The sequence below is a fragment of the Tursiops truncatus genome, chromosome 6, assembly GCF_011762595.2.
Source record: "Tursiops truncatus isolate mTurTru1 chromosome 6, mTurTru1.mat.Y, whole genome shotgun sequence".
Lineage (NCBI taxonomy): Eukaryota > Metazoa > Chordata > Mammalia > Artiodactyla > Delphinidae > Tursiops > Tursiops truncatus.
This window is the reverse complement of record NC_047039.1, coordinates 110,652,047-111,186,987: the sequence shown is the minus strand read 5'-3', so window position 1 is coordinate 111,186,987 and position 534,941 is coordinate 110,652,047. Positions and strand designations below refer to the sequence as shown.

The following is a 534,941-nucleotide window of genomic DNA, read 5'->3' as shown; positions in this document are numbered from 1 at the left end:
GACAATCCACGAGGCTGCCACAGAAGACCTGGCAATTGCAGAGATGATGGTCACGTATTCATTCAACAAACATTTTAGGAATACCTACTACGCACCCAGTACTTTAATAGGCTCTGAGGATGCAATGACGATCAGAGCCATCACAGAGCCACATTCCCATCGGGGAAGACGGCTGCTCCAGCAATAACCACCATGTGCAGAAGGGCTTGCCTGGAGATGGCCGGGTGGTATAGGAGACCACCAGCCAGCCCAAGTGCAGCAGGGTGGCTTCCTGGAGGAAGTGGCATGAAACTGAGCCCTGCAGTGTGGGTAGGAGTCAATAGAGAGGGGAGAGGCATGGACAGGCCTGTGCAAGGGCAGAAAGAGAGAAGCGAACAGGTTTGAGAATTGCAGATCAGAGTAGCACAGAGCGGGAGTACGTGAGTTGCGTGCCCACCTTCACAGCAGCACAATGTACAACCAGCAAAACATGGAAGCGACCCAAGTGTCTGTCAATGGATGGTGGATAAACAAAAGGGGGTCGATCTCTACCATGGAATATTATTCGGCTGTAAAGATGAATAAAGTACTGATACATTGTACAACACAGATGAACCTCAGAATCGTTATGTGAAGTGCAAGGAGCCACAGAGGCGAAAGGCCACATCCTGTCTGATCCCATTTATATGCAGCGTCCAGAACAGGCAAATCCGCAGAGACAAAGCAGATGGTGGCTGCTGGGGGCTGGGGGAGGAGAAGCTGGGAATGACTGCTCACGGGGACGGCGTTTCACCTGGGGGTGATGAAAACGCTTTGGAACTAGACAGAGGAGGTGGTCTCACAACACCGTGAAGGGGCTAAATGCCGTTCAACTGTTCACTTTAAAATGGTTCATTTATATTATGTGAATTTCACCTCAGGAAACAAACAAAAGAAGAGGCTAGAAAAGAAAACGCGTGTGTGAGCCGCCAGGCAAGAAGACACGAGCTGTGCGCGCCAAGAAGACACGAGCTGTGCGCGCCCTGCCTCCTTCAGGTGGCCCTCGGTCCCCTGCCCCGGCATTTCTAATCATAGCCCCTCCCCCTCCCTCTCTAAGAGGGATTTTACTATACAGCACAGAGAACTATATTCAGTATCTTGTAATAACCTATAATTGAAAAGAATCTGAAAAAGAATATATATATGTATATATGTATAACTGAATCCCTTTGCTGTAACCTGAATCTAACACAACACTGTAAGTCAACTGTACCTCAATGAAAAGAGGAAATAAAAGTGTCCAAATCTAATGCATTATCCTTTTTTCCAGGATCTCTCTGTCTCAACTTGACATGGTGTTTTGTATTTGCTATTAAAGTCATTCTCAATTTAAAAAATAAATTAAAATTTTAATAGCACAAGAAAAAAAGAGAGAAATGGCTCTAAACCTGGCATGGATACCAGTCAAGTTCTCAGATTTTGCAAGAAATGTTCTAGAAACTATTGTGACGCCTGGCTAGCTACCCCATTATTGAGGATCCAATGAGTTAATGTACAGAAAAGGGCTTCAAAGTGCCTGGCACAGAGCAAGGGTCAAATTTTGCACCAACTAAAAAGGACCGAGCACTTTCTCTAGCTCAGACGGGTGGCCAGTCTCTGCCTGTATTATGCTGTTTAACCTCCCACCAGCCCATCACGCACGATTATTACCCTCCATTTACAGGTAAGGAAATCAATGGCCCAGAGATGTTAAGTCATTTGCCCAAAATCACACAGTGAAGAGGTAGAGAAACCAGACCTGGAATTCAGGCCTGTCCAGCTCCAAAGTCTATGCTCTTAGTCATTATGGTCTGTTGCTTCCTAATTTATAAACTATTTTTAAAAACACGAAGGAATTCCCTTGCGGTCCAGTGGTTAGGACTCCACGCTTCCACTGCAAGGGGCATGGGTTCGATCCCTGGTCGGTCAACTAAGATCCCACGTGCCGCATGGCGTAGCCAAAACAAAACAAATAAAAAACAACAAACAAACAAACACAATCTCTTCCCTGACCCCACTCCGCCCCCTTTGCCATGTCTTTGTGACACTTTTCTCCCGGCTTCAAAAACCTCGACTGTCGTCCTTTTTATCCCCATTGCCTCACCATCCAGGGGACGTGGACGAGAGCAGGACTGAGCTCCCGCTCTCCGAGCTGCGTGTTTATGGCCCGTCTCGGTGTCCCCGTGTGGATGCCTAAGTCCAGCCTTCAGACAGTCGTCTTCCCTTCCGGGCCTCGGGGAGATGTTCTGGCATCCGTGGAAGCAGCCCTGGGGCCAGTACCATGTTAGAGATGACCATCTTTCCCGCTTTATTGATGGCCTGAGGAGGGGGCTATTGGAAACCTAAACCGAGGGCAGTTGATCTCCTAACTTGTGTATCGATTGGCCATCAGGAGCACATGCCCCAGCAAAAGCACGTTCTCATCCCAGAAGAGCCAGGAGCAGGCGATTTCAGCTTCCTTTGTGTGCCAGGAACCGGGCACCCACCCAGGAGCTGTTTCTTTCTTTTCTTTTTTTACATCTTTATTGGAGTATAATTGCTTTACAATGGTGTGTTAGTTTCTGCTTTATAACAAAGTGAATCCGTTATACATATACATATGACCCAGGAGCCGTTTCTGCACTGCTCCTCAGGCTGAGTTTTCCCGCGAGGCTGCTGTGAGTGCTTGTGACAACCCGGTACAAATTGGCAGGATTCAGAGCACCAAGGAGTGGACACGCAGTCCCCTCACGCCGCAGGAAGGTAACAGAGGCAGACATCGCAATTGTAGAAATAAAAGATGTTGCCCTTCTTTTCCCCTTTGGTAACCGTAAGCTTGTTTTCTATGTCTGTGAGTTTCTGTTTTGTAAAAGAAAGGGGGTGGGGAGGGTTAAATTAGGAGTTGGGGATTAGCAGATACAAACTATTGATACTATATATAAAATAGATAAACAACAAGGTCCTACCGTATAGCACAGGGGACTATATACGATACATTGTAATAGCAAACCTATAATGGCAAAGAATCTGAAAAAGAATATACATATACATTATATATATAATATATAGATATCGGAATCATTTTGCTATACATCAGGAACTAACACAACATTGTAAACACCTATACTTCAATGGAAAAAAAAAAGGACGCTGCCACGTGTGAAAAAGACTTGATTTATTTTACCGGTGGCTTCCCCGGGTCCACTAGCCGTTTTCAGCTCCTTTTTGCAGCTCATCAGAGGGCAATTGACAGGCTTCGGGCCTCACATCGATCTGAAATATAAATACTAAAAAGAGGAGGGCGAGGTGACATTTTTATTGAGTTGACTGTAAAGGAAGTCAGGGGAACCAAAGGCTGATGGGTAACGGAACGGTACCAAGCTGTCATAAGTTTGAATTCCATAGCAACAGACCGGCCTGAAAGCCACCATCATTACCCAAAGATGAGGAAACCCAGGAGTGAGGTGGGAGAACATTCACAAGTGACATTTGGGGGTTCTTTGGCAAGAACAAGAAGGCAGGCTCCGGTGCTGTGGGAAGTCCACCCACACACGCTTGCAGGGACCTAGGAGGGAGGAAAGACGCCGCAGGGTCTTTCCTGGGGGGCGAGGCTTAGCCGGCTTGGGAGAGGGCCCGGAGGACTTGAGCCAACACCCGCAGACAGGGAGCTCAGAAATCAGCCGTCCTTCTTGACAGGCAGGGGCTCAGGGCCCCCAGGCCCCCAGCCCGCCAGCCACAGAGAGGAAGGCCCAGAGTAATGGGGGAAGGAGCAGGGGACGCGGGCGGTGAGCGCAGAAGAATCCCACTAAGGAGCGACGCTAATCTATACTGGCTGCAACCAGGAAGGTTTAAAAGCCCCTCCACAAAGACTGCTCCCCCATCAGCGAGGAACAAGTGGCAGGAGAGCTGTTTGGACCCTTCTCTGGGAAGGAACACCGTCTCCAGCAGGGAGGAGAGCCTGGGGGCGGGCGAGTCACAGCCTGTGGGGTGGGCTGAGGTGGTGAGCCAGCTGCCCCTGGGGGATCTGGGGACACCAGAGCATCTGTGGGAGCCCGTCCTGGGATCTTCACATCCCAGCGCTGGAAGGGACCTCGGAGATATCCCCAGGGCCCTTCCCTTCCATTTCACAGATGAGGGCACTGAGACCCATGAGGGAAAGGATTTGCCCGAGGTCACGTGGCTATAAGGTTCCAGGCCTCTGTCTCCTGGCACAGGTGACTTTCCCCTTCCAGGTCTATTAACATGACCTTCCCTCTCACTTTTCTATATTATCACTAGTGGTGCCTGCAATCTTCCAAGCTAGTACTAACTGACTAAAACCACCACTAACTGGGCACTTGCTCTGCCTGGGCAGCGTGCTTATTGTGTTATGTGGATTGTGAGTTGATGTGAAGGCACTGAGGACTGAACCTTCCAAACACGATGGACTTGGTCCCATTATCATCCCTTTTCGGAGAGGTGGAAACAGACCTGGAGGTCTCTGGACTGGCCCAGGGCCTCGCTACCTGGGGGCCAAGCTCCATCCCCCAGGACTCCAGAGCCGGGCTTCTAGATGCTGTCCTTGGGAGTCAACATTCAGTTGAGATGTGACCCAGCAGGAGAGGGGGTGGCCGCTCTCTGATTCTTCCTGTGACCTCAGGGTTCTGCGGGTCGGTTAGTTCAGCCACCCCCCAATTTAGCTGCCTCTCCTGGTGCTGCTACCAGGGCCGAGCTGGATCAGCAGGCGGAGGGTGAGGGCGGCGGAGGGTGAGGGCAGCTGGTGGGGGCCGGCTTACCCCTGAATGGGCTCCTGGAGTTGGCAGAGGAGGGAGGCATTCTCAGCAGCCCCCACCATCTCTTTCTGGTCAGAACCGCACCAGGGTCAAGGCCACTAGGAAAGGAGGCTAGTAAGACCTGTACCAGAGCTGACACATAGGATGAATGCCCCCGGGCTTTTGTGTCCCATTGGATGAGATGGTCTCCAATGTTCTCCCAGCTGTGTCTTTCTACGTTTCAGCCACAGTTATTGGCATTACCGTGAGAACCACGACCATTAACGGAGGGCTCCTTGTGGGCCGGGCACTGGGTGAAGAAGACGTGTATTAACTCACCGAATGCTCTCTACCTCCCTAAGAGGTAAGTTCCATTATCATTCCCATTTTACATGGTATCAGACAGAGTTAAAGAGGAGCTCAGCGTTCCACACGAGTAAGTGGCAGGACCCAGATCTGTGTGACCCTGGGGATGTGATGATTGATGCGTCCACTCAAGGAATTCTCTGCTCTCAATATCACTAGGCAAGAATAGGTGTGGGCACCAGTGATTCCTCAAAAACTTAAACATGGAATTACCATATGACCCAGCAATTCCACTCCTAGGTATAGACCCAAAGCAATTGAAAACAGATACAAAAACAAGTACATGTACACAGCAGCACTATCCACAATAACCAAAAGGTGGAAATAGCCCAAACGTCCATCAACGGACAATAAACAGTTAAACAAATGTGGTCTATCCATACAATGGAATATTATTCAGCCATAAAAAGAAACAAAGTACCGGTAACATGCTACAACATGGATGAACTTTGAAAACATATGCTAAGTGAAAAAGGCCAGCCACCAAATGACAAATATTTTATGAGATAGCCAGAGGAGACAGGTTCATAGACAAAGGACACAGATTGGCAGCTGCCAGGGGCTGGGGGAGGGACTGCGTAATGGATGAGGGGTTCTACTTTGGGGTGATGGAAATGTTTTAGAACAAGATGGGGTGGTCATTGCCTAACATCGTGAATGTACTAAATGCCAATGAATGAAACTTTGAAATGGTTAATTTTATGTTATATGGATAACATAAACAATAGTTTTGCATAAAGAATAGGTGTGGGTTTTGTTGTGTTGAGTTGCCCCAGTAGTGATGAGGGGAGATGGGAAAGTGAAGATTAAAGGTCTAAATGAGAGGGCCGAGGGAGCCAATGGTTGAGAGGTCCTTTGACTTCACCTCTTTTCTGTCCCCTACTTCCTGGATGTGTGTGGCTCAGTGAGGGCCACAGGGCATCTGTATCTGCAATGGGCGGGGAGAGGGCCTGAACCCACAGCCTGAGACTGTTCACACAAGCCAGAGGAACATATCATTACACTAAACAAAATGTGGAGAAGGGGACAACCGGCTCTGCAGGCCTTGGAGAGAACAACACGTGTGTCTTCTCATTACATCATGTGAAACCACGTGGGGCCAGATGCAACTCTATGAGACACCTGGCTGGGGGGGGTCAATCTGGTCTGACCCTATCTCAATCCTGTCTCCAAATCATTTCCCCAGAATCAAAGTGGTTTTGCAACTTGTTCTCAAGGAGGAAAAACAAAGCTCTGATTTGTCGTGTTGGCCAATTTCCATGGTGTAAATACTCCCACAGTGGCTGGTTTCACACTGCCAACGTGATGCTGTTGACCATGGGGTCAGGAAGAGATGCTGGGCGGCCATCCTTATGCAGTATTTCCACCACACACACAATAGATGTAAATACGATCAAGGGCACAGGCAATTGAAAACTGTGTTAAAAAATTAGGAAGGGATGAGTTTTGGGTACTTATTACCTTTGCTTTTAATATTATTTATTGAATTATAAGTTTATGTAATTCTTTTTTTTTTTTTTTTTCGGTATGCGGGCCTCTCACTGTTGTGACCTCTCCCATTGCAGAGCACAGGCTCCGGACACGCAGGCTCAGCGGCCATGGCTTATGGGCCCATGCCGCTCCACAGCATGTGGGATCCTCCCAGACCGGGGCACGAATCTGTGTCCCCTGCATCGGCAGGCGGACTCTCAAACACAGCGCCACCAGGGAAGCCCTGTATTTCTATTTTTTTTTTTTTTTTTTTTTTTGCGGTACGTGGGCCCCCCACCGTCGTGGCCTCTACCGCTGCGGAGCACAGGCTCTGGACACGCAGGCCTCACAGCCACGGCTCACAGGCCCAGCCGCTCCGCGGCACGTGGGATCTTCCCACACCGGGGCACGAACCCACGTCCCCTGCATCAGCAGGCGGACTCTCAACCACTGCGCCACCAGGGAAGCCCTGTAATTCTATTTTTAATAATGGCTGTGTTTAGCAACCAGCTCACAAAATTCCTGAAAATTGAATAATCAGCCCTGGTGAGCCAACTCCAGTGCAGTGCTGACCCCATCCTTGTCCCCTGACACTCCTCCTCTCCCTGCTTAATGATTTCTTCAATCCTTTTACCATGGAGTAAAATCTTTCCTTTCACAAGAAGAACTCAGGTTTAAGGTTTAGGTTTAGCTCACAGCCCTAGAAGGAAAAACACTGGCGCGATGCAGATTATTCTCCCAAAGCAGACTTGATTCATGAGGTTGACAAAGGGTGGACGCTATGGAGTAGCAGAGGGGGTCCTAGTGGTGGGGAGGGAGGGGGCATGGAGTAAAGGTGGGGGGCGCCCAAGCTGCCGCCATAAAAATCCTCTTCCTCTAGGTCCATCCATGTTGCTGCAAATGACATTATTTCATTCTTTTTTATGGCTGAGTAATATTCCATTGTATATATGTACCACATCTTTATCCATTCCCCTGTTGATGGACGTTTAGGTTGCATACTGAGTGAGGTAAGTCAGACAGAGAAAGACAAATATCATATGATATCACTTATATGAGGAATCTAAAAAAATGATACAAATGAACTTATTTACAAAACAGAAATAGTGTCACAGTTGTAGAAAACAATCCTATGGTTACCAGGGGAGAAGGAGGGGAGGGATAAATTGGGAGATTGGGATTGACATATATGAACTACTGCTTCTAAAATAGATAACTAATAAGAACCTGCTGTATAGCACAGGGAAATCTACTCCATACTCTGTAATGACCTATATGGGAAAAGGATCTAAAAAAGAGTGAATATATGTATATGTATAAACTGTATAAATAAACAGTTTATAAACCGTATGTATAAACTGTCAGTTTCTGTATAAGCAGAAACTGACACGACATTGTCAATCAACGATACACTCCAATAAAAAAGAAAAGCATCGTCTTCCTCACAATCCCAGCTCCAATCAGCCGTAGCCATGGGACACCTGGAACCAAGATTCCTGCCAACAGACCTCTGATCTCCCTGCTATACTTCCAGCCCAAATTACCAACTGCATCCTTGACCCATGTTTTCTGACTCTGTGTAACAAAACTATTGCATACCTTAGTGGCTTAAACAGCATGAAAACGGGACTGTAGTCTCTCACAGTTGGGACCTGACTGGGCTCAGCTAGGCAGTTCCTGCTTGGGGTCCCAGACAGGGTTGCAGTTAGACAGTGGCTGGAGCTGGAATCTTCCAGAGGCTCGCCCACTCACACGTCTGTCTCAAACAGCTGGGGTAGCTGGGGGACCTGTCCCTCTGCACGCCTGCCATGGGTCTCTTCAGCATGGCAGCGTCAGAGTCATCCAATTTCTTACAGGGCAGTTCAGGGCAGAGAGAGACAGATATATTACATATATTTGCTTGTGCTTGCAGATAGAACCCAGAGGATAAATAAGAAGGTCATAAAATGCTTGCCAACAGTGGAGGGGAGGTAGGGGAAGGATGGTGGGGAAAAGCCAGACTGCTCAGTGTACAACTTCTTGCATAGTTTTGATTGGGGGACCATGTCATTACCTGCTGTTACAAAGATCAGGCAGGAGGGCAGGTGTGTTGTCAGATTCCTGGCTGTGAGCAGAGCTCCCCTTCCTTATGCGCATAACCCCTGGCTACTTCCCTCCCCTCTCTAAGCCTCTGCCGTCACCTGAGAATGAGGACAGCCCTCCTCACTTCCGGGGCTGCTGGGAAGGAAGGTTGAGCGTCCAAAGGCATTTTGCCAGAGCCTGGCACAAACGTTCGCGCACTCAGCCTTCTGCTTCTAAATCTCACTCATTCAGGGCTGGAATCCGGGTTTCTGAAGAGTTTGTGACCAGCTGGTTAAAGGAAATACAGTATATGAAATTATTTGTTTTCAATGTTTTTTAATCATTATTACTGCAATGCTTTATTTTGTTTTTTGGCCGTGCCACGCAGCATGTGGGATCTTAGTGCCCTGACCAGGGGTCGCACCCGTGCCCCCTGTATTGGAAGCACGGAGTCTGAACCACTGAACTGCCAGGGAAGTCGCTATGGCCTTATTAACCATACCCATCTCTAGCCTGACCTTTTTCTAGCACTTTCCCCATTCATAAGATCTTTCCCGGACTTCTCCTTTGCTCTTGAAGTAACCTAAATATCCCCACTTCTAGGTCGGGAAGCTGAGAAGTTCCCATCTCCTGCTTCCTTTGCTCCACCCCAGCCTTGCCTCACACGGGAAGCCAGGCCCCAACTTACGCCAGGGTTCAGGAGTGGCCGTCCTACCGGCAGAGTTCTGCTCTGTGCTGAGTCGGCCTGGAGGAAAATGCCGAGAGACCAGGAGGCCTCAGGAAAGGCTGGGCCCAGGGTAGGGCGCCACGGGCAGTGCAGGGGCCGTGGGACTCGTGACTGATCTCAGCGGCGGGCGCCCCTGTACCACAGAGCTCCATGCGCTCAGGCTGGATGGGCAGGGCGGTGGGACTTGGAGTCACGGGGCCCTGGGTTGGGTCCCCGTTCTGCCACTTACTAGTGACCTTAGCCAAGTCACTGAAATTGCTTGAATTGTGTTTCACTTGCAAAGCGTGGGTGAGAAAAAACACCTCACAGCCCTTTGGAAAGAACTCCCCGCAGATAATTCATGCAAAGCACTCGGAGTTCTGCCTGGCCCGAAACTGGTGAGCTGTTCTTATTTCCTACTCTCTGTCATCCATGTTCTATAAGAAGTGACGCAATAGACCTACATTTCATTTAAACTGCCTACAAGGGGACCACCAAGCAGATGGTTTAAATTAATATATTAATTAACCCATTAACAACTGGCATTTAGATTCTCTGTGCCTCGTTTTCCTCATTTATAAAATGGGGATATGACCCACCTCCTAGGTTGGTACGAGGATTCAGTGAGATAAGGCATGTGTGTGTGTGAAGCACATTATGAAACCAGCAAATGCCAGCTATTAGTTATTATTATTATTAGTTAGTGAGGCAGCTAGTCTGACTCTGTTCTTCCAAACGCTGTTTTGGGCCAGGTGGACCACATCAGCCCACGCGTTGGCATCATACAGGCACAGCCGTGGGGAGGATGAATCCTGCTTCCTTAGGTGGACACAAAGAAGGAGTGGTGAGACACCTGGATACAATGCCAGTCTTGGTCAGACGGAGTTAAATTTAGACCCAGAGAGATGATGGATCAGTGAGTCTTTTTGTTTGTTTGTTTGCTATAAATTTATTTATTTATTTTTGGCTGCGTTGGGTCTTTGTTGCTGCACACGGGCTTTCTCTAGTTGTGGTGAGCGGGGGCTACTCTTTGTTGCGGTGCGCGGGCTTCTCATTGCGGTGGCTTCTCTTGTCGCGGAGCACGGGCTCCAGGCACGTGGGCTTCAGTAGTTGTGGCACGTGGGCTCAGTAGTTGTGGCTTGTGGGCTCTAGGGTACAGGCTCTGTAGTTGCGGCTCACGGGCTTTGTTGCTCCGCGGCATGTGGGATCTTCCCGGACCAGGGATCGAACCCATGTCCCCTGTATTGGCAGGCGGATCCTTAATCACTGTGCCACCAGGGAAGTCCGATCAGTGAGTTTTTACTGAGGACCATCATGAGACGAATGTCACAGGGGAGCTCGAAAGAAAAGTGGCTTCCCTGCCCCTGAGGTTTCCTCCTTCCCCTATCCCATAGACCCCTTACTCCAAACTCAGCCACCTGTCATTCCTGGTACCTGAGCCACAAGTTCCCACCTCTCTGCCTGTGCTTGGGCTGTTCTCCCCACCTCCCCACTACTCCTGACCCCCGCCCAGAATGCCCTTCCTTCCCTTCCTCCTGATCTGCATATTTAAATTCTATGCAAAATAAAAGACCCAGATCAAAAGGGTGACAGCCATCAGGTCCCATCCCCTGTTGCTGTGGCCTCTGAGGTCCTGCATTAGGTCCAGGACCCACAGCTGGCAGAGGCAATGGAGATGGTTCAACTAGCTGTGGCGGGGCTGGGGTGGGCTCAAGCAATGCCTGGGGCAGAGCCTGATGCAGAGAGAGGTGTTTGCACAGATTTCATAAACTCCCAAGTTGCACTCTTCTCCCAAGTCTTCTTTCAACCCATAACCACTATATTACTCAGGGGTCCTTTTATTAAAAAAACAGCTTTATTGAGATATAATTAACATACTATACAATTCATCCACTTAAATTATACAATTCAATGACTTCTTAGTGTATTCACAAGTTGTTCATCTATCAGCACAATCAATTGTAGAACATTTTCATTGCCTTAAAAAGAAATCCTTCTCCCCTTAGCTGTCACCATCCCTCCCCAGTCACCTCCCACAGTCACCCCGACCCCCAGCCCCTGCCCTAGGTAGCAACTAATCTGCTTTCTGTCTCTAGAGATTTACCTATTCCGGACGTTTCCTATAAATGGAATCCTACAGTATGTGAGGTTTTTGGCGGCTGGCTTCTTTCACTCAGCGTAGGGTTTTCCGGGTTCATCTCTGTGGTGGCACGTATCAGTATTTCGCTCCTTTTCATTGCCTAAAAACATTCTACTGAACAGACATAGAGCACATTCTGTTGATCCACTCAATAGCCGATGGACCTTTGGGTTGTTTCTACCTTTTGACTATTATGAATAATACTGCTGTGAACATGCACGTACATGTTTTTGTGTGGACACGTTTTCATTTCTCTTGGATATATACCTGGGAGGGGGATTGTTAGATCAAATGGTAGCTCTATGTTTCACCCTTTGGGGATCTGCCAGACTGTTTTCCAAAGTGGCCGCCATGTGTGAGTGTTCTGACTTCTCCACATCCTTGTCAACACTTGCTGTTTTCTGTCTTTTTGATTCTAGCCATCTTAGTGGGTGTAGAGTATCTCACTGGGGTTCTGATTTGCAATCCCCTGATGACTAATAATGTCAAGCACCTTTTCATGTGCTTAATTAGTCAGGGCTCTCTTAGAGGTAAATGAGAGAAATGTACCCCAAACCATCTTAAGCACAAAAGGCATGCATTGCTTTAGGTCAGCAGTCAACAAAAATAGAGGGGTTGGTGGAAGGGTTCCCTAGATCCAGGGACTTGAACGGAATCAAGGATTTCTATTTCTGTCTCTCTGTCTCCCATCTCAACTCTTCTCTGTGGATGAACACCATCCTCTCAGAAAGAGCAGCTATAGGGCAGCCACAGCCTTATAATTCCTTACCAAAGAATTGTAGGAAAATGAGGACTTTCCCCCCTAGATTCAGTATGAAAACTTTCAGGGAAGGACTTCTATTGGTCTGGCTTGAGTCGCATGACCACTCATGGACCAATCATTATAGTTCCCTGAAGGAAAGGGAGTTTTTGACACCAGGGGAATGGGAGGAGGGGTCTCTTTAGTACAACCCCCCACACCTGTGATGGGAGGGGAGGGAAAGGAGGAGAAAATGACCACAAGAGAGAAGCAGTGATCTCCGGCTTCCCAGAGCAGTCCTGCCTGCCCCAGCCCCCATTCCTTCTCCCAGCACCACTCTGGGGGCAGTTTTCAGGGCCTTATCTCCCATAACAACTCAAACAGAGCCAGGTTCCCTAAACTCCAAGCATTCTGCCACGGTACACGCTCCTTCTCTCAAAGCAAGGCTCACAGGGCTTCCCTGGTGGCACAGTGGTTGAGAGTCTGCCTGCTGATGCAGGGGGCATGGGTTTGTGCCCAAAATTTAAATTTTGAATCATCTAATGTTTAACCTAATAATATTTGTTTTAAATAGAAACTTTATATCACAATGCTAAATGGGAAATCAGTACAACTGGCTGCAAACATAAGGTAACTATAAAAATAAATACAACAAAAACCCAACAAGGCTGTCAGTTTCAGGAGGTACTGTTCCCATCGTAGGCCGGGGAGCCTGGGGACACGTCTCCTTGTTAAGGAGGGAGATTAGCAGATATTAGGGAGGCGTGAAAGATTCAGGAGCCCCAGAGTCACAGATTTCCCTTTAAGCAACGTGACGTTTGAAAAAGAACGGGAAAGAGAGTAATTCTTACTGTGATTTCACATTACCCAACATCAGGCTCGACTCCACTGACGCTCTTCCACTCACCACCAGGGCCACGCGTCCCACATGTTGGCAGGCAGTGAAATAAACCATAAGGAGACTCCACTGGGGGTCCCCGTAGCAGACTTCACAAATCCAACTCATCAGGTTTGCTATACCAGCCATCCGCCCTTTGCCCTTGATCCCTGGCTGGGGGGCGGGGGTGGGAGTGGGGCAGTGTCTAACTGACTCCAAGGTCTAAGCTAAAGTCTTCTCACAAATGTTCTAGGAAGGTCAGCGATGCAGGACAGGCTGGACTGTGTTTCCCATCTCAGGGATTCCATTCAGCGGAGGAACGGAGGTTATTCCAGGTCCCCCTCCCCGACACCTCCCTAGAAAGCTCGGATGCTCTATCAGCCAGGCTGATAAGTTGGTAGCGTGAGTATGTTGATACCTTGAAGCCCCAAAGCCACTCGCCGGCAGAGACAACCCCACCCTAGGGCTAAGTTATTAATACAATGACGATGTGATTGGAGAAGCTGGAATGAGCACTTTGTGAGCCTTGCTTTGAGAGAAGGAGCGTGTACGGTGGCAGATCTTCAGCGAGGCAGCGGGCCAGGCTGCCCGTCGCTGTTTTCGTTCATTGCGAAGACATCAGCTCTCTGTTGCTGCTTTCTTTTTCACATTTCAGGGACAAGGGGGTCCCTGGCAGGGGGTGGAGGAAATCCTCGTGTTCAGAAAGAAACTCAAGTCAGCTTTGAGAACAAGAAACAGGGGAGGGGCAACTCTTCATGATCGGCCGGCTTTATTTTGGGGGCTTGTGGAGAGAAGCGTAGACTGTTGAGATCTGCTCTTTGAAACGAAGTTAGCCGATGGCTGAAATCACTAGCAGTAGAGTTCTGTCTGAATCGCCGGCTTTGAAGGACTCAGACATCGCTCCGTTTCCCGCTTTCTTTCCCTGCCAGGACTTGGCGCGCTCTCAAGTCCACCGGCAGGTGAGTTTGGAATTGAGATGGTGCCGAGTGCAAACAGCTATTTTGCTCCCAGGCGTCCAAACAGGAAGACCTTCATTCCGACATCGGATGGCACGTGGTGTCACTTTCTGGATGCAGACAGGCTTTTTCCCTCAGGAAACCAAACATCGAGTTTCCTGATATGAGATCTTAGTGGTCAGGGGAGAGGGAATGGGGAGGAAGTAGGGGCAGCTGCCCTAAATAATGGATTTCTAATGGACTTAGAAAAGCTTTGTCGTGTCTCTGGTGGTCTCCTGAAACCATACCATCTGCTGGGGGCTGGCCATGGAAAAGAGAAAAGTGGCGGGACAAAGCATCTACTAATATAAGAGGAGGGAGATGAGATACGGCCCCCAGTGCCCCAACAGCTGCCACGCTGACCTTGTTTCGACAGAAAGCTGAAATGAACAAGGACTGAAGACGGCTGGGAGTTAAGAGAGACTTGATAACAGTAAAGAATTAAGCACTGTAAGCCCTGATCAATATTGAGATGATGCCCATAGCAGCTCGTATCTCTTTTGCCGCTCTCTTGTGATAGGCCTAAATCATTTACGGAGGATTTCAACTTTTCCCTCCAAATCCCTTTGTGGAGGGGCGGCAGGGGAGGGAGGGGCGAGAGGGGTGAGCTGAGGTCCTTCTCCCCTGTCTTAAGGTTGAGTGAATGGAACCCTGCAGTTCTGCGTGTGGACAAGCTACACAGATTCTGAGAGGTACTCCCGGGAAGGAGGGGCCCAGGCTCTCTCCTCACCTGGTTCCCTCTGGGTAAACAAATGCACCGTCAGCACATCGGGGCAGAGCATCCGAGGGCCCTGGAGGAATTACCTAACCTACTTAGTATTTTGGGAACATTATACAGGATAAACCTGAGACCAGAAGTGCAAGATGATCTGAATGTGGTACAAATATCTCAGAAAAGACAGGGAAGTTGTTCTCAAATCACTCACCCAAACTTGGAACGCAACCATAAGGCCACCTCCCCGCAGGACTCAGAACGAACTGCTCCCTTTTCCCACTTAGTCGAATGTTTCATACCGCCCCCCCATCCCCACACCCGATCAACCTGTTACCAGAGCCGATCAATTTGGTAGTTTCCCCAGGCGATGACCTGCTGTCAGGCAGAGAGAACGGGTCATCTGCCTGGTGAGCTACAGACTGAGCTGAGCCCCGCCAGGCACACGACACAGCTCTCTCCACGGAGCCCCGGCCGAGCACCAGACACCGCTGTCTTTTAGCTTCACGTGCACAGTGACCCTTGAGATGAGAGTTGTCAAGCCAGGTGCCTGGGGAGGAGACTTGGGCTCAAAAGTTGAAGCCTTTGCTCCAAATGGAGGCAGAACTCTCATACGGATCGTGTCAGATTGAGCCGTTCCATCTTGGCTGGGTGTCACACGCCAGGCCTTGCTTCCCTCTCACCCCAGCGATCCGTGGAGCCTTAAACACAGGAGTTTAGGGCTGGTGGAGACACATTTTCAGCCATCTTTTCTTGTAGCCACCCACCACCCACTCTGGGCCTTCTCAGCTTCTCTAACGCTGGCTGGGATTTCCTTATACTTCTGGTCCTCTTGTTCTCTCTTTTTTTTTAAATAAATTTTTAATTTATTAATTTATTTATTTTGACTGCGTTGGGTCTTCGTTGATGTGCACAGGCTTTCTCTAGTTGCAGCGAGCAGGGGCTACTCTTTGTTGCGGTGCATGACCTTCTCATTGCGGTGGCTTCTCTTGTTGCGGAGCACAGGCTCTAGGCACACAGGCTTCAGTAGTTGTGGCACATGGGCTCAGTAGTTGTGGCTCGCAGGCTCTAGAGCACAGGCTCAGTAGTTGTGGCACTGAGTTAGTTGCTCTGAGGCATGTGGGATCTTCCCGGACCAGGGCTCGAACCTGTGTCCCCTGCATTGGCAGGCAGATTCGTAACCACTGCACCACCAGGGAAGTGTGGCTCTTGTTCTCTTTTGTTTGTGCTTCCCTTCCCTTCAGGGCCCTTCCCAGACATAGCACATTTGGGTTAATAGATGTTTACTATAGATTTGTATAAATATATTTTGTAATTGTTGCTAAGCTGAATAATATTGGGTTGGCCAAAAGGTTCATTCAGGTTTTTCCATAAGATGTTATGGAAAAACCTGAACGAACATTTTGGCCAATGCAATGTATATGTTTTTTTCATCTGCAGAGGAACAATTTGCCGTACAAAAGAATCCCAGGACTTTGCTGATGGTGCAGTGGTTAAGAATCTTCCTGCCAATGCATGGGACACAGGTTCGAGCCCCAGTCCGGGAAGATCCCAAATGCCGCGGAGCAACTTAGCCCATGCGCCACAACTACTTAGCCCGCGTGCTGCAACTACTGAAGCCCACACGCCTAAAGCCCGTGTTCCGCAGCAAGAGAAGCCACCGCAATGAGAAGCCCTCGCACCGCAACAAAAAACAGCCCCTGCTTGCTGCAACTAGAGGAAGCCCGTGCGCATCAACGAAGCCCCAACGCAGCCAAAAATAAAAAATAAAAAATAAATTAAAATAAATTAATTAATTAATTAATTAATTTTAGAAAAGGGTATGTTGTAGATTAAGAGGCACGTCCACCAAATACATCATGTGGTCCTTATTTGGGTCCTGATTCATATGAACCAACTGTAAAAAGACAGTTTTTAGACATCAAGGGGAAGAATTGAACAAGGAAACCAAGTATTAGATGATCTGTCATAAGGAATTATCCTTTTTTGAAATATGCTTCATATATTTATGGTTTATTGAAATTAAATTCACATCCAAATTTATTACATTTTATGTTGCATATCGAATTTTACAAATACCTACATGAACATAACTGCACAAGCTATTGTTTAAAAATTTTTTATTTTGTATTGGAGTATAGTTGAATTATGTTGGATATGATAATGGTATTATGGTTATTTTTCTTTTTAAGTCCTTATTGGTTAGAGGTATATTCTGAAGTCATTACTGATGTTAATGATATCATGTCTGAGATTTGCTTTAAAGTGTCCTCCCCCCCCCAAAAAAAGCAAAAAGGAGAGGCAAGGAGATGGGATAAGAATGGTAAAATGGGGACTTCCCGGGTGGTGCTAGTGGTTGAGAATCTGCCTGCCAATGCAGGGAACACGGGTTCAAGACCTGGTCCGGGAAGATCCCACATGCCACGTAGCAACTAAGGCCATGCGCCACAACTACTGAGCCTGGGCTCTAGACCCCACGAGCCACAACTACTGAGCCTGCGTGCTGCAACTACTGAAGCCCAGGAGCCTAGAGCCCATGCTCCGCAACAAGAGAAGCCACTGCAGGGAGAAGCCTGTGCACCGCAACGAAGAATAGCTCCCACTCGCTGCAACTAGAGAAAGCCCACGCGCAGCAACGAAGACCCAACGCAGCCATAAATAAATAAATAAATTTATTAAAGAAAAAAAGAACGGTAAAATGTTGTAACTGTTGAAACTGAATGATGAGTGCCTGTGGACTCATACTCGTTCTGCGTTTCGTGCATGTTTAAATTTCCCATAATAAAAACTTAAGGTTTGGGGCTTCCCTGGTGGCGCAATGGTTGAGAGTCTGCCTGCCGATGCAGGGGACACGGGTTCGTGCCCCGGTCCGAGAAGATCCCACATGCCGCAGAGCGGCTGGGCCCGTGAGCCATGGCCGCTGAGCCTGCGCGTCCGGAGCCCGTGCTCCGCAACGGGAGAGGCCACAACAGTGAGAGGCCCGTGTACCGCAAAAAACAAAACAAAACAAAAAAAGTTAAGGTTTAAAAACACATGCCACACTCAAGTATTTTTCAATGCAGCCTGTACCTGATCGTATGCTGCTTTCATCAGAACCCAGAACTATTCATGGCTCTCTGTGTGGTGGGTACATGCGTGTATGAATGTTCTCTCTGCTCAGTTGAACTGTAAGATTCTTGAGGACAAAGGTCACTTCTTCCACGTTATCTCATCCCAGCACAGTGGAAGTCAGAATCCAGTAGGTATTTAATACAAGGTCTCGGCTGGTTGACCAGGTGATAGAGAGATTCGTGGAAACTCAGCTAGCGTCCCAAAGACCATGGGTTCCCTGGCAATGTTTCTACTGAAAACAAGCAGGTCCTCGAGCTAACTCATCCTTCTGCTGGCACCACACATACGGGGGTAGTTATCAGATTCAATTTTAGTAAAATGTTTACCATAATATGTCATGAGACTTTCCTTACGAAATAAATTCAACACAGGATGGAGAAGAGCATTACTTTGGAAATGGAGCTATGCACACGGACAAACCAAAGATAAATGACAGAGCACAGCTTTGCTGAAGGTGTGTGGAATTGCTGTTTGTTCCGCTCTTCTTAAACATCTTTAATAATGATCTGGAAAATGGAGTAAACAGCATGCTAATGAAATTTGCAGAAGGTCCTTAATTGAGAGGTGCTGCTATCACCCAGAAGGGCAGAGAAGTGTTGCAGGTGCCTCAGAGGGGGTTAAAGATATCAATGGAAAATAACAAAATAAGATTTGGCTCAGAGGGAGAAAGACAAATTCAATTGTGAGGAAAGTCTAAAACGGGATATTCCCTGGAGAGAAGAACAATGCAAAAATAATGCTGGAAGAGGTTCAGGCAGAGAACAACCTTAGCTGAAGTGCAAAGTGGGGGAAAATGGTCAAGATTAGGAAGGACATTCCAAAGAAGACATGCATGCTGATAGTGGGATCCCCATGCCCCCTGCTCCCCCAGAGTTTCATAGACTCCAAAGACTCCATCCTGGGCCACACAGGTCACTCAGACTCCAGAACCTCTGCTTAGGAAAGTGTCCTTACAGGGCAGTAGGGAATTTCCTTTCTGAGGTCATCCTGATTCCATGGAAACTAGATATACATTTCCCAGGAGCTTCATCCTCTGGGAGGGCACTGTAGACCAGGAAAGTCTGGCCCCTGGAAGGCCAGTGGAGTCAGGCCAGTCAGGCTGACCCAGCAGACAGCCCTGTGTGGTTTTCTGGATGAAAGAAAAAATTACAGCTCTGGAAGCTGGAAATGTTTCCCAGAGACCTGGAAATCAAGGAGGTTGATGCACTGCAGAAGGCATCTTACCCAGCTTGGAGATGTTAGTACCATTTCTGCTCAATGGAGATATTAAATTCATTTGTTCAACAAATATTTTGTGGGCATCCACTACACTGCCAGTATCCAAACGGACATGGGCCCTGTCTTCCCAGAACTTAGACTCTAGTGAACGTAATACGGGTGCTTCAGTGACCACCTGCCTCTAAAGGTATCTAGAAGAGGGTGCTGTTGTGATTATATTCTTTTCTAGGAAGATACCCTCCAGATGATTGCACAAATCCTCCCACCCCTCCCCCCTCCAAAAAAATAGGAAAAAAAAAAAAAACTCCAGGAGATCAGCAGGTGACAAGCAGTGATTAAAGAGTTGGGGAGAGGGATCTGGAAAGATGAAGATGAATAACAAGAACCAGAAGGTAAGATGTAGATCATTGTCAAGTTCTGATACACTGACACTAGGACAATATTTTTCAAGTGTTGGCTCCCAGGCTGATGGCTGTTTGGGTCTCAAGTCTGCAATTCAATGACAAGGACAATCAGACAATAACTTCAATTTAACTGGTTAATTTTGAGTTAACAGACCTTTGAAATTAGCAGATGAGGTTTCAAGTTCAAGCTTCACCTCTTACTAGCTGTGTGACCTTGGGCAAATCACCTAACCTCTCTGAAACTCAGTTTTCTACTCTGTAAAGTGGGACTAGCCCCAGCACCTACCTGTTGGGAGCTGATGTGAGGCTTAAATGAAACAATTTGTTTAAAGTGCTCAGTGCTGGGCCTGACCCTTGGTAAGAATTCAGTAAATGTAACTCTCATGACCTTATCACTATGCACAAGACAATTGGCAGCACTGGCATTGTATGAGCAGCTTGAGTAGCATCTTGGCCGGTTGTCTATACTTTGTGTCTGTCTGGGGTCATGACAACACACTCTCATTCTCCCGGTGTGTAATATTGGTGACGCATATGCATTGGACTATAATATGTTTTTCTGTGTGGTACTTTTTTCCCCCCAGTCTTCCCTTTGGTAAAGTTATGTTCCACACTTTTCATTTATTATTCGCCAAACATTTATTGAGCACCTTCTCTGTGCCAGGCTCCAATACAAAGATGAATAAGCCCCATCCTCGTGCCCAGGATGCTCCCAGTGCAGAAGAGACAACTCTACAAACTGCTACGCCTAGTTCCTTGCTCCCCAAAGATAGCTCTTTGCCCTTTCTTCTCCCATCTTTGGAATTCGAGCCTCTTCATGCTTTATTGCCACTCTTGTGACTTCCAATCTCAAATGTCATCAAGATTGAAGTGATGGGCTTTGAGTTAGAAAGACCTGGATTTGAAACCCAGCTCTGCCTCTAGTTTGCTGTGTGACCACGGAGAAGTTATGTAACCTTTCTGAGCCTCAGTCTTCTCGGGAGGGAAGTGGGGGTAAGAGCACCCACCTCCTCGGATTGCTGTGAGAATTGCATGAGTTAAATCACCTGCCTTGGAAGTCCTTTTCCTGACCAGCGGGAAGTGCTCAGTAAACAGTATTACACTGTGACTAAGCTAATAGCTCTACTCACCTGACCTTAACCATGACACTGATGTGCATTATCTTATCCAATAAAGTTCTATGGCTTATTCATTTTAATTTTATATGTATTTATATCCAGAAGTCCAAACTGTCTTGAAAACATTGATCTTGTTACTTTACTGAGATCATCGCTTCCCTGGGCCTCAGTTTCTCCATCTGTAAAATAAGAGGGCTGGACTCTCAATAATCTCTATGGACTCTCCGGTTTCCAAAACTCGGGCTGTCCATGGCTGGGGCGGGACAGGGATGAGGTCCCCATTTCCTGGTTGTCTTAGAAGCATCAAAACGGATGTCAGACAAAACGAGGGGACCAGCGTTGAAAAGTTTAGTCATGGGGAGGAGGCAGGAATGATTTAGCTGGGTTGGAGGAGGCATGATTGATGAAATTTAGAAACAGGTGATGTAGACTACCTATCAAGGACAGTGAGAGCTCATCCTTCTTAGAAATTCCCAGCATTCCCCGTTAACAGCACCGATAGTGGGGGACAGACCTCAGTTTACGGCTGCTGTGTTCCAGGTTAGGAGATACATGATGCAGTGTAAAAAGTATATGGCTACAGTGGTTAGTTTAACGTGTTTTGTATATATGACTTTTATGAATCTATTAAAATTGGCCTTAAATTACAGAAAAGAAAGAAAGAAAGAAAGAAACTCCCGGCATTTACAACAAGGATGCTTCAGCCATCCTGAAGTAGACCTTTTCTGGATGGGTCTGTGGTCTCTAATGGGACCTGAAGTGGTTAAGCCCATGATGGCTAGAGATATGGGGAGTTTGGGGAGGCGCACTTGGAAGCCAGCAGGCAGCGAGGCATGGGTGGGCAGAGAGCAGAGACCCTGGATATGAAAGCCATTTGAGTGCCTCTGGTATCTGCTGTGTTTTCAACACGTGTCCCATTGGGCTGGGCACCCCCTCCTGAGAATCTTTACATAAGTGATCTCCTGTCCCCATAACTGCCCTATGAAGCAGGAACAACTATCTCAATAGTTCAGATAAAGAGACTGAGGGTCAGGGAGGTTAAATGATTTGCCTGGGATCACACAATAAGCAAGAGGTGGCAGAGGGATTCAAACCCTAAAGCTGGGAGCTCTCCACTGCCTTAGAAAACATAATCTGCACAGAACCAAGTGGGTGTCCCAACTTTAGTCCTGCCTCTGGAAATATTTACTACACTAGTGAATTAGCAATAGCACTTGATGCTTTTATCTCAGTACACTTTCATATCAACCCTGTGCAACAGGAAATCTATCATTTAATTTCCATTTTACAAGGAGGAATCTGAGTCCACAGTAGCTAAGTAGCAAGGTCACCGTATAAGCTAGTGGCAGAGTCAGGTCTAGAATGCTACATTCCTAACTCTAACCCAATGCTTTTCTTTCTTTTTGATTTTTCTTCTTCAATTATATTCTCCTGTCATTTATTTTTTAATTGAGGGCTTGTGGTCTGGTGAGAACCACTCCTATTAGGGAGACTAGGTGGGATTTGGGGCAAAGCTTCAAAGGAAAGATGGCCCGGGAGATAAGACAGACGAAAATGATTGATGAGAGAAAGGCAGATGGTCTGCGGCAAGTCTTGTAACTTCTTCAGATTCAGCCTTCTCTGTAAGATGCATGATAATGACCACCAACCTCTTCCAACTTCTGCAGTCCCCCACCCACACTGCAGGGTTGCTCTTTGTAAGAAGGATGCAGGGAAGCTTTCAGTGAGGGTCCTGGCACATAGCAGGTGCTCTGTAAATGATATCGCTGTCATTATGAAGAAAAGTGGGTTTTGGCTAGAGCTCAGTTGCCTCCCAAACTGGGAAGCTGTTTACCACTTTAGGGAAGAGAGACAAATTTCAAAGAAGCCTAAAAATCCAGCCCTGCACACTTTTAATACACGTCAGGACACAAATCATTCTGGGCCTTTTTGTCCTTTGCACCTCAGGGACTTCACGCGATGATTAAACAGGCATTTATTGGTCAATCTGTTCTAGCTCTCCTACTCCAGGACCTTCTTGGCAGTGCCCATCCAGACCCCGGTACAGCAGAAAGCTAGGGGCGGGGTCCCCACTGGGCCCCCTCTCTCTTGCCCATACCTTCCCCCACATCACTTGCAGCGTGCCCTCATTGATGAAGCCAGGTATTTGCCAACAGCTTAGGCACACAGGCACACAATCGATATCACAAAAGATAAATTTGCAGCGATCGACTCCAGGCTGTACTGTCACTAAGTGACAATGAAAAATGATCAGCACTTGAATACATTGCACTTTTATCTTTAAATCTTTCTACAGAAGCAGTGTCAATATCAGAGCACTAAATAATCTCTAGATAGCAGGAAGAAGCAAGTACATTTTTTCTTTTCTTCCTGGAAGATGGATGTAGCTTTTTTGAAGACCTTAAATACTGAAGCAAGGAATTAGCTCTCTGAATGCCCTACAATGACTGGCTGCCTTGTCAGTCCTCCGAGGGCGATTTGAATACCTAACTCCACTCTTCCATCAGTGTTCTTTAAATAACAGTGCTTGGCTCTAAGGACTAGAGGTCTTTTCCAAGCCCTAATGAATCCATCAATCAAGGCTTTGCTGCATCTTCCTCCTTTGGCCAAGCTCAGTGAGCCAACAGGGGAGATTGAGGCAGAGGGAAGTTTAGAGTCTTGTCTAAAAAAGTCACGTAGGAAACCAGTTTTCCCTCAGAGTCGACCTTCTGGTCCTTAGGAAGAGGACAGGGCTGTAAGATGGAAGTTTCATGAGCCATCAGATTGCTGGGTTATCATCGTCAAATGCTTGCTGGGCCTACTGGGCACTGATAGTCATTAGAAATGCAGAGAAATCAGCTTTACTCTTTCAAGCTTACAAGGTATTGGGTGGAAGGACATTTGCTTAGCAATAATGACCATCACACATTGAGTGGAAGCAGTAGCACCAGGCACTGAGAACTCTACATGCACCCTATCAGCTGAGTGGGCCTCGCAGTAGTCCTACAAGGTGGGCATCACCTACACCACTTTACCAACAAGGCAGCATTGCCAGTGACAGCCAGCCAGGGCAGGGCAGCAGACCTGGACTTGAGTCTCAGCTCTGTGTGGACTTGGGTAAGCTCTGACCCGCTTTGGCGGCTTCCTTTTAAATAAAGTGAGGGGAGACAGATTCAATGGCCTCTGAAACACCCCCCAGCCTTTATAATCCTTGGTTCTGTGACTATTCAAATAGATGGGCAGACTGCGTCCATCTGCTTTTGCTGAGTACCTGCTGCCTGCCAGGTCACGTGAACACTAGTTTGCAGAGCTGTCATTGAACAATACATCTTCTATTCTCTGAGCGGAGAGAGAAGCTATAGACATAGCTATAGTCCTCTCCCATAAAGTTATTGTAAAAGAAAATTAAATATTAATCAACTCCAGTGTGCCTGGCACTGTACAGGAGGGATGTTGATATAGAACATGCAAAGAAGAAGAAAACAAAGTTTCTGACTTGAAAGGCTTTTCAGTTATGCCGGAGAGAGGAGACTGGTGTCCAATAAAATATCCTTCACAATCAAGTATGGGAACAGGGACTGGGGAGGCTCTGTGGGGCAGTAGAGAGCACACCGGAGGTGGAGTGCAAAGCCCTCTGGCCTTAGTTAGTCCTTAGGAAGCTGGGGTGAGGTGCCCCAAGTTTGGAGCTGAAGACCCCCATTCAACATGGATCTGGTAAGAATCAGCATGGAACATATAAACTTGGACATTTATGCTCTTGGAGAAATAGTCTGTGAATGCCTTGCTGACTTGGAAACACTCAAATCTAATCAGGATGACTAGGGTATAGCATCAGGACTGACTTAGAAAGTGGTAACCCAATCGATTGTGCTCTAACCTGTCTGGAGAGAAACTATTAAGGGAAAAGTACTGGTCAGCATCAAGCATAAAAGGAGGGGAGTTGGGTAGCAGGAACTAGTCAGTCTTTATCTAGTAGGGCCCACGGGAGAGGTATACTGTCTGAGACAGCATTTTCAATGCCTTTTCAATAGCTCCCCTCAGTTCCCTGAAATGCTTGGGGAAAGAGTTTCAAAATCCAGGACAGGTGGGAAATGCTGCACACCACAGGCCCTCTGTGAGAGTCTGCATGGACATTAAAGTCCACTGAAGTTCAGAGAAGTTCTTCAAACAAACAAACGAAAATACAAAACCTTACTTATCCTTGTTTAACCTGGCATTTCCCAAACTCATTTGGAGGTGGGGTGGGGAAAAGAATGTCAGTAAACATGAAACACAGTTTAGAAAAGAATGATCTAAAGATTTAGATGAAAGACATTAACTGGTCTCACAGAAAAGGATGGATTATGAGAAATAGCAGGAAACAGTTTTAGAGAGATGAGATGCCTTGAATGCTAAACTAAAATCTACAACTGATGAGGAAGATCTCCCAGATACATTGTATCAGATGAAAAAATCTAGACGCAGAAGAGTGTGTAAACAATGCTTTCATTATTTTTTAAACAAAAGGATGGAAAAATATACATGAATATATATCATATATATATAAGCAATATATATATATATCTATATATACTTTTTTTTTTTTTTTTTTTTGCGGTACGTGGGCCTCTCACCGTCGCAGCCCCTCCTGCTGTGGAGCACAGGCTCCAGACGCGCAGGCTCAGCGGCCATGGCTCACGGGCCCAGCCGCTCCGCGGCATGTGGGATCTTCCCGGACCGGGGCACGAACCCGTGTCCCCCGCACCGGCAGGCGGACCCCCAACCACTGCGCCACCAGGGAAGCCCTATATACACTTTTACAGGCACAAGACTTCAAAGAAATTAATAACAATGGTTGACTCCAGGAAAAAAAGAGGGCAAAGAGACTTTTCAGTGAATCCTTCCAAATTTTGAACGATGTGAAAGTATTGTCTATTAAAAAGTAAAGCAGGGCTTCCCTGGTGGCGCAGTGGTTGGGGGTCCGCCTGCCGATGCAGGGGACACAGGTTCGTGCCCCGGTCCGGGAAGATTCCACATGCCGCGGAGCGGCTGGCCCTGTGAGCCATGGCCGCTGAGCCTGCGCGTCCGGAGCCTGTGCTCCGCAACGGGAGAGGCCACAACAGTGAGAGGCCCGCGTACCGCCAAAAAAAAAAAAAAAAAAGTAAAGCAAAAAATACCCTGAAGTATATAGATCCCATTCAATGTGGATGGACCCAGAAAAGTGACTCAGTCACCGCTCCCCTTAAACACATCCATAGAATAAACTTCAGTGGCTTTCCACATCCCATGAGGTAAAGTCTCGACCCCCAGGAGGCCCTGGACGCGCGCGTTATCCCTCCTCACGTTTCCAGCCGCCTTCCCCACAGCAGCCATGCTGGTATTCTTGCAGCTTTTCTAACAAGCTGTAATCTTACTCTCTTCTCACGGTTTTTACACAAGCTAGACTTTCCACTTGGAATATTCTTGTCCCAGTTGTTCATGTAGCAAGCCCGTGCTCGTCATTCAAGTTTCACATTAGGTATATCCGAGCCACCCCATTAGCTACCTCCCATTATGGCCACCGCCTTGCCGCCCACTCCCAGCGGGCCGCTGTCCGTGGTGCTGATAACACCGTCGGCAACCGGACAGTCTGCCCTCAGGGAGTTCGGATATTCTAGTGACAGAAACCGAATGTACACAATATAGACCATTTATTAATTGTGACCCCCTTTCACTCTCATAGTGTCATTTGGATAATAAGTTATAAAGTCACGCCAGCCATGAAGAAAATAAAGCACGCTAAAAAATAATGTATTGTTGCTGTCTTGTGAGTCAAGGCTTTTCATGACTCTTGAGTTGAATGGGTGTGAAAAAAAACAACCAGAAACAGAAAAGCAAAGTAAGGGAACAGGGTTGCACAGGGTTGAAAACCCACTAGAAACAAAGAGACCTCTATAAGCAGGGGCTTGTCACTCTTGAGAATTACTTCTGCTCTTAGCTTTCATAGGTACTATCTCTTATCTTTAATCTTTCAGCAGTCGCAGAAATGCTGAACTGCAGTGAAATCAAATCTGGACCCGAGCAAAGTGGAAGTGAGATTTCCCATCGTGGGGACCAAGGTGCTTTACAAACACATTTTATGTGTTTATGTGTCTTTCTAATCAACCTACTAGAGGGTGGAGGACACAAAGAGAAAGTTAGGGAACTGGAAGAGTGTACTCTTTGGGTGCCCTATTCCCTGTTCACAAAGTGTCCTAGAGTGGAAGAAGTTTATCTATGAAAATTCTACCACTTTTTAACATTGACATTGCAGACCTGGACAAATGCCTTTTCACAACCAGTTGTGAATCCTTTTATTCTTGTTGATTGCTACTTTCTGAATCCTGACCTGGTTACTTTTTTTTGAATTTTGGGGGTGTAGCCTCACTAGGATGGGAAACATGCATTTTGGAGGGTGGTAACTGGGAGTTTCAGTCGTGATCAATGGAGAGATTTTCCTTGTCGCTGAAGGACTTAATCAGGACTGGGATCCAATCCTCCAGGCATGTTATTGTCACAAAGGAGTGTATGCCTTCTTTGTAAATACATGTGGCTCCTGATATGATGCCAGAAGTACATTTTAGGACAGTCTTTTCTCTTCCTCTCTGTGTCCAGAACCTGAAATTGCCAGGCTATATTTGAGAAGTGAGCTCAGGTGCAGATTTTTAGACTGTGTTTTGTTGTAGACAGATCTCTCCTAACCACTCTGCATCCACCACAACTGCCTGCAGGAAAATGTAGTTAGAATGTTTGTATCAACCTGGGGTTTGCTAACCAATACCTCTAAAGATCTCATTTGTACCACTGTGATTGTGTGTGGGGTTTTATTTTCTTTATTTCTTTGTTGCCTCTCATGGTTATTTATTGAGCATAGTGTATAACACAGAGGTTTTTGAAACTTTGGCGGGAGCAAAAAAGAACACAAAACTCTTCTTAAAAAACAACTTTCCTGTAAATCTATAGTTATTTTAAAAAAACCCTAAAAATTTGTTTTAAATCTCCAATCTCCCGATCTTAGTGGGGGTCTTGTTGGATCACCAGTGTCTATGCCTCGGGCAAATCTACTCTACTATCTCCCAAAGTCCCCTCCCCTCCCCCCCAGGAGAATTTGCAAGGATTCTCAGGACTGCTATCTAATGTATCCTTATCTCAAATCTAATCAGGCTGCTTCTCTTTTTAAAACACATCCATAGAATAAAGTTCAAATTCCTCCTTGAAAAAAAAAATTTAAAAAAAAATAGAAAGACAACTACTCAATTCTCAATATAAATGGGATAAAAGTAGAACTCTTTCAGTTGAAGAGGGCCTGAGAATCCCCTCTCTGACCATCCCTTTTCTTACCTCTACCCTTGAGGCATAACCTTCATGTTACTTCTGAGGAACTCTGGGTGCCTTGGGAAACCCAGTTTGAAAACCACTGGTACAGAGGCATAGCACTGCTTCGAAGTTCGAAGACCTGGTTCTATCCTAGTTCTCCCCTTAGCTGTTGGACCTTGAGCAAGTCATTCAATCCCAGTGGGACCAGTTTCTCCATCTATACAGTGAATTTCTTAGAATGGACAATTTCTGAAATCTTCAACTCTCAGCTTTGACATAATGAAGATCCCATGACTGTGAAATTTAGGTTCCAAAATTTTATGATTCTCAGATTCTGGAAGTCTGCAGCTTAAGGTTCTCTGAGAGTGACTGTGTACTTTAACAATAATTTCATAGTAACTATCATATTTTTTAAAAAAGAAAGAAAATAGGCTTGGAGAGTTAGCTTTTTTTTTTTTTCCCCCTTAAAGAAAGAGTGGTTAGAGAATGTCTACATGGAGGAAAGCCTTCAGTTATACAAATATCTGTGGGAAAAGCATTCCTGGTATCTAAAGGTCCTGTGGTGGGAAATGAACTTGGCACATCCAGGGAACAACAAGACCAGCAGGGCTGGAATGGAGTGAGCCTGGGAGAGGGTGGTAAGAGGTAAGGTGGGAAGGTTGGCTGGGGTCCTCTTGGGCAGAGCACCGAGTTTAGATTTCATTCTAAATGCAATGAGAAGTCACAGGAGAGTTACAAGAAGGGGATGACATAACCTGATTTACAGGTTTTTAAGAAAATTTTTATTGGGGTATAGTTGATTCACAATGCTGTGTTAGTTTCAGGTGTACAGCAATGTGAATCAGTTATGCATATACATATACCCACTCTTTTTAAGATTCTTTTCCATATAGGTCACTACAGAGTACTGAGTAGAGTTTCCCGTGCTATACAGTAGGTCCTTATTAGTTATCTATTTTATATATAGTAGTGTGTATATGTCAATCCCGAAAGATGCTTTTGGCTTCTGTGAGAAGAATGAAACATAGGAAGGCAAAAATGGGAAGCAAAGAGACCAGAGAGGAAGATAAAGCAACATTCCAGATGAGAGATAATTGTGACACGGGAAGCATCAGAGGAGGTGGTGAAAGGTGATTGGATATGAAATACATTTTGATGGTGGAACAATCAGGACTTGATAACTTGATGACATACCACACATACTAAGATACTGCGGACGTGAGAAACAAAGAGCAAATTCTAATACGAGCCTTAAGGGTCATGAGCGTGTTGCTCAGAATTGTAGATGTTGGTTGGCAATTGGACTGCTTCTCACGTGGACGGCTTCAGGAAGCTGCTCTAGGGTAAAGAGGAGCAGGGATGTATTTATTTAACAATTGTTCAAGGTTCTTCTGAACCACACAAGCTAGTAAACACATATTAATAGGATATATACAAATGGCATATCCAGCCAAAAGTGGGATTGTGAACAATTTTCTTTTTCATGCACTTCTTTATTTTCGAAGTTGTTTTTAACAGGTAAATATAAATCCCTTTAAGACAAAAAATAAATCTAATCCAGTCCTACTGGAGAGAGATGTAGTTTGATGGATTCAGGGAGATGGTGTGTTTGTTTCTCTTGCCACCTTTGCTGTCTTTCTAATTCCCGGTTCTCAGCTCTTAAACACAGCTTTTGGTAATTTGCCTACCGGTCAACTGACATGTGTCCCACCTTGTTTGCCCCCCATTTCCTCCCAGCTCTAGCTTGGGTTTGGGCTTCATTTGCTGCTGGGCTGTACTAGAGGGGGCCCTGGCTTTGGCATCCTGAACTACACCTGCTCAGAGAGAGGCACATTCTTCTCAGGCAGTAAATGTGATTTGACTGCCTGATTGATTCATTAGTCTAATGGTAACACATTGCTGGGATGCTAAGTTTGCTATTTCCCCAAAATGTTTTGAGGTTTTCCTCCTGACAGCTGTGCTCATTGCAGTCCTGGTGAAAACAACAAAATGAAAAGGAACCTCATGGGCCGCACACTTCTAAACCATGTAGGGAAACATTTGGTTCCTCGTAGCTGTCAACACAATTATACCCACAGAGAAAGAAAATGAAAGGCGAGGTTGAGACAGCTCAATCTGGCCTGGAGAGGGGGGCAAAGGCTTGGAACTTTCATGCCTGGGCAGAAGGATGCCAAGACCTCTCTGGTTGGGCAGGGGCAGGGGCAGAGCAGCCGTGAGACACACTGGTGAGAGCAAGTTGCAAAGTTGACAGTGCAACTTTAGCCAAAGTCTTTAGCCAAAGACCTGCCAACCCTACAAAGAGTTCCATGCTAAAACCCCAGGGAGGAGATTAAGGAACTATGAGGTCTCCAGAGCTGGGGATCCCAGGAGGGAGACTCTCCATCCCAGCACAGCTGATAAAGCCTCCTAAGCCACCCTTGCAGTTCTTTTCCTCTCTGGGGACTCACATGAAAGAACAGTACCGAGCAATGCATGATTTTAGAGAGGGCAAAATTACGTTTTCTGGAGGCTCCTTTGGACTATTGATTCCTCAATGGGAAGAAGGGATGTCCCTTGGGGGAGGTATCAGAGCCTCAGAGAGAGATTTCTCATCTAGTTTCTACCCCCACCTCCCACATATTCTAATTTTGCCACCATAGGGGGGAAGTGGGCTCCACTGCCACCTACAGCTACTATTATTGACGGAAGTGCCTTATTCATTCAGCAACTAGGTGCCACGCACAGGCGCAGCCCTCGGGGAGACTGAGACTAGAAACACAGGTTCTGAGCCCCTGTGGCTTAGACTCTGTGACAAAGACCAGGTGACCGTGACAACTGAGGTTTTGTTTTCCTAAGTTTTCTCCCTTCTTCCGATATTCCTTTTTTAAAAGGCAGAGGGAAAATAATGCCCACATTGATTGAGTGCCTCCAACGTGCCAGACATCACGCTGCTGTCCATGTGTCTGTCATCTCATCTGATCCTAACAAGAAGGTTAAGGAGTGGGTATTCATCTGTCTGTTTTACAGAGGAAAAAGCGAAGGCTCAGTGAAGGTAATTAACTCACTTAGGTCACACAGCGAGTACATGGCGGAGCAGGGCACTAACTCCGGTGTCTCCAATGCCAGAGCACGTGGAATGCAAGGGCTTTGCGATGTATGTGGACCAGCAGGATCCACATTACTTGGGCACTTGTTAGAAAGGCACCTGCTGAATCATGACTTGAGTTTTAGGAAGTATCAAGGTGATTCATTTGCACATGAAAAATTGGGAAGCACTGAACCAGGAAACTCACACGCAAAAATGATCTCCCTCTCAAACATAGAACACACTTTGGAAATCAGAAAGATTGATCACATTTCCCCCGTTCTGTCTTCAACACTTTCTCAAATGCTGCCATTCAGCTTTTAAAGAGTATTCCCGGGCTTCCCTGGTGGCGCAGTGGTTGAGAGTCCGCCTGCCGATGCAGGGGACACGGGTTCGTGCCCCAGTCCGGGAAGATCCCACATGCCGCCGAGCGGCTGGGCCCGTGAGCCATGGCCGCTGAGCCTGCGCGTCCGGAGCCTGTGCTCCGCAACGGGAGAGGCCGCAACAGTGAGAGGCCCGCGTACCGCAAAAAAAAAAAAAAAAAAAAAAGAGTATTCCCCCCACCCAGAATGAGAAAACATTGAATTTAAGCGGTAAAAATTGCCAGGTGGAATTTGTGCGCTTCTGCTGATCTCCCCGCCCCCGGCCCCGCCCCCACACACACCTGTGCTATTCAGGATGGATCAGACAGTGCGGGAAGGGGAACTTTTTATTTACAAATCCGAGTGGTTAAGGCTGAATGCCCCAGTTTCTCAAAGGATAGCTAGAGGACACAGACCTTGTTTCGGGAAATAATTGACACCCATTCTAATAGAATTGGTCAAAGTCCGCTCTTCTCTTTCTCACTACTCAGATGAGCTAGTGCAAGCCTGCTGTTTGTAATGTGGGACTAACAACCACTCAGCTCAACATTGGGGCTTAAAGACCCTAATAATAAACCCAGAAATCGTTGACACGAGGCTACTTACAGGTCTCTAATCCCTATAACCTTACAGGAAGTCAGAGTTGCTGCTGAGCTACACAGCGGCACCTCTGTGCAAATCAGAAAAAGGGCCCCTCCAGATAGATGCAGCGCCAAACTGTATCGACTTCGTGAGTGGACTGAGGGGTAGATTTAAGCTTCCACTTTCCCCTTTGGCCTGGAACCCTTGTGCAGTGAACACCCTGCACAACCACACATGGTGGCCCCACGGGAAATATTTAATATCAGTTATGAAGTTGGATTGTCAACTCCACCGGGGCGGAGGTCACATCTGTCTTGCTCACCGTATCCAGGCATCTCGTTCAGTGCCTGACTCAAGAGCTGGTGCTTAATTAAATATATGTTGGACAGGTGAATGAAGGAAGGAAGGAAGAGAGGGTTAATGGCTCACCAGGCTCAGATGTGCAAAGTCAGTGGCCTCGGAGAGTATGAACCAAGGGATATTCATGAGATTATCTTTGTCACCTGTATCTTTCCATGGCCTTGAAACAAATACTGCACGAGAAGACTCTGTTGCAAGTAGACCTATGGTACTCTGACTTTGAAAAAGGTATAAAGGGGCCCTTTCTGAAACTGTTGCATGAGGACTTTTATTAGCAAATACGTATTTCTCGGCCCTAAGGCATGAAACTAAACAATTCTGATTCTCAGGGTGGTGTGGCCTAAAAATTCTCATGATAATTTTTTTTGGGGGGAAGGGGTTGAAAAGAGATCCAAGAATTCAGGAAAGAACCAGAAGAATCAGGTCCCCTAAGGTTCTACTTCCCAAGGCTCTTCTCCGTGTCTAAAGAAATCAATTAAAAACAAAGATGTCTTGTATGAAAACCAGGCACTACATGGCTGGTGCATGAGAAAAAGGTAGAGTCCCGCCTGCAAACATTTCAGGGTAGCCTCACGGAGTGGGGGGTTGGGGAACAGAGAAGAACATGAATGTGTGTTCTGACCAAGCACATTGCAGATGAGGGCTCAGGATTCCCAAGCCCTCAGGTGCTCCAGATGCTTGGCCAGTGTTTTCCAAAGCATCTTCCATGGAATTCTAACCCTATGGGATGCTTCTTGGAAACAGGTGCAACTGTCAAAAGGAACAACCTTCTTTGGATATTTACAATGAATATTAAACTATTTAGCATCCCTGCCCACTTCCTTTGTTTAACGTAGCATTTTCCAAACTCACTTGACCCCAGACAACCCACCCTTCCACTATACACACCTTTTAAATATCTGTTACTAATCAGCCAGGCTAGTCAGTTGCATAAAACATGGGTTTCAGTTCCGTGGAGAATTTGGGGGCTAAGCTTGTTTTTCCCTGGGCTCAAGAGGGAGAAGTCCGCTGTTCAAGGGCCTCCAGACTGGTTTTCCATCTCCCTTTCAGGATGTCAGGCCCTGGAAGTCTGGGCTCCAATGTTTTGACAGCACATCTTAAATGTGCTTTGCTTTTGAGGTCCCAGCATAATTCGATGGTGATCATAATCACATTTTAAAAGAGAGATAGAGGAAACCAACAAGAGTCACTTGCCATTCTCCCATCCCTGGACTAGAAGTGACCATGTTCTTTAAACTCTTTTTTTTTTTTTGTGGTACGCGGGCCTCTCACTGTTGTGGCCTCTGCCGCTGCGGAGCACAGGCTCCGGACGCGCAGGCCCAGCGGCCATGGCTCACGGGCCCAGCCGCTCCGCGGCATGTGGGATCCTCCCGGACCGGGGCACGAGCCCGGGTCCCCTGCATCGGCAGGCGGACTCTCAACCACTGCGCCACCAGGGAAGCCCGACCATGTTCTTTAAACTCTTCACCACCAGAGTGTCAGAGCCTGTGCAGCCCGGGGTCTTGCTCAGATCTCAGGAGTAGTCCCGTTAGGTGCCAGACACCTCCTTGTTGATGGAGGGCAACATTTCCTTCTGCTCCCCAGGTAAGTCCCCATGCCAGGGCTGCCCCCTTTCCTTCGTCTCAGGTGGAACAGAGAGGTGAGGATAGCAGAGGATGGAGACTGGCCCTGGCTGGGCTGCCGGAGCAAGCTGAATTATATTCACATTCCCAGTGAGAGTCAGGAGTGGAATGCAAGAAAGAGCCCCATCCCCCCACCCCATCTCCCCAGTCTCTCTCCAGTCCTCCTCTCTGCCTCCCCACCCGGGTCTATCCCAGGAAGCGTTGTCACTCCCAAGCTGACCCCTCCACCGGGGCCACCAGGCCTGCTGGGAGGATTCCAGGCAGTGACAGCTGCCTGCACCTCACAGGGCCCTGTCCGCCACCCCGCTTGCTCTCCTGGCAGCATCCACTGTGATTGCTGGGGAGGGCAGGGGGCTTTGTGACCTAGCCGGACCTCCTACAGATGTAATGTCCTTTACTGAAATCATCTCCCTCCCACCATTTAATGAGGCTGAAATCAGAGAAAACCTGAAACTGACAGAGGGGCTACATTTCCCAGAACCCACCACCTGCCGCCTTTTACAGGGAGCATTCTTCCCATCTCTCTCCTTTAAAAATGTTTTTAAAGTTTATTGAAGATCACTTTAATACATGGACATAGTTTATAAAGTCAAAAAGACATATAAGGCTTATTTTTTAAACTGGTCCCCCTTGCTGACCCTGATCTTTTCCCCAGAGGCAGCCACCTTCAACTCTTTTAGCCGTCTCGAGTTTTCAGCTGTAGGCAACTTCTAATTGACTTCCACTAGAGAAAATGAGGATTTAGCTCTCTTACACACGCTCTCTCCCTTTCTCTCTCTCCCTCTCTCACCGCCTCCACCTCTCTCATACTTCCCCTCTACTCATCTTCTCAATCTCATAGATTCTAGTTAAATCAATATGCAGTGCTTACTGTCCTATGCTTTATGTAAATATTGTTTGCCAAGACCACACAATGTACTATGATTACATTTTCGTACAATTTTGTGTTTCTCAGAGTTAGTAATTTTTCTGGTCGCTTAGTTTTCTATGTAGCTAACTATATCTCCAAACTACATCATAACTATAAAATTCTTGTTGATATAATAAAAACCTCAGGAACCTATGAATTCCATGTTTTGCTTTCAGCCCTACACCCTGGGCCTGATTGCTGTGCTGAACCTGATGCACACCTGTGAGCCAAGGCACACCTGTGGTCTGGGTCATCTGGGGTAAGCTTTGCCTTTCTCCTGTGTTACATCTGCTCTTTCCTAGATTCTCTGTTTTCTACTTTCTTGGTTTATGCTTTCTTTTTTTTTTTTTTTTGTTCTGTACGTGGGCCTCTCACTGCTGTGGCCTCTCCCGTTGCGGAGCACAGGCTCCAGACGTGCAGGCTCAGCGGCCATGGCTCACGGGCCCAGCCGCTCCGCGGCATGCGGGATCTTCCCGGACCGGGGCAAGAACCCGTGTCCCCTGCATCGGCAGGCGGACTCTCAACCACTGCGCCACCAGGGAAGCCCTACGCTTTCATTTTGATGGGGCACATCCTCTAGTAGCTTCCTGAGAAAGGGTACATGAGAGGAAAATTTGTTGAGACCTAGTACATCTGAAATGTATTTTGTCCACATGTAGACTTAATTGATAAAATTATTCATAAATTCTGGGCTGGGAATTTATTTTCCTTCGGGATTATGAAGGTTCTGCACTGTATCTTCTAACTTCCAGTGATGGTGTTAAAAAGTTCAGTGCCTGATCACTGATCCTTTGAGTACGACATTCTCTCTCTGGAGCTTTTGATATGCTTCTGTGCTAGGCGCTCTGAAGGCTCTTTAAATCTGGAAACATATAGCTCTGGGAAACTGCTGTGCATAGTTTTTTTTTTTTAATAACTTCCTCCCCTCTATTCTCTCTGTTCTTTTAGTCTTATTTTTGGATGTTAAACTTCATGAATTGTGGTAGACAGAATAACCTCCCCCCAACCCAATCCCTGAAACCTGTCAGTGTGTTATCTTATATGGCAAAAGGGACTTTGCCATGATGATTAAGTTAGGGATTTTGAGACAGAGAGGATACCCAGGATTATTCAGTTGGGCCCAGTATAATCATAAGGTCCCTAGAAAAGGGAGGCAGAGGTGGGGGTCAAAGTCAGAAAAGGGAGATGTGGAGATGGAAGCAGAGGTCGGAGTGATGTGCTTTGAAGATGAAGGAAGGGACCACGTCAAGGAATGCAGGGGACCTCTAGAAGCTGGAAGTGGCAAGGTAATGAATTCTTATCTCAGGTTTCCAAAAAGAACACAGCCCTGCGGGGACCATGATTTTAGCCACGTGAGAACCATTCAGGACCTATGACCTCCAGAACTGTAAGAGAATAAATGTGTGTTGTTTTCAGTCACTAACTTTTCAGTTGTTACAGCAGCCGTAGGAAACCCATACAAAGGACTAAAAAGGACCTACTACGTGCCTGGGCACCACCCAACAGTTTGCATTCTTTAACTTCTTTGCTGGAGCTCTCCTGAGCCTTCAGATCAGGATGGGTCCCACATTGCAAACTCTCCTCTTGTGTTCATCATAATTCTGATTAAATAGTGATGGCTATGATTATTCCTTAAGTGTCTCTCTACCCACTAAGACCATAGGCATCATGAGGGCTGGGACTGTGGGTCCGTTCGTTTTATTCACCACTTTGTCCCATAGATCTTAATAAATTTGTTCTGTGTGAATGACTAAATTAATTCAATGAATTCTATTCAGCAGTCCTCACAGCAACCCCTAAATGGGAACCATTCTCCATTTCACAGATGAGGAAGCCGAGACCCACATGAGGCCCCATCCCATCACTTTTCCAAGGATGCATGGATTAGGAGGGACAGGGCAGGATTTGAACCCAGCATTGTCCTTTTGTGCCCAATAGTCCAGCAGTGTAGCCTCCAAGCTAAAGGTGTCCCCACAGACTGTCCGCCTCTGCCCCTCTGACCGTCCCTACCCCTAGCTGACTTCTGCCCAGCAACCCGACACTCTGGAGGAAGGAGCATCTTAATTAGGTCGCCCTGCAGCTGTTAAGGGAGCTGCCTGGTCCCTGATGGAGGCGGAGGTTTCAATGACGAATCCCGTGCTTAGCTGGGCTGGGGGCGAGGAGCTATAGGATTTGTCAAGTCGCTCTGGGATCCTTGGGAATGGGCAGCGTTCCAGAATCAGAGTGTCATCATCGTTATTATTGTTTTTATCTAATCTGTTCTTGAGAACAACCATTTTGAAACTGGGCAAAAATACAGCCTAATATATTTAAACATATATTTTTATTTTTGTCTAATTTAAAAATAAACGCATTGATGTACATTTTCCAAGCGCCTGCCTGCTGAATTCCTAATGTAATACAACATGACTCAGAGCTAAATTTAAAGAGAGAAGCACATATGTTTAATGCAGGCACCAACTTTCAATCTGAGGAGAAACAGAGTCAAAAGTATTTTTTTTAGCGTGTGAACGGACTGAGTGCACAGTGAATTATCTCCAAGCCATCTGGGAAGTCTGGTGTTTTTCAATGCCTTCACAACTCTAATTTTAAGCCGTTATTTGGCCTTTAAATAACAATATCTTTTCTTTCCATTGGAATTTGCACCAGATTCCGCATTCATTGCGCTATCGACTCCAAAAAGAGACCTATCTTTGAGAGTGAAAAGAGCAAAAGTTATTGAACGTATTACTCTGCAGATTGGCTCTGGGAAAAAAACAGCAGTCTGATAATTTGCAAATGAAGTTTGACATATTCTGGGACGACATATTGCACTCACCACAAACAGCCTGGTTGTGCCCGGCGGGGAAAGCTTAATTAAAGCCCCCTTAACAGCATGTAACTCGAGGAAAAACACTTAGAGTGCCCTGTAAATGACCTTCAAGTTGTTCCATGGGGTTCCCATTCATGAACGGTCTTGATTTTTACCTAGAAGAAAGACAGTACAATGTGATTATAGACTCTTAGCTCTAAGGGGGTTCTGGTCTACCCTACCCAACCAGTGTCGGAATCCCCGGCATAGACTCCAGATAAATGCCCATTTCTTTTCTACTTGAATACCTTTAGTCATTGGACTCACTGCCTTCCTGATTCTAGGAAGCCCTTTGCAATGTTAGGTTGAGATCTTCCTCCCTACAACTGGTTCTCATTATTGCCACTAGATTACACAGGAGTCTTCCCCATGGTTGACACAAAGGTAAGTTGAGGGTCACCATCACGACCTTCTTCCTGTTCTCATCTTCTCTGCTACAAATGAAGCACATCCAGCTCCTTTACGGAAAGAAGAGGACAACTTGGGTAGGTTCTCTCCAGTAAGAAATATCATAATTTTTTAGGAACCTGTCCATAGGGGAAAGGTCAAAGGAGACAAAGGAGAAGATGTCTTGAACCTCTGTGAAGCCAGATTTGGCCAATATTTTGTTTATTTCATTTGAATCCCCAAACTTCTATTCCTTCCACAGCTTCTAGGTATGGTCTCTTCAGAGGTATGGACTTTGCTGAAAACCAGATTCTCATCAGTACAGAGGTTCTCAAAGGGAAAGGCCTAAAGACCACACCACTCAGTCAGAAGACCCCCAGACCTTCTGCTCCTACTGGTTCCCTCTCATCTTCCACCAGCAAACAACATGACAACAAACTCGCCGGAATTAAAGTGAGATGACCGAGATGACTCCAGCAAAGAGCTGATGGAATGCATCAATGTAACATTGATGTGTGGCCCAAGAGCTATTTTGTTCCACGGTAGATGTTTGCATGTGATCTTGTCTCCTGTGAATTCTCCTTTGCCTTCTCTTCTGCAGGGATGCCCTTCCCACAGGTATCCACCCGGCTCGATCCCTAACCTCACACCGGTTACCACTCAAAGCTCTCCTTATCAGACCAACCTATCAGAACGGCTGCCTCCTCATTTCTCTGTCCATTCATCCTGCTTTATTTTCCCTCTGAACCGTTCTCACTACGTGACATATTATAGATAGAGCTACTCTTTTTTACCATCTGCTTCCCTTCACTAGAATGTGGGCTCTGCAAGGCAGGGACTGTATCTCACCGTGTGCCCTGCTGAATCCCCTGGGCTTATAATATTCGATTAATCAATATTTATTGAATAAATGTTTGAGAATCAAGATGTGGCTATCAATCTATGGATATCAATCCCAGAATATCCTTCAGACAGACTGGAGAATAGCTGGATTAGCTTCAACGTTACATCCTACGTGAGCCCTTTCTGCCTCCCAGATAAAGTGACTCTCCCTTCTATAAGTTCTTTTCAGACTCGGTGGTCACCATTCATATGGCCTTGATCTTCATAGCAGTTTGAATTTTAGCTGACTTGCATTCATATCTCTCCTGTTAAGAGCAGTACCCAGAGAGCTATCACTCAGCCAGATGCCAGCAATTGCCCGGGAAACACAAGGTATGAAAACGAATGGCATCCTCCTCCTCCCTCTGTTCTCTTTCATGGAAAGGGTTTGGAGATATTTTGGTTATGGTAGCTATTCATAATGAAAGCTTGTCATATCTAGTACAGATTGGGGTGGTGGTTAGCAGTTTGGGTGAGGTGTGGTATGATGAATATCTCAAAGAACTTTTACTATGTGCTCAGTTATGCTCACTACAATGTCAGGTATTATTCAGAATTAATTTGAAAAGCCCTTTTAAAACACAACCATAAAAAGACAAAGTTAAAAATGGATGAAGGATTTGAATAGACAGTTCTCCAAAGAAGATATACAAATGGCCAATAAGCATAAGAAAAGATGTTCAACGTCATTAATCATCAGGGAAACGCAAATCAAAACCACGATGAGATTTCAGTTCACACCTACTAGGGTGGGCATAAGCAACAAGGCAGACATCGAAAAGTGTTGGTGAGGACGTGGAGAATGTAGAATGGTGCAGACACTACAGAAAACCCTGGCAGTTTCTCAAAAATTGAAAAAGAGTTAACATTTGACCCAGCAATTCTACTCCTAGATAAATATCCAAGAGAACTGAAAACATATACCTACACAATAACTTGTACACAGAAATATTATTCATAATAGCCAAAAAAAGTGGAAACAACCCAAATGTCCATCAACTGTTTAATGGATAAACAAAAGGTGACATATGCATTCCTTTCTGCCACAAAAGAATGAAGTACTGATAAATGCTACAACATAGGCGAGCCTTGACAACACTATGAGTGAAAAAGCCAGACACAAAAGACCATATATCATACGATTCCATTTCTATGAAATGTGCAGAGTAGGCAAGTCCACAGAGACAGAAAATAATGAGTGGTTTCCAGGGACTAAGGGGAGCAGAAAGTGTTCTGGAATTAGATAGTGGCGATGGCCGTACAACTTTGTGAATATGCTAAAAAAAAAAACCTTTAAAAAGTGAATTTTAAGGTATGTGAATTCTATCTCAATGAAGCTGTTATTTTTTAAAAAGTTCTTTGCCTTTCAGTAACTGAACACTTAATAAAAGTGATTACTATAGTTAGCTCTTACATATTTTCAATTATGGAAAGAAAACACAAAAACCCACCCGAAAATCAAGTCGTTGAATAGAGTCAAATACCACGTAAACAGCCTTCAACTCAGCGCAGATAACACAAGCCGTCACATTTTGGGTGGAGAGAAAATGGAAGTCTCTTTCTTGGGGAAATTATACAGGAGGAGTAAAATGATTGTGGGCCATACCATGCTTTCTTCTTCCTTTCCAGCAACGACCGTCACAGTGGACAGTGTGCTGACTGCTTTTGGTGCCCAAGAAGCCACTTAGACCACTGATGTCTACCAGGCTGTCAACAGAACCAACAAATCCTTAAAAAAAAAAAAAAAAAAAAAGACCTAGACTCTGAAAAACTCAAGGCGTGTTCAATACTCACATGATATCCCTAAGAAAACAAACTTTTCATTATGGAAAAATATCAAACAATATAATGAAACCCACAAACGCATCATCAGCTTCAACAATTATCAGCTGACAGTCAATCTTCTCTCACCCTTTCCCTCACTTACCTCTGTCCCCCCATATTATTGAGAAGCAAAGCTCGTATATTATATTGTCTTATCCAGAAGTAGCTCAGTGTGTCCCTCTAAAAGATGACCCTTAAAAAAACCCCACAAAATATGTTCAAATTTCCCTTACTGCCTTACAAACTTTTAAAGAAACAGTTCGCATAATGTCCTTTTTAATTGTTATCTCCATTCTCCATGGATACGTGAAAACATGAATAGCAATGACTACTATTTACAGCAGCAGCTATTTTGTGCCCGACAGTTTCCTGGGGGCTTTCCACATATTAACCAACATAATTCTTGCATCAGTCACACGGAACACCACCCGTGTCCCATCCCCCAGCTCAGGGAGATTAATTAACCTGACCAAGGGTCAAGCTGGCTGACCCAACCTCTGTTTCCCACTCATGATTCTCCCTGGCCTGCCTTTATTCTAGGGCTGTGCTGTTCAATAGTATAGCCACTAGCTACACGCAAAGAATTTCAAAGATTTAGTAGGCAAAAAAGTATGTAAACGATCTCATTAGTGATGTTTATATTAAAATGATCGTATCTTGGATATATTGGGTTAAGTAAAATCTATTGTTGAAATTTCACCTGGTTTGTCCTTAGTTTTTTCAATCGTGGTAAGATACACATAACATAAAGTTGACCATTTGACCATTTTTAAGTGTACAGTTCAGTAGCGTCAAGTACATTCACATTGTTGTGCAATGAATCTCCAGGACTCTTTCCATCTTGCAAAACTGAAACTTGGTCCCCATCAAACAACAACCCCCCATTTTCCTCTATCCCCAGCCCGGGGCAACCACTATTCTACTTTCTGTCTCTATGAATTCAATTATTTTAGGTACCTCATATGAGAGAAATCATACAGTATTTATCTTTTTGTGACTGGTTTATTTCACTATCATAATGTCTTCAGGGTTCATCTATGTTGTGACATGTGTCAGAATTTCCTTCCTTTTAAAGGCTGAATAATAGTCCATTGTACGTACATACCATGTTTTGCTTATCCATTCATCTATTGGTGGACATTTGGGTTATTTCCACCATTTGGCTATTGTGAATAGTGCTGCTATGAACATGGGTGTACAAATATCAAGACCCTATTTTTGATTCTTTTGAGTGTATACTCAGAGTGGAACTGCTAGATAATATAGCAGTTCTATTTTTAATTTTTTGAGGAACCTTCGTACTGTTTTCCATACTGCACCACTTTACCTTCCCACCAACAGCATACAAGTGTTCCAGTTTCTCCAAATCCTTGGCAAAATTTATTTTCTTTCATTCTTTTTTAAAATAGTAGCCATCCGAGTAGGTGTGAGGCTCTCTACCTTTTTTTACTATGACTAGTAGAAAATATGTGGCTCACATTATGTGTCTATTGGACAGCAGTGCTGGAAAAGAAAGATAAAACTTGATTTTCCAGCCTCCTTTGCAGGTAAAGGTAGCCATGTGACATCATTCTGGCCAACGAGGTGTGAGCGCAAGTCTGCTGCTGCCACTTCTGCTCCTTCCTCCTTCTTCCCGCCTGTAAGGCAGAGCTGGGACCCAGTTGTCTTGCAACCAAGAAGTGACAGAAACGAGGCTGAGGGTGCTGGGGCAGAGAGATGAAAGGGTGTGGGTCCCTGATGAGTCACTACATCAGCCCATAGGTACCTCTAGACCACTTACCACGTGAGACCAATAAGCCCTCCTCTCTTTAAACTACCTTTAGCTTTTCCTGTGATTGTTAGCTGCAGACAAACACTTCTCTCATGGGATCACTCCTACGTGGTGCAGCTGGGACCTTAACATGTGTCTGTCTGTCCTCCCAGACCTGTGCTCCCTCTACATCTGCCCCCTGTCCACTGCCTTCTAAGAATGGACTGGTGATACCAAGGAGGTGGAAACTGGTCTCCTGGTTCTCCTCTACACCTCTTATCCCCAAACAGGGAAAGTGATTTGCAGCCAAATGGTGAACAGACATCAACTGCAAGGAATGGCTTCACTTTACACACAAAAATTTACAAGTTAGGATGTCCACTGCTGTATTGTTTAAGGTAGAAAAGCCTAGATGGTCAACAATAGGGGATTCAAGAAATTCTGTAAACCATCGAATGGAATCCTTGCAATAAATAAAATGTTTTCGAAGACTATTTCATGATAGGGAAAGGTATTTAGGCTCTATTATAAAAAGTGGAGGTCAGAAAATAGTAAGCTTCCAATTTTGTAAAATAATGTGGAAGTGTGAATAGCCAGTATGTCGAGAGGTGGAACTATGCATAACTTTATCTTCTTACGTAGGCTTTGTCTACACCTTCCAAGATTTCAAAAGGAAGCGTGTATTTGTAATTAGGAAAAATAAAGCAACACATTAAAAAAAAATAAGACTTCATCGCCAAGGTGAATGGATCGTTTCTTTGTCGGGAATCCGATATGCCTTCTTTGTGTTGTCTTTCCTGAGGCTTACCGAGAACTGGAGGAGGGGACATGGAGCTGGAAGGGCATGTGGCGGGGAGGAGGGGTGCTGAGTGAGAGCTTCTGAGACAAAGATCCTCGCGCTGCTGCGGCTGTCCCACGTCTTGGCTTTCCCTGGGAGCCCACAAGCTCGGCATCTGCCCCCAGGTTCTGGGTGAGGGTTCCAGGGTTGGTAGCTTCCGGTGCTGGCCGTCCATGGTTCCTCTTAATTAAAATGCACCATCCACATAACACCGTAATGGAATCAGAAGGCAATTCCTCCCTCAAATGGGCTGCGGTCAAGCCCGCGCAAACAACTTGTGTTCTGTTCCACTTTGATTCAGCCTAATGTGTTGGTAAAAGGGTCCATTCCCGAGATGTTTTGTACTTAATTACGTATGAACATGGCAGAAAGCGGAGGTCCCTAACAACACGCTCGTTGTTGATTAAGTGAGCATCTGAATGGGCAATCAATAATTTACTAAAATATTTAAAATACCTCCTGGCTTCCTGAGATGGGAAGAGTATGGCTCGCATGTGGTCCTTTGTTGTCTGCTCCGCAGGTGCAGGTCCCCCTGGCTTCCTAGTCTCTCTGCCTCTAGGCTTGACCACTTCTGCAGCTAGAGAATGGACTTTCAAACACAGATCTAATCTCCACACATCACACCTCCACTTAGAGCTGTCTATTGAACTCTCTTACCTCTACCCCTCCCCCACCCCAACTGCACCTGAATAGCCCCTAGTCACCTCGGCAGGCTTCGCCCAGGCCTCCCCTCTGCAGGAGGACGCTGTGACCACCCTCTCTAAGGCCTCCAAAATTCTCCATTCAGGTCTCTTACCCCACACGTGAACCTCACTGCTTTTCATGTCCCGTTTGTGACTGTCTCCCCTGCTAGGCTGTGAGCGAACGCCGTGGGGACAGGAATGTGCTCTCTTTGGATCCTTATTTAATGCTTTCACTCAGTGGATGTCTCCAGGTAAATGAATGCGTTGGGAGTGCAGGAACCCTGGTGCAGTGCTTGTGATTGGCATTAAAGGCAAATGATTCTCTCCCTTTCCCCTCTCTTGAATTAATAAAAAGTTCCTCTAATCTTACACGGCTGATGGTTCGCTCTGGGGGCCATCCCACTTCCTTATTCTCTAGATGCAAGAACTAAGGTTCAAAAGGGTTAACTGAGAGACCCCAGTGGGGCCGAGCCTGGGCTGATTTCCTGACCTCCAGGAATCCTCTGTCCTTGGGACCACTTTGGTCACCATCATCCCTGTTACCATCCTCATCATCACTGTGTCAAAATCATGAGAAGCAGGAAAAAAGAGGGAAACAGGAGTGGGGGTAGGTTCAGAAGAGACCAAAAGAGGATTCTTTACCAAACTTGCTTAAATTAATTAGAGTAAACCTGGTCCTAAGCAATTTAAAAATGACTGATGCCCTGGGCCTTAAACAGATGAACGGGGAAGAACACATTATCTACTTCAAGATATCTTCAGTGATATTTATCAGGCTAGGCTGGACCTGGTTTCACCATTGGTTCCCCAGGTGTTTAGCAAAATGTCGAGCACATTCATTATCTGTATTTGTTGAACGACTAACTGGAATGCCTACCGTGTCCCCAGCACCGCGTGCTGCCTCAGTGTAATCCTCAGGGCCACCCCCAAGGTCTTAGGCCTTGTGCCACATTGACTACGACAGGTGGCTCAGTTCCGCTGTGGCTTATCCAAGGAAAAGTTGGTTTTAAATCTCTCTGGTGACATTCTGCCCAACCGTCCAATGCAGTGTTCTGCGTCTAGTGAATCCTTAATAATTATTAATTGATGAAGGTGCTTTCTCAGTCTGAATGCTTAACACATGCTCTCTGAATATGATGGGAGTCGCAGCATATTTTAATTAAATCCAACTTTAATTTAACAACTTTAATCCTGATTGCTCATTCTAATACGTCTGAGCTGCTAGCACCAAGCTAATGGCTTGTTCGTTCTGGAAGGTATTCGTAGCAGGGTGCTGCCTTTTACCCAAACATAAGATCATAATAATTAAAGTCTGATATGTCTCAAAATGAACTCCTTTGAAGTAATTTTTATCCCACGAACACACACAGATGCAAGCATATATGTGCCAACATTCTCAAGAATTGACAACACCTTAGAGAAACTCTGTCCATTCCTTTCCATAATGAAAAGTTTTTTGTTGGCGTGATGAAAGACTCCTTACTAGGTTCAGGGGAAATGTGTATTTCCCCTGATCAATTTCTGAGTTTCCCAGAAGAGCAGAGCCCAAGAGAAACCCTGAAAACTAATGACGGTGGGAGCAGAGCGTATTTGTACTTTATTGCGCCAATCAGAGTCTAAACCACTGAATCAGAGAATGAGACAAAGGAAAATCTAATTGTCTGTATGTGTGTGTGTCGGGGTGGGTGATAGGAGGAAGGCTGAGCAGGAAGGAGAGGTGGTATCTGAGTACACAAAGAGATGAAATAATTTGGAGAGAGGATCTAAGAAGCAAATATAACATATTGGGTTAACTCACTGCTTTCACAGAGCGAACATCTATTGTGCCCAAGGCATTGGAGACCTGATGGTTACAAGTTAGCTGCCAGCCATCCTCCCGTGGTGTCTGCCTTAGAGCATGATTCTAACCAGAGGTTCATGCTTGGGCTTTAGTGGGGGCTGTGAACCCCCTGAAATTGTACGCAAAACTTCGTGTTTATAGATACACGTGGGTGTGGGCAGAAATAGACTGGTACAGTTCCCCACCCCCGGGACAAAATATACAGCAGGAATCACACTCTCTAAGCCTCAGGTGAGTAAAAACGATAATGGAGTTAGCCTTCTCTACTCTTCCCCTAGAAAGAATGAATGAACTGAAGCCACAACCAAAACAAGCCAACAGACACGGATACTTTACTTTGGAAAAGTTAAAACATATTTTCTACAGAAACCGTAAAAAAATAAAAACAACCCCCCTACACTACAAAGGAGATAAGAAAAGGCCATTAAAAATAGTGAATTATAGGGCTTCCCTGGTGGCGCAGATGTTGAGAGTCCGCCTGCCGATGCAGGGGACACAGGTTCGAGCCCCGGTCCGGGAAAGTCTCACATGCCGCAGAGTGGCTGGGCCCGTGAGCCATGGCCGCTGAGGCTGCGCGTCTGGAGTCTGTGCTCTGCAACGGGAGAGGCCACAACAGTGAAAGGCCCGCGTACCACAAAAAAAAAAATAGTGAATTATAGCACACAGTTTACTGACAAGCTCTTGGCAACAGGGTCATATCATTAGAGATAATTTGAATAGATCTCTTGCTAATCCTTTCTTGATTCTGTGCAAAGAATCTTCAAGTGGGGGATGGGAGCACACGTCACAGCCCCATCAGAAACTTTCTCAGCACATCCTCCTAACAGCTATGATCTTCTGAGTGATTATTATATACTGAACAATATTTCAAAAGCTTTGCCTGCAAGGTGTTATAAATCCCAAAGCTATTTTATAAGAAAAGGTATTATTACTAGACCTATTTTACAGATGGGAAAACTGAGGCTCAGCGAGGCTCAGTGACTTGTTTAAAATTCCACACCTAGAAGTTTCCTGCTATCTCTACCCTTTCTCCTTAGGAAACACTATAAATGGCCACACTAGAAAAGTGAGGTATATGTCAGAAAATGAAAGCAACTCTATAAACCCAAGACAATAAAACACCTTTCTTTCTTATGGGACTACTAATTCATTTTAATGGTATTTAAATTTAAATACTCATGGAGAGCTACATCAGAGCCCAGTGTTTGAGCAGAATTTATCTTTAGTGTTCCAGAACTAGAGAATTTTATTGAGGGGGTGTGAGGGGAGTGAGGTTGGAGAAGAGTGGCAGAATGATTAAGGAAGTGGGCTTGAGATAAACTACAGAATTTAAAAATCCTGGTCTGCACAGCCTGGTAGAACTGAAGGCTTTTCTTGCCACCTAGATCGTGTTTACACCTTCTATGCCCCTTATCGATGGCCATTGAAAACAAAGTATTTTGATACAATTTCAGACTTACAATTGCAAGAATAGTACAAATAATTTCTGTATACTCCTCATCCAGTTTCCACAACTGTTAGTATTTTACCATATTTGCTTTATCCTTCTCTCTCTAAATAAACATATCCATATTATTTTCTTTTTTATGCAGACATAACAATGCTCCTTTATGCCCTAGACGGTATATTTCCCCCAAAACAAGGATATCCTCTTCCATAACCACAATACGATGAACAAAATCATGACATCATCACCTATAAAATACTATGAACTAACTTACAAAACTTATTCAGATTTCACCAATTGTCTCAATCGGGTCAGCAAAAGAAAATCCCAGATCATGGGATGCATTCTTTAGTCTCCTTTAATTTGGGGCTGCTCCTCCGTCCTTCTCGGTCTTGCGTGACACAAGTGTTTTGTGAGAAAGTATAGGTCAATAGTTATTTTGTCTAACGTCTTTGAGTTTGTCAGATGTCAGTTTTTTTGTTTTTTTTTTTTAGAGACAAGCACAAATTTATTTGACCATGTTTTAGAGGCGTTAACTCAGAGAGCTGACCATGCCAATTCATTATTCTGGAGAATATCTTACAGATTACACTCTTGGCTTCTCAAGGAAACATGGAAGCCATTCACTCGGTTGTTAAGCTCTTTCAGTCACCTGTGATTTTTTTTTTTTAACAACTTTATTGGAGTATAATTGCTTTACAATGTTGTGTTGGTTTCTGCTTTATAACAAAGTGAATCAGCTATACGTATACATATATCCCCATATCTCCTCTCTCTTGCGTCTCCCTCCCACCCTCCCTATCCCACACCTCTAGGTGGTCACAAAGCACTGAGCTGACCTCCCTGTGCTATGCAGCTGTTTCCCACTAGCTATCTATTTTACGTTTGGTAGTGTATATATGTCAATGCTACTCTCTCACTTCGTCCCAGCTTACCCTTCCCCCTCCCCGTGTCCTCAAGTCCATTCTCTACATCTGCGTCTTTATTCCTGCCCTGCCCCTAGGTTCATCAGAACCATTTTTTTTATATTCCATATATATGTGTTGGCATACAGTATTTGTTTTTCTCTTTCAGATGTCAGTTATTTTGTCCAATGTCTTTGAGTTTGTCAGATGTCCTGATCAGACTCAGGTTTTGCATTTTTGGCAGGAATATCACAGAAGTCATGTTGTGCTCTCCTCAGTGGATCATATCAGGGGGTGGTTTGTCCTACACTGGTGACGTTGACCTTGATCTCTTTTAAGGGTAGTGGCAGCCAGGTTTCTCCACTATGAAGTCACTGTTACCTATTACCTTTACATTACTGAATTAAATTCTTTCATGGTAAAATATACATAACATACATTACCATTTTAACCATTTGAAGTGTTCAGTTCTGTAGCACTAAGTGCATTCACACTGCTTTGCTACCGCCACCACCATCCATGGAACTTTTTCGTCTTCCCCAATTGAAACTCTGTTCCCTTTAAACACTGATTCCCCATCCCCACTCACATGGAGCCTGGCACCCACCATTCTACTCTCTGTTTCTAGGAATTTGACTCTTCTAGGTACCTCATATAAGTGAAATCATACAGTATTTATCCTTTTCTGTCTGACTTATTTCACTTAGTATAATGTCTTTAAGGTTCACACATGTTGTAGCATGTGTCAGTGCCGACGGAGTCAACCCCTGGACCAACAGGGAAGTCCCAGAATTTCCTTCCTTTTTAAGGGTGAATAAATATTCCCTTGTATGTATATGTTGCCTGTTGTTTATGAATTCATCCCACGATGGACATTTGGGTTGCTTCCACATTTTGGCTCTTGTAGATAATGCTGCTATGAACGTGGGTATAGAAATATCTGTTCCAGACCCAGCTTTTCCTTCTTTTAAGTATGCAACTGGAACTGAAATTGCTGGATCATTATTTTTCCCTTCTTAATTAGCAAATTTCTTGTGGAATGATACGTTGAGACTATGTAACTATGCTATTACTCCTCACACGTTCACCCACTAGCATCCTTCAATTCCTATCTGAATCAGTTATTAATCTAACGGTTGCCAAACGGTAATTTTCTTTCCATCGTTTCTTCTACATTTATTAGTTGGCATTCTACTGGAGGGAAGAAATTTCCCTTCTCCCCTATTGATTTACGAATTTGGAAGCATTTTTTTCAACCCTTTACACCACGGACACCTTAACGCTCTGAGCAATTCTTCTCCATATGACTCCCAAGAGTGCAGGTTTGGGGAAGTGAGGGAACTTTCTGTATTTCCTTGTCACCATTAGGAAAGCCGAGCGTACAGCTCGACTGCCCCAGATCCAGGGGATCACTTTCCTGCCCACGCATGTTTAAAGTGGAAACCCTCTCTGGGACAGGGCTCTGAGGGATCACCTGGGCCGCCCCACCCCGCGAGAACTACATTTCCCAGAGTCCTTCGAGGGCTCGCGTCATCAGCGAGCGCGGCTTTTTGCTCGCTGGTTTTGGAGGGCCCACTGTGGCGGCGGCAACATGGCGGACGTGTTAAGTGTCGGCGTGAACCTGGAAGCCTTTGCCCAGGCCATCAGTGCCATCCAGGCGCTGCGCTCCAGCGTGAGCAGGGTGTTCGACTGCCTGAAGGATGGCATGCGCAACAAGGAGACGCTGGAGGGCCGGGAGAAGGCCTTCATTGCGCACTTCCAGGACAACTTGCATTCGGTCAACCGGGACCTCAAGTAGGTACCGGCTGAAGGGGCCGGGGACCTCCCACCCTGTCCCGACCCCGCGCGAGTCTTCTCAGTCAGGGGCTGCTGTCCATTTTCCTTGCTCTCTTGCTCCCCCTCCCTCCTCTCCAAGCCTCTACCTGCCCCTCAGGGCCACCTCATCCTCCACCCCCGCTTTCTCGTCTCCCTTCTCTTGGCCTTCAGGTCCTGGCTGTCTCCCTCCGCCCTGGACCCCCTCAGTGGTCCTTCCATTTCTCACTGGGGGACGTGCTCTCCCCAGGAACTTCCACTCCTCATCTCAGCTCGGCAGGGTTCTCACCTGTGGGCCCGCTGGGCCCCACCATGTCTGATAAAATAGTACCAAACAGGACCTGCTCAGCGCTGCCCCAAAGCCAAGTGCACTCCATCTGATTGGCCCCAGGTTTTCGTCCCTGAACCTGGAATTCATCAGTTCCACTCTAACCCACCCCCAAACACGACAAAATAGGCTTTGTTCTTTCTTCCCCTACCCCTTCCGAAACCACCTGATCAGTACTTTCACTCCCACTCTCACTGTTCCTCTTAAGTTTCTGTCTCTAGAGAGACCTAATCTCTGCCTTAACCAGCTTAATCACTTCTGCTTACACCTCCCCCCGGCCCCCAACAAATATTAATTTGTGGTCTTTTAGGGTTAAGGATTGTATATTTCTTTCTTACAAGTCACCTTCTTCTACTTTGTAAGTGAAATTAAGTGAGAGGATGTTTGTAAAATGCCTGGCACATAGTAGGCCCTTTTTAATTGGTTACGTCCTGGACTTGCCTTCCCCTGCTTATGAGAGTCAGTCCTTTCCAGGAGGGTTAGAATTGCAGGATTTTTTGCCTTTTACCTCTCAGAACTGACCTTAGCAGGGGAAGGCATTGGGTGAGCTAGTCATCCTATAATTTCTGGAGTGGCTGGGTTTTTTGTTTTGTTTTGTTTTTTTCCCGTCTCAACTTGGTCCCCTTAGTAACCAGATGGAAGGAGGAGGTAGGATGGAAGAGGAGGTGGTGACCAAATGATGGGAGCCTCTTGTTATTTATTTATTTATTTTCCTCTAAGTAGCTGCCATTCTTGTTTTGGGGGAAAGCCAGGAAGTCACACACCCCTCCTCAACTCCCACATCCACTTGCTGTTCTCTGGTGCAGTGCCCGTTAATACTTTCCCTGCTTGAGGGGATGCGCTGGTGGTTCTTTCCTCTCGTCCGTCTCCTCTTCGATTGGCTTCCCTTGGTAATATACAGGATGTTGTAACCCTTCACCATTGTAGAAAGCTTAAGAATGTTGACATCACCCCTTTGCCTTCTTAAATCTTTAGACAGCAGTACCAAGAAGAAGGTGGCTGAAGATTCCAGAATGAACGTGGCATGAGCAGCTGTCCCTACAAAGCCTTTGTTGACGCTTTGAGACTGGCCCGTCAGACTGGCGTGCTTCTGGAATGTGCTTTTTTTTTTTTTTTTTTTTTTTTTTGCGGGACGCGGGCCTCTCACCGCTGTGGCCCCTCCCGTTGCGGAGCACAGGCTCCGGACGCGCAGGCTCAGTGGCCATGGCTCACGGGGCCCAGCCGCTCCGCGGCGTGTGGGATCTTCCCGGACCGGGGCACGAACCCATGTCCCCTGCATCGGCAGGCGGACTCTCAACCACTGCGCCACCAGGGAAGCCCTGGAACGTGCTTTTGCTGTTGGCTCCCTTTCCCAAGCTGCTCTAGAGGTTTCTATTTTGCTAGACTGAAGCATGTTTCTTTGACACAGCCCCTCGGTGCTGTCTTCCCATTCCGTTTGTTTACTTTATCTCTTCTTTGTTTTTTTTTTTGCGGTACGCGGGCCCCTCACCGTTGTGGCCTCTCCCATTGCGGAGCACAGGCTCCGGACGTGCAGGCTCAGCGGCCATGGCTCACAGGCCCAACTGCTCCGCGGCATGTGGGATCCTCCCAGACCGGGGCACGAACCCGCATCCCCTGCTTCGGCAGGCGGACTCTCATCCACTGCGCCACCAGGGAAGCCCTCTTCTTTGTTTTGTTAAGTTTTAACATCTGTGAAGCACCACGTACAAATCTATCTCTGTGTGAATGGTAAATAATCATCATTTATTCAGGTACTTGCTGTTCTGCCAAAGGTACTGATCTGTACGTGGGTCTGAAAACTCTTAGTGAGAAGCAGTGTTATATTGCGTTTCAAAATTCCAGAAAGTGTCCTCTCCCCCCACACCCCCTCAGAGAATGATTCGAGTTGTTCAAGGCTGATTTTAGGAGGCTTACTGATTTCATCGCTCTTAACCCTTGTTCTCCTTTAGCATGGCGCCAGAGAGCTCAGTTGCAAAACAAGATCAGCCCCTAGTTAGGGGTTGTCTCAAGTGGCCCTAGTCTTCTTAACCTTTCAGAAAGTATTTCTTCTTAAGGGACCTTTGATGGGCGGTTTGAAGAACAGCCGTTGACCAGTGTGGTTGGCTTAGCACTGGAGTTGCAGTGGACCCGGGTTTATTTGCTGTATCTGTTTACTTTTCAGTGAGCTGGAACGGCTGAGCAACTTGGTCGGCAAGCCTTCTGAGAACCATCCTCTCCATAACAGCGGGCTGTTGAGTCTGGATCCCGTGCAGGACAAAACCCCTCTCTACAGTCAGCTCCTTCAGGCATATAAGTGGTCAAACAAGGTAAGGGGGACATGTCAGACATGGAGCTAACATAGGAAAAAGCAAGTTTTCTTGCATTTCATAAAGGCAGAGAGTGAGGGTTTTTCTTTCCTTTTTTGTTCTGATTCAGCATCGGGTTACAGAGTTGGAAGTTTCAGACTTCCCTCTGAAGTCTTTGAGGATTGTTCAGAGTCAGGTGCATTTAACCTGGTTGCTGGGTGTAGGGAGCAGCTTTTATGAACCCCATGAAATCACATGCAGAATGTTGTGTGTGTGTGTGTTTTTCTGGGGAGGACTTCCTAGCTTTCATCAGATTCTCAGAGGGGTCCCTGACCCCCAGAAGGTGAAGGACTGCTGGTCTCAGTGTGCAGCCACTCACATGGTTTATGTTGCTTGGCCTGTCCTCCCCATTGTTGATGGAAGAGCATCACTAGAGTTTGGTAGATTACTGTCTCTCTCTCCCCGCCCCCCGCACCGTGCCACGTGGCCTGCGAGATCTTAGTTCCCCAACTAGGGATCGAACCCAAGCGCGGAGTCTTAACCACCGGACCACCAGAGAAGTCCCCATCTCTCTTTTTTTTTCTTCATCTTTTTTTTTTTTAATTGAAGTATAGTTGATTTACAGTATCGTGTTAGTTTCAGGTGTACAGCACAGCGATTCAGTGATACGTATATGTGTGTGTGTGTGTGTGTGTGTATTCTTCTTCAGATTCTCTCCCTTACATGTTATTACAAACTATTGAGTATAGTTCCCTGTGCTATAAAATAGATAACCAGCAGTAGGTCCTTGCTGCTTATTTATTTTATACGTAGTAGTGTGTATACTATGTATAAAATAAATAACCTCCTAATGCTCTCTTTGCTCTAATTACTCTACACCCGTCTGAGGGAGATTGTTCTAAACGCTCTCCCTGGGATTTGCTATTCATGGTTTCCTGCAGTAGGCAGGCCCGTGGCGTAGACCTTAGGACGGCTGTAAAGGAAAAGTAAGCTGCAGTGTAAAAATAACAGGAGCAATTAGGCTCAGAAGCCTGGAAACAGCTAGTCTGTTTACTAACAAGTTCCTCTTGTTCGGGCGCTGTGCGTTATTGTGTTGTGTTTCGTTTTGTTGCTGCTGAGAGCAAGCTAGAATATATGTTTGGAACATTTTGGGAAGCTTTCCTCATTAGACTGCTACCTCCCTGGAGATAATAGTTCTTACAGTTACTGATTGTGAACTGCTCTGCCCCCTCCAGTTATCCGTCATCCTTTTCCTCTTTCCTGTGGTTCTTTTCCCTCTCAGGTCTTAAGTGACAGGTAAACCTTGACAGTGTTTCCAGTGTGTAGAATTTTTCCTTTGAATTTGTCTGGAAGAGTATTTAACATTCTTCGGTTTGCAGTGGAACCTTGAACCTGGGATGCGTGCATTTAACCTATGAGGCTTGTCCTCCAAGCTCTGGGCTGCTGTTGACAGAGACCCACTTCAGTCTCGAGGATCAGGGTGCCCAGGTGGTATGGGGATCTGTCACTCTCCTGCCCCGTCTACGCCTGCTTCCCAGTGTTGGCCTGATATCTCCCAGTGGTGGAAAAGACACACTGGCAGCTGTAGGTTTGCGTGGTCCTTCTACTAGGTGATCTCCAGGTGTCCACCTGGAGACGGATTCTGGCCCTGAAAACGGATTCTGGCCCTGTTTGGTAGGTGGCCCCTACCTACCCAGACAGCTCATTGAGTTAAGGGGGTGGGATTCTCTGACTGCCCAGTGCAGATCAGCTAAACCACAGGAATTGGGGCTGCTTGGAATTAGATAGAGGCAGGAGAGGACGCAGGGCAGACAAGAAATTAGAGATGTCTGTTGCAGTTGCCAGGGCCAGACATGAGACTGTTCTGGCCCTACGCAGATAGCCCTGCCCTCTCAGGGTTTTCTGTTTGAGCATCCTTATTTCCCCAGGGGCACGCTTGGACATCCTAATGTGAGTTTACCTGGTGATTGGGTGGGATCTGATCTGTAGGTGACTTATTTCTGGTTGGACTCCTGGTAGAAAGTCTTGCTTTTTGGCGTTTGGACGTGGAAGCTGTGTTCATGTATCACGTGGGTAATGTTCTTGGAATAGGCTTGAGGGATGGACACTTCATTGGTGGGAAGATTTAGGCTGATCTCGAAACCATGAGTGTGTGGGACTCAGTGGAAGCGACTGGTTTTAACTTGAAGTGATGACTCTTAACTTTTGAATGAAGGTAGTTTTAATTGTTTGCTGAATTTATTAGAGTATAAAAATAGAAGACCCTGTCCCTGCCCCCCACCCTTGCCCTCAGGTGGAAAAGAGGATGTGTTAAGGAAAAGAAATATTACGTATGTGGAAATTCTTGTCCTGGAGATGCTACAGCTTAAAACTAGATGTAGAAATGTATCACAGATTTTAGGTCCCATGTGAGCAGTGTGAGTGGTGTAGGGGTTCAGTCATGTCCTGGCCTGGTGCGCGCCTCTGAAGTAACTGCTGTTCCACCAGCTTCCGAGTGCCCCAGCAGAGAGGGGATTTTGGAGTCTTAGAACATTAATTGGCAAAATAAAGAGAATGTTTAAGAGATGTTTAGCTTACCCCCTTGTTTTATAGCCAAGCAGACCAAGGCCAAGTGAACCAGCCTGCTCATGGCTTCATAGCTAGACTAGAATTTGCCTTTCCTGATGTAGGTCAGTGTTCTTTCCTCTAAAACTGGATGCTTTCATCAGGTTTGGCTTAAGGTTTTGACTATAGCAAACATTTCTCCCCCTTTAACCTTCATCACAGGAGCAATTCATATGTTATATTTTATTCATAAACTGGTATCACATTTTACTCATTTTTAGTGGTTTACTGAAGGATGGAGATGGCAAATACATGGGACATGGTCCTGAAACTGTCACTCTTGTCCAGGGCAGACGTCACTAACCACCCTCTGTATTCTTTCCTGCTAAGGCCACCTCTGGGCTCACAACTCTGTTCTGGGGCTAGGCAGCCCCTGCCAGTTATTCAAAGGTGGGCTACAGGGGAAACGTTTTTTATTTCTGTTATGGTAGATAATGTCCTATTTGACTATTGCTTATTTATACCTTACCTTACTCTGGAAGGGATTTAAGATCTATTATACAAATACTGTACTTCAAACCTTGAAAGGAAAGAGGAAAACAAGGGTAAGGATGCCTTATGTACATTTCTTTAATAAACTCAAGAAGTAGCCCCAAGAAACAAGCCAGTATTCTTATTTCCAGCTGGGGATATGGAAGCAGCAATGATATATGTTTATCATGCCTCTCTTACAAATGAAAAGAGCTTTTTAATGGCAAAAGCTTTCATCATTCTTCATTTTACCCTCGACGAGTTTAAACCGGAAAGTGCATTAATATGTTAGGTGAAGTTTAGGGTAACTTGCCAATGTCAGCTTTCTGCACTGTTGGCTAAGAATTGAAGGAAGTGTGGGAAAGGCTTTGATACCACCCATTATGTGATGAACTTTCTATTTTATGTGCCATTGGCCATAGAGAAGTCTCATTCACGCTTACTGACTAATTATTTTCTTTAGGGGATTGTGTAATTTTTGTAAAGTCAGTCGGAATGTTAATTACATGGTAGTTGGCATAATTGTTAGGATAACACATTTAAAAATTAACCTAAAAAAATAAAACTTAATCTAATCTAATGAAATGATGTCAAATTGCTGGGAGCAGCACTTTTCCCGTGCTGAATTGGGGAAAGAATATAGCTTTCAACTCTTGTGCACCTATAGAGTATTGTTCTGTAGAGAGATGACAGGCTCTCGACGACGGCAAAAAATAATTGACGTCAACGCGGTCCTTGCTGTAAGATAGTGAATGTGAACATAATGAGGAAAGAGAATCACTTAAATGCCCCCCAAAGCCTTAATCATCATGACTTGGGGTCAGGCGCGGTTCTGGACTGTTCTTATTACGTTCAGATATGCTGAGAGTTAGGCTGAACTATTCTCAAGGCCCCTGTCCGAAGGTTTCCAGTGTCCTGTCTCCAGGCTTTGATTTCCGGCTTTGACTTTCTGCGTTTGTTTATGGCAGGAGGCTGCTTGTGTATTTGCCTGAAAAGGGGGCGAAGACTTCAGCCTTTTCCTGGTGATGTCTCAAGCAGCAAAGACCCCAGAAGTGTCGCTTTCTCCCCGGATTGGGAAATGGGCCCTGAGGAAGGGGCTGGCGCTGCCTTTTCTTTGTTTTTGCATGCTTAATTTTTCACTTTTATTAGAGAAAGAGCAAATTTCAATTCCAAGGGTATTCAGTTGGAAAGGCTGAAGACATTTGCTCCACTCTACCTTCCCGAGCTGTTCTCATCAGAATCTGGTTACTCAGTGGCTTTAAGTTGCTGTAACATTCATGTCCCTCACATCCAGCCTTGAAGGTGCTCTTGACGTTTTGGCATCATGGAGCTAACGGGTAGGATTGGTTAAAACTGCAACATGGAGCCTTTTCCCTTAGGGGCCCCGTCCTCTTAGGTCCCTGCGGAGAGAGACAGTGTCCCTCTCGTTCCCAGGGGGGGTCCCCAGCGCCCAGCAGGGCTCCTGGTACTCAGTGCACAGTCAATTAAAAGTCACTGAGTGAATGAAAGAATAAGTAAAAAGGGTTTTTTGTTGAATTTTTAGTTTACAGCCCCTTGTGTGGTTTGCTTGCTTGTGTTTGGGCCATTACTGAGAAATTTAGTTGTGCAACTGGTAGATGGGAGAAAATTCTCAGGTCCTGTGCTGGAGGCCAGGGCCAGATTCCAGAAGCGTAATTTGGAAGGAAAGGTGAGGTCAGTTGGTGAACTGATGATAAGCTCTTTGAGGGCTGAGGTTGGAAGTTTCGTCTGTGTTGCCTGTCACCTGGTGTTCCCTTCCTGAGAGAGCCGGGTTGGCAGCCAGTGCTCAGGAGCGGGTAGGACGTGGTAGAAGTCGTCCGGAGTTGACTGAGTCAGCCTGATTTGAGCGACAGCACCTGATGTCAGGTGTTCTGCGGCAGCTGTTGTTTTGACAGAAGTGCGAAAACTGGGAAGAGGCGAGTCAACCCCATCAGCCTCTTAGGGATTATCCCACTTGGTGTGTTATCAGTAACTAATTTCTGTTCCTAGTGTTTTCCTTATCACCAGACCCACCGCCGACTCACTCAGGGAATATGGATTCATTCAGAACATAATGAGGAAAGAAAATCACTTAAATGCCCCCCAAAGCCTTAATCATCGTGGCTTTGGACCACGCACTGTTCTGGATTGTTATTATTAGCAGAGGTGCAGGTACCATTCTTAGAGGTGTTCTTCCACCTAAATCTAACCTTCCTGGCTCCCTGTCACTCAGCATGAACTTACCAGCAGAGTGAGTTTGACTGCAATAGTGGCTGCCCTAGTTGGCCTTAAACCCTGCACCCTTCTCCTCCCTCCCCACCCAAAGCCCTGATACTGTGTGAGCCATTATGAAAAGAACAAAGAGTAACACAACCGAACAGGAAAAAGAACCAAACAAAACCAATCTCCGGGGTTTCTAGATACTGTTGGATTCCTTGTTGGTAGAATGAAGAGCTGGACTGAAGATCTCTCGAGTCCCTTTTGGCTGTCACTTGGGAAGGAGCAGTGGAATCATTTATGCATTTCCATTGTTTTGGAAATGAAAGTGTAACCTGGGGAGCAGAGGAGAGTAATTCTTGTCCAGTAACGTTTCTTAAGCACAACTGTTGTGTACGCTACAGAGCATCTCAGAACAGACCAGGATAGAGCAGCAGCCCTAGAGGCCCTTAGAGGAAGATTACCTTTCAGAGGTTCTCTAGACAGCAGTAGCCTCCTGTAACACACCGAGTGTAAGCCGTCATGAAAATCACCTGATGCCCCCATAGTTCTAAGTGGGTTCCACCCCAAGGCTTTGGCCTAATTCCATATCTTTATGTTCTACTTATTAGTTGTGGTTTCTGAAAATTGTCACTTTGTTGTGGCCTGGAATCAGATGTGTGATTCCCTCCTTCTTTTTCTCTAAAGGAGCAGGAACTCTGTTGAGAAGCTACCCTGCGCAGGCTGCAGAGGCTGCTGGCTGTGTGTCCCGCGTGCCCTGCAGGAGTCGCTCTGCCCGGGGCGGGGGTGAGGGGGGCTCAGCCTGAGTCCCTCTTTCGCTGTTTTATAGCAGCCTTTTCTGGGCTGATTGGGTTTGTGCGGTTTGCCCAGAGCTTTGTGTACATTGTAACCAGAGCCTGAAAAGGCACTTTCTCTTCTCTTCCAGGAATGCTTAGTAGACAGGAAATGGTCCCATATCATTTTTGTTCCTGGTGAGTTGCACATTGACGGTGGGGAAGGACGTGTACCATTACAAGTGCAGAAAGAATATGATGTTACGCCTCCCCTTTTGCTTGTCTTCTTTTCCTCATGGCGGGTGTGGGCTGGGAAAGAGCTGAGAGAGAACTAGCGCTTCTCTCCTGTGGTCCACGCCTGCTCTGGGCCAGCCCATCTGTTTTGCCGCTTCACTTGCCAGCCGTGCACGGATGACACCGCACTCCAGCCAGCCTAGAAGCTCGCCTGAGATCCTGACCCGTGTCAGAGTGCCCGCTGGACATCTGCACGTGGGACTCACAGGCTTCTCGGGTAGAAGGAGCCCAGAACGGAAACCCTGCCCCCGCCCCCAGACCTGCTCCTCGTGGTGGGGGTGCCTGGACCCTCACACCTGCTGACCAAGATCTACTGATGCCACCTCTCCAAAACCGCTTAGTCTTTCCTCCCCACCTTCCTTGACTGCCGCTGTCTGAGCCCAGGCCCCCCTTACTTCTTGGGGCAATGCTACTGCCTCCCCTCTGGCTTCCTGCCCCTTCCCACCCACTGCAGCCATCTTCCGCTCGGCAGTTCCCAGGGACCTGGACAAAGAAGACACCTGATTGGTTGCTCCTCAGTGGTTTCCTCCATCTCCCTTAGGATCAATTCCAGCTCCCGGCTGGCATTGGGAGGCATTTTAGTTATCGCACCAGGGGCCTGAGTCCAGAAGCAGACAGACCTTTGGCCAGACTTCTTAGCCTCAGTTTCCTCATCTGCAAAATGGCACGAACAGTCCTGCGTCTTAGGGTGGCTGTGAGGATTTCGTGGATACTCCCTTGAGTGTGCAGCGCAGAGCCTGGCAGATGACCTGTTTACCATTATCAGTCCGGGTGCAGGGCCTCATGGCCTGGCACCAGCTCCCTTCTCTAGCCCCCACCCTTCCTTCCTTTCTTTCTGGGGGAAAAAACCCCTAAACTTTTTATTGTGGAAAGTTCCAAATTACACAAAAGTAAGAGAATTATCTAGTGAGCCATTGTCTACTCAGCTTCAACAATTAAGAATATTTTGCCACTCTTATTTCATTGATTTCCACATCCCCCTACTCTCTTTTCTGGGGGTCAGGGGTGAGGACTGGAGTATTTGAAAGCAATGCCCGACATCATGTCATTTTATCGGGAATCCTTCAGCGTTCAGCTTCCTTTCTTCCCGCTTTCCCTGCTCTTATTTTTGCCATTTCTTGTCTGCAAAATGCATTGCGGTCCCCCAGAATCTTCTGATCTCAGGGTCTTCGCACACGCTCTTCTTCCTTCTCCCTCCTTTCTTTGGAAAAGTCTTAGTCATTTAGGTCTTAGACTTCCTCTGGGAAGTCTTCTGAGATGTACCCAGATTAGGTGCCCCTGCGTTTACACCTGTGACAGCTTTTATCCTCCTCTGCCTGTTCGTTATCCCCACAAGGGTAAGCCCTGTCCTGTTAGGACTTAGACTTTGGGTGTTATCTAACACCTTTGAGCCTCAGCCTGCTGGACTAGAAAATGGACATAAAGCGCTGCTGCAGAGGAGCCTCCAGAGTGACCAGGCAGAGCTGATCTGGTCGGTGTTTGCCCCACAGGCTTTCAGCAGCTGCACTGATCGCACTGCCGCAGCTGCTCACCCTCCAGGTCCGTCCCCTCTCCTCGAGGGTTGGGGCTCTGGTGTCACTTTGAAGGCCTCCCGTCGGGGACACAGTAGACACTCGTAATTGAGCCCCCCCCCCCACCTCCCCATATTTCCAAACAGACTCCAGGCACTGTGCCCCCTCTGGCCAAGTGTTAGATCTCAAGGGGACCTCCACGATCAGGTGGGGCAGCGCCCCTCCTTTTATAGAGAGAGCGACTTGTCCAAGGGCCACACCGCCAGCCCTCTAACTGGGACCCGCAGTGTTCGGTAGCCTGAAAAGGGAATGTCATCCGGATGTCCAGGCAAGCAGAGAGGTTTCTTCCACTGTTGAAGCCCATTAAAATATTGCCATTTACCTGTGGTTTTGTGTCTGCTGATCCCCCTGTCAGTGAAGCAGGAGCAGTGGTCAGTCCACATGCTGTATCAGAGGGAACCATGGCGGTGGGTGTGACCCATTGACAGCTGCAGTCTGTGCGCAGACCAAGACTGCGCGGGGCCCAGCCCAGGCATGGATGTGGCTCAGGGCAATTGCCTTGACCTCCATGAGCAGAGCAGCCCCAGGCCCCGCAGATTCAGAGAGGCAGGTACCCTCATCTGCTTTAAGCTCTGATGTGATAAGTATGATATGAGAAGTTGGGATCTTAGCAACTAACTGGCATATTTGCTGGGCATGTCATGAAAAGAAAGGTACTGCCTTGGAGCCTCTTATCCCCTTCCTGGCATGGGTGGGGTCCCCAGGGATGACTGTGTAAAGATAAGCCCCCTGCCCACTTTTTTCCCCTTTTTAACAGGAATTGTACTTAGTCCTCCAGTGGGTTCATGGGATGCCGGTTGCTCTTATTTTTTCCCCGTTTGTATGTTTCTGTGTGTTTTAGGGTTGGAGGGTTACGTCGTACCATCATGATTTTCAGTCAGTAGGCTTCTTGAATTACCGATCACTTATTAGTAGTTGCCGCCACTGAGCATTTGGGCTCGGCGCTCTTCCGATGACCATACACAGTAGATTTGGAAGCGAGAGAGTCTGCAGGTTTTGAGTGTGTGCATGCATTCATATGTGAGAAAGTGGTTGCACTCGGTGTAAAATGCTCAGTCATATTAATCTCCAAGCTGCTTTTGAGCGGTGTGCTGTTTGCTAGGAAGTATCTAATCCGTCTATTGAACACGCGTTTATTGGGCATCTACTGTGTTTCAGGCACTGTTCTAGACTCGGTGAAGGAAACTGATCAGTTCCCATCTTCCTGGAACTCAGCATATATCCAGTTCTCGAACTTGATCAGCACATGCCCAAAGCACATGATTTTAACAGCAATTCCTGACTCCACTATTGGTCTTTTTTCCCCTTTAATCAGTGGCCTTTCTGTGCCTCAGTTTACCTGTCTTTACTGTCAGAAAGGAGCATAACTGATAGGGTCTGGGTGACTTAATTGACACCTGTAACTTATCTAGAACAGGGCCTGAACATAAAGGAAATTTTGTCTTGCACTCCTGACATCTTAAATATCATCCTGTTTTTATAGTTTGGTGCATTTTAATTCTGTCTTGTGCTTAACGCAAATGCAAATTTATTGCTGTAATATACACTTTTCTGGTTTGTTTGCCCTTGGCATATCACCAGTTTGCCCATATTCTGCTGTAGCCTAAGGTCGCACTGGTTTTTCTTTTCTTTTTAAATAAATTTATTTTTAATTTTTATTTATTTTTGGCTGTGTTGGGTCTTCATTGCTGCTCACAGGCTTTCTCTAGTTGTGGCGAGCGGGGGCTACTCTTCGTCACGGTGCATGGGCTTCTCGTTGCGGTGTCTTCTCTTGTGGAGCATGGGCTCTAGGCGCGTGGGCTTCAGTAGTTGTGGCTCACGGGCTCTAGGCGTGCGGGCTTCAGTAGTTGTGGCTCACGGGCTCTAGAGCACAGGCTCAGTAGTTGTGGCTCACGGGCTCTAGGCGCGCGGGCTTCAGTAGTTGTGGCTCACGGGCTCTAGGCACGCGGGCTCAGTGGTTGTGGCTCGTGGGCTCTAGTGCGCAGGCTCAGTAGTTGTGGCGCACGGGCTCTAGAGCGCAGGCTCAGTAGTTGTGGCGCACGGGCTCTAGAGCGCAGGCTCAGTAGTTGTGGCTCACGGGCTCTAGAGAGCAGGCTCAGTAGTTGTGGCTCACGGGCTCTAAAGCGCAGGCTCAGTAGTTGTGGCTCACGGGCTCTAGAGCGCAGGCTCAGTAGTTGTGGCGCACGGGCTCTAGAGCGCAGGCTCAGTAGTTGTGGCTCACGGGCTCTAGAGCGCAGGCTCAGTAGTTGTGGCTCACGGGCTCTAGAGCGCAGGCTCAGTAGTTGTGGCTCACGGGCTCTAGGCGCGTGGGCTTCAGTAGTTGTGGCTCACGGGCTCTAGGCACGCGGGCTCAGTGGTTGTGGCTCGTGGGCTCTAGAGCACAGGCTCAGTAGTTGTGGCGCATGGGCTCTAGAGCGCAGGCTCGGCAGTTGTGGCTCACGGGCTCTAGAGCGCAGGCTCAGTAGTTGTGGCTCACGGGCTCTAGGCACGCGGGCTTCAGTAGTTGTGGCTCACGGGCTCTAGGCACGCGGGCTCAGTGGTTGTGGCTCGTGGGCTCTAGAGCACAGGCTCAGTAGTTGTGGCGCACGGGCTCTAGAGCGCAGGCTCGGCAGTTGTGGCTCACGGGCTCTAGAGCGCAGGCTCGGCAGTTGTGGTGCACGGGCTTAGTTGCTGCGCGGCATGTGGCATCTTCCCGGACCTGGGCTCAAACCCGTGTCCCCTGCGTTGGCAGGCGGATTCTTAACCACTGTGCCACCAGGGAAGTCCCAGGTTGTGCTTGTTTTAAGGGGTTTTCATTGATTTTAAGAGAACACTAAATATCTATCTTATATTTGTGTCCAAAGGCAAAAAAACCCATCAGTCAGTCAGGGTACTGACTTTCTGCCACCGTTGACGTGAGACCTGACCCAGTTGGACTGTTTCTGTCCTGAAAGAACTCTCCCCGCGCTTCCTTTGATGTGGATTAGTGACTGCAAAGGGTACTGCACATGTGTTATTCTCTCTTATTTGTCAGTGGGTCTGTTTATTTTCATTTTTATTTTTTTTGGCCTCACCATGGGGCTTGTGGGATTTTAATTCCCCGACCAGGGATTGAACCCGGGCCCTGGCAGTGAAAGCGCCGCGTCCTAACCACTGGACCGCCAGGGAATTCCCAGCGAATGGGTCTGTTTAAATTTCACTTAAATACCTGGAGCCCTGAAGGCTGATTTTGCCTGTGGGTAAGATTGGCCCTGTGCACTGACTTCAGTGTCTCACCAGGGGCGAGCTGGGGCCCGCTGCCTGCGCTGTGTCCTCTCCTGTTGCCTGGCCACCTGCCTGGCCGTCCATCCAATCATTTGTCTAGCTCTCTATTTAAAATCACACTTGATAATTCAGTATGTTTCCCAGAGAATGAGTTGATTCAAAATCCTACATCATCCGTGGTGTTTGTGATGAGAATTTGAACCACCCGAGTTTCAAGATAAAATAAATTCTCGACCTCTGTTTCTTAGCAGAAAATGATGAGGCAACCATTGAAGAGTTTTGTTTAGTGATCACGTGGAATTGTATTTTCTTTCCTGTGAAAATCACTGCGATGCTTTCCGTATGTTATACAGTTCCTCTCCAGATTTCGTCCTCTTCACCTGAAAAATGCTTGTGAAGACACTTATTTTTCTGGGCAGGTGATGCTCTTAGCGCGGGGCCAGCACAGAGGAAGCCTTTGGTGGGTACGCGTTTCCTTTCAGCGCTGCAAGTTCCCGTCCGCCATGCCCCCTCCCCCGTAGCACTTAATTTGAGCCAGTGGAGATGTTGCTGGTTAACTAGATTACCGTCAGCTTGGTTTGGATAGCAAAGGTGCTATCTAAATGCTTTTAAAATGTTCCGAGAAGCCTCAGAGGATTATAGAGGCCAACGCTCTCCTATCCTTGTTTTTCCCAGTCTAAAACAGAGCAGTCCGTGTTCATTTTAATTGCTTGGATGAGCTCAAACATTGAGATTTTAATGCATTTTCACAGTAGCTCAGAGAGCGTCACCACATTATCCTGCTGGCAGCTCATTGGAATCCTCAGCCCAAATGCCGTGCTCGGGGGCCTCAGCTTATAGAACCGGAGTGTGGTAATTTCCTAGTTAAGATGTCTTGTGGGGAACGTTGCCTTTCCTGTTGAGACGTCCTCCGAATTGTGAAGTGTTGTCCTTCTCAGTCACAAAGTGATGGGCACGTATGGCTTTTGAGGAAGGTTTTCAGAGCTCTTGGCTCGCAGAGGGTGGAGTTGCTTTATTCTGATGAGTCACAAGATGGGAAAGGGCTCTCGTAAGCCTCCAGTTAGTGGTTGATCCTAAAGGCACATTGACAATACCTGCACCCCGGTGGGGCCTGGGGGGCAGTTCCCGACCACTGTACCTCCACCTTCTACTCCCACTCGTCAGATAAGACCAGCCTCATAGGGAGGTGGGGCCTTGGGAGCCGATGGCCAGGGGAGTGCTGGAAACACTGGCTCTGGGGTGGGTTAAGGACAACCAGCAAGATCAATCAGGCAGCATCCCTGCCTCCTGGATTTCACTCCCTCTGCATGTCAGCTGCGCTGGACCCTTACACCTCCAGCACTGGGGTCGAACCATGGTTTCTAGTGCTTGGTGTGCGCTTGGTAAGTGTTTGTTGCTAAATGGATGAGCGAATACTCCCACCCTCCTTCAGGGCGTCTTCTCTCATAGCCAGGACATTTGCAGAAGTCTCCTAACTGGCCTCCCTGTCTCACCACCTCCTATCTCTCCCCACATAGCATCAGTGACCTTTAAATGTGCAAGTTCGATCTCACAAGTCTCCTGCTTAAAATATGGTGATGATTTCTTCTTGCGCTCAGGATGAAGACAGACTGTAATGTAGCTGGTAACGGTCTGGCTCACATGGTACCCCAGCTCCGCACTCAGCCTGCATGCCCTCCTGCCCTCATGCTGTTGAAGTGGCCTATTTCAACGGGCCCCACCCCTCTTTTTGTTTGGCTAATATTCTCTCACTTTATTTTTCCATATTTGTTTATGCTCACATACTCGGGAGAGTCTTTTCCAACTCCCCAAGTCAGGGTGAGGTAACCCCCCGTACTCCTGCAGCCCCCCTTGCCCACATTGTGGCGTGATTCGCGATAGACTAAGTACCGATAGCTGGGGCAGGGGACAGGGACGCTGCCCGCCTGTTCACCAGGGTATTTCCGATGTCTAGCGAGGCCCAACAGAAGAAGACAAACCAACAAAACACTTTGAGTTAACTAAGTAGCTTCCTTGTCTTTGAAGTCAATATTAAAATTCCAGTGACGTGTTTTTGAGGGGGGAGGTGGGGCTGTAGGGTTCCAGGTCCTACTTTTCTTGATGTTTGGGTAGGAGGTGACTCTTAGCTGCGGTATTTCCTCGGTGCACAGCTGCTGAGATGTCTTTATTTGGTTTGTGCATTCCACTCACGGCCTGACTTACTGAAGGGTAATGAATATTAAGGGTTTTTTTGGTCTTTTTTTTTAAACTAGTTTGGGGATACAAACAGAAGGCAGATTATCTTATTTTGAGGCAGATATGAAAAGGGCAAAGAAAGGAGACAGTGAACGTTGCAGAAGTGTCTTATATTGTATTTCAGCACTTTATTTTTTTGGCTGTGCTGCGCGGCTTGCAGGATCTTAGTTCTCCAACTAGGGATCGAACCCAGGCCCTCGGCAGTAGAAGTGTGGAATCCTAACCACTGGGCCACCAGGGAAGTCCCTGTTTCAGCACTTTACAGTCTCTAAGGTGTGGAAGCGTTCATCATATCATCCAGCCGGAGAGGCTGTGTAGCGTGGTGATAAAAGCAGGAGCTCTGGAACCAGATTGCCTGCCTGGGTTCAAGTTCTGCTTCTTCTCTTTACTACTTGTGACCTTGGGCAACTTACTCCTGTTCTCTGATCTGTGAAATGAGGTTGATGACAGTTTCCTCCCTCAGGGCTGTTGTGAAGATCAAAAGCTTAGTATATGCAGGGGCTCAGAAGAGGGCTGGTGTGTGTTAGTTACCATCATTCTTGTCACTGTCCTCCTCATCATAATAACTCTGCGTCTTAGCCTTATTTTACTGAAGGGGGAGCTCAGATTCCTAAAAGTTAAGAGACCTGCCCCAGGCCAGCGGGTTGTAAATGCCCGGGAAGAGGCACGGATCATCCGACTTCAGATCCTTTTATTCTCTAGTGTGCCTTTGCTGTCTCAGTGGCACAGATGCAGGGCAATTGCTTTCTGTTTGGAGAACATGGTGGTGTCTTTATAACGGGGGCGTTGTTAGAAAATGGCTCTTCTTTTACGTAAAATCTTTGGATACAAACTTCCAAAAGTTTACTAACTGTCTATGAGATCTGTGACCCCAAGCATTTTTATAGTCACAAAGGTCATTGTCTGTAATCTCATTTTAAATATATATATGTGGGCTGGCAAAGGAGAATTTCTTATGTGAATTGTAATTCCCTAACTTAGCTATATTATGTCATATTTTCAGGGTTTTGTTGTTGTTATCTTTAAATTTGAGTTGCTAAAACATAACTTAGCTCCCCAAAGCTTCAGGACCGTAGAAATGATCTCTGATCTTGGTCGTCACAGCAGTACTCATCCATTCCTGCGGCCTCTGCTGGCATGTGGCCGAGATGTCATAGAAATAATTTAAGCATTTGATTGGAGGGGGCATTGAATTATATATATTCTGTGCCTGTCGGTTGTCCACTCCCTCCCACCCTGATTGCTGCTTGCCTGTTTTTGTTTGATAAAATATATGTCGTCAAAAAGTAGCTCACAAAAGTTAAGAGTCCTTAATTTGGGGTCTGCGGTCAAACTTCTGTTGGGTCCTGAATGTATGTAGGTCCAGTTTTCAGGAGAGTAATCCTCAGCTTTCATCAAGATCCTTTCAGGGGTCTGTGGCCCCCACAAGTTCAAGCACCACTGCCACAGAGAGAGGAGTATTGGTTTTTTCTTTTTCTTTTAAATTTGCATACAGAGCATTTTATTAATAAACTATTTACACCCTTCTTACAGTACAACAAATTTTGTAGTGATTTAGCATGTTATACTTTATAAAAGCTTATTATAGAATATTCAGGGACTTTCCTGGCGGCTCATTGATTAAGAATCCGCCTGCCAATGCAGGGGACACGAGTTCGATCCCAGGTCCGGGAAGATACCACATGCCGCGGAGCAGCTAAGCCCGTGCGCCACACCACTGAGCCTGCGCTCTGGAGCCCACGAGCCACAACTACTGAAGCCCACGTGCCACAACTACTGAAGTCCGTGCGCCTAGAGCCCGTGCTCCGCAGCAAGAGAAGCCACTGCAGTGAGAAGCCTGCACACCACAACGAAGAGTAGCCCCCACTCGTCGCAGCTAGAGAAAGCCCGTGTGCAGCAACAAAGACCGAATGCAGCCAAAAATAAATAAATAAATAAATTTATAAAAAAATTTTTAAAAGTATAGAATATTCAAGCTAAAACAATATAGTTTAAAAGTCTGCCACATCAGACTTCATTTGCAACCTACTACCAGCATAAGTATAAAAAGCACAGTCTTGTAACAAACATCAAGAGGTCCAGGAGCATTGTTAGTTTTTAATTTATTTTTTAAAAATTTATTTAGGCTGCGCCAGGTCTTAGTTGTGGCACGAGGGATCTTCGTTGCGGCACGTGGACTCTTAGTTGCAGCATGCATGCAGGATCTAGTTTCTCGACCAGAGGTCGAACCCAGTCCCCCTTCATTGGGAGTGCAGAGTCTTACTCATCGGACCACCGGGGAAGTCCCCAGGAGTATTGTTATTTTTATGTCTACAACCTCACCTCCAGCTCTGACTGCGGTGGGCTGGACAGACCCTCCCGAAGCCAAGCCCTAGAACCTCGTGGGGCACGGCTGCAGGAGTGTGCTGTGAACCAGGCGCCTTCAGTCTTTTTAGCCTTGGCTCACTTTGTGATTTGAGGACTTCTTCCCCGAGTCCAGGTTCAGCCTCCATCCCTCACGGCTTTGCCCATTCCTTGTCCCTCCTTCCCGTGGTCCCTCTCCTCCTGCCTGTGCTTTCTTTCCTAAAGTATCTTTCAGTGTTGCAGAAAGAGTCTTGTATCAGTCCTTTGTAGATGAGGGGTGACTGTATTATCTGGAGCTTGGGGTGACAGGACACAAAGGCAAAGCTCGTGCATGCCTTCCTCTGAAAGAAAATAGGAGATGTTTGAGACAGTTTGTTTGAAAGTTGAATTTGGAAGCTGAGTAATGGAGTGTGACGGGTGGAGAGTGCAAAGGGTTTCCTGCAGAGAAGCTCAGAAAGGGTGACACTCTGATGAAGTTTCCAGAGAGACGTGGCCATTGAATGGGACTGTGCAGGGGTCCCAGTCGGAGGGCAGCAACGGATGCTGTCCCTGTGTGCTTGTTCTCCCACCAACTGCAAAGAAAGATGTTTATCAGTTGGCTTGATGGGTATAGATGGAGCTGACAGCCGAAAAGATCAAGGCGGTGTTTTACAACTTTTCTGTCAACACTTCTCCCTTGTTCCTTTGACCCAGCTTCTTTGGGCTGTGTCTATGTGCCGGTGGCCATGGGTTTGTGTTTCTGCCAGATTGTGGGTCGCTGCTACTTCACCTCATAGCAGGGACCCGCTTACTAATTCTACCACGAATCTCTACACATGGGATCATGTTCATGCAAATCAATTAATCTTTTACAAAGAAATGGAAACAGTTTTCGTTCCTTTGATAATATTTTTTCTACCTTGAACCTCCTCTCCTCCCCTGACAGTGTAGCTATGTATCTAGATTGATCCCAGGCTCTGTGGTTTGTTCACTGGGTGACCTTGGGCAGGTCCCTTGGTCCTTGAGTCTCAGTTTCCACATCTTTTAAATGGGAATCATAATAGTTCTTACCTCCTTGGGTTACCAGCATTAAGTAAAGAACTTCGCCCAGGGCTCAATAAATGTTAGTTCTTAGGAGTATGCTAATGAAATAGATTAGCATTGATCCTAATATATTGATAATAACCTGACTTCCAAGTGAGGGGGTCCGGTGAGAGAAAGAGAGCGTCCCGGTCACACCTCTTGGCAGACAAGAGATCTGACTTGAGCTGGGCTTTGGGCAAGGCGTATTAATGGCTGCTTCCCCTTGAAATTTGCTTTCCCGAGGATTTATTTCCAACCGTGATGTGTAAATGGCTGTGGGTGTTCGGGCTGTAATGGATCTTGTGTTTAAGGCTTCCACTGTTACAGCTCAGCGGAGCCCTCCCTCTGCCCGCCCCTCTGATTGTCACCTTGGCTCCCCTGCTTGGGAGTGTGACTGCCTCTCTCCTGCCCCCGTCACCTGCCAGCTCCGATTTGGGGGCTGTGAAACGCAGCCCTGGTGCTGCTGGCAGGTTGGCCTTAGGAGAAGCCAGACGCTGGAGCTTGCCAGCACAATTTGTACTTTGATTAATTTATTTAATCTAACTATCTTGTATCAACCTGTGAGGATAATTATGCACAAATTACTGTTTAAACCTGAAGCTTGTCTCCCTTGAACCGAGCCCCGTGCTGGTCTGTAAGCTCTTCACTGAAGTCATTCTGAGGGTGATTCTTTCCCCTCCTACCCTCCCTGAGATAGGAGCCTCTCTCCAAAGTGAATACTCTAGTTAGAAGCTTTTAAGAAAGGAAAAACACTTGTTTGGCTTCTGATCCCAGAGGTCTTGTTTGACTTGTGGAGAGCTGTTCTCTCTGATCCTTGCATGGGAGTTACGTTTCATTTCTCTCTGATGTAGTGAGGGCATCTAGCCACTGCTGTTGCTTCATCCTTTCAGATAAAGCGGGATTTCCAGAATGCGGCTAGAGTTTGTGGGTTTGTTAGTGCTTTTCAGGGCTGGGAAGGTGGTGTGAATTGTGAGGGGTGGCGCCTTCCCCAAATAGCTTCTGTTTTATTGACCGTGAGATGCCATTGATTGTACGACGCACCGAGAAAACACGAGAAAGAGCGCTGCCAGAGATAATTTTCAGGTGTATCTCAAGATACACCTTACCATACCACCTTCTTCTTCCCATATCATTTTTACTTTTGATTACTTGATACCTTTTAAATAGATTAGCTTTTTTCCTTAATATATTTCAGAAGGTTTTAGGATAAATGAAATGTGGTGTATTGATAATGGGGCTGGTTGCAAAATCCTTAGCTTTTGATGCATTTTCACTGACGTTGTAGAGATGTGGATTTGGAGGGCCCGGACATTTTTGTCAGTGTCCTTTACATGACCTTCCAGTTGCTAAAAAAAAAAGTAATGCACTTTGCCTCTCTATGCAGTAGGAAGAGGGGACCGGAATCCTTATAATGCATATTGTATCATGCTTTTTATGTGTGACTTTCGAATGAGCTCATATGATCAACATATTTCATTCAGCCTGATATATTAAGATTTTACTTTTAAGCTGGTGGCTAAGTCTCATAAAATTCTTAACGTTAAAAAAATAGGATTGTCACTTTTCATATTTTTTCCCTTGAACACAGAATATTCCATTGTATTTGTTGCCTCACTGGAGGCCATAGGGGTGACAACTTCATCCTTGTTGTCAAGGAGGGGCTGAGAAAGTGGAGGGGGACATCGATTATTCAGCATCTTGAAGAAAGATAAACTTGGTTTTCTGCCGTCAGGGGGCTTATGAGTCCTAAACTCAGGGAGTCTTTTCACTTTGATGAGTAATGTTTAGGACCACCTGCTAGAAAATCCCAGATATATGCAGAATTTTCTAGTCACTGGCTAATTTAATATCTGAGAAATTGAAATTCTGGCTTCCCGTTGGCTTTGCCACGTGCTTATATTTATCCTAGAGAAAATGAAGTTTACTGAGGTCCCACCTAAGTTATTCCTGATTATTTCAGGCAGAAGGAAACTGGCTACAAACGCAGGAGAATATTTCAGCGCCCAGCTCTGTGTTCCCTCTTTCAGGCACGCCTAGCACTCCCGGAGAAATTGCTCACAGCAGAGCACAGCCCAGAGTCCCATCCACGATCACATTTGGACCTCCCAGAGACTTGCAGATCAGGCCAGTTGAACACGGTGGTCCCTGCTTGCTTGCTGGTGCAAAGGCAGGTTTGCCTGAACGCTGAGATGGCCGAGCCCGGGGCTCCTTCCATGATCCCACCCCCCTCTCTCCCCTTAGAGGTGGATGAGGCCCAAACAGGCCCCAGCGCTTTAAATGGTCCTGCTTAATGGGGGTGGCTGAGGGTCACCTCACGTGACCAGGCTAATGTTTACGTTTACCTTGTCTAGGCTTATCTGATTTCAAGGAAAATAAGCAAAAGGGGGGCATTTATTGGGTGTTTTATGGGACCAGCAGGCAGGAAATGGAGCCAGGGCTTCCAGGGGGATGGCGCTGAGAACCAGAAAGACGTCAGGAACCAGAGCAGCGCCTCTGCCTGTCTCGGCACTCTAGGACTCACGGTCCCTTGTCCCTGGCTCTTTGTGTGTCTCCATCAGGCTTTTTTGTCTGCAGGTGGGTGCTCTCGGTCGAGCAAGACAGCTTCATGGCCTTGATGTTTACATCACCTCAGTTGATGTGAGCAGTAGGGGCTGGACGAAGAGCCTTGCAGTTCCACTTTCCATGAGGGAATCTGGAGTCAGCTGACTGTTCTGGTCCAATGAATGTGCCCATGGAGTTGGGGCGGACAGGTCTTAGAGGAAGGAGTCATGCTGAGCCAGTCAGAAGCTTCCTCTGCACGTCATGAGTCCTCGGGGACCATGGCTATGCCTTCCTCTCTTACTCTGAAAGTCAGAAAGTTGCTTTTCTGAAATGGCTCATGCCTGCTTGGAAGTTGGGGATGTTTTCACCCAGCAATTCTCATGTAATCGCTGGGACGGGGGATGGGTCGCCATGTGAGCGTTTACCAGGGCGTCCGCTGATGAGGTTGAGGTCGGCTCCTCCTTTTCGCTGTCGTGACGGCCCCAACCAGGAGTCCGTGCAGATGTAGGAAGATTAATCTTTGTTTCTCACAGGAGCAGTGTGCGTTGTAGGACTAATAATGAGCTGTAAAAACGGCCATTATCTGTCCTACTTAATGAAGGCATAAAATAAACAATATGCCATAATTATCGTGGTGGAAATGGGAGCAAATGTTATGTCAGTTGTGTTTGAGGGTAAAACTGCAAAGCTAGATACGCAGAATATGACACGATGATTGAGCACTTGGGCTCTGTCTGATGCCAGCTTCAAGCCCTGCCTCTCTGCCAAGTCCTTCCTGGGTGTCCTGGGGCTGAGTGACGAGCCCCTCCGCGCCGCCTCATCTGCGAAGGGGGCCTAAGCGTAACAGCCTCCCCACTGGGGTGTTGTGTGGCTTCTGTGAATTCAGATGCCTGCAGCACTTACAGTGGTGCCTGACATATAATAAGGGCTCAATAAATAGCTCCTTGTCTTAGCAGGACTACTCGTTACAATTGCGTCGTGATGGAGGCTTGACTAAAATGAGATTTTTGCACTCCCTGTGGATTTAGTGGTTCTGGCTGCTCTGTTGACCCAGTGAACGCGTGGGTAATGAGGAGTCCTCCCTCCATCGGTGTAATATTAGTCCACATGCCTTTCCCTTCCTAGCATTCTGTCTTGGAAGCAGCTTAGCAGTGCTGTGAGTGAGTGGAAGGCATCCTAGCAGCAGGTTGCATTTGTGGTTTGGAGTCTGAGTTGACCCACGTCTAAATCCTTGTTGATTTAATCGTCTTTGCTGTCCTGTTCGATCTTGTAAATATTAATTTTGTCTGGTTGTACATGTGGTTTTCAGTGGTCCCAAGGTTAATTACTGTATTTTGTTTATAAAGTTCTCACAGAAGGTGAGGCACATTGTGGAGGACTTACAGAAAGCTCAGTCCTGGTTTAGGCCCGCAGACTTGCAGTCAAACTTGACGAGCATTAGTGACAAAATAATCTCCAGTTCTTTATAGCTTGGGCTCCCGACCTTTCTGCTGGAGTCTTCTGCTTCAGGAAGTATTTGGAACATAGCTCTTTTGCGCCTTTTCTGCTTTGTTGACGGAAGTGAGGAGTACCTGATCTCGTCTCCTGAGAATGCTCTGCACGGCCCCAGCATGATCCTTTAGGATGTGTTTCTGGAGGGTCTTGTGTGCTGGACCCTGTGGGGCCCCGGAGAAGACCAGGCCGCCTTCGCAAGCCTTCCGGTGCAGTGAGCGGTGAGCAGGACACATCCGCGGGGTACAGAGCAGAGGGCCATAACCACACCGGGAAGGCTCAGGGGGCCTCTGAGGGCCTTTTGGAGGAGACGACCCTGGTCAGTACACCCTGAAGAAGACTGGGGGCGGGGGGGTGGCGGGTGGTGTTGACCTGCCCCTGAAAGATGTCTGTGCTTTTGACAGGCAGACGTGGAGGGTGGGGAAGAAAATGGGAAGAACATTCCAGGTGGAAAGGGCAGTGTGAGCAAATGTTTAAAAAAAAAAAAAAAAATTAAGGTGCTAAAAAACTAGGTTTCTGAACTTGCCAATCTGAAAAAATGAGATTACCATACCACCTTCTTCTTCCCATATCATTTTTACTTTTGATTACTTGATACCTTTTAAGTAGATTAACTTTTTTCCTTAATATATTTTCTTTGAAAAGGAAACTTTGTGACTTCTTTAATGATTAATTATGTATGGGTTTTCTAATAGACATTGTAATACAGAGCTACTAATGTGAAAAACAGTGTTCACCTGGGAACAGCCCAGGACTCAGCTGGTAGACACCATCTTACACACTTTGGTGAACTCTATATTCTGCTAATGAGACTCGACTGGTTTGCCTGGAACATAACGCACACAAAGGAGAACAGTAGGAGGAAGCAGAGCAGTAACATCGGGATTGTGGCACCAGAGTTTCAAGCTTGCGTTCTAGAACCTGGCTTTCTGGGTTCATAGCCTGCTTCTGCCATTTCCTGGCTGTGTGACTTCTGCCATGTTGCTTAATGTCTCTGTGCCTCAGTTTTCGCATGTAAATTGGGGTAATAGTGTCCTCCTCATTGAGTTATTGTGAGGATTGAGATAATATCTATGGATTACTCCCTGTAGGGTTTGGCATGTAGTAAGCACTCACTAGAGTGTCCGTGTCCGTGTGTATAAGAAGGAAAGATTTTCCTCTAACCAACCTGCCTATTTCCCCCACTTCCCCAGAAGCCCCCGTCTGTATTCAGATCTTTGGTGCTTAGTGTAAAGAAATTAGCACCTCCCGCCCTATTACTTTCTTTTCCTTACTGTGTTTTTCTTTATAGCCTAGCTCACTAACAGGTTTCTGAGCCACCTTTCCATGGAATTACTAAGGGGCCGATTCATAAAGAACAGGATGGAGCAGTAATTTCGCTTGACCTGGAATGTGGTGTGGAGAATCTCACTGCTCCTAAGTTTGACTGGGTTTTGTTATGGAGAGATTTTTTTTTTCTCATTGCGTGTATATTGAAGTCTTACCTTTGAGATGTTACTTACGTGCAGAGTTATTAGGCTTTAACCTGAGAGCCATTGTATATTTCAAAAAAAAAAACACACTCAGTGCATGACCACTAGATAGCCACTGTGTGGAATTAATCTTTCATTATGAAACCTCAAAAAAGGGACTGTTTGCAGATTAAACGTCAGCCCTTCTCCAAGATGTTTTGGTTTTGCTTGTGAAGCAGAAGTTTGCAGACAAATAGCTGACCCCTTTTAAAGGAAATGTAAAAGAATAAAACTGTCTTAAGGCAACTCTCCTGGAGTCAAGAGATCTGGGTACTCGCCGATGCTGGTTTCCTCCCTCACGGTCCCTTTTCTGTGTGGCCACATCCATCTCTGCTTGTGACAGCTTTGCTGTGTGCAGCGCGCGCGTATCTCGGCCAAGCTAATGCTAGGGCTGGATGAAATAAGTCAGAAAGTGAGTGGTAGCCCTGTTACTCTCTCCTGTTGCCCTTTTTCCTGGACCACAGTTTGTTTTATTTTATGGTTCCTCTTTTGCACAATTGATCATAAGCTGAATGCCCGTCGCGGTTAAGATGGCGAGGGAAGAGCCTGCTCGGGCGCTTCAGGCGCCTCCACTGCAGTTCGTCTGGCACGTGACATACTCATTTTAGGAATTCAGAAGGCCCAATAGCACTTTCTGTGATGATGGAAACATCCTCTAGGTTACTCCTGTAACTGTTGACATGTACCATGTATTATTGTCATGTAACTTGGAGTGTGGCTAGTGTAAACTGAGGGACTCCGTTTTTAATTTTTTTTAATAAAATTTAAATTAAGTAGTCACATGTGGCCAGTGGCCACTATATTGGGTGACACAGATCTAGAGGCTGGAAAGCACTCTGGGCCATATAGACCAGTGCTATAACCCTCCTTTTAATTTAACTGTGCGTATTTCCACAGTCTTGATGTCTGGCTCCGGGATGTGGGCAAGAGATGGCATCGGTCTTTGAAAAGTATTATAATGATGGGATGAGAAAGAAATCGACCCTCAGTTAAAGGGTGTCAGTCTGTGGCTAAGACAAGCCCTCTCTTCTCCCCAACATTGTCAGATTTTAGAACGAAGTACATGTGGCATTTGGGCTAATCCTTCTAGAAATCCATGTACCAGCCAGCTGTAATTCTACTCCTTTCTTTCTCACTCAGGAAAGCTTACTGAAATGCAAATGAGTGGCAGACATGTTAGAGGGATAACCTTGAGTCTGATCTGTTTATCAGTAAATAATTGACAGTCTCGTGTACTTTAACTGTTACTGGGAACACATTATTTGGGAAGCATCTCACGATTGATTATAAAAACTACTGTCTTGACACTTCAGTTGAAAAGGATAGATTGATTAGAGTGCTGGCCGCAGTGTGTGTGTGTCGGGTGAGGTATATGTGCGTGGGGGGTGTGTGTATGTATGTATATGTGTATATGTATGTAGGTGTTGAATCTAGGGTTTCCTTGGACAAGTTATGATTGATAAACGCTGATTGAGGCCATCACTGAGTCTTTTCAGTCATTCATCCAATATGTATCGAATGCCTACCGTATGCTTAGGTGTTGTCAGTATAGCAGTGAAAAAAGTCTTCAGGTCCTTGCCCTATGGAGCTTGCATTCTCGGTAGGGGTGGGGGGCGTACAAATAAAAGATGTAAATAACATCAGGTAGTAAGAAGTGCTTTAAAGACACACTAAAGCAGGATGAAAGGCTAGGAACAGATGGGGGTGGGGCTCCTTTAGGTGGGGAGCGGGGAGGCCTGTGTGAGAGGCAGGGGCTTCTTGCAGGGAGCTACCGGGTAGAGACTTGCCTACAGAGAAACGGTGAGAAATCCAACCCAAGAGTCCTTTGAAGGCATTCTGCTACAGTTGTTGCTGTTAGTATCTTTTACTGTCAAAGGAAGATACTCCGCATCTGTCATTTATATTGACTTCCTAGTGTTCTCTTCCCCATGAGTATGACACGGCCTGGACCCTGTCTCTTGCAGTGACTTCCCTTGTTGGACATTTGCAGCCAAAATCAGGTTGTAAATTGCCACCTGTGGCCTGCCTTCTTCCTGCCACGGCGATGTCCTGGGTGGTGAGCCATGGTGACCCCTGCCCTCCTTAGCCTGGCATTCCGACCGCAGCCCACCCTGGCTGCCTCTCCCGTCTGTCGCCCTAAGTGTACCCTCCTGTAGGCAGACTAGTCAGTCTTCTGTCAGCTTGGATTCCACATTTCCCTTTTGCTGATACTGTGCCTCTTCTGAAACATCCTTTGCTCCTCACTTTTTCCCAGATCCTCCCTATCCCAAAACGCCCACCTGCCCTCACCTCTTCTGGGGTGCTTTCCCGTGTCACCTGCTTGTGACTGGACCCCTTGTTTCCTGATTCGTAGTTAAGTACCATTTGTATTACATCACAAGTAATGCCCCGATGTTTGTTGAATTGGTAATAAATATGATCAGGCCTGTTCCACAGTGTAAGAAACATTTTATTCCTCCAGTTTCTTGGGCTCAAGAACACTTTGTGGTGTTAGGTTTAAGAAAAAGGAATAACTTTATTTTAAAACCGTGTAAAACCTGTGTGTACACACACACATCCCAACTCTGGTTTCTTTTGAAGAAATTTTACCTTTTCTTGCTCTCTTTGGATTGCCTCCATTTCTTTCTGGCAGTGTTTTCACTTTTCTACTTTTCCCGAGGATTGAATGTGTGGTTAGGGTAATGTGGGGTTCTGGGAACCAGCCTTGTCGACAGTCGACAGTTGGTGGAGCAGAAATTAAGTATCAGCTGCTGAGTGCTCGAATTGCTGTGTTTCTTTCTCAGCCCTTTCTGATTGTAAAGTCCTGTCCAGGTCCCAACGTTCTGTGATTGTGTATATTTTCCTGATTGGGCCGGCCTAGTTCTCTGCTGGACACTGGACCGGGTCTCACTCACTTGTCACCGAGAAGTGCAGGAGCAGGGAAGCATCGACGCTGGTGATCTTCCAGCCCCTTGCACAACGTCTCCCTTCATGGGGCTCTAGAGTCACCACTTTGCTGCTGTTCTGGCTCCAAAGATGAGTACATGCACACAGAATCTCATCTCAGGGGCTGCCCTGGTGGCGCAGTGGTTGAGAGTCTGCCTGCCGATGCAGGGGACACCGGTTCGTGCCCTGGTCCGGGAAGATCCCACATGCTGCGGGGCGGCTGGGCTCGTGAGCCATGGCCGCTGAGCCTGTGTGTCCGGAGCCCGTGCTCCGCAACGGGAGAGGCCACAACAGTGAGAGGCCCGCGTACCGCAAAAAAAAAAAAAAAAAAAAGAATCTCATCTCAGGAATACTGAAGTTTCTCCTTGATTTTTCCCACAGTCTGCAGAGCCTGATTTAGGGCCGCATCAGGATTAAGTAGGATTACCAGCATCTTCTTTCCATCTCTCCTGTGTATCTTGTATGAATGTGTCCTAATAACTATTGATATCAAGTTCATCCTTCAAGAAGCCAAGACCGACCTTTAGTGTCCAGCTGAGGTTGCAGTTTTATGATGTGTTTTCCTTGCAAGTAAAATCAATTGAGATAAATCTTGGTAACTTTTTCTGCACAGTGAGATGGTTAGGCCCTGCTGCCATGGTAGGTTCCTCCCTCTACAGGGCACGCTCTTGTGTCCCATGCAAGATTGTTTCACCAAAACTGATTGGTGATTCACTACTCTTAAAGGTTATGCTTAATCACATTTCAAGGAGATTGAAGAAGACACCAAATTGCCCAGGTACCAGAGTTGACCCTGTGCCGTCCTTTGGTGCTGTTTGCTTTTAACAGCACATCTCTAATTAACTAAGCGGCTACACCAATGCTTAAAGGGCAGAAACCCAGTGTGCATTTTTTAGCCTGAAAATTGGTCACAGCTAATTTTCTCTGGTTTAGGAATGGTCTGCTTTGCTTCTGGAAATTGTAACGTGAGTGATGAGACCCCAGCATGCTGCCAATCCCTGCTCCCCTCCCCCGTAACCAGGGTGTCGGATGAAGGACAGACCGCGGCCACCGAGTGGGCTGGCTTATCCATGTGGTTGAAGGGCCAGGATGACGGGCCCAGAGGGGTTCTGCTGTTGGCCTTTCATGTTAAGCCTGGTACAGTAGAACAGATGGAGGGGAAGGGGCCTCCTTGACAGTTTGCAAGGTGGGGACCTTTAAGTTAGGAGGAATCAAAAGAACAGTTTAGTTATTAATGGCGTCTGTGTGACAGCTTGACATTCTGTAATCGTCCATAGAGACCAAGCTACTTCGGAATGGTGTTCTTGCAAATGTGTCATATTAAAAATTTTTTTCCTAATAAGGAGGACTGTTCTGATTTGAGTAGTTCTGAATAATTTCACATTACTTATTAACCATCAGCAGTAGGAATATTTTTCCTTGCCAAGTGTTTGACTGGAGGGTTAGAAACAAGAGTAATTGAGATTCCTGCATTCAAGAAACATTTTTTTCAATCCTGAGAGAAAAATTTTGGTTGGAAAATCTGTAATGTGACTTAGTAGCTTGAGAGATCATGTTGAGAGTGCAAGATAGGGAAAATTTCGGGGGAGGCAGGAAGTAGTTAATTATTATTTTCAAAGTAATATGTGCTTATTTTTCCAATCTGAAAAACAGAGAAGCAGAAAGAAGAAAAAAAGTCATCTATAATCCCTTTACTTAGCTTAGCACCATTAACACTTTAATATTCTTTCCTTCTAGTCTTTTTTCCTAGGTAACTGTTTTTGTGTTTAGCTTTGTTGTATTCATTCTTCATATACAATCAAAACTACCCCCACCCCGTTTCCCATTATACCCCGAGAATTTTTTTTAATGATATTGTAACATTATTCTGTAGTATTCAGAAAATTTAAAATTTAAAAACTATAATATTCTATTCAGGACATGTACCATAGTTTCCCATACTGTTTCCCTATTAGATTGGACATTTAGTTTATCACTGTTACAAATATTGATGGGATAAACATCTTCATGCACAAAGTTTTATCTTTGCTTAGGAGTACTTTCTAAGAATAGAGCCCCTGAAGTATGATTTATTGGGTCAAAGGGTATGGATTTTTTTACTTTTCAGGATTTGGACAGGCTTTATTATAAAACTATAGGTTACCAGTTGAACTACTGCAGAGGTGCCAAGTGGTCTAAGATATGTGTGTGTGTGTTTCTGTCCTTCACTTCTGAAAATTCCATTTAGCTCTTCTTTGAATCTGCTCTTTCTTTGCTGAGACTTTCTAGTTTTCTATTCATTTCAAGAGTGTTTGCCCTTACGTGTTGGAGCATTTTTATAATAGCCATTTAATGCCTTTGGCAGAAAATTCCAACATCTCTGTCATCTTGTAGTGGTATGTTTACCTTACCTACTTGAATTGAAATTTTCCTCATCATTTATATGCCGAGTAATGTTGGATTGTATCCTAGACATTTTCATTATTACGTTAGGAAACTGTTTAAATTCTGTGGCGAGTATGGCTGTTTTTGCTTTAGCAGGCAGTCGACCCTGTTGGGTTTTAGACTGCAGGTTCAGATCAGCCTTCAATGGGCTGTGGTTTCAGTGTTTTGTTTTCAAAGGCTTTTTGTGGCTATTCCAGTCTGTTTCATGTTTATGCCACTCAGTGTTTGTGACTTGGGGATTCTCTATCCCGTAGTCGAGTTGTTAAGTAAGAATGTATTTTATGCTCTCCAGGGGCAAACCCATGCTTGTGCAGGAGTTCATAAACAACTTTAGGAGTTTGCTTCCCCAGGCACGCCTTTTCCTGCCATCTCTCTTACTTTCTGGTCCTGTGGGCCTCTCCTTTCTGGTCCGTGGCTAGAAAGCCGGGGGTTTATTTGCCCTGCCCTGCTATGTGTTTCTCACTATTGCGTTTGGGACAAAGTAATGGGACGGCAGAGAGAGAATAAAAGGGTGGGGGCATGTTCCTCCACTCCCTTTGGTCTACAGCTCTTCTGATTGGAAAGGAAATTTACCTCCCCTCAAAATTTTAGGCCCTTTTGGTTTCCCATCGCAGCTGCTAATGCTGTTGTCACTACCACTGCTACAATTGCTGAGGAGCTGGGACGTGAGAGAATGGAGAGGAGAAAAAACCCAACAGCTGACGATTTTGCCCACTCTCTCTGAACTAGGCAACCCTCTTCCCACTCTTTGAGCCAGAACTAGAGATGCATACTTCCAGTTTGGGGCAGCGTTGAGTTCAGGCTGGGGGATACTAGAGGATAAACAGATGGTTCACTCATCCCTGGTTCAGTGGTACTTTGCCTTCTGGTCTTCTTTCTTAATTCATCTGCTACTGTTTACTTCTCAGACTCCTCAGATAACTGCTCCATACGTGCCGTCCAGGTTTCATAGCTGCAGTCAGTGGAGAGGCAGGGTGGAGAATGCTCACTCTTACCTGGGTCTGATATGCAGTATGGATTTTTAAAAACACTCTTGGTACATATCACCAGCTGGCTTTCCAAAACGACTATGCCACTTGACAATCCATGGCAATACCAGTTGGCCCATTTCAGTGTGTGAAAAGATGAGTATTGGACAAAATTGTCAGAATAAGACAAAAATATTCCCATCTTTACTTAGTTGATAGGTGAACCACAGCAGTTTACTGTGTTTGTTTATTTCCTTAATTAGTAGTGAGATTGAACTTTCACCTCTATATTATTTCCTAGGTGTATTTCTTTTCTTCTCTTTATTTGTCAATTCAGATCATTGCCTATTAATTTGCTAAGTTTAGACATATAAATGTATTTATATCAGGATCAGGTTTGGCTGTAGATGCCATAGTCCTTTCAAAATATTCCAGGGTTGGTAACGGGAGCTCCGTATTGTCAGGGACCAAGGTTCCGTTTATCTTACTGCTTTGCCATGCATCACTTTCGTTCCCAAGTTGTCCAGTATGGCTGCTGGAGCTCCAGCCATCATCACATTCTCATTCCTAGCAGCAACCCGGAAGAAGAAAGAGCAGAGGGCAGTCATCATGAGCTTTTAAGGTTTCGCAGGACCTGCCAGAACATTTTGTTTGTTGGTCAGAACTTAGACACTTGGCTATACCTAGATGCAAGGATTGCTGAGAAATATAGTCTTCTGGCTGGGCAGCAGTGGCTCCTGTTTAAAAGCTTGGGCTTCTGTTTCTAAGAAAGTAAAGGAGAATAGATATTGACAAGTAGTTGGGAGTGGCTGCCGTAGTATTGCTTTCTGGGGAATTGTAAGGTAATATCTGTTTGTTGTAAAACAAACAAGCACAGAGGTCTAAAAAGTAAAAAGTGAAGGGCTAGGGTGGGGTTCCTTCCCATCCTTTTACCCCTACCACTCAGATATAACCACTTTTTTTTTTTCCTTTTTTTGATATAACCACCATTAACAGCTTGATGAATAGTTCTCTAGGACCTTTTCCTGTGTGTGTGTGTAATCAACAACAGAAGTGGATCTTACTGAACATCTTATAATTCTTTCGTTCAGTAATATTTCATATAGATCATATGTATGTACACCATACATGTGCTCTTCCACTATATGGATATAACCACTATATTTTACTTTTTCATATTGATAGACAGGTTGCCTAGTTATTTTATACTTAAAAATATGCTGCAGGGAATATTCTTGAACACATATCTTGGCATACTTTGTGCAAATATTTTTCATTGTTTTTCTTTAACATTATTACTATTAAGGTTTTTTGCTTTTGTATATATTCTTCCCAATTTGCTTGCCTTAGATTTTGTTATATATTTCTTTAACCCACAGAAGTTTTAAAGTATTTATTTAGTCAAATCTGTTGGGTCTTTTTCTTTTTGTCTCATGTCTCTTTTAAACGAAGAAAGTAGTTGTGAGATGGTCACATCTTGTTTTTCCCATGTTTTTCTGTGACTTGATTTCATACTTTTAACTCTAATCGATCTAAAATTACTTTTGGTGTGTGGCATGAGCTAACACTTTCGATTAAAACCTTTCCCTGTTTTTAATGCATTTCCACTGGATTAAATAAATTTTATTTTTACCTTGTTAATGGCATGCTTCTTGTTAAACGAAAACTGACCAGAAGCGAAACAAATTAAATGAGTGTCTTCATTTTGACTCAGTTCTACAGGTAATTTTCCAACCATGGACTTTGTGGGTAAAATGTGCACTGTTTTTGATCATTTAAGCAGATACAGGATTGTCCTTCAGATGTGAGGTCAGCAGATCCAACTGCAAAGCAGATAATTAGAAACAACGTTAGCTTGCAAACTAAAAATGTGGTGCATTGGGCAGACAGGCTGCCAATAGACCAGCCACCCTGGGGATGGGGGAAGCCTGCATCATCCTCCTGCCTCTCTCATCGCCCCTGAGGACAGACCTCGTGGGCACCAGCCCCTTCTCCCTCCAGGGTTTCTGATGAAAGACCCCTGAAGAAGTGGCGGCCGTGAGAAATAGGAGTGATAATAAAAAGAGCATTCGTTGTGCACCTGTAAAACTCTCAGACACCGTGCTGGGTGCTTCACGTTATTTCTCAGCCTAGAAGCGACTCTGACATATGCATCGTTGTCCCTCTTTCATGGAGGAGAAAACTGAGCCTGGAGAACTAGTGACCTGTGCCAGGCCCGCAGCTGCTGAGCCTGGAGCCAAGCCTCAGGCTCCCCTTTCCTGCTTTCTTCTCCCTCCTTCCCTTCTCCTGCCTCTCTGTCCACCCTTTGTCTTTTTTTTCTTTTTTCCTTTCGGTAAACTCATGAGTCACTTAAAAACTTAATTTTAAATGATGAAAGTTACAGGTTTATTACAGAAATTTGGAAATTATAGCAATTATGAGGAAGAAAATAAGTCCCAGCTGACACCCTGGACCACAGTGTGTGCAGATGCCATTTCCCGTGATTTTTGTCAATACCGGATATTAACGGAAGAAGAGCTCTGCCAGCTCCCCAGGAGGAAGTGGTATTAGTGTGTCTTCGTTTGCACTTTGCTCATTCATGCTTTGGCCCTTCTTTCGGTTGGATGGTTTCTCATTTATCTTATTGGTATCTGTCCACTGTGCTGTCGAATGTTGATTCCGTCACGCCAAGACTCTTTTTCCTGAATCATAAATTACGGCACTGACCGTTAGAATTCCTTTTTAAATCTGTTAACTTAAATTTTAATGGAAGTCATCGTTTACTGTTTTCTGATAGAATATGTTTTCATTTGCTCTCCACATCAGGGCAATCAGAAGAGCTTTTTCTTTTTGAAATTATGCAAGATTTTATATGTAAACTATGAAGCTATTCATACTGAAATGCATAAATAATAAGAGAGTGAATACTTACGTACCTACTCCTAGTTTAAGAAACCAAGCCAGGGGACAGTTCCTGCCCAGGTGCTTGAGCCCCTCCTCCTCCAGCTCCCCCAGTGCACCCCACCATGCAGTGTTCCCGATTTTGAGTTTATTATTTCCTGAAGGCAGACATTTTTACCTACTACCCCACCCCCCCTTTTTTTAAGATGGTAGCTGGGAAGATGGAGCCTTAAAGGTTAAACGAGTTGCCCAGAGTCTGGCAGTAAAAATAACTCTGATGGTAGCACCTAAATCTTGAGCTTCTGGGAGGCTGTTACTTCTCCTTTCTCTTTTGAAACACTGTACTGTCTGCTCATTTTCTGGGGAGTATGATGTCCTCCTCATCTCCTAATTTTAATTGTATAGATTTCTGAAGAGTATATCCAAGTTGTTTGGAGGTAGTGCTTTTATTACCGAGAGTTTATATTTGCCCGCTTCAGATGTTACTAGAAAACTTACCTTGCCCCTCACAAAGTAACCTGATGGCCCCCCTAACTTGTTCCCATATCTAGGCTTGGTCGAGGTAATGTCCACACGATTAATGGGAACACCATCACCCCTTTCATACAGTCAGTGCCATGGTTCCAAGTGAATAAGCATATCTTGGAAGATACTTAGCGAGCCTTTCAAAAATCAAATGCTGGGGATTTTCCACTGGATCTAGCTCAGGTTTTGTTAATTTTTACAACTCATTTCAATGTTCGGGTCACAGATGTGGACTGAAAGTGGAGCCCAGTGAAATGAGACCTGTCTTGCAGTACTGCCGGGTGCAGCCGAGTCCACTCCCAGATCTAAGATTCCAGGAGCAGAATTGCTTAGCTCTTACCTTGGCTTTTGCTTCAGTGAGGACTCAGAGCAAAGGCAGATTGTGGCCACTGGGCTCTGGATACTGGAGGGGCAGGAATCCCAGGGCTCTTCGAAGGCTCTTAAGTGGCTGCTGGGCAGCATGGTACCCTGGTTACAAGCGCAGTCTCCAGAGTCAGACACATATTTTGGCTTTCCCACTCTTAGCTGTGTGACCTTGGGCAAGTGACTTTACCTCTCTGAGTCCGATTTTCTCAGCTGTGAAATGGGGACAACATTAGTACACATACTCTCGGGCATAAGGAGTTTAAACAAGGTATCAAAAGGGTATAGGTGAGTTCGTTTGTGTAATGCTCTCCTCTCAGTGCCAGGCACACAGCACGCACTAAGAATCGTAGCTGCCAGTCGTGAATGCCAGTGTCACCGTCATCGCCACCTTCAAGCCAGTCTCCCGTTTTGTAGAAGAAGAAATCGAGTCCCAGATCTCATGGGCACTCAGAGGCCGAGGTGAGGCCAGAATCGCAGTCTCTGAACTCCCCGCACAGTGCTCTCTCCACCCTGCCACCCACCTCTCCGCGCCAACATCTGCACCATTTGCTTCTCACCTTCACTGGCTCTCAGCGGTGGTGTCTTGCCTCCTGTCTTGAGCCGGCAGATCCTAACAACAGATGGTGCTGTTCTGAATTAAAACAATTTAACTCAAGATCCATCAGCTGCCAACATCAAACACCCTTAAAAGAAGGAAAGAAACTCATTATCAAGAGTATTCAAGCAAAGTAGGTATTTAATCTATCTTAATCATTTGCATTCTTGAGAAGAAGAAAGTCAGTGGCAGCTGCCGTCATAGGCCAGACCCCATGCATGTGCTTGCACGTAATTGCTTCAGACTGAATCCCCCCCCAGCCCCCCTTTTCTTGCCACACAGTACTAATTTGGACTTCGGTCCTAAGTTTCTAAGCCACACAATATTCAAAGATTTAAAAACATAATTTTTTTTTTTTTTTTTGGTCCACAGCTCCTGTGGCTGCACATTTTTCAGTAGCAGGGGTTCAGCTCACAACTAGAGCTCTGTCGACACGCACAGGAGCACTGCAGGCCGGCCAACTCCACGAGGGGAGCCCGCAGCCCCGGGCGGGGAGGGCGCGCGGATGAGCTCTGTGGGCATTGTACAGCCACTCGCCGGCACGAGGCTGGATTCTCAGAAGTTAAATGTCCATTCAGTGCCGCTCCCTTACGCTTTCCGTACCTTGTCCTTTCCAAAACTTAGGGTCCATGCAATTGCTCCTCGCCTCTGAATCACCAGGCTGACGGTGAAAGACAGAGGATGTGAGAACAGGGAGAATATGCACACACGTCTATGTGCTCAGTCCGACCCACTCGAGCCTGGCTCCCCCATGACTGTGTCTGTGCTGCGCCCTCCGCGTCACCGCACCACGCTCCTCTCCCCTCTGTCAGTGCGTCTCCTCCTCTGCGTCCTCACCCAGGTCAGGCACTAAGGGATGCTGACATTGGCGGCCCTCTCTTGACCTGCCTTTTGTTCTTTTTGTGTTTCCCCTCTCTGCCCCTCTTCTTCAGCTCGATTTTGTTCTTTCCCTTTCCTCCTTTTTATCCTTCTTTGCTGCCCATGGTTTGGTCACGTGCGTAATGCGGTCCCTGCCTTGCACTGCTCCACTGATGAATCGTGAGCGGCGCCCCCCGGAGTCATGCTGGAACCTCCGTGGCCCTGGATCCTGGCCGCGGATGCAGCCTGGCTCTTTGGAGCACGGCTGCAGATCCCTTCCCTCAGCCAGTCTCAGCACGAGGCGAAATGACTAAGGTAAGCATCCGTTATCTCTGAAATTAGCAAAAGAAGGGGGAAAATTAAAATGTTGCTGGAGCCTCCCTAGCACATCCTGAAGTGTGTGCTGGTGTGTGAGTGTGGAGTGGAGTGCACGTGCCTGGGACCTGCCGGCGGGAAGAAGTGAAAACCTGCTGAGTAAGTGTAATACTTTGTCGCCTCTCATACTTCTTATTGGGGCCTTCGTGTCCTTGATCCAGATTTATCTCAATGGGCTAAAAGGTCTGGGTGTAGTTAAGCCGCCGATTGTCCCCATCAGGACACGGCTAAAAGTAAACATGCTGCCTTAGTATTTGTTTGCCGCGTCACACTTTTGCCCAGCGTATAGATTTGCAGCCTTATTTATAGCTTTCTCGTGACATTCGCATGGGCAGGCTCCCGTCAGGTGACACCTTCTCTGTGTGTGGAGTCACCTCGGCCCGCTCAGCCCCTTTCCTCATTGCCCCGCCACTCCATCCCCCGTGTTATATGTATGTGTTTTATAAATGACTGTTCTTAAGTCACCTGCCATGCAGCCTCTTACCTCGTGTAGTTTCACGTATTCTCTCACAGGGAAGTAAAGCAAGAAGGTGGCGATGCTTGCCATTCATCGTTTAATAATTCAGTTCCCCGCCTCAGGGCAGAGAGTGAGGCTCCGCTGGCCTGAAAGGCCTGGTTTTGTTTCGTGTCGATTGACCCGTGTGTCAGGACGGATGCTGAGCACGACGAGCTGAAATCTCACAAGTAATCAATTTCTATCTGACAACATCTTGAAAAGTGACGTGGGATGGTTGATAACGGTGTGGTACTGTGAGTGAGATGCATCGTATCAGAAGATGTTTGTGAGGGGGGAGTACGTGTTGTCTGTTTCCTCTTTATCAAATTGTCCTGCTTTTTTATTGATACTTCTCCCCCTACTATGGTCTTAGGAAACAGGCAAACAAAAAACTCCAAAACACAGAACCATGACATTTCAGAGCCAGAAGAGAGGCCAGAGGTAATATCTTTTATAAGGGTTGGACCTGTGGTCACAGAGGTGAAGGGTGTCCCTTGTGAAACCGCCTCGAGGTGGGACCCAGTGTTGTGTGTCAGTGTCCCCTGGCCCACACGGGGCGTGATTCTGCTCCGGTGGACACCCGCCCCCTGACTTCTTTTCCTCATTCTTGGGCAGTGGTGTCCTCATTCACTCTCCAGGTGGACTCGCTTGAAGGAGTCCCTCCCAAGCTGACACGGGTGGGCGTGGCCTCTGACATCAGACAGCCTGGAGGGGGCGGTTCAGCTCAGCGACCGCAACCGTGAGGCCCCGCCTCCTTCTCCTCCCTCAGTGTGGCGGCCTGGGGCCCATACCTGACTGCACTGTGGCAGCTAGTAATGACAGTGGCTGACGTTTATTGAGCGCTGGCACGTGCCAGGCAGTGGGCGAGGTTTTGTCTTGAATTAACACGTTTAATCCCCACAGCAGCCCTAAGGCATGTGTACAGTTACTATCCACAGCGGGGTGGTGGTGAAGTCTGGCCCCAGAGCCGTGCCCTCCGCGGGCCCCTGAGCCCTCCTGCCTCTCAGCAAAGCGCCTGACACATTGCACTCATACAGTAAATGACAGGTTTGATGATAAAGCATTTGAACATCAAATCTACTAATAGTTCTGTTTGTGTTCTTACTTTTTTTTGAAGCCTGAGACGTTCTTCTCCCATCGGAAAATCGTTAACTCTTTATCCTGTGGGGAGTTATTTTGGTCTGTGACATTCTTTGCAATTTAGAAGTCCAAGTTGAAAGTAAAAGGACCAAAATATTACCACTTAAATCTGAAGCCTTTGTTAAACCGGGTTGACATTCATGTTCTTGTTCTGGGCCTGCCCTGGACTTGGTGACTCTCCCTGCTTCTGTAGCCTAGTCTTGACCAGCAGTCAGGGTGTCCTTTAGTGAGGAAAGTCCAGGCATGTCACTCCTCTGCTTCAAGCCCTGCAGTGGCTCCCATCTGTCCCAGAGTAAAGGCCACCATGCTTTCAGTGGCCTTCCACACCCCGTGAGGTCTGCCCACCACCCTTCCCAGCCCTGCGCTTCTCCCCTCTCCTTTGCCGTCTCTGCTCCAGCCAGTAGCCTCCTTCCTGATTCCGAGACATCCGAGGTGGGCTCCCATCTCCACCTCAGGGCCTCTGGGCTGACCGTTCTTCCTCTGAATAGCCACATGTCTGTATCCTCATCTTCAAATCTTTACTCGAGATTCATCTTCTCGGTAAGCACCGCATTTAACGTTGCAGCACCCTCGCTTCCAGCCTCCCTAGCCTGCACGTGTTAAAACCACAATGCGTTTCATCTTCTAACATACCGTATATTTTACTTTAAAAAGGAAAAGGGCTTATTGTCTGTCTTACTCTACTAGGACATATTCTTTGTTTATTTCATTGATGTTTGCCAAGGGCTTAGAAGATGCTTGGCACATTTTAGGAAGCAGTGCATAAATATTTGCTGAACGAACGAATGAATGAACGAAAGAAATGGATGAAAGTGTCGTCTTGGTGAAGCCACTTTCTCTTGGGGCCTTTTTTTGTTTTTTCTTAAATACGTAGCAGCGCGCACTAGACGAAAGGCCGCATCCTCCCGACTGTAACTTCTGCGGATTCTTTGCACCTTAGTTGTTGCGTCACTCATCTGTCCTCCCACTACCCAGCTTGTGGCATCCGTGGGCCAGGCAGGATTTAGCTGGTATTGGGGAGACAGGTGACACATCCCTGCTGGATCCAGAGATCTGCACGCTGCTCTTACTTCTGGCGCGGGAACGCTCTCTGTTTTGGCCGAAGCTTGTGTGCGAGAAACATGCCTCTTCTGCCTGGGCCCAGCTGCTCGGGGAGAGCCCTGCCTGTTTTGCCTGTTGGCATTTTGTGATGTCCCCAGGAGCCTCTTGGCCAGCCCGTCGTCCTTTCCCCTCACCGCCCGGCAGCTCCAGTTCGCTCTCGGCCACCGAAGGCAGCTCGAGCCCACTGTTGCTGTGGATGTGCTTGCATATCGCACAGCCATCTGCTCTCTCTACCATCCAAGCTTCAGATTCTGAAATATGAATTACCATCCGCTCCGTGGATTTCAATGGCTCGCTGTTTGTTTTGTATGCCAGTAACTAGTCTTTCAACTGCTAGAACCACTGTTCTAAGAGCCTACCTTACTCTTATTTTGTGTAGATGCCTGGGGCGATTTGTGGCTGAACAAGCTGGTGCCCAGGTACAGAACTGAACCGTGGGCTTGAAAACCTCACACAGCTGTTACTGTTCATGCTTTCATTCCATAGGCAACACTCAGTCAGAAAGTCATTTCAGAAAGTGATCAGAATATAGCAACCCCATATATAGTGAGCCCGTAAATTAAGATTACACTCATTGCAACTCTGATTATTTGCTTTGTGACTCAAGCTTCCCGTTCTCCACGATACATGGAGTACTGCGTGCATGCGATGGTCAGGGTGTGCTTCTTGTCTGGTGGCTTCCGTTAGTACCGCGCCCTTTGTGGAGGGCTTCCCCTGCTCCCAGCACTGTGATTCAACATTTCACACGCACTTTCGCCTTTCCCTTTCACAAGCTCCCCCTTCCCTCTGCTTTTTCACATGCTGTTCCTTCTGCTGGGAATGTCCTGGCCTAGGCTTTCAGCACTGGGCCTTTTCGTTGAGTCATTTGTCACAAAGGTTTGTGAATTTTTAGTTTCGGGGGTTATCTATTTAATGTCTAGCTATACTTAACAGGCTGTAAGCTCCATGAGGCTCAAAGCTGTATCCCTAGCACCTAGCACTGTACCTGGAAATAGAATCAGTAATATTTCTGCGGTGAATGGTGTGTTTTAGTTTTCACAGACAACCCTATGAAATTATGTGTATTATATGTTTTTGAAATTGGGGTAAAAAGAGGTTAAGTCACTTGCCTAAGATCATTCAGGTCCTAAAGGGCAGAGCCAAGATTCAAACCCAAACTATTGCAACATGTTCATTCTTAATAAGCAGGGGATGTTGGCATTCCCGATATATGAATTACTAATACAGTTAAAACACAATAACAGATAAACCAAATGACCTGTATTCCGAGTGCATCCGGACGCTTAGGAAAATGAGGTGCTCTTATTTATCAAATGCTATCCAGGGGACTTCCCTGGTGGCACAGTGGATAAGACTCTGTGCTCCCAATGCAGGGGGCCTGGGTTCGATCCCTGGTCAGGGAACTAGATCCCACGTGCATGCCGCAACTAAGAGTTCGCGTGCCACAACTAAGGAGCCCGTCTGCTGCAGCTAAGACCCGGTGCACCCAAAAAAAAAAAAAAAAAAAAAGCTAGCCAGATATTATTTTTGTTCTCTGGCTTTTTCAGGTGTTTCCAAAATATCTCTTTTTCTACTTTAAGTAACCCAGCACACAAATGTATTTTCATCCTGTTTATTCTTTTATTTTTCTTTTGAGGAGTTTGCAGGTCCTTCATAGCCATCAGTCAGAATGTCAGCTCCCGCTGGGCTGGACTGGGAAGATGTGTGGGTGGGAGCGTGGGCTGCACGGCCCCTGACCCAGCATCTGTGTCGGAACTTGCGTTATTGCCTCTCCGGCTGGGTCAGGGGATTGTGTGTTAACTGACTGACTGAAGCTTTGGGCTAGTTATTGCCACAGAGGGGTCTTCCGCCCCTGCCCCTTCTCAGCCTGCTTCGGGTACCGGCCTGGATGCCTGCTCCTTGAAGGGGCTCCCGGTCATCTGCGTGTCGTAGAGCTTTCCCCTAGCGATGATGGGCCATGGTCTCGACACTTTTCTTAAACATTTTATTTTGAAAATATTTCCAGCTTTCAGAAAAGTCATAAGGAAGAATAGTGCCTTAAACTCTGTATACTCTTTAACTGGATTCAACCACATTTACTTTATCTTTGTTATTATGCATACTGTCATTATTATATTTTTTGCTAAAGCATTGGAGAGTAGATATCCTGTATCCTGACCCTCTACTCCTAAGAACGAAGGGATCTTCATTTACAGCTGCAATTCCTGACAGACGTATTCTTTTGAAAGACCAGTATTTCATCCTCACCACTCTTACCTCATTCTTTTTTAAACAGCTGCTCCGAGCCTACTCTGTGGGGGTGCCATGCCCAGCTCTCCATAGAGGGGATTTAGGTTATTAATGATAATAATTGAGGTTATTCTAGTCCATGCCACAGCAGATATCCTGGCGTGTTAGTGTTTGCCCAGATGTCCAGTATGTTTCTAGAGGAGTCTCTGGCGTAAGGGGAACTGCGTTTACCCTTTTGGTAGATACTGTCCACTTGCCGTTCAGGGTAGTTGTACCGGTTTACACTCTCCACCAACAGAGACCAAGTGCGTGTTTTCTGCCTTGCACTCGATTTCATCCAGTCTTTAGATCTTTGTTAATGCAATGGGCAAACAAAAGTACGTTACCACACTCTTACGTGTGTGTAGCCAGGCGTGGGAGGGCATGTGGAATGAGCAGTGTCAGGACGAGCGCTCCTCGTGTGGAATGAACTTTGGCGAATGGAGCTGGAGAGAGAGGAGGGCCGGGCTTAGCACCAGCCCGGTCAGCCATCACGTGTGGTGGCGGGGAGGCCGGAGACCTGCTCACCCACCCACGGGCGCCCGACGGAGAGAAGCAGCGCAGGTATAGCCTGCAGCTGTCCCGAAAAAGGCTCCCCTCTGGGGTTCTTAGCGTCAGGGCGTGCCAGACAGACCGTGCTTGCGTCTCCTCCTCTGTCCCAAGTTTCCTTGGGTTCCTCAAGATGCCTTTGCACCTTCAGGTCTTGGCTCAAATGGCACCTTCTCAGAGAGGCCTTCCTTGACCACCCTATTGAGTACTGTACCCCCCCCCCCCGCTGCCCCCACCTGCTCCCCCGCTCCTGACGTTGCTCATCCTGCGTGTTTTCCTTATTCCTTTTGTTCGTTGTCTTTCCCGTGCCCCTCTGGAACGTACTGTCCGTGAGGATGGGAGTCTGCTTTGTTCGTTGCTTTCTTCCCAGTATTGTACTTAGAGCTGTGCCAGGCGTACTAGATTTGCAATACATATCTGTAACTATCATTCACTATTATTTTTTTTAATCATTCATTATTGAATGAGTGAAACTCTATTTGACAAGGCAGTATAGCTTAGTCATTAAACTTGCAGGGTTGGGCTCATTTGGACCTGAGATCAGCTGTGTGACTTTGGTCAAGTAACTTAACTTCCCTAAGCTTCTTCCCTTAAAGGTGAAGTGAGGTTCGTGAGAACACCTTCTCCTTTATTGGGTCGTAAATACTAAATGCCTGGCACTCACTAGACACTTAGAGGCGATAGTTATTGTTTCAGAAGTTGTGTAGACTAGGAGTCTTGATTTGTCTTTTCTGTTTCTGTGCTGCTCATTTGAGGTAAGTGTGCATGTGTGTACACGTGTGTGTGCGCGCACGTGCGCGTGCTCTGGCGAATTTATCGTGCTGTGAACGAACTAGGCCACCTTCACATACCTGTGAGCTGAAGTCTCAGCACAGACAGTCCCCATTTTTTACTCTCGACAATCGGATGTTTTATAATAAAGACATTGTAAGTCAACTATATTTCAGTAAAGAATTAAAAAAAAAAGAATGAAATGAAAAACAAAACAAAACCCTGTATGTAATGTCCTCCTACCTTGAGTCTCTTTCTCGTTGACCTGTGCTCACAGCCAGACAGGAGAAGGGTGATGGCCACAGACAGTGCCCAGTTAGGAACTCTGCCTGAATCCACTGCATGCAAAGGGAGGAACCATCCCTAAGTTAAACAGTACGTGGGATTGCTGAGGAAACAAGGAGGGTGCTGTTAAATGTCTTCATGATAACGTGTCAGAAACCCAAGCTATCACTTTGAGATGCTGTTCTCCACCACTTGTTCATTTTTAGCCTTCTTTCGGACCTGGGAGTGAGGTGTACCTTGGATTCTTCTGCAGACGTCTCTAGAGAGCATTCCCCAAGTTGCATCATTGGACAGAGCACTGTGATGATATCAAAGTGAAGGGCAAGCTTTGTTAGGAAACTGGTTCTTGAAGAAGTGAGAACTGGGGTTTATTTTATTGTCATAATCATAAAAGGTGACTTTTAGTGACCTTAAATCCTTGAGTCTGATACACTTTGATGAATTTATAATCTTGATTTGTCCATGAATACTTTAAAACTCACCTTCTCTTTCTTCCTTCCTTGAATCTAATAAAGGTAATCCCTTGTTTTTGTTTCAGGTCTGTTTATATTTATGAGAGCTAATGATACGTTATGCCTTTGGGAAAGAGGAAAAATTCCTCCTGATTCTTTAGCTGGGAGGGGCAGTAAGGCGCATTCTTTATTCCCGTGTGTTTAATAATATTGCCGGGGTACTCACGATTCCACACCTCTTCAGAGGGGCTCTGTGTCAGTGCTGTGTTGCTGCTTCTGAGATTGGCACTGTTATATTATTAATAGTACCCATCACACATGCCTTGCATTTAATATAGAACATAAGAGGCTCACCTAGCATGAATGAGAAATCCCAAATTGAAAGTGTAGATGCTATAAAATTTTTAAAGAAGGGAATGTGTTATGATTGAATTTTTGAAATAAAAATGGTGTATTTTTAATCACCAAGTTATGAATGTCCTTGGATTCTTGAGTGGGGAGAGGGGGGCTGGTAGGGGAAGGAAGGAAGGTGTCTTCCTCTTACATTTAGGCCAAATAGAATCCAGAGACTTGCACAGAACACCGAGGGTCTAAGTTACACCAACAGAAATGAAGAGCAAATGAAAAGGAGTTGAGGAAGGCAGCCGTTCCATTATTAACTCATCCGGTTATGCCAGCGACGGTGGAGATCTCAGAACAGTTGGAGATTCGTGTACACAAATGTATGCGCTGAAATGCCACACTCTGCTGACATTCGAGGGAGGGGTAGCCTTTGGTGATGAATCTTCTTGCCCTTTTTAGGGGAGTGGAAGGGGAGGCGGGTGGTACTTCACAAGACTCTAAATTTACCAAAGTTTTTCAAATTTGAATTTCCTTAGCAAAAATGTCAGATGATGGTAGATCCAAAAATGCCTTTGTTGGCATTTTAATGGTGCTTGTGGAGCGCAGCATGGTGTGCGAGTGGAAGGAAGAGCTGTTTCTTTTCTTGGTGGTAATGGTATTGAATCCGAAGTCCTGGACCACACAATGTCCCAGGAATCTTCATGATGTATATATTATTGTATGTGATCTTTTCTTAAACGTTGTTAACCTGTGCCCTTTACAGACAGTGCCAGGTCAGAAAATGTCAGGGGAACTTTGGATTGCTTTCACAAGCGTGTAAAGAAAATTATTGTCCTCAAACTCCAGAGGCTCTGACGGGCATTCTTAATAGAGTGGTGTGTTTAGAGGAACAAACGCCGTGCCTGAGACTGCTTTTGGCTGGTGGGGAAGGAACGATATTTGCGTGATAGTTTACTTCTGCACAGGACCAGTTGTGAAGGAGAAAATGTGTGTCTGCTATCTGTCAGGCTGCTGTAGACACCTATTTAATTCGTTGGAAAGGTGAATTCTCAAAGCAGGAAGCCTCCTGAAATGCTTATTCACACTCAGACAATTTATCACAGACCAGAAAGACGGCTCAGCGTGGGCTGCAGTATCAGGCGCTGCCCATGAGGAAAGGGGCTTGACTCAAGGCTTCGGGGGGGGGGGGGGGGGAAGATGCCAAGAGGGAGGCTGGGTGGAAAAGAGGGCTTTCCTAGAGCACGTGGAACCAGGGAAAGGGACCCTGGTGATGGAGGTGTTTGCCATTCCTACCGATGGGCTCTGCCTCATGAGCCCTCTCAGCCCCTCAAGGTGTTAAGATCTATAATTGCTGCCTTGTTCCGTACAAAATGTTATTTGCATACGTGAAAACGATAAAGTGTCTTCTTGTTCATCTTATCATTTGGTTCATTAAAAAAAGAGAGATTTAAGTGAAAGTGAGAAAAGAAACGGTTCTTTGGCAGAGCCAGAAGCGGTGTAACTATTTTCAACCTTGTGTTTTGAAACAACTTTGGTTACTTCGGTTCAGCTCTTTCAGAAAGAAAAGAAAAGAAATCAAATGTGTGGGCTTGATAGGTGGTTTTGCCAAACCACAGTCCAAAGTTGAACTGAGAGCACCTCATCCTTTCTTTTCAAAAAGTTTACTTTCTTGGTAAACACCGAATGAGAAGCTATAAAAAGGAGCATAAAAACCATGCTTTTATTTCATGAGGCAGAGACAGTCTCTCACTCCCTTGCGCGTCTCTAGAATTTTTCCACTGTTTTTCCGTCTTTCATGGTGGTTGCCGTTATGTTCTTTCTCTTGATTTGAGGCCAGGGACGGGTCCTCGGGGCTAGCGGGCTAATGGCGGAGCATCCTCCAGAGCCCAGGCTGCTCTGGCTTGCAGCTAACATCACAGTTATCACCTCGCCCACCACATCTACCTTCTGATGGCAGTGCTCACCAGTGGAAAGAAGCTCTCTGCACCTCATTATATCTGCAACCTGAGATAATTTGCAAATTAATTGATGTGTGGGAGGGAAGGCATCTGCTGTTATAAAAACCTTTAACTGCTGCAGTAAAACTTGAAATAAAATTAAGTGTTACTGTAGTAAACTAATAGTCCCCAGGTAATGACGCACATTTTGTAGTATGCAGGGGCTCACATTTTCAGGGCGTGCTTAACTTTGAAGCTCTACTTTCTGTTTTCTGTTATAGTTTTTATTTTCATCAAAGGCATACAGAAAGGTGAATAAGTAATCCTACAAGGTTTATAACAAAAGCATTCGTCCTTTGACTGTACCACATGCCACTCCCTGGAGGGAACTCCTTTGAACTCTTTTAGTTGTTTCTTTGGATACTTGCCTACAGTCTTTCTTAACAACTTGCTTAGACTGCTATTTTAGATGTCATCTTTTGACTCCACGATGGAAGACAGATTTAACTCTCATATCCCACCTTTTCCCCATCAATTTGCTTTAATTGATACTCAGTTGGTTTTTTTTTTTTTTTTTGCGGTATGTGGGCCTCTCACTGTTGTGGCCTCTCCCGTTGCGGAGCACAGGCTCCAGACGCGCAGGCTCAGCGGCCATGGCTCACGGGCCCAGCCGCTCCGCGGCATGTGGGATCTTCCCGGACCAGGGCGTGAACCCGTGTCCCCTGCATCGGCAGGCGGACTCTCAACCACTGCGCCACCGGGGAAGCCCCGATACTCAGTTTTTATACTATCATGAGTATGAGGTGTTGTTCACAGCCAAGCCATATAGTGAACCACGATTGTTGTGAAGGTTGGGGGTGGGAGGCTGTCTCGCCATTCAGAGTACAGACTTGTCCCCCTGTTTTCAGTTGTCTCTGAGACCCTCTAGGTCAGCCTCTCCTGGCTTCTGATGGGAGTAGGGATCTATGTTTACAAAAGACTTAACCGATACTCCTTGTTTTTATTCCCACCCCACTGGCCTTCCACCATACTGGGCGCCTCCACTTCCTTAGTCTTTGGAAATTCTACAGTCTAGTTCACTTCGCTCTTTATTGACTCATTCTACCTTCCCAGCCTCCCTAACCCTGTTCCCCTCTCCCTCCCACCTCCCGCCAGCCAGGGTAGGTTTCAAGTACTGCGCTCTGCTGAGGTAGTGCTGGCCCATGTGCTTTCTGTATTCTACGGTTTAGTTGACCTCTTTTCTGTTGTCGTCTCCTCTCCTATTCTCTTTATCCTTGGGAATTAACACCCCCTGTGTATGTGTTTGCTGTAGTTTTTGTGGTTTGGGGAGGGAGTGTAGTGAACATGACTGTTCATTCTACCATGTGCAACAAGAAGACCTCTGGCTCCAGTTTTGGATACATTTTGCCTTCTATTACACATAGGTTTCCAACATCTGAGTATTTTAAAAAGCACATTTTGATGTAATGGGCTCGTATTTTCCATGAAAGGTCTCTTTTTCATTGCACGACTCTAAGAAATTTGTGCAGACACTTGCACCTGGCTGATTTGCAATAGGGTATTATGTCTCTCGTTCCCTAGTATGCCTTCTAAGAGGATCTGTCTGATGCTAATACTTCATTGTGTAGCAGCAAAGCGAGATGATAAAACACTGAATTCTTGAGAAGGAAAGACTGACCTTTTCCCCCTCTTTTACCTACAGGCCGTTTTAAAGCCTCTTTCTCAGTGGAGCTTTCGTCTTACGTTGGCCATCAGCAGTTAGCTTTTCCGGAGTGATAGTTGAGGGCAAGAGTACGTGGGGGGTGATTGCAGTGTTAAAGGCTGAACTTTTCAAAGAAGCAGTGACTCCATTAAAATTAGAGCCGCTGCCCTTGTGCAGGGACAGGGGAAGGCCAGCAGTGCTCTAGTGAGGGGGAGGAGGGATGCTGTCCCCAGGACTAAGCATGGCTCTGCTGCCAGTGCACACAGCCCTGCTTCTTGGAATAATGGTGGAGCACCTGGCCAGGCACTCACCAGGCCTGTGCCATCTTGAACAGATGGACCATCTTATGCACTGAATGTTTATATCCCCCCCCCGCAAATGTCATATGTTGAAGCCCAAATGTTACCTCATTGTGATTGTATTGGGGGTGGGGCCTTTAAGGTGATTAAATTAGATGAGGTCATGAGAGTAGGGCCCCCATAATGGGATTAGATAGCCTTACTAGAAGAGGCAGAGGGACCAGAGCGCTTTCTCTCTGTGAGCACACAAAGAGCAGGTCGTGTGAGCACATGGTGAGATGGTGGCCTTGTGCAGGCTAGAAAGAAGGCCCTCACTGAGAACCAGGTCTGCTGGCACCTGGATCTTGGACTTCCCAGCCTCCAGAAGTGTGAGAAATAAGTGTCTGTGACTGAGCCTCCCAGTACTTTGTTACGGTAGAGCTGAGCTGATGGAGGCAGACAAGTAAAGCCTTGTACATCTCTTCCTGTCCTTGGAAATGAGGATATAGCCACCCATTTCAGCATGCTGCCTTTGAGGGATCTTTGCACTTTCTGTATGGGGAGTCGAGCCCATTTAAATCCACCTTGCTTGACCTCTGCGCCACCTTTAGCGCCAGCTCACGCACACACAGTAGCCTGTACACTTTGATCTGCAACTTTTGGGCTCCCCTCCCCCCCCTTTTTTGCAAGGGTAATGCAAAATGCAGCTCACAAGGCTGTCTCATACCTTATTAAAACATCATTTCCCCTGCCTTGTTCCCAGATTTGTGTGCTTAATCATAGAAGGGCAGCTTGTTCAAATATACGTTCTTGTTTGGAAAATTCTGTTGGCTTGTCTTCCTCAACCCCCCCTCCCGCCCCCCTGCATAGTTTGTAACCCTGCTTCACGGAGGCTGTTCTTATTAAATATCATAACTTGCTCATTGGAAAGTTACTTGTAAACTTAATTAACTCTCTTGAGTTAATTTTCTCCCTTTAATTGCAGCCTCCTTGGTCATGGTTTTCCATACTCTGACCTGCGTCTGTTAAAGACTTGGTAAATAGTGTTGGAACGCCAGCTGGTGATGTATGGACCTCTTCAGCATCTCTTTGATTTATGTGCAGTGCTGTGGAAAAAGGCAAAGAAAGCAAATTATGTGGCAAAAAATGTTGCCAATCTTCACTTTTTTACTCTTAGTTTTAAAAAGTACACTTATCAATCAAATCTGATGGGTTTTCTTTTTTATAAAGATTGAAAATTTAACTATTTGAAGACTCTTGCAATGCAGGTTTTGTATTTGCTTAATCAAGTGTAGGTTAGAGCTGGAGTAGGGTCTCAGAATTCTAAAAGCTCTTTCAGTCTCTACTGTGCGACCCTATCCTGCTGTCTCCACCAGTCTTCAACAATATATGCATGAAACAGTCAGATTTTTTTTTTATAGGAGTTGGAAAGATGGAAGCTTCTCAACGCTGGAAGCATATTGCATCTATGTTTAAAACCCTGAGTCCACGTGGGGGGCCAACTAGTGTTGTGTCCTTAGATTAGCTAATTGTGACTTGTCTGAGGTTTCCCTGTGTAGCGTATTCTTGGTGGGTTCCAGCTAGAGACTGACTTCTTCAATCAGGGAGTCAACAGATGTTTTTGAGATTATACTATGAATGGATTCAGACTTTAGTGTGTCTGAGAGCTGCCTGGGTTGCTTCTTACAGTGTTCATTCCTGGGCTCCCTGGTAGAAATTCTGATCCAGCAGATTTAAGGTGGGGCCCTGGACTCTGCATTTTTGGTGGACACTCTATAGGTGATTCTGATGGCAGAGGATCTCGGGCTGTTTTGAAGAATGAGGCTATAGTACCCTTTGATTGTACCACTCCCCTGCCTAATATCCTCAGTGGCACCCCTCCCCCCGACTGTCTACCAAGTAAAGTCCGCAGAGGGTGTGAACAAATCCGTACTGCTTGGGAGTATATGGATTTTTAACTTGTGTGGGCAGGGCGTGTGGGTCTGGCTGTGCGCCGTTCCTGCCATGCCTCCGTGCCTTTGCTGAGTGTCTTCTTATTTACTCGTTCATCAGGCACTTACTGAGCTACAGCTGCGTGGCACGCACTGTTCTGAGTGTCGGAGCTGCAGTGGTGATGAAGAGAGCCAGCGTCTGGGTTTCAGTGGAGCTTTTATTCTAGTGTATGTGTTGGGGGTGGGGTAGAGCGGGGGGATGGAAACACTAAACAAAGAAACAAACAATACGGATAAAATACCTGTTTGGGTTTACTGCGGTGATTAAGGTAAAGCACTGTGGTGGGACGGAGAGTACCCAGAGGCACCTTTGGAGCCCGTGGCCAGAGGAGGCTCTCTGCGAAGGTGAAGTTCAGGTTGAGACCCGCGTGACAAGAAGTCGCGCGTGCTGGCCGGCCCGCTCGCCACTGCCTGGCCCGGCTTCACAGCTCCGTGTCCAGAGCTTTCGGGTCCGACTGTGTTTTGGATTTTGAGTATTTTGGATTATTGAAAGGCAGCGTGGTTCACATGCTACGAATGTCTCCAGCGGGGCCTGGGGCAGGGCCCTGTAATCAAACATTGTGTAGCAAAACGTTCGACTGTTCACACTACGTGAGATAAATTAGGATTTAAATAGACTCACATCAGTTCATGTCCGTTTTTGCTGCCACAGGAGTTTTGGCGCCTGTATTGATGAGGAAGCTTTTGACTTTCAAAACTTTTTACACGTTTTTATATTGCAAAAAAAAAAGAAAATTGTGGCTCTGTAATGCCAGCTTCTTGTCCATCCTTTGCTTCTCAGGTGTGAGAAGGCACTAACTGGGTGAAAAGGTGGTGTGTGCGAATTTGCCCACTCACATAGCAGCAGGCGGAGGCCTGGAAGAGAACAAGGGCAAGTCAGGAGCAGCTGGTTGCAGGGAGTTGGGAGAGGCGGCGAGTGCCAGCAGCCAGAGCGGCCGTGAGCTGGGCAGCAGTTGGCCGAATGGCACGAGCTTGCTCCTGTTTTCTAAGGGGACTGCTTGGGGACACATCTGCTCTCTCTACTTCCCAGGGAGCCTCACAGCAAACCTTTATTAACTGGGTGTGACTGCTCGTTGCACCCTGAAAAGGCTGAGCTGGGCCTTTTCCCCTTGTCTAGAGCAATGCTCCACATAACAATAATAGTAACACGGGCCAATGTGTATATAGGACTCATTGTGAACTAGGTGTTATTCTAATTCATTTAATTCAAACTATGCAACCACCCTATGCGGTAGGTACTATTATCTCTATTTTACAGATGAGGAAAGGGGAGGAAGGGGAGGAAGGGGAGGCAGTAGAGCCCCATCATCCTCCCACTTTGTAGGGACCTTATGCGAGAAGGTGATTCAGAGTCCAGATTCCCACTGTACTCTGTCATTTAGTTCAAATCTCCCCTAGCCGTCCCCTGCTAGTTCTGTATTCATGTATTCATTTATTTTAAAAAATACTTCGATACAAGGGTTTGTTAAAAAAAAAAAGCAAAAAGGAAATAAAAATAAAATTAAAAATCCTTACTGAGAACATGCCAAGTTCTGGAGAAGCCATGGAGTGTAGTGGTTACAGAGCAGGGACTTTGGGGCCAGGCTGTCCAGATTCCAAGCCTGACCCTGCCACTTACTGGGCTCCATGACCTTGGGCAGGCCACTTACCACCTGTGGCTCAATTTCCTCATCTGTAAAATACAGATAATAGTACCTACCTCATAGGATGGTTGTATAGTTTGATTGAATTAAATGAATTAGAATAACACGTAGTCAGTTCACAATGAGTCCTATATACACATTGGCTCGTGTCGTTATTACTGTTATGCGGAGCGTTGTTCTAGACAAGGGGACCTAGCAATGAAGACTGAGGAGCTCTGTGGTGCTCTTAGCTGCTCTTACGGAGCGTGCGTTCTAGGCAGATCTTGACCCTCTAAAAGCAGAGAACATTTCTTTTTACATCGATCCGTGTCTAGCACTGTGCTCTGCATCTGTCAGGCCATCCCATTCCCAGCAAACATTATGGAACATCCTGTAGAGCCCTCTGCTAGGCCTGTGGGGCTTGTCAAATGGTACGAGACCGTCTGGCAAAGACAGATACACACAAAACCATTCTCTAGTGGCCAGCCCTGTAAAAGGGGCTCGGAAAGACTTCTGGACTGGCTTGAGCTGGCTTCAGCTCTTCTCAGCTGCTACCTGCCAGGTGCTTAAGGGGAAAGGCGGTGTATTGATTTGTGTAACAAAAGGAAGCATGGGCTGTGGCACCAGTTGCCTACTATCTTCCCTTCTCTGGTCCAAAAGGAGGCTGCTTCTCACCTCTGGATGGATGTGGCTGGTGATAGACGTGTTGTCACTGTTCCTTCCTGGACATTCCCAGCTGCCTCCCGCTGTCCCCATTTTGTACGCGTGACTTGTTCTTTACAGCACAATTTGGGGTTTGCGTAGGGCTGCCAAGCATCATAGAAGTAAGTAACTTGCACATCAGAGCAGCCCTTTTTGTGTCAGGGGCTCAGCTCTCTTATGGTCCTGCCAAACTCTGTGCACTCCCCTCACCCAGATCCACCCAGAAACAGGCCTGTTTTTCTTCACTGGTCCATCTCCTCTAAGGTTTTTTCATCAGAGGCAAGGCCTTCCAGTTATTGGCTTAGTCACCTCTCACACTCAGTCTAATTGTTAATGGCTCAGCAGCCTCAGCTGAGTAATAATAATCATAGTTAACATTTCTCGAGTGTGTATTTTGTGCCAGCCACTTTGCTCAGTGCCTTCATGTACTTAATTCTCACTAACTCCAAGAAGCTGACTGTGGTTTTGCTCCGTGAAACCCCAGATCGTTTCTAGGGTCATCAAGTGGTATCGAGTAGCAGTATTATCTCCAGTAATAGAAGAGAACTGAGGCTCTGGAAAGTTGAACAACTCCCCCAAGCTCACGGGTGGTTAAGTAGAGGGCTCATGGTTTATATCCACATAGTTGACTACATACCTACACTCTTAATTAGATTAAGATCAGTAGAAGTCGTACCTCAGTCCTGTTGATCAGTAGAAATTTCACACTGACCTGTTGTTCATTTTAAACCGAAAACATACCCGTTTTATCCTGTGCAGACATTCACAGTCAGAACTTAAACCAACAGAAAAACCTTCAACAGTCCGATAAGGAAGGAAACAAGTACAGTCGGCTCTTTGTATCCGTGGGTTCCGCATCCTCGGGTTCAACCAACTGCAGAGCGAAAATATTTGGGAAGAGAATTCCAGAAAGCTCCAAAAAGCAAGAGTTGAATTTGCCACTCACTGGCAGCTATGCACATAGCATCTACATTGTTTTTATTTACATGGCATTTACATTGTATTAGGTATTGTAAGTAATCTAGAGACGGCTTAAAGTATACGGGAGGATGTGTGTGGGTTATATGCAAATACTGCACCATTTATATAAGGGACTTGAGCATCTGCGGAGTTTGGTATCCACGGCAGGTTCTGGAACCAGTCCCCCGTGGATACCTAGGGAAGACTGTACTCTGGGAGTCTGGAGAGAGACTTTGATCTTCCAGTGCTGAATACTTTGTTAGCTGCCTAAGAAATACTCTGTAACTTGCTTGTTTAATGCATCAGGGTTGAGCCAGGTTTCTGGGCATTTAGGTGGTTCGTAGCTTTAAGCACCGCTCTCCACGGTGTACTAGAAGGGGCTTCCCAGCTGGTGCTCTGGGCCGCCTGTAGTGGTGAGCGCTTGCAGCGTCTCCCTAGGCCCCGTACAGTTGTCCTGGGTGAGGCATCACCAGCGTGACGGATCCTGTTCCTCATTTGTACAAGAGGAACCAAGTCGGGGCTCCTTCTCCGCACACCGAACTCATTCAGAACAGCGGGGATGGGGGCGTACTTTTTCCTTTTTCCCATTACACTTGCCAGTTTATTATCTGACATGTTTAGGATGACAGTATTTGATTAAAAGGTGATATACTCTTAATCAGTTTTGTGAAAATTCGGTCATTCTGGGCATTGTTGGAAGAGGCGAATTTTGGGGCATAGTCACTTCTGATAATCACGAGACCAGCTCTGTCTGTTCCCCGGGCGCTGGGCCCTGTGCTTACATGTTCTGCACGTACCGTATCACTTAATTTCTATGACTGCCCCTCCGTTTCTTCATCTGTAAAAGGAGGCTGCGTACCTCTCTCCCTGGGGTGGTTGTGAGATAAGGAAAAGGCACTTTTGAAGTCTGCCTTAGGGCGTGTGCTCCGTCAACAGGAGAACAGCTTTGTCCTTGCGAGAGAAATCTGGTTGTTTTTTTTTCCCATATTGGGCTGGTGGAGAAACAGGCTCAGAGGGAAGAGGAAACACCCAGAAATGCCCAGAATAACTCGTACTTGAGCTGAGGTTTGAACTCGGGGCTGTCTGACTACAAAGCTCGTCCTCCTGGTACCCAGGGGACCACACTGCCTCTGGAGTTGCAGCCTTTGCTGCCAAAGCACAAAGGAAAGCACTTGCCTCCTTGGACTTACTGCCCCCAAGCCACCAGGCTTTATTCCTCCTATTCCCGAAGGGAAAAGGCAGTTGTTAAAAATGATCAATAAGAAGAGTGTCTTCCTGAACGTTTTCTTCTATTTCCTGATTCCTGCTCTCACAGGCCTCTGACCTGAGCTGCTGGCCTTTTGCTTCCACTCCTGTTATTTTCAGCTTGTCTGACTGACATCATAGTTGCGTATCTTTTAAAGTCAGAAAAGTCAGTGATCGTATGGCTGTTTCCCATCCTTCTTCCTTCTGAGTTTTCTCTGTGCTGCCTTTCCCTCTTCCCCGCCTCCTTGCTTCATTTCCTGAGTAAGCAAGGGCTGGGGCTGAGGCTGGTCAGATCCCTGATTTGGAGCCAGTTGGCTCCCAGCTGACGATGTTTATGATGTTTATGGAAGGAAGAAGAAGAAGCCGATGGGGGCTGCTTTTGATGGTAATGAAAATGATGCTTAAAGCAGAGCTCCGCATTTCATGACATTAGAAGAAGGGAGAGTTAAACTGTCCAACTAAATCTAAACTGACTGACGATGAGCACATAGGAATCATTTTTACTACCCATAAAAGAAGTTTGTAATAATCTAATCATAATTTTAAATTGGTCAGATTGGTAATTTTTTAAAAATCATGTTTACTGGTTTCTCGACTGAAATCTTTTCAGTGATAAGTCAGCAAATGACTAATGCTTAGAATTCAGTGTCTAGAATTGAGGTATGGAAGTGTCTGGTGGTTGTCATTTTACTCATTTCTCAGTTGAAAAACCTCTGGTTTCTTTGGGAGGAAGAGAAAGAAAGAAATATCCAGGGACACACCTATTATATGGGAATATTCAGTTCTTCCTCCAGGCCTCACCTATGAATGTTTGGGAGGAATAACAAAGTAGTGTGTGTCAACAAACATTTGTTACTCGCTAGACCTCTAGCATTGCACTAGATTTCAGCTAACAGCCAAGCATCAGACATCACAAAGAGCCCTTTCCCTTCTTTAACTGCCTTAAGTAGAGACTTCTGGTGACTGATAAAATGTTTGCGTTTCAAAAATATATTTAAATTTCACCAATGCAAGTTTAGACTGCATTTTCATAGAGAAATACAACATCATAGAATTTCAGTGTTAGAAGGCACCTTAGACATCATTCTAGCCTTCCATTTTAGACTTGGATCCAGGCCCTAGGTATGCAATAGAAAACTAGTATTTGGCATTTCTGGTGGAAATATAAAGCTAATTCTGGGGCGTGTCATTCTTCCCTGCTACTTCTGTCTTTGGTCAGTGATAGAGAAAGGTCAAGGACACATTTTGTTTTTGTTGGATATAGTATAGTGTGTAAATGGGTAATGATTCTGGGGTGGTTCAGGCTTAGTTGGAGACAAGGACATGGTGGCCCATCTGGTATGGACTGCTTCCTCTAATACGAATGCAGGTGAGCAGGATTGCCCCCGTGTTGTCCCTCTTCAGAGGACGTGCGCTCATTGTCGCCATCGTTTACTAGCCTGTTAGAACGCTCTCATTAGTGAATCGTCAGGTTCTGCCTTGATCCTGTTTGCATATCCTGCCTTCACCTCCTTCAGTGGCCCGGTGGCCCCCCAACATGTTTTTTATGACCCTGTGCATTGCTCTCCAGGACCACGCAGTGCAAACAGGTTGAAAGCCTGGTATGAAAGGCAGGGTGGTTAACAGGAGATGGGGCAACACCAGTTTTTGTGTACCCTTGTCTGTCTGTTAGGGTCTCTTTTTCGCTTTCTTTTGTCTGCTTTCTCTCTGCCTCTACAAATAGTCCCTACGATGGCTGTTTCCTCCGTTTTTAGCCACATTCACAGTTTGCTTTTTGTTGGATCTGTTTAGATATATGAGTGATATAACTGTTCCAGCTGATTGACATCCTTGAAGTATGACAACATGCATGCAGCTGTAGTGTAAACAGGGGCAGTTGTGGAGAAAGGCCTGTTAATAAAGGTGTGAGTTTTGGAACTCTCCAGAGGAACAATTCTAAACAACTCTAAACATTGCAGATATTTAAGAAAGAAGAAGACTGCTATCCATGCTCTCTATTTACTTCTTTGACAGTTTTGAAGTTTGGACATTTGAGGACTCATATGTAGGAAAAAAGAAACCCAAATGGCGTTTAGCATGGAAATGATGCCACAGTTGAGCAGAAGCACAGCCCTGACTTGGTGTCCTGCTTTCATGGTAATTGAAAGGCCTGAAATCCAGCTTCCCAGTAGAGAACAAATAGGCAAATAAATTGGACGCTTCCTTATGGTTTATTGATGCTGTTTTGCCCAAGTAAAAAAAAAACAATATACCCATAAAAGCTCAAATCTAAGGTTGTTTTTTCTTTCTTTCTTTTTCATATTGGCTATATGAAAGAAGCAGTAGGAGATAAAATGAGAAAAGAACCTAATATCATTATCCGATACTTAGATAAAAACCTGAGCAAAACAATTAGATTTATGGTATTTTTCTGTAGTTGTTTTCCTTGGCACAGATAATACCAGGCAACCTTGCTTCTTTCTTTCCTTAGAATTATGTTCCAAAGAAGAAGCAGAGCTTTATTGTAATACATGGTTCTTTCTCATTAGCTGGAAACAAAACACATTTTAATAATGAGGGGCAAAGGTTTTTGCAACTCGAAGTGGTGACGAAGTGTTCCTAGTTTTGTACAAATAATGGTTTTAGTTGAAAGCTTAATGGTTTAGGAGAAATATGACTGTATGAAAATCCACCTTAGCCTCCCCCACCCTCCCAGCGCCACATACACACACGGCAGCTTCATGGCGTGTGGCTTGATCCAGGTGTTTGTGGCATGAACTGATCCCGGTGTCAGATGTCCCTAGACTGGGGCCGTGAGCTTGGCGTGCACTCTTGCGTCTTGGGAAGATTGTCAGCACACTTATGCCAACCAGCTCTGGTTGTTATGGTCAGTGATGTGCAGGGGAAGTGGTCCCACGTGGATAGTGCCCTTGCCTCTTACTACCATGATGTATGACACAAATTCTCAAAGATAATCCCTCAGTTAAAAACAGATAATAGACATGTGGATTCTCCTGGACAATAAGGTAATTTATGAAAACCCATGAAGCACCAGCACGGTTGCCCCATCAAACGATATCAAGGCTGCTAGGAAGGTCAGATGTGTTACTGCTGAGTCTAGAATTTACGTTTTCTGACAATATTGAGGTTTCTATGGTTTCTTGGTTTCTTTTCACCAAAGTTTTTGATGCCGGATGATACTAAAACCTTAAAATGGTAGCATTTAGAACTTCCCCAAACTCCCCACCTTAGACATGACTGGAGTCAGTAGGAGGGAAAAACATGTGACGTCTCAGCGCCTGCAAGAGGTCAGAGCGAACAGAGCAGACAAGAGCCAGCGAACGCCAGTGACGCTCTGCGCCCGCTCCCTTAGCGCTAGTTTCCGCCTGCCCGAGAAGAAGACCTGTGTGTCATTGCCGAAGCAGAGGTGACACACGCCAGGTCCTCCGGTTAGAAAGATGCAGCACACTTAAAACCACAGGAAGAAGATACGTAAGGTGGACCTTGAATGGCCTTTTTCCCTCTTGTGATATGTGTGACCTCTTTAAGGTCAGAGTCTCCTCTCCCGTAAAGTGGGGGTGGGGTGGGGGGAGGGGAGGCTTCACTAAGACTCCTCTCTGACATGAGAATTCTATGATTTGAAGTAATCCGAGTGCAGTCCCCATGGATGCCTTTTCCTGAACTCAAGCCTGCGGAGAGGTTCAGACATGCCCGCTTTTTTAGCAATTAGAGTAAGAGGGAGAAAGGATTCCTTCAGGCTCTGTCACAACAGTGAGCACCTGCAAAGCTGTGTGTTTGCTTTTGTAAGAGACCAGCCTTAAGAGGATGGTCTGATGGAGTCATTCTGTTCTCCAGATTGGCTCCAGTGACAGGCCAGGCCAGGGCAGTTTCACCAATCTGCCAGTCCACTTAGGAGCTGACAAATTCATTAGCATCACCTGTACGTCATGCGCTACCCTGCAGGTTGCAGAGAATGCAGGCTAATCAATAACAAGGCTGTGTCCTCCAGATGTGTCTCCCTCGTGGCCAGCTTCACTCCTGGACCAAGAAAGAACACCAGGCTACTTTACCTGCTGCCAAGTCCCGGTGACAGAGAGGAGCTCTGCTGGGAGAAGGGAGCTGCCCGAGGGGGACTGGAGGAGGCCCAGGGGCTCCCCAGCCTTCATCTCTTCTTCCCCTCCTGTGGCCCTGCTCTAAGCCAGCCAGAATTTATTATGACTTACTTCTAGCTCATTCTTCATCCAAAGGGTTTAGTTACTGGAAGTACCGATGTGTCTTCCTAGTGTTCTTAGAAACATATGTGTAATTCTGTGTAAAGTGATTTTTAGAAATAAAGTGAAATGCCTTAAGGTTTGGAGGAGTCTTGCTGTCGTTGTTGTTGAACTTGCCCCCACCCTTAAAGAAGCCTTTGATGAGTCTTTGAAAACAAAACAATGGTTTTCAGAGTAGGAAGAATCGAACCTTCATTGATCTGGCTTATAAATTTTGAGATTTTTGAATGTCAGTTTTCTTAAAGTGGGATTCAGGCCATATGGCATGGGTAGGATAGTGTTGCTTATGAATAGATGCTGTACCATGGTCCCCTGGGAGGTTCTAGGAACCACTACAGCTTTTAAGTACTAGGCCTAATTGAACAGCACTGGCTTAATTAGTATATTGAATGTAATCAGTATGATGAACTTCCTTCTATTTTCTTCTCAAACTTCTGTCCATTGCAGAACACGTCCTTTATCTATCTGGAGCAGGTAGAGCATTCAGAACAACATGGAGGACGTGAAACAAGTTGGAGAACTAAGCAGGGGGATCATTGCTCATCTGATTTTCTGAACCCGAGATTTAAGTCGGAAACTTTGCATTTGAGTCCTATTTTTAAAAATAATTTCCTTTCATGTCATCTCCTTCCAGTACATTTTGTTACTTGTGATTTGAAGCATATTAAAGCTAATTGGATTTGGACTTTTTGAAAAGCAGTACAGACTTAGGCTATCCAGAGGAAAAGGGTTTGCTGTTGTATGAAATTGTAGGGACATTACTTCAACACTTTGTGGTGAAGTCAAATACCCATGTAACTTCTTTAGAAACCTAGAGGAATCAAACCTTAGAGCTAGGTGGATCCTTGGAGAAAACATCACGCATGTTTTGCAGAGAGGGGAGTGAGATGTGTAAGACCGCACAGCTCTTGTTAGTAGCAGAGCTCAGTAGCACATTTTCAAAGAGAATGCTTGTTACAGAGGCTCTTAGTCTGTACACTAGAGTTTACCAGGACCCTACCTGGTAACATTCAACACTTGTGCATGTTTAATATTACTAAAACAGCATTACTTTAAGAAATAGGCAGTAAATCAAGGTTTTCCTAATTCAAAATGGTGTTTCCCTCAGATCATTATGAGTTGCTGAAAATATCTCAGGCCTAGAGCTAATTAGTAGACATAATTGATTAGAAAGGGCTTTAGGTTGAGGACTGACAGAAGAATCCGAGGTTAGTCATAGAAAATAGAAGTTTGACATTAATAGATAGCAAAATAGGAACTGAGAGAAATGTTCTCAAAATCCAGAGAACATGGAAATAGCTGCTACTGCGGAGTAGCCACTTACCAGTAAATGAAGAGCCCCCTCACCGCAGCTGACCACACGAACACTCCCATTCCCCACAGCTGTGAGATGTGGAAGTTAAAAGAATGGACGGCTTTATTTCTCTCCCCCTTTCATTTTATTCTTGCTGATTAATGGAGAAATGATCTTGGATAGAAAAATCACATTATAACTTTGATAAGTTAGTTGCCTTTTGAAATAGAGTTGCTCCCAAGCCACATATGTTTATTGAAATACATATTTTATAGAAAATATTACAGAGCCTGTAACTGAAAACTTATGGCAGTATTTTGGGGAGTGATATGTTCTTAATGTTAATTTGTAGATTAGCTCTGAACTCCCTTCTCCTGTTCTAGAACCGTTGTCTGAGTGAACATTTTCCAAGAGTCTTTTCAAATCTAAACTGTGTTTCATGGGATGGAGTATTTAGTGCTTAAATAATGTATAAATCCAGTTGGACAGGAGCTGCCTGTCAGTTTTATTAACTCTGACCTTTTCTCCCATTATAAAGATGGTTCGGTAAATATTTAATGGGCTCCTTATAGATCTTGACAGTCGGAGCTGTGATCCTGGAAACCGAGAAGCGTATATATGGTGAACAAATGTTGCTTAATCACTGTGAGTCAGCTTTCAAAGGCAGGTTTCGTTTTGGGGGAAGAAAAGTCCTTCCATCTTCCTGTGCTCTTAGGGGTGTGGTGTACATTAAGAGCATCCAAGATGGTAGAAGTTTCAAAGGAACCCTTTGAAAGACAGCAGCTGGCATGCGTTTCTGCTGTTTTGGGTTGGTTTGTTTGGGCAGATGACGCCAGGTGGGCAGAATCACCGTGCTGCTCTGCGTGGTTGGCAGGACTCGTCCACTCAAAAGAGTCAGCAGGGCTGGAGTGGCTGTGCTTGCGTGGACCCCAGTAAGATACACAGAAGAAGGAGAGCCAAAAGGAGAGACGATTCCTTGAGCCAGGAGGGGCCCCCTGCCAAGCTGTCTTTCCCTTTAATTCCGTAAAGCTCCATCATATTGCACGCATTGCAGATTCTGGTGGGCAAGATCGAAACCCAAGTAGCTGACATTTTGAAACATCGTCTTTCAAACTCGTACTGTCCCTTGCTTCCATCGATTTCCCATTTAAGAAATCTGTCGCAGAAAAACAAATTTGAGCAAAATTCATTGGTCTGCGATGAGTTGTTAGAGCCAAATTATGCCCCCCCTTTCCGCCCCGAGAAGAGCTCCGTTCTTATTATCAATGTGATGTATCTTTGTCTTGTATTGTGCAGCCATAGGGCTCCCACAGCAAATCGACCAAGGAAATCAAGAGCCTGTTAAAAAGCAATATGGGTGCTCCAAACACAGACACTTCAGTGTTACTGGGTCACTGGATAGCTTCATTTTTATAGCCACTTTCAAGAAGCAGATCATTTCAATTGGTTTTGTTTTCTTCCACTCTGTATTTGTGTGCAGCCCAGTGGCTTTAGGTGAGGCCATTTATTTTTCAGAAGGTTATTACCCTTTGCATCCAGGGCCCGGCCCCTTTTGTATGGTGGTCACCAGTTTCATTACCATGAGCTGTAATGTAGCTGACTCTGCAAAGGAAATCTATGCCTTGGAAGAGCATTTTGAAAAGAAATTGATTCAGAGCTTCAGAATGAATTACTATTTGTGTATTAGTTGATTCTAAATAAATGTTTGAAAGACCTTGCTTAATGTGAGAAGGGGAGGAAGAAACATACTGATGTTATAAATGGTCTCAGTCCGAATTCTTAGCTTGGCATTTTCACATCTGAATGTTTTATTTACATCTGTTGAAAATTGGGATACCTTTCAAGGATAATTTTATTATGGAGATGAATGACAGCTCTTAAGATCTAAAATACAAAGTATGGGATTTAAAGAAGGAAGATGGGAGTCACGGTCACATGTCAAATTGGATATAAGCTTCATTTGGCAATGAGTGAGAGTGATGAGTTGTATTTTAAATGGAAAGATCCTTATGATCGGAGTTGGGGACGAGGGAGATTGACTGCATTGGGGCGCAAGGGAACTTTCTGCAGTGATGGAGATTTTCTGTATCTTGATTGGGGTGGCAGTGTCCCAGGTATACGTTGTCAGAACATCACACTGTACGCCTAAAATGTGTGCATTTTATTTTATGTAAATTATAACTCAATAAAGAAGATTTTTTGAAAAGTCCTTGTTTGTTTTAGAATCAGGCAGTATTATTTCTCTTTTCCAATAGAGAAATCAAAGTCTAGAAAAGTAAGATGATCTGTCCTAAGTAACCTCGAAGCTCAGCAGTTTGTCGTGAACAAAGCAAAGGATGCTGGCTGTCAGCCCATTTAAAGTCTCCTGCTTCCTTACCCCAGTTGTGTTGTTCCAGTTGCGTGCCCATGGAGTGGGATTAACTTCTCCAACCATTTCTGTTCAGTGAACCTATATCCATTTGTATACGTTATCGTAAGATATATTCACGTGTTTATTCTTGTGATTGATACTTGTATCTTAACCCCGGGAAACAGCAGCCCAGCGGTATGTTTGAATCTGTTTATGATAAGCCTGTTGTGCTCCTGGTTTACTGCAGTGGACCATGAGTTATATGCTTTTTATTATAAGCAAGACATGACGGCAGCAGGAGTTCCCAGAACTAATCTGTCTTTAAGGAAGCCCACTGGCTCCTCTTGTAAAAAAATGACATAAGCTTTACAACCATTTACATAACGCATATATGAATAGCGGTGAAAAATAAAGTAAAAAAGTATCCCAATTCTACTATTTAGAAATACGCTGCTAACATTTTAGAGAACATGTTTCTAAGCGTCTCTCTGTTTACAGTGTAACCTGTTTGGTTTTTTTTTAATTCAACAAAATGGTGTTTTAAAGTTCTCTACGTATTTTACCCAATTTCCCAGTTACTGTTGGGCATTTAGATTGTTTCCAGTTCTTTATCATTTTGTAATGCCACGATGAACACCTTATTCATGTTTCTTTTCCTATTTGTCTGATTATCTCCTTATAAATACATTCCTTGAAGCAAAATGTTAGCAGCTGTATTTGAAGTTATTAAAAATGTTCTGAGCCGGTAAGATGTATCAGGTCTTGATAGTGTAATACCCCTTGTCTAGCTTTTACCAAATGTTATCTTTCTTCCCCTTTTGTTTGGTTTTTCTCTGCAGTTGCAGTACCATGCAGGTTTGGCATCTGGCCTTTTGAATCAACAGTCGTTGAAACGTTCTGCTAACCAGATGGGAGTATCTGCTAAACGTAGACCAAAGGCTCAACCCACGACTCTTGTCTTACCGCCTCAGTGAGTGATGGGTTTGAAAAACGTACTTTTGTCCTGGGGGAAGTCTGCTCTGTGCTTGTTTTTAGCTAATGGAAACTTGTTTTTGCAAAGTCATTTCTTTCTTTTAAAAAGGTATCTGTTAAGATTAGAAACCAAACATGTAGGTAATCTATTTTGCATAGGTCTTAAAAGAAGCAGTTATAATGCACTTCATAGTTTACGTGGTTTGTGTGTGACTCTAGGACTTCAGGATACCTCAGAGCTTATTCTTTGTTTCCTTGTCACATTCCCAGAGTTGGCAGAGCATAAAGGCAGTTCTCCTTATCTTACAAATGACACAGCCGAGGAGCGCATTTTGATAAGCTGCAGGCCATCCAGGGAATCTGGTAGAGCTGGGATTAGAATCAGTGCTAGGCCCACTGATTCTTTTTTAAAATAGTAATATATGTGCTCTTCCTTTTCCCAGCAGGAGAGATAGCAGACACTGTAAAGTGTACAGGTCACTGGTGGTTCACATGTGTATACCTCCGTGTAGCTCCACCCAGATCAAGCCACGTGGCCACCGCTTCCAGAACCCCCACGAGGGTTCTTCTCGTGTTCCCAGTGCCGCCTCCCTCCCCAAGTTTAACAGCTATTCTGACTTCCTTGAACAATTGATTTTACCTGTTCTTGAAATTCATATAAATGGAATCACACAATATGTAATCTTTTATATCAGCTGTCTTCACTCAACACAGTATCTGTTAGATTCATCCAGGTTGCTTGTTCTTTTTTGTTGCTGTGTAGTATTCCTTCGAGTATGCCACAATTATTCTACCCGTTGGGTTGTTCTTTACTAGAAGCCCCAGTAGATGAAGGCCAAGGCTCAGTCAGTGATGTGGAGTCAGAAATTGAAGCACACCAGTCTTTGCCAGTAGCTTTTCTATCCACATGAACACTCCCCTGAAAGGGGCACTACTCCCCAAAGCTCGACTTGGTCTTTAAACACATTGCCCAGCCCAACCCGCCCTCCTGTTGTACCCTCTTTTGCTTACATCCTCAGTTACAAACTACATTTTAAAATTCCAGTCCAGAGGAGTGTTTGCAGGGGAGATTCGGTTGTTTGCCTTTACACAGGATCTCATTTATTTTCTGTTTGGTTAGCAACTACTTATTATGCCTGCTCTCTGCCACGCACTGCCCTAGGCTCTGGGGATACAATCATGAGCAAGACAGACGTGGTCCCATCTTCCTGAAGCTTTTGGTTTAACTGGGGTAAAAGACAAAAAACAAGTACCCCTAAACAAATTAATAAATTACTACAACGATTTCTTGTTATGATTAGTACTTAGGAAGGGAACACATAGGGTGGTAAGGAGGGGTCAGAGAAGGCCTCTCCAAGGAGATGCCATGAGGGGGAGACCCGGAGAACGAGGAGGAGAAGGGCCATTCGGGAGCTGGGAGATTGCAGGGGTTGGCTCTGGGGATCTTTGCTCTCATCAGTGGACACCCATAGCCCACCATTCCTATGACTTTCAGGTTTTCTTCACAGTTAACGTTTGCTTCCAGGACGGGATGAACATAACCAGCCAGCCTCCAACAAGTTATTTTTTGTCTGCTGCATGCACAGGTGCTATCCTTTCCAGAGAATACAGGGACAGTTTCTTTGAGTGATGCAGGATAGAGAGAGTTTTCACCATTTGGCAGGAAGCTTCTTCTGTCTCATGCTTCTCATGTGTTGATTTGGTGGTTCTGCACATCTCAACTTTCGGCTCTCAAAAGTCTAACGGGCCCTTATAACTTGTCATCTTCTCTGCTTGGATTGCCTACTGAGGCAAGATGCTTGGCGAGAAGTGAAAGACTTTCTAATGGTCCCGCAAGGCTGGAGCCAAAAGTGTTTGTTGCTAACTCTCTCTTGACAAAAGTCAATTCTTAGTCCATCTGTTCACCATTTGTTAATTTGCATTGGCTTGAAACCTGTTTACAGGTGACATGCTATTATGAGGACACTTAGAAACTATTTTAAGCACCAAGGCAATCAACAGACTCTGTTCGCATGCCAAAAGAAAAGAAAAGAAAAGAAAACAACTGGTGTTCACAACTGTCATTATAAATTTATAATAAATCACTTACAATACTTAGTTTCAAAGAGAAAAGTGGTTACTGCGTCCTAAGAATACAACGTTGAAATGATTTCCTTTACTTAGTAGACTCTTTCCTGTGAAAATTGACTGCTGCCTTTTCACATCATTGCGCTTTGTGGACTCACATTATCCTGGAATCCCTTTGTAAAGTGACTGTCCAGTAGGCAGGATCTACAGCTAAAGGACATTCTGTTCACTTTTATTGAGCACCTACTATGTGCCACTTATAGTGTTAGATGTCCAGAGACACCAGCAATTCATAGCTGCTGGCCTAATTGGATCATATATATATTTTTTAGACTAAAAAATAGGACACTAGTAATATATACATATTGTACATTTTGAAAAGACCAAAGGTATTAAAAAAGGAAAGAAAAAATAATAATACCATCACCCTGAGAAAGTTATTATTAAAGTTTTGATGGATATTGTTCTAGATTTTTTTCTATGCGTATGTAATATATAATTTTTAAAAACAAAAAACAACCTTCAGGAAGAATTGTAATATTGTTCTGTATCACATCCCAACGTTTGTTGAATGTAGTTCTTAGATTTTAAGGTAGTATAATTTGACCTGTGGAATACTTAAATTTGCTTGTTAATCAGCCATGTTGTGGTTTTATCTGTAGGACACGACTCATTACAGAATTTTTATTGTAAGTATGATATGACCATAAACTATCTTTGTCATTATGGAAATCCCTTGAAACTCCCTTATAAAACAACACCCGAATCCTCCAGGGTTGCTACAGTAGTCATCTATTGCTACGTAAAAAGTTGCCCCCAAACTTAGTGGTTTAATAACAGTAAACATAATCGCCCATATTTTCTGTGGATCCTACCTGGGAATGGCTTGGCTGCATGGTTCTGGCTCAGAGCCTCTCGTAACATTGCAGTCAGATGGCAGCCAGGACCACAGTCATCTGCAAGTTGGACCAGGGTTCAAAGGTCACTTCCAAGGTGGCTCACTGACATGGCAGGTAAGTTGGTGCCAGCTGTCGATGGAAGACCTCAGTCCCCTCCACGTGGGCCTGTCCACAGGGTGCCTGAGTGTCCTCTGGACTTAGGGGTGACTTCTTCCAGAGCAAGCCATCTAGAAGAAGGCGAGCCAGGCAGAGCCTATCCTTTTTATGGCCTCGCCTCAGAGGTATGTGGCATCCATTCCACCCTGTAGTGTGTTAGAAATGATTCACTACGTCTGACTGACATTCAAGGTCGGCGGTGGGGGGGGGGGGAAGAGCCTCTCCCTTGTGAAGGAAGGAGTGTCAGAATTTGCAGACATGTTTCAGGGAATTCCCTGGCGGTCCAGTAGTTAGGACGCGGCGCTTTCACTGCAGGGGCCCGGGTTCAATCCCCGGTTGGGGAAGGAAGATCTTGTAAGCCGCGGGGCGCAGCCAAAAAATTTAGAAAATTTAAAAGTAAAAAAGAATTTGCAGACGTATTTTAAAAGCACCCCAGTTGCCAATGAGGAGAGCCATTACACAGAGGGAAGAGTGGCGGAGCCTGTGAGCCCCATTGACTTATTTATTCAGCAAATATTTACTCGGGGCCTATAGGTGGTTGGTTCTGTGCTCCGTGCTGGGGATTTGGAGATGAATAAGATAGAATTTCAGCTTTCAGGACACTCTGAGTAGAAGTAGAGGAACAAACAAGTAGCAGGGAGTCATAGTCAAGTGTGCCGAGTCCTAAGGAAGTGGTCCTAACGTGCCCGAGAAGGCCACAGGCAGGATGCTGAGAGAGACCCACTCAGGGAGGCCCAGCCAAACTTCACCCGATTTCTCCACTGCCAGCTGTGAAGGACGGAGGCTTTCCTTCATGGAGAGCTGGATGCTTTCTTGCATAGACCTTACAGGATTCTAAGGAAAGGGTTTATTTCTTTTTTTTTCTTTTTTCTGTGTTATATTCTCCAATGACCTTTTTCTTTTCTTTTTTAACATCTTTATTGGAGTGTAATTGCTTTACAATGTTGTGGTAGTTTCTGCTGTATAACAAAGTGAATCAACTATATGCATACGTATATCCCCATATCCCCTCCCTCTTAACGTCTCCCTCCCACCCTCCCTATCCCACCCCTCTAGGTGGTCGCAAAGCATGGAGCTGATCTCCCTGTGCTATGCGGCTGCTTCCCACTAGCTGTCTCTTTTACACGTGGTAGTGTATATATGGCCATGCCACTCTCTCACTTCGTCCCAGCTCACCAGGAAAGGGTTTATTTCTAAACAGTGGAGGAGGCCGGTGAAGGACCGGTGGCTGGGCCCCTCGCTCGCCCACCCCTGGAACTCTGTGCGTCTGTTAGTGTGGTGGCAGTTGAGTTTCTGCATTGGCTTGTGTCAGCAGTTGGGTGGCACGGAAGCTACTGCCACAAAACCACTGTCTCTGCCTGAGTGCGCCGAGACCACAGGCGTGGCAAGAACACAGGAGAGTTGTACCACACATTAATGTGTTTGTTTTTTAAATGCGGTTGGCTTTAATAGCAGTAGTCTTTGAAAACTCAGATTCTCCCCGAGTTCCCAGAGGATTAGTGATTTGTGGGATTAATGATTCATATCTTTCTCCCCCTCCAAAGAAGCTTGTAAGGAGACAAAGATGTTGTTCGTGATGAAAGGTCTTTGATCCCGTATTAGCGTTCAGAGGGCACTGGTGAAGCGACCTCACTTCCGTGATTCCCGAGCGTTCGTATTAAGTCTTTTGCAGACGGACACTATCGTTTTCATAAAGGAGCTGTGTCCCCTGTTGCAGGGTAAACATTGTCAGCCTTTGGCCTTTGTAGGATTGGGATCAGCCTGGGAAGTGGCTGTCGTACTTGATCGATCTGTGAGTTGCATCCTGAGATCGCTGTGTACTTACTTTATGTCAGCTGGAGCCACGTTTATCTGTGCCCTCTTAGATAGCAGTCTCAGCTCTATGCTGTATCGTTTAGTGTGCTTTTGTGGCAACGTGGGATGTTGGTTTTAATCAGTATGGCCAAGCTGACTGGCCTGTGACTCCTGTTCAGCACCTTGGCCTGAGGAAATGCCGGCTTTCAGTGGCAGCAGGTGAAAGACTCTTCTGTGTTCTTATTTTCCGCACACACAGATCTCATTTAGGTTTCAGGAAAGAAAACATAAATTGTTTTACAGAAAGGTTAGTTGTAAAAGTATTACCTGCCTCCCCCCCAACCCCCTGCCCCGGAAGTTGTCAGGCCAGGCAGTTTCTTTTGTATCACGTTATGGTCTGTGAAGAGGTCCTGCCTACGAAATTAAGGGCCTTTCGTAGGCTGCCTTCTCGCTAGTCACCGGGGACGCGCCGTCCCCGCTCACGGCCAAGAGCGGCCCTTCTGCTTGTCCACTAGGCCCAGTCCCCTCTCACCTGCTCCGAGCCATTTCTCCGTGGGTCTCCTGTTTCTGTCCTGCTCCATCAGTGTTCCCCTTCTCCTGGCCCACTCCTGGTAGAATGCAGACATGCTTGTTCCACAACCAACTCCTGGGAGAACACCCGACTCATAATCCCCTCCCCCTTCCAGTTCCCCGCTCCCCTCTCTCCTCTTTACCGCAGACCTCCCTGAAGGAGTTGACTATACATGTGTCCCGTTTCTCAAGCACCCCAGGCAACAACTGCCCCGATTTCTATCCCCGTTCCCTAAACAGTCATGCCGCACGGAATACTTTCCTCCTGGTTTCTTTTGCTCGATGTGGTGTTTTGGAGATTCATTCATGGTGTGTGTGTCAGTGCCTCGTTCCATTTTATTGCTGAAAAGGATTCCTTGGTGTTCTTCCGAGCCTGCCAACGGCATTTCCTCACCATTGGGCATCTGCTTCAATATTGTCTAATACCTTCGAGAGTGTGGGGAGTCTTCACTTCATGCTCCTGTTCTTGGATGACCTACTTCAGGTCTGAGTAACAACAACACACAGAAACTGTGTGCAGGGACAAGTGTTGCTGGAGAGAAAGGCCGCCCATTCAGGAGGTAACAGGGATAATGACACCACACGCACACCTAGGGGGCCCGTGTTTGAACAACAGATTGCCTTCAGTACGGTGGCCACTGATCTGGTTCTGGGAGTTTAACTGAAAGAGGCTCATTTTCTGCCACTGCCTTGCACGCTAATTCCCATGAAGATCATCGACTTGAAATTACACATGGTGCTTATACAGATGATTGGATTCTCTCCAAAATGTGTGGTAAATGCAGCTTCTGTTCTCGAAAGGCAGAGGCTTCTGTTGTCTTTTGCTTAACGTGAAACCTACAGGAATCACGGAGAGCAAAGCGGTGACATGAATCCGTCCTTGGCGATAGTGATGAACGAGGGGGCTCCACTTACCGTGGTCACTGACGTTTAAACTGAGAAAGGCAAATATTTGCCAGGATGAAGCGCACTAAACCCAGAGTCTCTTCCTGTAGCTTCCTGGCTGTTACATCATTATCTCTTCTGTTGTTGATTTTCCAGACCTTTTTTACTAGTTTTTTTCCTCAGCCACACAGAGATGAAACTCCAAGTTTCTGTATTTAATAGCTATGCTCTTACAGAAACCTTGATAGAGACATCGTTTGATAGTGGCTGTGAACCTGCTTCCTCGCAGGGACCTGATTTTCTTCTTGATCACTTGGGCTTTGTTTTGCCTCCCGAGGACCTTGATATTTGGTTGAGGGCAGAATTTGGTGCTATGTTGATAAGTTTATACTAAATTCTTCAACTTAGATGGTGGTAGGAGCCTTGAACAAGAATGTTTGGCATCTCTTTTTATTAGAGTTTAGTTTGTCTCTGAGCAAAGCGACAGTGAATACACCACGAATGAGAAGCAAACCGGTTCATTGCCGTGAGCTTTAGAAATACACAGCATCGCTTCCTGAATCCCCTTTTCCAGGGATGCTGATTTCCCAGGCTGACTCTGCGCTTGGGCTGGTGAGCAGAGCAAGTGTTCCCGAAAGGAAACAGAGACCTTTGCAGCTGTAAGTTTCCTCACATTCCGCAAAAAGTCATCAAAACTTGAGTAGAAATTCACTAAATCCTCCTTTCCCCTACTGGCAAGTATTAAGTAACAATATTCATTAAATACCACTGAGAGGCTGTGTAATAAAGAAATAATCCTAGGCCTTGGTGGCTATAATTCTCCAGAAGAGTTGAAATTGAGAATATAATTAAAGATTAAAACATTGTTTGCATTCTAGAACATGGAAGAATCTTCCTCTCCATTGCGGGACCATATTAATAAGGAAGAGATCAGTTACCAATAACCAACACTCCAGAAGCTCATTTATTAACATCAGTTATGTTTAAGCTGTCCGACTCAGTATTTCTTTTGCCTTTTTCCTATGAGACTGGAGCTGTGTCCCGGAATAGTGAGGGATACCAGTCTTATCAAAAAAAAAAAAAATTTATCCAAACCTATTCAGCGTCCTGAGTTTGGATAGGAGTGTTAATATGGTAGGGGTTACCTGTCCATGGCTCTTCAATCCTGTAATTCATTGTATCCCTCTGTTTCGTCAACAAAATAATTTTCAGCCTGTTAGTTTCAACCAGTTTTCCTTGTACAGGTTAAAAGGTTGGTAGGAACTGGTATGCCTAGCTGTTTTGAGGTTTTTTTATCATTGTGGCTGGGAAAAGGGTGAGAACTCGATAAAATGTTGTCAGACCATCTCGACGCTGTGACAGAAAGAAACCCTTGGTGGTCAGATGCCTGGTATTCTGAGCTCGTGCAGCCAGCCTGCACCCTTAACCTCAGCGTGGGAACAGGGAAGAGCCCAGGGCCTCACCCAATTGGATTGTAAAAGTTTAACTGCACAAGCATCATTTCATTTTCTTCCTCTGCTTTTTTGTTGCTGTTCACATTTGTTTTCCATTTGCCTTGAAATCGAATCAGAAGGCATTTGAGGCCAAGGGTGTGGAATAGTCTTCTTATGTATCCAGGCTCCACTGTTGCCTGTTCCTGGTCTTTAGAGTTTCCATTCAAGGGCCCGGAGAAGACGCAGTCAGTAATAGTTCTTGAAATGTCCTTTTTTATGTTTTTATTGCTTGTGTTATTGGCGGGTGGAGAAGGAAAGTGTCTTTCTCCGTCTGTGGCATTGACTGGGGAAGGGAAGATGTGGTTCAGTGACTGGGCAGATAGAAACCTTCAACTCTGAACTCCTGTACGGCTTTATTTTGGTAACCCTTCCACGGCATTTGCCACTGTCTGCCTTGTGTTTTGTTAAGCCTGGAAACTCCTTGGGGACCAGGGTTCCCTGTGTCCCTTTCCGGCCTGGCCTTGGCTCACATACTGACGGCTGAGTGAACCGGCCCTGGAGGCTAGTTCCCCTCTGTGCTGGCCCCCCCGCCCCCCCACCAAGCTGATGAGGCGAGAGTGTCTTTACAAGATGTGCTGGACGTGTGTTTGTACTGCTCATGCTTCTTGATAAGTTGGAAGCGTAAGCGTTGGGTGTGTAAAATGGCTGGGAGCCAGGTGCAGGAATGCCGCAGGTGAGCATTTGCAGTTGTGGGTCTGGCTCTGCTGAGTGAGGGTGGTAGGGTTGGATGCAGGCCGGGGCAGCAACAGCAGGGCCATAAAGGCAGACAGAGGCCTTGCAGCGGCGCCACAGGGAGCAGCAGGCCCGGGGCCCTGAGCAGGGGCTGGTGTGCGGAAGGTGGTGTGTTGGGAAGATGAATCAAGTAGCAGAATGCAGATAAACACGGTGGTCCTTCGTAGCTGTTTAAAAGATAATTGGTTCATGTTACTTATCTCTTACCCCCTCTATTTGGGCAGGAGAAAAATCTCTGGGAGAAATAAACGAGGAATCCCTCATAAATATTAATGTAAAAGTCTGTCTGTGGAGAGTAAACATAGGGACATTTTGTTTTAATGCTCTGTGTCGTTGTGCTCCATTAGCATATGTGTTGTGAAAGATCCTCTTCTCCCCTTGAGAGAAGCATATTTGGTTCAGCTAGTAGCTGCCTGCCGAAACCCATACTTTAGACGGACAGGAGAACCACTGTGCTCCCCTGCTTCCGCCAGAGGGTTTCCTTGCGTTCACCCGTTCTCAGAAGTGCTGGCCCGTGGCAGGAAGCCAGTAGCAAGTCCTGGATCCCGTCTCCTCATCTAGACCCTCCGTCTGGACCTCTGCTTCGTGCCGTCTGGTTTGCTGCTGTGTGTGCTCGTGTGCGTGCTCGTGTGCGTGTGCGTGCTCGCACGAGTGTGTTTATGTTTGTAGCGTTCACTCTGCACGCATTCATCAAGCCCTCTCGACAGGCTAGGCGTATGCTTGATCAGGCTGGCAATCTGAAGGTGTAGAAGTACTCCTGTCTGCAAACCAACGGAAAAGAGAATGAGTTCCCTTTGAAGCACGTGGGAGGTGCCCATAAGCCTTGGGGAAGCGGTATGATGGACCCGACTTGCTTTAAGATACTCCAGCCTTCCACTTCTCAAAAGTGTTGGAGGATATGATAAAAAGAGTTGCTAATTGTTGAAACTGGATCATGAGAATGTCATACTGTCAATGAGATCATTATACTGTTTATCTACCTTGGAAAATATTTTTTACAATTTCACAACAAAATGGTTTTTTTGGAAATACGGGTCTGGAGCTTGGATTGTTGTTGAAGAAGTAGCGTTTCGGCAGTCAGCAGTATAGACGTGATGGGAGAGGTCTTGGGAGTGGGTAGACTCTGTCGGGGTGGTGGAGGGAGACCAGAGGAGGGCACGCAGAGGAAGCGCTGGCGAAGGATGCTGCCGCTCTGCCCAGCCTTGCCCCGCCGCCAGGTGGCACTTCAGCCCTTTATTGTCTGCTTCTGGTCCTGGCCTCGCTTCTCAGCTGATCTGTCCTATATTTATCTCAGACCCTCTGTGACGTGGACTAAAATTTAAGACTCCATGTCTCCCATAGATACTGCATCAAAGAGAAATTGCATAAAATAGAAAACTGTAATAAAGAAGCTGGCATTAAGCACCAACTCGAATGTGGCAGCCTGCGAAGTCAGTTTAAAAGTTGTATTTCATTGCATCCTCTAATTGCATTTCTCCTTTACAAGGTGATTTTATCCGGGAAGACAGCTGTCTAGTGTGGTAATTACATCACTCCAGCCATTCCTGGGCAAAGGAAGAAAAGAAACGGGTGCTTGAGTAGTACACTCATCAGACAGAAGCTGGATCTTTCTTTAAAATCCCTTTTTGCATAACAAAGAGAGCTTCCGGGCTGTTAATATTTCACACTGTGCCACTCCCAACCCACGCTGGTTTTAAGTGAAACTCTCTTTTTTTCATCTTTCTGTTCTTTCTTGGAATGGAAGGTAATTTTGGTGGTCTCTTCATGTGGCTCTCTTTCTTTCTCTGTCTGCCATGTGGGCCATTAGTAACCTGTGGATTTGGGCCCGGAAAGTCCCTATTTAGAGTTATAATAGGCAGGAAGCACCGAGCCAGTATCTCTGTTTATCTGTGCTGAAAACTGTTCTGTAAGCTTTAACAGGTACAGTGACCTCGGTAGTGTGGGAACAGGCCTGAGTTAGGAAGTGGCGTTGTCTCTTAGCTTGAGTCTTTTCGGGGAGAATGGGTTTTGATCTGGTGGTGCCGGTCGCTCTGACAGTCCTCATTCATGGCAGATACACAGGAATTTTTAATAATAATTTTAAAAACCCCTATTTTCAGCCCAGGTTATACTTATTTCTAGCTTCCTCAGACTTGAGGTCCATCTCTTCCCCGAGTTTGCTTCGTGTAAAGGAACCGGTCATTGTCATTCTGTCTGGAGGCAGTTCCTCAACCTAGATTAAGCTCTGAGCTCAAGGTCTGCTGGTTCTTAGGATGAGCTCTCAAGGTCAGTCCTCACCCTGGGACATTTATTTTTGGCTGCATCGGGTCTTCGTTGCTGTGCACGGACTTTCTCTAGTTGCGGTGAGCGGGGGCTCCTCTTCGTCGCGCTGTGCAAGCTTCTCATTGCCGTGGCTTCTGGTGGAGCGCGGGCTCTAGGCGCGCAGGCTTCAGTAGTTGTGGTGCATGGATTTAGTTGCTCCACGGCATGTGGGATCTTCCCAGACCAGGGCTCGAATCTGTGTCCCCTGCATTGGCAGGCGGATTCGTAATCACTACGCCACCAGGGATGTCCCTCTGGGGACATTCTGACAGCTGGGTAGTAGTGGACTAGAACGGGCTCCCAAGTAAAGGGACCAACCAGCCGGATGTGGCGGCCCAGCTCTTCTCCAGAGATGAGGGAGCCTTTAGAGCAGTGATTCCCAGCCCCGGCTGCATATTAGAATCATATAGGGAGCTTTTTGTGGGGAGAGGCCCAGTCATCCATATTCTTAAACAGCTCCCAGGGTGGTTCCTGTTTGCCCCTGAGATTCAGGACCCCTGCTCCAGGAGGGGTGCAAGGAACACTCCAGGGATGGAGGTATCTGGGAAAACACTTGTCAGCACGTCTATACGATGAGGGGAATAATTGTTGTGGCGAAAATTTGGTAGAGCCTGTTTGCTCAAGGCTACTGATGAGAACCTGCTGGGATTTAAAACTCAGAAAAAGGTGGATCCTAACTTGGTTGCTTCCTCATCAGCTCCCAGATGTATCCGGTGTCGTCAATGCCTTATTTCCCTGACCAGCTTTATTTAGCTTTGTGACTCTTTGGTCCGCAGAATAAGACGGTCTGGTGATACTTTACTTTTTTTCCTTTCAATGTATTTTTATTTTATATTAATGGTTCGTCCTTCTAGTTAAACTAGTATCACAACTAAGCATGTTGCATTGTCATTTTGGATGCTTTTAAATGTATTTATGTAAATCAGAAGTACACAATTTAGTTCATTGCTGATCTGATGTGTCTTATTTTTCTTTATAGCTTTTTTTAACAGCTTTATTGGGATGTACAAAAAATACAATAAATGGCACACGTATAATGTATATAGTTTTTGACATATCTGTGAAACCATCACCTTACTTATCATAATCAAGGTAATCAACACATCACCCCCCAGATTTCCTCATGCCCCTTTGTAAACTTGCTCACCCCATACCTTCGTCCCCGGACAACCACTGAGCTACTTTTAGTTGCTATAGATTAGTTTGCATTTTCTAGAAGTTTATATAAATGGAATCATACAGTATATATTCTTTTTTTCAATGTGACTTTTTTACTCAGCATAATTATTATGAGATTCATCTATAGTGTTGCACGTATCAGATCGTTTCTTTTTATTGCTGAATAGTATTCCATTGAACAGATATACCACAATTTGTTTATTCATTTATCTGTTGCTGGACACTTTCATTGTTTCCAGTTTTTGACTATTGCAAATAAAACCAGTATAAACGTTCAGGTACAAGTCTTTGTATGGACATATGCTTTCATTTTTGTTGGGTAAACAGGAGTACAATATCTAGGTCATATGGTAGGTGTGTGTTTAACTTTTTAAGAAATTGCTGAACTGTTTTCCAAAGTGATTGTAGCATTTTACATTCCTTCCAGCAGGGTGTGAGAGAGTTCCAGTTGCTCCACGGCCTCACTAACACTTGGTGTAGTCAGTGTTTTTAACGTTAGACATTCTAATAGGTATGTAGTGGTATCTCGTTGTGGGTTTTTTTTTTTTTTTTTGCGGTACGCGGGCCTCTCACCGTTGTGGCCTCTCCCGTTGCGGAGCACAGGCTCCGGACGCGCAGGCTCAGCGTCCGTGGCTCACGGGCCCAGCCGCTCCACGGCATGTGGGATCCCCCCGGACCGGGGCACGAACCCGTGTCCCCTGTATCGGCAGGCGGACTGTCAACCACTGCGCCACCAGGGAAGCCCTTGTTGTGGTTTTAACGTGCATTTCCTCAATGAATAATGATGTTGAGCATCTTTTCATGTGCTTATTTACCATCTGTATATTTTCTTTGGGTGAAGTGCAAAAATTTGAGAAATGTAGGTTTCCTTTCCTTTATGGCTTTGAAAATGCCTTAATATAGAGCCTGTCATAGATAAATTATTATATATTGGTGAGTATCTGTCAAGTACCTACTGTGTGCTCATTGTTCTACCAGTTGCTGTGAGGAATTCAGAGGAAATGGTCATCGGGGACTGGTGCACCTGGTGATCAAACACTGCAGGTTTTACTTGAGTGTGTCACGGTTTTTCTTCACCATGTCCATCTTCTTTCCTGTACTTGTGTCATGGCTGTGGGTCTGGAGTTGATTGGTGCTGGGGATAGGTTTTTAGTTTCATTTGTAGTGATTTTTCTGGTAGGGGTGCTGGTCTCTGAACCGCTGGAGTCTAGACTCTTGCTATTCTTTATCGGTTTTTAAAAAATTGATTAATTTATTTATTTTTGGCTACGTTGGGTCTTCGTCACTGCGTGTGGGCTTTCTCTAGCTGTGGCACGTGGGGGCTCCTTTTCGTTGTGGTGCGTGGGCTTGTCATTGTGGTGGCTTCTCCTGTTGTGGAGCACGGGCTCTAGGTGCATGGGCTCAGTAGTTTTGGCTCGCGGGCTCTAGGGTGCAGGCTCAGTAGTTGTGGCTCGCAGGCTCTAGAGCGCAGTCTCAGTAGTTGTGGTGCACGGACTCAGTTGCTCCGTGGCATGTGGGATCTTCCCGGACCAGGGCTCAAACCTGTGTCCCCTGCATTGGCAGGCAGATTCTTAACCACTGTGCCACCAGGGAAGCCCTATTCCTTATCTTTAATTGGTATTTATTTAGTCTGCTCTGCTTTTTATTAATTTTAAATTAAAATCTAATGTCCATAATGCTAGATGCTGGGTATTCAGTGATGAATAAACCTTCTTTTAAAGAACTTAAGAGTGCCCTGGGAAGACAAGTAAAGAGGCCATTAGGGTTCAAAAGAAGGATATGAAATCAACCCAAGGGAACCAGGAAGGCTCCTTGGAGGATGTGGACTCGGAAAAGTTGAAAATCCCTGTAAACGGACCTAAATATAATGTTGGTGGCTCATATTAGAGCAGCCAAAAACAGGCCCACTGCCCATTAACCCCTAAAAGGAAGGGGCAGAGGCAAGACTCTGAGAAGTGGGAACTGCTGAATGGGACCACTCTATCCCACCTCTCACTCTTCTACCTGGCTCTTCTCCCAGAGCTCACTTCCTGGAGTAGTGAAGGGATACTGATCCCTTCAGCTCTCAAGGAGACTTGCTTGGGGCTTTGAGCAGTTCCTTGTGTCACTGTGTCTGTAGATGTCATCTGTGGGTGCCGTGATGTGAAAAGGCTTGGGAGACTGCGGTGAGCGCGGGCCTGAGACCCAGTGCTCCTGTCTTTGGCTCTTTTTCTGAGGTGGTTGTTCTCCCTTCCCCCTCTCATCTTTGTCCCTGGAAACTTAGTTTTTTGGTTTTTTTTTTTTTTTTTACTGTTTAATAACCACAGCAAGACACTTTGCCAGTCTTGGGATCAAACTTACAGAAGATCCTAGTCTCTAAGCATTGGTAGACACTCATAATAGGACGGAACCACCTTTTGGGATTCCCCTGTGTGCCCTGCCCACAGACTGACTCCATTATGTATTGTTGAGCAGAACGTCCTCATGCCCCCTCCACCTCTCCCGCCCTGATGTACTGGGGGCTCAGGCAAAGACATTCCCAGGTAGATCTTTTGAAGGAATGTAACGTTTGGCTCTGGGAACTTTCTTTTTGTACAGCTGCCCCGGTTCTCCACACGCAGAGTTAGATTTGCTGGGACTTACGTCTCCAGAGAAGAAACCGAGGGGGTTTTAGCTACAGATTTGATAACTTGTCCCCTCTCCAATCCTAGCCCCACTCATTGCAGCCTCAGAAGTGTTTCCTAGGGTCCTTTTCCTTCCACTTATCTGCTCCTACTTTACATCTCAGTGCCCCAAAGAAAATATCCTTGTAAGTCTCTCACAGTCTTAAATAAAATTTCATTTCCTTTTTATCATATCACTAAGCCAGTATAAATCCCAAGCACAGTAGCTCTAGAAGGATGTTCTTTTCCTATCTGACATATAACAAAATAGATTTAGATTTTTTTCCCCTGTTGACTTGGGCACCTTGGGAAAAATAAAATAAAATAACTGAAATTAAGTAAATAAAGGGCACCAAATTCCTTTTCCTTCTCTTGGCCGGAACTGCCATATTCTCTTGTCAGTTCAAATAGGCCCCACCCCCCACCCCTCGGCCCCAAGTGTGGCATGCAGAGAACCTCACTTCACAGATCGGAGGTGGGCTAGGATGGATTCTTACAAATGAACTTCTCCTCTCCTTTAAAAGATTTTTTTTTTGCACTTTTTTTTAACAAAGGGCACTTAAATATTTAAAGTCTCCTAAGACCAATTAATTTAATACAGTTCATCCAACAGACATTTAGACAGCATGTGGCATTGTCCTGCCCATTAAGGAACCTCTGATATTGTTGAGGGACGTGTCTAGAGTGTCATGAAAGCCCAGACCCAGAAGAGCCAGGAGGCAGCTGCTTCCCTCCCATCATTTCACCGTGCAGGAAACTGAGGGTGCAGGTGGGGAGGTGTTTCTCTCCAAGAAGTCACAGAGGTTCACTAGGAGCAGAGCCAGGACTGGACCCTTGACTGTTCTGCTCCTGCTGGTATCCTCCCGCTTTCTCCTGACTTGGTGGGGGGGGGGGCAGCGCAGGAGGAAGAGAGAGAGGAAAACACACCCCGAAACAGGATATTAAAAAATTGCATCATTTTTTAGGTGATGCTTTTGGATGGTATCATAGAATCATCACCCCTGTTTGCTGTTCTGAGATTCCCCACGTGGGATACTTCACTGATTGCTTATTGAGTCTTGTGTGTGAGCCTAGCAGAGGCCACACAGCCCTTGCTTCTGGTTCTTTGCAAGAAGAAGGGGGCGGTTTCAGCATTTGTGTGTTACGAATTCCAGCTCTCTGCTTCAGTGCTCCTTGTGGCCCTGGAGCTCTGCCCTGTTAGCACTTCTTTTTGGCAGAGAAACGATACTTTATCAGCCAGTAGGGACAGATATTTCTGTTCTACAAATGAGCCCAGATTTATAGACTCTGGGTTCAAAGAAATGAGGTGAGGGATCACCGACCAAAGCCGAACCTACAGAGAGGGAAGAAAGAGCGTAGGACTGGTTAGTGATGAAAGCCAAAACAAAAGGCACCCGTTTCATTCTTACATTTGTCCTCTGAGAGGTACTGCTACTCTCCTTGCCTAAACCTTGTCCAGAGTCTCCCAGCTGGGAGGTGGCGGGACTAGGGTTCAGACCTGGGCACTGGGGCCCCAGAACCCACGCATCTGAGCCGTACAAGTTAGCGCTGTGCCTTGCATTCACCTCTGTCATAGGTCAGGTTTTTCGGTAGCAGGTGCTGAGATGGAGTTTGGGGTGCGCTATATTTATTAGGGCTCAGAACCTGTCAGAGGAAGGGGGAAGACGCATGACTGGACAGGGGAAGACGGTAAACTGTGATACAGCCTGACAAAGCCCAGGAGGTCTATGGAGCGAGCATGGCCTGTAAGAGCTGTCCTGCGTCGGCCAGCCTTGCTTGGTCACCAGACGCACGTGGCTCCAGGAAGGCCGTGACTGTAGTGGGGTGGCTCTCTGAGGCTGTCCCTGGGTGAGCTGACCGCTGAAGGCTGAGTGCTGACCGCGCTCCCATAGGCAGGCAGCAAGGTCTTCCTGGAAGAGGGACCTGTTGCTGCATGTCCTTGTCTGTCACGCTCTCGGTCAGCCACACCACTGTTCCTGTACGGCTCAGTATTGGTCTCTGTTGCCGGCAGTTTGGACATTTGTTAGCATCAGTAACTATGTCAACTCTTCCAAGTGCAAGTCCGTGCTGTTGGGCCCATTCCTGCCACTGTGGCCACTTTGTTCATGGGTCCATCATGCTGACAAGGCTGACTGATATTAACTGGTCAGGTCACTTTTTCCCCTTGATTATCCAGTGCTCTTCCATGGTGGGTGATACAAAGATCTTCTACCCTTCAGCGCACCCCCATGTGTTCCTGCATGTCTGCACCTTAGACTTTCTTGTCCTACCTTCCAGTCGTTCCTTCTAGGCCCTTGACAATCTGACTGGACCACTCATCACTGCCCATGAGCCCATATATCGTCTAACCTGTGCCACTTGTTTTTCCACACAAGGTTGACACCTTGCTGCGAATGCTCTGAGCCTTACCTGTCGGGAGGCCTTTCCCTCACTGCTGGCCTTTACGCTCATCCCAAGTGAGTCTGTAACGTAGCTGCCGTGCACTGTTGGCTTGTATGCACACACCAAGGCGGCCTGTCTGTGAAGCAGGCTTGGGCTTTTTCTTCCTCCTCCAGTCGATCGTATGGGATTCCCTATACAGACAGACACAAGCTGCGGGAGGGATGCTGAGACAGCGTGGTGGTGCCCTAGAGCCCAAGGCCTCTGGTTCTCCTCATGCTCGGTCCAGGGTGTACTGCTTCCATCTCAGAGCTGATTGTGGCTGGGCCTGTGCAACCTGAGGACTTGGTGGGTCTGATAGCACCCAAAGAGGCCCACCAGACATGGTGCTTCTTTTCCTCGTGATAAGAGATGCAAAATGCAATCATTATGTTTTACTCTATGTAGGTGTCAAGAGCTGTGCAAGGTCTGAGGCTTTTACCTCCCCACCCCCGCTTCTGTTCTGCAAGCTAAAATGCTAGCTTATCACAGTCACATAGATGCTGACAGAAGTCCCAGGAAAAGGAGTAGCCAGGCTGTCAGCAGGGTCTCCTTAGTTTCCTGAATCCCTTAAGGGGTGATTCGGGTGGGCCTAGATGGATGCCTGCCCTCACAGTGGGTTACATCACAGGAAGGGACACTGAGCCTGGAAAACCCACCGCATTATAGCAGCCTGTCAGCAAGTTTGCTCTTTATTTGCAGGGAGATGTTACCTTATCCCTCAAGGCTGCTCACTGCAAACACAACCTTGAGAGATGTCCCAGATAAAGAGTGGTCAGGGCCTTGTATTCTCAGCATACCCAGCAGATGTGTAGGGTGTGAGAAATCTGCAGAGGGCTGTCTCTCTACAGTGAGACGTCCTGGCATGCACCTGGCCTCCGGATCCCTAAACATTTTTATGGATGGGGAAGGCATAGCATGTATCTTACCAATGCCTCCAACGACCTGGCCACCTCCTGCTCATCTGACTTGATCAGTATCATGTCGTTATGTCATGGATCACTGTGACGGTCAGAGGGATGTCTAGACATCCAGGGCTCTTCCTACTGTGTTATGACAGAGGGCAGAAGTTTGCCCGTAGGCAAGACTGTAAACGTGTACTGTCCCCCCCATGGAATATGAACTGTTTCTGATCTTCTCGTTTGACTGGAATAAAAAATGCATTCACTAAACCAATGGCTTTGTATGATCAGAGACTGTATTATCCTGCTCTAGAAAAGATGTTGCATCTGACACAGTGGCTGTGATCAGGGCTACCTTCCTGGTTGAGCTCTCAGTAGTCTGCAGTTTTCCTCCAGGATCTGTCTGGTTTCTGCAGGAGTCAGACTGGCAAATTACACCAGTCCAGATAGGATGGAGACCACTTCCTCTGTGTCCTTGAGATCCTTCAAGATGGTACTAATCTCTGCCATTGCCGTGGGGTGCAGTATTCTCTTTGATCTACTGCTGTCTTGCCTGGGAGACAGTGGTGGGGTGGGGCAGGGCAGCAGCACACTTCCACTTGGCCTTCTCCACTATGGATGGTCTAACCCCACAGACCAAGGACCTGAAGTGGTGGTTGTGCCGACTGCCAAGTACGTTGGCCTCAAGGGCGCACGCCAGCTGCGCCCGCAGACCCCGTGGGTGGACCCGCCATAAGCCGGGCCTCGGCTAGGGCTTCATCTGCTTCCTGACCCCCGTGGGCTCCCACTTTTTTTTTTCTTTTTTAATTAATTACTTTATTTATTTTGGCTGCGCCGGGTCTTAGTTGCGGCACGTGGTATCTTCGTTGCGGCATGCGGCATCTTTTAGTTGCAGCATGTGGACTCTCAGCTGCGACATGCGTGCAGGATATAGTTCCCGACCAGGGATCGAACCCAGGCCCCCTGCATTGGGAGTGCAGAGTCTTACCCCCTGGACCACCAGGGAAGTCCCCCCCCAACTCTTAACAGGGAGACCATGAGGAAGGTTTAGGTCTCTGGGAATTAGTGTTAACACAGAGAAGTGGCTTGCTGACACTGACCCTGAATGAGCTGGCAGCTGAAGGCTGCCTGCTGACTGCACTCCCCACAGCCAGGCGGCCAGGCCTTCCCAAAGGGGATCTGAGAGGTGTGTCTCCTGTCTGCTGTAATCTTTCTCAGCCGTGAGACTATGACTGTGTGGCTAGGATCCAGAATGCTGGTCTTAGTTCCTATCCCCTACCGCCAGTATTAATATTTTTTGTACAGGCATACTTGGAGATACGGTGGGTTTGGTTCCAGACCACCCCAATAAAGCGAATATCGCAAAGTAAGTCACACGTATTTTCTGGTTTCCTAATGCATATAAAAGTTATATCTAGGGCTTCCCTGGTGGCGCAGTGGTTGAGAGTCCGCCTGCCGATGCAGGAGACGCGGGTTCGTGCCCCGGTCCGGGAGGATCCCACATGCCGCGGAGCGGCTGGGCCCGTGAGCCATGGCCGCTGAGCCTGCGCGTCCAGAGCCCGTGCGTCCAGAGCCCGTGCTCCGCCACGGGAGAGGCCACAACAGTGAGAGGCCCGCGTACCACACACACACACACACACACACACACACACAATAAAAAGTTATGTCTACACTATAGTGTAATCTATTAAATGTGCAATAACACTGTCTAAAAAAAACAGTTTACATACCTTAATTTAAAAATACTTTATTGCTAAAAAATGTTAACCATCATCTGACAATGCAGGGTTGTGCCAAACCTTCAATTTGTAAGAAACGCAGTATCTGCAAAGCTCAATGAAGCAAAGCACAATAAAACGCGGCATTCTCTGTAACCTTTCAACATGGTAAATAAGGGCTTGCAAAAGAAGAGTCTGGGCTTTTTTTTTTTTATATAATGAATACGAACTGATATTAAACTACTGTGTTATGTACTATCAGCAAACTTACGTAAGGCATGGTGGTAGAGGACTCTAGGAACACAGAGAACCCTTGTTCTTAGACATTTACAGGCAAGGGGATTTAGAACATAGTGCATATGAAAAATAAACAAGGAAGTATAGGCTGAAAAAATAGCTTTGGGAGTCAGTCTGCTTGGGTTTGAACCCTAGGTCTCCCATTTATTCTCTGTGTGTCTCTGGGCTTCTTAATTAAGCTCTCGCACCCTTAGTTTTCTCATTGGTTGATGGGGATAATAATAATGGGACAATAGGATAGTACCACTCACTAAGTGCTAGTTGTTTATTTACTATGCATATTGTTATTTAGATGATAGTAGTACGTACCAAATGAATATTACAGGTCAGGAGTTCTAGTGAGGGGCAGTGAAGAAGGCTTCGTGGAGGAGGTGGGCTCTGAAGAGTTATCCTTTGTAGGAGTATGTGCATTCCTTTTAAGAGATGGCACCAAAAGAGAAACAATGTTGATAGATTGGAATTTTGTAGATTTTTATCCTTGTTTACATATAGCCCGTCTTCCACGGCCATGTCCTACAAAGTAAAAAGATTCCTGTTAATGGTGTTAGAAACAGTAACAAGACCTTCCTCTCCTGTTTTTCTCATCAGCTTAAAACTCAGATAAAATTATATCTCCTGTTGGCTTGTATCTTTTCTGTTGAGTACACACACACACACACACACACACAGTATACATGGGAGCACATTGCTTTCTTTCCAGGTAATATCACAAGAATTGGGCAGTGAAGAATAATAAAATATCATAACAGAGGTCACCAAAGGAACTTATAAAAAGCTCTACTAATAGGCATTTTTAGTAAATGTCCTGATTTAAATTAATCCAAAACACTGAAAAATCTGAGTTCCTTCCTGAACCTTCAAAGAAAAATTAAATTCTGTTTTATGTATTTTGTGTTGTATGTTTTATTGCGTTTTGATTTTGAAAATTCTTAATTTATGTTTGTTAAGTGTGTTGCCAGAAAACAGGAAGTTAGATTGCTGATACTTTGGCTTTGTGAGAGGACAGATCATTTACAAAGTTCAGTGGAGATTTGCCTGTTACCCTTATTGAGTTTGATTCAGATCTTTGTGGGGTGTGGGCAGGGTTAAGTGTCAAAGGTATTTTTCTTGCTTCCAATAGGGAGTTAGAAAATAGATTGCTTTGGATTTCTGTAGCAACTAATAAAATTAGGTTGTTCCTGTCTGTTTTCTAAGGGGTTCCTGGCTGGCTTAGAGGATGTGGAAGTAACAGCTCTGCTCTAAAATGTCAGTTCTGAATGGTGGTGTCTCGGGGTAGTTCTCTCTCCACAGGTGCAGACTTAGGTCTCTGATGGCACCTGCAGCTTTTGAAATGCAGCTCTTCTTTTACATAGCAAGCGTCTGTTGTTTAGTGCGTCTGCCTTAAAGATATTTGGGTACAAGTAGCAGTTATGAAAAACTGTCACAAGTTGTCTTGGAAGGGAAAACAGGCTCTTCTTTTAGTGCCTCTGTATTACGATTTAAAAGACAGGACTCACTTCTCTCTGCTCGTTAGCATACCTCCATGTTTCTCATTGTTCCCTGCCCCTGTAATGCCAGTGGCATTGATTAATGAATTGACCACAAGTGTTTATGGATTTCCCACCCTATGTCTGATTACTGCACAGTGTTACATGCCCTTGACTGTGAGGGGCTTGCAATCCGATTGAAGGGTGAGGCTATGTTCAGAGACAGGGAATATCAGCCCCTGACGATTTGTATAGACAGTCCTTCGCGAGATTATTGTGAGCGGAGGTCATCCGGGAGGTAAGATTTGGCCAGATCTCCTGCTCTAATGGAAGTCCTCTGTCTGGTCAGAACCTAGGACCCTGAGGCAGGACTGGCTTTCAGGCTGCAGAGCATGGAATTCAGGGTGAAACAAGAGACAACACCCTCTTAAGTGACCCTTAAACCAATGACCCGGTGGGCTGTATGACCAAGGCATGGATCCAAAAGGACTAGGCTGGAGGTTCCGGACCTTTTTTGGAATAAGAGACACTCCCCACCTTTGGAAAATGTATAGGATGCTCAATAAACATTGGTGGAATTGGTTGCTGTTCTAGGCACTAGGGATCTGGGATACCTGACCAGACAAGATCCCTGGTCTCATGGAAATTATAATCTTGCGAGCAAACAGCGCATGCAATTTCAGGACCCCACGTCAGGAGCCTCAGGGTCGGTCAGAAAGAGGCCCGTGGATAAAACAGAAGATGCCCATCAGAGCAGGAAGGTTGCAGAGGGCCTGACTCTGTGGAGCATCACTGCGTTGTTGGAGATGAGCCATAGGTGTTTATTACAATGTATCTGTAGGCTCACCTGTGGGAAGGAGAGCACCGTGAGGGCCCTGACCCTTTGCAGAGAGGACTGGAGCTGGACTTTGAAGGAAGCAGAGCCTTTCTTAAACAGAGGAGGTGTGAGGAGGAAACATTAGGTGGACTGGAGGAGGACAGTCTAAGGAAAACCGGAGATGGGAAAAGATCATGAACTGGAATTCCCTGACGGTCCAGCGGTTAAGACTCCACGCTTTCACTGCAGAGGTCACGGGTTCAATCCCCGGGGAACTAAGATCCCACAAGCCATGCAGCGCGACCAGAAAAAAAAGGTCGTGAACTGCCTGGTTTGTGTGAAAGCAGGGGCACGGGAGGGTGCTGGCTGAAGGTGGGTTTTAGCTAGCAGGTGGTCAGTAACAAAGTATTTTGAGCAGGGTGCTCATAATTCAGTCACTTTAAAGGTGAATCTGTTGCTTCCTAGGGGCAGGTGTTAAGATACTGCAATATCATGCTGAGTAGATGGTAGGCGAATTGATAATGAACCTGTGTTATTCTAGTTTAGTTCTTTAAAAAGTATGGTTATATGGGGGGGTGGGTAAATAAAACAGGATGGATAATTGCTAGAGCTGGCTGATGTGAGAGTTTATTATATGGTTCTCTCTACTTTGGGATATGTTCAGACATTTCCATAATAAAAAGTTAAATTAAAAATAACAAAGTTGGTTACACAACATTGTGAATGTAGTTAATGCCACCGAACTGCATACTTGGAAACGGTTAAGACGGTAGAATTTTGTGTTTTGTATTTTGCCACATTACCTACGAAGGAGTAACATCAGAGTGTGGCTTGCAGCCACAGAACCCACTGCTGGGGCCTCCTCAGGCATGTTTTTATGGGATGAAAGGTCAAGGGAGATCCTGGGCTCCTGCTTTTGTCCTGAGGGGGAAGTTCCAGGTAAAATATTAGAACCACACCAGTTGCGTCGCTTCATGGTTTTGCTAAGAGGAAGCTCAGTCTTAATTAGTGAAGTCTGAATAATGTAATATTTTCAAAGTGTTATAAACATTCTTTCCTTATAGTCACCTGCTGCTTATATAATTGCCACAGCCTTGGTTTCTTCACCCACAAAATAAGGATTTGTTATCATTTATCAAAATAGGGATGATAACGTTTGCAATTGTTATGAAGTTTGAATGAGATAATGAATATGAAGAAATCCAGCACCATTCCCATCTCCCCACACTTCTGCGTATCCTCGTTCAGAGCTAGGTTTGCAAAGTTAATGGCTTCTTTAATGGACAAATCACAGTTGATACATTCATAACTATTCCTGTGTAAACAAGCATATCTAAGTGGCTGACAAAGGATGTTTTCTCAGTATTTACTCTGTCATTTTTTTTAAATAAAAAAATACGAGTAATCACTATGCTAGACAAATTTTTAAGAAGGAGGAAGAGCTCATGATTTTATCCCTTTAATATCACGATTTTATTTTACTTTGTGACTGTTGTATTTACAGAAATAATTTTCCTAGCTCATATTTAAAAAAAACAAATTGTAAACCTAAAAGTCAACTCATTCTGTCCATGTTTTAAGAGACACAAACTCCGACCTTTTCCAGTAGTTTTTTGCTGCCCAGGACCTCGGCATATACTCTCATTGCTTAACTGGGAACTCTGAGGCCTCGGGAGGGACAGTAACTTACATACAACTAGGATGGGAGCCAGAGCTAATCCCCTGCGTCCTGATTCCCAGTGGACTGCTTTCCCCACTGCCTCAGTAGAATCCAGATGAATGAGGTTTTCTGGTACTTGTTCCAGTAGGAAGAGGACCAGTTTCACGCATAATTCTTCATGACTGCCCGTAGCATTTTAATTGCTCGCTATTGTGTCAAAATATTGTCCCCCTGACAGTTGGGATAATGTAAATAGAAAGCAAGAGGAAATAGAAAATTGAATAAATTTGCAAGAAAGCAAGAATGCCTTTGAAATACCTAAAAGACTGACTTACTATCATCAGGAAAACATTTTGATCTCGTGCGTTGTCATGTGTGATATTTGGGGAGGTAGTGATTTCTTGAAGATAGAACCTGTTTAGAATGAAGGAAGAGAGCTCCAGCTCCTGCCGGCCCATCTTCCCAGCCATCCCCACTTCCACACTGAGTGAATTTCTCTGCGGGGCTGGTTTAGGGAAACATCATATCCACGGTTGCTCATTCCCATATCCTTCTGCTCTCTCTCATCTTTATACCTTTGCTTATTCCTTGTTTCAAAAACTTCCTGGATTTTTGGTCTCTGCACCAGGCTTCTTCTCATAAAACTTAATGCAAGAAACAAAAAAGAAGTTAAAACCCACAAAAGATGCACCAGTCAATCAAAGGAAGGGTCTTAACCTACTTGAAAGCTGGTGACCGGGCTTCCCTGGTGGCGCAGTGGTTGAGAGTCCGCCTGCCGGTGCAGGGGACGCAGGTTCGTGCCCCAGTCTGGGAAGATCCCACATGCCGCGGAGCGGCTGGGCCCGTGAGCCATGGCCGCTGAGCCTGCGCGTCCGGAGCCTGTGCTCCGCAACAGGAGAGGCCACAGCAGTGAGAGGCCTGCGAACTGCAAAAAAAAAAAAAATGCTGGTGACCGGAGAAAGTATCACACTTTACAGGAATCGTTGCCTCAGATTGTTTTCCACAGCATTCATTCAATGCCAGGAGACCGTGGAGCATACCACAAAATTTGTGTGGAAAGTTTGACCCAAGAATTTTTATATTCCGCCAAGTTTTGTTATATAGAAAAATAGCAGTGTTAGCAGTGTTCTTTAAAAAAAAAAAAAAAAGGAGGTAGGGATAAAGCATGAACTCTAGGAAAGGCCCATGAACCTTTCTTCAAATACGTACTTAATGACAAAAATCCAGTTGAGTCAAGGGATCAACTGTGTCCCTTCATACATTCAGCAAATGTATATCGACTGCCTGTTGTGTACCAAGCCCTGTTCTAGGCACAGGGAATATAGACGTTTACATTCTGGTGAATAATGGCAAAGCCATCTGTCGTTTAGAATAAATAGTCAAGGCCAAATAATTGTCAAGAATAAAAAGAGAAGGTAACTGTTATAAAACATGGGCATGTAGAAACATTCATAGAGCAAACAGAATTGAGTTTGGGTAGGCGTACTTTCTCATCTTATTTGGGAGCCGGAGATGTGTCTAAACATCAAGAAATAGAGGCTTAAGTATATGATGTAAAATTAGAAAGAACTTGAAAAAAAAAAGAAAGAAGATGCAGTATAAACCCCCAAGGCAACAGAAAAGACAATCCATATAGCAAGAGATAAAAACAGCAGCAAAGCGCTAATAGCTGAAACCATAAAATAAGATGACCAGTTTTAGACCGTACATCTGTACTGTCAGTAAATCCCAATAGAATAAATACCTGTTAAAGTAAAAAGACTCAGACTGTCCCCCACACCAAAATCCTACTGTGTACAATATTCAAGGAGTATTGGACAAAAACAGGTCCTGCGTTTCTAACTACGAGAAAACTAAGCTTGTGATAGAAATGCCAGAAAGTTGAGTTCAAGACACATGGCGTGGGACGTCCCTGGTGGCGCAGTGGTTAAGAATCCGCCTGCCAGTGCAGGGGACACGGGTTCGATCCCTGGTCCGGGAAGATCCCACGTGCCGCGGAGCAACGAAGCCCACACACCTAGAGCCCATGCTCCGCAACAAGAGAAGCCACCACAATGAGAAGACCGAGCACCGCAATGAAGAGTAGCCCCGACGCATCGCAACTAGAGAAAGCCCGCGTGCAGCAACGAAGACCCAACGCAGCCAAAAAAATAATTAAATAAAAGACACACGGCGTAAATGGCTGTAGAGGGAAACATCATAACAACAGAGTGGACAGTCCACAGTGAGGCCATAACAGGTAAACCTGGGGCCAAAGTACTGACCGTATAAAGGCAGGAAGTGCCAGGAGAAACAGAGACTGGGCAGAAGGAGGGAACTGTGACTTGCCTTAGCCCACAACGGGTCGGGGATATGGAAAGTAAAACAAGCATGTGCAAGAGTCAGAGATCTCCTTATTCAGTTTTTTAGCTAAGATATCACCTCCTCAGAGAGGCCTTCCCTGACTACAGTCTAAAGTAGCTTCCCCAGTCACTCTCCACCATACTACCTTTTAATTATCTTTGTAGTACTCATCACTGTCTGCTGACCTCTAATGGTTTATTGTCTTGTTTTTTTGGTTTTTTTAAATTATTTGGCTGAAGTCTCTATGCAAGAGGGACCCTGTTTGTCTTGTTTACTGCCGTAGCCCCAGGGCCTAGAACAGAACAGTGCCTGGCAGATAAGTCATTCTTGATTAAACAGATATCTACTAAGTGTCTGGTATATGTATGTGTGTATATATGTATATCTGGTTCTAGGTGCTCAGAATATTTCCATGAACAAAACAGAGCCCCTTTCCTCGTGGAGTCCTCATTTCTAGCAGAGAGAGTGTGGAAGATAGTAACCATAATAAATAAGTCATGTATAGAATGTTAGAAGAGCTGGGAGAGCTGCCTTAAAGGAATGGTGAGGGGAGACTTCCTTGAGAAGGAGACCTTCGAGCACATGTGACAGGAGGCTTAGCCGTGTAGGCCTCTGAGGCAACAGTTCCAGTCAGAGGAACACAAAAGAATGGGGAGCATTAATATAAGGTTGTAAAGACAAGCGGGGCCTTGAACAGCAAGTGAAGATGCTGGGTCTTATTCGTGAGACTAGAGGTAAAAAACTGGTCTCAGCGTGGTAAGCTCTTTTCCCCCCGATCAGAATCAGTTGGAGCAACACAAGGAATTTAAACTGAAATGTGACCTTGAGCGCCTTGGTCTAATATAAACATTCGTCCTTGTTTTATATATTGTTCTGAGGGTTACAATATGTGCTGATTTCAGTTACTAAAATGTCCATTTAGAACATTCATTAGCACAGATGAATTCAATTATTTCAAATATAGAAGCAAAATACTGTGCAGAATGAAAATATTCGATATAATTAGGCTATTAATGAAAACACTTACATACGCCTGCATGACTGAAAATGAAAACTTAACAGTCTCAAAAGGATGGCGCTAAATATTTACATATCTGTCTGAGACGCACATTTTCAGGTGCTAAAAATATTTATTGTTAATTACTGGAAGGGAAGTCTAGGTTTAATGTAGTAATAAACTTCCATATTTTGTCTCACACCAAAGGCAAAGCCAGTTTTGTAAAGCATTACAGGTAGCCTTTGAAATGAGAACTACTGCTGACATAAAAGGAGACTCTTCCCAGGCAATTAACAGTACCTATTTAGTGAGGGAAAAGTTTTACAGAATGATTAGGAAATGAGAAAGTTGGCAAGTTGGCTTTTATATCTAAATTTTGCATACACGTCTTAAAATTTTCCTTCTAAAGAGTAGCATTCTTGAGGCATTGAGACTGAGTTATATCGAAGTACAGCCACATTTTCTTGGCTAAAGCAAGTCATAAGATCATCCCAGACTTACGGAGAAGGGACTGCCCAACACAAGGGCATAAATACCAGGACATGTTCTGTTGGGGGCCATCCATGTAGCCGACTACTCCACGTGGAGGGACATACGAAGTGTGGAATAAATGCTCTCTGCTGCCACTGTTGCTAATGCCACTAGCATACCCATGTCTAAGTGGGATGGGGGGCTTGGTCTAAGCATAGTAAGCTCTTCTCCCCAAGTGCTTTCTTTCCGATGAGAATCCCTTTTCTCACCTTCCCTGCCACTTCAAAATAAAGTCGGAAGAAGACAGATCAGTGATCAGATTTGGTGGGAAATCTGAGGCCAGTTTTTGTCTGAAAGCGTGTTAATTCCTTGCCTGGCAGTGTACCCCTGTCCCCGAGCTCCCCTTGCTGCCTTTGGGTGGTAGCATGATGATTCTGGGCCCGCACAGCTGACTGTAGCCCTCCTTCCTCACGCTGTAGCCTTGCTCTGTGGTTGTGTCCATATGGTAAATCGCCTTCCTGCCATTGTGGCTGCAAACCAGCTCAACCACCCAGGTGGCTGTGAGTCCTGCGAGTCCCCTCTGGTCCTCCTCTTTGGGACTAGTCATTGCTTCTCCTCGGAGTAGTTGATGAAGGAAGAGCTGTGCCACTCGCATCAGTTAGGATTAGTTCTCACAAAGGGCCACATTTTGAAATAAACGAACTAGAGAAAAGCATTTGGGATCATCTGTGCATTTTCTTATGTGTTTGACTTCTTCATTATCGGAGACGGTATTTTTGTTTCATTTCAGCACATGGGCCCAGACTCCATGGAGCTTACGCTCGTCTTACGCCAGTTTTGAGGGAAAATGTCTTTAGCTCTCACCCTGTGCAGAAATCAGAAGCATGTGATGTGTTGTAATTTAGCTAAAGCAAATAGTGGTTTTTCCCTAGAACTTGCAACAATTGCTGTGAATGAGCAAACGTTTATACAAGGTGTGAAATTAAGTTTCATATAGTCACAAAATGTGAGTCCTCACCAACAGCTCTGAAATCATATTTATATTTTGGGTAACAATTTCAGCGGTGTTCTTTGTCGCAGGTAGGAACCCTGCTGCTCTGAGAAATGATCCCCTTGTCCAGATTTAGCTCTTGATAAAGAAAGCTAGGCTGGAGCTTCTCTGGATCTGGAGCCGGGAGTCCCACCTTTAGGGCTGCCTTTCTGTGAGCATGAAAACCAGATTCCAAGTCGGGGGGCTAACCCCTAAAATAAACCTGGTTTGCATTCTGAATTTGCCTGCTTTCCTATAAGGTGTGTTGCAGGTAAAGGGTCTGATCTTGCCAGGGCCGTGTGTGCAGAGCTCTGGGACACCTAAGACCGGGGCTGTCTCTTTGGAGACCAGGGTTACCAGGGGCTGGGGGGGGAACTGAGGTGGTGGATGCCCCCTGTGGTTCTCTGCTCCAGGTAGGAGATTGCGGGTAAAGGGTCCTGGGGTTTCACTTATTGAGCGTTATCTCTGCGACCAGACAGCTAGAGCTGAGGGCCAGGGTTGGGGTGGGAGTCCAGCTGGGCTCGTGATAATGGTTAAAAGAAGGCGAATAGGAGGTAGAGATTGGGAAGTTGGAGGAGACGGACGGGAGGCTTCGCAGAGGGTACTTGCTGGACTTTGTTAGTACACTGAAAAGAGCCTTTTCAGTTAAGGGGGTGAGCTGGAGCGCTAAGCTGGGTGGGAGCTCAGCTGGAAGAGGCAGTAGAACCTTGGGCAAGTCCCAGCTACTCCGTCTCTTCAACAATTAACTGGGGATGAAAGAAAGTGTGTGGACTAGCGCAGGGGTCACATGTTAATAGCAATTAGAGCTAATAAACAAATTCAGCAAAGTTGTAGGATACAAGATCAATACACAAAAACCAGTTGTATTTCTATACACCAGCAGTTAACAAGCAGAAAACAAAATAAAGAAAACAATTCCATTTATAATAGAATCAAAAAAAGAAAGAAAGAAAGCTCTGCTGATTTCTGGTGAAAACCTGGGATTTAATCCTTGCTTTTAAAATGTGCAAATTCTGTCAAAAAATTTAGGTGACTGAAGCTCTTCCTCCAGGGTTTTATTTCCTCATCTGCTCCATTGAACTGTTTCTTCCACTAACAAGGAATTAAATTGTGTCTTTGCTGACTGCTGTCTCCTGCAAGAAGTGTCAGAATTCCCTGAACTAAGAAGGCTCTCCTTAGCAGCAGTGAAGTAATAGTTAAAGCTCAACGTCTCTTGTGCCTCTTTGAAAAAATGGGACTAGGCACGCTAACGTTTCTCTACAGCTTTCCCACCAAACAGTCAAAACCCATTTTAAAGAGAGAGTTTCCAAGAAGAGCAAAATTCACAAAACGATTGAATATCGTGCACTGATTTTTTTAAAGAACTAATTGGGAAGCAGCAGTGTCTCCTGTCAGAGTCTTCTTGGTAAGTGAAGAGTGATATATTATTTTGTACCCCTTACCTTTTTGCCCTAAGGTCCCATGTGTTTTATGGAAAGACAAAGTGCAGACACATGAAATAGCTTGCTGTGTACAAGAACTGGTGCTGCCAGTCTGTTTTCGGCTCTCCTGAATGCTAGAATCTCTTAATCGGTGCAACCTTCTGCTGATTACAGTAGCCTGTGTTTGGGGGTCAAAATCAGGTGTGCCCTGAGTGAGAGGAAATTTTTGCCTGGTCCAGCATTTGATATTTAATGAACTCGGTGGCTGGTTCATTTCTAAAGCAGTTTAGTGCTTATAGCTATGGCTCTCGTTAGGCAGCAGCTCGATTTCTCTCCTCTCCCCTCCCCTCTACCCAATGTTAAGGCTGTTTTATATATCCTCCCCGCAAGAAACAGTGATTTTCTTGTTAGTGATATATTTGTACTTTTGGCAATTTGAAGACCAAAAGTCATTTAAAGAAATAGTTACAGTTTGAATAAATATCGTATATTAACGCATATATGTGGAACCTAGAAAAATGGTACAGATGAACCGGTTTGCAGGGCAGAAATTGAGACACAGATGTAGAGAACAAACGTATGGACACCAAGGGGGGAAAGTGGCGGGGGTGGTGGTGGTGGTGGTGGGATGAATTGGGGGACTGGGATTGACATGTATACACTGATGTGTATAAAGTTGATGACTGGGACTACCCTGGTGGCGCAGTGGTTAAGAATCCGCCTGCCAATGCAGGGGACATGGGTTCGAGCCCTGGTCCGGGAAGATCCCATTTGCCGTGGAGCAACTAAGCTTGTGCACCACAACTACCGAGCCTGCACTCTAGAGCCCGCGAGCCACAACTACTGAGCCTGCGTGCCACAACTACTGAAGCCTGCATGCCTAGAGCCCGTGCTCCGCACAAGAGAAGCCACCACAGTGAGAAACCCGCACACCACAACGAAGAGTAGCCCCCACTCACTCCAACAGCTCACGTGCAGCAAGGAAGACCCAACCAGCCAAAAATTAAAATAAATTAATTAATTTTAAAAAATAAATAAAATAAAATTGATGGCTAATAAGAACCTGCTGTATAAAAAAATAAATAAAACTCAAAAATGTAAAAAAAATTAAAAAATTAATAAATGAGTATCTTTCCCTTGGGAAAAAAAAAGAAAGAGAAATAGTTACAGTTTGAGCTGAGATTCTCAATTGGAGATCCATATAGTTTTACTATGTTTTCAATAAAAAGTTGAAATGTCAGTATGGGCAGACCAAGCAGCCTAAGGAAAAAGAGATCCTATAGAATCCTGTGGGTGAGTGGATTTTATGATCTGTCTATCCATCCATCTGTGTATCTGTCCGTTTGTCCATCCATCTGTCTTCCTGGGGTCAGGTGCTACTCTGCAAGAAGGTAGGTAACATGGTCTAGTGCAAAGAACCCTGTCCGAAGGTAAGGAATGTTCTGGGATAAGTGACTCTGCCACTGAGCAGATGTGTTTCCAGATGTGTACCCTCCAGACTGGTACAGATGTGTACCCTGGTACAGATGTGTACCCTCCAGACTGGTACATTTGTTGGAATTGAAGAAACTACATTGACACGTCATTATCACGCAAAGTCCATAGTTTACAAAGAGTTCACTCTCGGTGTTGTACATTCTATGGGTTTTGACAAATGTGTAATTACATGTGTCCGCTATCATAGTGTCACACGGAATAGTTTCACTGCCCTAAAAATTATCTGTCCTCTACCAATTCTTCCCCAATAATTTTGTTAATGTTTTATTTTTTTTTAAGTTTTTTAATGGAGAATTTCGAGCATACACAAACTAGTTCTTTCTCCAGTCTCTCCCTTCTTCCTTTCTTTCCTTTCTCTCTTTCTTCTCTCACGATTTTGTTGCTGTTGTTGAAGAGACCAGGTTGTTTGTCCTATGGTTTCCCGTGTTCTGGGTTTTGCTGATTGCATCCTCAAGGTTTTCTTGATCATGTTGCTCTATCCTCTGTATGTACTGTATAGACTGGCAGTTGGATCAAGAAGCTTGGTCAGTCATGTTTGATTTGCTTGTTTTGCCAAGGCTACTTCATCAATGCTCTTGTCTTCTGTCAGGAGGCACAGAATGTCTAGTTGTCTCTCTTTTCTGATGATGCCAGCAGCTGTTTATGGCCGGTGTCTAGAGTCATTAGGGCGCAGAGTGGTAATATTGGGCTGGCTGAAAAGTTCATTCAGGTTTTTCCATAAGATGTTAGAGAAAAACCCGAACAAACTTTCTGGGCAATGCAGTATATTAATACTATCATTCCTTTGTTCATCTACTCGCCGGAATGCTTCTATAAGGACTCACTCCCCCCAGTCAACTGCTTGGTTATCCAGTGGTGCAACTTACTTAGGACAGGCAGAGTAAATGCTTAATTTCCCTTTATCCATCAGTTTTCAAAGTAGGGTTGATTCTCTAGCATCCATCAATAATAACCAATTCACCGTTTTTCTAATTATTTTTAAATTAAAGTTTAAAATTTTTGGTCAGGAACACTCATTTTTGAGATGGCTTAGGTCCTTCCTATGGACCTAGAGCAGCCCACGGCTACTGGGGAGCTGAGGGGTGGAGTGGGTTCCAGAACCCCCGGAGTGGGGGGACAGGCCTTCTTCAGGGGCCGGCCAGAAGAGCAGGTTGGTCTGCACCACCGAGAGCCTGTAGCGGGTGGGCTGGATAAATCACATTGCCCTAATTTGGGTTTTTAAGGAGCTGGAATACTCCTTAGCAATCAGCTGGACCAAAGTACTTTCTTTGGATCTTTCTCTTCTTTTCAATCGTGTTAAAATTCACATAATCTAAAATTTATCACCCTAACCATTTGCAAGTGCACAGTTCAGTGGTATTAAGTACCGTCACATTGTTGTGCAGCCATTAGCACCACCCAGCTCCATAACAGACCAGCTTGCTTTTACACTCAAGGAAAATAAGGCCCTGAGAGACTGTATAAGGCTAAGCAGTCATGGCAAATGGAAACCAAATTTTCCATCTTTCAATACATTTCCGTTTCCAGAAACCAGGCCTTGACCTGACTGCCTTGGGCTCTGGAGCCGTCACTTCCTTATCTGACTTATTCAGTTGCTACTTGACTGCTCTGTGATAGTCACAGGGGCCCCAGTCAGAGGACGTGTCCCAGGTGGAGTGTTCCTGCAGAAGCAGCTGTTGAATAGGGTTCCAGAGACCAGGACTGGATGAACGAGCTGCCTAAGGGTTAACCTTCCTAACTCTGGCTTGGCAGGGCTGTAAAGAATTCTGCTCAAGTTCATCCTTGCGACTGACATCAAAGTAGTACAGCTGCTACTAGAGTCCCAATTAGTGCTTCTCCTGTTTAAATGGAGCTCCTGCAAGTAGAATCTTGAAATAACTGTGTTGTGATCAGGGTTTGGGAGAGCAAAACGGGCGGTGGGGGGGGGGAGGCCTCTTTTATAATTACAGCATTCTTACATAATGATCTGTTTTTTAGTCTTTCCTGATTAGATAATAGCATTGTAGATTACATTCAGAACCAGTTTAGTTTATTGCTGTGTTTGTTATTTGGTTGGATGTCTTTTGGTAGCTATTTCCATAATCACTGCAAACAGTTTATATTTACAGATTTTTAAAAAGCAAGTGATGAGGCAAATTAGTCAAAAGTTCAGCTTATCAAGGAAGAAAAGAGACTTTGAAGATACTTCTTTGCTCACTTCCCTAGATTGCCTTGTTTATCCCAGCAGGATTGGTTTTAATCCATTGGCACGGCCTATCAGTAATGGAAGATTGGATTAGTGATAACATTTGTTCACTGTTTGGTTTCAGGACTAGCATTCGATTAATCCTATCACTCATCCCAGTAATAAAATAACCTAATCCACCTCCCCCCCACCCATGTCTGTTTCATTTTTCTCTTTTTTTCCTCTTGGCCTTTGATTTTTTTTTAAATTTAAATTAATTTTTATTGGAGTATAGTTGCTTTACAATGTTGTGTCAGTTTCTGCTGTACAGCAAAATGAATCAGCTGTGCATATACATATATCCCCTCCTTTTCGGATTTCCTTCCCATTTAGGTCACCACAGAGCATTAAGTGGTTCCCTGTGCTGTGCAGTGTGTTCTCATTAGTTATCTATTTTATGCATAGTATCAATAGTGTATATATGTCAGTCCCAATGCATCCATCTTTATTAAATTCCTTCTTGAGAAATTCTGTTCATTTTGATTTCTGGCTCCCTAGCATCGCTGTGGATTTGGACTCTGCTTTCCAGAGTATTTACCAAGCCTCGGGGCTTTATGTCTTTTGAGAATCGTTGGCCTTTGATTTTAATATCATAACTTATCACCAGCTGATTAGGATAATGGAGAAATAACTGAATCTCTTGCATCATAGCATTTTAGAGTAGGGGTGGGGTTGGATTCCTGGGCTTAGTGAGAGACCAGAGGCTGGTCCTTTCTGGGCTCTAAATTTAGCCAGGTGAACTTGGGCCCACAAGACTTTGGTTCACCCCAGATTCTTCACTTTTAACTATGAGAAGTTGGACTAATGTAGTTCTAAGATCTCTTTTAACTCCTCTCTGTAATATATATTACATATGTATATATGTAATATATATGTAATATAACTCTGGTCCGTATAGAACCTCCTGTCTCCACCAGTTCCTCTGCCCTCACACCCCTTCCTACACAAGCTGCCGACCTCACACCCCACAGTCCTCCATCACAGACCCTGGTGAGTGGAATAGCTGTTGGCCCTGAGAAAGACAGAGATGCTGCCTAGATCCCCTCAGTTCTTAGGCCTTCTCCCTTGGAAGACTGGCAGCTTTCCTGTTATTTGGGTCTGCAAGAGACATCTGGGTGTCCTGCCAATGAACTCCCTCATTTTCCTTTAGTTTTAGTGAATTCCTGTCCCTTGCACCTGAAACCATGAAACTCAGATTGGGACTTGAGCCCATGGTCTTTTTTTTTTTTTTTCCCCCCCCCACGGTACACGGGCCTCTCACTGTTGCGGCCTCTCCCTCTGTGGAGCATAGGCTCCGGACGCGCAGGCTCAGCGGCCATGGCCCATGGGCCCAGCCGCTCCACGGCACGTGGGATCCTCCCGGACCAGGGCACAAACCCCTGTCCCCTGCATCGGCAGGCGGACTCCCAACCACTGCGCCACCAGGGAGGCCCCAACCCATGGTCTTTTAACTGAGATCACACACCTGCTCTCAGGACTTAATGAAGCTCATGTTCTTGATGTCTCGCAGAAAGAATTCAGTGAGAGACACAGTGATAGGTAAGAACTGGCTTTATTTAGAGAGAAACACACTCCACAGAGTGTGGGCCATCTCAGAAGAGACGAGAGAGGCCCCAGGGTACCGGGGTTGTCAGTTTTTATAGGGATGGGTAATTTCATGGCTAATGAATAGAGGAGTATTCCAGCTGTTTTGGGGAAGGGGCGGGGATTTCCAGGAATTGGGTCACTGCCCACTTTTTGACTTTTATGGTCAGACTCGGAACTGTCATGGCACCTCTGGGTGTGTCATTTAGCGTGCTGACGTGTTACAGGGAGCGTATACTGCTGCTCAAGGTCTGGTGGAAGTCTCCTCTGCCATCTTGGGCCTAGTTGGTTGTAACCAGTTTATGTCATGTCCTATGGCTGTGTCGTTCTTTTAAAGGTTGTACCCTGCCCCCTTCCCTCCTGTTTCACACCCAGTCGATCCCAAAGCCATCTGTATCCTCATCATGCCCATGTGTTTCTTGTCTGTGTCATTCCTTATCTTGTCCAGTGTTCCACGTGGATGTTTCTCTTTGCCTCTCTAGACCAGGAACTCTTTGAGGGCAGGGCTTGTATCATGTTCATCTTTGTGCCCCCAGTGCTTTTGACAGTACAGGATGTGGTAAATGTTGGTTAAAAGAATGAATGACTCTAGACACACCTACTTTTTAAACTGAAACCAAGAGAGAGAATATTTGCTCAAACTTTATGAAGCTTGTTTATTTAGAAGCAGCAGCTGGATGAGAACTCAGGACGTTTTATCAAACTTGTGCTTCCCTGTAGCCATTGGTTTTAGTTTTAGTCTCCTTTCTTCTCTGTTAGTTCTTTCCTTGGTGTTCTGGTGAGACAGGAAGGGAGCCAGGCACAACCCTTCAAAGAAGGACACAGCCATAGGACATGACATAAGCTGGTTAGAACCAGCTGGGTCCAAGATGGCAGACGAGTTGACTTCCACTAGACCTTGAGCTCCATTATACGCTCATTAACACATCAGCTAAATGCCACACCCACAGGTGCTGTGACAGTTCTGAGGTTGACCATAAGGTCAAAAAGTGGGCAGTGACCCAATTCCTGGAAATCTCCGCCCCCTTCCCCAAAATCGTTGGAATAATCCTCCCACTCCTTAGCCTGTGAAATTACCCAGCCCATAAGAACTAACCCCCCTATATGTGGGGGGCCTCTCGCCTTCTGAGACGGCTCACACTGTCTGTGGAGTGTGTTTCTCCCAGGGCTGCTCTCACTTTCTGAGACTGACCACATTCTGTCAATGGAATATGTACCTCTCTAAATAAACCTGCTTTCACTTTACTGTGGCTAGCCCTTGAATTCTTTCCTGCACGAAGCCAAGAACCCACACTTGGCGGTCCTGAGACCTGGGACATGACCATCCGCATGTGTCCCAGTCTTTCCTGCCCTCTTTTCTGGCAACACTAGCATGTAGCTGAACTTGTCTTTGCTTCTGCCCACTGTCTGTTGGAGGAATTAATAAGCAATGGGGTTGGCCAGCAAGCTTAAAGGAAAAGTAACACGGTCTGGACAGCCCACTAACCACATTCCTGTATATACTCTTTGTAATATAGAGGGGTGACTGCTTACAATATTAAAAATTAGGGGAACTTATCATAATAGAGGTGTGATGCTAACCTGTTGTTTATTCGGTGATAAAATGGGAGATACATTCCTTTTTAAAAATATTGGCTCCACGATACTATACAAACATACTTGAGTATTCAGCAATCCTTTTCCAACTCACATATTAAAGGATAAAAAATAAATAACAGTAACCAAAACAAGTTTTACGAATGACCGCAAAGTAATTAAGTTTCTTTTTATGGCTTTTTACATTGGCTTAAAGGTCAGCATGAAAATAGATGACAGTTAACTTTAGAACCAAGTGTATCAGGCAGAAAATCGCTTAGGTTCCATTGATCACCCACTCTCACCAAAGTTTTTATGCCTGAATCACGCAGTTCTCCCCGGCACCTTTTGGGTTTGCTGTTCTTAAAAAAAAAAAAAAATGTAGACGCGCTTCTGAACTGATGGAAAATGGAGGCGATCCATAGAAAACCAGCACTGAGGAAGGGATCTCAGATGCACTGACTAGTGAAGGGACAAATAGAGGGTGATCATGGGAGCACAGCTGAATCGGGGAGAAAGTACCCAGTGCAAAAGTAGTGCCCGAGAGCTGAACTGGATGAGAATTTATGCTGCTTGAGTTAACCCATTCTCTCCTGTTAACCCATTTTTCTCTCCTGTGCTACACCATTGGGCATGTGGGCACAAGGAGGCCCCAGTGGGCGTACCGGACACCCCAGATCACACAGTCAAGACTCAAATTCTGCCATTGACTGGCTCCACATCTCTGGACAGGTCACTTCCCTTTGGGCCTGAGTTTTCTCATTTTTTAAATGAAATAATTAAATTTGGCAACTCCAAGCCCTTCTCACTGTAAAAACCCTATCTGCCTGGTTAGATATGATCACACACCCTGACTGACTAGGGTCATGGACAACCTAGCCTAGTAGTAGTACAGGTGGAAGGGAGTGGAAGTCAGTAGATGGACTCCGTATCGCGTGGGAGCCCCAGGTTACTCCTGTTTGATCTGTATAGTCGGCCCTCCGCATGTGCAGATTCAACCAACTGCGGATCGAAACTATTCAGAGGAAAAAAAGTCTAGCAAGTTCCCAAAAGCAACAAAGCATTTAATTGCATTTACAACTATTTATTGAATGCATAGCATTTACATTGTATTAGGTATTAAGTAATCTGGAGACGGTTTAAAGTATACGGGAGGATGTGAGTAGGTTACCTGCAGATGCCGCACCGTTATCTAAATATAAGGGACTTGAGCATCTTCAGATTCTGGTGTCTGGGGGGGGTGTCCTGAACCAATCCCCTGTGGATATCAAGGGACGACTGCATATCAGTTAAGCCTGGTACCTTACTCCACACGTATCAGAAACCCCAGTATAACTAACTTAAACAGCAGGACATTTTATTTACAAGACAATTTATTATAACAGGAAGTTCAAAGATAGGGAGTGTGCTGTGGTGTACTATATTTAATCAAATCTAAGATGTCACCAGCTGTAAGATGTACCCTCATTTTACGTTCCACTGAAAAAGAAAAATCTCCGCCAATTAAACTATGACATACTATTGATTGTAAAAGACATCTGGTTTGAGAGATGATGAAATGTGGGGGAGGAATGTATCTTAGAATCCAGTGAAATACAGTCATTTAGTAGCTCGTGGGCATCGTCTTTCCAGACTGCTCTTCTCAGCATGTTGACCTTTGCCTTTAGTCTTTCTCCCCTTCACGGTTGCAAGATGGCCGCAGCCCATTTGGTCCTGACAAGGTAAAGGCCAGATGGAAGTGTTTCTGCCTATTCTGGTGCCTCCTGTTAAGAAAAAGGAAACCTTTCGCAGAAGCCCTGCAGCTGATTTCCCCACAAGTCTCATTGGCCAAAAGGTCGCACATCACTCAAATGCCCCTTGGCATCTAGGTCATTGCCCAGGGACCCAGAATTACCTCAACTGGATTCACCCTCCGGCTGTGGCTCGGGCTGAGGCTGCCTTCCCTGCAGGATGATATCTGACACAGTTAGGGTTTGGGTTACCAGGAAGAAAGAGGGAATGGACAGATAAGTATTGAAGCAAGAAAGTATACTGACAGAGTTGAGGATTTTTCCAGATAGGAATCGGTGACAGGACGGTGGTTTGTGATTAATGTCAATTATCTTCTTGTTCTGGGCATTTGGGTGTTTGCAGTTTTTTATTGACATATTAAATTGTTTATAAATTCTGTAATAGTAATGACTTCCTATACATTTCAATATAGAAAAGTACATAATCCGTTTTGGAAAAAAATTCTCAGTTTTTTTTCTCCCAGTTTTATTGAGATATAATTGACGTACAGCACTGTGTACGTTTAAGGTGTACAACATAATGATTTGACTTACATACATCATGAAATGATTATCACAATAAGTTTAGTGAACATCCAGCATCTCATATAGATACAAAATGAAAGAAATAGAAAAAAATTTTGCTCCTTGTGATGATAGCTCTTAGGCGTTGCTCTCTTAACAACTTTCCTGTATAACGTACTGCAGTGTTCATTATATTGACCATGTTTACATTTACATTGCATCCCTAGTATTTGTTTATCTTATATAACTGGAAGTTTGTACCTTTTGACCACCATCCAGTTCTCCCTTCCCCCACCCCTGCCTCTGATAATCAGAAATCTGGTCTCTTTTTCTGCAAGTTTGTTTGTTTGTTTTTGAAGTATAATTGACCTACAAGACTGTTAGTTCCTGTTACACAACATCGTGATTTGATGTTTCTGTACACTTCAAAATGATCACCACTGTAAGTCTAATTATAGTATGTCATCATACAAAGATACGACGTAGTTACTGACTGTATTCCCCACACTGCACGTTTCGTACCTGTGACTCATTTATTTTGCAGCTGCAAGTTTGTACCCCTTAATCTCCCCACCTCTTTCCTCTCCCCTCACCCTTTCCTCTGGCAACTGCCTGTTTGTTTCTGTATCTGTAACTCGTTTCTGTTTTATATTTGTTAATTTGTTTTTTAGATTCTTCATTTAAGTGAAATCATGCCGTATTTGTCTTTCTCTGTCTGACATTTCTTTTAGCATAATACCCTCTAGGTCCATCCATGTTGTCACAAATGGCAAGATTTCATTCTTTTTTATGACTGATATTCCTGTGTGTGTGTGTGTGTGTGTGTGTGTGTGTGTGTGTGTGTGTACACATACATACCATATCCTTTTTATCCATTCATCTATTCATGGGCAGTTAGGTTGCTTCCACATCTTGGCTATTGTTAATAATGCTGGAGTGAACACAGGGGTGCATAAATCTTTTCTAATTAGTGTTTTTTGTTTTCTTTGGCTAAATACCCAGGAGTGGAATTGCTGGATCATATGGTGACTCTATTTTTAGATTTTTGAGGAACCTCTACACTGTTTTCCACAGTGGCTGCACCAATTTACATCCCCACCAACAGTACACGAGGGTTCCCTTTTCTCCACATCCTTGCCAACACTTGTTATTTGTTGTCTTTTTTATAATTATTCTGATAAGTGTGAGGTGGTATCTCGTTATGGTTTTGATTTGCATTTCCCTAATGATTGGTGATGTTGAGCATCTTTTCATGTGCCTGTTGGCCATCTGTATGTCTTCTTTGGAAAACATTCTCAATTTTTTTTAAAGCTGTGAAGTTTGTTTCTAAATGCTTGCTGATCGATTATATTATGACATGCTGTTCTTAAAATTCCTTTACAGGTGGATACTAGATAAATGGTGTTTGAACATTCCTTATCTTCCTTCCTGCATACCTTTAGGCTTAATTTTATCATTTTAAATGCTTCAAAACAAATGAAGTCTGTGTTCTTAAGGACCCCACTTTTTATTTGGAATAATGCAGCTGCTTACTCTTTTCCTGATAAAGACCTAGAACATTTTAGACACTGTGGCCCACTTGCTACTTGATAACGAGGCTCTATCCAGCTCAGCCTCTTGGCCTTAACCTTCATGCCCACAGTGCCTCTTTTTTCCCTCAGTGGCTGGGAGGTGACCCATTTCCTCCACCTTTCTCCTGAAAAACGTACCATGATTGCATTATACGTTTCCCACTTCTTCCCTTTGTCAGTGGGTGCTAAGTTTGTTCTTGACTTTCTGAACAGGACCAGTGGAGCAAGCTTGGTAGGCTGCCCAGCATCCAGACTGTAGCTTTTGTGGCACGACAGTTCTTTCTGTGATGCCACCAGGGATTTTCTCCACCTGTGGCCTCTGGAGCATTGCCCCTAGTTGAGCCTCTGTTCATCCAGCTCAGGGGCTTGGAGAGTTCAGGAGAGAAGGACCGTTAGAATCAAAGGCAACACTCATTCGTTCCTTCAGTGGATGTTTGCTGAGCCCCCCGTGTCCGCAAGGCCCAGTGATGGCTGCTGGGGAGGACTCACCGCACAGGTGACACGTCATGTCACGTTGGACTTTGGTGCCCTCAGGAGGAGGGCCTGGCTTTTGAGGAGCTGATTTTTGCTGGAAGTAATGTTTGTTCTTCGCTGCCTTGCAGATATTTCTGTTCTTTGTCCCTTGACGACACAGACATCCCTGCTTGACTGTCTGTCCCTCTGCTTACAGTACAACATCTCTGAAAATCAGCGTTTGATAGAGGAATAGCCTGCTAAACTGTCAGTTTTCGGTAAACCTAAAGACACTATTTTGTAGTGAGGACTTGTTCCAATGAGAAATGGAATATGAAATTTGACCTCATTTCCCACGTAAGGAGAAGGGACAGATCATTTTAGTATTCATTCCTCCAAAAGGATCTGAAATAAATATTCGATGGTTCAAACCTCTTACATTTGAAACCTTTAGGTTTGTGATGGAACAAATCCAATTAGAAGATACCTGTACTAGAGCTAAGATGCTTGGGGGGAAGATAGCAATTGCCAATGTAGGATTTTTTTTTTTTTTTTTTTAACTGAGAGTGTAGTGGGCCTTGCAGTAAACTGTCCTCTGTCACTTACCTGCATAGTCTGTGTGTTTATGGCTTCATTATCTGTGTAGGGAGTGGCCTGAGCCAGGGCATGTGTAAATCAGACTTCTGATGGTGATTTAAATCTGACAGTGCTTTTGAAATTTTATTTTAGAGAAAGAGGGCCCTTTGCATAGAGCACGGTATAGAGATAATCATAGAGAACTGGGAAATTTTCTTCTCATTTCTGGGAAAAGATTGCAATTAGACAGATCATTATGATGGCCAAAATCCAAGAGTGAATGTCTCTTTTCTTCACCTCCACTTTTCCTTCCCCCCAATCTAGTCTGCTAGCGGTATCTCTAAATTACATGTCACATCCCACCCTTCTATCACCACTAATGTGGCCCAGGTCCAAGCTGCTCCCATCTCACACCTGAAGTCCTGCAAACCCCTCTCACTGGTCTCCCTACTTCCATTCTTGCCCCTACACACAGCAGTGTTTTTCCAACATAAATTCAACTTTGTCCCTAATGATTAGACCTTGCAGTGGCTTCCCATCACATTAAGAACAAATTCCAAACTCCTCCTCCGGTCTACAAAGGCCTACATAATGTGGCCCCTGCTTAGTTCCATAGCTTCAGCTCTATCCACTTCCCCCTTGACCTCCCCTATGACCTCCCTCCCCACTACACCTCCCCCCCATCACCCCGCACCTGCTACAGGCTTTTTCCCTGTTCCTGGAACTCTCCAAGCTAGTTCCTGCCTTGAGCCTCGGCACTGTTCCTTCTGCCTCCTCTGCTCTCCCCCGATCAAGCAGCAGGAAGGTACCCCTCACCAATTAACGTTTCCCCTAAATCCGAAATCACCAATATTTGGCCATATTTTCTTTATCTTCTTTTTTCTTTGCTTTTTGCTTTCTTAAAGTTGTTTCTGCTGTAAGGTTTGAAAGCAAATCTCTGACATCATGTCATTTTACTCCTGAATACTTGTTTCTACAAAATAAGGTCATTCACTTCATAATCACAATGTCATTATCACACTTAAAATTAACAGTAGTTCCCTCACATCATGTAATACTCAGCCCATATTCACATTTCCCCAGTTGTCTTGAAAATGTCCTTTTACAGTTGGCTTGCTTTTTTTTTTTTTTTTTTTTTTTTTGCGGTCTGCGGGCCTCTCACTGTTGCGGCCTCTCCCGCTGCGGAGCACAGGCTCCGGACGCGCAGGCTCAGCAGCCATGGCTCACAGGCCCAGCCGCTCCGCGGCATGTGGGACCCTCCCGGACCGGGGCACGAACCCGTGTCCCCTGCATCGGCAGGCGGACTCTCAAACACTGCGCCACCAGGGAAGCCCAGTTGGCTTGCTTTTTATCAGCATCCAGCCAAGGTCCACACAGCACATTTGATTCTCCTACTCCTCACTTGTCTCCTCTCGCCTCCATTTCTCTTACTGTGCTTTCTGTGATGGCTCTTTGCTCTTACGTTTCTTTTAATTTGGTCTGATTTCTAGAGAGTAGTTCTCACATTTTCCTGAATTTTGTTAGTTCTCATTATATATGTTCTTGTTGTCAGGCCGTCTCACTTCTGAGAACTTCTGTTTCTGATTTGTGCTGTTTTTTCAAACCATCAGTTAGTTTTGTTCTTAATTTCTTTTAGCTCCGTGTGAAATAATTGGTTACAGTTTTTATCTGCTTGTGGTCACTTTTTCATGGTGTGGACTACTGGTCTGTTCAATTGCATCTTCTTTTTTCTTGTACTGAGTGGGGCAGGGTCGCATTTCTGTTGCGTCCCAGGGTGGGAAATGGACTTCCCTGATCTGTGGAGGGAGCGTGGCGGCCCAGGTGGCCTCCCCATCTCATAAAGGACCCAGGCATCTGCCTCTCAGAGCTCCATGCCGCATAGGCCTTCCAGGGTGCTGGGGGCCCGGCCTTTAGGTGCTGTGTTTGCTGCTGGGCACTTGCTCTGGACGGCCCGCCCTCCTACCCTTCAGGGCTTCCTCTCCTGCTTCATGGGATTGCCACTCCCAGCACATGCCCTCAGGAGTGAGGGACCTGCCTTTCTGAGTGGAATGTTTGCTGGACGGCTCTACGGCCTGGGCTGACCCATCAGCCCTCGCGGAGCCCTCGTGGGCGTCTGCGATCTTCCTCGCTCAGACGGTGAGAAGACGTACTCAATTTGCCAGCTGTTCCAGCCCCAGGTTTCAGGGCTTCCGCTCTGTTAGAGCCCCTGTTTTTGGAGGAGATGTCTCCTGGTGGCCTGGGGGGGTGTGGCCCTGGGGCCAATCAATTGTCCCTTTTCCCCTCCCACCATCCAGCCTCCCAGCTGCTGACCCTGTGCAGTCCTGCCCACCTGTATTCTTTGGTTCGTGGGGAATTGTTAAAATCAAGTTTTACTGAAGGTTTCATCCACTTCTCACTTGTTGCCGTCTAGTTGCTCTAGTTTCCAGGAGACTGAGAGAGAGTCCAACATTTATGCTGGCTCCGTCTTGACGCAGCCACCCTCACGCGCTGCCATCTCGCCCCCTTTGAGCTCTGTGCACGATGCCCATCGCCACCTGAACAGAAGCTTCTCTTCATTCTCTGGTGGTTTGTCAGGGCTGTCTTACTCGCTCCTGAATCCCCACTGGGCTAGAATGGTGGTGGCCCCATGGCAGTAGATGTGAATCAAGGGCACAGAAGGCCCCACCCCTCTGGCCACCCTATAAATTGTGAAACTTTCCCCAAAAGCTCTAACCCTTTTTACTATGATTATATTACCATGAAAAATAAGTAAAAGAAAAATATTTCTCTAAAATGTTTTGAAAGCCGCTTAGACTAAAAAGTCCAAGATATTAAAATAGTAATGTCACATATACTGACTTAAGTATCATCAGACATTGTAAAATCTAGGTTTACCATGTCCCAGCAAAGAGAACTGACATCTCAGTCTCTGTCTTGCTGTGGTGGAGTCCCTCACTGCACCGTGTGTGTGGACACATACTGTGGCTAAAGACAGAGTAGTAACTGGTGTTTAAGACAGTGCAAACTCTAAATTCACAAAGAGAATGTCTGCATTGGAGAGCCTTCTAATATAGTGGGAAGAAAGACGGCCTTGGAGCCAGAAGCAAAGCAAGATCCTTGCCCTACCTCTGCCCTTAGGAATTACGTGACCTTGGGCCTAATTATGTGACCTTGGGCCTACTGCTTAATGCCACTAGGTTTCCATCCATCAGAAGATAAGGGGGTTGGGTTCCTTTCAGCTCTGATAGATATCTGTTAGCTTAAGACCCATTCCAGCCCCTGAGTATAAGAGTCATGAGACACAAGTGTTTTCTGAGTTGGAGTCTCTGCTATAAATGTAATCTGATAATGAAAGCAGAAGTGATACCTTAAAAAAAAAATGCACTTCGGTTTAATTTGACAATTATCCGTTTGCAAGTAGCCATTGAGCATTTTTTTTGTTGATTCACAGCAGTGCTGTCTTGGGGGATACATTTAAGAGAGATTTCTTGGTGAAGTACAGTTCCAAAAATAGTACCAGGCATTTCTGAAATTTTTGAATTAACACCCACAAATTGGAATGGCCCAGGGTTTGTATCTTGAGTAAGCTTACGGCATATTGTTTATTCAAGCACAAAGATTCTTGCATGGAGTAGAACGCAATGTGAGAAGTGTTCGATTCCTGATACAGTGACAGTGGTCACTGTGCACGTGGAGCGCGTGTTGTGTTCCAGACCCTGTGCCAGGCACTCGTTACATGCAGTGCTACTTAGCCACGCTCTGAGGAAAATACTATTATTGTTCTTGTTTTACAGATGAAGAAACTGGGATGCGAGAAAGTGAACGAGGGCCACACAGCTAGTGAAGAGTGACAGAGGTCAAGTTCTAGCGAGCATTCAGATAGTACTTACTGGGTGCTTCCCTCTAGTCTTAGGACTCTGCATTTATTAAGCCATTTAATCCTTCCAAAATCCCTGTGAGGTTGGTACTATTATGTTTCCTTAACACATGAGGAAACTGAGGCACAGAGAGGTTAGGTGACTCAACCAAGGTCACATAGTTAGAGTCAGAGCGAGGATTTGAACTAGGGCAGTCAGTGTCCAGAGTCCAGGTTCTTGTCCGCGGTTCGATGTTGCCCGGCATCAGTACGGTGACTGACATAAAGACTCCAAATTCTTACTTTCAACCATGTCACTGGAAATGCTACTAGAAGAGCAAAAGAATCCTCAGAAACTGTAAAAGTCGTTCTTCCTTTACGTTAGGGACAACATTGAGTTTTTAGCCCTATTGCAAGTGACTTGAAATTCAGCAAAAAGAAAACTTCCACCTGCCGGGTCCTTAAAATCTTGAGTTTGGGATTAGCAGGAATGCACTCTTAATCTTAGGTGAAAGGACCATATCGCGCTTGTAGATACCTGTGGTCACCAAGACTCATTAAAGACTCCTGAATCCCTGATGATCACCCGCTGTCTTGCTGATGCTTGGTTGCTGTGCACTGGAGCGTTAATATTTGAAAGACAGTAATTTAAAAAGAGAATTCCCCCAGTTTTTTGGGGGAGGAGGGGTGGTGACATCTAAAATTAGTGACATTTTTTATGAGAAATTTGAGAATACGTATCGAAAAATGAGAGTGGCCGAGACGTCATTTAAATGGAATCCTTTATTTTTTGTTGTTTGAACGTTTCTTAACTTTGGGTTTGTGTTTAAGAAAAAGTGAAGCCCGGCGATACTTTTTTTTTTTAATAAATTTATTTATTTATTTACTTTTGGCTGCGTTGAGACTTCGTTGCTTCGCCCAGGCTTTCTCTAGTTGCGGCGAGCAGGGGCTACTCTTCGTTTCGGTGCGCGGGCTTCTCATCTCGCTGGCTTCTCTTGTTGTGGAGCACGGGCTCTAGGTGCACAGGCTTCAGTAGTTGTGGCTCGCAGGCTCTAGAGCGCAGGCTCAGTAGTTGTGGCGCACGGGCTTAGTTGCTCCGCGGCACATGGGATCTTTCCGGACCAGGACTCGAACCCATGTCCCCTGCATTGGCAGGCGGATTCTTAACCACTGCACCACCAGGGAAGTCCCGGCAATACTTTTGAACATAAGATAGCCCAAGATTTTGGTGGACACGTAGACCCCACGGAGACAAACCCAGGCTCTGTGTCTTTGCTGGACTCGGCTCCGGGGCCGCCTGTGAGCCAGAGCACTGACCCAGGAACCGTAGATGCCAGAGCAGGGCCGAGACCACCAGATCCAGTGTGACGGCCTCGCCCCGTGGTTATTGAGCTGATTGCTTGCAAAGTCTTCAGTGGTTTTTCAACTTGAAAAGAACAAATTGGAAATAAATAAATTGATCCATTGACCTGTTACAGGAAGGTTCCCACTGTGCTTAGTACCCCCAAATCATTTCAGATAAGGTTGACTAAGCCACACTGTGATAGATTTTCAGGGTAATAAGTGGACCATAAAATGACCATTAACCAACTTGCTTTGTTTATGAGAGGCAGGCTCTTAATGCCACTGGCCTCGTGCTGGAAGCATATTCCACTGTGGTCTGTTTCATCCCTGTGAAGTCATTGATCAGATGAAAATGACCAGTTAGCAAGTAAGTGTTTCCTGGGCTGCAGGCTTTATGAATAATGTGTTCTTCAGTTAAAAACAGCACTTTAAGCAGTTGTTTAAACCTAACCATTTGGGAATGAGGGAGAGAGCTTCATGAATAATTTATTTGCAAAAGAAAAAATTAAGGGATCTGAATTTTCTCACCTTCCCAAACCTTTTTTACATTAAGTGAAAATACCTATAAATGATATAGATCGAGGTAAATAAAATTCGTAATGCATACATGATATCTCTAAGTTTATATACTTTCACTTTTAAAAAACCTTTCCTGAGAAAGGTACAGTCACATAAATACAGTGAGTTTAAAATAACTGAGAATGGAATTGCTGGAGGGGTTGAGGTATTTTAGAATGTAACATTGAACGTGCATTAGCGTAGTGCTGTGGGAAAGCTTGAAATATGGTTAATACATCCTTGTGTCGAAAGGACTCCATCAGAGCAGACCAGTTTGATTGCTTGTGCCTAAACCTTATGCTGTCCACTTTCTAAAACAGTCCACCATCTTATAAGAATTGCACATCCTTGGTTCAAGGTTTAAATAAGAGAGATTGGGACAGGGGTTAGGTACCAACATCACAAGACCACGATCTCCCCACCACCACCACCGCCAACTCCCCTCTTCTTCCTCTTGTTCTTACATCATTAAAAATCCCCATGGTGGGCTTCCCTGGTGGCGCAGTGGTTGAGAGTCCGCCTGCCGATGCAGGGGACACGGGTTCATGCCCCGGTCTGGGAAGATCCCACATGCCGCGGAGCAGCTGGGCCCGTGAGCCATGGCCACTGAGCCTGCGTGTCCGGAGCCTGTGCTCCGCAACAGGAGAGGCCACAGCAGTGAGAGGCCTGCGTACTGCAAAAAAAAAAAAAAAAAAAAATCCCCATGGTGCTTTATTTGTGGGCCTGACAAGGGGCCAAAGTGATTTGCCTTCAGTGGATGAAATTTTCGTTGACCATCTTGGCATTGAAGGAATTAACAAAGGCACAGATGAGCCGGGATGCTGCCTCACAGTCGTACATCGTCACCACCACCGCCACTACCACCACCTCAGGCAGCTGTTGTTTTTTGAGTAATTACCCGGTTTCAGGCACTGTTCTAAGTAGTTCACACCTTATTTAATCCTAACAACCTTCTGAGCTAAATGCAACCATTACCATCATTTTTTAGTTGAGGAAACTGAAGCTGAGAGTGTTTACTTACTTGCCCAAGTTCCCCAGAGCCCATGTGTTCACCCCTTTCAGCATCTCTGCTGCTTTCTCCATTGCCTCACAGTCAGACTGGAGGGACTTAATGCCAGGTGGGTCACCAGCCTCGTATAGGGGCGCACTCACTTAGTCACTGTTCAGTTTCTGGCCCCCATAACAAATTGTTACATAGTCAAGAACCAAGACGCATGAGCGAGGGCCTCACTGATGTTGCTGTTGTCATTTCCCCAGACTGTCAGAGACCCTCCTGCAGAGCCCATTTTCTTTGGGTTGTCAGGGTAACGCGTTTGGAAACATGCAGCACACACACTAACAACAGCCAGGAGCCAATGCTTACATAACAGGAAAAGAAACCGGAAAAAAAACAACTTTAAATATAAAGCACAAGGGCTTGAGTTGATGCCTGTAACGTTAATAAAATAATTTGTTTTCTTGTTAGCAATAAATATGCCTGTGTTTTAAAAAGATAGTCATAAAAGTGAATAAAATTAAATTCAGGCATCCAAAGACATAGGCGTGAGGCCTCTGAAACCTTTGCTGACGAGGAAGAGCCCATTGTCCGGTAGTGGTAGACGAATGAGGCCAGGCTGCAGGGACTGAGTCCTGCCCCTTACAGCTGTTGGTATCAGAAATCCTTTTGCCATGACACAGGGATCATGGTTGTTCCCATCTTCTTTTTCTGCTTGCTGCTTCTGAGGGCTTTAAAAAATGTCATGTTTAAGGTGCGGCCCTCCCATTTTGAGCCAGTCACACTTGAAAAATATACCCTGAAATTATCTAAACTTAATTTCTGGCCATTTTGTTTCAGAAATACTAACCCCAGGGGGTCCTTGTTCTCTCCACTAAAACTTGATCTATTTGGAAAAATTCCATTTACTCTCTGTAGAAACTGACTGGACATGGCTCCTGTGAATGATACGGTTGTTATTATCCCTGAACACTGTAAAAATGAGCTTTCAAACAGTTGGGTTGGACCCAAACAGAAAGTGATGTATGGCTTGAAAATGGTCTCGTTGAACATGATGCTTCAATATTTTACTGACCAGTGCAGCGCAGGTTTTCGAAATACATGTTCAGTTTTTTGAAGTTTTATCTTTAGAGTAGAAACTTCCTCACAAACCAAAATAGATGAATCCAGCGTGTTCGAATCAATGCTGAAGTGTCATCCACATCTGCAGAATGAAAATCATTAGCCCGTTACTTGAAATCCACATAAAATGAAACCATTTTACTCTACTCTTCATCCAGCTTTACCTCTTCACAGAAGGGAATAGTGCTGAAAATGCGTGTAACTGGATTATTTTTTTTTTCCAAAAGTTTTTCAGAAAATACTAAAGCAGATACTGAGCATGGGGCAGCATCCCGCCTAGATTGAGTTGAGTACGTCCAAGCGTGCATTTAACACAAACTCATTATTTCTCCAAAGTCTGTGCTTGAAAATAGATCGAGGAGATTTCTCCAAACCGTGTGGCATAATTTCAAGTACATTTAAACTATGACCAGAATGTTTTGTTGGAAAAATGAGAGTGGATAAGGATATTGTAAAAACTGCAGTGGAAAAATACAATGACGACTTTTTTACACGTGACTCTAAGAGGCTCTTAACTCTGTCTTTTGGAAGAGTTTACTGGTTCGTAACATTTATTAGTAGCCACATATCTAGGACCGGAAGAGATTCAGAAGGTCTGCATTCTAATCCCAGCTTGGTCTACAACCAGCTAGAAGGCTTTACCCAAGCCTGCCAGCCTCTGCGCCCCAGTTTCACTTCCAAAGAGTAAAGAATTTGGACTAGCCGTCCTCCCAGTTGCATTCCAGCTCCAGAATTATATGATTCTTTGGGGGGGCTCTTATTATGATTCTTAAATCTGTCAACTCTTGGACTGTATTTCCAAAAATGGCAGATTCACTAAAGTCCTTCTCATGGAGAAAAAAAGTGCTGGGAGTGACACTGTATGCGCTGTCATCTCAGAGAGTGAGCAAAAAGCCTTTTAGCCTGAGAGCGTTTGGGTCCCAGTGGGCATGCGTGGGCTCTGCTAGCTTAGGTATTTCCCCTTACCTAAGGGTATGGGATCCCTTGGGATCCCTCAGCTAGTTAATGAAGGTGCGAGTTCTGCCCTGTACCCTGCTGCCTTCATTAGGCCTTGGAATGCAGAGGCCAATGGTCAGTCATCATTTACAGTGGAAATCTGAAAAAAGTCGTGCTTCCCAGAGCTGTCAGCAGGCCCTTAGAACTTTCCTGAAAATGATGAAAAGTTTCTGAGTCGTGCTAATGAAGCTTAAACACTTTACACTGTTTAACAACAAATAATGTGCCCGTTTGGAACTCAACAAAGGAAGCTTTGAATTAGGACTGAAAAATGTCATAGAGCATTGCGGGCAGGGAGGACATACTGTTCTCTGGGTGTGGTGTGTATCACCCAGAGCACCTCCCAGACGGCTGCCTTTCTTTTCTCCAAAACAAGTCGCCATTATCTTGATTTCTTGCCCGCTGCAGCAGATTGCAGGCCATTTTAACAGGCTTGTGATGGTTTTAAATGTCAAGAGTTTTGCCCAGTGGGCAAAACCCTCACTTATTCCAGAGGGTTACAAGTGTTGAAAAGCAGGAGTTTAACCTCCTTGTTTTCATCCTCCCTTAGATCAGAACAGACCTCTCTGATGGCACACCTCTGCTGTTCTGAACTGTGGCAGGAATAACTCCGGGCATAATTAGGCAGGTGTCAGGTTTAACCCTGAATGCCTCTACAGGCGGTCACTTCCTCGCCTCCTGGCAGCCTCTCTACTCTGCTGGCGATGCTTCCACTTGTAAAGTTGTGCCTGATATTTAACCTCGGTGTTCCCTGCTGGAACTCTCTCTTATTATTCTCATCGACCGAGAATAATTGATCTGTCTTCACTCAGCAACTTCCATTTGCACGTTTCAGGAGTAGCTGTATCATCTCCTCTCTGTTAGAGACAGACTCTCTCCCCTGGTTGCTAAGTCTTTGTACACCTTGTTTCCAAAAAGGATTCCTTGGTGTGTTCATCTTCTAAGCACACCCTCCAATTTGTCATCCCTTTGTTATTATTCACGTTGGTACTACACCCTTTTTTACCAAAATGGAATGATTCCCTCTCCTTTTACACGTAATCCTCCGGATTAACACAACTCCAAGGGTTTGACTTGGACACCATTGTGTTGTCGACTCATTCACAGGGTGATTCACTGTGTCCTCCGTGTCGAGGACAACGGAGGGATCCGAGCAGGAGAAACGGACATTCCATCACTACGAGCTGCGTCCCCAATGCACGTGCACACCTGCACACACACACACCCCTTCACGGGTCAGAACTGAGTTAAAGCCTTCATAGGGTAGGTGTATATGGTGATATTTGGAGCATTACGTGGAGCGATGGATATAACGTAACCAAATCTGAGTTATGGCTGCCTCTGTTGGTTGTAACAGATCTTCTGTTTACGAGCGTGGGTGTCTGAAGTTTAAGAATTGAAGGACCTGTATGCTTATGTTCCTGACTTCTATTCCTAAAGTCATTAGCATTCAAGTAAATATTTGATTTTATCTATTTTATTCTCAGATCCTCAGGTGAAAGCTGTATTCCTTGTGTGCCCGTTAATTACACGAGCCCTGGAGCATTCTGCTCAGCCACAGGAAATATTCACATGTGAGCTCTAGCAGGTGGAATCCTTCCTGTAAATTTCCTTGATTACAGAATTGCTGTTTCCTGGGGTTCTTGTTAAGACACTCATCTTTAGTCCTAAGACTTGGTTGCAGGAATCCTTTCTAGTTATACGTTTCTTCAGACATTTCTAGCAATGGGCCCCACTAGACAGTGACAAAGGCAATGTGTTTTATGCCAGGACTGTATACTTGAAATAGTCTTGCTGTTAAAACACTGGTGAATTTTACTAAAGTACAATAGATTTCAATTATTCACAAAGGTTAAGGAATGGGGTGTTCTGACTGATTGAATTTTCTAGAATAATCACCATATGTACCATTTGAAGATGGATAGTCTTTAGAAACTGTATAATTGCTTCTTTGTGCATATAGTAAGCTCTCAGGGAGTGTATATTGAACTGACCAGAGCTGGAAGGACCTTTAGAGATCATCTAGTCCAAAGAAGAGGAAACCAAAGCTGGAAGGGCTAGATGATTTGCCCGCTGTGGCCCTGTGAGTGAGCAGGAGAACCAGGATAGAGCCCAGATCTTTCTACACTTAATCCAGGATTCTCTCAGCTATGCACACTGCCCTACACACTTTGGGCTAAGATGGGGTGATGGAGAAAATGGTGGCACCAGTAATTTGCCTCACTTAGTAGAGCTAGAACTTGAACCCATCCAGTGCGACTCGCGATCTTATGATCTGAACTACAGTACCGCCTTCTTAAAATATTTGTTGTTCCCTTTCCATCTGAAAAGAAAGTATCCAAAAATTGTTCCCAGGGAAATATCTTGCTTTACTAGTAATGTACAGGTCTAAACATATCCAAAATATCTTCTATATTTAAATGCATGTGAAATGCTTAATAATCCAGGTGGGCAAATACGGAGGCCAAAAGAGCATCACAGTATGAGGTTGTCCTGCTGAAATTCTGCTGCTGTGGGCATGTTTGGTATGTGAAGGCTGCATCTCCTCTCGTACTTTCTATGGATTCCTGTCCATTTACACCGAAGTTGTAAGGACTGGTCCCAGGCTCTGATGAGAAGACAGTGATGATGATGAAACCCACCTTTGCACCTGAGCCTTTGAGCACTGTGACTGCCATGCTGCCCCTGCCCCTCGCCTGGTGTAGGGCTGCATTGTTGCACATGGTCTTCCTGACACTCACACAGGCTTAGTGCAGCAAACCAAGCTCTCACCACCTAGAGTCCCCAGGGGATCCAGTCTCTCTCCTTGTCTCCCGAAGACTTATCTAAAGTGACTTAATTTGACTCTCACCCCATTAATATTTGACGGTAGTGCAGAGAATTCAACACATATTCTAAACATTTTAAAAAAGCAGCCTTAATGAAGTATAATTTACACAAAATGCACCCTTTTATGCCGAATGATATTCCATTTTATGTATACACCACAACATGGGGTGATTTTTCAATGTTAATTCAACTTTGCCTTTCTAGAGCTCACTTGATCGTGACGTATTGTCTTTTTTATGTATTGCTGGATTCTGTTTGCTAATATTTTGTTAAGGGATTTTATGTCTTTGTTTATGAGGAATATAGTCTGTAGTTTTCTCTGTTTGTAATGTGCTTTTGTCTGGTTTCAGTGTGAGGGTATTCTGGCCGCATCAAATCAGTTGAGCGTGTTCCTTCTTCCTCTGTTTCCTTAAGATTGGTATTATCGCTTCCCTAAATTTTGGTTAGAATTAACCAGTGAATCCATGCGGGCCTGGAGTTTTCTGTATGTGGAGACTTTTGATAACAAATTTAATGAATAAAAAAAGATGGAGGGCAAGTTAGATTTTTATTTCTTCTTATATCAATTATATAATCTATATCTTTCAAAGACTGTTCATCTCATCTAACTTGTCGAATTTGTTTGCACAAAGTTGTTTGTAACATTCTTTTATTATCCTTTTAATGTCTCTAGAATGAGTGATGTTTTCTTGTTCATTCCTGATATTGGTAAGTTGTGTCTTGTTTCTTTTTCTTTGATCAGTCTAGCTAGAAATTTCTCAATTTTATTTATTTATTTTCCAAATTATCTGCTCTTGATTTCAGTGATTTTTCTCTATTGTGTTCATTACTGAGAGGCCTGTTGTTGACTGTTTTGAGGAACATTTTCTGGATGAAGTCACCCTTCCAAGCTTTTTGTTTGTTTGTTTGTTTTTTCAAATCATTCTTATGACCTTCCTTGTTGTAAATGATGGGCTTTGTTCCTCTGAAGTTTTCCCCTTTCCCTGGGCAGAGGAAAGTTTCCTTGGGATGGGAGTGCTGTGGGAGAGGAACAAGTAGGCAGGACGCAGGGGGGTGAGCAAGAGGGTCAGATTGATTGACTTTATTTCTCCTCTGATGTGCAGTGTAAAAGCTTGTGCCAGGATTTGAAAGACTGCCGCAAGATTTCTCAGCTTACGGCAATACGGTAAATGTTGAGTCGGCCCCGGTTTGGTGAGGCCACCGTAAACCTGTAGGGCGTGCCCTCTGAGAGTTTGTTCAGGGCGCCGTAAGCGTCTTTTACCTGCCACCGGTAGATTCCTAGATTTGGCTCCACTGGGAGAAATCTATTCTGGTACAAGTTTTAACTCCTTCGAGGGTGGCAAAAGGAATTCTGGAGCCCGTGGCCATGCATGCCGGTGCCCGAGTGGAAGCCATTTTATTTTCTGTTAAGAAGGCCCCGGTCCCGTGCTCACGTAGCAGATTCCCAGACGCGCTTTCTCGTGTAGTCAGCTCCCAGGGTGATGGATCAGCCAGAGCCCGTGCCTCGCGGTATTGCTGACCTAAACACCTACCCCCTCCTAGGATGCTTAGCTATAGCTCCTCTTTTCAATAGCTCCAGATGTATGGGTGAAAACTTTCTTTTTTTTAAGGTCTAAAACTGAAGATTCATTAAGAATGGAAAAACCCCCGCAATCTACAAAGACAAGCAAAACCTTTTTGAAACAAAGCTGTTTAATTACCTGCCTTATTTGAAGGGCGTTTCTACACTCGGTCATTTTCAACCACCTATAGGATTTTTGCCGTAATCTTTGGTCAGCTGTTCTATTATTTGCGTAATATTTTTCTTTAAATAAACTCATTTTTAAAACTTAACCCCTTTCTAAGAAGTAATATCTATGAGATCACAGGTTTTATTTGCTCCTTACATACTTTTCTGTGTACCTTGAAAGTGTTCATCCACAGATCACCTAACCCCACCCCACATGCCGCGCTGTGAGTTTCATGTCACGCTTTGGAAATTGTTGGTCTGGGGCAAATGTGAACTGGACAGTGAACTTAGAGGGAGAAGCAAACTAGCGCTTGGCAGTGGTCTGAGAAGGAACGGTTTGTGCCTGCAGCGTGGAGGGGCGTGGCCCCTTTACGGAGAAGGGGGCACTGAGAGGAGGAGAAGAGTGGGTAACAGTTTCTCAGTGAGGCAGATACTTTCATTATGATCCCATTATTCTGTTTAAAGCCATGAATTTCAAAAGTAGTCACGTCCACAGTTAGAACACTCCAGGAGACACTTGTTATACGAATGATGTTGAATTAAAGTGCTAAGCAGAGTGTATGTGAAGTTTTACTTCATTACCAATTTAGAATAGTCGTGTCACTACTGTTCTCAATTAGTTGAACTATTTTTGAATTTATTTTTCCGATTTCTGGTTCTAGCGGGAGAATTGCAAGGTTGGTTGGAACGTCATAGGATTTATTTGAGGGGAACCTTTTAGAGTTCCGGGAGGCGTCTCCAGCAAAGAGGCGGTCTCCAGTTTGAGGAGGTCTTTTCTAAAGGGCCTGTTTCCAGAGGTGCAGGCAGGTGTGGGAAAACACAGGGACTAGTGCAATAGCCCAGGCCGGCCCTTCCCCTGAGGGGTGCGGGGAGAGTGTGGTTACAGGAACCTAGCATGAAAGGGAGCGGGCTGTGAGCTCTGAGGGTCATTTTCGCAGATCCGACAGAGGTGACTGATTTAACAACTATTGTAAATTGGTCTTGCTGGAAAGTTCGATGTGGGTGTTTTGTTTGTTTGGGTTTTTTCCCCCTCTCTGTAACATGGAAGGGCTCGCAGAGGAGGTAGATGTTGAGTGAAATCAGAATTCTTTCCCAAGCTTAATACATTGTTTCAGCATTTTAGGGAAAACTAGGACCCACCAATATCTGAATAAATTTTTTTAAAGTATTTATTTATTTATTTGGTTGCACCAGCTCTTAGTTGCAGCAGGCAGCCTCCTTAGTTGCAGCTCAAGGGTTCCTTAGTTGCAGCAGGCAGCCTCCTTAGTTGTGGCACATGGGCTCTTTAGTTGTGGCATACGAACTCTTAGTTGCGGCACGCATGTGGGATCTAGTTCCCTGACCAGGGATCAAAGCCAGACCCCCTGCATTGGAAGTGCAGAGTCTTAGCCACTTATCCACTGTAGGGAAGTCCCCCTGAATAAATTTTTAATGCAAGAAGAACAGACGTTGAGAAAAACGTCTACCTTTTAGTTATTAATGTAAAGTAAAATGCAAAACAAGTATTCACCTTTCACCCCTTCCTGTAACCTACCAACTTTGCGCTTTGATTTTCTCCCAACTGGGGAATGGAAGGAAATTTAACTTAGTTGTCCTGTTTTTTCCTGGAAATAAGCCTGTGATCTTGAAGGAAAATGGCTTGTAACCAAATGAAGTGTGAGCCCCCTGAGGGCGGAGACCACCTGAGCATCACTGTGTCCCTGGGCTCAGTTAGGCACCGAGTGGATATTTACTGAACGACTGGGAAGAGAGAAGATCATGCATTGATTCCATTTTGTCAATACGCTACTCAAAACTTTCTCAGTTGTCTCATAAAGCCCGGGGAATGACAAAAAGGCAATCTGCTTTTTCCGTGCAATCCTCACAGACCTATAAAAGCACTGTGATGTGCAGGAAAGCCCTGGAATGGGGATCAGAGACGTCAGTTCTGGGCCCGGCTCTGCCATTTAGCTGTGCTGTTACCTCGGGCAGGTCACTTAACCTCCTTTTTTCTGTCATTTATGAAGTAGGAGTTTGGCACTTGCCCTTCTTATTTTACAGAGTTAGTGAGAGATCGAATGAGATAAAGAATACAAAAGTGCTTTGAAAACTGGAAAGCAAGGCCTACTTTCCTGCTCAACCTGACTCTTCTCCAGCAGAAAGCACAGACTGGACCTGTCCCTCCAGAGAAAGCCTGCTGTGAGCCAGCTAATACAATTTATTTATTTTTAATCCTTAGTACTTAAGATCATTCCCTGAACACAGTAATTATTGACAACTATAGGCACTCAATAAATATTTGTTAATAGATAATAGGGGTAGTTTACAGACTGAATTCTTTACCTCTCTAAATCATGCTAAGTCGTGTATAAGAAGAATTCTGTCTTTATGATGGTATTTGCCATGTGTTCCAGTTCATACATACCCAGGGCTTACTGGGCTGCTGGACACCCAATGGAAGAAGGAAGGTTAGTTTCTGTATTTCAGTATATGGTGAGTGTTTGCGCGTTTATTTCAACTTATGGAAATGGAGGTGGCTTTTGTTTGCTTGCCCAGGTGTTTCTCCCAGATTTGTTCAGGTCACACATTCACGTAGTTCAAAGTTCATAAGCTACTCAGGAGAGAAGAGGGGAAAGCTCCCCTTCTACTTCTGTGGCCTGGCTACAGTTCCACTCCGAGGAAGCAGGTCTTCCTACTCTTGACAGCCATGTCTGCTTAGGTGTTGAGTTTCCATAAAGAGATTTTGAAGTTTTGAGTGTCTTTTCTTGAAAGAGAATAACAGTAGGTAGCTAGCTAGCTGGGTAGAGGTGGCAAGGGAGGGAGTGTGGTGAGAGACGGTGGAGGAATCTTAGCTTCTCTTTCTGTCTGTCACTCGTCTAGTCTTGCTTTTTTACGTACAGTTAGAGAATAACTAAACATCTCTGACCTACGTGATGATACAAATATTTTACAAACCTGAGAAATTTGGCCAAAGTGGAGGAAGTGAGCAAGTTTGACCTAAGTTTCCAATCCTGTTTCTTCAGCATATTGAGATTGATAGTTGGAGTTTCAGGCAGTCTCATTCTCATGAAGTAATTAAACAAACCCCCTTCTGTTTGCACCCACTGGCAAAGTCCTCTTGGTCTCATCATTCTGGACAGGTGTGGAGGAAAATCTTAAATTATTTTCAGATGGTGCAAATTACTCCTTTTTTTTGTTTTTTGTTATCTGCCGGGCATTACCCTTTCCCCAGAAAGGTGGTTTATTAATATATGATTTCCTAACTTTCAGATTTTGTACGGGTGGAGAAAATGAACTGCATGTATCGTACACACTGTGTGGGGTAAATGCTATTTAAATCTGGTCGGAGCTGCTAAACGTCTCGCTAACACGGGATCACTGGCTAGAGTCCAGGTTTGTTGGGGTTTTTTTGTTTTTTTTTCCTTTGAGGGGGGGGTCAGACTTTAGAGAACTAAGCCATCTGTCCAGCAAGTTATTTTAAGGCTTTAATAACAGGTACCCTGCAATATATTTCAGTGTGTAGGGGAGACAACTAATGTTTTGCAAAACCGATATCTTTAGAAATGTCTTCCACATTCTGTTTTGTTATCATTTTGGTATTGTAATCCTGATTTGATAGCACACATCTTTGTCCTAATGTTTTTGCAGAATTAATTAGTTCATTAAAAGCAGCATTTGAAAACTGGCATGTCAGTAACACAATGCATGCCTTCAGAACGCTCTTCCTTCTTAGAAGCATCGAGCTGCTCCTAAAACAGATGCAGGGATCTTGTAGCTGCGTATTAAGCTTTAAGACTTTGAAGACTCTCTGCTGCCTTCTTTGAGGTGCGTTCTGAGGGGCTCTGTGGTTGCCGTTGTTAGTGACTTTTGATGGCTAATGCAGTGAACTCAACACGTCACATCTTCACCTGCTAAAGAGAACTTTGCATTGTAGTTGTTTCATAACCGCCTAACTGGCGTCTGCATAGCTTACTTTTAATGTCCTGTCTGCTCCTTCGGCAAATATTTAAGGAGTGCCTGGTGGGTACCAGGCACCGTGGCCAGTTGCTGGGATTCAGCCTTGAAGAAGGCGGTCATGCAGTCCCCTGGAGAGACCTGTTGAGGCGATAGACCTTAAGTAATCACTGGGAAAAATTGCTTAATTACAACTGGGACGGGAGACGCAGAGAGAATTAAAAAGTGTAACAATAGAACTACCATATGACCCAGCAATCCCACTACTGGGCATATACCCTGAGAAAACCATAATTCAAAAAGAGACATGGACCACAGTGTTCATTGCAGCACTATCTACAATAGCCAGGACATGGAAGCAACCTAAATGCCCACTGACAGATGATTGGATAAAGAAGATGTGGCACATATATACAATGGGATGTTACTCAGCCATAAAAAGAAACGAAACTGAGTTATTTGTAGTGAGGTGGATGGACCTAGAGTCTGTCATACAGAGTGAAGTAAGTCAGAAAGAGAAAAACAAATACCGTATGCTAACACATATATACGGAATCTAAAAAAAAATGGTACTGATGAACCCAGTGGCAGGGCAGGAATAAAGACATAGACATAGAGAATAGACTTGAGGGCATGGGGTGGGAGGGGGAAGCTGGGGCAAAGCGAGAGTAGCATCAACATATATACGCTACCAAATGTAAAATAGTTGGCTAGTGGGAAGCAGCCGCATAGCACAGGGAGATCAGCTCAGTGCTTTGTGATGACCTAGAGGGGTGGGATAGGGAGGGTGGGAGGGAGGCTCAAGAGGGAGGGGATATGGGGACATGTGTATGCCTATGGCTGATTCACCTTGTTGTACAGCAGAAACTAACACAGTATTGTGAAGCAGTTGTACTCCAATAAAGACTTATTTTTAAAAAAGTGCCGTAAGAGGTGAGATGAAGGGCGCACTTACTGATGGGGGCACCGGGGCGAGTGTCAGAGAAGGTTCCCCTGAGGAAGTGTCATTTAAGCTGGAACCCAAAGACTTGAAGCATGCACGGGGCTGACCTGGGCCTGGGGGTGGGAGGAGTTATGAGAGGAATCCTCCAGGTGGAGAATGTAGAACGTGCACAGCACAGCGTGCAAGGTAGTGCGAGCCTGCTCTGGACGTGGGGGGGAGGAGGCGGGGCCAGGCCAGAGCAGAGCAGCAGCTGGACCTCGGGGCCTCGTTGGCCCTCCGAGGACTTGAGGTTAAGTTCACCACCGAGCTGTGCCTTAAGCAGTGATGCAGAAAGTGGGGAGCTCTCTCTTTTTACAAGCAAGGAGCTTCTGTAAAGCACAGGTGATGTGGCTGTAGAAGGCAGAAAGGGTTACTTACTATCAGGTGACCTCTGAGGTCATGGAAGTAGGTCCTTGACTTTGTTGGAAAGATAAGCAGTGAGAGACAGTAGTTTAAAAACAAACACTAACCTTGGACTCCAGCATGGAAGCATGATTTTAAGATGATCAGAACTATCAGATCCATTGTACCCCCTGTACTACCACTTCAGTTATGTTCACTTCTAGGCTGCAAAATGTATATATATACTTCCAAAATGAAGATAGTTTTATTGAAAACTACAGTTTTCCACCCAGAAAGGACTAAAGAAGAAAACCAGATACCTTCATTCTAGAACAGGTCTAGAGCAGTTTTTCTGAACTTGGGGTCCATGAATGGACTTTAAGGGACCTATAAACTGCAGAAAATTACATGCAAAACTTTGAGCAGACATATACTTTAGTTTATAGTGCATTCTGAAAGGGATCTGTGACCCAAGAAAGATTTAAAAACACTGATAAATCGGAAAACCAATAGTCTTTTACATGTTTGCAGAAAGCCTTTAGGTTTCAGAGGAAATATTCGTGTGTGATTTCACAAGGCTGAAGGAAGTAATTGGGTGGAGGGAGATACTGGTCAGTGGGTTGGAGGCAGCCTGGTGGTCCAGCAGTGCATGGGGCTGTCTTATAAGGTGTGCTACAGGGTTGTTTATTTAAGCAGACCATCTCTTGGAGACGCTGTTAAGTCCCTAGATTGACGGGGACATTGAGTAAGAGGACCTCTGAGATCCCGGTGTTCTTTAATTCTCTGATTAAGGACATTTAAAGGAGCAGGCCAAGCTACTTGAAGAAAATCAGAAGAGAACAAGGTTTATAGGGCTTCAGAGACAAATGTTAGGATTCTGAGAAAGGCATGGTTGTTTCTGAATCAGCAGAGATGTTGGAATAGTTAAGACTGAAGCTTGGTACTAAGGAAGCCTTTGGAAAGCCTGAGAAGGAGCCATCGGATGCACTGGGGAAATTGGATCAGAACCCATTGAGAGTCTGACTGTAACTGAGGAGCGTGACAGGGAGATGGAATTCTCTAATTGCTTAAAAGTTCATTTTCTACCTGAAAATATTGAAACTACGAATCCCACCTTGATCTGAACCTGTGATTTCTAGGAGTTTGTGTTTCTAAAAACCTGGTTCTTGGACCAGCCAGCCAGCTGATCAGCTGAGTGCTTCAAGGAGGAGAACCAAGCAGCTCTCCGTTTTCGAAAGGCCTCTGTAATGTAAATAGGAACAGCAATCTTTCCAAGTTATTACCCTGTTAACAGGTTGACAGATATGTGCAAATTGTGACTCACTGCTCAATTTGGCACGAAATTAATGTCGTTCTGCACCGCGTCTGCTCAAGTGTAAACCAGTCACCACTGCCGTATTAGTGCTTGTTTGCCTATATTCCAAAGGTAAAAATTAAAGTCATTCGATCCTGCCGCAGAGCTGAGTGCAGCATATGGTGGCGTGTGGGAGGGGAGCGCGCTGTTCCTACCTGTCCTGGGCCCGCGCTCTGAGCTCTGCACGCGCTGGCGGGGCTGGCGGGGCACACAGAGGAAGCCAGGAGCCCCTCCCATGCCAACCCCCACCCTCTGCAGAAAGAAAATGTCATCTCGGCTCCAGCTTTTTAATTTGCCGTTCCAAGCTTTCCTTATTTCTGTCAAGTCACTAGTGGTGGTGCATTTGCGTTTTGAAGGTTGGGTCTATTTGAAAATGAAATGTTTTGATTTTTTGCTTCTAGGATTCTGACATCGTTTTCCTCAGCGAAAGATGCAGCTGACTTTCTTTCTCTTTTTTGGCAAATACATAATGTCACCTGTAAAAAGGAAATTTGCATCTCCTTTATGTTAGGTGTGGGAATGAAGACCCGTCTCCTTGAAGGGCATTTTTGCTTAATAAAATCTTTGGGTTGAGCTTTGCTGAGCTTTATCTGAGATCACTGGCTGGGGAGGGAACCAAAAATACCGCCCCCGACCTCTCTACTTTGCCATGTCCACATCAGATATTTCTTCTGGGGCTCTTTTCTCCTGCCACTGCCTCCCTTTACAAGTAAAGAGCTCGTATGCAGAGGATTCCAGAAATGTCAGGGAGCTTGTGTTGCCTCTGCCCTTTCAGAATGCTGGACCCTGCTGAAAGCAAGCAAGTCGAGTAGCTGGCATAGAGTCCTGGAAATCTACACCCTGAACTTGGTTTCTGGAATCATCACCTAACCTACCTATGCCCCTAAATTCCCAGCCTACTAGAGAGACAGGTTTTCTAGAAAGTACTTCGGAACCTTCAAGGTGAAAGGTACAAGGGAGAGCAAATTACGATGTTAACTTTGTGCTCAAGTTCTGCATATTCATTTGCATTCTACTGTCCAGAGCTATAATGGCTATTGATTGAGGATCCGTTCAGAAGACATTGGCTGTCCCCCTCCCCATTAGCATGTACTTAGCAATGACCTCCATCCACACAGGAGAGTGGATTTCTGCTTCCTGCTGAGTCTGAAGTAACTGGGTTTACATCGCACACGTAGAGTTGTTAGCAAAGCAGTCTGTAAATGCAGAAATGTCTCCAGTGACCTGGTGTGAACTTTTGACATGAATGTTGCCACCTGTCTTCCACCATCTCAAGAAACAGTAGGCAGTTGTGAAAAATGAGTTACTTTCCTCCTTTCCTCATCTTTTCGCCTCTTTTGTAGCGTTTAAGCTTAGAGCTAAGGTTGTGTATCGTGAAGCTGTAAATCTAGAAGGGACCGCGGGAGATGATGCATGATGTCTTAGTCAGTCTGGCTCTTAGCCATCTAGGAAAGATTGTTTTCTAAACCATTTTCAAAATCAACAGAATGGAGCCTTGCCTTTAAGCCGTACCTCTTTTCTTTTTAAGCTAGTTCGCTTTTTAATGCCACATCCTCACCTTGTGGTCCTTTCTTGAGATGGAAGATGGCTCTTCGGTACTGAGTTTTAAAAGCCATTTGCACACTTGAAGAATACCCGAGTCTCCCCACAGGCAGCCCCCTTTTCTGCAGGAGCAAGTGGCCTTCAGCGCACCTCCGCCTCTTCTCGCTTGTCTCTGCTCTGGTCTTCCTATCATTGTTACTCACCACTGGGCCTTCTAGAGTTTTCCCCCTTCCTTTTTCAACTTGAAGTTTAAAACTGCATATAACGTTCCCTAGGGAAAACCTGATAGGTTAATCAGCAAGATTACTGACTTCCATAGCTCATATGTTGATGTTCACTTTTTAACAACTGGCATTGTGTTGTCTGCTGTCTCTCATGAGCCCCAGGTTTCAAACTAAACTCTGTTCATGTTATGAGTGGAGAGCGAATCTCCCTCTTCCCCCAAGAGAACATAGCTTTTATATGTCCCTGATCTAATGGACGTGTAATTTAATTTGTCGTATCCAACAGATACGAAATCCAATGTAAAAATCCTTAGCAGATAGTTTTGCATCTCAGCTACTGTATCCTACATCCCCTTTGTGCCCGTGTGATTGGACGGTGAGCACAAGTGCTGCTGTGATTTTATTCTCAGAGGATCTGAGCCAGACCCAGCTCTGTTGATGCTGTGGGTTGGTGTTTTCTCAGTGAGCTTCCGCTGGGGTATTGGGGGTGGGAGGGATTCTTCCTGCTAAGAGAGGACAGTTTTGCAGACTATGCCCACGATGCCCATGGTATACCAGTAAGAGTTATTTATAAATTTTAAGCCCTAAGTTTATGCCATGCTAAGTGCTTAATGTCAGTTATCTCAATGATCATTGAATCGTAATAGGTACAGCTTCCATTTGGACCAGAAGAACAGAAGACTGCCTTTCAGAGGGATGTTTCCAAGAAAAAAATGGAAACTGATATGTCTGATATGTTTGACCGTAGTCAGAGACGTTTTAGAGTCAGGTAGAGAGTTTAAGGGAAAAAATTGTCATAGGTACACAGAAAAAGAATCAAGTGAAAATCCAGTGAAACAAAAAAACTGTACAAGTAAATAAATATACTCACGAGCCACTATGCAGCTCAGCTATTTAAAAAATATATATAGCAGATATTTTAGAATGTAAACAAGAAATACTGATTTAAGCAAAAATGGTGAGATCATTTGAATTAGTTAGACTCAAACCAGAAAAACAGGAATGACTTCAGGTATTTAAAACAGAAGGAATTTAATCCAGAGACTTGATTATTGAGGTGATTGAGATGAGAAGCCAAAGAGGAAACAGGAAGGCAAACAGGTGAGCAAAACAGGAAGCTGCTTCCATCCCTAGACCAGGAGGACAGAGGGAGGGGCCCTGTAATTGGAGCCCAGTGGCCAGGAAGGTGGCAGAACTAAATTCTGGTCTATAGAAGAAAGCCACGAGGTCACACCTTAAAATGAAAAACCAGGAACTGGCATTAAAAACACATCATGTGGAAATACAGAGGTAAATACCAACAGAAATCACTAAAAAAATGGATGGTCACTAAATCACTAAAAAGCAAGAGGGAGAACTGGGGAGTAGTATTTTTCCTTAAAAGGCTTATAAATCCCATCTGCCTTCTTAAAAACGTATTTCACTAATGAAAAATTAAATTGAGAAGGAAAGTGTACCGTAGGTTTGTATTTCTGTGACTAGGGCTCCAGCTCTTACACCTGTGTGTCTTTCTCCCTCTCAGGTATGTTGACGACGTGATTAGCCGCATCGACAGGATGTTCCCTGAAATGTCCATCCACTTATCCAGACCCAATGGGACGTCTGCCATGCTTCTCGTAAGTTCTGCCTGACCTGTTTGTAGGGACACGTGCAAGGACATTGGCCTCCAGGTTAACCTGTTTCTGTGTGGTCGGAGCTCTAGAATGGAAATTAAATCCCAGTTTGATGGTGAACAGCGTTATTTCTCTTTACCGGCATTCTGTAGTACGTTCTACATGCTTTTGAATGAAATCGCAGAGCCCATCTAAGAGTTACCCAGACAGGAAATACAGTGTGAGACCCTGTCCCCTGTGAGTCAGTTCATGGTGTTTTGGTGAACCTGTCTTATAGTGTACCAAAGACAATAGGAATGCTCGCCTATTGGATCCTGCTATGGGAAATCATTTATAAAATCCATTCCGTATTTGAAGAAAGTGTCTGAGTGCTCATCTAAGAGTTACCCAGACAGGAAATACAGTGTGAGACCCTGTCCCCTGTGAGTCAGTTCATGGTGTTCTGGTGAACCTGTCTTATAGTGTACCAAAGACAGTAGGAACGCTCGCCTGTTGGATCCTGCTGTGGGAAATCATTTATAAAATCCATTCCGTATTTGAAGAAAGTGTCCGAGTGCTTATCACTGACGGTTTCTGATTTTGTTGTTTCTTTTTTCTTTTTCTTTTTTTTTTCAATATTTATTTATTCATTTGTTTGTTTTTGGCTGTGTCAGGTCTTAGCGGCGGCACGCAGGCTCCTCTCTAGTTGTGGTGCGTGGGCTCAGTAGTTACGGCATGCAGGTTCAGTTACCCTGCGGCATGTGGGATCTTAGTTCCCCGACCAGGGCTCGAACCCACGTCCCTTGCATTGGAAGGTGGATTCTTAACCACTGGGCCACCAGGGAAGTCTGATTTTGTTGTTTCTGATGTGGGTTTGCTCTGAGCAAGTTGGCCTCCGGACCTCATCACTGATGTTTGTATTCACATAAATTCACCAAAGACAGGTGTGTTTGGGAAATACGGTAGAATAGAAATGCTAAATTATAGTCGCAATTAGAAAGGCACAGAGACTGCAGTGATGAGGTGCTTTTCTGGCGCTCTGGGTACTAATACACATGCTTGGAGAGCCCTTCCTCGAGCACAGATTTTGAGGAGCCTCCATGTTTTACAGAAAAGGAGAATTAACTGGTTTAGAGTGATGGTTTTTGATGGACATCAGGAAGGCAAGCTTCAGGACTGAGTGTTTTTTTACGTCTCACTAGCACTGCTGCTCTGGGGCCTGGTGTGAAGTCCCCGGACTTCAGCGTTTTACCATTGTAAACTCTTATAAATAGGTAGTCACCCAGGACGAGCGACTGTTCACTCAGTCCACTCACCTGAAGAGAGCAGGCTTATTGTGTGTGCATGTGTGTTTTTCTCTTAAGAAAGGAAAAGACGTGGGATTGTTAATTGGGCGGGATTTCACATGCGAGGCAAAATCAGTGACGTTCATCTGGGTAACATGCTACTTTTCTTTAAAATTCTTTCAGTTAAAAAATACAGCGAATGAGGTAACACAGTGTTCTTTTGCTAGAAAAAGAAAACAATTTGTATATGTCTAGAAAAACATGCAATATTTTCTGCCCCGGTTAAATGTACAAATTGTCTAAATGTTAAGATCCTCTAGACCCAGCAGCTGAAACATAAATCCCACTTCCAGGATACTTGACAGGGACCAAAGAGTTAATGAAGATAAAAGTGAAAGTGTCCACAGTGAGATAGGTTTGCTCAAATTATTTCTGGGTCATTGAGCCTGCGTTTCCTGATGAAGGTATAGGGATTTGGCATTGACAGGAGTGAGCAGGGAGAACAGGCTTCTAGGCAAACAGTCTAAGATATTAGAGTTACTTCCACCTGAGAAAGTGGGCTTTTATTTCACAGCGACCTGTCAGCCTCATCTGCTTTCTCACTGAGCTTCTGTTTTTGTAGACTGATGGTGAGAGTTTAGGGGCTCGATCAAGGACAGAATTCGCTTTTATACACACCGTTTTCACTGCCACGAGTGGCTAATTCAGATCACTGTGCATCTGGCCAGCAAGCTGTCATCTTCCTTAGGTGACATGGGAATTCACACAAGGTGGTGTCTGTTTATAGGAAGAGCAGTGGGTGATCTGATTCGGAATTAAATTGCCAGGTGGATAATCATACTTTTAACATCATGGCTTTACTTGGCTTTTACTTTTAAAGATGGTATTTTATTAGACTGCAGATCCCTAGGCCACTTGCTGTCACCACACACATCTTCTCTGAGGTCGAAGGGAATTTCCACCTGGGCGGAGAGTGGGACTGGCAGCTGCCATCTCCCCTTGTCCCCTCGCTAGTCACCTGTGCCCTGTGACCGGTGGAGACAGTGTGAGACCCGTGCTGTAGTCAGTGGGGCGCCACTGCACGAGGTTCAGGCAGGAGTGAACCTTGTTTTCTGGAGATCCTTCTGAAATGAATTGTGTGAATCTGGGAGGTGGTGCACTCTGAAAGCTTTGGGAGGCAAGTGAGACTGATGGGGGGACCAACTAGGCCGCTGAAGCAGGACGCGTGTGGGCAGTCTCTGCTGACACCTCCCTCTGCCTGCTTGGCCGAAGCCTGAAGTGCACCGTGCTTTGTAATAAAGCAGCGTTTCCTAAAGCAGCCAGGCTTCCGTGAGTGCAGGCGACAGAAACCTGCTCTGATGAACTGAAGCATGAAAAGGGTTGGTTTTTGTCTTTGTTTTGCTTTTTAATGATGCTGGATGCTCACAGACATGAAGATAGAGCTGCCCTGCCAGGAGGGACAAAAACCAGGTCCACTCCAGGGGTGTCAGGAGCAGGACGAGGTCCCTTTTTTTTTTTTTTTTTTTTTTTTTTTGCGGTACGCGGGCCTCTCACTGTTGTGGCCTCTCCCGTTGCGGAGCGCAGCCTCCGGACGTGCAGGCTCAGCGGCCATGGCTCACGGGCCCAGCCGCTCCGCGGCATGCGGGATCTTCCCAGACTGGGGCACGAACCCGCGTCCCCCGCATCGGCAGGTGGACTCTCAACCACTGCGCCACCAGGGAAGCCCGACAAGGTCCCTTTTGGACTCTGTGGCCCAAGTGATTTGACCTCAACTGCCTTTCGTCCTTTCATCCTGCGCCTGTGCTCATATATCCGAGGGGAAACACTCCCACTGGCCTAACCTGAAGTTGTCCCTCCCCCTGGGGGGGTGGGTCCTGCCTTGGCAGCCCCCGAGAAGAATGTGGAGTGGAGGCGGTCATTCCTCAGGGGAAGAGAGGCAGGGCCGAGCACGCAGTCCGTATGACAGAGCACATGTCCCCTGCCCCCCCGGAACCACGCGGAGCCTTGTGCTCTACCTAGCGCTCATCTCCTTTCCTCCTCGTAGAGGCCCTCAAGGTAGGTAGCGCCGATGGGTTTCATTTCACAAGTGAGGAACCTGGGGTGGTGGAGGTCGTGGTTTCTCCAGGCTCGTGCAGCCAGGACACGGCTTCCAGGCCTCCGGGGTGCTTCTTCCTCCCGTCTCTGATTATACTTCGTAGCGCTGGTGAGTAAGATTTGGGTGATCAGACACCAGGCGGGTAATTTTTTCTTGTTTTTTTTTAATTGTGTAATTTGATGTATACAAAGGAATATATGTAATGTGTATGCCAGTTTAAAAGTGTAGTGATAAACACATGAGCTTACTACCCAGTCTAAGAAGCAGAAGATAAGCAGTGTGTGCTTCTCCCCAGTCCTTGCCTCTCCCCCCAAAATCACCACCACCCTGATGATCATCCCCTTCTCTTCATTTTTTAAGTATGAATTTACCACATGGACATGGATCCCTGAGTAATGTGTCGTTGAGTTTTGTTGAATTTTGAACTTTATAAGAACAGTGTCATATTGTGTGATTGTTTCTGAGATGTAGCCATGTTGGTAGTTGTATCTGATAATTTGGTCATCTTCATGGTTATGTAATAGTTCATTCGTGACGGTACACACTTTGTTCTTTCTCCTGTCATTTCCGGTTTTGCTTTTTAAATAGTGGTGGCGTGGCCATTCTTGCACATGTACCAGGATATATTTTTAAGCTTTTGCCCACGCCACAGAGGCAGTGGAGGAAGGGCAGTGTTGGGAGCAGTGGAGCAGACAGCTTTTCCTTTCTTTTTTTTAAAAAATAAACTTATTTATTTTATTTTTGGCTGTGTTGGATCTTCATTGCTGCACACGGGCTTTCTCTAGTTGTGGCGAGCAGCGGCTACTCTTCGTTGTGGTGCGCGGGCTTCTCGTTGCGATGGCTTCTCTTGTTGCGGAGCACGGGCTCTAGGCACACAGGCTTCAGTAGTTGTGGCACGCGGGCTCAGTAGTTGTGGCTCGTGGGTTCTAGAGCGCAGGCTCTGTGGTCATGGCGCATGGGCTTAGTTGCTCCACGGCATGTGGGATCTTCCCAGACCAGGGCTCGAACCCCTGTCCCCTGCTTAACTACTTAACTACGTAACTACTGTGCCACCAGGGAAGCCCCGGACAGCTCTTTCCAAGAGTCACTTGAATTGTGAAATGTAGTGGCCTGGTGTCCACACTGGTGTACATAGGAGTCCAGAAACAGCTCTGGTTAACATGGCCTGGCGTCCACAGTCAGCATGCTCCACTGATTTTGGTGTCACTGGAGATCTCTTCTGGTTTTGGTGTGTGAGCACAGAGGGGGTTTTGGAGTTTTTGTGCACACACATGGAAAAATGGCATAAAGTCATTGAACTCCAGAGCATTCTGTGAACAAAGGGCAGGTTTGGTGATCCCATTTTGGTTTCCTCCCTCACCAAGCAATCCCTGTCAGGGAGCAGCAGGTGCCTTAGATGTACGAAGATCTGTGCCTGGGAGCCTCAGCCTGTCACCAACAGCTTCTTCACGATGTAGAGGGGAAAGGAAACAATGAGGACTATATTATCGAATTGGCACCTTCTAAGGCGATTTGGGATCAATTTTGCTCCTCTGAAAGCTAAACCTGCCTTTCCTTGTTGGCCTGGAGACATCGGGCTTCAGAGCCCATCAGACGTAGGAGCAGTCACCTCCGGCCTGGGCTCTGTGCTTGACCTGGAGGCCCAGGCATTGTATCCGCTTCCTGCTTGTGGACACACAGGGAGCGCAGGCTCAGGAGGAGGGAAGGGAGGACAGATCGGGGCTGAGTCAGTGTTCGCTGAGTGAATGCACGAATGACGCAGAAAAGCATCTTTCTCTTCTGGATGTCCCGGTTTCTCCCCATGGCTGCAATGGGGACCCGCTACTCAGGGGAGAGGAAACTAGCCTGCTTCCAGAACTCTCAGGGCGGTTATCACCTTAACTTCTCCTGGCACCTTTGTGAGCCTTGGGTCATCGACTGGAGCCTGGACAGGCCAAGTCCTGGCTAATATGAAATCTGAACTTTCAGCCTCTTACATAATCCTTAACTACACTCCGGCTGGCTCTCTCCACTCTGGTCGGGGGCTGTTTTGGGGTTGTGTAAGTTAATAACTCATGATAAAGTAAATTCTGTTCCCGTTCTTTGAAGAGATGAGCTCAGTCATCCAAAAATAAATCTAGCTGTGTTGATATTTAGTTTCAGTTAATCAACCGCCTTACATCCCATTATTAATTTTCTTCAAACAGTCAAAATATTGTAAGAGCTTAACTGAGTCAGAGTAGAACAAGCAGCTGGCTTCTTTCGGCATTTAAAATATTAATCCACAATCTTTTACTGATCCACTAGGCATGAAAATGTAAGAGAAGAAGACAAAGATGAAGCTTCAACCATACTTGAAACGTACCTTAATACGTTATAGATTAATCTTTATTGTTATATGGTTTACAACAGATAATCTTATTTATCAATCTCTTTAATATACTTTTTACCAACCCTCAGTTTCTTTAACGTATTCACGCCTTGTTTTTGAATGACTCATCTGTTTTAAACCGTTTAGACACATTATCTCATTTCACTCCATCCCAAGCTCTCTGAGGTAGGAAGACTGTTGAACAGCTAAAGTGCTTAACTGTTTTGGGCCTTGATTTCTCTGCTGGGTTCAGTAGTTCTCAAACTTTAGTAGGCCCAAGAATCACCAGTGTAGTTTGTGGAAAATGCATATTCCTGGCAGGCAGCCCAGAAATTCTGATCCAGCAGCTCTGGGGTAGAGCCCCAATGCCACATTTCCCACCCGAGTCTCGAGTCATCTATGGAGCACGTTTCAAAAAGCATAACGTTAAACCATTGTGCCCTTGGAGTTCCAGTGAAGGTGGGCCTTTTTGATGCGTCTCAGATCAAGCGTCAGGCCCTTTTGTGAGCTAGGTTGCTAAAGCGTTCATGTATTTATTCCGTAAACACTGAGCACCAGGAGAGGAAGGCGTAGTGCTGGATGCCGTTCAGCCTCGACCACAGTCCGTGTACTCATGGAGCCTGCGTTGCACTCATGGACGGGAGACCAGCCAGGTGTTGCATAATATGATGGGGAGGGGGCGGGGGCAGATCCGCACAGGGGCTGGAGGGAGGAGGGCATGGTGCGGGGAGCTGGGGCTCAGGGAACCCCTCTGTGAGCAGAGACCTGCGGGAAGTGAGGCGAGCCTGGAGCCGGGCCCATGAGAGGCAGCGCAGCATCAAAGACCCGAGCCCAGGACGGTTTGTGTGCAGATCACACCCAGGAGGCTAGGCTGGCTGGAGTGCAGGGAGCGAGGGAAGAGGGGGAGGAGGTGAGACTTCCGAAACAGAACACGCAGGGACCAGGCTCTGGGCCTCACAGACTGTGGGTAGGGCCGGGCATTTGATTTTTTTAATTTTAACTTCAGGTTAAATCGATCATAATCCTTGCTTGATGATCACAATGTCATCATTGATCCAGACATGGCCCTTTCGTATTTATTTATTTACTAATAGAGTGAACATCTGTGAACCTACCCCCCAGCCTGAGAGCTAGAACATTATCTGCAACCCTATACCCTGTGAGTGTCCCCGGCCCCTGTCCTGTAGGAACTGTTATCCCTCCCTTTATGGGTCATTGTCTTTCCTTTTTTGAGGGAGGACTTCACACAAATCTATGTATTCCTGAATACATATGTATAGTGTGTTCTTTCATTGTGCCTGTTTATCTTAATGATTTTTAAAAGGTATCACATGTTGTCTTCAGGGACTTAATTTTTTCACTCAACATTCTTTTTTTTATTTTTTAACTAAATTTTACTCAAATCGTTGGTTTAGCTACAATAGCTTATTCATTTTGCTGATATGAAATATTCCATTATATGAATATAGCCTAATTTAGTTATCCATTTTTCTATCAGTGGTCATTGATTTGTTTATGTTTTTTTATTTTTGTATCATGAACAATCTGCTTTGAACATTCTTTTTTTTTTTTTTTTTTTTTGCGGTACACGGGCCTCTCACTGTTGTGGCCTCTCCCATTGCGGAGCACGGGCTCCGGACACACAGGCTCAGCGGCCACGGCTCACGGGCCCAGCCGCTCCGCAGCATGTGGGATCTTCCTGGACCGGGGCTAACACATATATATGGAACCTACGAAAAGAAATAAAAGGTCATGCAGAAACTGTGTCCCCTGCATTGGCAGGCGGACTCTCAACCCGTGTCCCCTGCATTGGCAGGTGGACTCTCAACCACTGCGCCACCAGGGAAGCCCTGCTTTGAACATTCTTGTTCGTGTTCCTTGGGACCCATGGGCTAAGGTTTTTCTTAGAGTGACTCCCAGGAGAAGAATGCTTAGTTTAGGGCAGTGGTTCTCGACTAGGGGTGATTCTTTTGCCTCCCAAGGGACATTTGGTGATGTCTAGAAACATTTTAAATCGTCACAACGTGGGGGGAGGGGTATCGCTGGCATCTAGTGGGTAGAGACCAGAGATGCTGCTAAACGTCCTGCAATGAGCAGGACAGTCCTCACTTCAAAGGATTGTCCAGCCCCAAATTAAAGTGCCAAAGCTGAGAAACCCTGGTTTAGGGCATGCAAATATTCAACTTCCCATGAAAATGCCAAATGTTTTCCTAAACAGTTGCACTAGTTTACACCCCACTAACAGTTCTAAAGTACTAAAACAGGTTTTTCCCAAACATACAAAGCCAGAACTAGCTTCAGTTGTCCTTCAGAAATTTCTTGAGAGCATCCAGTGCTAAAATTCTGTGATGCCACAGCCACCACTTTACGAAGCTGTACCCGTGTTTTAACATAGCCTACCCATTTTTTGTCACAGCACAGGATATTATCAGAATTCTTTGTTAAGTGCTTTTTTTTGGAAAAATGCCATCTTATAAAATTTATAATAAAAGTCAGTTTTTATAGTGCCGCTTCACTTTTGACACATAAAAAGTTGGTTTACCAAACCTGGTTCCAAAGGACATTTATTTCCAAAAATCAGACCCATTCTTTACAACAGCAGTTCTCAAATTATGGTTTGGCAACAAGGGATGACAGAGACCCATTCAGGAGGTCCACAGAGTCAAAACTGTTTTTATGGTGATACTCAGACATCGCTTTCCTTTGTCACTTTTGTTCGTTCACAAGTTCATGGTGGAGTTTTCCAGAGGCTACATCGTGAGGGATGACATCATCATGCGGGCACCTGTTGGCTCCTGTAGTCTTGTGTTTTAAACATTTCTGTTTTATTTCTAATATGGTAAATATTGACAAATGTATTCTACAGAAACAAAAGTTGCTTGAGGTCCTCAGTAACTTTCAAGAGTGTAGAAAGGTCCTGAGACCGAAATGTTTGAGAACTGCTGCTTTAAGAAGTATGTTAACTGCTAGGACTATTCAGAACAGTTTATCAAACTAAATTTCAAAAAGTGGTTCTAGAAATGTTTGTTGCAATGGCAATGATATGAATGGAGATTTATTAGTGATTAGAAACTTTGAGGTTTAAAAAAAAGGTCAAGGGCTTCCCTGGTGGCACAGTGGTTGAGAGTCCGCCAGCCGATGCAGGGGACACGGGTTCCTGCCCCGGTCCGGGAAGATCCCACATGCCGCAGAGCGGCTGGGCCCGTGAGCCATGGCCGCTGAGCCTGCGCGTCCGGAGCCTGTGCTCCGCAACGGGAGAGGCCACAACAGTGAGAGGCCCACAAAAAAAGAAAAAAAAAAAAAGTCAAAAAGTAAAAGTCAAGGGAATATGGGACATTCTACAGGACGACTAACTTAATGTGGGGAAAATGGAGAGGATGGAGTGCTTAAAAGGCTTAACAGCAGTATGTGATGTGTGGACCTTGTCTGGATCCTGATTCAAAAAAACAACTGTAAAAGAATGTTTTCTAAGCAATCCAGAGGAGCTGTACATGGTCTAAGTTTCCAAGGATGCCAAGGAATTGTTGGTAATTTTGTTAGGATTAGTAACATTCTCATGGTTATAAAACAAAAGATCTGTTGTTTAGAGGCACATGCTTCAGTATGTAGAGCTCAAACGACATGATGTATGAGGTTTGCTTTAAAAATACTTCAACAAAGAAAACGGAGGGATAAATAAGGCAGGTATGGCAAAATTCTGATAATTTTTAAATTTGGGTGGTTATTAAGCAATCTGTCTTCCTTTATGTTTGAAAATGTTCACACTCAGAAATGTTATGAATGGTTATTTAAATTCAAGTCTCTCCACATACCTTCCAAACAATATGGAAAAACAAGAACAGATAAAACTACAAAAACCATACGTTAGACACAGCTAAGAGACCAAGAACACCCACACTCCGAATTATGTGTGAGTAAAAAACAAACAAATCCTAACGAGCTGTCACTTGCACACCCACTGTTAACCTTTGCTGAGGGAAAAATGCATCATACGAAAGAGTACATACGGTATGATTGCATTACATGATGTTTTAGAATGAGCCAAAACTAAGGGGAATAAAAATCAGAACAGCACTTCCCCGGGAGGGTTAGAGCAGGCGTGGGTTGGGAAGGGCATGAGGAAACATTGTGCGGTGGTGGAAGGGTTCTGCATTTTGACAGAGGTGTGGCTTACATGGTTGTGCGCAGTTGCCAAAATTCCGAGAATGGTACATTCTAAAGACTTATGTACTTTATTGGAGGCAAATTTTACCTCAGAAAACATTTTTTTAACAAACATTAAACTGCTTAATGATATGCTTGCCTTCGTGTTTAGGGATGAAATACGCTAATGTCTGCAACTTTCAAACTCTTCCAAAAACTAAGATGAATGAATGGACAGATAGATGAATATATGTGTGAGAAAGCAATAGAACAAAATGATAACAGTTACAGAATCTAGCTCATGAGAATACAGGTGTTCACCCGACAGTTCTTTCAACTTTTTAGGTGTTTGAAATTTTTCATAATAAAATATTGAAGGAATAAACACTTCAACTAAAGAAATCCCCCCCCACACACACACCCCACCACCAAGGAAGCAAAAACCACAAAGCAGAAGAAAGCTATTTAACACAGACAGCACTCCAAACTGATTTTAATACCCTCAAGCATTTGGAGAGGTGAAAAGACAAATCCTTAAGTCAGGAATTCAGAAATTAAAAACAGAAACTGGCAAAAAGATGAAGAAATGAAAAGGATTTACTGTACTCAGGAAAAAATGATAAAATTATCTCACATTAAGACTAAATTTCAAGATGCTCAAGGAAAAATAGATTCAAACGACATTTAATAAAGGGCACTGAAGAAAGGCTAAGAAACAACCAAGAGAGTGAAAATCAGATGAAGAAAGAAGTAGAAAGGTTCAGAGAGAAAGTGGTTGAAGTGAGGCACAGACAGAGAAGAGACAACACGTATATAATTGGAGGCCATGAAGAAGGAGAACAAAATAATGGAACAGAACCAATACGTAAAACTATAATCTGAGAAGAATTCCTACAAATGAAAGGTCTAAATTTGCACACTGAAAGATCTCACTGGGTACTTGGGAAAATTGACCAGCAACAATCACGTCTAAGATGTATTCTGATAATGCTCTCTGACTTCAGAGATAAAGATAAAGATCCTCAAGGCTTCCAAGCAAAAAAATCAAATAACTTACAAGGCAAAAGAATTAGACTGGCATTGGATGTCTCAAAAACAATATATCAAGCAAGGCAATGATGGAGCAGCATTTTCAAAGAAAGTATGAATCAAAGGTATATATGTCTTTCAAGTATCAGAGAAAAACCATTTTAAACATGCAAGAATTCTCTACCCATTAGCCCATGTTGAGGAGTCTACTGGAGAATGAGATTCAGTCAACAAAGAGAAGAGTGGGGAAACTTCAGCCTAAGGACTCATCGTGAGCATATAGTGTATTTAATTGCTGATCTAAGACTAAAACAAAGGTGATGAGGGTAAAGTAATAATATATAAATGTTATGTATTCTAACAGTAAAAATAATCTAAACAAAAAATGGGGGAAGGGATAGGTAAAGATGAAAGTAGAGTGAGCTCATTGATTTTTATATATGTAATAGGTAAGATTTAAAGGATTCCATTAAAAATTGACGAACAAAATGCTAAAATGGTATCTAAGAAAATGGGAGTCTAAGGGCATTAAAATGTATAAGTACAAAGGTAAGCGTGAGGACAAAAATATAAACCTTCCTAAATACAATTAATCAATCAATAAACGAGTGAGCAAGCAATGAAAACGTCACTTAGAGAAAGAAGCATTGGAAATATGAGGCACATAATAACTGTACAGTCATGTGACCAAGTTGAGACCACATGTATCAGTCTTATCAGTAAATGTGAGCAAATATAATACACTCATTAAAAGGTTTCATTTTAGCTGATATTAAAGTTCATTTGGAAGAGAAGCATGCAGAAAGGATAGGAAACCAAAAAAGAAAAGCTACCAGGGGATCTTGCCCTGTCGGACATTGAAACATAATCTAAAGCCTCTATAATTAAAACTGTGTGGAAAAAAAAAAACCAAAACTGTGTGGTGCTGGCTCGTGGGTGGACAAATAGGCTAGTAGAATAAAATAGACTAGAAGTAGACTCAATTACATTTAAAAGTTTACGTGTGACAAAGGTAGGATCTAAAATCAACAGGGCCTCTACCATAAAAAGGAAAAAATTTAGGTGGCAAAAAAACATCACAAAGTCAGAAGGCAGCCGACACGCTGGGAGAAAATGTTTGCAACGTGTATCACAGATACAGGGCTAGTATACCTAAGATCATTTTTTAACTCTTAAAAAGGGTAAAAAAGACCAAAAATAGGACAGAAAATGAGGAAAAGAGGCAGACAATTAACCCTCTGAAAAGATATAAAAGTGGTACTTAAACATACGAAAAGATGTTCAACCATGCCCATAATTAGAGAAATGCAAATGAAAACTGCACCGAGGTGCCATTTCTCACCTACCAGATTTGCAAAAATTAAAAAGTATAACAACACATTCTGTTGGTGAGCCTGTAAGGAAACAGCCACCATCGTACATTGCTAGTGGGAATGCAAATTGGTGTGACCATTTTGGAGGGACTTGGGCAGCGTCTGGCAAAGCTCTGTATGCATTTACCTTCTGACCCAGCAGTACTACTTCTAGGAATTTACCCTGAAGACACACCTCCAACAGTATGAAAATACATACGCACAAGATTATTAATTACAGCTTGTTTGTAATTGCAGAACACTGGAAATAACCTCAGTGCCTGTGCACAGGAGAGTGATCGAATAAATTATGATACAGCCACACAGTGGAGCCACACCACTGCTTTTCTTCGTCTTTAAAAAAGAATGAGAAGGACCTCTATGACTCATTTGAAGTGATTTCTAGGATACATTGTTAAGAGAAAAAAACCAAAGTGTAAGAGTATCCTGAATATGCTTCCTCTTTTGTAAGAAAGGAGATAAAGAATATCTGTTATCTTCTCATTTGTAGAGGAAACACACAGAAAAGATGAAACCTGAAACGAAGAAATTGGTTAGAGGGAGGTAGGTGGTAATAGGGTAGGGTGGATGTGTATAGGGAGGGGGATGTGTCTCTGAGAATATCTTTTTGTTTAGTTTTGATTTTTAGAACCATGGTAATGTTTCATGTATGCAAAAAATAAGTACAGTCGACTAGAGTGGATTTTTTTAAAAAAGGAATGCAAACAGAAATAAATAAACCTAACTGTATTTCAAATGAATAACGTAACCACACTTTGGGGAAGGGATGGAGAGCTAACCCTAGTAACCTTTGAACACAGCATCGTGACTCTAGATCCTTGGGCTAAGGGCTGCTGTACCTGTGAATAAACGTTTAACCTCTTGGTGGTTTGCCAGTTTTTCATAGAAGGTATGGGCTAACAGTTCTGAAACCACTTTATATGTATTCTAGGATTGAGGAAATAAGGAAATAAATTGCAGATAACGGGAACCAGATTTCTCCCTTTTGAAGAGGGACATTACCAAAAAGAAGGAAAAGGCTAGAATAAACCCTTGGTGTTGGAGTGAAACTGGCAGTGTCAGTGTGAGCTAACTGTTTTTGATACGTATATGCAGATAGATACAGAAATAGATACAAGTGTGTGTACACATACCCATGTGCACACGTGTCCCAACTCCATCTGCTGGGATGGTCTACAAGCAGGGAGACTCCAGGAACAATGGGTGCGTCTCTTGTCCCCATCTTTGTTTTTAAACATCATTCTCGCTAACAAGAACTAGGCTCCTTGGAGAAACGGCTGGTTCCAGAACACGGGCAGAGGAAGTATAAGGTGAACCTGGAACATCTTCTCAGGCCGAAGCAAGGGAAGGGCTCACCGAACGATGGGGGTGTGTTCAATGGACACAGAAGCCAGTTTGGCTCCTGTCAGCCAAGCCTGGGACCATTGAGCGCCAGGATACATGTGACAGTAACGGATTACAGCCCACAGAAACCATCGTGATCCACGCGTCCATACTGACTGAAATAAATAAAAGAAGAAAGAAAGAAATGGGAGGTATCAGTATAACGTAAAAACAGCTACGGGAAAACCATTCCTTACAGTAGAATGTGAACTAACAGATGCAGAAAGAATTAGAAAATTTGGCAGCCACCATAGTAATAATTGTTTTACATAAGAATCAAGAATCACCAATGAATGCTAAAATTAACGGGTGAAGGGTTGGTGATAGACAGTATGAGTGTGGGTGTGCACACCTGTGTGTGTGTGTGTGTGTGTGTGTGTGTGTGTGTGGGTGGAGAGAGGGCAGATGGAAGGACCCAGGCCCAAGCTCATGCAGCGTAATGCTAACATATAGGGCCTGTAAGTCTGAAATCGTTCAAAATCATTTCAAAATAAGAAGTTAACATTTTTAAGCGAGCATATTTAGATTTTTACATTATATGAAATTATGTCTGGTCCAGAATGTGACCGTTGTCCCCACCTCTGCCACCACTGCCACCACCCTTGTCCACACCTCCATTACCTCTCACCTGGGTCAGTACAGCAGTCTCCTGACTGGTCTCCCCCCATCCCCTGTCTGCTCTGCACACAGAGCCAGAGAGTCTTTTAAAGGAAAACTCAAGAAGCGTGTCTTCCCTGCTCAGAACCTGCGAAGGCTCCCCATTTCACCCCGGTAGAAGCCCCAGTCCTTCTAGTCTGCCGTGACTCCACCTTCAGTCTCCCATCCCTGCTGACCCCCCTCCTGCTTTGGGGCCTTTGCCCTTAGACGTCTGCAGGCCTCATTCCTCATATCCTTCGAGGTTTGCTCTTGTATCCCTTCTCCGTAAGACCTCTCCTGACCAGTATGTGTAACTACCCCCTGCCCCGGATCTGCCTGAATGTCCTTTATTTTTTTAAAATAGTACTTTTCACTTTCTAAGATAGTACGTGATTTTCTTGTCTGTTACGTGAGTCTCACAGCTTGTGGGATCTCAGTTCCATGACCAGGAACTGAACCCAGGCCCTCGGCAGTGAAAGCGCAGAGCCCTAACCACTGGACCGCCAGGGAATTCTCTATGCTTATTGTCTCTTATCTGTTTCCTCCAGAAAGACTGTAAGCTCCACAAGAGTGAGATCTTGTCTGTTTGTTCATTGATGTGTCCCAAACCCCTAGACCAGTGCCTGGCAACATAGTAGGTGCTCAGTAATTATGTGTTGAATAATATTCATTCATATTGATGTGTGTATATATAAAGAAACTGAATTAAAAGATTTTTTAAAATACTGAGATGAGCTATTAGGGGATGTGAGCCTGGAGTAGAGACTGTGCAGTCCCGGCTTTGAGGGAAATGGACACGCACCTGTTTGTACCTTCATCTGTAAACAGTCCAGGGGGGCTGTCTTTACCCTCCTGGTAGAGTAGTGGTTACCTCATGGGGGAGGGGGAGAGGAGTTAGTTCTTTAACTTTGTACTTGAAACACTTAAATATTATTTGATTTCTTTTATTGTAACCATGCATTATGCTTAGGATTAAATTTTATAAAACAAAAACTGTCCTCTTAAGTGTAAAATTCACTGGGAACAGAAATACGGGCCTGATCTTACCGATTCCTCAGTAAGTGTCTTTGTTTAGTCAGTGCTCTCTCTGTACCAGACACCAAGCTCAGGTCTTTACACACCCGCCTCACTAGTTCTGCCCGGGACCCCAGGAGGTAGGTGACTTTATCCCGTTTCCAGGTTAATAAGCTGGGACTTGCAGAGGATCAGGGTCACAGCGGAAAGATAACCCCAACAGTAAGTGACAGTTCAGGCCCCGGTCTGTGTGACTCGAGAGCTCAAGCTTTCACCCATTAAAATTAAAAACTACTTGAAGCTGCCCAGATGTCATTTCGTTCATTCCCAGCCCTGAAGCACGTTGTTCCTGCTTCCTCAGGGTGTTCCTTGCCCTTGGAGTATCCAGGCCCTGTGGCGCCAGAGATGAACTCGGGACCGAGCAAACCGAGAAGGGGAGACTACACTAGGGACGCAGAGAGGGGGTCACGGGCTCAGTAATTTTTCAGGGCCCACTGGATTCTGAGGTTTCTTAGGCAAAATATTTGCAGCGCTTCCATCTGAACATGTACACCAGAGTCATGCTTGGCTTTATCTTCTGAAGGCTTGTGATTTTAAGTGTGTGTAGATACAGTGTTCCATTCAGACATACAGATGGCATTTTTTGTGGGGTTCCCTCTCCTGTTCTGACTTAATTTTCTGAAACTAGCTCTTGTCGTAATCCCAGGGATCTTAAGCTGGCCCGTGAACTCCTAGAAGGTACTGGATGGGCTTCAGGAAATCTCTGAACCCCTGTGTGTAGATACACTTACGTGCCTTTTTCTGAGGGGAGGGTATGTGGCTCCCATTAGAAGGGGTGGTTAATTCCCAGAGAAGGTTAAGGACACTGGTCTTAAACCCTGATGGAGCTCTAAGTCCTTTCTCAGGGAGGCTCTCTGGTGACTTGCTGATTCAACCTCTAATCTTCATATTCTTGTTTTATATTCAGTATATTTTAACAGGTGTACTTCATTTCCACCTGTATTTCTGGTGGCTTCCAGGTTAAAACACAGTGCTAGAGACACTGCTCTTAAAGAGAATGGCCATGCGAAGGAGGGGCCTGGAGTGGGGCAGCTTACCCCAAATGCTTGTCATTAAAGGTGTTTTTCAGTGTAATGACAACTAAAGCATAAATAATTTTTTTTTAGTTACATCGTTTTTATATTCTGACAAAAGCATTTTTTTTCCTTAGAACTAGGAAAGGAGTAGTTTATACTTTTCTCCCTCCCCTCCCCCTTCCCTCCCCTCCTCTCCCTCCCCTTCCCTCCCCTCCTCTCCCTCCCCTTCCCTCCCCTCCTCTCCCTCCCCTTCCCTCCCCTCCTCTCCCTCCCCTTCCCTCCCCTCCTCTCCCTCCCCTTCCCTCCCTCCCCTCCCCCTCCCCTCCCTCCCCTCCCCTCCTCTCCCTCCTCTCCCTCCCCTTCCTTCCCTCCCCTTCCCTCCCCTCCCCTCCCCTCTTCGTTTCTCCCCCTTTCCTTTTTTACAAATACCATTTACTAGGTATATGTTGTTTCTTTAGTTTATTTACCTATTGGTTCAAGACAGTTGCTCCCAGAGGCAGTGGGACACTTGTTACATGAATGTGTGTTTAGGGCTAAGTGGTAATTGATAGTGTCCCTCAGATTCCCTAAAAATTTTGAGTCTAACTTAAGGATAACCTAGTTAGGCATCCCAGAACCGCCCCCACCCCCCCGATGCTAATATGCCAATAATTCCTGGGGTCTGTCATTTCTAATGGTGCCTTGGAAGCCCATGATGCAGACCTCTAGTTTCCCTCAACACGTCTCAATTGCGTTTATCCCCCCAAACTTGGGAAGCACATTCCACCAACTCTACCAGGTATATTTCATTAGGCTAGCATTTATAATAGTGAATTTAAATGTTGGAGAAAGCTGTTCGAACTCCAAAGGAGTTTCATTGGATTTTAGCTTTAACTATTATCAATTGATTTATGAAATTAATGCTGGTGGGAACCTGTGGCACTTGCCTTTTTGAGGCGGGGTAAAACTGTTTTCAGAATTCAGAAAAAGGGGTTGAGTAAATGCACAGTTACCTTAAACAGCAGCAGTAAAGCCACAACTACCTTTTTTGTGTGTGTGGCTTAATTCAGTTCTATTCAGTGGCGAAAGTGTTGGGTCTGCTTCCAGGGTACCTGAGTTCCAGGCTTCTTGTCTTATACCTGCTCCCAATTTGGTAGCTCTCTGCTCCATCACTTATCTTCATTTTTGTAGCAGATACAAGAATTGTATTGATCAAACACTGTGTGAAAGATGACCCCGAATTGAAAGCTCCGCAGTGAGCCACCCCCGTACACACAAAACGCCGCCTGCACGCTCTTCCCGACGCGCTGCCCATCCCGCCTCCCGCCTCCCAGTCGGGCCCCGCCCACCTCCCCCGCTCTCACCTCTGTTGCCGGAATTCTTGCTGCAGCCACCTAGCTGATCCCCTGGCCTCCTTGTTTCTGGACGCTCTGCCTCCACTCCATCTTCCATATTTAGTGCTCATTCCAAAGGACAGGTCTCCCCAAGCCAGTCTCCTACTCCTTTGCTTGCAGGGTAAAGCCCTCCTCCTTAGGGAGGTGTATGTGGGCAGTCTTTAGAACCCGGCCTCAGTTTTCCTTTCCAACCTCTTCCCCTCTTACTACCTCCCACCACCACCTGGGTACCTCTCATGTTTCTCAGTGGAGGCACTCCTGGCATTTTGAATGGGACAGTCTCTCCTTGTGTGGAGCTGGTGGTGTCTTGCAGAAGGACTAGCATCCCTGACCCCAGAATGCTAAATGCCAGTGGCTCTCCACCCTCAATACCTCCTCGTTTCCAGGGGCTCCTTAGAAGCCACAAGATTCCCCAAACACTCCGTGCCCGTTTGCTTCTGTGCTTTGTGCCTGCTTTGCCCTCTGTGGTGTCCTTGTCCAGCTCCTGCCCCTTCTGGCAAAACTGCTGCGCCTTCTTTGAGATTGGGGTCTAATGTTACCTTTCAAGAAGCCCACCCTTACTTCTTCAGGCTGAGATAGTTCCATCCTTTGTGCTCCTGAAGTCCTGTTTATGCCTGTGTTAAAAAGAGTGCAGCAGTGTCCTGGACTGATCTTAAGTGGATCACTTTGCTTTAAGATGCATTTAACAGTACCTATAATCATGTACCACTGTGCACAAAACCTTTATGAAGAGCCTAAGGGGAAGTGTGCCACCCGGCCAGGTACCTGTGAGGATCTATGGTGATCCACCCCCGTGCGTAGCACTGCATAGCCCTTGGTACTAGACACGGGGGACTTTACAAAGGAGAAGCGTTCTCTTGGTGCTTCATAATTTCCATAGGGCAAAGAGACAATGTAAATTGTTGTTGTTGGGCTTCCCTGGTGGCACAGTGGTTAAGAATCCACCTGCCAATGCAGGGGACACGGGTTCGAGCCCTGGTCTGGGAAGATCCCACATGCCGCGGAGCAACTAAGCCCGTGCGCCACAACTACTGAGCCTGTGCTCTAGAGCCTGCGAGCCACAACTACTGAGTCCACGTGCCACAACTACTGAAGCCCGTGCGCGTAGAGCCCGTGCTCTGCAACAAGAGAAGCCACTGCAATGAGAAGCCCGCGCACTGCAACTAGAGAAAGCCTGCGTGCAGCAGCAAAGACCTAATGCAGCCAAAAATAAATAAATAAATAAAATTATAAATAAATAAATTGTCATTGTTGGTCTTGTTATTAGAAGAACAGTAATACTGGTCAGTAGATTCTTTGACGCCCTGGCACTTGTCTCAGAGCTTATATTTGACCAAATGGAGCCATTTCTCTCAATACCCCCTGCAATCAATAATGTGAAGCAAAAATGATGTTACTCTTCCCGAATCATAATCTTTGTTCTGAAGAGTTATTAACACAGGAGTCCAAGCTGCTATTTTCTTTAGACAGTCGGGTTGTCCTGCTTCAGATTTATACACAGCAATTGAATCTCATTAGCCCAGATTTACACGGCATAGACCAAGCGTGTAAATAATCGAAACTTTCCAGAGCTGCATTAAATCTTCAGGTGATTTTAAAAGCAGTTTATCTTGGTATTTTACTTTGTTCCCTAATCCCAATCTATGCAGTTGATTTTTCCTCCATTTAATCTTTTCATTGTGTCTGTGCATTGAGACAAAACAGTTGCTCGATTCTAATAAAAGTGACATACGCAATCCACTTCGGTTGGCAATTGAATTAAAAGATGAGCATGAGTTTATACTAATATGGTCTATAGTATTATTAATTATGTAAATTATATTGAATTTTAATTAAAATTAATTTAACTGATGGTGCTGTATATAGTTGCAGGGGTAGTGATTGACGTCATTCTCATCACCATCATAATCAACCCAGCTCCTAAGCAGACCTGGAGCCAGACGGCTAGGGTTCAGTTCCTTGCTTGGCCGATTCTAGCCATGTGATGTTGGGTCGTCACTGAATGTCTCTGTGCCGTCATTTCCTCCCCGTGTAAAATGGAGCTCTCTCGTGGGGTTGTTGTGGAGATCACCTGGTTACTTAATCCTTGGAGCCGGCCAGCCGCTGGTGAGCTCAGACGGCCAGGATGGGGGCAGGGCGTGGGGGGGGGGATTGCAGTGATTTCTGCTAGACATTTGTTGAAGATCATGAAATTGTATGGGCCTTGTTCATGGCTTAATAACCATGTTGACTGTTGATCATAAACAGTGTGAACATAAGAAAAATTTCTTTGTCTCTGTTCAAAAACCCTTTGCAATAATGTGGGACCTGTTTCTTAAACGTAGATGAGAATTCTCACTGTCCTTTTTCTCCTCGTTCTTGAATTATGTTTTTCAGTATGCATAGTTAAAATTTCATAGTGACTGTCTCTGTGTCTGCTTGTAAGGTGACTGCTCGGTGATCATGCTTATTTTATAGGGCGTCCGTTATTCCTCCATTTTGTTCAACTACAGAGATGTGAGGACTGTCAAACAGAATTTTGAAGTAGGGGCTTTGTTGGGTTTTGCCTTAAAGTTAACATTCATAATATTAGCTGCGACTTCTTCAGGAGCTTCCCCCACTCCCCTGGCTGTTCCTTCTCAGTCTTCTCTATAGATTCCTCCTCCTCTTCCCAGAACATTGGCGTGTCCCGAGCTCAGTTCTTGGGTCTGGTCCCTTCTCTGTCCGTACTCCCTAGGTGATCTCATCCATCCCAGGATTTTAAATACGTTTTAAATAGTTGCTGCTGAAGCCCAGGTTTACATCCTCACCCAGGTCTCTCCCCAGACTTCAGGCCCAGGTGCCGGTTGACGTTGCCACTTGCACGTGGGCAGTGGTCCCCGTGTTAGGAAATGACGACTCCATTCGTCCTGTTGCCAGACGAGAAGTCTTGGAGTGGCCTCTGCGTCTCCTTTCTCTCACAGCCAGTCCATTGGTAAATTCTGCGGGTTCTTCCTTAGCAATACATCCAGACTCCTAGCGGAAGAGAATATAAAAAAGAATGTCTGTGTGTGTACGACTGAGTCACTTTGCTGTGCAGCAGAGACCGGCACAGCACTGTACATCAGCTATACGCCAATTAAAAAAGTCAAAAAAAAAGAAGGAAAGAAACACATCCAGAATCTACTCACGTCTCACCAACTCCACTCGACACCCCAGTTCCAGCTGCTGTCCCTTCTCACCTGGCTGATGGCAGCCTCCTGCCACCCTTGCACCTCTGTAGCCTTTCACACACCGTAATCACTTTGCAGCTAGAGCACTGCTTTTGAAATGTCACTCTTCTGCGTAGAAGACTCTACCAGCTTCCCATCGCACCTAGAGGTATCTTTACCACGATCTGTCAGACCCTACACGGTCCCCTTCCTCCCCGACCCCATCTCCCACCACTGCCCCCTGACTCAATCCACTCTGGCCACACTGACCTCCTCACTGCTCCCAGAGCACATCAGGCCTGCTCTGGCCTCGGGGCCCTGGCACCAACTGTGCCCTCTGCCCCTGGCTCTCTCCTTCGCTTCCTAAGAGCTTCTAGGTCTCCCCTGATGGCACTGTTTAAAATAGCACCCTACCCCACCCCTTGCCATCCTGTCCCTTACCCTGCTTTGTTTTTCTTTATAGCATTTTCACCATATGGCACGTTATGTATTACCTTACTGTCAATTTCCACCCTCCACAAGGCGAGCTCTTTGAAGGCCGGGACTTTGTTTTGTTCACTGCTGTATCCGCAGTGCCTAGAACAGTGCCCGGCACATGCTGAGTGCCCCGTAAACATTTATTCAATGAACATATGTGCTGTTTGCAGTGTAATCTCCCATCAGCCCTCTGAGGTAGGTAAGGCACAGAGAGAGGCAAGATAAGTTGCCCTAAGCACATAGCAAATAAGTAACAAAGCTGAGGTTTAAACTCTGTCAGTTTGCCTCCAAAGTACACGTTCTTTCTGCGTTACTGCGTGCCTTGTCATTTCTGGATGTTTCCAAACTGCTACCAGATCTCTAAGAATTTTATTGTGCCTTTGAAGACTTACCCTGTTGATTTTGTTCATGGTTGTCATCAAATCCTTTCTGAGTGTCTGGTTTCCACAGGGCTTGTGCCAGTCACGAAAGATAGAAGGAGTGTTCGTGCCTGTCCCCTGCCCTTCTACTCTCCTCCTGGAGCATATCCCCCACGAAACTGTGCATTCCCCCAGGAAGATATGTCGTCCGGTTCTTTCGTGGTCCTTGTCAACTTTCCAGGCTTAGAACTGTGCCTGGCACAGAGGAGGTACTCCCTTCATAGCTATGGAACAAATGAATGAAGACAAGGGGCACAAGTAAGTGCTGTGAGAGTTCAAGTTCTTGGTTTTTGCTGTTTCATTCAACAGAGGCCGACCGAGCATCGCCCGAGTTAGGTGTCTCCCCAGCGTTCAGAGAGCGGCTAGGCTCTGGTGCTTGTTGGGACTGTCAGTTCCGGCCCAGAGCCAATAGGGTGACCAGGGGTGGGGTGTCTGATTCAGATGGAGTTGTGGGGTCCACACCTTGAGAAACCCACTGCTGCCTAGTGAAAATACAGACCACAGGAGAGACTTCCAAACTGGACCATCGAGGAAGGGGTAAGGTTTCGTTAAGCCGACAGGAGGGCCTTCCAAGCAGGGAGAAAGAAGAGTGAAAGTTGAGACTTGTCTTTAGATCCTAGACAAGTCTGCCCCTGCCACCATGAATATAGTATTTCTAATCATCGCTGCCACTTCACGTGCCTGCCGTGTGCTTGGAACTCTGTTTGGGTCTTTAATACACCCCTGTTGATTTGATATTCACACCCACACAAGATGTTATCACCATCGTATAGACAGAACACTGAGGCTCAGAAGGGTAACTAACTCGCTCAAGGTCATAGTGATGGAGCTGGGATCTGAAGGGTGATCCAGGAAGCACCAAAGTCATGGTCTTTTCTATCACCCTCTGCACTGTCCACTGACAAGATCTCATGGACTCAAAGGAGTACAAGAATCTCCTAGTATGTGTAGGTAACTGGGGGAAATGTACTGAAATGAGTCAAGTTTTCTTGAAAGCTCCTTAAAAGAATGATGGCTTTGATAACATTTAATCTTGGTAGGAAATGCTTTCCAAATATACTCCTGACTTTCCCAGTTCTGCTTTCTTCTTTCACACAGGCTTTATCAAATGATTGTTTTGTTGATAAATTTAGTGTGCAGTTGGGACTTATTTGTAGATTGTACCTACCCTCAAAGGGAGAGTGGGTTTTATAGCTTCCATTCATTCTCATTAAAATCAGAACATTTGCATCTTCAGTTTTACATCTTGTTCCAGGAATTTTAAGCAGTCTGATTGTATGGAAGTGGGTCGTATTAATTGCAAATGGGCTAGACATCTGCTCACTAACATGGAATGAATTTTTTTAGCTCTATTTTGTTTTTAAATATGATCTACCAGAGTGATTAAGTGAGGGCTGTCGGTACTGCTGTTACAAGAGTAGGATTTTCAGAGACTTATAATGTAACCCTAAAAATGAATTTGAGTGAATCTTTGAAAGTGCTTGAACTGGGAGCAGTTAAACATCTTAGGGTTGATAAATTTTTATCCACAGTCTGTCAGGGAGCTGTTTTCCATCATCGGACACTCTGTTGGTCTGGTGCGCAGTGAGCCCAGGTCCTGTGGGTTCCAGGCTCTGGGGTCTGCGATGCCTTGCTGTTTCTACCTGCGGGGAGGGAGGCAGGCAGGGAGTGAGCTGAGGTGTAGTATCAAACTGGAGGAACAGGATCCAGGCTGCTGGGGACTGGCTGAATAGGCAGGGTATTTCTTTTCTGGTAGTAATATAACAGTGTTTCCCAACGTGGACTTCTTGCAACACGAATTCTTAAGGAGGGTGATGTGCGCAGTAAGTTTCAGGAGCACTCACTGGTTAAACAAAGCTAGTTAAGCAGGTTCCTTCACTGCAGTCCTTTCCAGAGCCTTCAATATGCCCTCGTACACTGTGGATCTGCAAGAGGAGGATGATGTCTACACAGTTTCCCCGACGTATTTGGCCACAGACCCCTTCTCATGGAATACAGTTTGGGAAATGTCATGGAGAACATCCCAAGTATTTATTTTAAAATCAGGAACTGGGGAATCTGGTTGAGGCTGTCTTGGTCATGTAGCTGAATGTAGAGTCCCAGGTCCTCAGGGTAGTTGCCTCAGCCCTCTTGCTCCTCTGGACCTCTCAGGACCTGGCTTTCTTCAGAGTCGCAGTCCCCAGGCTAGTGGCACCACTGGCCCAGTTAGGAAGCAGGAGGGAAGCTGGGGCCTCTGTGCGTCCGTGCATGTCTGTGCTTGACAAAGAGGAAGATGATACATGACTTAGCAGCAGTGATCAGGGAAGGACAAATACAATATGTACAAGGTGAAAAGAGTTCTGGAGCGAGTGACATTTTTCCTAAAGTAGTTTCCTGAGCCTGATCCAGCCAGTGCCTGCTACCTGGAGGGGTTCAGTCAATATTTGTTGAATGAATAAATTGTTGGTACTCCGAGGCCTTTGCAAAAAAGACGTCTAATGTTGCTACACCATCGTATTCTGCTTCGGTTCAGTTTAGTTGCCAAATGTATATAACCCTTCACGCCTTCTAGAATCAAAGGTCAAAACACCAGAAATTTTCTTTTCCTGCACTTAACAGACGTCCCTTTCGTGCAGAAATCTCTCCTGTGTACTGCCTTGCCACAGAGCAAATGTTTCTGGGCATTATTATTCTAGGGGTGGGAATGGATTTGAACTGATTGATCCAAACCTTTACTCTTTCTGTCTTGGAACCAGTGACAGAAAGCTGACAAATGTTGAGGGGTGATGTCTGCTACCTCCGAACTGAGCCAAGCTAGTCGACTCATGAGGGGCGAAGGCTGCAGTGTGAACCTATGACCCTGACCTCATTAACTTCAGGCACCTGAAGTGCAACCTCGTGACAGTGCTGTGACGCCCGTCTTACTGCCGAAATCCTCCTCCTGATGCTTAGCGGTGCTGTTTTCTCGTTTCATTCCCTCCTTCTGCAGAGCAGGGCTTGGTACCCAAAGGAAGGATCGCTTGCTCACCCTTAATATGGGGAGATAATTTAGAGCACTTAATTTGTGTTGACTCTTTATTGGTGCACTATTGCAATTAAGTTAGATTAATGAAAGGTAAATTCCAGTCTATACATGAAAAAAAAAATCTCTTGTAAAGATCCTAATTAGTGTGTGTGTTTATTTAGCCTCTCATGGCTTAATTGCATCCCATCTTGCTATTTACAAACAGGCATCATTAAAGAATAATGAGTGTGTGAAGAGCATTCATGCTAGCAACAGATGAGGTAACTGGCGCTTGGTGGGGAGAGGGACGGATGGATGGGAAGGCTGCTGGTTTGTAGTATTTTTGAATGAAGGAGAGTGCAAGACGGTCCTTTGAACCAGTCCACGAGGGGAGGACAGAGCAGACATCATGCCAGGCAGCAGCTTGTCCTTTAGCTGCAGAGACCTGGGCTGCTTTTCATTTGCTGCCGCAGTGCAGTCTGGAGAGGTGAACACACGCCCTCACACGGCTGGCTCGTGACCTTAGCCGACCGCATTCAGGTTGAGGCTTTCTTTTCAGCCCCGTGTTGCAGGACATCTGCACCTCAAATCCATGAGCATTCCCTGGGATGCTGAAAAGGCCACCCAAAGTGGGCCTTTCCTCATACAGCTCAGCTCCAATCCCTGCAGCAGCCTTTTTTTTTTTTTTAATATTCAAATATAAAATCAATTGAGAAATAGGTTCATGATATTTCACTGGCACCCCTAATACTTCATTCCAATGTTACATAATTTGCAGTCGTTCCTCAAAGTTACAAAGCAGTTTTATCTTTTTAGATGGATGCTTGATTTACAGTCTATTCTAACCTGGTTTAGGGGTAGGAAAGCCGGGATTCCAGACGGAATAGCAATGAAGCTGAAGGAGGAGAGAACAACCTGGAAGAAGCTAGTCGTCATAATGTCCTCATCATTTGTTGCCTGAGTCTCTGATTCTTGGTGTAGAGTAAGCAATTCTCTAAAATCACTAAGGAGTAAGTGTGGGGGCAAAGGTGGTAAATCTGAGGAGGAAGCGACCTGTAGCCCTGGTTGCCTTTGCTAGTAGGAGTAGGTCTCGGAAAAATCTGCCTCAGTTTCCCCTTATGTTATGGTTATCATTGCAAGCAGTTTTGGGAAGGTGTTCTATATAAATGCAAATTGCCACTATTCAAACTCTATCAAAGCCTTAGATCTCTCTAGGGATTCCTGGGTGAGTTGAAGTCCAGGGTTTAATTTATTTAAAATCAGGTTATAGGAATTCACAGTTTTCAGTACATTTTATGTTTTTCTTCAAAAGAACCTACAGTTTAATTTTAAGCTCCCCTAAACTGAAGCCCAAACCATGTAACGTTTTTCGGTGTTCTAAGACCTGCCTGTATTTAAGGACACAGCCAGCTGCATTATCAAACACAGAAGGACCCAGACAGGCTTGTTTGGTTGTGTCTTTTGTTGCTGTTAAGTTGCAAGTGTTCCATTTTCAGCTCACAGAACTGTGGGGCATATTTTCCCATTCATATTAATTGGATTTTAAAGTGACCTTGACCACGTATTGATTTGAATTAAAATTTTCTACATCAAGGTCAAGTTGGCACATATCCTCCAGTCGAAATATTAACAAGCCAAGCGCTGCCTAACAGGGTATCGACAGGAGTGGAGGTGTAATGGGGTCACATGTGCCAGAGGGCACCGTGGTCCCATTCTAATGCAGGTGGCAAGTGGCAGATCTATGTGGGGATCACCTTCACCTGGACTTGAATCGCCCGTCGATGGGATGGTTCCAGTTTAAGTCCACAGACCCACCTTCTTCCGGGAAGAACACCCCTGAGCTCCTCAGAGCCCAGATGATGCTGCTCAGTTGCGTGGGTTTAGGGTGAGGTTTCAGGTCATCTGAATTCACCCAGACTGCCCTGAAAACGAGGGCCTGAGAAGATCATTCATAAACTTGAACTATCTAGCCCAGACCCCAGCCGTGAGTCCCAGTCTCCAAATTGCCCATTTAACATCTCTCCACTGAGACATTTCAGAAGTGTCTTAGACTTCATAAAAGAGAAGTGGTTTTCCCTGCCCCCTGTTTTACCCCTTTGCTTCCCCATCTTATCTCAGTAAATAGCAAAACCATCTAATTGGTGCTCAAGCCAGAAACCTACAAGCTTCCTTAGTTCCCCCCTTTCTCTCACTTCACAGCCCATCTGTCAGCAAATCCTGTCTTCAATTCCATCTTCGTTCTATCTGAAATCTACTGGCGTCTCACCTCCTCTGCCGCCACAGCCCCAGTCGAAGCTGTCATCGTCCTCTCGTGGTCTCCCTGTTTCTTCTCTTTATCTCTCCACCAAGCAGCCAAGGACATGTTTCTTTAAAGCACACATCAAACCTGTCATTTCTCTGCTGAAAACCCTGCAGCGGCTTCCACTTCACCCCGGATGCAGCTAACCTCTTGTCAGAGCCTCTGCCCTTCATGAGCACGCCAGCCTGCCCTTGCCCGGCGCCTGCCTCTCTCCTGCCCTCCCCACCGGCCTCCTCCTCCTTTCTCGGGTCTTTCCCACCCAGGCCTCTGCCAGGCTCCTCCCATGGCCGGCCGCTGCCCCAGCACCCCGCATGGCCTGGCTTCACCTTACATAATAGGTTTCTACCACATGTGAACCTACCCCCTCACCCAGCTTTATTGCCTTCCTAGCCCCACACAGATGATATATTTTTGTTTCTCTATTGTCTGCTCACCCCCCCAGCAAGAATGCACCCTTCTGAGATGTTTTGTTCACTGCTCCATCTCTAATCCTTAGGCCGAGGCTTGGTACAATAGTGAGTGTCCAAGAAATACTGGAGTGCATTCAGTGAACAAACGAATAATTGAATCATCTGATCTAAATGTCATTTTTTTCGCACATAGGTATTGCCTAAATAATCTCTCTTTGAGCTCTCCCCTTTTTGTTTATTTCCTTTAAAACTCTTGGCAAATTATACATTTTTATTTATATATTTATTTGTTGCCTGTCTCCTGCACCGGGACTGTTAGCTCTCTGAAGCTCTCTTTCGTTTACCTCTGTGTACCTGACGCCTAGCCTGCACATGACATGCGTTGACAAGTACCTGCTGGGTGGACGGAGGGGGAGGACCGGAAAGCAAGCCGTCTGCAGCGCAAGGCAGCTCCAGGCTCCAGGGCATCCGTCTGTCCGTCTGTCTCCCCTCCTCCTTTCCCCAGCACTTCGTTCCTCCGCCCTCTCTCGCTACATGGCCTCCCTCTCAGAGGAGTGCTATTTTCGGTTCCCAGTCTTCTCCATGTTCTCCAGGCCAGATTCTGGAAGGAGGCAGTTTACGTGGTCTAGCCAGTATGGGGAGAACCTTCTGTACCAGACCCAGTTCCTACCCCTGGGCCAACTGGTTCCGCCCAGGAGAGAAAATAGCTGCTTTCCGGGCAGCAGGCATGTCCTGCAAGACGGGAACGTTGAGTGCGGTGGCTTCCTTGCTGCCGTGTTCAGGGCAGGGGACAAGTGAAGGGTGTGTGTGCTGACGGGGATTCCGCATCACATCCCTTAGTAGAAACTTGACGTTTTCAGCATATTGGAGAAAACAATAGTCAGCTTCTCCTTTTGTCAGCTAACCCGTATCCCACTTCATTCTCCCAACATCTTTTTGGAATCTCGATGCCCTATTTTTATACAGGCGTCGTATTCTCCTTTTTCCCAGAGGGGTTTATGTTATATATTTGAATGTATGTTTTATAAATGAAAATGAACTAAATTCTGTTTTGACGGTTTGGGGGATTTTTCGTGACACTGCAAGGGAAACCCTATAAGGTAGCCAGAAACCAAGGTCAGGAAGCACAGTTTTTCTCTGTTGTCTTTTTGCTTCTTTACATTGTGTGTGAATTTTGTTGTTGTTGAGGGGAACATGAAGCCAGATGAGAGCGGATGGCTGTGAGGAAGTTGTTATTTATCGTATGAAATGGAAACTTATTTCTTAATCCGTCCCTGTCATGAAAACGAACTTGGAGGGCTTCACTGGCGGCGCAGTGGTTGAGAGTCCGCCTGCCGATGCAGGGGACACGGGTTCGTGCCCCGGTCCGGAGGATCCCACGTGCCTCGGAGCGGCTGGGCCCGTGAGCCATGGCCGCTGGGCCTGCGCGTCCGGAGCCTGTGCTCCGCAACGGGAGAGGCCACAACAGTGAGAGGCCCGCGTACCACAAAAAAAAAAAAAAGAAAAGAAAAGAAAACGAATTTGGAGAATGAGTAAGACCTCTCTGATGAAACTCCACTCCCACCAGGGCAGTTGTGACTTTTGAAGAGAGGAATGGGTTCAGGAAGATCAGAAGTGCCCAGATTGTTAACTCTGATGGCTCCTTAGGAGATGATGCAAATGTACTCATCAAGGGAATAAGCCACCTAAAGAAAAATGAGCCTATCTTATTAGGCGGCGCGCTTCGTAACTGTTAGAAAGGATTACCGCAGTGGTACAGCAGTTGCTACCACGTAGCGAGTGACAGTAGTGACTCCCCTGGACACTTAATAGCAGTGGTTGCCCAGTCCTTATAAAGGGTTCCATCTTAGAGACGAGGAAGCCAGAGCTCACATGAGTTGGTTTCCCCAGAGCCACGCTGCTTTGTACAGGGCAGAGGCAGAATTTGACCTTGGGTCTCTCAGGCTCCCGAGCCCTGGCCCTCGCCCCCTCCCCATGCTGCCTGTGCCCCATGACAAGGGCAAGGAGGGAGTCACCCGGCATGACCGCGGGTGGCGATAGCGTGCTGGCCATGTTTGAATCACAGTGCTAAGCCCTTCACAAGTCTGGTGTCATTTCCTCCCCACAGTAGCCTTATCCTGGGTCCTACAGGCAAGAGAGCCGGGGCTTAATAGGCCAGGTAACCTGCCGCAAGTCACACAGCCAGGAGGGGGCAGAGCTGAGATCTACACTCAGGTCTTTGCTTCCCCCAGAGTCCTTACACGTAACTCCCGTGCTTGCTTGCCTTGCTGGCAAGTTGATTTTCTAACTTGTTGGTAGCAGAACCTGAAGTCAGCTTATCTGCCGTACTTTAGGTCTTTGTCAAAAGGGAAGATATAATTCACATCTTGAGGCTGTAACAACTTCACGTCTCAAATCTAGCCCATCCATGGGAGTCGCTTTCCAGTTTGATTTTCTCTTTCTTGTATCACACTACGTTGCATTGCATTTTATCAGCAGAGGCGTAACTGAGCCACCCCATTGAGCAAAAAACAGGTGACCTTCAGCGTAGAGGAATTTCAGTTTTATCTTTGATGCTCCCTCCATCTGACCTCTTGGTTTCCAAGTCACGCAGCCCATTTTCTTGTTACGACTGGGTTACTGCCCAGCTCCTCGCACCAGTGACCTCCTCTTCCAGCCATGACAGCGAGTTTATCTTCGCTCCCTCAGCTTGGCCAGCGTTTCAGCCTTTCAGGGTTGGTCTGTCTCCGTTTTCTCTTGGCTATTTCCAGTTTTACAGTTTTCCTAGAAAGAAGCAGCAGCCGGTTTCCCTCTGAACCTCTAGGCCCCAGTCCTTGCTGCTGCAGCTCTGAGAGGCCTGCTGTCAGGAGAACAATTTCGCCCAGCACGATTCTGTCAGGGCTGCACATACCTAGCAGCTGTGCAGAATTCAGAGCGCTCACTTAAAAAAAAAAAAAACCACTAAAAAGACAAAGCAAGTGTGTGAGTGGCATCTTATAGATGAGGTCGAGTACAAAGCCATTTGGGAGGGAAGCCAGGAGCCTTGTGAAGCACAGTTTTGAGCCACTTACCAGAGTTCCAGAAAGTATGGCCGGCAGTTTGAGGATTAGATGGTCCAAGGCTCTGTGGTCGCCGTGTCTTGTGATTTAGAGACGCTGCTGCGGGATCATGGACCGGGCATGAGAAGGGGAAACAGCAAGAGGCAGGCGCCTGGCCCTGTGCAGAAGAGTAGTGACCTTGCCCTCGAAGCTGTGCTAAACCTCAGCTTCCTTCTGTTCAGAGTGAGACTGAGACACCTACCTGCCTGGGCTGTACTGCAGGGCTCTTAGGTAGAGGAGGAAACTACAGCCCCGTGGGCACGCCCCAGTCCTTGTCATAGAGCCGAGGGGGTGTCCGCGTTATTCGGGGGAAGACCCCCCCAGGCGTCAGGGAAAAGCTTGGGGGAACGTGTTTTCCAGGTCACATCTAAGAACATCTCTTGGAGGAATGTTTCATGGGACGTCGTCTGGGGAGTGCGCGTCTATACAGCCAACTCCACCTTTCAAAACGTGGGGTAAAACGGACAGGCGCCCAACCAAGCATGTTCCGACAGCTCAGCGACGCAGCACTCTTCTCCCCAAAACTTCTCAGGTACACGGTGAGCCCCACATGGTAAAGCGCCGTGTACCCCCCTCCAGTTAGTTCAGGCATGTGTCAGTTGTATCACCTCCTTCAAGGTAGGAGCCGTATCTGATACCTCTTAACCTCTCTAGGCTTCAGTTTACCCCTTAGAAAATGGAGGAGTTGGAGAAAATGACTTTTTAAAACTTGCCAGCTCTGAAGTTACATGATCCTCTGAAGTAGTGCCCTTGCCCAGTGCTTCACGTAACACATACACTTATATATTCAATAAATAAGTGCTTACTGGGATCATCCACTTTTTCCTCATCTTTCTTTGTCATTAGTACAGAGAGGAAGGTTCTTGGTTCTGTACTGAGGAAAAACTGTTCCTGAACCTCCTATAGGTGCCTGTCTGCCCCTCTCTCCCTCCCTCCCCACCCCTTTCTAACTACACTTTGAAAAACATCATTTCAAGTACAGCAGGCCCCTTAAGGACACCTACACAGTAAACTTTTACCTTGTTTGTACCTGGAAAATAACATTTGTGGACATGTGTATATATGGTTGGCTTCTTTTTTTTTTTTTAACTGTATCCCTGCCCCAGAAGCAGAGCTCATCCATGCAGCCTTTGTCTGAGTGACAGATAGTGTGCTCCCCACTTCACCTCCCACACACGTGCTTTACGCCGGGCCAGGGGGTGCTGTGTCCAGTCCAGGTTCCTCGTGCAGATGAGCCTTTGGTCAGCTCGCCTCCGCTGCATCCTAGACACAGCTATTGCTCAGGCTCAGGGTGCCTTCTCCCTGCACAAGCCCAGGGGAGTGAGGTGGCAAGCGGTCAGCTTCTCCCACCTTCCAAGCTCACCTGGTCTGCCAGTGTAAATAACGTCTCAACTACCAGATTTGTCACGTTTGCGTTGGATAGCAGTCAGCAGCAGAGCAGAATGAAATACGTTTGCTATTCTCCTCCACTTGCCTCCCACTTTGCGACTTGCCTCGCCGTAGTGAACTAGAAATTCTCCCAATGCCATACAGCTTGGTAGGCGACTGCCGTAGAACAGATAAGACCGCTGACGCAGCCCCCACAAGGGGATGGGCTGTGACAGCATCTCTAAGGGCACTTCCTGAAAGGGTGACGGCCGGCTGGGTGGTCCAGCCCAGCGGCTTCCTTTCCAAGCGCTCCTTGGTCCCCGTTGGGGAAGCACAGTGCACCCCTAGACTCTTCACAACTTGCCATCTGGACACACGGGGACAGACGCGGAGGTAGTGAGTGACCTGCTCAGTGTGGAAGAAGGGTTACCTTGGCAACGGCAAGCCCGCTTCGGTACCAGATGCATTAGCTTTATTTGTGGGATCCCATAGCAGTTGTGGTCCCGTCTCTGGGCGTTTTGCTCCAGCCATGGCCAGCACTGGCTAGTTTGTAGAACGGTGTCTGTTGGTCTGTATATGGTGCACCGCCGGATCAGTCTACCAAAACTCCAAGGTCACTGCAACCTGCTGCATCCAGATACGAACTGGCACAGTCCAGATACATAAGGATCTGAATCATTATAGGGTGACGTGCGAGCTGGGAAGAGCACACGTGAAGCTCCATCTGAGGGCAGGGCTCGAAGGGCTCACAGGACCCTCTCCACCGCACCACCTCTGAGGAGAACGAAGGCTGATGGCCCGCGGCCGCGTGTCTCCCACGGATCGTCGTCGCACTTCATTCCTCAGCGGGCCGCTCCGCGTCTTGCGGCTGTGCGAGCAGGCACGAGAGGTGGCCCGACTTGCCCTTGGTCACCCTGCCTGTAAGGGACAGGTGTGGCACGGAGTCCCAGTGCGCTTGACCTTCACAGTAAATGGCCTCTTCTGGGAGTCCGCAAGATCAGCCTTCGTGGCAGCTTCGGGCCCTCCCCATACCGCCTGCACCTCAGGCTCGCAGACTCTCAGCAGTCATTCAACAGGAACACATTTTTGTTCATACTTCAGGGCCTGCACAACTGTCACCCACTCTCTGCAGTGTCCCTTTAGCCCCAGGTGTGACAGCAGAAAGGCAAATTAGCATAGGCGGCAATTTCACTGGACCGGAGGCAGCAGCCCTTCCGGTTCCAGCTTTGATGTTAGCTGGCTTCAAATCATTTCGCCTCTGTGAAGTCCAGACAAGGTTTTGGGCTGAGTAGCAATAGCTGCCCCTGGGAACCAGGCCCCGCGCCACACCCCTCACCAGGCGCCTTGTCTCCTTGACTCCTCGCGGTCATTATCTCCATTAGCTGGAGGAAAGTGATGTTCACAGAAGGTAAGTAACTGGGCCAAGCTTTCCAGTAGCAGAGCCGAGACCCAATTCCAAATGCACCTGATTCCAAAGCCTCGAAATGTTAAGCTTCAAAATTGTGTATGCAGTTTCCTTATGACCATGTTAAAAATTCAAAAAGCCATAACTGTGCATATTCAATCCAGTTGAGTACCAGGGTCCTTTCTGGCTCTATAAAAAATAAGAATTGACAAACTTCATAGACCTTGACGAGTTCAAGAGATAACAAAAGTAAACCAGAGCCAGACTTCATAGCACTGAGTGTCCATAAACTAGCGCAGCCCGGGATAGACACAAGCTGGAGGGGTGTTCTTGGTGAGCCTGCCTGGCTCATGCACCTTCCCTGATAGCGTGAAGCCACAGCGCACGAGGCGGGGCATGGAGAACCAGCCTATCCCAGGACTCCAGAGCAAACCGGGCAGGAGGGGTGGGGGGGAGGCATGACGGGCTGAGGGTGGAGGGCAGAGGTGTGAAATATGATGGGGGGGCAGGAGTAGGGGGGGCCATATGACTGCGGAGTATCGTATTTTTTTATTAGAAAAGAAGTTGAAACGCTTAAACCTCAATACATAAATGAATGTAGGATAAGAAAAAAAGGGGGAAAGGAAAAACTATCCTAATCCAGATTCATAGCATGAAAAACAAAAAATTTAACCTATCAAAAAATGATTTGCCCCTTGCTCTGGTCGCGCTCTTGAAATACCATTTCCCACTGGAAGGAGCCAGAGTTGCTTGAGGAGGTGGCTGATTCATGACCTCAGGTGGGAACCGTACAGGACAGGCCTGGGTTATCATATACCAGACAGCAAGGAAGCCACCACAGAGACTAGGGTTACGACGAAAGGATTCAGCCTCAAGTAGATGCCTACCAGCCACAGACAGAACATTCGAGCGTCCGTAAGAAGAACAATGGCATCAGACAAAAATATATCAAATATGTTTCACTCTTTGAGTTTATAATAATGTTAAGGGAAAAAAACTAAGCCATCTACATTGGAAGTGAACTAGTGAAACAGTGCGTTGTTTGAAAACTGGTATGTGTATAACTGAATCACTTTGCTGTACACCTGAAAGTAACACAGCATTGTCAATCAACTATACTCCAATATAAAATTAAAAGTTTAAAAAAAGAAAGCTGGTAAATAAATGGAAAGAATTGAGCATTTATCTTCTCTCACACATATAATAAATTCTACCGCTGGGTAACCAGTTAGTAGATAGGGGAAGTTTTTCTTTATAAAAGTGTTCCAGCTAATAAATGAAGGCTGTTGATCTCATTGGAATACGACCGTCTGTAACCCCTGGTGAATTTAATGGGTCATCATCTGCCAGCATCACGAACTGAGACCCCTGACCTCACATGCCTCCTGTCGGTAGTCTGTGACACCCCTGTGAAGTAGTCTTGCCAAAAAAAAAAATCAAGCCTGAATCTCATCTAGTTACCAATTTACAGGAAGTACAGAGTAAGGAGTAACATGTACACCACCGGGACGCCATCTGCAAAATCCAGACTGTGGAAAACTCTATAGCAAAAATGACCCAGTTTCTTCAGCAAATAGCATGGGGAGAGGGGATAGAGAGAGGGATACCTTTAGTTTAGGAGAGACTTATGAGATAGGTCAGCCAGTTCCACTGTGTGGACCATACTCAGATCCTGATACAAGCAAATTTTCTTTTTTAATGTGGCATTTATGAGACTGTTGGAAATGAACACTGACCAACTGCAGGTTCGATAACACTGGAGAATTCCTGTTGTTGTTTTAGATGTGGAGTGGCAGCATGGCTATGTTTTTTTTGTTTTCAGAGCCCTTATCTTTTAGAGATACAGACTGAAATATTTACAGATAAAACGAGACCATGGCTGTTATTTGTTTCAAAATAATTCAGGAAGGGAAAAGTAGGTGAGGGTGTAGGTAAAACAAAGATCTGCCCGAGACTTGTAGCTGTTGACATTGGGATGGGTCCATGGGGGTTCTTTACACTATTTCATTTACTTCTGTATATGTTTTTTTAAGTCTTCCATAATGAAAGGTTTAAAGAAGGTAATTAAGTCGGTACTTCTGGGAGGGGGTGGATTTTATTTTGTTTTGTTTTGATTTAATAACACCCACTGCTGATAAGAGTGGGGTGCTGACAATACTGTTCTTAACCCTTCTGGTAGATTGTATCAAAAGCCTTAACAATATTTGTACTGTTTGCCCCAGTAATTACAATTCTACCAATCTATCCTCAGGAAGTAATACCAAATGCAGCAAAAATTTGGTGAACAAAAGGGCACATTGAATACTAACAGCCATAAAAGGGGAAATCGACAGTAACACATTCATAGTAGGGGACTTTAACACCCCACTTTCACCCATGGACAGATCATCCAAAATGAAAATAAATAAGGAAACACAAGCTTTAAATGATACATTAAACAAGATGGACTTAATTGATATTTATAGGACACTCCATCCAAAAACAACAGAATACACATTTTTCTCAAGTGCCCATGGAACATTCTCCAGGATAGATCATATCTTAGGTCACAAATCAAGCCTTGGTAAATTTAAGAAAATTGAAATTGTATCAAGTATCTTTTCTGACCACAACGCCATGAGACTAGATATCAATTACAGGAAAAGATCTGTAAAAAATACAAACACATGGAGGCTAAACAATACACTACTTAATAATGAAGTGATCACTGAAGAAATCAAAGAGGAAATCAAAAAATACCTAGAAACAAATGACAATGGTGACACAACGACCCAAAACCTGTGGGATGCAGCAAAAGCAGTTCTAAGGGGGAAGTTTATAGCAATACAAGCCCACCTTAAGAAGCAGGAAACATCTCGAATAAACAACCTAACCTTGCACCTCAAGCAATTAGAGAAAGAAGAACAAAAAAACCCCAAAGTTAGCAGGAGGAAAGAAATCATAAAAATCAGATCAGAAATAAATGAAAAAGAAATGAAGGAAACGATAGCAAAGATCAATAAAACTAAAAGCTGGTTCTTTGAAAGGATAAACAAAATTGATAAACCATTAGCTAGACTCATCAAGAAAAAAAGGGAGAAGACTCAAATCAATAGAATTAGAAATGAAAAAGGAGAAGTAACAACTGACACTGCAGAAATACAAAAGATCATGAGAGATTACTACAAGCAACTCTATGCCAATAAAATGGACAACCTGGAAGAAATGGACAAATTCTTAGAAAGGCACAACCTGCCAAGACTGAATCAGGAAGAAATAGAAAATATGAACAGACCAATCACAAGCACTGAAATTGAAACTGTGATTAAAAATCTTCCAACAAGCAAAAGCCCAGGACCAGATGGCTTCACAGGCGAATTCTATCAAACATTTAGAGAAGAGCTATCACCTATCCTTCTCAGACTCTTCCAAAATATAGCAGAGGGAGGAACACTCCCCAACTCATTCTACGAGGCCACCATCACCCTGATACCAAAACCAGAGAAGGATGTCACAAAGAAAGAAAACTACAGGCCAATATCACTGATGAACATAGATGCAAAGATCCTCAACAAAATACTAGCAAACAGAATCCAACAGCACATTAAACGGACCATACACCATGATCAAGTGGGGTTTATTCCAGGAATGCAAGGATTCTTCAATATACGCAAATCAATCAACGTGATACACCATATTAACAAATTGAAGGAGAAAAACCATATGATCATCTCAATAGATGCAGAGAAAGCTTTTGACAAAATTCAACACCCATTTATGATAAAAACCCTGCAGAAAGTAGGCATAGAGGGAACTTTCCTCAACATAATAAAGGCCATATATGACAAGCCCACAGCAAACATCATCCTCAATGGTGAAAAACTGAAAGCATTTCCACTAAGATCAGGAACAAGACAAGGTTGCCCACTCTCACCACTCTTATTCAACATAGTTTTGGAAGTTTTAGCCACAGCAATCAGAGAAGAAAAGGAAATAAAAGGAATCCAAATCGGAAAAGAAGAAGTAAAGCTGTCACTGTTTGCAGATGACATGATCCTATACATAGAGAACCCTAAAGATGCTACCAGAAAACTACTAGAGCTAATCAATGAATTTGGTAAAGTTGCAGGATACAAAATTAATGCACAGAAATCTCTGGCATTCCTATACACTAATGATGAAAAATCTGAAAGTGAAATCAAGAAAACACTCCCATTTACTATTGCAACAAAAAGAATAAAATACCTAGGAATAAACCTACCTAAGGTGACAAAAGACCTGTATGCAGAAAATTATAAGACACTGATGAAAGAAATTAAAGATGATACAAATAGATGGAGAGATACACCATGTTCTTGGATTGGAAGAATCAACATTGTGAAAATGACTCTACTACCCAAAGCAATCTACAGATTCAATGCAATCCCTATGAAACTACCACTGGCATTTTTCACAGAACTAGAACAAAAAATTTCACAATTTGTATGGAAACACAAAAGACCCCGAATAGCCAAAGCAATCTTGAGAACGAAAAATGGAGCTGGAGGAATCAGGCTTCCTGACTTCAGACTATACTACAAAGCTACAGTAATCAAGACAGTATGGTACTGGCACAAAAACAGAAATATAGATCAATGGAACAGGATAGAAAGCCCAGAGATAAACCCACGCACATATGGTCACCTTATCTTTGACAAAGGAGGCAGAAATGTACAGTGGAGAAAGGACAGCCTATTCAATAAGTGGTGCTGGGAAAACTGGACAGCTACATGTAAAAGTATGAGATTAGATCACTCCCTAACACCATACACAAAAATAAGCTCAAAATGGATTAAAGACCTAAATGTAAGGCCAGAAACTATCAAACTCTTAGAGGAAAACATAGGCAGAACACTCTATGACATATATCACAGCAAGGTCCTTTTTGACCCACCTCCTAGAGAAATGGAAATAAAAACAAAAGTAAACAAATGGGACCTAATGAAACTTAAAAGCTTTTGCACAGCAAAGGAAACCATAAAGAAGACAAAAAGACAACCCTCAGAATGGGAGAAAATATTTACAAATGAAGCAACTGACAAAGGATTAATCTCCAAAATTTACAAGCAGCTCATGCAGCTTAATAACAAAAAACAAACAACCCAATCCAAAAATGGGCAGAAGACCTAAATAGACATTTCTCCAAAGAAGATATACAGAGTGCCAACAAACACATGAAAGAATGCTCAACATCACTAATCATTAGAGAAATGCAAATCAAAACGACAATGAGATATCATCTCACACCAGTCAGAATGGCCATCATCAAAAAATCTAGAAACAACAAATGCTGGAGAGGGTGTGGAGAAAAGGGAACCCTCTTACACTGTTGGTGGGAATGTAAATTGATACAGCCACTGTGGAGAACAGTATGGAGGTTCCTTAAAAAGCTACAAATAGAACTACCATATGACCCAGCAATCCCACTACTGGGCATATACCCTGAGAAAACCATAATTCAAAAAGAGTCATGTACCAAAATGTTCATTGCAGCTCTATTTACAATAGCCCAGAGATGGAAACAACCTAAGTGTCCATCATCGGATGAATGGATAAAGAAGATGTGGCACATATATACAATGGAATATTACTCAGCCATAAAAAGAGATGAAATTGAGCTATTTGTAATGAGGTGGATAGACCTAGAGTCTGTCATACAGAGTGAAGTAAGTCAGAAAGAGAGAGACAAATACCGTATGCTAACACATATATATGGAATTTAAGAAAAAAAAAATGTCATGAAAAACCTAGGGGTGAAACAGGAATAAAGACACAGACTTACTAGAGAATGGACTTGAGGCTGTGGGGAGGGGGAAGGGTGAACGGTGACAAAGCGATAAAGAGGCATGGACATATATACACTACTAAATGTAGGGTAGATAGCTAGTGGGAGGCGGCCGCATAGCACAGGGAGATCAGCTCGGTGCTTTGTGACCGCCTGGAGGGGTGGGATAGGGAGGGTGGGAGGGAGGGAGACGCAAGCGGGAAGAGATATGGGAACATATGTGTATATATAACTGATTCATTTTGTTGTGAAGCTGAAACTAACATACCATTGTAAAGCAATTATACTCCAATAAAGATGTTTAAAAAAAAAAAAAAAGGGCACATTGCAGCCTAATATTAATATTAGGGAAAATTTGGAAGCAGCTAATGTCCAGCAATAGGTGAATGGTTAAAGAAATTATAGTATAGCCACTCAGTAGAATGCCAGGCCACGTGCAATGCCAGTTTTGAAGACTACACAGCAGTATGGAATGATGCTTACCTCATAATTTTAAATAAAATTTTGACTTGAAATTATATGTTTAGTTTCCATTATAAACGTGAAAAATTCAAAAACCGTGCATCTTTGATAGTAAAAAGATTAAAAGGAAGCACCCCAAAATGTTAAAGTGGTGATTAGCTTTGGACGGAAAGTCTATAAACAATTATTTTATTCCCTTTTTCTCTAGTTTTAGATTTTTCCATAATAAGCACTTATTAACTATTTTACTATTAACTTTAAAATACCAAAAATCACTTATAAAAACAAAAAAAATTAAATATAACATTTCTAGTATCTTTAGTGTGGTTTTTTTTTTTTTCCTATTTATTTATTTATTTTTGGCCATGTTGGGTCTTTGTTTCTGTGCGAGGGCTTTCTCTAGTTGCGGCGAGCGGGGGCCACTCTTCATCGCGGTGCGTGGGCCTCTTACTGTCGCGGCCTCTCTTGTTGTGGAGCACAGGCTCCAGACGCGCAGCCTCAGTAGTTGTGGCTCACGGGCCCAGTTGCTCCACAGCATGTGGGATCTTCCCAGACCAGAGCTCGAACGACCCGTGTCCCCTACATTGGCAGGCAGATTCTCAACCACTGTGCCACCAGGGAAGCCCTGTTTTTTTTTTTTTTTTAATTTCATTTTAAGAAGCTTGAGAAATTCCTAAGGGAATTTATCAGTTAAAGTCAGCTAGATTTTGTTTCTTTTAAGGAAACAATTGCTTAGTTATCTACGCTTTTTAGCAAAGAGAGTTAAAATATGTTAGAAAATGGTGGCACTGTTGGACGGGGTATGTTGGACCTTCACTGTAACCCAGCGAGGGGCTGTTAATTTCGGTGCTTATGACTGCCGGAACTGTAACTGGGTTCCTCTCCCTCCCTTGCTTCCTTCCAAGACTGCATGTAAACTAGAGACAGAGTTTCTGTTACTACCTTGCAGGTTTACTGGCATCCTTAAATAGTGATCTCCAGTTATGCAAGAAATGACCTATTAAATGTTACATGGTATAGCAATATTTAAAAGTACTATCCAGAAATAAGGTGCTTTTAACACTCTCTTAAATGTCAATAAGCACGGCATATCTTTTTCTTACCCCGTTTATATTCTGTACTAATTGGGGCATATAGAAATAGAGATCAACTCAGCACTAGACGTTATTGAAGGAGCTAGGTATTAGTAATGTTCACTGACACCCAGGACTGATCAAGAAGAGAAGACCGTTGTTGTTTTGAACAGTAGGTTAAGAACTGTAAGGAAAGGATGGTTGAAGGTGGCGTCCCGAGAATGGCCTGCTGCTTGAGTTGCAGGATTCGGGTTGCTGCTTGGGGCAGAGACTCTTGTCTGAGCCCAGCAGGACTCCTTTTAGCCAGTTCTGTGATGTCAGAGCCTCATGGACCAACCCAGACAGTGGGCCTTGGGTTGGGTCCTTTGAGTCTGCTTTTAGGATCTCATCTAGGAAATGAAAGAGGAGGCTTGACAAAGCATCAGAAGGGTTTCGTGAGCCCCGAAAAGAGAAGAAGGCGCCGTTTCTATCCTGAAGGCTGAGCCTCTTCAGCAAGCCCAGCAGGTCACTTCTTCCCTGGCATGTGTGAAACTGCACTCTTTTTAGGTTTTTTGTTTGTTTGTTTGTTTTTAATCTATAACATGTGCTTAGGTTCTGAGAGAGTAAAAGCACTTAAATGTATTTACAGGATCATGTTCCTTTTTGGAGATAAAATTCAGCTACTTTTCGTTTACCTTCAGAACTGCTCCACTTTTTACCAGCTGTTAAAAATAGATAGTCCAGGGATTTCCCTGGTGGTACAGTGGCTAAGACTCCGTGCCCCCAGTGCAAGGGACCTGGGTTCGATCCCTGGTCAGGGAACTAGATCCCACATGCCGCAACTAAAAAAGATCCCTCGTGCCGCAACGAAGATCCCACACAGCCAAATAAATATTAAAAACAAAATGGATAGTTCAACCAGGGGATATCTGGTGCCTGTCTTTCACCCCTCTACTGTACTCTCTGCATAGTCTATGGGTGTACATAGGCTCACGACATAATATGAAAACAAATGTGCTCTAACTCCTAGAAGGCCAGAATTGTAGGATAGTCTTTGAAGAAGGTAATCTTAAGACAGGAAAAAAAAAAAAAGGGAAACTTACTTTATCCAGCAGATAGTAAACATTTGGAAATTATCCTGAGAGTTTCTAAGCCAATATTATAAATAAATTCAGGGTAGTTAGATGAATTGGGACCTGCGCCACCTTAAACGCCTTAGGAGGCTGGCACAAGGCGCGACCACCGCGTCTTTCCTCCGAGTGTCCACTGGTGTGTCTCTCAGGAACAGGAGGAGAGGTGATCCTCTCTTCTTCTCATTGTCTCGCCCAATTCATGTGATTTGCATGTTCCAATGTAAGCATTCCTGCTTGTACACGTGTGTTTTGACAGGTGACCTTGGGAAAGGTGTTGAAAGTGATCGTTGTCATGCGGAGCCTGTTCATTGATCGAACGATAGTAAAGGGGTATAATGAAAACGTCCACACGGAGGATGGCAAGGTAAGCATTCTGGAGTCTTTGGTTTTTTCCTTTATTTTCTGTATCCCAGAACAAAGGTAATAGAGTCCCAGGTGAATGACATTAAACACTAGCAATCACAGCTGTATCAGTATGAAGCTGAACACTTTACAAAAAACATTTCTCTCTCTCCCCTTGCATTTTTCATCAAGCTTCTGCTTTTTCCTTTAAGCCTGTTACCCTTAGTTGAATTTCTAATTTATCACCTTAGACCCCCAGTTGCCTCATTAAATGTGTCTTCTGAGGAAATGAATTTCTTTCTTCCTTTCTTTTCTTTCCCTTCTTTTTCTTTTTTCTTTTTTTTTGCCTAGTCGCACAGCACATCAATAGCCCAGGGTTCAGCATTTTGCTTTTCCTAGAACCATGAGGAAAATTCAAGTTAATGTGACACACAACCTGATAATGATCATTTTCCTTGAAACTAGCAAGGAGCCCCCCGAAGTTGGTTATCCATAGCAGTCCATATTGAATACTGTAATTGAAAAAAGATGAGTTATTCCCAGGAGTGATTTGTTTCATGCGAAGTTCACCCACGTGAACCCCTAATTTCTCTTCTCCATATGGAGATGCAGAGAGCACCAGAAGATGCTAATGGGAGTCGACAGCCTTCATTTGTGTTTGCTTCCAGAGCGTAATGAGCCTTCTGCCAGAGATACCCACCCAGATACACCCTGGTCACTTCCTGACACTAAGCCTGCATCTTCACCTCTCCCTGGAGCTTTCCCTTCTCTTCATGAATCCCGTTAAAATTTAAAAGTTTGTTTGTACCAGCACTTACCACCCAACGGCCACATTATAATGAGGATAGACTGTTCTCCAAAAACAGGGGACAAATGTAGCTTAGCACATAAGAGTGTGTTATATAAAAGGTGTGACCCATAAAGTGGGTCTGTAGTTTGGGATTGTAAAGTGGGTTTGTATTTTGAACAAGTAACCCAGCATTTCGAATGTCCACATTCCACTTGAGTGTTGTCACCATGGGAAGCTACTCTTACTCCCAGGTCCCTGCAGAGTTCTCATACATCTCCCCATTGAGAGAAGAGCAGTCCTCCAGGGAAGCTTTCCTTTTTCCTTTTGGAAAAACCAAAGTGTCTTTGGAGCAAGTGTGGAGAATAAAACAGATAATTGGGGCAAGTGTGATCTGTTGTGTATGTGACTCAGAAACTCAGATGGCGATTCTAGACGAGAAATTCCAAACTCCTTCGCAGCAGCAGAGGCAAGGCTGGGGCGGTGGAGACCCTCGCCAAGAGCCCGAGTCAGTGGTCATCTAGAGACAGGGTTCTTGTTGCCTCTGTTCAAGATTTACAACTTTATAGTCACCCCTGCTTTGAAACACGCCCTTACTCTCCAAGGACTTACAAGTGACTTGGGGATATAAAGAATAAATACATAAAGCTAGATACTAATAATGACCATGCTGTAAGAGACGCCAAATGCAGGGCGCCAGTGAGGCACACTCTGCGTGGAGATTCTCAGGAGTGGAGGTTTACCTGAGTTGAAATGTCAGCATCAATCTTGAACATGGTATTTATTTAACTGCCCCATACCGAAAGTGTCCGAAATAACACAAGCGGTTTGCCACCTAGTTAATAGTCAATAAATGATTAGTATTATTTTTATTCTGCACTTAAAACAAGGGAATTAGAAAATAGTCTCACGTGTATTCTTCTAGAATTTCTCTCTGATTACTCCTCCTCAGCTGCTATGGGTAGTTCCTTTCCTCCCATCTACCCCCTTGACTCCCAGATTACTGGGGGTTCTCTTCCCCCTCCTCTCATGCCCCTTGGCCATTCTTACATGTACCCCTGTGGTTGCACGTGTCCCCCGCACAGGGATCACTCCTGATTTGTGTCGAGGTCAGACCTCTCCTCCCCAGATGGACCTCAAGTTCAGCCTGTCCAAAATCAACCTCAGCTTCCCTCAGCTGGTCCTTCTCCAGGGTGACTGTACCACCACTGCTCAGGCCTTCCTTCCGCTGTCTCCATATGGAGTCTGATAGTGGGTCCTGGCGAGTCTCCCTCTTTATCCCTCCCGCTGGGCCCCTCCCATCCATCTTCACTCCTCGCTTCTCCTCTCTCCGCTGAGTCGCTGCACCAGCCTCCTCACTTCCAGTCTGCAGTCCTGCTTCCCTCCGCCGTCTCTCCTTCACCTGGCCTCCAGAGCCGTCTTCCTGAAATACACAGCCAAGGGGATGATTTCTTGCTTTCTGCCATGTCCCCGTTGCCCAAAGCAGCAACGTGGGATATTAGTAGATGGTAGGCACAAAGCAATCCATGATCAAAAAAGTTTGAGAAACGCTGGGTTAGAGAAAGTTCAGTAGGATTCTTTCTTTGCTGTGGAAATTCTTAAGCACGTAGTTTGCCTAAGTGCCTGGGAATCTCCCAAGAGGGGCACATCGTATGCAGTCTTTTCCCAGCTAATTTGACCATCCATCTTTTTCCTTCCTTTATTCTTGGAGCATATTGTGACACCGGTGTTAGGCGAAACACACTTCCGAAAACTCTGGCTTGTAGAATAAAATCCAGACCCCTTAGCAAGGCATGGAAATGCCCAGTGGTCTGGCCTCTGCCTGCCTTTGCGACCTCATCTGCCGTCACTCTACATACATTTCGTCTTTTACTATCCAGCCTTTTGTGCCACTTGTGGCTCCCAGAACGTGCCAGATTCTTGCCCACGCTTGCACCTGTGCTCTGTGCCCTTGACCTGGGACGCTTGCCCCCTCCCGTCCACCTGGCGCGCTTACCGGCTTTACACTGGCTGAGCGCTCTGTCCCTTCTCATCCGGCCCCCATTTTCCCAGAGGCCTCTTCTGTGAGCACGGGCTCTGGAGATGGCAGGCCTGGGTTTGCCTCTACTCACAGTACAAGTGATCGTCATCCACTCGAACCTCCGTGGCATTTTGAACAGTCTTCCTCTGGTACTAGGATCAGTCCGTCCTGATTATTTGTTGCATGTCTGTCTTGCAGTTAATGAATATTCTAGCGTCCTCCATGTTTGGTCTGGTAGACATTGTGCGAAACAGACCTTGCCTCCAGTGGTTATGGAACCGTAGGTACCACTGTTAGACTCATCTTCCAGACAAGGAAACTGAGACCCAGCATGGTAAAATGACTTGCCTACAGTCACTCACTGAGCCAGGTCCCAAACCTCCATCTGCCAGGGGCTCCTCGAGGGTCCAGGCTCTGTCCCGAGACTCTCTCCCTCCTGTGGATATACCTCAGTGCCTAAAACACAGTAGAATAATAGTGTGTGGGAGGGGGTAATGAAAAAGCCTCCTGGGGATGTGAAGATGCTTTAGGTGGGATGGAAGAATGGAGAATCAGAAATGAGAGCCGGAAGAAAAAAAGAAATGAGAGACGGGCACTAGACGGAGCACCAGGGAGTGAAGTCGTAAATAAAGAATAAAGGAAGCACGCACATGCACACGGGTCGTGGCTCCCTGATGAGGGATTAGCGTGGGTTCTCTGTTCACCAGAAGGAAAGTGAGTGTGTGTCTGGGAGCCTGCATTCTGAGTCGTATCGCAAAGGTGGTACAGGAGACCTCTTGCTTCCTTTCACAGCTGCATACATTGGCCTAGAGATAAGCAGGGACCCTAAAAGCAGGAAGAGCACGATTAGGAGGACTGAGTCCACTTGTTCTTGTTGTTGTTGTTTGTTGTTGTTTTTTAAAATATTTATTTTGTTGCGCTAGGTCTTAGTTGCGGAACCTGGGCTCCTTAGTTGTGGCATGCATGTGGGATCTAGTTCCCTAACCAGGGATCGAACCCCGGCCCCCTGCACTGGGAGCTCGGAGTCCCAACCACTGCGCCACCAGGGAAGTCCCCACTTGTTTGTTGTTTTAAAGGCACATTTACCGCATTTGTCAGAGAAGCTCGCCCAGAATCTAAGCCCAGCCAATTCGATGCACCCCTTTTTTTCAGAGTACCTTACAAATGATAAAAATAAAGTTGTGCAGCCATTATTAGTGTTCTCTTTTTAGTACTGATACTGGTATATGTGAACTTACACATTTATCTACATACAAGCATTAGTGCAATTAACGTGTTGGCCCGTCTGGCACATCCCAAATAAAATGCAGGTTTGGAAGGAGCCTTCGGAGCCTGAGGTGTGGTCTAAGAACACATTGCCTGCGGCTCTGCTGTTGCAGAGGTGCAGCCCTGCATTTGCTGAGCTGGTGCCTAAGCGCTTGCCTGGGGGTGGATCGCTGCCCTGACGCACTAGGTGTGGCTGGGAAAGCCTCGCCTCGGCTTCAGGGTCTGAACTGCGAATTCCTCCTGCCTGTGCAGGTGTCTGTCTTCTTCCAAACCGAAAGCAACCAGCTTCTGAAAGGGTTCTTAGCCCTGTTGTTACAAGAGTGGCCCCACGCCACCCCGATTTCCAGCTCTGGCAGGTTTTCCCCCCATTAGAATCCCAGCAAGCCTGTCCCTCACTTTGCACTAACAGCCACGGCCTCTACCCTGATCATCCTGCGTCTTTACCTGTGATGCATATTTTTGATGCCAAGCGCCAGCAGACTAATTCCTCAAACAAAATATAAAAATGCTGTTAAGACTTACCACCCTACTCTTCATTGTCATCAGGGAGGAGCAAAGAGCCATGACTCAGCATGTTGAATACCTGGCCATTGTCCTGACTTTACACCAGTCAGACTTAGCTGAAAAATATAAGTGTCTCGGTTGAATTTATCTTATTAGGGGATTTAGGTTATGTTAATGCTACAGCTTCATTAATTATCCCATATCAATTTTAAAAAGGCCGCTTTTAGCCTCCTAGCACAAGAGAGGAAAAGAAATGGTGGTATCAAAGGGAACCTTCAAAGACAGCCAGAGCTGCCTCCAGGGTAATTTCTGATCCCCGCATTCTTCCCACTTCAGAGTTGTGTGTGTGTGTGTTTGGGTCGAGGCGGTTGGGGGAAGAAGCTTGAATCTGATTCCTCTAATAAGTGTTGGCATCAGCCCCATTTGATATTAGTTGCAGGGAACATTTTGATTTGTTACAGCCTTTGAAATTGTTCAGACAACCTTCAGAAAAATGGCCTCTTGTTACTTATGGGGAAGGGGAATCCGGTTTAATTCATATGCAGAGGATGCCCTGAAATTGTGCTTTCAGCAGTTTTTTAGTAACAAGTGCATGTCCTGATTGAAAGTGAAAAGTTGAAGAAGAACAGACCTGTAAAACTTGTTCACTTTTTTATTCTCCAGGGGAGGGTGGGCAGACTTAAGCAGATGACCAAGTAGAAGTTTGTGGTTTTGAAAACTTGGGTGACCATGGAGAAATCCATCACCGTGGCTGGTTTATAGGACCCTCCCCCTATTGACACATCACCTGTTGACCTTGCAAGACGAAGCTACTAATAAATAAAAGCTTTAGACGTTGAAGTGCCTGGGAGGCTTGGGTTTTATTTGGAAGTGTTAACTTTAGATAATTTATAGTTTCATTGTGCTATTTTTTGAAATGAAGAGTTGATAACTTTCTGGTAAGCGGCCGTGATTTTCACTCGCTGCTGAAGGAATTCTAGTGGCGATGTTTGTCACGTCAGCAGGCCTGAAAGGTTTGTCACCTTGAGCTTTGCAAGACTGTCCCACCACCACTTTGAGCTGTGACAGCTTAGGGGCCACTGGGAGTCAGCATTCCCTCTGAATTCTAGGTACAGGGCCATCTGCCTCCCAGGTTAAGAGCTGGGCCTCTGGAGACACACCTGGTTTTGAATTCTCTACCACATGTTAACGATGTGATTTTGGACAAGCTGCTTAACGTCTTTGGGCCTCAGTTTCCTCACCTGTGAATTGGAAATAATTTTATCATTCTCGTGCGATCGCTGGGAGACTTTAGAAAGATGACGCAGGTGCAGTGCAGGCTGAACACGTGGCCATCTGCAGATGGTATCCGCCCTCTCCGGCTGTGCCGGAGATGCTGATGGGCATCGTAGTCAGCGTTCCTCTGCCTGCTGATTTTGGGGCATTCGGATTTTTCATTTCGGTGAGTGAACTTGACTGTCACTGTTATCACCAGTTCTTCCTGTGCATCAAGAGGACCTTTGATGTCTGACGTGTAACCTTAGAGCAGATGAATCTGTGCTGAAGCAGTTGGTCGTCTGTGGGGTTTGTTTCCATTTTATCTGAAAAGAGACCATATTCCCACCCCTAAAATACTCATTCTAATCCCCAGAGTCCCACAGGCTGCTCCTAAGACTGCAGATTCAGCCCCAGTTACCATAAGGTTGGCTTTTCCATTTTAAGATCTTTCTAATGCTTGCCCAGAGTACTGGGGGATGCTTAGTTTCTTTTCCCTGACACTGTAGTTCAGCATAATTTCTCGTTCATGGGGCTGAAAGTTTGTAGCTTCCAGAACGCTCCTTTTTGAATATTGCAGCCAGCAAAAAATTGGTAGCCACGCCCTCCTTTGTAGCAAATAAGCAGAAGCTAGTGAACATTCACTTGCCTCAGTCCCGGCTCCCTGAAATGAATTTCTGAACTCTTCCTGCTGGCCCTGAGGAGAGGCAGGGCACTAACTCTAGAGCACCTGCTTAAATGGCTTTCTTTGGCATAAATCTAGCAGAAAACCAAGTACAGGCTGCCTGCTCCGCCTTCACAGCAAAAGGGGAAGCCACTGTCATCGGATCCCTTTCTCACCCCTGTGCGCCTGGGAAGCAGGGCGTATTGTCTAGCGTCCTTCTATCCCAGGTGGTCAGAACTGGTCCCTAGGGTCCTGAATAATGTATTTCAACGCCTTCAAAAAGAGCAACACCCTCACTTGGAGTGAGCGCTGTGTGTTTTCAGAAGCCACAGTCAGGCTAGAGAGTCCATCTCTTAACTAACCCTGTGCGTATTTCTGTCTGGATGATTTTTTTATTTAAAACATTTTGCAGATACTGAAGGTTTTTTTATATGTATGTAATTTTCTCTTTTAAATTAAAGCGAACTTTTCACTCTATATGCAGATTCTTCCTTTTCTCTTTTTCCATGGCCCTGTGTTTATGTCAGCCTGTGTATGATGTGAACAGGCAGGAAGGATAAACAGCAGAGAACTTCAGAAGAAGCCGCTGTGGGCTGAAAATGGAAAGAGAACTCTATTGCTTCAGATATTGATGTGACTTTTCCAATAATTTAGATGTAGAATCTTTGGCATCTCGCTGTCATCTTGGCAGTGATTGGGTGAAACGAAAAGATACAAAAAGTTGTTCTTATCCCTTCCACAATGTCTGAATAGTCTTTAAATGCTACATTTGTTAAGCCCTGGGCTAAACCGCGGCACTAAGATCATGATAGAAACCTGACTTATCCTCCCAAATGTGACCCGCTGCCCAACAGTTTTCTTCAGCCAAATTGATAGTGTAGGGAATTAACTTCCTATGTTTCTTTTGAGGTTTTCTTCCGAGTTATCTGGAGGTAACATGTCACTGTTTTCCTCCACGCATGCCTGTAACATGCTAGGTCCTGTGCCAGGACAACGTAAACAAAAGAAGTAAAAGCTTCAGTTAGTTTTAAGAGCTGTGAAGATTTTTAATTTTTGAAAGAATAAAGAGAAGCAAGACAACAGGTATGGGAATATTGTAGAGTAACTGGGAGATGCCTCTCTGACAAGGTGATGTTGGAGCCAAAGGAAGTGAAGGAGGAGCCATGGGAGGGTTTGTGGGAAAAGCAGTCCAGGCGAAGAGCACAGCAGGTGCAAAGGTCCTGAGGCAGGACTGACCTTGGCATGTTGGGTGACGCAAGAGAACCGTGGCAGGGGTCAAAGTTAGAGAAGTGAACGAGGGGCTCAGCTCACGGGGCTGCGGACGCAGCAAGTGCCTCAGGTTGACTTCTTATACCTCTTCGTATAGTCTTCTCAAATCACCACAGGTTGATAAAGAGGAAATTCAGCCTCGACATTTAGGATCCTTTCAACCCCAAGATTCTGTTTTTCTATAATCATGTTTTTTTTTCAAGCTTAATAACAGTAGTTACGATATCATTTCTTGGAGTCCAGAGTTCTAAAATTGATGCCGATATTTTATCTCTCCCCCCGCAGCTCGATATATGGTCCAAATCCAACTATCAAGTATTCCAGAAGGTAAGTTGTACTTTTTGCTTCTTCCTCGGGAGGCGCTAAGGGAAATATGAATACTTCGAGGTGTAAACATTGGTCTTAAATCAGAGGCTTTTTAAAAAGTGAGAAGAGCCAGACACAAAAGGCTGCTCACTGTATGATTCCATTTATGTCATGTTCTGGAAAAGAAAACATCAGGGACAGAAATCATATCAGTGGTTGCCAGGGGTTAGGAGTGAGGGAAGGAGATTGTCCCCAAAGAGCTATAAGGGAACATGTTTGGGTAATGAAAATATTGTGTCTTAATTACGGTGATGACACAACTGTATGTTTCAAAACTCATGGAACGAACTATATGCCCACAAAGGGCAAATTTTACTGTATATAAATTATGCCTTTAAAAAAAAATCAGAGGCTTTTGAGTTGCTTCAGACTCAACCCACAGTTTTTAAATTCAGTTTCTCACAGCCCTGTAATCTACACGGGTGCCTTAAGGGTGAGGATGGGCTGAGGAATGAGGGCTGGCCCTACCCCACCCCCACTCTGTATTACAGTGGCATCTTTTTCAGCTGTTGGGCTTCCCCAAGAAATACTTTCTGGGAAATGTCAGAAAAAAATGAAATGTGACCAGAGAAAGTCCATTTCCCAGCTCCCAGTGGTGGAAGGGCCCCTTCCCTGGCCCAGCTCAATACTTCTGAAGGCTTCTGAAGAGGCTTCTGAAGGCTTCTCCCATGGCCCTCAGGCCAGGTCCCCTGCAGGGCACCAGCCACTTTCTTCTGTGCTCTCCGTCCTCTGTGTCCGCTTCCATCCAGCAGTGCAAATAATAGAGTTGGTTGTAAATCCACTCATTGCCTCCTCACGTTCAACAGCGATTATTTATTGAGCCCCTTTGCCGTGGGCAGGCACTATGCTAGGTGCTAGGAATACAGGGGAAACAAGACAAACAAGGAAGCAGAATCAATAAGAGAACTCCAGGTCATTACCGGGGGCTGTGGTCGAGGACAGGAGGGACCTCCTTCGCATCAGGGTGGTCTCAGGAGGGCTTTATGCAGCAAAATTTAAACTGAGTCGGGAAGCAGGAGAAGGAGCCAGCCACGCGAAAGGCCACGGGAAGAGGGTCCCAGACAGTGGAAGCAGCAGCCCTGAAAGCTGCTGTGGAGGAGGGACTTGCACGGTCCAGCACCGCTGGGACCCGTGCGATGGGAGCTGGCAGAGGGCGGCGGGGAAGGCACACGAGGCAGGGCCGGCCCTGCAGGTGCCTTTAGGTGCCGGTGCAGAATTTGGATTTTACTGTCAATTCAGTGAGAAGCCAGTGGAGGGATTAGTGTGGAGGAAGGATGCGATTTTGAAAGCTGGGCCCGAGTTATCCCCACTTGAGTAAAAACTGTGTCCAGGGTGTGCCGGGTAGCTTAGCATAGGGTGGTGGGTTTTTTGCAGTTGAGGTGAAATTCATATACATAACCATTTTAAAGTGAACAATTCCATAGCTCTTAGACTTCCACATTGTTGTGCAGCCACCACCTCTATCCAGTTCCAAAACGTTGTCATCACCCAAAAGGAAAGCCCATCCGCATTCAGCAGTGAGCACTGGGCTTCTGTATCAAAGGAGCTAACGGACCAGCCCGCTATTGGCGTCTAATGTACCTCAACTCGCGTTGCTCCCTGGGCCCCTTTACAGTGAAAGGGGGAAGCAAAGGACAGATGTCCAGGGTTGGGGAGCGGTCTGAGGCGTAACACCACACACTTAGGGAGCCTACGTAAGCATGAAAATGTCACGATCTTATCACAGTTAAATGCAGTGTGCTACCGTGGGTTAGATTCTGAACCAGAAAGAACATATTAATGGAAAAACCGGTGAAATCCAAATAAAGTGTGGACTTGAGTCAATAATAAGTAACCAACGCTGGTTTCTTAGTTGTGATGAACGTACCCAATAATGAAAGATGCTAACAGTGGGGCAAGCGGGTGAGGGGTATATGGGAACTATGTGTACCATGTTTGCAACTTTTCTGTAAATCTGAAACTAATCCGAAACTTAAAATTCATTTCAAAAAGAGAATCATAGTGTTGGCTCTTCTGACAGCCCCAGTCCTTCACCCAGCTGGGCAACTTAGATGCAGAAAGGAAAAAACAGCCTCCCTCCCTGGGCCAGAGCCTAAGGGAAAGAAGTACATGGTCACGGGCTTCACTGGTGGTGCAGTAGTTGGGAGTGTGCCTGCCAGTGCAAGGGACATGGGTTCGAGCCCTAGTCCAGGAAGATCCCACATGCCACGGAGCAACTAAGCCCGTGCGCCACAACTGCTGAGGCTGCGCTCTAGAGCCCGTAAGCCACAACTACTGAGCCCACGAGCCACAACTACTGAAGCCTGCGCTCCGCAGCAAGAGAAGCCACTGCGATGAGAAGCCCGAGCACCGCAACGGAGAGTAGCCCCCACTCGCCGCAACTAGAGAAAGCCCACGCGCAGCAATGAAGACCCAACGCAGCCCCCACCCAAAAAAAAAGTGCATAGTCACGTGTGGGCTTTAGTGTAGGCAACGATGTTTTAACCTTGGCCTTCTTATCTAGGTGACCATAGCCAAGGCCTTTACCTGTTCAGCTTGCATAAAGCCTTGGCCTTAGTTGCTAACTTAGTCCCTGCTGACAGCTCTTATTTTCCCCCAGCAGCTGTGGCTGAAAAGCATTCTGAGGAGAAAGAGCACTGCTCGTATCTGCATCTTGTTTCGCTTTCCCAGTGAAGAAGAACGTTAACACAGTTTTGGTTTGTTTTTTTTTTAACCTGGTTTATCTTAGTGTCCTCTGTGGTATTTCAGTGAGTTACTCTCTGGCTCCACAACAAGCGGGCAATGACTTCGGAGGCCCCGGGCATCGCAGACCCATAACCTGGGATTTTAACAATGTCCAATTTCCATTCAGGCTTGCCTTGGCAAATATAGTTTTTAATGTTCTGTGTAGTATTAAGTATTTTTGAATGCAAGCAGAAAGTTTATTAGGAAGTTGTAAAATGTGTGAAACACAGATTTGGTGAAGCTTAGATTTGGAGAGAAAGTGCTGTATTTTTATTCTGCCGCCCCTAAAAATAACCTGCCAAGCACTCTTTATATTTGTTTAAAACTACAAACGCGCAGCGCAGCAGCGTTTAAACGCACAGCGCAGTAGCGTTTAAACACGCAGCGCAGCGGCGTTTAAAATTTGATATTGGTTAGTTGGGGAGATTTAGGAGCACCCGCCAGTTCCCTCCTCATAGTTTATGTAACATGTCTGAAGCAGTAAAAATGGATGAATTTGTAGAGATGGGAATGTTATCTCAACTGGTGAATGGCATGTTATCCGTATTTACGCAGAGCCCTTTCTGAGGTTCCTTTGTCATCCCTCCCCTCACCTATTTTTTAACTAAATGGACTTGACCTCTGAGACTGACCTGTACTAGATTAAAGAACCATAATTTGGAGACAGGAGGTAGTGCTTTCTGATGAGAACAAAAGGCTGCTAATGTTGAGGTTCTTTTCCTTTTTCAGGGGCAGGTAAGAATTAGTGGATTACAGAGTCCGTGCTCGTCCCTACTGAAACGTTGTCCATTTGCTGTCAAAGTAAGGAATATATTGGAAAATAACGTAGTACAGAATTCAGTTTCATCCTTTATCAGTAAAGCTTTCCAGCTAATCATCGTTGCCTCGCAGGGGCTTGGGATCTTGTTCTTGCGGAAGATGTTGGTAAAGAAGATGAGGAATGTGGAACGTGGGATCACGATGGGGGGGTGACCTCACTGGGCTTATTTCATTGTGTTAGTTTCAGGCCATGTTGTGGGTCAGAGGGCCGCCCTCCCTATTCCACAGCCAGACTGAAAGCAAAGCTGGCACCGCCGTGTTCCTTGCAGATTCTGAAGGCCTGGTCCAGTTGACAGGATGCTGTTTAACATTTCAAACTCAAAATGCCAAAAGAAAAGATTAGGTGGCAACATTTCCAAACTCTGCTTTTTAGTATCAGCTTTTGCTTAGAATTCTATTTTCTTCCTGTCCACCCACTTAAATTTGAGGTGTCCTGATTGATGTTGCTCGTAGCATTTCCCAGAAAGACACTGCTTGAGAGCACAGTGGTAAACGTTCCCTTCTGCCCGTCATCAGCCTGCTTACACCCATCCAAGTAACCCGGCCGGGGGAGGCTCAGTTGTCAACCTGACCCAGAAAGACTCAACCTGGAACAGGAGTAAAAGTGATTGGGGAAGTACAAGGTCAAGGAGGATCCTTGGTCACCGATAAGAGGTCATTTCTCGGGCAGGAAACAGTTCCCAAGTGTCCTAACCGTGTGGGTAGACGCCGGAACTGTGCCCCAGCCCCAACTCTGAGGTGGGGACACTAGCAGCCACCGTGGCTCTGTGAGCAGCGCGGGGGCAGCTGTCTGCCCGCGTTGCTCTGCTGTAGGTAGGGCCCCAGCGCTTCCTTTCCTTGGCGCTCATTATGCGGTTGCAGTTGCTGTGTGTTGTGTGTGTTTTCCTGCCCACAAGTAGCAACGGTGGCCGCCGCAGAGAGAGGCCTGATGGGAAGGCGGGAAGCCCCCCCAGGTCTCTCCCTCAAGGTGACAAAGCTGGGGGTGGGAGGGGACACTGCCTCGCAGAGCCAAGCCAAGCTTACACTCGCCTTTTTATTTCTGGAAAATAGCACCAGGCGCTGAGAGGATGGAAACACGCGCCTGTCAGATTCTCCTCGGGCTGTGCCTGGCTCCCCAGGTTAAAGACAAGCACACGAGGTCCCGTGGCAGATCCTACCGCATGACGCTAAACGTGACCTGCGTTTTGTCTGTGACGGGGACTGTCAGCAATTAGCCCCCTTCCCCGGCGGTGGAGGGCTGGGGACAGCTGGCCGTGGAGCCGCGGCTGCCGACAGGCTCCCGTCATTTACCGCGGTGTCCCGGAGGCTCTCTGCACTCGGTCCTAGGGCAAAGGAGCTTTTTATAGCCGGCAAGCCTCCCGCAGAGCAGATTCAGAGAATGGAACTTCGGAATAGGGGGCACCGTCTGAAAGGGCAGAATCACAAAGAGCCGGGAACGGTTTCAAGCGTGTTCGTATTTTTCTGACATTTAAACTCTGCAGGGGCGCTCACTGTTTTGATCTTTAACCTCCTAACTTCAAAACAGTGGGCATTTTCATCCAGTAACTTAGGAAGAGCGAGAGCAACTCTGCAGCTACTTTTACTGCGTTAAATCTTGGCAGGGAGGCCAGAAAGAGCTGGAGTGTGTGTGTGCAGCCCCAGGTGGGCAGGTGGGGACGAGAGAGATGGTGTCGGAGGGACTGGCACCTGCGTCGCAGCTCTTTCACTTGGAGGCAAAGCACAAAAGTCATAGCCGCAGATGTCCGGTTCTTCGTCCACAGTCATTATTCTAGAGGCAGCAGAGGCAAAAGTAACCCTTTCGGTCCCGTGCAGAGCTTAGCCGTGGACAGGTGATGGATAATGTTCTGAGCAGGCCGCCACTGCTTCTTCATTCCTGTGTTCGCTCCTTCGTTCATTTTTTCGCTCCCTCGTTCACGCTTCGATACAAACACTGGCCTCTGTGGGGCAGACTTTATCAAGCGGCCACCCAGTGCTTGTCAATAGACAAGATTGTGTGAACCCTAGAAGGACCAGTTCTCTGAAATGTTGGAGACACTGAGTACCTGGCTTAAATTGAGTGCCTGCCCAAATAGTGTGTGGCAGACCTAACTTGTTACTCGTTCCAGGCCCCGGGAAGGGGGGCTGTCCCCACGTGGCTGAGTGTCTGTACCTGCTCTAGCGTCGCACGTCACCAGAGGGACTCAGTCAACAGGCGTTCAGTTCTTCTCAATCTCATGCTCTAGAACATCTCAGATTTCTTCCTCCCAGCTCACTTCCATTTCCTTCCAGAAGCCCCTCTTCCAACAGCACGGATAAGGCCCCGGAGGAGGCTGTGGTTGTGGTGAGAGCCCGAAGGCAGCGGGCCACATCTCTGTCCTCGCCCTTGGCGGTTGCCCTGCCCAGGTGAGGCCGTCGGCAGAGGCCCCCGCGCCTAGAGGGGCCCCCTCAGCCTCCAAAAGGGGGTCGCATGTCGTAGGAGGGCCCTTTGCTTTTTCTGGATCCCGTTGCTCTCGTGGTCCCCTTTTCTCTCAAACGCTGTCCAACTTCCTCCAAGAGGAGAGCTTGCGTACGATGGACCGTATATGGTGGCCTTGGCGTCCTGTTTCTGTGTGTTCTGTTGCTGCCTCACACGTGTGTCTTGGCAGCCCCAATCGGAAAGCCGAGGGAGCAACTTTGACCGGTGGCAGGGCCGGGGGGCAGCTTCACGAAGGAAGAGAGGTTCCCGTCCGTGGTCTCAGTGGCGGGGCGGGGCGTGCGCGGGTGGCAACTCTGCAGGAGCCAAGCATTGGGCTGTGGACAAGCTTCGGGACAGGAGAGGCGACGGACAGTTCCAGGGTTATCCCGGAGGGCAGCCCCTTCCTAACCTGAGAGCCGGACCACACTGACCGGGCTGGGTCCGCAGAAGGAAGAGGGGAGGGGACGTTGTGAAGGGTTAGCCCAGGTCCCTGGGAGCTGAGAAGGGCGGGGGTCACTCCACTCACGCTGCAGCTCAAGAGCCTTTATCACCACCTTGTCTCCTAAGGGTCGCGTTTGAAGATTCACAAGCTCCGAAACCCGGGGTAGATTTGATCACTTGTTTTCCCCTTATGATACCCCAGCACCTTCCCTCTGCAGGGCTCCCTCTACCGCTGCTGAGGGTGGTGATGACCGAGAGCCCACGCCCCAGTTTGACGGTGAGAGTGGAGCCGGAACGCCCACGCGCCCGCCGCGGGAAGCGGTCTGTGGTTCTCTGCCGTTAGGGAGGCGCAGAGCACTTGCCTTCATCTCGCAGCTTCTTTCTTCCTGAGGGGTTTGCCTGAGACTCGTGTGCCCCAGGTCAGAACCCAGCAGTCGCTTCTGGGAAGCCCGGCCTCCTGCCCTCCCGGGCCCCTTCCCACCACCCCACAGGCCGCCCGCCGCTGAGGGCACCTTCCTGGCAGCATGTCTGTCTGCCCCCCCCGTGAGACCCAGCGCCCTCCCTTCCCCCGTCCTGGCCGGCCTCCTGTCGCGTTCCCCCCAGTGAGCCGTCTGGCAGTGGCTGGGAGCTGGGCTGTCCCGTGTTCAGACCCCAGCTGACCACTGCTCTCCGTGTGGCCTCACTTGCCTCAGTTCCCTCATCTGTAAACAGAGATCATAAGAGTACCTGCCTCACGGAATTGGCGCCCCACGTTAACACCTGGGAGAGGCACAGCTGCCTCTGGAGGACCCGCCCAGCCTGCTCTCAAGGGTCCTGGGAGTTGAGGGGCTTCCCTTTGGGGCCTCAGTGACATCTTGGCTGGGACTTTGAAGAGGGTTGGGTTGGAACCCCTCACACCAAACAGAAACTCCTTTATGGAGGCCCTGTTCTGTGCCACAGGCCATGTTCTGCACTTTACAGACGAGCATCATCCTTCTCAGACAGAGCTGGATCTCAGAGCTGTGGCAGGGGCTTGAAGCAGGATGGAGCAGCAGTGTCTCTCTCCCCCTCCCCAGTTCCAACCCAGACAGCCCTGCCCTGGTCTCATCCCGAGCGGCACTGCCAGGCTCCGGTGGACAGTTCTAAGCCCTTCAGAGCCCATGCAAATGACTCCTTCATCAGCAGAGAAGGAAGTATTGATCCTGTCTTAAGTAAATCCCTAGTCCCCCTGGACCGTGGTGCTTCCTCCCTGGGCCTCTCAGCCTGCCGAACCCGTGGCACACAAATCCAGGGTACAGATTAGAGACTCCAGCTGCATAATAAAAGCTAAAGCCCCATGCTTCCGCTCTCCTGGACTCTTTTCCCAGTTTTAGAAGCCAGTCTCTGCACTGCTCCCCATTGCCCCCAGCACTTTCAGGACTGGCTTCATAGCCTTCAATTTTGAAATAACCGTGGTTCCTCTTTTTATGAAATGAGCACTTCTGGGGCTGTTTTAAATATTCTTCATAAAACCAGTGCTCATCCTGGGAGCAGCTTTGCTGGCAGGGTTGCTGTCTCTTTAAACATTTAACACACTAGGTTCACATCTTTGACTCCCAGACCCACAAAGAATTTTCTCCTTTGGAGAGATTCCTAGTGTCCCTCTCGTCAAGGGTGAGTCTGTCTTTGGCAAACCCCGGGGTAGAGCCCCAAACTCGTGGATTGATCTCCTTGTATAGCATTAGAGCATACCCAGCAGATGAAAGTTTATTTATATTTCTTGGACTCGCAGGACCAGCATGTGTGCGACTAAGTGACAAATGTTTGGCTTTGCTGCCTGTTAGTTTGCGCTCCAGAGTCCCTTTGAAACCCACCGAGATGGGAAGAGGTTCCCAAGAATAGTGCTGTGCTGATCGTCTCCCTGGTTCTGAGCTCTTGGTAACTGGCCCAGAAATTGAGGACTCCGTGACATCACGTCAGGGCAGCAGGTGGAGGGGGGCAGGAACCTGGTGCCCCTGCCCCCTGCTGGGATTAGCGCGTCCTTTTTAAAAGAACAAAGGGCTTTCACTTGACGCTGGTTGGCCTGAGGGTGGAGCTGGGCACTGAGGTACCCTCGGGGCGGGGCTGTGCAGGCAGGCCCTGCAGTGGTGTCCACGGAAAACCTAGACCTTGAGGCGCCCAGTGATCGCAGCCTCGTGCTCTTTTACCAAGGGCCAGCGGGGGGAGTGATGCGGCCAGGGTCACCCAGATAATTGGTGATGGACCTAGGACTGTACCCCGGCCTCCCGACGGCTCCGGGTCTTCTTTCCCTTTTGTTCACATTAATACAGGCCAGAGAGAAGCTCCTCTTCATAGTATGTGGAAGCAGGTATCGACTGGAGGAGAGCCAGATCTGGGTGTCTACCAGACTTCTCTTTTAAATAAGCAACTTCTAAACACTTGTACTTAACTTTTCCTATTTATTAACCTTGCGGGACATACTTTTAATAGGCAGAGGCCCCAGCTCTCCTAGCTCAGCCAGGGAGGGCTTGGGCTTCGTGGGCTGCGTGCTGGCAGGTAAGATGATGTACTCAGTGCCGTTAGTCCGTTGCATTGGGAAGAGCGCCACCTAGCTGCTGGAGCCAGTGTCCAGGCTCAGCTCCCACCCCGCGCTGTGTGGCTGCAGTCCTGCCCCCTGGTGGTGGGAAGTGGGCAGAGACCTGCAGCGGCCCGTTCACCTGTGGTTCCCCAACACTGCTGACATCAGAATCCCCCGGGGGAGCTTTTTAACAGCACAGGTCCTGGCCCCCAGCCTAGACAGCCTTCCAGAAGCTGGGAGGTGGTGCCCGGCAGCCCGCCTCCAGAGTCTGTACGCCTCACCTCTGCTGCACTGCAAGCTCTCCCCTCCAGCCTGGAAGCCCGCACAGAGTCAGGACGATGCCTACAACCTTAGTGGACTCAGGAATCCCCGAGGACAGTCCCTGGGCCACCAAGAAATACAACACATTGTTGCTTTTTAAAAGAGGAAACTGCTGGGGGATGATAATATATTAGGAGAGTTTTGGTCCCATCCCTGCGTCTCACTGATCCTCTCTGTGTACCACCACTCTGTCCTTTGTTCTTCCCTTGTGGATAAGGAACAGAGTCTGTCTGGCCGCCATAAAACCCAGGCTCTAAGGGGCTGACCTTCAGCAGAAAATAGTCTTGCTGGACTTGAAGCCGTTCTCTTTGCCCTCACAGCTCAAGGAGGGCCCAGGTGGGAAGAAGAGTGGGCTCTGTATGCCAAAGCCATCACTGCAACAGCGGGATTTCCCCCTTTTCTTAGCACCCCCCCCCCCCCCCCCCCCCCGCTTAGCCGCTTAGGCTGTACTTTTGATTTTCCTTGAGTAGTATGCCTGCCCACCTGACTTAACACTGCCGGCTTTCATTTGCCCCGTTTCCTCCTGTCATTCTGCAAGGCAGGGAGACTCATTCAGTCTTGAGATCTTCTTGAGGGTCCTGTGTCGGGATTTATTCAGGGTAGGTGCTGGGTTCAGGGTAGGTGGTTGAGTAAGATGGGCAGAAGCTTTTGGTAGTGAGGCAGAGGGACAGCTGTGTACGTGGTAAGAGCTGAGGTGTAAGCGAACGGACTTGGGACTGAGTCCCACCTCTGCCCTAAGAGTCTTGCGGTCCGTTCCCTAGTAGGGAGGAGATGGCCTCATGTGCCACCTTCCCACACACTCCCACAGCCTCTGTCCCCCGAAGGCCTAGGGCCCTGCTCTGCTGCTTGGCTTGGGCAGGTCACTTAACCTCCCTGTGACTTTGCTCCCTCGCTTGGAGTGGAAGTTGTCTTCCATTTGTAGTGCCATCACAAGGTTGTGGGGATGGTGAGGAAAAGACAGGATGACTCCCATCTGGTGGGTGTTTGCCATTTGTCAAGCACTTTCCCTGCACTGACCCATTTAATCGTTGTCCAAGGTCACCCGGCTCTTGAGTGACTGCGGATCTGTGCAGTCTGGCCCCAAAGCCCAGGCTCCTCCCTGGGCCGCGTGGTGTAGACCAGCCCTCGCTCAGAGCTGGTGCTCAGTAGACGTCGACTTGGAAACCTGCCGTTAGTGCAGGCGGTTCCATTAGGGTTCAGCTAAAATAACTCCTGACCTCCGAAGGACCCTCTAGGCGCCAGAAGCTCTTTGCACACAGTATGGTGGAGGAGTTTTGGGGACGTGTTTTGACTGGAGTCGTCTTCTTCAGTGTGTTGACCGGCAGCTGTTCCAAGGTCTCTTGAAAGATTCCTTTCTCCCTTTCTGAGCTGGGTTCCCCATCAGTTTGGGTGCTGGAAGACCTTCTTTCTCTGCCTCTTTGAGCCTGGGGGAGAGGGAATTTCAGTAAGCCCTGGTTGGTGGAGGAGAAAACTGAAAGTAAGGTTCATAAAGCAAAGTGGGTGTGTTGGCAGCAATAGAAATGCCGCCCTCCTTTAAGTAAATAAGTCACCTGCAGTCCAGCCTCGGGACGGGGTTGAGGGGGAGGAGGTGCCCACCCCAGACGAAGCCAGAGCATCTGCAGTTTTTCTTTGCCTTGAGATGAAACGGGACATTTCTTGGCGAAGTCCCCAGTGTCTGCGTACTCCTTGGAGTCGCCCTGTTTTTCCGTGCGCGTCCTCTTCCCGCCCTTGCTGGTTTCAGCACAGTCTCTGCCCCCGGCGTCTCCCCCGCACCCCACTCCTCTTTGCCGCATCCCCTGTCTCCCTGGCTGATTGTTACTTTCATGTCTTCTCCTCCCTCTTTCCTTGGGTTCGCCATCTGCTTTGATCTTTTCGGAGCTCTTTTCAAACCAGCACTCACTGGTGGATGAATGGCCTCCCTTTCTCGGGAGCATTAGTGCCCTTCTGTGGCCTCAGCCGCCAGACAGGGTGGCTTTCATCTCCCAGGGGAATCTCATTAGCTCGGCATCACAATGGGACCCGAACCGCGGCCAGACTGGTCCAGAGTCGATTTAAATTAGTTAATAGCAATTTTTTGTTGTTGCCCCAGGCCTGTTTTTTCCCACATCTGGGATGCTGAGCAAAAAAAACAACTTTGTTGTTGAAAAGCAGGAAACAAAAAAATATTGAAGGTGGAATGCTTTGACAAAAAGGAAGATCATTGCAGGTGAATTTCTCCAACATCTGACAACCATGTCTTACCTGCTGCTTTGGAGTTCAGCCACGGGAACCTGAAAACCAGTCGGGAACCTGAAAACCAGTCGGGGAAGTTTGGGAGGGAGGGAGGGAAAACGTAAGAGCAAATTAGCTTTGTTTCCTTCTATTAAAATTGGTGATGGGAAGTTGAAGAAACTAAACGATCATGTCGGCACTAGAAAAAGCTGCCACCATTTGGCAATTAAGAGAATATACTGGGCCTTTTGAAGAAAGAGGCTGAATTTGGCCAGATTGCCCGCCCAGTAATGTACAAACTGATTCCGTGCCCTGCCTGGGAGCCAGATGCCAAAACAGAGCTTTGGTGCGCGACTCCAGCCGCTTCTGGAGAAGGACGTTTTCTAGTTAATTCAGTGTTTTCTGCTCTTAGAAGCCTGTTACCCACCAGCCACATTTGCAGGTCTAACCTGCGCCTGGTGGTGGGCCTCTGGCTTGCCTTAGACTTTTGGGCTGGGAGGTGATGGGCAGATGACACCGGGGCCCCTGGGACGTGTGCCTTTATCAGCAAACTGGAGAGCTGGCCAGGGTGTCTTAGGAGGGAGGCGGTGTAGGCTGGGGCCTGCAGGGTCTGGGCCCACGTACCCATTGCCGCTCGCCAGCTGTGTGGCCCGGGGCATCTTCCCAAGCTCTGTAAGTCCCCATTTCCTCGTCTCTAAAATGGACGCAGGGGAGCACCCGCCTCAGCTATGGTGGGGATTGAATGAGCGGGACACAGACATCATACGTGTAAGGTCGGATCTTAACAAACGGCACCGCGAAACAGAGGAAAGCTTCAAGTGAGCTTTATGAGGGAGCGCTCCCGGGCGAGGTGCACTGGTCCGAGAGAAAGGGGCCAGAGAAGTCGCGCCCAGTCCTGGATGAGGGGGATTTCTATTGGGGTAAAAGCAGAAGGCGGCTTGCAAGGGGAGGGGGGGTTGCTATACAGGGTAATTCCTTATTTGGTGAGGATACAGCAGGGCCAGGTGTTGGTTGGTCTGTTGTGGGGCGTAAGCCCATTTTCCCTTCCCGTCAGCCCCATTGTTTTCTGGGCAGGAAGTTAGAGTCTCTTGTTGATTCCCAGAACAGGTGAGGTCGTTATGTCCCAGTGCCTCTCCTACCTCATACTGGTCGATGTTTTCTCTTACCCCCAGGCCTCCTTTCACCCGGGCCATCGGACCTTACAGTAAGCTCTCATTAATGTGGCTCCCCACAGGTTAATAAAATTACCCCGCAGTCCTGAAAGAGCACCTGTCAGAAGGAAGGAAAACCCTACCAGTCCACCGCCACCCACTGCGAAAATATTTCATTTTGAAAATACTTCACCACTACCAGCCCAGCCCCTCCTTCCACAGCGCCATTATGAAGTTTGGGTAGTGTGGTTCACTGTGACTCATGAGAAAGACAAGCTCTCCTTTGGGTTTGTAGTCCTTTGTGTCGTGCCCCAGAATGAAGTGCCTTTTCCCTGTAGGGCCCAGAATCCTCAGCCCCCTGAGCGGCCTGCGGCCCCTCCGCCGCAGCAGGGCCAGGCCTGGGGTCTGTTGGAAGTGCCCCGTCTCAGCTCCGCCCCACACCTACCTGCGTAATTCACAGCTGCTCGGTAGCAGGACCCCCAGGGGATCTGGGTGCCAAGTAACAGTTGCATCTTTCTGCATTTTAGCATCGCTGAGAATAGCTGGGGAGGCCGGCTTGATTTCTGGGCCCCAACCCAGAGATTCCGATTCCAGGTCTACACTGGGGCCCAAGAACTCACATTTCCAGCACGTTCTTAGGTGATGCTGCTGCTACTGGTCCGTGAACCACATGTCGCGCGGCCCCGTTCTGGAGGCTTCCTAGGTCGCAGCTTGGACTTGTGTGTGCCGCCGCTTACAGGACCCTCGGACCTGGCAAAGGCCGTGGCTCATCTTTTAGACGGGAAATGAATAATCCAAGGAGGGTGCAGTATTTCGGTCTGAAGAGGAGAGAGAAGGCTGCTGTAACAAACAGACCTCATAGTTTTTCTTGTTCAAACAATAAAAGTTTACTTCTTGCTCCCACCATACACCCATCCCGAGCTGTCGGAGGGCTGGGCTCCGCTTCACGGAGGCTCTGCCGCCCTGCAGGTGCACCGTCTGAGGGTGTGGCTCCCAGCACTGCAGGGGGAGGGGGGTCTTGGAGGGTCCACATCTGCTCTCCACCATCTCCTGTGGAAGTAGCACACGCCCCTTCCACTTCCTGATGCTTCGGTCAGAACTAGCCCCGTGGCCCAACTCCAGGAGAGACCAGAAAGTTCCCCCGTGCCAGGAAGGAGGGAAGAACCGGCCAGTGAACCCCAGCAACTCCCAGCAGATGGAAGGTCAAGGTTCCCAGCAGAGTAAGGGTAGACCAGGGTCCAGCGTCCTTAGCTCCTGTCTCCCACTCTCCACCCCACTAAGGCCCTTGTCTCCGTCCCCAAACCTCACATGAGCCAGTCTCCCTGGACGTCTCAGAGACAGAAGGGATCATCTGTTCAGTCAACACACGACTTGAAAACCTCTGTGTCAGGCACTAGGCAGACATGGTGTCCGGCCTCTCAGAGTTCACAGCCAAGTTAGGGAAACTGACACTAAACCCAAACTGCAAAAAAAAATAATAATTATACAAGCTCAGTTGTCAGGAATGCTATGAAAGACAAGGTCTGAGTAAAGGGACATGACCCGGTCAGGAAGCACAAGGATCTAGGCCAGGCCCAGAAAGAGGAAGAGGAGCCAAGCAGGGGGAGGGGAGAGGAGGAGGGAGGGGAGGAGGGGAAGGGGAGGGGAGGAGGGAGGGGAGGAGGTGGAGCACAGGGAGGGGAGGGGAGGGGGGGAGGAGGGAGGGGAGGGGATGGGAGGAAGGAGGTGAGGGGAGGAGGGAGGGGAGGGGAGGAGGGGAAGGGGAGGGGAGGGGGGAGGGGAGGAAAAAGGAGGGGAGAGGAAGAGGGAGGGGAGGGGAGGGAGGGGAGGAGGTGGAGCACAGGGAGCTGAAACATTCTCAGAAGTGGGAGGGGGAAGGGAGAGGAGGCCGGACCAGGTCCTGCACGTCTGCACTTTTGGGTTCTACCCTGAGTGCACTCATGCTCTGAAAGGGTTTTCAGTGGGGAAGTGACGTAGTTAGATTTATAGCTTAGTGGTAATAATCGCTAATATTTACTGAACAGCGTGCACACGTTATTTTATTTAATCCTCACCATTACCCCAGGTGCTGGGTAATGTTTGTTATTATCCCGCTGTTCCAGATGGGAAAACTGCAGCTAAGAAAGATGAAGTGACTTGCCCAAGGTGGCGTTGCTGGAAGAGGCGGAGCCAGAGTTTACACCTCCAGAGCCACAGACTTGACCCCTTGCCACAGAACACCCCCTCTGGGTGCCACAGCCAGAGGAAACCAGTTGGGGCTCTTCTGGTCATCCCGACAGGAAGAGGCGGAAGCTTAGACAGCGGACTGGGAAAAAGGAGAGGGATTCCAGATAAATGAGCTATAATGCAAGAGACTGCTTGAGTACAAGTGGGAGGAAAAGCCCAGCTTTCCAGCTTAGGCTGCTGGGTGGATGGCCGGTCATTGCTGAAAACAAACACAGGAGGAACAGGTCTGAAAGAGCGCCTTAGATGCCCCTGTAATTAACATGATGCCTTGCCTGGCTTAGCACCGTGCAGTTATCAAAACTCAGCCAGGAGAGGTCAAGTCCAGAGGCCAGCTAAGGAAGGGAGGGGTAAATGAGCACAGGTTTGCCCCGCCAGGCACCCAGCGAACAGGAGGGTGAGGGGCAGAGATGCTTGGCGCTGTTTGGGTAAAGGCCCTAAAATCCACAGGCCACGGGCCAGGCAGGTAGCACGAGGGAAGCGGGCTGGGTGTGAGACTGGGCACACAGAGCGAACTGCAGGTACCTGCCCTGCCCAGAGGCACTGCCCCTCCTTATCTCCCGCTGATGGTGGCCACTTGGATCTGTGGGGGCCAGTGGGCAGGGCCAGGTCACAGTCACAGGGCCCATCATATGGTTGGACTGATTTAATCTTCATTAGCAGCCCATCAGGCAGGCGCACTGTTACTGACCCCAGATCTTCCAGTGTGTTGAGAAGCCGAGGATCCAAGTTAGGGACATTTTCTGAATTTTAAATGTTGGTCATCCGTGCTTAAAACTGTAAAAAGAAAAGCAAAGAAAGCATGCAGACAAAGCCTCCCGGCCTCGGCCGTGGCCGCTGGGTGATCCGTGTGTTTGGGAAATCGGGCCCCAGGCCAGGCGCCCGAGGTGCCAGAATGGACGGATCTAGACTCGTCCAGGGGCTGGAGGTGGAGCCTCTGCATCTTGGGAAAAGAGCACACCCGCAGCTGCGGGACAGCGGACACACGGCACACCTGCTCTGCGGGCTTGTATGCAGGCTGGGGCTTCTAAGAGGCTTGTAAAATAAACAGTAGGGGCAGGAGAAGGAATTCTCCGGAAACTTGGCTTCTTTTGTAACGGCACATGTGATTGTAAGGAATGTCTTATCAGCCTATAAATGGCACTTGTGTGGGTTTTTTTTTTTAGCAAGGCATCTTGATGGGTAAGAACCAAGCTTTAAGCAGGTATCATCGGGGCCCAGTTTGCTTTGCTGCATTTTGGAGCCGTTCATTTCACCCCACCAATCACTACCCGCCATTTTGCCAAGTTATCATTCTACTGTTATTTTTTTTTTTTTTTTAAGCATTGCTCATTTTAGAAAGCTGTCTGTCAAAAACGCTTAAAATAAAAACAGTCTTTGCACTTGAAGGAATAAGTGCCGTTTATCTTGAAAGTCATTTGGGTAAGAATTTCTCAGCAATGTTGGATATGTGAACCGTTGCTGTATTTGCAAGAAAGCCAGTACAGGTGTTTCCGGTATGTGGCCTTTGATGAGTGGCCACTTTTAAGTTTATTTCTTTATTCAACAAATATGTATTGAGCACCTGCTAGATGCCAGGTGATGTTCTAGGCCTTGGGGACACAGCATGAACTTGGACGAGCGTGATCCCTGCCTGCACAGAGCTGATCGTCCAGCGGGGTTCACCAGCCGCCAGGCAGGCCATGAAAGTCCAGAAGGAAAGAGGGCTAGTCCGGGGGCCGGGGAGAGCAGAAGAGAGGGGGCAGGCGGGCCTGAGGCACAGCTGGAGGGTAGGCACTTCACGTGCATGACCATTTTATCCCAGGGGAAATCGCATCTTAGCGGTTCGGTGAACTGGGGAGCCTGCATCCTCACTCTTCAGGGTGTAGCCTTCCTGGCCTTGGGTGTGGACACACAGCTGGACTAATTTCTGGATCATTTGCAGCTCCCCGTGCAGGACCTGGACCAGCCCTGATGGTTTCCACCTGGTCAGTTTGCTTAACTGCTGCTGAGGCCCGTCAGCACACCGTGTTCACTCTTGTTCACAAAGTTAATCATTTTATCGGGGTTTTTTTGTTTCGTTTTGCTCTTTGCCCACAACATTTGTAATGGCAAGACCCCCGAATGAAGACAATGAAATAAACCATGAGTCTGAGCACAACTATCAAATTAGGAATAATCTGTTAATTCGGTCATGGATGGCAGGCCTTAGCAATCCATGGTGTCATCATATTTCAGAACTACAGGGGATCTTAGACGAACCCTTTGCTTTTCAGGAGGGACACTGAGACCCAGAGGGATTAAGTAGTTGGATCAGGTCAGCAGACAGCTGGGACTTAAACCTAGTGCACGTTGTTATCTGGTCTCCAGATGCCTCTAGTGAACTTAAAGCCGTCATGCCCTTGGCCCTGCTGGGGGAGTTATGGGTCAGTGGGTATGGCCCACTAGACCACAGCTTCCAGGGAGCTGGTCAGACGGGACCACACTGGGAGTGACACAGCTTTTCAGAAAGGTAACAGCAGGATCTGTGAGGCCTCAGGGAAAGATCATCAGAAATGATCAAGGTCACAGTCACAGAATCTGTATGGCTACAAATTATGAGCCCGAATGGGAATTAAAGGAAGTAGAAAGCCCAGTTAGGCCGGCAGGAAAACTGTTCCCGGGTGAAGAGGAAGTCGAATATGGACAGTTGGAAACGAGCCTCTGCGTCCAGGCGGTGTTCCACGCAGTGGCTGTGATCTGCCATCTCTTTACCTCTCCGCTGACCTCTGGCCACGCCTCTCTCAGGTGCCGCAGCCTGTCTGGAGTTGCTGGAAGTTTCCACACTTCGCTTGCTTCCGGGCCTGACTACCTGGGTCCTGTCTGCTTACAACGCACCTCCCCTCCCTCCCCTGCCCCCAACTTTGCTAACTAATTTTCAACCTTCAGATTTTATTAGATGTCTTTTCCTCCACGAGACGTCATATAAAAAGAGCACCTTCATCTTGTTTTCTCTGTGCTGGTTCCGAGTAGCTCTAACCCAGGCATTGTCCTTGGTTCCCAGGTGACGGACCACGCCACCACCGCCCTGCTCCACTACCAGCTGCCCCAGATGCCCGACGTCGTGGTCCGATCCTTCATGGTAAGTGGCTTAAGGAGTCACATCTCCCCCTTGAGCCTTGGCTCCTTAAGTGAGAACAGGCAGCTCGGAAGGTAGCTGGACCGTCTTTAGCTCGCAAGGGCCTCGCAGGGGGGAGACGGTCCAGTTTGGAAATGATACTTCCTTTCAACTGGGAAGAGATCTAGGAGAAACCATGTCCTGCTTAATTAGCTGGTGTTTCCTATCATTGCCGAACACATGGTGGTTTCAGAAGTGACCTTCCAGCACAGTTTCCAATGTTGATTTAGTCAGTAGGTATTTATCGAGCTCCTGATCTGTGCTGGGCCCTGTGCTTGGCGCTGAGCAGGTACCGTGACACCGTTCCTCCAAGACCCCTACTCCTTAGACTTCCAGGTCAGAGCTCAGGATGGGGAGTGACCCAGAAACAGCCATCCCCCCGGTGTGCTGGGGTCGGCTCCCACCAGCTCTCGTTTAATGTTCAGAATTTCTCGAGCTGGTTGTTCGGCCGTCGGTGACTTGACATTGAACCAGAATATTCACGTGCTGGAGATCGGTCCTGCACGTCAGGACTCCCCTCTGCCCCCGGCTCCCACCCCTGGAGCCAATTCATTGATTGATCACACGCCCTCCAGTCCGTCTCAGCAGGGCCAACAACTGGCCCCACCGTATCCTGGCAGACGTGGCCAGCTGTTTCAGCACCACGCTGACGGGGCTTCGTGCTCTCACGTCGCTAGGCTCCGTCTCTCCCTGCCGCTAACGCTCCCATCTCAACTCCGGCCAGTAAGGCTGCCCCATTTCAACTCCGGCCGGTAAGGCTGCCGCATTTCAACTCCAGCCGGTAAGGCTGCCCCATCTCAACTCCGGCCGGTAAGGCTGCCCCATCTCAACTCCGGCCAGTAAGGCTGCCCCATCTCAACTCTGGCCGGTAAGGCTGCCCGTTAGAGAACATACTCAGCAAATGGGCCCGTCAGCAGGCGCTGCTCAGTGCCAACAGCCAGGTGGAGTTCTGCTCTTCCGATCCACCTCGTCACGTTTGCTGCCGCAGTTACGCTTCTAGGAGCCTGTAGTTCATTTCTCAGAAAATACAGCCTGGCTCATTGATGGGCCCACACGCTGGGGAGGTGAAGAAGCAGACCTGGGGCTCAGCGGAGCCGTCGCGCAGGCGCTCTCGTGTAGAGAGAACTGTTGCAGTTGGCTGTCTCTAGCGGGTACTTCCTTTCTGGATGGATCGAAAGACTTGCTCTTTAACCTGACGTGTGGTAATGCCCAGTTCCCCTTTGGTAACTGACTTTGGGGTTTGGGAAGAATAAATAGTTTGACTGAGTGATCCACTGACATCCTCATGTTTATTGCCAAAACCTTGCACCCCAGCCTCTGGAAGGGGGACAGGGTGGGTGAGCCGCGGTCTGCCACCAGGAAGGCAGCTGTGCCGAAGCAGAAGCGTTTGTATCCGTCCACTCGGCTGACCGCCCCGAAGAGCAGTTTCCTCTTGCCTGATTCAGGAGGATGTTAAGTGACAAGATTCGCACACCCCCGTCGCAGTGGGAGCTCGCCTCACTCGCTGGCCTGTCGCTGTGGGCTTGGGTTGGTACGGTTGTGAGTCTCCTTGAGTTTGAGCATTGAGTTATGAGAATCTCATCCTCATGTGTGATGCCCGAAGGACCTCTGCACTCTGCACCCTCCGGCGTGTACTTGCCATTGATTATGTTATGTGGTACCAGGTTGTCCCTGCCCTCCCCCCAGGTGTGTCGGGCCACACTGTGACAGTGAGTGGTGACCTCTGAAATCAGAGCAGAAGGAAGGCACGTTGACCTTAGTGGGGAATTCTCCACTCACCCTCTCTCCGCACGTGTCTGTGGCCACCTCTGGGTGGTGAACAAGGAGAGGATCAGTGCTGACGTTCGGGACTCAGAGGAAATGTGGTCATGCCCCCGCCGGGCCGTGAGGCTGCGCCGTGGTTCGCGGCCGCTCCTCCGGGAGTGCTGCCTGCCTGAGAGTAGGGATTTCTATTTTAAAGTCCCCTTAGTTGGGAGGGGCCCAGGGCGCCGGGACTGAGCATCAGCAGTGCTGTGACCTTGTGGGTTCTGCACAGAGCTTGCTGTAGAATCCCAGGGCACCTCTTGGGGGTCACAGCCACCTCAGGCTCTATCCTGGTGATGGTTAGGCTTGACAGGAAGGATGACGTCCGAAGCACCCGGATCCCATTTCTGTCGTTTCTCTCCTCACTTCTCTTTTTAGACCTGGTTAAGGAGCTACATGAAGCTGTTCCAGGCCCCGTGCCAGCGCTGCGGGAAGTTCCTGCAGGACGGCCTTCCCCCGACCTGGAGGGATTTCCGAACCCTCGAAGCCTTCCACGACACCTGCCGGCAGTAACCCTGCCCCGGCCCCGGGCCAGCCCGCAGACCCCCATCCAGCACCTTCCCAGACAAGCCCTCAGTCACAGCGATGGCTCAGACGTGTCTTTGCGGCCCGGATAGCAGTACCGCCGCCCGCTCACTTCCACAAAACAGCATGTCGTGCGCTAAGGCCGAGCTTCCTGAAGAGCAGATCCGTCTCTGTTAATGGGACCGTTGTACACCTGAGCTGGCGCGTGGACGGCAAGGGACCGTCTCAGGACTCACTATAAGGAAGTTAGGCAGCATGTTCTCCCGTGTATGTTCGCAGTACTAGTCCATCGACCCGCCTGGATCCATGTTCTAAGTCATTTTATAGTTGGAATGAGCCTTTGTGTCGTGCTCAGTTTTTTGTTTTGTTCCATAACTTATTTTTATAAGCAATAAACCTTTTGTACCCAGGACAAGGCTTTGTCTCCGGTTTCTTAAAGTACCTTTTACGTTCAGTTCCGTGAACATGTGAGCAGATCTGATGGGCCTTTTGAAGGAAAAATAACTTAGTAATGTCTGCGTTTGAAATAATTCTTTTTTTTTTTTTTTTTTTTTTGCGGTACACGGGCCTCTCACTGTGGCCAGGCTCAGCGGCCATGGCTCACGGGCCCAGCCACTCTGCGGCATGTGGGATCTTCCCGGACCGGGGCACGAACCCGTGTCCCCTGCATCGGCAGGCGGACTCTCAACCACTGCGCCACCAGGGAAGCCCTGAAATAATTCTTTTTGAGGACACATGTCCCTGTTTCTTGCTTTCGGGAGAGAGGGGAGTGTTGGCAAATATTCCATTTCAAAGACATTTCAGCGGCTTGAAAAATGGATTGTTCTTTTTGAGGGAAAAAGTGCACAGATGTTTCATTTTACTAAACCGTTCACACGTACATATACCAAAGGGAAAGGACTCTTCCCGTGTTACCAGCCAGAACACGTGTGAGCGGGCGGGACAGGTGTGCCTGGCTTGTTTGTCCCGTTTTGTCCTAAATATTTCCGTGAACAGATTCCAGCCCAGGCTGCTGAGTTTATTCAGGGCCTCGCCCCTGACATTTAAAGCCATAACCTGTTTATATGAAGAAGTGTTGACCTGCTGAAGGTCTTGAGAAGGACAGGGGAGTCCCCAGAGCTTTCCGCAAGCCCAGCCTAGGTGACAAGTAGTGTCCTGTTTGTGGTGAACAGTACCGGAGAGATGCTGCCTTCCGAGGTGTCCAGAAGAACGGGTGGCTCCCACCTGGGTTCTGGTACCACCCAGGTCCTCCACACCTACCCCTGCCAGGCTAAAAAGGCCCAGAGGATAAAGGGGGTTTAGTGATGGGGGAAGCAATAGAACAGTGCCACTCCAAGTATGGTCCAGTAGCTGTGGCATCATGGGAGCTTATTAGGAACACAAATCCTCGGGCCCCACCATGGGCCGGCTGAATCAGTGACTCTGGGGGGTGGGTCTGGCAACCTCGTTGTTAACAAGCCCCGCAGGTGGGTGATACGGGCCCGAGTCTGAGAACCACTGGTCTCTCTAGGAGGCGGCGGTGCTTTCAGGGGCCAGTTTGGGGCAGTAGCGTGAGCGGCAGCGTGGTGTAGCGCAGGAACGCTTCCACACAGCGGGTGATTTTAGATTAAACACCAGGGTTTATCACATTTAAGATGCCATCACTTGTAAGATGCACCCCTATTTCATGATCCCCTAAGAAAAGCGTGCTGACAGTTAAACAATGCCACGCGCCTTAATGCTAATCCTGTGTGACACATGAATCAGTCACACCAGCCTTTCATCGCCCTGAAATTCCTTTCATGTCTTCCAAGGGGGGTTGCAGTCTCTCCTGCCTCAAGTCTTACTGTCTTAACATGTGACAGGCGATCCCTTCCCAGGGCTCCCGGTAACAGAGCATAACACAGCTGCACTGACTTGCGGGTATCTTCCTTTCTTTGGTCTTGTAAGACACTTGTTTGTTGCAAGAAAATCCCGAATTGAGGACATTGGGTGTATAATCACATTTTGTCGCATGGCATTTAAATGGCAAGTAGGCTGACCCTGTGCAGGACATATGGGTACTCAGAGCTCGTGTGAAGTGACGACAAGGTGAGTTGGGGCATGTGCTGATGACAGGTGCATCCTGACTGCCAGCTGGCTGACAGTGCCCATCAGGGAGGTTCACATATGAGGAAACCAGCCCTCTGATGATTGATGGGATTGTGGTAACAGTACACCACGTTGTAAGAGAGCTATTTGGATTTTTAAGTGTTTGCAGCAAATCTGAGAGCGTCCTCGTTGGTCCCAAAGATCCCTCCACCCCCCGCCGAGCTCTGTTTCCAATGGAGAGAGAGCAGACCTTGAGTTCAGAGCCGTGGGCAGGCAGTGGTTTCTACTTAGACTGAGTGACATTATTCCTATCCTCTCTGCGTCATTTTCAGTGATACCTACTCTCTGTGGCCACTGATGCTTGTTCCCCATTTACAGGCATGATAAGAAGCTTCCATGTTAAACTAAGGCACTTAGGCGAAAAAGTGAGACTATTAGAGAAAAATACTAAATAATAGCACACGCCAGAAGCTAACACAGCATCGTAAATGAACTATACTTCAATAAAAAATAAACAAATAAAGGAGAGCACAGGTAGTGTAGCAACAGCAAAAAGTGCGAAGGGCGTGCCTGGGCCAGGGCCTCAACTCTGGCCGCCTACTCTCAGCTGTAGCACTCAGACAAGTCGCTCGTCCTCTATGAGACCTCGTCCCCTCTCCCGCAAGACGCCCGGCTGATGGCCCAGTGATGGCAAGGCAGGAGAGTAGGAGGGGGCGGAGGGCTTGTAGACGAAACATGATTGGCCACGAGCAGATAATGACTGAGGCTGGACATTGGATAGGTGGGTGATACGTGCTACTCTTCTATTTTTTTTTTTAACTTTCCCTCATTAAAAGGGGAAAAAATATAAGGGTCAGGCTAGTCAACCTTTAGGGCGTTCCCCCCTTTGACCTTCTCCTTCTTCAGTGCCAAGTGGGGGAAGCTGAAAGGGAGGGGGCTGGGCTCTGGAAAGGTGAGAGAGGGGCCGGAGGGTGAGAGACCTGTTCACCAGATCCCCGAACACTCGGTGCCTAACAGACGCCCATGAGAGAGCCTGGCTTTGTGTGTCAGCCGTTCAAATCTAGAGAACATGTTGACCTGAGATGGGCAGCAGTAGAGGCTGGAGGTGGGTTGGGATCAGTTCCACGATGTGGATTGGGGGGAAGCTGGGACCTAATGCTGCTGTGGGCATAGCCACTGGGTCTGGAACCATCCTCTGGTACCCCTTACAGAAAGGAGCATGGCCATCAACGGGTGTGCCAGGCCCCCATTCCTGAGACTGTGCACGGGTGAGCCCCAGCCAGGACGACGAGGTATTTTAGTGACTTAATTACCACCCTGACAGCTCAGCATCTGCTCTGTGCCAGGCGCTTTCCATGTTGTCTGCTTTACTCCCAGGTGGGTTCGTACTGTTCTCTCTGTTGTGTGCTCGAGGCCTGGAAGGCCTGGGTATCCCGCTGCCCGCGTCGTCGAGCTCCATGGCTACTCAACAGCAAAGCTGCCTCCCCAGAAGCAAAGGGACTAACCAGTCCCTGCTCTGCCGAGTGTGTTGTGTCAAGAATTGCCTGAGAAGCACTCGGCCCGAGCTTGGAAACCTCTGTCTTACAGACGCTTCCCTGCCAGGATAAGCAGCGATGCACCTACCCCGTACTTTCTGCCGGCCAGGTTCCTGTTAATCAGCAGGGCGCCCGTTAGGAACTGACAGAATGGAATGAGGAGGGCCGTAAAAGGTTGTCCAGATTTTTTTTCCCGCACTAAATCGGGAATTGGCCTTTTGGTATCGAGTGATGTTTTTACACTTCACACTCCTGACGGAAAGCTGCAGGCACAAAATGATGATCTTTCAGTGTTAATGTGCAAGCTCTCCATCGCATTTAGAGTGTCAGAGTGTGGGCCTGATGCTATATCGAGAGCCTTTTAAGGTCACCCGAGCTGGGAGGAGGAGAAGGGATGGCGACTTCAGCCGCCAGGATTCTCACAAGGTCCCGAACCCCCGCCGACTCGATGGGAGGCGTCTTGGGGCCGTCGGGTCTGCAGACAGAGGACAAAATCTGACGACCCACCTTGCTCATCGGTGCCTCGCAGCGTCTGCATCCCCACTGGCGTGCCGAAGTTGAGCGGTGGGGCTTCCACTGTCCTGCCTTCGACAGGGAAGGGTGGGCCAATTCCGCTCCACCTGCTTCTTGGGGTGCAGCCGGCAGGGCTGGTCTACCGCAGACAGAGCTCATTCAAGGGCACACCATATGTGCCTCAGAGATGGGCCTGTGCAGGGCGTTCGTGGACAAACCTGTCCTCCAGTTGGTCTGCTCGGGGAATAATTGGGCTTCACTTTCTAGGACAGGCAGGTTTTTCTCGCCATCTCTGCCATCCTTCCCCCATTCTCATCCCCACCCCCGCTCCTTGAATCCATGGAAGGAACCTCAAAACATCACTCCCAAGTTGCATTTTAAACTGCTGGTTGGCCGTTCCCTATCATTAGTACTCGAAGAGATAAACAAACCTTCAGGTTCACAGGCACATCCCAGGTAGAGCATCGTCTTGGTAGCTTTTAGATGATTAGTTACTCAAGAACAGCTTCAGCCTGTCTCTGTGCTAATGAAGTTTGAAATTCCAGCTGCACACTGGCTGTCCTCGGGGACGGTGCGAGCGGTGGCTCGGTGCTAACTGAACAGGTGGGTCCTGCCACCAGTGCACTTCATCTGCATCATGGGTCCCCCAGCTTGATAGAGACAAGAGAGTGAAGTGTCCCTCTGGCCAAGAAGGTACAGGGAAGGTAGGGGACGAGGGGGGCGATGAGGGGAGGGTGGGGGACAGTAAGAGGCCATGAGCTTGCGAGCCAGCCTGGGCCGCCAGCAAGCTCCACCAGCCTCCTGTGGGGTGGGTCGTTACTTAACGCGTTACTCACCCTTGTCTAGTTCTTGGCCGTCATCTCGATCGCAGCCTCGCTTTCTTAATTCCAGAAGGAATACATGTGTTCCTTTTATAGAAAATCAGGTAATGTGGACAAGCAAAGAAGATAATACCCGTCATTCCCACTAGCGAGAGACAATGACCAGAGCGCTTTGGTGTATACCTTTCCAGACCTTCCTGTGGACGTGTTGGTGCGTGCACATTTTTTGTAAAAAGCAGATCGTACTGCGTACTGTTTTGAAACCTGCTTTTTTCCGTTTAGCAAAGGCTAAGTTACTCCAACACAGAGGCCCCAAAACAGTGGCTTAAAGAGTATAGACACTTACTTGTCTTCCACTTCAGCGCCCCAGAGGAAGGGAGTGCTTCAGACCCCAGGGCTGCTCTCCTCCACGCGGTCACTCAGGGAGCCTGTCCCTCCATCGTCTCACCCACGTGACCTAGGACGTGGTCTGCGTGGTGGAAGCTGAGTCACAGGCACCTTCTGAGTTCACAAAAAGGGAAAAACGCACAGGTGTTGTAAGACCAGACCCAGCACTGGCATGGATCAGTTCCACTTGACCTTCCTTAACAAGAACTTAGTCCCATGGCAGACCTGGCTGCAAGGGCTGCTGGGAGGGTGCAGGCTCCAACTGGGCACCTGTGGGTCCGGCGGAAACCCTTGTCCTGGAAGAGAAGGGAGCAGCCTCCGCCGAACAGCACGCCCTCCTGCGTCAGAAGCGTGAGCGGTGATGCTGCCCTGAGGGTTTTGTGTTCCTTGTCTCATCCGTCCTTGGGTTTTGTGTGGGGGTGGCCTTCCACGCTTTGATGACCATAATTTAGGCAATGAATCTCTCCTGGATGTTTAGGTTTTTATTTTGAAATAATTATGGATTCACAGGAAGTTACCAAGGCACGTATAGGGGGGTCCTGTGTACCCTTCACCGGCCTCCCCCAATGTCAGCGTCTTGCACGACTGTAGTTTCAACACAATGTTCAAACCACGAAGTTGACATTGGTGTGATGCATAGCGCTTGCTTGGGTTTCGCCAGCTGCACGTGCGCTCATTTATGTGTCTGTGTGATTGTGTGTCTGCGTGCAGCTCCGTGCAGTTCTATCGTGTGTGTAGCTTCGCGGAACCACCACCACCATCAAGATATCTAGCCGTACCCTCCCTGCAAGACTCCCTCATGCCACCGTTTTCAAACGACACACGCCTCCTTCCCCATGCCTAACCCCTGGCCACCCCGTAAGCTGTTCTCCGTCTCCAGAATGATTTTATTTCACGAATGTTATATACATGGAATCCTGCCGTATGTATCCTTTTGAGGTTGGCTTTTTTCACTCAGCATAATTTCCTTGAGGCTCATCCCAGTTGCCGTGTGTATCAGTAATCCATTCCTTTTAGTTGCTGAGTAATATTCCAGCGGTTTCCACACCGTGTTTAACCATTTATCCACTGGAGGACGTTTGGTTGTTTCCAGTTTGTGGCCATTATCAGCAAAGCCGCTGTGGACACTCGTGTACAAATTTCTGCATGAAAATAAGTTTCATTTCTGTGGAATATATATGCCCATGAGTACAATTGCTGGGTCATGTATTAAGTCCATCTTTAGTTTTAAAAGGAAATGCCAAGCTGTATCATATGACATGGACACCGGCAGTGTATGAGTAATCCGGTTTCTCCACGTCTTTACCAGCCTTTGGTGGTGTCACTGTTTCTTATTTTGACCATTCCGATAGGTGTGGAGTGACACCTCACTGTGTTTTTCACTTGCATTCCTCCAGTAGCGAATGATGTTGAGCAGCTTCTCATGTGCTTCTGTGCCATCTGGGTATTGTCTTAGGTGCACTGTCTGTGCATGTCTTTTGCACATTTTCTAATTAGATTGTTTTTAAGTGCTGAGCTCTGAGAGTTCTTTATATATTCTACGTATGAATCCTTGGCAGGCATGTGATTTGCACATATTTTCTCCCAACTGTCACTTGTCTTTTCATCCTCCTAATGGGGTCTTTTGCAAAGCAGATATATTCAGTTTTGATGAGGTCCAATTTATCAGATTTTTTGATCATGGGTTGCGCTTTTGGTGTTGAGTCTAACCTGCTGGGTTTCAGATGGTTGTTTTGCTGTAGTGATCATTGTTGCTCGCCCTTCCCTCCCCCCTCCCCCCTCCCTGCCTCCCTCCCCCACCCTTCTCTCTCCCTCTCTCTCTCTCTCTCTCTCTCTGGAGGTCCCCCCCACCCTTCCATCTCTCTCTGTCTCTGCCTCTGTCTCTCCCCCTCTCCCAGCAGGGACCTTAGCTGCCTTCTCGTTCAGCCTATTAGACAGTCACTCAGGGCGTCCAAGGCCTGCAACCCTGTTCCTCACTCACCCAGCAGGTCAGTGACAGCGTGAGGACCAGAACGGAACTCCCTCAGTCAACGTGATTTCCGCTTCCCCAAAACTCTTCTCGGGAAAACACTTGAACTGCAGTGTCAAAATGAAATAGATCCCGCTACAGCACAGCGTCTTAAAAGAAAGCGTTGGCAGTGACAGACTTGGTTCACCGCTCGGCCTGGGCCCCGGAGAGCAGTGCTCTGATACAGCCCCTCTGCCAGGAGTGATCTCATATCAGGGGTTTTCGCCCTCCCTGTCATGGGATGGCAGTCGGGCAGCATCCTGCGGTCAGATGGGCAGCTGGGGGCCGAGTCCCTAGCACTTACCCAGGCCTGTGTGAGGTTGCTAGGTGAATATGGGAGAGCTTCCCGGGGGTGACGCCCGCCCCCATCACAGCTGCCGCCCTCCAGACTGCCGAGCCACCCAGACCGCACACCGATGGCTCTGTTGTGGGAAGGGGGGGGGGGGGCACAGAGATGTGCCGGGTGCAGGAGCTGTCTGCCTCAGCAGATCGCCCACCCCTTTCCCGTGATGCACTCAGCACCCCTCCCTCTCAGGCAGGACCCCACGTGCCCGAGGACGCCCAGAGTTAGGGTTAGGGTCCCTCCCCCACAGGCTCCTGGGGGCCCACGCTCAGGACAGGGGTTGTCATCACCCCAGCCTCATGCTTGCTGTCACCTCCCTCTGGGAGGACACCATCCTCAAACATGGCAGGGGGAGGGGCACCGGGCTGGGGCGTGGAAAGAGCCTCCAACGTGGAATCCTTTTCAGGAAGCGCCACATGTTCCCCCCTCCTGGCCTCTGGGTTGTTCTCTGCCCAGACATCCTGCCTCCAGAAAGCCCCATGGTTTGCTCTTTTTTTATTTTTCCAGTTATTAATCATATGCTCACCCAACCTATTTCCTCTTCTTAAACACCCAGCCAAACAATTTCCTGGGCCCCTTGCATCTAAGTGGGGCCGTGGAACATGAACAGAAGAGGCAGCTAAAAGAAGATGCACATTCCCCATGCTCTCTCTTCCTTTCCTGAGGCACCATCAGCAGTGACACGTGACAACAGTAGGGTTAGATGATGGAAGGACTCTGAATCCCTGAGTCACTGCCTGGAGGCGAGCTGCCCCAGCGAGCCACCCAGCCAGGAGCTTCTGCGGTGGATTTTGTGTGAGAGAAGTAAACTTCTAAAGCTTTTATTGTGTTACATCACTGAGATTTGGGGTGTTCTTTTTATAATAGCTGCTAGCGTCATTTACCCCACACATCATACAGATACACTGGAAACAATGCCACAGACAGTAAGTTCTTTTTAGACGGTAGAGGTTACTGTTTCTCCTGTTCCTACCTGAGCTTGAGTCCGAGTCATCTTTCACTTCAGTTAGAAGGGGGCACACAGAGTGCCGGCTCAGGCTGTTCTCTTGTTCTCCCAGGAGGAGCAACCTTATTAGACAGGCCTTCCTGGCCGTTCGCTAAAAGCGTGGGCATTCCATGCCTCCCTGCCCCTTTCCTCTGCTGTTCAGAGTGCCCACCACACTGGACATTAGTTGTTTGTTTATCTTGTCCACGCCCCCTACAAGAGGGTCCGCTCCATGAAGAAGGAACCGTGTCTGTCTAGGGCACTGCCCTGTCCCCTTGCACACAGTAGGTGCTTAATAAATATTTGCCGAAAGTGGAAAGGAGTAAGAAAGCCAGGCTCAGGAGTCTTCTCTGCTCCTAAGTAGGTGACCGCGGGCCGCCCCTTGATCCCTCTGAGTGTGGGTACTTCATCTGTGAATGGGGCCAGTGACTCTGGCCATCCAGTGCAGAAGTCCTGTGAGCGATCACACCAAATATTTATTGTGCACCTACTGTGTGCAGGTGCTAAGCGCCAGGGATGCCATTCACATGGCAAACGAGAAAGGGCCCGACAGTGAAGACAGCTTTGTCAGGGACATCCATTGCAGGCGCAGTGAGTTTGTTCTGGGGCAGTGGCCACCCAGGTGGGCCTGTTCCATCTTCTGCCATGGCCTTGGTCTCTCTTTGCCTGCTCTGAAGAAAATATTCAGAGCAAGGAATTCAGAGGGTAGGCGGCAACCCCAAGGGAGGTCTTCCCCTCTGTGAAGCAGCCTCAGCTGTGCATCTAGGTCATCTTTTAAGCACAAGAGATTTAAAATGCCATTTGGAAAGCGGAAGTGCTCAGAAGAGAATGTCAGGGTCTCGGGACACCGCCCCGTTTCCCGATCCTATCTGCATTTCTGTGAAACGGGCCGCATCTCCCTGCCTTGATTAGAATCGAGTCCCTTTCTTGCCGTGGCCTTTTGATATTTGACTTTGCACTCGATGCCCCTAAAGCTAACACACACTGGCCTTTCATTTCCAAAGGGTAGTTGGTTGTATTAATGATCGCCAAAAGGCCATAGTTAATTTGCTCTCCTACCTGTTCCTTTCCATTAGTTTGCAAACCAGCAAAGTTCAAGAAAACTTCTGAGCATGAAAGACTAGGGATCTAATTAGGAAGCAGGCAGGTAGTTATAAAACTTTTTAGAACTTAGGGGCCATAGCCGAAGGATGTTTAGGAGATCATACCAGCAAGAGACACTGAATACTGTGTGAGCCAGTCCTGGCCGTGGGCCTGACCCACAGGGGCCTGGACAACCTGTAAATGGGTGAATTGTGACATGTTTAGCCTGTCTTCAGCCTCGGTGAGGGACGCCAGGCCAGGCCATCTGCTCAGGTCAGGGAGTGCCGTACCTGGACTGCAGGGGAAGGGCTGAAGGTGACGAGGGACAAGGGCGGCCCTCCAGCTGCCTCCTTTCTCAGGATATACATACGCATGATGTGAGGCAAGTGGGATAAGATGAGTCTAGTTCGGTCGCCCACACTGAAGGTGTTTCATTGCTGAACCTTGTACCTGGGCCTGAGCATCTCGAAGTTCAGCACCTCACTGCATAGAGGCTGTGGGTTCTCAGAAGCCACAGCCTGATGACTGAGTGCCCCAGGCAGCCAAGTGCCTGTCAGGGATGCTGTCCTACCACGAGCCGCATTTGTGCGTGGGGAGCACGTGACCACAAGAATCCAGACACCATGGTGGTGTCACCCTTCTTGGGATAAAACGGGAGCTCGCCTTGCCTCTGGGGAACCAACCCCTGACGCCTCCCATCAGTCCATGTGCTTCAATTAGATTGTCTCTTATCAGTCTGCCCTTCCCCACCCCCACTCCAGGGGAAGGAAGTCCTGGCCAATCTTAGTATCAGATACACACACAGTCCTACTGTGATTGGTTCAGGGGTGGGCACGTGCTCTAACCCCGCCAAAGACACACAATTATGTCTTGCTGGGGTGCTAAGAGAAAAGTACCACTGGTTTCCATGGAACTTGAACAGAGAGGGTTGAGAAGCTGCTGGAACCGGGAGCTGGAGGGCGCCCTGCAGGAACCTAGCTCACTCCTGTATAGCTTGGGCCAGGTGGGGAAGGGGAAGATCCCTTTACCTGCAGTGTGTGCGGTCAGTGCCTAACATAGGGCCAGCAGGCAAAGAGGAAGTATTCGAAGGGCCCAGATCCACTGTATAGATCAGGCAACGAAGGGTGAATTTGCAGCTGAAAGGCAGTAAATTGGAGACTGGCACTGTGTGTGCGGCCCTGCTCTAGGTGTCTGAGGTATTGTACAAGCCTTTTCTGGTTTGATCTTTGCCCAGAGGCCATTTTTTAATTTGAGATTTTTCTTTTTTTTTTTTTGACCCCCGCCCCCGCCATCTGGAGAGGCTAGGAATGAGAAGCACTTTTATTTTCAAACCCAGCTAGTTACGGCTCCTTTATATTTCCTTTACGTTTAAAAACTGAGAAGTTTCTTTTTAGCGCATAAGAAGCAAGGCAGCTTCTTAGTTTAACAGGGAGCCTGGAAGTATCCTGAAGAGGATGGTTGAGTCCATTGGGCAGGTTTCCTGGCTCGCACTTGATCTACAGGGACAGCGTGGCCCAACTCCCCGCCACTGCCTGACAAGGGTCCCCTTCTCTCCTCACTCCCCTTTCAGCCCTCACCAGTGGCCTCCTTAATCCCCACCTCTAGATAAGAGGTGTGTCAAGAATGTGTGAACTTGTTTAAAAACCAGAATGGGGGCCGCCCTTCTGGTTCCCGTTCATGCTATGGGAGGGGGAGCCGCCCTCTGGGACCAAGGAGGCTGCTGTGCAGAGCAAGTTAGGACAGATGCACCGCAGGGCTCCATGCCAGCCCTCTGCCACCCCCAGCCCTAGAGGTGGAGAGAGAGAAGTCAGCGTCTGTTTCAGCCACAGTTACATGTGTCTTCCATCCCTCACAGCCTAATCCGGTCCTAACACACCCCCTTACTGGCTTTCTTGGCCTTGACTGCGTGGGAAACATTCTGTTTGTTCATGGACATCTTTGATCAGTGTCTGACTGTTACCCTGATAGATTGTAAGCACGTCAGTAGGTATATATTAGGAACCTAGGATTTTCTTTTTTCATGGCCTTGTTTCATGGTTAACTGTGCGGATCAAGAAGATTAACTGCAGATCTTTCTCATGCCATGAAGCCCGGGGTCCAGACTGAGGACCTTGCCATGCCTTAAGTGGGACTAAAATATCGGGTGCTGAGGGCCAGGTGGAGAGCTGAATACGTGGATATGGTCAGGTAGGCTTTGTTTTCTGTCTGGATAAAGTTTACCTTTTCTGTACTATACAGCATGAATAGCATCATGACTTAAATGTCAGTGTTTACATGACTAATTCCGTGTCCTTTTAACATTCTGGCGCATTACATTTTCCCCCTTCCGTTGCGGGGGGGGACGGCTTATGCTCCGCCTTTGTCGGTCTCCCCTTCTCTTGCATTGCACTCAAGGTCAATGTCTTGTTTTGACGCGAGACATCGTTTTGATTCGGGCTGAACGTATTCTGACTTCAGGACATGGCCAGAGTCTGCTGTTTGCCTTCCCCAGTAGCCACACTTCCATTCTTCCCTTCCTAATAAGGCTCCCAATTTGAGCCTGGAATAAAGACTTCATATCCCAGCTCCTTTACAGTTAAATAACCATTGAGATGTGACTCAGATGATGTCCAGCTGCTGGAGGGGGTTCTTAAGTGGGGGACAAGGGGAGGGAGGCCTTTTCTGCCCCTTCTTTCTTCCTGATGGTGGAAGTGTGGACATGATGGCTGGCCTCAGGCAGCCAAGCTGGACCATGAGGTAGAAGCCACGTGCTGAGGATGCCACAGCAGCAGGATAGAAGGAGCCTGGCTCTCTGGTAACTTTGACATCCACCCCTGCTCTTCTTTTATGTAGGAGAAGAGACTAGAATGTCTTGTTTAAGGCACCATTGTTCTGGATGTACTTTCACTTACGGCTGAGTTTGATCCTATGGGCACAAGGACAACTGGTGAAGTTGGGTTTTTAAAACAATCCTCAGTAGGAGCCTGTTTTCCTCTTTCTCTCTCACCTTACTGGGGAGCTAATTGAGAGTTCCAATTAATTGCCGTTTTCGTTTTTGTTTTGGGGGGGGGTATGCGGGCCTCTCACTGTTGTGGCCCCTCCCATTGCAGAGCGCAGGCTCCGGGCGCTCAGGCTCAGCGGCCATGGCTCACGGGCCCAGCCGCTCCGCGGCACGCGGGATCTTCCCGGACCGGGGCACGAGCCCACGTCCCCTGCATCGGCAGGCGGACTGTCAACCACTGTGCCACCAAGGAAGCCCGAGAATTTCATTTTTTTAAAATAATTTTTGAATTTTATTTTATTTATTTTTTTATACAGCAGGTTCTTATTAGTCATCAATTTTCTTTTTTTTTAATTGTAGAATTACATTTATTTTTTTGTGCAGGTTCTTATTAGTTATCCTTCTTTTTTGGGGGGTACGCGGCCCTCTCACTGCTGTGGCCTCTCCCACCGCGGAGCACAGGCTCCGACGCGCAGGCTCAGCGGCCATGGCTCACGGGCCCAGCCGCTCCGCGGCATGTGGGATCTTCCCGGACCCGGGCACGAGCCCGCGCCCCCAGCATCGGCAGGCAGACTCCCAACCACTGCGCCACCAGGGAAGCCCCCATTGCCGTTTTTTGTTCCTGAATGTGGTGTTTGTCACAGCGACACCCACACCCAAGGCCCTGCCAGTGCTGAGAGCTCTCCTTCTCCTGTGGCACGTTGGCTGCCTTTCTCAAGATCGTTAACACCCCTGTTGCCTCTTTGGAGACCCACACGATTTCGGTTTCTGCTGGTGTTTAACACTGCTAAAGGTTATGGAATCCATCTTTAGTTAAGAAAAGCCACTTAATTAGCATGTCTTGGCCTCGTGAAGATGAAGTGGCTGCACACACGTGTTCTGAGTTGCAGCAGCCCCGCGGCGCCCCATCTCCTCCTCTCCGATTTAATCTCTTGGCCAGTGTTGGACACATAGAACAGGCTGGGTCTTTCATTCTCTCCTCCCAGGCCCCCGGCCCCTCGTGCATTTTTCATGTCGACTCACTACTCCTGCAACTCCCTCTGCCCTGTAAACGGTATCGATCAGCTGATGAAGCCTTCAGGTAACAGCAGACCACTGATTTTCCAACTCCGGGTCCTCGCTTCTCTTCCTCACCTGGTACCGTGTTCCCCGCTTACATTTCGCCACTAGCAGAGGATTTCTCCACATCCTGCCCACCACTGGCCTCTATCTGGCCCTGCCCTTGTTTTGCGGGTGTTTTGGATAATCAAGAAGATGAGCTTAAAAGAAACCACGTCCGCGATTTAGATGCCACTCGGGCCCCAGTTCCTCGCCAGATGGGCACCTCCACAGGGCTTCTTAAGGGTGCTTGCCTGCATGGCGGCAAACCACCACAGAGCAAGAGACCGAGAGAGAGCAAGCAGGAACTCGCAGCGCCTCTTATGACCTAGCCTCCCGTGCCATCTCTTCCGCTTGTTTTCTCTTTGTTAGAAGTGAGTCACTAAGGGAAGCGGAATTAGGCTCCAGCATCGGAGGACATGCCGCACACTCTGTGGACATATTCAAATTATCACACTGTGCCCTCTGGACACAAGTGGACATGCAGACATACTCCCCCCTGCAAAAAGGTCTCAGCCCGTCACAGCGTTGGCTCCAAGTCCTGGTCTCGTCATCCAGGTCGGAGGGAGCTCCTCACGATAGTTCCTTAAGTGCAGCTCCCGGAGTTCACCTCCTTTCCACCTGGAGACCTGCGAGCTAAGAACCAAGTGATCTGCCCCCACAGACCCGGGTCAGGCATGGGAGAAAACACCTCCCTCGTCCCTAGCTCCTGGGGCAGCGCTGGGCACCGGGGGTGCCTTCACTCCCTAGACAGTGAGTGAGTGAATGAATGAATGAGCGGTCTGAAGCCCCGAGACAAAGCGGCATGGCTGTCCCTGCCTGTCATCCACATCCCAGCCCAGAAGTCACCTCCACACCTGTCACTCAGCTTACGTGCTTCACTGCCCGTGTCAATCCCCAGGATTGCTCTCTGCTCACTTCCTGCTGACTTTCTCTCCCGACTGGCGGGTGCCCCCACCCCAGGGGCAGGGACCCGGATCCTCTTGTTCACTCTGCGTCGCCTGCACCTAGAACAGGGCCTGGCAAACAGTAACGCTCAGTAAACGTTTGTGGAGTGAAGGAAGGGAGCAGTCAATACTCAGGTGCTGGGCGGGGCGGCCTGACATGTGGTCCCGGGTGCTGGAGAAATCAGAGTGGGGATTGCACAGCAGATCACATGGCATCAGCGTCCGTTTTCTGGGGGCTGATGATGGAATATATCCTGTTCTTAGGAGACACGGTCTGACGTATTGAGGGGAGCAGGTTAGAATGTCTTCAGCTCACCTTCGAGTGGCTCACGAAAACGCATGTATGCGACACCCCAGCCCCCCTCGTGCAGGACCTCACAGCAGTGTCCTGTGTCCCCCTGGAGTGAAAGGCAGGGACTGAGTCCTGTGTGTCCCAGCGCCTCATCCGGAGACTTACTGACTGAATGAGGGAGCCCTGAGCTCCCCTCTCACTCTAGCCTGAGCGTCCACCCTGTAAAGTCCCCCATTTGTCCCCTTGCTCCTCTGGCGGGTGACTGGTACCAGGCGTGGAGGGATTCAGACAGGGACAAAGAGTTTGTTCCTGAGCGTGGCCTTGAGTGATGTGGTCCGTGTGGACCCAAGCAGGTGCTGCCCAGCTCCCTGGAGAGGCCCAAGGGGGCCAGCATCTCCGCCTTGAGCTAATTCTCCCCCAGGGGCAGCCGGAGCCGTCGCTGCCCTCCAGCTCCACGGATGGTTCTCTGACCGTCACCGAGCAAAATCCTTCACAACCGATTTCAAGGGGTTAATGGGAGGGCTGAGTGGAATTTGCTTAAAACCTCAGCCCCACTTAAAATAGCTTTTTAAGGCATTTAGCGGCGAAGTCCTTTGATTTCCCCATCCACATCCTTTCTCGCTGTTATTAAATACCAAGATATTCTGGTCCGAGTTCCGACTCCCCCAAGCCCTGATTCATGCAGTTGTACATGCCGAGGAGTATGAGACATTGTCACCTGCCACCCGTGAACTTGGATGGGCGGTGACACAGGCAAGCGTGCCGGCAGGCGGCTGGCATTTGGGCTTAGAACAGCTCGGTCTGCAGGCGTGGCCAGCACCCCAAGTTAAAACATCAGAAGCCACGCATGTGACCAGTGACGGCACCCCCTGTTGAAATCACTTCTTGGATTTTCTTGTTCTTACCTCGATTTACATGCATTTCTAAATGCTGGCTCCTGGGCCTTTGAGAGTCTCCGCCACTTTGAGGGCAGGTGCTCCAAGCCCCTCTCCCAGACAGGACTTTCTGCCTGCTCTTTGGACATTTCACTTGGTTTTGGCCACTGGTTTTTCATTTCCACCCAATTTTGAACGTATCTGCTTGTCTTTCAACCTGATATTTGGGTTGGGATAGGCATGATGATGAGGCTGATGGTGGTGGTGGTGGTGGTGGTGATGATGTAACAGGACCAATAGGACACTCAGGGAGGCTCGCCGTGTGCCTAGCGTGGTGCAAAGCCCGACTGTGGCTTGGGTTCTGGAAGCAGGATCTGAGATGGATGCAAGATGTTTATTAGCATCAGCACCTGCGAAGGGGAGAGAGCAGAAGCAGGATTGGGCGGAGGGAGTGGCGGAATGGTGACACTGGCCCTGTGAGGACTCAGCTAGCCCGGGGGGAGCTCAGACGAGCACTGTCTTTCCAAGGGTCCCACACTGGTCCCAAACAACCAGACCTATACGCCTGCCTCTCTCAGTCACTGGATGCCGACTGTCCCCAAGAACACAGCCTGGGGTGGAGAGGTAGACCTCTGCAGACCAGGCCCCCCCTGAAGGAGCTGAGAGCCGGGCCCTTCTGGTGACCACACTGCAGCAGCTGGGCAGCAGGTCCTTCCTGAAGATGACACGGGCAGCGCCTTTCCATGTCCGCCACAGGCCCTTTGTCTGCGTGATCCAACTTTGCCATCAGAACAGAACCCTGAGGTGCTTTTGCAGATGAGGCAGCAGGCTCAGAGAGGTTAAGTCACTTGCCCAAGGTCACACAGCTCGCATGCTGCCGGACATCTTCCTGGCTGCAGGGCCCAAGTTCATAACCATCATCGCACTGCCTCTCAGGCTGAGTAGTAGGATTTTAAAGATGAAATTGAGGGGAGCAGACACCATGCTCTGTCTGACCGCCCGGCTCCCTCCTGGGAAAGGGCTTATTGTATTCTGGGTTTCCCTTTCCACAGGGTGGCCAGCCGGTGATTCCACCTTTCTTCCTGTGCCACGGCTTCATTCGACAGTGAAGCTGGGATCCTGGCTCCTCCCTGCCAGGGTGACTTCTAGGACAGATGGCACATGGGTCTTTATCTTCTCTCTTGGTTCCAGACCTTGAGAAGGAGTGAAAGGCAGTCATTCAGGCCCTCCTTGGTACCAAGATGTGGGGTTTGCTGCGACCACTGGGAAACATGAGGCCAAAACCATGAGAAACGATCCTGAGACGAAACCCCCAGGGCAGCCGGGGCAGGCAGCACGTTGCAGGCTCTTCTCCTGCCCCTCCAGATAACCGGCTGCTTATCTCAGCGTGTGTATTGTTCTAGTGATGGAAGGAGGTTGTGTCTGGGGAGAAGGGTGTCACGTAAAACTTGGTCCGAGTTGCCCCTCTGGCCTGGGCTGTGGTGAGCCCAGTAGTTGCCTGGGAGCCCGAGTTCACCCATCCTGCTCGGGGTTCCCAGCATGTGAGTCCTAGAAGGACGCCAGCTCTTCCTGTCACCTCCCGCCCCCTCTTCCCCACCTCCCGCCCCACTAACTGCTGGGCCAGCCATGGGCCTGGCTCAACCAGTTGGAGGCTTCGGATTCTGGGAGAACGGAGCGAAGATTCAGGGACAGTTCAGGGCCCATCCGGTGGCCTTGGTGCCAGCCCGGGTGCCGGCAGCAGCAGCCGCCTGCCCAGCTGTGGTTCCGGCTGCGCCGCCAGCCTCGGCTCCTGTCGTTCTCATTGATTCTGGAAGCTTCCAACATCCCTCCATTCCCATGCTTTCCTGTATGAGATGCCTAAGTCCATTTAGCTCTTGCAACCAGGAGCCCTGCTGTCTGAAAGCAGAAGCGTCGCAGCGTCTGCCAGCACCCCCAGAAGGCACTGGGCGCACGCGCCTGGAATCCTCTAAGCTCAGCGGCTCGCGGTAGTAAGTTCCCTCTTGAGAGAGGCAAACAAGCACAGTCGGAGGCCTCCTTGACCCGAAAGATACCTCGATTTTGTGCAGATTCAACAGACGTGTTAGATAAAAGTCAGCTGCCGCTGTTGTTCTGTTGTTACTGTTGGTCGTGGCCATGACAGTAATTTGGGATCCGTTTAAAGCAAAGCACTTGGATTCTTAGCCCAGCCCCATGTTTGGTTTCCAGGCTGAAAATGAAACATCCTTCAGAGGGAAAGCAAAGGGTAGGTCTGTCCTTGGCAAAATCAGCCTCATTTTACGCAGTGAGCTGGGACAGCGCTCCAGTGAGTTCGGACTGGCTCCAACCCAAACGCCAGAGGACCCAGGCTTTTGAGACGTGTGGACGTGCCGTTTGCTTAAAGGAGAGAAAGTGGGGGGAATAGGAAGTGAAATTCCAGATCTGTTTTGGCCCCCAGATCATTAGTTGTAATAAAAGCCGGAATTTTTCATACAGGGAGGGGGATGGTGAGGGGGAGAGCAGCGATACGACCTCTGAGGTCTCAGGTCGAGGGTGCGAAGGAAGTGAGACACAGAGTCACCGGGGCCTGACAACTTCCAGTGAGGTGTCATCACCAGAAGTTCCATCCATGGGGAACTAGAAGTGGGGGGCAGGCACCCCAAAGCTGTACCTGTCCTTCCTTCCCAAGCTCAGCTCCAGCCTGGGTCAGGGCAGGATCCCAGGCTCGGCTGCCCACCAGCTTCCCCCTTCCCTCTCTAGGGGGACCTTCCCCCTGCCCACAGTCTCACTGCCCAGATAAGGGACTTGCCCCAGGTCACAAGCTATAAGGTAGAGGAGGTACGGTTTCACCCCAGAGCTGTGCGCACCAAAGCTTTGCCACTTCTGGGGCCTGGGCCCTTCCCTCCAGATGCATGCAGTCCAGTGGGGGTCACAAGGCCCTCAGGAAAGAACAGACAAAGGCTATGGGGAATTGAGAAAAGGGTCCTGGGTATCAAGGAGGGCTTCCTGGAGGTGGTGGCGTTTGAAATGAGCCTGGAAGGACAGGTGGATTTTGAGCAAGAGGTGCTGGGGTTGTGAACATCTGTGGGAAACCTGCAGGCTGGTCCAGAAAACTGGACAGGAGCTGCCATCACTGAGAGCCTGGCTCACCCAGTACCTCCTACCAGAGGCCGAGTCCCGCAGCTGGAATTCAAAAAGCCCTGCCTTCCCCCTACCCTAGGAGAGAGGTAGGGTAGCAGTGAAGCCCAGTGTCCAGGGCCCCGTAGAGTAGGGAGGCCATCTGAATCGGGGATCCATGGACCCCAGGGGTCTCTCCCAGCTCCAGGGCCCCATGACAAGCAAGTTGACTTCATTGGCAAACTTGCACCAGATGGGGGGGCAGGTCTACAGCCTCCATCAAAGGGGGCCAGGACCCAGAAGGTTCTACAACGCTGGGATGAGAGAAGGGCCCCAGACACTTTGGAGCATCTCCCACTAAAGAGAAAACACAGCTATTGAGCAGAAAGGTTCACTCTCACACTTAGGAAAGCTGGAGGTCGGGAATTGCGAATCCCTTAGTCACCAAGCACTTTCACATGGTCTTCAGAAGCTCTGGGAGGGGACACCACCCCCAGCAGCAGGGGCTCTTCAAGCCTGCGTGGGGCTTCTCCCCTCTTTCCAGAGGAGCCTTGGCCGCGATGAACAACAGGCCCTCTCAGGCCTGACACAACCTTTCTTCCCATAAAATTTCTGGCTGAAAATACCTTCATCTTTAAGGCCTGCCTCTCCCAGTGGAGCCAGGCTCCCTCTGACAAGTCTGCCAGCTGCGTGGTTAGTTTGTATCGATTCTGCTCTGTGCAGGGAGAGGGTGGGGGGCGGGGGGGCGGCACCATTCATCTGCCCCCAGGCCAGTGGGCCAGCGATGGGGAGGGTCAGTCTGGCAGGACTGGAAATCTTCGGTGACCAAAGGCTGCTCACACCTGCCAGGGGGACAGAACAAGCTGAGGGGAAGAAGAGGGCCGCCCGGCCCAGGGGCTTGGGAAGAAGGGTGGTCCAGAGCCCCCAGGGACCGGGTAGAGGACCCACAGCTCACCTCCCCCAGGGGACAAGAGCTCTCAATGTCAAAATGTGGACAGAGGACAAAATACCCACGATGGGCTGAGGCTGTCACACAAGGACTAAAGTATTAGGACTACAGGAGCTCCAGGCGGTTTACCTTTAGCCTAAAGTCGCCTCCTCCTCGTCTGCCCATCCAGCCGGACTTCAGCCTCCTGGGATGCATTGAATTATTGGTCCCGATTCCTCCCCTCCCTACAGCAGTGTGTCCTCACCCCTTGCTGTGGCCTCCCAGTGGGCAAAGTGCACTTCCTCCACCCCTTGACCCTGGGCGTGGCCTTGGGACTGGCTTGAGCCCGTGAAGATAAGCAGATTCACCACAAGCAGTGGCTAGCGTTGTGCGCTCACAGCAGGGCTTGCCTCTTGCGCTCGGGTGACGCACCTCGCAAAGAGCTGCCCCAGAATGAATACGGACAGAGCAGACCTGGATCTACCCAGCAGCCAGGAGCAGAGTCGGCCAACGGAGCCAGCCCAGATCAGCCGGTCCGGAGCCGCTTCCTCGCTGTGCCCCTTACTACCTCTCCATCAGCTTGGGCAGGACATCCTGTGCCTCACCTGGAATGTGGGCCTAATAATAGCATCTCCCAGATTAGTTAAGGGAACACCAGCACCCGCACAAACCCCAAAACGTCAGTGATATAATAGAAATTTATTTCTCGTTCATAGTTCTAGTTATCTACCACTTTATTTAAAACAAAAAAACTACTTTGAAAACTGTGGCTTACGACAGCAACCATTTTATTAAACCTCATGACTTCGGGGGCCAGGGATTCAGGCAAAGCTTGGCTGGGGGAGTTTGTGTTCCATGTGGCATTGACTGAGATCACTGGTGGCTGAGCTTGTCTGGAGGGTTCAAGGTGGCTTCACTTGCCAGCCATCTGGTGCCTTGGCATAGACACCAGAAGCCTGGCCTCTACTGGTCCTCTCCCTCTCCCTGGGGTCTCTCCAGCAGGGTAGACCCTCTTCACACAGCAGCTCAGCCCCGAGAGCCTGTGCTCCAAGAAACAGGATTGGGGCCAGAAATAGACATGGTATCATTTCCACTGTATTCTGTTGGTTGAAGCAGTTAGCAGGCCCACTCATTTCAGGGGAGGGAACATAGACCCCTCCTTTCAATGGGAAAAGTTCGCAGAATGTGTGACCATCTTTAATCTACTACATTCGTGAAAAGTGCAGTCAGCAGCCAGGAAGAGCTCTGTTCCAAACAGTGACTCAGGGACCCAGACCAGGAGGGTCTCTGCTCCATACACTGACTCAGGGACCCAGGCTTAAAGGCACTCTGTCATTTTCTACATGTAGCTTCCAAGGTTGCCCTGGTGTCAACGTCCAGCTGGCAGATCCTGGCAAAGAGAAAGCAGGGAGTTGACACAGGAGGATTTTATGAGCCAGCCCTGGAAGTGGCATCTATCACTTCCACGCATGTTCCATGGCCTGAATTCAGCACATGGTTCCACCAAACTGCAAAGGAAGCTGGGAAATGTCCTCCGGCTATGTGCCTGGGAGGAAAGGGAGACAGGCTTGGCCAGCCCACTGGTCTCCCTCTCAAGGTTATATGAGGAGTAAATGGCCCAGTACATGGAAAGGGTGCCTGGCACCCTCTCAACAGCCCTGCACGGCCCTCCTCCACGCCTCTGAATGCATCACAACGTGTGCAGGATTCACATCGCTGGTTTGCATCACCCTGTGGTTTCCTTGGACATGGTGGTATCTGCCAACCCCCCCAGCATCTTCAAAGGGAAACATCTCCCTGTGCGTGGGCAGCTGTAGGTGTCCATGCCGTGTATCTCATGGCTCCCCCGCCCCGGCCATGCTGAGGGGACCAAGAGTGGCTAGGCCCTTACTGGTCACTGGCCCACAACGGGACCTGGTGTAAGAACCTTTGCCTAGATAGGCTGGACCAACCAGAGAGCCAAATTGAGAATGACGCAGGGAGAGAGGGTCACGAGGTGGAGCGAGGGCCTGGAAAGGGCCAGGAGCACGCTGGGACGATGAGGAATCAGAAACTGCGAGAAAGCAAAAACCCAGAGCTACAGAGAAAAGCTCTAGAGAAGACAGTAAAGAAGCAGGTGGGTAGCAGGAGCTCTGATGAGATGCAGGATGAGAAGCAGAGACCAGGAGACACACCTGAGACATGCTCAAAGCAGCTCGGCGTGAGGACCCGGCTCCCGTCTCTGAGAAGCCGTCTTACATCCTGCCTTACATCCTTACACGGAGCCCCAAAAGATCCCTTGGTCTTTACTAATGAGCACAGTGAACAGGGTATGGTTGTGGCTGGAGGCAATCATCGTTCTGGGTCGGGGGTCAGCAAACTTTCTGTAAAGAGCCTGATCGTAAATATTGACAGCTTTGCTCGTCCCTGTTGAAGCTGCCATCATCGTGCAAAAGCAACCATGGACAATATGTGCTGTGGCTGTGTGCCAATAAAACTTTATAGACACTGAAATTGTACTTCATTACATTGTCACATGTCCAGAATACTATTTTTCTTTTAATTGTTTTTTTACTACTGTATTTAAAAATGTAAAGCAATTCTTAGCCACGAGCTATACAAAAACAGGCTTTGGGCTGGATTCGGCCCACGGACCATAGTTTGCTGACCCTGTTCTTGGTTCATAAGGGCCGAGGATGCCATTCTGTTTGGTCACCAACACCTGAAATGCCTTCCCGGGTCTGCGGAGGCCTCCCCCTTCCACTGTCAAAGCTGACCACGGCGGATGTGCCCCAGACTCAGCCCATCAGTGGCACCCACCCCGACCTTGACCAGAGGCGAGCGGTGAGGACCTTGCGGAATCAGTCCTGGTGACGGGTGATGGCTCCCTGGGCGCAGTGGTAGTCAGAGCCCCCACGGCACCTTGTGCCCAGCGGCAGTGCGGCGTCTTCACTAACCCATCCTGTTGGCTTTGGTTCTTCCCTCCTGGCTTCCGGGGCTCTGAGCTGGGTCCTCAGCCTCTTCTGGAGAGTCTGTGAGCCCTGCACCCTTCTAATGAATCCCTGTTCTGCTTAAATCAGCTAGAAACGAGTTCTATTGCTTACAAATAAGAACACTGTTAGTTGTTGGAATTTCTCTTCGTGATTTTCTCTAGTGAATTCCCAGGGCAATAAAACGTGCTATAACGTTCTTTTTTAATAAGTTTTTTTTAAGTTATTATGTAAATAATACATGTTCATTATTTTTAAAGGCAAGAAATAGAAAATATCACAAAGAAGAAATAAAAATTCCTCGTAAGCATGACACTCAGAAAGCAGCACAGTTACTGTGGGGATGCAAACCCTTCCAGATACAGATACAGATTTTTTTCTTAACAAATACCAGGTTATACTACTATAGGCCATAGTGTAACTGGCTCTTTTACTCACGAGCCTCTTGTGAGCATCTTTAAACATTAATAAGCATACGTTTCTGTCTTTTCAAATACCTAGTGTTCCATCACATGCGTGCCCCCCAGTTCACTCCACCAATCCCCCATTAGTGGACACATAGGTTGTTTTCAGTTTTTCATTACTAGAGACAATGCTTGGATAAGATGATGTGGGCTGAATTATGTCCCCCCCCTCCCCAAATTCATGTGTTGAAATCCTAACCCTCAATACCTTAGGCTATTTGGAGACAGGGCCTTTAAAGAGGTAATTAGGTAAAATGAGGTCACATGGATGGGCTCTAATTCAATGCAAGTGCTGTCCTTGTAAAGGGGAGATTGGGACACAAACAACACAGGCTGATGGAGGACCATGTGAGGACACAGCAAGGAAGTGGCCGTCTGCAAGCCAAGGATAGAGGCCTCAGGAGGTACCAATCCTGCCCACACCTTGATCTTGGACTTCCGGCCTCCAGAACTGTGAGAAAATGAATTCGTGTTGTTAAAGCCACCCAGCCTATGGTTCTTTGTTGTGGTAGCCCTAGCACAAAATATAGTATCCTTTAAACCTTTGAGTACGTTTTCATTTTTTCTTAGGCTAGAATCACAAAGACAGGATTACTAAATCAAAGGGAGTACACTTTTTAAAGACTTTTCATTTTGAAATCATGATGACTCAGAGGAAGTTGCAGAAATAGCAGAGAGAGTCCTGTGTACCCTTCCCCCGAGATTCCCACAGTGGCGGCGCCTTACATAATTACACTACAATACCCAAACCAGGAAATGGGCTTCAGTACGACGCTGTTAAATAAACTACAGGCTTTATTCAGTATAGTGGCAGGTCTTGTATGTCTTTCCATAGATTGATTCCTCAGTATTTTATTTTTTATTGTATTGTAAATGTTACTTTCCATTTCATTTCTTTTTTGTTTGTTTCTGGAATAAGGAAAGTGAGTATTCTGACATCGTTTCCAGAATCTTGCTAAATTCACTTATGAATTCTGGTAGTTTGTTGTAAATTCTGTTGGAATTTCAGTGTATATGGTGATATCATCTATAACTGATGACAAGTGTGCACTTTTTTCCTTCACTCCTTATATATTATTTTTTTTCTTGCTTTACTGCCTTGTTAGAATTGCCAGTACAATGTAGAATAAAAGTGATAGTAATGGGAAACTTCGTTTCACTTCCAGTCTCAGGATTGGGGTTAGGGGAAGTGGAAGTTTCTGTAATCTACCATTAAGTATGCTGTTTGCTGTAGATTTTTAATATATATCATTTATCACGTTAAGGACGTCCCCTTCTATTTCTAGTTTGCTAAGAGCTTTCTTTTCGTGGGTGGTATCGAATTCCATCAAATCATTTTTTAGCATCAATGAAGATGATCATGTATTTTTTTCCTTTATTATATTATGATTGATTTTTGAACGTTACGCCAACCTTGCATTCCTAAAATAAATTCTACTTGGTTTTGATATTGTTTTATTTGATATGGTAATATTTTGTAAAGCATTTTTGCATCTATTTTCTTGAAAATAATTGATTCATAATATTCCTTCATTGTAATGTCCTTGTCAGGATTTAGTATTAAGGTTATGGAAGCCTCATAAAGTGACTTGGAAGTATCCCTTCTTTCTGTACTCTCTGGGAGATTTTGTGTAAAACTGGGGTTATTTCTTCCTTAAATGTTTAGTAGAGGGGGCTTCCCTGGTGGCGCAGTGGTTGAGAGTCCGCCTGCCGATGCAGGGGACGTGGGTTCGTGCCCCGGTCTGGGAAGATCCCGCATGCCGCGGAGTGGCTGGGCCCACGGACCATGGCTGCTGGGCCTGTGCGTCCGGAGCCTGTGCTCCGCAACGGGAGAGGCCACAACAGTGAGAGGCCCACGTACCGCAAAAAAAAAAAAAAAAAAATGTTTAGTAGAATTCACCAGTGAAGCCATATAGAAATTTCTTTGTCAGAGAGTTTTAATTTTGGATTTAATTTCTTTAATAGATAGGTATTTTTCTTGTGATAGTTTTGATAAGTTGTGTTTTTAAAATATTTTGTCTGTTTCATTCACTTTTCAAATGTATCTGCATAAAGCTCTTCCTGATCTCTTCCCCAAATCAGTTTCAACATTAGATCTCCACGTGATCACAATAGGTTTCTGTGCGATTATCAGTATTACTCCATAATACCCCTATCATAGCACTCACAAGTTATATCTGCATGGTCTGTGCATGTGTCTGTCTTTGTCCCCTTCTTCCCCCACACTGAGCTGTGAGCTGCCCCCTGCCTAGAGCAGGGACCAGATGGAACTCCCTGACTAGACAGGACACATCACAGGCACTGCTGAACTGGGGCCAAAGTGAATGATTGCACTTCAGCATTTCAGGGGCAGCCCCCCACTGCTGCTGAAGCAATTGACTGCTATTGAATGAGTCTCAGACGTCTTTGAAATGAAGCTTTCAAATGTTGTTTGCATTGAAATATCTAACGGCTCCCCAGGTCCACCGAGCCGGAGAAAGTCATTGATAGATTAGTCTGAATGAAGATTAATCAATAATTTATGCTGATGGTTTTCCTCCTGCAGCAGGGAGACCTGTTTTGATAGGATTTGACAGGGTCAGGCACACCTTGCTTTAATGAAACCTGATACAGAAAATTAAAAGGAAAAGAAAATGCCCAGCAACCCACCAACAATTGTTTACCCAAGATGGACTCAATCTACAACTGATGAAGAGGGCTGGAGAAGCAGATGGGGATGTGGACAAAAGTCCAGACTCAGCAGATGCTCCTGCGTGGCTGCCCCGTTGGAGCAACGGCAAATGTAAATACGCTTATTGGCATCTTCTCATAATGTGGCCTTTAGGAGGCAAGCCGTTTGCACACAGTGATGGATGACTTTGCTGGCAGGAGTGAACGCCACGTCTAGAAACCAATATCACTTAGTCCTCCCTTGGAGGAGCCAGAATGCTGAAATGGGCATCCTCAGGGCAGAGTCATCAAAAGGAACATGTAGAAATTGATGATCGTCTTCCCAGCAGAAGGGAGACAGTCCTGAAACCTGGTGGAGAAGCGTCATCAGCGTGAGCTTTGGGGTGGGACTTCCCAAGTTTTCTACCCTCCAAGCTCAGCAGGATCTCCTCGCTTTTTGTTTCATTCTGTTAGAGAGATCCCAGTGGAATCTTCCAGTTTTCAACCGTATCCTCCCTGTCCTCTGGACGTGGGTGTGAACCTTTGAGGAGGTAGGCCTAGGGTAAACTCAAGTAACTGTCCAATTCAGAATGGTATCTCCACCAGGGGACACTGAGGTTTGTTTCTCCATCAGGCTAGTCACCCAACGCCCTCTCCCCAGTGGACAGCTTCTCACTCAGGGGTCCTCGGTCCCACCGAACATTTGCTAGACATGGCCAGCCGTGTCTCAGAGCCTGAAGTGGATAAGCCCCAGGTGGCAAATGAGTAGCACACAGACCTGCCTTCTCACTGCCTTGTCCATGGCAGACATTACCAATCCATCCCTGCATGTTCTCTTGATGGAGAGGAAGTGGGAAGCCTGAAGCCCAGCCCTGCCCGCCCATGCAAACTAGAGGAAGTTCCAGGTAGACAGAGAAGGGCAGGAAGTGGAGAAATGCAGAGGAGAGGTAGGAGGGGAGCACATGTGTCCCCGTGCCCCCTCTCCAGACTTTGGCCCAAAGGGATGCTACATTGGTCCAGAGGAAAACTGGGAGCAGGGAGGTTTCTGTCCAAGTTCACATTTGAGACTCTGGGAGAAGATCACTTCCCAGGCTGCCCGCAGCCAACCTGGGAAACCTGGCCCCTGCAGCTTCCCTATGGCCTGGATGGCTTGCAGCGACCCCACATGCCTGGAAGCAGCTGACAGTCTGTGGGACCAGCTCGCAAAGCGGTGAGGATCCTGCAGCCGAGGCTGTGGTGGTTGATAAGAGGCCAGGGGTCACTTGGAGCACACGGTGGAGACACAGAGGGGCTGGGAAGGGGGACTGGGCCAGCCAAAGAGCAAGCACCCCAGGGCCCAGGCAAGAGGGACCACCGGGACATTACCTGAAGCCTCACCAGTAGTGCTCAGTCCTGAGGGCTCCTGGGCAGCCACTCCCAGCAGGGAGTGGCGAGGATGGAGCTGCTGTGCACCCACAGACCCCTGCCCTCAGCCGCCATCCCATTTCCTGCACCACAAGCAGCCAGGTTGGGAAGGAGTAGGGCCGTGTGGTACTCGGAAAGTTCGTTTGCCCAAAGCGACTGGTTGGTTGTTGGATGAGGTTGGGTCTATCCGACTGGAACTCCCGATTCCCACTCACGGAGTGAGCAGAGGAGAAGTGTCTCAGTTTCCGTACAGTGGGCAGAGGAGACCAAGTAGGAGGTCCCACCAGCAGCTCGCCCAGCTCCAGCTCCCAGGCAACTCGTGCAGCTGACCTTGCACATGTCCCTGGAGCCCCAGCTGGTGTCCCCGGGCTCAGACTCTGCGGTGGTCGGCAGGCTTCCAAGCACTGCTCGTCCTCTCCCGGCACAGCCCTGCTCGTTTCTGCAGGCCCAGCATCTGTCCCACCTTACTCGGAGGCAGCACTCCGAGGTGACTTTGGGAGCCCCCAACCCAGGCCAGACACACGTCTGCTGTCTTGGAAGGGCTGTCATTGGAGGCGCCCCCTTCCCCTGAACAAGGGATGGACACAAGACCCTCACCAAGCCAGCTGAGCCCCGCTCCCTGGGATGCTGAGCCCTGAGCTGAGCTGAGTGATCCGAAGGCTGGACGCCGGCTGGAGCCTCTTCTCCCTCAGAGCCAAGAAGAGCCTGGCCTCGCTCCTGTTCCCCTCGCCCCCGAGCTGCCTCCCACCTGCCCTTTCCGCCACCGACTTCTTCACCTTTGCTTTGTAGTTTTCAGTTTAATTTTTCTTATTGTAGCAAAATATACATAACATGAGATTTTTAACCATTTTTTTAATTTTTTTAAATTTTTTAATTTTATTTATTCATTTTTGGCTGTGTTGGGTCTTCGTTGCTGCGTGTGGGCTTTCTCTGGTTGCAGTGAGCAGGGGCTACTATTCATTGCAGCGCGTGGGCTTCTCATTGCGGTGGCTTCTCTTGTTGCAGAGCACGGGCTCTAGGCACATGGGTTTCAGTAGTTGTGGCACGTGGGCTTCAGTAGTTGTGGCTCACGGGCTCTAGAGCACAGGCTCAGTAGTTATGGCGCACGGGCTTAGTTGCTCTGTGGCATGTGGGATCTTCCTGGACCAGGGCTCGAACCCGTGTCCCCTGCATTGGCAGGAGAATTCTTAATCACTGTACCACCAGGGAAGCCCAATTTTAACCATTTTTAAGTGCACAGTTCAGTGGCATTAAGTACATTCATGGTGCTGTGCAAGCGTCACCACGATACATCCACAGAACTTTCCATCTTCCCAAACTGAAACTCTGCCCCCATGAAACACTAATTCCCCATCCCCCTCCCCCAGCCCCTGCACCCACCATTCTACTTCCTGTCTCTGAGAATTGGGCCACTCTCGATACCCCACATCAGTGAAATCACACAGTATTTGTCCTTTTGTGTCTGGCTTATTTCACTTACATAATGTCTTTAAGGTTCATCCACGTTGCAGCTTGTGTTGGGATTTCCTTCCTCTTTAAGACTGAGTAACATTCCGTTGTGTGGACGGACCACGTTTTGTTTATCTGTCATCCGTCAAGGGACATTTACGTCGTGTCCGCCTCTTGGCTGTTGTGAATAATGCTGCTGTGAACACGGGTGGACAAACATCTGTTCAAGTCCCTGTTTTCGATTCTTTTGAGAATATACCCAGGATGGAAGGACTGGATCAAGTGGCAATTCTATGTTTAATTTTTTGACGGCCCCTCCACAGCGGCTGCACCATTTTACATTCCCACCAGCAGCGCACAAGGGTCCGTAGCTGTCCACACCCTCACCATACCTGCTGTATTCTGGCTTTTTGATCATTGCCGTCCTGGTGGGTGTGAGACGTTTACTGCTGCTTTTGATTCTGGGAGCCCCATTTCCTTCCACAAATCCTTCTTTATTCTTCCTGATATTAGCCAGAGTCACTTTCTATTGCTTAGATCCCAATAACCCTGACTGATCCAGGAGGGGAGACTGTCACGTGTGTCCGAACCACGGGGCCACGAGAAGCTCATGGAGCCAGCCCCCTCTCCGCTGCAGTAGGACCTCTTGTGGGCAGGGCCCTGGGGGAGCGGGGAGGGGCTCCGCCCATGCTCTGAGGGCTCCCCTGCTCGACAGGAGTACAAGGCTATTTGGAGGATGAGCTGTGCGCCTGGAAAGCACACCCCCCACTCCCTTCAATCTGAATATCCAGGGTTGGGAACCTGAATGTACAGTAGCGTTGAGAACCACGGACCACAAAGAGGCTGCAGCGGCTGGCCCGGAGGGTGTGGCTGAGGGCGGGCAGACGAGGCTGGGGGATGGGCACAGGTAGAAGCAGCATCCCAGATGATGCCCCCACAGACGACGGAGCACAGAGGGGGCCGGAGCACGGCTGGGCAGCCCAGAACGAGAGAAGGTAGTCCCCAGGTCACCCAGACGCCGACCGTGACCCAGCCGCCACTCCCTGGCCTGGGTCTCCGGGAAAGTCACTTCCTCTGAGTTTCACAGCCCTCGTCTGCTAAGTGATAATGAAACATCCCGTCCCAGCCAGAGCAGCTGGAACCTGGGCGCGGTGGGCTGCCGCCGGGAGCTAGGCCAGCAGCGGCTCCCAGAGGTCTCAGGACCTTTCGGGGTCCTGAGACTCCGTCCCAGGCGGGGCTTGGGGCCCAGCTGTGCCCTGAGAGGAGGAGGCCACGGCAACCGTCTGGCCCAGGCGGCTCTGGCCCTGTTGTACCTTGTGCTGCTGTGTCTCCCGCTGAAGTGGGTTGAATGGTGGCCGCCCCCCGCCACAAAGACGTGTCCACCCGGAACCTCAGCTCAACCTTATTTGGAATAAGAGTCTTTCCAGCTGTAATTAAAGTAAGGATCTTGAGATCATCGTGAATTAGGGTGGGCCCTAAATCCAGTGACAGGTGTTCTTATAGAAAGGAGAGACACAGATACAGAAACACAAAGGAGAACACAGCGTGTGAAGATGGAAGCAGAGACCGCAGCGATGTGTCCACAAACCAAGGAAGGCTGGGGCGTGCCGGAGCCTCCAGACGCTAGGGGAGGGGAAGCAACAGATTCTCCCTCGGAGCCTCCGTCTGCTGACACTTTGGACGCTGGCCTCCTGAGCTGTGAGAAGGTACATTTCTGTCGTCTTGAGCCACACGGTCTGTGGGCGTCTGTTACGGATACATCGCCCTCCCAGGTCCATCTCCAGCTTCTCTGAGGGCAGGGGTGCCCAGTGGCCACCCACCCACCTCCACTCCCGTGCTCTGGCTCTGCCCTGCCCTCCGCTTATCCAGCTGTTGAGGCCTGGACGGAGCAACTCAGAACCTCCCGTGCAGGAGCCAGACCACCCGCCACTGGAACGGGGGCATGGGCTGGGAGTGGCCGTCTCGTCAGCTCCACAGGAAGCTTGTGATGTGTCTGAAACTATCCCCACCCAAGGTGACCATCTCATGACAAACCTGGCGCTGGTGTCAATTATTCACAAGGAGCATCTTGGAACGCGCTCAAAACACACGGGCCAGGGTATTTTGTCGTTACCCCCTTCCCTGCCTTTAAAGACATTTGTCAGATCTGCGCCTGGCAGAGAAAAAGAGAGACGGGGCATTGGAGAGGGGCGGGGAGCAGAGCGCCCAGGGCTCCGCCAGCACGGGCAAAGGGCTCACACGGCAGCCCCTCGGCGGGCCTTGAAAGCCACGTCGCCGCTTCTCCGCACAGAGAGAGCTGTCGGCCAGCCACCGGGGCCTTTGATTCCTCTCTGACAGGGTGCTGACAGATGGATCTGGCGCCCGTGCATAATTCACGAGCCCCTGAGCAGCTGTGAATTCTGAGCAGACCTCGTCCACCGCGAAGCTGGGCTGGAGCGAAGGGTTTGGGGAGTGGGTATGGGTAGGGAGACGGGACCCGCCCCTGCCTGTCCCTCTGCTGGTCCCCCCACTGCTGTCGCCCCCACATGCTTCTCCAGGAGGTGGAGAAGAGCTAAAGCGAGGTTCTGGGGCTGGGAGAGAGTGGTCCTCGGAAAAGCGGTCCAGGGTCTGCCGTCTCAGAGACAAGGGCCACGGGGCACAGCCCGCTCCCTCCGTGTCAGCCTGACCGCGCCCTTCCAGAGGGCCTACGGAGTCAGGGCTGCAGGACCTCTCCGTCCTGCAGACCCACGAGCTGGATGACCTTGGACAGGTCACAGGCTGCCTGAGCCCCGCCCTCTCCCCGTAGCATCCCAGTGGCAATGTGGGGTGAGGCGCTCTCCCTGCAGGGCGAGCACCCTGGGCCATCGCTGTTAGGGCTGATGGATTCTTCTAGCTCATCCCGTCTTTTCCACTTGGCTCCCCGGGGGTGACGGCGCCACTTCCTGGGGTCTGGCCACAGACAGGCTTTAAGGACCCAGTTCACACGCGGATCAGGATCCAAACCAAACAGGAACAGAGCCACAGCAGGCGAAGGAGGCCTCTGCAAGCGCAGTGGCAAGGAACCTAGAGGCAGGGCTTCCCAAGCCCAGTGAACCGTCAGACCACCTGGAATTTTTACCGTGCAGCACCCGGGCCCCTTAGGGATTCCGAGTCAGAGGTCTGGGTGGCCGGGAATCCACGCGGGCCTCCCAGTCATGACCCCGGTGGCCGCTGCCCGGCCAGAAACGGCTTCCTCAGAAGAGGCCCCGGCACAGAGTTCCCCAGAGTATTTTCCAATTGGAGTATGGCTTGCGGTGTTTTTGCAGAACAAGTAGGTTGTCCTTATTTTTCCAATAGTTCCGTTTGGTTGAGGACATTGATATTGTTTTCCCCCTCATCGTATTTATTGTTAATAGAATTTTTTTCCGAATCACAAAAGGAATATGTACATAAATGTTTCTTTTATTTTTCTCCATGCTTTTCTGTATCTGACATTTTTCACATTAAAAAAGCAATATATAGCCCATGCCCAAAAAAAGTGGGACATAGAAAAGCAGAAAGAGAGCTATCTCCCACAGTCCCTTCACCCGGAGGTGACGGCCATGAATGAGCGGGTCGGTCTGTGGCTTTCCAGGACTGTGACCGTGTGAACACAGAGACATCCTATTTTAGTGTATTCCTTTTTTTTTTTTTTTTTACTGTGGTAAACTATACGTAGCACAAAATTTACCATTCTAACCATTTTTAAGTGTACAGTTCAGGGGCATTAAGTCCATTCACATTGCTGTGCAGCCGTCACCACCATCCATCTCCAGACCTTTTCATCTCCCGAAACTGTAACTCTGCCCCATTGAACGCTAATTCCCAGCTTCCCCTCCCCCAGCCCCTGACAACCACCATTCTACTTCCTGTCTGTATGGATTCGATTTCTCTGGGGACCTCATACACGTGGAATCATACGGTGTTTGTCCTTCTGTGTCTGGCTTGTTTCGCGTAGCAACATATCCTCCAGGTTCATCCAAGCTGTAGCATGAGTCAGGATTTCCTTACTTTTTAATGCTGAGACATCCTATTTATGAAATGAAATTATGTCGTGTGGTACAGACTGCTCTGTACCCACTTCTATTTCGCACAGCGTTAGATTGCAAACATTCTCCCAGCAGGGACACCCTCCTGGAAGCAGCGCTGGCCCAGGAGCAGCAAGCTCTGACCCTCTGGGTCGGTGGGTCCTCAAGACCACCCCCAGGACTGGCGATTCACTGCAAGGCTGGCAGGGCTCAGCATACAGTTGTATCACAGCTATGACTTATTACAGCAAAAGGACACAAAGCAAAATCAGCAAAGGGGAAGGCGGATGGGACAAAATCCAGGGGAAGCCAGGTGCGGGCTCCCAAGAGTCTTCTCCCAGTGGAGTCAGGCAGGATACTCTTGTAGTGTTGTCCCCCAGGGAAGCTCCTTAGAGACTCAGCACCCAGGGCTTTTATTGGCAGCTGGTCACGTAGCCACCTTCTGCCCAGCACGTGCCAGAAGTGCAGATTCCCCGGGACTTCCCTGGTGGTCCAGCGGTTAAGACTCCACACTCCCAGTGCAGGGGGCCCGGGTTCGATCCCTACTCGGGGAACTAGATCCCACATGTTGGTGCAAACCACATGGTTTGCACCAACAATTTGGGCACAGTGAGCCACTCTTATATATTAGGGAGTGGTGGGCCCTCTCCCAAGATCCAAGTTCCCAGATGCCAGTCCAAGGCCCGCCCTGCATGCAGGCCTTTCAAAGGGTAGCTGTCTCAGGCCTGCTACCTCTTTCCTGCACACACACCAAAGTCTAGGGTTTTTAAAGTCCAAGATTTAAAACAAAATTGAAGACCATTTGGCCATGATGGGCCCCTCTCCCACAGGCCGACTCAGCTGGGGCAGAACAGCTGTATCTTTAGGGCAGGTGGGCAAGGTTTAGAATTGCCATTATTGGGCTTCCCTGGTGGCGCAGTGGTTGAGAGTCCGCCTGCCGATGCAGGGGACGCGGGTTCGTGCCCCGGTCTGGGAGGATCCCACATGCCGCGGAGTGGCTGGGCCCGTGAGCCATGGCCGCTGAGCCTGCGTGTCCGGAGCCTGTGCTCCGCAACAGGAGAGGCCACAACAGTGAGAGGCCCGCGTAATGCAAAGAAAAAAAGAAAAAAAAAAAAAGAATTGCCATTATTCTCGTGAATTAGCTGTAAATTTGAAAGTCGGAAGAAGTCTAATGAAGACACCTAAGACCTTTACGCTGAAACATACAAAATGTTATTGAGAGAAATTAATGAGGTTATAGAGGAATATACTATGTTCATGGATTGGAAAACTACAATACTGTAAATATGCTTTCCCCCCGATTAATACCTAAACTCAATGCAATGCCGACCAAAATGCCAGTGGTTTCTTTTCGGTAGAAATTGACAAGCTGATGTAAAATTGTATATGGAAAAGCAAAGAGCCAAGAACAAACAAGAAGATCTTGGAAACAGAGCAAGATGGCACTTATTATGAGGCCGTGGTAATTAGGACAGCATGGGATTGGCACAAGGATAGACATTCTGACCAGTGGAACAGAGAGAGATTCCAAAAACAGAAGCTCCCCCCACCCACCCAACACAGTCAGCAGGGGCACCCCTAGAGTATAATGGCGAAAGGAAGTCACCTCAAAAACATACCTCACAAATTACAAAAAACACAGTCCACGTGGATCACAGCTCTACATGTGAAAGGCAAAGCAATAAAGCATTTAGAGGATACATCTTTGTGACCTCAGAATAGGCAAAGATGTCTTAAATATGGCAAAAAAAAAAGCACTAACCATAAATTTTAAAACTTAATAGATTGGACTGTTGTAAGAATATCTACTCAACAGAAGAACCTACTAAGAGAAGGAAAAGGTAATCCACAGAATAGAAGTTATTTGCAATGGAAGGACTTGTATTTAAAACACGCCTATAAACCGGTAAGAAAAAGACAAACATACCAGGAGAAAAAAGGGCCCAGAAAAATGGTCAATAACCGTATAACAAGAGGCTCAACCTCATTGGCCATCGGGGAAATGCAAAGAGCAGCCGTGGTGTGATCCCACTACACATGCCCTGGAACAGCTAAAATGAAAAGATGGAGAATACCAAGAAGTTGGCAGGGATGTGGAACAACTGCAGCTGTCATGCATTGCTGGTAGAAGGTAGATTGAAGCAACACTTTGGAAAACTGTGTGGCAAATCTAATACAGCTGAACATATGCATACCCAATGACCCAGCAATTCTGCTCCAACCAGAAATGCATAAACGTGTTCAGGAAAGACATGCCTCAGACCATTTATAGCATGTGTATAATTACCCAGAGAGCCAACAACAGCAGCATGGGTAAAACATCGTATTCTCACCCAAAGGAATACTATACAGCGATGAGAATGAGTCATCTACCATGACAGGCAACAACGTGGGTGTATCTCCCAGGCATGACTTTGAGTGATACGGACCAGACACAAAGAGGACGTGCTGTACGATTTCACTTACAAGAAATGCACACATAGATGGGAGGGGCCTTCTGGGGTGCTGGTTGCACGGGCGTCCCGTGTGTGTAAATTCATACACTCGTGGGCACTCATTCACGTACTCACATATGCTCTGGGCACTTTTCTATGTGGGTTATACTTAAGGGCAAACAAACAAAAACTTGGGGGGGGGGAAAGTGGGGCATGCCCTGGGTTACCATACCCCACCAGGAGCCTTCTTCCTTATTTGACATTGTGACCTCTGACCTGGGGGGGGAACCTCTGAGGTGCCTTCACCTTGTCCCTGGAGGCCTCCAGTAGAATGTATTTGTTCCCAGCTGCAGTCCAGACTCATGCCAACAAGCCAGTGGATCAAAGTGTCATCATTTTTTGCTACCTTCTAAAGGTTCTGGCAGTCCAGAAAGTTCTAAAACCTCCTGGGTGAGACCCAGCCCTGGCTCAGGGTCCAGTTCCAAGACTAGGAGTCCAAGAGGGACCAAGGGAAGAAATTGGGACGACCCCACCCATACCTCCCCTGGGATAGAGGCTCCAGCTCCCTCCTGACCCAGGGCTGGCCCTATAGCCTTACACACCAAAGCCAGGGCAGCCCAATTCCACCACAGACGCGTCTAGTAGCGGAGGCTTTAGCGGCCAGTGGCAATAATCCCAGCCCTGCCTCTTACTGACTGTGTGACCCCCGGCAAGTCACGTCCCCTCTCTGGACTTCCATCCCCTCCTCTGTGACTAGTAACACCACCCACTGAGGGGGCTGTTGCAGAAATTAACCTGAATCACTTAGCACAGAGCCTGGCACGAGGTCAGCCCCCCGGCGCGTGGCACCTGGCACGTCACTGTGATTACCGTCACCGTTGCCTTTCTTACGCTCCTGTTCATTTCCACTTCCAGATTCCTCTGCTCTGGATGAGGACCCTGAGCTCCCGTTTCCTGAGCCCCGTAAGGTAGGACAAACAAAGGCGGAAAACCAGTTTCCGAGACGAACTCTTTTTAGCCAATATGGTCAGCACAGCTAAGCAGGTCCAGTGCCGTACTTGCACACTGTTCCTTCCTTTCTCTGACACACGTAATATACCCTCGATGTCGCAAGGACCTGCGCTGCCTCCCAACACCCACAGCGGGTCGGGGAAATGCACCTCTGCGTGCTTCACGGAGGAAGATTTATTATTGCAGCGCTGAGACGCAGAAGCAGCCCGAGGGCGTGGTTTGGGAGCCAGAGGCAGCTGGAGCTTGAATTTCATTTGGCTTCTTATGAAAATGGTGCAGTAGATTCCGAATGGCCCCCCTCATCTTCAGATCCCAGGGCAGTTCTTCTATGATAATACAGTCCAGCTCCAAAAGCTGTTCTCTGGAAAGGTTTATTAAAACCCCCAGCATTCTCCCTGCTGTGGTTCAGGCTAAAACCCAAAGTGCAGGAAGCCTTAGGCACCAGGGCATCACCGCTAATGCCCAGTGGATGTACCGGCATCCACTCAGGTTGTCAAAGGCTGTCACAGTCCCCTAAGTCCCTCCGTGAAGCCCCCAGACTGTAGCTCTAGGACCGATGGGCTAAGGCCCCCAGGGAAATCAAATTGACTTCTTGACTGCCAGGGTAGGAAGGCGTCCGTCAGCTCAGGGCTAGCAGGATATAATCCAGCAGGGCAACGTGTGACAGGCAGGCCGCTGCGCCCCTGCCCACACCTTGACAGACATTGCTAATCAACCCCAGTGCCCTTTCCCACTGGGCCCAAACATGGCTTCTGGATCCTTCTTAGCCCAGGGCTCCAGGCAGCCAGATCAACTCGTGGCAGGCAGCCAGTGAAGTGTCTGCCATCCCCGGTCAGGAGGAAGAACCCCAGGCTCTAGATCTACCCGATTACCCGTGATACCTCAAGGTGGTCATTGAACTCACTGGCCTCTATTTTCTGGTCTCTAAAAACGGGGATGAATTCAGGGGCGGGGCTGGTCATTCATCTGGCTTCGAATGCTCCCCATTGGCTGAGAGCCACTTCCTGCCATGGCTGTGAGACCCTGGGCCACTTCCAGGCCTCTGTTTAGTAAGGTGGGGACAGTGTCAGGCCCATCTCAGAGGTGCACGCGTAGGAGGCACTTAGCCTGGTCCCTGCAAGTAAGAAGTGCTGAAAAAATGGGGGGCAGCCTTGCTGTTTTCTTACTCAATGTACTGAAGGGCGATGTTGCATCATTCATGCCACTAAATCAGCCTAAGAAAAAGAGTCAAAGTCTCCTCCTCCCTTCCCCCTCCTTCCCCGCCCCCAGTGTGTCAGACACACGCAGAGGAAAGACTGGTCCATCTCAGGATGCTGACCGGGAACTTGGGAAGCTGCTTGGACACCATCAGGCCCTCAGAACTGGATGGTTCACTGTGAAGGGTCCACTATTCCATGGATATGAAATGACCTGCACCCCCTCCACCCCTCCACCCCTCCATATGCCCCATGGCAACTGCTTAGAGTGTGGCAGGGCCCAGAGGGGTAAAGGTGCTCAGTGGAGCTGAGGGCAATCCAGGAAGGCTTCCTGGGGGAGGAGAGGTGGGCCCCACCTGGGACAGGGTCATAGGATTGTGACCCTTGGAGTGGCCACCATAGTGGCCACTTGGTCACCTAATTACTTCTTCTACCAGGATGGTGTCAAACCCCAGAGGAAGGTGGCATTGAGGGAGGGGAGGAAACCCTGGCCATTTCACGGGCAAAGCACTGCTTCCGGGCCATGACAGCATGTGAGGACATCCATGGGGACACAGCCAGGCCACCTCCCTCACTCCTGCTTAACAGCCAAGGAGGGCCCCCTACCTTGTCTCTCTTTCCCCTCCCCCTCTCCATCTCCCTGCTTTCCCTCCTCGTCTTGCCCTTCTGCTTGTCTGCAGGAAGGGGAGATGGGGACAGAGATGCCTGTCACCCAGCTTTGCCCTATCCATCTCCCTCTCCACGCCAGGCCCTGGTCAGCCTTCCCCCTCCGCCTTCTGGGCGGAGACAGGCGGCTCCCCTCCCGGGGAGCCTGGGCCGCCTCCCAGTGCCCTCCGCCTAAGAATGTTTGGAAGCTGCCTCTGGGTCGGTGCCAGGAGCTCTGCACAGACTGGCAGGTTGGCCAGGGTCGCTGCTCCTGTAGGCAGGTCCTGGAAAATTCCAGCCGTCCCGTGGCCTCAAGATACTGGCTGTCCAGAGCTCCCCCCTCCCCAGTGCTCTCACCGGCCAGGCCCTCAGGAGCACCAACAGCACTGGGAGAAGGCAGCTTGGCTTACGGAGAAACATAGGTTCTGGGGCACAGTGACCTTGGCCGAGTCCCTCGGCCTCACTGGGCCTCCACTCCCTCTACAAGCCAGTCGAGCCGTGAACACGGTTGGCCAGTCCAAGGGCAAAAAGTTAGGTATTTTCTCAAAGCAGCCAGGTTGGTAGGAGTCTGGAAATGTCTGCCCCTCCCCAGGCCTCGAGCTGTATTCCCGTAGCCCTGCTGCTGCTGCTGGGGAGACGAGGTTTTGGGGCTGATGAATTTTTCAAACACTCTACCAGCTCCTGGTATAGAAAGTAAACACAGCAGCAGCAGCAACTAGGGAGGGCAGGGCGTGCCACATGCCAGGCACCAGCCTAAAGGCTTCACCTACGGAGCCCATGTGGTCCTCAGAGCAGTCCTGGGGGATAGGAATCGGCACCAGTTACCACCCACATTTCACAGAGGGGGAAGCTCAGAGAGGTCAAGAGGCTTATCCAAGGTCACACAGCCAGGGAGTGGAGAAGCTGGGATTTCACGCCTTATCTTTGGGGGACACCAGCCCCTCCTCACTCCCCCTCCTCCCACCCCCTCATTCGTCACATTCAGCCTGAAAATCTCTTGCCCCAAGAGCCAGTCCTGAAATGTCACCGTTACTGCACAGTTCCCATGGCTAATGGCAAAGTCTTTCTCATCAACACTGCCTGCTGCTGGGGAGAAGCCATTCTGTGCCTGAACTCTGCTGTCAGAAGGGGATTGGGATCCTCTCCCAAGACCAGAGAGAAGGACCCTGCTTCTAGGATGGAGGTGAGGGGACAGTGCAGGGAAGTTGTGGGCTGAGAGTCAGGAACCGAGACTATTAAGGACCTATTTCGTGCCAGGCAGTTTTGTGAATGTCTTCTCATTGCACACAGTAGGGATTTCCACCCCCAACCCACAGATGAGGAAACTGAGCCTCCAGAGGTTAAGTGAGCCCCTCGAGATTGTGCTGCTGGCTTCCATCCCAGCTGGGCATCTCCTGGGGTCTGAGCAGCTCTGGGGAAGCCATGGGCTCCCAGGGCAGCGGGTCCGGGCAGGCGTAGGTAGCCGGCTTCCTGCAGGGCGCCCAGCCCCCTTTGTTCTTCCCAAAGGCTCCGCTGGCCCTGGACGCAGAGGGGCGGGTGGTGAGTGCCAGTAGCTCCTCTCAGAGTCATTGGGCTGGACTGGAGCCGCTGCCACCCACTGTGCCTGCAGCCCAGAGCCTTCCAGGTCTCCACGGGGCCCCGCCTGCCCGGCCAGCTCAGGGCAGCTGCCGCTTTGCATGGCTCCCGGGCAGCCAGAGGAGGTCCCCTGCTCCCACCCCGGGGCGAGAGTAAACAGCAACCGGGCCTGCAGAGAGGGAGGGACAGGCAGGATCGCTGGCCCCACTGGCAGCCAAGCCCGCCCCGCGCCAGGCCCTGCACCCAGGGCTCCTTGGCCTTTACGTTCTCACTGACTCCTCCCACTGCCCTGTTCAGGGAACAGGTGACACCACCTCTCAGAGGTGGTGACTTACCTAAAGCCACCACTGAGTCAGTCAATGGCAGAATGGAAATGCGAACCCAGGGCCGGGTCTAGGAACACTCTCGAAACCACTGAACCCCCTTGTCAGGAGTCCTGGCCACTCCAAGGAGCACAGGCTCCTGCTCTGGTGGCATCACTCCTTTGAGAAAGCCTGGGGGCCAAGCCTGTGCTGGCCTCTGGGGATAAAACAGTGACCAAGTAAGACAGCGTCCCCTCTCCCGGGAATCCTACAGCCAGGCGGGCACATGGCACGTGTTTCAGAGTGTGGCATCAAGCTGGGAGTCCCGCTCGGAGGGAAAGTGGTGAGGTTTGGTGAGAACCCAGGACGAAGGGCCCTGGGCCGGCCTAGGAGTCAGGGAAGGCAGGAAAGGAAGGCTCGATCTGACATCTGATCATGTCGGCATCCAAAGACAGAGGTCGGCAGCTGGGGGAGGGGAGGAGAGAGCCCTGGAGCAGAGGGAGCCGTGTGTGCAAAGGCCCTGTGGTGAGGGGTCGCGGACATGGAGGATTCAGGGGACCACAGGCCAGGGCAGCTGGAGGGCAGGGCCGGGCTCTGATAGAACGTGGTGAGGGTCCTAAAAACAGCAGGGTTTGTCAGGGATTTGTTGAGCACGTTAACAAGTCGACTGTCCTGCGAGGTGTCTCCCCTGCAGAAATGGCCCCCAGTGTAGTGTCCTCTGCCGCTTCCCTTGTTGACAGATGTTGTCTCTCTGCTACTGTGGGCCCCCCGCTCTCACAGGAGCCGAGGCCTTCTCTGCTCAGCTGCGGGCCGGGCACAGACCGCTTCGTGTCTGCCTGTTGCTGGAAGAGCTCTGTCTGAGCAACACGTCTGGTTTTCGCAGCCACTCTTCTGACCCCCGCGAGGGATTCTGCTTACTCTTTGCTGGAGCCTGGCCTCTGGGTGGCGCCTGCCCTCATGAGCTCCCGCCTTTAGGCACACGCCCTCTCACAGAGAAGTCAGGTGACTGCCCAGCAGCAAACATCCCCCTCCCCCACCCCCTGCCACCGCTCCACACACACCCCCTCCAGTGTCCGGCCTTGGGGAATCCCAGGACGCTGCCGTCAGCCAGCTGCGGTGTGGATGTCCTCCCAGGGTCCCACCAAGAGGTTAAACACCCATAGGTGACCAGTCCTGGTGACGCCCTGGCTCCCTCCCTGGGCGCTTATTCATCATCCCACAATTAATGACAAGTTATTAATTATTAATGACAAGCGTTGAGCACTGTGCTCAAGGGGCCCGTGGGAGAGACATCCAGGTGAAGAGAAGCTCACACTACCATGGACCAGGTGCAACAGGCCCTGAAACAGGCCCAGGGTGCTGTACATCCTCCTTTCCAACCTTGAGCACCGCGGTGGAAAACGCCTTCCCTGCATTTAGCTGACAGCCGTCTCCTTGTCGCTTTCCACCTCCTGATACTAATTCAAACGCCACCCAGGCTCCTTGGCTGCAGGATCCTAGATTTATTCTGGAAGCCGGACCCAGAAGGGCAGTCAAGAGGCCTCTCTTCCGCCGAGGGAAAACAGAACACTCACAAAAGTATTTGTCAAGCAGATTCATGCTAAGTTGGTTTGGTGTTTTTAGTTGGCCGGGGGCCTAGAATCCGACTGGCAGCAATGGAGCGGACAGATGGGATCCTATATGAAGCTACTGATGCGTTCAACTTAGAAAGAGAAGAAAACCTTATTAGTCAAGGTTTCAAAGGCTGCGACTTCACAGGAAGCCTTCTCCGGCCCAGCCAGCTGGGCCTGCATCCCTGGCTGGTACCGCCCAGCTTTGCCAGGCCCTGCTCGAGGCTCCCAGCGTCTCAGCCAGGTGCCAGCAGCCGAAAGCCGGCCCCATGCTTGTCCCCCAAGAGCTGCTGCTTCCTGAGTCCCCGGGGGTTTCTGTCTGCCCTCCCGCGGGCTGGACCAGGCAGGAAGCTCTCCAGAGCTACCTCCCTGTCCCATCCTTGCTCTGAGCTCAAAGGGACCTGTTCTAGGTTGAAGTGTGCCCCCCACCCAAATTCATAGTTTTTTGGGGGGGACACCCAAATCTCTTTTATTGCGGGGGGGAGTGGAGTGGTCTCTCACTGCACGGTTCGTTCATTGGCGCGGCCTCCTGAGTCCGGCGGCTTCGTCACAGCCAGAAGCTCGCGTGCGCTAGAGAAGGGCTCGATGCGCAGGGCCTCAAAGGCTTCACGTGCCCTGAAGGCTATAGCCCCACAGTGGCTGGGGCCTGAGGCTGTGCTGTCTGGCTGGTGAAGCCACACTCGCCCAGTGTCTTGCCATCGTCCGGAAGCTGGTCGTCCTAGTACAGCCGCTGCTCCTCCGGCAGCCGCTCGAGGATGCCCTCGACGGTGCGGTTCAGCTCGAACACGGTGCTCCATTCCTCGGCGTCTGTGAAGATGGTGGGCTTGTGGCGCCAGATCACGCGGAACACGTCCGTCACGGCTGCTGCCGCTTCCCCTCGATGCGCCGGCGCGGCCGCACCTCCAGATTCGTATGTTGAGGTCCTAACCCCAAGTATCTCAGAGTGTGACCTTGTTTGGAGACAAGGTCTTTGGAGAGGTCGTAGTTAAAGTGAGGTCCTTAGGGCGGGCTGTACTCCAAGATGATGTCCTTACAAAAGGGGGACACGTGGACACAGACACACGCACAGAGAGAAGAGACTCAGGTAGAAGGCGGCCATCCACAAGCCAAGGAGACAGGCCTGGGGCAGATCCTTTCCTTGGGGCCCTTGGGAGGAGCCAGGCCTGCGGACACACTGATCTCAAGCTTCTGGCCTCCAGACAAATGTCAGTTGTTTAAGCCGCCCGGTTTGCAGTACTGTGTCAGGGCAGCCCTGGCAAAGGAATACATGACCTTACCCAAGAGGCCTCCCATCTCATGGGCTCCACCCCCCAGGATCCCAGCATGTGGCCTGGACACAGACATCTGCCCGGCCCAGGGGTGCTCACCAGGCCTGCTCTCCTGTCACGCCCACCCGGCCCCCGCCACGGCCATCCACTGGTCCGTATATCCCCTCGCTGTGGCCAGGTGGAAATCTCCCTTCCGAGGAGCTAGAGGAGTGGTCTGGGCTTGAGTTCATCGTCACCTTCTGAGAGCCCTGGCGGAGGTGTCCCAACCCACAGGGCTGAGCCAGCCACCCTGGGACAGAGCCTGGGAGCACCCTGAGTCCAAGATGCCTCACCTCGCCCGACATCTGCACACCTGCAGTGTCCCAGGCACTGGGCAGCAGCATCGATGACACTAGGATGGATGAGACTGGGCTTCCCTGTGGTTGCAGAGCTCACAGTAATCCTTTACGTATGCTTTCAGGAGGTCAATAAGCAAAGCGTATTATACAGCGTTGTATCCTCGCTCACCAGGGTGGAAACCACCAAGTCAGTCCTCCTACGGCTCATCGCGAGTGCCCACTCCACGCCATGCGTCAGCGATCTCACTTAAGCCCTTCAGAGATCCTTCCAGGGTAGTTAACATCATCCCACGTCACAGACGAGGAAGGCGATGCTCAGAGAGGTTGGGAGCTTGCAGAAGGTGACAGAGTTGCTAAGGGACCCATTTGGGGTTCAAACTTGACCCCAAAGTTTGTGCTGAGACCACCCTGGCAGGCTCCCTCTCCAGGCTCGGCCCACACGCGCTGCACAGGGTGTCGTTCTGAGGACCGGGAGGGCAGTTCCGCCAGGCCGTGGGCTCTGGGGTCACCCCCTACCCCCAACCTGTCTCACAGCACCTGGCGTTTCCGAATTTTGCTTTATGAAAAAGTTTCGAGTCGCACGGCCACTGAGCAAACAGAAGAGCGGCTTCGTTCTACAGCGTGTGGAGCTAGTTTTCTGTACTCGTGACAGCGTCAAATCATTCTCCTCTGGGAGTTGGGAGGGCGGACAGGCAGCCCTCGTCTCACCACACAGTGTTTGCGCTGGACCACAGATGTGGATAAACCCGGGACCCCGCCCTCAGCCCCCCGATGGCTGTTTGACAGCCATCACACAAAACTCTCAGGTCCTGTGTGGGTGCATATCAAGGTCTGTGGGCACCCCAGGGGTGGGCCTGGACCTTCCAACCACGCCCGGCTTTTCCGTCGCCCACACCCCAGCAGCTGCTGCCCCCCTCTGCGGGACGATGAGGGTGAAAGTACTTGGAAAGAGGAAGGAGAGCTCAGCTTAAGGGGGCTTCCGGTCCAGGTGGGCAGAGGGGCTGGGAGGGTGGGGGAGATGATGAAGAGTTTGGGGTGGCAAGGGCCCCCCTCTTTTCTGACTCGGACAAAGCTTTCTTAGGAAACACTGCACTTAATCTCCCCATTTCGAAGCGAGGAAAACTGAGGCCCACTGGTCACAGTGGAAGGTCCTGGGCCAAGCCAGGTGAGGGGCCTCCCCCTACACTCCCAGCCCACCTGGGCACCAGGAAGCCTCAGGTCCCCCTGCCCCTTGCCCTGCCCCTCCTCTCCCCAGGTTCCCATTTCCTGTCAGGCTCGCTGATCCATTCAGGTCAGAGCCACGGGCTGGAGGCCAGGCAGAGAGGTCACTGCTAACTGCATGCTAATGACAGCAGGGACCAATCAATCTCCCCCTTAATCAGGCAATCGATGTGCACTGCAGGTGTGTCCGATCCAGGCCTGCAACGGAGGAGTAGGGAAGGGGGAGGGAGGGGGAGAGGAGGCTGGGTAGTGGGGAGCTCGCTCCCAGCCCCGTCCTCTTCTGCATCCCAGAGAGTCAGCTGCAAATTGAAATCACTGCTCAGGAAAGAACTGAGGGGGAAAGAGAAAGGGGAAAAAAGATGGCATCTTTTTAATCAAGGCTCAGAGCTGCCGTCGCTAATGAATTCAAGGTTCTCGGGAACCCCAGGGCAAGTCAGGGAGGATAGAAGCCAAAACACTTCCTCCATCCCCTCCCCTCCGTCCCCTTAATGGGGGGGGGGGCGCGTTTAAACCTTCGACTGGAGGACCAGGAGGTTCCCCGCGTCCTCCTGCCTTTTGGAGTTGGAAGGGTCACCCAAGGTCACGGCCAGGCCCCTCCCACCCAGGACTCCTCTGTCAGGGTCCCTCTCAGCCTTGCTTTAAGAGGGACTGTTCTTAGGAGAGGTGCCAACAGGCTGTTTCCTGGTTCTTTCTCTGAATAGCCCTCCTTTGCACCCGCTGGAGTTTTCAACCTTTACCACTGATTGCGTACCTACTGTGTGCCAGCTTTAGAGACAACAGCGCCCTGAGTTCTCACAACCCCCTCATGTATGTAACCTAGTTGCTAAGATTATCCCATTTTACAGATGAGAAAACCAAGGCTCAGTCAGGATCATGGAATCTGCCAACATTTCAGCCAAGGTGGGAGGGCAGGGACACGGCCCCTTGGCCTCCAAATTCTCTTCCCAGGAGCCCCACAGTCACTCCGGCTCCAAGATCCTAGTTAGGATCATGGCACCCCACACACACACACCCCATGCTCTGAGGTGCCCTGATGCTGCCCCCCAGCTCTGCAGCTCCTCAGCCCCCCACCACCTGCCTCAGCTTTTCCCCGTTTACAGATTAGCCTAGGATTCAGATCTAATTGTCTGTGGCGTTCCTTCATTTCCAAAGTGTGAAGGTACCGAGTTATGGCAGTTGGCACTTAGGCTGTGTTTGTTCCTTACCGGCTGTGTGCTTATAAGCAAGTTGCTGGCTGTCTCTGGGCTCAGCAGACAGCGTGTGTGGCGTGACCCAGCTACCAGGCCCTGGCCCACTGTAAGGCCTTCCCTGTGCCTCACTTCCCCATCTCGACAGATGAGGCACCTGAGACCCAGAGAGGTTAACTAACTTGCCCAGGTTCACCCAGCAAACCCAGGGCAGCACAGGCGCTGAGCACGTGCCTGTGCCCAGAAATCCTGAGAACCTTCCACTCCCACCTCTTCTCCTCGCCGCCCCCAGAGCTGTCAGAGGCAAGAGCAGAATGAAGAGCTGGCCGGAGAAGGAAGCGGGTAAATGATGCTGGTTAAGGAATTCATGGCCTGGGAGATGTATTCCCAGAGCAGCTCACTTCAAAAGTTCTGTCGCTAAGGGCTCTTCGCAGGGAAACTACGCAAAAACTGAGGTTCTAGGCCACGCCCATGGAGGGGAGAAGGTGGGCCTCATCTGCTTCTCCAGCAGGCCTGCCTGGCCTGACCTACCTTCCCAAGTGGCATGCTCTCCCACCGTGCACAGACACTTGCACTCACACACACGCAGCTACAGCCTTGGGAGGCCCCGGCCCCCAGCCTGAGAAACCCCCCCCGGGGCAGCTTAATCGCAGTGGCAGGGGTTGCTCCCGGCCCCTCTACCCAGGAAAGACCTGGAGGAACGGCAGCGAGGCACCAGAGCTTCGCCGTGCGAGGTGACCGCCAGCTGCCGCATTTGAATTAGAGCTAATTTAGCGAAATACATGTGAGCAGGGTTTACGTTTCTCTCGCGTAACTGAAGTTCACTGTCCATTGGCTCCGCTGCACTTGTCGCACCTCAGGTGGTCCGTAGCCACACGTTATAACCCAGGCTGAGCCTGAGAGCTGCCGCCCGCCCCGGCCGGCCGTGCGGACACAGCACATCAGAAGGTGCTACTGGACAGACTGTCTCCTAGAGACGTGGGTCTTCCTCTTCCTGGGTCTGCTTCGCTCTTGTCTCTCATTGGGTATTCCTCTGGTTGCTCCTCCGGTACGTGGTCCAGCATGACCGTCATCAGCACTTCATCACGCCCTCTCCTCTAACGCATCATCCCAGTCCCTCCTAGGTCAGAATCCCAGGAGAGAAAGGGGGATGGCTCAGCCCCACCTGCAGATGAGCGCGGCTCCCCGGTGCAGGCAGCGGCGCCCAGGGTGTCAGGGCTGTGCCTGGGAACCCAGCGCTGTGGGCAGGGTATCCTCAGAAGGGATAGGGCTCCAGCGGCCAGAGCACTGAGAGTGCGAGAGAGTGAGCGAGAAGGGACACCATATGTAAATGCCACTGGGGAGGGGGAGGGGGGGACGTGCCTCCCTGCTGAAGGTCCCATATTCCCAGCAACTCTAGGAGAGAGGTCCTCTTGGTCACGTTCTACAGGTAAGAAAACTGAAGCCTGGGGAGGGAGAGCTAAGTAATTTATCCAGCATCACACAGCCAGTAATTGACAAACCCTCAAGGTCACGTTCCCTAAGATGACCGTCCTGAGAACATGGCTGCCTCTCCGAGACCAACAGGCTGGCACCAGTACGGGCTGCCCATGGGCTTCCCTCTCCCCACACTCAGATCTTCTTACTGTTTTATCTCCCATGAGGAGAGAAGGGTCCCCACCACTCTGTAAAAGTAACCTCACCCAGACCACAGTTGAAGGTCACCAGGCCTAAGTGACTGTGGTCCCGCAGGAGCCCTGGCCTGGAGACAAGCCTCCTTGCCAGGGTGTGCAGGGCACAGGGTGCGAGGACGAACTGGCAGCCGTGTTTCTGCTGCTGTCAGCATCGGAGCTCTGGGCGGTGTGTATTCACGACCCCCAACCTCAGTAGCTCGACACAATGAAGGTTTCTTTCTTGTTTGTGGCACATTCCAATGAAGCTTATTGCAGGAGGGGAGACTGTGCCCCATGCAGTCATCCAGGGACCCAGGCTTCTTCCAACTCGTGGCTCCACCATCCCCCAGAGCAGGAGCCAGCAAGCTTTTTCTGTAAAGGGCTACATAGCAAGTATTTTAGGCTTTGCAGGGCGTACAGTGGCAACTACTCAATTCTGCCATCGTGGTATGAAAGCAGACATAGACAACACAGAAAGGAATGAGCATGACCATGTTCCAATAAAACTTTATTTACAAAAACAGAGGGAGGGCCATAGCTTTCCCACCACTGCCCCAGAGCCTTGGAGTCCCTCATTGGGCCCTCTGTATCTGACGAGGAGACCAAGAAAGAGAAAGCTATGGGGGATCATACAGGAGGCTTTGAGGGCCAGGCCTGGAAGTGGCATACATTACTTCCCCCCACAGAAATAAGTGGTTATTTCTGCATGCCACTGAGATTTGGGGGTTGTTTGTTATGCAGCATTATTGTAGCAATAAACGATACACTCTTTTTTTTTTTTTTTTTTGGCTGCTTTGGGTCTTCATTGTTGGGTCTTCGTTGCTGCACACGGGCTTTCTCTAGTTGTGGCGAGCGGGGGCTTCTCTTCGTTGCAGTGCGCGGGCTTCTCATTGCGGTGGCTTCTCTTGTTTCAGAGCTTGGGCTCTAGGTGCGTGGGCTTCAGTAGTTGTGGCTCACAGACTCAGTAGTTGTGGCTCGCGGACTTCAGCACGCAGGCTCTAGAGCGCAGGCTCAGTAGTTGTGGCGGACAGGCTTAGTTGCTCCACGGCATGTAGGATCTTCCCAGACCAGGGCTTGAACCTGTATTCCCTGCATTGGCAGACGGATTCTTAACCACTGCGCACCAGGGAAGTCCCAACGATACACTCTTGTTCTCTCCATTTTGAAGATGGAAAAAAGGAGGTTATTTGCTCAAGGTCTGACAGCTGGTAAATGGCAAAGCCACTCCAGGAGAGCCAAAGCGTTTGTCTAAAGATTCGACATCTGCTTGATCCCCTCAACTATAATGGTGTCTAGCACACAGTAGGCGCTAATATTTGTGGAGTGATAGAATCCTGCTTTTGAGTGGTCGTGACCGAGAGGCCCTTCTCACTCTCAAGGACAGCATGAGGGCATTGACTTCCCTACAGCGGGGAGAGGGGGAAGCCCCTGAGCCAGCAATCGCAACTCCCCCCATCGACAGGAGCCTGAAATGAAGGCTGACACGAGGGACCCATTCCATTCCCGCTCACTCATGCACTTTGTTCTCTAGCAGACCCGGGGGAAACGGGCAGAATCAAAGGATGAGGAGAGAAAGGCTTTTTTAAAAGCCCTGGGCTTCTGACATGATGACAGCCCCTTTGGGAAAGATACGGAGAAGAGGGTGCAAGGGGCAGGGGCGGCTCAGAGCAGGAAGGAACTGCCCAAGGGCCATGTTGGAGGATAATGGAGGGAGAGAAGCTTGACCGGGCCCCTTCACAAGCATCTTACTGGCCCCTGTTCACCCCAACCCTGCAGCTCCAAGAGCTCCCCAGAGAGCCCCTACTCTTCTCAGCATCAGCTCTGAGAGCAGCGGAAGAGCTTTCCTCATTGGCTGGATATTTCAGACACACACACACACACACACACACACACACACACACACACACACGAAGTGATTTCACTTATCTGATTTTCCCCATCATGCACCCATGCTCCAATAACCTTATGATTTCATCGTGTTCCTGCACCTGTTCCTCGGCAGGATGGGTGTACCTCTAATTGAAAAGAAATGCAGAAGTGCACAGGCATGCGTGTGCACCACTCACCCCACAGACCCCCCACACACACAGAATCCCATCCTGACGGACCGGCTTGGCTCCCCGGCTGGTTTGATGTTATCCAACAGCCTGACAATGCAAGGCAGCCACCAGATAAGGCGTATCTCTGGTTCCCTGTCTCCTGAAGACTCCAGAGCCCCAGTCCCAAATGACCCTCTTGTCTCTCCAGGAGTCCATGCAATTTTCAGAATACTCCGAGGTCTTTCTGAAAGCAGAGAAGCTGGTGCCCCCTGTTGGCTGGGCCTCCAGGAGAAAGATAGGGCTGGGCCACCGACTCCTTTACTGATTCTCTAAAATCTTCTGTCGCAGGTTGACAGTGTCAGCATGTGCTGTATTTATGACCATCTGACTCAGTACTCGTCATACTGCATAATGCATGGCATGCAATGGGGACTCCATAAATGTTTGTAGAAATTAATGGAGCTCTTTTTTTCTTTTTAGGTTTTTGGGGTTTTTTTTTTAATTTATTTTATTTATTTATTTTTGGCTGCGTTGGGTCTTCATTGCTGCGCGCGGGCTTTCTCTAGTTGCAGCGAGTGAGGGCTATTCTTCGTTGCGGTGCTCGGGCTCCTCATTGCGGTGGCTTCCGTTGTTGTGGAGCACGGGCTCTAGGCGTGCGGGCTCAGTAGTTGTGGCACACGGGCTCAGTAGCTGTGGTTCGTGGGCTCTAGAGCGCAGGCTCAGTAGTTGTGACGCACGGGCTTAGTTGCTCCACGACATGTGGGATCTTCCCGGACCAGGGATCGAACCCATGTCCCCTGCATTGGCAGGCGGACTCCCAACCACTGCGCCACCAGGGAAGCCCTAGTGCAACTCTCAGAGGTAGGGGAAGATTGCAGTGCTCTGCTCCATCCCGGTAAAAAACCGTACTGTCTCTGATTCTTCTAGCATTGATTCTCTGGGGGGTAGAGTTTCACCGTAAGTAAAGAGCAGAGCTGAGCTGGTTTCAGTGTGTGTTTCAGTTATGGGTCATCGCTATGAATCTGATGGACTGGCGGTTAAGAGCTGGACTCTGAGGTCAGACAGACCTTCTCTTGAACCCCGGCTCTGGTACATCTATGGCTTCGGGCAAGTTACTCAATCCCTCTGAGCCTCCCATTATAATGACGATAATAACCGGACCTGCTTCAAAGAGTTATTCTGAGGTTTCAGTGAGATAAAGCATAAGAAGTGTCAGCACGGCCATTGCATGGTGTTAGCACTCATTCGTGGCGGTCGATGGTCTGCTGATGGTGGTGATGACGAGGATGTTCTCGCACGGTCCAGGCTCGGCTCTTCTGGACAAGAACCAGGTCCTCTGAGAGCCCACGGCTGGGTGGTGAGAAAGAGAAAGCTCACGGGGAACAGCTAGAGAAGCATTGCTTGCTAAACTTGGCTCTAAGTTCAGTAGGAGGTCAGAAGAGCAGCCTGGGCTGAAAGGAACAGAGTGAGTGCAATGGCCTGCAAAGGGCTGGTGGGCAAGGGGAAGGGGTGTGAGCACAGATCCTGGGTCTGGAGACACGGCGTGGGTTTGCTTTCCACCATGAAGGTGTCGTCAGAGCACAGTGGGTGGGGGAGAAGTGCCCAAGTTTCCCACGGTGAGGAGTTATTGCTTAGGGGTTGCAGTAATGTAAAAACAGTCCCACCCTCCAGTAGTCCGGCATTGGTTGTGTCTGACCAGCAGCCTTTGTCTGGTGTCACCTCTCACTCTGTATCCTCCCTTCGCCACCCCGCCACTTCTTGTCTCCCCTGGCTCGGAATTCCTGAAAGAAGGCGGAGAGGCTTCAACTGAGCCCAGGCAGAGGCGAGGCTGCTGGGCCCCTGGTCCAAGATGGTGGTTCAGCACCACGGAGAGTACCCAGGGGGCAAGCCCCGCCTAGACGGTGGGCTCGAAATGCCAGTGATTTCCATGCCCCCATAAAAGCCCCGTCTCCTCTCCTCTGACTGCTGGTCACCGCTCTCCTACTGTGCCCACTCTCAGACCTCCGCTCCTGGCGCGCGCGCGCACGTGTGTGTGTGTGTGTGTGTGTGTGTGTGTGTGTGTGTGTGTGTCTCATACTCACAAAGCCTAGTTCTCAGCGTCCCAAGAGGTCAACAAAAACATCTGCCCATCCATTCCGCAAGCGTGTGCCGAGTGTACTACGTGTGTCGGGCAATGTACTGATGCGAGGCCCCGGCTAACGTGCCAATGGGAGTGGGCCACAGACGACCTCTCTGGTATCAGCTAATGCGCATTTTCCCCAAAGTCTCTGGAAGCTCCGGGGTGCCTTTGCCAGAAAAGCAACTCTGAAGAAGCGAGTGCTGGGAAAGCTAGCAGAACAGCCACACCCTACCAGTGCCCCTGTGAGTTGCTAGTTAATGCTGAAACAGCTGCTGTTGACTGTGCCCTGGTTCTGCAGTGACCACCGAGGCAGGTAGTGACGCATACGGGTGCAGGGAAGCTGCAGGCCCTCCCCGTGAGGCGGCGCCATGATTACTTGTGCTCAACAGGCAGGTGCAGAGCGATGAGGCCAAGCTCCCTAAGCCGCCCAGCTGACCAGTAGTAGAGCAGGACCGGACCTGGTTTCTGACTCCTTTCTCCTCTTCCTACCCTCCCTCTCTATAGGAGCAACTTAGATGGTCCTATTAGGTTGAAATGCCATTTTCCTGAGTCAACAAATGGCTGAATGTCAGAACTATCATATGATTCATCTTAATATCTTCTCCTTTGAGAACATCCCCCCCCCCCCCACCAGCTACCTGCTTCCCTCCACAGATTCCAGGCCACTGGGTCTGGCCGGTACTGACCTTCCAGTCACTCCCCACTCTCCCAGTGGGCAGGCTGGGGAGAGCTTCCCTCCAGGGGGCACTGTCTGCTCAGAGGTGGCCTCTCTGAACCAGCGAAACCGTGTGACCCTTGCAGCAGCTAATGAACACAAGTCACAGAGGAAGGCAGCTTTGTGAAATAATCCTTGATCTGGGAGGCTGCCTGGTGCAAGCACGCGGCTTCATCAGAACGTTTCTGGAGGGGAATTGATCGTGAAACTCACTGGAGTCTCCAGTGGTGGAGAGGGGTGAGGAAGGTGGCAGAGTTTGGGGTGGGGGGCTGTTCCGTCTCAGCAATCAACACTAGAAAGGATTCTGTGAATATCAATTGTCCCAACGCAGTCTGGAGGCTGGTCGAGGACACCAGAAAGCAGGAAAAGCCAGTCGAGTGAGAAATAGCCCGTCGTCCTCTGCAGCTGGGGAACAGAAGGGTTACTGGCATTCATTTATTCATTCATCCAACTTCTAGTCAGTTAAACAGTATTTATGGAGGTCCTTCACACGCTGGAGCCTTGCTGGGTGCTGGGACAGTTACACGGGTGACCGGACAGGCATGGCCCGGTTTTCAAGACTGAATGGAAAAGCCATTTAGAATCTAGCTCGGAGATTTTGAACCTATTTCCAATGGCCTGAGTTGCCCCACGTCTCCCCTGACCTCCGTTGTGTTTCATCATCATCGTGTTGAGTCCTTACCCTGTGCCAGGCACAGTGTGGTGCTCTCGGTACATCCTGTCAATGCATTTGGGGAGGAGACACAATTATTCTGGTGTTACAGTTGGGAGAGCAAGGCTCCGAGAGACTAAAGAACGCACCCAAGTTCCCCAAGTTAGCAGGTGGCGACCTGGGTTTCAAACCCAGGCCAGTCTAAGTCCAGAGCCCACTCTCTTAGCCACGCTGACCTGCTGCCCCATGAAGGGAACAAAGCTTTTTAATGCTGTGACCAGACTGTCCATTTCCCTCGGCCTCTGCATCCCCACATCCTCACCCCTTCCAGCTCACAGCCCTGAGGTAAGCTTCTCTTGACCCTCCTTAACCCTTTGTGTCCTCTCACTTACCGTTCACCTGGACGATAATTAAGCAAAATGAAAAGATTTAAAGGAAAACTGAAGTTCTTTGAAGACACGGAGAGGAAACTCCTGATGTCTAAGCGTGCGGGAGTGACTCTGGCCTGTGGTACCCTCTCCTTGGCACCCCCAGCTGAGAGCCCCTCGGGGCCCCCCACCTGTGCCCTCCCATCCTGTCCTGAGGACTTGCGGACAGCCAGCCAATCTTCAGGAACCCTTCTAGCTCTTACTATCTGTGGGACCTCCTGGACACTCCTCACCCTGGGATCGGAAGGTGCAGCACAAGGCAGGGGTGGCCCTGGGTGTGCCCTTTCTCATCTCCTTTCCAAGAGCCTGCCAGCCTCAACGTTCATTCTGCAAACAGTCACAGTGTGTCTGCCCTGGCTGGACACTGCAGAGGCAGCAGGAGTAGCCCAGTCCAGTCTTTGTTCTCATAGACCTGAAAGTCCAACAGGAAAGACAGGCATCTAACAGATAATGACCCCAATAACAGATTATTTCCAATTGTGATGAATTTTCTACAGCCAGGGGATGAGTTGAATAGCGTCCTCCCAAAAACCATGTCCACCTGGAACCTCAGAACGTGCCCTTATTTGGAATAAGGGCCTTTGCAGATGTAATAGAGTAGGGATCTTGGATTGAGATCACCCTGGATTAGGGTGGGCCCTAAAGCCAATGACAGTGCCCTTCTAAGAGACTGAAAAGAAGACCCAGACACACAGAGGAAAGGGTGATGTGAAGATGGGGGCAGAGATTGGAGTGATTCGGCCAAAAGCCAAGGAATGCCAGTCATTACCAGAAGCCACCAGAAGTGGGAGAGAGGCGTGGAACAGATAAAGTCAGAGCCTCCAGAGGGAACCAACGCTGTAGGGAGTCAGGGGCAGTCCCTCGAGGAGGTGACGTTGGAGCAGAGACCTGAGGTTGTATGGGAGCTAACAGCAGAGAGCGCGCCAGGCAGAAGGAATGGCAGGTGCAAAGACCCGGAGCCCGGAGGGAGGAGCTGAAGGAAGGACCCAGGAGGCCGGTGCCCTGGGGAGGGAGGAGGCCATGCCAGACATGTCCAGAGAGGGGGCAGAGACAGCCCCGGAGGAGCGCGGGCTTCCTGCCGAGAGAAGCAGGATGGTGCTTCAAGCTGGGAGTCTGACTCATCTCGGCCCCGTGGGATCCGAGCCTTGCTGGTCTCTGCCCTTCGCACACATGAGGTGCTGGGTAAATATTAGCTGACGGGTTTCATCGTGTGTTTGAGTGTGTCTTCAGTGTGCAGGCCACGCCACCTCCCAGGACAGCAACTCGCACCTGCCCCCGAACCCTGGCTTCACCCTGTGGGCTGCAGCTTCATTCCACCCTTTCAAACACGTTTCCTGGAAGCCCCCTCCGGGTCCCTGCATCCCTGCATCCACCCTGGGTCCTCTGTCTGTGTTAGACAAGTTCTGAGTTCCTGTCACCCCCTCCAAATTCCTGGCGCCCAAGCTCATCATTTTAACAGGGGACTTTCTCTCCTTTGGTCGTCCTCAGACTGAATTAAAATAGCGTCACCACGGAGCCGAGTCAGATGTGCCCAAGGAATTCCAAGTCTCCGGTGACTTCATTAGCTCCAGTGCCTTGAGAAACTGAGCCACGGTGCTTTCTTGTCCCGGCCCCTCCCTCCTGTAGAGGGGGCCCTCATTAGCTGGGAAAGATGAACCACTTAATAGTTCCATTAACTTGCTGCTTCCAACACGTTTCATCTCTGCCTTTCTTCCCGCTCTGCCCTGTCACCTGTGGTTCTCTGCCTCTCTGCTCATTAGCCAGGGGTGCCTCCGAATGACAACTCCCCCCTCGCTCTCCCTGTCTCTCTCCCCCTTCCCCTCCTGATTCCCCATCCATTTCAAACCCGAACACTTGGACATGTTGAACCAGCACCTTCTCCTGTAGTGAATCTAAAATGCCCACTGGCTGGGGGGTTCAGAGTTTGGGATGTGGGGAGTGGGGTCTGGGTCAGAAAGGCCTCCACTACCGTTTTGTTTCTGCCGCTTCCAGGCTGTGTGACCCTGAGTAAGTTGCTTCACCTCTCGGGGCCTCAGTTTTGTCATCTGTCAAGTGGGGGGTAGCAACAACCCCGTGTAGTTGTAACAATGAGATGAGGCGGTTTGTTTAGGACCGCCGCTCAGTGCCCAGCACACAGTTAGACCTCACAAAGGTCTGTTGTGGCCGCTGCCCTCACAAGGGTGGACGTGGACCTGGGAGTAGACGCGTGGACGTGGATGTGAAGGAGGGTAACGTTCTGACCGGCGCTTGAGCTGAGCCTAAGAGGACCCGGACGTTCCATTAGGTGAGAAGCACTTGTGTCCCGGGTCCAGATCAGCCCGGAGGGTCGGCGAGTCTGAGGGCGGCAGCCCGAGCACCCCTCCTCGGTGGCGCATTTACTGAGCTCCTGATTCACGCAGGGACCAGCCCTGCCAAGCTGCACAAGCCCAAGGGGCACCGTTCCCACACAGCCCGAGGTGATGGGCACCCCCTGGGGTTGTGCGACACGGCAGCCCTGCATGGGCTGTGCGGGCAGGGCACTGGGACCCCGGCGATGGGCAGAGCAGCTCCTACGCTCACGAGAGCCAAGGCTATGCGGGAAGGAGACGGGAGACCCGTGACATGGAGCCCCAGCCATGACTCGGAGCTTCCCCACCATCTCCCAGGTGTCGGGCCCCCAGCGTCCCCGCAGAGGTGGCTGCTCTTCCTGCGTTTCAGTTGCGTGGTCCCAGTGGGTCAGGAGGGTAGCAAGCAAGCTTGCCATCCCCTCACTTAGCCCACGGCTCTCCGAAGCCAATTAAAGTGCATGCTAATCACCTACACAGGGAAGAGCAGACCTGGGGTCAGATGAAGCAAAAATACCCACATGCTTCATTGTGGGGAGGGGAGCTGTCACCCTAATCCGGCTCTCACACCCGTACCTTCTGGGCAGGTTTCCTTTGCAGGAACTCAGGCAGCTGAGCCTCGCACAGGGTCTCTATAGTGCTGCAGGATGCAAACACCCAGCCACCCACCCACCCATCCAGCCACCCAGCCACCCACCTACCCACGAACCCACCCAGCCACCCACCCACTCACCCGCCCACCCAGCCACCCAGCCACCCACCCAGCCACCCATCCATCCACCCACCCATCCAGCCAGCCACCCAGCCACCCACACAACCACCCACCCATCCACCCACCCAGCCACCCAGCCACCCACACAACCACCCACCCAGCCACCCACCCAGCCACCCAGCCACCCACCCATCCACCCACCCACCCATCCACCCACCCACCCATCCATCCATCCATCCATCCACCCACCCATCCACCCATCCACCCACCTAGCCACCCACCCATCCACCATCCACCCATCCATCCATCCACCCTCCCATCCATCCACCCTCATCCACCCACCCAGCCACCCACCCAGCCACCCACCCAGCCACCATCCACCCATCCATCCATCCACCCTCCCATCCATCCACCCTCCCATCCATCCAACCACCCAGCCACCCACCCAGCCACCCATCCATCCACCCAGCCATTCATTCAGCAGATACTGATGGGGGCTCCTCTGTGCCAGATGCTGGCGACCCAGCCCTGCCACGAGGGCCTCGCTCCTAGGAGCAGGCAAGCATCAGTAAGGACATTAGAGAGAATGTTGAGAGATGATTCACTCCAGGGAGAGGAATAAAGCAGGGCCACTGGGTCAGGAGTTGCGGGGTGGGTGCTGTCAAAGAGGTGAGTGGGGAAGGTGTCTGAGAATCGAGGTTCTAGCGAAGTCTTGAAGGAGGCGAGGGAGCTGGCTGGTGGGATCTGGGTTGAAGGCATCAGGCAGAGGCGGCAGTGGCTCTCCTGGCTTCACGTATTCGTGCCCTAGGACCGCTGCGACAAGGTACCACAAACTGGGTAGCTTAACACGACAGAAAATTATCCTCAGTCCCGGAAGCCGGAAGTCCAAAATCAAGGTGTTGGCAGGGTTGGTTCCTCCTGCAGTCTCTGAGGGAGGATCTGGTCTAGGCCTCTCTCCTGGCTTCTGGGGGCTCCGGACATCCCGTGTCTTATGGACGCGTCACTCCACTCTCTAACGCCATCTTCCTGTGGCCTCCCCCACATGGCTCTGTGTCTCTTCTCCTCTTGTTATAAGGATGCCAGTCTTTGGATTTAGGGCCCACCCTCATCCAGCAGGACCTCTGCTGAGCTAACTACATCTGCAAAGACCTTATTTCCAGAAGAGGTCATATCCACGGGTGCCTGGGGGTTAGGACTCAATGCATACCTTTTGGGGGACGCAGTTCGGTCTACAGCACTTTGGTTTTCTTGAGTATGGCTTCAGCCCAGGACTGGCTTTGGACGTACTGAGCATCCTGACCCCGGTCCTGAGGAAATGGTGAGGATGTGAGGATGGTAACAAGTTCCCATACCTGGCACCCTCCCCCCAGGCCAGGCCCTGTGCTAAGCTGCCCACACAGTCTCACCCAGAGTTCACAACAGCCCGTGAGGCAGGGCAGGGGGACCCACTGTACACAGCAGCCCGTTCCTGCACCTGCAGAGCTCGGGGGAGGGGGGTCCCTGCCTTTTCTCCCCTCCACCCCGTGCCCTGTGGTCCCCCTCAGCTAGGGACAGCCTTGGTCTCAGGGGGTCCCAGGGGCCACAGTGCCCAGCGTGGAACCCGCCTCCTCGGACATCTGTCACGGTTCCCAGTTCGGGTCCCAGGGCGGGTCTCGGTGAGGTGGAAGGAAGCAGCCACTGCTGTCACCTGGGCCTGGTGGCCCTGGGGACAGAGCTGTGAGGGAGGGCTGGGGAGAGCCCTGGCTGACTGCGTGCATTACGGCACTGAATCCTCTCAGTGGCCACGAGTCAGGGATTGGGGTTACCCCGGTCTGCAGAAGAGGGAGCCGAGGCCCAGGGCGGCAGCACCGCACCCCCAGCGTTTCTGCTACCGGCCTGCGGCCACACCCCCTCTGTCATGGTCACAGCCCCCACTTGCACATCAGCCCAGCGCCTGGCACGTAGGACTCAGGTGGTAAACGGAAGCTACGGTTATTACCGTCATCACCTCTGGTTCTCCTTTTCGTTGGTATCCGGTGTTTTAGCTCCCCGGCGGCAGGAGGGCGGATCTGACTGGTCCCCCACCGACTCCCAGTGCCCAGGCCAGGACCTGACGCCTGGTAGGCCCTCGGACACATCTGTCACTGCCCGAATGGTTTCATCTGGGCCTCCTACCTTGTAAGCTCCTAGAGGGCAGGACCCTGGTTCTAGCCTCACCGGTCTCCCCAGGGAGCCCAGGACAGTGCGGGGCATTCGGGGAGCCCCAGAGGGTACCACACAGAGCAGGAGGTGCCTCGGCGGGAGCTGCAGAGCTGGTGGCGGCGCCTCCCCTGCACGTGGGGCAGCGTCCCTGCCTGCCCGGCTCGCCTGTGGGGACCAAGTGAAGCAGCGACCTGCCAAACGAGCCCAAACCACTGGGCTGCATCGGGGTCCTGCACGTGGGTAACCACCACAGGTCACGGTCCACGGCCTGGCTGCGCACGAGGCCCTCCTGCGTGCTGATGCCGCCCGCCGGCCCCCACCCGCCTCTACTCCCTGCCTCCCCGGTGGCCTCTGGCGCAGGTGCCACACCCGTCCAGTGTTTCTCGCCTCTGCGCCTGCCACGCCCCCCTCCAGCCCCTCTCTGTCTCCTGGGAAACTCCAAGTCGTGCTCTGCGACCCACTCAGCACCCAGCGGAGTGGCTAAAAGCCAGGAGGCTGACAACACCAAGTGCTGGCGAGGCTGCAGGGCAGCTGAAAGTGGCGTGTGTTCCCACAGGAGCACAAGATGCCTCCTCATGGGAGGACTGACCACCGTTTCCCGTAACGTCCAGCATCCACCTGCCCTGGGACCGGTAGTTAGACTCCTGCGAACTCACCCAAGAGACTGGAAGACACGTGTTCACAAAAGACGTGCTTGAGAGTGTCCACAACAGCCTGATTCATGACGGCCAGAAATGTCCACCACCAGGTGAAAGGCTAGACATCCTTATTACAGGACGCTGCTCAGCTATGAAAAGGAAGGAACTGCTGGCTCACAAACGTCATGGACAGCTCTGGAGACAAGCCCAGCGAGTGTGTGGGGGGTACGTTTAAAGAAACCCTAGATCAGGCAAAAGTGGTTTATGGTGACAAAAATCAGAACAGTGGAGGAGGGGCGTTGACTAGAAGCGGTGATGGGGACGGTTTGTATCTTGCTCTGGCCGCCAGTCACATAGGCATATAAACTTGCCCAAGTGCATGTGTGAGATCTGGTACACTTTATTGTACCTGAATTAGTCCTCACGTATGTATCTGTATGTACTATGTGTGTGTTTGCGTGGGTGTGTGAAGGTGTGGAAAGACCCCGCTCCTCAGGCCTTACCCTCCCCCGCCTGCTTCCCCTGTGTCCCCCTCCCCCACCGCCAGCCGAGGCAAGAACCCCTCCCTCGTGCTCCCCCGTCGGCATCTCCGTCTCGTCTTTGCTCCACCGTAATCATGGGTCTGGCTGCGCCCCAGCCTTCAGGGCACCGCTAGTGGGCGCTGGTGGTGCGGCATCCTCTTCATCCGTGTGCCACCCTGAGCCCAGCATCGCTCCTGCCGCCTCTGGGGGCTCAGTAGGCGTTTACCGAACAGACAAATGAGGAAGTGATCGCTCTGTCTTTATATTTATGGTTCCGCTACAGTCTAGATACATGTTTATGTCCATAACCTCCATTTCCCGTTTATATCGATCTCTGTTAAATCCATATAGAGCCATAAACTCAATTTCCAGTGCCTCTGTGTCACTAACTCTCTCTGTGAACCTCACTAAGCTCCTGGGACGGTATAGGCACCAGTCAACCCACAGGTCCTCAGGGTCCCCGTGGGCTGACAGATCAGCAGCCCCTGCCAGCCCCTCCACCCAGGCTGGCCTGCTTCCAAAGATCTTCTGCCACCTCCCCCTTCTCGCCTTTCTCGTCCCCTGCCAGTGTGGGTGTCTGCCCCCTGCTCTAACGTATCGCATAGAGCTCAGGGGTTCTGAGGTCAGGCTCTGAGCTGAAGAGTGCTCGGTGTGATTTCTGGCTCTGCTGTGTGACCTTGAGCAAGTCACTTATTCTCCAGGCCTCAGTTTACTCATCTGCGAAATAGGACAGTATCAGCACCAGCCTCGTAGGGATGTCAGGGGGACCAGGTGACGTTTTGCTCGTAAAGCTCTGAGCTGGGTGCATGAGGGGAACTGGCCTGCCAGGCACACCCTGTGTGCCCCCCAGGGGTTGTGTGAGGTGAGGGGGGTCTCCAGATGCAAAGTGATGCCAGCCTTGCCCCACCCCTGCACCCGGGCAGCCTCCGGTGGCCTTCTCAGCACAAAGAGCGTTTTCAGCTCAGACCAAATAGCCCTAAGCTAATTTTAAAATAAGGCTCGCATGGTGGCTACAATTAATAATACTGTTATATACTTGAAGGCTGCTACGAGAGTAGATCTTAAATGTTCTCACCACAAAAAAAGAGATGGCAGTTATGAGAGGTGATGGAGGTGTTAGCTAACGCTATGGTGATAATCATTCTACAATGTGTAAGTGTATCAAATCAACACATTGTATATCTTAAACCTATACAATGTTATGTGTCAATTATATCTCAATAAAGCTGAGGAAAAACATTTTAGTACAAAAAGTTAGAAGGACAAAGGTTTTTAATAAGTCTGTCATTTAAATTGAAAGAAAATTAACAAAGGGATTTATATTTTAAAAAGAATCGGGGGACTTCCCTGGTGGTGCAGTGGTTAAGAATCCGCCTGCCAATGCAGGGGACACGGGTTCGAGCCCTGGTCCGGGAAGATCCCACATGCGGCAGAGCAGCTAAGCCCGCGAGCCGCAACTACTGAAGCCCGTGCGCCTAGAACCCGTGCTCAGCAACAAAGACAAGTCACCGCAATGAGAAGCCCGCGCGTCGCAAGGAAGAGTAGCCCCCGCTCGCCGCAACCAGAGAAAGCCCGCGTGCAGCAACGAAGACCCAACGCAGCCAAAGTAAAAAAAATAAATAAAAAATAAATTGGGAATTCCCTGGCAGTCCAGTGGTTAAGACTCTGTGCTTCCACTGCAGGGGGCATGTTGGGTTCAGTCTCTGGTCGGTGAGCTAAGATCCTGTGGGCCATGAGACTCAGTCAAAGAAAAAAAAAAAGAAGGTGGATTGGAGACCACAGACCACCCACCCCCACCCAACTACAAGAGAAAAAGCAGAAATGAAAACTTGGAAAACATAGTAGCCAAACGCTGGTGTGAAACTTGGTTCTGGGCAGAAGGGGGAACCTGTCCTGAACGTGGCAAAGCTCATTTCTCTTTCCTGGTGGAGGCAGCGACCAAAGGCCATTTACCTGAGGAAGGACAGAGAGGCGGGGCCATGTAATCAGCCCACAAAGCTGGGACCTGGGTTGTTGCCCGGGCTCCACCCCTTCCTCAAAGCTGTGTGACCTCTAGTAAGTCACTGAACCTCTCTGAAGTGTTTGTCTGTTTCGGTCCCAGGTCCCTCCGCAGGGCTGGGCATAAGTGGGAGGCTTGATACAGACTCGGTAGAGAATGAAGGACAGTCTGAGCTGGGGTGGGGGGGAAACTGAGGCACGGAGGAGTTGCTTAGGGTGACTGCAGAGGAGCACGGAGATGCAATGCCAGATGTCACCCCAGACGCTGAAGGCAAAGTCCCTGTTGGCGTGTGTCTTCCCTCTCCTGTGTACTCTCACAGCCCTGATAATCACACAAGAAATGTATGTCCAGGAGAAATTAGGAACTATAGGAAAATACAAAGAAAAGAAAAACCACCCAAATCCCGCCACCCTGAGCCAGGTAGAGGTGAGACTGCAATGCACCTTCTCGGCCCTTCCACGCACGTGTTCACATATGCCCTGGTGGGCATGATTTTATACACATGGGATCAAGTTCCTCCAGCTTCAGGCCCAGCGTTGTTCACACAATGATAATTGTGCACATCTTTTTACATCAATAAAAACACACCTCTGGGGCTTCCCCGGTGGCACAGTGGTTGAGAGTCCGCCTGCCGATGCAGGGGACACGGGTTCGTGCCCCGGTCCAGGAAGATCCCACATGCCGCGGAGCGGCTGGGCCCGTGAGCCATGGCCACTGAGCCTGCGCATCCGGAGCCTGTGCTCCGCAACGGGAGAGGCCACAGCAGTGAGAGGCCCGCGTACCGCAAAAAGAAAAAACAAACCACCTCTGGCATCATTTTTACTGGCTGTGTGATACTCTGTTGTGTGGACAGATCCTAATTTAATCAGTAAATCCCCAGCTGGGGTAGAGATCCCTTAGTGGTGTTTGTTTGTTTTCAGATATAAACACGGAAGTAGGTGCCCCCGGCAGGTAGACATCCTTCTCTGAATCACCCCAGGTGACAGATGCTTGCTATTCCCAAGGCAGCCTCATTCCATTGTCAGGTGGCCCCAGGGCTGGGGAATCCTTCCTGAAGTGGACCCCGAATCTGTCTCCCAAGCACTTCCACAAGCTGGTGTCAATGCTGCATTGGGGTGACTCGGACTGTCCACCCCTTGGCCTCAGCCTCGGCCTCCCCACCCGAAGACAGCCAGCATTTTCCCAGCTCACCGCACACCCGCCCTTTTCTCTCACTCAGTTCCAGGGAAGGATGCCTTCCCCACAGGCCTTGGGAAGCCTCCCAGGTGAGTGTGAGGTTTGCAGGTTTAGAGGTCCCTGTCTTTAGAGCCAAGCAGAGCTGAATTCAAACCCAGCTCCACCACTTCCTGGCTCTGTGACCTGGGGAAGGCCCTTGACCTGCCTGAGCCTCACTTTCCTCATCTGTAAAATGGGTTTAATAACCGTGCTGACCTCATGGGGCTATTGCAAGGATTTCACAGTGCCATCCTCGTAAACCACTTGGTTTTGGACCAGCTCCTGGTAAGGACTTAATAAACAGTGGATAATGATGCCCTAGACGGCGGGAATTCCTGTTCGCGAGGATCCTGGGGGTGGGGGGCGGGCTCAGCCGGGCTGTGGGGTGTCCCCGAGACACGCAGCAGCCCCCTGCCCTCTGGCTGTCAAGTGATGAGCTCATCTCTCTTATTGGGGAGGACCCCAGCGCGGCTCAGGGGCAGGGGAGGGCTGCAGGCACAGAAAGTGATCAATACATTATTTAACAGCAAGAATATGCAAATGAGGAGAAATTAATGAAGGCACTTCCTCCGCCCCCGCCCCCCCAGCCCCCACTCTTCCTCGACTCTGCGATTGCTGACAAATTCTCTAGAAAATATTGAAACAGCCTCCGGCTGGAGCCTGCCACAGCGATGCACCGTTATCTATTATTGATGTAAACCCTGACAAGTTCTCTTTTTGAGGAAGGGGAGCTGCAGAGAGAGCTGCTAATCCGTGTTTAAAGGGAGAGACTCTCGTTTCCCCGTCCCCAGTGCCACAGGAGCAGCTGCAGACTGCAGCCTCCGCCATCTGCCCCTCGTCCTACCCAGGCAGGGAGGGGGAGAGGGCTGGGGACCTGGAGAGAGCAACAGGTAGGGAGCGCTCTTGCCTCTCACCAACTTTCCCTTGGCTGTGCCTCAGTTTCCCTTTGTGTGCATTTGCCAAGGCCAGCAGTTAATGGCATGGCCTGGGGATAGTGGCGGGTGGGGGAGAGCTGCGGGGGTCCTGCGAGAAGCCGGACAGCTCTGACTCTCGCCTCTGGGCAGTGAAGGAGGGGCACGCCCGGGGCAGAGGACTGTCTGCGGTGCTCCAGCATCTCACTCTAAGGACCGAGGACCCTAAGGTCCATTCTGCAGAATGGAGTCTGTCCAAAGCTGGTGATTTTTACATGTTTAATGTTAGAAATACCTCAGTCATCCAGAAATCGATGGATGGACAACTCGAGTGGCCTGGAATATTGAAAAGAATCCGAAAGGGAAGCTGAAAAATCCTCCAAAGGGGCCACTTCAAGGTTGCAAAGCCCAAGAATTCAAGTACGTGCCCTTGACCCACAAGTGAGTTCCTCGGGCCCCATCAGCCTTATTTCAGACTCGTTTCTAACAAGCATGGGATTTTCTTCTTGTTTCTTCTCGTGGGTGTGAAATGGCGATACTTGGAAAGGCAGAAGGGGCCCATTGTGGAGATCAGACGCTATAAACAAGCACAACTCGACAAGGGGCAGCCAGACCAGAAGGAGGGGAGAGGGTGTGTAACAGGTGGAGGCCAGAGGTGAAGAGGCAGGGCCAGCCGGGGCCACTTACGGGGGCCAGTGCCCTTGCAGGGACCTCTGGCTTCACAAAGGAGTTGGATATTAAGCAAGTCTGACTTGCTTGAATTTAAAGCAGTTAGGAAAAGGGCTCCAGAGACCTCACTGCTGTCTTACAGCAGAGGGATCACAGGAGGCAAAGATAGAGAATTTGACTCACAAACTCGAGTGCCTTTGTGGGAGCAGCCAGGTCATGTAAGTGAAAGGAACAGGAGGGGTGTGGTCACAGGGAGGAGTGGTGACTGTCGCAAGCTGGGGACCACAGGCCTGGTCTCAAAAGGGCAGCTGGCCCTGAGCTCTGGTCACCCCTGCGGTGGAAGAACTGGACCCATTTCTTCAAAAGAAGGTAGAAATAGAATTTTAAGATGCGATTCCCAATTTTCAAACCTGGACAACTCATTTTTATTTTCTAAACAGTGAACAGGCTAAACAAAGCCTGTCTGTAGGCTGAGCCCAGCCTGAGAGCCGGGTCTGCAATGTCCCATCTTCACAGACAAGGAAAGTGAGGCCTGGAGAGGGCTGATGACATCTGTGGCCAGTTGCCCAGCCTGGTGCCCTTTAAACAGTTTGGTACCTTTTCCAAATTAAGCGAGAGGAGCTTGGGCCCGGAGCATCTCATGCGAACATCAACGCGTCAGGCCTGTGCTGCAGCTCCTACACATTCGACCTTGTGAAACCTCCACAAGAGCCCTGTGGGGCGGGGATTACTCTTCTCCTTTTATTGGCGAGAAAAACACTCCCAGAGGAGTCAAGCGGCTTCCTAAGGTCACATAGCTACAGGGTATCACTTCACTATAAAATGGAAATCAGGAACTTCCCTGGTGGTCCAGTGGTTAAGGCTCTGCACTCCCAATGCACGGGTCCCAGGTTCGATCCCTCGTCAGCGAACTAGACCCCGCATGCTGCAACTAAAAGATTCCTCGTGCTGCAACTAAAGATCCCGCATGCCGCAACTGAAGATCCCTCACGCGGCAACAAAGATCCCGTGTGCTGCAGCTAAGACCGGGTGCAGCCCAATAAATAAATAAACATTAAAATGGAGATCAAGGGTGTGGGGGGGCGAATACAAAATTGCATAGTTGTTGTATGTAGTAGTTGCCCAGAGCTGCTCTGACAAATGACCACAGCCGTGGTGGCTTGAAACAACACGTTTGTTGCCCTCCAGCTCTGGAGGTCAGAAGTCCCCACATCACGGCGTCAGCAGGGCTGGTTCCTTCTGGAGACTCCAGAGAGACTCTGTCCCTCGCCTTTGTCAGCTTCTAGAGGCTTCCTCGGCTCCCAGCCCCTTCCTCCACGTTCAAAGTCAGTCTCTGTCTCTGACCTCTGCTTCTGTCCTGTCATCGCATTTTCTTTCTCTGACTCTGACCCTCCCGCCTCCCTCTTATAAGGACCTTTGTGATCACATCGGGCCTACCCACACGATCCAGGATAATCCTTACCTTAACCCCATCTGCAATGTCCCTTTGCCGTGTTAGGTAACGTACTCACAGGTTCCAGGGACTAGGATGTGGCCTTCTTGGGGGGAGCACCGTTCTGTCCCCCACAACTGTCTTCCCTGCAGAGTAGAGGGGTGGGGAAAGAGACCAACAGTAGAGGGTTCCTTTAGAAAGCTCGGGCTTCAATTCGAGGGCAGACAGATCCCCCTGAGAGGATGCGGGAAGCCCGTGCAGGGGGCCAGTCCCCGGTGACCCCAGGAGCAGCTCAGGGAAAGCTGGGGCAGAGGGGCTGCCACCTCCAGTCCTGCCAACCCCACACCCCAGGTTGGAGCGATAGTTACCCAGTGTCAGGTGCGGCCTTGATCACCTTTCACCCCCTGTCAGCCCTGATGGGGGTTGCTCGCTGGGGAGAGGGGCTGGGACCTGAATCCCACATTCTCTGTTCCAATACCCGCCCTGGGCTCGAGGCCTCATCTGAGCCCGGCGTCATGGTCCTGGAGAGCTCGGGAACTCCCTGGGTGGGAGGGAGCGCCAGGTCATTTCGCGCAGGGATGCGGCTGTAATCGAGGCAGATGGGGCCCAGGCCCGCGCAGGGCTGTCGGTTTGATGAGATGGATATTAAGCCCGCAGTCATTTAATTGCAGATATGAAAAGGTGGCTGGGGACATGGAGTATTTGAGAAGTGAGAGCCTCCATGTGCGTTTTCTGGAGAACTGGAGGTCCCTCCTTGAAGGAATTATACAGGCAGTTGGAGAAGGAAGAGGAGAAGAAGAGGTGAAATCTCTCTGAGATGCACCCCTCCCCTTCCGCACCGCACAGCTCCCATCCCAGCCAGTACAGCTGTCAGCACTGTGGTCTGGCCTTTACCCTCTGATTCGCGCTCGTTCTGGGCTGTGAGGTGCTGACTCCCTTCTCTCGATTTGGGTTTCTCCAGTTTTTTGCTTCTACGTCCCTTTCCTGACTGCTAACCCCGCTTCTCCCAGGGGGAAGGGGCCTGGCTTTGGGAGCGTCACCTCCACTGCTCTGCTGCTAGTGTCCAGGGGACCAGGTGGGACACCTGCATGCAAGTCCCCCCAGCTGGGGTACACCAGGCCCGAGCTTCTCCAGGAGCCCAGGGCCCTGGAACTCACGAAGGCCCCGTATCACTCACAGCCCGAGAGCCGTGTCCCAAGTCTGCCTGGTGGTGGACAATGGCCCTGGGCAAGTCTCACCCCATCTCTGAGCCCCAGGGTCCCCATCTGAAAAATGGGGAAAATGGATCAGACGGTGCCCAGGGCCCCTTGCTGCTCGCCTTGTAGAGCCCTTTCTTGTATCATAAAAGGGACGTCGTGGGTGTCGGGCTGTCTTCCTGGACTGGACTGCAGGCTCTTGGGGCACCGGGTGGCCGCCCCACAGGAACACTGGCGTGAACAGCCTGCGAGCTGCTGCGGGGAGCTCGGCCTCCCGACGTCCGATGATGCTCGTGGTAGGGCTGGCACCGCCCCCGTGGCTTTGGCCCAAGGCTGCAGGCGCCCCGCGGGGATGTACCATCCTGCCACTCCATGGGGAACTGCAGACACTGTGTCCTTGTCTGTGGCAGGGAGAGAGCCGAGGCCAGCGTGGGACTCCCAGGGCTGGCGCCTTCCCTGAATTCCTAAAGGGCCCCCAACCCAGCTGCACGTTCTCACCCGCTCCTGCCCAGAGGAGAGTGGTCTGAGCGGGGCAGCCTTCAAAGAGGGCACTTGGGAATCTAACAGCTCTGGGCTCAAGTCCTGCTCTCTCTCTTGCTAACAAGCAACCTTGGGCAAGTGGCATAACCTCCTACAGCCTCCGTTTTCTCATCTGAGAAAAGAGAGATGAGAACCCCCTTCTCAGGGTCCTTGTGGGGCTAAATGAGATAGTAAGGTGCGGTAGAGTGTTTAGCATGTAGTAAGTGCTCAGTAAGTAAACGGTGCTTATTAAAATGATGAAGTTGATCGATCAGCCTACTGGTTTCAAGGCTAGGCTGCTACTGACTCACTCGGTGACCTTGGGGAAGTCCTTCCTCCTTGGGAAGTGGGAGGGGGGCAGCGGTCCTAACAGTCTCTCCGTCCCTTTCAAGCTCACATTCTGTGACCTGTACCAGCAGTTACTCCCCCGTCACTCCTCTCTAGCACTAGATTGTGGCCTTCGAAGGCCAGGACCGCCTTGCCCCTGGCTGCCCAGCAAACAGTGCCCAGTAAGGACTGGTGGGCAGAAGCAGGAAGAGCCACTGGGGGAAGTGAGCGATGGCTTAGCCGGGGTGGTAGAGGCAGGCGAGGCCACCCACAGCGAAGGGAGGGGGCGGCAGGGGGCAGCCCCACAGCTCCTGAACAAAGGTCACCTTTTCTCCCATCAGAGGTCATCCCTCTCTAAATATCAGAGCCCAACTTTCAGATGAGCCAAGAAAGCTCCCTGGATTTAAGAGCTTATGGAGAGTTTAATTAAAGAACCTCGTTGCTACTTTAAAAAACAAAAAAAACCCTGCCTGCCTTGATCCTTTTTTGAAAGGTGTTTTCTCCAGCAGAGCATCAGGGGAAGTGGAGGGCGAGAGGAGGAACGGGCCGCCCTTGACCTGCATGGGCAAGAGGCCCGGCTCCCTAGGCGCCCAGGCCCTGCTGTCTGGGAGGGGGTTGCCTTCTGGAAAGATGACTCTGGGTTCAAAGAGGGCTGGAAACCTCCCCGCCCCGCCCCCAGGGCCCGGCTGGCCCGTTGCCATTCTGTCTGTCCTCTCTCCCCTGGAGAGGCTGTATGTGGCCGCAGTGACACAGCCAGCAAACGGCCTGGGCCCTGGGCACGGAGCTCGGGGGCAGCGAGCTCTCTCCAGCGGGGAGTCTCCTGAGACCTCACAGACGACCCCATCTCCCCTCCGCTCGGCCGGAGTCTGGCTCAGCGAGGCCCTGAGTTACTGCAGCCCCTGCCTGACCCCTCCTTTGGAGCCCCTTTCCCCACGGCCACTGGGGCCCCCAAACCCTGGCGCTGGCCGTTAGACCTCTCCGTGTCTCAGGGGATGGAGTCATCTGTAAAATGGGGGCTTTCACAAACCGCGGCAAGAGGCAGCGAGGCACGGGGTACCGCGGAGGCCTTCGCATGCAAAGAGCAGGAACCCTTGGGCACCGGGGGATGTTGGGAGTCGCCGCGCGTCTCCGAGAACTCAGGAGCAAGAGGCTGCCAGGCCTGTGGACAGGGCGGAGCCTGAGACCTGGAAACCAGGCCGCCCGCCCACTGGCTCCTTTCTTTGCCGAGCCTCCCTCTGGAGGGGCTGCCCTGTGCCCTCTTGTGTTTTTCAAACCCCAGAGAGGAAAACGGCCGCTCACCAACCCCAAGTGGACCTAGTGCCCTTTCTTGGTCCCGCCTCCAAGCCCCTGGGAAAGCAAATTGGATTGGTCCTCCTTGGGTCACGTGCCCACCTGGCCCAATCAGCCACACACACAGGCTGATTGCTCAGCTGAGAACCCAACCCTGAGATGAGGGAAGAGAACCCATCCCAGAGTCCCTCATCCTCCAGCAGGAAGTCGCTCCCAAGGGGTCCCTGACAAGTGGCCTATGGCCATGGTCTGGGAGTCTGGAAGAGCTGGGGTGGGGGTCGGGGTGGGGGGGGAGTCTAGCGCAGTTCAGTACCTTGGACAAGACACCCCAGTTGCTTACTTGGCAAAAGGGAGTGTGCTACCACCTGCCCTGCTGCCCTATCTTCCTCACAGTGAGGCCAGCAAGGGGCCACTGAATGGCCAGCAGTAGACTCACCTCATAAACTCCTTACCCAGGGCGTGGACAAGAGCAGACTGTCTATCCAAGGTAGAGACCGACGCAGGCGTTCATGTGGGAAAGTGTTCTAAAGTGTAAGTTTTCTGATTATCCAGGTGTGGTTAGGCCAACAGATCAGGAGACAACTGCCATTGAAAAGATGGTTTGTGGGCTTCCCTGGTGGCGCAGTGGTTGAGAGTCCGCCTGCCGATGCAGGGGACGCGGGTTCGTGCCCCGGTGCGGGAAGATCCCACATGCCGCGGAGCGGCTGGGCCCGTGAGCCATGGCCGCTGAGCCTGCGCGTCCGGAGCCTGTGCTCCACAACGGGAGAAGCCACAACAGTGAGAGGCCCGCGTACCGCAAAAAAAAAAAAAAAAAAAAAGATGGTTTGTCATACTCACAGGTGGGAAGAGGAAGGACCTGCCACACCATGCAGGGCCACACCAGGAAGCACCAGCGTTGCTCAGAAGGCAGAAGGAGTGAGGGGAAAACATGGGCAAGGGTCTTTTTGTGGTTTCTATGGGAAGGAACGGGTGAGGCAGCACAAGCAGGCTTAGGATTGGATAGTTTGAATAATTTCAGTATGCGATGGGGCCTGTGGGGCTATGTTAGCTGGCGCCTGGCCCTGGGGGCATTAGGGCAGGTGGACATTGGCGCAGAATATGAGAGCCCCATAAAGGAGGTTGAGGGTGTGGACTCTGCGCTGGGTGGCTGCATATGTAAGGTGTGCTCACAGGTAGTCCTTTACCGTCTCTAGCAATTGGCTCGCCCTGGAAGGGGCAGTCCCTCCAGAGTCATCAAGGCCCCAAGATGTCAAAGCATCAAAAATACAATAAAAAGGCATGATTAATACAAAAGTGTGGATGTCTGGGCAGAGACACCCCAGGGTCCAGACTCCTGAGCAGTGACTGGCCCCTCAGAGGGTCCCATCTGCCCAGCTGAGGAAAGACTGAGGTGCCCTGAGGAAGGGTGCTGGCGTGGGATGAGTCAGCCCCGCTGTCCCTCCCCAGGGCCCACGTTATCCTGCCAGACATGCTCTCATTCAACTCTCCACACCCAGCCCTGGTCTTCCTCACCAGAGTGGCTGGGTCCAGCAGCACCCAGTCCAGTGCTAGGTGGGGGCTGTCAGGGGCATCTTTATATAGGCTGGCCGGTGAAAGCAAGGGTTCAGGAGTCAGACTGGGGGTAGAGACTAGGGTGGGGAACCTAACCTCTTCAGACCTCAGTTTCCCATCTGCAAAATGGGACTAATGACATCTAATCACTGAGTACTAGGGGTGTGCTGTGGGTGAAATGAGATGGTGCTTGCAAAACTCTTAGCACAGGGCATGGCACAGAGCAAGCCCTCGGTAAGAGGTAGTTAGTAGTAGGATTATTTTAAAGGCCCTTTATGGCCTGTCTGCCTCAGCAGCCTCATCTCTCTTTGCTGCCCACTCACTCACCCCTCTGCTCACATGGACATCCTAGAGTTTCTTCATGTAATATGCTATCATTTGCCTCCCAACCTTTGCACATGCTGTCCTCTTTGCCCAGAATGCTCTTCCCTCCTCTGCTCCCGACTCCTTCCCTAGCTCACTCCTGCTCTAGCTCAGATATTCTCTTCTTCAGAATGTCTTCTCTGACCCCAATTCCTCACCTTGGGAGATACCCCTCTCACAGGAACCCAGAGCACTCTGTCCTCATCCCCTGACTCGGCACTGACCACACGGGATTGTAACCACCTGCCCTCCTCCTAGACCAACTAGACTGAGAGCTCCCAAATTTGTGTTAGTTTCCTGTGGCTGCCACAACAAATTACTCCAAACTGGGTAGCTTATGATAAACCCACAGCTAATATCATTCTCAATAGTGAAAACCTGAAAGCATTTTCTCTAAGATCAGGAACAAGACAAGGATTCCCACTTTAGCCACTTTTATTCAACATAGTATTGGAAGTCCTAGCCACAGCAATCAGACAAGAAAAAGAAATAAAAGGAATGCAAATTGGAAAGGAAGAAATAAAACTGTTACTGTTTGCAGATGATATGATACTATACATAGAAAATCCTAAAGATGCCACCAAAAAGCTACTACAGCTTGTCAATGAATTTGGTAAATTTTCAGGATACAAAATTAATATATATAAGTCTGTTGCATTTCTATACACTAACCGAAAGGAATCAGAAAGAGAAATTAAGAAAACAGTCCCATCTACCATCGCATCAAAAGGGATAAAACACCTAGGAATAAACCTACCTAAGGAGGTAAAAGATCTGTACTCAGAAAACTATAAAACACTGATGAGAGAAATTGAAAACGGTGCAAATATATGGAAAGATATACCATGTTCATGGGTTGGAAGAATTAATATTGTTCAAATGACCATACCATCCAAGGCAATGTACAGATTCAGTGCAATCCTTATCAAAATATCAACAGCATTTTTCACAGAACTAGAACTACTAATTCTAAAATTTGTATGAAAACCCAGCCAAAACAATTTGAGAAAGAATAACAGAGCTGTAGATATCATTCTCTCTGACTTCAGACTATACTACAAAGCTACAGTAATTAAAACCATATGGTACTGGCACAAAAACAGACACATAGATCAATGGAACAGAATAGAGAAACCAGAAGTAAATCCATGCACTTATAGTCAATTAATCTACAACAAAGGAGGCAAGAATATACAATGGAAAAAAGACAGTCTCTTCAATAAATGGTGCTGGGAAAACTGGACAGCTACATGTAAAAGAATGAAATTAGAATACTTCCTAACGCCATACACAAAAATAAACTCAAAATGGATTAAAGACCTAAATGTAAGGCCAGACACTATAAAACTCTTAGAGGGAAACATAGGCAGAACACTCTGTGACATAAATCACAGCAAGATCCTTTCTGACCCACTTCCTAGAGTAATGGAAATAAAAACAAAAATAAACAAATGGGACCTAATGAAACTTAAAAACTTTTGCACAGCAAAGCTTAAATAAACAAGATGAAAAGACAACCCTCAGAATGGGAGAAAATATTTGCAAACAAATCAACTGACAAAGGATTAAACTCCAAAATATACAAGCAGCTCATGCAGCTCAATATCAGAAAAACAAACAACCCAATCCAAAAATGGGCAGAAGACCTAAATAGACATTTCTCCAAAGAAGACATACAGATTGCCAACAAATACGTGAAAAGGTGCTCAACATCACTAATCGTTAGAGAAATGCAAATCAAAACTTCAATGAGGTATCACCTCGCACCAGTCAGAATGGCCATCATCAAAAAATCTGCAAACAATAAATGCTGGAGAGGGTGTGGAGAAAAGGGAACCTTCCTGCACTGTTGGTGGGAATGTAAATTGATACAGCCACTATGGAGAACAGTATGGAGGTTCCTTAAAAAACTAAAAATAGAATTACCATATGACGCAGCAATCCCACTACTGGGCATATACCGAGAGAAAACCGTAATTCAAAAAGACACATGCACCCCAGTGTTCATTGCAGCACTATTTACAATAGCCAGGTCATGGAAGCAACCTAAATGCCCATTGACAGATGAATGGATAAAGAAGATGTGGTACATATATACAATGGAATATTACTCAGCCATTAAAAGGAATGAAATTGGGTCATTTGTAGAGACGTGGATGGCTCTGGAGACTGTCATACAGACTGAAGTAAGTCAGAAAGAGAAAAACAAATATCGTATATTAACACATATATGTGGAACCTAGAAAAATGGTACAGATGAACCGGTTTGCAAGGCAGAAATAGAGACACAGATGTAGAGAACAAACGTGCGGACACCAAGGGGGGAAAGTGGCAGGGGGTGGTGGTGGTGATGGTAGTGCAATGAATTGGGAGATTGGGATCGACATATATACACTAATATGTATAAAATAGATAACTAATAAGAACCTGCTGTATTAAAAAATTAATAAAATAAAATTCAAAAAAACCCCAGGGCTTCGCTGGTGGCGCAGTGGTTGAGAGTCCGCCTGCCAATGCAGGGGACACGGGTTCATGCCCTGGTCCGGGAAGATCCCACATGCTGTGGAGCGGCTGGGCCCATGAGCCATGGCCGCTGAGCCTGTGCATCCGGAGCCTGTGCTCCGCAACAGGAGAGGCCACAACAGTGAGAGGCCCATGTACTGCAAAAACAAATAAACAAACAAAAAACCCCAAAACACTAAAAATAGAACTACCATATGACCCAGCAATCCCACTACTGGGCATCTACCCTGAGAAAACCATAATTCAAAAAGAGACATGGACCACAATGTTCATTGCAGCACTATTTAAAATAGCTAGGACATGGAAGCAACCTAAGTGTCCATTGACAGATGAATGGATAAAGAAGATGTGGCACATATATACAATGGAATATTACTCAGCCATAAAAAAAGAATGAAATTTTGCCATTTACAACAACATGGATAGACCTGGAGGGTATTATGCTAAGTGAAATAAATCAGCTAGAGAAAGACAAATACTGTATGTTATCACTTATATGTGGAATCTAAAAAATAAAACAAACAAATGAATAGAAACAAAAAAGGAAAAAAAAAGGACACGTGATGCATTTAGGGCTCACCTAGAGAGTCCAGGATGACCTCCTCATTTCATGGTCCTTAACTTAATCACATCTACAAAGACCCTTTTCCCCCCAAAAATAGCATTTGCTCTTTTGCCATATAAGGCAATATTCACAGGTCCTGGAGACTGGGAAGTGAATATATCTTTGGGGACCATTTTTCTCACCTGACCACAGGGCCCATGTCTAGTTCACAGCTGCACTGCCAGTGCTTATTCGCAGTGCCTGACACATCGTTGGTGCTCAGTAAACACCCATTGCTGGGACAAGTGGGGTCGGTGGTAGACAGGGTGGAGGAGGGCTTTTTCCCCTTGGTCAGGCTGGACGGGGCAGGACAGGAATCATAGGCTCAAAGCTGGAAAGAGCGTTTGATTCAACCTCTCCATTTTTCTCCTCATGTGAAGCCCAGAGGAGTAGAGACAGGCCAAGGCTGCAGAGCTAATTTGTGCCCTAGACACTGGGGAGCATGTTTCCAATGCCAGGGTCCCCGTCATTGGCACCAGCCTCACAGTTTTGCCAGCCAAAAGTGACACAGGCCTCGTCCACCGGCCCCCAGGGGCACTGCTGGCTGCTGCCTACAGAGGAGGGATGGACAGGGCTTTCCACCACCGCTCATGCTGGCCCCCTGGCCGCCCTGCCTCCTGAACCCCATTTTTGTGGCTTGACTTTGGAATACGGACTGTACGCCCTGCTGGCTTCCCTATTTGTTAGTCAGGCTTTTGGTCGGACACATCCCCCTGGAAGCAGCCTGGGGTCACCTTCACATCCCGCCCGCCCCCACCAGAGGGTCTCCTGGCCACAGAGGAAGACGGGGAAGAAAGGCAGGACCCTGGGGAGACCCCGATCAATGGGGGTCTTTCTTCTGGCGCAGCAGCGGCCCAGCAGTGCCCGGCTTCCAGGCTGCCTGTGTGCAGCTGTGGCTCTGCTGGCTGGAAGAGAAAAGCTGGACCCTGCAGAGGGACTGAGCCATTGTGGAGAGCCTGGGCGGAGCTCAGGGTGCCACAGAAGTTCAGCACAGGCCAAGCTGGTGGGGGAAACAGGCCTGGGCCAGGGGTCCGAAGACTGGGCGTGCAGCCTACAAGGGGAGTACACTTGCTGCCCAGTGCCCTCTGGGTAAAGCCAGGCCCCTGGGACACCAGGCTGCTCTGGAGTCAGGCAGACCTGGGCTAAACCCTTGGGCAAGGTATTCCACCCCTGGGTCTCAGTTACCACATCTGTAAAATGGGGATAATAACAGTGCTTCCTTATAGGCTGCAAGAGGAAGGAATGAGATGAATACACCTGACTCATTGTAAGGGTCCGATTATCAGTCATTCCCATTACAATAACCGCCCCCAGCTTTCTTGCTACTCTCCCACTCCACACTCTAGCCAGACTGAACTGCTTTTTGCTTTTGGAAGCTTCCATGCTCTCTCTCCTCCAGGCTTGTGTATGTGGAATACTCTGCCAGGTCCTCTTACCCAGCTTCTAGGTCTCAATCCCCATGTCACCTCCTCCAGGAAGCCCCTGTGTCAGGCACTCTTGCTGTGTGCCTGTGCTTTCTGCATCCCAGAGCTCCTGACTGTCATGGTGGTGTCTGTTTGATTGTGTCTCCTCCTCTAGGCTGTGAGCCCGCTGGGCTCACATCTGAACTGTGCGCCCCTGTGTCTCCAGCACCAGGTACCTGAATATAGTTACACGTTGCAAATGAACGTGCTTCGCACACCAGGGAGCTCCGTCTCCAGTGTCGGGGGTTGTTACGACCGAGTTGGGCTGACAGGTGATGAAGTAATGGGACTGAAAAGTCCCTGGTGTCTGGGAGGGGTGGAGGGAGTGATGCTACCTTATTTACTTGGAGTTTTCAGCGGAAGGTGAGATACTTCCTAGGAAATAGGGTCATTCCCCACGAGGCTCGAGAGACCGCCTCGCACATGGGAAAGTTGTGGATTCCAATTCAGATCCCCCCTCTCCCACTTCCTCCTCCAAGGCCGACGGACTCCCCTTTGATAAAAAGCACACACCACAGAGGACTTTGAGAGAGTTAAATGTGATATTCGAGTACCTAGCGCAGAGTCTGGTGTGGAGCAGGTGATCAATTTTTTAAAAGCAACATATGTTAATTTTTTAAAAGACACCATAAGTCACAAACCTGTTTTACATCTTCGCCCTCTGACTTCTTTTCACCTATCCCCAATACGCAGTTCTTAATTCCTTCCCTATGACATTATCTTCAAGATAATGTTTTCAATATATAATTTATTGGGGTTTTTTTTCCCCCTGAGACAGACATCTTCTAGTTTTGATCTAAAGAATACAATCAATGAAATTAATATTTAAATCTAGAAAAAATCTAAATTTAGTGACTGATCTCAGGGATTTGAATTAACAGAAAGATTTTTAGACCTTCCAGGCTCTGCACGTTTCCTGTGATTCTCCTGGGCCAAGGAGGGCAGGAAAACTGCCCCCCTCCCACTGCCCCAACCTCACAGCCAGAAAGCTCCCCAAGGAAAGGGGCTGTTAGTGATTACACTGGGACGACAGCCATGAGCCAGGACAGTTGTGGCAAACAGGGAGCCCTGGTACCTCTCCTGACAGCTGTCATCACTAAGGAGTCACAGTCTCCTCCCCACAGAGCCCCACCAGCCTCAGAATCCTCTCCAATCCCAGGCTGCCTGTCTCAATCCACCTTCCAGACCGCTAGACGGGACGCTCCATGCGGTCAGCAAGTATGTCCGTTTTGTTTGAAGTGTATCCCCAGAACGTGGTCTAGAATGGTGCCTGGATGTGGTCGGTGCTCAGTAAATGCATGTGGAATAAATGAACGAGTCAGGGTTGGCACGCAAGATGAAGCCCTTTGCCAAGCCTGCAGCAAACAGCGGTGACTCCTGCTTTAACATCATCATTACCTCCAATAAACCCTGTATTTCTTCACTTTGGGTCTTCCTACACACGCCTCTGAATTCATTAATGAAAACCGTTGTTTGAAAAAATCCTTAGCAACCAAGAGGCCCTTCAGTAGATGACTGGATGAACAAACTGTGGTACGTCCATACAGTGGAGTATTACGCTGAGCTGTGCAGCCAGGAGAGTTAAAGGCATATCACTCAGTGAAAGAAGCCAATCTGAAAACGCTACGTATTATATGATTCCAAATAGATGACATTCTGGAAAAGGCAAAACTATGCAGACAGTAAAAAGATCAGTGTTTGCCAGGTGTTGTGCAGAGGAAGGAAGGAATAGGCAGCCACAGGATTTTTAGGGCAGTGAAAATACTCTATACGGGTACATGTCATTATACCTTTGTCCAAACCCACCGACCGTACAACACCAGGCGTGAATCCTCATGTAAACTATGGACTCTGGGTGACAATGATGTGTCAGTGTAGGTTCATTGATTGTAACAAATGTACCAGCTGGTGGGGATGTTGATAGTGGGGAGGAGGTATACAGGAAATCTCTGTACTTTCTGCTGTTTTACTGTGAACCTAAAACAGCTCTAAAAATATAAAGTCTATTTAAAAAAAAAATTCAGTTCTTACACTTGTTTTCTAGCCAAAATTGGAATGACTGTAAGAACACTTACCACATCTGAACTAATTACTGAAGTCTCCTGGCATTTAGAGAGACCTCTACTCCCCTGCCAGGATGCCCTGAGACTGGCCCCTCTCCCCCTTTTAAAGTGCTTCTTATCATTCAAAATATGGAACAATATAAATGCAGAATCATTCTCCAATGTGTGTCTCCAGCTCTGCCCTCTCCCAGGGGGGCTCCCCCATCCTGGCTTCCTTCCAGCTCTTTGCAGCGGGTCCTCACCACCCCTCCTGCCACCCTGCGGGCCCCCCCCCCCACTCACGGCACATATCACCCCCCAAGTGTGATGTATTTGTTTACTTGTTTTCTAACGGCTCTCTGGAGGAGTAATTGACATACACATATTTAAAGCGTTCAATTTGATAGTTTTTTTTTTTTTTTTTTTTTTCGGTACGCGGGCCTCTCACTGTTGTGGCCTCTCCCATTGCGGAGCACAGGCTCCGGACGCGCAGGCTCAGCGGCCATGGCTCACGGGCCCAGCCGCTCTAAGGCATGTGGGATCTTCCCGGACCGGGGCACGAACCCGTGTCCCCTGCATTGGCAGGCGGACTCTCAACCACTGCGCCACCAGGGAAACCCCCTATTTGATACTTTTTATGCCTGTGAAGTCATCACTACCATAAAGATAGTGACCATACTTGTTATGGGCTGAATTGTGTCCTTCTAAAAATTCATATGTCCGTGTCCTGACCCTCAGGACCTCAGAATGTGACCACATTTGGAGATGGCGTCTTTGTAGAGGTGATTACGTTAAAATGAGGGCACTAGGAAGGGCGCTAATCCAACATGACTGGTGTCCTTACAAGAAGAGGAGATTAGGACACAGACAGGCACAGAGGGGAGACCACGTGAGGACACAGGGAGAAGATGGTTGTCTGCAAGCCAAGGAGAGAGGCCTAGAAGGAAGCAGCCCTGCCAACACCTTGATCAGACTTCTAGCCCCGAAGACAGAAAATAGACTTCTGTTGTTTCAGCCACCCGGCCTGTGGTGCTTTATTCCAGCAGCCCAGCAAACTAATACGCCACCCCTCACCCCCCAAAAGTTCTCTCGTGCCCCTGTGTGGTCCCTCCCAGCCCCCAATGTCCCCACACAACCACTGACCTACTTTCTTTCACCGTCGATTAGTCTGCATTTTCTAGAATTGTATATAATGAAATTCTCTAATAATTTTTTTTTAATCTAACTTCTTTCATTCAGCATCATCGTGCGGTTGTGTGTATCCGTAGTTCCTTCCGTTTGTTTGCTGAGCACTAGTCCCGTGAACTGATGTGCCGTAGCTTTTAAATTCGTGACAGCCAAAAACTGGGGGGAATCCGAATGTCCATTAACAGATGAATGGACATGGACTTGGTTTAATGTCTTCCTCCACTTGGAGTGGACACTCCATGATGTCAGGGACTTGGTTTATCGCTATACCCATAGCACCCAGGAACCCGTGCTGGCACGCAGTAGGCCCTCAATAACTAGCAATTGCATTAATCATTTAAAGGCTCGTTCCCATGGAGAGGACACGCCCTCACCCCTACCCCCCGCAGCCGGGCTGACCTCCCTCCCTGCACGACAGCCCCACCGGCACACCGGCCTGAGCCATCTCTGGGCTACATTGCTCCGTCTCCTGCCCGTGTCCTCATGCCCCAGATGGCAGGTTCGTCTCATCCCCTGCCTGCCCACCATCGCCCCCCACCCCCAGGGGGCCTGGTCCTGGGCTAGGCACAGGGTGTAGCCCCCCGGGAAGCATTCCTGTCAGCTCCTGCCCACGAGGTTGCCCCTTTCACTCGTGCTCTGCCCCTGTGGTCCAGCTGTTCAGTTAGCTCATCAGCTGATGTTCGCATTTATTCGACAAACAATCACTGGGCACCTGTTGTGAGCCCTGGGCTGGAGGCCGGGGCAGACAGACGCCGAAGTCACGGTCCAGTCTGGGAAGCCAAGATTGAACAAATAACACGTAATCACCCTCTTAGAGCTGCTGTCCTGTGCCACGAAGGGCGGGGGTCCTAAGAGGGGGTGACGGTAGTGGAGGAACTTCATTTCCTTTGGGGGTTCTCTGATTGGTGACGGTCAGGCCAGCGAGTGTTGAGGGGAGACTGGGGGCGTGGGCTCCACGTGGGCAGGGCTGGAGGATACCAGAGGTTGGCCCATTGCTGTCGCTGAAGGAGGGTCCATGTGGCCAGAGAACGGTGAGCAGAGGTGAGGGGGCCCCCAGGGAGGACGGGAGCTCAGGCATGGCCTTGAGGGTTGGGGCAAAGATGTGGCTTTTGTTCTGAGCACCCCCTCTCTTAGCGTTCATGCTGCATTTCATGCTGTGCCGAAAGCCAAGGCCGTGTCCCTCTCAAGCCACAATTCCGTCTTGCATGTCGAGACTCTCAGTTTTCTTACAGCTCCTAACGCTACGAGGTCCACGTGAGGCAGGCCACGTGCACTTCTGGATTGATCAATGGCTGACGCGATTGATCATCTCGTTCTCGTGCTGGGGAAGGGGAGACTGTCGTGAAGGACGCTGTGTCCTTCAGAGGACGGTGGTGTCTGTAGAAAGGGTGAGCCTCTCCTTCAGAGCTGGGCTGTGGGTTAGGCTGGAAGAGAGTTTTTTTACAGGTAAAGTGGGCTTTCTTACCACGTGACTTTATTCCCCAGCAGAATAGGGGCCATTAAAATGCTCTCAGGAGTGCTAGGGTCAAAGGCACCCTCTTTCTCATGTACCCTGAAAACTGCTTAAAATGTGGAATTTATTCAAGTAAAATGGACTCAACTCTGCATTCAAATGAGAAGGTTGGAAGCACAGATCAGAAAATGATGATGAAAAACAATGTGCATGTATATGTGAGCCTCTTCTTCCTTTGTTTCTTTTTCCTTTTTCCTCTTTCCGGTCTCACTTGTTATTAGCAAATTCCCTTCCACCAGACCCTGGTCCCCCGTCCCTGGAACGCCACATGGGCTTCTAGTAGCTGTTCTGTGAGAAATATCGCAGATTTGGGCTAGGAAAGGGCCAGATCGATTATGTTAAAGGGTGGTCTTGTGAAGAACCCCAGAGGGGAAGGTTAGGCTTCCAATCCAGAATGAGAAAACAGGAGGAATGTGGCTGGAGCCAGTGAGGTCCTGAAAATAGAGCCAGAAACAGGGTAGAATAGAGACTTCATAGAAAAGCTGGGGCCTCCAAAACTGGATGTGCAGGTGGGGAGTGCCTGCAACGTGAGAAGGAAAATTTTAAGATTAAAAAAGAACAAAACAAGACAAAAATAGAAGTCTGCACTCAGTAGGGAAAAGGTAAATTGAATTTGCCAGCTAAAAATAGAAATAGGTTCAAGAAAGGAGTTCATAACATATTTAGAACTCAGAGGGACCTCAGGAATTATCTAGTCTAGTAGTTTTAAACATTTTGGGCGTTAATTTTAGCATCAGAGCTCTTTTTCCAGAATTAAAATATACAAAGCCTGTAAGAGCTGCTCTGACAGGAAGTGGGGAGCAGGGCTCGACACCAGGGGACTCCTCACCTACCCCCGGTCCCTCTGACCTGCAGGACCTTTGGGGCACCTCCAAGGGGCATTGATTGAAAAGCACTGATTCTGGGCTTCCCTGGTGGTGCAGTGGTTAAGAATCCGCCTGCCAATGCAGGGGACACGGGTTCGAGCCCTGGTCTGGGAAGATCCCACGTGCCGCGGAGCAACTAAGCCCATGTGTCACAACTACTGAGCCTGCGCTCTAGAGGCCTCGAGCCACAACTACTGAGGCCTGCGCACCACAACTACTGAAGCCCATGCGCCTAGAGCCCGTGCTCCGCAACAAGAGAGGCCACTGCAATGAGAAGCCCGCGCGCCATAGCAAAGACCACTCACCGCCACTAGAGAAAGCCTGCGTGCAGCAGTGAAGACCCAACGCAACCAAAAATAATACATAAATTAAATAAGTAAATTTATTTAAAAAATGGAAAGAAAAGCACTGATTCTGCTCTAGCTCCTCACACTGCGGGGAGAGAAGCAAGGTTGGGGGTTGGGGGGTGCAGTGAGCCCCGGGAAGCCAGCTCTGGGTTTGCAGCTGCCCTTGCTGCCTGACATCACGATAACAGTAGTACAGATGCCACCTGGGGAGGTGACAGCCACGTATGCACGTGATGCCGCAGGCCTCACAAACGACCCAGCGACTCAGATCAGGGGCTCTGTGGCCAGACTGCGTGGGTGGAGTTGGGGAACCCCAGCCTGGCTCCTGCGACTCGGTGGGTCAGTTTGACCCTCAGTTTCCCCCTCTGTGCAGTGGCGATCGTTACAGCCCCCATCATGGTGGGCTGTGGGGTAAAGGAAGGAGCTGAGTGCATGTCCAGCAAGGAGCAGAGCACCTCGCTTGGGCTTGTGGGGGATGGGGAGGTGTATAGATGTGGCTGCTGTCGTGGCTCCTCGGCCCCCTCCCCTCCCAGGTCCTCAGAGGGCAGAGGTGAGGATTCTAGGGGAGAATGCTTCAAAGCACCAGCGCCAAGCTCTGCACAGACTCCAGCTGAGAGTAAGCACCTGACAGATCATAGCAGTCACCAATAATTATTACTGGCACCAAGCCTCACAATAGACCCACAAAGTTAGCAAGACGTTATTATTGCCATTTTACAGGTGTGGAAACTGAGGCACAGAGGAGTTGAATGATCCTCCCAAATCCCAAAGCTGGTGCGGGGCAGGAGCCAAGCGGATCTTGGATCTCCTGCCCAGGGCCCGGCGCACCACCCCAGAGGGGGGGGGCGGGGAGAAAGGCGGGCCCCTGAGGAGTGAGAAGCAAGGTCGGCCACTGCCCGGCCAGCTCCTGTCCTTGTGCCCGGCCGACGCATGGAGCCGGGCCGCACGGTCCTTCTGCGGGGCTGTGTCGCCCCCTAGTGGTTCCACACAGGACTCTGGCCACAGCCAGGCCGTCCAGAGGGACACTCGCCCTTGCCCTTCACACACTAGAGCTGCAGAGGCTCCTCGCGTTGCCCGGTCCTGTGCGGGCAGGACCACTCAGTGACCCCCAACCAGGACATAAGTCGGCCACCCCCGGAGCAGCCTGCAAGACCTCACCAGGCACAGGGAAGAGTGTGTGACTACAAATTGGGCTGGATCAGGTGCCTTGGCTCGGGTGTGCGTGTGTGTGTGCGTGTGTGTGTGTGTGTGTGTGTGTGTGCGTGTGGACCACGTGGAGGAGGTGTACATAGTTGAGAAGGAAAACGGAAAGACAGAACTCCAGTGCATATGGTGTCCACTCTAGTGCATTTAAGGTGTCACCTTAAATGGAGTTTAGGAAAATAGTGGGACTCCTTGCAGGTGTGTGTTTTGCGATTACCTACATCATCATGGCACATTCTAAGAGACAAGAGACAGGCAGGAGTGTAAACTGACGCAACCACTTGGGGAAAATGTTTGGCAGTACCTACTGAAGCTAAGGACACATACACCCTAAGACCCAGCAAAGCCGTTCACTGGGTATATACCTGGACTCAGGAAACACACACACTCTGTCCATCAAAAGACAGGTACAAGGTCCACGACTGCTTTAGTGGTCATGGTCCAAACCTGGAAACAACCCAAACATCCATCAATGGAAAAACAGATGCACAAACTGTGGTAGTTGTGCACATTTCCTGTAATGGAATATTAGGCAGCCATGTAAAAGGGCTACACGCACAGCATACATGAATGTCATAGGCATAACGTTAAGCAATGGAAAGACCCAAACTTCCCATTTATATGAAATTCAAACCCAGGCTAAGTGAATCTGCGGTGGGAGAGGCCAAAGCAGTGGCTGTCCCCAGGAGGTTGGTGGGGGACCTGTGTGTGCACTTAAATGTTGTAGATTTCATCCTGGTTGATGGCTATACAGGTGTGAACACGTGAAAAATCATCAAGCTGTACACGTAAGACCATCCTGCTTTATTGTATGTGTGTTAAACCTTTAAAAACTCTAGCAATAAAATGAAAGCCGAGAGACATGGCGGGAAGGGGGGAGCGCTAAGTACGTGGCAGCGCAGGGCAGTGGTGGGTAGGACTCTGAGGCCTGATGGGCCTGAGGACTGCTCTGGGACCCTTCTGGGACAATCCGTGTGAAGCCGGACAAGTTCCCAGGGATGCTGGCTTTTGTTCACTGTTTTCAAGACCCCAAAGCATCCTGCTAGAGGGCTTCCTTTCCTGAAATGTACTTAGTTGATTTCCTAGTTCAAAGCTATAGGATAGGGTTGTGGCTTTTTGCCCCTTTCTTTTTGCTTCTCTATATTTTTACCTTTTTTTTATCCCCCTGTAATGAAAGTGTTATAGCTTTTGCAATATGAAAAAAAAAGCCAATAAAAGCTATTTTAATTAGAGGGGAAAAGCTGTGAGCGCAGATTCGCGTTTGTGGGTTTTACACGAAGGCACATTTGGTAGCAGGGCCAGACTCTAAGAGCATTCAAGTCACGTGGGTCGGGAAAAGGGTGGGGGATTTGGAGCCTTTTGGCCAAAGCTGCCTCTACCTGCTTCATCTGTCTATGAGGTAGCAGCTTTCTATGGACACAAATGCAAAAACACGGCATGCCTCCATGGATCGCCGTGCTACGTCGTTTCTTGAGCGCTTACTCAGCTAAGTCACTTTTCCTCCCTTAGGTTTACAACAAGGTAGATGGCTCAGAGTGGCTTTGGTGACAGTGGGCTTTGATGGCCGTGGGTGGGAGCCAGGAGCGCTCTCTTCCAGTCCTGACCTCTCCCTTGACCAGTTGATATTCTGTGAATCATCTCCCTTCCTTGGACCTCCCTGTCTCCATCCTTCCTGTGAAGGCATCGAGCTATAGTATCACTCCCTGCCTTACAAGAATGGTCACTATTATTATATCCATTTTACACTCCAGGACACAGATTTTTTTTTTAATATTTATTTATTTTCTTGGCTGCATCAGGTCTGAGTTGTGGCATGCGGGATCTTTGTTGGGGTGCTCGGGTTTCTCTCTAGTTGTGGCACACGAACTCAGTAGCTGTGGCGAGAGGGCTTAGGTGCCCTGCAGCATGTGGGATCTTAGTTCCCCAACCAGGGATCGAACCTGCGTCCCCTGCATTGGAAGGCAGATTCTTTACCACTGGACCACCAGGGAAGTCCCCCAGGACACAGATTTTAAAACATTTAAATAACTTGACCAAGACCTCCCAATCCATAAGTGACAGCATAGGGAGTCACAGGTAGAACTCTTTGGCCCGGTACTGACTTCGCCAACCCAAGCTGATGCTCCCTCCAGTTCTAACCTTCGGGTTGTCTTATTCTACCTTTCTGGGTAAGGCAAACTGTGAAAATTAACGTTTTCCCCCCTCTAGCAAATGAGAGGTTACACAGTTTGTTTTTCAGAGCAGCAAAAGTGAGAGTAGAAAGGATTTCAAGAAGACTTCTCAGGTAAAGACTAAAGGAAATGTTATATCAAAGCTAGCAATGGTGGATTTTTTTTAAACGTCTTTATTGGAATATAATTGCTTTATATTGTTGTGTTAGTTGCTGCTGTATAACAAAGTGAATCATCTATATGTATACTTACATCTCCATATCCCCTCCCTCTTGTTTTCAAAATCTAGAGCATTGTCTTTTCATTTTAAAAAACAATCTAAGTGATGAGCTGGTGCATTTGCCTCGTAGGAATTTGTAAATAAGGAAGGTGTGCCTCTGTTTTTCATTCTGACACCCTGGGTTGTATGTAATATAGAAATAAAGTTTATCCAGGATTTTTATTGGCTATGCCCTTTCTTAATTTAAAGTGTGGATTAGTGAGGAGAGAAAGGGATTGTTAGTCAGAGGATGAATCCGTCAAGTGAAAGTATAAATTGATACAGTCTTTCTAGAGGACAATATGGCAACATGTATCAATGTTTCACATATGCACATTTCCTGACCCAGAAATGTCACTTCTAGCAAAGATATATACACAAGGATGCTCATAATAACATGGCTTGTAATGGTAAAAATTAGGAACAATGTAACTCTAACAACGTGGAATTGGTTCAATAAAATATGGCACATCCAGCCGGTGAGATACAGCACAACTTTTAGAAACAGAGGTGCAGAAACTGATCAGTGGGTGTTTCCCGGCGGGGGAGGGGGTGGGGGGGCGCCTACTTTTCATTGTCTAAATACCTTTGTGATTTTTTTAATGTTTTATTTTGAGATAACTAGATTCACACATAGTTGTAAGAAATAATACAGAGAGATCCCAGGTATCCTTTATCAAATGGTTAACATCTTGCAAAACTCTTATACGATAGTTCAACTACCATACTGACATCTACACAGCCAAGATACAGGACATCCCCATCACCACAGCTATCCTACCTGTTTTCCATTTATAGTTACACCCGCTTCCCTCCTGCTCCCACCCCCTCTGTAACTGCTGGCAATCACTAATCTGTTCTTCACCCTTATAATTATTTTATTCCGCAAACTTCATATACATGGAATCATACAATATATAGCTTTGCGGACTGGCTTTTTTTAATTCAATGTAGTTCTCTGGAGATCTATCCAGCTGTTGTATCAAGAATTGATTCCTGGGCTTCCCTGGTGGCGCAGTGGTTGAGAGTCCGCCTGCCGATGCAGGGGACACGGGTTCGTGCCCCGGTCCGGGAAGATCCCACATGCCACAGAGCGGCTGGGCCCATGAGCCACGGCCGCTAAGCCTGCGCGTCCGGAGCCTGTGCTCCGCAACGGGAGAGGCCACAGCAGTGAGAGGCCCGCGTACCGCAAAAAAAAAAAAAAAAAAAAGAGTTGATTCCTTTTTATTGCTGAGTTGTGTTCGATGGTGTACAGGTTTTTGTGTGAACACAAGTTTTCATTTTTCTGGGATATATGCCCAGTGGTGTAACTGCTGGATATGACGGTTGCATGTTTAGTTTTCTAAGAAACTGCCCAGCTGTTTTCTAGAGGGCTGTACCCTGTTCCATTCCCACCAGCAATGTATGAGTGAGCCAGTTTCTCTGCATCCTCACCAGAAAAAGTGTTCTCACGTTTTTCATTTTCACCGTTCTGACAGGCATGCTGTGATACCTCACTGTGGTTTTAATTTTCATTTCCCTAATGGCTAATGATGTTGAACATCTTTTCATGTGCGTTCTTGTAAGTTGTGTATCCTCTTCAGTGAAATGTGTTTTCATGTCTTTTGCCCATTTTCTAATTGGATTGTTCAGTTTTAAATTTTTTTAAAAACTTTTAAAAACATTTCTATTTATTTTTTGACTGCGTTGGATCTTTGCTGCTGTGCGCAGGCTTTCTCTAGGTGTGGCGAGAGGGGGCTACTCTTCATTGTGGTGCTTCTCATTCCGTGGCTTCTCTTGTTGTGGAGCACGGGCTCTAGGTGCATGGGCTTCAGTAGTTGCAGCGCGTAGGCTCAGTAGTTGTGGCTCGTGGGCTCTAGAGCGCAGGCTCAGTAGTTGCGGCACACGGGCTTAGTTTTTCCGCGACATGTGGGATCTTCCTGGACCAGGGATCAAACCCATATCCCCTGCATCCACAGGCGGATTCTTAACTACTGTGTGACCAGGGAAGTCCTGTTCATTTTTTTTAAAATGTTGAGTTTAGAGAGTTGTGTATTCTGTATACTACTCTTTTATCAGATATGTAGTTTGCAAGTATTTTCTCTCAGTGTATAGCTTGTCTTTTCATTCTCTTAAAAGGGCCTTTAGATCCAAATGGTTTTCCCTTTTTTTCCTCTAAAAGTTTTATAGTTTTACATTTTACATTTAAGTCTGAGATTCATTCTGAGCTAATTTTTGTACAAAGTATGAGACTTAAGGTGATGTTCATATTTTTGCATATGGATGGCCACTTGCTCCAGGACTATTTGTTTAAAAGGCTCTATTTCCTCCTCTGAATTCTTTTTTTGCACCTTTGTCAAAAATCAGTTGGGCAGGGACTTCCCTGGTGGTGCAGTGGTTAAGAATCCGCCTGCCAAAGCAGGGGACACAGGATCGAGCCCTGGTCCGGGAAGATCCCACATGCCACGGAGCAACTAAGCCTGCAGGCCACAGTTACTGAGCCTGCGCGCCTAGAGCCCGTGCTCTGCAGCAAGAGAAGCCACCGCGGTGAGAAGTCCGCGTACCACAACGAAGAGTAGCCCCCGCTCTCCGCAACTAGAGAAAGCCCGCGCGCAGCAACGAGGACCCAACGCAGCCAAAAATAAATAAATAAATTTATTTTTTAAAGAAATCAGTTGGACATACTTGTGGGATCTATTTCTGTTGGGTCTATTTCTATTATCTATTGGGTTCTCAATTCATGTGCATTTATCATCTATTAAAATTCATTTTAAACTTGCATTGATGATATATCCTTATTAACATGGGAAAATGTAAGATAAAATCTTACAAAAGGGCAATTTAGTATATTCTGATTTTTGTAAAGCTTTTTTTTTAAAGAGTGCTTTAATGCCTGTACATGGGGTCAACTCATTAGAAAGACCCTGAAATAATGTTTTCCAATCTGGGTTCCTGGGGTTACTCTCAAGGGTTTTAAGAAAGCCGGATTCAGTGCCTTTACCTCGCTTGTTAGCTGTGATGTTCCGTGAGTATAATGTAGTTCTTCCTGGGGACTTTTGGCTATGGAATCCCTTTCTTTCCCTAAGAAGCTTTTCTCAGGGCTGTTGTTCAAAGGAACACACTTTCAGAAACAGGTCTGAAAGGTTCCCTGCCAAAATATTAATAGTGATTATCACAGAACTGTGGGATTTAGGGTGGTTTTTCCTTTTCCCTTTCTCCTTTCTAAGTTCGGTTAGCTGAAAAAAAAATTACAACAAACGTGTTCATTTTATAAACCAGGAAGATAATAAAGATGTTTGGGGGTGGAGGGGGAGCAACTAGGTGCCAGAGGACTGGAAGGGAAGGCAGCTACGAGCTGGTTTGCAGAAGCAGGAAAGAAAGCCAGGCTGGCAAGAACCCCTGGGAGGATGGGAGAAGCAGAAAACACAGAGGGCACTGCCAGTTCACCTACAGGAGGGAGATGGGGGCTCAAATCCACACAGATCACAGCAGTGCTGCGTGGTGATGGAGAATGTTGTCATACAAAACACTCCCGGCATGCCCTTGGGAAGACCTGGCAGGGGACCACTGGGAAGGGCTGGTCCTGACGCCACCTGCACTGGCGGGGGTGGGGGGGCGGGCATGAGTATGAAGGTATATGGGATGCTGGGGGCTGTTACATCTCTGAGACTTCATAGCAGAGTATTTTGATTAAGTCAGCTTAAAATGAGGCTCCTGCTAATTGTATCCACAGACCACTCTTTTTTCATTTTCTCATTTATTTATTTATACCCTGCCTTGTTCTGGGGAAAAAAAACAATTAAGAATAGCTCACAGCGTTCATAAAATAAGACTAAATAGTGTAAAATTAAAAGCAGATGGAAGAAGACAGGAGAACAAGGATGGGTGCCAAGAGGATCCAGCAAGGAGGCTTCTTCTTGGTCCTCTTCCCACTGTCCAGGTGGACGAGATGGCGCAGTAGGATTCCTTAGGGTGCAGGCAAGGGGACGGCCAACCTGAGCTGGGGTACCAGGTCCCACCATGGGCCCAGGCCCTGTCCGAGGTATGCTCTCAATACATATCTATTGAATGAATACACACATTTGACATCAAAAAGTCAAAACTGCCTCAGGTTTCCATCGGTGACTCTCAGGTTGTGGAACCACTGTTGGGACAGAGCTGAGATTTCCCAGGATTAAGATTTGCGTGGCTTGGAGACCAGTGTTTTCTCAGGAGAAGACCTTGAAGAGGGAACAAACCAGCCCTCAGAAGCAGACTTTCCCTCATACCCATTAGGATGGCTATTATGAAAAGAAAAAAACAAAACAGAAAATAACAAGTGTTGGCGAGGATGTGGAGAAACGGGAACCGTTGTGCACTGTTGGTGGGGATGCCAAATGGTCCAGCCACTGTGGAAAACAGTATAGAGGTTCCTCAAAAAATTAAAAATAGAATTACCATATGATCCAGCCATTCTACTTCTGGGTATATACCCAAAAGAGTTGAAAGCAGAGACTCTGAGAGATATTTGTACACCCGCGTTCACAGCAGCATTATTCACAATAGCCAAAAGGTAGAAGCAACCCAAGTGTCCATTGATGGATGAATGGATAAACAAACAACAAAGGAACAAAAAATATATATATAATTATTATTATTCAACATCAAAAAGGAAGGAAATTTGTTAGATGCTACACATGCTACGACATGGATGAACCAACCTTGAGGACATTACGCTAAGTGAAACAAGCCAGACACAAAAAGACAATACTGTATGATTCCACTTATGTGAGATACCTAGAGTAGTCAAATTCATGGAGACAGAAAGTAGAATGGTGTTTGCCAAGGGCTGGGGGTGGGGGCGGAGGGTGGAATGGGAAGTTAGTGTTTAATAGGTACAGAGTTTCAGTTTTGCAAGATGAAAGAGTTCTGGAAACGGAATGTTGGTGATGGTTGCACAACAAGGTGAACGTACTTAATGCCCCTGAACTGTACACTTAAACGTGGTTAAGACGGTAAATTTTATACTGTGTATATTTTGCCACAAAAACAATTAAAGAAGAAAAGCAGGGGATTTCCAAAAGGAGGCTGTGAGCCGGGAACTATGGGTCTACCAGCTGTCACATCTAGGGGGTATGGGAGAGCAAGGGGTGCCAGAGAAGGCTAGGGACTTCCAAGAAGACAATTTTAGCAAGGCCCCTGCTCTCTTGGTTGGCTAGAGAGACTCAAGGTCTCTCAGATCAGCATAGCTCCTGGGATTTCCCTGGTGGCGCAGTGGATAAAACTGCGCTCCCAAAGCAGGGGGCCCAGGTTCTATCCCTGGTCACGGAACTAAATCCCACATGCATGCCACAACTAAGAGTTTCCATGCCACAACTAAGGAGCCCTGGAGCCATAACTTAAGGAGCCCTGGAGCTGCAAGTAAGACCTGGCTCAACCAAATAAATTAAATAAATAAATAAATAAATTTTAAAAAAACAAACAAACATAGCTCCTGCCCCAGAGAAACTACCTAGGGTCATAGTGTTTATTGATTTAGTCAACAAGTATTCATGGGGCACCTACTATGTGCCAGGCATCATGACACAAACCCTGTCCTTGTGTATCTTGCATTCTTTTAGGGGGAGATGCCCCCAAAGCCAACAAGAAAGTATAAAATCGAGATAGGAACCAAAAGTACACACCAGTATGATTCCATTAGATAGCATTCTCGAAAATGCAAAAGAATCTAGAGTGACAGGAAGCAGAGCGGTGGTTGCCTGGGGCTGGTGGTGGATGAAGGGGTCAAGTGCCAAGGGCACGAGAAAAGCTTTGGGAGTGATGGAAATGTTCTGTATCTTGATTGTTGATGGTGAATTCATGGGTGCGTACATCTGTCCAAACTCATCCCACTGTACGCTTTAAACGTATGCTGTTTACTGTGCATACATTCGATTTTGCTTGATAACATATTGTTTTAGTTGAGTGATAAGCTACAAAGTAGTGGGTTTCTCAAAGGTCACATTTCAAGTGAGGCCTGAAGGAAGAGATGGGGCCATCTCGACAAGGCTGGAGGTGGGGTGGGGAGGAGTGTCCTAGGTGAAGGGAACAGGATTTGCCAAGGTCCAGAGATGTCAGGAGAGCCCAGCACATCCGGAAAGCTCTAGTGGCTGAGGAGGACCGGGGGTCCCGGTTGTGTCTGGTGGGCCAGGTGAAGGAGAGGTGAGGTTGAAGATGAGAGTGGATGGTTGTACTTTGTGCTGAGGGTGATGGGGTGTGGCTGAGGTTTTTTAATTTGGACATTGACACAATCAGGTTAGCATGGGGAAGATTTCTCTGGCCGCAGTGTAGAGAACGAGTTGCCACAAGGGCAAGAATGAAGGTTGGGGCCCATTAGGGCGCTGTTGGCATAACACAGGTGTGAGATGGAGGCCTAGATGAAGAGCAAGGAGAGTGGCGGTGGGGTCGGAGTGGAGAGGAAAGCCTCGAGGCATTTGTAATTGAGTAAATGGGGGTTGAAAGAAGGCAGAGGCAAGATGGACGCCCAGGCTTCTGAACTGGGCAACCCATGGAAGGAGGTGGCATTTCCTGAATAGGAAACCCTGGAGGAGAAGCAGGTTTAGGGGCTGAAAGGCTGAGTCCAGGTTTGGACATTTGAGTCTGAGCTGCCTACAAGACAGCCTGGGCAGGTGTTCAGCAGGCCATGGACACTCAGGACAAAGTCTGAGCTGGAGACTCCAGGAGGCATACACACGGGGTTGGAAGCAGGGGCTAGGGCAGATTAACCTCCCAAAAATGCTCACAACATCATCTTCCATCCCAGGTGGTCCTTTTTAGTGACCTTGGCATCCCCCACAAAGCAGTGCAGTCCATTGCTCCACCCCCTTGAATATGGGCGGACCCTGTGACTGCTTTGACCAATAGGACGTGGGGATGGAAGGTTTGACCAATGGGACATAGGGATGAAAAGTTTGACCAATAGGACATAGGGATGGAAGACTTGACCAATAGAACACAGGGATGGAAGGCTTAACCAATAGAATGCAGGGATGGAAGGCTTGACCAATAGAACGCAGGGATGGAAGGCTTGACCAATAGAATGCAGGGATGGAAGGCATGCCCCGCCAGGTCCAGGAGTGGCCCTTAACTGTCCTGGTAGCTGCTGCTTCCAGGCTCTCAGAGGCCAGCCACCATGTTCCTAGTGCATGTTTTCCAAGACTGCTGTTCTGTAAGAAACCCGAGCCATGTGGAGACAAAGAGAGTGGTCGAGGAGCACTGAGGTCCAACACGTTCCTGAAGAAGCCACTTTGTAAGTGAATGCTCCAAACCCTGACCCTGACTGATGCCACTGAGATCAGATGCAGGCTGTCTAGGCGAACTCTTGCTGGTACCCAAGAGCTGCAGAGATTTAAGCTATTAAATCCGGAGATAGTTTGTTATTCAGCAAGGTAAATAATCAACCAAGACAATAGCAAATGGCCCACTGAGCAAGCGGATCCTGCGACAGGGGGACAGGTAGAGGAACGGAGGGTCCAGACTCACCTCTCAGAATAATCCCAGAGCCAGGAGGAGAGCTTTGAGGTATGCGTGTCGACAGCATTGCTTCTTCTTCATTTCTACACCACTCTTTCCTTCTAGATGGAGAGAGCTCAGATAGCATAACACTCGTAGCCTCTCTCTACTCCTGCACCGACTCCCACCCCCCACCCCCAGGAGGAGTTGCTCAATTTAGAAGGAGAAAGTGGACACGTGTGACTAAGCCCTTTCCTGCCTCTTCCCCTGCTCTGTTCCCCCCACACCAAGTTTTACAAGGTAGCCCTGCAGTTCCTTGTGCATCTCCCCTCTGTCCTGTGAACTCTGGCTACCTTATTCTCCCCAGACTCTCAGCATTGTTCCTCAACTCAGGGAGTCTGCCGGGCTCTGCCTGGGTCGCCCTTCCCTGCACTGCGGCCTGGAAACTCTCTCCAGGCATTAAGCTGGAACAATCTTAAGGCTCACTTCATTTGTATCCATCCTTCAGGGGTCACTGTCCTTCCTTCCTTCCTTCATCATTGAACCTTGATCAGTTTATGAGGTAGGTACTCATATCCCCATTTTATTATCCCCATTTTACAGATACACCAATATGAGGCAGGCACCAGCATTACCCTCATTTCACAGATGAGTAAACTGAGACTTAGAGAAGTTAAGTGACTTGTACAAGGTTGCTTAGCAAGGAGCAGGACCAGAACTTGGACCTGGTTCTTTCTTTCTTCCAGGATCTGAAACACCGCACTCTACTATCTCTCCAAACGCATGCCATAACCAAATGTAACTATTCCAGGTCATTCTCCACTGCCCAGGTTGTTGTATTTCTGTATCCTTATCTAAAACAATAGGGAATAAGAACCTGCCCTGCAGAAATAATAACATGAATGAGCAAGACATACTGACCTTGATATTTATTGCAGTTTTGTTTATAATTTTAAAAAATCGGAAACAACATGTGCCCATCAAGAAGAGGATGCTTAGGGACTTCCCTGGTGGTCCAGTGGTTAAGACTCCACACTTCCAATGCAAGGGGCATAGGTTTGATCCCTGGTCAGGGAACTAAGATCCCACATGGTGCTGCGGTGCTGCAAAAAAAAAAAAGAGAAGAGGATGCTTAATACATGCTGGTACATCCATACAGTGGAGTGCTGCACAGCTGTTAAAAAGTATCAGGAAGATTTATATGTATTGGCATTAAAGATGTTCAATCTCTCTCTCTCTATATATATATATATACACATACATATATATGTAAAATGATAGCACGTTGTTTTTTTTAAAAAATCTATCTATCTATCGATATCTCCAGTCCCATGCAGGTCCATGAGGGGGAGCATTGCTCTGCTCCAGGCAGCCATTCAGGGACCCAGACTCCTTCCATCTTCCATCCTTCATCACAGCAGAAGGAGAAGAGAGAGAGTAGAGGATCAGGTGTGGGAGATTTTTATGGGCTGGGCATGGAAGTGACAATCATTACTTCAACCATATTCCATTGTCCACCCTTGAGCATATGGCCACTCCTCACCACAGGGGAGGCTGGGAGATGTCGTCTAGCTGTACGCCAGTAGGTGGGCTTGGTGAGCATCTAGCCAGCCTCGGCTGCACCAACTGATATGTGCCTTTTAAACCGATGCGTATAAAAAAAAAAAGTATGTGCATGGATATATTTTTAATATGGAAAAGTCTGGAAGGATGTATTAAGCCGTTCCCTCTCATGAGTGAAAGGGAGACTTTCACTTTATATGTCTGTATGTTATTTTTCAAAATGATGGCACGTATTTTCTGTGATTAACACTTAAAGATTTGTATGGGACTTCCCTGGTGCTCTAGTAAGACTTCGTGCCCCCAATGGAGGGGGCCAGGGTTCGATCCTCGATCGGGGAACTAGATCCCACATGCATGCCACAACTAAGAGTCTGCATGCCGCAACTAAAGATCCCACATGCCACAACTAAGACCAAGCGCAGCCTAAATAAATAAATATTTTTTTAAAAAACCACACTTAAAGATTTGTAAAATAATATTACTTTGCTTTTCTTAAAAATGGCTTTGAGCTACAGTAATCAAGACAGCATGGTACTGGCACAAAAACAGAAATATACATCAATGGAACAAGATAGAGAGCCCAGAGATAAACCCACGCACAAATGGTCACCTTATCTTTGATAAAGGAGACAAGAATATACAATGGAGAAAAGACAGCCTCTTCAATAAGCGGTGCTGGGAAAACTGGACAGCTACATGTAAAAGAATGAAATTAGAACACTTCCTAACACCATACACAAAAATAAACTCAAAATGGATTAAAGACCTAAATGTAAGACTGGACGCTATAAAACTCTTAGAGGAAAACACAGGCAGAACACTCCATGATGTAAATCACAGCAAGATCCTTTCGGACCCACCTCCTAGAGAAATGGAAATAAAAACAAAAATAAACAAATGGGACCTAATGAAACGTAAAAGCTTTTGCACAGCAAAGGAAACCATAAACAAGACGAAAAGACAACCCTCAGAATGGGAGACAATATTTGCAAATGAAGCAACAGACAAAGGATTAATCTCCAAAATATACAGGCAGCTCTTGCAGCTCAATATCAAAAAAACAAAAAACCCAATCCAAAAATGGGCAGAAGACCTAAATAGACATTTCTCCAGAGAAGATATACAGATTGCCAACAAAGACATGAAAGGATCCTCAACATCACTAATCATTAGAGAAATACAAATCAAACCTGCAGTGAGGTATCACCTCACACCAGTCAGAATGGCCATCATCAAAAAATCTACAAACAATAAATGCTGGAGAGGGTGTGGAGTAAAGGGAACCCTCTTGCACTGTTGGTGGGAATGTAGATTGGTACAGCCACTATGGAGAACAGTATGGAGGTTCCCCAAAAAACTAAAAATAGAACTACCATACGACCCAGCAATCCCACTACTGGGCATATACCCTGAGAAAACCATAATTCAAAAAGAGACATGTGCCACAATGTTCATTGCAGCTCTGTTTACAGTAGCCAGGAGATAGATGGAAGCAACCTAAGTGTCCATCGACAGATGAATGGACAAAGAAGATGTGGCACATATATACAATGGAATATTAGCCATAAAAAGACACAAAATTGAGTTATTTGTAGTGAGGTGGATGGACCTAGAGACTGTCATACAGACTGAAGTAAGTCAGAAAGAGAAAAACAAATACCGTATGCCGTATGCTAGCACATATATATGGAATCTAAAAAAAAAAAAAAGGTTCTGAAGAACCTATGGGTAGGGCAGGAAGAAAGATGCAGACATAAAGAATGGACTTGGGGACACAGGGAGGGGGAAGGGTAAGCTGGGATGAAGTGAGAGAGTGGCATGGACATATATACACTACCAAATGTAAAACAGATAGCTAGTGGGAAGCAGCCGCATAGCACAGGGAGATCAGCTCTGTGCTTTGTGACCACCTAGAGGGGTGGGATAGGGAGGATGGGAGGGAGACGCAAGAGGGAGGAGATATGGGGATATATGTATATGTATAGCTGATTCACTTTGTTATACAGCAGAAATTAACACACCATTGTAAAGCAATTATACTCCAATAAAGATGTTTTTAAAAAAATGGCTTTGAACCAACAGAGTTTAGAAATTTAAATGTTCACTAGGGGGCAGGAGAGATGTGTGTTTTGTGTGCTTCTGCTATTTGCTAGTCGCCATTTACTACATTTCTTGCATAATTTCCTCCTTCAGCAGGCCATGTGTAACGTTTGCTGAACTGTTTAAGAAAATGACACCACGGCTTCCCTGGTGGCGCAGTGGTTAAGAATCCGCCTGCCAATGCAGGGGACAAGGGTTCGAGCCCTGGTACAGAAAGATCCCACATGCTGCGGAGCAACTAAGCCCGTGTGCCACAGCTACTGAGCCTGCGCTCTAGAGCCCACGAGCCACAACTACTAAGCCTGCGTGCCACAACTACTGAAGCCCGCGCACCTAGAGCCCATGCTCCACAAGAGAAGCCACCGCAGTGAGAAGCCCGTGCACCGCAAAGAAGAGTAGCCCCCTCTCGCCACAACTAGAGAAAGCCCGTGTGCAGCAACGAAGACCCAACACAGCCAAAATTAAATAAAATAAATAAATTTTTTTAAAAAAAGAAAGAAAATGACGGCATCCAGGCCTCGCACACTGGCGGGCTTCAGCTGTGGGCTCAACCATCCCATTTTAATCGGATCCTCGAGGCTGTGGTTACCTTATGTGTCAGGATTGAAAATGCGTGTGTTTCATACTAGCTTTCGAGCACCCAGAGCAAGAAGTCTGTTAACTTGCCCGAGAAAAGGCCAAAGTACCGTGAAGCCAATGTACTGCCTGCTCTGCTGGGATCAGTCTGGGAGATACCACATTTAGATCACGGAGTGATGACCCAGACATCTGTCCCCACCTTTTTGAGGGTGTATGTGGACACTTCCCCAGTCTCCCGAGCACGGCAACCAGATCTGGGGTTAAACCATTTGGGGGCATGGGGGAGTGTGGGGGAACTCATGCTCACAGGAATGAATAATGAGCAAAATCTCAATGAAAACAAAATCACTAATGTCCTCTAAAGTCACTAAAACATTTGTCTCCTCTATTTGGACTTTCCTGGTGCTCCGAATCGGGATGAATACCCTCACACCCAGACAACATGGTGGGCACCCCCCACTGGAATGTTCATCATAGCCAGTCTCATAGAAGAGTTTGTTGGGGACTGAGAGTTCCACCCCCAATTCCCATGGAGCTCCTGGAGACCAGGAACCGGATCTTGTTTGTCTTTGTTTTTCTCACGAGGCCAGGACGCTGAGGACATGCCATCTATGTGAATGGAATGGAACTGAACTGAACAAATACGGAGCATCATGTAAAATACTGTGGGGTACCTAAAGAGAAGTCTGGGTTAGGCAAGTTGTAGCACAGTGGTTAAAACATGAGACTGGGGGGAATAAAGTTAAAAAAAAAAAGTGTGGAGCAGACTGACTACTTACTAGAAATGTGTCTCTGTGTAACCCACTCAGCCTAGGGAGTGGAGAAGATGGACGTGGCTGCCCTCCTTCACCAGACCAGGAGGGTTAGAGCCTCGCAGCTGTTTGGACTGTGTAACCCTATCCACCTGGCCAGCCCCAATTGGACCGGGGGTGAGCCTCTGACTGGAGCTGGGCCAATCAGATCATCTGTCTTGGAACTCAGGTTTGGGAATGAGCATCCTTCATGGGTCTGGTCTGTTAGCTGAGGTGGGAGAGGAAGGGACCTGGGGGTGGCCGGATAAGGGGCCGTGTGGGCAGTTCAGGTGCCGGTGAGGTATTGCACTTCCTGCCCTTCGGTTCTACCCGTGAGACACCTGCGTGCTTTCTAATAAATTATTTTCGCCGAGCCATTATTAAATTGGTATCTGTAACATATGACCAAACAAATACTCCCTGATCTAGATCCCACCCTCCCAGGATTACTGTGAGGGCTGAAGCAGTGACCAGCCGCAAGCAGCCCTCATACCATTGCTACTATTATTAATGGACTCCACCTCCCCTTCTGATCTGCAATAATGATGTAGTGAAGACATCATCTCTGTCCTCAGGGAACTGACCATGTGGTTGGGGAGTTCAGGCAGGTACGTGTGAAGTGATTGTCAACAATCCAATCTGAGATGAGCCCTGGAGCCACCAGTCTCCTTTGGCTGTTTTTATTTATGTATTTATTTATCTATCTATTTATTTATTTATTTTTGGCTGTGTTGGGTTTTCGCTGCTGCAAGCGGGCTTTGTCTAGTTGCGACGAGTGGGGGCTACTCTTCGTTGCGGTGCGTGGGCTTCTCACTGCGGTGGCTTCTCTTGTTGCGGAGCACAGGCTCTAGGCGTGCAGGCTTCAGTAGGTGTGGCACGTGGGCTCAGTAGTTGTAGCACACGGGCTTAGTTGCTCTGCGGCATGTGGGATCTTCCTGGGCCAGGGATCAAACCAGTGTCCCCTGCATTGGCAGGGGGATTCTTAACCACTGTGCCACCAGGGAAGCCCCAAAAGCCCCTTCTTAAAAAGCCTCTCTTAGCAGGCTCCTGGCCACCTTGCTGTCCCTTCCACCGTGGATTCTGCAGAGCTGTGTAGTGGTCAGCTGGTTCATCCTTAGCTGGACTGTTGGGAGAGGGCCCAGAAGCACCCTTGCAGGTACTGATTGAGTTCCTTCCCTGTGTTGCTGCCATGTACATAAGCCAGACATGGTCCTAGTACTAATAGTGTTTTTCATTTTCTGTATCTTATGATGTGGTTTTTTTTTACATTGAAATTTTATTTTTATATTTACTTATTTATTTTTAATTGAAGTATAGGTGATTTACAATGTTGTGTTAGTTTCAGATGTGCAGCAAAGTGATTCAGTTATGCGCACGCACACACACACACACACACACACACATATATATTGAGTATAGTTCCCTGGGCTATGCAGTAGGTCCTTTTGGTTATTTATTTTATATATAGTAGTGTATATATATTAATCCAAAACTCCTAATTTATCCCTTCCTCTCCCCGTCCTCTTTGGTAACCATAAGTTTGTTTTCCATGTCTGTCTCATGAAGTTTTGACATCTTAAAAGTCTTGCTGGCTTGGGAGAGTCTAGCCAATTCTTAGAGATAGGTGAGGGAGCACACCTTTCATATGCAAACCAACCCATCCCCAGTCACCTTATGAGAGGACATGCCTGCCTTCATATGGTTCTCTAACTTCTTGTATCTGTTATATAACTCTCACACACCACACCAATATTTCCTCTGCCCTAGGTTATCCCAGGGCCAGGCAACTAGAGTGCACCCCTTTTTCCAGAGCCCATTGGAATTATTCACACTAGTCAATCCTAACCTGTTTACCCTGCCCTGCCTTGCCTTTCCTGAAAAAAAACCCAATAAAGACTCTGTCCTAAGCTTTCCCCTCACTCCTGCTTCTGCCTCCTGACCACCCTGGTGCTCCCCATGTGGTCCTGCATGGTGTGGTGTGCCCCCTTCTCTCAGGAAATGTAAGTAATAAATTCTCCTCTCAACGGCGTTGGCCTCTCCTTGTTGTCACTCCGTCACCTCCATAAATTAAAATCCCATGGGTACAAATGAGACAGTCCATGCTTGTAGGAGCTCAGAGTGTCCTGAAGGGGACAGACATTAAACAGATACAAGAAATTAAAGAACTGTATGGAGGTGTGTGCTATCAAGGAGACATATAGGATTCTGCAAGGCTCTTAACCCTCCACGGTGCCAAGATGAATGTCCATGGATTTTGCCTCATCAGCATCTCTTCTCCAGATATTGCTTTGAGAATCACCCGTCCCCACTCCCAGTTGCTGGTTCTGTGGCATCCACTCCCCATGTTTCTTGCATTTGGTGCAATTCTCAGGCCTGGCCGATTTATGCACCCTACTCCCCCACCCCCCACCTGCAGTCATTGGCTCAGCGACAGGCATGTGACTCAAACTAGGCTAAGGAGAGTCAGCTGGTACCCAATTCAGCCACTGCACAGAGAGAGATCAGTTGGGAATAGAGCCAACGCAGGGGAGTGATGTCGTAGTTTCAGAGCCTAGAGGTAGCTGTTGGTCCTGGCTGTAACCCTGGTTTGCTAGTTATGATGTCCAACAAACTCCCTTTTTACCCTAACTGAGCTTAACTGGGTTTCTGACAGTGAAATCCAGCATCCTGACCAGTACAGGGAACTGGCCCTAATGGGATCGGGGGGGGGGGGGGGGCGGTGTCAGGGAAGGGTTTCCCGTAGAAGTGGCAGTTAAACTGAGAAGTGAAAGATGACTAGGAATTAGCCAGGCAGAGAGGAGGGAGAGAGCATATTCTAGACAAAAAGAGCAGCATGAGAGAAGGCTGTAAGGTAGGAAGAACAAAGCTGTAGGAATCTGTTTGCTTTCATTACCTTGCATGTGTTCTATTATAGCTATAAACACCTTTGATGAATAACCTTTATTACATAAGCTCCATGACCCTTATTAACAGTAATGTCCATTTATAAAGTACTTTTTAAAAAAATATTATTTTATTTATTTATTTTGGTCATGTTGGGTCTTAGCTGCGGCAGGCAGGCTCCTTAGTTGCAGCTCACCGGCTTCTTAAGTTGCGGCATGTGTGCTCCTTAGCTGCGACTCACCGTCTCCTTTGTGGCATGCGTGTGGGATCTAGTTCCCTGACCAGGGATCGAACCTGCGTCCCCTGCATTGGAAGGTGGATTCTTAACCACTGCGCCACCAGAGAAGTCCCTATAAAGTACTTTATTGTTTGAAAATGTCTCGTCATTTGATATGTCATGATTTATTGAATATATTTGGTTCCACTCTCACGAACCCCTGACTGGGCCTACTATTCAGACTGATTTTCTGCTTTGCACCCAGACTTTTGGACCTAAAAGACTGACTCAGAAGCCTAGAAGAATTGGGGACGGCTTTGGGAGTGGGGTGAGAGGTGGTCTGGGGCCAAGGGCCAGTTTTGCCTGACGATGCAGCTGCCATGACAGCTGAGCAGTGTGGCTCTGGCTCAGAGCAGCCATTCATCAGCTCGAAAAGAGAGACGAATTTGTCAATCTTTGGCTTTGCCTTTGACCCCTAGAGAGCTGGAACTGAGGACTCTGGAAATTTGGCCGCCACCCAGGGCCAGCTCTCAGTTACAGAATCAGCGGGTCCGCCAGAGTGTGCCGGCAGATGCGAACAGGAATCTCTGCAACGTCAATTACCTTTCCTTCTCCCTCCACCTCTTCCAAACCCTGTTCCCATCACCAGATTATTTATCTGAGGGAAACAGGAGGGAAAACCGAATTTGTTTTGTGTTACTTCTTTGCACTCCATCTTGGGCCAAGAATAGCGAGCAGGGGGCAGGATGTGAACATCCCTTGTGTTACTAAAATTTGTTGTTATTTATACTTGCATTATATGATTTAACTTTGACTCCCCAAGTTACAAACTCTTTGGAGGGAAGAATCGATCGTGCACATTTTTGTAGGACCCATAGCAGCTCACACAGTGCCTAGCCCTAAGTAGGATCTTTGATTCTTAAACCAATGACTTTTTCTGAACTCGTCACCATGCTAGAAAAGGCCCACAGCTGAGACCCAGGCTGGAGGATAGCCTGGTCCCCATTTGGGGGTCAAAAGAGTAGAGCAGGCAGGGGTCGCTGTGTCCTAATGGGTTGGACCCAGACGTTGGCAGGGAGACTCTGGGCCTCTGGGGACACTGAACCTGCAGGGGAGTCTGGCCCTGACCTGGCCAGGTGGCTCCTGCCGTCAGGGGCTGCTGAGTCTCAGGTAAGGGGACAGGTCAGGTCAGTCCCCGGCCTGGAGCCTCTGGGAGGGCAGGGAGCACTGGCCAGGTGACTCAGCAGCAGGGGCTGCCGAGACCCAGATGGAGGGACGGAGCGGGGATTGGTCCCAGGCCTTGCCATGAACTATGGCCCATCAAGGGGCTCTGAATCCTGGGTGGCGTCAGTCATAGGCCTGGCATGGAGGCTAGAGTTTGGGTGGGAGCTCTGTGTTCCAAGTTGTCAGGGGGCATGCCAGGCTCTGGGCAGGGGAGGGCACTGAACCCTGGATTGGGGTGTCAGTCCCAAGCCATGGTATGGAGACTACAGGCCAGCAGCCGGGGGAGAGGGGAGGTGGCTGAGTCTCGGGGGAGTCTCAGTGGCTGGCTTTCAGCCAGCAGGGCAAGCTGAGTCCTGGTTGGGATCAGACTCAGGCTTTGAGCTGGAGACTCGGGTTCCACGGCAGAGGAGGCTGAGTCTGGGGTGGTGTCCAACTCCAGGCCTTGGCATGGAGGCTCCGCGCGGGCAGGGGACGCTGAGTCCCAGGTGCAGGCCGGTTGTGGGGGGTGGGGTCGGGGGGGGGGGTCCCTCGCCCTGGCTTGGAGACTCCGGGCCGGCAGGGGGCGCTGAGCTCGCGGCGGCGCGGCAGCCGCCCGGCAGGTGGCGCTCTGGCCGCGGCCGAGGCCAGAGGGCGGGCGGCGGCGGCGGCGCGGCGCTGCGGCCGGCTCGCGGGCCCGGGGAAGCGGCGGCGGCGGCGGCGACGGCGACGGCGGGAGCGGAGGAGGCGGAGCGGCGGCGGCTGGCGGCGGGAGCGGCGGCGGCCCCGGGCGGGCTGGGGCGCCGCTGGCCGAGCGCACAGGCCGCGGCCCGCGGAGCCCGCCATGCCGGCGCGGGTCTGAGGCGCGGCGAGCCAGGGCCGAGGCGAGCGGCGGCCGCGCCGGCCTGTGGCCCCGCAGCGGCCCGGCGCGGGCCCGATGAGCGGCGGCCTCGGCCTCCGGCGCAGCCCGGAAATGTCCGGCAAGATCGAGAAAGCAGGTGAGGCGCGCGGCCGGCGCGGGGCGGCCCGTGCTCGGGGCGGGCGGCCGGGCGGCCGGGCTCCCGGGGGGCGCGGGCCCGTTGCCGCGCCGGGAGCAGAAGTGAAAGCGCCGCCGGGCCTGCCGGGGCGCGTCTCGGGCGGGCGGCGGGCCGGGCCGCGCGGCGCTTCTCGGGGCGCACGGCCGGCGGGGGCCGGGGTGCCGGCGCAGGGCCCCGCGGCCGGGCCGGTAGGTGCCCGCTGCTCGGCCCGCGGTGTTAACTTTGAGACAACGGATGGGACCGGGGACGGGGCAGGGACCGCGGCCGCGTGCCCGAGTGGCCCGGCGGCGGGCGGTCGTCTTTCAGGCAGTGAACAGAGCAGAGCCATAAAATGTGTCATTTCTGATGAGCCTCGAGTTTATATTTAACCAGAAGTATCCACTTCGGAGGCTTCAAAGGAAGTGGGCAGGATGTGTCTGGGCGTTTTCAGGGCGCGGGGGAGCTCTCCTCTGGTATCAAGCTGAGCCCTGGAAGCGGGGCTTGTGGGGAGCCGGTTGGGTTGGGGGTGGGTTAGAAGTCTTGATGCCAACCCCATCCCTTTGTGTGCTCCTTAGAAATCTCGGAGCCTCGCCTTCCGGTTAGCTGGGTTTTGCTCAGACGGGCAATAAGAGTCTCCAAAGATTCTACTCGGGCCGTGCATCTGAGGCCCAGAGCTTAATTAGCGACACCTTGCAGGGCGCATCCTTGAGTCGCAGGTGAGGGAGGCGGGCGGTCCTGGGCTCCCTAGCGGGGACATCACTGGTTGTCATAACCTGGTACCTTGTCAGCCAAGCTTGGCAGCCAAGCTATGGAAGGTGGGAGCTTAGGGGGATGGATAGGGGGAAGGTTACACTGATTTTGGAAGTTGCTGGTTTCCCAGGTTGAACCAGGACACTTTTCGGAGAGGCGCCTCGGAAGTGGACCGAGCCGGCCGTGTAACTTGCAGGCTGTGGCTTGAGCACAGGAAGGAAATTTTCGTCGCCTTCTTTGAGGGTTTTCTGTGTATCCGGCTCTGTGCAGAGCACCTTAAACGTATGTCTTATTAAATCTTCGTAGATTCTCTGTGACAGAGAACGTGGTCCCGGTTTTGACAGGGTTGGGGGCTCAATGGCTTCTCGTAGGCCGCCCAGCCAGAGGACAGCGGGCCGGGCCCTGATGCCCTGCTCTCTGAGTGGAAGCCTGGGTGCCCTCCTTGGGGGCAGGGCCCTTGGCTTCAGGTGCTGCTTCTTGGGTGTTTCTGTCACTGTTCTTCAGGCCCAGGGCCGTGTCCAGTGACCAGGAGTTTCCTCCCAGCACACATGCCGTTCCAGAAATACCTCTGGTTAACGTGTGCAGTGTTTCTCAGGATGCGTCGTGTCTCTGAATGGTATTGATGGGAAACTTGGCTGGTTTATTTTCAACATTAACAGGGTTTTGTCTAATTATAAGGATAATTGAAAAATTTGTAAATCATGAAAAGCCAAAAGAGCACAGTGAAAAGCACCTGCCACCCCACGGGCTGCTTTCCCCAGCTCAGCCCTCTCAGATGAGCTGTCACGTGCATCCTCTACTCCCTGGAGAAAGGAGGCCTGAGGCCAGTTCTTTTTGGCCCAGGTTATCCCTGGGCACCTCCATCTGCCGGGGGCTGTAGTAGATGCAGAAGCCAGGGGTGCCTGCCTTCGGAGAAGCTTGTCTGTGGGTGGGAGAGCTGGCCCCAGCATCACCCCTGGACTGCCAGGCCTCGGGAACTGTGGAGCAGCAGGAGGCGGGGCCCGTGGGCACAGGTGAGGGGTGGCCTGTCCGCTGAGGGCATGGGGAAGGCTCTGGAGGAGGGCGAGTGTGCCCCACTTGGAGGTGGGGGAAGAGGCCAAGCAGGGGTTGTGGAAGTCTCAGGAGGAAGATGCATGTGGTGGGAGGCAGCTGAGCTGAAAGTGCTGAGGTTGGCAAGACCAGAGATGGCACGTCACGTGGAGCTAGCGGGAGGTCTGTCCTTCTAGTGTAAGGTCTTCTGCTGTGATTCACACACAACTGTCAAGGAAGCCTGGGACACTCTGGAATGAGGGATACACCTTCTCAGTGGTTTCTGCTGGTCATTGTGGGTGGCTTTCAACTTTGCGTTTTGATGAGATTTCCCATGCGGTTTCTGTTGGAGTTTTCTAAATGGACCTACTGTGAAGTCACCCGCAAAGTGTTTCTTAAAGGAAGGGTCCTTAGGTGAAGTGGCGCCTCCTGTTAGCAGGTGAGCAGTCTTTGGGAAGTTATAGAGCCTGACACCCAGTCAGTGCTCATTGTTGTCAGGTTTCGCTATTTTCTGTTGACTTGAGCAGAAGAGTTGCTTACATGTGTTCACAATCTCTTCTCTCTGATAATAGGACCAGTGCTTTCACTTCTCAGGGCTTAAGGGAGCCCAGGTTTTTTGAGTGTAAAGGAAAACTTTGTGCATCCCTTACAGCCCTAGACTCTTGCCCATCCTTCCCACCTGATACCTCCCGTGAGCTGCAGCCTCTTCAGCCTCTGGGGGAGATCTTTTTGAATCTGTCGTGCTGCTTTGCAACCTGTTTACTTACTGAGCAGTGCCTGCCTGGGATGGGGGTGTCATACATACTGCCCTCCTAGGGGGGCCTACCCTTCTGTAGGGACCAGATTGGCTGTCTTTGGTTATCTGCTCTGGGCCCGGTGGGGGATGAAGACAGTCTGGGTTCCAGAGGGTGGCACAGGATCAGCTTGCTAGCTGGTTGGGCCAGTCCAGTTAGGCTTGGTGGAGAAGGGTTGAATTTGGAAGGCCAGGAAGAATGCTGGAGTGGAGGGGGAGGCTCCTTGGTGTCTTCCAGAGATAATGGGGAGGCGGGGAGTGAGTGGAGCCAGACACATTAGGGAGCTCCCGGGGTGAGCTTTCGGGCAGGCCTGGCAAGGAGAAGAGGCGCTTCCCTGGGAACGAAGACGGACTTGCTCTGGAGGACCCACACTGGCGGGAGATGTGTGCAGTGCTGAGGCCACTTTGGGGGACCAGTGAACCTGGTTCTGGCGTGTTCGCAGTTATGGTGGGTCTCAGTGTGCTCATGCTTACTCCCAGTAAATGCACTAAGTGGAGGGAATTGAAGCCTTAATGCTTCTGGAGCTGAAACACCTCTCTTGCCTGGTGAACAGAGGTGACAGACTGGTGGCTGTGGGCTGGGTTCAGGCAATAGATGTGTTGTGTGTGATCCATACATGTTCTTGGAGAAAAAAGAAAGAATTGATGGTCAGTATTTAACAATCAGGAAATGACTCACAAAGCTCAGGTTTCTGGTTCTTTTGGAAAATGAGCAGCTCTAGTAACCCTGGGCGCTTGTTCCTACGAGGCCACTGTGGCGGGGACCTCCCACTCCTCCTGCCAGCCCCAGCGCTGATTCCTGCTTCCCACTTGGACTGTTGACGTTTGAGTTTGCATCCCTCTCCTTGCAGAAATCACTCGTGTTTGGTGTTTGTTTGCTTTTTACCTGGACTTCGAAGTCTTTGCCCCATTCCTTCATGGATTCATTCTTTGATCCCCTTGCTTGGCACTGATCGAGCTCCTGCTGTCCGGTGCTGTGCAAGGCTCTGGGAGCCAGCGGTGAACTCGGCGGGCATCATGCCGCCACACAGGCCCTTACCTCTGGCAGTGTGGGGAGTGCTGGGGGGGTTACAAGGGATCCCATCAGACTCACGGTGGGAGCTGCCTCTGTGAGGGGCTGAGATTTTCAGGTGAGCCGTTAGCTGGGTGCAGCAGGGGGCGTAGGGAAGAAGGTGGCCTCAGTTTCACCGGTTGTACTCATTAGAGAGTCTCAAGTGCTCATTCCTCAGTTCATTTATCAAACAGTTTTTCCAGAACCTCCCAAAGGCCCAGAGTTTCTAGTGTTTGGGATACAAGAAAGATTTGTGCTTCCTGGGCCATACCATCCAACTGGGGCAGACAACAAAAGTAGATGTCATGAAGATATAAATTACACAGGTTTTTCTATTTGTTTGTTTGGGGGCGTTCTTTCCCTGCTGTGTATTTCCAGCAGACCACTGGGAGTCTGTCTAGGAGTTTCATCAATTACTGAACCCTCCGGCCACTCTCTAGGCCCCCTGTGGCCTCAGGCTACTCTGAGGGGCTGCTGAAGTGGCAGCAGGCTCAGCCAGTGCCCTGCCCAAGGACTGAATAAATACGGTGTCTCAGGCTCAGGTGCTGTGTATTTCAAATGTGTGAAGATGCTTTCATTATAAATTAAAATGAAAAATTCACACTGTCTGCTGTCATAGTAACTTTTTGTCATTATGTATTTTCTCAGAACAGATAAAAAGTACAAGTGCAGTCTGTCACACGAGGCTGCACATTTTTGGCCTAGGAAAGAGTCCTTGTAGATCAGCGGTTACTGTATTTTGATCAATTTTAAACTCCTTTCAAATTTTACACTTCCTTTTTTTCCCCCCACAATTATCAGTCTTTGTGCTCAAAATGTATCCAATCAATAAATACAGCATTCTCATGGCACCTGCTAGTCATTCATTCCCTCACTCCTGTGGCACTTACTGCGACCCTCCACCCTCCTCGTTGGCAAACACTGTGCTGCCTTGCGGTGGCCTGGAGCCAGCAGGAGCCTGGTCCTCCTGGGCTCTCGGTCCACTGGTAACATCGAGACGGTCTTGAATATTTGTGCAGTTTCTATAGTTTCCGCCTGGAGTGCATTGACAGATGACGTCATTTCAGTTGATCCCTAAAACAAGTCCTGAGGACTAGAGCAGGGCCAGTTATCCCCGTTTTACCCTGAGGGCAGTTCAGGCCTGGGGAAGGTTGGTGATTTGCCCAGAGTCACACCGCTCTGGTGCGGTGCAAGGCAGCGGGGCACCCACCTCTGCTCCAACTCCGCCAGCCCTTTTCCAGAGCACTGCTTAGAGCTTCCCATGTTGCTGGAGACACAGTAACTTTATCTTAATTACTGTTCATGTTTCTAAGTTTCTTTTCTGGTGTTACAAAAAAAAAAAAATCTCTGTTAAATTAAGGTAGGCCAAATGCAGTCTTTAGGCTGCGTATGATACTAATATCACCAGCAGTAATGTAAGGAGATTAAAATAGCACAGGTGCAGGCTAAATATGTCTTAAAAAAGCAGCCGCAGCAACCCCAGTGTTTCCTGGTCTCCTGAGCAGCTGTTGGCAGAGGTGGTTTGAATGGGATTCCTTGTAGCCAGCAGACCTGATAGGAGGCCTGTAAAGATGAGTCATGGATGAGTTTGCAGAAAAATCATCTCCCAAACCAGCCCGGATTGGAGAGTGCCTTGAGCACAGGGCCGGCTGGGGCTTACCTCAGTCCAGCTGAGTGTGTTCCCGTTGCCATAAGAAGATGACGCGCTGGAAGGAGTAGCGGCCTGGCCGGCCGCTCCGCTACCGCACCCACGCGGCCCCGACTGGGCGCCTGGCTGCCGGGACAGGTGTTCCTCTGACTTGTCATCCACCTTGCCCCAGAGGCTGTTTTATGATTTAAAAAGAAACAAACAAACAAAAACAGTTTGTGAATTATTAAGGCATCTGTCATCTTAGTTTGTGGTCATTTGTTTTAGACCATTTACGCAATTGTGACCCTGGGAGATTCGTTCCCTTTTCTGGGTCTCATTTTCTCCATCAGTGCCATGAAGCGGGGAGAGGGAGAATCTAAAGTTAGTGCTTCCTTGTTTTGTCTTAAAGCATCAGGCCTTTTATAACAAATAGGAAAGCTCTTAACCAACCGTCAATGGGGAGCACTTTGGACACAGCAAGTCCTTACCGCTCAGCTGTGGCCCCTGAGGCCCCTCCTTGGATCCTCCACCAGCACAGTGTGAAGACCCACTTCCTGGATGCACTCAGCCTCCTCTTCCAAATCCGCCTTCCTTTAGGCTCTTCGTGCCTTCTCTTCTTCTAGCAGATAGTGAATTCCGTGCGAAGACCCCAGATAAACCCTTTGGATAGAACGATATTGTTTAGCTCATTCAGAAACCAAAGCCCCAGTTTCCTTTCCTCAAGTTAAAAATCAACAAATACAGTCTTAAATAGACCATTAGCCCCTCGAGGGAGTGTGCCTGTCTGGTCCACCACGGGGTTGCCATCACTGTACCTACAACGTAGTAGGTGCTCAGAAACTATTTACTAGTGAATTTAGTTCATGTTGTTAAAGAATGAACTTAGGTTTCTGATTCCAAGTCTCAAAATCAACTTTAAATGGAGCTTCTTCTGGGTTTTGAATTGCCAATTGAGATGTTTCTTGGTAAGTTAGTAGGACCAATACTCTGATAAGGGTATGCATTTAGTTGGGGTTCTTTGTTAACCATATACATTGATCAGTGTTCTGGTGTGTTCTTCCGAAAATTGATGAGGGGGCTGAGATGAAATTCCCAGAACACTCTGTGTGGAGAGCTCTAGGGAGTGATGAGAGGCAGAGGCTCGTGCAGCCCAGATAGTCTGGAGCTCCCGTTTGTGGTGACTCTGCGTGGTTCTGGGGGTGCACGGGAGCGAAGTACTCTTAGGCAGTGCTCATTCGCGTCGAGCAGTTGTGATTTTGCCTTTCATTTACAAACCACAGCACATGCCAGCTCTGCTCTGCCTGCCAATGTGACCGGCGCCATGATGGGAGGCCCTGTCCGTACTTGTTACTTTTTTCATTTGGCCTCTGAAAGTTATTTCGGACCAGCTCCCTGCACTGTCAGCTCTCTGTTTATGGGTGGTTGTACAGTACATGCTGTCTTCGAGGGGCTGGAAAGGCAGGCTGTTGGTGTTCTGCTGGCGCCCCCTTTCTTCTGTATCAGGACTCCGTAAGCAGAGTCTCTCTTGCCACTTCTTCCTCTTTGTGAGTGAAGATGCAGTGGAGAGACTTACCTAAATGGATTAGAAATCTGGCATCAGATGGTCACAGTTCCTCTTTCTCCCCACTTTTCTTTTCCAGGCTGTGGTTTGGAAGATAGACGATAGTTCTCTGAACCTGTCCTGTCCTGCAGTCTGGACTGTGTCTTCCTAAAATACTGTTACTATGTTGTAACAGCTCAGACCCTCCGTTCCCATTGGTCCCTTAAAGATCCTCTTTCTCCTTTGCTTTTCATTGGCTTGCTGGCTCCGCACAGTCATTTTACTGCAAATTAAGTTTCATGATCAGGAAACTCTACCTTGCTTTTACAGTGTAGACGAAATGGAGCTGTCAAACCCAGGATGGTGTATGGTGCCTCCTGGGCCGGTCACAAAAGGGCGGAGTTCAGGCATTTGGTGTGGACTTGACTAGACGCACACTGTGCTGTTAAGGATGGGAGCAGCCCATGGTCCCCCTGAGCAGAAGTACGGTGCTTGTAGCCTTTGGAAGAAGGGAGGTGTGGACATGGAATGAGAAGACAGGACAGCGGAAGTCCAGTGGAATGAGATGGCGCCGCATAGCCACTTAGTTGGCCCAAAACAAGCAAACAGAAAAACAAACAAAACCTCTGGCTTGCAAACAATGGTTGTATTTATTTGCTGGGTCTGGATGATCACGTGTGCCCTCTCTTCTTCAAGTGACTGTGAATAAATAGATGGATGGTTATGCATGGGTCATGGATTTAGCTGCTCTCAACCTCTGCTTTCAATAATAAATACAAATAAGAGTAGTAGCTAACATTCATTAAGCACTTACCACGTGCTGGTACCAGGCTCTGTTCTGTGCATTTTACACACATGGTCTCCTTCAGTCCTCACAACAGGAGAAAGGTACTGTTACGTTCTCCTTCTACAGAGGACAAAACTCTGACACAGAGCTTTTCTTTTGTGCGTGGGATCCTGAGATCCAAAATAGCTGAGACTTGCCTGTGGTCATACCAAGTTGGGGCCACGACAGGACTAAAGCCCATTTGATTATGTCCCATTTATCCATATTTTCATTGGCTGTGATGACATTGGACATTGTTCTCTTGGCTTTTGTGACTTGGCTCAAAATGAGCGTCCACATTTCCAGGGACTTCTCCATCACTGAGGTGGCTGCTACACTGAAAGGGCCACCTGATAATGTTGGAGGGGATGCTTGAGATGACGTTCGTCCCCTGGCTATCCTGCTCCAGCTCTCAGGGGGCCAGGAAGCCCTGCTTCTTGCTGGGTGACCTTGGGCAAATTGCTTAATCTTTCTGAGCCTCTGGTGCCTCTGTTGTAACCCGATGCAGTGGGTGGGTGGGGGGGACAAACCCATTTCTAAGCCTTTTCTTATGCTGATTCTTTGTGAGTCTAGTCTGCAGTATAAAGGGTGGTGTGTGTTAGGGCTGTTTTGTTGGTTTTTACTGACACTAGTGTTGCAGGGCATGTAACTATTCATCATCATGGTAAAACTTACATGATCCTTTGTAGCTTTCAAAACACTATTATAGGCATCAGTTTTTTTGCTCTTGTTTTCAGTTTTGTTTGTCTGTTTGTTTTGTTATTAAAAGGTATTAGAGTAACAGCATTTTTCCCAGATGAGAAGGGTGACTGCTTACGATTGTTGAGTACTTCCTATGTCCTTGGGAGTTTTACCTTTTTATTTTTTTTAAATTAATTTATTTGGCTGCAGCAGGATCTAGTTCCTGGACCAGGGATCGAACCTGGGCCCCCTGCATTGGGAGTGGGAGTCGTCTTCTTTTTTAAAGATTTATTTTATTATTTACTTAATTTATTTTTGTCTGCATCGGGTCTTAGTTGCAGCACGCGGGCCCTTCGTTGCAGCACACAGGCTTCTCTCTAGTTGTGGAGTGCGGGTTTTCTCTTCTCTAGTTGTGGTGCACAGGCTCCAGGGCACGTGGGCTCCGTAGTCTGTGGCACGCGAGCTCTAGTTGAGGCGGGCGAGCTCAGGAGTTGTGTCGCGCATGGGTTTAGTTGCCCCGTGGCATGTGGGATCTTAGTTCCCAGACCAGAGATCGAACCCGCATCCCCTGCACTGTAAGGCAGATTTTTTATCACTGGACCACCAGGGAAGTCTCTCAGAGTTTCACCTTGTGATACTTGTATGATTTAATTAGGTCTGTTGTTATAAAGAGAGAAATGGCAAGTATTGTGCCATTTGGCAGCTGAAGAAAGGGAGGCAGGTGGCAAGTTGAGAGAGAGGTAGAACTGGTTGGGGAACTTGGGTTTCCTTCATCCCTTCTCTTCCCTGCCTTCGTGTGTGCTCCCCTGGTCCCCCTGAGAGTCTGGATCTGGGGTCTGCTGCTCTTCTACCACAGAGCCACAGGGAGACTGGCTGGAAGGCACTGTCATTGTCTTTGGTTGGAACCTGCTCTGGGGTTCCCCTGGGGCTTTCCAGCCTCTCTGCAGGACTGTTAAGGTGGCTTCACATCTGCCTACAGATTTGCGAAGCAACTCCTGCTTTTTCCATTATAGAGGTGGCTTAAAAAGTGCATTTGCTGAAAACATTGCAAGGGACTCTACTTTGGATGTAAACCAGTGAGAAGTAGCCCTTAGTAGACATAGCTCTGTCCACCCACCTGCACACTCACCCATCCATACATGCACCCGACACCTCTTCATCCATGCAGCATTGGCTGAATGCTCACCAAGTGTCCAGCAGCCCTCCAAGGCAGTGGGGGTACTGAGAAGTTTGGAGGCATCTGTGCCCTTAGGGAGTTGAGAATCTGGCCACCGCATGTGCTGTGTGCAGGAGACTTTCGATCTAGGGTTTCATACTTTTCTTAACACTCATCCATGTTAGAGGCAGCCTGAGCCTGGGCTGGAGGTCAGGAGACCTGCTTCATGGCCCCTGGGTCTGCAGCAGGGCCTGGATCAGTCCCTCTGAGCCCTCAGTCTCCCCATCTGTGAAATGAGAGGGTGGACTCGTGGAGCAGGGATGGGGAGCTTCGACTGAGTCCTAAAGCTGTAGGTTTGGATCCCAGCTCTCCCGTGGAATGGTGGAATCCTGGGCAAGTTGCTTTGCATGTCTGAGCCTCAGTTCCTTATCTGTAAAATGGAAAAAAATTATAACAGTGCCTACCTTATGGTGTTGAGAGAGGATTCAACGAGATGATGTACAATAAAGCATGTTAGCAGAGTCTTGACACAATAAACATTAGCTTTTGTTTCTACCTCATGTCCCCTTCTGCTCTAAAATTACCGTTTCCTTTAAAATGGTCATGATAAGTGAAGTTCGGACCTCAGCACTCACAGAAGAAGGGGAGATCTCTGGCTACTGAGGTATTTCCTTGCAGGGTGTCTGTCTGTCTGTCCGTCTCTCTGTCTCTCAAGTTGAATTCCAGGGAATAGGTTTTTAGGACTAAGTAATAAACCTCCAAAGAGATAATTTATGGGAAGAGTTGATGGCATTTCATTTCAGCTACACACGTGGCCCCAGCACGTGCAGCAGATGGAGGAAAAGTCCTGATTATATACTTTTGTAAGTCTGTCTGAAAGGAACGGGCCTGTGCTTGTGGGCAGCGGCTTATCTCAGAGCCAGAGCAGGGCTGAGCATGGTCACCAGCAGGTAGGCTTTTGCTCCATCCCTAGAGACACCACCTCAGTTTCTCCTTGTAGGGGTGACTCTCAGGGTCCACTAAAGCATCTTTGTTCAACACTGAACGTGAAATTATCACGAGATGTTGCTTTTGTTTTGTGACAGGTAAAACACCACAAGCCATTCAAGGGCCTTGTGTACAGGTAACTTACAAATTCCATTGAACGTGGCAAGTGGGGTGGTTTCATACCCTATAGTCCCCTTCCTTGATTAATTTTCACAGTTAAGATAAATGCAGAAATTCTAGTGTATTGTTCTGAGTCTTCCTTAAACCTGTGCTCTCTTGGGCCTTTCTGATAAGTGAAAGTAAATGTGTGTAGTCTGCTTGCAGTTTTGTCAGTTCGTCCAGCTCAAAGCACACAGCTATTTGCAGAGAGACCAAAGCCCAGTCAACCCTTTTCGCTCACTTCAGTCACTCGTCCCGGGCCTCTCATTTAATTACCATAGCCACACCAATGTGAGCTCTGCCTCAGCTTGTCAGGAGTACCTCGCAAATACTGATTCTCTGAGGCCATCAGAAAACCAAAGGTGCAGATCAAAAGCATGCTTTCCCGCATGAGCTATCCTTGTTTTATTCTGTTTATGGGGAGCTGTCTGTTACTTACCCTAAATGTGCAAGACTGTAAAATGAAGTTTTTCTATTTGACCAAGATAGGAATTGGACTAGGAACCTGGGCTCCATTTCAGGCCTGTGTTGCAGGGAGGCCAAAGTACTGGTCCCAGCTTGGTAGTGAAATGCACCTGCTACTGGGGAAGTTGTGTAGACTAAAATCATCTCGGGGAACATATGAAGTCACTGTCACCAGGAATGCTTGGAACTGTGGCATTTTTTGGATGAGGGAGAGAGAACCAGCCTGAGTGTCTGGAGCCTTCCCTTCTGGCCTGGCACTGTCGCAGATGTGCTGTGTCCTCTGGGGAAGGCCACAGCCCCTCCCTGGACCTTGAACGGGAACAGTGGTTCTTGAGCTTTTTAAGATCCTAAGTGCTGCTAAGGATCTGATAGAAGCCCTGTGGACCCCATCCCCAGGGAGAAAGATTATGTGTGGATGTGGTTCTACCAACACTAAATTCCTCCTACTGTATGACAGATAATAATTTACACACACCCCAGGTCTTGGAAAGATCGAATGGAATCTTGGGTATCTGAATAATCAGGACTTAGTTTCTCCTAGTTCAGTCAGACCTGGGCTCAAGTGACCGTCAATATTTATACATTTCTGAAGTTTTGTAAGGATTCCATGAGATGATGCTTGTAAGCTGCTTAGCATAATGCCTTTGTGGTTAAAAGGAGAACGCTTTCCCCTTCTGCGTGAGAATGTCTTAAAATTTTACATGTAGTAAAACTGACCCTTTTCTGGGTGTACAGGTCTCTGAGTTTTAACTCATGTGTAGATTTGTGTAACCACTACCACAGTCAGGATTGAGAACAATTCCATCACCCCGGCGTGGGGGGGGGGGGGACTTTTTGCTGACCCTTTGTTGTCAAACCCTTCCTCCACCTCTGGCACCTGGCAACCATTGATCTGTTTTCCATCCCTATAGTTTTGTCTTTTCCAGAATATGATATAGCATGTAACTTTTGGGAATTGGCTTCTTTTACTCAGCATACTGACTTTGAGATTCATGAAGTTATTGTTTTTATGAGTAGTTTATTGCTTTTTATAGCTGAGTAGTATTCCATTGTATGGATATAATCATTGTTTATCTGCATAGAATTTGACTTTGGTTAACTAGCTCTGTTTCCTAGAAATAAAGATGGCATTTGACCAACAAAAAAATCAAACAACTCAATTAAAAAACTTGAGTAGACATCTCCAAAGACATGCAAATGGCCAATAAACACATGAAAAGATGCTCAGCATCACTAACCATTAGTGGTATGCACATCAAAACCACAGTGAGATACCACCTCACACCCATTAGGATGTCTGCTTTCAAAACATCAGACAATAACAAGTGTTGGCAAGGATGTGTAGAAATCGGAATCCTTGTGCATTGTTGGTGAGAACGTAAAATGTTGCAGCCATTATGGAAAACAGTGGCAGTTCTTCAAAAAATTAAAAATAGAATCACCATATGATTCAGCAGTTCTCCTTCTGAGTATATACCCAAAAGAAATGAAAGAAGCGACTCAAAAAGATATTTGTATATGCAGTTTCATAGCAGCATTAGTCACACAATAGCCAAAAGGTACCCATCGTCAGATGATGGATAAACAACAGTGTGGTATGTACACACAATGAAACATTATCCAGCCTTAAAAGGAAGGACATTCTGACACACATTTCAGCATGGATGAACCTTGAGGACGTTATGCTAAGTGGAAGAAGTCAGACACAAAAGGACAAATATCGTATATGCTTCCACTTGTGTGAGATACCCAAGAGTAATCGAATCACAGAGACAAAGTAAGTGGAATGGTGGTTGCCAGGGGCTGGGAGAAGGGAGAATGGGGAATTATTGTTTAACATTTAATTAATGTTTAAATTCAGTTTTACAGGACAAAAAGAGTCCCGTGACCTCAGAAATCCCCAACCTGTTTGGCACCAGGGACAGGTTTTGTGGAAGCCAGTTTTCCCACCAGGGTGGGGGGCGGGGATGGTTCGGGCGGTCACGTGAGTGACGGAGAACGGCGGGTGAAGGTTTGCTCGCCTGCCACTCACCTCCTGCCCTGCTGTGACTGAGTGGTAGCGTGACAGCGTGAATGTACTTATTACCGCTGAACTGTGGTAACACTTAAAAATGGTTAAGGTGGTACATTTTACCACAGTTTGTTAAAAAAAATGCTGTGGATACCAATTATTTTTGAGTATTTGTGCAATAGTTATTTAATCTTAAATGTCTTATAATAAGTTATATTAAAACATTTAAAAAGTGATGGCATAAACCAAGTGTATTACTAGGGAGCAGTGCTTATGGTAAAAATGACCTCTGGTTTAATTAATTACGTCTGGGCTGGGAGGACCTCTAGGTGAACGATAAATACTTGGTGGGATGCAACACCCTGGGCTCCCTGAGTGCAGTGGCTCTCGTAACTGGGTGTGCTTCTTTTTTGGCTGCGTTGGGTCTTCCTTGCTGCGCATGGGTTTTCTCTAGTTGCAGTGGGCGGGGGCTACTCTTCATTGTGGCACGTGCGCTTCTCATTTTGGTGGTGGTGGCTTCTCTTGTTGTGGAGCACAGGCCCTAGGCACGCGGGCTCAGTAGTTGTGGCTTGTGGGCTCTAGGCGTGCGGGCTTCGGTAGTTGTGGCATGCGGGCTCGGTAGTTGTGGCTCGTGGGCTCTAGGCGCATGGGCTTCAGTAGTTGCGGCGCACGGGCTTAGTTGCTCCGTGGCATGTGGGATCATCCTGGACCAGGGCTCGAACCTGTGTCCCCTGCATTGGCAGGCAGACTCTTAGCCACTGCGCCACCAGTGAAGTCCCTGGGCGTGCTTCTTGAGGGAGCCTGTGAGATTATGAGACGTGGGCTCCTGTGGGGTGGGAAGCTTTTAAGCCAGGGTGGATCCCCTCCCCACTGGATGTGGCACTTCTCAGCTGTGCTGGGCTCCTCGAGGACCCTGACAGAGGGGACTTGTCCAGTGCTGCCCTCTGGCAACCTTTGGTTCCCGTCCTTTATTCGTCTGAGTAGAACGTTGCCAGGAGTGGAAGAGAAGTCCAGGGACCTCAACGTCTAGTTGAGCCCCAGAGCCTGGGGGTACTGTAGCCTGGCACACAGTGGGTGCTCAGTGCATGTCAGCTCTTAGTAAAGACCCTCACAAGCCTCTCAGTGGCTTCCATCTGAGACTGCCTGGGTACCATTGTCGGCACTTACTCTGGGTGGACAGCACAGATGGCATTCACTCTAGCACTGTTCGGCAGGATTCCAGGCTGCTGGGCACATTCATGAGAAGGTATCACTGGCTTGGGGGAGGGGAAGAGAGAGGACGATCTATGGAAGCAAGATCAAGGCTTTTCTCTGACAGTTTTAAGGCCAGGAAACTCTGTTAGATGGAATGGTGCCTCCATTTGGGAATTGTCGCCTCGAGATTGTCACAATAAGGTCTCTGGTCCCATGAGTATCATTAACACATCTCGTGAATCTGCGATGATAGGCAGTCGCCGTGTTTTTTGATACTCTGGCACCAACACATGTAAGACATTTTAGTGATATAGTAACACTTCTCAGGAAACAAAGAAAAATAAAATACATTAGCAGGGTTGATTATAAAACAACATATCCTGATTTTAAAAGTTAAACTGTGAAGAAGTATACATTTTAGAATCAAGGAAATACAACAGGAAGCATTGCTTCATTCTTTCAGCTGCTTTCTTGAGCAGCTGCTGTCTTTAGTTCGTGAAGGTAGATGCTGGGGACACAGTGATAAATGAGCCAGGCTGCTCTCATGGAGCTCACTGTGCCTGTCCAGGTCTCCCCTCTAGGCGAGGTCTAGCCTTTGATTGAAGAGTCAGACTCTAGAGTTTTGCTTATAAATGTAGCTCTCATCTAGCCTCACAGTTAGGTGTCTGGACACCAGAGGAAAATTACTTTGAGGATCACTGGGCTCATGCAGACATGACAGATGGGGTAATGATCACACATCTCGGCTTACACCTGCTGTCCTGGCATAATTATTAATAGCGCCGTCCCTGTCACTCCCAAAAGTGTCCTGATTTGGATGGGAAAACACTGAGGGAGGGATCATTTACAGCTACTGAGTTCCACACATTTGTGTTGGAGAGGGTCTTGCTTTTGCAGTGAGAGAACTATTTCAGAAATATGGCCTATTCCAAGGCGGGGCCAGTCCCATGGAGTCCACGGGAGGGCCAGCTGAACTCGGTTTTTGTGCCCTTCTCCCTGTGGGCATCTGCCACTTCGTATGTTCCAATCACTCAACTCATGGAAGCATCAAAATCTGGGACAGTTTGGTTTATAAAAACAATAAACGTGTACATAAAACAACCAGAGCATGTTTTCCTTATGAGAAAAATTAGATTAACCAGATCTTAAATTTATATTCTTTGGAATGGATGGAAAGGATCTTAGTGTTCGTGTCAAGAGAATTGGAAAAATAATTACATAATTATATACTAATTATATATACAAATGTGTAGTATATAACATATATAATAATACATGTTATTACTTATATATAATAATATATATAAACATATGTAATTATATAATAGTTATATAGGAACAGTAATCTGGGTTAAGTTAGAGATTTTCTTTTCCCTCTTGCTATAGAAAGGAGGGTAGGGATTGAATTTTTGTAAGAAGTTTTTATTTTTATTCAAGTGATATAGTTGATATTTAAAGAAAACAGCCAGAAGGGTAGGAAGCTTTGTGCTTATAACAGATTGGCAGCTTGCAGCCTGTTATATTAGCAGGTATTGATGACAGGATTGTCTGGGTCAGGTGGTCCCTGTCCTGAGGACCTGCTGGGTGTCCCAGAATGCCGCCTGCCTTCTCCAGTAGGTCTCAGACTTTAGCACCTGGAGGCTGCTGTGCTCCAACCCCCGGTTTCTACTCCAGTAGGTCTGGAGTTGGGCTGAGAATTGGCATTTCTAACAAGTTCCCAGATGATGTCGATGTTCCTGGTGGGGTAGGTGTTTGGGGGTGGGGGCACCCTTTGGAATCACTGCTTAAAGTTAAGTATGGAGAGGAACGGAAAAGCTCCTAGGGATTCGACCTGAAAAGTTGCCCTTGGAGGGGGAGGAGGGATATAAAAAACAACTTACATGCATTGATGCCAGGAGCTGTGCTGAATATATTTAATGCCTTCAACAGCGCTGCAGGGAGGTGATAGTGGCTTCATTTTACAGATGAGAAAACTGAGGTTTATATGACTTGCCCAGTTGGCATGTGGAAGAGCTGGGTTGAACCATTGCCTGGTACTGAAACAAACCCTTTTTTAAATGGATAAGTGACAAAGACACCACAGATTGAAGAAGATTCTAATAATACAAGCACAGGTGAACAGCAAGAGAATGACGATGTTCACAGTTCTTCTACTTCCAGTACCTGCTTTTGTCAGCAGCTTTGTGAGGTAAAAAACAGCAATCTAATTAGCTCTGACAAGAAAATGGCCAGGAGATTGGCAGCTGGGAAGAAAACTCTTTGATGAATACCACACTAAATGTATATTTTTCCTTGGGATATTAGCTAATTCATTGGTTTGATATATTAGTCGTCATGATTAGCAAGACAATTTAAAACTAAGTATCTAGGACTCAAGAACAGAACTCTAAAATTTAAATTATGTTTAAAGTCAGTACTTTAAAAACATTGTGGTAGGGCTTCCCTGGTGGCGCAGTGGTTGAGAGTCCACCTGCCGATGCAGGGGACACGGGTTCGTGCCCCGGTCCGGGAAGATCCCACATGCCGCGGAGCGGCTGGGCCCGTGAGCCATGGCCGCTAGCCTGTGCTCCGCAGCGGGAGAGGCCACAACAGTGAGAGGCCTGCGTACTGCAAAAAAACAAAAACAAAAACATTGTGGTAAATGTTTACAAGCTTCTTCTGAATTGTCTTAATGTGTAAGTGTTCTGGTAGCACGTAGACACATCCATCTCAGCCCTCCTTTTCTGTATCCTCTGCTCTTCCAGACTCTCAATTTTGGAATATCCTAGGGCTGAGTCCTCCAGTCTCTTCCTACGCAATCTAGTCCCATGTCTAAATGCCATCTAAATACTGGTCATTCCCAAGTGTATGTGTCCAGACCCCATCTCTTCCCTGAACTGCAGACTGCCCACTTACCATCGCCACTCGGATGTCTTGTAAGCGTCAGACTTGATGTGCCTGAACCAGGGCTATTGGTTCACCGCCTTACCTCCTGCCCAACTGGCTCCTCCCTGGGTGCGCATGACGGTAAATAATGCCATTTTTGACCTAGTTGTTCAGGCTCAGAAATCTTGGAGTCCTCCCGACTCCTCGCTCATAGCCCGTATCTGATCCATCAGCAGATCCTCTTGGGCTTGCTTCAGATATATCCGCCTCTGGTCCCTCTTGCCAGCTCCTCTGCTGACTGAGGCTCCAGGCCACCGCCGTCTCTCCCTGTACCGCCGTGGTGCCCGCCTAACTGGCCTCTTGGTTCCCACTTCACCTCACAGCTGTCTAGTCTTCCTTCCTTCATTCAACAGCCAGAGCGTAAATTAGATCAGATCAGGCCTGATCAGGATTGTCCCGTGGCTTCCCTTTACACTGTGAATAAAATCCAAAGTCCTTAGCACAGCCTGCGTGGGGCACCCTGTACTCTGGAGCCTGGCTCGCTCGTGCCACTGTCCCTTGCTGCTCTGTCCCAGACACTCGGGTTTTTGAGCTTTTCCTTCGAGTGTTCTTGGAAGATACCAAGCATACTCCTGCCTCAGAACCTGCACTTGCTCTTCGCTCTGCCTCTTCACCCCCCCACCCCCCGGGCATTGGGGTTAATGGCTGCCGAGAGCCTGTGGTCAGAAGCCGCTTGCTGGTTATGTGACCTTGGGGAAGTCCCTCACGCCTCTTCCTCTTAAAAATCTTCCTCATGGAGAAAATGGAGCCAATGGTGGGGTCCTTATGAGTTCACGCACAGGAAGCGCTTAGGTCCTGAGTCTCGGGAAACGTGAGCTGCCCTTCGGGGTGCATTTGCTCCCTAACTCCTTTCGGCTCTCTGTTCGTGTGTCACCCCGAGCAGCCTCCTCTAGCCACGGGGGTCCAAAGTAGTACTCCCATCACATTACCCCCTCACTGTCCCCTAACCCTGCCTTTGCTTTTTTTTTTTTAATATAGCACTTATTTGCTTCTTTTTTATGATCTCTCTCATTAGGAGGTAAGCTCCTTGTCAGCTGCTGTTTCACCAGAGCTCAGAAGGCACACGGGTGAAGCTCACAAATTCTTGTTGAATGAGTGGATAAAAGCACACGTTGGGTGTGGGCTCAGCTTCGTAGTGGAGAAGGTTGTGCATCTTTAAAAGCCTGGAGAGCGTTAACCAGAGGGCACTGCTGCGACTCCCACGCCGGCCCCGCCCCACGTAGAGGCCTCTTAGTCAAGGTGGAGGACCGCCTCTGCAAGTAGGGTGCTGTAAAGGGCAGGAGGCCACAGACCCTGGGGGCGTAGTGGGCTAGCGGAAGGTGGTGGGAGCCTTTCCCCAATGAGGGCGTTGCCTCTTCTGACCCTGTCATGTTCCAGGCAAAGCAGAGAATGTGCGTCCCCCTTGATGGTTGCCCATTGAGAGTCTGTTGGGTGTTGACTCTTAGGTTTCATCTGCTTTGCTGGGGAGGAAGGAGGTGGGATTCAGTGCAGGCAGGAGCAGGTTCACACAGGGTACTGAGTCTTTAGCCAAAGTAAAGGCCCCTGAGTGGGGATGTGGGAGATGGAGGGGGGAAACATAGTTCAGGGGCTGGATTCCCAAAGGCCTCAAATGGCCGTCTGGGCACTTGACTTCCTCCTTGGGGTATTCCAGGAAGCATCAAGAGCTTAAGAAATGTTCTCCACACATATTTAGACTTTCCCCCGAGTGTTCAAAATAGTACGAAATAAGTGGCAGAGGAGAAAATTACTATTTTTGTTCACTTAAAAAAATAGTTCCTTTCTCTCAATTCCAGGTGGAATTAATAAAATTGAGGGTGTGGGCTTTCTCCCTTTCATATCCTGCAGGCTAGTTCCTGGCCCAGTCCTGACTTTATGTATGTATGTATGTATGTATAGCTGCGTTGGGTCTTCATCGCTGCACGCGGGCTTTCTCTACTTGCGGCGAGCGGGGGCTACTCTTCGTTGCCGTGTGCGGGCTTCTCATTGCGGTGGCTTCTCTTGTTGCAGAGCACGGGCTTTAGGCGCGTGGGCTTCAGTAGTTGCGGCACGTGAGCTTCAATAGTTGCGGCTCGCGGGCTCCAGAGCACAGGCTTAGTAGTTGTGGTGCACGGGCTTAGTTGCTCTGTGGCATGTGGAATCCTCCCGGACCAGGGCTCGAACCTGTGTCCCCTGCATCGGCCACTGCGCCACCAGGGAAGTCCCCAGTCCTGACTTTAGAAAGTACAACAAATAAGCAGCTTCTTCTTTAAAAGTCTGGATGCTGATTTAGCAGCGAGGACTCTGCCTTAATTGCCCTTCCTTTAGTGAACCAGCATCGTCTGCCAGGGTCCCTGAAAAACCCAGAAGCTTTCTCATGGGGGTGCCTTGGAATTGGAGGTTCTGCCCCCTGTATTTTGCAGGTTAGGTCACACCCCAAGAAAGATGGACTGGCAGACTTTACAGTTCATTCTGTAGAGTGTCAGTTCTGGGCCTGCCTGGACAGAAACAAAGTAGCCTTGTGTGCGATACAGTATCAATATTCAGTGAGGATTAGTACTTTGTTGTTGTTGACACACCCCTGCCAGAAGTAAGGCAGCCCGCGAGCTGTGGAAAAACACCAGACTGGGATCCAGTGATTAGGGTTGTCTGGCTGTCTGTGAAACCGTGGGGAAATGTCTTTCCCTCAGAATGAGGAACCTCAGTTTCCTTGTTTTGGAACGAGAGGGTTGGACTAGCTCTGTGGATCTTAACCTTTTGGAACTCTTTGAGACTGTAATGAAAGCCATGGACTTCTCTTCCCAGAAAAATGAACACACGTGATTTGGTCAACACTTTAGGCGCCCCCTGAAGCCCATGAGATGAAACCCTGGACCTCTAAGGCTCTGCTGCCTCTGACCCGCATCCACCTCCCCCGTTCTCATACCTCCAGCTGCACAGGGCCTTTGCACATGCTGCTCCTGCCCAGAATGCTTTTCACCCATTTGCTTGGTCAGCTCCTGCTCATCCTTTGAGTCTCACCCTTCCCTGACCTCCCAGATTAGATTAGGTTGCCCTGCTAGACATGTTCCCCTCCCGGAACTTCTCAGCATTGATTACAGTGGTAACTAAGTGATTCTTTGCTCATGTTGTTTGATTCTCCCTAAACTCCACGTCGGCATTTGTCGGATGAATCTGAGGCCTCTCAGGCCATGGCATTCTGAGACTGATCTGTGAGTGTGCAAGAGTGTCGTAAGAGAACCCCGGTCTGTGTTTCCTGTGATGCAGTACTCGAGATGTGCCTTCGCCTTCAGTGATTTCCGCAGCGCTGGGCGGGAATGTCACTTCAAAGCAGGGACTAGGGCACCCAGAAGACTGACTCCCAGACTTTTTGCCTCAGTGCTCTGCTGGCCTGACCTCCAGGCTGGTCATTGCCCTTTGTTTATACTCTGGACTGAGCTGGAACTCCCACTTTGGAACATTCCCACAGTGCTTGGTGCTTCCTTGTATTGTTGTATTTTTCTCTGGAGGGGAAGTGACCAACATCAGACTTTCCTCCCAGCACACAAATTCCATGCACAAAGCTTCATGTCAGCTACTGGGCACCGGCTCCAGAGCCCAGCTTCCATCTCCTGCCCGCACACCTGGGGGCGGGGTGGGGAGGAGGTGGTGAAGGTGCACACTACGGCGATCACTGGCCTTCCCCTTCTGAGCAGTGAGCAGTGCCTTGCAGGACTCCCTGACGCAGGTTTCTTCTCAATCCAGTTGCATCTTGCATTGAGGACAGGACTCTGTAAAATGTTTCAAACTTCAGTAACCACAGTGTTACCTCCTTGGTTTATGTCGCTTGCATTCCATAATCAAAAAAGTATTCTGATGATACAAGTGTTTGGAAGTGAAATATTATTTTATTTGCGCTAAGGGAATGAGTTATTTATCAGAATGTTGCAATGGATCTTACTGGGATATTTAAAAAAACAAAAAAATCTCTGTGACGGTAAATAATTTTTCTTTAATGTATTGTCTCTAAAGCTGGATGTTCATAGATAACGAAATTAAAAAGAAAAAAAAACCAGCAACGGTAACTATTCTTTAAGTGTGCCAAGCACCTTTAAAACATTTTATTTAAGCTTTAGACTGCCTATGAAGTAGGCAGCATATTAGTACATACTTTACAGAGGTGAAAAAATCAGGTCCAGGAGGTGAAGTTCCTGTCGCCCTGATGGAAAGTGCCCACATAAAGATTCAGACTGGCTCAGCTCTCCTCCAGAGCCAGCACTTTCCACTCCTCCACCGCCTTGTCCCTCTGGTCAGGAGGAAGAGGTAGGAGGTTTCCCGGCCAAGAATTAAAACTCTTGGGCTGGATCTGGCTCTCTCACTGAGTGTGTAGCCTTGACCCCCGCCCTGCCCTGCCCCAGGCTTTTAGGAGGAGATGATTTTGTCAGTCTGTGTCCTTAGGCCCTACCCTTCTGTGAGTCCGTGATTTGGGGCTTGCAGTAGTAATACCTCAGGAGTAACTTGGTAACACGCGGTCTGACTGAAAGCAGTCCATGTACCCACAGCACCCTCGGAGGATTTGCGTGGAGACACGTGGTGCTGGCCATGCGGTGAGCTTTCCACTTCTGGTGGTCTTTCACTTTTGATTCGTCTCATCTGTTTGAGTCCCATGTTGTCTCCCTAAGGTGTGGACTGGATGGGTCACTTGCCCATCTTGGATGGTGAGCATATTCACCCTTGGGGACAACTCTGGAAGACACTTTTTCTGAGATGAGAATTAGGGAGGAATTCTTAAAAATAGGTGATTCGATTTATCTTCCCCAACCCCCAGCCCCCATCCAGTTCACACAGAATCATTTTGGGAGGCCGTGGTTACCCTAGAAGCAGTTTAACCACAGGGTCCTCACTTCAGAGCTGCTCTCAAGGAAATTTCTAGTTTGTTTGGAAGGTTCATCAGAAAATTAGCTGTTAGAATGTGGCAGCCCCTAGCTGAGAAATGGCAGCGTCGGCCTTGAGCCCAGGTTTCCCTGGTGACCTGTTGTTCTGTGTGCACGCAGGCACATGGGGAACTGACCCAAACCCAGTTCCTGACTTCAAAGGCTTTACAGACTAGTGGGGATAAAAAAGATACGGATGAAACTCCAGGTTGGGGACTTTGCCTGAGCTGAGGGGTGGGGAAGGTGGATGAAACAGCACTCGGCAGGGCCCACACCTCTGGCGCTTGCAGGAAGGAGAGTTCATTTATGGATTAGAAACTCCGTTTGGGCTTCCCTGGTGGAGCAGTGGTTAAGAATCCACCTGCCAATGCAGGGAACATTGGTTCGAGCCCTGGTCCGGGAAGATCCCACATGCCGCAGAGCAACTAAGCCCATGCATCACAACTACTGAGTCTGCGCTCTAGAGCCCGCGAGCCACAACTACTGAGCCCACGTGCCACAACTACTGAAGCCCTTGTGCCTAGACCCCGTGCTCTGCAACAAAAGAAGCCACCGTGATGAGAAGCCCGCGCACCACAACGAAGAGTAGCCCCCACTCACCGCAACTAGAGAAAGCCCACGCACAGCGACGAAGACCCAATGCAGCCAAAAATAAAATAAAAATAAATAAATTTATTAAAAAAAAAAAAAGAAACTCCTGTTAACACATTGTAGGGTGTGTTTGCGGGGGAGGGGGGCGGGGAGCCTTCATTTGTTTATTCCTTCATCTGTCTGCCCATTTGTTCAGTAGTTATTAAGCACCTGCTGTGCGTGGGTATTCTGCTGGTGCTGGGCGGCATCGTGTGCAGAGCATTTGACAAGTTAAAACTTTCTTTAGGTGAAAAGAGACATTAAGATGCAGGTTCAAAAGTAGAGCCTTTTTGATCTATTATGCTTTTGTAGATATTTTGAACTAAATGTCTTCTGGAAGAAATGAGGTCAGATATAATATCTGGCATTGCAGACTTGCCTAAGGAAAATTGTTACGGTTTTTGGAAGGAAACGGAAGTCTCTTCAGAGTGTACCGAAAGGGTGGGGTGTTTGCTGATGGAGTTGGGGTGGGTGCTGAACTTGAATTGGATCTTTTACCAGCTCTTAGGTTTCAGCGGCCCCCTCTGGCACGGTTGGGGTGCGAGCCTTTGCTCTTTTGCAGTTTGTGGTTGCAGTTTGATTGGAAGGTGAGTTCATCGTATGGTGTGAGGGAAGCGGGGTTGGCCGTGGCCTTCACTGAAGCATTTGCTCTCTTTCCTACCTGTCATTGGAGGAGTGAAACAGACCCGTGCTACTTGCTTTAAGAAGTTTGGAATCTCAGGCTGTGATTTTGTAAAAATGATTTCTGTGTTGGTAGATCAAATAGGAAACCTTAAGATCTTGTAGAGATTTGGATTTGGCTTCATTCATTTTGCATACATTGGCAGGATTATTTCTGTTTCCCTCAGAATGGGCAGTGGCTGGTGCAGCACGCTGGCCGTGGCCCTGGGAGTGGTAACAGAGCACACTGAACAGTTGGAGCACTAGTGCATTTAGTGCCTCTCGAACTCCATTTCTTTGGTTCTGTGGGTCTTTTTTGGAATACTGTCTTTAAATTTTACTCTGGCTCCCACCTTGTACCCTCCAACCCCAATAGAACGAAATTCACTGTGATTATGTGCCTTTGGCTAAATTGTCTGAAGCCAGATATCGGCCATCTGAGCTAATACAGTTTCACAGTCAAAGAGTATTACGGTGTTGGTGATAACGATTTACCAAGGGATTCCTAAGTGTCCCTTTTATTTGGTCCTCATTATGTTGCAGGAAGGGGGACCCCTTCCAGGGCCCGAGACTGAGCTCTTGTCTAACACTCGGAAATGAACTGTCCGAGGAGACACATGTGCTGACAAAGCAAGGGACTTTATTGGGAAGGGGCGCCTGGGCGGAGAGCAGCAGGGTAAGGGAGCCCAGGAAGACTGCTCTGCCACGTGGCTCGCAGTCTCGGGGTTTATGGTGATGGGGTGAGTTTCCGGGTTGTCTCTGACCAATCATTCTGACTGAGGGTCCTTTCTGGTGGCACGTGCAACCACTCAGCCAAGATGGATTCCAGCGAGGAGGATTCTGGGAGGTTGGTAGGACATGTGGACTGGCGTCTCTTCTCTCTCCTTTTGACCTTTCCCCTATTCTTCTGGTTGGTGGTAGCTTGTTAGTTCCCTGTTCCTTACCAGGATCTCCTGTGGTAAAATAACTTATGCACATTGTTACTGTCTTTGCCTGGCCAGGGCCGGGCAGTTTCAGTCAGTGTTTTCCCCTAACCATTACAGCCGGGGAGGTGGGACTACTGGCATTATGCCCAATTAACAGATGAGAAAACTGAGAAAACTATGCTCTGTTGGCAGAGGCAGAATTTGAACCCAGGTGGTTGGTCCTGCAGCCAGTCTCACCCACTGCATGTGCTCCAGGGATTCTTTAAGAGCTTTTCTACCCTCAAACTCTGGTATCTAAATCAATGAAATCTTTCCACGTACCTTGCCATTTTCTTTGTTTTTACCAAAAAGCATATGATTTCATGCCCTTCTTTCTTCCAGGAAACCTGTTGTTCAGAATTTAGGTGGTGCCACATTTTCTCCAGAAAAATTAATTCCAAAATAGAGTGTAAGATTGGAGCTTGAGGTTACAAACTCCTAGCTGCTTGTCCTCTGAGGTCTTTTCTTCTTTGGAAACTAAAGTGCAGTTTGCATTTTGATGTTTGTTTGTTTTTCCCTTGGAAACACAGGATTAATGAAGTCAGCTTGTTTTCTCTCTGATGGAACTTGTCACCTGATGCACACTGGTCTGAGGGCCAGAATCCTTAAATAGAAGGTGTGATGTTAGGGTCTCTGTGAAAATGTTTCTTGGGCTTCCCTGGTGGCGCAGTGGTTGAGAGTCCGCCTGCCGATGCAGGGGACACGGGTTTGTGCCCCGGTCCGGGAGGATCCCACATGCCACCGAGCGGCTGGGCCCGTGAGCCATGGCCGCTGAGCCTGCATGTCCGGAGCCTGTGCTCCGCAGCGGGAGAGGCCACAACAGTGAGAGGCCCGCGTACCGCCAAAAAAAAAAAAAAGTTTCTTGTGGCACCCCCCCAAATTGGTCTATTTTTAACTTTCAGTTTTTTGATCATCTCATTTCCCACTCCTCCCCCAAAGAAAAGCAGTGTCCAAAGTGTTTGGAAATTAATCTGAGGCTGCTGTGCCAATGAGTAACAGACTGTCAAAGGAGGGCGGAGGAAGAGCTTCCTAGTATAGACGTACCGAGACCCACCGCGATAACAAGCCTTTTATTCTGATTTCCTTCCTGGGAGTGAAGGGAGTTTGAAAGGCAGAGGCAAGGACCTTCCAGAGTAGAGTTCAGGTTTTTCTTGTGAGGATTTACCAGGGCTCACCGCTGGGTGATTGGGATGTCTGAGAGATGAATCCCCTTCCAGCTAGTGACTTGGTCCGTATTCGCTGTTCAACAAAGACACCTGGGCTTGGAAGGGCCCTGTGATCCTCTGGCTTTAGAATGGGCAATGCTATTGAAAAACAGAAGCCCCTGAAACGAAGCCATCTGTGCCCCTGGAAACAAGGTAAGAAGGCCCTGTGCTTCATCTCCAGGAGGAAGGAAGGAGGCAGCCTTCTGTTGGGAAACTTTGGTTTAAAACCAGACCTGAAACTGCTTGGGGAAATACCTTTCATCAGAAAATGCTTGCAGTTCAGCATATTTTAAAGAAAATTAACAGGCAGTTCTCCTAAGGAATAAAGCGATTTGCATCTCAATGTGATGGCCTGGCTTGGCTGAGAACTTAGTTCAGTTTGAGATTTTTATTTAGTACAGCATACGTCCGTTGGTTGAAAATTTTCAGCTTTAAAAAATATCCCAAGGGGCTTCCCTGGTGGCGCAGTGGTTGAGAGTCCACCTGCCGATGCAGGGGATGCGGGTTCGTGCCCTGGTCCGGGAGGATCCCACATGCTGCGGAGCGCCTGGGCCCGTGAGCCATGGCCGCTGAGCCTGCGCGTCCGGAGCCTGTGCTCCGCAGCGGGAGAGGCCACACAGTGAGAGGCCTGCGTACCGCAAAAAAAAAAAAAAAAAAGATATCCCAAGTAAAAATTTTGATATCCAGGAGTTTGAATCTTTTGTGACAGTTTGGTTTAGAGAATGTTATTAATAGCTTTTAAATATATAGCGCCTTTCTTCCAAAGAGTTCAAAGTACCTTCTATTAAAAAAAAAAACAAGTCTCATATTTATCAATCCTAGATGTCTGTGACACGGGACAGCAACACCTGTTAAAACCTACTCGGTGTCACTCAGGCTTGTGTTAGCGTCAGCTTTGAGGAGGAGAAAGCCAGAGGGGCCACACGGCAGTATGCAGCCCCAGGCAGGGCCTTTGGGTCTTCCAGTGCACTCGGCTGCCCTTTTCACTGTTATTAACCTAGCAGACCAGCAGTTCGCAGACCCGGCAGGCACCAGAATACCAAAGATGGTGCCCACAGGACTTCATCAGGTATTGGCTCTTTTATCTCCACTTGCCAAAAAGGGTGGAGATAGCACCTGACCTGTAGCAAGACAGTTTGAGCGCAAGCGTATGTATGGGTGTGTGTTTATGAACAGAAAAAATAAACTGGAAGAAAATGCATGGGAATGTTAATAATAGTTGTCTTTTGTGGTCAGATTATATATAATTTTTTTTCTTCTTAATAGGGAAAAGTAGGTCGGATGCTAATTTACCGTTCGGTTCCAGCCCCTCTGACTTTCCATCAGTCATTCATTCTTTGTCCAACAAGTTACTTTGAAAAAGGTATTCCTTACTGGTCCTTGATCAAATCCTGGTGTGAACAAAACAGTAATAAAAGACATTTGGGGGACAGTTCAGGAAATTTCAGTATGAACTGCGTGGTAGATGATATTTGGGAACTGTTGTCTATGTTATTACGTGTGATTATGGTAATGAGTCATGTAGGAGAATGTCCTTTTTGGGGTTGTCATGCTGAAGTATTCAGGGCTAAAGGGTTATGCTGGCTATAATTTTACTCTAAAATGGTTCAGGTGACTGAATGAACACATACATACAGATAAGAAAAACAGGATCATTTTAACAACTGTTAGAATCCAGGTTATGCATATATGAGGTTTGTTATATTTTCTTTAATGTACTTTACTCATTTGGGGGAGAAAAACATTAAAAAAAAAGCAGTTGCTGCTTACATCATAGTACCTTGTCCTTCAGAAGAATGAATCTTAGCAGACATGGGTATTTACTGGTGGGTCAGGATGTAACACTCTTTCAGTGCCATGTGACCTGGTATCTCCAGCCACCAAGAAGAAAATTGGCATTGATCCAATAACTCAAATCACTTTTATAACAGGAATTTAATATTTTACTTACTTTTAAGTTGTCTCTGGTTTTCCTTAGAAAACGTGTGAGTTAAAACTTCTTAATACTTCCATAGGAAGCAGCTGGGCTTACAGACAAAAATTAAAGCTTTTGTGTTTTGTTGTGTTGTTTAGTTGTGTTCAGAAATTTAAATGAGAGGAGTTGATAGTAGGGATTTCAGGATCCACAGTGAATTGGGGATAAAAAGAAGAGCAATTAATTGCCCCTGATTTCTAAGTCTTCACAGATCCCATTTACCAGGGCCGTGTCTCTGCCAGTGTAGGGATTTGTTGGTTTGAGCAGGGTAGACCCTGGACCCGCAGTTTGTTCTCCAGTCCAAGGATCCACAATAACAATGGTGTGGAGTTTATTTATTCTTCACAGTTTGTCTGTTTGTCTTTAAAGGTTGTTTGTATTTTGGAACTGGGATTTTGGAACAATGGTTAGGAATGATTTAGTGCAGGGGTCCCCAGCCCCTGGGCCACGGACCAGTGTCGGTCCTCGGCCTGTTAGGAACTGGGCCGCACAGCAGGAGGTGAGCGGTAGGCGATTGAAGCTTCATCTGCTCTGCATCGCTCACGTTACTGCCTCAACCATCCCCCCTCACCCCCTACCACCACCACCCCCACCCCCCACCCCCGCCCAGGTCTGTGGAAAAATTGTCTTCCGCGAAACGGGTCCCTGGTGCCAAAAAGGTTGGGGACCACTGATTTAGTGGATCCCAACCACCACCCTGACCCTGATGGGAGTGCATTTTTCGAAGTCCAAGCTCAGTGGATGACTGATGGCACCAGGCTCTAGAGCAAGCAGCATGATATCCTTGTCTGCTTTAGGGGCAAGTGAAACTGGGGCACGTCCTTGTGTGCATTTGCTGCAGGCAGCTGGAACTGCCCAGCCTGCCCCTGACTTCTGTCCGGTCTGTGTGTTGACCTGCGATGGCAGACTTTAACCAGAGCCAGACAGTCGTGATTAGGAAGGTCAAATGCAGAATAAATTCTGAAGGGACATTTAAAGGAAATCATTATCTGCCTTTTGGATCATTTGTGTTTCTGTTTCCATGTTGTAGACCTGGAAAGTTAAAAAACTGAGGTGACAGAATACTAGTTTGAGAAACATGAATCTCACTTCTGCTTGGTGTCACCCTAAAGAGCATTTTACATCTAATAGAGAAATGTCTAATGATTTTAAACAGTGTGGGACGTGCATCCTTTGAAGGGACCAACATTATACTCTCTTATAGTTCTAGTTTTTCTTATAGCTTTCAGAACCCGAAACATAAGAAAGAAACGGTACTGCCTTTATTGGTTTTTACAATAATGAATGCTTGCAGTGGTTGATAAATTTAAGTCATTTGCGTTTCCATAGTGAGTTCTAGCAGGCCCTGTCCAAAAAAATAGGATGGGAGGTAGGATAAGGCAGTGGCTTCCTATGATCCCGAGTGGTCCATCCAGCCAGAGCTCTGCTGCCCCTGACTTTCTGTCTGACCTTGAACAAGTGAATTTTGTAATCCCAGATCGTTTCCCCACTGTCCTTACCTCCAGTGGCCTTCAAATGACTACATTCCAGCCCTCACCACAGGGATGGGCCGGTGGAGGGCCGATGGGGGGGGGGGGGGGTCTGTTTACTACAGTACCTGACCAGAAACCTGAGGGCTGTCTCTTGGGATCATTGTTCTGTCCTCCATACTAGCACAGCGTATGGCACTTGGTGCCCTCCGTGAGTGCACTCGGTAACCAAACTGAGTGCTGCCTGGCCTCCAGTGCTACCACGGGTATACATGAGGTCCGAAAGGTGCAGCGTGGTTCCTGGTGCATGGTAGGTGCTCAGTAAATGGTATCTACCAGTGCTGGCGGGTGTGTGGTGGAAACGTTCCTTCTTTGCCTTTCTCTGCCCAAAGTAGAGGCGTCGAGGGATGAAAACAGGTACACCCTCCTCTGTCCCACAGCAAGTCTGAATTTACAAAGACTAAGTAAATTTATTGATGATTGTTCACGCTGCAAAAGATTGCTTCACAAAAGGCACTTAAATCACAGTCGGCATTTCGTTATTGACTCATTGACCCAGGCACCTGGGGAAACCTTCAATTGAGAGCTAAATCGAACTGCTCTGAAATATACCTACTATCCCGTCCAGTGCTCTCAAAAGAATTCAAGACAAATACCGTATGCTAACACATATATATGGAATCTAAGGGGAAAAAAATGTCATGAAGAACTTAGGGGTAAGACGGGAATAAAGACACAGACCTACTAGAGAATGGACCTGAGGATATGGGGAGGGGGAAGGGTGAGCTGGGACTAAGTGAGAGAGTGACATGGACATATATACACTACCAGACGTAAAATAGATAGCTAGTGGGAAGCAGCCGCATAGCACAGGGAGATTAGCTCGGTGGTTTGTGACCACCTAGAGAGGTGGGATAGGGAGGGTGGGAGGGAGGGAGACGCAAGAGGGAAGAGATATGGGAACATATGTATATGTATAACTGATTCACTTTGTTATAAAGCAGAAACTAACACACCGTTGTAAAGCAATTATACTCCAATAAAGATGTTTAAAAGAATTCTTTGTTTCTTCTGGTCTTTTTTTTTCATGAATAACTTGAAGGGTTGCTTACAGTGGTCATTTTGGCTTTTGGGAATATAACACGGGCGAAAGTTTCCTTGGGAATTAAAAATTGCAGCGGTAGTTGCAAATAGAATTGTTATCTCCTTCAGAAATCCCAGCAGCTCAGGGCCATACCGGCCTGGTAAATGGAAACGTTAATGATTTGCATGTTTGTACACAGCTGGGTGTGAGCAAATGAAATTAACACCCTCGGTGGAAGAGCTGAGGCTGAAGTGTCTTTCCCAGGCCTGGGCTGACTGTGGGCTTAGCAAGGCTGGGAAGGAGATTGCCTGGTTGGGTGGGGGTGGGGACTCAAGGATTTGCATAAATTCCACATGCTCTCTGGTTCCTGTGCTGTGGGGGCGGATTTATAATTGTTTGGATTCCAGTCAGCAAGGGCGCTTAGACTTGCCTCTACAAGCTTGTACCTAGCTAGGTAGTCAAGAAGCATCTGGGGCCGCTGGATGCCTGTGTGCCAGATCATTAATATTGACGGCTTTTCTGGCCAGAGCTGGAGCCGGCCTACCTACCCCCATGCATTATGTGGTCTGATTCCATTGCTGTGGGGCTGCAGTGCTCCAGAATGTGCAAGGGCTGGGGCTGCACGCCAGTCACCTGAATCAGGGCCTTCTAGCTGAGTGAGGCGAGCCACATGACTTCACGTTTCCAAGCTTGTTTCCTAGTCTCCACGTGAGATTAATAATAATGCCTACCTCGAACGACTGTGGCGCGAAATTAAATAATTCACGTGAAGGGTTTATAGCCCTTAGCGTACACAAGCACTTAATGAATCATAGTCTTTCTTGTTATCACATGTTGCATAATAGGAAGAAAGAACCCGGCTTTTACCACATCCGCGGGCATGGATCATGGGCCCAGATCTGTCCCAATCCCAGCTAGCAGCGTGAGTTTGGCTAACTCTACCCATTTCCTTCTCTCAGTTGAAGGGATCACATACATGCCAGATGATCTCAGAGGTGCCTTGTGGGCTGTGAATCAGGGACCATCAGCACTCATCACTGCTGTTCATATCTGCAAACTCCCCTGCTGTTCAGTACCTGCAGAAAGCATCAGTTCTGCTGAACAGCATGGTCACAGGGGCGTTTTTATGGTGTTGAATTTCTTTGAAAATAGTTACTGCAGGACCAGACATAGCTGAGCTATTCCTAGTTAACTAGAATATTGAACTAAGCAGGACAGTCCATTTTCCCATCCTGAATAATGCTGAAAAGTTTTTTCATTATTACATAGTGGTTAAGAGCCTGTACACTGGAGCCCAGATGCCCCGGTTGACTCCTTGCTTCCCCACTTCTAGCTGGCTAGGTGTGAGGGTCAAGGGGTTTATACATGTAAAGTGCTTAGAACAGTACCTGGCACGTAGTATATGTCCAGTAAGTGTTTATTAGTGTTGTTATTTTTAGGCTAAGTACAGAGAAATTTCATTTTATTTTAGTCAAAAAGATGTTATGTTATTAAAGAAGAAATTGGAAAAAAATTGACAAAATGCGAAGAAGAAAATGCATATTGAGTGACTAGATCTAAAGGGCCTAAAACCTAGTGAGTGAGCAGAAGAATTAGCTGTTACTGTTCATCTTTTCCAGAGCTGCTGCACATGCATGCATATTTTTCATATGTGGTCTTCAGAGCTACTGTAATGACTGTGACATTCTATCATGTTGCTGTCCCATAACTTATTAAATCATTCACCTGCTGGTGGATATTGAAATTATTTCCCCTTTTTGCTGTTACAGGTAGGGTAACAATAAGTAGCTGTATTCATATATATTTGTGATTTGCTGGATGATTTCCTTGGGATAAGTTCCCAAGGTAAAGTTCCCAGTCCAGGAACCTGCCATGGACTATTGCCATGTTGTTTTCCAGAAGGGATGTATCTGTTAACATTTTCTTGAGTGATGCATAAATTTATCAGTTAGCCACAAGCACATCAGTGTTGAGCATTATCATTTTGAACTTGTTTTTCTTGTGAAACTTAAACTGTATTTACTAGTGCCATCGTGATGAGTTACCTAAAGGCATGGGGCTCAGAGAAGGGAAATGGGAAGTTCAAAAACCATTATGAGGGCTGAGAATCTATTTTTGTTTCAAAATTCTATTTTCCCATGGTCTTTTGCATTGGACTTGGCTCAGTCTCTTTCAAGTGCTGAGTTTCACATAAAAAAAGGCATGAGAAGACTTTATTTAAGGATACTCATTTACCATCACAACTTTTTGTCTTCTGTCTCCCAGGGAGCAACGATTATTAAATACTTTAATGTCCTCACATGAAAGGGACAGAGTGAGCCCAGAAGTGTTATTAATATTTTTAGTGTAATGCTTACTGTTCAGCGGCATGACTAATGACCCAGGGTGACTAATGACCCACCTCTTCCTCTTTACTGTGTCTGTTGAGGGATGATTCGTTACCATTTTCCCCAGATGCTTGTACATCATGGGGCACCAACCCAGTTGTTATTAAAATAGATATACTGCTATTAAACAGCTTGCTTCAAACCTCGCTGCGAGGGCGGCGTGAATCAACAAGTGCAGAGCATCAGGATGTTGATGTAATGAACGAAGATGATGTCCATGCCTGTCCGTTGTGCGGTTCCAAGCCGTGATTGGGTGTGCCCATGCATAGGCTTCAGGGTAGGAGAAGAAGTTTTCAAAGGAAAGGTTATTTAGCATGCTTTTGGCATTGGTCTTGAGCTGGAAGAGAGTGGTAAAAATCTAAAATGATTACCTAATTTTACCAATGGAGAATTGAGGCTTAGAAAGAAGTGAAGCGGCTTGTCTGAAGTCTCACAGCTGGTTTGTGGCTTAGTATCCCCTGTGTTAGGATAGTGATATAACAATGATATATAATAATGTGTGTAACAGTGATATAAAACAATACAGCATATTGCATATATAATGATTATATATTTTATATTTATATTATATATTTACATGTTATAGAATATAACATGTTCAATATGTTGTGTTACAGTACATTATATATTGTGTCTACCATACATAAAGTATGCAATGTGATACAATAACAGATGTAATAATAATACAATAATAATATGTTGGGTATAATGTTAAAAGAATGCTGATAGCTTCCTATATGCCAGGCGTGGTACTAAAAGGTCTGTATACATCATGGGCTTCCATTAATCATTTTTTTTGTTAAGTGAAAGATCAAATGTAGGAAATGGAAACCATAAGTGTGAAGGAATTTTTCTCATGAGAAAGGTAGGGTGTTGTTTTGGGTGTGGTAAGAAAAGGGAAGGAAACTTCTCTTTGTCATCGGATATTTCCAAATTTAGAACAATATCTATCCCTAGCCATTGGTTTTAGGATATGCGTTACCCTGGGAACATGCGTAAGATACATTTCCGTATTTGGCTGTTTCTTTTCCAGCTGTATAGAGGGTGTCACCGCTGTGGAAGATGATAGCAGCGGCCACTGGCCACTTCATAGCTAATTACCTTTTGGCAGTTGCGTATAGGGCACTTGGTTTTGGAAGTCACTTCATGCTGAAATACCCAGATGATTATTTCTGGGGATTTTGTGGTCTGCAGCTGAGGAATGGGCCCCAGGATGGCACATCTGTGTCAGGGGTGGTTACACTTCTTAAAGAGCCAGATAGTGAATATTGTAGGCTTTGGCAGGGCCAGGAGGCACAATCTCTTGATTCCTATTATGTAGGAACTTATATTACCAGCGAAGATGAAACCATTTACAAATGGGAAAACCATTCTTCACTTGCAGGCTATAAACAAGGAATCTGCACAAACAACCAGGAGGCTGGCGGGATTTAGGCTGCAGGCACAAGTTTGCCAACCCCTGACCTATGGGGTCTTTTTGGTTTGGTGCTCTCTGCCATCGTTACTTGGGAACTCAGAAGCAGGTCACTCATCAGTTACCAAAAATATTCACATTTTCAAGCCAGAAAAAGGACTTAAATACCACCCTCCAGGTGACTCATTTTAAAAATTGGGATTACTTAAACTGAGCCTTCTGGTTTGTAGTCTGTCACACACCATTCAGGTCTTCATCTGTAAAAATACTTCTCATCACTACGGTGATAAGAAAGGAGATCATGGAAGGTTTGAAGAACCCGGTGCTTTGCATATAGAGCCTTAAATAGCCTTCCTTTACCACTGAAGGGGGCACTATCCTAAAAACATCCCAAGCTTCTATACTTTCATTCATTCATTGATTGATGGATTTTCATTCGTTCAACAACATTCATTGAATGGGTCCTATGTCAGGCACTGTTCTAGGCACAGGGGGTACCTAATGAAAAATTAAGACATCATTGCCCTCTGAAGTGTATAGTTTAATATAAACAGTAAAATATATAGTCTGTTAGATGACAGGCATCATAGAAAGAGGGCAGGGGAGGGGATAGGAAGTCCAGGACTAGGAGAGGGATTGTTAGTTTTACAGAGGCAGGAAAGGGAGAGTGCTCAGCTGTGAGGAATCGGGGCAGAAGTGCTGAGCCTTCCGGACAAGCGCACTCCAGGAGAAAGGGGAGCTGGTGCAGGGGGCCTGAGCCGACAGGAGGACGTGAGGTCAGCATGGCTGGAGCAGAGGGACTCGGGAGAGACCGGTAACACACGAGGCCAGGGAGAAGCGAATCACGTAGGGCCTTGTAGGTGATGGTAAGGAATTTGAAGGGAGAGCCAGTGGGATTTGCTAAGGGGTAAAGTATCGGGTGTGAGAGAAAAAGAGGTGTTTTGGCCTGAGCATTTTGTTAAAAACGGAAGAGTGCCAGAGGAGCAGATGGGGGCGAGGGGGGAGATGGGGAGTTGTGTTTGGCACAGGTTGAGTTTGAGATGCCTATTAGAGATCTAAAAGGAGGTGGCCGTTAGGCAGGTGAGTGTCACAATCTGGATTTCAGAGAAAACCTAGGCCTTTCTGAGTTTTTGACTTTTGAGACTGGATGAGATTACCAAGGAAGTGAGTTAGAGAAGAGAAGAGGCAAAGGACTGACCCCAGTCAGGGCACTCCAGCATCGGGAGGTTGAGGTGACGAGAAAGGCCCTCTGGTGAGGTAGGAGGAAACTCGGAGACTGGCGCCCCAGGAGCCAGGTGCAGAAAGTGTTAGAGCAGAGGGACCAGCGGTGACAGATGATGCTGATTTGAGCCAAATCACATAAGGACTGAGACTTGACCATGGGATTTAGTAACATGGTGTTCACTGGGGACCTTGACGAGACGTTTCAGTGCAGTGTTGGAGGTGAAAGAGGATGTGAAAGCGAAGGGACAGAGGGGAATTAGACGCAGTGAGCATGCGCGGTTCTTTGAGGAGTTTTGCTGCAAGACAGAGCAAAGACAAGGTGGTAGTTATTGAGGGTAGTGGGGTCAAGGGAGAGCTTTTCTTAAAGGGAGAAGTAATGGCATGATTGAATGCAGATGTGAATGATCCAGTAGAGAAGGAAGAATTGAGGACTGGGGGCATTACTGGCGAAGAGAAGCTCTAATAGCTTTCGTATTGTGAGTACTGCTGTAGCAGTCAGTCAGTGCTAACACATCACCCCAGTATTTAGTGACCTAACAACGGTTAATTTAGTTCACGATTTGCAAGTGCCAGTTTAGGCTGGGGTCCTGGTCTCAGCTGGGGTCCCTCCTGTGTCTGCCGTCAGCTGCCAGGAAGGCTCATCTCTGCCTCTGGCAGGCAGCCGGGATCACTCACCTGGCAGCTGTCGGCTTCCTAGAGAGCGAGGCGCACACGACCTCCCGAGGCCCAGGGTCGGAACTGGCACAGTGTTGCCTCCACTTCATTTCGTTGGTAAAAGCATGTCCCAACCAGATTCAAGACGGGAGAGAGACCCCATCTCTTGATGGAAGGTCCCTGAAGTCAAGGGTCGGGTTGGTTATACTGTGGCCATTTCTGCAGACGGGCAGCCACAGCTGTCTGTGAGCCGAGTGTATTGCGTTTGAGCCTCACAGAAGTTTTGTGTGGTAGGTAGTGTTTTATCTTCATTTCACAGACGGGGAAACGGGGTCAGTGAGGGTCTGGTATCTTGCTCAATGTCACACAGCTAGTCAGTGGCAGAGTTGGGACCCAAACCTTGGTCTCTCTGGTGTCAGAATCCCTTGCACTCTGTTCTACGTTCCTGAGAGTGTGGGTTTACAAGCAGACCAGAGTGTCGCTTCCTCTCTTTTCTTGTTAGGCAAGGGAATAATATTTTTGAAGATGACTTATCTCATAATTAGAATGGACTGAGGGAGGCGATTATCTTGTGATTTGCATGTTTACTGTGGGGATTGGACAGCTGTATTTATTAGAATCACAGTGAGGTCACAGTTGTGTATGTAATTAGGGCCTTTATTGACACAAATTCATGTCTCCACTGTCAGCTGGACCCTCAGTGCCCTCTGACAGTCTTTGTGCGTGTCCTTGGTCAGGTGACTGTCCTGTTCCTTGTAGCAGCCTGTGCAGATAGTCACCACTGTCTACAAGACCCGATTCAAACCCCCTTTGCCTCCAGGCCTTCTGACTTCCTGTGTCTGCCGTTATCGGTGCCTCTCTCTTTCTGTCCCTGACACAGACACCCTGCCTCTGCTCAGGTCCTCCTCCTTCCAGAACCTGTTGTGATCAACATCTGTCTCCTCAAGCAGCTGGACTTCAAGCTTTCCAAGAGCAGAGTCAAGGTGGAAAAATTAGCCTTAGCATCAGGGAACTTTGGCCCTTCCACTGGTTGTATAGCCTCGGGCAGTCGTTTCCCCTGACGTTCATGAATCTGAGTGGACGAGCTGAGCCATCTTCAGGACCACTCAGGGAGAGTGAGGTCTGCTTATGTTCACATAGAAAGCCCTTGGCCAAGAGCTCCCTTCTCTCTGCAGTGGCTACCAGTGTGTCCCGAGTCCCGTGTGTATCTGACAGCCCTTCTGTTTGCTGCAGGAGCAGCAGCATTCTCTGCCCTGTCGTCATTCCAGTGTCAAAACTTTGTTGGCCCCAGGGCTCGAGCAGCTGCCCTCCACTTAGCTCATTAGGGAAGCAGCTGGAGAGATGGCTGGGCTGGGTGCTGATTCCACAGTCTCAGAAAAGATATTTGGTTGGAAAGCAAAGACCATGGTGAAAATATTTTTTAAAGCTCTCTTTGGATAAAGGGAGCAATAAATGAGTAAGTAGGTTAAATCTAGCATTTCAGGTCTCTATAACCTCGCTTATAGGGAGCCCAGGAGCTTTGCTCTTCTCTGAAGTCCTTGGGTTGGGATTCCAGCAAGCTGGGCAGGAGAGAGAGCTTCCCTGGAGGAGAAGCCTGGGGCCAGTGAGGAGGGCTCCGTGTGTTGGCTGTGCTCTCAGCAGGCTGCAGCTGAGGCATGAAGATTCAGGATGAAGTTGGTCTTTATACTTACATACTTTGCTGTAAGAGTAAATCGTCCTGCTGCTTATTTATCATGTAACCTTGGGGAAATTACATAATTTCTGTCAGCTTTCACTTGCTCATCTGTAAAAATGGAGGCAGCTAATAACCCCTACCTCATAGGGCGTGAGGATGCACAAACGGGGGAGTATTTGGCAGGGAGTTAGCTATGATTGTAACTACTATGTAAAATTCACCTTTGGTCTTATGTTATAAATCACTGACTAAAGAGTTTTCATACTTTCATGGTTACTCTATACTTTCAAGATGTGTCCTTATAGTATTTCTTCTTCAATCATTCATTCACTGAGTTTATATTTATCAACCTTCTACTTATGGGCGAGGTATGGTTGATAGTTTTCTTTCTGCTCAGGTTATGATGAGCTGTTCATTTCTTAGTGGTTGACATTATAGTGACATTCAGAGCTGCAATTTGCAGAGTACCTACTTCAGTAGAGTTGCTTACCTAGGAGTTAGCTTCTAAAGTCAGGGCATAAGGGAAGCATTGCCTGTAGTCAAAATAACCCTTGAAAACCCCTTAAGTCATCTATAATAAACAGTCTGCATTGGGGGAGGGTCATCAAACTTTCTCTATAAAGAGCCATATAGTAAATAATTTGGGCTTTGCAGGCCATGTATGGTCTCTGTCACATAGTCTTCATTTTCTCTTTTACAGCCCTTTAAAATGTAAAAAACCATCTTAGCTCTGGGCCTTTTAAAAACAGGCCTTGGTCTGCATGAATAACTTGTGGTTAGCAGCCTCCAAGATGGCCCCAGAGCGCCCCCCCCCCCCCCCCCCCCCCCCGTAGTCACAAGCCCAGGTGCAGCCCCTCCCCTTTTGTATCAGGGTTGGTCACATGACCAGTAGAAGAATGTGGCAGAAGCATGGATGAGTTGTCACTTCTGACTGTGGGTGGGTTCTGCCTTCCTGCTTCTCTCTTGGATCTGCTGCTCTGGGGAGACCAGCTGCCCTGTTGTGAGGAGAGGCTCACAAGGTGAGGACCTGAGGCCTGCTGCTGACAGCACGGGGAATGAGCTTGGAAATGGCTCCTCCAGCCCTGGTCAAGCCTCAGATGATGCCGCCCTGGCCACACCTGAGACCCTGAGCCAGAACCACCTGGCTCATTTAAATCATTCTGTCTTTAGGTAATTGTAAAATCCTCAGCAGCGCAAGGGGGAACAGTGAGAAATTCTAAAAAATGCCTGCTTGCCTGCAGAGTTTAATCCATTCATTTTTAATATTAAGTGGTTTTTTTTACCAATTATCCATGTCAACAAATCTGTTTATGGCTAGGATAGTTAAGTTACCTGAGAGTATGATGAAGCTCCTCTGGTGGGCCAGACATTGAAATGCACCACTTAATCCCCACAACAACTCTTGCTAAGGTCAGTGTTGAGAGCTCAACGTCTACTCTGATCTGACCCCTTCTAGGCTTTCTCTGACATTCACGATGGCACTCTGCTATAATACAGCAGTGCTCTTGTGATCTGTGGAGAGCTTGTGCTCCCACAACGAATAGCTCCAGATGGCTTTGCTCTTTTTCAGTTTTGCCCAGAGGACCTTCTGTACTAATGGCTCTTCCACAGGCAGCTGGCCATTGACCTGTGTCATGTGGCCTGCCTTAGAAAGATGAGCCAGGCCAATTGGTTCTGGCTCAGGAATTTGAGCCAGGACTCAGAGAGACAATCTAATCACTGGTGGGCACTGGAGCTAAAGAGTCTTAAAGAACTGCAAGTTAAATAGGGCGGACAGGGGTGGCCTCGTTGGGAAGGCGAGATTTGCGTCAAGACTTGGAGGAAGGGAGTTGGCCCAGCAGGTATCTGAGGGACAGACATTCCAGGAGGTGGAATGTCAGGTAGGTGTGTTCAAGGACTAGTGAGGAGGCTGGGATGACTGGAACAGAGAGAGAAGATCCTATCAGGCCTTGAGAGTCATTATAAGGACTTTGACTTTTATCATGAGAGAAATGGGTAGGTGTTGCAGAGTTTTGAGCCGAGTGAAACCATCTGACTTAAGTTTTCCTAGGATCACTCTATTGTGTGTATAGGGGAACAAAGGGGTGCTGGAGCACAGGTAGGGAGCCCTGCTAGAAGGTGCTGTAGTGATCCAGGGAGGCGCAGTGCAAATGATGGAAAGTGGTTGGATCTGAAGGATTTTGAAGATTAGGGCCAACAGGGTTTCCCGACTGCTTGGATAAGGATCGTAGGAGAAAAAGAGGAGTCAAGGATGACTTCAAGGCTTCTGGCCTGAGCAGAATGGAGTTGCCGTCCACTCAGATGGGGAAGGCTGTGGCAGTGATCAGGAGTTCAGTTAGACGTGCCTTCTAGATCTCCAAATGGAAGTACTGAGTGGACAGTTAAATATATGCCTTGAAAGGAGAAAGATCTGGATTAGACGTATAAACTTGGGAGTCTTGGTATAAAGATTGTATTTAAAGTCGCAAGAGTGGACGAGCTCCCTAAGGGAGTGAGCCTGGATGAGGCATGCAGCCGGCGCAGAGGCACCGAAGCAGAGAGAGATGGAGGATGCTGGTTCTGAGCTGCCTTCTTGGTTCTTACCCTTCCTGACGGTTGGATGTTGAGCTTCCCTTGGGTTCCCAGGAGTCTCCTTACACTCATACTTACCTTAAGCCTTCCTTTTTATTTGAACATGATTCATGAGGCTTCTGTCCCTTGCTACCAAAGAGCCATGGCTGAAATGGTGGTATCAGCCCCCTTTACAGGAAGGAAACAGATTCAGAAGTTAAACTTACTCAAGGTTTTACCCAGTGGCCTAACTGGGATTGGTGTCTACATCCCTCTGGCTCCAGTATGTGCAAAGTGTGTGGGATCCCATTGTGGTTCCCTGGCTGTGGATGGCTATTGGGCTGTAGGCAGTGATTAGTGTAATTTGAATGGTTTAAATTGTCTCGTGCAAATTAAGAGGAAGGGCAAGTCCACCCCCACCCCCCCCCCAGCCCCTGTGCTGAGACTGTCATTGGCTTGAGTTTTAAATCTCAGGGGTCCCAATGCAGTGAAAGGAATCGAAGCGTGGGTGGGGAGTTCATCGATTAACTTATTTCTTCATTTTCTATCAACGAATATTTGAGCACCTGCTATGTGAGATACTGTTAGGCACAAACCTTTCCAAACCTGAATTTTTCATCTGAACCACAGAACACAGAATTATTTGAGTGACTGTTTTCTCAGATATTCCAGGGTGGTACACAGCTAGAGTCATTCTAGATGAATAGGAGAATTCAGTTCATCCAACATGCCTTAGGGTCTTAGACTTCATTCTCTCCTCTCAGTTGAGAAAGGCAGAAACTAGAATAGTCCCCAGGTAGATACTAATTACAGACTGACAGATACTATGAAAGAGCAGAGCTGAAGTCGGAAGGGTTAAGTCAGAGTTAACCAGCTGAAATGAGGTGGGCCTTTGGGCGGGGGTGAGCGGGGACACACCACTGTCTGATGAGGAAACACCGTGTGAAGGCCCCAAGGACAAGGTCTGGGGGTGGTGAGAGGACCACTCAGTGGTGGATGACATGTACCTATCCAGTCAAAGCCTTGAGTGTAAGAGCACTGGCAAGCTGAAGAGACACTTGGTGTTTTAAGTGGTATGTGTGTGTATTTGCAAAAGAGATTGAGAGAGATGAGATTTGTGCTTTGAAGATTACCCTGACTTCAGTGGGAGAATGTACTGGAAAGGGCAAGAATGGACTCGGAGGCTGAGTTAGTCATCCCTGTGGGTGATGGCTGCATGGATGAGGGTGGTGGCAGTGGGACAGATACGCTGATAATTTGCAAGGTGAAATGGACAGGACTTGGCAATGGAAGGGATTTGGGGATAACAGGGTTGAAGCAGGTCAAAGATGACAACCGGGTTTTTGGCTTAATGTTCACGAGTGGTCACCATCCACTGAAATAAGAAGTACAGGAGGAAACCCATTGCTGTTTATTTGGTTTACATATAAACAGTGAATTGTGGTTCTTTTAGGGCTTTTTCTGTTTTTATTAACCACAGGAGTTAAAACCGTTGGTTGCAGGTGTTTGCAAACTCGGAATAATTGACTGAGTTCTCCCTGAAATTCCTTTATTTATTTTATTTTATTTTATTATTTTTTGGCTGTGTTGGGTCTTCGTTGCTATGCGCAGGCTTTCTCTAGTTGCAGTGAGTGGAGGCTACTCTTCATTGCGGTGCGCGGGCTTCTCATTGCGGTGGCTTCTCTTGTTGCAGAGCACAGGCTCTAGGCGCACAGGCTTCAGTAGTTGTGGCTCGCGAGCTCAGTGGTAGTGGTGTGCGGGCTCAGTAGTTGTGGTGCGCGGGCTTAGTTGCTCCGTGGCATGTGGGATCTTCCCAGACCAGGGCTCGAACCCATGTCCCCTGAATTGGCAGGTGGATTCTTAACCACTGCACCACCAGGAAAGTCCCCTGAAGTTCTTAACTTATGGGATTTGGGAGCTTTCAAAGGGAGTGACTTAGAGGAACAGTGTCCCAAGTCCATCTTGAAAGGTCTTCCTTTTGCCTGGCATGGCATCTCTAGTGCCATCTCCTCAAGGTAACTCTGCCTGGGGAGATAACCGCACACGTCCTGACCTTCAAAAGGGAGAAGAGACCTGGCTGTGGCTCATTTTTATTTCTTTTCATGGGCAGTTGGGCTCCTAATGAGAATGTTTTCCATTAGGAGGTCCCAGGAAACCTCCACGCACGAGTGACTCCCATGATTATTGGGAGAACTGCTGTGTCGGGTGTGCTCTTGTGGGTAGCTAACACTCGTACAAGCAGCCAGAAGGGTGTTGTCGTCCAGCGGTTGGGACCTGTGATGATGGAGTATCAAGATGGACAAGTTAATTTTCTATTTATATGAAAACTCACTTCTTTTAAGGCTTAGGGGTGGAGAGTCCTGGGCTGGATGGCCCGGAGGGAGAGAAGACAGGGTCTCCTACTTGGCATTAAGTATTTGCCAACTACATTTAAGCTTGTTATCCTTGGCACCAACCCGGGGGCTGGGCAAGCTCTGAGTTCTAAATAGGAAGGCGGTTGTGCAAATGGCTGAAGTCTTTCTATGTGTCTCCTTTCCTTCTTCCAATTAAGAAAAATCTGAGGACCGCCTCACTCTTGAGACATCTTAAAAAATGAATTCTGAAGGGAACATACTCAGTTGAGAACAGGCTTGTTGGGGGGGGTGAATAGAATTCCCTCTGTAAGTTACTCAATTGGCCACTCAAAAATAATTGGTTATTAATTGAATCCTTTGTTCGGGCTTGCCTTCTCAAATTTTCCAGTATTGGTAAGAAGCCAGCGGCTAGCAATTTGCTTTAACATAACTGATACTGTTGGTAATTTTATTTTTGTATGATTTTGAACCTCAGCAGTTGAAATGTTCAGTTTATTTTATATCTTCCTTTTCACCCCCATTCATACTCCATTCACACCCCATTCATAGTTCGACTAAATAATTATAGTACAACTATGTAATTACATTCAAGTGCTGTGAATGAAAAGTATCTGGGGCTGAGGAGGCATGTAACGGGTCCTAATCTTTTACTTCATTCAGCGTTTGTTAATGAGGACTTTGCACGTGTCCAGCACTGTGCAGCGCCCTGGGAATACAGTCACGAGCAGGCGAGACACAGCCATGCCTCTCACGGCCTAGTGAAAGAGAGGGGCAGTCAACGTACCCAGCAGTACAGAGCAGTGAGCTTCATGCAGGGCCTCTAACTGAGTCACCTGGTCTAGGAGGTCAAGGAAGGTCAGTGAGAAACAACAATTATTTAAACAGGAGCCGAGCGTATTGTGTGTAGGTAGTCTGGGTGGTGACTTTACTTGGATTTCAGGGCTGATTTGACAGCTCTGTGTGTCGATGCTCAGTTATATAGTGGAGTTGCATTTTATAGAGGAGTTGGGTTTGAATAAAAGTACATAAAACAACAGTTACATATAGCCAAATTACCCTTGAGAATCCCTGTTAGAGACCAACAAAGTGAGCTGTCCTTTCGGCATTGATACAGAATGCTGTTTCTTTAGACCAGGGGTGTGCAAACCACCACCCCTGGGGCCAGATCCACTTGGCTGCCTGTTTCTGTAAATAGTTTTATTGGAACGCAGCCACACCCATTCATTTACACATCATCTGTGCTGCTTTCCCATTAAAATGGCAGAGTCAAGTAGTTTGACAGACTGTAATGCCCCACAAAACCAAAAATATTTACTCTACTGCCCTTTAAAGAAAAATGTTGCTGACCCCTGCTTAGAGCAAATGTAGGAATTAGTTTTATATTTGGGCACCACATGGTAAAAAGAAAATTGTTATCTTTAAATACCAGAATTCTGTTAGTGAGGTGAGATGTTCACAGAAGGCATGAAGGAACTGAGGAAACAGTCATTTCACCTCTCCTATCTTACTTTCACCTGGGGTCATGTACTCATTAACAGAAATGGAGAGTGATTTGCCTAAAATACGTATCCTTCTCCTTTTCCCTTCCTCCCTCCCTCTTTCTGTCTGTTTTTCAAGTGTACATAATTGAATTCATCTGAGGTTAATGGAGTCCATCATATTCTCTTTGTGCTTCAGTTGTGCGGGCTGAGGAGAAAAGAACAGGTAGACTTAATATGTAGATGGTGCGTTTCTACGACCTGAAAAGCTAAATGATGTCAAAGCTAAAATGATGTCATCCTGATTTCACTGGAGAAAAGTGGTAAGAATGAGTCATCATTTTGACATAGTTAAGCATCTTGAACCCAAAGCACTATCCTGCAGCTTTCCACACTGTGTCTACATTGTAACTGGTGATGCAGTCTCAAGAAACCATTGTCCATGGGTTTAACCAATATTGTTAAATGTCTTTAATTATAAATTTAATTTGATTTTATAATTGTATGGGAGCTGTAAGCATGTGGCAGACAAACTTTCAGGTGGCCCTCGTGATTGTTACCTCCTGGTGTTCACACCTTTGTCTAATCCCGAAGTGTGGACGGACCTGTGACTCACTTCTGACCGCGAAAATATGGCAGAGGTGATGGGATGTCTCTTCCTGATTATGTTTTGTTATAGCAGACCGTCTTTCTAGCAGACCCACTAGAGGCATCCTCCCTTGCAAGCTTTAGAGAAGTCAGTGGCGATGTGTGTCACGGAGCTGAGGTTGGCCTCCAGCCAACCATCAGTAAGAAGCTGGGGCCCTTAATCTGATGGCTGCAAGGAAATGAAGTCTGCTAGCTGGGCTGCCTGAGGGAGCTTGGACACACAGCCTTCCCGGGTCAGGCCTCTGGATGAGGCCTCAGCCTGCCGACACCTTGGCCACAGCCTTGGCAGAGGGTGCGTCTGAGCCGTGCCTGGGCCCTGCCCAGCAGAGACCTCGTAACAATAACATGCGCATGTTTTTCGTTACACGGCGCTGGAGAACTACGACAAAACATAAGCAGTTTAGAGCAGCGTTTACTGGTTCATACTTAACATTGTAAGAATCCACGCTAACCCTGGGAATCTGCAGTAGGTATTTTCCTCCTCAGAGCTTGTTCTTAAATTATTGGGCCACTTGACAAAATTGCAATATGAATGGTGGCTTAGATAACAGTATTGTATCCGTGTTAAATTTTATGAAGCTGATTACTGCACTGCAGTGATGTAGAGTATCCCTATTCTTAGGAACTACTCAATGAAGTATTTTAGGGAGCCCACTTACTCTCATATGGTTCAGAAAAATTTGCATGTGTGTCAAATAAATCAATGTGTTTGTGTAGTATTTCTCCCCTGCTTTTTAAATGTGAAGTCAGAGAAGGTCTAGAAGGTCTTTCTTCCCTCTTAGGGTAGAGCATTTTACCTTTTGCTTTTGCTTTTGCATTTCCTGTATGTAATACCTCCTGAAGCAAAATGGACTGCCAAGAATGTCACTCGGTGTTTGTTATTGTTTTGCCTAAGCAAAAGAGGCTAGCAGTTGTAGGACCTCTATCTGATGTGGTTACTTGTGTAAAAAAGCTTAATTCTCAGGTAAATACATATTCTGTCATTTATTACTCACAGTAGCCCTTTGTAGTGGGTGCTATATTGTTTGTCTCCATTTTGCTAATGAGGATGTTAAATTAATGTCCGAGTTTTCAGAGCTATTTATTGGTGGAGCCAGGCTTGACCGCAGCCCTCTCCCTGCCTGGTTAGCACAGAACCTCAGCCCAGGAGTGCTGTTCTGCTCTTGCCCTTGTAAACTGGCCCCGGGAAGAGGTGGACCCCTCACATGATGCTGAGTCTGCAGCAGTTCACCTCCAACAGCACGTCTGATCGCAGCCTGGTGAGCTTTCATTCTTTAGTCCCTTTCTTTCTTTCTTTTATTTATTTATTTTATTTATTATTTTTGGCTGCGTTGGGTCTTCGTTGCTGCGCACGAGCTTTCTCTAGTTGCAGCGAGCGGGGGCTACTCTTCGTTGACGTGTGCGGGCTTCTCATTGCGGTGGCTTCTCTTGTGGAACATGGGCTCTAGGCATGTGGGCTTCAGTGGTTGTGGCTCGCGGGCTCTACAGCGCAGGCTCAGTGGCTGTGGCGCACGGGCTTGGTTGCTTTGCGGCATGTGGGATCTTCCCGGACCAGGGCTCGAACCCTTGTCCCCTGCATCGGCAGGCGGATTCTTAACCACTGCACCACCAGGGAAGCCCTAGTCCCTTTCTCATCTCACCCGGCAAATCCGGAAGCGGCTCCTGTGGTCATTTTTACGGCCCTGACAAGGTATTTCTGGCAAGGAGCTAATGAGAGATGCCCTGCTCATGATGTTGCCGTGGTCATGGTGGAGGAGATGGACACCTCACACTGGCTAGCCCAGTGTTCTTCGGCCAGGGGACATATGGAGGATGTGCGTGTCCTCCCCAGAGTCAGTCTCAGCTTCCCAGCTGTTGGCACCTGGAGACTTCATAGTCCATCTTGCACACAGCTGCCTGGGTGCCCCCTTTTTGTCAGTGATGAGGTTTTGGCCTGAATTCTTCCCTTGAGTTTCAGTGGGGCCCCTACTTCCCACACTCGGGGGCCATGTTGGTGATGGCCTTCTTGTTCACCCCTTAACCTCAGTGCCGCTTCTCCAGACTGAAGGATTCCTGACTGCTTGATCTGTCTTATGCTGCTGTCCTCTTTGTCATTCTCCTGCCCTTCTAGACCTTATCCACTTTACTCACAAAAAGCTGGGGGAAATGGTAAAAGCAAACCTTCAGCCTCCCTGTGTAATCTTGGCTGCCTGTCTGAATGCGGGGCTCTTTGAAGAGAGATTCTCTGAGGAGGAAGTGGGCTGCTGGTTCTCTCCTCCCCCTGGTGGGGGCCGGCTCGCAGGTGCACCATTTGTTTGGTTTTTCTTGTGCACCCAAAGTCCCCGCTAGTGCCAGGAGTGCTTGATAGTCCTGTGGGTGCGGACGTGGGCCAGGTCATCAGTACTTTAACCGCACCGAGTTTAGGCCTCCGACTGACATCTCGTTTCTGCCAAAAATAGGTGGGGAAAGACCACATTTCCATTAAGTTCTTCAAGGGTTATTTCTATATTAAGCCGGAGCTCCTGGAAACAACACACCAGGCTATATTATTAGCTTACATTCCTAAGAAATGGCTTCCCTGATAAAGTTATTGGGTTATTGATTTTTTAATAGATAGCAGATATTAACTGGTTATATGAAGAACATTGTAGATCTTGTAAAGCCAAGATTGAAGACTCAATTCACAGTGTTACTTCACATCCTACTTGAAATTTCTTTCTAGAATGTTGTATCTGGAAAAGTTTCCCTCTTCTGTTGAGTTCATATATTTTCTTTGGATGGTCCAAAATTAACCTATCTTTTTGCCCTTTTACCTTTGCTACTAGGAAATTTAAGAACTGAATGATCATGGCTCAGTCACAGTAAATATTGTGTTCCAAGCTTTTGGTTATGTTCTATTTTAAACTGTCTTATTAGTTATGTGTTTAGTGTTGCCTAAATAAATACCTACATAGGGGAAGAGTTGCTTTGTTCCTGCTTCTGAGTAGAAGCAGCTGTGAGGGTGTTACATTAATTATTAGGTACGTGTTTTAACTAATGTAGACAAGAGCTTGTTGACCTGTGCTCTGGGTGAGATCTCTGATTTCTGCTTCTGCTCTAGAGGTCAAATCCCATGATGTAATTTTGCTTGAGGAGAATTCCATTCTGACGTGGAGTGTATCTGTGGGCTTGGTGCAGACCAAGGCTCTCTTCTGCAGCCAGTGTTGAAGACAAGGTCTGCAGCAGCCGGGCTGTTTGTTTGCCTTCTGGCCACGTTTCAATCACCCTCCCTGGTCACTTGGACCGAGGGGGGAGGAGGAAAAGCTCTTGGCTCAAGCTTTTAGCAGGACCCTTAGGCGTAAGGGAGGAAGCTAATTTTAGTTGTTTTTAATGTTATGGTAGTTGGGTTGCATCTTACCTCTTAGAGTAGAGCATTTTAGCTTTTGTTTTTGCTTTTGCATTTCCTGTGTATACCTCCTGAAGCAAAATGGACTGCTAAAAATGTCACTTGGTGTTTATTTTGTGCCTAGAATAACAGTCAAGAATTGTAAACACTGTGAGTCACTAAAATAGTTTTAGGAGGAAAGAAATGTTATCTGTGTTACTCTTCTCTATATAGAAATTCTCCAGTAGGTTTTTCTATGCTTATTTTAATTGCATAATCTAGTTCTTTCATCAGTAGCCACACAGTAACATTTTATTTGCTGGCACCTTGCATCTCTGCTTGTATGCAAAACACCTTATTTTTACAAGTGAAGTAAGTTTTGGAGGAAGATCGTGGGTAGAGGGGAAAATTGCTGGAAAACGGGGTCGTGCTGCTGATCCAACAACCAGGAACAAGCCACGTGCACATCTGTTGTGCTCACCCACCTGCTTTCCACAAAGCGCACTTGGCCTTGTTCACCAGGTGTCCCCTAGCACACAGTAGAGGCTTCGTAAGTATTTGTTGGGTAAATGAAGTCAGTAGCACGGCAGGTAGGGAGAGGGTAAAGAATAGTGGACTTATACAACAATGAAGAAGGGAAATCAGCTAGGCCAGTGGTTCTCAAACCTGGTGTGTAACAGGATCACTTGAAAGGAAGGCTGGTTAAAGCAGAGCGCTGGGCCCCAGCCCCAGAGCCTCCCATCCAGTTAGGCGTGGCGCGGGGCCCAAGAGATGGCACTTCCGACCCGTCCCTCCTGGGCGAGGCTGCCGCTGCTGGTGGTTCAGGGCTGCACTCTGAGAGCCAGTGATCTATGCTTATTGCCCTTGTTCTCCAGATGAGACGACAGGCTTGGAGAAGTTGCGCCGGGCCTAACTGACGAAACTCATTAGTGGCAGAACTGACACTAAATGCCGGACCTTTCCTCCCGCTTTCTGGAAAGAGAAATGTACAGGAAGTCCCCTGTATACGAATGAGTTCCGTTCCGAGAGCGCGTTCATGAGTCCAGTTTGTTCGTAAGTCCAGCGAAGTTAGCCTAGGTACCCAACTAACACAATTGGCCATATAATACTGTGATAGGTTTATAATACTTTTCACACAAATAATACATAACAAACAAACACAAAAAATAAAGGAAACATTTTTAATCTTACAGTCCCTTGAAAAGTCCAGTAGTACAGTACAATAGCTGGCATACAGGGGCTGGCACTGAGTGAACAGGCAAGAAGAGTTACTGACTGGAGGAGGGAGAGGAGATGGGAGATGGTAGCGTACTATTGTACTCTATACAGTACTGTACAGTAAAGTACACAAAAGCACAACCACTTGTAGAGGATGCACGCGCGTGACAGTGTATATGCCAGATACGTGAACTAACTTACATGGTTGGACATGCGAACGCACATTCGCATCTTTGAAAGTTCGCAACCTGAAGGTTCGTATGTAAGGGACTTACTGTATTCTGATGTCTCTAAATTGGCTAACTTCTATGGTAACCACATTCCCCAGTTTCTCTCTTGGGAAGAAAGACAACTTGGGACAGAATAAGAGCATAAGAGGTATTGTTCCATATATTGGTTAGTTACTCCGGCAAAAGTGCCCTGTAGCAGCTGCCCATTTGTGACCAGATGGTATCCGCCACCCAGCAAAGGGAGTGGTTTGTTTGGGAGCTGAGTAGTGTCCTCGCATTGTTGCCACTTCCTCCCTCATGTCTCTTGACTGTCTGGGAGATGTTAGCCCCGCCCTCGTGCTTGGTCAGCTGTGGATGGGACGCTGCCCTGAGGGAAAGTCAGCCACCTGCACAGGTGATTTCCACGCTGTGCTGTTGGTACTGAAGGTGGAGTGGAGGAGCACCCTTTTTTTCTTTTTGGTAATTTTTTTTTTTTGAAATACAGTTGATTTACAAAGTTGTGTTAATTTCTGCTGTACAGCAAACTGATTCAGTTATACATATTTCTCTTTTTAAAAGATTTTATTTATTTTTTATTTTTGGCTGCGTTGGGTCTTACTTGCAGCACGCGGGATCTTTCGTTGTGGTGTGTGGTGCGTGGTGTTGTGGCGTGCCGGTTTTCTCTTCTCCAGTTGTGGCGCGCAGGCTCCAGGGCACACGGGCTCTGTAGTTGTGGTGCGGGGGTTCCAGAGCGCGTGGGCTCTGTAGTTTGCGGCCCACAGGCTCTCTTGTTGAGGCGCACGAGCTCAGTAGTTGTGGCGCACGGGCTTACTTGCCCCACGGCATGCGGGATCTTAGTTCCCTGACCAGGGATTGAACCCGTGTCCCCTGCATTGCAAGGCAGATTCTTTACCACTGGACCACCAGGGAAGTCCCCCATATTTCTTTTGCTGTACATTCTTTTTCATCTTCTTTTCCATTATGGTTTATCAGAAGGTATTGAATATAGTTCTCTGTGCTATACGGTAGGACCTTGTTGTCTATCCATTCTCTGTATAATAGTTTGCATCTGTTAATCCCAAACTCCCAATCCATCCCTCCCTCACCCCCTCCTCCTTGGCAACCACAAGTCTGTTCTCTATTCTGTAAGTCTGTTTCTGTTTCATAGCTAAGTTCATTTCTGTCATATTTTAGATTCCACAAATATGTGGACAAATATGGTATTTGTCTTTCTCTGTCTGATTTACTTCAGTTAGTGTGATCATCTCTAGGACCATCCGTGTTGCTGCAGATGGCGTTATTTCATTCCTTTTATGGTTGAGTGATAACTGCATTGTATATGTGTACCACACTTTCTTTATCCATTCCTCTGTTGATGGGCATTTAGGTTGTTTTCACGTCTTGGCTGTTGTGAATGGTGCTGCTGTGAACATCGGGGTGCACGTATCTTTTCAAAATAATAGTTTTTTCCAGATACATGCCCAGGAATGGCATTGTTGCATCATATGGCAACTCTATTTTTAGTTTCTTGAGGAACCTCCAGACTGTTCTCCATAGTGGCTGCACCAACTTACATTCCCACCGACAGTGTAGGAGGGTTCCCTTTTCTGGAGGAGCACTCCTGATGGACCTTGGAGTTCCATGGCTCTTTGACTCACAGCCCTTCTCTCTTTGCTCTGGCTGGGATGGTGAGGATCCCTGATGGGCAGCCAGGCTTGGAGCAAAAGCTGTTCAGTGTAGGCAGAAGAAGGTTACTGTAGGCGTTTCCTGTGCACACTTTTTCGTTTTCCATCACCCTGGTGCCACCTTCCCAGCACCTTCCCACTTGAAAAGACACAGTCACTGATAATGCTTAAAGAAGACACTTTCATGCATGATTGAGTCAGCTTGCAGCAAGATGAGCAGAGTCTGAGTTCAGGCCATTTCCCCAATTGCTGAGTGACTTTGAGCCTACTTATTTTCTCTGAGCCTTAGTTTCTTCATCTATAAAATGGATTTTACATTAATTTCTGGCATGGTAAGTGCTCAATAAATTATGGGCTGTTTTAAGGAGAATGTGTTGTGGAACAGGTTGCGTTATAGGCAATACATGGCTAACATTTGCCTTAAATTCCTGTTTACTCTTCCTGTGGTCTCTGCTGGCCTAAGGACAAGACAGGTGTGCCTGCACACTTGGATTTTGCCTTATGGCAATTTGCGTTAAGACAGGGTTGGGGGAATTCACTTTGTCTAAACAGCAAGACCACCAGTACATTGGTAATGAATCTCCTTGTTGAAAGGAAGATGGCTTCAGAGTGGCTGGCTTCTCACCCTGTTGGGGACCATATTTAGATTTCTGTAGCAAGTGAAGAAAGCACATGCTGGACCCTGTGCTACGTCACCCGCTGTAAAACGCACTTCCCAGCACCCTCAGGGGCTTCAGGCTCCCTAGTCCATCAGGGCCCATCTCCCCGGCATCGGCCGCCATACTGACCTTCCGTCAGGTCTCCTGATTCACCTTGACCCTGGCCTTCTAAACCTGCCCTTCCCTCTGCCAGGAACACTTTTCCGCAATCCACTCCTCTAGCCCCACCAGAAAGAAAATGAAAATCTGGCCAACCGCTGTGAATCTTTCAGGCTTCGGTTTAAACCGGCTTCCTTGCAGGGCTGCGTGTGGTTGCCCACCGTGAAAGAGGGCTTTAAAGCGCGCCTTTTAGTGGTGCCTTTCCTTCCCTGTCTCCTGCCCCGCTCCCCTGCCAGCACCTCCCACATAAGCGACTTGAACCTGAACCCTGTGTCAGCCTGCCTCTGGGGAAACCCAGGCCAAGGTTCAGGCACTCACCACCCTCCCCTGATTTGGTTAGTGGGCTTTGGCCCCCCTTTTGTAGCAGTTGTCATCCTTGCAATGGTGTATTTCAGGTCTTCCTTCCCTGTTCCTTTTAAGTATTGGTGCCATGTCTGTCTGACTCACTGCTGCATCCTGGGCACTGAGTACTTAGGGGTTTGAAAAGTGCTCTGTTAACCTCACGCAGTCATCCGTCTCCACAGGGTTCCTTCTCCTCTGAGGAGGAGTGAGGGGAATGTGACAGAGGATCTTCCTTGGCAGGCAGCCAGCTTGGGTTGGACTTTGCTTACAGGGCACTCTCTTCAGCTTGGGGCCTTATGGAATAGGTGGGGCAACGTCAGGGGACATTTACATGCACCAGACAGATGCCGTCAGTTTACACCTCTCCAAGCTCCTGCCACGCCCAAGCCAGCAGAGTTACGTAAGTGCCACGGGCCACGCACGGGCCACGCGTAGCTATAGCCCTGGAAGAGGGAAATCACGCAGGAGAGAAGTTTTTTCCTGAACCAAGTGTGGAGCTCTAGATTTCTTCGTGCCTGGGGAGAGGCCCAGAGTGGGACCTCTCATGCTTTGGGGAATTGGCCCAGGGCCAGTTGTATAGCACAGAGGTGTGAGCTGAGTTTTATGAGGTTGACTTCTTTAAGTAGGAGATCAGAATTTTAAAGCCAAACAGTGCTCCATGAGACTGGATAGAAGAGGCTGCCTGTTTCAGAACTGGCTTCTCCGTGGTTGGTTTTGGTTCATCGCCTCAGAAATGAATGTTGAAGATAAAGTGGGGGAACCCCGTACAGATGGACTTTAACCAAGCTTCAGGACACACAGTTGTGTGCTAATATTTTTGTTTTGGTGAAAAATCTAAAAACACTACTCTCACCTCTCTTGCCTTCTGAGATGGCCCACACTCTGTAGAGTGTGTTTCTCTCTAAATAAATCCACTTCTTACCTATCACTTTGTCTCTCACTGGATTCTTTTTGCAATGAGACATCAAGAACCTGAGCTTTGGGGCTTCCCTGGTGGCGCAGTGGTTAAAAATCTGCGTGCCAATGCAGGGGACATGGATTTGAACCCTAGACTGGGAAGATCCCACGTGCCGTGGAGCAGCTAAGCCTGTCTGCCACAGCTACTGAGCCTGCGCTCTAGAGCCCGAGAGCCACAACTACTGAGCCCACACGCCTAGAGCCTGTGTACTGCAACAAGAGAAGACACTGCAATAATAAACCTGCACACTGCAACAAAGAGTAGCCCCTGCTCGGTGCAACTGGAGAAAGCCTGTGCACAGCAATAAAGACGCAGTGCAGCCAAAAAACAAACAAACAAATAAATAAATAAATAGAATTGAAAATAAAAACACTACTCTCAACCTCTACCACAAAGAATACAGAAATATTATTACAAAGAAACTAAATCTATTTTGATCCCTGCTCTGTGGTGATGTTTCAGTTTGTAAAGAAAGTTCGAACCAAAAATGTTTGAAAAGGTGGCCTTAAAAAAATGTGCCAAGCTTTCTGCAGAACGTAGACCCATTTACAGATTCAATCCACTGATTTTCATGCATTTTTCAAACATCCATGAGCTTTTTGGAAGCTGCGTATTTTATTATTAAGGTACCCTTAGTTCTGAGGACTCCAGTGGCTGGCGGACACCAGTCGCAGAACAAAAACTATCTTTTAGCAGATTTAAGTCATGATGAGTACATGAGGGGCCCACGCTTCCTGGAAGAAATGAAGTGACATGTTTTTCTCTATGGCCGCTTAGTGGCTCTTGGAAACTTTGGTTGAATACCACCAGACTTTCTTCTGCCATACCCTCTCCTCCAAGGAAGGGGTCTTTGTAGACCCCACACAGACTGGGTGACAGGAACATACTGCTAGCTGTCACATCTCGGGGGACCTGTGCTTGGGGAGTCTGGGTCCTGGGCAAATTCCTTTCCTTCCCGGTTGATTTTGTTTTCCTCTTTAGGAAATATAAGATTTCCTATCTCGAATGTGAAATGTGGTTTTCATCTTGGAATGTGCTTGAATTTTAAAGATACTTAAAGGACTTTAAAGATACTTCATTTTCCATGGAGGAAACAGTTCATTCATGGTTGGGGTCAGTGTGGTGGCCTCTCACCCCCCCAGCCCTAACTGTGGTCGTTCGGACACCTCAGCCCTTCCACTTTCAGCTTCTGTCTATTTCGTCCAGGTTTGCTTTCTTCTGACTGCAAATGTGAATGTGTTGTATAGGTGTCTTGTTTATGCTTTTTTAGACCAAAACCTTGTCATTACCTACCTCTCTACCCTCTTGAGAATCACTGTCTTAGAGCAGTTACTTGAGGGCAGAAATCACAGATTTTTCTAGCACAAAGCAGATGCCAGGTATCAGTGAGCATGGCACTAAGCAGAAGGAAGAGCAGTGGTTGATCACTTCGGTCACCAGTTCCGCGTGAAACACGTGTCCCGAGAGCTCTGCACACGGTAGGTCCTGTTTTGTTTATCGTCTTACTTGTGCTCTGAGCCTTGTAGCTAAAGAGTCTTGCTTGGGGTGGCTGGTTGGAATTTGTCAGCTGAGACTGGTGGTCACCCCTTTCCCCCAGGCCCCCTGGCTGTGCTAATGCAGGTCTGTTCTAGGTACAGCATTTACAAATCCATCTCCCCATCAGGAGGGGCTTATCCTGAGGAATGTTCTGATCTGAGATGAGACCCTCCCCTTCTGTCAGAGTCAGAGGATCTGCCTGCCTATCACTTCATGTGTGCACTTGGCTCTGCTGGGCTTGCAGTCAGCCCCTCCCCCTCTTTGGCCCAAGATTTGGAGTTTCTTATCAGTTTGACTGCTTTCCCCCAGATCTTTGTCTTCCAAAACAGTGCTTCTCAAACGTGAGTGTGCTGCAGAGTTACCTGGAGGACTAGTTAAAGCCCCAGTTCCGGGGTCCCTTCCGCATAGACCTCCATTCGATAGGTCCAGGTTGGGTGGAGAGCCAGCACTCTGAGCAGCTGCAGGTCACGGTGATGCCACCGCCGCTGGCCGCACGGTTCCTCCCACTGCTCCTTACTCACCATCCGGGGAGGGATTAAAACACTGGTTGTAGAATCGACTCAGTGGATTAAAAAGTGAAAGAGAATTTAAAACCTGTAGATTTTTGATATACTTCGTGTACTTGATTGCAAAATAAAATACATTTCTTACTGTGGTCAGAAAAGGTTTGAAAGCTACTGGTAAGCCTCCACCTTAGAAATGACCCACCTATTGGCGCTACACCTGTGCCTGATTCTTAGTTCCAGACCCAGGTCAGGAAGCTCAACCAGTGTCCTGGTGACTTCGGGTACAGACTAGATTTGCAGTCTTGATTGCCCTACAGGACCCCTGACCTGTGGCTCCTCTTTGTCCTAGTGAGAGGGTTTCTCTACCCCGTGCTCCCCAGGGAGAAGGGTCTTTAGCGTGTCAAGTTGGTCGTAAGTGAAATAAGTTCCATGAAATATTTAGCCTTACCATCTGCAGTGCCCTCTGATATTTTGTATTCTGTTTCATGTTTTGATCCAGGAAATTGATTTGGGGACCTACTAGTGGGTTGTGACTTGCAGTAAACATTAGCAGGAAGAGCAGACCACACATCTGCCCCCCTGTGTAGCCAAGGCCCACTCAGCTTCGTCTCTCAAGGAGGCCTTTTCACCCAAGTCAACCCTCATCCCTTTGCATTTTTCACAGCTGGATTCTGCAGTGTCTGCTTGGCTTAAAACTCCAGGGCTTCCTTCATGAATGTTTTGTGGCTATGTCAGGAAGTAAACCCTTTAATTCTTCAGCAGCTGTCTCGCTCTGCTGTGTTTTGGAGCCCTGGGTGTACAGCTTTACTTCCGTGTTAGCTGATAAACCACTTGAGGGCAGGGCCTACATTCCTGTTCAACCACGGACCCTCTATGGTTCTAAATGCTTAGCATCTGGCTGGTGGAAGGAGCCACGTTGTGCTCCATGGCCAGGGCCTGAGCTCGGTTTTTAATAATGTTCCACTGGAAAAGTGAATTCTGAACGCAGACAGCCGACTTTGAGAAGACATGCCTCTGCCTTCCCCTCGCCATGTGGCCTGTGCGTGTTCTTCCTCCTTGGCTTGCTGAGATGGAGGCCTTTAGACAATCGGCAGGAAGCCGCCTCCTGTGCAAAGATTTGGTCCTTTAAAAAGAACTTCAATTCTAGGACACTTGAAGGATACGGCTGCTGAGGGAGAACAAGGGAAAATGAGATGTCTTCTCAAAAAATGCACACAGTTTCCTGCTCTGAGGATTCTAGAATGAGGCAATTGGATTTTTACGAAAGGCACTCACTGGGGTGGGGTAGGTTTTTGGAGAGTTCTGAACAAGAGAGAGTTAGAGGAATGTTGTTTGGCTGAGTCCAAGATCCAGGAAAGGGGCTGGCCACCACTGAGGAACTGTCTTTTAGAAATACATATTGTGAGGCCATTTGTTATTTATCACAGACTGTAAAGGTATAAATTCCTTGAGAACTGAGAGGCCTCTTTGACTTCAGAAAATCCCCTTTCCAATGCTTTCTAGCCAAATGTTGGCAACTCCAGCAGTCACTAAAATATGTATTCTTCAGCAACCTGTTGTTTAAAAATAGTGTCTCGGTTCCATCCGTAATCCCACCTCCCAAATTGAAAGACTCAGTGTGTAACTTCGGCCTCTCTCCCTTAGGCTAAGGGACTGTGCCTGAGATTTCATCACTGAGGGTATTTTTAGCCCAGGCGCTGGCACGGCCAGGAGGTGGCCACATCTTTGATGTGATGCTGTGCGTGAGCCATCTTGGTCTTGGACTTTTCCAGAAGGGTGTGATTCACCTTTACAAGCAGTACTGGCCTGAAAGTCTTTTCTTCTGCTCTTGTGGTGACTTGCTTCCCTGGTGATCAGAGTTGTGAACACATCTAATACACGGCGTATTTGCTGGGCTCCGGCTTAAAAAAGAGGAAGAGGAGCCCACGCCGAGATGTGCATCTGAGTCGGCCGGGGTGGGGGCAGGGCAGTGGTGCTCGCAGGCGAGCACAGGGCCCTGCACCCATGGGCACTGGATTGTTACAAGTGGGGCACACGAGCCCTCCTTCCTCTGAACCTGTACTCTGCTTCATTTGAGCCATCTTTAGGGTACTTAACTCCCTTCTCTCTCTACTAAGCTTGGAGACTGCGTGCCTGGTGTGTGAAGCTGCACCGGGTTCAGATCCAGTCTGTCCCTTGTTCCTCAGCCTCAGTTTTCCTGCCCTGGAGAGTCACGGTGAGGATTAGCTGAGACAGACCCATAGAGTGCCTGGGTGGTGCTGGGCACTCCCTGCAAGCAATGGACCCAGCTATTGCTGTGTTGCTGTTGCCGGCTTCACGTGGTGTCTGCAGTACCTTGTACACGGGGGCCCATACATCTGACTGGAAACAAATTGGATTGGATTTCAGGCTGGAAGCTAATGAAATTCTGGCTTTAACTAAACCAGCCTGACGTCAGATTTTCGAGGCCGCTCAGAGCCTCTGGTGGGCGGTTAGACCATCTGTGGCTGAAGTAATTCATGAGCAGAGAGTAGGTGGGTGTCCCCAGCACTGGAGCGGCTGTCTCACGTTCTGTCTTCTTTGCATTTTTACTTACTATGCTGAAGTTGTCCCATGAGGAAGAGAAATGACTGGAAGCTGGTTAATACTTCTCAGCCATTACTGAGGAGGGAGCCCTGGACCGGCTTTGTTCAGGAGGCCTGGGTCCTAGGCTGGCGGGAAATCAGTTCCCAGGGCCTCGGCTTCCGCTGTCAGTAGACTCAGATCCTTTCAAGTTCCCACACTTCATGGAAGCTGAGAGCCCACCGCTCACTTGGCATCTGGTGGGGAGTGGGGCCTCTGAAGCAGGGCAACCAGGACCACCTTGGTCCTTACCCCGGAGAGACTGGGATTGATTAGTGCTTGATTCTGAATGTATAGAGCGGAGTGGGGTTTGTTTTTTACCCCATGCGTGTATGAACCGACATGATAAGACGTTCTTGTGAGCACAGAGCCCTGGCCGCAGATGTATTTGAGGCACAGGAGCAGAGGGGCAGGGTCTGTCAAGGAGCAGCCGAGTAGCCTTCGCTCGTTTTGCTCCGGAGAAAATGCGCTGCCTCTGCTTGGGTGAGAGCAAAGGCTGCCTCTCCTGCATACCTGCCCCCTCCCCCTCCCACCCCCACCCCCATGCCTGGGAAGCCAGAAGTGCGTCTTTGGAGAAGTGGTCATTTTCAGATTCCTCTGTGTCCTTCAGAGTTTCTTGCAGCCTTTTCCAAACCAGTTCCTGTTTGCCGACTCTGATGTTTTTCATTGGTCCCCATGTGAAACGTCCAAAGCCTTTAGTTTCAGCCCTTTTTCGTGCCCTGGGGAGCAGGCTGGGTTTTCACTCGAAGCCCGTGGGTTCTAGGGCGCTTCCACCGGCACCAGGAGCCGTCCTCCTCCTGAGCGGGCTGTGAGCAGCTGGAAGGGTCCTGCCTTTACTCTGCACGGCTGCATCCCAGGAGGCCTTGCTGCATCAGGACTGAGGATTTTCCTGGGTCTCCTCCACAAGATTAGGGGCTCCTTGGAGGGAGGAGCTGTGTCCTGCTCCTTTTTCTGACACCAGCACTTTGCAAATGCTTGGCATATCAATATGTATGGAACGAATGAGTGAGTAAATGAATGAGGGCGCCGTTTGTGCCTGCCTTGCATTATCTGATGCACCCTGTTTCTCTGAGGTGATAGGGAAGGGAGGGGAGTTTACAGGTGACCCTTGTCCCTTCTCTTTCTTCGAACTTTGCCCAGCGAGAAATCCCAGCAGTGTCCCAAACTGCTGGGGTTGTGACTCCCAGCTCCTTCTCCCGTTGCCTGGGAAATAAACAAGTGAACATGTGCTCACTGACAAATGCACATGTTGTTTTTCCTCTGGAAGCCCAGAGGGTGGCCTGACAAATCATGAGTTCTCGGGGGTCCCTTAGCTGGGCCTAGAGCAGCTGAAGTGGATGGAGCCACCGTCTGCTGCAGCCGTGGTGCTGCGGTGCCCCGTGCTGGGCCTGGCGCCTCACAGACACGACTTTCTGCCCCCACCTCGGGCTGCTGGGCGGGTGACACCGTGCTACACAGTAGGCTCAGCTGCCCTTGAGGAACGTTGTTTGAATTCTGAACTGGCACCGGTCCTAACATCCAAGTTCCTCTGAGGGACAGAGGCTGCTCCAGACAGCTCCACCTAAAGGACAAAGGTTAGGGTGGACCTGCTTCCTGTCGTAGCTGGGCTCCTGATGATGTGATGTGCTTCGGCCCTGCCTGCTTTCTGCCCAGCGTGTTGGTATGTTTACTCGGAATAAACTGATCTCTCTCCCTCTCTCTCTCCTCTCTCGTCTCTAGAAATAACACTCTGGAGAAATGACTAATTTACATCTCTGGAAGTCTGTGAAGCCTGTGCCCTTAAGAATCTCTGGGTCAATTCCAAACAGTCATAGAAAAAAAATCCTTCCTTGGGAGTAGGCCACCCTGGGGACAGGCTGACCTTGAGTGGTTCACAGCACGTGTTAGGGCTACAGTTGCCTTGTCTGTGATGAGTGTGTGCGTGTTCTGGGGGTGGGAGGTGGGGGATTAGGCCCCTGTGACTTGGTTTCCTCATTTGCCAAAGGGTGGTAAGAATCCTTCCCATCCAGTGTTGATGTGAGCATGGCCCTGGGCAGGGCCTGGCTTCCAATAGGGTGTTTACACACACAAGCTGCTGATTTAGCCACTTGATTGGGCTCCAGGAGGGAAGCAGCTCTCAATCCCAGAGGGTCCCCTTTCGTCTCATGGGATATCTGTTCGTTATTTGACGAATTTTTTATCATAGGAGTAAGTGTTGGGAAAACTCTTTGTTCAGTGCCCTCTCTGACAGGTAGGGGGTGGGGGGCTCCCCAGGAGGTCATCTCCAGGCTTTGTTCACATCAGAAGTTTACCTGGCGGAGGCTGGGCTTCTATTTAAATCCTACAGGGTACTTTAGTTACTGGATTCTCCTCTTTTTCTACTTTTTTCTTTTCTTTTTTTCCAAGTTGCTGGAAGTTGAGAGGCAGTTGAGCCTCAGACAAGTAAAACTGTATCTAACAGCCCAGACAACATCACCAAGAGTCCAGCTCCTCTCGTCTCTGCTCTACCTTTCTTTTTTTTTTACTACAACTTTTTTTAAATTAAAGTAAAACACACATGTAGAAAAATGCTCAAATCATAAGAGCACCGGCTCAATGAATTATCTCCTCTATTTAAAAATTCTACAGTGTTAAAAAATAATAATTGCCCATTCAGAATGGTGACAGTTACCTCAGAACATTTGGGTAACAGCAGATAACATTTATTTAATGTTTGCGAAGTGCCAGTACTATGCTAAGTGACTTTACATGGCGTACTTTATTACATCCTTATAACAGCACCATGAGGTGAGGTAAGGATCATTATTCCCATTTTATAAATGAGAAAAGTGAGGCCCCAGTGGGCAACTTACTCAGAGTGACACACATTGAGAGTGTTTCACTTAGAGCTGCAGGTGGGGTGGGAATGAGTTCACAGGGCTGTCCTTGGCCATGTGTGGAGGTCAGTGTCACTCCTTTTGCCCCCAAATCATAGCAGAGGACATGATGTCACTGCCAGCATGAATGTCCTTGGTCCCTGCTGCCAAAGAAAATCGGTTTGCATTGTTGGGAAGCGATGATTGTCAGAAATTCCTTCTGGTCAAACAAAGTCTACCTCCTTTGCCCTACACCTCCCGCCTTGCACAGCAGGTTTCCTCAGTCTCTGTCCCTGTACCACGTGGTGGGTAGAATGAGATCCTGCAGTACCTCCATGTAGGCAGTGGTTAGTGGAGGGCCTCAGAGCCTGGAACTCACGTGCTGCCCTGGAGCCCAGCCTGGGGGTGAGGGGTCCCCCTGTGGTGGGCCCTTCTGCAGCTGCACACTGTCTGCCTTTCCGGGGGAGGCAAAGCACCCTTAAAGACCTCAGCGGCACAGTCCAGAAGCACTGGAATCCAACCAGCCCAAGGTGCTTTCTTTCAAGAGACCAGTGGACCAGCCTTCCTCACAGGGGTGGGGAGGGCCAGCCACTCCCAGGGCCTTGAGCTGCAGCAGTGCTGGAAATGTGTCTGGTCCAGCTGGAGACTGGATTCTGAAGACTTAGCATGAAAGAAAAAGAAGAGTAAAATGTCTTGTTGATGGTTTTTATTTAATTGCATATTGAAATTATAATATTATGGATAATTTAGGTTAGTTTAAAATCATATGTGGCTCTTGTTGTATTTCTGTTAGATAGTACTGGCCCAGGGAGTCCATTGTCCTCTGAAGACCTAGATGGGGAGACGGAAAGGTATGGTTTCTCTCTTGTCTTCTCCCTGGAAGTGGCTTGAACAACATTCTCTTAACCCAGATGACCCAAACTGAACCACCACAGCAGAGAAAGTTCTTGATTGAGTTGTCTCTGACTCTCGTGTTGGCATTCCTTAGAGAATTGTATTAAAAATCAGTATAAACCGTCCTGTCTACATCACTAATCAGATATTACTCTCTGGTATTGGTTGAATGTAGTAGTTGTTAGTTGTTGCAGAATTCATTCATTGATTCTTTTGTCTTTGTGTTTACTAACAATCATTTATTTATTTTCACTGTGTGCCGGTTTCGGGGCTACGTGCCGGATTCCAAAATGAGTAAGATTTAATCCTGGGCCTCCAGGAAGCGTGTGCTCTGCTCTCGTCCTGCCTTGCCCTCCGCAGCAATGGAGGGAGGGTGCCCGTACCTCTTCATCCTCACCAGTGCTTAGTATTTCCTCTCTTTTTATCCATTCTGGTGTATGTGTGTCGTAGTATTGCTTCATGGTTTTAATTTATTGTTTCCTGATGACAAATAGAACTGAGCACCTTGTCGTGTGTTTATTGGCCATTCGGATTTCATCTTTTGTGAAGTGTCTGTTCAATTCTGAATCTGCTTTTAATCCTTACCTGTTATGCAAGTAAAGCAAAACTGGTAGCTCTGTCGGAGTTGAGCCCAGATCCACGGTGAAGCCTGGGTTCTTCTGTAGGTGGCAGGGGCCCCCAGGCCTGGTCTCTTTCCTGCACCCCACCTCTTCTGCTTGCGCCCCGAGTCTCACTCTTTGGCACAGTCCCTGCTGGCCTGCCTCCAGCTCGAGGCAGCTGCGTGGTCTCTTAGCAGGTTTTCAGTGCTTATGCCCTTTGGCCTAACAGTTCCATTTCTAGGAGCCTATCTCAGACAGGTGCTCAGAGGGCTAAGCCTGAGGGGGTTCTTCCATGTGCTGTTGTTTGAAGGGCAAGGGCTAGGAACCGGAACCATCAGTCAGGAGACTGGTGGCCTGTGTGTGGTTGGCCTTTCAGCAGAACATTATTCACCCGTTAACTGTGCTCACATGGGAAAATGCCCACAGCATATCGCTCAGTTGGAAAAACCAAGTCAGGGAGATATTTCAGCTCTGCCATACGTGGAGTTATGAGGGATTTTCACTTTCTAGATTATATATTTTTACAGTGCTTGGATTTTTATAATGAGGTTGTTTTACTTTTGTTACTGAAAAAAGAAAAAAGGATATGCTTAATATTTCCATCAGCACCCACAGCAGCATCATAGCTATCAGTCGACTTCCTGAACCAATGGGTAACATGAACAGATTTTCATGTCAAAAGAGCCTTTGGTGTTGCAGAACTAGAGAAATTATTTTCCCTGTTTTCCCTAACACGAATAGTTCTATATTAGGTAAGAAAGAGGATCTTTTAATATGGAAGTTGTTGGAAAAAATGAAGCATCAGGTTACTTTGCGCTCTGCTAGGCTGGGATTATTTTTAGCCTTTGCCATACTGAGTGTTGGCAGAGGCTTGGCGGTGTTATCCCGTAACGGCAACGGGTGCCGTGTACTGAGCATTTGCTGTATATCGGGTCCTTTGCTACATGCTTCACATGCAGGTTCACACTTAACCCTCGCAACAACCACCCGGGCAGGTCGGTCCTGTGGTTATGCTTGCTCCACAGGCGAGGCACCTTCAGCTCAGAGAGGCCACGCGGAAGTGAGAACACCAACTGCCTGCTTCCAGAGCCCGCGGGCCGCCTGCTGTGCCCGCGACCCACTCACTCTCGCTCTTTGTCTTCACATTACAGTCTGTACGATTCTAGATAAGCAAACACACCTTTAAAAATCTGAAGTCCTTATGTTTAAAATAGTTCTTCCTAATGTCCTCGTGTCACTTCTCCACTCTAGTTGTCCTTTTAACACATTTGGGAAATGGTGTGGATGAAGGAAGCGGAAGTGTGCAACCAGAACTCGTGCGCGGATGAGCGGGCATCCTTGCAGTGCCCAGCTCTGCGCCCTGCACACCTTCGGTACGAAGAACGAGCAGCCACCGTGTCTCCCAAGGAACTGCCTCAAAGTGTTGTCCACCCTGACCCTGACTTTGTGGTCCCTTGTATGGTTGATATGTAGAGACTCCCCCCATCCAAGGCGAAATTAAGCCCTGACAGAAAGCACTGCTAAGTTGGGATCCCAGCTGCTGCTACAAATGACGTCTGAAAGGCCAGTTGATGTGTACATTTGTCAGCACCAAGCAGAGATCGTTGTTAAGCCTGGCCAAGGGGCAAATTGAAAATTTAAGAATGAAATATTGAACACCTGGCAGACTACTTGGAAGAAACTGGTTTGGCTTTGGTGTGTTTTTGGTTTTGCTTCAGACATGATTTTGTGAGCAGGCTACGTGCCTCTCCTCCAGCCTGTTCTCTCTCCCCCTGGGTAGAGAAGGACGTTCATCTGACAGCCTGTCTGCAGCCTGTGATGGTTGCCCAGGAGAGTGCTGCTCTTAGTAACGTCGCGGCCATCTCTACAGAAATTGATTGTGAGGTCATGTAAGCTTTCCTCTTCTGGCAGAAATGACTAGCAGATTGGTCATTGGGAGTTCCAGACCCTCCTTGGTATAAATGCCGTACTAAGTGGTGGTTGAGGGTTTTACTTAAGTTCTGTCCATGAGCTTTGAAGTTGTTCTGGCAGATTTGATAGAACACAGTAAGATACACCAATTTAAAGCATTTCCATGGGAAGGAGGGCTTTTGTTTCCTTTGTTTAGCTATGGCGCTATCGAAAAGTGTGCAAGTCGGGCAAGCCCAGGTGTGGGGAGAGCAGCTGGGACTCAACCTTGCCCTTGGGGCTGCAGAGTGGCACAGACCCTTTGGAGAGTCATCTGGCAACATCCATGGAATGAGATGTGGTGTGTACTCTGTAGCCCAGCGGTTCTAGTCACAGAAAGCTCTTGCATGTGCTCCAGAAGGCAAGTATGAGAAGGTCCATTGCTGTGTTGTTTATAAAAGCAAAAACGCTGAAAATGACCCGGTATTCACTGGCAGGGAGGGGGTAAGTAAAACTGCTATATGTGGAACTTCACAGCACTGAAAACAAAAGCATTTATATACACTTCACCTGGCCAAACGTCAGACCTACAACTAAGTGAAAAAGCAAGAACATAGGAGCATTTACAATGAAATACCATTTAAGTTAACTTCACAAACCTATACATTAAACTGTACTTATAGATATAAACTATGACAAAATATAAGGGATGAGGGACTTCCCTGGTGGTGCAGTGGTTAAGAATCCGACTGCCAATGTGGGGACACGGGTTCAAGCCCTGGTCCGGGAAGATCCCACATGCCGCGGAGCAGCTAAGCCCATGCACCACAACTACTGAGCCTGCGCTCTACAGCCCATGAGCCACAACTACTGAGCCCATGTGCCACAACGACTGAGCCCACGCTCTAGAGCCTGTGCACCACAACTACTGAGCCCGTGTGCCACAGCTACTGAGCCCGTGTGCCACAACTACTGAGCCTGTGCTCTAGAGCCCGTGAGCCATAACTACTGAAGCCTGTGCACCTAGAGCCTGTGAACCACAACTACTGAGCCTGTGCTCTAGAGCCCGTGAGCCACAACTACTGAGCCCACGTGCCACAACTACTGAGCCTGCGCTCTAGAGCCCGCACGCCACAACTAGTGAGCCTGTGTGCCACAACTACTGAGCCTGTGCTCTAGAGCCCACGAGCCATAACTACTGAAGCCTGCGCACCTAGAGCCCGTGCTCCGCAACAAGAGAAGCCACTGCAATGAGAAGCCCGTGCACCACAACAAAGAGTAGCCCCTGCTCACTGTAACTAGAGAAAGCCCCTGCACATCAACGAGACCCATCGCAACCATAAATCAATAAATAAATTAAATAATAAAATTTTCTAAAAAATAAGGGATGGATAAGCACAAAAATCAAAACCACGGTTACCCATCGTCGGGAAGAAAGATATGATTATGACGGAGCATGTGGTGGCAGCAGTGAGATTGCTAATGTTCTGCTTCTAGAGCCGTGCTGTCCAGTACGGCAGCCACCAGTCTCGTGTGGCTGTTTAATTACATTTCAATAAAAACTCAGTTTCTCAGTCACACTAGGCACATTTCAAGTGCTCAATAGTCCAGTGACTGTCACATTGGATGGTGCAGATATTCGTCATTGCTCACGCTTCTCTTTGATCGTCTGGGTTGGTGGATTTGATGAATTCTCTGTAAGTTGTACATGTGTATTATGAAATCTTTCAAAATTTTGTTTTAATTTCAGTACTAGAAAATATCTAAACACATACATTTACAACTTCCCAAGTGAAAAGTCAGAGAGTGGTCATTAAAGTCACCTGAAACTCTGTAGTAGTGTGAGAGTATCTCTTTAGCGTTGCCCTCTACCCAAGATGATTGATACACATGAGGAATGTGAGAAGAGGGGCAGGAAGTGTGTGTGTGTGGGGGTACTGTTGGCAAGATTACCCCAACATAGCTGCCACCTTTGCTTCCTTCCACTCTGCTGTCACTGGTCATTATAGTGCTTTATCAGCACTGAAATGCATAGTTTGAGTGACCTTGCAAGTCTCCTGAAACCTGTGTTGAAATCTGTGTTGCTAAGCTGTTGTTTCAAGGAAAAGGTGACAAGCAGCCTCCAAGTCAAAATCTTCCCTAGTTAGTGCTGTCCTTGATTTCCAGGCTTGAGGAGGTTGGTTGTCGTTACAAAGAACCTGCTTCCTCCACTTGATTTATCACATCTTGTGCTAGAGCTGGCTGCTCTGAGGCTGTTAAATACTACAAGGAGAGAGATTTATTGGTGGATATAACACTTTCTTTAAATGCTGATGTGGATTCCCAGCTGTGCGCCAAGACAGACCAGAGTCTCAGGCTGTGCTTGGCAAAGCAGAGGTTGAGAGAGTATGTTGTGATATACTTCCTGGGCTCTGTTTGCTCTCAGGTGGAGGTGTCCTTACTTGACCCCTGGGTCATGATCAGGGGTTTTGGGGAGCCCCCATACCTTGTTTGCCTACCCTAGTTCCACCCTGGTCATGATGGCAGAGATGTGAATCTGGCCAGTCCCTCGGCCCCCTGCCTACCCATATAGCAACTCGGGGCAGCAGACCAGAGGAGGCGGAAGTTGACTCGCCCAGCCCATGTCTCTGAACATTTTTGACCACCGAAGAAATCATGCATCCTGCCTTTACTTCCCCATTTGTGTCTCCTTTTCTTGCCCCGCTTTCAGTCTTGCTTGCCAGGGTGGAAGTCACACCCTAACATCTGACTTGGGGAACCTGTCTGGCGAGGGATGTGCTGAGACTTTCGGGATGCTGAGGCCAGCATCCGAAGGAGGGGATGGGGGCAGCAATAAAGGCAATATGGAAGGAGGCACCAGAGAGGGACACAGATGAACTTCTGGTCAGGACTAAAGGAAGAGGAGAGGGGCATGTGTAAGGCCCTCAGTTCCTCGGGATGGTGGGTCAGATGTTCAGTGCTGCAGAGTATCCTGATTCAGATCTGTAAGCAGTTGGGAAGTAAGAATTCAAAGTTTGGTCAGACTTGCTACCCATCCAAATCATATAGTTAGGTTAATTAGCTCCCTGCATTGAGCAGGTACTGTGTGCCCAGCACATGGCTGAGTACCTCACCACGTTGCCCACAAGCAGCATCTCATTTAACCTACATCACATCAGCCGTTTCTAGAACAATGTTATCAGCCCCATTTTCCAGACAAAGAAACTTAAGACTTGGACAGGTGCCGCTGAAGTCTGTTAACTCAAACAGACTGACTGCAAAGCTCACCCTCTTAACTACCACATGAATTATTAGACTGGTCACATCATTTCGAATTATAAAGAAGGAAGTATAAACTGTACATGGGGCCCACCCTGCTTGGGTGGGGAAGGGGAAGAGGGGAGCTGGAGCAATCACACCATCCCAGTTTACCTGCTTGGAATCCCAGGGGTGATGCAGCGTTTGAGGACTGGTACCGAGAGCCCCTCCGACCCTGCGTTGAGCCGTTCCAGGTGAGGAGAGAGGTGCCTGAGCTTCCTGTGGATTTGTGTCCACACTGGGGCTCTAAGAAGGGCTTTCTGCAGTTCTGGCCAGCAGACAGACAGCTGTGAAGCTGTGTTTGGTTTGACTCCGCTTATGAACGAAGGTCAGGCCCTGGCTTTTTCTCTTTGGTCCAGAGTGCAGTGGGTTCCTAGATAATTGCAAAGGGCAGATCGTTTATCTGATCCTGCCTGCCACCTGGAAGGTCTTTGACAAAAGAATTGAACTTTGGCCCTATGAAGTCATATGCAACACTAGTAGACACAGTGACATACCTATAATACAAGGTGCTGTGTCATTTATTTGGAAGGTTTTTTGTTTTTTGGTATTTTCGTACTTAATTGCTGGGAAGATTGAAAGGGAGTGTATTTTTTATTTTAAAAATACAGATAGGGGACTTCCCTGGTGGTGCAGTAGTTAAGAATCTGCCTGCCAATGCAGGGAACATGGGTTTGAGCCCTAGTCTGGGAAGATCCACATATCGCGGAGCAGCTAAGCCCGTGAGCCACAACTGCTGAGCCCACACTCCACAACTACTGAGCCCACACACTGCAACTCCTGAAGCCCACGTGCTGCAACCGCTGAAGCCCACACACCTAGAGCCCACGCTCCACAAGAGAAGCTACTGCAATGAGAAGCCCGCGCACCACAATGAAGAGTAGGCCCCACCCACCACACGTAGAAAAAGCCTGCGCGCAGCAACAAAGACGCAACGCAGCCAAAAAAAAAATACAGATACTTCTTTTTCCATTGCATAGGATCACGTTCTCCCTAATTTTCAATCAATTTCAAGTATTTCCTGTGAATTTCTGACATTGCCTAAAGAAGCAGTCCTTTTTTTGGGGTTTTTTTTTGGGGGCTGCGTCGGGTCCTTGTTGCTGCACGTGGGCTTTCTCTAGTTGCAGCAAGCAGGGACTACTCTTCGTTGTGGTGCCCAGGCTTCTCATTGCAGTGGCTTCTCTTGTTGTGGAGCGCGGGCTCTAGGTGCGTGGGCTTCAGTAGTTGTGGCACACAGGCTTCAGTGTGGCTCGAGGGCTCTAGAGTGCAGGTTCAGTAGTTGTGGCGCATGGGCTTAGTTGCTCCGCAGCATGTGTGATCTTCCCGGACCGGGGCTCGAACCCATGTCCCCTGCATTGGCAGGCGGATTCTTAACGACTGCACCACCAGGGAAGCCCTCGTGGGGTATTTTTTCGTTGGTTGATTTGTTCATTTGTTGAATTAATGTTTCCTGAGCATCTTCTATGGGCCAGGTACCATGTTAGCACTGGAGATGCAGGCTTGAACAAGGCAGGTACAGCCTTCAGTGAGTTTGCATTCTTGTGAGGAGATAAACACATAAGTAAATAATTTAATAAGATGGTTTCAAACACTAGAAAGTGCTATGGTAAATGGCGGGTGGTAAATGAAGGAAGGCTGCTCATTGGGTTAGTTTTTTTTTTAACAGCTTCATTGAGATATAATTCACATAACAGACTCCTTTAAAGGGTAGAACTCAAGTTTTTTTTTTATAGTAATTCACTGGATTGTATAATGGTCACCAGATTCTAATTTTAGAACACTTTTAATCCCCCACCAAAAGAAACCTCTTAATCACTAGCAGCCCCTCTCCGTCCCTCTCCACTCTCTTCAGTCTTAGGCAACCATTAATCTACTTTCTATCTCTATAGATTAGCCTGTTCTGGACATTTCAGATATATGGAGTCATACACTGTATGGTCTTTGTGACTGGCCTCTTTCACTTAGCATAATGTTTTCAAGATTCATCCACGATATAGCATATCAGTACTTCACTTAAGTGTAATTTTATGCCTAAGTATTTTATTCTTTTTGATGATTGTGAATGGAAGCTTTTTAGACATTCGTTTTTTATATGTTCCTTGCTAATGTATAGAAATACTGATTTTCGTATATGATCTTGCATGTGATTTTGTATATCATCTTGTATCCTGGGAGCCCACTAAATTTGTTTATTAGTACTAGTAGTTTCTTAGTGGATTGCTTGGGATTTTTCATATACAAGATTATGTCATCTACAAATAGAGATAGTTTTATATCTTCCTTTCCAATCTGGATGGCTTTTATTGGAGTAAGAGAGTACAAAATTGAATGACAGTGGTAAGAACGGACACCCTCATCTTGTTCCTGATCTTGGCGAGAAACCACTTAGTCTTTCACTGTGTCCCCGAGGGTTTCAAACACCTTAGTTCTGTTTCAGTCTCCACTGCCAGCTCTGAGGCCTTGCCCATGTCACTTGTTGCAGTTCCCTAAACCAGAAAACGAGAAGGTTGATTCAAAAGGGCCTTCCTTTCCAGTTCTTACATCCAGCACTTCTGTGATTCTACTTTGGTATTCTTTCATCTTAGCCGGTTCCCTTGGACATTGGTTAGATCATCAGACAAACTCTATAAGGACACTTGGAAATATTTGCACGTTCGTTTTCCAAAGCCATTTTGACTGCTTTCAACCTAGACTAGATGGAAATTGCAAAAAATTGAAACATGCAAGCAGAAATGGTTAATGGATCCATATTTCCTTTTCTTTGTAACGCTGAACAGCTAGGGGGAAAGATTTGTTTGAGGACGGTGCTCATTTCCACAAAAGGTCAAAGAACCACAGCTTCCTCCCACTGTACCTCTAAAAATCATTACCTTCTTTGTTTTCAGACTCTCAGCGTTCTCATCTCTCCTCCTTCACCATGAAGCTGATGGACAAATTCCACTCACCCAAAATCAAGAGAACGCCATCAAAGAAGGGAAAACCAGCTGAGGTGTCTGTGAAGATTCCAGAGAAGCCTGTGAACAAAGTAAGCTGACTGTCTAGGCGTTTCTCCTGGCCTTCACCTGCTTTGAGCAATGAGTTTGTGCTGTTTTTTAAGTTTATTCCCTGGGGATGGAACTTTCAGTACAGAACACCTATTCCATAGCATTCCACGGCTCCAGGCGGAGCTTTCATTGTCCCTGTGGAATATGAACCTTTAGGATGGTTGAGTGTTTCTCCTGTTAATCAGAGTCAAGCTTGGTTGGCTAGAACAGTTCTTTTCCAGCTGTGTCATCCTCTGGGCATTTAAAACAGCTCAGCTCATCATGTTCACACTCCAGGATGCTGCCTCTGTGCCCCAGAGAGGCCGACGTTGCCCACACATACTCTCTCTCTCACACACACACAGACACACACACACAGACACACACACAGACAGACAGACACACACACACACACACACACACACACACACACAGATTCATGATGTCCAGAACACCCATCATTCGGCTTTAGGGCCCATGCTCTGAAACTTGCTAAACCCTTGAAACCCAGCCAAAGATGTCCTCAAACACCAGTAACCTCAGCAGGGCCAGTCAAGCCAGATGTGTTGGAACAGCTGTTGGTTTTCATCAACCCCTCCCTTCAGCCTAAAATGGCCATTTCAAGCTCTGTAGGAATCCAGGTTTCCTCTCTTCCAGGAGGCAACAGACAGATTTCTACCAGAGGGCTACCCTATCCCCTTGGATCTGGAGCAGCAGGCAGTAGAATTTATGTCCACCAGTGCTGTGGCTTCCAGGTCTCAAAGGCAGAAGGTCAGTGTGATGTTAAGAACAATTGGGTTTGCCTTGCCCTCTACTGCAGAATCCTGGCCCATGGTTTTGGGGATGGAAAAAAAAATCTATTGCAATATCATTGTGTTCAGCTGGGTGGCAACTGTGGGCTTAATTGTTCAGGAAACAGTCCAAGGAGCCTTGGATAAATGTAAGAGTTTATCCAAGCCCCCATGGCCTTTGGAGAGAGCTCAGTACTCCATGGCGAAAGCTCCGGGATTTTGGGGATTGGTTTGGGTGTGCTGCTTGGGTCCAACGGGTTCGGGGGAAGCGGGTGAGTCTCATCTCTTAAGACCAGCTGTTCTTTCCTTGAGTTGCTAAGATGATCTGGATAGTTGAGAAAAGGAAGGGCATCTAAAGTGTAAGGTACTCTGTTAACTATCTCCCGAGACTCGTGAGTGTGATGATACTGTGTGGAACCAGCGCTCTCAGAGCCAGGGACACCTTTTGTGCCGCTAACATGTACCAAGCCTTTTTTAGCCCCATGCTATGTGCTTTACACTCGTTCTCTCACTTAATTCTCATTATAACCCTGGAAGGTGGAAACTTATCTTGCAGAAAAGGAAGCTGGGAGTATGGAGATATTAAACGTTTGGGCAAAGTCACACGAAGAGTAGTGATGCTGAGATTTGAACACAGGTCATCTGACATCAAGTCGAAACTCTCTCGATGCTACAGTTACTCTTTATGAAAGTCAATTTATTTTTTAATATCTAAGAAATCTAATGTTAGCTCCCACACGTAACTGAACATAAAAACAAAATTAAACTCAGCAGTGTAAAATAAAGACAAGCCTTGTAGATAAGTAGATTCTGAACCCTTCAGTGACTGTCCACAGTGTAGTTTGTAGAACTGTTGTCACAGCTGTCAATTTAATGCCACTAGCAAACACTACCCTGTTATATAAACACATAACTCTTGAATTTTGCAGTGTATCTACTTTTGTTTTTATGTTGACCAGCAGAATATCTTAAAAGTCTAGTTAAAAGTGGAGAAAATAGGTTTTAAGTCCAGAGGCTTTGTTGAATAATCGTTTTTCCTGCCCCATCTGTTAAGAAAAAGAGGCTATAGAGAGCAAGAATGAAATATACGGTGTTTGCCAGATTGATCTAAATTCCAGATTGAAGAAGAGTAATAAAGTGGAAGATTTGGTCTGTACCACAATTATTTTTTATTGCAATCTGTTTAGCAACCCCTTGGAACTGGGTTTTATATTAAACGCCAGGAAGAGTGTCACTTGTCATCTGACACTAGTCCAGGCAGCCCGGAGTAAAATGATTTACTAACCACTGTGTTTTGCTAGTGAACTCTGATAAGAAACTGTTTCAGCCGCTCACTTCTTGGAATTTTTCCCCCTTTCTTCATCACTCCAAGAGAGGTCATAGGGGAAATTTGATGCTCAAGTACCCTTTCCTTAGTGGGGGTTTCTGCAAACTCCAGGGGACATTTGGCAATGTCTGGAGACATTTTTGGTTGTCACAACTAGGAGATTGAAGCAGGTGCTACTGGCATCTGTTGGCTGGAGGCCAGGGATGCTGGTAAACATCGTATAATACAGAGCACAGCAACCCTGCCTCCCCCCCCACCCCAACAAAGGATTTTCTGTCCTAAAATGTCAGTGCCATGGCTGAGAAACTGTTCTCTGGGAAGGAGCTATAGATGTGATCTTCACCCAAGGAAGAGTGTTACCCTGGTTTCTGGTCATTGCCCTTTAAGAAGGGTTGAATTACTGTGCTCTGCCCCAGGCCACCTGCATGAGACAAAGTGTGTATAAACCCATGGTGGAGGCCCACAGTCAGAACAGGAAGTGTTGGGAAATCTGCCAGGGTGTGTGAACTTAGCCGACTCTGTCATTTGCCATCATCCTTAATTATCACTTACTAGCTGTCTTACGACTTAGTATTTCCATATATATTCTCATTTTCCCCAGGTTATTACATGGGAAATTGCAACTCAGGTAGACAGAAATAGATTTGGATCCATCTACAACTTACTACAGGTCTCTCTTTGCCCGGGCCCTATCCTGGGTGATTTCACGCGCCATCTTACCTACTCCTCACCTTGACCATGTGCACAAGCTTTCACTCTTCCCAGTATACAGAGAGTGTGGGTTCTGGCCCAAGTTTTCTTAATCAAAATCTCTTCCTTCCTTAATTTTATGAAGTGCTTCCATATGCATTCTCACCCAGCCCCCCACACGAACCTCTTTAGATCACCCAGGGCAGGCGTTATTCTCCCCATTTTGCAGATGAGGAGCCTGAAGCCCCACAGTGCCTTTGGGTCGAGGCCCTCCCCCAGCACCGCTGGCCTCATGTAGTTTCCAGGTTTGTTTGCACCAGTGGTGGCATCTAACCCCTGACACAGGAGCCGGTGTGCAGGTGGATGCAGCTGACTCTCTGAGGCCTCGGCCTCAGGTTCCCTGTTCCTGGGGGTGTTCGGTCTGGGTGTCTCATTGTAAACTCTTCCGACTGCTGGCTGTGTTTTGCGAGAAGCCATAGTTTAACAGCTGATGGGCTAGGGGAATGCACAGCGTTAGGAGGCCATTAATTCTGGGAGTGGAATTTGCTGGAGAGTTAATGGATGAAACCTGACTCTGCTAGGTTGTCGGCTCCTTTATTAGGAGCCCAGGGCAGCCCGGCTCTTCAGTGGCTCATTTGATCTCTCTGCAAATGACAGGAGAGTTCTCTTTTTTTCTGTGAAGTGCCTTGCCGCTTTTGGACGGCTCCCGTCTCCAGATTAGCCCCTTTCTCCCTAGCAAGCCTCGTGACATATTTTCTTACAATGTTTCCTGCTTCCCCCCCACGTTTTGTCACTGCTGGCTCCTTGCGCGTCCTGATGTGCTGAGATGGCAGTGTCGTAGCCAGAGTCCTCTTGCTCAACTGGCCGGAGTGGTTTTAGTCACATTTGATGTCTGCAAGGCACCATGAGTTCCTTCATACTGAGGTTCCTCTCAGCCCCGTGTAGGCCATGGCGAAGCAGAGCGCTCTGGGCCACGAGGTGGAGAAGCAAGTGCCTGGCTCTTGGAAACACACAGTAAATAAACAAACGTGTCAGGTAGTGAGAAGAGAAAACTAAGTGACAGCAAAGAGGCCACAGTGATGGAGGTGGGGAAGGGGTGTCTTTTTCCTCCCTTGGAGAAGTGTATCATGGTGGCCTGCAGGGTACCTCTTGGGAAGTGCCCCCACTGAGACAGATCAGATCGGGTTTTTGAAAGTTGTCTGATGAAAGGAGCTAATTATTTCCTGATTCCATTTATATATTTTTCCTTTGATATTCCCATAAAATCCACTATTGAAATTTTTTATTTAAAATGACATTCCTCATTATTTTAAAAGAGCTGGTGTTCAGAATCATAATCACTTTTCATTGTGTATCACTTTTTTATATATTTATATAGTTGTGTTTGTTTTTTGTTTTTTGGGGTTTTTTTTGCGGTACGCAGGCCTCTCACTGTTGTGGCCTCTCCCGTTGCGGAGCACAGGCTCCGGACGCGCAGGCTCAGCGGCCATGGCTCACGGGCCCAGCCGCTCCGTGGCATGTGGGATCTTCCCAGACCGGGGCATGAACCCATGTCCCCTGCATCGGCAGGCGGACTCTCAACCACTGCGCCACCAGGGAAGCCCTTATATAGTTTTAAATCTACTTTTTCTAGAAATTATCTTCTTGTTCTCGGTAGTTTTTATTTGAATATTCTCTGGACCTCAAAGAGCCCACAGGTGGCAGTTTTCCTCATACGTACCACTCGTAATTTGCCCTGGACGTGTAATCAATTCTACTTGAGTAGATTATCCATTTTTGGATTTATCCATTTTATAGATTATTCTTGATCTCCCTTTCCCTGCCAGCCAGCTGGGACCTGGGTTGTTGACATTAGGGTCAGTATAAGGAGAGGTTGGAGAAAGAAACCAAAGGGGTGCGTTTACCCACTGTCTGTGCATTCAAGGTATCCCACAGTCAAGGAGAAAAGGTTTGGGTGTGGGAATGTGAGTGCTGGGAAGTACAGGACTCTGTGATTTATTTTCCTCCTAGGCGGGCTTTCCTCAGGGGCAGAGGGACCCTGTGCGCTGTTAGCACATATGCTGCAGGAGCAGTGATTGAATTGTTGCCATCTGTCCAGCTTCTTCACCTTTTCACCCCAGCACGTCCCGCCCCTTCTAACCCTAGGGTTTCCAGGTCCTTTGGGAGAGCCATATCATTTCATTGAGAGGGGCTGCGTCTCTGGTCAAATGTGGGAATCTAGTGAGGAGTCCTGGGAGAGTGGGTTCTGAGCACTAATGCCTCTGACCAGTCTTACACAGCCCCTAGGACCTTGAAAGGCCTTGATTTGACTTACTGGATAGATACACACGTTGGGACTTAACTGTTGGTTCTGTAAGCATCCTGCAGCCATCAGCAAATTAGTCCTCACTACACTTACTGAGTTTAGTGGTGACTTCTCAGTGTGGTTGAGGCGGAGACCGCAGGGCAAATCAGTCTCTGTCCGGGAAGGGAATTAGGAATATCTAAACAACCTTTCTCAGTCAGCCCCTTCTTCTTCCTTCAAGTCTAGCCTCTGTATCCTGATTGCAATCCTTAGAAAAACAATTTGGCTTGCTTTCTGCAGCAAGAAGCCTTTTCCATTGGTGTCAATCTCAAACTAGTTTGCAGGAAATTTTATTTTATTTATTTATTTTAAAATTGCTCCCTTTAATCTCTCTCCTCCCTCCTTACTCTTAACGTTTCCTTTCAGAACCTGAGCTGGCTGGAAGAGAAAGAGAAGGAGGTTGTCAGTGCCTTGCGCTACTTTAAGACCATTGTGGACAAAATGGCTATTGATAAGAAGGTACTGGAGATGCTTCCAGGGTCTGCCAGCAAGGTGCTGGAGGCCATCTTACCCCTGGTGCAGAGCGACCCTCGAATTCAGCACAGGTGAGTTGCTCTGGGCTGTGTCAGAGCAGTGGAGGCCTAGTGGCACCTTGGTTCAGGGGCGTTTCACACTCAGTGTTTCTAGGACCAGTGAGGAGTGCCAGGAGGAGAAGGAGCCCTCCCACGCCCTGCCCCCACCCCTACCCCATGGCTATCGCTTGGTATTCTTCCAAGGTTGAGGTCATCATTGTTACTCATGAGGCCTCAACACTGAGGAAGATCGCCACCATTGCTAGGGATGTAGCCACGCTGTAAGTCTGTGGTTATTTTTTCGTACTAGCCAGCTCATTGGCAATAATCACATTGATTTGGACCCATTTTTCCCAGTACCCTATGTTAACCATAGTTTATTATGACATTAAATCCTGCCAATATCTAACCTATTGGAGACCTTGGCTGCTTAGATTATTAGGCCAAAAGAGGTAGAGAAGAATCCCATTAGAACATGGATTAGTGAAACATTTAATTGTATCAAGCCAGGTCCTCCCAAACAGCACATGGATTCATTGGAAGCCAGGTATGGAAGTGTAGTCAGCTTTTGTGGGGTAATGCTTTTATTGCTAGAGTTCGTTTTCCTCTGAAAGGTTAGTGAGCCGCTTGCCCCTGTGTTTGTTGTTAAATACAGAAAGGAAAGCAGTATTAAATGTAATCTTCAGCGAGAGCCTATCAGGAGCTTCTTCCTGAGAGGCTGTCAGATGCCTGCTGGCGTTGTTTTTCTTCCCTGGTACCTGTTCAGGATAAACATCTCTCTGTTTCAGTTCCTCAAGATGGTTTAGTGTCCTTGTAGCCCCATGAGGCTAAGCTTTTGTAAACTGCTTTCAGAACTTGACAGTGAAGTGCATAGTTTTCTTCTTCTGGGAGATAAAACAGTATCTTTATTTCCAAGAAGCTCTCTGCCCTGGAGCTTCTTCTGCTGACCCCTGTAGATGGTGGTCTTTTGGCTGGAAGCTCACTGAAGCCACTTGGCGGGGAAGGATAAGGCGTTGGTAGGGCTTTGCTCTGCCCTGTCTTCACTTCCCAGGCCAGGCTGCTGTCATGTACAAGAAGCCTCTGAGGAAGCGAGTCCCTTTGGTGCCTTGTTCAGCTGCTCCATATGGAGGACTCTGTGACCAGCACCATGCTTCTCCAATAGGTAGCCCAGTGCCCAGCTTGTAGACAGGCCCGGGGCTGTTCTCCTTTGAGGAAACGTGCTTAACAGTATGCTGGGTTTCAGACGCACAGGTAGCTTTCATGAAATGCTCTCATACACTTCTCATGGGATGGACCTACCGTGGGAGAGTTCAGATCTGAAAAAATCAACTCCCCTACTGTATGACAGTGCTGATTTGATGGTACCGAGTGGAAGCTCTGTTTGACTTTGAAGGAGGGAGACTTACAAGAGTTGCACTTCCTGGGGGAGGATATGCTGCAGCTGGACCTGAAGGAAGGGCAGGATTTGAATTGGCAGTGGGGGCAGGAGAAGGAGAAGAGCAAAGGAACTGAGGCCAGCGGGCACAGTGTGCCCGGCAGGGACGAGACCAGCCGTCCTGTGAGCAGAGTGTGATCACACCAGGGCGCCGATGGGCGGCGCTGTGGGAAATGAGGGCGGATCCCCTCACGTGCCAGGCCTCTTTGGGAGCGTCCAGGACAGTCACCTTCACTGAGCCCTGTAACAGCGTTGACAGGGCGCTGCTGCTAGGACTGTCGCTTCCTGCAGTGTCAGCCAGCAACTCTGCTCGGGAAGTTACTTTCTAGACATGCAGGCCCTGGAAGAATTGACCACGTAATAGGACAATGGTCTGGGGCATTTTTTGTCCATGGGGGGGGTTTTGTAATTACTTTAGAGTTGACAAAAATTACTTGCTGTCTATAACAGTTTTCTAGAGGGGAAAGGAGAAATGCCTGGGTGTGGCCATAAGGAATAATGTTTTCTTTTTTTTTCTTTGTAGTCCTTTGGCTAATACCATTTAAGGGATTTGTTCCTCCTGAAATTCTTCCAAAGCCCGTTGATGATACTTTTATTGATCTCCCTGAGATGATCTAAAATGCTCCTCAAATGTTTCTTTTAGCTTCCTTCCATCATCTCATCCTCCTGTGCATTTGTTAGCTGGGAGGGTGTTTTCCTGCCTCTTCTCTGTGGGTTGGGCCCTAGCAGGTAGGCTCTTCGCCACGCTCCCCTAGCTTCCGAGGGCAGTGGTGACGGACCTGTGAACAAGCGGCTGGCTGTTCAGTGTGGGCAATGAATGGAGGCTTTTCCTAACGGTGGAACATTCAGAGATGTTTGAGAGCAGGATCCCTGCTTGCCCTCACTGCAGACAGCTTTGCTCCATTTCAGAAACAGACCAACGACTGGTCCACTGGACATTTTGATGGTACAAGACCCTCCTTCCTTTTTTAATGTCCTTCCCGTGACATTAAGACACAGGAATATTCTTCTTGCAAGCTCACAATGTGAAGGGTGGACACAATTACCAACATTTTTAGGTGCTTTCAGGGAAATGTTAACATCCAGTGCAGGTAGGAATTAAGTATCACGTAAAAGTGACCCCTCCCACCTCTTTCATTTAATAATTGCGGGTGGGAGGCCACAGTCTTTGTTTCAAGAGGCCTAGCCTGGCCTTGCCAGGGAGGAGGAACAGAGCTGCTAGAAGCACACCCCCCCTTCAGGACGACGCCATCTATGGTCCGGCCCCCCGGCAGGTCTGCAAGATGTGTTTTATTCTCTCAGTCCTCCTTCGGAAGAGAATAGGTCTGACACCAAACACTTTTCATTTGTATCGTCCTCTAAAGCAGCCAAACCCTGGCTTTCTTGGGGTTCCTTTTGTAAAGTTTTCTTGTTTTTAATGGGGCTTGAGGAGCTGCTTTCATTCTTTCTGACTCTTCTTTCCTCCCGCCAGAACATGCACGGAGCCGAGTGAATGGCTAAGTGGAGACTTCAGACCTCCTGGAAATTCTCTTCCTCCTTACCTGATTCTGAAGAGCTTCTCATTAGAGCATTGTTTGGTTCAGGCTTTTTTTTTTTTTAATGTCTTTGTTTTTAGAACCTGTTTTAATCATATCTTACAGTATTATATATTTTTCTCAAAATTATATCTTTGGGGAAAAAGTATATCTTTGGCTCCTAAATGTCTGCCTCATTCTTTTTTTTTTTAAGTGGAGGAGGTAGCATCCCACATATTTTCTACATTTTTGCTCTACCTCTGTTGTAATACATAATATTTAAAATGGCAAAATAATCCTTTCCATAAATCCTAGGGAAAAGTATCTTTAGTTGTTTAAAAATACGTGGAAGATATAAAACTTCTTCATTTTGGCCTCCACTCTACAGTCGTTAGGGCCTCCAGATGTGCTCAGGGCTTCTGTTTTGAGTTGTTGGCGTCATAGTGAAGTTGGTACCTCCTCCCCCCACCTACCGTCACCACAGGTCACCTCACCTCTGACTTGTCCTCCTTAAAATACTCCTCATTAGTGCATTCCTCTGACATCTCAGCCATGGTTTATTGCAGGGGATGGTGAAGCTGAGCCCATGTTAGAAGGAATTCTAGTAAATTTCAGATCTCTTTGAGCTCATGTTTAAAGACTGTTCCTTGGGACTTCCCTGGCAGTCCAGTGGTTAAGGCTCTGTGCTTCCACGGCAGGGGGTGCAGATTCGACCCCTGGTCAGGGAACTAAGATCCAAAAAAAATTTTTTAATAGAAGTAAAGGCTGTTCCTTTAAAGGATCCTGCCTGCTAAAGTTCCACAAACCTGTTGACTCCTTGTGACACAATATAACGTGAATTTTTATCTAATTCAGAACAAGAAGTGTACAACAGTCTGACCTACTAGAAGGAGAGGAAGATGAGGCACTCCTTGAGAGATGTCATCAGAATCTCGTGGAGGATGTGAAGTTTGAAAAAGCATATTAACTATCATGGTGGAATTTTTATACATTATATATGAGAAATGAAAAAAATTTTATAACAGACTAGAAGATAAAGCTCCACAAAATCTTCATGGGATGTAAGGAAATAGATTCAGGGAGGAAAAGTTTATTAAAAGGAGGTGCAGATCTTATAGAAAGAAGGATTGAGAAACCCTAGTCACTGAGAAGCTAGTTCTCTGCTAAACAGATGACGTAAAGTGATGGTCATGCTTTAGATTTTTAATATTCTTTTAAAAATCTTCTTCTACCTCTAGCTCAGCCCTCTCCTCCTGCTATAGCCGAGTGTACCAAAGTCTCGCCAACCTCATTCGTTGGTCTGACCAAGTGATGCTAGAAGGTGTGAACTCAGAAGATAAAGAGATGGTGACAACTGTGAAGGGGGTCATCAAAGCCGTGCTGGACGGAGTGAAGGTACGTGCAGGTTCCAGACGGTCCTCATCAGGGGCTGGGAGCACCCTCCCTGCTGGGTGTTTGTCACATGAGAACTTGTTCCTGAACTTTGTACATTAGAGTGCACGTCTTCCAGTGTTTCTGCTGTTGGGTGCTGCTCTGTCCCACAGCTGTTTCTCCGTGGTACAGGTGACTCTTACAGGAATATAACCTTTGGAGTACTCGTCCTGATAGTTAGAAGAGCTTCCAGAAGCAGTCAGCCTTTACTGGGCCTTGTGTTAAATCTACAGGTAGTCTTTATACTACAGCTCTGGCTGTGCACGCTTGCCGGCTAGATGAAGTCCAGTGGAAATTGCTTTTGCACTGACTTTTAGCAAAACTCCCAGCATGTCAACTGCTACCTTTTCATGTTCTAAGAACTTCTGGGATTCTTAGTAGAAAAGCAGGATTGACGTGAGTAAGAAATGAAACCAACTGTACTTGGAATCCATGATGTGGTCTGTGTATTTACTACCCAGGGAAGTCAGAAATCGCGGAATAGGAAATTATGAATCATCGCTACGGCGGGAAGTGAAGTCCTTGGAGGTTCTGGAATTGAGGTCCAAGGGACAAACCTTAATTGAGAAAATAAGTCCCAGTGGATGAGGAGCAGGGGATGATGTAGGGCGTGAAACAGTGAGATCCTGTGGGTTGGGACGGGGCTGTGAGCGGTGGGAATGGGAGGCCGGATAATGTAGTGGAAAGCGGGCTAGACTAGAGTAGAGCCCAGCTAGATTGGAATCCCAGGTTCACCACTTACTAGTCTGTGAACTTGAGCAATTTACTCAAGTGCTCCGTACCTTAGTTAACTCATCTACAAAATACATGCAGTTGTGGTACCCTGTGTCATGGGGTTGTAGGAAGGATTAAATTAGTTAATACATATAAAGCTTTTAGAACTATGCTGGGCATACTAAACACTCAGATCTTAGCTGCTGTTTATTATTAATTATGTGGTGCTAGATGTATGCTTTGCAAACAGGTCTCTTGGCTTGAAAAACTGTGTTCTCTTCCTTTCTAGACCCTCCAGTACAAAACTGTGGCCAAGGTACTTACCCTAGGTCCAAACAATTCCTTCCCCACTCAACCATGCCATTAGACTCCTGAATGCTGCCTCCTTGGATTGACATTCCCCAGAAGCTCTGGAGAGTAGAATAAGGACCCCCAACGGGTAAAAATTACAGATGGGAGGCTAAGAAAGCATTGCTGGACATTACACACTGCTCCGGAATGAACCGCGTTGGCTGGTGCGGTCTGGGCGGCTCCCCACCTCCAATACTGTGTGAACAGGGCTGCTGTGTCTGCTGGGGCTTTATGGAGCTCACGTAGAGGGAGGCTTGACCGGGCGGCATCATAGCGTGTCCTCCGACAGTTCCCCGTTCTCTTCACTCCCCACGGTTACTAGGTTACTAGGTCCTGCACGATCGGTTTTGGCTGGTGAGACTTAAGGATGTAGCCCAGGGTGGCTGCTGTGTGGGACCTGACGTTGCTTTCCAGACCTGGCGCCCAGTCACACATTCTCCCATTCCAGCCTCCCGGCGGCTCTCTGAGGTCAGCAGGGCAAGTGAGACGTGACCTGGGTCCCACTTCACCATGGGGGGGTGTGCGCTTCGGGCTCGCCTCACCTGACTCTTCCTGTCCAGGCTTCTGGAAATGCTGTTATTGGCAAGTGTTATTTTTCAGGTGACATTGTTAAGGCTTCCTTCTACCAAATTGATTATAATTAGATGTTTCGAAACAAGTCAGAACATCCAAAATAGAAGAGAGAGAGTTAAGCGTGAAGCTTTGTGACATTCCCAAGTGCATTTCCTTTATGGAATCATTAACGTGCCACTGTATCAGCTGAAAAATTGTCTAAAAGAAAAGTTTCTCAGATTTTTCAAATTGACCAGGATAAGAGAGGGGGAGGGAGAGAGAAAGCGAGAGACACCTATTGATTATGAACCTGTCAGCGTCTGAACTTTTCCATAATTGTTTTTAAAATATTGTAACCAGAACAAAGATTCTCTAGGTGAGGAGCTCTGTACGTTAAATTTTGTTTCATTTATTCAAGAAGCGTTTATTGAGAAACTCCTGTGTGCGGGGCAGCGTGATAGAATTGGGAATATAGTGATAAACAAAACTGGCACCGTCCCTGACCTGATGGAGCTTAGAATCTAAAGGCGGAAAAGGACAGCAATCAAAAACTTGTAATTGTATAATTATAACCAGGACTGGTGCTATAAAGGAAGAATGGCGTGTGGTCTTACTTGGGTGTAGGGGGGACCTTCAATTTCAGGGTGATCAGAGACACTTCCCCAGGGAGAGACAGGCAGGCTAAAGCCTAAAGGATGAGCAGGAGCTGGCCTGTGTCGCTAGGAGTTTTTCATAGTTGGAGTCAGTCAAGGCCACAGGGACGATTTAGACACTGTAATGTTGGCGTTTGCTGTTAAGGTCTCAACTGTAATCATAGCTAACGTGTATTACCCACTTAATGCTTATAACGACCTCCAAGGTGGGTGTGATCCCCTCCTTCACAGATGTGGAAACAGTCTCAGGCAGACCAGTAGTCAGTGGCAAGGGCATGATTCACACCCAGGCCTGCTGGACCCCAGACCCTGTGTTCTCACCATCACCCTCAGCTGCCACCCACAAGGAGGAAGATTCATGGTTCGGCCCAAGGGATTCAGTGTGTCTCCCCTCCAGGCCAGCTGGCCTCCAGCCGCTCTCACTGTCCCCGTCAGGCTTAGGACACCTTATAAGCTCCTGTCCTCATGGTGTGAGGGAGCTTCAGTGGGCTGGGAGGGACAGGACTGTGCAGAGGCGAGCTACATCCATGAGGCTGTCATCATCCCACTTGGAGGGAAGGTGTTGGCATGTTCCTGTAAACTGACTCACCATCTTCCAAGTTACTCATTCACTTGTTAAATGGAATTTTGCTTTTGAGGGTTGTAAAAGTGTTGTAAAGCAGGATTACTTTGTTTTTGTCCCTGAATGTGCAGTACCATCTATCATTTAAACTCCCATGTAAATGCCACTTGTTAGCTCTGTAACCTTGGGCAACTTAACTCAGGTCGAAGGATGGACCTCTCTTATTATCTAATCTGACCCGGGCAGGTGCTTTACCAATGGGAGCCTGAGACTCAGATGGTCATGACCGTCTGGTAGGAATTCAAAGGCCCTCACTTTCCCTTTGCTATAGGAACCACCTCCAGCCTAGGTCTTGGCTGTTGGAGGATTGAGCTTCTCAAGGTCAAACAGATACACGAGTTTGTCCTTTCAAAACCAAGACCCCAACTCTTCCTAATTTCACCTTTTCTTCTTATCTCAGATGTACAGCTTCTTAACCCATCTCTCTGGACTCTGCTTTACCATCTCTGCAGACCTTCTTGGATCTCCCTTCTAAGACCTCCAGCCTCTTCCCCCACGAGAGAGAGAGAGAGAGAGAGAGAGAGAGAGAGAGAGAGAGAGAGAGACACACACACACACACACACACACACACACGTTTTTTCAATTGGAAGAAAAAAAAACACTGACCTGGGGGGAAACTTTGGAATACTTGCAGTTCTGTCATTTAACCATCACCACCCAAAAGATTAGGCTTGTATACCAGATTCACCTTGAATAGCAGGAATATTTTGAAAGAAATATTTTCCTGACTGTATCAGTTAGGGTTAGACTTGACTGCAAGAAAATCCAGAATAATACTGGCTTCAAAAGATAGAACTTTATTTCTCCTTCACGTATAAGAAGCCTACAGATAGGCAGACAGTCCAAGGCTAGCGTGGCATTTTCACAAAATGGCCAGGGATGTGGTCTCCTATCCTGCTTTCCCACCATCTTCACACATGGATTCCACCTCATGGTCCAAAATGGCTGTTACAGTCTCCATGAATTATGACTCCATTCCACCTAGCCAGGAAGAAAAGAGAATAGGAAGTTGTGGCTTCTCCATTTAGGGGTGCTTCCTCAAAGGCCTCACAGAACTTTCACTTAACATTTTATTGGCCAGAACTTGGTCATATGCCCAAGTAAAATTCTGTTAATAAGGAAGAGCAGATACTGTGGGGCAACTAGCTATCTCTACCACACTGACATTTCAGATGAGCCACCTCTTTTATTCCTTGATCAGCCTATTTTAAAATTCTTATTTATGGGCTTCGCTGGTGGCGCAGTGGTTGAGAGTCCGCCTGCTGATGCAGGGGACACGGGTTCGTGCCCCGGTCCGGGGGGATCCCACATGCCGCGGAGCGGCTGGGCCTGTGAGCCATGGCAGCTGGGCCTGCGTGTCTGGAGCCTGTGCTCCGCAGCAGGAGAGGCCACAACAGTGAGAGGCCCACGTACCGCCGAAAAAAAAAAAAAAAAAAAATTCTTATTTATGATGAATTTCAGACATTTGCAAAAAAGAGAACAGTATAACGTAGCCCCATCACAGAACTTCCACAGTTGGCCAGTCTTGTTTCTTCCAGACCTCTTCCTACTCCCCTGGATTATTTGGAAGCGAATTCCAGGCATCATGCCCATTCACCTGTAAATACCTTAGCGCATATCTCTAGAATAAGGCAAACTTTTTCTGTAAAGGGCCAGGTAGTAAATATTTTAGGCTTCTGGGGCTACACATAGTCTCTACTGCATATTGGTCTGTTGCATATTCTTTGTTTGTTTTAATTTAGATTTTTTTAAGCAAAGCATTCTTACCTTGAAGGCCTTACAGAAGCAAGCCCTGGGCTGGATTTGGCCTTCAGGGTATAGTTTGCTGATTTCAAACAGTTTGGTTTTCAATTTCAGATCCAGATAAACTCCAAACACTATAACTCATTAATATTTGTCTAAAGTTCTCCCTTCTCTGTATTTTTCTCCTTGCAACTTGTTTGTTTTTTTTTTAGGGAAGGATTCTTTCTCTGAGAAGTCTCCCACACTCTGGTTTTGCTGATTACATCTATGCAGTGTTATTTAACATGTTCCTCTGTCCCTTGAATTTCCTGCAAAACTAGGCTGAATCAGGTTCATGTTTTTGTATCTAGAAGAATGTTTCCTAGGTGCTGCCGTGCACTTCCTTCTAGAGGCATCTTTCCTTTTTTGATGTTAATAGCCGTTGATGGTTATTGCCTAGATGGGTTAGTTCCTTGGGAGTTGCAAAATGATGACATTATACTTCTTTCTGCCATCCCTTCCTCATTCCTTAGCTGGAATACACTAAAAGAGACCTCCCCTTGTCAGTCAGGGTTATCCTGTGTTATAATTCTCAGGGGGAAAGGCAGGATCAGTGCTTAATTCCTTCCTTCATTTACCAGTTATCAAAATGAGTGTTTCTTAGTATCATCTAACGTGACCATTGGATTGAGGTTTTGGGGGTTTTTTAAATTTATTTATTTGTATTTATTTATTTTTGGCCGTGTTGGGTCTTCGTTGCTGCGCACAGTCTTTCTCTAGTTGCGTCGAGCGGGGGCTACTCTTCATTGGGGTGCGCGGGCTTCTCATTGCGGTGGCTTCTCTTGTTGCGGAGCATGGGCTCTAGGCACGCAGGCTTCAGTAGTTGTGGCACGCAGGCTTCAGTAGTTGTGGCTCGTGGGCTCTAGAGCGCAGGCTCAGTAGTTGTGGCGCACGGGCTTAGCTGCTCTGCGGCATGTGGGATCTTCCCGGACCAGAGCTCGAACCCGTGTACCCTGCATTGGCAGGCAGATTCTTAACCACTGAACCACCGGGGAAGCCCTGGATTGAGTTTTTTAATATAGCATTCTGAACTCAGGGATGTAAATAAACATAGTTTATATGTCCCGTCCATTGCAGTTATTATCCTTAGTGATGCTCAAGTCCCATCTTTGAACAGTGACAGCTTCTTCAGATTGTTTCCTGAGTTCATTTTGACGTGACCCCAGAAGTCTTTGATCGTTTTCTCACTTTGGGATATGAAAAGGTGTTCCAGGTTCATCTTACTTACTTGTGTGTGTATGTGGTAATAGCTTTATTGAGATATAAAGCCCATACCGTACAGTTCACCCAGTTTAAAACGATTTAGTGATTTTTAGTATATTCACAGAGCTGTGCAGCCCTCACCACAGTCAACTTCAGAACATTTTCATTGCCTCAGAAAGTAACCCCATACCCTTTGTACTCTCCCCATACCCTGCCCCCATTTCTCTCCATTCCCCCAGCCTTAGGCAGCCACTAATCGAACTTTCTGGCTCTATAACTTTGCCCCTTTCTTTTTTTTTGACCATGTCACACAACATGCGGGATCTTAGTTCCCTGACCAGGGATCAAACCCGCGTCCCCTGTAGAAGCGCAGAGTCTTAACCACTGGACCACCAGGGAAGTCCCTAAACTTGCCTCTTCTAGATACTTCATATAAATGGAATCATATACTGTGGGTCCTTTTGTGACTGGCTCCTGTCACTTAGCATAATGTGTTCGAAGTTCATCCGTGTTTTAGCATGTATCAGTACTTCATTTCTTTTTATTGCCAAATAATATTCCATTACATGGATATACCACACGTTATTTATTCATGGACATTTGGACATCTCAGTTGTTTCCAAATTTTGAGTAATGCTGCTGCAAACACTCGGGTACAAGTTTTTGTGTGGGTGTATGTTTTCATTTCTCTTGGTTATACGCCTAGGACTGCAATTGCTGGGTCATATAACATCTCTGTGTTTGATCTCGTAACAAGCTACCAGACTACTTTCTAAAGCAGCTGCACCATTTTACATCCCTACCAGCAGTACATGAGGGTTCCAATTTCTCTACATCCTCACCAGCACTTGTTATCACTGGCTTTTTCTGATGTAGCCGTCCTAGTGGGTGTGAAGTAGTATCTCACTGTGGTTTTTGATTTTCGTTTCCCTGATGGCTAATGATGCTGAGCATCTTTTCATGTGCTTATTGGCCATTTGTATATCTTATTTAGAGAAATATTTATTCAAGTCTTTTGCTTATTTTTAAATTGTGTTATTTATCTTTTTTTAATTATTGAGTTATAATTACCTTGTACATTTCTTACCACCGACCTGGAATCAGCCATTCCTTTAAGGAGCTCTGGTTCCCTTTATTGGGGAATGATGTTTAGAGACCTCACTCCAGGGTTCCTCATTGCTACTCATTGATCACATGTTTAGTTTCTTTAAGAGAAAATACATCTTGAGTTTATACTGGTTTTTACTTAACCTCATCAAGCTTATATCTTAATTTTCTTCCTCCCACACTGAAAATCCCTGTTTTAAAAAATATCAACATTTGTTTTTGACTCGTTTTTTCACAATACAAACACAACAGTCTCAGAATAACACTAACCACCTCCATCAGTATGATTATTAGAAAGTATTAAAGATGTTTCAAAGTTATTTTTGACCTTCAGGTTATCCATCATTTTGCAGTCATTTGAAATAGTTCTTCTTGGTGTGTCTACATGGTCCCTCTTATGTGGCATGTATTTGAGTATTTCCTGTGTGCAGTGGTCTGAGTATTCCACTGCTTTACAAAGGAGGAGAAGGAGAGGGAAGAAGAAAGGGGGGGGCTTCCCTGGTGGCGCAGTGGTTGAGAGTCCACCTGCCGATGCAGGGGACACAGGTTCGTGCCCCGGTCCGGGAAGATCCCACATGCCGCGGAGTGGCTGGGCCCGCGAGCCATGGCCGCTGAGCTTGCGCGTCTGGAGCCTATGCTCCGCAACGGGAGAGGCCACAACAGTGAGAGGCCCACGCACTGCAAAAAAAAAAAAAAAAAAAGAAGAAGAAGAAAGGGGGAAGAGACAGCAGGTTATGTGTAGTAGGAAATTGCCATGTAGGAATGTTGTGGATATACTTTCATACGTCAGAGAAATCATCACGCTCCAATTTCAGCTTCATACGCTCAGGGTTTACGGGTACTTTTGTTGTTGTTTTTTCAAAATAATAGGGTGCCTTAGACTAAGATAAGCCTTCCCCAGCCTACTTTCTGAGCAGTTCACTAAGTATTTTTTCGAGTAAATCTGCTAACCTGAAGAACTGCAGGAAACATTTGCTGCTTTTTCATTCTCAAGTGTGTTGGGAGTAGAAGGACATCCTATCCAGCTAGGAGTTGTGGCAGCAGCATCTCCTTTCTGGGCCCACACGTGTTCTACTTAGTTACAAATGTCAAGAGAAGGTCTTTCAATAATCTGTAAGCTTGTTTAGGGCCTTTTTTGGGGGTGAACCCTGAAAACTTTTATTGTTCGAGTTGTAGTGTTTGGCCCCAACTCATTATTTTGAAGACACAAGTGCCCAGTTTTAAAATTATGCCCCTCCCCCCATGCCATCCGGGCCTGGCACTGCTTCTGGGCTGGTCTCTTCAGCATCTTTCAGGGTGGAATTTGAGATCTCCTCTGGCTGCCTTGTTTTCAGGCTGCTGTGAGCCTCCAGAAGCTGACGTGAGGAGTCGCCGCCAGGCCAGTGCACTCTGGCACCTCGTGTGCTTTAGTGTTCTGTCTCCCTGAGCACATGTGAGAAGGAAGACACTTCCTCTGCTCTGTCGCTGCCTCAGCCCCGCTTAGGATGTGGGCAGGGAAGGTCCCTTGTTGTCACCATAAAGGTCATACTGGGGCTGGACAGCCCTGTGACTGCATTATGCCACTTCAGTTACAGGAAACTCCCCACTGGCCTGTACCCAGTGTCTTTGGTGAAGAACTCATCTTAGGACCACTCACCGGTAGAGGGGCCATGTCATGGCCATAAGCACAGGAGCCCATGGTGATAGAGGACAGACAGTGACAGGTCGGGATGCGGCCTGAGCAGGGGCAGCGGGCCCAGGCTGCGGGCGGGGCACTTTCCAGTTAAAGTGCGTGTTCTCTCCACGTGAACCTGGAGGACTTGGGCCTCTCCTCGTGCAGCCCGTGTCCCCTCTGCCGGGCAGGGGCCGAGGAGACAAAAACAGATAGGACTGTTTCTTACCTGAGCACCGAGCTGTGCTTTGACTGGATGAAGGTCATCTAAGATGGAAGTGTCTCTGTGATCACTCTCAATATGAGTAAAATGAGCATGGAAATAAAGTATTGTGTATTTAGAAAGGTGCTCTTCCGGGTACCTTTCGGGCTTTGAAAACTGCTTTTCGGTGAACTGGCGGTTGTCTGGTTTACAGCTGCCGGCTCTGGACACAGCCTCATGTGCCGTCTCTCTCAGTCTTTCCTAACCTGTGCCTCAGGAGGATTGGAAAGTCTGACATCCTCTCAGAAATCTGGCTTCAGTAGGGAGAGTTGAGCTCTGGCCAGGTTACAAACGGTCGGCTCTGAAGGAGATGAGGGTGTTGGCACGGTCGCCGGGTACGTGCACATTCTAAGGGTGCCCTTCTGCCTGTGAGAGAGAAGCCAGGCTGAGAGTGAAAGACCTTCTGACTGGTGTGTTTGTGTTTGGGCTGGAAGGTCGTGGTGAATATGGAAAGCTGCCCCCTCCTGTGATGGTCTTTTGGGCCTGGGGTGAAGGAGGGTAAGTTCTGGGATCTGACTTTGTCTTGGAATTCGGGTGCCCACTTGCACATGTGTGCCTGTCATTGCACGGTTCTTTTGCCATCGTTCTTTAGTTGAGTTCACACAGCTGCCTCTCCAGAAAGATGGCATTCTAATTATAATTGCTCAGGAATCAATGAAGAATTAGTGGAATTTTGTCCTGCCTCAGCAGATGCAAGCGTACAGGCTCCTCCCTTTTCCTTTGCCCTGCTTGTAAAGAGAGTGAGCTTGAGTGTGGCGCTTCCAAGGCACTTTGACTCCCTCTGATGCCGTGATGCTCTTCTGTGTGGCCTGGTGATGGGCTTCTTGGATGAACGGCCTTCCCCACCCTCCTCTAGGCGATGGGGTGCAGGGGGCCTGCCTCCACGCCACTTGCTCTCTCTTCTAATTACGTCATCTCTTGTCTCTCCACCTTGTCTGTAATCACCAGCTAGTTAGCTGTTCCTTAAATATTTGCGAGATTATGTTTAACTCCTAGATGGTGATAACAGGAAAATGCCAACCTTCTCCTTTCTTCTTCCAGTACTTGATTCTTGGCGATCTCAACCCTCCACGTTTCTCCAGGAATAGGCATCGAAACTATTACAGAGTGGGGTGACACTGATTCTGATTATATGGAGTATGCCTTATTTTTCTTTTAATTCGTATTTCAGAAGTAATACATGTTCATTGTAGCAAAGTAAGAAAAAGCAGAGAAGCAAAAACAAGAAAATAAGGGGTGTTTCATAGCCATATTTTTTCCTATACGTGTGTTCTTGGTTTTGTTTTGTTTCCAAAACATACTGTGTATACACCAGTGTACCGTCTGGGCTGTTTCTCCACTTAACATTGTATTGTCTTTCCACGCTATCATATATTCTTGTGAGGTTTTGTTTTGTTTTGTTTTTTTGCCGTGTGTGGGCCTCTCACTCTTGTGGCCTCTCCCGTGGCGGAGCACAGGCTCCGGACGCGCAGGCTTAACGGCCACAGCTCACAGCCACCGGCCCCAGCCGCTCCACGGCATGTGGGATCTTCCCGGACCGGGGCACGAACCCGTGTCCCCTGCATCAGCAGGCGGACTCTCAACCACTGCGCCACCAGGGAAGCCCTCTTGTGAGTTTTTTTAATGGTAATATAATGGTCCATTGTTTAAGTCTATCTTAATTTATGTAATCAGTACCTAGTATTGAATATTTAATTATGGAATATTGAGTCGTCTGATGACCTGTTACACAGAATGCTGCAGTGAACGTTCTTTGTGGCTTAATTTTTGTACACATCCATGTCATTTTCCTTGGGCTAAATTACTATAAAACGTATGCAAATATTTAAAGCTTTTTATGTATACTGACAAGTCATCTTTTAGATAAGCTATCCAAAGCATTACTTCCATCCATCATAGTAACTCTTTGCCTTACCACACTTGTCGGGATTCCTGTGTGGGGTGTTTTGAGTTGGGAGAGGCTTTGCAGTCTGATTTGGGGGCACACTGCTGTATTACCAACCTTCTTCCATTGCTGCCTCCTCTGTAACTTTAGAAATAGATGTTCATGCTGAAAGCCTGAACTTCTCATGTGACACAGGTAGGTCCTACCCAGGTGTGTATCAACAGGGCAATGAATGAAGAGATTGTGGGTTTATCCATATACTGGAATACAACTCAGCAACATCAAGGAACACACTACTCATGCACACAGAGACGTGGGTGTCTACACTGAGCAAAAGAGGATCGACGAATAGAGATAGAGAGTGGATTAGTAGTTGTGGGTCCGGGAGGGCTGGGGAGACATGAGGAAGGACCACGGAAAGGTCCGGAGTTTGTTTTGGAAGTAATAATGAGTCCTAAAATGGCTTGTGTTGATGGTTGCACAACACTGTGAACAGACTAAAAACCATTGCATTGCACACTTTAAATGGCTGAATTTTGGGCTTCCTTGGTGGCGCAGTGGTTGAGAGTCCGCCTGCCGATGCAGGGGACGCGGGTTTGTGCCCCGGTCCGGGAGGATCCCACATGCCGCGGAGCGGCTGGGCCCGTGAGCCATGGCCGCTGAGCCTGTGCGTCCGGAGCCTGTGCTTCACAGCGTGAGAGGCCACAACAGTGAGAGGCCCACGTACAGGAAAAAAAAAAAAAAGGCTGAATTTTATGGCCTAAAGCTGTTCAGAAAAAGAAGATGGACACCAAAGAGTACATACTGTATGGTTCCACTTATTTCAAGTTCTAGGCAGAAGTGATCCAAGAAACAGAAGTGAAAAAGTGGTTGCGATGGGGCAGGTTGACTGGAGAGGGTGGTGGGAACGTTCTGTAGTTTTGAGTGATTCTCATATGGTGTATGCAATCACCAAAACTCATCACATTGGAGGAAGATGCATTCTAGTTGAAAAAACCAAGTAGGCCCTAATCACCTTTTTTTTTCCTATTTAAAAAAATATTTTCTAAAGTCATTTCTCTGCTGGGTAATATGCCCTAAACTTTCTGTCCATCGACAGAGATTTCCACCAGTCATTTCAGGATACCAGCTGCTGCCACACCCATGGCCAGCTCACCCTGGGAAACCACCTTCCCCAAGACCAGAGGTTTGATTGTTAGTAAGCAGCGTCCTGCACATCGTATAATGGCTTCAGAGAACTAAAGGGTAGTAGTTCTTCCTCCACAAACCGACTGGCAGTTGTTCTGCCAGGAGTTTGGTCTGTGTGATGAACTTAGTCATTCTGAGACAGTGGGGCTTGTCATTTCCCCCTTCCAAAAGGAAGTGCCTTTATGCACTTGAAGCTTTCGATGTGCTGTGCAGGTATTTTTGGAGGGTAGGAGACGTTTTGGGAAGCCAGGCAGATTACCTAAGTCAAATCATACTCGCACTTATGGTGAGTGAGGAATCTGTGGGCAGTGGAGGACAGACAGCTGACCCACCTGGTTGGGAACATTCACGGTGAGGAACCTTCCTCGTGTCTCACTGCTTTTCTCTTGTGTGGGATGTAGGAGCTTGTCAGACTTACCATCGAGAAGCAGGGGCATCCGTCTCCAACAAGCCCAGTGAAACCCAGTTCCCCAGCCTGCAAACCAGACGGGTGAGTGCTGACCAGACCCTCCAGTATCTGGGGTCACGGTTGATCTACACTTGAGAAAGAAGGGGAGCCAGGTCCGGAACCCACATCAGGCAGGCCCTGTGAGGCCCACATTCCCTTCTCAGTGAATTCTGGGTAAGAGCCTGCATTACTTTAAAGTGTGTGTAGCTCACACCCGTTCTGAAGAATTGCCTGGTCTCCAGGTTAATAGCGTGACCTTTTCTAAGGATAGTGTGTGATGTCAAAACCCACCTATACTTTTCTTGACCAGCTTCCTCCCATAATTAGAAAGAACTTTGAAGGGTTGGGTTTTAGGGGTTTGACTTGAGAGCATTTAACTTTATCAAGAAAGGAAACTGAGGGTAATGTGGACAGTTATAGGGCCTTGCAATAATTTCTACTACAAGCCCCTAGTAAAAATATAAAACCTACACTTGGAGCATTTTAGAACATCATCTAGTCCAGAGATTCCTCTTGCACATGAGGAAACTGAGGTGCAGAGGCAGGGGGACTTGGCCAAGCTTCTGCTGTTTGTGGGTGATCGAACCAGACTTGAAACCCCATCTCTGCCTTGGAGCCCAGGGCACAGTGTCAGCTCTGTGTCCAGGGCACCTCCGTCCCTGTCCCCCCATGACTTCCCTGCCCTGGTCACATCCTCATGCTCTCAGGACCTTCTCTGTGGCCTTCTGTAACCCCGAGTTCTCTTCAACTCTCCAGCCAGTCTGAGCTCCCCTTGACAGATCGAGAGATGGAGATTCTAAACAAGACGCCCGGCCTGTCGCAGTCGTCCGAGGGGCTCCCAGATTCCACGGATGAAGAGGTCGCGCCCCCCAAACCCCCCTTACCTGGCATTCGTGTGGTTGATAATAGGTAATGTTCTGTTTTTCTAGCACCCCCCTCTGTTTACGTCATCATTTCACGAATGGATGGGTAGGATGAGCCAAAAAGAAGACGGTGCCATTGGGGTCAGAACCTGCTCTTTAGGCACCTTGGCGGTTTGACCTCCCTCTGGAGGGGCGTCTCCAGAGGACGCGAGCCTGGCCCAGCCCTCCCTTGCCCCGCACCCTGAGAACTCCCAACCGCTTGCCTTTTAGCCTTAACCAAGCAAAAACTGGTACCATTTGTTACGAAAAGAAAAGCAAGAACTTTGGATACTAGTTTTTTGGCACTGATGGGATGGGAGTTGAAAGTGTGAAAAGCAGGTGTGAAGTGTCTGATAATGAAAGAACCCACCTCCCATACCCCAGTATCTGTTTAAAGCATTTTGTGGGGTGTCTGGTTTGATAGGGTTCCTTGCTCTGTTTCAGTCCTCCACCAGCATTGCCACCGAAGAAGAGACAGTCGGCTCCATCCCCTACCCGAGTGGCCGTCGTGGCCCCCATGAGTCGAGCCACCAGTGGCTCCAGTTTGCCTGTTGGAATTAATAGGCAGGTAATTAGCTCCATCTAGAAAGGCAGAGGAATGAATGCTTCAGGTCTGGGGATTTGGTTCCTGAAGCTGAGAGAAACCCAGTGGTCTTCAGTCCCTGGCGTTGGTCAGGAGGAGCTCTCCGCACTGGGGTGGAAGTTCCCTCACGGGGTGGGGAGGCCGAGACCGGCCCCAGGGCCTCCCTCGCACTGAGCTCTGAGCGCTGGCACAGGCCCTCTTTCTCAGGAGGCGCAGAAGTGGCGTTCACAGCCTACAGCAAAGACGGGCCTTTCCAGCAGGTTGCTGAGCCTGCCGGTATCTCCTTCTCCGAGTAAACGTACCGGCTCCCTCCCCTGGTCTCTGCCACCATTTCCCAGGAGTGACTTGGTTTGTTTTCGTTTTTGCCGGGAGGATTTTGACGTGGACTGTTACGCACAGAGACGACTGTCGGGCGGCAGCCACTCATATGGCGGCGAGTCGCCCCGCCTGTCCCCCTGCAGCAGCATAGGCAAGCTCAGCAAGTCGGATGAGCAGCTGTCGTCTCTGGACAGGGACAGCGGGCGGTGCTCCCGGAACACAAGCTGTGAGACTCTAGGTGAGCTGCCGGCGTCGCGGCCACCACTGCTGGCTCATCGTCTCTCCGGGGCTGTTTTGGGCTCAGACAGTGATGCCAGTCATTGGCTCTGTTGACCTTGGCCAAGTCACTCAAAATCCGAGCCTCAGTTTCCTCATCTGCAAAATGAGGATACCAGTGTCTGCCTCTGAAGGGGGTTGAAAGTTTAAATGGAGTAGCAGTGTGAAACCCCATGGGAGATACTGAAGTGGTAGCTGTTACTTCAGTTAGTCTGTCAGTGTGTCATTTGACTCCCTTTGCCAGAGTTCAGAGCCCTCTGTGCTCAGAGCTCCTGCCCACTTCTGACGGAGGGCGAAGGCAAGGGAGCTGGCCTCGGGCGGTGGGGCCCAGTGAGGGTCTGGCGTGCAGTTTGGCAGGAGGCCTACAGAGCACTGAGCTGTCCATGTCCCGCGAACTAGATACTTCACTTCTGAGAGTTTATCTTAAGAACATAATCAGAGATTTATGGCGAGATTTCTGTCCAGAGACATTAATCCCAGCATTATTAAGAGTAATGATGATAAACTGGAAAGAATCTACTACTCAGTGATAGGAAATCAGGAGACTTATGATACATCCATTTGGTGGAATAATACATAGCTGTATTAAAAACCAATTATGATATAGTGATCAGCGGACAAAATCCAAGACCACTTATATAGTGTTTTCTCAGAGTTTAAAAAGGAAAAGAAATCCAAGGGAAAAAAGACTTTTAAGGAAATATATCCAGTGGTAAGCAGAGATTATAGTTAGATTATGGGATTGTGGGTGATTTTTATTTTCTCAATAGGGTTTTTTGGCCACCTTTTCTACAGTGGTCATGCATTTTTCTTTTTTTAAGTAAGAAACTTTTAAAAATCCAGGAAAGTACAAAGAATTGGATAGCAAACAGTCAAATTCCCATCTGGTTTTACTTTTATAAGCAGGAGAAAAATGAAAAATATAAAGTAAAGTGAGAGTCTTTGCGGATGAGATGGGAGATGTGTTTTGGTCACTCTAATGAGCAGCGCTGGGTCAGGGAAGAAGCGTGGGAGCTTTTCTTTCTGTGGGGGCTGGTGGCTCACAGTATGTTTCTCCTGTTGTGAACGCAGATCATTACGACCCTGACTACGAATTCCTCCAGCAAGACCTCTCTAACGCAGACCAGATACCTCAGCAAGTGGCCTGTAACCTCAGCCCGTTGCCAGAGTCCTTGGGGGAGTCTGGGTCTCCGTTTCTCGGCCATCCTTTCCAGTTGCCTCAGGGCAGCTGTCCCCAGCCAGAGGGGCCCTCGGCCCCAGGGCAGCAGATGGATGTGCCGCCTGCTCTTCCCGAGAAGAAGCGCAGGAGCGCGGCCTCCCAGACGGGGGACAGCTCTGGCTGCAGGGCGTCCTACGAGCGGCATCCCTCGCAGTACGACAACATCTCCGAGGAGGACCTGCAGAACCCAGCCTCGGTCCAGTCCGTCCCCTTCACGCCCTTTGCTGCTATTCTTCCCTTTCAGCAAGGAGGTTCCTCAGCCTCTGTTGAATTTGTGGGTGATTTCACTGTTCCTGAATCAACGGGTGACCCAGAAAAACCTCCTCCTCTACCAGAGAAGAAAAACAAACACAGTAAGCTTTTGTTGAGCTATTGTCGGGAAGCACCTTTTGTAACCTAAAATAGTGTTTTATTGAAACATTAGATCAGAATCAAACCAGTGGCCTCGTAATTTCATAAAAGGTAGAACCACAGGTATGTGGACACTTACAGGAGCCTTGCGTTGTCAGTACTGGGGATCATTTTTAAAGCCTGATAAGCTGACATCTCCTTTTGGTCTCGACAGAACCTCAGGTCTGGTCTCCACAGAGTATTTGGCCTCTTGTAGATGGCAGTCAGTTGACCTTCTGGCCCGAACACGTGGTGACAGAGAGAAACAAATATCACGGCATTGCTTCTGGGTAAAGCAGAACAGACATTTGAATTAAAATAGCCCTGATCGCACCCACGGGGGTTTTCTAAGGCTCCCTGAAATGCAGGGGGCTGTTTAGAGAGAACCCTGGTACCGCTCTGTGTTCTGTTTGCAGACGCTGAAATGTCACGTCACCACTTGGAATCTGAGATTTGCTTGGTTGGAGTTGCTGAGGACACTTCTTGGACCAGATGATCTGATATATGATGTTATTAGGGCCCAGGGGTAGAGCTGAAATTTCGGATTTTTGTATTTTGAATATTTTCCAAGGTCCTAAGTAGAGTTCTGCAGGGATTTGCTTTTCTGCTGGCTCCCCGACTGCTCTGTGTTGCCTGTCTCTCTGCCCCGCCCTCTCCCCACGTCACCGGCACGGCTCTGCCTCATCTTCCTTGGGCAGACTGGCTGTCAGTGTTTCAATATGTGTGTGGCCACATCAGCCCACAGCCCCAGGATTCCCTGGCCTCAGTGGAAACATCCGGCAGATGACTTCTGTGACCTGGAAGTTGAGTATCCATTCCAGATTCCCAAGTGAGAGCGTCTGACTGGCCCTGCCGAGAGCGGCCCATTCTCAGAAGGGGAGACCTGGCCTTAGTTACCGCACTGGGTGTCGCCCAGCTTGTATAATGGCCTCGGTGGTATGGTCCCCCAGCTGGAGGGAGAGCTGGCTCTGTAGGGCTAATGATGATGTTCCCGTCTGTCACGTAAGTTCACTCACTAGAAACCAGGCCGCTAGTAGAGGGAGCTGCAGGCGGCAACGCCAGGAACGTCTCCTTCTGCGCCTGTCTACACGCACAGGTGTCTAAAGAGCCATTGCCTCTCCCCTCCACCCACCTGGCCTGACTGAGCAGCGTGCCCTTGAGGGCTCGCACCCTTGCCTGTCCTTTCCTAGGAATCTTCTGGACCCAGACCAAGAACAGGCTTGCATCTGTGCAAACCACAGCAGACTTGTGGTGCCGCCTGGCTGGGGAGCCAGGAGCCTCGCCCTCTGAGCTCTTAGACCAGGTGTGGGCAGCCGGCTTCAGGCAGAGAAGAAAAGGAAAGGGGGAGGCGTCCGTTGTTGCCTTTTGAATAGCCTCAAGTCTCCTGTGGCTGAAAATATTTCCTATTAATTTAGGCATCCATTTCTAGGCTCTATGTCATCTGTAAATGTCTGTAGCTCTTGTGCCTGCAAACCTTTAAAATCTACCGAGCGCTTCCGGTGTGGCACCCTTGACATACTCTGACATACTCTGTCGTATTCGTCCTTACCAACCTCCTGGCTGGCCGGGTGTCATTAGCCCCCTTTTTATAGCTGAAGAAACTGGAGCTCAAAGGAACTGAGCCTCTGCCCAAGATCAGATCAGCAAGGAAGTGGGTGGCAGATGTGGGTTTCTGAGCAGTGTTTTCCTAGCTCAGCTCACTGCCTCCCAGGCTGAGGAGGAAGGCCTCCCCCCACTTCCCTGAGCCCTGTGCCCGCTTACAGTAGGAACCCCTGCGCAGCTGGTGGTCTCCTCGGTGCCCTGTGAAAGGACCCCTGACTTGAGGCTCCCTGAGGCTTAGTCCTAGTCTCAAGTCTGCTCTTCACTTCCCGAGAGGACCCTTGAAGAGTTCCAATCTGCAGCCCCGCAGAAAACTCCTCACAGAGTTGCTCTGAAGGAAAGGAGGAGGTAATCATCACCTTTATACTTGGCTAGCGCTGGACAGAGCTTGTGCACGCGCAGCCTCGGCGTCAGAGAGCATCCCCGTCCTGTGGGTTGCTCCGAGGGTCCCCGGCCCTGGGAGCCCCTTGTGCCAGACAAGCTTCCTCATCGCTGTCTGCCCATAGCCCCAGGTGCCCACTGGGCCTTCCCAGTGATGCCGGCGGCTGTAGTCTCTGGGCCCTTGTGCTGGGCTACCTTTGAAGTGGACTGGTCCTCCTTGATTCTAGAAGGTGGCGACCATCGCTGCTGCTTCTCTGTGCTTGGTTAGCAGCTCTCTACAAGGACCTCAGCATCAAGGAGTTCATGGCGCTCCTGAAAAGATCGCAGCCTTGCTGAAGCTTTCGGTTTGGGTCAGGCAGAGGCGGTTGCATTCAGGCTCCTTAGGGAGAAATTCGTGGGCATTTGGGGTCATCTTCATGGTTTGCATCTTGCCCTGGAACCCAGTGGTATTGCTTGTGCAGTGTTAGCGAAAAGGCGATGTGGGGTTCCAGGGGGACTGCAAGCTGCGCTTCTCTTTGAGAAGCACTGGTTTTATGGGGGAAACCACCTTTTACAGCCAAGCTCCACTCTGTGCTTTCTGGAGCTGAGATGTTCTTACTGATTCCTTTAAATAAAGAAGGTAACTTCGAACCCCTCTTTCAGTGAAGGGTGCTAGAAAGACGTATTTGGAGAAAGGCATTTCCTGTTTACCTTGACCCCCATTGAGGTACAGAGAAGAAAAAGACCATCTCCCTACCTTCACAGCTGCCTTCCCCAGCAAAGTATCTCTGTCCTTTCATTTCTGACTGGTTTAGGTCTCCAGTTAAGCCCAACTTTCTGGTTATTTGAAAATACGAAGTTAAGCCCTGCAAACTTGTTCTTGCCATGGTGTCTTAGTGTCTGAACTTTGGCTTCACCTAGCAGGTGCCCGCATCCCTTCACCTCCCTCTTAGTTCGTGCGCGGTAACTCTGTAAATAAGTTAGTACTTATTTCTGACGCAGGTATTGAGGGGCGCAACGGTGCCTTTCCCTCCAAACACGCGTCTGTATAGAGGATGCCCTAACACCCAGGAGCTTCCTCCGCTACCTAGAGAAGGGGAAGGGCGGAGCAGTTCCGGCCTGCCTTGACCTCGACTTTGCGACAGGGAGTGGAAAGTGCGAGATCCCATCCACAGAGGCAGACTGGGGTTGGAGAAAGGGCTTCTGCTCCAGTCCAGCCTCACAGCTACGGACACCAGATGACGGCTCTGTCAGGTCCAGACTGTCACTTCTCCCAGAACCCTCTGGAGTCTTCAGAAAGGCCTGGCTCAGAAGATGGGCTTGGATCACTAGCCTCCAAAAGTCAGAAATAAAGTATACGCTGATGCCCTCACGGGAGGGCTGAGGGCTTCACACCTGCCGCGGAGCCGCTGCCTGCGGCCAAAGGCTCCGTCGGTGGCGCCACAGTGCCGGTGAGGGAGCCTGCCCGCTGTGCGGGCCCCGCAGGTGCAGGCAGCTGCGCCGTGAGGCCGCGGCTCCGCGACAGATGGCCGCAGTGGCAAGGGCTAGGGCTGCTTTTTTTTTTTTTAGCATCTTTATTGGAGTATACTTGCTTTACAATGGTGTGTTAATTTCTGCTTTATAACAAAGTGAATCAGCTATGCATGTATCCCCATATCCCCTTCTCCTCGCGTCTCCCTCCCACCCTCCCTATCCCACCCCTCTAGGTGGTCACAGAGCACCGGGGCTAGGGCTTCTTAAAGGGCTTGTAGAGAGGAGGATCCTTATGTTTCAATGTGAGCACTTCTTTTCTCACTGTTCGTCCCTCTGTACAGAGGATGTTCCATAGAACCTCTGGGCTTGGAGGGGGAGAACTGAGCTTAGTGACTGTTATTTCTCGCCTACCCAGCGGGTGCTCTGCAAGACCCGCCCCCGGGGCTGCAGCCTGGTTCAGCAAGTCACTGAGCAGGGACAGATGCGGGGAGGACGTGCGTTCTCTTCATTCGTTCATTCTGTAAATATGTGTGGACGCCTGCTATGTGTTAGGCACCGCTGATACAGCAGCGGACAGGACGGACAAGGTCCCTGCCCTCCTGCAGCTTCAGCTCTTGAGTGAGAGGCAGTAAGTCCTGTTGCACCTGCTTCGGAGATTCTTCCTGAACCAAACCACTCACCCCCACCCCCACCTCCACCGCGGCCTTTCACCTGAGCAAGACAGCCGCCCAGAACCGTCTTCCCAAGATGAAGCAGCTCCGGGCACACCCGGGGTGGGGGTGGGGGGCTTCTGTGGGTTCCCGCCAACTCAGCATCAAGCCCACTTCCTTACCCCGTTCACACAGCCCCATGCAACCTCCTGGGTCATCCCTCTCCCCTCACCAGCTGTGCTCTGCCAACCGGACCCTCGCCCTGGCTGTGGACCTCTGCCTGGCCGGGAAGCCTCTTCCACCCGTCCTCACCCTTATTCTAGAGAAGCACCCCCATCGCCACCCCATTTCACTGTCCTCCATGGGACACGCATACCGCACCTCGGCCTGTTTTCTGTCTCCCTGGGGAGGGTGTGAGCACCACGCAGGCGAAGGATTCGCTTTGCTGGCCCCTGTGTAGTCCCAGCACCTGGGTCAGGGCCCAACACATAGTAGGTGCTCAGAAAAATCAGACGAAGGAGAAAAGCCCAGCTAGCTCGTGATGCGCAGTGGGAAGGCCTCCGACGGAAGGGAACGCGGGGCTGAGGAGGGGCTGCTGGGGCAGAGCCAGCGGTGAGAGGCCTCCACGGAAGTCAGGGAACCTGAGCCCGAGGCCCAAAGGAGGGAGAGAGTCGGGCCTGGCAGCGTAGCAGCAGGGTTGCGGGAAGAGCAACTGGAACAGCGCTGTGGAAAGCCCCGAGCATGGTCCGGGAACTGAGAGAGCCAGAGGAGCGGGCAGCGTGCACTGGGCACCCGCTGTGCCCTGAGCCCTGCGCACGGCCCACAACCACGGCCCTGGGGAGGCTGGAAAGCCCCGAGGGCTTCTCAGCACGGAGTGGAGTGCCCCCTACGCCTTTCTAAAAACAGACTCTATTCCCTAGAGCGGTTCTAGGTTCCCAGGGACGTTGAGCGGAAAGTACAGGGAGTTCCCATAGATCCTTGCCCTCCCTCCCCGCACACACGGCTCCCCACCACCACCCCCGCCCCCCGTCACCACCTCCACCGTGACCCCCCGTGACACGCCATGATCGCCGAGTCAGGGTTCACATCGCCTTGACACGGGTGTCCGCGTGGTAGTGTCGTACAGAGTGGGCTCTCCGGGCCCTCACCCTGGCCGCTGTGAGAGGGTAGGGTGGGGATCTGTGCACGGCGGTCTCCAGCCCAGTGCCCCCCTGTGTCCGCAGTGCTGGCCTACATGCAGCTGCTCGAGGACTACTCGGAGCCGCAGCCCGCCATGTTCTACCGGACGCCGCAGAAGGAGCACATCTACCAGCAGAAGAACAAGCTCCTCATGGAGGTGTATGGCTTCAGCGACTCTTTCAGCGCCGGGGATGCCCCGCAGGAGCTCGCCCCGCCCCCCGCCCTGCCCCCCAAGCAGCGGCAGCTGGTAAGCGGCCCCTCCCGGGTGCCCCTCGCTGTTCCACCCCCAGCAACCAGTCTCTCATCCTGACGAGTCTCTAGGAACTGGGATGGTCCTGGGGCAGGTTTCGGCACCTCTCCTTCGGAGCCAGGGCTCTGGGCCGTGCTCTCGTGCCCTCGCTGCGGTCTGTCTCCTGCTGCACCATCTCCCCACCCTGGGGGGTGGCACCTTTCTTTTCCAGAGCAGCCCCTGCAGCTGGGGCTGGCTTGTACTCAGAATGTTTGCTTTCTCTGTTGACGGTCCTTTTTCTCTCTTCTTTGGCTCCAATATAGACCTCCCAGAAAGGAGGGACTCAATCAGAGCACAGGGCACGGTCTGTGTAGGGCCATCTGTGGACTTGATTTACATAATGGGCCTCACTCTGCCCAGTGGTTTAACACCCCGCCCTGGCCGGGGATGGCCCAGTGAGAACCAGCTCTATTGAAGCAGGATGACTTTGCACAGAGCCGCTTTGTGTTTCAGGCATGGCGCACCGTTCGTCCTTCAAAAACCCCTCCTGTGTAAGGACTCCGTGTAGGTGGCACAGAGGCAGGCTGTCCAGCCGTGGGCAGGCTGTGAAGCTCTGGGACCAGACGAGGGGCACGGCGGGTGCGCCTCTCAACCCTTTTCTCTTTGCCACCAGTTTACTAACTGAGTGGGCTCTGGTCAGGGTGTGGAATCCAAATGTCCCATCCAGCCGTGTTCTCCAGGAGAGGAGACCCGACTTTATCAGAGCTGCATGTGCTGTCTTGCTCTTACGCTGGTCAATCTGGTAGTGATTTAACCAGCGAGGGGCCCAGCGTGGCTGGCCAGGCCGCCTTTTATCCATTGCGAGAGGACGTGAGGTACTGCCCCGACTTTTCTGGGAGGCAGCTGCCGACCGGACGACAAAGGTCCCTGGGTGACTCCTCGAAACTGTCTGGGCCTCAGCAGTGCTGTGATCGGGCCTCGAGCATGCCTGGCCCCAGGCATCCCCGAGCCTGCCTACACTCAGCGGGCTCTGGGGCTGGCCCCGCAGAGCCACAGCCAGCCTCTTGGGGGACAGCCTGGTCTAGTAGAGGAAAGGCCAGGCTCGGGCTGGGAGTCGTGGGTCGCAGCTCTGCCACTAGCTAGCTGTGTTTCAGCAGTTGTGCTCAGGGTCTTAGTTTTTCACCTGTCCTGCTCACCCCACAGACACCTGAACATGCCCGAATAGGAACAGAAATTGAAAATTGATTCTAGGATTTCAAGAAGAAATTGTCACCACAGAAATATAAATGCCTGCCCCCGGGACCTCTGACCTAAAATGTTTGTTGGACAGCTGGGCCAGTTAGGTTGAAATGTGAAGTTCTCTCATCCCCTCCTGCCGGAGTGCACGCGTGCCTGTCGGCCGGCCTTGGGCATCTTCTCTGTACCGTGTAGCCCATAGGCGTCAGAGCACTGGGGAGAGATCCCTAAGGAGCGCACGCGAGTCCCAGCCCGCGTGAGAGAGCTGTCAGATGGCCTCACCTGTGGCAGGGCGGCGGTGAGGGCAGCTCTGGGGAGAGGCCTGCCGGGGGCCCGGGAGGTGGGCCTCCGCCCTGAGTGAGCACCGGGGCTTTCGTATGGTGTCGCACGATTCTCCCCACGGCCCCTGGCACCCCCATTTTAAGTAAACTGAGGCTGAGAGAGCTGGCGAGACTGACTCAAAGCCCACTGCCAGAAGTGGAAGATTTGGGAGCCGCGCCCAGCTCTGACTGAAGCCTGGGCACACTTGTGCCATGGCCTGTGCCGGCTGCTTGGCATCCCTTCTCCAGGGCAGACGCAAGAAGTGTGACCCCATTTTTCCAGACAGAAGTGAGAGTGCTGGTTACACCTGCTGGCCCGCGTGCGCCGAGGGAGGCTGGTTCTAAGTGCTTTCCGTGCATACCGCCCAGCACCGTGTTCCCCACATCCTACAGATGACAACCTGGGGCACAGAGAGCTTTGAGTAATGCCCAGGGCCAGGCAGGTCATGAATGGCGGGGCTCAGATTAAACCCAGGCAGCCTGGCTCCCCCTCTGCACTCTGCCGGAGCACAGCCACCCCACAGAGGGGGGTCTGGGGCCCGAAATAAGCGGAAGAGCAGGGACTCACCCAGAGGAGTCTGTGTGGCTCCTCCCACCTTACCGCCACTTCCAGCGGACCCAGAAGTGAAGAGGGCGCCCACTCACCCAGGTCACCTTTGGCAGGCATCCTTAACCCCTGAGCTGGGCCGGGAAGCCATCCCTCTCCAGAATGTCCCAGCAGAGTCGGGTAGCAGCCTGTTTAGCCTTTATGTGTACATGCCTGACTGTTCTCTGCTTTTCTCCCTCCTTCCCTGTCTTCTCTCTCCTTCCTCTGTCCAGCAGGCCTCCTATGCTGCTTCTTCCTTCTCCTCTGTCTCCTACTGTGTCCAGCAAACTAAAGTGGCCTTCACTCCCGAGGACGGCAGTGCCACTCAGGGCATCAGTGTGTCCGTCTCTAACTCCTTTCTCAGCCGGCACGGCAACTTACCTGTGCCCTCGGTGAGTCGCTCCCTGCTGCTCGCTACTGGGAAACTGGTGAGCGAGATCTTTCCCTTGTCGCTCCTGCCTCCCGACGTGTGTGCTGCTGCCCATCGCCGGCTCTGTCTCTCCGCAGGCCCCTGCACTAGATGGGAAAGGGTATGCGTGGTTGGCTGGCTGTGGCCCAAAGGACTGTGTGAGCCGGTGGGGCGGGGATCATTAGCGGCCACGCTTGGAACGTCATCACCCAGGCATAAACTGGCAGGGATGTCTTGGCCTTTTTATTCCATTCTCACACTGGGCCTTGGGTCAGCCCTGTAGTGTTCTGTGTTTAAAAAGGAATAGTCCTCACGTAGGAAGCAAAGCCCCAGAGAGCAGGTTATACCCAGCATGACGGAGTTTGAGTTTGAGAGCTGTATCAGTTAGCTTTTGCTAACTCTTGCTACGTAACATACCACCCCAAAACTTTGTGGCTTAAAGCAACAGTAACTGTTTGTCATTGCCTAGGACACAGCTTAGTAGTGTGGCTGTGCTGACACAATTAATCTGTTCCAATGAAACTCCGGATGTCAGGGGAAAGAACTTGGCAAGGGGGCACATTTGGGCTCCACTTAAAATCGGTTTATCCTCCCCAGGCCTCAATTTCTGTCCCTTGGGATTGTACTTTTCCTTGCCTCTTACAGCAGTTCGTGAATGGGAGGATTAAGTAAAATCACAGGAGACTTCCAGGCACACAGTAAGCCTAGAAAGTTTATTACTATTGCGCTTTCTCTTAGAGGTCTGGACTCTGGTCTTGGCTCTGCTCTGATTCTGTACAGGAGAGCTTGGGCAAGTGGCTTAACCTGCTTGCACTTCCCTTTCCCTCTATGAATGACAAGGTTGACCTGGTGACTTTTGGAGACCTCTCCAAGCTTGGGTTCCCAGTGTGGTCTTGTCCAGTTTCCGTATTTGGGAGCCATCCAGCGCCCGGTTTAAGCTGCGCCTGCCCGTTGTGAGGCCCTTGGGGCGCAGTCCTCCCTTCAGTGTGCTAGGGCCTAGCTTTTTAGAGCCGGCACCAACCATACGTGCTGTAGAAAGGCTAAACACCACTCGCCCCACCCCCAGCCCTGCCCTGGTGCACAGACGCCCTCTGTTTCCTCAGCACGCACCTCTGGCAAGCTCCTTTCACAAATCTTGCTAAACTTGGCTTGTAGACAATCCCAGCTCTTGACAGTTTTCCCCCCCTCTGTGAACAGAAAGTAAGTGTGAGTTTTCCTAAGGGTGTCTACAATATCCCTTTTGAGTAGTTTGGGGTAGAAGACTGTCAATGCATTGGACTGTTTACTACGGAATTAAAGAAAATTTGAGGGCATTTTAATTAAGTTTGGGTATGAGTACGTCATGGTTTTCAGCCCTGGCACGTAGGGGAGTCTTACGGCATCTTGCAGCAGAAATGTTGTGTTCTCAGCGGCAGCTCCACAAAAGAGCCTGAGGGGAGTGAGCTAAGAAAGGTGCTTTATTTCACTTAAAGGAAAGTCCCTCCAGGCCTCAAGAGCTGTTAGTAATGGCCTAAATGTATGCAACACTTGACATTTGAAATGCTGAAACCCCGGAGAAATGATTTAGTGTAATACCAGCGTATTCTTCGCATATTCTCTGCTACGTTCTAAGATGAGCCCCAGACAGAAGGGCTTTGACATGCTCTCAGAGCAGCCCTTTATTCCCGAATGTCCCTGGGCCTGTGTCGTCAGTCCAGCATGGAATTCCCAAGGGCCGCCTCATAGGAATACAGCAGGTGCCAGATCTGAAGACACCGCACACAGTTCTTGGTCCAGTGACCTGTTACTTCTGCCGTGTAACAGGAAGATCGAAAACCTTGCCAAGGGAATTGTAGAGCAGTACACCTGCATTGCTCAATGTAAAATGAAGTAGGTGCTGAAAAAGCATTCTTGTTCCCTCTTCCCAGGATCCCAGGATAAGTTTAATTCAATAAGCACGGAGCCTCTCCTAGTGCGGGTGAGGCAGCAAGAAGGATCCAGAGCGAGTAGGATGGCCCCATCATCCTTGAGAAGCCCTTGCAATTGAGTAGGCAGAATAAGTTGGGCATAAAAGAGACTCCAGCCCGGGCAGAGTGTGAGTAACAGCGTGAGAGTCGCAGATGGTCTGTGGAGCCAGGACAGTGCCAGGCGGCGCTTCGTGGGGAAGGGGCGCTTGAGTGGTGGTGTGAAGGACAGTTAGGATTTCAGGGAGATAAAGGTCAGGGAAGTCTAGTCAAAGTTGTTCCACACCGAGGGCCCTCCCTGAAGATGAGGCCGGGAAGGCCTGGCATACATTCTGGAAGGAAGATTGTCTCAAGTATAAGCACGCAGGACTGAGGTCCTGGGTGAGTGGGCTGGAGGGTAGTGACAGTAGCCAGCCCTTCCACGTGTCCTGCCCCTTACCCCAGACCAGCTGCTCCCCGAGCTGCCTTGTGGGTGCGGCCCTCCGGGTCTCAGGCCAGTCTTGAGCTCTTTCCCCACTTGTGTGCCAGACACGTTCCTGCTCCCGTTCCTGCCTGGCGCCCACCCTCCTCTTCGCGGTCTCCAGCTGGGTCTGCTTAGCCCCCCCGTCCACAGACTCCCTGTCCTTCCCGCCACGCGCTGTGATCCTAGGAGACACGCAGCCGGACTGACGTGTGGTGTCCAGGGTATTAAGACCAGTTTGATAGGAGAAGGCGTTCAGGGAAACGATGAGTGACCGTGAGACCAGAATGACGTGGAGAGCTAGGCGCAGCCTCCCCCGGGCTGGGAGGCCGACGCCCTCGTTCCTGTTCTGATTGTGCTGGGCCTTGCAATGGGCCTGCCCCTCGGTGACACTGGTAAGGGTTTGAGTGGCGGGCCCTCCTAGAAACAGCTCTCAGACGTGGTGCTGGCATCTGCTCCTGTCCCTGGATTCTCCTCCATCACTTGTACCCCCTGGGCTGCCTGCCCTGTTCTCACTGCGGCCCAGCCCGTGCTGGCTGCCCGCCTTCCACCTCCACCCGCTTCTCGTCCCTCCAGCACCAGCCCTTCCCCCCCCCACCCTGAAGTCCCACGTGCCGTTTCCTCACCATCTCCCTCCTCTGGCTTACGTTTTCTGTCATTCTGAACCCTAGTGGTGCCAATCTTGAAAGTTTTGGGTTGGGTCCATATTCACCTTACCTTTGACCAAGGTGTTACTGAGAGTCTGTCAGTAACCGTTGGGGTTGCCAGTGCCCTCCAGGTATTGCAACGGCGACATTAGAAAGCTCCGCCGTCTCCTGAACTATTTTCTGGTACATCCTTTCTTTGCCAACCGATATTTACTATCACCAAGAGATCTATCTGGATGCTAGGAATCTGCTGAAATACTTTCTTTACCATCTTGGCTTCCGAAATGATTCTGGAGAAGTAAAACTACTAGAAGACCCAGGTTTTAAGAAGAACTTCGGAAATACCCGTAATAACTGTCATCTGTTTTTAAAAATCTTTTGGGTAACAGAGTCAAGGGTGTGTCATGTTGAGGACTTCAGTTTAAAGGGGGGAGATGTGTGGAGCTGCTGACAGTGACTCTCTGAGGGCTGGGCGCAGGCTCTCGTGCCGCAGCACGCGTGTCCTTCAGGGCCCAGCCGGGGGAGACTCGCTCTGTCCGGCCCCCTCCTCGACCTCCCGTCACAGGCATCCCGGAGACCGGGGCACTCTGACAGGTCTGGAGGCCAGACGGGGAAGGGGGAGGAGGCGGGAAAGAAGAGACGACGGAGCCGGGTGAGAAAGGGATTGTGGGCCGGAGTCACGAGCGGGCCGGCCGCTCAGCACGTCACAGCACAGCGTGTGCCCTCCTGCTGGGAAAAATGTGTTCCTGCCTCCCGTGCCTGCCTCTTGTTTCTTCCTGCTGCCACCTTCTCCTTATGGCTTCCTGCCCTGCTTAGAGAGAACTCACTCTGAGAGAAGAGGGCGTGTCTGTGGGCAGCACTGGGGCCCAGGGACGGGCAGGTGTGTCCCCGAGCTGACCTCTCCTGGGGGCCGTTGTGCCGTCGGCCTGCCCGACTCTGTGGGCTTTCCTGGAGAGCAGCCCCGGTGCCATCAGCATCGGGCAAGCCAGGGCCATGATGCCGCCCGCCAGAGAGTCTCTGCGGGCGCCTCTGCGGCTCGCTGCGGCCCAGGCAACCCGGGGGCCACTCAGGTGCCCGGAAGCCGTGGACTCTCAGGCTCTGCCCCATTTTGGGGGGCCTCACCACGGAGCGTAGTGGGCAGGTGCTGGTGTCTCCTCGCTAGACTCTGGGCCCCCTGGGATTAGGGATCCACCCCCGCCACACGCCTGCCTCGCGGGATGGGCCAAAGCCCTCGGCCCCCCGTCCCGGTGATTTCTGTGCGTGTTCCCCCATCCACTGAGTTGACCAGGTGAGAACTGAGCTCATCGTGTCCCCCCAGCCCCACGTACGCGCCTCGTTTTCACGGGACACGTGCACACCCAGTCACCAAGCCCTGTGGCCCGTCCCGTTGCCCACCCCACGCTGGTCCTTCTCTCCACCCCATCGCCGCCCCCGGTGTGGCCACCGTGGCCTCCTTTCCAGCCTTGCCGCCACAGCCGGCCGCCCTCCTTCCCCGCAAAGCAGCACAGGCAGACCAAAGTGTCACCCCGTCCCCGCAGGGCCAGGCCGCCCACCTGTCCCGGGCCCCGCCTTCCCTCCGCTTTCTCCTGCCCCCCTCCCACCCCACCCCTGGACTTCTCTCCTCTGTCCCGGCCCTTTCCCACTCCCCCGGTCCCTTCCCCACCAGGCTTTGTCCTTACTTGCTGCGTGGACCTGAGCGTGCCACCCCAGCTCCGCTTCCTCCTCTGTCACTGGGGGCGTGAAGTTGTCGGGAGGATTAAAGGGAAAACACACATAAAGAGCATAACGTAGTGCAAGATGCCCGCCGGCATCAGTAAAAAGGGAGGAATTAGCACAGTGCTGCCGCGTTGGGTGGTTTTTCTTTCTTCTGCAGGGCTCAGGCTCTCTTTCTCTGCGAGTAGGGATTGGGCTTTTTATGTTCTTGGACTTTGTACCTGGGTCAGGGCCCAGCAGCAAGTCGCAGGTGCTCTGTGACGCTGACCTGACTAGGAGCGGTGACAGGGAGGCGTCCAGCTCTCCCCCACCCCACCATCCCGGCCGTCTTTCCCTGCTTCCGAGCATTTCATCAGAACAACCTGAGCGGACTCATCACGGGAGAGGCTCTCCGTTCCCACGAATCAGAGGCACTGATCCCAGGCTGTGGCCGAGAACCCTCTTTCTTCCTCTTTTTCCTTCTCTGCTGACCCAGGAGGCCCTGGCTGCTGGCTCTCTGGCCCGAGAGACTCACAGGCACTTCTTGTCTGCTGGGCCCTTGAAATATGATTTGGCTTCTCCGGGAAGTTCACCCTGTGCTTTTCCGCCCTTCCTCAACGAGCCGGGGTGCTTGTGTGGCCATCGCTTCCCCGAAGTGTGACGCCCGAGTTCACTGCCCCTCCGAGCCTAGACACAGCTTTGAGGCAGGAGGCACAGGCAGCCAAGCACCCACCAGGTTTCTGCTGCCCACAGGGGAGCGGAGAAGCCCGGCTCTGTGCCGAGCCCCCACCCTGGAGGAGATGGTCACCGCCTGAGTCCAGGAGTGAGCCTAGCGCACCTGCTGTGGACAGCAAGGGCCGAGCGAGGAGGCGGGACTGGTCGTAGCCCAGAAGCAGGACCGGGGCTTGGGGATCCTTGCCCCAGGGGCTCGCAGCAGCAGCCACTCCACCCAGCTGTTTCTGCCCCTCCTTCTGAAGGCTCCCTGACTCTGTTGTTGGCGCTCACGGCATTGTGGATGGTCAGCGCCCGCAGGCTGCTTCACACACAGGAACTTCCCTGCAGCCCCTCGCTGCACGTGTACGTCTGACTCAGTCCGTGACAGTCGACTGGTCGGGTACCAAAAGGAGCCCCTGGTCCTCGTGAAGGTCCTGTGTGATGTGAACCCAAAGGGTGCTGTTCCTACACTGACAGTTGCCTTTACATTCATGTTTTCAAGTTGCTTGTCGACTTGTCAAAGGCCCTTCCTTCCTGCTCTGTGATGGAATGTTTACCCCTGTTCTGGAGATGGAGGCATCAGAATAGAGAAACTGAACCATTTGATCAGAGTTTTAAGTCAGAGCTAAGGTTAGAATCCAGATTCCCACCCTGTGAAATACAGTGTCAAGTTGACATTTATGAATTGCTTAATGGCCAGTAAGCATTGAGACCCGATGAGGCTGAGTAGAAAGAAAAGCCCGTGCACGGGCTGGACGTTGAGAGGCGTGCTTTTGTCCTTTGTGTTCTGACACAGAGTGTAGCTACAGGCTCTAAATAGTGCTAAAGATAAGTATAAATTAGAGCCCTTGTCGTGCTGTTTAAATCCAAACTGAGTACAAAGTAGTTGAGTCAGATTTCTAGAACTAAGTTCAGACCATTTTGGAATCTCTACTAAATTTTCTTATGGAGAGTTGATGTTATTAAGGTTAATATTTAGTGAATATGCAGAGCATCCTGAAACGTATTGGAGGTCCTCACAAGAATGTACTTAGCCACGAAACCGTGGGCCAGAAGCGTAGTGCTTTCGAGGAAGGTCTTGTGATTCAGCTTGCAAAAATATGGAACATGAGAAGAAACATAGTAAATTTCTACTTACATCTGTCCTAAAATTCTCCTGAGCAAAACATTTTTGTTCTTTTACATCCTTTGTTATAAAATTACAGATTAGAATTTTGAAATGAGTTTAAAACATAGACTCCACCAAGACTTTTATTCAAAAAGAGAGAAGGTATTTTTTGAATCCAGCATGAAGCTGATGTTGCCTTTCTTGGGTGAGCTGAGCGCTGTCTCATTGTTCACATGATGGGACCAACAACAGTGTCTGTCCTCGCCTTGAGCAGAGAAATCCCAAGTGCAGAAGGTTGTGGCCTTGGCCTCAGAATCTGCCTCTTGGCTTCGGAAACTCATCTTTGGACATTCTCTAACATGTAGTTGTTATAAATTAACAAGTGCATCAAAGATGGAAGTTCCCTCTGGACCTAGGATAGACCCAAAGGATGACTTTCATAAACACGTAATTAACTGGGACCAGGAAGGAGAGAGAAGACGAGCAGTCTTCCAGCCAGTTTGCCACATGGAGTGACAAGGACCGTTATCAAGAATCCTTCCTGGTGACCTAGGAGTGATCACGTCCCATCTAAGAACCAAATCTGATGTGGTTCTTTCCAGGAGATTCCTCCCCAGGAAATCATGGACATGTGTGTTTTGCAGCGGCTAAAAGCTTTACTTCCTTCCAAGAGAAATAACTGACACCCATATCGTGTCAACACTCGCAGGCCCTGGTTGAAAGAAGCATCCTCAGAGCCCAGGACTGGCCCTGGGCTGTGGTTCCCACTGGCTCTCCATAGGGGAAGGAAGCCCACACCACCCTAGAAAAGCACCTTCCCATGAATATGTTTTCTCACAAATGATGGATAAAAATTTAAGCCCCCAAACAAGCTGACCAGTAGCTTATCTGTTTTGCTAAGTAGCATCCAAAAACACTGAAGTCATAAGCCTTGTTTGAGCCAAGAGGATACAGTAATGACTGATCTCTGGAATTCTCTATACTTCCAAACACTTGCCCGCAACAATACGTCCATTCACTCCGATGAGCGCGTTTTCCCCATGATCGGTAGAGCTGAACGTTCTCCAGAGCTTGCAGCCCAAGTCACCGTGGAGTAGCTGTACCAGTCAAGGTCCTCTGGCCTGTGGCTCCAGCTCTCAGCTGCTGGCTCGCTGGCTGCCCCCTCTGGCTCCCCCAGCTTTCTGCTAATCAATGGAATTAAATGGAACGTCTGTCATATTGAGGAATCAGAATTTTTCATGTGAAGATCTGCTTTCCTGTTTTCTTGCCAACACAACACAGGGCCTGTCCCTAGTCGTTTTTCATGCCAGGATATGATGGAAAGGAAGTGACCCTGAAAACTGGTGCCTGGCCGGCTTCGGGTGGCTTTGCTTTTTAGCATGTGACTGGCCACACATCACATCAGCCTCCCTCATCCTTTACACCCAGAAGACTCTCTCCGCGGTTCTTTCAGGTGTATGTTTTCAAAAGAGTGGGTTGCTAGCTCCTGTGTCTCCCGCGAGGGCAGATCTTTTTGCTGCGTCCCCGGCTGCTATATCAAGCCGTGGCTCACTGCCTTTTGCAGGCTGGTCACCCCTCGGGAGGTCTCCGAGTGGAGTGAGCCGGCAGGATTCTGCAGCGCTGCGGGACCGCGCGCTTAGGGCCTGTCACGTGCCCAGGGCACTCCCTGAGTGTGAGATGGCTGCCCCAGCACCGTCTCTGCTGAGCCGAGCCATGTGTTACTAGGTACGTGGCTTTCCCATGCAGCCCGTTTCTCCATCCCTGTAAGGATCCTAACAGCAGCACTTCGTGTGGAGTAAACGAGGTGATTCAGGTAAAACCTTTAACACCTCACCTGACCAGCAGGAAGCATTCTGTAGGAATAGCTGTCATCGTCATCGTCACCATCATCATCATGAGATGGTTCTTGCCGGCGCTTTGATTGTGTGATCAGGGCTGGTGTGGGGGCCAGGTGCGCCCCCCTCCTGACTGCTCTCCTCCCCAGCACCTTGCACCAGCAATCCTAGATCTTCTGCAGAGATCTGCCGTCTCCAGACAGGCAGCCCTCACATCATAACTCCTCCTCGGCCCAAACAGCCTTACTCTGGCTATAAATAAAAATCCCTGCCGCGGAGCGCAGCAGCAAAGCCGGGCACCAGCCAGACCCTAAGATAATCTCCAGGCTGTGGTGCAGGGGTGTTTCTGCTCAGCGGCCAGCCCTGCTTTCTCCCTGCCCGTGTGAATAAATATGATCTTAAAGGGCCTGGAAACATTTCTCTGGGGAGTCAGTGGAGACCGGGCTTGTTGACCGTGGTATGGGAATGAGTGTGCAGGGCCGCCGGAGGGACCGCGTCTCCCCGCCCACTGGAAGGTGATTTTCCGGCTTGGCTCCTGTCCCAGCAGGACTGCATAGCTTGAATACCAGAGCTGCTGCAGCCTTGTTGCGGAGGGCGGCCTGGACGCTTTGTCCGAGAGACGGGCATCTTCCTTCCCTTTTCCTTGGTGGCTGCCCGCTCCCCTGCAGTCCGCACCCTTGGTGGCCCCCCCGCTTCGGACCCACACCTGCACAGCGAGGGAAGCTTGTCCACTACTGTCCACACCCGCAGTCGATGCTCTGCTGAGTCAGGTGATAGTCTAGGCACTTTAGTTAATAACATTAGAATCTATTCCTAAGTATTCCCTCATACAGTAAATACGTATTGAATTAATTAATTAAATGCCTTGGCTGTTTTTAGAGGAGTTCCTGAGGGTATTTTGGAGGGCAGGAGAGGCTAGCAGACATTGATGGCTTGTCACACAGCGGGACTTCCGGGGCGTCTCAGTAAATCCACACAGAGACCCTGTAAGAGAAGAACTGTTGTTTCCATCCCCATTTTAAAGAGGAAGTGACTGAGGCTCGAGAACTTACTTCACCTGCCCAAGGTCACACAGGCAGAGAGAGAGCCCAGGACCCAAGCCCAGGTCTGTGTGACTTGAGAACGTGCCCTCTAGGCAATTCTTCCGCCTCCCAGAAAAGGCCCCGCCCTGCGTGTGCGTGTAAGCGGGTGCTTGGTTACTGCGGGGCTCACTTGAGTGCTCGACACATTTACGTGGGGCGTGGACAAGAGGGGGCGCCAGTGAGGACGTGTCGGGACTCCAGAGTTGGCATTTGCCTCACTTCGTTCGGGCTGCTGAAGCAAGATACCAAAGCGTGGATGGCTTATAATAAGAAGTCTATTCCTCACGGTTCTGGAGGCTGGAAGTCCAAGGTCAGGGTGCCAGCATGGTTAGGTGAGGGTCCTCTTCCTGGTCACAGATTTTTCGTGGCATCCCCCTGGAGCCTCTTTTCTGTGGCACAGATCCCATCATCCCTGGGGGTTAGGATTTCAACATAAGAATCTGGGGGGACTCAGACACCCTGACCATAGCGGCATTGACCATGAATCATAAACTAGACGGAGTCACGGCCGAGGGAGAGGTATCTGTTAGCATATCTCACAGCAGCACCTGCGTGCTGGGAGTGAGCATCCCACAGGCCCGGGGACCGGACTCCTGCGTGAGAGAGGCCTCAGCCACGGCCCAAAACAGGCTGGCCTCCCAGGACCGGGCCGTCCCATCCCTCCATCCCTTGGCTGGTGCATTTCACTCAAGGTCTTCTCTGCGCACCTTGCCAGCCAGTGAGAGAGCCTTACTGTGAGCGGAGCATCCTCCAGAGGTGAAATGGAGAGTCCCCAAAGCCAAACCCGTCACCTCTCTGCCATCCCCAGCAAGGCCAGGCCTGGATGGCTGCCCTGAGAGGCCAGGTGAAGCATGGTACCTGCCGGGGGAGGGCACTGTGGATGCTCAGGCCCCACAGCCCTCGGTGGGCAGAGCAGCCGAGCCAGGGGTCCACCACCCCCAGCTTCTCTCAGAAGAAGGGATGTGGACGAATCGGAACTGGTGGGAATCTAAGCCTTCGGTGTCGGTACAGCACTTCCACTAATTCACCTGCCTGTGTCCAAGGGTCGGCCTTGAGTTTGTAAGTTAGATGGGGAATGAAATGTGTAAAGATGAGTCGGTTCCCAGGCAGTATCCTGGGTCTGATATAAACCAGCAGCCAGTGGGGCTCATCGGGTGAGAGGGCCTTGGCCTCACCAAGGAGGGGGGAGGAGCTCTAGACTGATCCACACAGCCTAGGAGGGCAGGGCGGGCAGCAGGGGGACAGAGGGAGGCTGTGCCTGTCCCTTGAGTGGCAGCAGCTCTCGGTCCAGTTAACCTGTAAGCACGTAGCTTCGCAAAAACACTTAAGGGTAGAGTGGCTTTGACCTCTGGCTAGTTTAAAACTTCATTTCTTCTTCCTCCTTCTTGGCCGTGGGTTTCAGAAATCCTGAATTTTGTACCAAAATGCAAAGGACACTTGAGTGAGCAGTGTGCATGTTTGTGCTGGGTGGGCTGTTGTCAAGTTCCAGCACCTGGAACCTGTGGTGGGAGTGAGCCTGGCAGGGACTTCAGATTCAGGCCCTGCCTCACTCTCCTCCACGTTTGGCAGGTGTCGGCAGACCCTTTGCAGGACGTGATGACACTATGGGATTCTTGTCCCAAAGCTCGTCCATCTGTCCTGCCGCAGCAGAGCCCAGGCCTGAGTGCGCTCACGGGCTCTAAGGAGCTGTGGGCATCTGCTGTCGCGCCCCAGCCTGACCTCGGGCTTTTCTCTCACGATGAGAATCTCGAAGAGCGTAGCCTGGTGGTTCTAAGGTAGCGTCAGAGGCATTGCACTTCGTTTGTTACAAAAAGAAAGAAAAAAGTTTAGGCAGAAAGGGAGATGAATTCAGAAATTTTTAGCATTTTGGTAGCACAGTTCTTTCAACCATTTTTTAAAGCTTATGCCCTTCCCTTCCAAAAGGATTTGAAGTGATTACAACATTTAAAAGGCTGCAGTGTTTGACTTCCAAGGAATAAAACGAGAGAGATTCAACCAAAAAACTCAAAATAAGTAAACATGACCAGGTGTCTGACTGCACGCACTGAATTTAGCACCAGGTTCCTGGAAGGACAAGAGGCATAGATGGGGTTGCGAGGGTTTCATTTTCTGACAAAGAGGACGGGACCCCCATACGGTGGGGGGAGGCTTGCTCTCCTTTGGGGGTACCCGCATCCTGCCCCTGAGGACAGGGTAGACACTGCCCCTTAGACACTGAGGACAGCACTGGTCAGTCTTCAGGCCCTTCTCAAGGGACCCGTGCCAGGGTGGGGGGACCTCGGGCCAGAGGAGCACGGGGGTGGTTTGGCCTGAGTGGTGGTCCTGGTTAGAATGACTGTGAACGGCCTGTCACGGCTCAGCTGAGTTAATCTAATTACTTTTTCTTTTGTCTGTTTTCTTCCCATCCTCTCGTGTTCGTGTCTGTGTTCCACTCTGACTCTGTAGTATAAATCTGTGTTTAGGTCCTACTCCCAGGATTTCGTGCCTCACAGCCAAGCTTCCATCCAGCCTTTCCTCCCGTCTACCTCCTCTTCCTCTCCACATTTCCCACCTGTCCACCAGTCTCAGAGCTCTGACTTAGCGGTGCCAACCGTAGCCAGTCCGCCTCCCAGCACCCTGGACGGGCCTCTTTCATCTTCTCAGGAGAGCAGCTTTCATGGGAACACTGTCTGCCTTCCTTCCGAAACCTCTTTCACTGACTCGCCCCAGACGCCTTCGGTGAGAACTCAACACACACACGCCTCCCCGTGGGGCTGCGCCTTCTGAAAAAGCCTCCGCCCTCACGAGCGGTCAAGTCTGTTGCTGGCGTGGGCCCAGTCGCGGCGTGGCTGGACTGAGGGGTGCACAGGTCACCAGGTGAAATCGTAGCCCGTCTGTTTCCTTCTCTGCAAAGTTCCCATCAAACTAGGGATCTGATTTTCCACAAATGGGTTAGTGACCATTTAGAGACAACAGGTTGTCATAAGCATAAGATAGCAAATGCTACTGGTTTTCTGTGTGATTGGTTGTTTCTAGAGGAAGGTGCAGAGATCTCCGACAGCTCAGAAGGCAGTTGCGTGTTTAGTTGCCGAGGTGCTGAGGGTGGAGGGCCTCTTTGCTATGCTGCGAGATGGGCCGCAGCGCTGCATCCGGGCACAGGGAAGTGCTGCCGTGCGCGTGGGCGGGGACACGACAGGCAGAGGGGCAGAGCAAGTGCAGGCACGTGCAGCCAGCGCTGCAGCGTGCAGCTGTCTTGATGTGTTGCCTCCCTCTCTCCATGTTTGGCCCCAGCACGGCAGAGTGGGGAGGTGTACACCTCCACCAGGACAGCCTGAGTGGCCCTTGACGCCTTTGGGGAAGCTCCAGCAGGAAACGTGGGTCCCCTCTGACAGAGGCAGGAGGTGGCAGAAGCAGCTTTGTTCCCCGACCCTGGGAAGGCATCCCCGGAGAACGGAGGGCACGCCGCCGCCGCCGCCGTCCTCTCCTCCGGTCAGGGCCAGCCCCGTGGCGGGGGGCCGTCACATGTGCGTTCCCTCTCGTCCTGTCTCCCCCAGAGCGAACGCGCCAGTGAGGGTGAATCCGTCAGTCTGTATGCCTCTGGCCAGAGCAGCGAGGAGTAAGTAACCGCGGGCTGCCTCGTGCCCGCGGCCTAGCCTGGCAGGGGTCGGGCCCTGCTTCTGTCTGGCTGAGCCTCCCGGTCACCAGCAGCCATCCTGCGTGAGACCTCAGCCACTGCCCGAGCCAGGGGCCGGCTCGGCTCCGCGGGGAGAGGACAGGGCTTCCAGCGGAGCCTCCTTTGCTTTCGCTCCCGCGGTGTGCTGCTCCTCCAGCCTGGCCGGTGGGCCGTCTGGGGATCACGGGAGCAGCCTGGCCTTGGCCCTGGCCACGTGTCCGGTTGCTCTCAGGGATTTCTTTCTACCCCATCTTCTGGTGTTGGGGCCCGTCTTCTGTCCCTCTCCCAGAGGCAGGGACTCCTCTCTCCCACACTGAGCCTTCCAAGCCAACATCCCCCTCCCACCCAGCAAGCTCCAGGCCTACAGTCCCTGCTTCAAGGAACCTGGTGACTCCACCAGGCCTCCCTCCTGTCGTGGTTGCCCTTGTTTTACTGCCCTCCCAGCGCCAGACGGTCAAGGTACAGTGGTTCTGTTAAGCAGTCAGCTTTCCAGGGTTTGCTGCAGCAACACCTGAGCAACTGCAAAACCTTCGAAACGAACCTTCCCACCGTCCCGGGTGGGGGGCCGGGTCCCTGGAGGGGGCACCGTGAGGACTCCGCCCTCCTCAGGGGCCAGCTCAAGGGGCCCAGTCCATTAAAAGCGTGCTCACTCTCGTTAGGATGGCCCCCTAAGGGGGCCCCCAGAGCACCTAGATATCCACGTGAGGCAAGCCCCACTTCAGGTATTAGCATGTTGTAGAACACTGTGGAATTTTCACTCCAGTGGGTTCAGCCCCCTCCTTGGGAGGTAAGCTGTTTGTCGCCTGGTGTTCCCACCTCACCTGTCCCCTCTGGTGACCTCCCCCACCATCATCCAATTCAGCCTCTGCACACGGAGTCCATTCCAGGCTGGCCTTCCAGAGCTCTCCCTCCACCTGTGACCCCATGAGGTGCTGCAGTGTCCTCTATGAGGACGTGCTGCTTCTTCATACTCCCCCCACCCCACCCCGTTCTCTGTTGTGGCCTCAGTGGCAGACCAGGGATGCCGGGGGGCCGTGTCGTCATTGAGTGGGTGGGCCCGGGTTCCTAGGAAGAAGCAAGGCTGCTGGAGGATGGAGGGACTGCCTTTGTGCACTTGAGCAGCTAGGCCCTTGGGAAGCATAGCTGTGGTGCTGAGGGCGTGCTGTGACTGGGAAGCTGGCGGAGGCCTGCTGCACACCTGCAGGGCATAGCGGGCAGGGCCACAGTCTTCCAGCTCAGGGGGTCTGGGGCCGGGCCCTTCACTGCCCACAGCCTCTTTTTCTTTGTGTGACCGGTATGGTGATGTCGGCCAGCAGGTAGGGTGTTGGTCAGGGCCAGGTGAGGAAAGGCACGCGCAGCGCCTCGCGGAGCTTGGCCGAGTGGTAGCTCCTGCGATGGTCCTTTCTTCCAGCAGGTGGTCGGGATGGCTTCCTCTAGGTCGGCAGCTGACAAAGGTTATAAGTAGTGGTGCTTTTCATTCTCCCCAGAGGAAAGATGCTAGTCTGAAGAGGGCCCGTGCTTCCTTTGTAATGGACCGCGGTCACGGTTGACGTGTTTACATCTCAAGTTCCTTAGGAACTTGCACTCAAAAGCCACTTGCAGGCAGGAATGCTGGGAAGCAGAGCAGCCCAGCGGGGGGCACCTGTCACACACCCAGCACTGCCTTCTCTTTTCAGGAATCACCAGCTTCGAAGGACGGACATCCCAGAGATGCCTCGTCAGCCGGCAGTGCACCTGGGAAGGAAAGCAGGGACGGCGGGGACAGGTAGGAAGTTACCCACGTGGAGCCGGGCGCCCTGAAAGCATCACGTCTGCCCGCCCAGTGAGAGCTGCCCCAGCTGCCCCTGCGGCAAGCACGCCAGGCCTGCTGGGGCTGTATGTTTACACTTGCGCTGAGCCAGATGTGTTTTTTACAAAGTGAAGGTTTGTAGCAGCCCTGCATCAAGCAAGTCCGTAGGCGTCACCTTTCCAACAGCATTTGTTCGCTTCATGTATCTGGTAATTCTCCCAGGATTTCAAATTTTTTCATTATTACTATATTTGTTATGACAATCGGTGATCTTTGAGGTTATGATTGTGATTGGGGGCACCACAAACCATGCCCATATAAGATGGCAAACAATCGATAAACATCGTGTGTGTTCTGACTGCTCTACCAAATGGCTGTTCCCCCATCTCCCTCCCTCTCAGGCCTCCCTGTTCCCTGAGTATTGAAGTTAGGCTAGTTAATAACCGCACAATGGCCCCTAAGTGTTCAAGCGAAAGGAAGAGTCACACATCTCTCACATTTGTTTTTTGTCTGCATTGGGTCTTCGTTACTGCATGCGGGCTTTCTCTAGTTGTGGCGAGCGGGGACTACTCTTTGTTGCAGTGGGCGGGTTTCTCATTGCCGTGGCATCTCGTTGCGGAGCGTGGGCTCTAGGCACACAGGCTTCAGCAGTTGCAGCACGTGGGCTCTAGAGCTCAGGCTCAGTAGTTGTGGTGCACGGGCTTAGTTGCTCAGCAGCATGTGGGATCTCCCCGGACCAGGGCTCGAACCTGTGTCCCCTGCACTGGCAGGCGGGTTCTCAACCACTGCGCCACCAGGGAAAGTCCCTCTCACTTTAAATCAAAAGCTAGAAATGAAGCTTAGTGAGGAGGGCATGTTGAAAGCCAGGAGAGGCCTAAAGCTAGGCCTCTTGTACCAGCCAAACAAGTTGGTTAGCCAAGGTGTGAAGGCAAAGGAGAAGTTCTTGAAAATTAAAAGTGCTGCTCCAGTGATCACACAAATGATAAGAAAGCAAAACAGCCTTATTGCTGGTATGGAGAAAGTTCGAGTGGCCTGGATAGAAGATCAGAGCAGCCCAACGTTCCCTTAAGCCAAAGCCTCATCCAGAGCAAGGTCCTAACGCTCTTCAATTCTGTGAAGGCTGAGAGAGGCGAGGAAGCTGCAGAAGGAAAGTCTGAAGCGGACAGACGTTGGCTGAAGAGGTTTAAGGAGAGAAGCCATCTCGTAACGTCAAAGTGCCAGGGGAAGCAGCAAGTGCTGATGGAGAAGCTGCAGCAAGTTATCCAGAAGATCCAGCTGAGATCATTCATGAAGGCGCTACACTACGCAACAGATATTCAGTGTAGACAGAACAGCCTCTACAGGCAAAAGACACCATCCAGGACTTTCATAGCCAGAGAGGAGAAGTCAAAGCCTGGCTTCAAAGGACAGGCTGACTCTCTCGTTAGGGGCTAATGCAGCTGGCGACTTTCAGTTGAAGTCAGTGCTCATTTACCATTCCCAGAATCCCAGGGCCCATGAGAATAATGCTAAATCTACTCTGCCTGTGCTCTATACATGGAACAACAAAGCCTGGATGACAGCACATCCGTTAACTACATGGTTCACTGAATATTTTAAGCCCATTGTTGAGACCTGCTGCTCAGAACAAAAGATTCCTTTCAAAATAGTACTGCTCATGGTTAATGAACCTGGTCACCCCAGAGCTCTGATGGAGATGAGGTACAATGAGATCAGTGATGTTTCCTTGCCTGATAACACAGCATCCGTTCTGCAGCCCCTGGATCAAGGAGGAATTTCAACTCTCAAGTCTTATTACTTAAAAAATACATCTTGTAAGGCTATCGCTACCATAATTTGTGATTCCTCTCATGGATCTGGCAAAGTAAACTGAATCCCTTCCGGAAAGGACTCACCATTCTATATGCCATTAAGAACATTCATGATTCACGGGAAGAGATCAAAATATCAGCGTTAACAAGAGTTTGGAAGAAGTTGATTCCAACCTTCCTGGATGACTTTGAGGGGTTCAAGACTTTAGTGGAAAAAGTCACTGCAGATGTCGTAGAAACAGCGAGAGAACTAGAATGAGAAGTGGAGCCCGAAGATGTGACTGAACTGCTGCAAGCTCATGATAAAACTGTAACAGAGGAGGAGTTGCTTCTTACCGGTGAGCAAAGGAAGTGATGTCTTGAGATGGAATCTACTCCCGGTGAAGAGGCGGTGAAGATTATTGAAATAACAACAACGGATTTAGAATATTAGCGGCAGCGTTTGAGAGGACTGACTCCAATTTTGGAAGAATTTCCACTGTGAGTAAAATGCTAGCAAACAGCATCGCCTGCTCCAGAGAAGAGTGTTTGTGAGAGGAGAGCCCGTCAGTGCGCAGACTCCACTGCGGTCTTGCCTTAAGAAATCGCTGCAGCCCCGGCCTGATCAGTCAGCAGCCACCAGCATCGAGGCAGGCCCTCCACCCCCAGGAAGGTTACAGCTCACCAGTGGCTCAGGCGGGGGTTAGCATTTTTTTAGCACTAAAGTATATTTTAATTAAGGTATATGAACACTGTTTTAATTTTTATTGATTGATTGATTTTTAAGATTTAATTTAATTTTTATTTTGGGGGGCTGCGTTGGGTCTCCGTTGCTGCATGCAGGCTTTCTCTAGTTGCGGCGAGCGGGGGGCTACTCTTGGTTGCGGTGCGCGGGCTTCTCATTGCGGTGGCTTCTCTTGTTGCAGAGCACAGGCTCTAGGCACGCGGGTTTCAGTAGGTGTGGCTTGCAGGCTCTAGAGCTCAGGCTCAGAAGTTGTGTCTCGTGGGCTCTAGAGCGCAGGCTCAGTAGTTGTGGCGCACAGGCTTAGTTGCATGTGGGATCTTCCCGGACCAGGGCTCGAACCCGTGTCCCCTGCATTGGCAGATGGATTCTTATCCACTGCGCCACGAGGGATGTCCCTACTGTTTTTTTAGACATAATGCTATTGCACACTTAACAGATTACAGTATAGTATAAGTATGCCTTTTATATGCACTGGGAAACGAAAAAAATTCACGTGAATCACTTTATTGTGTTATTTGCTTTACTGCAGTGGCTGGGAACCGAGTCCACAGTATCTCCGAGATATGTGTGTACACTCTTCCCTTTATTCTGATTCTCAAAATTATGCATGCTCAGGGTAGAGAACATGGAAAGTATAGAAATGTATAAGAAAATAAGAAGGATAACCGCAGCCCTCAGAAGCCCTCCTGCTGGCACCAGGCTGCCTCTGCTTCTTGAGCATCTCCACGCCTACTCTTCACCTCACACGTTACCCACAACACGTTACCCTAGGGTTTCCTTCTCAAACCCTAGGCCAGCCTTCCTTCTGCCTCTTCCAAGTTCAAATGTAATAAAGGAGTGTAAAAGATTCCCCCCACCAAACTTTTTATTGTGAGTTTCTAGAGATAGTGTGTGAATTGTATGTAGTGTGTATTTGAAAGTAAGTCACAGACATGACACTCAGCCCCTAAATATTTCAGCATGCCTCCTAAAAAATTTTAGACGCCTACCTGATTACGATATGATTATCACACCTAAGAAGAGTAATAAATTCTTTACATTATCTGATATGCAAATGATCTTCTATTTCCCTAGTTCTCCCTATGTCTTATAAGGCTTATTTTTTGGAACCAGGGTCAATCAGGAGTCATCTCTGCATTTAGTCATGTGTCTCTTTCATCTTTCGTAACATTTCAACATTAGCATGACTCAAACCTGCCCAGGTTTAGAAATATGTAGTAAATTTCTCCAGTCCACACATAGAAAGGATAATGTGCAGGACCTGTGAATCAGCCCTGCCACCTGCGACTTCATGTTGACTTCCCCTTCGTTGTGAAATGCTCCGCAAATTCAACCTTTTCCTCCCTCTTTAGGCTAAGGTTCGGCTACTTCTGGAGTCCTGGGTACAGAGCTAAGCAATACCCACTTGCTGTTGTCAGGCCTAAACATAAATGGTTAAAGACGTGGTAAAAATAGCAAGAGACAGGAAAAAAAATAGAAAGCAGTCTCTAGGGGCCTGTCGGCAAGGGCTGCCTGCCCAGCCTACTCTGGCCACCCCTCAGTACCGTCCACACGGAGTCTGATTCAGTGGCCCAGGCTCAGGTCTCCCCAAGTGTTAAGGGGTGATGGGTTTTCTAGTCTAACACGTAGTGGCCGTCCGTACCAGACAACAGCAGCTCATGGGCTCCAGCTCCATTGGACCCAGGGGTGCCATTTTTCAGAGTTCAGGTGGCCCCTGCACAAGAAGCAGAGGATGAGCACGCTGACTGGCTAGAAGCGGTCGCTGGGACGTTGTCCTCTTTCCGTGAAGGCCAGGCCACGACTGGACGCTGACGCGCAGCTGAGGCTTCGTCCCAGGACTGCGCGTGGTTTTGCTCTGGCCCATCCACGTTGCCTTATTGAAGGCCCAGGGGTTTTGTTTGTTTGTTTTGTTTTGACTTGGGTTTTTTCGCCCGTACCGTGTGGCTTGTGGGATCTTAGTTCGCCAACCAGGGATTGAACCCAGGCCCTCAGCAGTGAAAGCATGGAGTCTAATCACTGGACTGCCAGGGAATTCCCAAAAGGCCCAGGTTTTAATGTCTCAGATACTTGGGGTTAAAAATGAAGCCTGCGACCACAAGGCCAGTCAGTGGCTCACGGGACTGATCACGAGAATGATGGGAATATGGGAGAAAATGCCGGGGAAAGCGTGGTGCCCGCAGACCCCACATCCATCTGCCTCGTGTCCCCCCTCTGCAGGCTCCCTCTGTGCTTCGTCTCTTGGAGGTTCTCTCCTCCCCCTTCACCCAAACTCCTACTCAGCGCTTCAGTCTCAGCTTGCCTGTCCCATCTTCAAGCCCTCCCTGCCCTTGGCTCAGGCTGGACCCCTGCCCATGCTGCTGCCCACCTGCCCACCGGCACCCGCGGACAAGGGCCTGCTTCATGCTCCTCTTCAGTCCACTAGAGAGGTGGCCCTGGGGAGAGACCTGGGGATGGCACTGAGATCATGCTGGCTTGTTTCCCCATCCCGCTGGCCCTTTGCCATTCTCTCCTTGAGTACTGACAGTCCGGGCGGTCTGTGGGCCTTGACACAGGTGACTGAGACCATTACTTTTTCAAATTGCTCAGGGGAGCCTTCTTGCTCTGCGTGCTTAATCCCTTCCACTTACTGAGGGAGTGTCCGGAGAGAGCAGGGACTGTCCCCAGGTCACACAGCTTATCAGGAGCAGAGCTAGAAACCCAGTCTGCATCCCGACCTCTTGTCTACCTCCCGGGCCCCCTGTGGAGGGGTGGGAAGCGGGTCTGGGCTTCTCGCTGGAGCCGCAGTCCGGGGAGGACTCATTCAGGGGAGCGGCTGTACCACAAGACCCCGCGCATGGGGCCACGCTACCTTGGCCCCCGGGAGCCGTGGAGCTCAGGGTCTGTTGACACAACACAAACCATTTCTCTCTCCAGGGCCCCAAAGTCACCAGATGCTCCAGAGGCTCAGTCGGAGGAGGAAGTGGACGAGCTGTCCCTCATTGACCACAATGAGATAATGGCAAGGCTGACGCTCAAGCAAGAGGTGGGCTCCTCACAGGCCTTCGTGTGCAGGGTCTGGCCCAGAAAGAGGGTAGGGGGCTTTGAGCAGGGAACCTGGGGGTGTCCCAAACAGAAAGGCCCAAGCCGAGTGCTGACCCCCCCAGGTGGCCCTCCTGGGCGGCGGGCTCTGGCATCCCGCTCGTCCTGGCCCCATGCCTGGGCCACCGTGGGTGCTCTAAGACCCTGGGCACATGGGTGACTTCCAGGAGGAAGTGTGCCGTCCCCTTCTCTGACACCTCTGGAGAGCGATCTTGGGCAAGTGACATGTCCTCTCTAAGCCCCAGATGGCAGGACTCTGGAGGGTGTTGTGAGAACGAAATCCACGAGGGTGCTCAGCACGGAGCCCGTGTGTGGTAAGCCCTCGCTAGTGCAAGATATTTTTATGTTGTTAATGACAGAATGACCCCAGTGTAGTGTCAGCATGGGAAGCACAGCTAATTAAGAAATTCCAGGCCTGGCCACCGAGGCTGCCTCCATCCCATGTCTTGTCAGGAGAGCCTCATGGGTAAGCGCGGTGCCCGAACCCGGCACAGTAAGAGGAGCTGACCTGAGAGGGCCTCCCGCCCCCTGCTGCCGAGCGGTTCCGGGGACACAGAGGAATGGCTCCCAGCGGTAGCCTTGACCCCCGCCGAGGAGGCGGCCGTACTCTACACACACACGTGGCTAGGCTGCAGCAGAGAGGAACCGGGAAGGCAAGGCTGGCTGATGTTTCATGACTCTTGCCAGAAATTTCTTCTGAAAAATCAGATCCTGGGCGGAGCTGCCCCGTCTTAGCTGGAAATCCAAGACACTTCCAGCGTAAAAACCTTGAAGCTTTGGAGAGGCAGATGCATCTCCAAGAGCTAGAGACACGAGGAAGCTCTCACGGGGCGTGGTCTCCTTCGGAATTACAGCGTATGGGGCCAGTGGCAGCAGGCCAGGTTTATGGGTTAAGGCCTCAGTTTGCTCATGTGAAAACAAGACTTTTCCCTTAACTGGCAGGCCACGGTCAGTGTAAGCAACATTGGATATATTGAGCATCTTTGTGGCACTTTTCACTCCTCTGAGGAGGGCTCCCTGGAGGAACGTGTGGCGTGACAAGTGGTTCCCCCCACCTGAGGGAGCAGATGTCGATTTAGGGCAGCTTGCTGCAGCTTTGCGGACGTGCGCATACCTGGAAGTGGTCTGCCGCCTCCACCACCATCCTGGGAAGGGCCAGTGCCAGTCCTGCCTGCCTCCCCGTCGGCTCCCTCCATCCCCTCTTCCGCCCTGAGCCGTGGGTCAGTGAACAGGGAAAGACTGACTGGAGCCATGCCCCCCTGAGCCAGTGATGTCCTCAGAGCGCTGTGCCACGCGGTGGGCGGGCTGGATGGGCGCACCTGGCCTCTGCAGCCCGGCCACGCTGCTCCCGGAGTGAGGGAGGGCGGGGCAGGGCAGAGAGGACCTGGCGTCTCTGCAACACCGTGTCTTTGTCATCTCATCCCTGCTTGTGACTCCCTAAGCGGACTTTCTTACAGCTGCGTTCTGCTCCACGCCCTCCTTTGCTGTGGTTTTGCAGGGCGACGACGGACCAGACGTCCGGGGAGGATCTGGTGACATCCTGCTGGTCCACGCTACTGAGACGGACAGGAAAGGTACGGCAGCGCTGGCCGCAGCAGCCTCTGTGCCCAAGCTCCCCGGAGGGGGCTGGTCCCGCTGAACCGAGACGTTGCTCGGCTCCACTGCCCTGCCCTCTCCTCTCCTCCAGCCCTGAGCGGGTCAGAACAGCAGTCCTGGTGCTGCTGGGTCACCGTAGGGAGTGCCGACGTGGGGGACAGGTGACCTGCATTCAGAGCCAGACCCTCCGCTTCCCAGCCCCCTCAGAGCGTGTCCTCTGGTGGTGCAGGGTAGTGAGGACCCCAGGATCATCAAGGGGCAAGTTTCAGGTGCAGAGCCCGGCACCTGGTAGGTGCTCCACAGACGGTACCTTGAGTGGCGACATGTTCAACGATAGTGCTAAAATTACGTTGATGTGCGGGTAGCTTCTTCCGCTTTTCCCGATATTTTGCCCATTATATTATTCCAGACCGCTGGATTGGGTTTCCTTTATTCCTCCTCTGGGAGCTTCCTGGGGCAAAGGTCCTGTCAGGAGCATCCAGTCTTCCAGCAGCGTTACCTGCACAGGACAGGGTTCCCCACTCTCAGCGCAGAGACACCCCTTCACGTCCTGATCCTTCGAGAGGGCTGGAAAAGCAGGGCCTGTTTTCTGTTGGGTGGACTCTGCTAGCAGAGGAGCTGTCTTTCCAAGTTGTGTTCTGGAAGGAGGAGGAAAAGGAGGGGCTGTAAGGCCGGTGCCGTGACCTTGGTCAGGTGGGAGGGGCCTGCAGTGCACACGCCCCACAGCTGGGCCTGGCCTCTCCCCACACACACTTCCTTTTTACATTTTTTAAATTATTAAAAAGATGATGGAACAGCAATGGTAAAGTAAGGTGTGTAGGAATTAAAACACCCCGGTCATGAGACCGTAACCCACCAATTTCATTTCTGTAAACAACCTGGTCCCTATGTTTTTACAGCAGATTTCCCGAAGTATGTTACACAGATGATTCTGGGAATTTTTAAATTATGAAAGTAGTACAGAAATAATTGTTTGCATTGCTGAAAATTTGAAAATTAGAGAAAAAGAAGAAATGGTTCCCGCAAACTCACCACAGCCACGCTTTTGCCCTCCGGGTTTCTTCTGATCCAGGCAGAGTGCGGTCCTGGACACTGAGTTTGAATCCTGGCTGTGCGTTCTCAGGCTGGGCCGCTGCTGGGCACGTCCCTTCTCGGCCTCAGCTGACTCAACGTTGTGAAGAGGTTCAAAGTGCCCAGTGGGTGTGAAGACTGAGCGAGTTGGCACATAGGAAGTGCTCGGGGAGTATCTGTTTACATCCCCAGGAACAGCCCGTGCTCTGCCTTCTTCAGTAAACCCTCCTCCGTGCCGGACAGGTCAGAGCTCCAGCCTCAGCCTGGCATGAGAAACAGCTCTCATTTTTGTCCAGTAGTGAAAGGCTGAAGTGGGAGCTGGCCCCAGTCCTCAGCCCTGAGCAGTAAACTGCTGACCTGCCAGGTGCAGCCGGCTGTGGCCCAGGCCAGAGGGAGCCCTGCAGGCAGGGCAACCCGAGGACCTTCCAGTCGGTGCCGACCATGCCTGGGAGAGGAGGCTCTGCTGCCCGCTGGGGCTTCCGCTCGGTTTTATCAGTGGAAAGATGTTGAGGCTGCAGTCATTTGTCCCTGGGATGGGCGGTTGAGGCAGAGGCCCTGGGCCACACAGCAAGCTCCTTGGGCAGGTGGCTTCCTGCAGACCAGAGACCACACCAGTGGCTGGGAGACCCCATGGCTCAGGGGGTGCAGCCTTGGACCCCTTCTTCCAGTGGGCCTTGCCTTCCCCTGGACCCATCTCTGCTTCCTTGCCCCTCTTTGAACAGAAGCCCAAATTTGACAGCGAGCTAGGTGGGCTTGGGGTCCAGGAAGGAGCCTGAGCCCAGCACCACTGGCCCCCTGCTGCACCTCCAGTCCGTAAGCTTCCCTCACGGCACCGCACCGCCAGCCAGATCACCCAAGCACACCCCAGGTGCACGCGCAGGTGTTTCTTCTCCTCTCGTTGTCCAGGGTGTGAGCGGCAGGGGCGGGGGACAGGAGCTGGGCTCTGCAGGGCGGGGCTGCCCAGCCGTAGAAGTGGGGTCCTTGAGGTTCCTCCACCCGATGAGTCGTGGGAGGAATGAGAGAAGACAGGGGAAGGTGGTCTGTGTCCAGAAAAGAATACTTAAGTAATGTGTGTGCATGTGCCCAGCTTCACGGTGAGGGCCACAGACTTTGGAGCCGAATCAGGACTCGAACCTCAGCTCCAGCACAGAATAACTCTGAAGTTCACAAGCCTGGCCAGGTCATTTGTCTCCAGGAGGGACCTGCATTTAAAACATGCCCCCCCCTTTTCCCGGAGACTGTGTGGTTGGGAGGGTGTGTCATAGCCATGAATAAACAGGGGTCTGTTGTGAATGTGGAAAGGTTGGGAATCCCTGGCTAGAAGCAGCCCCTGCAAAGGGAAGGAGAGGCGTTGGGTGGGAGCTGCCAGCCCTAATCCCACTTGACTTCCAGGCTGGCCTCCTCCCAGTGGGCCTTGCCCTCCCCTGACACCAGAGCCCGCACACCTGAGGGTCCAGCAGCGTGAGGCTGAGCCCCTTCGGCCTTCGCTTAGGTCTCTCGCCATGTGGAGATTCCCAAGGTTTTTGTTCCTGGGCTTCTCCACCTAAAGTGTTACCTGTGACTCGCTTCAGAGTCCTGATGATGAGTTTGAATTGTATTCTCTGTGCCCATGATGATTAAGACTCTTTGCATCATCGTCTTCACGCAAACAAGAAGCTCTCTGTGTAATCAGAGGTGGCATGTACTTGCAGCAGGTGTGCTGCCTGTCTGTGCCCTGCGCCAGTGGCAGGCCTCACTAATCAACTGCTCTTCCCTCCAGATCTGGTGTTGTACTGCGAGGCCTTCTTGACCACCTACAGGACCTTCATCACCCCTGAGGAGCTCATCAAGAAGCTGCAGTACAGATATCCTTGCCTGTGCCTCAGCCCTGGCGCCACACCTCTCACTGCACAGAGCCTCCTGGAGCCGGGAGAGGGGCCTTCGTGCCCACACAGCCCTCGCGCAGGGAGCTGCGGGTGGGAGTGATGGAGGTGCTCAGCCCCGCTCTGCCATGGCCCAGCTTTGGGACCTCAGGCAAGGCTTCTTTGAGCCTCACTCCTCGTCTGTAAAAGGGCTGAGTGATGTTATATGAAGTGCCTGGAACATAGGGTGCTGCCTAATGGCAGTTGTGATCACTGGGTGATTCTGAGAAAGAATCAGAAAGAACTGGCGCACACTGAGAGGGTGGGAGTGTGCGGGCCCCTGCGGAGACCCAGGTCACTGGCACCTGCGGCTTTGCGGAGCTGAGCCCCAGGGCATTAGGGGTGATGGGTACGAAGTGTGCAGGGTTTGAGGGAATCAGGACTCCAGAGAACCACCTCAGGGGCAGGCACGGCCACTCCCCCAGATGGCAGACCCAGCAGTGGAGCACAGTCGCCTCCTGCCCCTCGACCACATCTACCCAACGGGCTCACCCTTTCAGATACGACTCCCCACAGTAGTGGCCAAGGAAGATCCCGAGGCCTGGAGGGATGCACTTTCATTGCCTCTTTCTCGGGTCCAAACCTGCCCATCCTGCCAAGGCTAAGGAGCTACTGTTGCAGCCCAGGGTCCCCGCCCCTCAGCGTCCTCCCTCGTCACAGCCCATGACTGCCATCTGCTGGACAGCCGCTGTCCCTTGGGGCAGAAGTCCTGAGCCCTCCCAGCTCTCCCATGCTCTCCCACTCCCTCCCGTGTGCCCGCGCCTCCTCTGCCTCCTGTCCTCCTCTCTCCCCTGCCCCCCCCTTGGGGCCCTGGTCCCTCAGAACTGGACGGCCCCCACGTGCAGACTTCGTTCCCTCCCGCCTCACACCTTCAGTGCCTCACAGGCCTCTGGCTCAGCGAATGATAGTAACTCACACTTGTTGAGAACGGCCTGGTGTCGGTTATGATGCTGAGCGATTGCATGGGTAATCTCTCTCCACTATACCATTTCCTACACACATCACTACCATTTGTTATGTGGCGCCATGATGTTATTTCCTACCGTGTAATTAAGGAAACTGAAGTTCAGCGAGGTTAAGTGACGCGCATGGCAGCTTGGAGGGAGAGTGCCCCCCAGGCCTCTCTGACTCGGCGTCTCAGCATCTGCCCTGCTTGGTGCTTCAGGCATGTTAACGGACGTGTTGCAGCATCGAGATCCTGGGCGCAGCTGGCTGGTGGGTCCTGTGTGCTGCCGGCCCTCGGCGCTGTCCCTGGTGCATGGCTCCTTCCTGAGAGCAGGCGGTATGGAGCCATAGACGTGTCTGGAGACTTGATGAACACGAGGGCAGCCACAGCCTCAGGGAGGAAGTAGCCAGGTGTTTGAAGGGCAGATGCGCAGGCAGCCTCTGAAGCTGTGGAAGGGTGATGGGAACTCGTGACGGGAGCGGAGGGAGACCTCTCTGGGGGGCTGTGCGCCTTCCCCAGGGACCCGGGGATTTTAGGGCAAGTGCTTTCTGACCACCTTTCTCTGCCTGAGCTCGGCGATGCAGCCTTCAGCGTTTCAGCGGTCACAGGAACCTTGGGTTGATCCCAGCAGAGAGGCAGGCCTGGGAGTGCAGGGAGGAGGTTCTGCAGGCAGGAGAGGTTGGTGGTCGAGAACGGGGTCAGGTCTGGGCTGAACCTCACTTTGCAGTTCCGCCACCCCGCACAGGTCCTCTGCCCTCCCCGTGCCCTCGTTCCCAGGGTTCGCTCAGGGAAGGGGGGCTGGGGCAGGGCGGCCCTCCCGCACACTTCCCCGTCCCTACCCGTGAGGGTGGTTGTTTCTTTAACCTGCGCCCACGTACGAGAAGTTCTCTCCTTTTGCCGACACATTCAAGAAGCGCGTCAGCAAGAACACGTTCTTCGTGCTGGTACGGGTGGTGGACGAGCTCTGGTGAGTCCTTCCACCCCGGGGGATGAAGGGCGGAGGGGCCCAGCAGGCCGCGGGCATCTTGGGGTCCCCGCCGGGGTACAGGCTTCCCCGCAGAGATCTGGGCCTCCCATCACATTTCACCTGCATCTCCTGGGCTCTGTGCCCACAGAGCCCTGCCCAAGGCCCCGGACAGGGCTCACTCCTGCGCACTTTAACACGACCCCTGGGGAGAATGGCTTGTCCCCTCAGACCCACCCTGGCCCGGCCCGGCCCAGCCCTGATTTCCTTGTGGGGGCCATCCCTCTGGCACGTGGCTTAGACCTTGGCTGCCCTCCTCATCTTTCCACGGTCCCCTGAGTGGCATTTGCCATTTCCAGTCATTGAACAAACACAAAGCACAAGGTCCCTTTCCTAGGTCTAGAGAGCCCTGGGTAAGGAAGCCACCCAGGCCCTGCCCTCAAGGTGTTTACCTTCTGCTGGGCGGTGGCCTTAGCGATTACGGGGTGGGGCTGTGAAACACTGCGTGTGGAGAATACTGTGCAGGGGCGTCCTGGGGCTGTCTGTGGAGCCCAGACCTCATGGTGATTCATCACCCCCGTGGGATCAGGAGCTCCCCTGGGGCAGGATTTGTCTCCATCACCCAGGCCGCAGCGCGGTCCCTGGTGCTTATCCAGTGCCAGTGACCATCTGCTGAGAGAATGGCAATGGGACCACTCCCGGCACTCTAGGATGCAGACAGCCATCCCAAGACCTTCTCTGGCTCTCTTCCCACGAGAGGTTTCCCAGCTCTGCTGGTGGGTGTCTCAGGTGTCTTGAGGGGGTTCTAGACCCCGTGGCACCAGCCCTCTTCTTATGCTCGCATCCCTGCCCCTCACCGCATGGCCCTTGGCCCTTTAGCCTAGTGGAGTTGACGGAAGAGATCTTGAAGCTGCTGATGGAGCTGGTCTTTCGCCTGGTGTGCAACGGGGAGCTCAGTCTGGCCCGTGTGCTCCGGAAGAACATCCTGGACAAGGTGGACCAGAAGAAGCTGCTCAGGTGTGCCAACTCCGACCAGCCCCTGGCGGCCAGGGGCGTAGCAGCCAGGTGCGCCACCCGCCGTCCATCCTGGGCTTCTCCAGGCCCTGCCTCTGGCGAGAGCCGTACCGGCAGCCGTCTCTCCATTCCACTTCCTTCAGTGCCCCCCTCCCCGCCCCCCGCCTCACAACCTCACCTCCCGGTTCTGCCCGGGCCCTGCGACGAGGTGCCTCAGGGACAGCCCAGGGGTTCCCCCGGGGCTGGGCCTCTTCTCCAGGGTTACGTTGTATGACTGACTGATCACCGTTTTAGTAGGAAGTGGGGCAGCAGGGCGTGTAGGGGCTTACCAGGACAGGGGACAGGAATGCCTTTCAGGCTGTGGTCAGCACTTAATTCTCTTTCCGGCGCTAACGTGGCAACTTAATTCTTGCCACCCCCTGTGCCATCCTGACGGTTCCTGAGAACCTGTGTAGAGGCTCCACTGGCCCTCTCCCGGGGCCACGGAGGTTTGTTGATTTATCACCTCTTTGTTGGTGTCTCAGCTCCATTCACATGGCACCATCTTTGTTCCCACTGGGCCCTGAAGGGGGGTCAGGCTGTGCGTTCTCAGGAGCTGAGCTCGCGGGCTCGCGAGTGGAGCCACCGAGCCTGCCCGGCGGAGGCAGGGGGGGAAGGCAGGCCCCGTGGTCCCAGGGAGACGAGTGCAGTCCGGTCCTGACCCGCCCCCGACCCGCTGCGTGGCCTCCGTGCTGCGGTGAAGCAAGTCGTGTTCCCTCAGCTCTGAGGCCTGAAGTGCAGCCCCCACCCAGCCCCCCCCCGGTCCCATCCAATGACCACTCATCTCGTGCCTCTGTCTTCCAGGCCCGGGACCTTGCATGACTTTCACAGTCATGAGATAGCTGAGCAGCTGACACTGCTGGATGCCGAGCTCTTTTATAAGATAGAGGTATGGCCACGCGTGGGGCTGGGGGAGGGCTGTGCCCGGCCCTGGTGAGTGCAGCTGCTTGTCCCCGAGTGAGAGAAGCCACTGCGTCACAGCAGAGCCAGCGGGCCGAGGCTCTATCCAGTCTACCTGCTTTTTCAGATTCCTGAGGTTTTGCTTTGGGCAAAAGAGCAGAACGAGGAGAAGAGCCCCAACTTGACCCAGTTCACGGAGCACTTCAACAACATGTCCTACTGGTAAGAAGGGGCCTCAGTGCAGAGCACTTCTGGATGGGTGCCTTGTGTGTCCTTCGCAGAGAGCGCCCATGGCAAGGACAAAGGGGTGCCCTTTCATTCCTCCCAGCTCCTTCTGGGGCCCTGTGGGCATTCGTTGTGAACCAGAGACAGGACAAGGGCAGGGACAGGACAGGGCGTGTCTTGCATGTTGGAAGGGGCCACCTGGGGCGGGGGGGCGGGTTGAGGAGGACTCAGCCAGGATTTATTAGTAATGCCTGCTATCGATGGCGGCAGAGGAGCGGGTGTTAAACTTGCCACCCTGCACTGGTCGTTGCCAGTCTTCCCACTGCCAGGTGGCCTCAGGACTGGTCCTCACACTGACTCTGTGAGGTAGAGCAAAGGAGTGGCTGTGTTAATACTTTTATTTAGCCTTCAATTCTTAAAGCAAAGTGAAGCCCAGAAGTGCATTTATGTTGTAACATACAGCAGAACTGTTGACTCCTAAAGACGCGACTCAAGGGTGTCCACAGCCTCTCGGCCTCAGTAGAGGATGGTTGGGTGTGGCGGCCAGTGGCAGTCTCATACTGACCCCCGGACACACACACAATCCGTCCCCACCACCAGGGAAACGTCTGATTTGTAAGTGCTCTAAGGATTGCTCTTTGGAGAGTTGGGTCCTCTCCCACTTGCCCTGCTTCTCCCTGCACCACAGGAAGCGTTTCACTCGTCAGCAGCACATGCTTAGCGTAGCAGCCCAGCAGAGGACGAGGTGGTTTCCAGGGCAGACAAGCTGTGCAGCCCTGAGCATGGCCTCCAGCCCCGCCCCTTGCTGGGCGCTGGGGGCTCCAGACACACCCCCTGGGGCCTGCCTAGGAGGAGATGTGGGTGGAGCCCCTTCAGAGCCCCGGTGCTCAAGGTGGACTCGGTGCCGGTGCCCTTTAATGGGTCAGAAGAGGGGCACGTTCTCTGGGTGACGGGCGGTGGCCCCTGTGAAAGCACAGGGGGTCGAGGCCACCGTGAGGTCCTCGTGCAAGGCTGGCCTTTGGCTTTGGTTGCTAAGTTTCTGAGAGGTGCCCTCCCTCATGGCCAGCAAGGTGGCCTCTTAGCCCACACGCCCACTCGTCTCCGAGCTAGTCCTGAGGCCACACTCGCTGAGCGTTTCCAGCCGCCGTGGTGCTCACGGTCAGCGCTCACCGGGAGAGCGTCCATCCGCACAGTCAGAGGTCCCAGCCACTGGATCTCTCTGTGGCCTCTCACCTATCCCTGGGGTGCCATGAGCTCCTTCAGAGCAGAGACGGGGGTACACCTGGTGCCTCGTGAGCCCGGGGCACTCCCTAGGCATGGGCTCCTGGCCAGCTGGTACAGGTGCCCCCGTCCCATTGCCACCAGAGGCCTGAAGAGAGACGGGTCAGCTCAACTGTCTCTTTCTCCCCTTGGTCCGTGCAGGGTTCGGTCAATCATCATGTTACAGGAAAAGGCCCAAGACAGGGAACGGCTGCTCTTGAAGTTCATCAAGATCATGAAGGTAACTGTGGGCACCCTCCCCAGAGCCCGCCACAGGAGCCCCTGCCTGCCTGCCCGCCCATCCCTGCCCCCACCCTCTCTCTGCAGCACTTACGGAAGCTGAACAACTTCAACTCCTACCTGGCCATCCTCTCAGCGCTGGACTCAGCCCCTATCCGCAGGCTGGAGTGGCAGAAGCAGACCTCAGAGGTGGGCGGCTGGGAGGGCAGCCGGGAGGGCAGCCGTGGGACGAGCTCTGCCCCGCCCTGCCCTAGTTTCCTGTCTCTAATCTCCAGTCACTGGGCCCTGCGGGGCTTGGTGTTAGTGAGTGCCGGGGTTGTCACGTCACGTCACATCCTGCTGCCTGTACCGCAGAACCGTGCCTGGGTCCCAGCTTCACCTTCTGCTTCCTGCCCTCGACCCGGGCTTCTAGAGGGGCTCCTTTGGGTGCGGGCCGCACTAGGCATTGGGAGGTACTGTGAACAGGCTAGACCCGTTATTAGGTGGAGCTCCTCAGGGCAGGTACTACAGGGAGAAGGATGGGGATGGGGTGCTGAGCAAGCATGTGAACGAGGCGTCTGGGCCAGCCTGGGGGTCAGGGAGGCGCCCTAAGGAGGTGTCGATCACACCATGACCCGAATAGGAGCTTCCTGGGAAGGGAGGGGAATTCCCATCAGAGGGGACAGAGGCCAGTGTGGCCACATCACTGGGGAGAATGGCTCTGCATCACAGGGGTCTTGGGGGGCCTGGCAAGGAACTGGACCCTTATCTTTGTGTGGGTGCTGTTCCTGGAAGAGAGACAAAGCCCACAGGGTTGAGTGTCGCCAGGGCTACCTGGGGGTCGTCTCGTGGGGCAACATAAAGGGACAGTTACGAGACAGTGGTGTATGGAGAAATGGGACATTCACACCAGCTGCTCCAGGAACACGTAACAGGCCCTGAGGAGGCAGGGAAGGCTTCCTGGAAGAGGTGACACATCAAGGCGAGAGGCACACAACAGGCGAAGGGGCAGGACAGGCAAAACCCCACCCACGCTGCGTGCAGGAGCAGCGAGCTCACCGCCATCCCTAGTGGACTCTGCCTTGAGTGCGGTGAGGCATGAAGGCAGGCTCGGGGCCGGGAGCGACATGGTCCAGTGTGTGCTTTTGAGGTTCAGGCGGGCTGCAGCGCTGAGCACAGCCAAGCAGGAGCCCAGCCTGAGGTCCACCACATGGGGCGCTGGCTGCTCAGAGACGCGGTTCTTTGTCAGCACCGCGGAAGGCCTGCCTGTGCCTGGGGCAGGGCGGGGTCTGGCTCTGGGTTGGTGGGGGGAGGGGCCGGGGCTCGGTGCCCCAGCGTTGGCACCGTGCTCACGGACTGTGCGTCCCTCCTGCCAGGGCCTGGCGGAGTACTGCACGCTGATTGACAGCTCATCCTCCTTCCGCGCCTACCGGGCCGCCCTCTCGGAGGTGGAGCCGCCGTGCATCCCATACCTGTGAGTACAGCCTCCCAACTGGGTTTGCCCCCCGTGTGCTCTGGGGAAGATACAGTGGGCCCCCATAGAGAAGCCCTCGCTTAAGGGCTTCCAACCCAGACGTTTGTGCTTCTGTTTGAACTTTAAAAGTAAAACGTGCTCCTTGTTAAACAACTTAGATGAAAGAGGGGCCCAGGGAAAATGGTTCAGTCTTCCCCACCGCCCGGCCCTCCCACGCCTCCTCTCTTCCCTCATCTGCCAGCGGGCTTGTTTAGGCGCACGTGTGGACAGCCGTGTAGCATCTCTCTTCCCCCACCAGCAGCAGCGTGCTATAGTCCAGCTGTCCCCAAGCTTAGCTGCACATCACAGCCACCGGAGGGCCCTCCTGTCACCCCAGGAACCCTGAGAGTACTTGGCGTGAGGCAGCTCAGGGAGCGTTTCCCCAAGTGTGGGCCACGGGCTAAATAGGTATCTCACCAAAAAGAATCCCATGTCACGTAAGCTTGGGAAATAGCAGAAAACCTTGAAGCTAAACAGTTTTCTTTGTGCGGGACTCACCAGACCCCTTAATATGCTAGTGGACGGTGGGAATCTCCAAGAGGGACAGGAGACTCAGCGCTGTCCCAGGCTGAGTGTGCGGCGGCATGCCCCTGGCCTCCACGCTCCGAAGTGTACATCTTGCAGCCACCGGCCCTGCCGTGATTCCTAGCCTTCCTGCTCTGGCCAAGCGCGACAGCCCTCCCCAGCCGGGCTGCTTGGGTGGGCGTGGCTGTGCCCCTCGGGCTGGGCTATCCCTGTGCAAGAAGCGCCCCCACTCACCGCGGGGCTGCGCACCCTGTTTGATGACAGCATGTGACCCCCACCCCGCCACTCAAGTTCGGGGTGGTGTCATTCTTTCCTGCTCATCTGTTACCTGTACCACTCTGCTGGGCTGGGACGGCTGTTGGAGAGGCTCCGTAGCAGGTGGGCCTGAGCCCGCTTTCCGGAGACCAGAACCTGAGTCGAATTTGCGCCGCCCCTCCCCGCAGACGCGCCTGCGGGTTTGGCAGCGGCTCGGGCTCCGGCTCGCCCAGCAACCGATTACCTGCCAGGCCACCCTCCAGAGTCTAACCTGCTTCTCCGTCCTCCCAGGGGGCTCATCCTGCAGGACCTCACCTTCGTTCACCTGGGAAACCCGGACTACATTGACGGGAAGGTGAATTTTTCCAAACGGTGGCAACAGTTCAACATCCTGGACAGCATGCGGTGCTTCCAGCAGGCGTGAGTGCTGCCGCCCTGAGGGACCGGGCGGGCAGCGCGCACTGCGCAGAGGCCCACGGGGATCCAACAGCTGCTCCTTCCAGCGTGGCACAGGGCCTGCACCCAGAGCTGGCCGCCAGCTTGTCCTGCGCGATCCCGTGGGGGGAGGCTGGCGAGCCCTGGCCCTCCTGACTCCGGGGCAGTGGGGTCTCCCTGGGACCTCCTGCGGAGGGGAGCCTGGCTACAGGGTGCTGCTCCGGGAGCCCTTGCACAGAGCAGAGCACAGCTCTGGGGTGCAGCTCACGCTCTGAGCGCCAGCGTCACACGTGGACGCCCCTGCCCCGTGAGTCTGCTGAGGCGGCACACGTGGCACCTCCCAGGGGTCTTGGGGCTGTTTGGCCCACACTGGCTCTCACCGGCCACCCTCCTCCCTCCACCAGGCATTATGACATCCGGAGAAACGATGACATCATAAACTTCTTCAACGACTTCAGTGACCACCTGGCGGAGGAGGCGCTATGGGAACTCTCTCTGAAAATCAAACCCAGGAACATAACACGGAGGAAAACAGACCGGGAAGAGAAGACCTAGGAGCGGGTGCCGCAAGCGAGGAGAACGCGAGGCTCAGAGCGCCGCTCCGAGGCCGGAAGGGACTTTGGACCTGTTACGTGGCGGCGGCGCGTGTCCTGGCCTCAGAGCCACCGGGCCCATCCAGGCCGCTGCTGTGCCGGGCAGGCGTCCGGAGCCGCAGCAGCTTCCTGCCCCTCCCCCGCAGGAGCAGACCCCCGGCCCGGGGGGGCCAGCGGGCGGTCTCACTGCTGATTTGTGAACTGGGGGTTGGGGTTGGGGTTTCTGCTTTTGCTCTGTCTTCTGCTCTCCCTCTCTCCCCCTCCCCCCAAGCCTGGGAGCAGCACAGGGACTTCAGCAGCAGCCCGGGAATGGTGGGAGTCTTCTGAATCTCCTGAAATGACAGATGAGTAGAGGCCCAAGGACCCTCGGGGCGGGGGCTGCTCTCCCCGTAGCCTTCAGTTGGGTGGGCAGAAAGTAGAGGAGACCCGGGAAAGACTCCTTTCACTTTCCATGTCCTACTTTTTAAGTGGAGGATGGTGTGAGCGTCTCACCTGGCCCAGAAGGGACAGCAGGTGGCCTTTCAGCAGCCCTGGGGCTGGTGCTCCCGTCGCGGTCCTGGCCCGCCCTTGCTGGGTCACGAGCAGCAGCCGTGGCCATCGTGTTTTCGCCCCTTCACTTCCTCCGCCCCGTCCCACCGGCCCTCGCCATCCTCTGGCACCGTGGGAGCTGGGCAGCAGCAGCTGGAAAGGAAGGACTTGACCATCCAAGAAACACACTTTCTCTGAGTTGGGGCCAGTAGCTCTTGGTGAGTTAACCCAGAGAGAGGGGAGGGGCATTTCTGTTGGGGGGAGGGCCGGCAGCCCCCTCCTCTGTCGCTTGCCGTGTGCCTTAAACTCCTCCCATCCGTCCCGCCCTGCGGGCTCCCCTCCTCCCTGGCGCTGAGCCTGGTGGGCCCAAAGGGGCCCCTCTTTGCTCATCAGACCTTCTGCCAGCCTGACCGGCTCTCCCGTGGGAAGGACAGGGTGTCCCTGAGAGGCAGGGGCCTGGCGCAGAGGCGCCCCCTGGGGTTGACGGCCATGGCTCACCTGCTGGCCGGCAGTGAGGCGCAGCGGCTTCAGAAGCAGGTGCTCTCTCCAGCCTCGCTCTCCAGAGCCAGCCCCGCCGCTGAGGTGGACGAGCTGAGGGGAGGTCTGCAGGGGCTCTCCACACCCCCTGGCCTCCGTGCCAGCCCGACGTGGGCCTGCGGGCAGGCTGCCCCCAGGCCGCCCGCCTCCTGTTTTGTTCGTTTTACATAATTGAGAGCTCCCTGCTCCTGGGTTTGGGACTCGGGCAGGCGAACACCAGGCTCAGCCCGGGCTTAAACAGAACAGAAGTAGAAAGCAACATCTGTTAACTGTTTAAAGGAACAGCCCCGTCACTTTGAGTCCTTCATGGGCCTTTGAACAGCTTTTATCAAGAAGCTGTCTGTCCTGTGCACAGAGGGGAGGAATCTGTGAAATGTCAGTTACGACCCCTCAGGCAGCGATCCTGCGGCAGCGGGCGGAACGCGTCACTTTATTATTTAACGAGTGTGTGTATAGAGTCGCTGGTTATGAACAATATTGTGTGTGGGGTTGGGTTTTAGTTTGTTCCCGCTTTTTTAAGTCCTCTCATTTCAGTCTTTCCCTCCTTCCCGTCTTCCTCCTGGCCTGGCCCTGCTCTGCTGCTGCTTTGCGCAGCTGCTGTGTGCTCAGGGCCCACGGGCTGTGTGGACTGCGGTTCCCTGGGGCCTCCCTCCATAGGCGGGCAGCTGTCGACGCCGCGCTTCCGCTTCAGGCTCAGCATCCCAGCCGCGAGCTGGACGGGGCTCGGGGGCTTCACCGTCCCTCAATTCAGAACAGACCCTACACCCACACCTCCCCTCCTTGCCAGGAGCCCTGGCTCTGAGCCGAGGCACTGGGCAGGCAGCGCAGGTGGACAAGGGGCCGGCGTGGCCAGGTGACCCTGCATGAGGGCAGCAGGTGCAATGTGTGTTTTAACTTATTGGCTGACAGGCTTCCCTACCTTGACCTCATGGAGACACATTCTGGCTCTGGGAGTTGCCAGCCTGGCTGTGGTTTGTCTGTCTCAGGGGCCAGATCAGCTGTACGAATCTGTCTTTACAACAAAGACACCCTCGGGAGGATTCGTTCTCTGCAGAGGCAGTTCTCACCTGCAGGTGTGGGTGGATCAGGGCAAGGGCAGGCACGCGCCAGGGCTGAATTAAAGCCCGATTCTGAGCAGCGCCTCCCTCCCACGGCCCCGCGCCTCCCCAGTGTTGTTACATTGTAATATATCCCCAACTAACCTGGCTGATGGTGGCATCTTCCTGCAGACATTTCAAACCTGTAACTTTTATACGAAAGGAAAATAAACACAGATGAAAGCCGCGGCCACCTGTGTACCACACGCCGCGTGTGTCAAAGTGACAACTGAGCTGTCTCCTTTCTGTGACCTCCTTGTGGGCTGGGCGCCTGGCAGGTGTTGGGGGGGGTCTTTTGTCCCCCCCTCTGTGGTCCCTTCTCTGTTCCCCAGTTTCTCCATCTGGAAGTGGGGGTAAGGACAGCTCTACCTTATACAGTCTGTGAAGGCTCAGCAAGTTATACCTGGAACAGTATCTGGTGAGCTATCGCCACTATTACTACTTAGCATATATTGAGTACCAAGCACTTTGCAGGCAGCTCTACCTCACTGAATCCTCTTAATTGAAAAATGATACAAGTGAAATACTGCAACCATAATAAGTACTACAAAGAAGAGGTACTTAACATTCAAGAAATTAAGTTGGATTTGAAATCCACTCACAAACATCAGGTCCAGACAGGCTTAACAGGTAATTTATGCTAAACAGGTAGCTTCAGTCTTAGACGAATGCCCCTGAGAACAGAAGAAGGGAAACACTTCTCAACTTGTTTTATGAGTGGAATACAACCTTGACACCAAATCCAGACAAGGACAAGAAGGAAAATTATAGGCAAAATTACTGATGCAAAAATTATAATCTTAGCAACCCCAAACCAGTGATAACGTAAAACTCAAGACTCCCCATTGGGCACATCCGCAGATGCAAGGATGCAGTGATGATAGTACTTGGTCCCTTTTCTTAGACCCTTATTTGGGCATTCCCATCTGGTACGCCTTTCCTTCCTGGGGAACTGAGAACAGGTGTGCCACCTCCATGTGTACTTTCTCCACCATGGCATACTTCGATTCCAGGTGTTGAGATGGCAGAGCCCTAACTGGAGGGAGCCCAGTCAGGGACTACTCCCACTGTTCCATACTGGGCTTTACACGAATGAAAAATGAATTTGCACTTACTAATAAGCTGCTGAGATTTCAGGGCTTGTAAGTTTTCACAACATGGCCTAGCCTCTCCTGAATAAAATACATTAACAGATTAAAGGAAGAACACCATATAATCACCTCAGTAGTCAGAAAGACCACTGTTAAAAAATTAAAACCCTCATTCATAATTTTTATTTAAAAAATAACTAACAGTCTTAGGTAAGTAGAAATCAAAAACTTCCTTAATCTAATAAATGTTACTTTCTAAAAATCTCATGCAAATGTTATACTTAATGATGAAATATTTAAAGAAGTTCCTTTAAAATAGAACAAGGTAAGGATCCCACTGTCACCTTGTCTTTCACTGTCGTACTGGAGATACTAGCCAATGCAACAAGAAAAGAGATTAGTAAGAAAATCACGATAGTTAACAACGAACTACTAGAAAACATAATTCTTCAAATATCCAGTTTATACTAACATCACAATTCTTAAGGTACTAGGAATAAACCCAATAAGAGATGTATAAGACCTTATAGGAAAAAGGGTGATCCGGCAAGAGAAAATAACACGTAAATATTTACACACCCAAATGCGAGCAACCTAAATATACGAAGCAAATAGTAACAGACCTAAAGGGAGAATACACAGAAATACAGTAATAGTAGGGAACTTTAATACCCCACTTACATCAATGGATAGATCATCCAGACAGAAAATCAATAAGCAAACGTTGGCCTTAAACACATTAGACCAGACGGACTTAAAGATACATACAGAGCATTCCATCCAAAAGCAACAGGGTACACTCTTCTAAGAGCACACGGAACATGCTCCAGCACAAGTAACATGTTAGACCACAGGTTGTTGTAAATGTACGAAGGTTGAAATTATATCAAGCATCTTAGCCAGTCACAATGGTATGAAAGTATAGAAATTACAAGAAAATGGGAAAATCCAAAAATACATGGAGATTAAACAGTATACTACTGAGCAACTAATAGGTCAAAGAAGAAAATAAAAAATACATTAAGAAAAACGAAAATGGAAATACAACATATCAGAACTTACCAGATGCAGCAAGAGCAGTTCTAAAAGGGAAATTCATAATAATAAACACCTAAATCAAGAAACAAAAAGCTCAAATAAACACTCTAAATTTCAAGGAACTAGAACAAATGAAACCCAAAGTTAGCAGAAGGAAGGAAATAAAGGATTAGAGTGGAAATAAACAAAATACAGACTAAAAAGACAACAGAAAAGATCAATGAAAGAGCTGGTTCTTTGAAAAGATAAACAAAATGGACAAACCTTTAGCTAAACTCACCAAGAAAAAAAGAGTACTCAAAATCAGAAATGAAAGAGGAGCTATTAAAACTGATACCACAGAAATACAAAGGCTCCTAAGAAACTTCTGGGAACAATTATATGTCAACAAATTTGACAACCTAGAAGACACAGATAAAAACCTAGAAGACACAGATAAATACCTAGATGCATACAACTTACCAACACTGAATCATGAAATAAATCTGAACAGATGGATTACTAGTAAGGAGATTGAATCAGTAATCAAAAACCTCTCAACAAACAAAAGTCTGGGACCAGATGACCTCACTGGTGAATTCTACCAAACATTCAAAGAAGAAGTAATATCAGTTCTTCTCAAACTCTTCCAAAAACTAGAAGAGGAGGGAACACTTCCAAACACTTTTTTTTTTTTAAAAAAAAAACAAAGCCAGCATTACCCTGTCACCAGAAACAGATGAGAATGCCACAAGAAAAGAAAACTACAGGCCAATATCCCTGAGGAACGTAGATGCAAAAATCCTCAACAAAAAATACTAGCAAACAAAATTCAACAATACAATAAAAGGATCACACATCATTAGCAAGTTGGATCTACTCCAGAGATGTAAGGATGGGTCAACATCTACAAATCAATGTGATACACCACATTAACAAAATGAAGGATAAATACCAAAAGACCATCTCAATAGATATTGTAAAAGCATTTGATAAAATTCAACATCATGTGTGATAAAAATCTCACAGCAAAATGGGTATAGAGGGAACATACCTCAACATAATGAAAGTCATATATGACAAGCCCACAGCTAACCATAGTGGTGAAAAGCTGAAAGCTTTTCCTTAGAGATCAGAACAAGACAGACACTGGAAAAAAAAAAATAAAGAAATAAAAAAATAAATTCCCTGGCAGTCCAGTGGTTGGGACTCAGTGCTTTCACTGCTGTGGCGGGGGTTTAATCCTTGGTCGGGGAACTAAGATCCCACAAGCCACACAGCGCAGCCAAAAAAAAAAAAAGACCAGGACAAGGATGCCCCCGTCACGACTTTTATTCAACATAAGTATTAGAAATCCTAGCCAGAGCAGTTAGGCAAGAAAAAGAAACAAAAGGCATTCAAATTGAAAAGGAAGATATAAAACTGTTTGCAGATGACATGATATTATATATAGACAACACTTGACTCCATCAAAAACTATTAGAATAGACAAATTCAGTGAAGTTGCAGAATGCAAAATCAATGTACAAAAATGTTATGTATCTATACGCTAATAGTGAATTATAAGAAATTAAGGGGGGCTTCCCTGGTGGCGCAGTGGTTGAGAGTCCGCCTGCCGATGCAGGGGACACGGATTCGTGCCCCGGTCCAGGAGGATCCCACATGCCGCGGAGCAGCTGGGCCCGTGAGCCATGGCCACTGAGCCTGCACGTCCGGAGCCTGTGCTCTGCAATGGGAGAGGCCACCACAGTGAGAGGCCCACGCACCGCAAAAAAAAAAAAAAAGAAATTAAAGGACTTCCCTGGTGGCGCAGTGGTTAAGAATCCACCTGCCAATGCAGGGGACATGGGTTCGATCCCTGGTCCTGGAAGATCCCACATGCCGTGGAGCAGCTAAGCCCGTGCACCACAACTACTCTATAGAGTCCGCAAGCCACAACTACTGAAGCCCGTGTGCCTAGAGCCTGTGCTCTGCAACAAGAGAAACCACCACAATGAGAAGCCCACACACCACAATGAAGAGTAGCCCCCACTCGCCGCAGCTAGAGAAAGCCCACACGCAGCAACGAAGACCCAACGCAGCCAAAAGAAATTAATGAATTTAAAAAGAAAGAAAACCATCTCATTTATAATATACAATTTAAAATTGCATCAAAAAGAAGAGAATACCTAGGAATAAATTTAACCAAGGAGGTGAATGACCCATACACTAAAAATTTTAAGACATTAGTGAAAGAAATTGAAGAAGACAAATAAATGGAAAGATATTCTGTGCTCATGGATTGGAAGAGCTAACGTTGTTAAAATGTCCATACTACCCCAAAGCAATCTACAGATTCAATGCAATTCCTATCAAAATTCCAATGGCATTTTTCACAGAAATAGGAGAAATAATCCTAAGATTTGTGTGGAACCACAAAAGACCTTGAATAGCCAAAGCAATCTTGAGAGAGAAGAACAAAGCTGGAGCCATCATGCTCCCTGGTATCAAACTATATTACAAAGCTATAGTAATCAAAACAGTATGGTATTCACATAAAAACAGACACATAGATCAACGGAACAGAAGAAAGAGCCCAGAAGTAGATCGACACATATATCGTCAATTTATGGCAAAGGAGCCAAGAATACACAATGGGGAAAGGACAGTCTCTTCAATAAATGGTGTTGGGAAAACCACTATCTTACACCATACCCAAAAATTGACTCAACATGGACTAAAGACTTGCATGTAAGACCTGAAACCATAAAACTCCCGAAAGAAAGCACAGGCAGTAAGCTCTTTGACATCAGTCTTGACAATGATTTTTTAGATTTGAAGCCAAAAGCAAAGGCAACAAAAGCAAAACAATACAAGATGGGACTACAACAAAGTCAAGTTTCTGTGCACAAAAGAAACCATCAACAAAATGAATTGACAACCTATCAAATGGGAGAAAATATCTGCAAATCATATAGCTAATAAGGGGTTGATATCCAAAATACATGAAAAAACTCATACAACTCAGTAGCAAAAAAAAATACTTTTCGAAAATGGGCAGGATATCTGAACATTTTTCTAATGAAGACATACAGATGGCCAACAGCTACATGAAAAGATGCTTAACATCACTCATCATCAGGGAAATGCAAATCAAAACCACAATGAGATATCACCCCACACCTGTTAGAATGGCCATCATCAAAATGAAAAGAAATAACAAGGATTGGTGAGGAGGTGGAAAAAAGGGAATCCTTGTGCACTGTTGGTGGGAATGTAAATTGGTGCGGCTACTATGGAAAACAGTATGGAGGTTCCTGAAAAAATTAAAAATAGGACTACTGTATGAACCGTCAATTCTACTTCTAGATATTTATCTGAAGAAAACAAAAACACAAACTTAAAAAGCCATATGTAAGTGGTGCTGGGAAAACTGGACGCTACGTGTAAAAGAATGAAATTAGAACACTCCCTAACACCATACACGAAAATAAACTCAGAATGTATTAAAGACCTAAATGTAAGCCCAGACACTATAAAACTCTTATAGGAAAACATAGAACACTCTGACGTAAATCACAGCAACATCTTTTTTGGCCCATCTCCTAGAGTAATGAAAATTTAAACAAGTGGGACCCAGTTAAACTTAAAAGCTTTTGCACAGCAAAGGAAACCATAAACAAGACGAAAAGACAACCCTCAGAATGGGAGAAAATATTTGCAAATGAAGCAACTGACAGGGTTAATCTCCAAAATATACAAGCAGCTCATACAGCTCAATATCAAAAAAACAACCAAGCAAATCAAAAACTGGGCAGAAGACCTAAATAGACATTTCCCCAAAGAAGACATACAGATTGCCAACAAACATATGAAAAGATGCTCAACATCACTAATTATTAGAGAAATGCAAATCAAAACTACGATGAGGTATCACCTTGCACCAGTCAGAATGGCCATCACCAAAAAATCTACAAACGGTAAATGCCAGAGAAAAGGGAACCCTCATACACTGCTGGTGGGAATGTAAATTGATACAGCCACTATGGAAAACAGTCTGGAGGTTCCTTAAAAAACTAAAAATAGAACTACTATATGACCCAGCAATCCCACTACTGGGCATATATACCCAGAGAAAACCATAATTCAAAAAAGCACATGCAACCCAATGTTCATAGCAGCACTATTTACAATAGCCAGGACATGGAAGCAACCTAAATGTTCATCGACAGAGGAATGGATAAAGATGTGGTACGTATATACAATGGAATATTACTCAGCCATAACAAGGGATGAAATTGGGTCATTTGTAGAGACGTGGATGGACCTAGAGAGTGTCATACAGAGTGAAGTAAGTCAAAGAGAAAAGCAAATATCATATAATAACACGTATATGTGGAATCGAGAAAAATGGTACAGATGATCTTAGTTGCAAAGCAGAGACAGAGACACAGACGTCGAGAACAAATGTACGGATACCAAGGGGGAAAGGGGTGGGGTGGGGTGGGAGGAACCGGGAGACTGGGATTGACACATATACATTATTGATACTATGAATGAAATAGACAACTGATGGGAACATACTGCAGAGCACAGGGAACTCTACCTAAGGCACTGTGGTGACCTAAATGGGAGGGAAGTCCAGAAGGGAGGGGATATCTGTCTGTGTATGGCTGATTCACTTTGTTGTGCAGTGGAGGCTAATACAACATTGTAAAGCAACCATACTCCAATAAAAATTAATTTAAAAATTAAATTAAATTTTAAAAAGCTATATGTGGGTGTAGGAGGGGTTATGAAAGCAGATACATTTTTATCTTTCTATAACAACAAACAGAAAAAGCTATATACACCCCAAGGTTCATGGCAGCATTATTTACTATAGCTAAGCCATGGAAGCAACCTAAGAGTCCACCAACGGATGAATGGATAAAGGTGTGGTGTATATATACACAATAGAATATTACTCAGCCAGAAAAAATGAAATTTTGCCGTTTGCAACAGCAAAGATGATCTTGAGGGCATTATGCTAAGTGAAATAAGCCAAAGAAAGACAAATACCATACGGTCTCACTTACATGTGGAATCTGGAGCAAAAAAAAATGGGACCTAGTTCACAGGTATAGAGAACAGACTGGTGGTTGCCTGAGGTAGGAGAGGTGGGCGAAACGGGTGAAGGGCGTCAAGAGGTATAGATTCTCAGTTGTACAGTAAGTCATGGGGGTGTCATATACAGCATAGTCACTATGGCTAGTAATACTGTACTGCATATTTGAAAGTTGCTCGTAGGGTAGATATTAAAAGTTGTCATCGCAAGAAAAAAACTTTTGTAACTATGTGATGATGGATGTTAGCTGGGTTTACTGTGGTGATCATTTCGCAAAATATATAAACATCAATCGTTACACTGTACACCTGAAACTAACACTATATGTCAATTATGCCTCAATAAAATTATATATTTTTAAATGAAAAAATAAGGTTTCATTTTAAAATAATAAAGACCTTAATAGTTGAGAGATACACATATTCATGGGTAGGAAGATTAAGTTTCTTAAAGATGTCAATTATCCCCCCATATTAATGTATATATTTCAAAACTATTCCAAAGAAAATCCCAACAGGATTTTATACGGTTCTTGACAAGTTTATTCTAAAAACGTTTAAGAAGGAATTTTCCACTTCTGGGAATGGCACACTAGGTAATTCAGACCAGCCATCCTGCTAGGAAAGCTACACCAAGTATTTTTAAATCCCTGCCTGCATTCATCAGAGAGCTAGCAGGTGAAGGAAGAATTACTGGGCCAGGATTCAGGAGGAGACAGAAATCCAGGGAGGAAGCCTGACATTTGGGGTCACATTCCTGCCAATTCCAGAAGAGGTGTCTGAGAAGCTCAGCAGCACTTCTGAGAAAAGGGAGATTTAAAAAAAAAAAAAAAAGTCCAGAATTCATATTTTGAGACCCCAAAGGAGATAACCTTGCAGCTGTGTGACTACGAGTATACCAGCCCTCACAGCCCTGTACCAAACCAGCTTCAGTCTGGATTCCTAGCGCCCAGGCACCTGCCAGAAGCAAATGCAAAGCCTCCCTGGAGGAGGCTGACATCATCCTAGGCCTCAATATATTTAATTTTTCATATACAACAAAAATTAACCAGGAACACAAAGGGAACAAAGGAGCATGAACAGAAGAAGACCAGAAACAATGGACATAAGCAGACCTGCAGGGGCTGAAAGCGCAACACATACTCTGTCTAGGTGTAAGACAGGACTGAGAATTTCAGCAAGTAATTGGATGTAAAATAGAGGGAAAATGGAAATTCTAGAACCAAAAAATGCATTAACTGATATAAGGAACTCAGTGAATGTTTAACAAAATCGGGACTTCCCTGGTGGTCCAGTGGTAAAGAATCCGCCTTGCAATGCAAGGGACGCGGGTTTGATCCCTGGTCGGGGAACTAAGATCCCACGTGCCGCGGGGCAACTAAGCCCACACGCCATAACTACTGAGCTTGCGCGCCTCAACTAGAGCCCACGTGCCCAAAACTCCAGAGCCCACGCGCCACAGCCAGAGAGGGAAAACACGTGCACCACAACTAGAGAGACACCCGTGCTCCACAATGAAGAGCCTGTGTGCCAACGAAGATTCCGCATGCCTCAACTAAGACCCGATGCAGCCAAAAATAAATAAATAATAAATCTTTAAAAAAACAGAATTAGTGAACTGGAGATAGATTAGGAGCTAGATGTGTAATGAAGCATGAAGAGAGAAAAGTATGGACAAAACACAGGGCAGGAAGAGACAGGATGAGAAGTCCCACTGGAGCACCAACAGAAAAGGAAAAAACACAGTAGAAGCAATGTTCATAGCAGTTATTATTCCACAATAGCCCCAAAGTGGAAATAATCCAGATGTCCACCAACTGGTCAAAGGATGAACAAAACATACTTCCATACAACGGAACACCATTTAGCACCGAAGACGAAGGAACTGACACACAACGTGGATGAACCTCAAAAACGTGGGTGTGAAGGATGCCAGACACAAAAGACTGTGTACTTCCTGCTTCTGTTGAAATGAAATGTACAGAAAAGGCAAATCTAGAGACGGAGAGCAGACTGGTGGTTGCCTGTGAGTGGAAAGACTGCAGACGGCACGAGGGATCCTTTGGGGCGATGGAATTGTTTAAAAACTGGTTCATGGCGATAGGTACACAACTTTATAAAGGTACCAAATTTCATGTTATACTCAAAATGATATGTAGATCACACCTCAATAAAGCTGTTTTTAAAGAAGTTTCCAAAACCGATCGTGCCAGTTACCAGTTTCTCATTCCTCATGTCCACGTCTCCCGTTTATCTGGTGCTCTAAAGTGAGCGTTTCCCGTGTGCAGGGAGCACAGGGTTTTGTCCCTGGAGGGGTCCTGCAGCAGGCGCCGGCTCCAGGTGTGGAGACCGCTGTTTTCTTCTCACTCTGACCGCAGGGCTACTAGAGGAACGTGTCGGGAGGCATCCAGCGCATTCTGCCCCAGCCACACCCTCTACCCGCATCTTGCTGCCTCTCGGCAAGCCTGCAGCCCAGCCTGACCTGCTCATCCTCTCACTGTGGCCCCCAGGCCTTGTGCCACCCTGCACGCATGCCCACCTGCCAGCCTCGGCTCACCCAGCTCTGAACCAGCTCTGGCCTGGGTGACCCAGTGTGTTTCTCAGCACCCCTAGTGGACTGTAAGTAACCACACCTTCTCCAACGAGCTCTGAATCCCAGCATAGGGACTTGGGCCCTCCTGAGTTTTGCTTTCCTCGGGCATTCACCTTCACCCTTGGGTAACTTTAGCATTCCCTCTACACCTTCATAGTCGCTTTTCTCTCACAGTTAATAATTCTTTATATTAATCTTTCTCTGTTCAAATTACTCCAGTTTATGCCTTCTGATTGGTCCTTGACTGAAAGACATCAAGCCCTAAATTCAAGAAGCCTTATGAATCCCAAGTAGGATAATTAAAAAGAAATACAGTGGGTCCCTCAGTATCCACAGGGGATTGGTCCCAAGACCCGCTCTGGATACCAAAATCCACCGAAGTTCAGGTCCCAGAGTCAGCCCTCTGTACCCACGGGGTCACCAGCAGAGTCAACCTCAAATCTTAAACAGTATGTGACCCCGCAGCTGGTTGGGCCCACAGATAGGGAGGGCTGACTGTACACATCTAAGCACAGCATGGTTAACCTTCTGAAAGACAAAGACAGAAAGAACATCTTTAAGTGGATAGAGAAGGAAAAAAAAAAGGACACATTACCTTCAAAGGTAACAATGAATGAGACTCCCCAGTAGAAGCACCTGGGGAGACAAGTCGATGGAGTATCTTCAGTACTGAAAGAAAGTCACCAACCACACTTCTATCCTCACTCTAAATCTCTTTCAGGGATGAAGGTAAAAATCACGATATTGTCAGACAAACAGAAACAGAATTCATCACAAGCAGACCTACTCCAAGACAAGACTGAACCGTGTTTTCAGGCCAAAGGGAGATAATCCCAAATGGAAAGTCAGACGTGCAGGAGAGAAGGAAAAAGCCACAAAAACCAGTCAGCATGTGGGTAAACCTAAATGAGCATGAACTGTATAAACAATAACCATGTCTCATGGAGGTTTAAAATATGGAGAATTAAAATACAAACCAACAGTGTGTGATTCAGGAAGGCACATGGAGTTAAGAGTATTCTCGAATTAGTTCTTTTTTTTTTTTTTTGCGGTACGCGGGCCTCTCACTGTTGTGGCCTCTTCCGTTGCGGAGCACAGGCTCCGGACGCACAAGCTCCGGACGCACAGGCTCAGCGGCCATGGCTCACGGGCCCAGCCGCTCCGTGGCATGTGGGATCTTCCCGGACCGGGGCATGAACCCGTGTCCCCTGCATCGGCAGGCGGACTCTCAACCACCGCGCCACCAGGGAAGCCCTCTCGAATTAGTTCTTGAATTGTCTAGAAAGGAGAAAAAGTACTAGGCTTTCAGAAGTCAAGAATGCAAGTGTGCAGTCTCTAGGGCACCACTATGGAGTGAAGAATGTGTAACTGCCAAGCCAATAGAGAAAAGATACAAGGTTCACTCATCAAAAAGACTTAACAATTTCTAAGTATGTATGCATCTAACTACATAGCCTCAAAATATCTGAAGCAAGGGCCGACATGGAGAAATGGACAAATCTGAGATGCTAATGGGAAGTTTTAACACACCCCTCTGAGGAACACCGTAAGAAATGACTCATCTTACACAGCACTTCCAAAAAGAAAATGAGAATCCCTTCGCAACTCTTGTAAGGAGACCAACATAACCCTGCTACCAAAACCGTAAACAAAAATGAAAATTCCAGATCAATTTCACCTATGAACACAGATGCCAAAAGCCCTGAACAAAATATCCACAATGTTCGATATAGAAAAAGGATAATACGTCACGGTCAAGACGGGTTTGTTCCACGAATGAAAAGTTACCTTAACATCTGAAAACCGACATTAAGTCACCATATTAACAGAATTAGTCAGATAATTTTCTCAGTGGATATGTAAAAGTAATTAATAAAATTCAATATCCATGCATGATTTTTAAAAACTCTTAGCAGGGCTTCCCCTGGTGGCACAGTGGTTAAGAATCTGCCTGCCAATGCAGGGGACACGGGTTTGAGCCCTGGTCCAGGAAGATCCCACATGCCACGGAGCAACTAAGCCCGTGGGCCACAACTACTGAGCCTGTGCTCTAGAGCTCGGGTGCCACAACTACTGAATCCCGCACACCTAGAGCCCGTGCTCCGCAACAAGAGAAGCCACCGCAATGAGAAGCCCGCGCACCACAACCAGAGGAAGCCAACGCACGGCAACAAAGACCCAACGCAGCCAAAAATAAAAATATAAATAAATAAATTTATTTAAAAAAAAACTCTTAGCAAAACAGAAATAGAAGAGTACTTCCTTAATCTGAAAAAGGATATCTATCTTTTACAAAAAACAGAATGTTGAAGCCTTCCTTTTGAAACAAGGAAAAGGATAAGGTTGCCCACTGTCAGCACCGCTATCCAGCATTGTACTTGGGGGGCCCCAGCCAGTGCAGGAAGGAAAACACACGAAAAGAGTAAGGGCTGGAAAGGAAGATAAGAAGCTCATTATATATAGATGGTAATACTGTGTAAATAGAAAATTCAACAGAATCTCCAGAGAAGTTACCAGAATAAGTGAATTTAGAAAGCGTGCTGGGTTCAAAGTCAATCACCTGGAATCAACTGCATTTTTGTACACTAGCAAGTAACAAAAAAAATATAAAAGTGATCATATTTATAATAGCATCAAAACATCAAATACCTAGGGATACTAACAAAATGTGCAAACTTTCTGCACACAAAAAAAATCAAGGGAACTGTTTAAACGACCTACTAAACAAATAAGGAGATTCACCATGTTTGTTGGAAAACAGCACTGTTAAGATGTCTGTTGTCCCCAAATTAATCTATAGGTTTAAAGAAGAGTCAAAATCCCAGTTTTTTAGGAGGTGGAAATTGACATATTAATTCTAAAATTTATTATAAATACAAATGATTTTAAATGACCAAGAATCTTAAAGATGGCGGGAGGACCTGACCCACTCAATGTCCAGACTTACTATCAAGTCCCAGGCATGAGGTATGATAGTGGTAACAAGAAGAGACAAATGGATCTCTAGGATCTAGTCCAGGTGGGTGGCAGACCTCAATGTGAAAAAAACCCGAAAAGCTTCTAGATCTTGAAGACAACATAAGAGAACATCTTCATGACCTAGGAGTAGGGAAATTTTTCTTAAGCCTTAAAAAAGCATCATCCTGGGCTCCCCTGGTGGCGCAGTGGCTGAGAGTCCGCCTGCCGATGCAGGGGACGCGGGTTCGTGCCCCGGTCCGGGAAGATCCCACATGCCGCGGAGCGGCTGGGCCCGTGAGCGGTGGCCGCTGGGCCTGCGCGTCTGGAGCCTGTGCTCCGCAACGGGAGAGGCCACAACAGTAAGAGGCCCGCGTACCACAAAAAAAAAAAAAAAAAAAGCATTATCCATAAAGGAAAAGATAAATTTGAATATATATTACAATTGAGAACTTCTTTTCTATCGGATGCACCATTAAGAGAATGAAGAGGGAAGCTACAAAGTAGAAGAGGATATTTGCAATCCCTGAATCTAACATAGGACTCATATCTAGAAAACACTAAAGAACTCCTCTGAACTGATGAAAGACATAAAAACGGGCACAAGACTTAAACAAGTACGTTATAAAAAGAGATCCAAACAGCTGATGAGCATATGATAAAAAGCTCAATAGAATTCGTCAGAAAAATGCAAATTAAAGCCACAATGAAATACCACAGTTTTAACGACCAGAAGCACTCAAATGTAAAAGATTGACAAACACCAGGGATTGATGAGTTTGCGGAACAACTGGACTCCCGTCTGTTGCTGGTGGGAATGCAAAACGATGCAACCACTTTGGAATGGCAGCATCTGATTGAAGCTTTATCTTACACACTCACAACTTCCTCAGGAGAGCCTTTCTTTACCACTCTCCAAGGCCAAACACCTCTAGGCCACACCGGAGTGATTCTAAGACACACATCTGAGCATCTCTGCAATCAGGGTGCGCCCTAATGTAATCAGAGCTCTCATTCCAGATTTGCCCCAGTCACCTCTCCTTCATGGCGCTGTAGCCACAACACTGACACGTGTCTGTCGAAATGGACTTCCTTCTTCACTCCTGGGAATCCTGAAACTGGAATTACTGGGTCAGAAGACATGCACATTTTTTCCAGTTATTTTTTAATTACACAACACATGAATACACCCATATTTTAAAATTCGGCACAAACCCTCCTAGTACCAGTCCTTCCCCAAAGGCAGCCACTCTCAGCAGTTTGCAATATATCCTTCTAGACTCTGTTCTTTGCACTTACATGCATATTAATATATGGTACACATATTACTAGAAGCTACCATTAGCCTACTTTCCATAAAGATGGTAGCAATACACATCTACCAGTAATAAATGAGAGGGTCAGGCCTTTGCCACCTTTAGAATCAATCTTTCTAATTTTTTCCCAATCTGATACGTAAAAATCATCTCATGGTTTAAGTGTGTACTTCCCTTATACACAGAACTCAAATCCATCTCTTCCTCGTATCTGGAATTCCAGATTTTAGGAGGTCTCCCCTTCCATACTGCCTAACACCCTGAAGTTATACAAATATTCCCCTAAGCTTTCATCTACGATTGTTAGAGCTTTATTTCACACTACGTAGCTCTTTAATCCATCTGGCATTTATTTTTACATACAATAGGAGAAGAAGAATTATTTTTCCAACCAGAGCGCCAACTCTGCCCTCCCTGCCTCACTCAATTAAAATGCCATTTTGGTCGGGTATTAATGTCCCATATATACTTGGAATGTTTTCTGGACTTTGTCTCTCTCCGATCCACCTCTGTGGCAAAGCCATGCTGTGCCTTGTTTATTGTAGCTTTATCGTAAGTTTCAAAATCTGGTGAAGAAAGTCCTCCCTCATTAAACTTTGAAAAATTATTAGCAGTTTTTGCACATTTTCCTTCCACATTAATGTTTAAAAACATCTTTCTCAGTTTTAAAAGCTTGGCTTTCTTGTTGGAAGTTCATTAAATCTGTTTACTTAAGAAGGCTATAGATAGTTTCATGATGCTACGTCTTCCCATCCAGATATTTTGTTCTTTGCTCTTTTTAGAGAAGTTTGGGCCTTTTTGTGCACTGGCTGTCCCGGACTCCTTGTACCTTACAATACATGCACTTTCCTTCCAAAAAAATAAAATAAAATAAAATTATTCTCTTCATTTGGATCTGGGTCTTTCCTGTTGAGTTTATTCCTAGGTTTTACTGTTTTTATCACTACTGTGAGTGGAATTTTAAAGTTCTTCCACTTGTACCTGAATATTGCTATTGACTATTGTATACTTTGTATCCAGTCACTTCTCTGAGTTCTCTTACTTTGATTTTTTCATTGACTCTTGGATAGTCTAGCTAGAGTATCATTTTGTCTCTTCTAGTTTTCACACTACAAATTTCATTTTGCTGTTTCTTACATTAGCTAGAACCTCAAAACAATGTTGCACAGAGACCCTAGGGGGCACCCATGGCTTGGTCCTGGTTACAGTGGTTTAGTAATTTCCCACTTAACACACCATATGCTGCTGGTGCATCTACCAGCTTCGGCGGCACCTGGGAGCTCATGAGAAATGCAGGCTCTCAGGCCCTACTTACTGAATCAGGATCTGCATTTTAATAAGATTTCCCAGGTGTCTGATAATGTACTTTCAGGTTCAAGGCACACTGGTCTAGATGACTTCTTTCTATTCTGATTTTAGGTAAGAGTTTAGTAACAGGAAGAGCTATGGCAGTTGGGGTCTACCAAGTGCTTCTTGGCATCTACGGACCCCTAAAATACAGCTTCCTCCTTTTTCGCGGCAATCGTGCGTTTTAGGGTTTGATATCCTAATTCTGGGCCGCCCCACGTCCTAGACCGTGAGGCCACCTCTCGGGCTCCAAGCATCATCACTCCTCACCACCTACTCCCGCACCCCCATCTCTCCAGCCCCTGGAGCATTTCGAGGGCCGAGATGGGTTGTCCTCCTTCAGCTCCCAGACCTGGTCAGTGCTCAGAAAACACCTGATTTAACTTGAGCTGTCGATCTTTTACGGCTCAGCCAGGGGGCCCCCTTCCTCCTCTCTAGATGCAGATGGATTTCCTTCCTCTCCCATCACCTTTGGCCCGCGAAAGACCCTACAGAAATTCCCACCATCGGTACCCAACGGCTCCACCACCACGTGCACAAGACACCGTGCTGCACAGACTGGGCAAACCCCAGCATCTCAGAGGGGACGGCGTGGGAGCCCCAGGGCCCAGCTGTGGACAGAGGCGTCCCGCTCACCCTAAGGTGACCCAGGGTGAGCAACAGCCCCGACGCGGCAATGAGACGCTCCGCCCAGGGTGTTGCTGTTCGTTCGCGACTGACCGGACGTCGTGGCCTTGGTTTCTGGACACGGGGTCATCAGGAGAGAGCCTGCCCCCCCGGACAGGGCTGGGACGCAGCACGACCGGCCGGGAGCGACCCAGGAGAGAGGAGGCCGCTCCTCTCAACTCCCCAACAGGGAGAAAGCAAGCCCAGCAGCTCTGCCCTGCAATCCCAGGGCTGGGCTGGGCGATGGGGAGGCCGGAGGTGGCAATGTCCTTCCAGATGGCTCCGAGGGCAGTGAGGGCACTGGTCCCTCTGCTGGTCTCTCAGGGGTCAAGTGAAGGCCAGGGGCATGGGGGCACTGCCAGCACAGTGCCAGGAAGACCTCAGGCCCCTGTAGCACAGCTGGGCCTGGGCCCTGGGGCCACCTCGGGCTAGGACACTGCCTGAGGCCACCTGTAGGGGCAGAGGCCCAGCCATGCGTGCGCTGAAGGCTGCAAAGCCCGTCTTCTTCTGAGCCTGCCCAGGTCCCCTCTAGGTGACAGATGGCCACCAGCAGGGATCCAAGTCCGCAGAAAGAGTCTGGCCAGGTCAGGAGTCCCCAGGTGTCCTGACGTCCCCGAAGGAGCCACCCGCCCTCAGGGCAGGTAGAGTGCTACCACCACGTAGATGACCCAGCTGGTGGACACGAAGACCCCAAAAAGCAGGCTGAAGAGTACCAGCGAGCGGGCCTTGCGCGAGGCCTCCTCAGCCTGGGCCAGGTCCCCCCTGCCCAGGGCCGCACGAGTCTGCAACGAGATGGGGGGTGAGCGGACACAGAGTACCCACTCCCTCCCGGAGGCACCATCGGGCCCGGCCCCAGTGCGCAGACTGGACAGCTGACCCCGTGAGGCGGTCAGGGGCCTTCCCAGAGACGGGGGTGGCGGCTGCCGGCTCCTGGGCTCTGGCCACGGGCCTGACCCAGATCCACACCCTCCGTCCCATTGCCTACAATCCTCACAACCACCCCGAGTTTGGTGTCATCGTTGTCCCCACTTTGAAGATGAGGAAACGAAGGCTCAGAGAGGTTAAGTGACCCACCCTAGGGCCACACAGCTGGTGGTGGAGCCAGAATTGACAGGCAGGCAGCAGCCTCCGGAGTCCCGCCTCTGAGCTGTCCTGAGAGCGTCTTTCTCCCCACAGTCCTGTCCTGCTTATGACGGGGGAGCTTGGCCATGGAGGGAGGTCAGCCTTGAGCAAAAGCCCCAGGGCCTTCCTACTCTGTCTATTAGCACGTCCTCACATTGGCATCATGCTAAGTCCCCAGGGTCTAACCTCTTGCCTGGCCATGGTCAGAAACAATCAGGAGGGAGGGACGGAGGAAGAAGAAAGAGTGTTATCGAGAGGGTGGGGGGGTGGATGGACGGATGGACAGGGACAGGTGGTTGGATGAGTAGACAGATGGGTGCATTAATGGATGAACAGAGGGGTGGGTGGATGGATGAATAGATGGAGACTAGAGAGATGGTGGATGAATGGGTGGGCAGTGGCTGAACAGACAGACGGGTAGCTAGACAGATGGAGGTGGATGGGTAGAAGTGAGTGGCTGGATGGATGGCAGTCTCCACCTGAGTAAACACAAGCCCCCACCGGATGGGCAGTTCCTTGGGCCTTAATCATCCACACCTTCAGTGTGAATTGTTTCCGTTGAATTTTCTAGGGCAGATCTTGAGTGACGGGGAGCAGAGACAGCCGAGGAGAGGGCGAGGACCGCACAGACAACTGGGCACTGATTTCCCAATCCTGCTCCCCTTCTCAGGGGGAAACACCAGGGGCCCAGTTGCTGGGGAAGGGGCTGTGTGGACCCCACCTGGGCCCTAGTGGCTGCAGGCTGGGAGGGCTGTACCGAGGACCGCCCCACGCCCACCTACCTCGTGGGAGTAGACGACGGCAATGAGCCCGGTGAGCAGGCAGCAGAAGAGGGTCACCAGCACGGACTCGACCATGTAGTCCTTGGGCAGGGGCCTGTGTTCCACCGTGGCCGGGGCTGGCACACCGGCCACGGCGCTGTTGTACTGTGAGAGCAGAGGCCACGGCGTGGTTAGGGAGCACGCAGCCTGCGACAGCCGTGGACCCGTCACTCCACCCACTGCCAAGCCCCACCCAGTGATGCTGCGGGTCGCCCAGGGGTCAAGGCCCCCCTTCTGCCCGCTCCCTCGGCACCCCCAGCCTATCACTCAGCCCCCAGAAGTCTCAGGGTTCTGCCCTCTACAAAGTGCTCAGTCCAGGGTCCAGCCACCAGTGTCTCCATGTCCCCACTGGGTCCCCACCAGGAGGGACCTCGAAGCTATCCTCCACAGGCAGCCAGTGTTTTGTTTTTTCCTAAAAATCTAATCAAGTCATCTCCTACCAAAGGCCCTGGGGACCCTCACGGTGGATCCCACCTTCCTATCCTCCCCTCCCCACTAAGCTGAACCAACCACGGTCATTGCCAGAAGACACGGACCTTGGCCCCCTGCACGCCTGTACTGTGCCCTCCTTCTCTCCTCTGCCTCAACTCTCCTATTCATCCCGTAGAACCCAGCTCAAATGCTCCCACTACTGGGAAGCCTCCCACTCCCGCCCAATCCCCAAGCTGAGGGAGCCCTTTTCTACTGCTCCCCTGGGCACAGAAGCAACCCCCTGCCGACCGCTTGTGGTGACCTCTCACCTCCTGTGCGCCAAACTCTCCAGCCCAGGGAGGGAGGGACGGAGGGAGGGGCGTGGGGGAGGAGGGAGGGGGAGTGAACAGGGAGGGGGAGTGAACAGGGAGGGGGGCGGCGCCCGCGGCCTGACTCACCACCGGGAAGGGAGCGAAGAGTGGCTGCGCAGTGGGCCCGGGGAAGAGCGGCGCGGGCGGGGGGTACAGGGCGGAGGCGGAGGGCGCGGGCGGGAAGAGCACGGGCTGCGGGAAGGGCGGCGGCGGGTAGAGCAGGTGCGTGGCCTTGGGGTCGGGCGGCGCGTAGGGCGGGGGCTCGCCCACGAAGCCGATGTTGGGGACCCCGCCGGCCGCCGCCTTGGGCGGCTGCCGGGCGTCGCCCGCGGCCTGGGCCTGGGCCTGGTCAGGGGTCGTCGCGGAGGCCTCGGCCGAGGGGTCGCCGGGGGTGCCCTCCGGCGCCGGGGCGCTGCCTCCGTCCGCGGCCGCTTCCTCGTTGGGCCCTCCGTCCTCCTCCAGGAGCTGCGGGCGGCGAGGGAGCTGCGGGAGCTCTGGGCGCGCGGCGCTCCCGGCGTCCTCGGGGCTGCCGCCCCCTTTCGCGTCCGCTCCTGGGAAGAAATGGCAGGGGTGGTGAGCCCCCAAGAGGCTGCTGGGCCAGGTGGGAGTCCTCCCCCCAAACCCCAGAACACAGCGCCTCCAAGGAGAAAGTCACAATGACCGTGCCCATCCTGACCCCTGGTGAACCCCGCACTCAGGCTTCTCCAAGCTGGGCCCTTGAATCTTTACCCAAAGTGCTACAATAGGACAAGAAAACTAAGGCTCAGAGAGGTGAGGTGCCTTCCTGGTGATCACACAGCCAGTACGTATGGCCGGCTGGGATGGAAGGCAGGCCTTGCCCACACCTGCCAGCCCCTCGTCCAGATTGCCCCTGCTGGGAGGTGGCCCTGTCCCCACAGTCCTGCTGCCGCAGCCGTTGGAACCCGGAAGAAGCTTCAGCCCAGGGCAGCCCCCTCATAGGCTGTGCTGAGACACCGTCCAATGGGGGCTGGTCTGAGGAGATTAGCTGAGCCAATCAGGTTCTCGGCTCTGGAGTGGTCGGCCCCCCAGCCAAGCGAGTGACTTCAAAGAGGCAGGAGGTCACTAAGGGCCAAGTGCCTTCTGAGGCAGAGAAGGAACAGAAACAGGAATGGGGTGGGGGAGGGGCAGGGAGAGGCCAGGAGCAGTGGGCGGAGAGCAGCCCACCCAGCAGCTTGGAGGGCGCTCAGAGGCCCTCAGCTGCCCAGCTGCCTTCCCTCCCTGGTCCTGGCCTCCAGCATCCGTACCATAAACTCTGGAGGCACCCCAGCTGGTCCCAGCAACTCCTGAAGGTCCCCCTGCACCTCCTAAGAGCAGTTCTGACCAGCTGAGCACCTCTAGGCCTCAGGTAGGTCCTGGAGGAACAACCTGGAAGGGTCCTGGGGCAGACCCCCTGGACCTGGGTGGGCATTCAAGGACCCACAGCAGGGACAGACAGCCCAGGGCATGGCTTTGGAGGTTCATTTCCTAAGTGTCTTGAAGGGTTATAGAAGGCAGAGAATTAAGTAAATCAGACATGACAGTGACAGTGCTGCTGAGGGTGGAGAAGCCTTGCTGAAATCCCCCTCCCATCCTTCCCCCCACCTCCACCTCCCATACAGCTGGTGGGCGGAGTCAGAGGCTAGGGGTCCTTAGGGGAGAGACCCCCAATGGCAGGGAGTACTGAGCCCCTGAGAGCTCCCCACCCTCTTCCTCCAGCAGGCAGGGTCTCACTCAGGGCATCTCCTACACACCCATCTGGTGTTCGTGCCTCCACACCTCTACCCATGCCGTTCCCTCTATTTCTCTACCCCTTGAACCCGGACTTGGCCACGTGACTTGCTTTGGCCAATGGCTCATTAACAAACATCTTGCACACAGAGGCTTTAAAAACCTACATCTCGGGCAGAAGACCTAAATAGACATTTCTCCAAAGAAGATATACAGACTGCCAACAAACACATGAAAGAATGCTCAACATCACTAATCATTAGAGAAATGCAAATCAAAACTACAATGAGATATCATCTCACACCAGTCAGAATGGCCATCATCAAAAAATCTACAAACAATAAATGCTGGAGAGGGTGTGGAGAAAAGGGAACCCTCTTGCACTGCTGGTGGGAATGTGAATTGGTTCAGCCACTATGGAAAACAGTATGGAGGTTCCTTAAAAAACTACAAATAGAACTACCATACGAGCCAGCAATCCCACTACTGGGCATATACCCTGAGAAAACCATAATTCAGAAAGAGCCATGAACCAAAATGTTCATTGCAGCACTATTTACAATAGCCAGGACATGGAAGCAACCTAAGTGCCCATCATTGGATGAATGGATAAAGAAGATGTGGCACATATATACAATGGAATATTACTCAGCCATAAAAAGAAACGAAATTGAGCTATTTGTAATGAGGTGGATAGACCTAGAGTCTGTCATACAGAGTGAAGTAAGAAAGAGAAAGACAAATACCGTATGCTAACACATATATATGGAATTTAAGAAAAAAAATGTCATGAAGAACCTAGGGGTAAGACAGGAATAAAGACACAGACCTACTGGAGAACGGACTTGAGGATATGGGGAGGGGGAAGGGTGAGCTGTGACAGGGCGAGAGAGAGGCATGGACATATATACACTGACAAACATAAGGTAGATAGCTAGTGGGAAGCAGCCGCATGGCACAGGGATATTGGCTCGGTGCTTTGTGACCGCCTGGAGGGGTGGGATAGGGAGGGTGGGAGGGAGGGAGACGCAAGAGGGAAGAGATATGGGAACATATGTATATGTATAACTGACTCACTTTGTTATAAAGCAGAAACTAACACACCATTGTAAAGCAATTATACCCCAATAAAGATGTTAAATAAAATAAAATAAAAATAAAAACCTATATCTCTCCACATTACCGGGGCTGGTGAGGGATGAGGAGTTTGTGTTTAATGGGGACAGAGCTTCCGTTTGCAATGATGAAAACATTCCGGAGGTGGACGGTGGTGATGGTTGCACAACAGCATTAATGTACTTAATGCCTCTGAACTGTACACTTATAAACGGTTAAAATGGTAAATCTTACATATATTTTACCAGCTTTTTAAAGCCTCTCTCTCCTGCTGATCACTACTAAAAACGCTAGACAAAATACAGAAGACACTAACCAAAGACCCTGAAAAGTGAACAAAAGCAAGCAGATCGTGGAGTGCAGTCAGAACGCAGAAGTGACCATAAAGGGGGTGAATTTCCCATTTTTTTCCTCTCATTTCCCTTGAAGCTCAAAGCTCCAGTCACAGAGCCACGTGGTAGAGCACCAGAATGAGCAGCTAAAACTCCACTGGAAACTCGGTCATTCTAGCCAGAGGAACCAGGAAAGGGCCCCTGCAGAGTGGAAACAGTGGGGAAATCCTAGAGCGGAAGTAGCTTCAGAGGGGGATCCCCTAGTTTTGTATGTGCACTGGGGTGACCAACGTATATCAGCTTGCCCAGGACTTCCCCGGGTTTACTACTGAAAATCTCGCATCCAGGCAAACCCCTTAGTCCCAGGCAAACTGGAATGGTTAGTCATCTTAGAATGGATCCACAAGTCTTAGGCTCACCCCCAAGCTGCATGTGTAGGAGACAGACCTAGACCAGCATAAGAAAGACTATAAAATCTGGACCACTAGGGCTTCCCTGGTGGCGCAGTCGTTGAGAATCTGCCTGCCAATGCAGGGGACACAGGTTCGAGCCCTGGTCTGGGAAGATCCCACATGGCACGGAGCAACTAGCCCTGTGAGCCACAATTACTGAGCCTGTGCTTCTGGAGCCTGTGCCCCGCAACAAGAGAGGCTGCGATAGTGAGAGGCCTGCACACCGTGATAAGGAGTGGCCCCCACTTGCCGCAACTAGAGAAAACCCTTGCACAGAAACGAGGAGCCATAAATAAATAAATAAATAAATAATTTTTTTAAAGGCAAAATTCCTTTAAAAAAAAAAAACTGGACCACTAAAAAAGCCAGAAAACGATGAACAAAATGGCAAAAAGTGCATACCTATCAATTACTTTAAATGTAAATGGACTAAATTCTCCAAAAGACAGAGTGGCTGAATGGATAAAAAGACAAGATCCATCTATATGCCGTCTACGGGAGATTCACTTCATATGTAAGCGCACACACAGACTGAAAATGAAGGAACAGAAAAACATATTCAATGCAAAAGGAAGCCAAAAAGCCTGGGGTAGCTCTACTTATATAACAAAAAGAGACTATAAAACAAAGACTGTAATAAGAGACAAAGAAGAGCATTACAAAATGATAAAGGGGTCAAAGCCAACAAGAAGATATAACATTAGTAAATATTTATGCAACCAACATAGGAGCACCTAAACATAAAAGCAAATAATAACAGACCTAAAGAAAGAAATCGACAGCAATACAATAATAGTGGACTTTAATACCCACCTTACATCAATAGAAAAATCATCCAAACAAAAAAGAAAAAATCAATAAGGAAACAGCAACCTTAAAGGACATGTTAGACCAGATAAACTCAACAGATATATACAGAATATTCGATTCAAAAGAAACAACACACATTCTCATCAAGTGCACATGGAACATTCTCCAGGATAAATAATGGTAGGCCACGAAGTAAGCTTTATAAATTTAAGAAGATTGAAATCATATCAAGCATCTTTGCCAATCACAATTGTATGAAACCAGAAATCAATTACAAAAAGAAAACTGGAAAATTCACAAATACGGAGATTAAACAACATGCTACTGAACAACCAATGCGTCAAAGAAGAAATCAAAAGGGAAATTTTAAAAAATACCTTCAGGGACTTCCCTCGTGGTGCAGTGGTTAGGAGTCCATCTGCCAATGTAGGGGACATGGGTTCAATCCCTGGTCTGGGAGGATCCCACATGCCACAGAGCAGCTGGGCCCATGCACCACAACTACTGAGCCCACACGCCACAACCGCTGAAGCCTGTGTGCTTAGAGCCCATGCTCTGCAACAAGAGAAGCCACAGGAGAGAGCCTGGGCACAGCAATGAAGAGTAGCCCCCACTCACCGCAACTAGAGAAGGCCTGCGCACAGCAACGAAGACCCAGTGCAGCCAATAAATAAATAATAAATAAATAAATAAATAAATAAATAAATAAATAAATAAATACCTCCAGACAAATGAAAATGGATAGAACATACCAAAACCTATGCAATGCATCAAAAGCAGTTCTAGGAGGAAAGTTCATAATAATAAATGCCTATACAACATCAGAAATCTCAAAAAAACACTCTATACCTCAAGGAACTAGAAAAAATGAAGCCCAAAGCTAGGAGAAGTTAGGAAATAACAAAGATCAGAGTGGAGATAAATAAAATAGAGACTAAAAAGACAACAGAAAATATTAAAGAAACTAAGAGCTGGTTCTTTGAAAAGATAAAATGGACAAATCTTTAGTAGACTAAGAAAAAAAGAGAAGATTCAAATAAATAACATAAAAAATGAAAGAGGACACAATACCACCAATACCACAGAAATACAAAGGCTCATAAGAGACTACTATGAAAAATTACATGCCAACAAATTTGCCAACCTAGAAAACATAAATTCCTAGACACATACAATCTGCCAACACTGAATCATAAGAAAGAATATCTGAGCAGACTGATTACTAGGAGACTGAATCAGTAATCAAAAACCTCCCAGCAAACAGAAATCCAGGACCAGATGGCTACCAAACATTCAAAGAATTAATACCAATCCTCAAACTCTACCAAAAATGTAGAAGAGGCAGAAACACTTCCAAACACATTTTATGAAGCCAGCATTACCTTGATATCAAAAGGATGCCACAAGAAAATTACAGACCAATATCCCTGATAAACATAGACATAAAAATCCTCAACAAAAAATATTAGCAAACAAAACTCAACAATACATTAAAACAGTCATACATCATCATCAAATAGAATTTATTACAGAGATGCAAGGATGATTCAACAACTGCAAAAAAATCAATGTGGTATACCACATAAACAAAATGAAGAACAAACATCATATGATCATCTCAACAGATGTTGATAAAGCATGACAATTCAATATCTACATATGATAAAAACACTCAACAAAGTGGGTATAGCAGAAATGTACCTCAACATAATAATAAAGGTCACGTACGATAAGCTCACAGCCAATATCATATTAATGGTAAAAAAAAAAAAAAACTGAAAAGCTTTTAAGATCAGGAACAAGACAAGGGTGCTCACTCTCACCACTTTTATTCAACAGAGTATTGGAAGTCCTAGCCACAGCAATCAGACAAGAAAAGGAAATAGAAGGAATCCAAATTGGAAAAGAAGAAGTAAAACTGTCACTATTTTAGATGACATGATATTATATATAGAAAACCCTAAAAACTCCACGAAAAAACCTTTAGAATTAATAAATGAATTCAGTAAAGTTGCAGAATATGAATTCAATATACAAAACTCTGTTGCATTTCTATACACTAATAGCAAACTACAAGAGAAATTAAGAAAATAATCCCGTTATCAAATAGAATAAAATACCTATCAAATAGAATACTTAGGAATAAATTTAACCAAGCAGATGAAAGATCTGTACACTGAAAACAATAAGCCCTCAGTGAAAGAAATTGAAGAAGACAAATAAAAGATAGTCTGTGCTCATGGATTGGAAGAATTAATGTTGTTAAAATACCCATACTACCCAAAGCAATCTATAGGTTCAATGCAACTCCTATCAAAATTCCAACAGCATTTCTCACAGAAATAGGAGAAACAATCCTAAAATTTGTATGGAACCACAAAAGACCTCAAATAGCCAAAGCAATCTTGAGAAAGAAGAACAAAGCTGGAGGCATCATGCTCCCCAATTTCAAACTATATTACAAAGCTACACTAATCAAAACAGTGTGGTATTGGCATAAAAACAGATACACAGATGAATGTCAAAGAAGAAAAAGCTCAGAAGTAAACCAACATATATATCATGAATTAATTTATGACAAAGGAGCCAAGAATACACAATGGGGAAAGGACAGTCTCTTCAATAAGTGGTGTTGGGAAAATTGGACAGTCACATGCAAAAGAATGAAACTGGACCACTATCTTACACCATATCCCCAAATTAACTCAAAATGGTTTAAAGACTTGAGTGTAAGACCTGAAACCATAAAACTCCCAAAAGAAAACATAGGCAGTAAGCTTCTTGACATCAGTCTTGACAATGATTTTTTTAGATTTGAAGCCAAAAGCAAAGGCAACAAAAGCAAAAACACCCAAGTTGGGATTACATCAAACTAAAAAGTTTCTGCACAGCAAAGGAAACCATCAACAAAATGAATTGGCAACCTACTGAATGGGAGAAAATATTTGCAAATCATATATTTGACAACAGGTTGATATCTAAAGTATAAAAAAAACTCATAAAACTCAACAGCAAAAAATAAACCCACAATTAAAAATTGGGCAGAGGGGTCTTCCCTGGTGGTCCAGTGGTTAAGATTCCACGCTCCCAATGCAGGGAGCCCAGGTTCGATCCGTGGTCAGGGAACTAGATCCCACAAGCATGCTGCAACTAAGAGCCTGCATGCTGCAACTAAGATCCCGTGTGCCTCGACTAAGACCTGGCACAGCCAAATAAATAAATAAATTTTTTAAAAAAACTGGACAGAGGATCTGAGCAGACATTTTTCCAAAGACATAAGGGGGGCCAACAGGTACATGAAGAGATGCTCAATCAGGGAAATGCAAATCAAAACCACAATATCACCCCACACCTGTTAGAATGGCTATCATCAAAAAGAAATAACAAGTGTTGGTGAGGAGGTGGAAAAAATGGAATCCTTGTGCACTGTTGGTGGGGACATAAACTGGCGTCACCACTACGGAAAACAGTATGGAGATTCCTGAAAAAATTAAAAATAGAACTACTGTATGACCCAGCAATTCCACTTCTGGGTATTTATCTGAAGGAAACGAAAACACTAACTCAAAAAGCTATATGCACTCACACGTTCATTGCAGCATTATTTTCAATAGCTAAGATGTGGAAACAACCTAAGTGTCCACCGATGGATGAACAGATAAAGAAAATGGTATATATCTAGACACACACACAATAGAATATTATTCAGCAGAATGAAATCTTGCTATTTGCAACAACAGGGATGGACCTCGAGAGCATTACGCTAAGTGAAATAGGTCAGACAGAGAAAGACAAATACTGCATGATCTCACTTACATGTGAAATCTGAAAATAAAATTAAAAAATAAAAAACCTGAGTTCATGGATATAGAGAACAGATGGGTGGTTGCCTGAAGTGGGGATGGAGGTGGGCAAAATGAGTGAAGGGCGTCAAAAGGTACAAACTCAGTTATAAAATAAATAAGTCCTGGGGATGTAGTGTACAGCATGGTGACTATAGTTAATAATACTGTATTGTTGGGACTTTGCTGGTGACGTGGTGGATAAGAATTTGCCTGCCAATGCAGGGGACACAGGTTCGATCCCTAGTCCAGGAAGAACCCACATGCCGTGGAGCAACTAAGCCCATGCGCCACCACTACTGAGCCTACACTCTAGAGCCCGTGAGCCACAACTACTGAGCCTGTGTGCCACAACTACTGAAGCCCACACGCCTAGAGCCCGTGCTCCACAACAAAGAGAGGCCAGCAATGTCTCAGCCCGCACACTGCAACGAATAGTAGCCCCCGCTCGCCACAACTAGAGAAAGCCTGCATGCAGCAACAAAGACCCAACGCAGCCAAAAAACAAAAAACCTTAAAAAAAAAAATACTGTATTGCATATTTGAAAGTAGCTAGAAGAGTGGTTCTTGAAAGTTCTCATCACCAGAAAACAATTTTTCTAACTATGATGGTGATAGATGTTAACTGGACTTATTGTGCTGATCATTACACAATATATACAAATATCAAATCATTACATTGTACACCTGATATTAATGTAATGTTATAGCAATTGCACCTCAATACAAAAACAGAAAACTGGACCAAGACTGGACATGCTACTCATGCAAGGTGAAACGACTAGTGATCTGAAACTACCAAGGTTGATTGCCTACTGAAACAAAACATATCAAGACTTTCCAGGGAATTATAACAGGACTGAGAACCTACACAACATAATATTCGCAATGTACAGCACACAATCCCAAAATCATTCACCATACAAAGAACTAGGAAAATGTGACCAGTCCTCAAGGGAAAAGACAATCAACATATGTCCACCTGGAGATGACCTAGACGTTGGAATTATCAGAAAAAACGGCTGTTATAACTAGGCTGAATGAGGAAAGATAAACACACTTGAGAAAAGCTCTCAATAAAGAATTAGAAAGTTTGATGGGAAAAAAAAGGAACCAACTGGAAATTTTCAACTAAAACACATAGTATCTGAATTTTTTTTAACATCTTTATTGGGGTATAATTGCTTTACACTGAAATTTTTTTTTAATTCACTGATTGGTCTCAATATCAAAATGGAGGTGACAGGGGAAGAAAGTCAGTGAACTTGAAGAAGCACCAACCCAACAAACAGATTAAAGTGAAGGAAAAAAAAAAAAAAGCATAGTGCCTCAGGGACCTGTGTGGTAACACAAGAAGGTCTTCACTCCATGTACCAGTCAAGTCCCAGGACAGATTTTAGGAAAAATATATTTGAAGTAATAATGGCTGCTAACTTCCTAAATGTGGTGAAAGACAAATTCATAAAACTCAGAAAATCCAGAACAGGCACTCTGTGGGAGCAAACCACCCAGATACATCACCGTAACACTTCTCAAAACCAAGGATAACAGCAAAGGCTTGAAAACAGGCAGAGAAAAATGACACGTTATATACAGGGGAACAACAATTTGAATTTCCATAGTCAAGAGACGACCGAGGTCAGAAAACAGTGGATCCACCCAGAAATCGATATCTAAAGGAAATGTCCTTCAAGGACTTCCCTGGTAGTCCAGTGGTTAAGACTCTGTGCTTCCAGAGCAGGGGAGGGCGGGTTTGACCCCTGGTTGGGGAATTAAGGTATCACATGCCACAAGGCCCCAAAAAATAAAAATAAAATAAAACATAAAGGAAATGTCCTTCAGGAATAAAGGCATGTATTCATTTTCTATTGCTGTATAACAAATTATCATAAATATAGTGGCTTACAACACCCATCCACCTCACATCCATATAATGACTACAGTCAAAAAATAAATAAAACCAGGCTTCCCTGATGGCGCAGTGGTTGAGAGTCCGCCTGCCGATGCAGGGGACACGGGTTCGTGCCCCGGTTCGGGAGGATCCCACGTGCCGCGGAGCGGCTGGGCCCATGAGTCATGGCTGCTGAGCCTGCGCGTCCGGAGCCTGTGCTCCGCAACGGGAGAGGCCACAACAGTGAGAGGCCCGCGTACCGCAAAAATAAATAAATAAATAAATAGATAGATAAATAAATAAAACCCAGAGGCTAGGATGTGGAGAAATCAGAGCCCTTGTGCACTGTTAGTGGGAATGTAAAATGGTGCAGCCATATGGCAATTCCACAAAGAATTAGAAATAGAATATTTCCAGGGAATTCTCTGGCAGTCCAGTGGTTAGGACTCGGCCCTTTCACTGCTGTGGCCTGAGTTCAATCCCTGGTCGGGAAACTAAAATCCCACAAGCCTCATGGTGCGGCTAAATAAAAAAATAAATGTTTTAAATAAATAAATAAAAATAGAATTTCCACATTAACCAATAATTCCACTTCTGGGTATATACCCAGAAGACCTGAAAGCAGGAGCTTTAAGAGATATTTATACACCCATGTTCATAGCAGCACCATTCACAAAAACTAAAAGGTGGAAGCAACCCAAGCGTCTACCAACAGATGAACGGATAAGCAAAGTCTGGTCTGTCCATACAGTGGAATATTATTCAGCCTTTAAAAGGAAGGAAATTATGACAACAAGGAGGAAACTTAAGGACGTTACTCTAAGTGCAATAAGCCAGTGACAAAAAGCAAATATTGTATGATTCCACCGTCTGAGGTCCTTAGAGGTGTCCGACTCAGAGACAGACAGGGGAATGGTGGTTACCGGGAACTGGGATAGCGGCGGGGCGGGGGGGGAATGGAGACATTATTTAATGGGTAGAGAGTTTCAGCGTGGAAAGATGAAAGAACTTATGGAGATGGACGGTGGTGACGGTTACACAACAACGTAAATGCATTCACTACCACTGAACTGTACACTTAAAAATTGTTAGGATGATACATTTTATGGTACGTGTCTTTTACAACAATTTTCTTAATGGGGAAAAATTACCAAAATGCTCATGTGCTAACTCACAGTTCTGTAGGTCAGAAGTCCAGGCTGACTGCACTCAGGGTCTTACCAGGCCAACGTCAAGGTGTCAGTTGTAGTGGGCTCTTACCTGGAGCTCTAAGGAAGAATCTCTATGCAAGCCCATTCAGGTTGTTGGCAAATTCCAGTTCTGTGGGTCTGAGGTTCTCTGCTCCCAGAGGCTGCCCACCGTCTTTCCCATGTGACTATTTCGATCATTAAAGCCAGGGATGCACATCAGACCCCTCTCATGCTTCAGAATTCCCTGTCTTCCCTTCTACTACCAGGTAGAGAGATAGTTCTGCTTTTAAAGGGCTCGCCTGATTAGGTCAGGCCCACCCAGAAACACTCTCTGTATTTTAAGATCAACTGACTTGAGACTTTAATTCCATCTGTAAAATCCCTTCACAGCAGTACCCATACTAGTGTTTGATTGACTAACTAGGGAAGGGAAACCTGGGTGTCATCTTTAGAGCTCTGCCTACCACAGGTAAAATAAAGTCATTCTCAGATGAAAGAAAACTAAGAGAATTCCTTGCCAGAGAACTTCTGTTAACAGAAAGGCTAAAAGAAGTTCTTTGGGCTGAAAAGAAATAATACCAGAGGTAAACCTGAAACTTCAGAAATAAAGGAAGAACCACAGATGTATAATTATGGGGGTGAATATAAAAGATAAGTTTTTCCTCTTAAATCCTCTAATATATGCCGGTGGAAGGCCAAAATTATAACATTTTATGGTGAGTTTGCAATGTGTACAGATGTATTACACATGAAAACTGTAACACTTATTAAGCCTATAAATGGATGGGCATGAGGGTGAAGAGACCTCTAAGGTTACAAGGTTCTACATTTTACTGGAAGTGATACAATACTAACTCTAAGTAGACTATGAAAAGTTAGGTATGTATTTTAACCCCTAGAGCAACCACTAAAACAATAACATGAAGCTATGCAGCCATAACAGCAAGAGATAAAATGGAATACTAGAAAATATTTAAGTCATACCCAAAAAAGGTAGGGAGTGGGGCACAGCACGGGAGTAGAAGAGGTAGAAACCAGAGGAACAAAACAGAGGCAAAGAGAAAACAGCAATAACATTATATACTTAAATGCAACCATATCAATAATTACTTTAAATGTTGATGGTCTAAACTTTCCAGTTAAAATGCAGAGATTGACATAATGAATAAAAACCGAGACTTACAAGCCACCTACAATAGATACACTTTAAATATGAAGACACAGAGCTGAAAGTAAATGGGTGGAAAAAGAGATGCCAAATAAACAGTAAGCAAAAAAGGCTGGAGTGGCTCTTTTAATATCAAATAAAATAGGCAAAGCCCGGGCGTCTAGAGCCCGTGCTCCGCAGCAAGAGAAGGCACCGCAATGAGAAGCCCACGCACCGCAACGAGAAGCCCACGCACCGCAACGAGGAGTAGCCCCCGCTCGCCGCAACTAGAGAAAGCCCGCGCGCAGCAACAGAGATCCAACACAGCCAAAAAAGAAAAAAAAAAGTTAAAGAAGATGTGGTGTGTATATATGTGTATGTATGTGTAATACACACACACACACACACACACACACACAATGGAACACTACTCAACCAAAAAAGAAAGAGAGACAGAATGAAATAATGCCATTTGCTGCAACATGTATGGACCTAGAGATGATCATACTAAGTGAAGTCAGTCAGACAGAAAAAGACAAACATCAGATGATATTTCTTATATGCAGAATCTAAAATATTATACAAAGGAACTTATTTACAAAACAGAAACAGACACATGCATAGAAAACAAACTTATGGTTACCAAAGGGGAAAGGGAGGAGGGAGGGATAAGTAAGGAGTTTGGGATTAGCAGATACAAACTATAATACTATATATAAAAGAGATAAACAAGATCCTACTGTACAGCACAGGGAACTATATTCAATATCTTGTAATAACCTATAATTGAAAAGAATCTGAAAAAGGGTATACATATATATATATATATATATCACTTTGCTGTACACTTGAAACTAACACAATATTGTAATTTAACTATACTTCAATTTTTTTTAATGGCTTAAAAAATTTAAGAACAGGGGATTCCCTGGCAGTCCAATGGTTAGGACTCCGTGCTTTCACTGCCAAGGGCGTGGGTTGGATCCCTCGTTGGGGAACTAAGATCCCACAAGCCGCACAGCCAAAATTTTTTTTTAAAAAGTACAAATTTCCAGTTATAAGATAAAATTATAATTATAAAAATATTTCCAGTTATAAGACGGGTACTAGAGATGTAACGTACAACATGATAAATTAACACTGCTGAATGTTATGTATGAAAGTTGTTAAAGAGAGGGGATCCTGGGAGTTCTCATCACAAGGAAAAAATATCTGGGAGTTCCCTGCCAAGGACACGGATTTGATCCCTGGTTGGGAAACTAAGATCCCACAAGCTGCACAGCGCGGCCCAAAGAAAATAAAGGTTTAAAAAAATAAACAAAAAACTCTTTAAAGGATGAAAGAGTATTTTAGGTAGGAAGGATTTGGAGCTGACCACATAATTCTCGATTCCAAGCAGGTGAAAAAATATATATGATGGTGTGAGGAATGGAGGGATTAGTGGGGAAGACTTCTTTTTCCTTAAAATTCTTCTTAAAATGGACATGTGAGAATAATGTTCTCAGTGATTGTAACTATTTGAAGATTTCCAGAAGGTGTGATTCTAACTTTTCAAATATGACGTAGATTATCGAAGTTCAGTAAGAATTAGCATAAAATATTAGCATTATCGTAATATAAGAGGATGAAACACAGGACAGAGTATAATAAATTCATGTAATCCTTTTGAAATAACTGTAAAGAAGTTGGGGAAAGTTTTCTGTCTAAACAGAAAGTGTTCTAGCTGTTGTAAAGCACTAAATTCACTTTAAAAATACTAACCATGGGGCTTCCCTGGTGGCGCAGTGGTTAAGAATCTGCCTGCCAATGCAGGGGACACGGGTTCAAGCCCTGGTCTGGGAAGGTCCCACATGCCGCGGAGCAACTAAGCCCATGAGCCACAACGACTGAGCCTGCGCATCTGGAGCCTGTGTTCCGCAACGGGAGAGGCCGCGACAGTGAGAGGCCCGCGCACCGCAATAAAGAGTGGCCCCCGCTCGCCGCAACTGGAGAAAGCCCTTGCACAGAAACGAAGACCCAACACAGCCAAAAATAAATATAAATAAATTAATTTTTTAAAAATGAGAGGCCCGCGCACCGCGATAAAGAGTGGCCCCCGCTCGCCGCAACTGGAGAAAGCCCTTGCACAGAAACGAAGACCCAACACAGCCAAAAATAAATATAAATAAATTAATTTTTTAAAAATGGTCCACATCAAAAAAATCTTAAAAAAATATTAACCATGCATGCTTATTAAAATAAATGCTTGGCTTTTAGAAAAATAAAATAAATAAGAAGGACATTCTTTAAAAAAACAAAACAAAACTGGAGGACTTTACCTGATTTCAAGGCTTATTCTAAATCTACAATAAACGAGACAGTTCATATTAATGAAATGATAGACACATCCATCAATGTAGCACTAAAATAGTAGAGTATCAAAACAGACGCACATATCTATTTGGTCAGTTGATTTTTGCCAAATGGGGAAAGGAAAGTCTTTTTAATAACTGGTGTAAGAGCAACTGGCTATCTTTGTGGGAAAAAAGGGAATATTGACTCTTTCCTCACAACATACACAGAAATTAACTAAAATACATCATAAACCCAAATGTAACACCTAAAACTAGAAAACTTCCGGAGAAAATATAGAATATCTTTGTGACCTTAGACTGGATAAATAAATACTATGTATGACACCAAAAGCATGATCCACAGGAGAAAACAATGCATCTATTGGACTTCAAAGTAAAAAACTTTCTTCAAAAGACATCACTAAGAAATACAAAGTCACATCACAGAGCGGGAGAAAACATAACACATACATCAGACCAAGGAGTTGTATCAACACTGTATAAAGGCCTCTTCAACTCAATACTACGTCAAATATCCCAATAAGAAAGTGGACGGAATACTTGTCTACTTCACCAAAGCAGACACTCAGATGGCCAATAAGCACATAAAAAGATGCCCCGTGTCTTTAGTCCTCAGAAATGCCATGAAAATTAGAAATGCCAATTAAAACGAGATATCGCTACACATCCATTAGAACGGCTGAAATTAAAAACAAAACCAACCGAGCTAACCTTGGCACGTTTGGTAAGGACGTAAACAAACGCTGCAAGTAGGAAAATAAAATAGTAAAAACCACTCTGGGAAACAGTCTGACAATCTCCTAAGAAGTTGAATATACATCTACCGTAAGATTCGGCTATTCCACTCCTAGGTGTTTACTCAAGGGAAATAAAAATATAGAACCACACAAATTTGTATAGAAACTCTGTTTGCAGGAGACCCAAACTGGAAACAACCTCCGAAGTCCACAACCAGATGAATGGATAAGGCAGTTGTGCCGTATCCACACTGGAATGTGTCTGCAGAGGCAGCTCTATGCTCCCTGCCTCCTGACATGTAATTCTCTCCCCCTGAGTGTCCCGGACTGCATGACTTTTTTACTGCGTGACTTTTCTTTTTCTGGCCACGTTGCTCGGCTTGTGGGATCTCAGTTCCCCGACCAGGGATCAAACCCGCACCCTCGACAGTGAGAGCACAGAGCCCTAACACTGGACCCCCAGGGAATTCCGTGCATGACTTCTAAAGAAGAGACTATGGCAGCAGGTATGGGGTCACTTCTGAGATTAGGTGCTCTTTCTTTTAATATTTTATTTATTTATTCGTTTATTTATTTATTTTGGCTTCACCGGGTCTCAGTTGCCACATGCGGGATCTAGTTCCCCGACCAGGGATCGAACCCAGGCCCCCTGCGTTGGGAGTGTGGAGGCTTACCCACTGCACCACCAGGGAAGTCCCAAGATTGGGTTTTAAAAAGATCATGGCTTCCTGTCAATTGCTCTGTCTCTGGCAACTCCAGGAGGAAGTGAACCATGGTGGGAGGGGCCCACGTGACGCAACAGGACACTGAGGCCCTAGCCAACAACCCAGGAGGCACCGAAACCTGCCAACAACCAGGTGAGTGCGTTTGCAGGCAGCCTTTCAGCCTCTTCTGAGTCTTGAGGTGACTGCACCCCGGCTGATGACTTGGCTACAACTTCAGGAGAAACTCAAGCCACAGGCACCCAGCCCAGCCACACCAGGCTGTGCAGTAATAAATGGGGGCTGTTTAAAACCTAAGTGTTGAGGGTACAGATCTTCCTCAACTCACGATGGGGTTACCTCCTGAGAAACCCATCAAAAGTTGAAAATATTGGGCTTTCCTCCTGGCGCAGTGGTTAAGAATCCTCCTGCCAATGCAGGGGACGCCGGTTCGAGCCCTGGTCCGGGAAGATCCAACATGCTGCGGAGCAACTAAGCCCGTGCGCCACAACTCCTGAGCCCTTGTGCCACAACTAATGAAGCCCAGACGCCTAGAGCCCGTGCTCCGCAACAAGAGAAGCCACCGCAATGAGAAGCCCGCACACCACAACAGAGAGTAGCCCCCGCTCACCACAACTAGAGAAAGCCTGCACGCAGCAATGAAGACCCAACGCAGCCAAAAGGACGGACCTGGGCAGTACGGAGGCGGTGCACTGGGCCTGGCAGCATCCGGGGGGAGGAGGGGAAGGGAGCTGACAAGAGCAACAGGGCAGATCAGATCTCTCTTCTCTCCCCTCTCAGTGCCCAGGGCAGAGCTGGCCTGGTGGATATGGGATGAGGTTCTTTTTGGCCTTGCCACGCAGCATGCAGGATCTTAGTTCCCCGACCAGGGATTGAACCCGGGGCCCCAGCAGTGAAAGCACCAAGTCCTAAGCACTGGACCGCCAGGGAAGTCCCTGGGCTGAGGTTCTGGGTCATGATCAACGGCTGGAGCTCAGGGGCCAGACTGCCCGGGCTGCTTCCTCACCCTTAAAAGGGGAACATCACTACTTCTCGGGGTTATTGTGGGGATGAAATGAGTGTACGCATGTACAGTGCTTGGGCGCTCCGCTAACCCTGGCTACCGTCATCTGAGGTTAGGAAGCGGCTGGGAGATGAGAAACTGGAAGGGTGTTCCGGCCAGTTTGGGGAATCGGTAAGAAGTGGGGGAAACCAAAGCCAATGAGGAATGAGATCACACGTAACGTCAGCAAGGTTTGCGACTTCTGAGTTTGATCCAGAGAGCTGGGCTCTTCCAAGAGGACCTCCGTGGGGGGCTTCAGGGTTGCTGATCTATTGGAGAGTGGGTGTGGCCTAAATATCCCTGCGGGAGACACCAGGGCAGCTCCCAACCTCACCGACCCAGCCAAGGGCTGGAGTTTTCAAATAAGGCAGCAAGAACAAAAGGAACATTGTGGGGAAAATGAGACGTTGTGTTTGCTGTCTACGCTAGAGGGCCTTCCTCTAAGCCCAGGGGCCACTGGCTGACCTACTTATGAAGCTCTCAGCCAAAATCCACCACCCTTGGTACACAAAACCCCCAGACCACCCTCTGAATATGCAGCTAGGCAGAGGCACCCAGCCGCCAGCCATTCAATCCCACACGTTTCCACTGAGCAACTCCTGTGGACTAGTGTTCTAGGCTCAGAAATACAATTCTGGACGGACCGAGAGATGATCATACTGAGTGCAGTCAGTCAGACAGAGAAAGACAAGTATCATGTGACATCACTTACAGGTGGCATCTAAAAAACTGATACAGATGAACTTGTTTACAAGACAGTAACAGACTCAGACATAGAAAACACATTTATGGTTACCAGAAGGGAATGGGATGGGGGATAAATTAGGAGCTTGGCATTAACAGCTACAAACGACTATATATAAAATAGATAAACAGCAAGGACCTGCTGTAGAGCACAGGGAACTATATTCCATACCTTATAATAACCTATAATGGAAAAGAATCTGAAAAAGAATATATACATAACTGAATCACTTTGCTGTACCCCTGAAACTAACACAACACTGGAAATCAACTATACTTCAAATCAACTATACTTTAAAAAAAAAAAAAGAATTCTCTACACAAACCCCACAAAAATACCATGATTTCAGCAGGGTCAGGTGCCTGTGGGGCTGCTAAGTGGATGAAGCTTTGCCACTAAGATGTCCGAGGGAATAGCAGTGATAGTGCTCGGAACTGCAGCTACCATTTTTAAGCATTTATCGGGTGCCAGGCCCTGAGGAACAGACATGACATCTGCATTAACCCTGAGCCAGCTTTGCCACCCTGTGAACCCTGGCTCTGCGCCCTTAGAGACAAACTCTCCACGTCTCCCTTTCCTCATCTGTAAATGAGGATAATAATAGTAACCATCATTTAAAAATAATAACAGGGACTTCCCTGTGGCGCAGTAGTTAAGAATCCGCCTGCCAACGCAGGGGACACGGGTTCGAGCCCTGGACCGGGAAGATCCCACATGCCGCGGAGCAGCTAATCCCGTGCACCACAACTACTGAGCCTGCGCTCTAGAGCCCGCGAGCCACAACTGCTTAAGCCCGCGCGCCTAGAGCCCGTGCTCCGCAGCAAGAGAAGCCACCGCAGTAAGAAGCCTGCGCACCGCAACGAAGAGTAGCCCCCGCTCTAGCGAAAGCCCGCGGGCAGCAACTAAGACCCAAGGCAGCCAAAAATAAATTAATTAAAATAAAATAAGATAATAAAAATAGTAACAGTGGACACATGCTCAGGCTCTGTTCTGAGCTTCCTTACAGTAGCTCAGGTCAGCCTCAGGTGTGTCTTATTATCCCGTTTCACAGGTGAGAGAACTGAGGCTCCCAGCAGGTAACCTGAGCCTAGGAGGCGCTCCCTCGGTTGCCGGCACGGTAGTGCCCCGGGGAGACGCCGAGCCCCTGCCCCAGTTATCATAACAAAAACCACAGCTACCCCGGCCGCCTGGGTAAATACCTGGCCCGATGACGCGGAGATAGGGCTGCAGAATAAATAAATTTGCTGGCGGGTCTGCCCGGCCATGGCCTCGGGTTCTCGGGTTCTCGACACCCGAGCCTCGGCGGGACATTCCAGCCGGAAAGGGGGGCCGGGAGCTTGGTGGGAGGTGCTCGAGGGCCCGGGGTGCTGGCGACAGATGAGTCAGGCGGGGCCGGTCCCCAGGGAGCCCCTTGCACAAGCAATCTAGGTGCGCCCCGCCCCAGGTTCGCGGGGGCGCTGGGTCAGGCGGACTCCGCACCGCCCGCCGCTCCGGGTCCCGCCGCCGTCACCACCACCCCCTGCCCGGCCAGCCTGGGACTCCCGAGGGCAAGGCCGGGGTCTCAGTTCACCGCCCCCCGCCCCGCCCAGGGCTGGCTGCGCCGCGGGCCGCCGGAGTTGCCGGACTGAGCCTCCCCGCGCCCCGCACCCCGTCTGCCCAGCTACCTAGCACGCCCCCGGCCCCCGCCCCGCCTCTCTCGGTCCCCGATTCAGTCTGCGGGATCTCCTGCCGTCTCTTCCCGGCTCTCTCTCCCTCCCTGGCCCTGTCTCTGCTCCCCTTGCCAGGGTGGCCCCCTTCCCCGCTCCAAGGACTGCAGCCTAGCCCGTTCACCACCTTTGTCCCGTGAACAGTCATTAGAGGAAGGACGGGGCGTGGGGGAGGGAGAGGAACGTGCCCCCCACATCGCCACTGCCGGGCATCTGCTGCCCGCCCGAGGGCTGCCCCTCCCCGGCGGGGGGGGCTGCGGCCAAGGTGCTCGAACTCCCCGCAGCGGCCTCCGGGCCCCTCAGTTCCGGGTGGGAGAGAGAGGCGTCCCAGGGCAGGCCAGCCTCGGGGCCCGGGGCGGGGTCGCCCTCGCCTTCCCCGGAGGACGGGACCCCCGGGAGCGCGCACCGGGCCCGCCGCTCTTACCTGCGTCCATGGCGAGACCAGCTGGGCTGCACGCCTCCCGCGCCCGGCGCCTCCCGCCGCCGCCGTCGGGCCCGGCTCCGCTTTCGCGGGCGGCTCGGGTTTCCTGGTGCCGGCAGCGCGGCCGGTTAATCATTGACCGCCTGGATTGCCCGCGGCTGTGTCAACAGGCGGCTCCGCGCGCGCCCCGGCGCTGGGGCCCGAACCTGCGGGCGCCCGCCAGCCTGGCCGCCTCGGCAGGACCCGCGCCCGGCGGCCCCCCGGGGAGGAAGCCGAGTTGGAGGCGGGTGGGAGGAGGGAAGCAGCCCAGACCCAACTGGGAAAGGGCAGGGGGAGACTGGGGCAAGCCGGAGAGCACGGCTGGATGCATCTGTGGCCAGAAAAGGCCTTGGGGATCCGAGTTGCCGAATCCTCCCTTTTATTTTGCCCAGCAAGACAAGCCAGAAATACAGATTGTCATATGAAATCTCCTGGGTTTTAAAACAATGTGTGTGAGACTTCTAGTCCCTGAAACTTACCAGACTGGAGAACTCAAAGCAGGTCTCACTCCAAACGCCGAGAAATGCTAGACTACGTAGGCAAGCCAGACGGCAATTTAAATTAATGGCGGAGCTCCCAAGATAGTACGGGAGTTCCCCAGGGACCAAGGAAGACAGCCTGGAGGGGATGGAGGCGGGTGCCGTCTGTGCATCGTGGTGGTTAGTGGTCTCTTACGCTGTTCTAGGCTTAAGTTTTACACCCAGACGTGGACAGGAGATGAAACCTTGGGTCTGTGAAGCAGGGAGTTGGGATGAAAGCGATGAACACAAAATAAATCTGCCCATGGCTCACGGAGGAGACGAGGAAGCTGGTCTGGAGGAAACAAAGTCTCCCTGGGCATTATAACCACAGGCCTATTGCTCACATGGGTCTGGGGTTCAAGTTCAGCCCGTTGTTGTGGTCCAGAAACGCCGACTTTAAAAACTGACATTAAAAAAAAAAAGTGGCTGCAGGAAAGAGCGCTGGGATTTCTCCCAAGCAAAACTACTCTGGTGGGACAACCCCCATCCAAGATGACAAGATTCCCACAGAAAAAGCGCCCTAAACATACGGGCACAACCCCCAAAGGCAAAATGCACAGGCAAACAACTAACTCACCATGAGAGAGAGTCTCCAGGCAAGGAAGCAGGACTTGATTGTGGGGCAATCAGTATCCAACTGGGAAAGCAGAAACACCTGGAGTATTTAAAAGAAACGGGACATTTAACGCAGGGAGCTGGCTTTGGTGATGATGGAAGAGGCAAAAGCTAAGCCCGGAGAGAGTGAAACAACCCAGAGCTTAGCCCGAGGAGGGGGAGGATGTTCCACACCACGGGCAGCAGGGTGGAAGGGGGCCACCCTGGGTGGGTGCAGGCAACAGGGGGGTGCATTGTTTGAAGACAATAATAAAACTGGCTAAAAGCTGCTCTGCTTTTAATCACCATGGGACAGTAGTTCTAAACAATGTCAGTGACAAAATACTCCTCCCTGGAAAGAATATTTTGTTGGTCTCAGTTCTGAAACCATTGCTGTGGTGCTCATTTCCTGTGCTCCCAGAAAGCCAGCAAGGACTTCATTCTTGTGGCAGAAGACTGGAAGCATTCTCTCCTGGGATTAGGACCAGCCCCAGAGAAAAGACCAACAGACGTACAGAAATATCAGGGTTTCCTCAATGAACGTACCCAGGCAAACAAACCTGCCCCACACGCTCAGAACTTGTAACCATCTTTCGAGGCCCCTGCTCTACAGTATCAACGGGGACAGGGATGATCCACCTTAGATGGGAAGAAAAAAATCTCATCGAAAGAGACAGAAATAAACAAATGGGAAGAGTAACCATGAGGAAACAGAGGTGATGCAGGTATTCTGAAGCTCTGATGTCGTCTATCCCTTCCAAGAATCCATAAATTCAATCACACGAGAGAAAACCTCAGACAAACCACAGCTGGGCGGTCGGGGGCGGGGGGGCTCTGCAAAGCATCTTGATGTCTTTACTTTTCACGGTTAAAATTTTCATTTGGTTCTTTTAAAATCTGCATGTTTTTCATAATGTCTTTTCCGTGGTGATGCACTCTATTCCATGTGCTTTCTCTTCAAATGGTTTTTAAAACTTTTTCTTGGAAAATAATTTCAAGCTCAGAGACAAGTTGCAAGAATGGGACAAATGAGCCAACAACGCCTTTTCCAGAGCATTTTTTGCCAGGACAGAATCCAGTCCAGGATTATGTGTTGCATTTAGTTGCCATGTTTTCAAACAGTTTTATAGACCTGGTTTTAAATCCTTTTCAAATCACTGTCGTTTCTTAGATGCGATTCAGCCCATTTGCCACACCTGCTGACTGCTGCACAGTAGGGGGGTTTCCTCGTGGCCTTCAGCAACATCATGATTTCATGGTCAGCAGGAGTTAACTGCTAAAGGCACCGTGTGTGTACCGCACGTGTGCCCTGGGGTATGAGGCAGGTGGCTTCTATGGTGGATTCTAAGGAGGTCACTGGCTTGGACCATCTTTTATTTCTCCACTTGGGGTTTCTGCACCAT

General features: G+C 48.4%; 3 protein-coding genes, 1 long non-coding RNA gene and 1 pseudogene across 15 annotated transcripts; 2 read left to right on the top strand and 3 right to left on the bottom strand.

Annotated features, from left to right (window-relative positions):
- The first annotated feature begins 49,811 nt into the window (after positions 1–49,811).
- Positions 49,812–309,726, top strand: MED27 (mediator complex subunit 27). Of its 5 annotated transcripts, none has more exons than XM_073805670.1 (8): positions 49,812–50,038; positions 52,546–52,690; positions 113,513–113,643; positions 178,984–179,077; positions 221,126–221,233; positions 229,261–229,302; positions 247,224–247,301; positions 285,934–309,726. In XM_073805670.1, exons 1-8 carry the CDS (start codon positions 49,836–49,838, stop codon positions 285,988–285,990), a joined length of 858 nt encoding a protein of 285 aa, XP_073661771.1. In that variant the 5' UTR covers positions 49,812–49,835; the 3' UTR covers positions 285,991–309,726. The 5 variants fall into 5 exon arrangements, with proteins under 5 accessions (XP_073661771.1, XP_019775732.1, XP_073661773.1 ...); XM_019920173.3 differs by lacking the exon at positions 285,934–309,726 and adding an exon at positions 249,519–250,075; XM_073805672.1 differs by lacking the exon at positions 285,934–309,726 and adding an exon at positions 247,763–248,607.
- LOC117312698 (uncharacterized) lies at positions 239,024–243,542 on the bottom strand. The gene is made up of 2 exons (XR_012332241.1): positions 243,287–243,542; positions 239,024–242,796 (listed from the first exon to the last, which is right to left on the bottom strand). It is a non-coding gene; the product is annotated as an uncharacterized lncRNA (long non-coding RNA).
- On the top strand, positions 261,416–493,583 carry RAPGEF1 (Rap guanine nucleotide exchange factor 1). Of its 7 annotated transcripts, XM_073805667.1 has the most exons (26): positions 352,499–352,783; positions 422,872–423,011; positions 423,667–423,780; positions 428,528–428,706; positions 432,861–433,017; positions 445,426–445,514; positions 446,229–446,381; positions 446,819–446,942; positions 447,330–447,513; positions 448,623–449,123; positions 454,466–454,668; positions 457,026–457,184; positions 469,128–469,400; positions 472,011–472,099; positions 477,572–477,680; positions 479,235–479,310; positions 482,163–482,247; positions 484,125–484,217; positions 485,094–485,279; positions 486,072–486,156; positions 486,295–486,389; positions 487,815–487,893; positions 487,980–488,081; positions 489,248–489,345; positions 490,456–490,584; positions 491,004–493,583. In XM_073805667.1, the coding sequence occupies exons 1-26, from the start codon at positions 352,723–352,725 to the stop codon at positions 491,152–491,154; spliced, it is 3,714 nt and encodes a 1,237-aa protein (XP_073661768.1). In that variant the 5' UTR covers positions 352,499–352,722; the 3' UTR covers positions 491,155–493,583. The 7 variants fall into 7 exon arrangements, with proteins under 7 accessions (XP_033714812.1, XP_033714807.1, XP_033714809.1 ...); XM_033858921.2 differs by lacking the exons at positions 352,499–352,783; positions 457,026–457,184; positions 469,128–469,400 and adding exons at positions 261,416–261,597; positions 285,934–285,986; XM_033858916.1 differs by lacking the exons at positions 352,499–352,783; positions 457,026–457,184; positions 469,128–469,400 and adding an exon at positions 342,042–342,249.
- Positions 291,855–292,855, bottom strand: LOC117312813 (elongin-B pseudogene; annotated as a pseudogene).
- Positions 493,584–494,597: 1,014 nt separating the features above from the next.
- On the bottom strand, positions 494,598–532,630 carry PRRT1B (proline rich transmembrane protein 1B). 2 transcript variants are annotated; one of them, XM_033858915.2, is made up of 4 exons: positions 532,388–532,630; positions 512,237–512,700; positions 511,329–511,472; positions 494,598–510,206 (listed from the first exon to the last, which is right to left on the bottom strand). In XM_033858915.2, exons 1-4 carry the CDS (start codon positions 532,518–532,520, stop codon positions 510,057–510,059), a joined length of 891 nt encoding a protein of 296 aa, XP_033714806.1. In that variant the 5' UTR covers positions 532,521–532,630; the 3' UTR covers positions 494,598–510,056. The 2 variants fall into 2 exon arrangements, with proteins under 2 accessions (XP_033714806.1, XP_073661775.1); XM_073805674.1 differs by lacking the exon at positions 532,388–532,630 and adding an exon at positions 531,457–531,603.
- Between the last annotated feature and the right edge of the window lie 2,311 nt (positions 532,631–534,941).

Excerpts from the sequence above, each read along its gene's own strand:
- MED27 (XM_019920173.3), top strand. The coding sequence starts at position 49,836 with ATGGCGGACGTGTTAAGTGTCGGCGTGAACCTGGAAGCCTTTGCCCAG. Across the intron at positions 221,234-229,260 it reads TCCACACGGAGGATGGCAAG|CTCGATATATGGTCCAAATC; the intron begins GTAAGCATTCTG and ends CTCCCCCCGCAG. Across the intron at positions 229,303-247,223 it reads ACTATCAAGTATTCCAGAAG|GTGACGGACCACGCCACCAC; the intron begins GTAAGTTGTACT and ends CTTGGTTCCCAG.
- RAPGEF1 (XM_073805667.1), top strand. The coding sequence starts at position 352,723 with ATGAGCGGCGGCCTCGGCCTCCGGCGCAGCCCGGAAATGTCCGGCAAG. Across the intron at positions 447,514-448,622 it reads CACAAGCTGTGAGACTCTAG|ATCATTACGACCCTGACTAC; the intron begins GTGAGCTGCCGG and ends TTGTGAACGCAG. Across the intron at positions 489,346-490,455 it reads CCGCCGTGCATCCCATACCT|GGGGCTCATCCTGCAGGACC; the intron begins GTGAGTACAGCC and ends CCGTCCTCCCAG.
- PRRT1B (XM_033858915.2), bottom strand. The coding sequence starts at position 532,520 with ATGATTAACCGGCCGCGCTGCCGGCACCAGGAAACCCGAGCCGCCCGC. Across the intron at positions 512,701-532,387 it reads TGGTCTCGCCATGGACGCAG|GAGCGGACGCGAAAGGGGGC; the intron begins GTAAGAGCGGCG and ends ATTTCTTCCCAG. Across the intron at positions 510,207-511,328 it reads CCGTCGTCTACTCCCACGAG|ACTCGTGCGGCCCTGGGCAG; the intron begins GTAGGTGGGCGT and ends ATCTCGTTGCAG.